General features: G+C 41.7%; 2 protein-coding genes and 1 long non-coding RNA gene across 5 annotated transcripts; 1 reads left to right on the forward strand and 2 right to left on the reverse strand.

Annotated features, from left to right (window-relative positions):
* Positions 1-12286: 12286 nt before the first annotated feature.
* LOC116664820 lies at positions 12287-83027 on the forward strand. Its single transcript, XR_004321285.1, has 3 exons — positions 12287-13142; positions 13493-13571; positions 81809-83027. It is a non-coding gene; the product is annotated as an uncharacterized LOC116664820 (long non-coding RNA).
* DGKI (diacylglycerol kinase iota) lies at positions 34537-432377 on the reverse strand. Of its 3 annotated transcripts, XM_032483433.1 has the most exons (37): positions 432293-432377; positions 432128-432197; positions 429032-429135; positions 427251-428536; positions 289863-289971; positions 278326-278421; positions 258329-258403; positions 256848-256904; positions 249504-249569; positions 232813-232884; positions 229349-229465; positions 218249-218323; positions 217637-217735; positions 207669-207751; positions 205770-205830; positions 196134-196247; positions 194532-194669; positions 191452-191530; positions 183075-183130; positions 182163-182225; positions 177987-178060; positions 176459-176570; positions 166068-166267; positions 160741-160803; positions 142236-142336; positions 117087-117166; positions 114765-114809; positions 104471-104540; positions 102365-102405; positions 101318-101445; positions 99966-100088; positions 81052-81077; positions 55333-55370; positions 51761-51881; positions 41974-42010; positions 40211-40310; positions 34537-36747 (listed from the first exon to the last, which is right to left on the reverse strand). In XM_032483433.1, the coding sequence occupies exons 4-37, from the start codon at positions 427664-427666 to the stop codon at positions 36631-36633; spliced, it is 3252 nt and encodes a 1083-aa protein (XP_032339324.1). In that variant the 5' UTR covers positions 427667-428536; positions 429032-429135; positions 432128-432197; positions 432293-432377; the 3' UTR covers positions 34537-36630. The 3 variants fall into 3 exon arrangements, with proteins under 3 accessions (XP_032339324.1, XP_032339325.1, XP_032339326.1); XM_032483434.1 differs by lacking the exons at positions 160741-160803; positions 429032-429135; positions 432128-432197; positions 432293-432377 and having other exon boundaries at positions 427251-427702; XM_032483435.1 differs by lacking the exons at positions 160741-160803; positions 249504-249569; positions 429032-429135; positions 432128-432197; positions 432293-432377 and having other exon boundaries at positions 217637-217732; positions 427251-427702.
* On the reverse strand, positions 91777-92649 carry LOC102509934 (proteasome activator complex subunit 2-like). The gene is given in 2 exon segments (XM_032483436.1): positions 91777-92265; positions 92268-92649. Coding segments are annotated over 2 exon segments (717 nt in total). The 5' UTR covers positions 92557-92649; the 3' UTR covers positions 91777-91837.
* Positions 432378-450905: the final 18528 nt, after the last annotated feature.

Here is a 450905-nt window from a genome sequence, read left to right on the forward strand (position 1 = left end):
GTGGTTTCCAACCAGGGGAAATTTTGCCATCAAGTGGACATTTGACAATGACTGGAGATATTTTTGGCTGTCACAGCTTGCAGGAGGGGGTTGTGACTGGCATCTAGTGAGTAGAGGTCAGGGATACTGCTAAACATCCTACAATGCACAGGACAGTCCCCCATGACAAAGAATTATTTGGCTTGAAATGTTAATGGAGCCAAGACTAAGAAACCCTGACAAACATGATTAACCATTGTATTTTTTCTTTTTGTATTTTTATTTATTTTTACCTTTTACATTGTGGTAAAATATACAATGACTTTTTTCCAGCTTTATTGAGTTATAATTTATATATAGCATTGTGTAAGTTTAACGTATACAATGTGATGATTTGATATGTGTATATATTTTACCCCTTTTTATTGAAGTATAGTCAGTTTACAATGTTGAGTCAATTTCTAGTGTACAGTATAATGTCTCAGTCATACATATACATACATATATTCCTTTTCATGTTCTTTTTCCTTATAGGTTACTATAAGATATTGAATATAGTTGCCTGTGCTGTACAAAAGAACCTTGTTGTTCATCTATTTTATATACAGTAGTTAGTATCTGCAAATCTCAAACTTCCAATTTATCCCATCCCACCCCTTTTCCCCCTGGTAACCATGAGTTTATTTTCAATGTCTATGTGTCTGTTTCTGTTTTGTAACTAAGTTCATTTGTCTTTTTTTTTTCACACATATGAGTAATATCGTATGGTATTTTTCTTTCTCTTTCTGGCTTACTTCATTTCAAGTGATGATCTCTGGGTCCATCCATGTTGCTGCAAATGACATTATTTTATTCTTTTTTATGGCTGAGTAGTATTCCGTTGTATAAATATACCACAACTTCTTTATCCAATCATCTGTTGATGGACATTTAGGTTGTTTCCATGTTTCAGCTATTGTAAATAGTGCTACTGTGAACATTGGGGTGCATGTACCTCTTTGAATTAGAGTTCCCTCTGGATATGTCAATATTGATTCTTCCAATCCAAGAACATGGGGTATCTTTCTATTTCTTTAAGTCATCTTTAATTTCCTTAATCAATGTTTTGTAGTTCTCCGTGTATGTCTTTCATTTCCTTGGCCAGATTTATTCCTAAGTATTTTATTTTTTTGGATGTTATTTTAAAAGGGATTGTTTCTTTACTTTCCTTTTCTGATATTTCATTGTTAATGTAAAGAAATGCAATTGATCTCTGTATGTTAATCTTGTATACTGCTACCTTGCCAAATTCTTTTATCAGCTCTAGTAGATTTTGTGTGGAGTCTTAAGGGTTTTCCATATATAGTATCCTATCATCTGCATACAGTGGCAATTTTACCTCTTCTCTTCCAATTTGGATTTATTTTATTTATTTTTCTTTTTTGATTGCTATAGCTAAGACTTCTGGTACTATGCTGAATAGAAGTGGTGAGAGTGGGCATCCTTGTCTCATTCCAGATTTTAGCAGGAAGGCTTTCAACTTTTCACTGTTGAGTATTATGTTGGCTGTGGGTTTGTCATAAATAGCTTTTATTATGTTGAAATGTGTTCCCTCTGTAACCACTTTGGTAAGAGTTTTTATGATAAATGGGTGTTGAATTTTATCAAATGCTTTTTCTGCATCTATTGAGATGATCATGGGATCTTTGTCCTTTCTTTTGCTGACGTTGATTGATTTGCATATGTTGAACCGTTCTTGTGACCCTGAGATGAATCCAACTCGATCATAGTGTATGATCTTTTTTATGTGTTGTTGGAATCTGTTTGCTAATATTTTGTTGAGGATTTTTGCATCTATATTCATCAGTGATATTGGCCTATAATTGTCTTTTTTGGTAGTGTCTTTGTCTGGTTTTGGTATCAGGGTGATGGTGGCTTCATAGAATGAGTTTGGGAGTGTCCCTTCCTTTTCAATCTTTTGGAAGAGTTTGAGAAGGATAAGTATGAGTTCTTCTTTATATGTTTGATAGAATTCCCCAGTGAAGCTATCTCTGCTCCTGGGCTTTTGTTTGCAGGGAGGTTTTTTATTGCTGATTCTATTTCACTTCTAGTGATCAGTCTGTTCAAATTATCTGTTTCTTCTTGACTCAGTTTTGGTGGATTGTATGTTTCTCGAAACTTGTCCATTTCTTCTAGGTTGTCCAGTTTTTTGCCATATAGTTGTTCTATAATGACTTTTAAGTGTACAGCTCTGTGGCATTATGTAGACTCACATTGATCTGCAACCATCACCACCATGCTGCCCAGGTTCTTAATGAGAAATTTTAACGGTCAGAAGGGATCATACTAACCAGTTTTAACCATTGTATTTTAAAGATATAAAGGAAACTTAAAGAGGATTTTTTTGAGAAATAAAAATCTGTAAAATTGAGATTAGTCAACCAGCATGCACACTAGAGTTTAAGAAGCTGTTTTCTAAAGCACGCTGAAATGTGCAACTTCATTTTTTTATTGGGGGGAGGTAATTAGGTTTATTTATGCACTTTTAATGGAGGTACTGGGGATTGAACCCAGAACCTTGTCCATGTTATGCATGTGCTCTACTGCTGAGCTATACCCTCTCCCTAAAATGTGCAACTTCAAATTCAGGTTTCTTCCTATGGCACAGTCATGGGTCTGCTGATTTAAGATTTCAAACAATTTCATTTATTTACATAACATTCTTTGAGCACTTAAGGTTTTGAGTGAATAGAGCTGTGAACAGAAAATGAGACAATCCCACTCTCATGTAGCTTACATTTTTAAACAAGCAAATGAAATTAATTAATTCATTAGTTAAATTTTTTTTAAGATTATTGATAAGTGCCATGGGAAAATAAGACAATGAAGGAATATGACAGTGTCAGGTTGGGGGAGGAAAGACTTCCTGGGGGAAATGTGAGTAAAGGCTTAAAAGAGTTGAGGGAGCTGGTTAAGTAAATATCTGGGAGATGGACCTCCAGGCAAAGGGATCAGCAATGCAAAAGCCCTGAGGTCTGACCTTCCCTGATATGATAAAGGACCGGTGGTGCAGAGGTCACTGGGCAGGAACCAGGATCGTGGTGAGCGAAGGTAGACATCGAGGTGAGGAAAGTAACAGGCCAGATCATGCAAGGCCTTTGTCTGTCGTAAGGAATTCCACTTTTATCCTGAACGAGGTAGGAAGCCGTTAAGGGTGGCAGAACCTGACAGTGATTTAACAGGGGCTCTCTGCTGTGTTGGCTGGACCACAGGAGGGCAAGGGTAGAGGCAGAGATCCCAGTTAGGAGGCTGTGGCCCTAATGCACTGTCCAGACTTCTTCTAACAGTCCCTGTTTCTTGTGAAGAATAACTAACTCCAGCCTTGCCTTTTCATTCTCTCTCTGCCCCTAAAAGCTCCTGTCAGCAGTTACTGTGGCTTGTTCATGTTCGCCTTCTCTGCCAGTTCCCAGCCTCTTCAGGGGTAATTAATGAGCCTCCTGCATGGGTGTTACCAGGCAAAAATATAACTAATGCAAGGTGATTTGAAATCACAGAAATTATAACATGTCCTAAGGGTGTTTTGAAAACGAGGCTGCTGATTCTGCAGCGACAAATACAAGGAAAAGTGTGATCAGCGTGAAGCTAAAAAATGTGAAGGGACCTGATGAGAAATTTGCCAGTGTGTCTCCTGACTTGCCTACTTGGCAGGGTGTTTAGATTCCTGATTACCTCCCTGAGTTCTTCAATATCCCTAGAACGCAAAAGGACAATTCATCATGCTCTCACAGATTGACGGAAGTCCCATTAAATACATTTCTCATTCTCTCTCTGGAATATTTCAAAGGTAGTAAAAAAAAAAACTTTTAATTTATTTTTTGATTGTTGTGACTAGATTACAAAACTTACTTCAATTTCAGGTAATTTTTTTTAAATGAGTTTTTTGTTTTTTGATAGGAAAACAGAAAACTCAACTGAGAAGAATTTAAGTAATTCAGGAATTTATCTCACAAACAACACAGGCTGGTAAAGTCAATGTTTCAAAGTCTTCAAGAACCCAGATCTTTCCGTCTTTTGACTCTGCATCTTCCATTTGTGAACCGAGTGTCTTCAATATGGTATCAGGGAGCTTCAGGCATATGTGGCTTAAAGTAAATGAGGCCCCAAGCCCAGTGAAGAATAGGGCAGCTTCCGTAGTCACACAGCCACAGACTCTGCCTGCAAAAGGAAGGAGTGGAAAGGATTTGGGGAGGAACCTACGATGCCTGCTAGTTTCTCCTTGAAATGTTGTAAATTGGCACTCTCTAGGTGTCTTATGAATCTAAGTAGCTTGACACAAGCCCCTCAGTCTTGTCTTTCTTGTCAAGAACTGCTAAAACCGAGGTTCTCCACTGCCATTGCTGAAGAGCAGGCCTTGGGCAATGGCCTCCCCTAGACTCATCCAGAAAACCAAACCTGAAATACCCAAAGGAGCTTGATTACACACTGCAAGAAAACAAATTCTACAGACAATATCCTTCATGAGCATGGATGCAGATGCCTTTAACAGTTATCGCCAAATCAATGCCAGTAATGTAGGAGAAATGATTCCACACATCACACTGGATGACTTTCCCTGGACGGCTAGTTTTGTTTTACACGTGACAAACAACAGAATTCACCATATCAACAGATTGACTAGAAAAACCAAAGGAACACATTAAATATATAGCAAAAGTGTTTGAAAAAAATTCAACACTCATTCATGGTAATAATTCTCAGCAACTTAAGAATATAAATAAATATCCTTGTTCTGGTTAGACACAGCTGCAGAAAGCCTCCAGCTAACGTGATACTTAGTGGAAGTGGGTGCTTTCCGTCTAAGATGAGAAACAAGGCAGTCTTGTTCCACTCTTACCATTTTTATTCAATATTGTACTGGAGACCTTAGCCAGTACAATAAGGCCAAAAAAAAAAAAGAAAGAAAAAGAATGGTGAGGAAGAAGTACAATTGTCTTTATTCTCATATGACATGAGTATGTACATAGAAAATGTCAGGAATACACAGAAAAGCTACTAGAACTAGTAAGTGTCTTTACCTGTATGCAAGTCCAAATTATAAAAATCAGTCTTACGTCTATATTCTAGCAATGAACAAGCGAAAACAAAATATTAAAAATGCACATCAGAAGCATGAAATACTTTGTGAGATAAATTTAACAAAATATGTTAAACGTTTATACACTGCAAAACATCAAACATTTCTGATAAAAGTTACAGAACAACTAAAGAAATGGGAGAGATTCATTATGTTCATTGATTTGAAAGTTTAAGATTGTTAGGATTAAATTCTCTCCATATTTATTTATAGATTAAGTATAATCCAAACCCAATCTCAAGACACTTTTTTATAGAAATTAACAAACTGATACCAAAATTTCTATAGCAGTGCAAAGGATCTTGAAATAGGCAAAACATTTTAAAAACATTAAATTTTTTAATGAAGTATTGTTGACTTACAATATTATATTAATTTCAGTATAGTGATTCAGTATTTTTATAGATTATACTCCGTTTAAAGTTATTATAAAATAATGGCTGTATTTGCCTATGCTGTACAATATATCCTTGTTGCTTATTTATTTTATACACAGTAATTTGTGTTTCTTAATCCCACACCCCTATCTCATCCCTTCCCCCCCTTCCCACTGGTAACCACTAGTTTGTTCTCTGTATCAGTGAGTGTTTCTATTTTGCTATATACATTCTTTTTTATATTTTTTAGATTCCACATTTAAGTGATAACAGAGTATCTTTTTCTGTCTGACTTATTTCACTAAGCATAATACTTTCTAGGTCCAAACAAGTTGTTGCAAATGGCAGAAATCAATTCTTTTTATGGCTGAATAACATTCAGATATATATATATATCTCACGTCTTCTTTACCCATTCATCTGTTGTTGGGAACTTAGGTTGCTACCATATCTTGTAAATAATGCTGCTGCTGTGAACACTGGGGTGCGTGTATCTTTTTGAATTAGTGTTTTCACATTCTTTGGATATATACCCAGCAGTGGAATTGTGGGATCACATGGTGGTTCTATGTTTAGTTTTTGAGGAAACTCCACACTGTTTTCCACAGTGGCTACATCACCTTACAGTCCCACCAACAGTGCACTAGGGATGCCTTTTCTCCATTTCCGTACCAACATTTCTTATTTGTAGACATTTTGATGATAACCTTTTTGATAGATGTGAAGGGATAGCTCATTGTGGTTTTGATTTGCATTTATCTGATAATTAGTGATGTTGAGCATTTTTTCATGTGCCTCTTGGCCATCTGTATATCTTCTTTGGAAATATATCTGTCAAATAGGCAAAACAGTCTTAGAAATAAAGAACAAAGTTGGAAAGACCTACACTGCTTAGTATCAAGTCCCGCTGTAAAGTAAAAATAATCAAAATTATTGCTTAGTACTTGTATGAATATGGACTTATGGGTCAATGGAGAATAAAATAATCAATTCACAAATGGACCCAAACATATTTCAGTAGAGAAAAGATGGTCTTTCCAACAAATGATCCTGAAAGAACTGAATATCCATATGGGAAGGAATAAACTGTGACACCATAGAGAAAAATTAACTCAAAATGGCTCATAGACCTAAATGTAAAAGCAAATTCTATAAAATTTCTAGAAAAATAGTAGGAGAAAAATCTTTGTTACTTGGGAGTAAGCAAAGATTTCTTAGATTGGACACAAATAGCACAAACTATTATTAAAACTATGATTGCTGCATTTCATTAAAAGTAAAATTGTGCTCTTTGAAAGCCATCATAAAAATAATGACTCAATCATGACAATGCAAATAAATCCAGTCATCCATCAGTATCTGTGGGGAGATTTGTTCCAGGACCCCCACAATACAAAAATCTGCCCATGCTCAGGTCTCTTATATAAAATGGTATAAAGCAGTTGGCCTTCTGTATCCATGGGTCGACATCTACAGATACAGGGGGGCGAGCGATATTTTCAGAATATGTGTCTGACAAAGATCATGGTCCAGGATATTAAAGATTCTGTTTAACTCAATAATCAGAAGTTAGTCAACCTAATAAAAAATTGCCAAAAGATTTCAACAGACACATCACAGAAAATATGTAAATACCAATTAAGCATAGAAAAAAATACTTAACATCATTTGCCCTATCAAGGAAATGCAAACTCAAACCCCAGTGAGATACCATTTACATGCCCACTTTTGAGTGGAGCTAAAATTAAGACTGACAATCCTAAGGACTGGTGAAAATATAAAACGGTACAACCACTTTGCAGAACAGTTTGGCAGCTTCTTATAAATTAGACATACATCTACACATGATCTAGGTTTTTCAGTCTTAGGTATTTACTTAAGTTAAATAAAAATATGTATCCCACATAAAAGTTTATATATAAGTGTTCAGAACATCTTTATTCTTAATAGCCCCAATTGGAAATCCATCAATTGTTGAATGTGTTAACGTTTAGTAGATCCATTCAATGAGATATTACTCAGTGATGAAAGAGTTAACTACTGATACATGCAACAACATGGATTAACTTCACACATTACACTGAGCAAAACAAGCCAGACATTATCAGCATGTACCGTACAACTGCATTATACAAAATTCTAGAAAAAGGAAAACTAATCTGCATTGACAAAAAACAGATCAGTGGTTACCTGTGACTGAGAGTTGAGGTTGGAAGAGGTTGACAGAAACACCAAACAACCTATTGATGTGGTGGCTACATGGAAACACATATTTATTAAAAATCTTCAAGCTGCACATTAACATGGGTGCATTTTATTGTATAAAACTAAAATTCTTAAATAGACCTCAATGAAATTTATTTACAAAATCATAATGAGCTAGCTAGGTGAAATGGCTAATAGCATTGACTCTAGTTACACTGCCTGGTTTCAAAGCTTAGGACTTTCACTTATTGGCTGTGGGAACTTTGGTAAGGTACTTAGCTTCTCTGTGCCTTGATTTACTATTTGAAAAGTAAGAACAATAACAGTGCCTGCCTCAGAAGTTTGCAAAGAAAACTAGGATTTTAAATGGTTATAACACTGCTTGGTAATTAATAAATACTTTATTATCATTTGTTAAATTAATAAAGCATCTTAAAATACTATGTTAAAATCTGGGCCAGACTGCATTAAATTGAGACTAGATCCATGTGAAAGGAAATATATGTTATGAAGTAACAAGTCCTTTAAATATATACATTTCCTTCAATAAAAGAACCCTCAGATTCTGCTTCAAGACTAGCTCATCCAGGGCAGCACTTACCTTAGAGATACAGACAAAGCAACATGTGAAGACCTGTGCCTTGTCCTCAAAGACATTACACATATGGCATTACTGACAAAAGCATATGATGTTTTTTTTTTAATTGACATATAGTCAGTTTACAATGCTGTGCCAATTTCTGGTTTACAGCATAATGTTTCTGTCATACATATACATACATGTATTCATTTTCATATGCTTTTTCATTATAGGTTACTACAAGATGCTGAATATAGTTCCCTGTGCTATACAGAAGAAATTTGTTTTTTATCTATTTTATATTTGCAAATCTCGAACCCCCAATTTATCCCTTTCCATCCCCTTTCCCCTCTGGTAATCCTAAATTTATTTTCTATGTCTGTGAGTCTGGTTTTATTTTGTAAATGAGTTCATTTGTGGCTTTTTTTTAAGAATACACATATGTGTGATATCATATGGTATTTTTCTTTCTCTTTCTGGCTTACTTCACTTAGAATGATGATCTCCAGGTCCATCCATATTGCCACAAATGGCATTATTTATTTTTTATGGCTGAGTGGTATTCCATTGTATAAATATACCACATCTTCTTTATCCTGTCATCTGTTGATGGACATTTAGGTTGTTTCCATGTTTTGGCTGTTGTATATAGTGCTGCTATGAACATTGGGGTGCATATATATTTTTGAATTAAGGTTGCCTCTGGATATATGCCCAGGAGTGGGATTACTGGATCATATGGTAAGCCTATTATTAGTTTTTTGAGAAGTCTCCATACTGTTTTCCATAATGGCTGCACCAAACTACATTCCCACCAATAGTGTAGGAGGGTTCCCTTTTCTCCACACCCTCTCCAGGATTTATCATTTCTGGACTTTTTAATGGTGGCCATTCCAACTGGTGTGAGGTGATACCTCATTGTAGTTTTGATTTGCATTTCTCTGGTAATTAGCCATATTGAGCATTCTTTCGTATGCCTATTGGCCATTTGTATGTCTTCACTAGAGAATTGCTTGTTTAGGTCTTCTGCCTATTTTTGGGTTGGGTTGTTTATTTTTTTTATTAAGTTGTATGAGCTGTTTACATATTCTGGAAATTAAGCCCTTGTCAGTCACATCATTGGCAAATTTTTCTCTCATTCTGTATGTTCTTTTTATTTTGCTTATGTTTTCCTTTGCTTTGCAAAAGCTTATCAGTTTAATTAGGTACCATTTATTTATTTTTGCTTTAATTTCTATTGCCTAGGTAGACTGCCCTAAGAGAACATTGTTAAGATTTATGTTAGAAGATGTTTTGCCTATGTTTTCTTCTAGGAGGTTTATAGTGTCTTGTCTTATGTTTAACTATTTAAGCCATTTTGAGTTTATTTTTGTGTATGAAGTGAGGGAGTGTTCTAACTTCACTGATTTATATCTGGCTGTGAGTTTTCCCAAGACCACTTGTTGAAGAGACTATCCATTCTGCATTGTATATTTTTGCTGCCTTTGTCAAAGAGGAATTGACCATATATCTGTGGATTTATTTCTGGGCTCTCTGTTCTGTTCCATTGATCCATATGTCTGGTTTCATGCCAATATCATACTGTTTGAATAGATCTGTAGTATTGTCTGACGTCTGGTAGGGTTATTCCTCCACCTTTGTTCTTTTTCTTCAGTATTGCATTGGCAATTCTGGGTCTTTTGTGATTCCAGATAAATTTTAGGATTATTTGTTCTAGTTCTGTGAAAAAATGTCCTGGGTAATTTGATAAGGATTGCATTAAATCTGTAGATTGCTTTGGATGTATGGCCATTTTAACAATACTGATTCTTCCAATCCAAGAGCATGGGATATCTTTCCATTTCTTTAAGTCATCTTTAATTTCCTTAATCAATGTTTTGTAGTTTACTGTGTGTAAATCTTTTACCTCCTAGGTCAGATTTATTCCTAAGTATTTTATTTTTTTGTATGTGATTTTAAAAGGGATTGTTTCTTTCCTTTCCTTTTCTGATATTTCATTGTTAGGGTAAGAAAATGCAACTGATTTCTGTATGTTAACCTTGTATCCTGCTACTTTGCCAAATTCTTTTATCAGCTCTAGTAGTTTTCGTGTGGTGCCTTTAGGATTTTCTATATATAATATCATGTCATTCACATAATGACAATTTCACCTCTTCTCTTCCAATTTGGATTTATTTATTTTTCTTTTCTGATTGTTCTGGTACTATGTTGAATAGAAGTGATGAGAGTGGGCATCCTTGTCTTGTTCCAGATTTTAGCAGGAAGACTTTCAACTTTTCACTGTTGAGTATTATGTTGGCTGTGGGTTTGTCATAAATAGCTTTTATTATATTGAGATAACTTCCCTCTATATACCCATTTTGGTAAGAGTTTTTTTTTTTCTTTTTTATTCTAAATGGGTGTTGAATTTTATCAAATGCTTTTTCTGCATCTATTGAGATGATCATGGGATTTTTGTCTTTTCTTCTGTTGATGTGGTGTACCACATTGATTGATTTGCGTATGTTGAACCATCCTTGTGTCCCTGGGATGAATCCAACTTGATCATAGTGAATGATCTTTTTTATGTGTTGTTGGAATCTGTTTGCTAATATTTCATTGAGGATTTTTGCATCTATGTTCATCAGTGATATTGGTCTTTTTTGGTAGTGTCTTTGTCTGGTTTTGGTATCAGGGTGATGGTGGCTTCATAGAATGAGTTTGGGAGTGTCCCTTCCTCTTCAATCTTTTGGAAGATTTTAAGGAGGATCAGTATGAGTTCTTCTTTGTATGTTTGGTAGAATTCACCAGTGAAGCCATCTGGTCCTGGACTTTTGTTTGCAGGGAGATTTTTTTTATTGCTGACTCTATTTCACTTCTAGTGATAAGTCTGTTCAAATTATCTATTTCTTCTTGATTCAGTTTTGGTGGATTGTATGTTTCTCGAAACTTGTCCATTTCTTCTAGGTTGTCCAATTTTTTGCCACATAGTTCATAGTATTCTCTCTCTCTCTCTCTCTTTTTCTTTTTTTGTATTTCTGTGGTGTTGGTTGTAATTTCTCCGTTTCCATTTCTTATTTTGTTTATTAGTGTCCTCTCTCTTTTCTTCTTGGTGAGCCTGGCAAGAGGTTTGTCAATTTTGTTTACCCTTTCAAAAAACTAGTTCTTGGTTTTTGTTGGTATAATGAAGGGCTATTTCCTTAGTTCAGAGGAAAAAGCATCTGCAGCAAAAGTCAGGAGAAATTAAAAAACACTTAATAGAAATAGAAACATGAATACTGGGTTTCGAAGAATGGGTTTTTAAAACTATGATGAGTAGAGTCAGAGATGTCAATTATTGCAGTCAAGCAAGCCCACAAAGTCCAGGATGAATGCTGCATATGGTTTGTGGCCAGTTTTGGCTGATGCAGAGGCCAGATCTGGGAGCAAAGCTGAGTTGGAGTGAAGTTCACTTTGTGGCAGATTTTGAGTCTTGTAAACGTCACAAGTCTCATACGGAACAGTTTCACTACCTCCCAGATTTCCTGTGCTTCACCTAGTCAACTTTCCATCCCTCCTCCAAGTGCCTGACAACCACTGACCCAATTATCATCTCTATAGTTTTGCCTTTTCCCGAATGTCATCTACTTGGAATCATACATTATGTAGCTTTTTAAGACTTTTTTTGATATATAACTACAAATTTCCCCTTTTGCTGTATCCTGTAACTTTTGGTATTTTGTATTTTCATTTTTCTCGTGATGTCTTCTTTAACACATTGGTTAATAATGTGTTGTTTAATTTCCACACACTTGTAAATTTTCCAGTTTCTTTCATTTCACTTGAAAAGAATGGTTATCGTACTGTTTTAGATTAGTGTTTTATGTATGTGTGCTAGTTCTAGTTGGTTTATTGTGTTGTCCAACCCTCTATTTCCTTCCTTGCCTTCTGTCTGGTCGTCCTATCCATTATTTAGACTGGGTATTAAGTATCCAAGTATTATTGTAGAACCATCTATTTTTTTTCCTGTCATTTTTGTTACATTCCTCTCAGGAAATGTCTGCTGGTAATGAATTCCTTCAGTGTTTGTAAGGCTGAGAGTCCTCATTTCCCTTTCAGTTTTTGAAGGCTAATTCACTGGATATAGGTCTCTTGGGATGAACCCTGGCCACCTCACAGGTGGTGAAGGAACAACCGGCTCCAAGGAAGTGCTATGGAACCACACTGCATCCTTGGACCCGGGCGGGTTGACCTGGGGCCCTGGGATTTCCCGCCAAAGGCCCATGTGGAAGGCTCCGGATTTGCTGCCTGCGCATATCCAGTTCGCCTCCCCAGCAGATTCCTGGCAGGCCTGCCCGTGCGCAGGTTTTGGACTAGAGGTGTTTCCCTGCACCTGGCCAGTCCCTGAAGGGAGGCGCCGTCGCGAGGGCAAGACAAGGCGCTGGCGAGGGCTGCGGTCTGCTTGATGAGTGGTATGGGCTGCAGTCTTTGCGAAAGAAGCCCGAGACCAGAGACTGCCAGCATCACGAGCACCCAGGTGGCCCTCATCCCGCAAATTCCCCTGCCGGCCTCCGTAGAAGACTGAGATCCCGCGAGATCAGGCTTCCTCCAGGAAGAGTGTTTGCGGCGGCCACACCTCGGGCTGAGCCTGCGGTTCTCTGAGGCCTCCGGTTGTGCTCGGCGAATCCCAGCCTATCCTCTCCCGGCAGCTCCGACAGGACCCGCAGTTACCGCCCGCACACACCTGAGGCCACGGAGCCACCCTTGGCTCCGGCTGTGCAGTTTGCTTTTCTGGGAAAGCCGACACGAGCCCGGACCAAGCCCGGTCCGCGGCCTGCAGGCAGCCCCTCGGTGCAGAAAGAGATGCCTGCTGGTTCCTGAGAGAGGCCCACCGTCGGGTCGGGCAGCTGTTACCGTCGGTCCTCTGCAGGTGAGGTGGCCTCCACCCCGCCTCACCCCGCCTCCTCCCAGGCTCCTTTGAGATTTTCTCGTTGCCTTTGGTTTTCTGCAGTTTGAATATGATATATCAAGGTATAGGCTTTTTGCGTTTTGGTTTTTCGGGTCTGGTTTTGTTTGTTTTGTAATTACGCTGAGTTTTCTGAATCTGTGGTTTAGTGGTTGTCACAAATTTTGAAAAGTTCTTAGTTTTTATTTCTTAAAAATTTTTTTGGCTCTTTTTTTCTCTTTGTTGTTCAGCTGGTATTCCCGTTTTGAATAATTGGTGCCTTTTGTAATTGTCCTGTTCACTGTTATTTATTTTATTTCATTTTTGATTTTCAGTTTGGGAACTACGGACCTGTATTCCAGCCCACTGATTCTTCCCCCAGCTGAGACTAGTTGACGGTTGAGCTCATCCAAGGTAATTTTCATTTCTACTACAGTGCTTTTGGTTCTAGAATTTTCTTTTGATTGTTTCTTAGAGTTTTGAATAAGAAACCTATCTTTTCTTGCATATTATGTGACTTTTTCATTGCAGACCTTAACATGTTGGTCAGGCTTATTTTTAATGACCTGATAATTCTAATATCTGTGTTGCTTGTAAGTTTGGTTCTGATACTTGCTTTGCCTCTTCAAGCTGTTTTTTCTTGCCTTTTGGAGTGGCTTGTAATTTTTTGTTGAACTCTGGATAAAGTGAATTGGGTAATGGAAGCTGAGGTGAATTTGCCCTAAGTTTGTAGCTTTGTGCTAATCTGGCTAGGAGCTGGGCTATGTTTAATGTTTGCTGTAGCTGTAGGTACCAGGTGTTTCAAATTCTTTTAGTGTGCTTGATTCTGTTTCCCTTCTTGACTTTGGGATTCTCTAAATTCCCAGAGAGTGCACGCAGCTCCTTCAGCTGTAACGTGTTCTTATTATACTGGAGCCTTGGTGTGGTTGTCAATTACGTGGGAGAAGGAGCATTCTAGCATCTTCCAATTAAGTCTGTTTCATTGGGCCTGTGTCTGTAGCCTGTGACCACACGTGTTTCTTGTATGGGTTCCCTCCCCATGCTCCTTAGGTAAGACTCTAAGAAGGCTAGATGGGGGCAGAAATCAAAAGGGTGAGCTTCCCCCACAGTGCTGCGACAAGTCTCTGGGGAAGTCTTTCCCCTTGGAGAGAAGACTGTTGTTATAGAAAATGCCTGGGCGTATTTCACAAGTGTGTGGGCATTGCAGAGACATGGAGGTTTCTGAAACAGACTGACAGAGTGCAAGCTGTATTTAGGATGATTAATTTGGCAGATATATAAAGCATGGAAACAGACTAAGAGAAAGAAAATCTTTTAAGAACTTGTCTCGTCATTGTTTCATTCAATAATCCAGACTTTTACAGCACCGGGTAAAATTTACTTGAATGGCGTCATCTAAAATTTGGCCTTAAATAATGCACATAATTTCTTGTAGTCTCCAATATTCATTTTTATTGTAGCCAGTGGCCTCTGTACGTAACCTGCTTCCTTATACCTCATAGGTTCTTGCCGTTTGTATTAATAAGGTTGTCGCTGCCCTACTACATCAACCCGAGCCCTACTCCTCAGTCAGGTTCCTCTAGCACCATGAAGATTTTCCAGGGTTACACAGTGCTACCAGGCTGCTCCATCACCTCCACCACCTCTCTCAGGGCTCACTGTTTATAAAAGAGAAAAAAACCCTGAAAAAGCAGCGAGTTATCATTTGTCAGGAAGTCAGACCCGAGAATACAGAGTTAGAAATGAGCAGAGTCCGATTCCCTTGATCTGCTGCTGGTTAGTTTTCTGACTTTTGGTTAATCACCAGTTGTTCTTGACCTTTATTTTCTTATCTCTAAAACATAGTAGAACAAGCAGTCTGAGATTCCTGCTATTCTGAATATGGGATTTTATTATAAAAGGAATTTTGAAGTCCATAGTTAACGTGTATTTGTATGAACAAAATCCATCTTTCTTTTAATGTCCTCTTAAATATTGCCATCTTCAACTGCTACAGCAACACTACTTTCTTTAAATAATGTGAATTTTACAAAGTCTTTCATACGTATTTTCTCACTTGATACATATCAGGAACCCATACAGATAAATATTATTACTATGCCATAGCTGAGGAAGCAGTTTAATCCTTTAATGAGGATGGTGACTTTTCACATAGGCATTTATATCTTATCTAAGGTTCTCTCCACCACCCCTCTTCTATCTCCTCCTCTTCCTCTCTCCCTGTCTCTCACTGACTCCCTCAGCCACTTAACGGATTCCAGAAGATGTACATGTTTTCTACTGAGATTAACTAATTTCTCACTAATGGCAATTCTGCAACATAATGAAAGGGAGCAAGGTCATGCACGTGTACTCAGTTGAGAGTCTCCTTAAGACATTAATATTTCCTTTCTTGTATCAGGATTATTTTAGGGAAATCGGGCAAAGGAATGTGAGTCTGAGTCATCCTGTTATGATATGTTGGGGCTCTGTGGTTTATTTAAAGATCAGTTGCTATTTAGTAATTCATGGTTCTAGTTTTATTTTGGAAATGACTTACAGTTTCCATTGGGCATGAACATTTAAGACAAGATTATTATTATTTGAGACCAAAGTTTAGCCTATAGAACTCAGCAAAACATTTTCCAAGACTGAAGTAGAATGTGGCTCTAGGACATATTACTACAGATGGTCTGAAAAGCATCTGCCACATACCTGTACACAAATACACAGTCACGCACACACAACGTGAGGAAGGAGTCGAAGGAACCCTGTCAACAAGTGATACAATACATTTGGCAGAGGGTACACACACACACACACAAACACACACACACACACACCCCTACCTAGAAATGAAAGGCAATGTGCCCGCAAATTAATGTTTACCAAAATTGCTGTTTGAGATGAAATTTCAGAACAGTCATTAGTTCGTTAGAGAGGGAGAGAGGAAGGGAGAGAAAGCAAAAGCAGCCTGAAGGTACTGGATACCTTGTTTGTCCAAGGTTAACTTGCAGTATCTTACATCTATAAAGCAATTTTTCTTTCAATGATATACCAAACTATCCATGTTCTGCTAAATGTGCATAACGAAATAGACACAGATGTTGGATAACTGAGTTGAAAATGGAAATGTTCTTCTTACTCCTGGGGTGTAAGAGCTCAGAATTTGCAGCATTTCTGCTTCTGCTTCTTTCTCCCCACCCCCTGCACGGGTTTGGGTTGTGCATGAAAAGGGAGATTCTGTGACTAATATCAATGAGACAAAGAAATGAAAGCTCTCTAATCCCTGGGCCAGGCGCCAGCCGTCCCACTGTACGAGGCCATTGGCCAGAAATCCCACTGTATGCTGGGCCCAAAGCCAACCAGGATTGGATACAATGAGTTTCACAGTCACCTTTTCAGAGCTGACAGCAAATGTCGGGGCACCAACAGCCTTTGATAAGAGCTCCAACTTTCTCTCTTAACATTTCTACCCAATAATAATAAAGCTTTTTTTTTTTTTAATTTATAAAGCGGTACTCTCTTGAAGATTGCTTAGTGCTTTTAGAAACACAAACTCATTCATCTCAGTGCTTATAGTGAGAAGGGGTGGGGCTGGTAGCCAAGACTGGGAAATCAATATTCTCTTCCTGTTGAGAGAGAGGGGGAAAGAAACAGACACATTACTTTATGCAACAGTTCATTCTGTTATTGAAATTTCTAGACAAAAGTCTCATATGAATATTCTTCCTAAAATTAAATGTGTTTGTCGTGAGCTAACTGAAACTTGCTGTGTAATTCTAATGAGTTGTTTACTTAGAATGTCTTCTCTTTTCTTAAGACTGGGGACTTTTGAAAGGCCAAACACATACACAAACCAGTTAATACTGGCACCCCTCCTTGAACTTTCTGGCTGTTTCAGATTTAAATATTGATTTTTCTTTCACTCTCCTTGCCTCTTCACAATGGCAGCAGCTGTCAGGAAGTTGGGAACTTCATGCCAAGAAAGCACCCAAGAGAATATGAACACCATTAAAATATTTTTTACCTTTTTCTTTATTGTTGTTCTCTACAGCTCTTGAGTAGCTGGCTGAATATTGGGTAACCAAGACGGGCTGCTCCTCCACCAGGGGAACATTGGATCTGATTTCCATTAGAGACTCTGAATTATTTAGTGGGAATTGAGTACCCAATCAGCTGCTTTCTGAGTGGTTGCCTCTAGGCATCCACTCAATTCGCTGTGCCTTGAGGTCGTCTTCTCTTGAAACCAGAGCATGCACGATTTGAAACTTGTTCATTTTTATTTAGAATGGTTAGGAAAAACTTACTTTCCAAGAATTAGGTTGAATATAATAACATATCTAGTATGCAAAGTGGGGCCTCTTGTATATTGAAAATTAAAAGAATTGAATCACTGAATCACAACCTGTCATCATTTCCAAATCCTATCATAATGTATTCTGGCATATAGTTTTCAGATTTTGCATTCTTTCAAAGTGTAAATGGATAGTAATTGCTATAAGAAGTTAAATTTCTAGCACTCATACCTTGCTGACTAACTGGTTTATATTTAATGGATTGACATTTTTTATTGACACTAGTAGAAATTTCAGTGCAAATCTAGACAAAAAAGATTGAAGGAAAGGAAGAAGCCAGTATACAGATACATGTATATGTTCCTTTCTCTATGTATGTGTGAAAGAGTAATCAAAACTGAAACAATACAGTTGACCACTTATTACAGATTTGCCATTTTTTCATTATATAGCATGCTTAGAGATTATAGGGGATGAGTTTGAAGAGATGAACGTGGGCCAGATTTATTGATAATCTTGTCAGCATTCTTAAGGAAGTTCGGTTTTATTTTATTGTTACAGGCATTCCTTGATATGTTTTAAGTCATAGAGTACCATATATCAGATTTCTTTTTTAAAGGTCTTACTCTGGCTGCATTGAGTAGGTAGAGTGAAAAGAATAAAGATGAAGCATGGACACCAGGTGAGGTAATCTAGGTGGGAAATCACAGGCTTGAAAAAGCATATGAGTAATGGTGATGGAGGGACAGATTAGAGAGAAAATAACTCAAGAAGCAGTGGATCATTGGCTATGAATGGTGAAAGGAAAAAATGATCAAAAACAACCCCTAGGATTCCACCTTTTTGTGGATGATGATGCCAGCCTTTGAGACAGGGAATAGGATTGGACAACTAGAGATGAGTCCAGGTGTAGAAATGTTGAGTTCTGAGATTAGGCAAGATTCAAGTATGGAGTGTGTTATTTAAGCAAAATTTAGAAGTATGTACCATGACACAAACTGACAATTTTAAATTCACCTTTTATGTGTTTTTAAAGAATGATCCAAAACTGTGGGCCACTTGATTTAATTAATCCATTTATAATACCTCTCTAAATCAATTTGTGCAAGAAGCTCTCAACCCTGTAATAAAAATCTTTCCAAGCTAGAGTTTGCCCTTTTAAAAGTAGTGTTTGATTTATCTTTTTGATGCTTCCGTGTCCAAAGTAAAAAGTAGAAACTAATCTAATGACTGATTCTTTCATTTCTCCCCGACTTGGAGGTATTTTTGTGGTTCTCCGTATCAAAGTGACTAGAGCAAAGGGAAATCGTGCCTTTTGAATAAAACACTGGTTATCTGCTACTTAAGTGACAAAGTTAGTAGCTTAGCTAAGTCTTGTTTCCCACCCCATGCCCCCATGCCCTTCTCTTATCCATTTAAACAATTATTCTAATGAATATTTGGTAAACTTACAAACAGATTTTTGCTATTGCCCAAGACCTACAATTTCAGTGTCTTAAATTCTGCTTGTGTTTTGTTTTGTACATGTTTGGGAGTCTTCTTTCTTGTTTTGCCATTATTTTCTTTTCTTTTGGCTTTCTGTGTGTATGCATGAAAGCATCAGTGCCACCTTAAACTTCTGCTCTATTCCCCTCCCCCAGCTAGGTCAGAGTTCTCTGGCACTGATTTTACATGTCTTGGGCCAGGTACTTCTCGCAGTTAATGTGACATTCCCGTGCTGTTCCCTTCCCCCACCTTCCCTTACAGTACACTGATTGTGGCCTCCCCCTAGTTAGGTGACTGAGGTAGAGGTTGGTGAGAAAAGTACAATGGTTGGTTTGTGTAAAGTATCTAAAGGATTGGAATAACTACTGAGAAGAAACTTTGGCACCAATGGGAATTTTGTTAAAAAGGGAAGATGAGTGTATTTTAGAAGTAAATATGGAATAAAGTTTTCCTGAAAAGCCAGAAAAGTCAAAGTTGATATTAAGAGATGATAAAATTGAACATTTTTTGTAAATTAATTCAGGAGTATATAGTAATAACAGGCTACAATCATCTTCATTTTCCAGGTACTGGGGTAAGCAAATTTACAAATATCACATGTAATTCTCACAACAACTCTATGATGTAAGTAACTCATTATTTTATTTTTTTGAATGAGCTCACACAGCTCGAGGGGGCCAAGTAGAGGTTTGAGCCAGGCCTGACCCAGAATATACTGTTGTGTTTTTTAGTCATCATCTTGCCCACATTGTTCATTACATTTTTTGCTACATCGTATAACATTTTGACCTGTGGGATAAATTAACAATTACTTACCTTTCAAAATTGCAGAGAAGAATCATGATGGAATTCAGATGCATAGATAGATTACTATCCTAAAGTGTGGCCTCCATTTTTAGGGGCAATTAGGAATGCTTTCAGCTTCGAGTAACAGAAACCCAGACATACAGTATCTTGCGTACCAAGACTTCTGGAAATAGGTGGTTGCTGACGTTGATTCCATGTCTCAGAGGTTTCAGTTCAGTTTGGTGTCTCCACCACACTGTTGTCCTGCACTTATGTCTACAAAATGTGTGTGTCTCAAGGGTGGTGCTAGACAGGGAGTTTCTCCTCGACTATCTTTTATGGAAAAAGGATAAATCCTTCCAAAAGTGCCCAGAAGACCCCTTACATGTTATTAGCTGTGACACGGTCATAAGTGATTGACATGGAGGGAAGGGTGAGTAAGGTGAAGATACGATTTTTTTTTTTTTTCAGCCTCTATATGAGAGGCAGGCAGAGGAGATAAATGGAGGCTGCAGAAGGCTATGGGGTAGCCAGCAAACCCATCTGCTACAATTATTACGTGACACACACACAGATTTTCCTCCCTTCAATGTGATGAACAATTTGTGATTACATGATCTCTTGCCAAAAAACCAAACAGTTACTTAGTTACTTATACCCACCTGGATTTGGGTTTTGGTGGTTTTTTTTTTTTTTTTTTTTTTTTTTTTTGCTTTGCTTAATTTCAACTTCTTCATCTATAGTGAGTCCTAGCAATATTTAAAAATTTCCCTTAACTACTTTATGAATAAAGAGCTGTTGCAATGGAAAAATAGGTTTTTTTCCGTTTGTTTCCATCAGATCACTTCTGCCTGTGCCAACATTCTTAAAACAGTTCTATTCTTTTCCTTATAAGTTTCTATTTGAATTTCTTCCTTTAGAGTTTTTGGTTGCTCTCACCTTGTAGACTCAGGATTTCTTAGCAAGATCTATTGATACCTAATTTGTGTTCAGTGAAATTGACTGTATTTTAGATATTAGCATTTTTGTTTCTCTGGCTCAAGGAGAAGTTAAAATTAATAGTTGAGAAATTCACTTTTTCTATCATAATGTTTAGAACAAGAAAATGTGAAAAACATAAGATATATTTTCAATACGTCATACTAATGACTAATTTAGCCAAATATTTATCTCTAACAGTGGCACCTTATTAAAGGGGAGATGCATGCTAACGAAGATTAACTCTTCCCTGTCACTCAATCATGTATCTCTTGGTGATGAATATTCTAAACCTCGGTTGTTCCAATTCATATTCCTTTTCCACTTCAAGGTGAGGGAGATTTGAGGGAACCATGTGTAATGCTACCCTGTGGGCTGTGTCATTCTAAAAGCCAGTAATAGGAAGCCCACTTGTCCATCTGTGTGAACCAAACTTCCAGTATCAGACTTAGCAGTAATAAAGACAATATCAGGGGCTCTCATTTGTTTTGTCATTTTTTATTTTTATTTATTTTTCTCAGTTGGCTTAGAACTTAATCAGTAAGGTGATGTGTCATTTGCTGGGTCCTTTCGAACCCCATCAGTAAACAACTTAATGAGCATAATTCCTTCTCTTTCAATAGCTATTCAACTTTATATAAGCCCTTCACCTCACCCTTTTCTTAAAGACTTGATTATCAGTATATGTTATGCCCTCTGATGTGGTTATGTATGATATGATATATATGATACTATATCAGAAGTCATAGAAAGGATCTGGAGGCTTTTGATTAATTTTGGTAGAAAAACTGCGATAATAAAAACAAGTTAATTCACATTAACATAGCATTTACTATGTTTTGGGTTTAGTTAACAGTGATCCTTTTCCATGAAAGTGTTGAAAGTCACTGGAGTCAGCATGGTACAGATGCTGGAAGAATAACAAGACTTGAATTCTATTCCCAGCTTAGGTTTTCTGGATTCCATTTTTTTTTTTAATTTTCAAAATGGAGAGTTTGAAGATAGAAATAAATGCTTTGTGAGGACTCTCCAACTCCATAATTCTATAGTGTAGTTCTAACATCACAAGTTCAATTATTGACAGGACAAAAAAAAAGTAACATCGCCCCTTCCTGTGCCCATTAACATAAGGGAATGGATAACAAATGGTCAAACCCCAGCAGGTTGTCTCTTTTCAGATAGCTAGGTTCTGGTTTGGTTATCTGTTGCTGTGTTACAAATCCCACAAAGCTCAGTGACACTTACTTGCTCATGATTATGCATTTTGGACAGGGCTAGTCAGGCTAGTTCTACCCTGCATCATGCTGGGACTAGAACATCCGAGATGTCTTCTTCAGTCACATGTCTGATGAAAGACTCGGGGTGGCAGAAACAGATGGGCTGGCTGGACATCTCTCTCTATGTGTGTGCAGTGTGACTAACTTGGGATTTGTCATAATGCTTCTGGGTCTCCAGAAGGAGCATAGCAAAGGGACAAACCCAATATGCTAGTGCCTATCAGACCACAACTTGATTCACATCAGCTAGTGTCCCATTAGCAAAAGAGACACACCCAAAGTTAATGTGGGAGGGGACTCTACAGGATATTAATATAAGGAAGCATGGTTCATTGGGACCATAAAAGAACAATCGAACAGAGACACCAGTATGGCACTTCTGGTTCAAACAGTTTATGCCAGTGAGTGTACTAGGCCACCTTTGACTGAAGCTCCTACAAACTTATGTTTTGTCCTTTGAAAATAAAAATTACAACAGAACTAATCTCTGAGAAATTCATTTTTCTTGAGTGGACCTATTAAATGATTAGTTCATTATTCTGCTACAGACTACATGGATACTATTTAGCATTTGTTGCTCAGCCAACTTTTACTCCCCAGTTCTTTTTAGATAAATAGAATGGAAAATATGAGCTGGTTTGGGTTAAAGCTAGAAAATTCCATTCCTTGAGTGTCACCTTTCTCTAACCTAATAATCTAAATGGCTATTTCACACTTGGTGATTAAGTATGCACTTTTTATCAGAGGCTACTGCTAACGGAGTGAGAATTCCACTCCTGGATTGCCTCTGTCAGAAGAATGACAGACAGATGTCACTGGCAGACAGAGCAGCTGTAACCTCTTCCTGCAATAAGCCAGCAGCTCACCGAGCTCACACTAACTGCTGCCGTTGATTTTTCTATACAGATAATTGAAAACAGCTTATATGCTTATATTTCATACCCATCATTAATGACAATGAGAAGACCTTAATTCCTGTGAATATATTATGGTCTTCATTGCAAACCTTAGGTTTGAGCTGAAGAAGCACTTCCTTTCTCTGGAAGTACCAAATCAAAAAGACCAAAAAAAAAAACCCCCCCCCCCCCAAAAAACAGAAAACCTAAATTCAGAGGAGCCAGACCAAATGCAATTTTAAAACTGAGATGAAAAGTTATGGATAGAGGAAATTTTAAAGAGAGACTTCAAGCAATGGGACTAAACATAGAAACTGAAATTGAGCCCATGGGATATCTGGAGTACAAATAGAATATCACTACAACATAAATATTGTCAGAGGTTTTAACATTATGAAAGAATCTTCAAAAGTTTGGTTCTATAGCATCTGAGTTTGGAAATTTGGTAATTCTCTGGAGAATGAAGATAGTTTTAAAACAGGGAAATTTGACATAAGAAAATGAACTCAGAGACTTTTAAAACTAAATTGTCAATATTTATCGTGTGTGCATGTCTTTCCGAAGGGACAACACAGTGATTTCTTCTTAAATCATCAATCAGTTTCTTCTTAAATCAGCCAGCCAGCTGACCTACCAGGAAATCAGACCTTAGGTCAAGCTGATGGAATTTTTTTCCATTTTCATTTCAAACTTTTGGGTGTATTTATTGCATATTTTCTCTCAGTCTAAGTTTTCAGAATTGTACCTTATTTGTCACTGTCAAAATATGTATATCTAATTTTTTAAGTCATTTTTACAAGCTACAGGGACTAAAAAGAATGGAGGCAAATTTAAGGTTAGGACTTCAGTGTCAGACCAAATGAATATAATGAACTAAGTCATCCAAGGTGAGACCATACAGGCTTCTCTCCCTTTGCTTTTCCCTGTCCCACAGTGCAGAGAACAGTGTTAGAAATATGATAATATGCATTTCATCAATGTATCATCCCCAGCATATTTTCATAGGTATAATTAATTGAGCACTTACTATGTGCTAGGCATTGCTGAATATTTTTCCAACCAATGTCTCACTTAACAGCCACAACTTCATTTGGTTGTTGTTGGTGGTTTCTGTAGTTCTCATGAGGAACAGGTTCAGAAAGAGAAAGAGAGCTACAAGAAAAAGTTTACCCAGTTTGTAATCAGCAACATAGATACCAAACCCAGGGCTGTCCATGCTGATTCAGAAAATGCCAAGCAGAAAAGAAATCCATGACCTAATTAGATTGAGCAGTGAAGGAGAAACATCCTTCCTGATTACATGGCCATACCCTCCATGTAGTTGTGACACATGGTTATTACGCATCTGTGCTCTGTGTAAGTTCTGGTCTTTTCCATCTGTATGAAACTCAGCTAATTATCTCTGCCTTTGAAGTGATAGTATAGAGTCAAGGAATTAGGAACCTGTGGCTCACTGTATCGATCTCTGAAAATAAACACACGCAAAATTTCAAGGGTTGAATCCTGCAGAAGGCGAGGGGTTAAAGCCATAGATGTCTAATTAAAAAGACATTTGGATTTTTTTAAAAAATGCCAATCAGTGTGAATACTATGCTCAAATGGTATACTTTGGGAGTGGCTTTAGTGGTTTCCAAAGTGAAGGCTTTGAATGGAGATCATTTTGAAGCTTTTCCCATCTTTATAATGAGTCTTCTATTTAAAAAATTCTCCTTCAGAGAATTCCACCACTTGAGAGAAGAAAGAGGCCCAGAGACCATCAGTTGTACAATCTTGTTTCACACATGAGGAAACTTGGGCCCAAGGAAAGCGAGAAACATACTCAGCTCCTCTGGAACACAACTGGGGCTGAAATCCAGTGCATTCTCTTCTACCACAAGTATCTCCGTTTCATCCTAATAGTGCCTTCAGCTGGAATCTAAAGCATTTAAACATTGCATTGTAATGAAAGTTACAGATGAGGAGTCCCTGAACTTTGGTGAAATCTCCCCGTCACTAGTTAGCTATGTGACCTTGGGCAGTGTTTTTCTCTCTTTGAACCCCAGTTTTCTCCTCTGCACAATACAGTTGTTCAGCATGATGTCTAGAGTCATTTTACTACCATAGCATGTAACTGTGACTTTAATCTGGGGATGAACTTCTCCTTTTCACAAAGCACACAGCCTTCTTTTTCCTCATTAAGATTCTCTGCGTGTCTAATGAAAAATGACGTTGGAGCCAGAATTCCAAAGACAGACAAACTCTAAGTAAAAGATAAAATAGACATTTTCAGATGTGCAAGAACTCAGAATTTATTTCCCTAGTCCCTAGTTTTAATAAGCAATTTGTGGCTATACTTCAGCAAATCAGGAAACTAAGACATATGTGGGAGTCAGGAGTGAGAAGACAAATGAACAAGTCCAGAAGAGGGTCCTAAGGCAATAATTGGTCAGCATTCTTAGGAAACAGTTCATCAAAATTAGAACTGGAAGCCAGTGGACTCTGAGAAGGATGCCTTCAGGAGGAGGAATGGAATGGACTCCAAGAATGATTAGGGAGCTGGATAATATTAGTGATAGATTTTTTAAAATTATGTGTGTGTATATTTTATCTTCTAGTAGGAACAGAGGGAAAATAACACACACACAAAAGAAATTCATAAAAACTAAGTCCAAATATGAAGCAGAGCAATAAAAGAAAAAGTTAGAAAAGAGAGGTTATTTGATCTAGATGACAGGAACACTGTCTTTCGCTGGCATTAAGTCATGGCCTTGAATGGCTTCAGAAAGCAGTGTGACTGTAGCACACTGTTACCCTCTGCGGTACACACTGACATGTCATGCTAATGAAACTCCACATTCCTGCTTTCAACTCTTAGAATAAAATTTGACAACACACAGAATTTTTAATATTGGTACCAAATAGAATATAAAAGTTTACATCTGTGACAAGGAATACAGTTAACAGAAGCTGAGACGTGGCAGAAGGGAGAAATACGGGAATGTGCTAAGAGTCACACAAAGCCATCACAGTGGTTGCCTCTGGAGAGAGGGAAGGACTGGGACTGAAGTGGGAAAACGTAGGAGACTGTAATGTTTTGTTAAGAAATAAAAGCCGAGTAGACAGTAAGAGTGCAGCATGACTAGTGGCAACAGGTTGTTATTTCCAGCCTCGTGTAGGCTGGTCACTGTTCTTCCTCCTCATTCTTGATGGTCTCTCTCCAGTCTTCAGTGGTTTCCTCACATGCACACACTGCGAAGTATTTTACTGAATACTTAAGTGAGGTGGGGGTCTCTGCAAATATCTGGGTTCTCTGAAGGTCTCTCCTCTCTGATACTCCACCCCGTAAGCTCTCCCAGTCTCTCACCCAACTCCCCAACCTAGGAACTCTGCCAGGCTTTGCCTCAGTTTCCCCTCTCTGAGCTACTGCTGGGAAATTCTGAAGTCTGTAAAATGGAGCAGTCAGTTTACTACATTTAGATTCTCATCTCTCAGGGATTACTATCTTTTTTGCCTGAGGTCTACTGTCTTAACAATTATTCTTTTATATGTAGATTGTTTAAATTCATTTGGGAGAGAAAGTCTGGCCCATGTTAGTCCATCCTGAAACAAATTTGTTTCTGGTAATTTCTGCATCATCAGGGGTCCCTTTCAGTTTCTGCCCTCCCGAGTAGCCTACTCATTGCTTCCTGATTTTGAAAATCTAATTTAACCCCCTTAAGGAAATATTCAGACCAACCTCATGTAGCAGCCAGTAAAAGAAGAAAAGAAAACTAATTCTATTTCTTAATTTTTATTCTGTACATTTCCACACAATTCACAATACAGAAAAAGTGTCCAAAAAGTAACTGTAACTAGTCAATTTCTTTTTCAGAGATTAGTTCAGTCTTCCAAATTAATTCCATTGAAAATCTCTGTAGAGCAACACAGTGATCAAGATATTTTGTATAAATAGGAAATGCAAGAAAATTAGGGAAAAATACTTTATGACTTTGTTACAAAAAACTCTATTCTTCCCTTCCCCATCCCACCCTTCCCACCCACCTCCCTCCCTCCATTTCATGTTATCTGGATCCCACTTTACCTGGAAAGAAAACTTCATCATCCTACTGCCACAGATGCTACTTTTTTTTGGATTCCACCTGCCACTTGGCAGCTTTGCAAAAGCATGGCTCTGGGATGTGATAGGGCAGAAGCAGAAATCATGAAAGAGCCCTTTATGTGACTGCAACTCTTCCTACAGATGTAGCCTTTAAGAGTGGACTACCCACAGCCAAGGGTACTCTGGATGCCCAGAAACTTTTTCCCCACTCAGAAGTCAAATTAAATGAAATATATACATTCTTATGGAACTGAGATTGTCTTCTATTAATTCTTTACAGGAATGGTTTTCCTCACTTTCAGTTAGCTTATGGTCCATATATTATTCAGTATGGACTTCATCATTAGTTATTCAAAAAATGCAGCCTAGCTAACCTTTAAATTAGCCTAATTTAGAACCTAACTTTTCAAAGATATGTTTTGCAAAATATTCCATTGTGCTAGAATATTTTGTCTATAAAATTTCCAAATCTCATCCCCAGGATGGCAAGAACCCCACCCTTCCCAGCTCACGATCAGCATGTTAGCAAGCATCAATCTAGGTTCTAGATGTATTAGAAATTAGACATGGGATTAAAGCCTCAGTTCAACCAATGGGGGAGGGGGACAGTGAATGAAAAATTTTGCTGTTAATAAAACCCAAAATGTCAGGAACCATTTGGATTCATTATATGAGGTGCAGTAAATATCAAAGCTAGAAGCTAACATATCTGAGAGAATTACCCTTAACTTTAAGACAAAATATAGGGTAAACCAGTTTAGGGCTGCCATCTGTTTATTTTTACAAGACAATTTTTGAACATCTATCTCTAATTTTTAAAGGAAAGATTACATGTAGACCCCAAAATAAGAAAGTCATAGTCTCAGAATTTATAAGGATTGTGAAAAACTCCCTAAATTGTCCTTATTTTTCTCAGATTTTATCATAGACCAGCATAAATCTATGGTCTGACTCCCTGTGAGCACCTGGAGAAATCCCTCCAATTAATACCCTGGTCCTTCGGAAAGCCTGTTAGAAAGTTCTGCTGCTGGCAGAGTCCTGTCTCCCCCTGAATTCCATGCATAATCTAACTCTTCTAAACTGCATGAAGTGAAAATTTCACAACTGATACTTCTTGAAGCTACTCTAGACAGGTTGTTTTTTCTGTAGCTTCTGAATTTGCATTATATGAGGACCAGTTTGCTGAGAGTGTATTTTATTTATTTGTGGGTTGCCACGGCTATTTGTTTTAAGACTAGAGCCTTATTATTGTACTATACTTGAGAATCTTTCTTCCCCGTAACTCTGTTCTTACCTTTCCAAGCCAGAAGCAAGGAGTGGGGAGGGGAAGAAAGTGGAGTTGGAGCAGTCTCTGAGCAAGACTTTGGATATGGGCCCTCTTTTGAAGACTATTCAAAAATGAATCCCCACCCCCCCAGCCAGCTTGAAATCTAGGAACTTACGGAAGCAAGGGTGGGTGTGCAGTTAGAACTATTTCACAAACAGCAGCATCACAGGAACACTAAAGACGAGTGATAAGAGGATAAGTCCTATTTCATGACAAATTGTAGAAATTGCCTCCATGCCTCTCTTTCACCAGAAAATACAGAGATCTTCTTCCCCTTCTCTAAGCCCCAGTCCCAACAGCACACCCCAAACAGAAAATGGGTGGAAAGGAGGAAAATAAACACTAGATCCTTTGTTTTCACTTTAATTCCTGAACTTGAAACTGTTCTGCCTTAGTAGAAACATATTATCTTATTCAGGAATTCCAGAATTGGCTAGCATGGTGCAGGGTGGAGGGGTGTGTGTGTGTGTGTGTAAGCAAAGCAAATTTTTTTTAGTCATGAAATACTGGCTTCTAAATGATCTGGGATATATTTGCAATGTCTGGTGTTTTCACAGAAATGCTTTCATTGCATCTGTATGGCAGGAACCTGAAAAAAAAAAAAAGGTTGGGGAGGGGGGGGCGGTCTCTAATTGAGTTCTGCTCCAGTCTGAAACCATATAAATCTAAACCTGGAAAATATCACAGAAGGTATTTGGTCCAAACTCCCTCACAATTAAAGATCTGGTTGTTCAGTTTTCACTTACATACTAGAAAACACTAGCTGTGGTAGGTTCACTGTTTTTTAGGAATTCCAGTCCATTTTTCTGGATGTAATGTTTAGGAAAACATAAATCCTTATGTAAGTGATAAAGCTACCTCCTTTTCACGTCTGTTCCTGATCTCTTCTGTCCTTGTTTTATTCTGCAAACTGTCTGCCCTGCGGAACTTGAATCTCACAGCCCCACTTAAGCTGTCTCCTTCAAACATTCCTTTTCCTAATCCAAGTTTGTCTTCTTTCCAGATCAAACTCCCCTCTTCTACATATTCAGCAAACTGCCCATAGAAATGCCTTGTAAAATACAAGACTCAAAAGGGAAGAATACCTCAGGCCTGTTTGTTCTCCCCACTTTAAGTACAGCCATCATCTCATAGGTGCATTAAACCTCTTTGTATGTGACTGTGTGATGGATTTAGCCTTGCGTACCCACTTACAAACTTCAGGCAGTTAAGTCATGAATGATAAGACCATTTTTAACACTTTTTGGTGCAGTATTCTGAAATAATATTCTAATAGTGATGTCCAAGGAGAGAAAATAGTATTAACATTTTTAAATGCTGAGAGAGACAAAGTAGAGAAGCCAGCAAGTCTCCCTCAGTGTTATTTTCTTCTTATGAAATCCACCCTGGTACCAAAACATTTGACCTTTTTTCCCCTTGAAATGTGTCCAAGCTGATAAGCCTCTGTCTGACAGCAAAAACCATACATTTTTAACTTCATAATCTCCCTCAGTCCAAACCAGCTTGTGGTGTGGAATCTTAGGTAAATATTTTTTCAAGGAGGCACCTTCTAAATGATGGAAATCTGAATGATTGATGTAAAACAGCATATTGAAGGCAATGGTGGAAAAGTATTTACTTAGAAAACATCTATCTTGAAACATTAGTCTGTAATATCTAAAGATCTCAGTCCTGCTGAGTTGTACCATTTACTACATGAATCTGTAAGCTGAATTCATTGCTCTGCAATTCCATTTATTCATTTAAAATGCATCATCCACCTCAGTGATTTGTATTGAAGCTCAAAAGTGTCAAAAATGCATCAGAATGCTAAAGCAGTAACACTATAAAATTACTGAATTTGTTACTAATAAATCGTATAGATCTGAGTTTTTTAAATTATTTTTTGAAAGCTGTATGCACTAAACGATTGATAAACAGGATAGTTTCAGTGGTTCCTACCACTAAAGTCTCCCATGTCAGATGCCATTTAGCTCAAAATACTGAAACGATGGAAACTGGGCAAAAACCAGAGTCATCACTTTCTTATTTCCGTGGGTAAGCCCCTCCTTGTAATTATCATGCTAGTAGCAGAAGCCAAGGCACTTTCCATGATTGCCTTTCATGTACATATACTTGGACCCCAAATATCTTTTAGGCAGAATTTTCTTCTGTGGTTATACCCGGTTACATTTAATTCTGAGAATATCAAATCACAGCACTTTTTTATATTGGAGGGACAAGAAAACATTTCTAATAGAATTTTACTTAAGAATGTCTAAGAATATTCATCAAAATCCTAATGCTTCCAGAAGTATTTTGGAGTAAGTTATACCTCTTGAATGTTTTCTTTTCATTAGCTCTTAAATTCATGCTTAGTTTTAAGCTTTTAAAATGATAACTGAAGGTCATTCGTTCCAAGATTTAAAGACTCTCAGTCACAAAGTGATGTTTTAAAAGATTAAAAGTCAAGATTTTCATAAAATTTTAAAATGAAATCCTGCCATTCAACAAAGTCATTTTAAAAGAACATTTTAAAAACGCATAGAATCTAATTCCTGTCCTCTCAGATACATGCCTCTAATCACAACATCCCTCCAGGTGGTCACATAGCCTCAGCTTAAATATTCCCAGTGGCTAAAAGTTTCTGACTCTGTGCCTACTCTGCTGCAGTTTCACAATATTTATACTTCATCTTTATATTCAGTCAAAAATTCATTGCAAGTTTTGTGTCTTGTTTCTAGTTCTGTCCTTGAGAAATAGGATAAATGTTTTGGCTCTCATGGTAGTGTTTCTGAGTCTCATCTTAAAGTATCGGTTTCAAATCCATTTTTAAGAATGGTCTTTTTTAAGACTCCAAGGAAAAGGAAATGCAAAATGTCACTTCTTATATTTCATAAAACTAAAACATTGCTGGCTAAAGAATGATGGCACAACAAAGGCTGCCTTGAACCCGCAGCGTGTGTGCACCCAGTACCATGGGGTTCTCTTGCACAGGACTTGTCAGATTGCAATCTGTATTTTCTCCCAGACTGCCAGCTCCATGAGGTCTAGAGTTTTGTCTCTTTCATTCATTTTTATATTGATATGGTGCCTGCATCAGAGTAAATGATAAACATATTTTAAAATAAATAATTAAATACAGGACTGTATGATTGATTCGTGAACAGATGATTGCAAGTAGAATGACTGAATACATGTATAGACAGACTCTGGAATCTGTCTACCATGAGAATACCATACAGTGTTCAAATCTCTAAAATGTAATGCTTCAACAGCCTAAAGAATAATTTTTTTTTCAGTTTTTTTTGAGGAGTGGGGTGGGGAAACCACCAGTTTAGTAACTCTTACTGTTCTGGAAGAGCAGGTTGTCATGGGCATTACTCTCCCTTAGTTTCTATTTTTAGGTTTCTCATTAAATTGTGGGGAGACAGCCTAAAGTCCACAGATGGCCAGTAGAGGTTTAACATGCATATAATACAGTCACCCAGGTGACTTCATGGGGGCACACTGTTTACATCATTGGATGTGGAAGAAGCAGCCATGACTAAGTACTCTCATGATGCAACTAGGACAGAAATTTGCTAAACCTGTCTGGGAGATTATTTATCAGAGTTAGGCCTATTGTGATCATACAGGATGATCAAGGTCAATGGAAATGTATTTGTCCTTCAGGCAAAATGGATACTTGTCCCAGAGAGTAGTTTCATTTTTGACCCATTTTGAGCATAATATCTGGGGAAATTTGGGTAGCTGTATGACAAAATCATGGAAAGTAGTGGCAGAAAGTCCAAAAGTGGGACTATTGCCATGGCCAGAAAATTGGAGCGACTAGAGATGAATGATGACTTAGGACACAGAAAAAGGCTAGAGCCAAAGTCAATCTAAGAGGCTTGACAGAGGAAGAAACTGTGGGACTTAAAATAGTCAGTTGAATATGGAATTTAGAGAATAAGAAAGTTGAGATATTCAGAGGTGGTTCTACTAAGACCTGGGCAAGAGCTATTTTATACTAAATAAATCTTAAAGATTAAGTACAAAACTCTTAATTTGATGGATGTTCTACTTTTTTTCCGCTAAAGTGAAAATAATCCATTTAAGTAGAGCAATTAGTAGTTTTATTTGATGGTTATGATGAACCAGTTTAACAATGATTATTTTATTTTTAAAGAGCATAACTGAATAAAATACCATGCTGTGCTCAGTGATTTCATTAGCTACTCCTACTGGAAGGAAGCCAAGCTACTCAGACCCCACCCATATCCAAGTTACTACACCTTTCCCATAGTAGCTTGCCCTAACTAAATATCAGTAGGCAGCCTACTGAGTGTCAGTCCTGTAAACTCAGCCTTGGAAAGCAGTGTAAGCATCACAGAGGAAGGAACTCTCCACTTAAGATCCAGAAATGGCATAAACAAGTGTCTGGGCTCAGAAAGGTTTCATGCTTTGTGGAAGGTAACAAAAACAATTGTAAGACCTCTTGGTCATGGATTTTATGACACAGGCAATAGCAAATGCCATGTGCACTTGAAGTGCTGCAGTAACAGAACTAAGCTTAGTGATACTAAAAGTAACAAAGAATAAATGAAAATTTTGTTACCTTATCTTTGCTTGTTGGTATTAACTACACAGTACAGATGACTAGCATGCTTCTAAAATGTTTTCTTTTTAAAATCTATGCAATATATGTGTGTATAGGATATATACACATATATGTATACTAATAAATACATTTCTATATGTTTGTTGGGGTTTGTATATGCACAGAGTATTTCTGAGATAACATACAAGCAACAATGTTTATCAGTGTTCACGCTGTTTATCTCTGGGAAGCAGAAAGAGGACACTACACAAGCACAGAGGAACACCCTGACTTTTGCATGTGATACTCATATGTGATGGTAGAACTTTTTATAAAAAGCATGTTCCACTTTTATAATTTGAAAAATCTAAACATTTAAAATAAAATTGACATGTAAAAAAATAGAACTGCTGCTCTACATTTTCTAAGACATGGATATTATGAGAAGTCTAGTAAATGAATTCCAGAAATCCTTTAGGCAAAGAAACTCACTAGGTCTGAATTAAAGCTACTTACTTGTTGAGTATCTCAGTGCAAACAGATCTGCCTATGCACTAAGGCCATCTAGTATGAAAGGATGGGCAGCAACTGGGCACGTGAGGCTTTCCATCAGCCGTCACTAATTTCATGGCTGTGAACTTGCCAGCTAAATTCTTCATTTCAGAAATTGCATTAGTTTTAGGTTATAACCTCTACAGAGGTAACCAAAACTCAAAGTGAAATTCCTGGCTTTGGTGTTTATTTCCTTCTTGGCTTCTGTTCTTTATCAAGCCCTTGAATGTGCTATAGCACAGCTTAACTGGGGTCTATTTCATTAAATGTGCAATACTGGAATATAAGGCTTCAAGAATGACTACCGTTAAGGTTATATAATGTTGTCTTTTAAACTCTCGGTTTCTCATCCCTCTATCAGCCTAATCTAAAAATGGAATCCCAGAGCAGACAGTGCCACAACACAAAGGGTTCTCCTGAGCCAGACACAGGGGAATGTCAGCTAAGCCAGCTACTCTTTGTAGTGCCATCTCATTAGGTTTTATAGAAAATTGTGTTTCTATAGGTACATAGTTTTATACCTTTTAAATTAAAGTTACGTGGATTTTCAGACCAGGGCCGTGACTGTTTGCTTATATACTTCCTGATGGCCCATCAGAGGGGATACTACAGTTGGGAACTCCTGGGGCACCTGCCGTTTGCTCTTTCTGAAGCCCAGGACTGTCACATGCAGTGGCCAATTAAAAAAAAAATGCTACAGGAGGTAGATTTAATGTTGAAGTCATTAAATGAGTCACTTTTCTGCTCATTTCTGATATTTTTTTTAGGGGAGGTGCAAAACCCAAGTTCTCAGGGTATTTGTTTTTTCAAAGAGATACTTGCTTTGGTCATATATCATTTCCCATCAATAATGTAGGACTCTAATGCCTTTCTTTTTTTGGTTTGGAACATTTCCAAATGCACCAGGACCACTACAGTAGTCATTACCTCATCTACTTCCATACCGAGGATTTATGTGTGACTTCAGTTAGCGCTATTTGAATTGGCCCATAGCCACCTGTACCCTAAATTTTCTCTGGGCTGCTTCGAAGCATCACAGAGAAATATGAGTTGGTGAAATCTGAGTCCTTCATCCCAGCAATGGCAGCTGGTAACTGGCTGTGTGGCCAAATGTTTGGCTCAGTCTACGGAACGGAAGGCACCATTTGAAGCCAGATTCCAGTCTGTTTTAAGGATTATATTTCTGTCATCAGTATCTCCTTGACAAGTCCCACCAACTGAAAACCCCCCAACAGAAGCCCAGTGATTAAATTCTCCTGGAACTTTTTTTTTCCAGCTTCTTGAAATAATCTACTGCAGTCCCCTTTACCCTCACCAGAAGACCTGAAGGATAGTTCCATTTGTAAGACTGATGTATAGAAATAGATTTCTCACAACCAATCCATTCTCCCATCGCTGGATATAATGCCAACAATATAATTTTGAAACAACTAAGGACAAACTAGTCCCCATCTGCTGAGAGGCTATTCCATCTTAAATTCAGTGTATCATATCTGTACTTTCAAAGTGATATGCGACCAAAAGTGAATCCGATAAGCAAGGCATCACCACTGGACCTTTAAATTAAATGTAGAGAAACAATCACTTATGTCCACATGCAGAAACACTAGGGAAACACTTTGTGTCTAAGAGCAAAATGGAAGAAAGCTCAGAAGACATAGGTTTAGTCTGAAGCAAAAAGGTCACCCACTTTCATTTCTGCCTTATAACCAAGTCAAGTAGGTATTTTCAGTGAAAGAAGACTCTTTCTGCTGGTACTTTAGTTATCACAGAGTCCCTAACAGAGGTACCTATTAGTACCAGCTGGTCTGTGGCAGGATTAGAACCTGTAATTCCACTGCCAGAGAGATGTTTCTGGCTAGACTCCCATAGAAGTTTGCACTAAGAACATTCTGATAGGGGAAATAGAGAAAAGAATGTTACTAGACCACACTGTACATGAATAATGGGGCTATAGTGCTATCAGATACAACCTTGGAACCTGACAAGTAGTAGGTGAGGCATCCATCCCAAAGATGCAGGCATCTCGGGAATCTGGCAGTGGAACTCATGAAACAAGGCTTTGTCCTGGGACAAGGCGTATGTGGGATAATGAAAGCCAAAAACAGAAGGAAAACCTAAAATGGGCCCCCTCTCACCACTGTACCCAAGAGTCTATTAGCCTCTGTGCAACTTTCCAGAGACTGTTTTCTTGCTTAAGTGAGTTATTTTGACATATGTTGCTACTTTTGCTTTTGCTATTTTATTTCAAGTCGATTAGCCTGCTTTCTGTTATCACTCAGAAAAGTCTAAAAGTAAACGCTGTCATAGTGCTCCATTTCCTGTAACCACAGTTCCCACACAGGGTTTTCTGCTCTGCAGTTTCAACAGCACTTAAATTGAGTGGTTCTGCAAACTAGCTATGGGCCTTTGTTTAATCCATTGCTCATCTCTATTGCAGCAAAAGGCAAAGATGGCTACACATAGGCAGTACGGAGCTGGACAAACAGCCCAAGCTGAACCAGTCCTCCGTGGCTATCGGCAGCAGCTCCGAAACCTGGGCTGACCCCTGGGTTATACCTCTCTGAGGTACCTCTGAGCACAGACAACTCCCATGCCACCTCGCCATACCTCAGAGATATAGCACACAAGTTGATAGTATCCATGTGGCACTCCCCAGCTCCTGTATAACGAAAAGGGATTAGGGAGGGAGAGCAGACATGCAGAAAGTCACTAAGTAGTCTTAGTATATTTAGTCTTGGAAATGGAAGTGGTGTTACAGTTCTAGTTCTGCAGGATATCCAGAGGATTTTAAAAGACCTTCAGAGTCTTATGGTCTTCAAAGACTGAATGTAAAGAGAACAGATCATATCATTTTTTAAATTGATGGGTAGTTACAGTAGAATTGTGCAGTACAGGGGAAAGATGAATGCGTAGGGGAGGAGGGAGCAGTGCCATTTATACGAACATCCTTGAATCTTTAAAATAAATTATACAAGTGAACACAGAAATCATGCTACTTGCTGGAAGCAATAAGGATCAAATTTTGTGGAACTCGTAGTCCACAAATCTCCAGGTATCCTGCCTCGTCCTCAGTGGGCTATCATGTTCTGTTGTACATCTTGGTAGCCCTTAAAATCTGGTGGCATGGTCTCAGATTCTTGCAAGACAGAGACAGATTTATGGATTCCATCAGCTTCTTCCAGGGGAGCTGCCCGATCGTCAGGAGGGCACAGGTGATTCGTTCATTGAGGTTCTCTTAGTCTGTCTACCAGGGTCAAACAGCAGTTTCCAGATCCTCATGGCCAATGATCTTATAGTTCTGGCGGCTTTCTAAGTAAGCCGCCAAATCTGGGTCCCCGGCCTGCTGTGCTCTGTCTTGAGGTGTCTTACCCTATAGGTAACAGTGAAAAGGAAAGAGACATAAACACTTGGGATGAGATTAAAAAAAAAAAAAAAAAAGAAACAGAGCTACTCAAAGATTACTCACTAAAAAAGATCCTTCCATGTTTGCTGTTTCAGAGTTCACAAGACACTTTCAAGTCTATTATTTGATGTAAGCATCACATCATGTGAGATACACAAGATCAAGAGGAAGAGATCACTTTTCAGAGGTGGGGCTTCCATTTAAGGAAAGGGAGGTTCATGGAGTAACCACAGATACGTAGCAGGAAATCATGCAGCACATAGAGTTTGGGAACGCACGTCCTTTGTAGAAGGGGGATAGAAATCACTGAATAGAAAAGTGGGGAAGCAAGCATTCCAGTGTCTAGTTTGGAATTCTTTCTGTTTTACTAAACTCTGGGAAGTAACAAGCAGAAACTAAGAGGAAGAAATGGTCAGAAACAATCTAAAGGGGTTTCTTTGTTGGTTTCAAAGTCTTCAGTTAGGTTCTCTCCAATTTAAAACTATCTCATCTCCAAAAAGTGAGTTAATTCTGACTATAAAAGTGATGGATATTGATTAAAAAAAATCATGGGAAAGTAGAAAAGCATAAGGAAGAAAATAAAAATACCAGTAATTCCACTACACTAAGATAACAGCTGTTAACCTTTCATAGAGTAACTATTTAATCTTTTTTCTATAGCTCTATACGTATTTTTATTAAAATAATACCATACTTTGTTTATATCCTGTTATATAATGTGCTTTTCCACTTAATAATATATCAAACTTTGTCATTAAATGTTCTTTATCATTTTAAATGATTGTATAATTTCCTGTAGTCTATTAAAATGCTGTTATGTATGTTTTTACACATACACATGATATATATTTTTTATTTATTTATTTTTAAATTTTTTCTTTTACACATGTTATTTTTGAAATGAGGCCAATGAATAGAAGTCAGCAGCAGGAGGAAGCATCTCCTTTCTTTTGAATGTTTACAGATATTACTTAACACTCCTTGAAGCTTCTGATTTTTGTTCAGTGACACCTATTTTAAAATGATATTAAGTTCCAAGGAAAGGGTAGAGGCATGATCATTGTACCAAAGAAATAGCTCCATGTATAAAAATGCACACAAGTATTACAAAAATTACCTTACACTTCTCAGCCTCTATCTCATCTGTTAGAATGGGTGGTGTCAACCTCAATTAAGTCTGATCCTAGTAGCCTACGAGGGTCTGTGGAGTAGAAGATAAAAGGGAAGTAACGATGGCTCTGGATTCTTTCTTAAATTGTACTTATTTAGTAGGGATATAATATTTAACCACTAGCTTCAAATTCCTATAATAATTTTATTCAACTTTACAGTATTTATTTGTAGGCTATCTTGTCTTTAATGTTAATGAGGTTGTGATTCCCAGTTTTCACATATTCAGAGATGGACTGGGATGGGCCTTTGAGTTGATTTTTAGGGTATCATTCTCTATGGAAAGAAATTCTCAAAGTATTGCTTCTCTCCAAAAAATTCCAGGAGAAGATCCAATCATAATTATCACATTCGGCTCTCACCTAGCCAAAAATTACAGAATGGAAAAATTAAAGGATCCCTGAAAAGGTTGAAGCATAGCTCTAGCACTTCATATGGTAAGATCTCTAAAACAAAATGTTGGGTGAAAAGTTGTACAGTACCATGTACAGTATGACTTTACCTACTTGAAGAAACTGAGAGAGGAAAATAGACATACTCACGTGTGAAGAGAGATCATTAACGTTTTAATGGTATATAAGTCCAGATTGTGGGATTTCTAGCAATTTTTACTTTTTAAATTTTTGCACTGCTAGAGTTTTCTGTGTGAGAATGCACTACATTTATAGTCCTAAAAATAATAAAATTGTTTGATTTTTGGAAAAAGCACACACATACATAACAAAAAATAGAAAGGAATTTCAAGGAACGTTGAGCCCATTTATCTGATTCAGAAACTTAGAAAGATAAAAACAGCCATCTGCTTGGGGGCCGGTCTCCTGCCCAGTCTTTTACTTGTCCCTCTATTTCACATTGCTCCTCCCTTCTCTTTTATCACCTGAGTTGAGACCAGTCTCTTTGTGGCGAACAGGCAGTGGCCCTGCTGTGTTTGACTGGCTTCAGCAAGGAAGGCCAAGTTCACGTGAAATCATGGCCTCAGCTGATCTGCCTCAATGGGTTATGTTTCTTAATCATGTTACACATCAAAGCACTTAAGTACAAATATCATCTAAGAAGAATATCATATTGAACAATTATCTGCCATTTGGAATCCTATACCCAATTAGCTAGCCAGACAGGTAACAGACCAGCTAGAAACCAGGATCCAGCTTAATGTTTTTGGTAGCCTAGAGCTATCAAAGTGAAGGCATCCAGGGACCTCAGAGAGCAAGTATCTGGTGGGTTGAAAGGGAAGTGGAGACTCACTCAATGAAACTGGCTCAGAAAGGAAAGACAGGTCCACACCAGAAGGTTCTGTCACAATGTGCACCGCAGTTGGAGGAAACCTCAGGGTGAAAACCACACATAAGTAGGTGCTCATGCCTTAAACAGGTCTAATGGGGCTTCAGTCATTATTAGGCTTCTAAGTCATTTGTCTGTGTTTCTTGCCTACATTCATTGACCCAAAGCAGGTTACTTAGCACGCACTTAATGAAGTGTTCATCTATATATTAAAATTCTTCGTAACCCTCTAGAGTTAAGTGGTTTGTCCTTTCCTGTCTGAGTCTACTCAAGGTGCTTTAAAATTCTCAGAGCTGATTGTGAACATGAGCATGACCTCAGATCATCAGAGACAACTCCTCCATGGGGTTGATCTTCCGTATTAACTCTTCTCTCTGGCCCTCTGTCTCTCTCACAGGCTATAGTCCCTGGTCAACAGTTCTAAGCTTCAACTCCTCCTTCATTCCAGCTTTCAACACTTTCCATGGGGCCTCTCTGTAAACTGGAACAACTCATGGTTCAGCCTGATCTCCCATCCTGGGAGTGATTGTTAATCACTTAGGCACCCATATATGGAGCCACATAAATCATGGATTTTAAGCTATTCTGGATTAAGTAGCTGAAGGAGAAATCCCAAAGAGGCATCTCGGTAGCCAGGCTGGTGTATTTTGAACATGGTCCTGACCCCTCTCCCAGCACTTTGAACCTCACCTCTCCACAGCATGGCTGCTGGCATTCAGCAGAAGAACCCCAAAGTCTGAAGGTCAGTACATTCAGAAGTTTATTAAGTCCCATAGGCAAGCACACACCCTCCCTTTGTGCTTATACATTTAAACTGCAGTTTCTCTAAATGAAACACTTTATTTTTTCCTCCTTTTTCCAAAGCCCCAGGCACTTCCATAAGTATAGAAAGGATGCCTTTGCTATGGGCACAAGTGAAGGCAGTGGTGCCAGAGATCTTGCTCAGTGGGAGGATGTTTGCACTCACTCATGAAGTTACCTTGGAGTCCGTCTTTCTCAGAGATGCTCCTGCGTCCACCAGAAGCTGGCACACAGCCCGGTTCCGCTGGCAGGCGGCCTTGTGCAGTGCGGTCTCACCCCTAAATCAAAGATGAAATGGGAAACCTCCCATAAAAGGGTTGGAGGCAGGAGTGGGGGTGGGGTAAGGGCAGCAGGGAGGGGAGTGAGGATAACATCCTGCCCCTGCTGCTGGCGTTCTGTGCCCCTTGGCCAGTTTCCCTGTCTTTAGGTGAGACCAGGGCTGCAGGGCACAGCCAGGGGAGGTGTGTGAGGGGGTCCTAAAAGTGCCTTGAGTTAGTCATCAACTAACAATAGTATCTGACTCCAGCCTCTTTTTTAAACAGTGATTTTGTTTTAAACTACTACTGTCTGATTTAAGTGATACTCAATGGCACTGTGAAATAGACTGATGTGTCTGAACACTGTGAAGTCACTCTTTCTGTGTATACATTTGGGCAGAGCACGAGGGACACTAGATAAAGTGCACACAGGAACAGTGATGGAGGACCACATCACAGTGCTTGGTGACAGACCCTCTGGACTGGGAGGATCTCCTGGGAACTCAAGTTCAAAGAACCAGGCAACACCCACCTGACCCTGCCTGCTGATCCCTTGTGAGGGGCAGCCACAGAGGATATCTAGGAGGGACAGTAAGACTTTGGGAGAGTTCAGGAACCAAGGCTGCCCTCAGGTGGCAGCAGGCCTGAGGCCAGCCACTCAGTATGGGAAGTGGCCAAGGGAAAGTGGCTATTCCCCCCTTCCCCCACCATGAGCAGTATAGGGAGGAGGATATTCCCGTTCTGAGTCCAAATTTGAAGAGACATTTAATGCCAAAGTGTTTTATGGAAAATCACACGCTATCCTTAGGCAAACTGGGGTGAGTGATAACCTTGTCAATGGGATGTGGTATGTTGGACAGTTTCTTTTATGTCAGTAACTCATGGCTAAACCTCTCCTACTTGTTCTCCATTCTGTTCATTTCTGCTTTTCCTCCTCCTGATGTACTTAGCCACTCCCTACCCCATCCCACTCCACTCCACTCATTCTTTATCCCTTTTCGAATTTCACTGAAGTTCTCTAGAGGCTGCACATGACATCCAGGGGTAGATGTTTAGCCTTTCTTTGTTCCTGTTTGGGGAATAATAGCTATTTTGTTGTCCTGGGAATGAGAAAGTTGAAAACAAATGTTATCAGTTTGAGGAACATCCACAGAGCTGAAGGCTTTCTCAACCAGGGTTCCTCTTCTGAAGCACAGAACATGGAAATGGTGGAGTTACTATGTTCTTGGGTTCTCCATTGGTTGCAAATAACTTGTCCCATTCTAGATTCAGCAAAGAGAAACTGTTTCACTACACAAAACGGATGCCTTAGGACACTAGGGCTTAACTTTCTTACAAATCTCACTTGAGAAAGAGAAATGTGATGGGTAATTAAGAAGTAAGTGCATTTATTTAGACTTCTCTGTAGTTCAGGATGTATCAGTGCAGCAGTACCTTGCTTGTAGAAGGCTCTGAATGATGACTGGCAATGGCTGTGTGTGCAATCATCATGACATAGGCCATCTATTTTTACTGTGTAATTTTTAACTTAGAAGATTAGCCCTGCACAGTTATAAATACATTTGAAAGTAGGTATTTTTATCACTGACATTAAAATTATCTATTGTATGCCAAAGAGGCTGCATTCTTCTAGATAGGTTCTGAAGGAGATAATCTAGTCCACGTAATGAAAGGCAACACTCACGTTTCACTGTCCGCCATATCCAGTAACTCGGAAGGTCCTAAAGAAGAAGAAAGCAAGATGCCCATCAAAAATAAGTTCAAAAACTAACCATTAACAAAATATTGTAGTGACAAAAGTAAAATGCCTTGGGAAGCTGAGTAAGAAAGAGTATTTGGTGATAGGGATATTAAGACCACCTCCCCTCCAAAAAAGAAAGGATCCGTCTTCCCTCTCCCCGTCAGTCTCCCAGTTACCACCAGCAGAGACGTACGGATTAGGAAATACAAAAGAATGATATGACCTCTGCCATCAAGAAGCTGTCAGACAAGTTGAAGAAATAAAATTAATTGGAACAGAATAAATGACAATTAAGTGGCTACTTAGGGAGGAAAAGGACAATCAGGCTTTAAGGACTGTTTCTCGTTTTCTGGGGACAGGTTGTCTGGATGGAGTCTATGCAGTATAACATTAAACTGCAAGAGACCATATTATTAAGTGTCCTTTCTCTGACATAGCACAGCAGGTTACACTGTCACTATATCATTCGGTCCAATCTCTTTATTTTAACAATAGGGTAAAATTCTATTTTTCATAAAATTTGCCTTCCAAGATCTAGAAGAAATGTTCTGTATAAACATCAAATGATTATAGATGCTTCATTAGGAACTGAAATGTTCTGGGTTTTCACACATTCATAATTTCTCACTTGTTCACTAATTCATTCAACCTGCAGATACTGCTTGGAATGTACACCTTTCCACCTTCTGCACCACTGCTTTCCTACCAGCCCTCCCTGCAGTTCCTTACCTGCGGGTATCAGCTGACACACCTTTTCTCCATGAAGCCCTCTACCACTCCTAATATTGCATTAAATGCCCTGCCTGTTTGTTCCTTCACTTCATGTACAAACTCTGCTTCCTATAATTGGGAGGGCAGTTAATTAATTGCCTAAGTTGAGATTATTCCTGACAAGTAGGGATAGATGATTACCTTACTGCTCATAATACTGGTCTAGCCAAGACTTGCCTCTCTCCACAACTAGACTTTGGAAACCCCTGAAGCTGTGGCCAGTGCCTTGTCCACCACTGTGTCCTTCCTTAGTGCCTGGCATGGAGCCTGGTGCCAGGCAGAGGCTTAAACATTTGGCTGAATTAATGAATAAAGGTGCTCGGAGGTGCCAAACATGGCTGTAGGTACTGAGCACTATAATTTTTTAGAAGTATGGTCCTGGTGATTTGCGCTCCATATTAGTGGATATCATTATCATGGAAAATCTGCTTGTGTAGTTACTTACTATCTAATTAGAAGAACAGGAAGAAGAGGTTAGGACTTTTGAACTACGAAAGTCATTGGTCAAGGAGAAGATGACTGGGATGTTCACAGTCCTCCTGGTCATCTGGGAGCTAAATTGTCAGCTCTGCCTTCTCCTTCCCATCTACTAGCCATCAAGGTTGAGTGAATCTTCTCTTGCAATGTCTGTCCTATTTGTTGCTCCTACTTGTCCTATTTGACAAAGAAGCTTCCTAATAATAGGTCTCTGTCAGGAAAATAATTAGCACAGAAGACTGTTACTAATTAAGAATAGATCTTATAACATTTAGATTTCCAGGTTTCAAGTTCATTGTATGTCCTGTGCCTTCCCAAGTATTTAAATATTGAGGTTCACGGTCTTTCACTTGGAACTATCCTTCCTCAATTTGTTCTCAAGATTCCTTTGTTTGTTTGTTTTTGCATAAGCTAAACTGGTAGCTGCACAATTGCTCACATACTTCTCAGGCTTTCCCAGCTCTGAGAGCTTGCTCTGCTAACTCTCCCTATCCAAAGCAGGATTTTATACCACACACCTCAATCTTATACATTCTTTAAAGCCCAGTGTGTGGCAAGGTCCTCTGAAAAGGCCACCTTTGACAGAAGGAATCATCCTGTCTCTGAACTCCTGTAACATTTACTTGGGTCTACACTTGGACTGTGTATTTGCTTTTCAAGTATATGCCTTGTCCACTTAAATCATTCTAAGTCTTTTGAGTGTAAGAACACTTACTATTTTTGATATCCCTCTAGCACATTCCCTATTTTACAGATTCAAGGAAGATTTAGTTAATTCATTTTTTGTTCCTCAGTCCTGTGATTCCAAGGAAACATGAATGATAATCCCCCTGTACCCCTAAAGAAGGTGCAGAGCATCCAGTGCAGTGATTAAGAGTGGGAGTTCTGGAGCTGAACCTCCTTGGCTCAAAATCCCAGCTCTGTCCGCCGCCTACTGGATCTTGAACAGGTTTTCTTTTTCTCAGTCCCTTGACTGTCACATATATAAATCAGGATTAATAATAATTATCTCACAGGTTTGTTATGAGGTTTCATAAGTTAATACAAATAATGTGCTTAAAACAGTAGGTGGGGCACTATATGCAATGCCTAAAGTTTAGATATTATTATGTGTCCTAAGCTATTGGAGAAGGAGATATAAAAGGGCCCCTTGGCTCCTGCTTAGATTTGAAGTGTCAACTCACAGCCTCTGTCCTAGAACCAAGTGTTCCAGGCCTAGTCAGTTGCTGGTGAGACATCCTCCACAAGGCCTGGAGCAGGAAGGCTCACAGTGCCCAGTGGTCCTCTTAAAGAGTCCCCGCCACCTTCAGCAGACCTTGCAGGCCATTCATTTTGAAAGGAACTCCATGAACATGAGCAGCCCAGCCTCAGCAGTAGGCTCTTCCCAGCATTACTGCTAATTGCACACACATTTAGGCAACAGAAGCCTTGTCTCATTTCCTCCTTTCCTGGCACTGTCATCTGGTGCGCTCAGAGCTGCACCCACGGAGGGTCCACAGACTCCGGGGTCCACGCCCCCACGCAGTGTGAGGACACTGAAGTGGTCTAACCTGTGCTGAAACGGCGGGGGCATGACACTCTGAAAGGGGGACAAGGAAGAGAAGGAGCCTTGTTCCTCAAGTTTCTGACAAGAATCACTACAAGCAGAGTCAACCCTGGATGACTGTAGAGCTGACTAACTTGTAAGTCAGGCAGGCCTGTAGCTGTTTATCATCTCCCCGTTCTCTCTAATCCTCTGCAGTTGACAGAGGTGAGAAAAAAGAGGTGCTGATACTAAAACAAGGTACTTTTGCTCTTAATTAATATCCAAAGAAACTCCAGTTAAAGATTTCAGGAGTGGCTCTGGAATGCTGGGCTTTTTAAGTTGATAGCAAAAGGGGGCTGCAGAAGAGGAAACGAGGAGTGAGTGCCAGGTGCAGCCGAGACACGGCTGTAGCTTCCCCACTTATCGTCAGTGACCTACTGAGAGCTATGTTGAACAGTATATCGTGCTGTTTAATAGTGCCCCGTGTGGGTTAGTAGCATTGGTGTAAGATTTGGGGGCAGGGGGAGGAGGGTGGCCAGAGGAACAAAAACAATCAACAAAGGCCACAAAAGTTTTCTCTTGAAAGGAAAAAAGTATGTTAAAAAAAAAAAAAAAAAAGCAACTGTGATTTTTTGGAAAGTTAATTTGAGTCTTACTCATAAGGTAAAGAACAAGAGAAAGAAAAAGATGATGGAATTCCTTCAATATATATAAATGGGGGAACATTTGGATTTGGGGCCTACTTAGTTTGTATTTCCTGTGTACATATGTCTCTTGTGGATACTATGCATCTCCCCTAAGGAATTTGAAGGAATGCCATGAAATTGTCAGTGGAAAACTCACAATTGTTCCCTGAATATAAAATAAATCTTGGCTCTGTGTCCCTCCCAGGGTTTACTAAAATACCCACACTCCATCCCAGAGCTGACCTATACCAGAAAACAGCTGTTGAATCTTTATTGAGGGGATATGGGTACAAATTTCTCCATGAAATTTTCAGAAGATGATGATCATTGCCCTTCTTCTGCTCTGTACCAGTTGTCACCAGAACCCTGCGTATAATACTCACTTCAAACTACCCTGCATTGTGGTTATTTATCCATGCTTCATTTCCTTTGCTGGGCTTTAGGAATATGGAGGGCAGAGACTGTATCTTACATTACGTATGAGCTTTGGCAAGTCACCTAACTTCATTATGCTTTAGTTCTTGCCACCTGTCAAATAGAGATAAGAGAACTTACCGTGTAGGGCTGCTGTAAGAATGAAATGTTGGAATATCCATAAAGCATTTAGCACCATAAAGATTAGCAGTGATTATTACTATAACTCTTTTCCTTAAAAGTGCATGAGATAATTTTTTAATGAATGAATTAATAACTTTTTAAAAATCAGCATGGATCCTGGCCAATATATTTTTTCTCAGAGAAAGAAACATAAATGGAATATGGATTCAAAAGAGCTATGCTGTATGAGAAATGATCTGAAAAATAAAGGGACGAAAAAATACATTGAGGGGACATATACATCAGTATTTGGGTGAAGGCCAGGGAATTCAAAAACAAAATTCCACAGATCCCCCAACGTGAAAAAGTGAATGTAGTCAGTCCTTCTAAATTTCAAGTTTGCTACTCAGTCCTTGCTCATCCCATAGGCTCTTCCACTGGATACCCCAGTTCTTGCTGATGCAATTGTATCATCAGTATTTCACTAGTATTAGATATGATATGTCTTTTGTCACATGCATCCTTTAATTTGCTTCCCACACAGAGGCATCCAAATCCCCTTTGCTGTTCCTTCCACCTCCCCATGGCCTCTCTCTCTCTCTGGACCTCATTTCCCATTAGTCTCCCTGACGCTGCCAACAGACCATTCCAAATCCTCCTCTGCCCCAGGACAAAAGCTGCACAGATGTGGGGAGAGCTGGCACTGGGAACTCTAACAGCACCGTCATCCTGTCCCAGCGGGATGGTGGTCGTTTCCCTCAGGGACCAGAGGCAGAAAAAGGGGGGTGGAAAAAAAAAAGAAAAGACTGAAGGCAGAAAAAGAGGGAAGACAAAAATAAGCCATTGAAATCAGAAAGGAAATGCATGAGTGAGATTTCTATCAGGAAACTCGGTAGGGGGCGGAGGGGTGGGAGCTGGGAGAATAAAAACAAAAGAGCAAAATGTGCCGGGTGGTGAAAGACTGAAACCCCACAAAAGTCTCTGGAGGGGTAAGATGAGGGAGGAGGGAGTGGGTAAAAATATGGTTGAAAGGAGTTGAAAAGCAGGGACTGCTGAGGGGTGGGGGGAGATCTCAGCTGGAATCTCTCCTCATCCTTCTCTCTCCACCCTGTCCTGTGGAATTCTTAAGCTCTCTCCCTCCTCCGTTCTCTTTTCAACCCTCCCAGTGCCCAAATTCCACTGTTTCATAAAGGAAAGCAGCATGTTGTGTATTTGAGGGAAGACATCTCAAAGAAGATGCAGGGAGAGAAAAATTCAAGCCTCCTGTGGCTTTTCAGAACGTACCAGTACCACATGTCCTGTCCCATGCCCCATGGCCTGGGTTTCAAAGAGCCCTGAGAAGCGAAGTACATTGCTGAATGTGGTGTCTGGGAGAATGACTAATCTCTCACGACTCCTGTTCAGGGGGCAGGCGTCCTCCTGATTGTGGACCCCACTGCTCAGCATCACTAGCCAGTGATGAAGAGGGCAAAGCAGAGAGGGGAGAGGGGCTCCCTGGAGTAAGGATGTAGTAACCAAAGGAGTCTTCTCAGTCTTGTGCCTTAAAAGGGGCCCACTGATTTTTCAGACCCCTTGTCATTAAAGGCATCTGTACAGGTGGGTTTTTGCACAATTTTTTGGACTTACATAGTATGAAGCCACAAGAAAGACTTGAATATAAAAATTTTTTAAATTAGAAAACAAAACTTCAAGTGGTTTGTAGCAATTGAGATTGAGAGAGGTATCTCTTAATCTTTGGCACAGTGAAAAATTTGTATTCATTAATTTTTTTATTTACATGAATTTAAACTGATCAGATCTACCTACTGCAAATCTGATGCTAATTTATAAATACAATGCCATAGTCTGGTATACATCCCTGAATCCCAGTCTCATGGAGGTGTCTGGGAAAAGGCTAGTTTCCTTGTTAGATCAGGGGAATTTCAGAGTCATCATCATTATTATATTAGGAGAGACTATTTTGCTGAGCAGAGATCACATTAAAAGATAATTATAGAGTAGACAAAGGATCATGTTTTCCACGTATGTGTCCCTGACTACAAGAACACTATAATTTAAAGGGGTTTCTATAATTTAAAAGATATGAATGGTTCTGCAAATTCCATGGAATTAGTTTCCAATTCCAAGTGCACAGGTTAATTATATCAGCAACTAAAGATTATTACAACAGATGACGGTAACAGTAGAAATGGATGAGCTAAAGTGCTTAGTTAGCTCTTAAGGAACATGAAGAATTAGGCTGATGATGTCAAGAGATTTTACATCCATGTTCCTGAATAACTAGAAATAATGAGATCAATGTTAAGAATGAAATTGACCATGCCTATCATGTTGATAAATACTAATTTTAATAAAAATCAACTGCCATTTAGTTTCCATTATTTGACTATAGTGTTAAAAGGTTAAAAACTGCCATCCATCAAATATGCAGGGATTCTTGGACTGTAGATAATAGTAGGATTTTATTTTCAAACAGAAGAGATGGATTTTGCTTCAGTCTTTCCCTCATGTATCTACTGACCAAATAAGAGATTCCGGTGAGGCAGACATGCCTCCAGTGATCACAGAAACTGTTTGCCTGTGAGTGAAATTGAGGTGATTACAAGAATCTCAAGTGTTTTCTCATTAGTATAAATACTAAACCAACTAATTTACAAAGCTAACCAAAAAAGTTAGAAAAATAAGCCTCCCCCCTACTCCAAAGTTACTAACAAATTCCTCGTGTCCTTCAGTTTTGACACAGAGAGCTATACTGTACGATTTGCTTTTTTTATTGCAAAAGACACCAGGCCTTGAAGAGAAACTAGTTTAGTATTGGAATGTCAGGCTTTAGTCAAAGCACTAGGAGATTAACGTGCCAGCTGGATTTCATGCCAGGCAGAGTATGTGTGTGTATACTAATCTACGGCTGGGGTTAGAAACTCTAAGCCCTGTGAGCTTGAGTTACTGGGGTTTTTAAAGGCCATCTTATTTAAGGCAGTGGAAAGAGAACTAGAGGAGGGAGTGAAAACCCATGGTGTTAGAGCAGTATATCTCATTCATGCCCCTGGGGAGACCCAGCTGAGAAGAGGGTTTTTGGTTTCGTTTTTAGCTTAAGTATATCCCCTATGTTGCATGGGACATACTTATGTTAAAAAAGAAAAAAAAATTATTGTCCTGTACTTTTATTTGCTAAATCTTGCAACCCTAGGTTAGGACTCAGAACTATAGGAAGATATTAAAGCAGAGCCCTAGGGAATTCCAAGTGAGTCAGTAGAGTAGTTCAGGATATGGAGAAGGAAGGCCATCCTTTTTAGTTGAAAAAGACAGTAAGGGAGTGTGGTAGATTAAATACGGCTGTAACGTATTTGCAAATCCTTCCATGAAGCAGTGGGGTCTGTTTCCCCACCCCTTGAGTTGGGGCCGGCTCTGTGACTCATTTTAGCTGCCAGAATGCCATAGAGATGATACAGACATCTCTAGCCTGGGCTCAGAATGTTTGGAAGCTTCTATTCTCCCCCACCTGAAACCCAGGGACCATCATGTGCTGAAAAAGCCTGAGGTGAAAGACCAGGCGTAGAGAAAGGCTCAGCTGTCCCAGGCCGCCCACCTGAGAGCCCCACCACGTGAGAGTTTGTCTTAAACACAGACTCGGTCAAAACAGCAGCTCCCTGCAGCCTCATGGGTGAGACCAGGTGAGACAGTAGCAGATCACTGAGAGGATCCTAGAACAAGAGGGGAATGCTTATTCTGGAGAGGTAGAGAGGGGAGGAGAGAGAATTCCTACGTTGTCTCACCCAAGTAGACAGCCTGTGTCTCACCTAACTCTGCAGAGGTATGTGGGTGCTGAGCAGCCTAAGGGATGCAAGCAAGCACTCAGTCTCATTGAGCAAAGGGCAAACGAGGAAGGAAGGATTGAGAATGATCAGGGCGACACCAGGAGTACTTTAACCCGAGCTAAAGGCAAATAAAGTGACAGCAAATGTCTAAAGCTCACATGAACTTTGTGCAGTGGAAATCCTGAGATCTTTCCTATTAAGGGAAAAATAACCATGGAAGCTTTGTGACCTTTATGTACTGTCTATGGGGCTGGGTTCTAACACTTGATTCTTCCTCTCAATAGCTTTTGGAAAAGTCCCTATGGGAAAGAAAAACACCTGTGATTCGTATGTGTGTGTGCGCGTGCTGTGCAGGTGTGTGTAGGAGGCAAGCAGAAATTATGCCACCATTACTTTTGAAAGTCTTGCCCAAAGAAGAATGCTTTAATTGCTAGTGGTAAGAAGGGTCAGGGGAATTGGAGATGGAGTATGCACACTCCAGACACAGCACCAAGAATACAGCCTACCTACCTAGGCTTCCCGGGACGGATAGGCTTGGATTATCCAACCCAGCCCACCAAGGGGAAAGAAATCCTCTGATGACTGTCATTCTCTTTTAACACCCTTTCCTTTTCCTAAACCATTCTTTCCACCATAATTTAGGCCAAGGGTTCAAGCAAACTCTTTATAATGAGAAGGTATTAAAGACAAAGCAAGGTGAGTCTAATGTGACTGACAGCCTAACACCTGCCTTACAAGGTCCTTATAAAGATTAATTGATAGGATATATTCAGTAATGTAAGCATCTGGCATATAACCTGTGCTTGAGAAGCAGTAGCTATGTTATCTATTTGTGCTTTACAATAGGACTTAAGACATCTACATACAATTGCTTTAAAATTAATGATGCATAGAATTATGTTTTTTTAGCCTGCAATTGCTTGAAAACAGCCTGTATTTTATTTGTGTGTGCTGATCTGTAACAGGTAGTTCCTGTGAAGCACTCCATAAATATTTGCTGAATGATTGAATGAATGAATGGAGTAAGACATGTTTGTTAAATTGAATAGAAAGAGGAGTAAAAAGGAACATGAATGTATACTGATAAGTTTACTATATACAGTCTAAATTTGCATACAAAGAGGGTAGGCTGCAGGTACAGTGCTAGGGCTCACAGAAAATCTTCCAGGATCTCTAAGTGCCTGTGTCCAGCAGCGCTAGAGACTGTTCCTATCCTTCTTCCTCAAAAACAGCCAAGCCAGGGAGGTTTTTCCCCCCTTTATTCCTGTACATGAGAAGCTGAAAGCATGGTCAAGACTTCATATTCCTCTCCTGTGTTATGCCTCTAAAGGGCTGTGAGAGATAGATGCTAAAGTATATCGTCTAACACCAAATGACAAACCCAGTTAGGAAGCCATATAGGAGGTGAACATGGTCTGCCAAAAAGGACATGAGAGTACCAGGTCTTTTCAAAGAGAATAAAGTGTGACTTGAGTTGGAAAGATGGATGAGATTCAAACAGAAAAGAAAAAAAAAGTGGGAAATTAGAAAGATGGAATAAAACAGGCTTATTTTACTTAGGTACCTGGTCCCAAACAGTTAGCTTCTCAAAACATAAAAGCACTTCCTAGAGCATTAAAGCTCATAATGCCAGGCCACAGTTGGTTTTATTCTTTTAAAATTATTCAGCCCCAGGAAATCCTGCAAAGGCCTTGATATGAAAATTACTTCCATTAATTCCTTGGTTAGGGTGACCCACCTTAACCAAGGTGGTCTTGTCAGGGGTCTGCAATCCTGGCTGCCTCAAATAAGCAAAGAGAGGCAGCTAAAGTTGGAGAGCATTTCTACTCTTCTGAAGACAGCCTTTATGAAAGTCAGCTTAGAAAATTTGGTCTATTTCGTGGGTAAGTGATCCTTGGTTTGTTGTGCCTACTCACCGTGGTCAAGGATATATTTCACAATCTCCCCATTGCCGGTTTTAGCTGCGTAGTGAAGGAGTGAACAGTGGTCTGGTCCCTGAATTAGTAGACTGCCTCCATTTTTATAGCTTTCTATTAGCTGAAAAAGAGACATAGGAAAATAAGCTCAGACAGAGTCCGGAACAAGGAAAACAGCTAACTGGTGATAAAATAAAAGTAATGCAGCAAACCACAAATGACTGCAGCCTCAGAGGACACAAAGTCAGAGAGATGAAGTAACATCCCTGGGTTGTGTTATCACTCAAATAGACGGCCAGTGTCTCAGCTAACTCTGGAGAGGGTATGTGGGTACTCAACAGCCTAAGGAAATGGAAACATGCTAAATTACTTATTTCTTTTCTTTCTTTTTCTTTTTCTTTTTTTTTTTTTTTTTTGTCTTTTCTGGGCACTGGTCTCAGTCCCAAGGGAATAAAAGCTTTCCTATGTTGGCTCAGCATTCTCTGGAGTGAAAGAACAATTAAGCCTGTAGGCAGAAATGGCTTAGGGTCTGGTAGATAAGCTCCTTTCCTGTCCTTTAGTTTTTCTTTCAGTCTGTAATGAATCGAGCTACTAAATATAGAAACTGCTTACCATTTTCCAGCATGAGATCACGGCACACACGCATACGGCAGACACAAGCACACACACGTATACCTCCCTCCTTCATCCAGCTCTGCAGCCCAGCCTTCATGCCTTCTGCTAATTGTCCAACACATACCCAACAAGGCTTGAGGTGATCCATGGGAGGAGAACCAAGAGGGTTCAGAGAATGTATTAGTAGAATCCTAAAATATCTCAAATATGAGAACGGACTGGGAAAAAAAACCCCCAGATTTTGCATCCTGAGATTTGGGTGATTAGAAGAGGACACAGTCTAAGTTTGTGAAATCCTGAACGTGATATAAAGTGTAAACGGATCTCTGTTCTCCAAACTGTAGTATATCGAGAACAGGAGGAATCTGGAGCCTCTAAAAGGTAGTTTTAGGACAAATAAGAATCAAATAACCCAGCAGGTAATAAGCAAAAGGAATGTGACTTCCACCAAGAAGTTAGATGACACAGCACTGTAAAAAATCAAACAACTCATGAGGTCAAAGAGTAAACTCATAGTTCATGCATGTGCTCAAATAAACCATAGAACTGCCACGTGCCAGATGCCAGGGAAACAAAGATGAAGATGCTGGCCTCTGAAAGCTCACTGTTCATAGGGGAGACAGATGTGTAAAGAATTGCACAGAGATGGAGAGGAACATGAGGAGGGAAGCACAGGGCACTAGGAGAGCATAAAGTAGGGGACGGAAAGAAGTCATGGAAGACTTTCCAGGAAATAGATCAAAAAGGAGTAGTTGACTGGAAGTAAGGAATATATGGGGTTTTCATGCTTAAACTGTGAAGCAAAGGAACAGGAAGAAATAGCTGATTGTTTTTCACAAAAACCTAAGAGAATCCTGCTCTGTTTAACTGTACTGTTGTATGATGACACTCCCATTCTTTATGAGCAGATCCACAAAGGATTCAGGCTCAACAAAGTAGCAGAGACCCAGTCCATCAGCTGCCTTGATTCTGCCTTTTTGTCTTATTTATAGACACTGTGAACATTCAGTCCGTGGGCATTTTATGCAGCGCGGTGTACAGCAGGTACATGACAGCCTTCACCCTGGGGTGGCTCCTGTGTCTTCTGTCCTCACTGGCGTGCTCACGTCCTGTCCCCCTCCCACTTCTCTCTCTCTCACACACACACAGTTTAACACTTAATATTTATTATACTTTCTACATGGGATAGAGAAATGAAAGAAGATAAAGAGTAAGAAAGAAAAGGGGAAGGAAAATACTTGGGAAGGATAAGAAACAAAAAAAATTTTACCTCTCTGTAAATAAGGTATGCTAAGTCATTTCTTAGCCATTTAGGAAGTAATTATACCAGATAATGTAATAAGACAGCTAACTGAATATAGCAATTTCCCACCACTCAAATAATTCTCTATTAAGTACAAAAAAAAAAGTATGGCAATATGCTGAGGGAAATCTGTTGCCTAGACTAAATGTATTAACAAAATAAAATGAAAAGGTTTCAAATGTACAATGTTTTGCAAAATTTTCTGGTTTAGAAGCTCTGCAGTGGCAGGGATCAAGCCCTAACTCGTGTCTCTTTCCCAAAGAGTCTAAGGTGAGGCCCTGCAGGGAGTACAGGACAGTATTGATTTAATCCACTGCTGGGAAATAGCATTGAACTTAGAAGCATACTGCTTAGAAAGCACTTTTCTCTTGTGGGTAACAGTGCCTAATACCACCATGGTCTGGGCGGTGGTACAGTCACCATCTCCAAGATTATGTGTCTGAAGATGGCAGTTTATCAAGATGTCGGCAACCTTCTCACCATTTGTTTTCTGCTAGTAACATCTTAAAAATGTAGCAGAGGTCTCTCAGTTCATTCAATAGATGTGCTTCAGAAGAAGTTGTATACAAGGGCAATGCGTCTCAGCTTTCTTTTAAGGCTTTTGGCTTCTCCATGTGCAGTGGTGCCACACTCCATGAGTGAGGCAGGGCCTCTGCCCTTAGGCAGCTGCTGATATTACAGAGCAGGTCAGTGCCAGTGTGGGTTACACAGCGGTATGTGTGCAGTCATAAGTACTGATGCCTGAATAGCATGGGGCCAAATACAGCTTTTAGGGTGCTCATAGACCATATTATACTTATAACAAGTATTTGCATCCCCACTGCATTTAGCTATTAGAGAAACATAGATTAACACTATGTTAATAAAAGCTAACATTTTAGAGTCCCTTCTCTGTAATAGAACAGTCTTAAGAGCTTTTCGTGAATATTACATTCAGTCCTCACAATAAAGCAAACAGAGGCAATACGATTCCATTTTACAGATGAAGAAACTGAGGCACAGAGAGAATTAACTAATTATACAAAGTCACACATACAGTGAATGATGGCAGAGCCAAGATTTGAACCCTGGCAGTCTGCTTCAGAATTTGCATTCACTCTAGAGGCAAAAATGACCACCTCCTTCCCTTTGAACTAAATTCACCATAAAACATAAGCGTAAATTAAAATATTCTAAGTGGATCAGGGTATCTTATTTTGATTAATTGTTATCCCCAAAGTACAAATCTAATAATGTTGGAAGATGTAGGCTCTGGCCTGGACAATGTATTGCTGGGTATTGTCCAGGTCATTCTTACAGATGCATTCATTTCAAGACCTATCTGAAAAGAAATCTTTAAACCTAAAATATCAGCTTCCAGAGAGCAGGAATTCTGGGCACTGAGCATGCTGCCTCCTGGGGACATGCATTCGTGGTAACTAGCCAAGGCCAACAGTGCAGTGCCTTTACACAGACCCTTTGCTGTTAGGAGATGCTGTGAAGACTCCTCTCACCCTCTTTGCTCCCTTCTCAAAAGAACATCCTTTCTCCTCCTCCTCAGCTAGCACAGGCAAGGGGATGAGAAATGATATACAGGATCACAAAAATTTGGTGAGAAATGTTGATTTAAAGTACTTAAAGAATCACCAAAAGTTCTGGTAGGAAGATATCTTACCTTCATAAGATCACCAGCTATTACTGCCTGCAAAATTGCTGTGAAAGACAAAAGAGAGATGTCCCATTAGTAGAAGACCCTCTCATTAATATACTACAAAGGGCTGGATCCATATTTTGGAGACATAGTCTACATTTGGGGAAGCAACCAGGGGAGGAGAAGCATGCCAAAGGTTGAATCTTGGAACAGACTAAGGCCTCCTCTTGAGCCTTTCCCTACCTGGGTACTCTTACATCATTCTAGCGCCTACCTGAGCCCCTCCTAGCCCTGGTACAGTAAGGAGAACATGAAATTTAGAGTCACAGAGATTGGATTCAAATCTTAGCCCTGATCCTTACAGGCTGTGGAACACTGGGCAAGTTATTTAACCCCTCTGAGCCTTAGTTTCCACATCTGTGAAAAACAGCAAGTCTAAATCGTATAGCATTGTTGATTGTTGAAAGGATTAATCAAATCATATAAATGTTTTTAACTCATCTACTGATGCAGAGTAGGTGCCTAATCATGATTGTTTCTGCTCCTTTCTTTCCAGTTCCTTCCACGTTATCCTCTTGGGGTTCAAAAAAATCACTAGTAATTTTGTTTGTGTGTTTTATAATTATAAATACTTACTGCTATGGAAATGAAGAGGACTGTAGATAGCAAGGAAGAAACACATTTTAATTATGTTCTGAAGAAAATAACCATGTATTTATTAGCATATAATTCATTGGTGATTCTTACAGAAGGAACTCTTAATAATTGTAAGAATTTGTACCGTCACTGAACAAAAAGCCCTCAAAGCTTCTGTATTGAGCTCTTCCGAGCCCTGGGTGACCAGATGCAAAGGGCCATAGGCATCTTAAAACTCATTCACTGGCCCTGGGCTATGTGCCTTCCCCCTGACTAAAGCAGAAGCCTTGAAAACCTGTGGAAATGATGAGGGCTGCCTGAGTATGGGAAGAAGGAGAATGCAGGAGGTGTAGAGAAAAGACAGGAAAGAGAGGGAAGAACATTTCTTTTCCATAAGAAGCTGTCAGTGGCACACTCTTTCTGTCTCCCTTTGGCTCCCAGCACAGTGCTCTTTGTACATTGTCAGTGCACAACAATGAGATTTTGAACTGATTGAAAAGAAAACAAAGAGAAAAGGAGAAGGCAATGGAGCTAAAAATAACAGAAAGGGAATTAATAAAACCTTATGTCAGAAGAACCCATGAAATGTGTCTCACTCTTCCTATTATAGACGGGACACTGGGGTTCAGAGGAAAGTGACCGTCTTGGGGCACAGAGCCAACAGTGGCCCAGTCAGCACCATAATGCAGGTCCCGTGGCCAGTCCAAGCCTCTGTCCAGTGCCCTCTGTGAGCTTGCCGTGTAGAGCTATATACGAGGCTCTGTGAGGCCTATAGAAAACGGAATAAAATAGTTTTTCTGAAAAGTTATCAAACTTACAGTGTTGTGAAAAAGGCACTGGAATCTAATTCCTATCTCTAGACACATAAAAAGTCATTCAAACTTTTTGAACAACTTTTCTTATTTGTAGAATAAGATTAACAGCAGCCCTGCTCACTTCTCTGTAGTAAAAATGAACCCCCAAAAGTGCTTTTTTCATAAATAGATATGTTACATTAACAGAAGGGATAGTTTATAGAGTACTTTTGTGACTGCACGTGAGAACATGAAAACAATCAGGGGTGCCCAAGATGGTGGAGAAAGAGCCTGGCAATGAGGGTAAATTGGTGTGTGAAGTCAAGCAGACATCTCTCTGTTCATACAGTACCCATCAGAGGAGAGGCACGGGGGATGGTTGGAGCTTAACCCCGAAGTGACAACTCTACATCAGAGGACAGGGAGGGAGAGGCAGGGTAGAGTATTAGCAATTGCAGATCTGGGAGAACAAATCAGTTTGGGCTTTTATACTACTGGATGTCCTTTTGACTGTGGTAGAACATCCATCTAAGGAAAGAAAGAAGGCAGCTAACCAAGAGCCTTGAAACTCACACACAGAAATTCACAGCAGTGTAGAACCTATGTTTTTAAGATCATATTGAAACATTTCCCAGAAATTCAAAAGAAAAAGAATAGAGAATAAAGGAGCGAGATAAAAAAGAATTCATTAATTTAGAACACCTGTGTGAAAAAATCTGATGCATGTAAGCAATACATCAAGACATTGAAAAAATTCCCCAGGACAAAGGCTATTGAGAAGGTAGTAAAAATGAATGAATGAATGAGAGGCTGGGGTAAACCTTATAGCTGTGGAATTCAAAGAAGGATTGTTGGAGGTGAAGTTTAAGCTAACTCTTCCACAAAAAATGGATTTAATTAGCAAAGAAGATTTGGAAAACCCTTACAGGATGAAGGGAGATGAACAAAGACTTGGAAGTTAAATCATGCTGTCTGAGGAGCCCTGGGAAGAGTTCTTCATGATCACATGTGAGGCTGCATCACCTCAGGCCATTACTGAGGAGTTCCACAGGGATCACGCCAGCGAGCATCTCTATGTCAAGAAAAGGCACTGTTCTTGAGTTTTATCCTGTGGATAATGAGAAGCTATGGGGGAGTTAAAAGTATATCAGCGGGTCGTGTAAATGTCCTTAAGCATGCCAGTTTGATTCTGCCCCTCCCCTCCCACGAACAGAGCGATGGCCTGCTCTCTACTCATTTTCTCCAGATTGCCCACATTATAGCGGCTTCCCATGGCTGCCTCAGGCTCATTCACAACCATTTTTATTTACGTCTTTTGGTTTCCTACAGCCTCCTAATTTAAAGTCCCCATGAACAGGAAGAAGACCATATAAAAGAATCATAACCACAAATAATTTCCAATTGTACTAGAGATGGAAAACATGAATATTTTTAAGTCAAGCAATACACTCAAGGGTAGCTATTATGCAAACATTATTAGGTACAAGGCCTCCTTCTCTCTCCTGATTAATGCCCTTCCCTGTGAGCACTGCTGCTCAAGATTTCCTCTGCGTAAACAGAGCATGAATCCATTAGTATTCACCTTCAGATAGTAGCCTTCTGAAAGAGCAAGCTTAGAAACAACGAGTTGTTACGATTACAGTGTTATTATTTCTTCAGCTCTGAGCTTCCCTTCTTGCCTTTTCCAGAACTCCTTCATACTGAGTAAACAATGCTCCCAAATTCAAAAAAGCAAGGGAAGTCCAGTGGTCACTGGGACACAAGGGTTACTGAGGTGAATCCTAAGTTTCCTGGACAACTAAATCACATACACTTACACAGTCAGACAGGAAAGCAAGGGGGTAGAGAACTGAAAAGTTTGTCATTTTTAGAGTTTAGAATATGAACCATTAGTTCACAAGAAATTGTTTGTTCTTCCTTCAGTGCTATGCCTTCCAGTAAACTGCTGAACAGTAAACATCCTGAGATGGAAAGCTGGGATGGGAGAGTCAGGGCTATGAGGAAGGGATCACTGTCTTCCTTCTCACGGCCTCTCTTCCTTAGGCCTCCACTCCCAAGAGCCCAGACATCCTTGGACATCCACGCACAGAAGGGAAAAATGACGCCTACCACCTGGAATCAGGACTGGGGGAAAGCAGTCTATGAGGCAACCGCTGGCCCACCTGCTGCTGCTGGGCCTGCCCCGTTGGAGGCTGTGGGGCTGCGGCTGCGCAGAGTGCCCCACCCTCTCCGGGAGCTGATGTTTTGGCAAGAAGTCCAGGTCAGGAACAGATATGTTGTAATTGAGCTTAGAGTCGGACTGCCTGGTTTAGCTCTTGTGAGCACCATTATTGGCAGTAACCTTGGGCAAGATAGTTTAACCAAGCTTCAGTTCTCTCGTTTAGGAGAGGCTCTGCCTTACAGGTAAGCTCAAGAGACAGCGAATCTGATCACTGTGGTCTTCTGTGTAGAACACCGTGGAATACTGATGTTGTTAACAATTACACAGAAATGCATCACATTTTCTCTCTGAAATGAGAAGGTTAGACTAAGGCCAATGACAGCCCTAGAATTTGGCATATGACTGCTTCTAAAAGGATAGTTTAAAGTTGTAAAATTTGCTTTGCAGACAAAAATGTTTATGAATAGATTATGAATAGAAAGTATACAGAACTTGGCAAAGCCACATATTTGTTTGTAAATCTCAATAAATCAACTAGTAACTATAGTGTATATAGTCACAACTATGAGCACTGATTCCATTTAAAATTTTTAATATTTCATGTTCAGTTATTTTTCAGTTTTTAAATGAGTATTCTGTTGCTGAACTGTTTGTCACTTGCTAATGATAGCAGTCATCGAAATCTTTTTTTTTCTTAGTTGTGGAAGGGAAAAATTAAAAGTAAATACAAAAACTGGTGGACAAAGAATGCCTTGAGGCCCAGGGGGTGGGGGAATCAGATGATTCACTGAGAATCATAAATACACATCTGGCTTTGCCAAGTTCTGCTTACATTTTATTCCTAAGTATTGACATCTGCAGGCAAGAGTCACAAAATAGAGCTAATGCTTTAAAAGTCATATTCTACATTGCAGAACTCTGTCTGGCCTTAGTCTAACCCTCTCATTTCATAGATGAGGAAAATGGGGCTTGGGAAGTAAACTGACTTTTCCAAGGTCACAGAGATAGTTAGCAGTCCATCTGAGACAGAAGGACTCTTGGCTCTTTTATTTTGATTATTTCTTTTATATTTTCTTTTATTGTTTCTCACCCCTAGGACAGGATTCCTTCCACCATGCTAGTTCTTTTACTTGGAACAAGGTGGGCAAAAATTAAAACAACCCCAAATTAAAGTTTCATAAATGCATCACACTGAAAATGAAGTCAAGTCAATATATGGCTTTTGGCTCCAACTCTCTTTATGCCAAGGAAGACACTCAATAGCAGGCACCTGCATGGCGAATGTTATGTTCACAAGTCCCCTGATCGTGACTGGTGTCTTCATACTTTTTCTTTATTACTTCTTGCTTAGCCACCAGATAGTCTGCACTGTCAGCTGCCTGAGCGTTTACTTCTCTGAGATATGTTTTTCTGCATAGCTTTTACTGTATTTTCCGTATCAGAAACATTCTGTCCAATTTTTCTGCTTTGTGAGCAGTCAGCCATGGCTCATGAGCAACGAACTCTGAAGGCTTAGCTCTCCAAAATGGAATTTAATATAATCGTCAAACATAGCAAAGGTAATCTAACACACATTTAATGTATGGGTAACTGTGACTTATGCTAACTAGGCATAAAGGAGAAAACAGCTCATAAAAATGACTCTAATTAATATTATTTTACATAGTCATCCTGAACAAACTCAAAATGAGGTGAGAGAAAGGAGGAATTAGTTATCTTTAAAGACCTCTGCATTTTAATCTAGGCCTAAAGGAAGTTTTGACAATAATAAGATATGTGCCAAGTTCTTGCTAATAATAGCTAAAAGACAGGATTCTTAATAATATATTAGAACAAATTTTCAAGATTATTCTTATAATGACACACGAATCTGTATCAGTTCCCTATTACTGCACAGCAAACAGTTCTGAAACATAATGGCTTAAAACACATAGTGGCTTGGAGTCAGTGGGTTGGTGCTGACTTTCAGTTGGTGTTGGAAAATGACCATGAACAGCAGCCTCTTGTTACCTGTGTCACCTGTAGGAGTGTATTTTGCATACAGTGTCATCGGCTTTATATCATGAGTCTCAGCAGATAAATAAAAAGGCTGAGAACTGCTTAGCTTGAAGGACCAGCTTTTTGGAACAGGAAGAGGAAAGGCTAGTAGAAGCCTATGCAGACAACAAACAGATGCTCGTTGACTTGAATTAGGAATTCTCTATAAGGTGAGCTCTCTTTAATCATCAGATGTGAGAAGAGACTGTCCCCTCCTCCTTTTCTTTTCCAGTTAGGCAAACACTGAGCTCTAGTCCTGTGTTCCCCACACTCTGCTTCCCAGCACCTCCTGCACTGCTGAAATATGGAGTGGAGGGCACAGAGCACACACCTCACATATCTCATCAGTGGCATCTAAACGCCATTATGAGCTACAGTGGTCTAATACTCAAATACCACCTGTGCCAGATCCCTCCTAGAGCGTGCAGCCAAGGATGGAAGACATAAATAGGTTGTGTTTCTCTCTAATGACAGTTAATCCTCAAATTCAATTAGTCCCTGCTAATTGAATGCGTGAATGTATATGGTTCTTTCCATCTGCTGCAGCAATCTTTTTGAAGCTACTGTTAGCATGGAAGAGGTTTCCTGTTTGGAGAAAAAACAAACAGCCCCCATCCAGTGTTCCCTCCTGGCAGAAAACCTGCACCTTGCTGCCAAAGGACCAGGACGTGCTCCCTTCAAAAGCAGTCGGTTCCATTTCCCTTATACACCACTGGAATTAACTATAAACAGTGCAGGAACCAGATGTCGCTCCCAAACATCCCATTTGTTTATCTCTTGTTGTGAAGTTGATCTCTGGTTGTTTTACATATTTCAGTCCCATCTCTGCAGTTAAGTCACAAGCACAGGGACTTTGTTTTTAGTTTTTTTTCCTCTTTGTTTTATCCATAAGCAGCCTTTTAATGAAAGCTCTATAGTACAGAAAATAAGTGAAATGTTTACTAAATACTTGTTTGATTCTTCTGGTGATTCAGCTGGCTATCCTTTCAGTATTCCTCAAACTCTGGGTCCAGGATGACATTATTTAAGTAATGGAAGCAAGCTCGCTTTACTGGCCGCTGCTACACCTGGCAGTCAGTTTTGGAGTTGAAAATATTTTCATCTCTTTTTTGGGTGTATAATTGATACTTATCAGATGCAGTGAGATACCATTGTAAGTATCTCAGTAAACCAGAAATGTCTATATTATGGGTCAAATCAGAGCCTTATACTAAGGAATAACGCATGTCACCTCCTAGAACATCATTAGTAAGACTTGGATCAGTGCTAAAACAAATTTCCTAGGTTAATTAAGTTGCTTTGGGCATTAGGTTAGAGAAGACAAATTCATAGATTAAGGGGCCAGTTGGGTTCACACTCTTCCACAGTCACAATATGTTACTTTCTGCCAACTGTGAAAATATGTGCTAACTTAAGTCACTGAGGCACCAGAGAGGTTCTTAAAAATATCTTCTTGACAGTCTATACAACTCAAAATTGATGTGTTCTCTAGTGATGACAGATTAATATTACCATTTTTGGATGAAGTGGGTCAACACACTTTTTTATGGAGTACCATCTTCTAAAGTAATATCTAGTTATTCCCATAAAACTAGAAAAAGATAAATTTATTTTTAGCATCAATATTATAGAATCCTATCAATTATTTTTGTTAAATAAAAAGCTTTCATCTACAAGGATTTTTCCTATTTATAAAGGATTTTAATCTGATTACAACTAAATTCATGAACCCCAAAAAATTATACTACACAATAATACTTTCTCCTTCTTAACATCTGAATAAACTCATACATACTAAAATGCTTATTTAGCACATTGTAAACTGCTTTAGCAATGTAAGAGATTTTTAAAAAATTCTAGTATTCTCTAGAAGTCCTTCATCCTTAGAATGTTGAGAGAATTTAATTTAGATTGACAAACTGTTTGTTTTTGCTTTCCTGGCATTTGGATGATAAAGTATAAGCCTGAGAGGGGAAGAACTAGTAAATAAGGTCCTTGTTTGCCTCACAGATGAGAGCAAGGTGCCAAGCAGAAGAGAAGCTGCTGCTGGCTGTAGGTCCTAATGACTTTTACAGAGAATCTCTGAGATAGCATCAGAGATTCAGCTTTATCCCTTCGCTCGATGTCAGGCCAGCATTCCTCCTGTGATGGGTCTCCTTGAATTCATCTGATGTATTTTAGCAGTGTCCTTTAGGACCTCTAAAAGGAACTTAGGTTGGAAAAGCGTGCTCATATTTCATTCAGTGATAGCAGCAAGCAGATCTGACATGGCCTGAAAGTGATGGATGGCTGTTGGTTTTAACCAAACATCAAGACTGCATGGGAAATGGTGTTTAAGGCCAGGATCCAAATACAAAGGAATGTGCTCTAGGGCTCACAAAGACGACAGGTTTATGGGTCATCTGGTCATCAGGATGTCCGTTAAGTACCTTATCACTGCCTAGCAGCACGCTGACCACTCTGTTAGAAGACCTTTGTAACTAAGAAGAATGGGCTTAGCCAAAACACTCCTCACTGGAACAAAATTAAAGCCAAGGACTTAACAGAGCAAAGGTCATTTTCAGGGACACATACCAATAGAATGCACATATAGCAAAAGTGTACCAGTTTTTAAAAAGATTGAATTTCTACAGCCTGTCCTTGTAAGTGTAAAGACAGACAAGATAATTTGTAATTGCAATTAAATTATAATAAAACACTAATTTTGACTCGTCCTCATATCAGCATATGGCAGATATTAATTGGAAGCATAGAAAAATTAAGCATTTTATTTCAGCGAAATGAGAAAATAAGCTTTAACTTTCACTTCAATGCTATGCTAAGTTGACTAAGCAGCAGCATGCCTGAGAAGCAGGAATTGCAAAGTAAGTGAGGTTTGCGCAAAGGGTAAGACAGAGTAGAATAAGCTTCAGTATATGAGTTGAACTTAAAAACATTTATTAGCAGATTTTACTCTCTTGTTGCTGAGAAAAGAAATAAAATGAAAACTAAACCTTCATGCTTAGGGATTCATATACTCTAAAGAAAGGAAAGTACCTCTGAAGTAACACGTGTAACTTAAACATCTCCACGTAGCCCCTGATTGCTAAAGAAATAGAGTGATGTATGGAATGATTTTCTAGGGAATTTGTTAAGAAACTGTTCAAAAAGGGAAGATTTGCATTGGCAAGAAAGATGGGAGGAGAGTTTTCTATGGAGAAGATGGCCGGCACAAGGAAGAAAAAGTGATAAGCAGTTTCACTTGATAAAGAGAGATGGATGAAATGGGGGCAGGGAGAAATGAGTCAGGACGAGTAAAGAGAGGGTGCTTCCAAGACTCAGCAATGTGAGGCCAAAGACTTTTTCTTTAATGTCAATGAAAATCACTCAGCAACTCCATTTTCAGAATGTAACCTTGACAGTGACTATCACCCTCTTCCTCAAAGATAAAAGGAGCTTAAATATAAAGAAAAGAGAAAAAAATGAAAAGATCACTGGGAAATCAGTACCTGAAGAAGAATGTCTTTGGGTGGGCCGTGCTTTCTGAGACTGAGGAGAAGCCCGCAGAGTCATTGGGGAAGATATGAGGACCAGAGAGGCACTTGGTCAGAGAAACAGCACACAGCTGCAGAAACAGTGTGGTTTAAACGACTTTTTGCTATCTTGTTTGTAAAACCTACTCAGTTAATGACTGCCTTTCCTAGAGTGAAAGAGGGGCTGGAAACATCACCAGACTGAGCAAACTTGAGTAGATTTTAGCTGATTACAAATACCTTTTTCAGTAAGCCCTGGGGCTCTGCTTTGTCAGGAGAGAAGTTGGAATCTGCATAATTAAATAGTAATGTATTTTGTTACCTTGATAAAAAGAGCTACTAGTGTGAGAGCTACCAGTCTGAAAGCTGCCTGCAGCATTTATGCACTTGCATAGTTCCTATTCCAGCGTTTCAGAAGGTGGGTACTTGGTGAGGTGTGGGAATAACAGTGCTGTTTGTCCTCACAAGCAGAAGTAGCAGACTGGCACTCAGCTGCAGGGATCCATGCACAAGCGCCATAGAAAGCAGGGCACAGGTGTCTCCAAAACACCTCTCCAAAACGGAAGATGACATTTTTGGTTTTTCCTCATGTGTTTCAGTGTCCAGTATTCTTCCTAGCTCAGAGGACTGAGTCTAGAGAACAGAAGGGGCCTTAGATGTCAGCCAGCTCAGCCTGCGTAGTGAGGAAGCCAAGGCCTTAGGACAGTGCTCTGCCCAGATCACCCAACCTGCAAAGAGCAGAGCCAGGGAGGTACTTGGTCCTTCCCACAGACCAAGGCTCAAGTGACCACTGCCAGAATGACACAAGTCTTTCTCTGCACATTGGGCTAAATTCCCCTTTTGGTTATTTGACCTCGATAATTTCTCTTGCTCTCTGTTACATTTTTACTCTCCTGCTCTGTCCCTTTCTTTTGTAAATATTTGCAAGCAAACAGTGTGCTAGGTATAGAGCTAAATGCTTTCCCTACATTATCTAACTTAATCATCACCATAAATGGACTAGATACATAGTATTTATGTAGTAATATTATCATCCCCATTTGAAGGATGAAGAAACTGAGGCTTACTGAGTTGGTCATCTGGCTCAAGGCTGCATATAGCTAATGTGTAATAAAACCAAGCTGTCAGCCCAGCATGTGAAAGGCTGACCCGAGAGCCTCTTCTCCCTGGCAGGGTACCACACTGCCCCCCTTATTTGGCTGTACAGACTGTCACGTAGTACTGGATGTCATTAGGTGAGAAAATGATGTCTTCTCTCCCCAACATTCCCTTCGACGCAGTTTTTCTTGTCTCCATACCCCATACTTTTCTGGCTCTGTGTAGGGAAGGTGCAGAAGACTGAGCTGCAGTGCTGGGGAGAGGAAATGCAGTAGTAACGAAGGACTCATCGTTACAGGGAGGGGTGTCGGCTGGAAGAAGGGATGTTGCGTGAAGAGAAGAAAGCCATACCCTAAAATTAAGAGTATCCAAAATGGACCCAGAAGAAGAGGAAGGACCTAGAAGGCTGGCAAAATGAGGAAGCATTTACTTGACTTCCTTATTTTAGAAAAGAGGAGCTGGACTGATGACTATTTTCACAGTTATGTCTAGGACAGCACAGGTCCAAGTAGCTATAATAGGCAGCCTGGGCAACCAAGAATACACACAGGAAAAATGCTTCCGAGATACTGGAACATACAGGTTGAAGTAACATCCAGGACTGACTACTAGGAACCAGTTGAGAAAAGTGACAACACATTCTAATCTTTCACAGCTGGTACTCATGATGAGCAAGGCTTAGTCTAAGACCATGATTCAAGGAAACCAGGCACTAGCACCCACTCAGTCCTTTGCAAGAGACAGCCATAAAATGAAAAAATGAGCTGTAGGTGGAGGACACTGGGGGAAAAGTTTTCATCAGATATTAGCGTTTCTATTCAAGTAGAACACAGACAGTTGGAGTCACAATAACAATGATCCTTTGATAAGGACTGTGCTACAGTAATGGTCAGTGTACCTGCCTAGCCCCTTGGTTATATGGGTATCAGTGTAACCCAGATCACATTTCACAGAGTAAAAAACTTAAACTCAGCATAGCTTAAAAAGTAAGCACAATTCAATTCTTCATTTCTGCTCTCATGGATGACTACATGGGAACCAAGTCAAGCACTTCCCACTCCCTTTTTAAACACTTACCTGGAGTATAAGTGATGTAGTTGTAGGAATGAGATCTATGAAAGCTTCACTTGTTGCCAGAAGATCCAAGACACAACCGTATTTGATGACCTCATCCTACTCAGCCACTTAAAAGCAAACCAGGGAGTTAGCCTTCCTCCCTTCCTTTTTCCCTGTTACGTTCTCATTTTGCAATGTTTTTTAAATATGTTAACCTAAATGTTCTTGGAGGCCAAAGGCAATCTAAAGCCAAGTTGTAGGTAAATCTTAGTAAATAGTACTCCCCTCTCAACACACACTGACATCTATAATAAGGCTTCAAAAGATAACTAGATAATTATCATCAACAAAGCATCCCAAAGAAACCAAAAGGATCAAAGGATATTATATAGTTACAGTCAACAGTTGGATTTAATAAAGGGGAATGAGAGAGAATAGTAGGGTCAGGACAAAAATAAAGTAATATAACCTGATTTTGGAAAGCCCAGGGTGGGGGTTTGTTTTGTTTGTTCTGTTTCATTTTGTTTTTAATCCGCAGTGATGGTCTGTTTTCCTAGGAAATGTGAAAGAAGACTAGCCAAGGAAAAGCACGCTGTCCTTTTTGTTCCTTTCCTTTCACACAGCCTTTGGGGAGCACCCAGTGAGACCACCATAAAAGGCCATCTTTGCAGCACATTAGGGACTGAATTTCTTTGGAAAAGGACCAGCACTAACCTATCTTCTACAACAGGGAACAATGTTAATGAGGCCACAATGGAACTCAGATGTGTACTGAAAGTTTCCGTCTGCCAACACCACATACTGCAGCAAATGCAACAGTGAGACTTGTATAGAGAGAATCACTTCTGTGCCAGGGCACGGCACAGAATGGGGCAACGTCTCTATTCACGGAGTGTATAATTAAATCAGAAGGGCAGCACCACCCATAGGGGGTAAAATTTGGAATACACTCAGAAAAACAGTAAGTGAATAGGGGAGGAGAAATCATGGGCATTTAAGTTGTCAGAAAAATTCATCATTGTTTGTCCTTAGACTCTATAGAAGTGGTTCCAAAACATGGGAATTAATGAGCACAGAGGAGGGACTTGAATGAAGGACAGTGAAGGTGGTCTGCCAGAGAGGGGTTGGGGGGATATAAACCGTATGGCTGTGTGACTATAAGGGAATTGGGATCTGGAGAGCGGCCTACAAGCAGGGAGTAGAAATAATTCGCTGAAGCAACACGAGCAAATCCAGGGTGAGGAAGAACCTCAAAAGTGATCACTAAAACGTTTGAATCTAATTAAAAAGCCAGTGGGGGAATTCCATAGTCATAAACTGAACTGGGGGCACACACACACAAAGAACCCCAATCTAGCAACTTTGCTTTAGGTAGCCCAAGGTTATTGCCAAGTGGCATCCCGTGATGGCCAATATTGGAAACTCGTCCTAGCAAGGCAGTGAAAGATCTGCAGATGTCTCCATCTGTATCATCGGCCAAGTTTACTTACCACATTTTGCTATAATAGCTTATAGAAAATAAAAGGGAAAAACATCTTTCTTAATCCACTTGATTATTCTGGGCATGAAATAACTGTCTTCCTGTGTGATGTTTCCTTAAAGAAATAGCTACCTTACAAAAATTCTACCTTTTTAAAGAATGAGGGCTGTTGACAAGAACTGAGACCCCTGTTTCTTTGATGACAGAAGTATGGAGGTAAAAGTGGATTGAGAATATACCTTTAAATGGTACTGCTCAGTGATACGAGAACAAAAATAAAAAACCTTATTTTTTTAGTGATCATTTCCCAACCAATAATTAGGAGGATCAACATTTTCAACAAGAAGGATCAACAATTCCTATTACATTAGCTCAAAACTTAGCAATGCTATTAAGAGCCTGTATAGAGGGGTGGCTAAGAATGGTCTCTGGGTCTAGAGTATCCGAGTTTGAATCCTAGTTCTAACCCTTACTAGCAATACTTGTGACCTTGGACAAGTCATCTAGTAGGTTTGCGCCTTAGTCTCCTCATCTGTAAAATGGGAATAATAGAAGTACTGTGATTGTTGTGAAGATTAAATATATTAAAAACATTTAGAACAGTTGGTTCAGTATATAAGTTTGGTGTACCCTTATAAAAGTTATTTAACCTCTCAGCCTCAACAGAACATAGTGTAAGACCCTGTCTGAAACCTACTAAGTTCTAATAAATACTGACCTTTTTTTGAGTTTTAAGTAAGAGTTTCAAGTAAGAATACACAATGCCAAATAATTTCAAAGAAGTAGCTGAAATTTTGCTGAAACACAAGGACCCAATCCATTAATCCTTCCAACCTTAGTTTCTCAAAAATCAATTATTCTTTAAATTTTTTTCTTAATTTCAGGAGGTATCTTAGAAAATTATAAAAATTTTATATAATCCTCAAAATGTATAAATTTGAATAAAAATGAATATGAAAAGGGAATGAGATACACTGAACTTTCTTAACAATTTAAGCTAAAATGCTGGATTAAAAAAATCAGGAAATGTAGGAAAATGGTGCTAATAGTTGCAACAGACTTTGAATATTCTGAAATCACCACATATAAAGAGACAGAGAAACTAGGTAGAATAAAAAACACATGGTCAACATTGACTCAAAGTAACAAGATATCCTTATAAACCTCAAAATTACGAGTAGCTGGAGAGAAGCTACCAACAGCCAAGTGACCTGTGTTTTATCACTGTCTGTGCAGAAAGCACAGGGGAGCAGTGGGGCCACTGATGGACCTGAGAACACGAAGCCTCAAAACAGCCAGCAGGTGCTCACTGAACAGCCCAGGGCCGATGTGAGAACAGCTACAGAAACTGTCAGAAGCTTTTCCTATTTCCACAGCACACGAATGCAAAGGCCCCCAGTAACGGCAAAAGTATCTGGAGCATTGTAGCCCCTGGGAATACTTAAAACTGACCATCGAGGGCTCGCCTTCAAGGCGAGACCCAAACTAAAGGTAAATGTCTGAATGTAATACACACTGAGAGAACAGGACAATAGGAATAAAGCAAAGAGGTCTGGATAAAGGTGAGGAGAGCGATCAAAGCCAGGAAGTCTGAGAAAGCAAGCCACCACGTTTACTGGGACATTGTGCTGTACACCTGCAACCAACACATTGTAACTGACTGTACCGCAATTAAAAAAATAAATAAACAAACAAGAAAACAGTACACACTACCAACAGAAGAAAGAGCTCTCTGAAATTAGAATAGTTCACAAATGTTTTTCTAAAATTCAGAAAAATTACATATAGAATAGCAAAAAAAAAAAAAAAAAAAAGTAAAATCTCATATGAGGAAAAAAACAGAATAAGGACCAGAAAAGCACTCCTACAATTGAAGTGTCCCACAAAGACTCAAGAAACAAAAAAGTAGTAGTGTACTATTTCTCATGAGCTTAAAGACATAAGTAAAGTGATACACAATATAAAGAAATAGCACATACTAGAGTAACTCAGAACTCAGGTGATATAATTCAACAAAAACTAGAAATAAAAGGAAAAAACATTTTGCAGTTAAGACTAAACTAGAAAGAACACAAGAACAAATAAATTCAACCAATAAAGCCTTACAAAAAGAAGATAAAATAAACTTTTAAAAATCAAAATGGAAAAGGGATAAAAAGAATGTCAGAAAATGGCAGATGTTGACAATAGGTAAAGATAAAACATACAAAATGAGTTCCTGAAGAATAAAACCAAAGCAAAAAAACAAAACAAAACAAAAAAAAAAACCAAACAATTCAGAACACTTCTGAAATTTCAAAAAAATTAAACTCTGTATTTAAATAGTGTAGCTATACCTGAGAACATTATTATTGCAAACTGATCTGTGCCAAGGCATATCTTCATAAAAGTAGTGGACATTGAAGGAAAATAAAATATTCTTTGGGTATTTAGATCAAAAAAGTTGACTTTTATAAGGAGAAAATAGCATCAGACTTCAATAGCAATGCTTTATGCCAAGAGAAGGGAATATTTTTAAAACTGAGTAAAGAACATGTGCCCCAATGAGTCTGTATACAGCACAGTTTTCAAGGATAAAGGGCTCAGATAAACTGCTATTACATGAAAGAACTCAGAAAATACTAGTTTTGTAAGAAATCTAGAGACTGTGGTACAAACAACCAAAATAACTAGAGAGACTTCAGCATAATGACTGATGATGAGCATTATCGACTTTATAATTTGTTAAAAATTAATGTTAAGAGGGAGAAAGCTTAGTATGCAGTGGCTATATCATCTTAACATCAAGATGTCATAAGTCAATAAAAATGCAAGGGAATGTGTTTTAATAGCTTTCAATAATCATAATTGAGTGTGGTAGTATTCTAAGAGTATTGTATGTTTGTTTAAGTGGGATAAAATAAAAGATTAGTTAAGGATGTATCACTCTTAGCTCTGATCACCTGGAAACAATCACCAACATAGTACCTAGTGTGCAGATTCTGGTCTTGAAATACTGTTTCTCATTAAAAGAATCTAAGAGGTTTTAGAGAAATGATGTCTAGGGCAAGAAATACAGAAGATGAGCCTGTAACATCTTGCCACATCAAGAAAGTTATCTAAGAATATCACCCTCCATATGAAGGAAGCTCTCTGAGAGTATTAGGGCAATGTTAGAGGTCTTAGAAGCCAACCTGCAAGTACTCCCTTTAGCCAAAGATAGAACAATTTAAAACATCAATGGGAATAAGAAATGCAATGCACTAAGCCCATAACATATGTTAAAATCATGAATTCATAGTTATTTTTAAAAACTGGTCAATTTTAAGGTGATAGGAACCAATTAATTTTCTTGATAACCAGATAAATAAAAGGACAGACTCAAACATTGATTCTGTTTTCTTGCAGGGAACTGTGTCACTGCTGAGTGATCAAATAGTAGAGGAGATGATAGAATCTTCTCTTCTTAAAAGGACAGAATTCAGAAAATCTCAATGATAGAATCAGAATATCACTGTTTACAACCCCAGTTAATAAATCAAGATATTGGACATCCACAAAACAGTGACATCCAGACATCATTTGCCAACAGACTTGCCAAACAGGTCAGACGTGAGTTTGATCCAGCCTCTGGATCTAGGTGTTAATTTGTGGAAAATACGGAGGACAGAGAAACACATGAACTGTGCCCTTAGTGAACACTCAGCCAAATCCAGTCTATGTGAAATTCTGCAGTTCAAATGGCCTGGGTGTTTGAAAAATAAATTCTTTTTTTTTTTAAATTATATACTACTGTTATTTTTAAAATTATGAAATTTAATTATAGTTGATGTTAACAGAAGGAAAATAACTTGAAGATAAAGTTGTTAAGTTTTATATAACCACAAGGTGATATATTGGAATTTAGGCTTAAGAGATTATAAAAACTTTGAAGGCATCAAAAATAAATTTTAAATAAAAGAAAGGGATAAATGGAGAACTTGTATTTAAAAGAGACTTAAAAAGCATACTATAAAAACTGGGCAATATTAAACTGTAGTATTTAGAGTAGCACACTTGAGTGATAAAATATATGAGATAACCCAAATTACTATAAAAGTCAGGGTGGTGGTTACTTTTAGAGGACCGGAGGGGATGAAATTAGGGTGGAGACACCACGTGGAGGGATTTCTATTTATTGGCCTGGGTGATGGGTATAAGGGTATTAGTATGATAATAGTATACATTGTTATTTTTATCTTACAGCAAAAATGAAATAGTCTTTAAAAACTCATCACACACACACTCGCCACTGTTAAAAAAGTAGATCCATTAAACAAAGTAAATTCAGTGACCCTAGTAGATGACAAGGTGCCAGAAGTACCAGACGCCCTAAAGGTTTGCACCGCACGCTGAGGATCCTGAGCCCCTCTGGTGGCTGTGTGCAGCCCAGGAGACAAGGGAAAGCCTGGAACCTGCCCTCATAAACTCCCACAGAAAACTCTGTCCCCAAAGAGCTAAAGCAGTGCAACAAGGAATAAGAAATAAAGACTACAAAGGTGTGTGAAATTAAAAACAAAAACAAAACTCTTATGGAAGTCTTCTGCCAACAGCTAGATATGATGCACTCTGAGTTACTGTCTCTGTGTTTCCTATGCATTCTAACCAACCAAACAACACCCATCCCCTCAAACCCACAAATGGAGAATTTATGTTACTCAAGTTTGGTAGTTTTCTCTGGTGAAAGAAGAACATCTCTGAAGGAGGGAAAGAATTTTCATGCATAAAAGTCCAAAAAAATGAGCAGCTCACCTAGAGTAATCTTAAATGAACATAAGTAAAAAATCAGTAAAAATGAACAAGTCAACAACTTTGAAGAACTTAGCCAGGATGCATTTCAGAGAAACAAAGAGAGATAAAATAGGGTAGAGAGAGGGGTAAGACAGGTACAGGACAGCATGAAAATGTCTAACCTGCATCTAAATGGAATTCCAGGAGATCTACGGAGAGAAGAGGAAGTCTTCAGGTAATGTTTGTACTTAAATGTCTACGTTAGAAACAGAAGAGAAGAGGGATAAAAATAAGCCAAATGATTAGAAGAAGGAAATTATAAACATAAAACAGAAAAAAAAAAAAAAAAGACCAATAAATTTAGGTAAAAAAACAGTTTCTTGAAAAACCAAGAAGATAAACAGGGCTCCAGGCCTCTGATGAGAGGGTGGAGAGAGACAGAGACACACACACACACACGAAGCAGGCATTAATGGTATTAAAAATGAAAGGTGTATGTAACCTCAGATCACACAGATAATATTCCTTAAAAATTTATGCCAGAAAATGAAAAATAACTAAAAAATGGATGACTTCCTTAAAAATAGTTACCAATACTGATTCAAGAAGACACAGAAAATATGGTCTCCCTAAACATACATAAAAATACAAATCTATGATTGAAATTATTCCTGCAAAGGAGATGCCAGCCCCAGGCAGTTTTATTAATGGGATGTTCCAAGCTATTCAGAAAATAGGTAACTCAAGTGTTATACAAAGTCTTCCAGATCTTAGGAAATGAGGAAACACTTTCCAATTCATTTTATGAAGCTAGAAATACCATATGTGCACTATACAATAAAAAAAAAAGGCCAATCACATGAACATGGATGTAAAAATCCTACACAGAATATTAGTAAGCTGAACCCAGCAATATATAAGGAAGATAAATGTAATAACCAATTTGAATTCATCTTATGCATATAATACTGCTTTCCATTAGAAAATCAATTAATGAAATGCACTACAATAAAAGGCCAAATGAGAAGAAGCATATCATTATCACAAAAGATGAAGAAAAAGGTATTCAATACAAGTCAGTTCTCATTGAAGTCGGCAAATCTGGATGAAGGGGAAGATCCTTTAAAGGTCTGCAAAACCACCACACCACCAGCACCACGACCACGTGTCAGTGACCTTCACGCTGACTGGTGATTTGTGGACGGCATTCACTGGAGAGCAGGACCAAGTCCGTGATGCTGACTATCTTTACATCTACTCGATACTGAACTGAAGGTTCTAATCAGCAGAGACAGAATTGAGAACACATGCAGAGCATGATGGCTGGAAAGGATGGAACAGAATTCTCAGTACTTGTGGATGACACTGCCTGTGTGGAATTCTTTCCTCACAAAAGGATCCTTCAGATAAAAGTTTATGAATGCAAGAGACTAGCAGAATCTTGATTGAAGATTTTGAAATAAGAATCTTTAAACAATATTAAGTCAGCTGCCTCTTAAAATGCCAACAATGACAGCTTGGAAAATACAGTTTTAAAAATACAAAATGTCACTAAAAATGTAAAGTACTTAGGAATATATTTTACAAAAGATGGCCAAAACCTTCATAAAGAAAATTATAAAGCTCTGTTGATAGGCATCTTAAAAGGCCAATTTGTCTTTAAAAAATTAAATGTAAAGAGAGATGATTTGAGACAGAAAGACCCATTATCATTAAAATATCAGTTCTCTTTATACTGATTTATGGATTCATGCAATTTCCATGAAAATTGCAACATAAAACTTTCATAAGCTGATTCTAAAATTATATGGAGAAACAAAAGTCCATGTACAGTCAAGACAAGAAGAACAAATTTTAGGTATCCCCCAGATATCAAGATTTCTACCAAAGTTTAGAGCAATGAAAACAATGTGGTATCATACAATAGACATGTGGATCAATAAAACAGAAAAAGGAATCTGGAAACACATGAATATGGGGGGACCGAACAGGCTCTGCCTGTCAGTGAAGGAAATCAATGATAATGACCGGTTATGTATAAGAAAAAAATCAAAATAAAACTGGATCTTTACCTCACCAAACCACAAAATCTAGTCCAAGATATTAAAGACACAGCTGAAAACTCTACACTATAAAAACTGTAGAGGAGGTAATGGGACCATATGATTATGCTATGAAAGGATTCCTTTAAAGAACATACCAAAGGTATAAACCACAGAGAAAATATTAATAATTTGATTACATTAAATTGAAGATCTATTCCTCAAAAACATTTTAAAAGGTAAACCTCAAACTGGAGAAAATTTGCAACACATATCAACAAATATTTTTTACCTAAGATACATAAAAATGTTTATGAATTATTAAGAAAAAGATAACCCAGTAGGGGGAAATGGGCAAAAGAACTAAAGAGGCATTTCACTGAAGAGTAAACACAAGTGACCTATAAATACATGAAAAATGTTCAGTCTGATATGTAATTATTTAATGCAAATTAAAATCATGACGTACCATTTGACACTCCCACCAAATTGGCAAAAAAAATTTTTAATTAATTAATATCAAGTGTTGGCAAGGATGTGGATTGATGGGAACTCTTACCTACTGCAGTTGAGAGTGTAAATTAGAATTATCACTTCGGAAAACAGTCTGTCATCATGTGGTAAGTTAAATATGTGTATAACCTACTACCTGACTACACCACCGCTAGGTTTAAGCCCTAGAGAAATTCTTGCACATGGACACCAGGAGGAGTTACGAAAAAGAATGTTCTTAATACTGTTTAGGATAGCAAACAAACCAGTATCAAACAAAACCCCTAGCGTCCAGCTAAACATTAACCAGCAGAATTTGGATACATAAATTGCTACATAGTCATACAACAGAATGCTATACGACATGAAAAATTAATGAAATGAGTATGACACATCAACAAGGCTGAATCACAAAAACATTCCAAAACAGAAGAAGGAAATCACAGAAGAGTTTGCAAAATAATTTATAAAAGTTCAAAATAAGCAAAACTAGATACACAGACACACATTTATATTATAGAAATATGTAGTAAAATGATAAAAAAAGAAGGAAATTTTTAACAAAAATGGAATAGTAGTGTTCCCATAAGAGAGGGAGGAGAACATAATCAGAAAGGCAGACATGAAGCCTCCAGAGTACAAGTATTTTCTGGATGAGGGCTGGGGGCACACGGTAGTTCCTCTGGTTATAAATTTAAACTGAGCTGATACGAGTTCATATGTTTTAATGAATATTATCTATTTCACTAAAACTACGTGTATACATATATACTTATACCAGAGAGAAAAATGAATTTATGGCATTTGAGCCAAGAGACAGCCACTGATGTATTAAGGAGCTTTAGGCCGCACCACAACCTACTGCAAAGTAAAAGTGCCTCCGAGTGGTCAGTGGACTCATCCTTGGGCACTTACACTAGTGACGGCGGCTGCTACAGCTTTATCTCCACGTAGCCCGCACTCCCACCCTCGTCCACTGTGTTACTGCGGCAACAGAAACATTACCATACAACATGAGAACCCGTACTGCCCACGTCCAGGGGGTAGGACGGGAGAGGGATGCCTGCTTCCGGCCCGCCAGGGGAAACCAGACTGTCAGCACTTCCTTCCAGGGGAGTCAAGTACTGTCTTCTATTTCATAAGTGAACAGACATCTGTTGGAGGCTGACCCTCTGTCAGTGCACATATGGCACAGACACACACACACACAGTGCACACATGGCAGCAGCAGAGAGGCACTTCGAGAGGCCAGGAAGAGAAGCCGCCTAAGATGACCGACGGGACAGTATCTGAGAGCTCGGAGCAGGCGAAGCAGCCTGGGCACCCGAGGTGGCTCCAGGAGCAATTTAAATGATGAAGTGCTATGCACTAAATGCAGAGGAGACTCACAGGACAAGGCAATCCATCACTGCCAGGCTTATCTTCTGACAAGGAGTAGGACTGCCGCTTCCAGCTGTAACATTAAAATGTAATGTTTCCGCTGGGACTCAGCATGGCAGGCTTCCCCGAAGCTTCAGTTTCACTCAGTTAACTAACTATGAGAGAATGTGACATTGGTATTTACTTTTTCTACAGGGACAAATCATTCCCAGCAGGAGGGAGAAGTTGTTATTTTAGGTCTGTTTTGTTTTGTCATTAAAAAGAAATGACTCACACAGTAGTAAATAAACTCTTGTTACAGGGAAATTTTTTTCCCTCTATAATTCTGTCAATTGACCTTAATGCTGACAATCATTTCTTTTGTTTTCTGGGTACATGATGGGTAAACGAGCAAGAGATAAGTGTTAGAACGAGGTCTGAAAATTAACTCTACCACTTACTAGCTGTGATCTTCAGTAGGCTACATAAGTTCTCTGAGCCTGTTTCCCCCACTAAAAATTGAGAGGAACACATTTACTGTGTAGTGTGATTTGCTAAAGATGAAGTGAAATGCTGTAGTTGAAGCACTTCAGCACAGTGTCTAAGTTTCTGTTTCTCTAAGAAACAATAAATTTTAGCCTTTTTCTTAATGACTCTGATATTCTATGATATAGAGAGAAACAGCTTACCTTTCACTTTGGCCTTACAAAGTCAGTTCTATATGACCGCACATCTAATCATGAACTGTCCCTTAGTCACTGCAGGCTAAAGTGTGTATTAACCATTTTACTCCCCCTTACCCAGACATAAAAAGGTTTCTATTAAAATTTAATATTTAATGATAATGTTGAAGGAAGCATTTTCCACACCTCCTCCCCAGCACATCTTTTACCTTGTCAAAGGCAGTATAAAATGTTGACCAAACGCCAGAGTAAACATACGCTTCCTCATCCACTGCTGATAATTACAGCATTGTGTTTGGGGTGCTTTTAACAAACTGGAAAATGATTTCACAGGTGACTGTGCACTTGAACTCACAACAGTTCCATGAGGTAGGCAGGGAAGATGTGAAGAGCCCTACTTTACAGCTAAGGAACCTGAAACTAAGAGAGAAAATGACAAAGCCACAGTGTTCAAGCACATTTTCTATGAAAGGGTAATTGGAGGCGATTGGGAATGTCAGGGTTATTGGACTTTGGAAAACTCTGTTTTCCCAAGAATGAAGTCAGCGTTGGAGATAGCCAAAGTGGCCAGTTATTAGAGGAAAAGGATCATTAGTGGGAAGCAGACAAAGTCAAGAGGCACAGAGCTTTATCTTCCCATTTCCCAATACACTCACCCATGTGTCTCAACTTTTCCACCCATAACCTTGAGAAAGCAAAAATGCTGCTGCTTACCTCTCTCATGAGTATACCGCAGTGTCATTATTGTGTACAGATACAAGCTTGATGATGTACTAGTCAAGGTTTTATGCTAACCACAGCAATACGAACACTTAAAAATGCATAAACATAAAACATTTTAAGTGCTAGTAGAAAATCTTGGTGATAAAGGAAAGGAAAAGAATATTTTTCTAAGGATACATGGGCTAAAAGATGATAAAAAATCAGATGAGGTTAGATAAATCAGCATTATAACTTTGCCATTACTATCTGAATAGTTTTTGGAAGTTGCAAAATCAAACTACGAGGCATGGACAGGTGATACAGTTTTTGAGGCCACAAAAGTGTAAAAGCCCTCTAATTTGGATCATAATTCTTTAACTAATCACATATACCAGCTCTTAAAATAATCCACTCTGAAGTGCTCTTAGAACAGAGCAAGTTGTCCTGGTAGTCGTCACCTTTCAGGACATTCAAGGACACTGCATATGCTCACTGATAGCCCACAACCCCTTAAGCATTCCTAGCCGAGGACAGAACTGCAGTTCAGAAGCCCCACCCTCCCTTCATTCTGGATAAGCTTGCACAGATTGGAAGGCAAATGCAAACAAAGGTCATTAACAGAAACCCTCGTTTAAATAAAAACCAAGCACAAGTTTCTGGTTTATCATTTGAGACTTCATTTTTTTTTTTTTAATAAGGTACTGGGGACTGAACCCAGGACCTTGTGCATGCTAAGCACACACCCTACTTACTGAGCTATATCCCTCCCCTGGTTTATCATTTGAACCTGGAAGACCAAGGATCTCAATATACAATAAAAAAACCTAGTCCTACCAACACCCATGAGCAAAACAGCACACACTAGTGGGTCATCATTAGGTGGTTGCTGCCTAATTCTGACTTAATAGGCGTGAACATAATTTGCCCTATGATTTTTCACAAAACATGATACAACTTCCTTCCAATACTGGGAGAGATTTTATTATATGGCAGCAGAACAAGCCTGCTTAAAAACTCCCTCTTGCTCTCTTTAACTTATTCAATTAATAAACATCTTTTGAATGTTTGCCATTTGTTGGACGCTGTATCAAAGAACTCACAGTCTTATAGGGGAGACAGGTAAGTCAAGCATCAAATTTTTATGCTAATTCTAGAGTGACGAAAAATACTTGATGCAGTGATAAGCAGGACAGAAAGCTCTCATGGAGGATGAGGTGATTAACAAGGTCTCAAATGGGTATAAACTTTATATGGCAAAAAGGAGGAGCAGCTTCTATCAGAGCCGTCTGGATAAAGGCAGGAAACATGATAAATACAGCGAGTCTCAGAAATCAGATGCAGTGCCACATGGCTGGAGCACAGAGCACAGACAGAAGGGGGACATGTGCCAAAAGAAACACTGAGCCGCAGAGGAAGACAAAGATTCCACTATCTAAGACTTTCTGCTCCATGTTAAAAACCAGTATTGGAGAGCTGAATATAATCAGTCACTGAAAAGATTTCACTCTGTAGGCAGTGGGAGTGGATTTTTACCATAGAACAATCAGCTTGGTGCTATCTGGGTACACAGCGAACTCATAAAGAAGGAATTCTAGAGGTGTGGATACCAGTTACAAGACAATTTTAAAAGTCCAAGTTAAGACGTGGAGAGGCCCTAAACTAAAAGAATGGGGGATGGAAAAGAAAATTGAGACTATATATATATATATATATATATATATATATATATATATATATATATATATATATATATATAAAAAATACAGAGTTGACAGAATTTAGTGACCAGCTAGAAATAAGAGGGTGAAGAGGAAAGCTTAAAACAGCTGTCATGTTTTTTTACTTGGCCAGCTAAATGGATGACGGTGCCTTAGCTCTATTAGAGACGGCATGAAGTGGAATGCCAGGGGTGCTCTTAGAGGCCTGGTTTATCCCTCTTCTGTAAGATTAATCACATTTCGCTTTGTATTGCAGTAGGTTTGGGTCATTTCACCACCCCCTCCCCCAACAGACCCATAAAGCTTCTTGAGGGAGAAAGTTCTGTCACATATCCCATTGTCCCTGCATATATCCTCTCAGAGCATGTTTGTATAACATGATTATGTAACATCACTGACCCACTGTAAACAGTTAAAAGTTCTGACTCACTGAATACACGTACAACTCCAAAGGTTAGATGTGTCAAAACTATGTATTTTCTCCTTTGAGCAAAATAGTTGTCACTTAAAATGCAAATAACTCACCTCAATTGTGTAACAATTTGGACTTCTACTGACTAGCTTCATTTCAGACTCAGAACACCCCCTGCAAATCTCAGTGTCCAATCTGCAAGGGACTTTCTGGACTATCTACTACAAATCCCAGTTTTAAAGGTGAACTCTGTGACTCAGGAAACTTACATGACGAGCCCAAAGTCACAGAAAAAGTACAGCTGACCCTTGAACAACATGAGTGTGAACTGTGCAGGCCCCCTTATTTGAGGATGTCCTCCCAGCAGTAAACGCGGCAGTACTACGCGAGCTGGCTGAATCCACGAACACAGAGAAACTGCAGACAGGAAGGGCCAACTGTAATTATGCACTAATTTTCAACTGCGTGGAGGGTTGGTGCCCCCAGCTCTTGAGTTGTTCAGGAGTCAACTGTATCTGGTGACGGGACAGATATCAAGCAGAACATATTAAGTTTCGAAATATTTGTCAACCAAGATAGTTGTAACAGATTTGAAGATAATACAAGATGTCAAATTTAGCTGGGATGAATTCAGTTTTAAAAGTGCTTGATATTTTGCACGAACAAAACAAAACAAAACAAAACACACACCCTCAAGGCAAACATCTTAGAGACATTTTCTTAAATAATTCTTCCCTCTGACAGTGAAATGTAAGGACCACAGCTCCACTTTGAATCCTGTATTAGTAAGTATAAGTAAGACAGATTCTTACCGTGATCTTCTGAAGAGACTGGTGACCTAAAATGAGATAATAAGCATGGTAAATCTTTTGTAAGTGATACTGATAATTATAAGTACAACAGTGATCAAGGATAATCTCATGGAAATTATACCCCCCAAATTCAGGTAAATACAAATTCAGTATAGTAGATGGTGTAATTCATGTGTTGGTTGAATGGTAACTTCTAATCAACAACTCTGAAGGCTTACCTGGATTCTTGAGTGGTAGATATTACTAAAATGTCAGAATTTAGCATGGTGACATAAGACTGAAAAAAAATGTAGTTAAGTCTGGATTTATCACATACAAAAAAAAAGAACTCACAGAAATGCGGGATTGAATGAAATCCCGTGATGTGACTAACTGCTCAAGGTCAAGTCTCCAGAGAAAATGCCAGGGACGTCAGTAAGCACTAGATTAAGTGATTGTAGGTAAAAAGAATTCCATGTGGACAGTGAAAAAATGAGACAGAGGAAAAGAAATGACATGGACCTTTATCATGACTGTTTGCTTCCACTCCGTGGAATGGATGTTTGAGTGAGCATGGCGGAGCCCCTCTGTTTGCGGGCCTCCCATTGCTCAGCCTGTGAGAATCAGGTTGAGGCAATAGGGCACGGGTCCCCTGGCACTTTTATGAAGCCATGACTTTCACCTGTCACTTCAGACTCAGCAGTAATTATGACATTAAGATACTGATGGATCCTCACACCAGTCCCTTTCACGCTAATAACCGCCTTTTCTTTCTCAGGGGACTACAATTACTCTGAGCAACACAGATGCAACCTTGTGGATGAATCCCCCACCAGCTTGAGAGATCTGACCCGGACTACCAACTCACGCTCCTCTTGGGAGGAGGAGAGACACATCATACTGTCCTCAGAAGTGTCAGAATTTTGAAGGGAAAGGCAAGAAACCAGGAGGGAGGTGCCCTCTCCTCTAAATGATGGGACTGTGGGAGCCCACAGCAGGGAGATGACCAAAGGAAAATGTATTGGTTTGGTAATAAAGCTACCAAACTTTACAGAACTAATATTTATAGATAGTTATAACTAACGTTTATGAGACATGATGACAAATGTTGGGGCAAGGATGCCTCAGTGGATGCATAGCAGTTGAAGGAACTTTTTAGCTACTTTGGGATACTCAATACTGCTTTATCTACTGACGAGAAACATTTTTGTCCGTTATGTGAACAGTAAGTAAAGTATAAAAAAAGACACAGTAGTAACAGTGAGAAAGCCTCAAACTTCCATTTAGGGGCAAAGTGTGAAATCATTTCAACCTCATGGGTCACGTCAAATAAACATTTGCATGTGAAAAGTACGCAGGGGCCCAAGTTCTGGTGGAGAGAAAATGGGTCTCCGGGAGCAGCGGGAGGGAACCTGACATGGAACTAAGTCATGGCTGCAGAATCGGCTGCCTGAGAGGTGCCCTCGGCCTCCCGAGCTGGAGGGGATCCGTCCTCTCCCTGAGAGCCGCTACTTCACACTGGCCACACACCAGTCCTCCCACGAAGCTGGGAGCTCCCTGGGAACTAGGACCGCGTCTCATTCAGAACATAGTGGGCCCCTGACTAAAATGTATTGAAGTGAACTAACTTCAGCTCCACGACACTAGTGTTAAGACTCAGACATACTCTGGAGCTCCTTAAAAAAGTCATCACACCACCTTCAAATGACCTTCACGTTCACCAGCTCCTCAACGAGTTGGGAGGGAGGGGTCCAGGGAGTGAGCCTGAAGCTCCAAACGTGGCCCCGCAACAGAGACGCCCACAATCAAAGGGGCAGAGGGTGCTGGATGGAGCCCAAGAGGGATTGGAAGGGGAGTCTAAAGAGAAACATACACTGCAATTAGATTAATTTCTTCAGCTGCCTAGCGATAAAAGAGAGTCAGCAACAAGGAAGCATCTTTACTCCTGTTTTCTGATGGGACATAAACAAAAGCATGTCTTGGACGGTTTGCAATTACTTTCTCACAGAGCTACAGGAATAAAGGGAAACCCATGACAATGCACGACTCAGCGCCTCAGGTGGAAGGCTTGGGAGAGGTGTTTTTGCTGCCTTTCTGTAAAAGCAAAGCACCAATACTAAGTTTGAAAAATTCCAGATGGCTCCCTAATGGTCCCCAGGGGATGCCTTCTGCAGCATGTCCAGGCAGTGGGGAAGGACTATCGATTTCAGACCGTTTTCTAAGGATTAGTCATGTTGAGTTTCTGTGCCGAATGTCTCCTGCACGCCTGGAATTGTGGAATTTTAAGACATATGGAGTATTTCAATCTCACTCAGTGTTTCACCTTTCACTGTAAACTGTACTAGTGAGACACTGCACATCATCCATTATTGCTGTAAATGGGCATAGAGAGTTTTCAGGAAAGAAGAAATACCACAAAATCAGCAGTCTAAGGAGTTATTTTTAAAACAGAGAGGCTGAATCCCAGGGAGCATCTTCCTTTGCCCGACAACTAAGGAAGGCACAAAAGCTGAAAGCTTGCAGCTTCTCCTCCCGCAGCACCCGAGAGGCGTGGGGTTTTCTCCCAGCCTGTTTATCTCTCCTCCACACACTCCACCTCCGAGGACGCAGCTGCTCTCACGGTGCAAACTCACTTTACTAGCACTCAGATAACTCCGGGATTTAGCGTTCTTCTCCTTTGGTCTTTCCTCATCACAAGTCTTTTATTATGGTCTAGAGGATATCTGTATTTGATTTTGCTCTGTTTTATTTGTTTTCGGTATTATTTTACACTTTTATTTATATTCTATTCAAATTCAGCAAAGGAAGACAATGAAAACAAAACCTCAAGTCCTGCATTTAAAAATCTGTCTCCTGTTTCATTAAACCTGAATAATTATTATTCAGATTTGAATCTTCCCATTTATGTTGATACGAACCTGAATAATAATCATTACTTGAGCCCCTATTAAGTACCAGGCCCTGTGCCAAGTGATAGGTATTAAAAAAGGAACAAGATACCAGTTTCAAGGAACTCAAAATCTAGTGAGGGAGGGAAATATGTAAACAAGTGATTATAATATAGTGAAAAAATGCAATAATCAAAACATGGATGAGTAAAGAGGAGGCACAGAAGAGAAAACCGATTCTCTTCCAAAAAAAGTAAAACAAGGCTTCAGAAAGCAACACCATCTGAGCTGGGCTTTGAATGGTACGTAGAAGCTTATTAGGTAAGTAAGAAAAAAGAATTCTAGGTGGAAGCTACAGGCATATGAAAAGGAGTAAATATGAAATTCGGCAACATCTTATCAGATATACAAGCAACTCGTTGCTCAAATGTAAAGGAGTAGAAAACATCAGATCTAGAGACACAAGAGGGAGAGGCCGCTCCATTCAGGGGCTGAGGGGCCTATTTGAAGTGCTTGTAGTTTACCTTCTAAGCTACATGGAGCCAGGTTTTGAAGCACAGAAGTTACTCACTCACCCGGGCTTTTGGGCAGGCAGCTGTGGAGAGCAGGCAGTGGGAGAGCCAGAAGCAAGATAGAAGACCAGCTACAGGCTACTGTCGCCAAACGTCCACAGCAAGATCTCTGCTCTTCCGTTCTTTTTGAAATTCATGGACAATAACAGGGAAAATGAGAAGCAGAAAAGGAAGCATCATCTTTGGCGAAACTAGCAGATGTCCATAAACCAGACTGTCATATATGAAGAGCAACCAAGTATAGCAAAACTGGACCAAAACTGGACCAAGTTTCAGGGAGACAAGAGTGTTTCCATCTTAGTCAACGGCGGAGACATGACTACATCATGCACCACAGAATCTAGACAGAGCCCTCAGCTCCCAGCTCTTCGCAGCATAATCAAACCCTGGAGGAAAGTGCTGCTAATAAGACGATATACCCAAAGTCAAGGTTCCAGAAACACGCCAACCCAGTGGCCTTCATCATCCATCCCAAACTAGTGGTTCCAAAAAGAACTCACCCAGTGGAAAGATGAGTAATGAACAAAGAGGAACTGGCATGATATCTACACAAAAATACCCCAAGAAGAGAGCAGGTCAAGGGTCTTCTGACAAATGAAACTCAGGCTAGGAACACACTAAATAGATGAAGGCCTGAGACAGGTTAAAAACTGTTAACACATCTCCGTGAAATTGAGAAATGGAGAAAGGGAAGGAAGGGAGGAAGGAGGAAACAGGAGAAGGAAATAGAGCCTCTGTGAACAGAAACTTAAAGAAAAAACAAGATGAGCCAAAAACAGTTACAAGACGACAGCACAGGAAAAGAGCAAGTGAAGGTTCGCCCAGATCTCTGAACCATTAAGTTATAGAAAAAACCCGCGGGTTAGCCCCGCTGTGTCACCACTGCAGTGGAGGAAAAAAGGATTAAGAGGTGGTGAATAACAATTAAAAATATGGTGAATAACAATTAAAAATACATTAAGAAATAATCCATTCATTTATTCCTTTTTTTCAAGTATCTGTGGAAGTGTTTTGCTTTTTATCCACTTTGATTTACTTTTCTATGAATTTTAATTTGAAGATTTGCTAGTGAAAGTCCCTTCCCCAATGTTAACCCTGCTTAATTGAATATTCATACTTTTCTCTCCTCTTAAATGAAGGCCAAGACTTCTCAAGCTAGGGTACATGGGGGCATGAAAATAAGGGAGGCCCTAGGAAAACAGGGCCATTTTTAGATGGGGGATTATATAATTTAACTGGTAAAATATCTTTTAAATATTTTTATACTGAAACTGGCACAGCCATATTATGGGTACAAAAGCAAAAGTCACTTACATGCTTAAAACAAAGCAATAAAGTTAAAAAGAAATATATCTGTGTTTGAGACAGTTAGCTTCAGACAATGTCTCCAAGGTCCCCAAGGGCATGAATCTGTTCTCCTCTGGAATAGGGATGTTTCCGAGGAAAAGACAGAAAATATGAAATTATCCACTTCAATACAGCTATAACATCATGGAATGAATCGTTTTATAAGATTAATGGATGCAGATACCAAGAATCTGAGGGAACGAGACACAAAGTGCCATTGGCTCCTCTGCTGGACAGCACTGCTCCAAGACCTCGTCATCACTGAGACACCCTCAGGACAGTCACGTAGTTTGCCTTCCATCCATCCGCACGTTTCCCTTCGAGGCCTCTCATCTTTCAAGTAGATCAATTACAAGGCTTCAGGACACTGAAAAATGTGCCCAGTCTTCTACCAGCAACATAGCAACACGTAAGAGCAAAGGAGTGTCATCATTATGAAAGCCAAAGTCCTGAGGAAGTATTGCATTCCTGGTGATGTTTTATTGTCTCACTCAGTACATCTCGAACTGAGCTGATGGGCATCACGTCACAGCTAGTTCAGCCTTGACCATGTGATAAGATGCTTTGTGATATGTTTTAGATACAGGCATTTTCTTTTTTTTTTATTGAAGTATAGGTGATTTACAACATTGTGTTGGTTTCTGGTGTACAGCAGTGACTCAGTTATATGTACTCTTTTCCATTATGGTTTATTACAGGATACTGAATATAGTTCTCTGTGCTGCACAGTAGGACCTTGTTGTTTACCCATTTTATACAGAGTAGTGTATTATCTGTTAATCCCAAATTCCTAATTTATCCCTCCCCCAACTCCCTTCCCTTGGGTAACCATAAATTTGTTTTCTGTTTGTGAGTCTGTTTCTGTTTCATAAATAAGTTCCTTTGTGTCATATTTTAGATTCCACATACAAGTGATATTATATGGTATTTATCTTTCTCTGATTTACTTCGCTTAGTAGGATAATCTCTAGGTCCATCCATGTTGCTGCAAATGGCATTATTTCATTCCTTTTTATGGCTGAGTAGTAGTCCGCTGTGTACATATTTATACACACACACATACCACATCTTCTATATCCATTCACATTCATCTGTTGATGGACATTTAGGTTGCCTCCATGTCTTGGCTGTTGTAAACAGTGCTGCCATGATTACCAGGGTGCAGATACATGCATTTTCTTGGCAACTTCCATGAAATGCTCTAAACATACAAACTCATCCTAACACAGGATCTATTTTATTTGAATGATATTGTCCTGACTCTACTTTTCATAAAGCTTCTATAAAATATTTTACTTTTTTTCTCATCTCATGGCTTTAATTCAGTAGCACCCATGCCTTTCCCAGTTGGCAATTCCTTGGGAATATCTCTGTCATTTCCTCCCGTGGAGGCAGACAGGTCAATAGACGACCCATTTTACAGAGCCCTTCCTAACAATAGATTAGATGAATATACTGGTGACCCACCTACAGGGGTCTAATACTTTTTGGAAATAATCATCCACAAGTGAATGTCAATCTCCCTTCCCAGGGTCCCCAACACATAGACCCTCTGCTTAGATTTCTAAACCACCACCTAGTATGGAATGGCCAGCAGATGGGGTCACCACACAGAGGTGAGCTTGGAATACAAACACAGGACAGGTGGAAGAGGCAGCTGAACAGGCACAAAAGCAGAGATTCATATGCTGAAAATCCTTAGCCGTGGATTGTTCCTGTAAGACTGCGAACGGGCGGGGAGCACTGAGATACTCATACTAACTAGCAGGCCTGGCTGGCAGAGCCAAGGCCCCTTTTTACCCTCCTTCCCATCACGGAATCATGACAGAAAACAAAGGAGGAATGGTGGGGAGTGAGAAGCTGTGCTGTGTCTACACTCCACTTGGCACGCTACAGACAGCACGTGCCTTGGCTGTGAAGTCCTCGTGAACGAGGCGGCCGTGACCGCGCGCTGAGAGCAACTCTCTCTGCATCTGTTTCACCAGTTCTCCTCTTCACACCTGACTTCCCTCTTCACCCTCCCACTTCTGGGGTGGAGGCCACGGCAAAAACGCCGTTTTCTGCAAGCAGAGGGTGGGTCACTTACTCTACTCTGGCTTCGTATCAGCTCTGAAGATTCTGTCCCTCTCTTTCGTCATCCTACTTTTATTTCTTTTTCCCTCCCCTGACCACAGCCCCCAGAGTCCCCTGGGCTTATCTCATCCACCTTCCTCACTCTTTGGTGGAATCCCTTATTTCTGTAGAAGAACCTCCCATCCTGTGCGGATACATCTGTTTCTACTGAAAGACACCAGATACATTCTGGTCTGGGCAGCGTTGCCGGGGTGGACTCTGTTTCCCACCTGGACCACCACTGCTGGTTGCCTGTTAACAAACTCTTGAGAAGTGGCCCAAGTGGAAACCGATTTCCTAGTGGGACACCCCTCCCAGGCACATTTCAAGAGTCCACACACCACTGCTGCAGAACCATCATCTTTGTTTCCCTTCTGTTTTACCTTGAAGTGATAAGGCTACAGAAATCCAATGTATTTCCTAAAACTGTTGATGGACAAAGAACTTTCATTTAAATCAAGTAAGCCAAGGGATGATTTCATGTGATTAGAAAGCATGGCTGTAGGTTACCATCTCTGGGCAACAGCTTCCTCCTTTGAGCTTCCCTCAAGGATGGACATTGCCTAAGGATTGCTGTGCCCAGCCTATGACACCCTTTTGAGGGCTTGAGGGAGCAACAGTGAGATCACAGGTCTAGGTGACATCTTGACCATCATTACTCCAGCCCCCAAGCATCTCTATCTAGGTAAACAGAACCAAAATCTCTTAGCACTGAGAATCTCCATCAACTGTACAATCCTCTCTGTTTGCTTTCCCTCCCTCTAATTATGAATATTGCTATTAAGACAACGAACAAAGCACATACAGTAAAAGAGAGAGCAGGCGAGAATGAGAGCGAGAGAGATGAAAGTTACAGCAGCCACACAAAGTGGCATTGAAATGAGAGAAAGACAAACACATTCTCTATTCAAGTGGTCACAGACCCATTCAGGGAATGCCAAACAGCCTCAAAGGTAACATTCACCGCCAACAGAGGGGAGGGGCACAGGAAGAGCAAAATCTTGGAGGAAAGAGAGAGAGATGGGCATTTGTGTGGAGGTAAGGAAATAAGTCTCAGAACTCAAATAATAAAGGCTGTTTGGTGAGTTTTTCGTTTGATGTAAATTTCCTTTAATTCTGCTCATGCTCATAATTTCCTGTTCTTTAAGACTGCTATCCAAATATATACCCAATGATCCCCACATGATCTGCACTTGAAATACCTTGTGTTTTTTAATAAGTTCCTGCGTTTAGTTATATTTGGTGTTTTGAAAACACCACTGTTTTACCACTAGCTTGTATAATTCCATTTCTCCTGCACACCCTCCTTAATCAGTCTGCAGAGTGAGGAGGAAGCCCCTACACGCCCTTTGAGCTTGAAATTTTACTGCCACCTATTGTTCATCCTTAAGAACTGCAACAAAATGAGGGGACGAGCAAGGCGTTTCTTTGAAATCTGTGGGTAGAGATGGGGAGAAATGGGCGAACTTGGTGGTGAACATAGGAAGAGGTTTTCTAAAAAGAGAGATGACTGGGAGAGACTAATACTGACCAAGTTCATTCAACATGAAAACCTGACCATCACACTTTTTTTATTGTGTGAAATATGAACACTTCTGGGAAATATTTTAGCATTTTGAGGATGACGTTAAAAAAATTGTACATCAGACACAGTACAATCATGCAGATAAAGAAGATGTGAGACTTCATATTACAAATCAGTCTTTGCAGTACAGCTGCCTGGCCAATTTCTAAAAAGGGATTAAAGGAATAGAAAAGGCATGTTATTCTAAAATCCAACCAAGGGAAATATACCTGCAGAGAGCCTGTAGGGAGTATCAGCAGGGAACACCTTTTATAAAGAGTTGCTGGCTTTATTCTAATGACTCTGGGAGCTCTGGCCAACAACTCCTGTTGAGACACAATCCATCGGGCGTTTTGTGTGAAATGTGGACTTTTTTAAGCATAAGTTGAAACATGAGCTCTAAATCGTGGAGGCAAATCATGTGAGTGCTACATTCCGTATCAACACAAGAAACTTACACAGAAGGCCACCTCACATGCCACGTGATTCAGGACAGGCAATATCTACCTCGTGGGGCCGAGGTGACTGAGCAAGGGCTTACCCACAGCTAATTATTATGAGATCCAAAAAGGACTTCCGAATCTAGCTTTAGAAAATGGAAGGAAAAAAAGAAAAAAGTAAGTGGAGGTGGGAGTTGCTTTGGCACTTCTCCCAAAGATAATTGTAATATATTCCAGAAATTTTCCTATCAACATCTCTCCTCCGACCTCACCCACTTCTCAGGAGAGGGAAGTCATGTTCGCAACACTGGCATGGGAAGCAAAATCTGTGAAAAGTGTCTTTCTCCCCAGCTCTTCTGTGTCCTAGGGGCTTTTCTAAGTCACGTATTATAAACAAGCCAAGCCAGTAAAGGAGCTCTGTGAGAAAAAGGTAAATTCATACAAGTCAGTCATGGTAATACTGAGGACAGGAAGTGAAGGCGGCTCCCGAGGCTCCCAGAGTCATCCAGTTAACTTGGTGTTTGAATATTAAACACCACTCTGTGCTTAACTCTCACCCAGGAGCTGTGGGAAATACTGAACTTGTGATAAGCCATCCCACTTCAAGGAGGTGCTAAGACTACTGTTAGAGCACTGGAGAAAGTTGTAAAGCAGTGTCAGCTGTGGTGGGGGCCCTTATGCCTGGAGATCAGCACAGGAGCCAGGAAAGTTAGGAAAAGGGGAAATGTGGTCCCCATTCCCCTGAATCCCAAGTAAGTAGCTTCTCAATGTTGTAATGACATATCCGTCCTGGGCTCCTCAGGGTTGTGGGTTCCGGGGTCCCCAGAGGTTCCCGTGAGAAGGTGCACACTCTGTACACCTCCTCCATTTCCAGTGGCAATAAAAACACCCCCTTCACACCCCTGACCCCATGCCTGAGCACACCAAGGGGTTACTGGCCAGTATCCCTACAACCTGAGATTCACAGGCAAACATTTTTGGAAGGATTTCAAAATCATAATTTATCCTTTAAATCAATTTAATCAAATTATTCATCTAAGGCAGATGCACTGAGAAAACGAGAGGTTTGTTGGGAATTTGAGAAGGAAGCAAAGGGGTGGCTGGGTTATTTTGAAGGTGAGTGGTTAGAGAGGAGACGTGGCTGCAGGAGGCAGCTGAAACCTGGAAAGAGACCCTTGGATGTGGAATGCGCCGGGCTCTGAAGAATCGGGGTGAATGGGCCTGAGGAATAGAGTGGCAGGACACAGAAGCTCACTTGCTGTCCCCAGCACTGTCTCACCTGTGTTCCCGAAGGCTCCACCCTCTCTGTGGAGGTGGGGAGTGGGGGAAGAGGCGGGCCAGGAGGGAGTGGATTCCTAAGGGACCATCCAAGGAATGAGAAGGGATGCAGGCAGCCCTTGAAGAGCCAGTGGTCAGGAGAGAGGACTCACATGAAGAAAATATATCATGTCACCGGTAGATGTACCGAAGTCACATTCATGAGGAACTATAGCCTCTTCCTTGATTATTAAAATTAAAAGCAAATATTCAGCTCAGATCCTGACAGGCACCCTCACTTACAGAGTGACATCTGTGGGAAAGAGAAGCTGCCCCACCTCCCCTCCCATTGCCGGAACCTGCCGCGGAAGCCCAGGCACGTGGTGTCTGCCGAGGACCACGGACTCTACAGGGTGGGATCCTCTAAGAGTGACATGATAGGCACTTTGCATATTTGCCCCGCTTTGGAAAGGAAGGAAGGATCACTGGTGGAGCCCTCGGAAACCATGGGCACCTTCCCATGGCAGGGACATCTTCCTGGCATTCCCGGGGGACGGTTCTTAACATTTTTTTTTTTTAAATCCACACAAAGTATATAGGTCATTTATTTCCCTTCTAACCCTGGGCTCAGTGTATAGATGGCTTCTCTTCACCCTTTGGGTTGACAATTTTCTCTAGGTCACTGCTGATAATATGGTACAGCTCAGCATAGAAGGTCCTCAGGTCCAGCACCGTGGCCCTGAGCTCCCCATAGGCTGCCTCATCTCGCTCGCGCACCAGGGCCCGGTAATCCATCACACAGGTCTCCTTAGAAGCCTTGGCTACAGCATCCCCGCGTTCTGAGAAGTACTTGGAAATGGTTGTCTGGAAGGCGTCCACTTTGGTCTTGACTGCATTTACCCTCTCCAGCACCTTTTCCTGGATTGCTACTCCAAAGTCATCTCCATCCTCAATTTTGGGGGTCAGGTGGTGGATCCATGTGATCACCAGAATGCATTTTTCTTTGAGAGTCCAGACTTCTGGCTTAATCAGAGCAAGCAGGGTCAGGACCTTCTAATTCCAGGAAGGAAGCCGCACTTAGGGACTTCTTTCTTCTCCTGCTTATCCATTTCCATCTCATCATCCTTGGGTGGAGGGTCTGGGATGGGGATGCCCAGTGGGGCCCGGAGAGAAGTCAGGTCAGTCACACTGAGGGGATCCTCCTGCAAGAGCTGATTCAGGTATATGATATTCTGAGGCAAGAATCTGCAGAGGAATTCCTCAGCCTCCTGGAAAAGATTTTGCCTGAAGACATCTACCTGTTTGCAGGCTTCCCCGCTCAGGCACACCCCACAAGGTTTGGCCATGCTGCTCCAGTTGCTGCTAGATCGCCGGTCTCCGGTTCTTGTCACTCTTGACTAAACTTTAATCCTGATGCTTAAAAAGCTGGGCCGTCGAGGAGAGCCACGCCCTTATTATGCAGGACTAACACCCGCCACACCTCTGCCAGCATCTTCTAGCTTGACTCCAGTCCGACATGCCCCACGTCCTCGCTCCGTTTACCAAGCTGATGAGATCTCAGCGTCAGGTCCTCCAGGAAGACTCAGGACTGTATCCGGGAAGAGAGGACCAACCGCATGCAAAAGGCCTCCAATGTGACCCTGCACCAGCAGCCACTGCTCCCAGGGGACACAGATGACGAATAAGAGCAGGTCCCCGTGTCACTTCCAGCACAACCACTGAGCACAAAACAAAATTCCCATTCCTATACTGGCATGATAGCACTGACTCTAAGCTCCCGAGTGCAGACGGAGATGGAGTGATTTGCCCAATTTCAGAAGGGCGCTTAAATGATTTTGTCACAAAAGACTCTGTTACCTTCCTACCTGCTTTCCTTAATGCCCTAAGGCAGAGTGTGTTGTTGGAAGGAAAGAGAAGAAATCTCCTTTGTTTTGTTTTTAAAGGAGACTCAGTAATTCCCTGAGAGGCCCTTTCCACTGCTCTCTGCCTATTAGGAAACTCAAGAAAAAGTGCTTTTCTGTACAAATTGCCCCCATACATCCTAATGCTCTGGCTTTAGTTGGAAATCTGAGAATTCTGTTCCATCCATAAAATTTTGATGGTTTATGGTTCCCCAAATGCCAAGTTTCTGCCCCTCCATCCAAAGAACATCCAAAACCTCTTCAAGGACTAAACTTCACTCGTGTAACCAAAATAATCTAGAGACAGGACATGGGAGACATGCTAACATCTCACCGCATCAGCTTCTAGAAACAGTTCTTCCTCCCCACCCCGCCCAAACACTGTGTTCAGCAGCAGTGCCTACAGCTGCCAGCATCCACCGGAGTTCTCTCTGACTTTCTCACCTGTGAAACAGCAACAAGTCTCTGAGTCAGGGATTTGGCGCATCTTTATTATTTTAATATGTTAATTCCCCGGATCAAATTGAGGAGCAGAAAGAACAAAGCAAAATTGCTTCTTCACTATTTTGCATACATAAAGGGACAGAGTATCATTATGTGCTTGGCTGAACAGAGAGGATAACGACTGGAGGTAAGGCAGGGAGAGAAAGGAGAAGAAAGGAAGACACACGTCAGCTAAACTGCAGCTTTTCCAGCTTGAGTGATCAGCCAGAGAGCAAGAGTCAGCCCAAAGGGAAGGAGGGACGGAACCCAACTATCTGAGTGACGCAGATGCCAGGGACCGTCTCTATCCTGACAGCACTGATTTCATCTCTAAGATACAGTCCAGCAAAACCTGGAGCCCACTAAGAAGATTAATTTTCTCCCTCTTATCTGATTGTGATGCTCGAAGGATATTTCCACAACCAAAATCACTGCCCAGGAGTCTGTCTGCCTGTTGCAAACCTAGAGCTTTGACAATAAGCACAATTTTCCTTTTTATTAGAGTCAGACCATCACCTAATGTTCCAGGAAGAAACTGGGTAAGCAAACAGCTGAATACAAGAGAGGCATGAAGCTATTACTCCTATGTTCAGCCCAGAACTTCTGAGTTTTTGGAAGAGGGGAGGTTTCAGGGATATCTTCTTGGTAGGGTGGTTCAGAATTGCAGGCCACACTGAAAAGGTCCACAGTTCAGTTTACAGTATTATGAGGGGTTTGGGATATCCCTAAAGAATCTGCCAGCTGTACCAGCTTCCTTAAGCACACATCGGGTGGAGTGACGTCAGACTGCCACAGAATACACTCAGTTATTTGAGAGGCATTTCTGGTTACATAATGATGAAAAGCAGACACTTATCTGTCCATGGACCAAAGCTGAAGAAAATAAGCACAGAGCCCTTTAAAAGCCCCTTTTTTTTTCCTTTGAGGCTTGCGTTTTCATTAAATTTTTAAATACTCATCATTTTCATGTGAAAACTGGAAGCAGCAAATTCTTTTTCCTCATTTCCAAACCACTTTATGCATATTATCCATTGTCACACTTATCACTGGTTTATGTGATGTTCACCTTTTAAACAGGAGTTCTTCAAAGACAATACTTTCTCATTTAGTTGTATGTCACCAATGCCCAGATATACATATTGCTCCTACCTAGACGATGCGCAATATACATTATCTCAATAAATGAATGACTATCTGAATGGCACAACCCATTTCTTAGAATTCCATTGAAATCATAAATCAGACCAGATACATTACAGTTCAACTTTGGTAACACTTGTCTCTTGTTAGAGGCAGAAATGCTCTACCCATCAGTAAAAGCCATCAGCCCTGCTTTAGCTAAGCAGGTGACAGACCGCAGAGCACAGATGTCTGCACTGAATGTCTGCCTTTGGATGGCTCCCCGCGCTGTCTCCCCAGCGTCTTAGTTCCATGGCAAGAACTTTTATTTTGACCTTTGTGACATTCACCTTCACTCTTCAGGGCTCAGGACTTGGAGATACTAAGAAAAAGTGCATCATCTGCAGTCAATTTTAGGAGTTTTGCATAAACCCCCCAAAATATAAGAACTAGAGAAGATTATTCATATTCAGAGACTAAAGAATCCTTCCCAGTCCGTTTACCCGTTTCCCCTTAACCCACCTGACTCAGCGCTAAGTCTGTCCTTTCCTCAAAGATAACTTGGAAAGAATAAACCAGAGTTTTCACTCAGTGCCTATTTATTTTTATCTTCTAGATCCTTAAGTCAGGAAAAGTTTTCCTCAGGGCTCAGATTCTGTCTGCTAAATTTTTAGTTAATGACTTCCTTATGAATCTTCTGCCAAAATGAAATACAGTCTTGTTATGAATTGTGATGGTACAAGTAGTGATGAGAACAACTTACAACTCCAGAAACATGTTATTTCACTAGTACTTTCTTAGACACTGAACATTTTTTTTCAACTTAAAGACAAATTCATTATAGTCCTAGCAGTAACAATGTGAGTCAGCCACCTCTCACCAATTTATTTCAAAATCAGTTCTTAAAGATTGTTTTCTACTGTGTTCAAATCCTGTGAACAGGATTTGAAAACCCTGTATGTGTTGTATATCCTTCTTTGGAATTGTACTCTCCCCGAGGGGACCGGTGCATAAGTAGACAATACACACACACACACACACACACACACACACACACACACACACACACACACACACACACACGGAACATCTACATGTGTTAGAGTCAGGCTATCACCTTAAGTCCACCCCCCCAAAAGAAAACTGGGTAAAGGAAATAGCTGAAGATAAGAGGGTAATAAAGCTATTACATACATACACACAAACACACTATATATACAGCGTGTTATGTATATACACACAGTTGGCCCTCCATAGCTGTGAGTTCCAAATCTGCAGAGTCCACCAATCGTGGATCGTGTACTACGTTTATGATGCATGGTTGAATCTGTGGATGCACAGCTGCAGATACAGAGGGCTGACTATAGGACTTGAGCATCTACGGATTTCAGTCCTGGAACCAAGTCCCCGTAGATACCAAGGGAAGACTGTATACATCCTTCTCCATAAATTGTAATGTACCTAAATGGAATTTTAATATAAATGTAACCATTTCCAGTAATAATAGAAGTCTAATTCATTCTGTTTGTTCATTCTGTCTGCTCTCGGAGGGAGGTTGGTGGCTCTCAGAAGCTTAAGGTGAAACTAAGAAAACCATGAGGAGCCCCAACCGCCCAGGGCAGGTGGGGGCGGGTGCTGGGTCAGGTGGAGCTCAGAGGGGGACGGGTCTCTTGACAGATGCTGACTGGGTGCCATGGAGGGAGCATGAGCTGGGAAGGCGTTGTAGTTACATTCTTTTCTACCTCCCATATTTTTTTTAATTAATCATCTCAGAATTTTGTCTCTCATTTACCTTTTTAAAGAACCAATTTTCAAAATTTTTATTCTTGGTTAATCATTAATTTTGTCTGTATTATTTCTCTTCCCTCTTTTTTCTTTGTTCTCCACTTTAGGATTCTTTTTCCAGTTTATCAAATGGAATGCTTTATATGTATACAATCATTTCTCTCTTGATAAATATTTAGAGTCATAAATCATTCTGTGAATACCACTTCAGCAGTTTCCTGCAAATTCTGATAAATAGTATTCTCAGTTCTAAGAATTTCAAATCCACCTCCCCCCCTTTTTTAGAATACGTTAATTTAACAGTGTAAACAGGATGTTAAAATTGAACTTTTCCTATCTCCAAGTTGACTGGGTTTTAAAGCTGAAAGCAGCTGATGCCTAGAAATACCTAGAACATGACAGCAATGCTTCAGGCCCTTTCACATACTGATTCTTAAGTGTTCCTAATGGGACAGTACACTGTGCAGCACTGAGCAGAGCTAAAGCTGCATACAGACTCTGCGACACGGATGGAGACGCACAGCAGGATTTTCACTGTGTTTTTAAATAATAAAATATTAGAACTCAGTATCAAAATGGAGGAATAAGTTATGGCATATTTGTAGAATGAAAATATTCTATACCAAACAAAATGACTTAAAATCCATAAATATATCAATATGAATGAACTTTAAAAATATGCTGCATGAAGTGGCAAGTTCTAAAAGTGTATGCATTGTACAGTACAGGTGATAAAAAGTAAAAAGATAATATAAAGCAAAAATCCCATAAAGCAGTAAGTATTGTTGTACTACTGAGTATGCTGGCACGGACAGAAAGACCTAATGCAAACAGCAACATGGTATTTCAGGCTGCTTGGCATCTTAGTGTTTTTCCTATAATGTTTATGCTTATTTAAGTTGGGGCATATTTAACATATATTTAATAATGTTTAAATAAAAGCCTATGTTTATTTTTTGTTTCAATCTTTTTTAAAGAACAAAAACAAATGCTTTAAAATTAATTCTCAACCACATTTCCTTGTGAGTAAATTTTCAGCAGTATATATTTAATATGCATAGTCTCCCTCTAGTGTAGAATTTTTCACTTTATAAATGCTTTAAAAAGTAGATACCAAATTAAATCTTTCTGGGGCCTTTGCACTGGCCCTATGGGAAGACACTGCGGCACCACGGAAAAGCACAGAGTTAGGATTCAAACCACAATCCCCACACTTGTTATCCTGGGTAACCTCAGATGAATACTTTAAACTCTATGAGCTTCAGTTTACTCACCTGTTAAGCAACGGTGAGATTTAAAAGTTGTTGAGAGAATTAAAGATAATTTAACTACAGTATAAAGCATGTAGCAAGTATCAATATGAGCTGTTACCGACCTTATTATACGTTACATATTTATATGAAATATACATTTATTACATCATTGCATTATTTTATAACTGCAGTTATAGCTGTTTGTATCAGAGATGATCTCTGAAGTAAATAAGGAGCTGTTCTTCCTAAGGAATTAATGAACACACACAAAATTTTCAGAATTAACAAGACAAACTGAGTAAGGTAAAGTATTTACTTTTTTAAGTGACTTAAAACCACCATTGTATTTGGCTCACATATTCTGTGAGTCAGGGATTTAAACTGAGCCCAGTGGGGACAGCTTGTCTCTGTTGCACAGTGTCTGGAGATTCAGCTAGAAAGACTCAAAGCTGAATGTTTGAATGTTACTTTATTTTCTAAGTGACTTGGCTGAAAATTTTTTAAAAGGGAGTCAGCTGCTCTGAGACATTTAAGAGCTAAGGTAGTATAAATAACCAGGAAAACTAGTAGCTGCCAATTGAAGATCAAAAAATTAAGACAAATCCTTGAAAGGATAATAAAACCTAAATAAAAAATAAGAGTTGATTTTTGATAAAGCGTTGTAAGAACTTGGCTATTATATAATGCGGTACATTTATTTTTGATCCTTGGAAAGAATATTTACTATCTTAGAAACAATCTCATATATCATGATATATACATTAATATACTATATAGAGAAAAATCAGGGTATAGGAAACCAGATTGAGTTCACACCCCACTTTTTGGAAATAGCCTGGATGTAAGAACACTGAAGCGCTCATCAGGTTTGCCTAGGCTGAATTTCTATTTCTACAGCTAATTAAAACCCTAATTTTCAAATAAACCTACAGAAGCTAGATGACCACTTTTTCAGCCATCAGCAGGTGACTGACTCAGCCTGGTTCACAAGTCTCAATTCCGTATACAAGAGAAATGAAAAAACACCCTGAATTGTAAGCAATCAAAATGCCATCAGAAACTAACAACAAGGTTTAATTAAAAAGGAAAATCCATAGTAATTCACTTTTTCCTTTCCAGTCCTCACACCACAAAGTAAGAGGTAATACAGAGAAGCAATTAAAACGAAGTCACCTTTTGCCCTTGGGGTGTCTTGAGTAGAACTTTTACCAGAGAAATAATTAGCTTCAGATTTCTCATTTTTCTCCCCTTTGTCATACCGAAATTTCTTCTGGTCTTCCTTTAGAAACAATGCATTGTCTTGCCTCTTCAGTTAACCCTGGGCTTCTAAGACTCTTAGTAATTTTGTTATTTAGTAAAAATTGTAAGACCACATAGCTACAAGGCCACCATCCCTATTTGATTAGGACCTTGAATAGGACTGGAAACCAGCCTGATCTCATGAGTTACAGTGAACTTGCACAGCCTCTGAGATAGGGTGACCGGCCTCAAGTCAAACCACGGGTGCAAATGATTGTGTCTGTGACCACAGGGTGCACCTCCTGCTCCCGCAGGGAGGGTAGCAGGACAGAGGATTCGCTGGACACGAGTGTACCAATCCTGCTGCAAAATTCAACATTCATCCTACTTTCCAGCCACGATCAGCCCTCGGAAGAAAGCACACCCGCTCTTCTGACCGATGAACAAATGCAGCATCGTCTACCCAGAGAGACTAAAACCCGGCACCCACGGCTCTGCAGGTTTGCCAGCAAAACCACCTGGCAGTCACACTTATCACATCCAGAGGCTCAGAACTGGAGACGAATGAAACAGACCTATAGCAGCAAGTCCAAATGTTCACACAAATAAAATGCTCAACGTCACTTCCAAACCATTCACAGTCACTCCCACGCATGTCCCCATGACGTGGCAAACACGGGCATCTGGTCAACACTGGATTCCAGTAAAGCAAACACAAGTGAGGTTCAGAGTAATTACATATCCACATCCAAGGACTCGCTGAGGCTCAGGAGCAAGAGAAACGGAAAGTGAGGCTCCGTCAAGAGCTTGGGGGTGGGTTCAGTGAGCAAGGTGGACAAAATGCCAAACCACAGTCAGGAGATGGCTTGAGCATCACTCAACAGAGACGTCTTCCCATTGGTGAACACCCCACAGAACCCTCGCCCAGCGATCACGGTGGCGCCCAGGAGAAGGAGAGAGAGAGAGAACTCTTACTGTAGCCCTCGGGAGTGGCTGAAATCTGTCAGATCCGAGTCTTCATAGTGCGGAGTTATCATTCCCAGCCCGCTGTCACTGAGCATGCGTTTCCGGAGGGCGGGATTCCACCAGTCTGTCATTCTGCGAGGAAGAAGAGCACCTGACAGTCAAGCATCCAAAGTCAGCCCCAGGTTTAGGCTGCTCTTTCTCAGGGTGACTCAGAAGTAGCAGCAACGGTCAAATAAGTGAACGGGGCTGAACAAGGATGAGGGCTACTGCACGTGAACACGTCTGTTAGTGCTGCGTAAGTATGGGTGCAACTTGCAAATGCCACCTAAGTGCACGTGTGTGTGTTTTCCAGGGAAATCCTCGTTTTAACTGTATCACCTCCATCTATGAGGAAACCACTGAAGTTCATTAGACTACACACACACACACACACACACACACACAGCTCTCTAAATAAATCTTTTTGAATTTTTGAAATAATTTAGAAATACTGCTATTTCGATGGTTCAACATGGTGGTTAAAACAGGCATGGACTCTAGCATCAGAAAACCTGGGAATAAATCTCAATTTTTCCCTTTTATTTTCTGTGTAATATTGGCTAAGTTACAAAAACTCAATTTTGTTATCTATGGACAGATAGTAACAGCACCAAATCTGCAGTCACTTTGAAATGATGATGATGATTTCAATAACATAATATGGAATGAGTGTCTACCAAGTGCCACAGACTACCCTAATTTTCCATATATTAATTCATTTAATTTTCAAACAATTCCGAGTAGGTATTATCCCCTCCATTTTTACAGATGAGGAAATAAGGCCAGAGACTTAAGATGATTAAGTCACTATGAAGTAACAGGGATATAAGAAAGGCCTTTAGCACACTATGTGGCTCATAATAATTTTCTGATATTTCATAGTTATTGTTGTATAATCTACTTGTCTCAGGCTGCCTAAATATAGCAAAAAAAAAAAAAAAAAAAGGAGGAGGAAGTGAAGGAGGGAAAGAAAAATAATCGTCAAACCACCAGGGTCAATTTTTACTTTTAATACAGGCATTACAGATGCACATGCACAAACGCAAGTACTAGTGGTTTCTAGTTTGGCAGGAGGTGTGGGTGTGGCAGGTAGAGGAGGCTCACACATGATATGGATCTGGGTGGGAAAGAGTCATTCCAGCCAGCCCTTCCTCAGACAGACTTATAATGAACCAGCTGTACTGTCTTCTAAGGAGACACAGGAAACCCTATTTCAAAATAGTTTGATTGCATTAGAAATGTCAAGTGCAAGGCCAACCCAGACATGGATGACGGCTGCGGCCAGCCCCACCACCACAGTACCAGGGAAGAAGCCCACTCACCCTGAGGCTTGCTCCACCACCAGATCAGGCATTCCTGGAGGCGTCCCCGCCTGCTGGGATAACACCATATCTGGGTCCAGAATAAAAACCTCATCTTGTGAAATCTCCATCACAAAGTGCAAATGTTCCTGAGGAAGAAAAAGAAGTCTGTCAGATGATTAATGGAATGTTCAAATGCATTATCTGAAGAAATAACAAAACAAAGCCTGCTTGGTCTTGAGGAATAATGAAATTTTGTGACACAAAATGACCACAGTATATTTTCAAGAGGCCTGACCAGTGGACATCCCTCCCTGAAGCAACACGCAGCAAGAGGCTGATGAGGCGGAGAGTTGAGTCCCTCTTGGTTTGGGACTCTCTGACCAGGATCCTGATAGGTGTAACCAGAGATGCTCCTGCCTCTTCTTCTGCCCAAAAACTATCAAAGAATGCACCTTGGGCCAGTGTGTGTGTGTGCGATGACCTAGACTTCCACCCCCAGGATCTGGTCAGAGCTGAGTGGCATGACTGACAACTGGTTTTATCCCTGGCTTCCATTCTGTACTTGGTTTTTCAGGAGAACATGGACAGTGGGAGCACTTGTTAGCATTGAGCAGAAGCATCTTTTTTCTCATTCTGGAAGTGGGGAGTTAGTTCTGTCTGTCTGTCTGTCTGTCTGTCTGTCTATCTATCTATCTATCTATACACACACAAACTCAAAGGTGTCAAATTTGCTAACCAGAAATAAACTTTATAATGCATAAAATTTGGCTAAGAAGCACGAAAAGTAGCCATGTGATGAAAATCTGGAGTGCAGGCTGATGACAATATCTACACGCCTACTTATTTTCTGTCTTCATTTTCAAGGTTAAGCCTTATTACCTTGGGTCCACAAATCACAAAACATGTGAAGACAACCAAAAAGTTCCTAGCTGAGACTATGAGTACCATTCCAGAATTTAATGTGTTTTGGTGTTTTAGTTTAAAAAAATGTGTAAGATTAGTTACCAATCAAGTATATTTACTTGGGAATTTTTCACTTTTATAAATAGCCTCAAGAAAACTTACCTGAGATCTGTCTATTCGATAAAAGCGATCAGCAGAAGTTGCTAGGGAAAAAAAAATGCATATGGCATTAAGAGAGTCCTGTGATCTGGCACCCGATTTACAACCTTCTCTTCTACTATGACAGTCAAAAACCTGCTGGACTACTGGCCACTCCTGAAATCTATTTAGAAAAACTCAGGACTTCATGCCTCTGCCCCTGCCATCCCACTGCTAAGAAAGCCCGTCCCCATTACATACGCCTCCCTAACTCACCTCTTCTGTGCGACCCTCCCTCAGCCCCACCTCCCTGCCCCACACAGAAGCTGCTGCTCCCTCCTGTATGCACACTTGCCTTTTGTGTACACTTCTTACGGCAACTACCTTCACGGAAAACTGAGACTAACACGTCTGCCTCTTTAAAGGTCTGTGTTTCATTTATTATTCTAACCTCCAGGTATTAGCATAGAACCTTAAAAAGAGCTGGGACTCAGTAGGTATTTATCAAGTCAATAAAGCTAGAAAAAAACTGGAGGTAGCCTGACTTCCCGAGGAAGTGATGCTCATTTTGGAAAACAGCTTGAAGATGCAGAGCCAGGGACCACACCTGGTATTAAAGGAATCATTTCACTTTAAAATTGAGTCCCTAAAGTCCTGTCTGAAGACAGCTAAAACAGCAACAACAAAATTTATTGAAGCACTCCTATAAGGGATGGGGCTGCATCTGTAGTTTGAGAAAAACAAATCTTAATGACAGACTTTGGGTTTCTGGAAATTAATCTGATTATTCTTAATATTCAAAAGAATTAGGTTCTTCCTCATTTAAATCTAACAGAGTCCAAATATTATAAATTGATTTTCTACAAAGTACATAATACTAGAGGGAAAAACTCAAAACACAAATAATCACTCAAAAATCATAAATATTTAACAAGTAGCTTCTCTCCAAGGGAAATGAGCTAAGAAACAAGACAGTCATGGCTCCTGCCCTCCGAAAGCAACAAGGGAATAAAATCTGCCTGAGAAGGACTTACAGTACTTTGTTCCTTTAACCATGACAGCAATCACCTTTTAAATGTTTTCAATGAAACTATTTCTAGAGTAAAACTAATGTCTAGGTTAAGACCATTAACCATACTTGTAATTTTATTTAAGACTGTATGTAGATAACAATTCATACACATTTTTCCTAATTTTGTTAAATGTAAGTTATTCCTCTGTGGATTCAGAAAAAAAATTGATTATGTTTCTCATCACTAGGGAATAAAGCAACTGGAGGAAAAGCAGTATCAATTATTTTCAGAGGCAGCTGACAAGCCCGTAATGAAAACCTATGTCATGATTTATGTGGGTTAGATTTTATATAGATACGAGTGCTCATCTTCATAAAACGTTCATACCCTCACACATCCTGTCATTCTCTTTTCCACATTTATATCCTTTCAGATGCACACACAGGTAAACAAAAGAAAGGTCTAGAGTGAAAGCCAATTTGTCCACATGGACAAGAGAGATACACTGGGACGACATAAGCAGGAACGTACTGTAAAATGGGTAACTGGAGAAAAAAGTGGGATTAGGCAGCATCTAGGGAGGGAGTGATGGAAACTGGGTCATTAACCAATCAGAAAACAACTGGCCTATTATGCATTCAAAATCTCATGCTCAGCAGAGCAGATTTGAATGCAACTGAAAATGCTGACCCTTTCACAAAAATTTATACCTCATACTGAAATGAGGTTTTACTGAAAATAACGTGAAAGTTCCATAAAATGCAAACATCTAACATGGTACCTACCCCATGTTGATGGAATCCATCTACTGGCCTGAACTGAAGACAGGCACTAGCCATGTTTTAGGAAAAGGGGCACTGTAAGGGGGATGTTATCTTAAGCAACTTGAGGCTGAGAAGTTTGGCCAAAGTTAACCAACTAGCTTTGAGGGAAGTAACTTCAGCAAACTGTGTTGTAACATCAAGTCCACGTCATTTGAGATGCAAATACCAATTACATGGTGCCACAAGGAGAGTTTCTGAATAATCTTGGAAAACTGGAGTCCACTCTATCCATCAGTGCCTTGCCCGGCGGCTTCCCCGACCCTCACCTCTCAAGGAAATACAGAAACACTCACCGTCTAGAAAGCACCACCGTGGGGAGAGTCTCTGGGCTGAGAGTGCCCTGGGGAGGGAGGTTTCATGGTCCTGGAAAGAGATAAACACATCCTCGTGGCTCCATTTGAACGACCTGAGGGGCGTCCCTCACTCCACACTCCACCCTGGCTCTAAAGGTGAGCATCGTTTCCTACACAAAGTGCTGATGAGAGACCAACTCATACTTTTCACTTAAAACACACACATGGGCTCTGCTTTGCAATGAATTATTTCACATAACAACTCTCACATACAATTTCCAGGAGGTTTTCAATTTTCCCGTTAAACATTCATAAATTCTGCAACTTGGGAACACTGACTCCTTTGGGGAAATCTCTTTCCCTTTATGAATCTGGAGAACTGCTGGCAGCTGGCTGTCGTTTACATGTCAGTTCTCTACATAGGTACCAGCATGTCCCCGACTCCAAGTATCTCTGGCAATAATAATTTAAAAAAAAATAAAAAGCACATTCTAGTTTACAACACATGATGTGGTATATTCTAGCCCTGGCTCAGAGTGAAACTGAGATCACTGACAGAAATGGGACAGAAGAAGAGGGAGGCTAGGTCTCTGCGGGGAGGACACGGGGAGTTTAGTTTGACCCTTATTCGAGATTTGAGATGTGCAGATATAAGGAGCATGCCTGGAGTAAGGCTGAGTGTGCAGGGTCTTGTGGGTACAGAGGGAGACAGGAGAAGGAAGTGAGAGTAACACAGAAGAGGTAACAAGAGAGCCAGTCAGAGGTTGCACTGGCTTCTTTAGGGGTTTAATCTGCCCCACGTGATCCTCAGGCAGAGCTTTTGCTTAAATCAGTGGTTCTCAAAGTATGAACCTGGACCAGCAGTATGAGCTGGGAAGTCAGAAACACAAATTTCCAGGTGTCGCCCCAGATCTACAGAAACCCTGGGGGTGACACTCAGCAGTCTTTTAGGTGAGGCTGATATATGCTGAAGTTTTAGACCCATCAGCCTGAAGTTACAGGGACAAAAGGAAAAGGAGGTCCATTATTAGAAATCTTAGGGATATAGATTTTTTTTAATATGAATGGATTCTGCAAATTAAATAACTGATAGAAGAAAAACTGATCTCACTCAGAACTGGTACCACAGTTTATATTTAGAGACACAGACTTGATACAGCTATGGATACAGAGGTAAATGCATATTCCTCTGTTTTGAACTGGCTTTGAGTCAAATGAAATCTTGACATGTACCTATTTTTTGAGAACTATGTTTAACATTTTGAGAATTATATTTGGACACGTGGTATCTTATTTTAAAGGGACTAAAGACTCTTAAGGTAGTTTTATAAAATATGTAAAGCTACCAACATGTCTCAGTTTGGTGAGAACTGTAATTATAAATCAAGAAATTTGAAAGTGATTTGAAACATCTGGTGGCAACTGTGGAAGACAAATAAAGATGTCAAACAGAAATGTGACTGTCTTCTCTAAGACTAAAGGGACTTAAACACCAAGGATACTTTCTTAAGTTTGATGTCAAATGTGCTACAGAGACCACCATGAAAAAATATCAGAATTTCCTCAGGTAAAAAATGACTCTGAAATACAGAAATGCTTGATTTAACACTTGAAAATCCTAAAGATTGATAACGTCATTGCTAGAATATTCAAATTCAAGAATGCTGGGTGTTATTTAGTTTAATAAAATGCAGACTGATACATTATCTCACCCACATAACTAGCTTATGTAATATTGATATAATTGTTTACCTTTTTATATGTGCAAGTGTCTGTGTATCTGGAGAGTTTTATGCAGATGCCTGATTTATTTTGCTTATTTTCTGTTCAGTTATTCACTTTGCACCTTGACCCACAAAGCACTTGATGTAACTCAACTTCCTTACAGGGGTTTTGTTTACGGAGTATGTTACGTTTGCTCTGTGAAAACATAGTTTTTAAAGCCATGGAGCTCTTTAAAATACTTCAAGGTATGTTTAACAATCCTTGAACTCCCTGAAATTTTATGTAAGTTTAGTATGTCGATGTCTATGTGCCTTTCTCACTGCTTTCTGTAGATTATCAAAGCGATCTGAGATCCCACCAAAATTAAACAGCTACTAATTTAAATAATCAAAAGCTTAGGTCAGAGAGGACTCAACAAAATCAGATGATTCTAATCACTAAAATGCCTTGACAATAAAAAACAGGAATTACTATTTCAAAGGTCCTGGCAATTAGAGTATGAAGCACCTGAAGCTCCCTGAGCTGGTGGCTGTTCTCCTGCCACCTACCTCTCTGTTCTTCCTCAACCTTCTTTCCAGCACCTAAAATCAAGCCCCAAATGAAGAACTGCAGCTTTGAGAATTTAAGTAAACTCACAGAAGTATCCAGCTATTCAGTGGTATAATTCAGTTACAGGTCTCTATTACTACAGAACCTTGTATCCCAGGTTTTATGCCTTCTAGAGGAATTAGATAATATTGAAGGTTTTGAAGGATGGATGGGGATTGTATAGGTCAAGTTTGAGAGAAGGTTCCTGCCTCAACTCAAGCAAAAACATGAGGAAAGCAAAATTAAGAATGACCTTACTGGCTATGAAGACCTTCCTTTGACTCTGGTGTTGAAGGATTTTCCCATAGTTTTAGCTTTTGCTAACTGTTAAACTAATCTTCAGTATTTCTTAAGAGGCTGTTCACTGCCTGGTAACTCAGAGTTCTTCCTCTCCCATGTTTCCCAGGCACACTGCTGCCTACTTGCCACTCCCGTGTACCCATCTGCTTAACAATCCCATAGAAATATGTTTGTCAGTGGGAACATCAGAGAACCACAATCCAGAGACAAGGAACGGAGATTCATGTAAAGATCATTCTCATTATAGTTTCCATAACTCTGCTGTATGTGCCATGTGACTGCAGTTCTAAACCGCATACAAGTATGGCCAATATTAATAGGTGGCTTATTTCTGTTACAACTTTATTTCAAATCTGCATGATGGTGCTTATTGTAACATTGTTTCTTTTTTTTAAAGGCAGAAACTGTATATAACCTAAATGTCTATCCACAGAGATAAAGTTAAACCTATAGCATGGAATAGAGCAGCAGTTTTAAAAGACTGAATTAGAGCTTCATTTATTAGCAAGACATAATGGCCATGGTATACTACTGTTAAAAATAAATTGTAGTATAATACGTATAGTGAGTACATAGGAATGTATCCATTTTTATCTTTAAAACCCCACAAAACCCCGTAGGTGTATGCATGTATATCTGTGTGTGTAGCTCTGTTATCAGTGAGGAGAAAGGTACAAAAGGGTACACACCAGAAAGGTATACTTTGGTGGGGAGTTAAGGGCCAAGCAGAAGTCTAGAACTGTGTACAGCTGGAAAACTCAGATAAGCCAGGATTATAAAGCCTGGCCGACTTTAGGACACAAGTAGCTAATGAAAGTCAAGAGAAAGACCTTGAGGACTTAACAGCAAAGACAAATGTACAGTGGGATGGATTAAAAGTGGAGCAGAAATCAAGAGAAGCAGATTGTCAAAAAAAAAAAAAAGGACAGAAACTCAAAGCCAGGGTCTGTAAACTTCTTCACGCTCTGATGGTCTCAGCTTACGGTGACCACAGAGGTGATGAGGCTCTTCCTACTCAGAGCTCGGGGAGCTCCTGCAGCACGCCTGCCTATACCTCTGCTTCTCCTACTCAAAAAAGAATCAGATTACATGTGCGTGGTGATGACGTTAGCATAGAGGTAATACTGTACTGAACTTGCTGTGATTTTTGTCTTAAAACTTTCCATGCTAATACATTGTGGGTGTCACATCAGGTGACTTGTGTCATCACAGAGGGTCTGGCACACAGGTGGCCCTGGCATCAAGGAATCCTGGTCTCAGGGACAGCAGGAGTATGACCAACAATGCAGTGCAGACTGTGAATCAGACTTGAGCAGGAAAAGGGGAAATATGGAAACAAAACAGCCCTTGGCAGGAGATCAAGTATCGGCCCCCAGGATTTCATGGGGCCATGGATCCACAGCTTCCTGGACCCACTATGATGGAGATGCCAACAACCTTGTCACTACACAAATGACAGTCAAACGGTGAGACGTATGTTTATTTTGTGAATGCTGCACATTAAAATCAGTGTACCAAGACAGTTTCTGATGCAGCCGAAAAACAAACTCAAAAATACGCACCTTTCAGTAATCCCTGACTGCAGACACTTAAGAAGTGTGACTGTGCAAAAACATCTACATCCACATAGATGTAGAGACAGCCACATAATTCTCTGAGCTGTGCCTCTAACCATCATGTCAACAGCTTTCAGTTCTAGTTTAGGGCTTCCTGTGTCCTCGGTCCTCTCAAACTGCATAATCAAATCACTGATTCATCAAAGAGATAAGATATTTGACTCGCTCATTTTGTGATGTTTTTTTTCTTCCTGGAAATGCTATGATTTATATGAATGCAACCGTCCCTGCTCTATGGTGTAGGCAGAATCGTATAACCTTGGACATGACCATGTTCCTGTCTATCTTCTAAAACTGCATGCTCTTTAAATGAATAATATTACTAAATACTACTCATTTCAAAAATCCCTGATATGTGAATTTTCTCTTTGGATATATGCTAATGGAAAATCTGTTTCTTATGCTAAAAATAGAGCATGCACAAAAGCAAACCTGGTATTTCTCATGTATATATTTTGAAAGTCAATTTGCATGAATTATATGTAACTGATAAGGAAATTATTTGAACCATTATCTGGCAAACATACGCCAACTTTGCCCTTAATTTACATTCAATTACTTACAGCTAATGCACATAATTTAATGCCTGCATAGCAGCCCTGTTATACATGCCAGTAGGTTATCCAATTAGGCAATATTCACCTAGCGTTTAACTACACCTTCACTGTGAATGAAATTTTTTCTTTCATAAAATTTCAGGAAGATGTAAGCAGAAGCAAAACAGAAGTGCCTATGAATTGGGAATCTCTGCTTCATGTAATAATGTCCAGTCAATAATCACTTTACTTTTAAACTTCTCTCTTAAGTACCAAATTTCCCATCTGCCTTCCCTGATACCTCCTGCACTCAATCCATCTATTCATTCTTTTTTTTTTCCTCTTTCCATCACCAGGTTGTATACCACTATCCTTTCATCTTCAGTGAACAGACCCTCACGGATTAGAAACAGAGTCTATGCGTCTCTGCCCAAGTATAATGCCACATAGTGGCCTTGCTGCTGTGGTTTTTTTTGTTTTTTTTTGTTTTTTTTTTTTTTGTCTTTCAAAACTCTTACCCTTCAGACCCACTACTTTACCACCCAGGACTCCTGCAGCAGAAGAATTTACAGAAATAGGATAGCCATTTCCAAATCCAGCTTTGAAAGATGAAGAATCAGTGATGGTGTGGTAGAAGATGAAATGAGAGATATTCCAATGTTTTCAAGAGCCCTTATCTGGTGCAAAAGTCTTACATTAACAACGTGTGTGTGTGTCTGTCTGTCTGTCTTTCTGTGTGTGTGTGTGTGTGTGTCTGTGTGTCTGTGTGTCTGTGTCTTCTCATGCCTTCACCTGCACCAGCAAACAGACCTGGTCCCAGGCAAGTCTTACTTTAATTCCCCACTTGATCCATTTCTGACAGCTTTGATCTAGCCCCCCAAAAACAACAGTCTCCTGATTTCCTAGCTAACCCCTGTCCTCTGAGACAAGATAAATTAATTCCCAGGAGGACGCCCTTAAACTTGTTTAAATCTGTCCATTCAAAGACTCTTCTAGATCTAGAAAACAAACTGAGGAAGAGATTTCAGAGAAAGGAGAGGTGGATAAGGGCAGCCAGAATGAGGAGCAGGGGACACATCAAACACTCGGGGGCACAGGCTGTTTGCCTAGGACTAGACAGAGCTCTGGTGGAATACAACACGGACCTGCCTGCCAGAAGAAGACCAGGGATGTAGGAAAGGAAAAAAGATCAGAGGATGAATGAATGGATGGAGACTCAGATCTGACCAAGAGTGTTTTCTTACGGAAGTGAAAGACATCTGTAAAGACTCTAAAGGATGAAAGAAATTCCTGAAAATGTTACATCTGTTTTGAAATAGTCTAACCATTCCAGTGTTATTTCTAATTAAATTAATTCTTCAAGAGTAGGAATCACCTGAATAGATCCATTTCTCCCCTATTATTGAGTCCTCCTGTATTTGTTAAAATCTCAAATTATTAGCTCATAATATTCTGAAAACACAGTCCTGTGTGCCAGCTACAATCAGTACCCCATAGAAATGTGGGAAACCCTGAGTGTATGCAAAACCCCTAATTGTTCCTGGTTCCACTGCTCTGGGCTCTCTGTTTATGCTTCTCCACCATATCCACAGATAACCTCTCTCTCTGTTCCCTTACTCCCTTTACTTTTCCTGCTCCTCCTTTCTCCTTCCACATTCTTCATCTAGGACTTCCACCTGCCTGGTCCCCGGCCAGGCCCTGAGAGCCATCAGAATGACTCAGGGTTAACTCTGTTGTAGGGGACTGTCCTGTGCATTATGAGATGTTTCGCAGCATCCCTGACCTCTACTCAATAGATTCCAGCAGCACCACCACCCCTAGTCGTGACACACAAAAATGTCCAAGTTGCCAAATGTCCCCTATAAGGGGCAAAGTCTCCCCCAGCTGAGAACTACTAGCATGGTGGAATCTGCCTCTATTCCTTAGTAATCTTATGACTCAGAGTTAAGAAGGGATATAATGAAGTCCAGGGGGTGAGTAGAGGAATTATTTCGTGCTAGAGGTGGCCGCATGAAGCATCTTTAGTAAACAGTAGGGTCCAGTTTCCCTGTGAATTCTGGTTTATCTGCCAAGCTTAAGAACACCCTGAATCTGCACGCATCTAACCTGTCAGGTGCGGGTGACACGACACACCATGAGGGCGGAGGGGCCTTTGTAATCTGGCCTCAGAGACGGTGCAGGCAGTAACTTTCAGCGGGCCGTAAGGACCCAGCACAGTCTCGTATAACCCACAGTGCCTTGTTGGGTTAATGCAAGGTGTCATTTCTGAGCCTTAATGTTTTGTAGGCAATTCATTATGAATTGGGGGAAAGGAAGAAACCAAGCAACGAAATGCTTAAAAGGCCAGGAACTGCCACATGGCTCACTGATAAGGTGTCCTGGGCACTTGTACAACTTTCCAAACGCTGCTTTTCTCCTGAGTTTTTTCTCGCCTTAGAAAATATTCAACTAAAATCCCCACTGCAAGTGAGTGAGCCCCCAGGAATTTCTCAAGTTTTTAAACTTACTGATGTTTATTCATTCGACCACATTAATTGTCAAGTATATTTAGTTCTATCTCATATACAACAAAGTTCATTAAGAAAGCATCCAAGGCATTTTGGGGTTGTCCGTTTCTATGGGTCTTTCTCCTAATCGCCCCCTAACTCCCACCGAGACAGACTAGAGACCCTGATATAATAGCTGTTTCTGCATCAGGAAACAAGATTTAGTATTAAGTTTCCTGGCAGTTGGTTGTGTCACTTTCTATATAAAACTAATAGCACCTGGATCGCATGTATCTTATACATATCCTTGGAAAAATACAGAAATCAACATATATCATCTCAGCCTCTCAACAGCATTTGACACATTTCATTGCTTTCTTTTGTGAAATATATTTCCATTTTGGCTTTCCTGGTACCACCTTCTCCTTGATTTCCAGCTTTCCAGCTGCTTGTCTGGTTCCATGGCTCTTCCTGACTGATCATTCTCTCCAACTAGAGCTCTTCCTGGCCGCTCAGCAGACACAGATACGACACTGGGCCCTCTTCTTTATGCAGACTCTCCCTAGGCCAACTCTCCCTAGATTACTCTCAAATTTCTATGCTCAGGTCTGAATTTTTTCAATGAACTTTGAAAGTCATATATCCAGCTTTCTACTCACCAAAACCTCTTGGATCTAAGAGGCATATCAAAATTAAGGTAGCTAAAAAAGAACTTTTTATTCACTATCCAACTCATTCCTCCTCCCATCTGCTTGAGATCCCAGCCAGATGGGAATGTTTATACCCCCTCAGTCCTTGCCTTAACGAGCTCCCCATCGCTCTGCTTAGGACAGTTCCTCGCCACCCCTCTCTGCTTTCTGGCCACGTTAGCTCAGACGCAGTCTCCCTCAGGTAAGTTTCCTATTCTGTGAGTAGATCCCGGGCCTCCCTGGATTGCTTTTACTCCAGCCTTCTCTTAATACCCCAAAGGCTCCTGCTTTTTATAACTCTGCAAGGAGGGGTGTGGGGCAAAGTAACACTCCTGACATTCATCTCTGATCGCTGCACTGGTTATCCTGCATGGTCAGTGCACAGAACCTTTTGAAGTGACATTTAAAATGCAGCAGTTTTGACACCAGGGTTTGACCTTACTACAAATAAACAAAAAACACAGAAAGATTTTGAAACAGGTAACTACCATTAATCCTTCTGCATGATTTTATAAACAAATAATAAATAAAATAAATATCCTTATCACATTCTAGAGTCTCAACTGTCCCGATACCTGTGGTATGTACATGGTAAAAAGAAACCATGATGCACAATGCCCATATATCAAAACTCTCATGCCAGAGTGACTACACTGAATAAGCCAGGATAATAAATAGATGTATTAGTCTCATAAAACTAACTAGAATAAATGTCTGAGATGTTTTGATAAAATTGCAAAGGTTCAAAATGTCCATGTGTAAAAATTAACAAACTCTTAAAAAAAAAAGACTCTTAAAATCTCCTACTTACCAGTGCCAATCCTTAAAGGGTAAAAAGCAGCTCTAGTCTTTAAAAGCACTATACTTTTAAAAATAAAATGACACCTAGATAGTGGCTCCAGGTAAATATGCAAATAATGGATGCGAGAAATGCTGTGCCTTATCTCAAAAATAAAGTGGAAATGTGCCTTCTGATGGTTAGTAAAAAGCAGTCCCAGAAGTAGACTTTATTCTCTCATTGTAAACACACCCTAAGTGAATTTTCATCCTTTCTGTTGCAGCCAGACGGAAGACAGGACTCTAGAATATTGGGTTACTCTGTTTGAGAAAGAGACATGCAAACAAATAGGAACAGCAAGGCCATTCCTGTCACTCAGCCTCAAGATGACCGGGCTGCTCTGGCTGAGGGTGCGGGGTATCTGCTGGCAGGGGAAGAAAGCTATCTAGAGGCTACAAGGCATAGGGTTGTTTTTTTTTTTTTTTTTTAATTGCTTTCTTTTGCTGTTTTTGCAAAGAGATGCTAAACTCGGAGTTTGAGGTGTACCAAAACAGACACCAAAACCTAAAGTGAGGTGCTACCAGGATTGACAAATTTAGACAAGTTTAAGTCCTTCCCCGCCGTGGAAGTATAAAAGGATCCAGGAGAGGGTTTACTTGGAGGGCATCTCTGGCATGCTGTGATCCCACACACCCCTCCTAGCTGGCAAGGGGACGAGGTCTCGGAAAGAGAAGGGCTTTCACGGGACATGAATGCTCAGAGAACTTCGCACGTGCCTCTTGCAGGTTGGGGTGATGCTGTGCACTGGTATCTAAATCACCCCTGGGAAATCTAATGGTTAAGAGGGTGGCTGGAGAGACCTGTGCCGGACAGTGCGGGTGGGAAAGTGAGCAAGAAACTGCACTCCCAAGGAGTGCTGGGGCGAAGGGTATGTGAGTATTCTCCTGTGGACTGGATGTGGGTCATTAGAGAGAGGCAGGCTGCGCTACTGGACCCTGTCCAAGAGACAAGGACAGGCCAATTAGGTTGCATTTCAGAATGTTGGCTTGATGGTTGTAGCAGCAGGGAATTCAGGATGTGAAGGAGAAATACAGCCCCAGCTGCGGCTGGCAGCCGCCTTGGGCCAGAGGTGAAACTGACCGAAAGAGGGGAACAGAGCAGAAAGGCCAACAGAAAAATGGAGTATGAACCGTGGCTAGGTGGTACATAAAATCCCCCCTGGATCTGAACCTTTTTTTTTTTTTTTTGCTGAAGTGAACCAACAGACTCCCTGCCAAGCTAGTCTGAGTTGAGTTTTCTAGTATTTGTCACTGAAAGCACTTCATTTTATAATCTTTTCCAAGTGATCTGGGAGAAAAGCCACAGCCCAAATTTCTGCTCTATGAGAATTGTCCATAACCAGGAAAATGCAAAAGAATCAGAATGCCAACTTCACTTCGTTCTTGGAGTGAACGCTACCCCTAGGGGAGATACGGACTCTAATCCATATTAGATTTAATATGGATTTCAATTTAATTGAAAGATGGACCTCTTTTGGCCAGAAGGTAAGAAACAAGGAGAGTCAATTATATGTTACCTGGTAATGAACTCTCTGGGAGCCAGAAGAAACTGACTGCAGGTCCTAATGAGAAAATGGAGGAAAAAAAAATCCATATACCTTAAGATTAGTTTAAGCAAGCTGCCTCCACAATTCCATCAACTAAACTCCCAATTTCATATTATTAAACCCATCTGGAAAGCATTTTACTCTCCCCAATTCTTCAAGGCCAAACAAAGATAATGCCAAAAATAATAAAAGCACACCAAGTTGGACTGAGAGAAGGAAGGCCATTTAGCTATTGAAACGTATAAATCCTAAACAGTGTTTAGAGGTGAGTGATAACAATTTTGAGGACACAGAAGCCCAAAACTGAAAGACAGGCAACTTTGTTGTAATAAATGGGGGTCATATTTAACTTGCACCTGGACTTTTGGCTTGTGAAGTAAACTTCTAAAGTCCCTGTAGGCACGTAGAAATTTATTTATCTTAAACCAAATACATGCCGTCATGGTAATTGTGTTTATACCGATAAGTTGCTTGGCAAACAGGTTTTCACAGACTGAAAAGAGAAAATCACTGGCCACCTCTGCATTATCACGAAGTGCAAATTAACAGGGTTGAAATTAATGAGATTTTACTGGCAGATTCTGAGAGCCAGGCTCCCTTTATAGAGTTTTATAACTAAGTTGTCACCAATGTCATGTCTGCAGGATTCCTTGTTAATGAGCGTAGGGATTCTATTTACAGGTGTCAGCAATCCTGGGTACCTTCATCCCCGATACCTGCTTCCCACAGGCTTTATCAGCTTCCTCTCTGAGCCCAGGTTTAAAACTTTTCCTCTTTATTTGTGCTTGCTCTTTCCTTTCTTTAAAAAAAAGAATCCTACTTTTAGTTGTTGAATACTGGTGTGATAAGCCTAACAGTAAATTAACTTTCAACAAAATCAGTTTATCGGTTGTGTATTTTGCTACTGTGAAATCTTAAGTTATCCAAGTTTTTAAAAAGAAATAGTTTTGTATCAATTATGATTCATTTTTTTATTGCAGGTTTTTTGAAGGCAGTGCCACAATAAAAGACAAACATTATTTTGAAAAATGAGATACTGTATGCTCTAGGATTGATTTGGACCTGAGTCACATGCTAAAAAGTTCACAAATTTTAACATGTTAAAGTTATCTTTGATAAAAATAGCCAAAGGAAGCCGCCTGTATAAACTTTGTTGGCTTTTCTTCTCTCATCCTTATCAGTATTCAAAACCTGGCATCTGTCTCAAAATATTTTGCATTCGAAATTCCATCGATATCCTTAACAATGCTAAAGAGAAAAGTTAGTAATTTTTGCATTATTTTATGTCTCTCACCTGAATTTATTTCCACCAAGAGAAACAGAATCTAGGGTTCAAAACCAAGTACAATTCAGAGAGATTTTAGACACTATATATCTTCTTTATTTGTGACATTTACTTATGTATAGCATGTTGTCTGGAAGAGAGTTGCTCATGTTGGAGTATTTATCAAAATCACCCAACAGCTTTAAAAACATAAATGTCTAGACCACATCCCCCCAAAAGTGATTCTAATGTGCATCTTTTATCGAGAAACAAAGATAAAGAAGTGGTTATCCATGCTTTTTGCTATTTGTAGAACAAGGACACTGAATACTCTCCCTAGAAATTTTGCAAAAACAGCCAATGACCATGGTAGGGATGGGTTTGGGTCTCCTGGCTTTGTTCGTGCCGTTCAAATTCAGAGCAATGTCACATGTGAGACCTCTTCCTTTCACCTTCTCTATGGTAAGATCAGATTGAGGAGAAAAAAAAAGATTATTCCTTTATGTTCTGACACTAATTCTTATGACACAGGTTTTTCTTTCCTATAGAAGGTTTTTCTTTTTTTTTTTTTTTAATATTTTAAACTTTTTTTTTTTTAAAACAAAAATCCAGCTGTCTCTGACAGACGTCTATACTAGATACAAAACATTAAGTAACCCCAAATCTCTGTTTTCCTTCATTATTTATCGGTACCCTTTGAAATTCCATCTAGTTCAAAAAATGCAGGTGAGCTGTCTGGCAAGAAGACAAGGCGTTTAAGCTATGGTCATGGACCACAGCAGAGCAACATCATACTGCAGCTGCCCAGTCAGCCCTCTCCCATCTCCACCATCTAAGGAGGGGAAGCAGCTGTAGGGGGTGGGGGAAGGGGAAATGCCATGTGTGCTTAACTATCAAAAAAGACAAGGCCACCATATTTCCATTTCCTCCCCCAATGCATCGTTGTAGAAGTAAATATATATGGCTGGTCATTGTTAATTAAAAAATGGAACAGTGAGCAGAAGAAATGATTGGCTAAAGAAACTCACCTCCTGTAGGCGATCTATGTACATACGGCAAGTCTCCAAATCACAGTCTCCACGCACAACTAGAATACCCAGAGGAATGGCTGAGGGTGAAGGAAAGAGAAAAGTCTAAAATGACATATTTGATTTTTGTATTTTGGCATAAATGTGTTTCTTATGGTTAAAAAAATTCTCATAATTATTACTGTTTTTTGTTGGATATTTCATTATCTCACACCTCCCTAGGATCGCAGTTTCTTTCTTTATGCAGTTTTCACAGTCTTGCCTTGCGTGATGCCCACTGCCCCGTGCCACCTGGCCAGCCTTCCTTTCATTTTGTCTCAGTGGCCCTCATATGAAGTATAATGTCATGGAAACAGTGGATTGACAGGACTGGAGACTTGTTCACAGCCAGCTGCTAATTTATGCCTGCATCTGCAGTAGCCAGTGTACTAGAGAGGAATGAAAAAAATCATGATTCTGGGCACTTACCCCTTTCCCTCTTAAAGACACAGGGCTCAGTCCTTCTGTCACTTTACCACAGTTCCCTATTTAAGAGACTCAAGCTACTCAAGGCACTGTTGCTACCTGGTGGCCAACACCAGAAACAAATAGGCAAGAAAAAGAAAAGCTTCTAGAAGGTTCACAGCTTAAAAATCCAACTTTTAAAGATGATCAGTGTAAATGTGGTAGCAGCGAAGCTTCGGGAAACAATAAGGAGAAGCCGTTATGTGCCTTAAATACCTTTTTTAGGTGGCAGTAAATATCACACAAAGGCTTTAGTGGATAAACCCCTCCACTTCAGATAGAACCATAAGATTCCTGGAACACAGAAAGTAGTCTCCTTCCCAAAACTTCAAAAAATGTATGTGTGCATTTCTGATTTTAATAGTACAGTTACACTATTAAACCCATGATCTAAAAATATTTCAAAATCTTTTATCAACCAACTGGAGACTAACAAGGAGATGACTGAACAGTGGTGTTCACGAAAAAATTTTTTAAGTCTCTCACTCACTGGATTTTTAAGGCCCATCATCAATAAATAGGTCTGAAAGCACAAAATGCTAGGGCTTTAAAAATCAATAATACAGAGAATAAGATACATTTAAAATGCATGGAAAAATCCTGAGGAACTCACCAAGTAGTAGAGAAGGCCTATGTATAAAAAATAATAACCTAGGCTATCCTAAGTGTATGACCTTAGTCTTTGAAAACTACAGGAGAGAGGGACTAATTCTTGCCTGAGGGGTAGATCTTAGGCTCTCTGAAGGACATGGAGCCCCACTGGTCTTTCAGTTAGAGAAGCAAGAGTTGTCCAGAGAAAAAGATGGAGTTTGTTTCTCAACATCACCTCCTAGGTTGGTTCCACTAGGCAGATCAATACCAGCACCTCATACTTTTCAGGTTCCGAAAGTGCCACACACATAAGCTTGAAGGCATCCATCAATGTATAGAACTATGTTTAAGCCTATGAATCACTATGGTCTCTCCCACCACAGGAATAAGACGTGTTTCCTTTCACAACCCCCAGATCTGGCAGATACTCAATAAAGTTTGTAAAAAAAAAAAAAGGGGGGGGTGTCGGTTGGGGAGCGGAGATAGGCTTAGGGCCCATTCAAAAGTGTGTCTTTAGGGCTAAGTCTACTTTCCAGGGCAGGCAAAGAAGCAAGGGTTTGGAGCAGGAGTAGAGAGTGTGCAATGGGTTGGAGCTTGCCTTTGCCTGTCTTTCCAGACGCTAAGCAAGAGAGTGAGGGGGTGAGGAATCATGCAGTGTCACATGTTCGGGGGAATAATAATCTGGAAAAATACCTTTTCTCTTTTTTTGAATATAAATAGAAATTTCTTTTTTAAAGTCTTCAATATGATAATCACGTGTCTTTGAAAAGAATGTAAGGGAAATTCAATAAAGAGATCCCTAAAAGTAGTGACTAATCACCCTCAGCTGTACTACTCAATAGACCCCCAAATAAGGCGATCTACTTAGGGCAGGGAAGAATAAGAATTTTTTAATACTTGAAGAATAATGAAGAAAAACTAGAATTTTGGCCTAGAAAATCAATCAAAAGTTGTGGAAAGAGAATATGGCTATAATTATCATGGGTGTCCATGTCAGAATCTTGTTTCATGACATTTTCTCTTGATTTCAAATGTGCAAATGTAGGGAAATGAAATTTCATCAATATTTACCTGTTTACTTAAATGAGGAGACACATTATATGGAAATTCAGGAATTTGGTCAACACCTCTGATTTCCTTCTGCGCTCAATGCTTGGCGTTAGTCTGGTTAGTAAATTCAATATACTTGGTAGCAGATATTTTAAACTACAATTAGAGCCAGATATTCCACACCTGAAATCAGTGAGTGTCTAGGGAAAAGTTTTCAAAGATGCATCATTCATTTCTACTATGAGTATAAAATCAGCAAGCTTTGCCTGTTCCTCAAGAAGCTGATCAAGAGGAAGTGCATTTGATTGATACTAGCTATTCAACTGGGCTAAAAACAAAAGAAAGAAAGAAAAAGAAAAAGGCATCCTATGGCACAATTTCATGGCATGATTACTGACAACTGTTGTCAGATTTATCCTATGATGGTACTAGTGTGCAGTAGAAAGAATTTATAGTCATTCTCTCTTGGATTCTAATCCCAGCGCTGCTTTGGTCTTCCAAATTACTCAAGTTAGCTGTTTGGTCCTGCAAGGTACTCAATTCCTTGGACCCTTGGGTGAAGACTAAAGTATTTAGAATAGGCATCTTTTAGGATTTTTGTGATGAGCAAATGCAACATTATATTTAAAAATGAATAACCAAAACATCAATGTTAGTTCTCCTTCACTCCCTTTACTATCTTTTGAGTATCTTGAGCTAGAAAATGGATACATCCAATCATCTATTTTCAATTTATCATACTGTAAGGATCAGCTGGTAGTAGTTCCATAAGTTATATCCTGCTTACTTAAAACTAATTTCTATTCTTTCTTGATGGGAAAGATAACTGTAGTACAGAAATACTGTAATCTGACACTTCCATTAGAGGCTTTACACGGTGAAGAGAAAGCAGAAACTTGTGGAAAATTACCACCTTCCTTTTACACTACTGATAACCAACTGCCAAACCTCGCTGAAGTTTTCTTCCTCTTAATTGGGAGCAGTGAGAGTACTTGTCACCTGAGCATTAGCATCACTGTTCCTGATCGCGATGATTCATCTCATTTTGGCCTTAGAGATTTATTTGACTCCAACAAGCATCAGCCAATACCCACTGTACATAATGGAACTTTTATTGCAGGGTTCAAATGGAATTTACAAGTTCTAACTAGGCAATAAAGAACAAGCTGGTTTCTAGATTAAGAAAGCAGATTTAATGCAGACTTAACTTCGCTCTCACCAGAAATGATACTAAATTACAGTACATTAACTTTAAAAAGACATAAACCAACAAAAAAGAGGAGAAACAGTGAATAGAAAATAGTAACAAATAAGCAGATGGAAAATTGGGAACTGACTCAGAGCCCCTACAGAGTCAAATCCTAAACTGTGGGTGAGGAGGCTAAGAACCAGCACCATCTACACTGCAAAACGGCAGCATCACGTGCAGCTGAAGTAAGGAGCACTGGCTATTACATCACTAAATTCCACCACCCACTCTTCGTAGGTGCAGTTACTTTACAGAAAATGGGCATCAACTGCTCATCTACAGAAAGCAGAGACCCCCAACTTTCTTCCCTCAAGAGACTCTCCAAAAGCTGGCAGCCAGAATTCTCAACCTTCTTGGAAAGAGATCTGAAGACTCTCCTCTTCAAGGGGAATCCTCAGAGAGTTAAGAGAAGATATTCCATCCATGAAATATAAACATGATTCTACTAAAAGAAGATGGAGAATATGAAGAAAAGGAGACGGAGCATCATTCAGAGAACAACAAAAAAGGCCTTCGAATTTGATAGAATAGAGTTTAACAGAAAGGCTGGCAGATCAAGTGGAGGAAATATCCACAAAAGTAGAGCAAAAACAGAGACAAAAAAATAGGAGAGAAAAATCTAAGAAAAATAAAAGACTGGTAGGTGGCCCAACATTCTAATAATAGGATTTCCAAAGACCAGGGGAAAGTAGGAGTAATTACCAGAAACAAACAAAAAATCAGGCTGTTTCTTAGAACTGAAGAACGTTAGTTTCCAAATTGAAATGGCCCAACAAGTGCCCAGCACAGTAACAAAAGAACAATAGGAAGACATTTTATTTTGAAATTTAAGAATATTGGTAACAAAGAGAAGAGCCTAGTTTCCAAAAAGGAAAAACTAGATGGCATCGAAAGGATCAGGGATTAGATGGTTTTAAACTTCTCAGTAGGCAACTGTAGCATCAGGGAAGCAACAAAACAATGCCTTCAGAATTCTGAGACTTTTAGACAGAATCCAAACTATCAAACAAGTCCAAGGACTGAATAAAGGGCATACCCTCTACTAAAAAGCTACTGTGGTACTTGCCCCAACAAAAGCTGAGTTTGCAACAAGAATGAGGAATGCATGGGCTATTATAATACGCAGGGAATCCAACAAAGAAGAGATTAAAAAAAAAAAAAAACCCTCCAAGAGGACGGGGCTAAAAGATTCCAGGATGACAGGCATACTAGGCTATTATATAATACATACTGGGGCACCGTGAGCCAACAGGCAGAAAGCTGTCATTATTAAGAGTCCCATAATCATTGCAGAGTTATTTTGTAGCCCAAGGGTAGAATGCCTAAGTGAGTCTGAACCAGTTTGTTCTATCACCCCTAGATGTCCTCTGCCTTAACCTGTTCTTGAGAGCAAGAGTTGGGTCATGGTGAAGCAGAAAAATCCAGAGAAGTCCATTGCCTGTAACCATATCTCCACTCGATAGCTAGAACCCACCCTAACATCGTGCCAAACACTTCCCAGGACGCAATCGTGACCCTGCCCACTAAACCCTCTAGAATGGGCTCTTGTGCTCACTCGGGGAAGCTGAAGCCAGACACTAACCCAGAGACTCTTTTCAGCTCTTGAGTGCCTTCATCTAAAGCGAAAGAATCCTCTCTTCCCCGCATGGGGAGCTTTAGGATTGCTGCTCAATGTTTCAAAACCCCTCTATCTGAATCAGGGATGCACACATTGGCAGTAAACACATATCTATGAAGAGAATGGCAAATTCAAAACTCAGTATCCTGGTTATCCCAGTAGGAGAGGGGTGAGAGGAGGTCCTTGTTCTGTTTCTTAATATGGGTGGGAAGTACATGAATGCTTATTTTACTATTAATCTTTAAACCTATGCATTTTATATACATACATATATGTGTATACCTGTGTGTGTATATACGCATGAAAAGAATAAGTATGTGTATGTGTTTATGTGTGTGCGTAAGTGTGTATATATATATTATTTCAGAATTGAAAGTAAGAAATGCAAGCCATCTGTGACAACTGAGTTTAATGATAGTGGTGCCAAGTTCACTGCATATTCTCTATGTTCTCTGTGAATGAATTAAAAAAATGTATAAATTAGTATCAAATAGGAAAAATGGGGGGAAAAGTAGAGAAGTAATCGAACCCCCCCTAAATGATATCCATTGCTACAATTCACTTCCAGCAGTGGACAGCAGTCACATCAAGCAGTCATGATCGCCTGGCTCATCGTGGCATGTGTGTGTATGTGTTTGTGTGTGTGTTTGTGTAACAGCAGGGTGATCTGCCTGCCTTATCTGGGCCGCAGAAGCTTCCAGAGCAGCAGCATCCAGCAGAGCTTTCTGCACTTCCCGAGGCAGGAGCCACATACCATAGCACGTGGAAAGTGGCTAGTGTGCCTGAGGAGCTGAGTTTTTACCTTATTTAATTTTAATTAATTTAAAGTTTAAAGAACCACATGTGGCTAGCAAGCATTACAGTTTTGTTCTCTGTGGGAACAAGAAGTTGAATTTCCTTAGTACCAGATTCAATATATGTCAAAACCAGCCATGTTTTAACCTTTCCACGAGTAGTGCACAGACCCAACACACAAAACTGCTTTTCTCTCTGCCCCTCCCCAGCTGGATCCCATGTGCCTCCTAACTTCCAGCAGTAGTGTTCATTGGGTGATTAAGGATAACTTTATTTCCCTTACTCTATATTCTACCTTTCTTATCCCAGCTTTCCTAGTCACTTCTCTGCCCCTCCTTCTATCAAAACATACTCTCAGGTCCTTCTTGGTACTTTGGAATAAATGACTAATAGTTAATTAAAGGGTTAATCATATAAGAAGCACTTGAGTTTTTAATGTTTGAAATTTGGGTTAGCATGACTGTCACAAGCTGAATGTGTGCCCCCAAAATTCGTATGTTGAAGCCCCAAGCCTCAATGTGATGCTATTTGGAGATGGGCCTTCTACAGGAGGTAATTATGCTTAGATGGGGTCAGGAGAGTGGGGCCCTCATGATGGGATGGTAAGAAGACACACCACAGAGCCAGCTCTCTCCCCTCTCTCCTCCTCTGAGGACACAGCATGAAGGCAGCAGCCTGCAGGCCAGGAAGAAAGCTCTCACCAGACACCAGATCAGCCGGCACCTTGATCATGGACGTTCCGGCCTCCAGGACTGAGGGGAAGTAGACGTCTACCATGTAAGCCACCACGCTATGGTATTTTATTACAGCAGCCCCCTAGCCTAAGACAATGAAGAATCTTTGACAAAGTTAGGTACAAAAATAAGAAGGAAATTATGGTGTTAACAGGCGATCCTCAGCCCTGAAAAAATTATACCACTAATTACTTCTTCCCACGAACACAAGCCCTTCCCTGTCTCCCCTTTCAGGCTTCACTCTGGCCTCCATTAACCTCCTTTCCCTATTTCAGTTTGTTTAAATGCCTCAAAATCCAGAAAGGGATTAAATTAATTGGTTGAGAAGTGGAATATATATTTCACATTGCATGCTCTGGATTTTATGTTTGAAATAAAATGCCAACGGGTCATACTAATTAATTTTGTCTTCTCTATTTGAAGTTAGGACTCGTTGAACTCAGTATGCAAATAAATGCCAAATAGTGCATAAATTAACACCATTCATCTTCACATCCAAAATCTTCTAGCACCCAATCCACAAGTGTACTCTTATCTGTAAGAAATTTCTTATATATGCACTAAAAGAAAGTATGTAAAATACGGTTTTTAAAACATACATTTCACCACATGTGATCAGCAAAGTCAGGAAACAGACCAGGCTCAGATACCCTGTATGTGGAACTGAATTGCCCAGAACATTGAAAACCAAAGTTATTAAAGGGTATTAAATAGAAAAATGCCTAGAGTAAGAAAACTTGAAAAATGTTTTTCAGAGTCAGAGATACGATGCAAAGGACAACCAAAGAATTTCCTCAAGATAATCGCTTATCTGATTGAAGAAAGACAAAAGACCCCTATAGGCTGACTCTGAGATGAACGCCCAAGATCCCTGAAGCAGTTTTATCCTGGTACAGCCAGGGGAGTGCGCCTGAATGTGTGGAGGCCAGTGACCCACAATATATGGGGACCTGAGGGCAATGAAAATGCAAATACCCCGAGTTCCCAGATGCAAAACAGTGTCCATGCTGGACTGAGCCAGGAGCGCTCATCCGGGCACCGCCGTCCAGGCCGGAGCCTGGAGGTTCGGAGATGGGACAGTGAGAGGAGACATGGGGCGGCCGAGCTGTTCATTTTCTTCTGTTAGTGAGTCCTTCCTCCACCTCTTCAACAGCAGAACAGGCTGTGTCTACATACACCTGGGAGCGTAACCTAAGTCGTGCTGTGTTTACACACATCTGGTCTCCAGTCCTCTGCTCCACCAGCTGAGCTATCAAAGGGTGCGCTAAGTCACGTTGTATTAAGGATGCACAATCTGGAGTCGTGTTACAAGGGTTTAGGCCTGGGTGGGATAAATCTGGGTGAAGAGGAAAATGATAATAATGATGATGCAAGAGGCAGAAGGGGAAGAGCAGGAGGGGAGGAGGGAGCTGGGGAAGGTAGGGAAGAGGAGCAGAAGGTAACTTACATGAACATAAACAAGGTACCAGTTTTACGGTGTTATTTAATCTTTGCCACAATCCTAAGAGGTGGATATCACTGTTCCTATTTCTAACAGGAAGAAACTGAGTCTCAGAAAGATGAGGTGACATGGCCTGAAATGTCACAGCTACTGAGTGGGGCACTCAGATCTCCTCCTGCACTGTTCCTACTTCTCATCAAACGTGGACCACACAGAGGGCGGAGCCTCCCCTTTCAACCCTGAGCCCAAAGAGGGGAAGCCAGAAGCTGGCATGAGTGAGGGCAGAATTCCAAGTCCTGCATTCAGAGCTACCCAGGAACTGGGGAAAGGCCAATGATCTGCAGGAAGCAAAGCCAAGGAAAGGGAGTCCTCAAGCCTGGACAAAAGAACATGACCATGGGACTCAGAAACTATGTGTCAAGTCAAATATTTTTTCATGAACATACTTGGCAGGGGTGGGGTCACTTTTAAAGACACCCCATTCCCTTCCCTTTCCAACAGACCAGCTTCTGAGAGCCTTACAGACTATGGATCAAGCTATCAAAACTGTTGTCAGGTTTGCTATAACCAAGTCTGCAATTCAGGAGTCGTGGAATTCAACTGACCTATGCTTAGTTTATAAAGACTTATGACTCGAACATTGTGAGCAGGGCTGTCCATTGTTACAGGGCCAGGAGAAAAGGCAAGAATACATCCAATTTTAATCACAACCGTTAGAGGCAATCACATGATTTGTTTTGCTATTAAAGTCATTGCATTAGAGTCTCCCCTACTGAGCTGAAGAGCTGACTGACAGCACAAATTAAACATAAAACCCACATTCTCACTTGAGGTGTAAAAACTTCATTCTGTCAGATGCACAAGATATTCAAAATGTTTCTCTCAGATTTTTGACAAGAGTGTTTACTAATCATTAGTAACGGCTTGTTAACTTTCGGTGTCATTAATCTGTAGTTTTCGCTAGGACAGGTGTTCTCGTATCATTCATGTTAATGTTTAATTATTCTTGGTAAATAACTCTGTGCAGGAAAATCACAATGACAGATATTTTGATCATCTGGATCACTCAATGAGCTTGCCTTGCCCTTGATTCTTGTGCAGTATAGTAAGTGAAGGCTCTATGCAAAGAGGGAGATGATGGCACCTACCTGTCTGGGGTATTGTAAAGATTATTGACGTCAGTGTCTGCAGAACACATAATATCTGCAGGTCCATCCTACATTCACTCCTGTAAGCCTTGATTCATTGATTTTCCCTAATTCTGTATCAACATGTGCTGCCCAATGACAAAGCCTCAAGCCACTTCCAGCAGATAATGTGTTGCACCAAAGCTTCTAAAGGCAAGAGCCTAAACCAAGCATGTAAATAAAAGAATCGACCAAGCCTGCGAGTAGTCACAGCTGGCTGCTCTGTGACACGAGCAAAGACCTTCAGAGCCAAAGCAAGAAAGGAGCCATCTCTGACATGAAATCCACGTGATACCCTTAACGGGATTTATAAAAAAGGAGAAAACTCACAGCGGCTGATTCAGTCCCTACACGATACTGCGCTGTGTTCAACAAGATGTCGCTAGGGAAAGAAAGGGCTGAAAGCTCAGCGTTTAGAAAGAAAGAAAGGATTTAATGATCTGACACGTGAACAATTACAGTGCAACTCCTGTTAAAACAGAGCTGCAGCTAAATGGGGCTATTCACCTATTCAAATCACAAACAAAACTATCTTCAATGGGATCATTAAAAGAAGGTGTGAGACCTTAGAGAAAAGCTCTTCAGAAACGGCAAGGGTTGACAGAGATTGGACTTTAAGCTCTAAATACACACGTAAAAATATTAAAATTGCAAAGGCTCTGTTAAGGCCAAATAAAAAGGTTGTTGCTTTCTGAAAAGAACAATAAATATAACCACACGGTTAAAAATTCATGAAACAGAAATATCTGGACAATATGGTTAACCATCAAAAATACAGGTAATCAGGGGAGGGTACAGCTCAGTGGTAGAGTTTATACTTAGCATTCGTAAGGCCCAGGTTCAATCTCCAGTACCTCCACTAAAAAATAATAATAATTAATTTAAAAATACAGAAATAAACCTAATTACCTCTCCCCTCAAAAAAAAAAAAAAACCCAAAACAAAACAAAATAGGTAATCTTAGAATGAATTTTTTTATGTTAACACTATTCAGAGATACATTTTGAAAAACTTGACATTCCCTTAAGCATTAATTTTAGATTTATTGACCTAATCAATAGTTTGTCAAGTACTCGCTATCTTTCTAGCAACTTAGATGCAGTCACAAGAAACCAGTAGTCTGAAAAAGAAAATAGCCTGGAAGAAGAGCCAGGTGAACTTGGGTTTGGCAGTGACGTGACATTTCAGATACAACAGCAAAAGCATCATCCATGAAAGAAAAAGTTGATAAGCTAGACTCAATTAAAATGAAAGCTTTTGCTCTGTGAAAGACACTGTTAAGATAATTACAAGATAAGACAGACTGGGAAAAATATCTTTGTAAAACATGTATCTGATAAAAGACTGGTATTTAAAATATGCAAAGAACTCTTAAAACTCCACAATAAGAGAGTCAATTAAAAAAGTGGGCAAAAGATCTCAACTGACATCTCACTTAAAAAGAATACAGATGGCAAATAAGCATATGAAAAATGTGCTCATTGTCATACGTCATTAGGGAACTGCAAATTAAAACAACAGTGAGACACTATTACACATCGGCTAGAGTAGCTAAAATTGAAAAAACTGACACCACCAAATGCTGGTGAAAACGTGGAGCAACAGGAACGTTCGTTCATTGCTGGTGGGGATGCAAAATGGTCCAGCCCCTTCGGAAGACAGCTCAGCGGTTTCTTACAAAACTAAACAAGCTCTTACCACATGATCCAGCAATTGCACTACTTGGCGTTTACTGAAATGAGTTGAAAATTATGTATGTTCAAAAATTTGCACATGAATGTTCATAGCATCTTTATTTATAATTGCCAAAACTTCGAAGCAACCAAGATGTCCTTTGATACGTGAAAGGATAAACTGGTTATCGTGCAAAGGAATATTATTCAGCAACAAAAAGAAATGAGTTTGCAAGCCATGAAAGACAATGGAAGAAACTTAAGTGGATACTGTTAAGAAAGAAGACAGTCTGAAAAGGCCACATACTGCATGATTCCAACTATATGGCACTCTGGAAAAGGCAAAACTATGGAGACAGTAAAAAGCTCTGTGGTTGCCAGGGGCCTCGGGGGAGGGACTGGCGAATGGGTGAAGCACAGAGGGCACCTAGGACAGTGAAACTATATCTGTGATGCTGTCATAGTGGATACATGTCATACCTCTATGAAAACCCATAAAACTGTAGGACACAAGAATGAATCCTAATGTAAAGCACAGATTTTAGTTAATAAGAACATATTAATGTTGGCTCATCACTTGTAACAAACGGACCACACTAATGCAAGGTGTCAACAACAGGAGACACTGCGTGTGCTGGAGGCTGGGGAGACATTGAAGGGATATACAGAACTCTCTGTACGCTGACTTAATTTTTCTGTAAACCAAAACTGCTCTAAAAAATAAAGTCTACTAACTAAAAAATAAAAAAGAAAAGCAAGAGAAGAGGGGAAAAAAGGAATTGTTTTGAGTTGCGTTTCGACAGATCCTTGGCTGATATCAGAGAACACTGGCATACAGAAAAATAAATGTTCCTTGCTTTCCTAGACATAATGCTAATAACACTGTTCAGAAAGTCAACAGGAGTGAGGCGCTAGAGGTGAAAATGAAGGAGGGGAGGTAATGGACTAGAGGAAGGAAGGACAGCCCTAAGGGAAGATGGAGGGTGCGGGGTTAGTGGAATCTTTGCATTGTACCTCATTAGTTCTGAATGTGTCAGAGTTTTCAGGACCCTAAAATTCTAACTTGATGGTTGACAATAATTAAAGAGAATGAGTTGGCAACATTTCAATCCAATTCCTCCCTCTGTACCACAGGTCTATCTTTCAACAACCTGGCATCGTTACTGCCCACTGTTCCCCTGGAACCAAGAGGGAAATTAATGGGCATATTTGCATTCAAAAGGAAACACGACACCCTAAGATTTTTGTATCTCACCAAGTCATGCCTTGGTCTGTCAAAGGTTTCCCAACCCCTGGTTCTTATTATTAAAAATGATCCTAGAGTTTGAACTTCATGGTTTGAGCCAAGTCAAGTCCTTTCCATAGTTAATTTAAAATACCACCCATAAGATAAAAGTAACTATGTAGTTTTCACTGCATTCTATGCGAGGATATTTTGGAGTGTGCTTTCCAGAAACTAGCAGCTTCTTTACAAATCCGTGTTTTTCAAACTCCAGATCAAATTCTGCTGTTTATCCTGATGATACACTACCCATGAAGGCAACCCAAGGGACATGCAACTCACTTTTCTTTTTAATCCCCTTAAATGCTTTGGCATTAATAATCTTGAATAACGACTCAAGGTATTCATTTTCATTTAATCTGGCAAAATGTGTATTGTATATACCAGGGATTGCGCCAAAATATTTCTCAGGCCTACAAGTCATTCACTTAATTACTCACATAATTAAGGATTTTCTTGTGCCAGGGACAACTCTAGTGCCAGGAGTCGGGCATACACTACTGAGTAAGACATAGTACCTGCCCAGGTGTCCCAGCCTGGAAAAGGGGAGGGACATGAAAACATCCTGATTATACACATTGTGACAGGAATGCAGACAGGAACCAAGTGTGTTTAGGACTCAGGGGGGCTGCACATTCCTCAGGACAGGATCTTCTTCCATAAGGATTATTTCCCAAGTGAAGAAAATAATGAAATTTGACAAGAAATGCAAGAGTTTTACAGACAAAGGGAATTCTCTAAGTCTTAGAGGTCATCCTTAGATGCTAAGAGACCAAGGCATGAAAAGAAGCGAATGTTCAGGATTGAGGAAGATAGGCAGGTGCAGAGTAACAGGGGGCGAGGCCAAGGCCATGGCTTGGCTTTCTATGCTAAGGAATTGAGGCTTAAGTCTCAAAAGGATGTGTAGATGCTGAAGGGTTTACAGCAGAAAGTGGTTTCACATTTACATTGACCTGGAGGGCCTTCATGTTGCCCTCCGCTTGACTAAACTTTAGACAGATCCGGACTTCAGGCCCCAAACCTCCCTTTCCTTAAAGTATTGACTTTAGAAAACTTTCAGTTATAAAGTCTTTCTCTGCCTCTTTGACACATAAGTCTTCTCTTAGCCTCCTGCCACTTTTACAATCCTGAACTGCCTTTCCTGAAGACCCAGGAGCCGTCCCCTTGAAATGCAGTCATTCACAGAAGGTGCTGCCGGGTCCCTAGTCTCCGTACCTGTAGATGGGCAGTGTGCTAACTGTGCTAATCAGCGACAACCGGCAAACACAGATTGTCTGATCAGACTGGCTGGAGTCCTCGAGCACGTCTCCACCAGCTCACCCTAGTGCTTAACAATTCTCCTGCCCACTTTTGGATTGGGTTGCTTGCTTTTTTGTTATTAAGTTGTATAAGCTGTTCATATATTCTGGAAATTAAGCTCTTGTCAGTCACACCTGCAAATATTTTCTCTCATTCCACAGACTGCCTTTTTGTTTTATGGTTTCCTTTGTCTTGCAAAAATTCATAGGTTTAATTAGGCCCCAATTTGTTTATTTTTGTTTTTATTTTTATTGCCTGGATAGACTGCCCTAGGAGAACATCACTAAGATTTATGTTAGAAAATGTTTTACCTATGTTTTCTTCTAGGAGGCTGATAGTGTCTTGTCTTGTTTAAGTCTTTAAGCCATTTTAGAAAACAATCTTATAGTTATTGGTTGGAAGGGAATGGGGGTAGGAAGGGATACATTGGGAGTTCGAGATTTGTAGATACTACTATATATAAAATAGATAAACCACAAGTTTATACTGTATAGCACAGGGAACTATATTCAGTGGTAACCTATAATGAAAAAGAATATGAAAAGGAATATATGTATGCATATGTATGACTGAAACATTATGTTGTACACCAGAAATTGATACATTGTAAACTCACTATACTTCAATTTAAAAAAAAGGAAAAAAAATTCTTCTGCCTTTTGTCACAGCAGAGTTCACTTTCTCTTCCCTACTGCCACTGTCTTGACCCCTACTGCAATTGTCTTAAATAAAGTCTCCCTTGCCAGTTTAATTTGCCCATGCAATTCTTCTTTGACAACATGTTAGGAAAAGCATTGGCAGAGGTGCAGAAGGCAAATTAATGGAAGACAAGGTGAGTGGCAGGAAGGTGAGTCAGGAAGCTCTAGCAGTGAATGAGATGAAGGATGCTGAGGTCTGGAAGAGAGGAGTGACAGCAAAGATAAGGGAGAGATACTTGAGAGAGACATTAAGAATCAACTCCATAATGAAATGGATGGTGAGAGGGAAAAGGAACCTAGGGCGATTCAGTTGTTCATGGTGGCAGTTAAAACCTTCTCAGACACTTGCCTAACACCACAGTAGATGGTGGCCAGTGAGCCACAGAGTGCTGGCAAAGGAAGAAGGCAGGAGACAGGAAGGAGGGGACGGAGAGAGTGTGGAAATAGTATGAAAGTTAAGTAGCCCTTGGAATGATGGTTGATAAGAATCACTTACAAATGCCTCAAAAGCAACTAATAACACCTAAAATATCCGAAAGGGATTTTGGAGTTGGAATGTTGTTACCAGCAGAACTGGGGAAAGGCTGTTCTCCAGCCTGGAGAATAAAAAGCAGGTGGAGGAAGGGGCAGGGGTGGACACTGTAACTCCCCAGACATCCACCCAAAGCCCAGACCACATCCTCTCAGGAATAAGAGTAATCGATCCTTTTCTTTTTACCTTTCCAGTCATCAGCATACAGCAGCATGTGATGAGTGGAAAAGCATAAGTGAGAAAGAATCCAGGAAAGAAAAGAAAAAAGATGTCCAAGATGAAAGGAATCAGAGGGAGAATGCAACCCAGTCATGGCTAACATGTTCAATGTTGCCTGAATTTTCTTTTTTCCTACATTGGATAAACTTGCTTCATGTATTGCCAGCGATAATCCAAGGATAAGTGTAGACAAAGGCCCACTACTGTCTTTTAACAAGTAAGAGAAACCAGAAGTCCAGGTCAGACAGTTCCAGAAAACAGGATTATATTCCAACTCAATATGAAAGTTTACTGACAAGGACATAAAGTTCTGTTTTTGATAGAAGGAATTCCATTCCAGTGAAGACTGATTGGATGTATGTGAAGAATTAATAACAGATTTCCTAAAATCTGTTCTAAGGGCCCAAGTCCCTTTCTGGAGGCAAAAAGATTACAGACAACTGCTGTGCAGAGATGTGAACTGGGGCAGTCGGAAGCAGACAGATTCCTAGCATCTGACGACCTAGGGAACGCTCTGACCCTGCTTGTCATCAGTGACTCCAAAAGAGGGGCAGTGGACCAGTGATCCCGGAAGCCCAGTAAGAATTAAGAAAGAGTGCTTTCCACCAGCATGAAATATGAAAGGCCTGCAGCTTTTACCCCTGTAAGTAACGAATAAAATTGTGGTTCTGAGTCAATCTGCAGAGAGGTTATTTTTAACTAGCACTTATTTCTGTCCTTGGTTCTGTTCAGGTCAATGTCTTTACCAATAAATTGGATCAATATATAGAAGAAATATCCATCTTGTTGAGGATCAAACTTTGGAGTTATCTCTGACCACGATGTTTGGCTAGAAAGAGCAGCCTGAAATTTATATTGCCTTGAATTTAGGTTTCCAATTTTAATTACTCAAATTCCAAAAGGAGGCTGTTTGGCTTCATAGTAGTTCATGCCAAACAGAACTTTAAGAAAAGGTCAGCATTAACATTTTGGGTTTCCACTTTCCTTAGCTATTTCTGAGGTATCTAATAGTAATTAGCTTGTGTCCCAGTTCCTGAATTCAGACTAGCAGGGAGGTCAGGCCAAAAGATACAATGAGAGGAACGTGGAGGATGGGGATTATATGAAGCTAATCCCTAGTGCCTAGGACGGTGCTTGGTACATAGTCAGTGATCCATAAACGGTCGTTACACCAAGAAGTGCATGAATGGACTCAAGGATTTTGGTATGTGGGTGGTTATATCCTGACCTTGGTTCAAAAATCAGGTGCTGGGTTACGCAGACAGGACGGTGCTTCCAGAACAGACATCTTCCCCGCCCCGCCTCCCTGATGGGGCTGAGGCACTGGCTCCCTCAGCTGCTCCAAGTGCAGGGCTCTGCTGAGAGCTCACAGCCGAGTCCCTCCCCAGCAGGAGGCTACCTCACTCACAGTTTGCTTCCGCCCAGGGAACAGCCTGACCTGTGCCCAATAACCCTGCCTCAACTGGGACAATTCTAAAGGCCATCCCAGATCCAAAAGTCCCCGTGGGAGTCCTCTGTTGCAACGACATCACAGCTCAATTTGTTCCTCTGCCCAGTCCTCGTCTCCTCACTCTCTCTATCTATTGTTCCCTCTTGGAGAATCTCCAGTAAATCTCCTACATGTAAAACTCAAAAGTCTCAGAGTGTGTTTCCCAGGGAACCCAACCAAGAACAAGAATTATGATCCCAAAGTCCTTTTTAAAACACACTTCTATAAGTGCACAGCCATGTCTTTACAAAGAAGTAGGGCTGTGTATTAGAACGCATACTAAAATAGGAGAGAGAAGATGTGAATTCTTATTAAAATCCTGTTGCAGGCTTTGTGACCCTGTGTGAGGCCACTTTTGAAAGCATCCCCATGAAGATGCGTGGGACAGTGTGTGCGAGTGCCCTCTGTAAACGGGGAAGCACTGGGCAGACCCTAAGTGGTATTACTTATTATTAAATATGATGTCGTGACTCTGCAGTGGCTAAGACCAGACCACACACACATTAACAAGATGAATGAAAAACAAACAAATTTCTGCAAAACTCTTAGAAGAAAGGCTTCAGAAAGAAACCTAACCACCATCTGAGTTCATATCCCAGAGTTGGCAGCCCTGGAAGGTGACACACGATGGACCAGGTAGGCACACAGACGGTGAGAATTACTTATTGTGTGTGTATTATACACAGGATAAACCAACGACAAGGAAAAAAATGTTCCTTTGGGCAAAGACTTAAGAATATTCCTGTAAATGATTGTTCTCTTTACCAAAGGCTAAGTTTTAACAATGAGAGAAGGCTGGAACAGCACTGCCAACACGAAGAGGCTGTCTCCCCGCCTGGGCCTGACATCATTACCACCTAACCAAGTACAGCTCTGGAATCGCTTCTTAGTTTCTCATAAACAAAGCATGGCTTTGGGTCACAAACAGAATTCGATAATGAAGGGGATTATATTAAAAATGAGATCATCATCTTTCAGCCTAATAGCCCCTGGCGTGAGTCCTGGAACTTGCAAGACGACAGTGAACTCATGTATAAGCCAAGAAGACCCCCAAGAACTGACAAACTGACAAAGGGTCTCTGTGCTCATGGAAAGCCAAGGAGTTCGAAGTTGCAGATCAAAGGCGCTGCTCAGCATTCTGCCCAAGCCACTCACTGTGTTGCTCTTCTAATGGCTATTTCAAACTGTCTCTTTTTCAGCCCTGAACACGGATTCACTTCCTTACCCTACTGTTAGTTGTACGCTTACTTCTTAGGTCGCTAGGGAAATAAAAGTAATCATAATAGAACTTCTGCTTCTCCCTGGTGCCAAATCCCCCTACCTACCTGCCGCTGGGACCCGCTCCTTCTGCCTTCCCTGCATGTTCTCCGCAGGGCCTGCCCCCACCCTCCACTTGCCCCAGAGCCCATGGCCACCTGCTCAGGGCATGGCCCTCTCTCCTGACTAAGGTTCCCGCTCTCTGGTGGCCAGGCCCATCAGCATACAACACCAGCCTACAGAGCTCTACTGTCTCACAGATCAGACAAGAAAACCCTCCCTCGATTCCACAACCAGCCTCCGTCCCATTTCTCTTCTCTCCTTCCCAGTTAAACACCTGAGAAGAGTGATCTATGTGGAATCACTTCCTTTGCTCCCATTTGCCCATGAACCTACTCTATTTACCTTCGCCTTTTCACTCTACAACCTCCCGCAAAGTTACTGATAACCAGCCTCTGCCCAAATCCAATTTCCAGTTCTTAGCGTGCATGGCTCTCCACCCCCACACAGTATCCGACGGTCGTCACGCTTCTTTTATGAACTATTTTTCTTTTGGCTTTTAACCAGCAAGCTCTCCTGTTTGTTTTTTCTGGTTCACTGTATGCTCCTTGGTGGCCCATGGGTCCTCTACATCTGCCCTCCCTCTGTGCACCAAGTTGCTGAGCCAAAACCTCAAGAGGCATCCCTGAATCACTTTTTCCTCGTACACAGTACAGCTCATCCATCATCTGATGCTGCCAGCATTACCTCCAAAACAGGTCCAAAATCCAGCTGTTTCTCTCCAACTCTGCTACTTGAACTCCTTCAACTTCTACAGGTCTCACTTGGAATATCACGTTAGCCTGGTATCTGGTGCCCCTATTTCTATATTTACAACCCAGCAGTCAGTTCTCCACTCAGCAGCCAGAATTATTCAGAATAAATGCAGACAAGTTGTACTCCTTCTCAGATAATTCCTGTACCTTCTCATTACATTCTGAATAAAACCCAAAGCCCTCTCCCTGGTCCACAAGCCCCTTCCACATGCCAGCCCTGTCCTACAACTTCAGAATCACTTCCTTCCTCTGTCCAACCAACTAACCAGGTTTCAGCCACATAAACTTCCTTGTTGGTCATTAAATACTCCAAGGATGCTTGCACCACAGGGCCTTTGCACTAGCCACTCCCTCTGCCTTGGGATAATCTACCCTCAGAAATCCAGGTGTCTGCTTTATTTTTAGGTCTCTGCTTAAATGTCACCTTTTCAGAAAATCTCTCTCTGATAACCCTATCAAAAATAGGATCCTTTGTCACTCTTTATTTTCTTTACTTCCCCTTACAGCACTTACTGCTATACTGTACTACGGATTCACATGTCTGTCTCTCCGAATGGAATATAAGCTCTATGAGGGCAGGCACTTTTCAGGATCCCTGTCGTCGGAAGTAGAACTAGAAATATGGGAAGCAGTCAATAAATAGGAACTTACAAACAGATGATTTATTTGGGGGTAGAGGAAGATTCAGAAACAGAAACTTGTCCAACAAACCAGAGTCTAGTAAATTAAGGTAAGGGCCATGTAAATATAAAAAAAGTATTTGAAATGGGACTGTGATTTAAAAACAAATGTGCTATTAAAGATATCTTATAGAAGAAAATAAGAGCTACTACTTGGAAGAAATAGGGAGCATAGTGATAAACTATTCAGAATGTCTGGCCCTTAGACACTTTCCTTAAGTTTTTTGTGCCTCAGTTACTCTGTACATAGAATGGGGATAACTGCTACCTATTACAGAGATGTTGGGAGAATTGAGTTACACGATATGTGTAGAAATGTTAAGACATCTGCTAGCTCAGAGTAATAGTGTAATATGTGTTAACTATATTTTTATTTATTATCATTACATTTTTATTAAGGATAAATATAAGATACAGACAAAAGATGGGGAAGAACAGTAAAGGACACTAAGCACAGAACTCTGGGTAGATGTCAAAGCATGAACATAGAAATAAACTCGTACAAAGGAAAGGACAGTGCCCTTCCGAGGGCAGACTGACATCATTTAACTCCTCGGACAGATTTCAAAATTCAACACCACCTCCAACCAAACGGAGGCCTAATCTCTACTGAACAGCCCTGTTGTCAACTTGTTAAATGATGGGGAAAGATTCAATTTTAGATGAAGCAATCGATAGGGGGATAAAAATCAGTGTTTTCAGCAAATTCATGAAGCAAAATGCACTTGACATGATTTTCTGATGCTTACACTCATTATAATGAATGATGTGGGAGCTTTAAAAACTTTCCTAAGGAAACTTGTCAGAAGGAAAAATTTTTAAGTCTTACGTAATTTCTACAGGGCTAAACATTTATTACAACACAGTATGTTCTTAGGAAATACCGAGTTTAACCACTGCATTTAGCAGATAAGGCAGCTGAAGCCTGAAGAGGATAAATGCATTGCCCAAGGTCATTCAGCTAATTAGTGGTTAGACTGGCTTTCCTCATTCTTGTGTATCCCGTCCCTTCCTTTACTTATTTAAATGATGTTTACTAAGAAAATAGATCCATAGTGTTTCCATAGCTCTTTCATAGTCCTCATCAAATGAGAAGGAAACTCTGGCAAATCAAGGATTATTTCTGCTTTTCTTTTTCCACCACTGTGCTCAGAGTAAGCACTCCAGAAATGTGTATGGAATAAATGACACTGGAATGTTAGATGTCCTGGTTTCATCTTCCAGTGCGCAGCATCTAGGGTGGTATCTAGCACATAACAAGTACGAATGTACAGTTTTCGGAAGCATGGATGTGTCAATGAGTGAATGGCTCCACCATTTTGGTAGATTTATCAGATGCAATGGAGTCAAACAGAAAAACTGGGAACAATAAAAAATCCAACGATCCACCTCCCACAATTTGGAAGCTGGGTTAGACACAGTGACTCGCTTACAGTGAATAGCACAGGGAAAGGAAAAAGACAGTCACTGTACAGAGGCAAAAGCTGGCAAATGCAACCTCAACCAAGTGCTCATTTCCCATCACAAGCATGTCCTGTGGCCAGCAGCCAGCCTAGACAGGATGGGATGAGACAGGTACTTCACCGCTGCAGCGTTCTTTCCAAGAACCCACAACTCCAGTCTAATTATGAGTCAAGACAACAGACGAAGCCAGAGTAGGATGTTCACGGGACACTGGCCTGTATTCCTCAAGACCATCAAGGTCACGGGGGGAAAAGAAGGAAGACTGAAAAACTGTCACAGACCAGAGGAGACTGGGGGGACATACAACTCAACGCATGTGGCACCCAGGATTACATCCCAGAACAGAAAGCCCAGAGCTTAGCTAATAGTAATAAATCAATTATCGGTCTCTTTGACAAATGTGTTATGGTGATATGAAATGTTTAACAACGCAAGAAACTGGGTAAGGGGCATATAGGAACTCTCTGTAGTGTCTTTGCAACTTTTCTGTAAATCTAAAATTATTCCAAAATAAAGTTTATTTTAAAAAAATTCAGTGATGGATACCAGATGATACACTTAAGAAAATGTATAAGGACTTAAGAAAGGGAGTTGGCAGGTATCTGACCAAGTCAAGTACAGGCGTCCAGCACTGATACGTTTCACAGGTTAGCTCTCTTGCCATCACGGCATCTCTTACACTAGTTGACACAAGAGAAGTAAATCCAATGATTACTTGAAATATTCTTCCCATAATCTTACTGTAATATTTATTAGTGTTTTCAATTCTGTTTTTGAAAGTGAGTCGGACGGGGACAGTGGTGTGTGAAATGTGAAGCGAGGGGATACGTGAGAGAGGGCAGCTGCTCCGAGTCTGGCTTTTGAACCTGCAAGTTGAAGGGCGATGGAACAGTCGGGTCTTTTGTAACAACCACCACAACAATCGCAGCTGCCACCTGGGGAGAGCTCACTAACGCTGCCAGACTGCGCCACAGGGGTTCCATGTGCAGCATTACATTTCACCCCCAGCAACCTACGAGGCTGCAGTTACATTCTCATTTGGGAGATGAGAGATTCGGTCATCAGAAAAATTACTTCGTCAAGGTTGCAAGTGAGATTCAAACACAAACATTTCTGACTCTTCTAATAAGTCATTAAACAAAAGACAAGGAAATTCCATCAGGACAACTACCCAATCCATCTAAGTAGCCACAATCATTAGTCTTAGCAAGATAATAATACACTGAGGTATTAAACATTATCTAGACATACTAAACTGTGAATGTCCAGACAACATCCAGTGTACTGAGGTACTGCATGTAAAGGGGTTATTGAACACTGTATTTGATACACAACAAATGTTAGCTTCCCTCCCCATCTTTGTAGCCTACATCTGTTTTCAAGTAGCTCCAAACTGGTTTTTACTTTTGTGTCGTAGGCCCTGGACTCACATGAATTATCTCAGCAATTCAAAAGTGCAGAGTAAGCTGATGCCAGAAGTGAAGTTCAGGCAGTTTCCAGGAGACAGAGTCAGATGTTGGCTAGTATCAAGTTATTCTGGATATAAACATACATGTCATGTGTCAGTGAAACTCTTTTGTAGTTAGAAATGCAAGAGATTTAAAAAAACTGATGACCCTTTGCCTAGACTACATGATTACAAGCTTTATTAAGAACTCATTTATATAGTTTATTCAGGTTATGGGAGTGAGTTTCTGCTATAATTATTACAGTTTTACTGTAAGAATTTTTTTTTAATATAGTCACTTTTGCTTCATGTTCTACCTCAAGTTGAATAGACTTTCCTCTTTCGGACATCATAACCATTATCTTGAGGATTAATAATTCAGGAATCCATTAAAAAAAAACAAAAAACCTCAAATTGTTTTAAGCAAGAGCAGAGGGAGGGACTGGCAAAGACTAACCATCTCTGTGTTAATATTTCTGAGGAAATGCCCCCAGGTGAGGTGGGGCTAAATGGAAGGGGGACAGGAATTATTTAAAAGAGCATAATCTCTCTGCCAAAATAGGCATGGCGATTAAAAGGGCTGCCATCCTGAAATGACTGAGGAGTCCTGCCTTAGAGACAGAAGCAGGGCTCTGTAGACAACAAACACTCAGGCGTGTAATCTAATGTGAATAGTGATCCAAACACACGAGCAAGATTCTATTAAAGAGTGAAGGCAAACAGCCACGGCTGCCTGGGTGAATCATGTGGTGTATCACCAAGAAAGGGAACTGATTTTTTAAACCTAGGAACACAGGACTACTCTGGTTTGGACTTTGGACACTGACAAGAAATGAATGACTGAAGATGTACTCTCTTGGTTCTTCCGGGACGCAGGTCAGAGAGCATTCCTAGAGTCCCTTTTATCTAGACGTGTTCTACGCATTTAATTTCATTAATGCTTCTGAAATCACATATTTTGGTATGCACTGCACATATGGATTTGAACTGGCTTTTGCCTTTAAACTCAATTTCAGCTGTTGGCCTTCCCGTCAATCTGTAGTCACTTGAGAGTTGGAGCCAGGAAAAAGGGTGTGAGAAGGAACAAATGCATAAACCCCCAAGGACGAACGTTCCTGAGAAACCGCAGCTCAGCAGCATCGTCACCATACAGTAAACGCAGAAGGACAGAGCTGGCTGCTTTTACTTCTAGCTCACGTGTTGTTTTCTTCAAACCTACATCTTTAGAATGAGATACCGCTTTGATTCCCTCTTTGAGAGCTTCTTTGTTCTTTTGGGTCCCAAGACATGGCTGAATTTACTGGAGTTATATTTATACAAAGTCACCTCCCCCAATCTAATATAAGAAGTTCCCTCACATAAACATTTTATCACCTAAGATATGATGAGTGAAGCCCTTGCCAGGAAATACCATCTTCTTGTAAAAACTCAATCACAATTACCTCTGGCAACAGTGGACCATTAATGCCACAGAAAAGACGGATCATTGGAATCTACAGATAAGCCTCAAATCTCACTTCAGCCAAAAATTTCAAAGGCTCCGCCACTCCCACTGACTCTCTTCATTGTTGATGGTAAGCTGCACAGTATTACTAGCTTGTGATCCAGTCTTTTAATTTTTCAAACCTGTAAGCTATTTGTTTAGAGTTTTGTAAGAGAAAGAACATAAAACACTCTTCTTTATAATCAGTAGCCTCTAAAAGTTGGTTTCATTTACACTGTAACTACACCTCCCACTGCAAATACATACGTCCACCACATTATGGGTTAAATTAGACCGTGTGCTAGTCTGGCACATATGACCTCATTCACATGAAAAAATACAATCCGCAGGGGTTCAGGGAGTTGCTTCTGCTTCACCTAAAACACTCCCACCAAAGGGAAGGAGAGTGAAGGATGGACCGAGAAGGCTGGGGAGAAACTGAAGGGTGCCAGCATTTATGGAAAAGAACGAAGAGGGCTGAGGAAGCTGCGGCAGCGAGGGAAGGCGAGAGCACGCCCACACAGGGCTCCTTGGGCGGTTCAGTGACTGTGCTACCAGGGAAGTGGATCTTCACTCACGCCACCTCCCACCCACCCCAGACGGTCCCTGGATTTCAGGATTTCCACCCACTACACTCCACTCCAGATCACAGGTTCAGGAATCAAAGCTCAGAAGTTGTTATCCCTGGAACTGTGCCCCCTACTCCATTCCTGCCAGTTCTAACCATTTGCATCTTCTGCACCTCGGGGGAGGTCCACACTTGGAGACAGTTTGGGTTTTAGTTCATCAGTCTCCGGTTCTGCTCCTTTCTTTGTGTTGGCATTGCTGACTCTGCTCTTGGACATTGGCCCCCATCTTCCCTGACTTTACTGCACTTGAGTATTGGCCCCCACAGTTAAGAAGGAGCCCAAAACCCTAATGTCCAGCACACCTGCAGTCTTCACTTCTGCTGGCCGACTTTACCCAATTCCCTCATATATCATGATACAGACAAGGGTCTAAAAGAGTGACTGCAACATAAAAATGCCCAATAAATACGGAGTCATGTACAAGGTGAACTAACAGTTATATATTTAAAGAAGCATATGGAAAATATGAACACTGAGAAGACATTTATACGTTGACTCAATTTAAGATTTCAGAAACACTGGCACCTCATCAATGATTCACTTTACCATGGCATTCAGTATTCGGTGGGCCCTTCTCTGACAACACACAACTGAAGGGTGTGTCTTCACAGATAGCTGTCACACCAGCACGAAGAATGAGGACAGTATTTGAATGCAGGTTCCGGGAAGAGAAGTGTGCTGTCTTAAGAGTTTTCTAGATGTTCCGATACCATGTGGTATCATCAACTTTCTGCCTTTCTCATCTTAGGTAAACCTGAGACTTAATGGTTGATAAACCAAGAGATCCTAACATGGCATCAAGACAGAATTATTTTATTCCTAGAATTTCCTTTCCCAGTTCCATGTTCTCCAGCCCATACAGCCATCACCTGGGGTTCACACATTACCATCCTTCCCTTCATTTCTCTAACCTTGACTTTCAGACACAGGATGAATCTATCCATCACACCAAGGAGACCAAGAAGCTGAAAACAGGCTGACCACATGAAATCCATCAGAAACCTCCAACTTACAAGCTTCCCGGAGTTTTTCTTTGTCGTAGTGGAATCCTTCATAGTCTTGTAAACTGATTTTGTTCACCCGGATCCTTAGGCGGTCAGGGACAGACTGGGGACTGAAAAAGAAGAACCGGGTGGTCAGACTTAAGGAGAAAGAGGGACTGAGAGTCATACGCACCTGGACGGACTAAAGGCAATATTGTCTCTTCATGCTAAGAAGGAGGAGCTCACATTCAAACCACGATTGTGGGTTCTTCACCAGAAAACAACAATTATCTAAAGAACATGTCATAAACCTCAAGTTTCTGGAATTTACCTAAGAACATGGAAATAAGCAGAAAAGGCTTCTGGAGGTCATTCATGTTTTTCTACTAACTTATTAAAAACTCCAGTGGTGGGGGAAGGTATAGCTCAGTGGTAGAGAGCGTGCTTAGTATGCACGATGTCCTGGGTTCAATCCCCAGTACCTCCATTAAAAAAAAAACAAAAAAAAACTCCAGTAAGATCATGTGTTTGGTTCCACTGTAAGTCAGATGCAGCTAATCTGAAATGGTGAGAAGTGGTGTGTAGCTGGAGAAAAGTGCTTTAGGAAAATACGTCCCTGTCAGCCAAATAGGATCAATGACAGCTTGGCTCTCAGAAGAGACAAAAAAACCATAAAAAGCAGACCAAGAATTCAGAAAGCACAGGACTGAGAATGAAATGGCTCCACACACCTCGATCTCTCTGAGAGCGCTTCTCGGTCAAAGCAAAGCACAATGAATGCTACCTGTGACGGTGGCGCTGAGCACCCCAAAAGGAAGACCAATTGTTAAATACATACAACGTACATTCTTTAGGTAGAGAATGAAGTATTTAATTCATTTTAGAAGAACTCAATCCAAAGTGGTTCAGGGTAGGCACAACAATTAAAAGGAGTAGAATCCAACTTTCGGAAGCACCCTATTCACCCTCAGAATGTCTTTACTGGATTCCTTGGTGGTTTCTAATGAAAACTTTCAAAACAGTTTAATCATGGGCACTAGTCAAGTGAAATAATTTGATCTCCATCATCACCACTATGGATCAACACATTTAGTCACTATATTAATACAGCATAGTCCCCACCCGTCCATGCTGCTTCTTGTTCCTTGTATTACAGGATAAAAGTCCCCAAAGGCTAAAGCAGAAAGAATGACTCCTCAGTTCACTTCAGGAAGGGAAGGCAAAGAAGGAAAGGAAGGAAGGCAAAGAGAGAGAAAGAGAGAAAGGGGAAAGGAAGGAAAGAAGAGCAAGGAAGAAAGGGAGGGAGAGGGAAGAAAGGAAAAGGATGGAAAGGGTAGAAGGACTCAAAATATTGTCAGGACACCTCTACCCCCATCTCAAACACTCAAACACACACACACGCACACAATTTTACCGCAGCTCCAGGAGAGGGAGAGAAAAAAAATTTAACTACATTCTCCTGTTGAAAAACTCATTTTAGGGCAAAGTATAGCAACTCCCTCCATCCAGACTCCCCCTTACCAGGCACTGATGACTAAAACTGACATAAGTATTTACGTCGGGGCAGGAAATACGGTCTGGAGCACATTTGTAAAGGAGCAGAACAGACCTTACATGGCACGCGTGCCCACACCGCCGTTTACAGAGCGGGAAACTGAGTTTCAGAAAGGCAGAATGCCTTAAGGTCCCAGAGCCACTAAGTGACAGAGCTGGGAGCAGAGTCCCAGACTCTTCACTCATCCCTCTCGTGCTCCTTCTACTCTGCGATGCCAAGAGTCCCACAGATCTGACGGCAAAGCCACAGAGCCTGGATGAGCAGTCAGATGGTCTCCATGTGGTGCACAGACTTGAGTCAACGAACAGTCGACAGAAGGGTGGTTAAGTAAACTGTGATACACTCAAACAGGAGAACACGGGGCACATATTACAAATGAGTGTCTACACGTAGAGGAAAGTCTGACTACAACCTATTGCTAAGTGAAAAAAGTCATGGAAAATTAAATGTGGCAACTGTGGAATTTAGGAATCTGTAGAGAAGCATCCGAAGAAAACGTTCCATCAGCTGTTCTAGGCGGTTGCCTAGACAAGGTGGGATTAGGGGGTTATTTCAGACCAAGTACCATCATTTTTAGAAAAATAATATACTTATTTTTAAAGTATGTCAATACATAAATAAATGGTAACTCAGGGCAGGAGTGAAAATGAGGATTATTAGAGCATTAGGTATTAAACGTAAGTAGACAGCAAGCAGAATTATTAAGAGTGACCACACGATGTTTGTATAAAATGCTTATGCCAAGTTCGAAGAGGGGTATGACCTCTTAAATTTCAAGTTCATGTGAGTGAATGGCAAAGATTACAATCAGCAAATACTCTCCTGCAAGCGTGGCAGACAGAGGGAAGCTGGAGCCGCAGGATGCGCCCTGTCATGAAAAAAGGGGGAGGGCGGCGGTTGAAAGAGCTCCACCAAAACACGTCTTGGTGGCGGCAGATGTCAGGGCAGTGCACCTCAGTCTTCTCCAGGTGGAGGCACGAAGACTGAGGTCAGCAGCTGCTGAGAGGGAAATCAGGTTCAGAGAACCAATGCAGACTGGTCCCCGCAGCCTCCTCCAGGGAGCTCCCCCTGGGCTCACCAGTGTGGACCCCTTTTCTCAAAACCCATCAGTGCCTGCTCCCCGTCCACACACTTCTGCCTCCCGGTTTCTCACCTGCACCCACTGATTCCAGCCACACACCACTGCCTCCTGAACCACAGCCTCCCACCAGTTTCGCTGACCTCCATACAGGTGGCACACCATGGACATACAGCAGGAAACGTTGTTGAATGGAACTTTCCAGATCCGAAATGATTTCACATATGATCTCATTGCATCTCCAGGATGGAAGAGAATGGAGACCCTCATGAACCAGTTGTCACCCTCCACCTTCCACCTTCCTGCACAGTCGCTGTCTTGCTCTCACCCCCTATCTTACCCCAACAACCAACAGCACATCCCACTTTCCCACCAGCAGCAGCTTGGCTGAAACCCAGCCTTCTGCCCAGGGTGCCTGGTGTTTGGCCTGCTACCCACCGGTGACCCAGATCAGGCCCATCAGGAAATTTCAGGGCATTCACCCACAGAGTCCCTGATGGAAAATCCCTCCGAATTTCTCTGGACCCTGGTGTAAACAGCAGGTATGGGAGGCCACTCAGCAAAGTGGTTAAGAGCTCAGACTCCAAGTAAGGTTGCCTGGATTGGAAGAAAAGTTCTTCCAATCACTGGTTAACCCAGAAACTCTGCTTCAGTTTCATAATGGGAAAAGTGGGAATGTAACAATCTTTACCTCACAGGGATATTATGAGAATTAAACGGGTCAAGACAGGTGATGTGCTTAGAATGATGTCTGGCACATTGTAAGTGCTCGATGCTAGCTATTATCAGTATAATTATTACTCTGAAACTTGTTCTTGTAGGTAAGGTTCCACCTAAAACTCAACGGCATCTGCTGCTGCAGGTGCTGGGAGGAGTTTGGGGCACGTGTGGGAACTCCCCGGGCACCCCCAACCAGCTGCGGGGCGTCCTCCGGAGGGAAGCTGTCTAGCCCGGCTGGTGTCTGGATTCTCCCAGACCTTCTGCCACTCGGTATTTTACAGGCCAAACAACAACATGAACACAGACAACTAGAACGTGTGGGAGAAGAGGACACAGAGACAAAATGAAAGCCAAGTAATTCGATTGTGTCCCTTTCTGTCAAAATATATTAGTGCCGTGTCCCACAGACGGCTGGTGGGGGTGGAGGATGACAGCGCTGTTCCTGGAGTCTGGGGAATAGCACTGCCATTAGTTTTCTAAAATTAAATTTTGCCAGGAAAGTTAGTAGCGCAGAGAAGAGACTGACAACCCGGGTAAAAATGAGTCTGCCTCTGTGCCAACATCTACCCCCAGCTACTCTTGTAGCTACTGACTTAACTCTATATCAGGATTTCCAAGCCTGACTTCCATGGAACCTCTCAAGTTTCCTAAGAAGGACTCAGCAATCTCTGAGCAATGGCCTCAATTTGTCGCCTTTTCACGAATTTCCTCTGAAACAGCAAGAACGAACTCCTTGTGCAGAGCAGAAGCTCATGGCTCTGAACCTAACTCCCAGATGTGCCCATTGTGACTTTCTCAAGAACCATAATATGAGCACTTCTAGCTAAAGTCACCAACATGGGCTTCCAGAATCTCAAGACCACACCTTCCCTGTCCACTGTATGCATATCTGTTACCCTGAGATGTTGGGGGGTAAGCGGAGTGCCATCAAGACAGCGCTCTGGACACAACTCACATCTAATTCTCATGACACTGCTCTCCTGCGGTTCCTGCCAATAGATTTTTTAATTGACTCTTCAAAGACTTTCAGTCCAGTAGAGTCAAATTCCTCCCTTACTGCCTTCAAGCTTCTTCATTCTTTCAATCAGTTTCTTTACTACACGTTGTCTCTCTCAGACTGATAACAAGCTCCTCATTCCAATCTCCGACACACCGACACCACTTACGGACGGAGCGGATGAGCTGGGAGCTTCTGTTCCCTCTCCCAGACGACTGACATCACGTAATTCCTTTTCCTCCCTGAAAACATGAACCACCCGGGAGTAACACCACTTTTAAGCCAGTATAGCACACCGCATAAAGCAGGATGCAGAGTCGGAAAAATCTCTGTTCCAATCTGAACTCTTTCAATTAATATACATTTGACATTGAGAGCTCTGAAGTTACCTTTTCTAAACCATTTTCTGATCTGAAAACGGGACTGATAATAGGAATGCAGTGAGCCCTGAATGAGAAGATGCACCTAAGGCAACGAGCACATTCCTGGTATATAGTAGGTGTTCAAGAAAAATGTATTATTGTTGTTTTGTTACTATTATTAGCATCCTGATGTTTTTTCAGTTTCTACGGGACTTTTTAAAATCCAGTCCCGGACAGTAACATCAGGGCAGAAGCCAGAGTCATAACTTTAAACAGCAGTTAGTATATCTCAAACCTCAGCAGGATGCGAGTCTGCTGACATGGGCAGGGAAACAAGATTCCGAGTTACTGTCTACAGTCTGTCGGATGAGAATGCGAGTGGGGACTGTGAATGACTCCAAGATATTCTACTCAAAGATATCAAGAACATAAATCTTAATTCACGTTACAGAGGAGAGCCTTAAAGTCGTATAATTATTCCACATTTTGTATCTAGCAAATGTCCTGTTTTAACATTTCTTAAATGGTTCAGTGTAAGACTCACCCCTAAACCACTATGGGGACTCACTGATTTTGATAAACTATAATTTAACCAGGCCTTTGTTATATATATAACAAACTCATATACATGTAACTCACATATATATATGTATATAACTCATATATAAAGTTTTCCTTTGCGTGGCAAGAAAGCATCACAACTCTGTCTACCTTTCTTTCTTAAGGTGGAGGAGGAAGGAGAAGGAAGAGGAAGAAGTCATAGTAGTAGCTGCTTTATTTTCTTGCAAGAAATGTAGACGTGAGATTCTATTCAGTCATAACCTAAACACAATTATGTTTCTAACTAATCTTTAATAGGAGTCATTTGAATTGGCTCTTGCTTTATGAATGGACTTTGATTAAAATATTAATTTCTAATGTGAATTCCTGGCATGAAAGACTATTTCTTCCTCCTCTTTGCAGCTCCAGCACCTGAAACAGAGCCTGGTCTGTGTTGTTTACAGTAACTGATTTTGGAGCAAATAAATGAATGAAATGCAAGAACGTCTAATCCCTCGGGGGCTCTGCGTGGCCCTGAGGCTTTAGCACAGTTTAGCATCAGACCATCTGAGATGCTCGCCAGAGACTCTTCTCCTGGGGAGCCCCGGGGAAACCCTGGCTCGGCTGCCCTTTTCTGTCCTTTGTCCATCTAGCTCTCTAGATCCGGAGGCAGATCCACGCTGGATTATGCTCTCTTGCTCCCTTGAATCTTAGCTCTAGTGGGATCTGCACAGATAAAGAGGCAAGAACACCCGCATGAACAGCGTGTCCCTGACAGAAAGGCATGTGAACCATTTCAGGACTGCCTGTTCTTTCAGTAAATAATGGTGAGCCAGAAACATTAACCACCACATCCTTTCGTCAACTATCAAGCTGGGGCTCATTTAAATATAATTATACTCAATGACCTCTCCTTTAGCAACTTCCTAGAAACAGCCACAGCTTACCCTGGGACATTTTCAAACGACACCTGGCAATAACCCATCTAAAACCACCCCCGAGTGGGTCTCTTTACAGTGAGCAGTAAAACCGCACTGAGTCAAGGCTTCCGGACAGAGACTTTAAATGGACTTCTGACACCCACCAAGTTCAGACAGAATTCATAACACCATTGTCTCTTGCCTGGAACAATGCAGCAGGAATGTGAAACCAACTGTAAAGGAGTTTTTGACTTTGGAGCCAAGGATGAGCCAAAATCACATTAGCGGCGGTTGGCCATGACTTCCGATTGTCCAGTATGTTTGTCTGGAGAAAGTACCTTGAAAAATTGTTAATTCTTTTTGATAGAAGTTGAATCAATTCTCAGCTCCTTAAGACATCCAAATGGATGTGAGGTGGCTGGTAGGACATGTCACAGCTTACACATTATTTGAGACGGCCATCCCTCCAGATCTCCAACAAGGTAATGAAACTGAAGTGTTACAGGGTCGGGAGAGATCTTAGATGTCGTCTAATTCAGTATTTGCCCTCCATCGGACTCTATATTCCCCGACCGCATCTTCCGGTGGTTGCTCAGCCTCCGCTGGATCCTCGCCCAGGACTGACACACAGGGTGGAAGTGCCCTGTTCTTTGTTCAGACTGCTCTATGCATCTGCACATTCTTCTAAAGAACCTAAATCTCTCTCCACAGTTTCTGTTTATTGACCTTTCTTCTACTATTTGGGTTGGAACTGGGTTTTAAGTCACTGAGGGAACCAGCCACAAGGACCAATGGCAAAAGAATGTAAACTTTAAGCACTGAAGTTCAATGCATATCAAAGAAGTGTTTGCTGACTTCATGGCTAATAAATTAAAAACAGGCTGTAAGGACCAAATAGCCAAGAATGTTCATGCCATTTGTTGAAACTAAACTTCATTTTAAAGTTTTCTTGTGATCTTCCAATACACACTGAAAGGCACATTTTCATGCTTCCATTGAAACTGTAACACAATTCTACACTTGTGTAGTTGTAGTGAGTGAGTTCGCAGTAGAGGGAAGTGAGCATGTGGTTCCTACCGACTGTCTCCCCTGCGGAGCGTCATGACCCTGGCACCTGAAGGAGGAAACACGAGGAAGGAGGAGCTGCGGCGTCACCCAGCAGACCCACACGTTCAGCACCTTCACCGCCTGCCGCAGGGAAGACAGGCAGGCTGACAGCCTTGGCCAGTGTTTCACATTCTCCTCACCACCCGTTTCTGTTTGTGGCAGTGATGCCCTAGCGGCCAGTGCCTCAGTCACCCAGTGCTGAGGCTTTTATGCGGAACCACCCCACAGACACTTCACGTTACAACTTCCGGGCACCAGAGTCACAGATGTATGTTTTAAGTCATAGAAACTCCAACTCTCTTCTCCGTAAGATCACGCCTCTCTTCACTTTCTCCTTTCCCTTTATTTGTGCATTTTAAAGTCACTTCTTAGTCCCCCTGATTCTCCCTTCAGCAGCATTTCATACTGTGGTTCTAACTCCCTGCTCCCTGAAGCCTTCTCCTGGATTTCAGTCCCAAATGCTCTCCTAGTTTCCCAACGAAATTTCTGCCTGCTCCTTCTTTCCCCTCTTCTAAATATCTTCCAACGTGTAGGCTTCTCCACCCTCTCCCGTAAACCCCTCACAGACCAAGACCAAGCCGCCACCACCACCAGCCTGCACGGAGACCATGCTCTGGCCCCCACTCACGGCCTCGTCACACTGCAGACTCAGCGGTCAGCATGAGCGCAAACATGATGGCGACGTGGTGATCTCGGTACCTTCTTTTAGCACTCTGTACAAAACAAGCTAAAAGGATATACCGCATAGCACAGCCAGTATTTTATAACAACTGCAAATGGAGCATAATCTATAAAAAATCTGAATCACTATGTTGTACACCTGAAACTGTAATACTGTAAATCCACTATCTCAATTTTTTAAAAAAGAATGACAAGCTATACGTGTAGCAATGTTTACATCTCCCACAGTGTGTATTAAATATGAGGCTTTCAACATGTGTTAAGTTACTGCTTCCCAAATAGACTTGCTAGTTTTGCAATGAGAAGAATTATTTTTCATGAAAACTGACAACGCTCTTCATTCCACCTAATCATGTGTGACACGCATGGTGCATCACTGGCCAGAATGAGGACCACTCCACAGAACTTGGTTCAAAGGAAAAATCAGTTCCCATTACTAAAGCCAATAAACAAGAAATATTCTCAAAGCTCACACGTCTTAATCACTGCTGTGCTCTCTTTATGAATGGAGCTGATTCTCCGGCTTGCCTCTGGTTAACATGGATGGAGAAGAATTTCTACTTGTGATTAGATCCCATCTACAGATTTAAGTCTTATGAAAATTGAATCTCCTCCCCTAATATTTGCTAAATTGGTAACTAGGGATGACAACCTTTTCAGAGGAAAAAAACGTTTTTAGACTTTCAGTTCCCACTTATATACTTTTAATACTCTTTTATGCTTAAAAAGTATAAAATTTGGAGTATATAAAGCATATAAAGGGGGTGGGTATAGCTCAGTGGGAGAGTGCACGCTCATCAGCATGCAGGAGGTGCTGGGTTCAATCCCCAGTACCTCCATTAAAAAAGTAATAATAAAATTTTAAAAAATCAATTAAAGCATATGAAAATATCATGATGAAAGGCAAAGGAAACAAATACCAGAGGAAATAAAGAAGGATGGAAACCAGAGGTAGAAGGAACATTTCTGTAGTTTGTAGAAGCCTACCAACTCAAATCGCTGAGATGAAGGACAGCTGGAGTGAGGAGAACTCCAGCCCCATCTTGCCTCACACCCGGCCCAAGTCATTTCTACCTTATGAAGTAATTCTGTATAATGAAGGTTTCCTGTATTAAAAGTGACTTAAGAGTCTACCATATCTACCATAAAACACCAATATGAGCTACTCTGAGTACTGCAGCCTGCAGTAGCACAGAGGATTATTTTGCTGTTCTGATAGTAGAGAGGGTCATTAATCACTTTCTCCAATGAAGTGAGGAACCACTGGGCTTGAACCAATGAGACATAATAGGATAATATTACTCGCGAGTCATCTAATTGGCTTCACATCTCAAGTGCTGAGAAAGGAAGACATTTTTTAATTTCAGGTTTCAATCTCTATATATCAAATAAAGGGAAAGCCGTACATTTATTTGCTATTTCAATGGTAAAAATCTTCCCTTGGGTTTGCAATCGCTAACTGTTCTAAGACCCTGCTCTTACTTGCAACTGATAAAGAAACTGACTTTCTTTGCTGGAAAAGAGCTTGGAGCAAGTGGTGGGATTTGCATAATTTAAAAGCATCATTTCTCAGAAGGAAACACTCCCGGCCTTTCACATATATCCTGAAAGACACGAAATTAGGCTACAACCTGACATGTTTCCTCTGGTAACTAAGTGCTTTGCTGAAACACGTGGAGGTATTCCAGTGGGTGTCTGTGTAACATTGAAACATTTTTACAAAAAAAATTGAGTACATATAATGTTCTAATATTTAACATTTATTTCACCTATAAATCTACAAAAAAAAATCAAGATTTTAGAATTGTTTATAAGTAAAAATAACCAAACAATGCAGTGGCCAAAAATGCAAAAAGCAATAATGGAGTGAAAACAAATATAACTTGTCTACTGAGGTGGAGAGATGTTGTAACTCCAATGAGTTTGAGCAAAACTGGAACACAAAATGTGTTCTTATCGAAAAGTCATCGTGCAAATTGTGTGGAAGTAGCTCTGCATCCCCAGGAGACAGGCTCAGTGAGCAGATTCCATGCTTTGTTTCACATCAAGAAAATTAAAAGCAAGCACTGGCCAGACAATAAATGGCATTATCCAGGAAACACTTCCTGAAATGGTTTTAGCCCTCCATAGGAAACGTGTCATAAAAAGACATGTATTTTCCTCAAACCTGGATATCAGGGAAAGAAGTTTTGCACAACTGTTTTTTCTTAAATAGGTGGTATTTTACCGTGCTGCGTTTTGACTCATTTTTCCCCGGGTTGACAGTGGCTTGCCAGGTAAGGTCTGGAATGCTCAGTGGCACTGCATTTGCCACTGAGACGTGGCATCATAACTCTCCTATTCATGAACCTGCAGCTGCTGGAAAGCTGAACGCCCTGCTGGTAACACAGATGTGTTCCCACTACCCCATGTCTCCTTATTAGAAATCCAAGAAGAAAGACTCGCAGAATCCTCTAAACCCCACTCTCCTTTCCAACTCGGCAAGTTCAGCCAATTAGGTGGGAAATTTTCATCACCTTTCTCTAATTCCTAATCCAATGACTAAGGAATTGTTTTTTGGAACGATTCTTCTTGATAGTGTAAGAATAGACAGACTAAAGATGTACGGCTAGAATAGAACTTATGAAGATCATACAACAGTTCTGTCACCAAAAAATAACCTTTCTAAAATTTGACAGTAAATTTGAGGAAAAAAAATTCCTCAACATAAACTTTTTGTGGTAGACAAATTACTTAGGTGATGAAGAAACAAACAGAAAACAGTTGGTTAAAATATTAATTAACTAGTTAATATTTTAGTGCTACCAATACTAAAAATACATATAATAAAAGAGGGGAAAGGTTTCTGTTGAGAATGTCATAATGTGAAAATAGTATGGGGTACTTTTGCTCGTTCTGATACCAAGGAGGGCCCTGTGGGCTCCCCCAATCCCTGCCTCTTGTTTATAGGGAAGCTGAAGTCTCCCAGGCCTCCCTAAGTCAGAGAAGAGCAGATTGATCGGGACAAGCCTGAAAGCACGGGGGGATGGCAATGACTCTGACCACTTATCTCAGTGATTAACTGAGATTACTCCTGCATTTCCCTTTAAAACTCTCATGGCTGAACAGAATCTTTGGAGATGTTTTTTGGGGGGAATGCTGGGTCCACCAGATTGCAAGCATTCTGGTTAAAAGCAACTTTTCTTTTTGTTACCAAGGCTGTTGCCCCCAGGATCATACCCCTGCTGCTCTCTCAAAACCAGTTACTCTCATCTAAGTCTCAGGAGGCAGCTGCAGAGAAGAAACAAAAACTGGTTAGCACCAACTGAGCCCAAGATGGTGAAGGATTTGACTTCCAGTTAGACCTTGAACCTCATTATATGCTCACTGCAATGTATTAGCATGCTCAGTGACACCCACACACCCAGCACCATGACAACAACTGGGAAAGCCCACACAAGGACTGATTGGCTCCATCACACCCAGAAGGAGGACATGAAGGCAGAAGCCTCCCATGAAAGTCCACGTGGGCTGACCCAGGCCAGAGCTGCCCCTCCCGCCCATCTTGCCTGACGCTCCCCACTTGAGTGCTTCCTTTCCATTTCCCCTGCTGAGCAATAAAGCAGCTGCTCACTTCATCCCTTTGCCTCTGCTGCGTGAATCCTTCCACAGCCGGTGGCAAGGACCCACACTTTCCACTAACAGTCAAGTCCTATTTCTTTCTAGCCTCTTACTTTAATTATCACATTAAAGTAGATTGTCTCCACCAAAGGCAGCATCCTAACATACTCATAAACTGAGAACCTGTCTTCAAGGAAACATGTAATTGTTTTACTTCGCCTGGGCAACAAAATACCATCAAACCAAAAGATTTATTTATGTCCCAATTAGAGGACATAAATCACCTCTGGAGAGCAGTAGAGCCTAAATGATCAAGAAAAATAAAATAATTTCTCTCTTCTGTAATATGAGGCTGAAAAGTTTCAGCCTTTTTGTTCCATTTATAATTCTTCCAATGCCACATTCGTTTGAATCAAATCTTAGCTACAATTTTTGGAACTTGATGAATTCTTTTTAGAATTTCATTTTCTGACACAAAATGTGATGATGAGTACTGGGGATTAATTAAATCTAGCATCAACAAGTATTTTCTTTTTATGTCTTTAAAGGCATCTTTTCATTTCATATAAGCACTTCAGGGTGTTATGACAGATGAGGAAAACTCAATTGCACGGGTATAATTCAACTGACATCCTCCTATAAATGAAATGTACATTGCATTTCATTACCACCTCAGCAAAGCAATCCAAAGTACCCTCTTGGAATGTTCAAAACAAATGTCTAGATTTCTGTTAGTGACAGATTCTTCTTACTTTACAGCAGAAATACAGTATCAGTAATCATTGCAGTGCTAGAGTAAAAACTGAAATTTTTTTTCTCCCTGAATGCAGCAAATCCATTAATAACATCACAGTTGTAATGGTTTATCTCAAGGTATAAGTAATGATTTTTCTAAAAGTTTTTTTTTTTCTGGGTGGAGCATCCATTTGTAAATAAATCTTTTATTCACAAAAACTAGCAAAACTTACCCCTCTCATTTGCCATTTATCATCTATATTTCTATAGTTGTTTTTATTATAGTAATGGTCTAGGAATTCGGATCTGAAAAAAATTTAAAGTTCTTACTGTTAACTGCCTTATTTTACAGAAAATGGATTTGGGTTCAGAGAGGTCAACAACCTTATTGCACCCATATAATTCTTAGAATTGGCTATAAATCAAAAAGCAGTGTCCTTCAGCCTCTTAGACCATTTTATAATAAAAAGATTTAAAAGAATTCAACTATCAATACATGTAATATACACAAAGTTCAACCCTGACACAGTTGGTGACAGAGAAAATAAATCCTAAAATTAACTCAAATTTACCTAGTATGATGCTGTTATGGGTTAGGTTGTGTGCCCCCCCAAATTCATATGCAGTCCTAACTCCCAGTACTGCAGAATGTGATTCTATTTGGAGATGAGGTCTTTAAAGACGAAATGAGTGAAAATGAAGTCCTATCAGTGAACTGTAACCCAACCTGACTGGTGTCCTTCTAAGAAGAAATCAGGAGACGGACACAGAGGCAGGACAGTGTGAAGACAGAGGGAGAAGATGGCCTTCTCAAGCCACAGAGAGAGGCCTCAGAAGAAACCAGCCCTGCTGACACCTGATGTCAGACTCCCAGCCTCCAGAGCAGAACTGCACGGAAATAAAGTCCTGCTGTGTAAGCCACTGGGTCCATGGTGCCTGTTATGGCGGCCCTAGCAAACTTACACGGACACCTGCTAAACAGGTGTGCCAAGAGAGCTGACACACTTGGTGTTAATCCTACAATGACTGTTGATAAAAAGATACAGCATAGAAGAATGAGAGAAATCTAATTTTTCACTTTCCAAAGTTCCAACCTGGCTTGGAAATCTCTCCTGGCTTGATCTCACTGTTGGGCTACTCAGCCCCTAATTTCCACTTCTTGTCCTAAAAGTCAAGGTATGTAGAATAATCTGCAGATTATTGTTGTGTTTATTGGACTAACATTACATCTAAGGTGAGATTTTTAAAATATTTTTATTTTCTAAAATTTATTCTGATGAAACAAAATTCATGAATTCTCCTCCCTCCTTTATCCTGCCCAGTGGGCTGCACCAAACCTTCCTGCAGACTCTCCCCTTCACCCTCCCAAGCTCACTGTGCCTCGTGCCCGGCCCATCAAGCCAACACCTGCTGAGTGACCTTTTACCGACCTTTTACCGTATAAGAAGTGCTGACTCGCAACACTGTTTCTACACCTATGCAGACATGAATAATTTATCTCTAAAAATAAATTGTAAAAGGAGCGAGATATAATTTTAAATGTTGAGGGAGTCCTAAATGTGCTCTGCCTTTACATAACTGCACCAGATGCTTGAGCCATGTTCAGCTTCGCCGAGAGAGGAACACAGGCACCTATCCACCCCCTGCGGATGCAAGCAGGACCCTGCCCAACGAGCCTCTTTCACAGACCGAACACCATTACTAACAACCCTAAAAGCCTCTGCAATTCCTTTAGCGGCACGAGAATTTATTTTTAACTGGGTTTTGTCACTCTGACATTTTTTGTACAGTAATACTTAAACTGCAAGCCTGCAATACAGAAGATTCACACATTTGAAACACTCAAAATTGAATTCTCAGTGTTAGTCATCTCCAAGGTTTTCTTTAAAAGGGGAGAAGTTTACATAGCATAATTTGATTAAAATGTATAAGTTACATATATAAAAATAAACATACACACAGAGGAAAATGACCAGAGGTTATACAGACAGCAGAATTCAGTGCCTTAAATGCTACCTCCAAACAGCCCTGGGTGTTAAACTTACCATCATGACTTTATAGCATATGATCTTAGGCAAGTTTCTGAATATTTCTTATCAATTCAGTCTTTCTCATCTATGGGATGGGAATGACAGCAACTGTTGCCTCACACAGTTATCAGGATGCTAATTAAATTCAATCACAACTCAATATCAGGCCCGTAGTACCTCCCTGACTCAGTGAAAAATTCAGCCTGGGTTCTCACTGGGAGCAAGGTGAGAGTGTACTAAGGCAGTGCAGGGCCTCCCTCCCTGATCAGTACTAAGGATACAGAATGACCCTGTCACATCCCATGGCAAGTCTCGCCTACTTCATGTCTTAGATCCCTCTGGGGCAGATCATAGAGTCTAGGGTCATGCCCTGATTTTTAGCACAACAGAACTTCATTGCTGATAGAAATCCCAGGGACCAACTATGTTTCTTTTTAATATCTGAGAAACTGAAATGCAAAATGTTTACTATATGGTCAATGTCATATGGAAAAAAATCAAGGCTCCTCTAGATGCTCAAAGAAGGATGTTTTCTTGGGGCCTGGGGACTACAGGATAAGAAGGAAGACAGTGCAGTTAGAGACTCATGTCTGTTCCTGCTGCCCCCTGGTCTTTAAGTCACCAGACCCACATCTCCCCTGGCTACCTGAGTGGGAACAGAAGCACAGGCGGAGTGAGAGCACAGGCAGAAAAAAAATTATCTGAGTTGCAACCTGGGCTCAAGTCCAGAAATTGGTATGATCTCAATCCCAAGTAGCTGCTTCTTAACTTTTCTTTAGAATTTTCCATTTTTCTGGAAGCAGCACAGAGGAGTGGCTTAAGAAGAAAGGACAGCACAGTATTTTGACATGATTAAAGATCAAGAAACTGCACAGTGGGAAGTGAAATCACTGGGAAGGAAATTCGGAAAGTGTGCGGTGGGAGTGAGAGAAAAGGAGGAAGGAGAGAGGATGAGTGAAGCTTAGCAGTTTCCTCTGCTCGGAGGATCAGAGAGCAAGCAGATTCGTTTCCCAGAAAGCCTGAAGCTAACTCATGCTTCGCCATCTGACTCTGAGAGGGAACTGAAAGAAATGCCATTTGCTCAAACAATGGATTTAGCAATTCTCTCCTATTCTCTTAAAAATATACACTTTAATTTTTTGCTTTTTCCCCCTTTAGAGAAGTAGTGCGTGTTCACTGAAATCAATCAGAAAATAAAGAAGTCCAATAAAAAAATAATCTGGAATCCTACTGCTCAGAGATAATCACTCAGGGAAACAATAGTAACAACAGAAACATTAACAACAAATATATTCACAATTTTTTTTAACACTTAGGCCCTTCTGGTACTCTCGCCATTGGTTTTGGGGTCCAGTGATTATGACCCAGAAGTTATAATCCACGAATCAGAATCTGGACAGGTGCCTGCCCTAGACATGAAGCGCCCTTCGAAGGCTCACCTGGCCCCGAAGCTCTGTTCATCCTGAGGTTCTCGGGAAGGTGGTGTGTTAGCCACCAACAACAGCTTAATTCATTCTGAGGCAAACCCATCTGGTGGATCTTCTTGGCTACTTTAGAGGTAAACCTCACAGTTTACAAAAGAATGCATGTCAATTTCTACTTTGGCAATGGTTTTGCCACCCGCTGAGAGTCCAGAGTGTGGTTAAGTGAAGTTTATTGAAAGAAGAAAGGAAAAGGGAAAGCGTTCTGAAAAAAGAAGACCAAGTCTTAATTTTTCTAATTAAAGGGCCAGTGCTGAATAAACAAAATAAACAGACCTTTTAAAGCAGAGTACACAAATTCAGGGAAATGTTAAAACAAAAGCTTTGATGTGACTAGTTGGAGAATAGAATTACAGAATTTTGAGAAAACACTTCAAAGGATTTTCCAGTTTACTTCCCTGGCCAGAGGCATGCAACTATTAAACCACCTATGACCAGTGTATGTTTTCTTCAATCATGAAGATTAAAGATTCTTGGTTCTGTCTTGGTAGTTTCTCAGTAACAAACTTCTTAAATTCAACACAAAAGAAAACCATAAAAAAACAGACCTACTCAAAATATTCCTCTTTCTCTTGATAAAACTCCCTTTCTTTATAGGACAAATATCAATTTGCTTTCATCCTGTACCAAGAAGTCTTCACTTATCAAAGCAGTTTTAGAATGCTGAATCATACTCAGCTTGTGGTCAAATATGACCATTCATACTCTTTTCACAGATCCATGTCTAACTCTGCCTTCCCCAAGGGAACAAACAAATCCACACAATTTAGCATTGGGAAACATCCTGTTTATGTGTAAATCATAACTGCTGTGCAAAATGACATTACATTCAACACTTGTTGGTTATAATTCAAAATACACTGGTTTCTCTGCAGAGTAGTTTTGCTGAGTTTAGTTGTGGCATTCAGAGTAATTGCAGTCGGGGAAGAAAGGAGACAGTATGAACATTCTCTGCTCTAAAAGGCAGTAGAGACGTTTTGGTTCTAGGTAAAGTGGGTCAGCACACATCATTCTTTCTCCTGCAGTGAATGTAGCTATAAAACCTGGACAGACTTCATAAAGCAGGTATTTGAGAACTCTGAAAAAATAAGTGATAGCAGATTGGGGAAGGAGAACATGACCCCCTCCCTAATTAAAAAAATAAGAAGTCATTAGAAAGCTAGAGAGAAAGGATAATTCAAGTTGCTCTAGGAAAGTAACATGAACTTTAGGAACAGCAGAAAGAGAGGGATGCATCCCATCGTTGTATACCTTTTAGTCTCCATAAAGGTATAGGTCTGTTGTGCTCACCACTAGATACCAGGCAGAAAAGAGAATCTGACACCCAGCAAGTACAAAATAATTAGTTTTGGAAAAATACTTTGTACTAAACAAACAAATAAATGAGTATCTACAAGATTAGGGCTGAAAGTAAAATTATATATAGCTGAACTTGAGGAGTCACTTTGGCATATCCCTAGGCATTAGATACTGCACAGTTCTATTTAGACATGCATTCTTTCATTCATTCATTCATTCTACCAACCAAACAACAATTCTGGTTTCAGAATACTCTGTGTAAAGATGTGTGACTGGGGCTGGGAACACAAAGATTTATAACAAGATACTGTAAATGATTTCAAGTGGCCTAAGTCTAGTGCAGTGTGGGAAACACAGAATATACTGCTAATGTAATTAGTACCAATCAATTATACTTTGAGAACTGTAATAAGTACATCAACAGTGAACTCCAGTGAGGGGGTAATTAGTTCTGCCAGCAAGAATCAAGGTACAATTCTCTGAAAAGACAGTTATTCAACGGGACCTTAAGAAATACATAGGTTACTGACAGATGAAAAGTGGTGGATTATAAATTGTTAAGTGCATGAATTTTGAAACCAGACTGCAAGAGTATGAGCCCAAGTCTACCACTTATTAGCTGTGTGACCTTTCTCAAGTTACTTAACTTCTCTGTGCATCAGATTCCTCATGTATAATATGGAGATAATTATATCACACAAGGCATAGAGTTGTTGGGGGAGTCAGTTAGTTAACATAAGTAAAGCACCTGTAACAGTACTTGAAAAACCATAAAAGTATATGTAAGATGGAGAAAAGAAAAGGCAAGACACAGGCACCAGCATAAAAAAATGTCCTGAAGTGAAGTGCTTAAAAACATTTTCCTTCTGTTCAGAAAAAAATTGAAGCACAGAGCATGTTAAGTACAAATTACTATGTATAAAATGTGTTTTGCTAACTCAGTAACAACTTTCGGTCATTGATCTTTTATTACAACTGTGGATCCTCAACCCAGAGACATGCACAGATGCACGTGCATCCACTCAAAGCTCCACACGTAATTTCAGGGATGGGTCCACAGAATCAAGGGCAGCAGACGCCTCTTCAAGGTCATCCCTGAGCCACGGTTAGTGGAATGGTCTGATGGGTTTACACACTTCCCATAAACCAATGCTTAGTATGGAACTTTATACAACCCCATGTAACTCTGGACCCTAAAGTATCTAGTCAAAAAATTAAACTGTGAACTCACAGAAGACTGAGACAAATAGAACACACATGACTTCACAGCTGCATCTCAAATCAAAGAAGGGCTGAAGAAGGCATATGAGGGTGCGGTGGTTCTTTGTCTGAGAGGCAGACCTGTGAAGGATGGGATGCAGGTAGTCTGACCCTGAGGAGGAGATGAGGGTGAGAGACACAGTGTAAAAACTGAACGGCTTTGTACTCACATGGTGAAGGAGCCAGGGGGGGCAGACACTCTCCGCAGGTCCGCAGCTTGCACCTGATGGATACTAGAGGCAGCAGGGAATGAGCAGCGAAGACAGTCAGCAAAACAGCGTGGACAGACAGGCAACAAGCCAGGAGAGAGAAAGAGAGACACACAAAGTTTAAACAGAAATTAAATGAGCGCATCACCAAACAGTGAACGAAAAGAAAAGGAAAATCGAGCCAGCCACGGAAATAATCCAAAAAGCCAGTGACAGCGACGAAGCCAACAGGACACACGGCAGGGCCGGCTCTCAGGCAAGCCACAGACTGGAGCACGGGCGGGGCGCCTGCGGAGGCCGGAGGAGCGCTGATGCTGCGCAGGCGGCGCGGGCGGAGGGCTACCACGGTCCTCTCTGGATCTAGGTCGTGGGCATCCATCCGGCGTGCGCGCACGCGCAAACGCACACACGCACGCACGTGCACACACACTCTCACGGTGGGCTGGCACAGCCAACTCATCTTTGAGGAGAATCAAGGTAAACTGAATGCTTTAACACTGTCCTCAGGATTCCAGGGCTTTGTTAGAATATTCGTGTCAAAAGGCAACCAGCTTAAAAAGAGCGACTAGATAAACACTTCACCTACCTTCAGTTAAACCACAGAGGCTTTTTAAAGAAATCCAAAAGTGATACCAAGAAAGCCTAGATTCATCACAGTAATGCCATAATTCCACTCATATTCTTGGTGGAGGAGTGGAACAGGCTTCTCGCTGTTCTCCCGTCTTTTATAAGGAGGGGGTCTTCAGTGGTTACCAGGAAAGACAAAAGGCAGAACTGAGGAAACTACATCCCCGGTTTCCTGTCACTTTTCCATAACCATTCTCTCCACTCTCAGACCATCTGAACAGTTTCACTCTGACTGCAGTAGACATACCCCCCCCCCAATCTCTCTTCTCTGCTAGGTATGCCAATTCTCATTTGAAGCCACTTATGAGTTAACTCCTCGTTATCCTCAACTGGCCATCAGTTATAACAAGTAATACTTCTCAGCAGCTCAGGATGATGGAACCCAGTCGCCAGATTCCAATTTTGCCAACTAAGACATTTTGCCCTTGGATAATACAATCACCCTTAACCATGTTGTCTTAATTGCTAGTGAACTCAGGCTAAGAATCCTCCTAAGCACCTGAGTAATGTAAAATTTCTGATCTTTTTCAAAAGCGCCTTCCAAATAGTGTGATCAACTTATCTGGCTATCATGTGACTAGTATATGAATGTGAACTCAGATGAATCTGCTCTATTACTATTGGGAAGAAGATGTTTCCTGGAGTCGTATTTTGAGTAGACCCATAGGCCATGATACATGAGACATGCTCCTGTACCGGTCGGGGGGTTGGGCAGGGGAGGGGGTACTTAACATACAGGCCTGGCCTTTTAGCTTGTGCACAGTCACAGCAAATAGGAGAATAACCCAATAAATATTTGTTTAGGAAATTCTTTCCTTTTTTGCATAAATGAAGATCTAGCGTCATCACAAAAGCCTATTTAGCTGTTTCTCATGGGAAATCCTCCAGCCATCCATGCACACCAGATCTTGACATTCTTAAGTATACATCTTCCACTTACTGTCCTAAAATGTGACCAAGACATTGTCTATATTATTTTTATACTCAAGAGGTCTTAGATTTGTATTGTTTTAGAATCAACTTCTGAGGCATGTAACAGATAGAACATTATAGATCTTATTCAACACTAAGTCTCAGACACACTGGCAGGCACTGGGGACCTTAAGAGGAAAATCCCAGGGTCTCTCCACAGAGCAGGGAAGACAAGTAAACCAAGAATGACACTATTTTGGATAAATGGTGTGAGAGCACTACAGGAGTGCGGAGTGGCGTATTTAATGGCTAGAAGTTGACAGAAAAGGATTTGTAGGGAAAGGGGTACTTCAATGGAGTTTTAAACTTGAGCTAGAGCTAGCAGATGAAAAGGATGTGAGGAGGGCAAAAATATGATGATACACGAGACAGGAGGTACTGCTCCAGGAATAGCAATAATCTCTGGAGCACAGGAAGATGGGGATGAAGGCAATGATCAAACAGTCTGTAAAGCAGAGGAATATAGGTTTCACGTTTTCAGAAAGATCATTCTAACTAGTCTGTTGGAAAAGCTATCGTGTGAAGGGCAGCAAGGCTGGAAGCAAGGAAATGAACTGAGCATATTTTTAGCGATGCTGCTGAGAGGTAACTGATACGGCTGTATTACTAACAGAGGGAACAGACGCTGTGAGAGTTCAAGATGTGGGAAGTAAACAGGAGGGAGAGTTCAGAGAATGCATGGGATGTGTAACAGTGGGGGTGACCGGGAGGACTCCAGGGCCAGGGACATGCTGAATAAGCGGATGGTGGTTCCATTAGTACAGATGTGAATGGAAAGGGCTCACCGGGGGACGAGGAGGGAAAGCAAAGGAACAGCGTTAAGGAGTCCCTTTTTAGCAGATCGTTTCAGGTTGCCATGAAGTATGCAGGTAAAGATGTCAACTATGACACTTGGGTCTGAGTCTTCAGTTTTTAGAAGAAAGCCTGGGCTGAAGACACAGCTTTGAGACTCATCAGCTCATCAGTCCTAGAGGACACCTGGGGGGCGGGTGTGCTCTCCTAGGGGCAAACCCATGAGGAACACCTGCATTCCAGCAGAAGAGGGGGCCTCAGCACTCAAATCTCAAATATTCATGTTAACATGCGATGTGAGAGGAGCATTAAGTCCTTAAGACGAGTTTAAAAGCTACCCTCTTCTGACAGAGAAACTACACCCTGCCCCGCCAACAGGGTTTTAAACTCAAATTCTAAAACCTGTTTAAACAGTCCTCTTTCTTCTGAAAGAAGGCAGGCAAATGACACAGAAGAAACAGTTAAAAATAAGAAAGAGAGCAAGGAAAAAAGGGAAAGAAGGACGGAAAAAATAAAGGAAATAAAGAATTATCTTTCAAAGATCTCTTTCTGCCTTGGCTCCAACAGTGAAATTCGCACAACTGCAGCCCAAATAAGGAAAAGCTTGGAGGACTCAGAAGATGGAAGGAAACTGTTAAGGAGGTATTAACGGCCAGGCTGCCTTTGAACTGGAAGCTCCACTTGGAAATCCAGTGGAAGAAGTTAAATTTCCAAGCAAGGATTTCTAGTGAAACAGAAAGAAGCAATCTAATCACAGAGGGTAAGAGTAGTGGGTGAGATTTTCTAAAAATGGAGTGTTGAATGATCATTTTAATAATAAGACAATAAAGATCTTGGCTAACCTTGAAGATTTACATATGTTCTTTTAAGAAATGAACAGAACCACTATTAACTGCCCTTTCCCACAAGTCTTTCCTATGGCCTGAGGCTGCTTCGTTGGAGGCGCCACTGCCCCCTGGTGGGAAGTAACAGTATTTTTGAGTTGAGGCTGCTGCTTGACCTATGACCCAAGCAGCTAAACCTAAGAAGTCACATCAACTGTCGTGTGTGCTATGTGTACAAAAAGAAAATAACTCTTCACATTTGTTTCTATGTGTGGAAAAAAGCCCAGATGAATTCCTAACAGTACCCTTACTGAGCAAATAAAAATTATTTCTCAAGGACAAAAACTGAAACTAAACATCTGAAAATAACTTCATGTCTAATAAGGTTATTAAATGTAGAAGCACCAGGCATGAAAATGGGAGCTGTCTGCCTGTACATAAAAGCATTTTCAGCTCTTGAGGGGAAGGTTTAGCTCAGTGGTAGGGTGCATGCTTAGCATGCATGAGGTCCTGGCTTTGTGAAAATTTTCAACTCTATTAACAAACTGTCTACAAATGATCCAAAACAACCTGGACTATCTCAGAGAGGGCTTTCCGCTTAGTAGTTCAGAGCTTTCTCTCACAGCAAGAGTTCGCAGCTTAACTCAATTATTTCTAGAGAGAAAACAGTCAACCACATATGATTGCTTATTGCTGACATCCTGCCTGAAACTCACTAAATTGCATATTCAACCTAGTAGAAGGTAAAGGCAGAGAAAAAAGACAGCCACAGAAGTGAACTAAGTTTCATGAGCGGCCAGAGGAAAACAAAATGAAAAAGACAACCAAAAAATCCCCCTGTATAACGATCTAAGGCACGTGCTGGGAAGTCCTGAGTGACTGGAAAAGGAGGATGCAGAAGAGAGGGGCTCCTTCACCCCAGCTTCAGACTTACGGGCAAACATTAAAAACTAAAAGCCCTGCCGAATGCCGTTCTTCAACATATGCCATCTCAGAAAGAGAGGTGAGGTTTTGGCAAGGAGCAATGACACCCGTGTCACTGGCTTGTTCCAGGCACTTCTTTAGATGGCCGTATTTTCTCCATAAGTATGTGGCAAAGCATGCCTTTGCTTCACAGGCACTACAGGAAGCCAGCCATTCAGTACAAATAGGTAACCATGCAGCACAGGCCACAGACAGGGGGAGCACCTTGGGGGGCCCCTCACTGTGAAGAAGGATGGCCCAAGGCTGAACCCTGACACGGCCTTTCCTGGGGTCAGATCAGATCAGGCATGGGGCATGATATATAGAAGATACTCAGAAAGATGCTCCAAATCCGCCTCTATCTCCATTCCTTTCTCCAACCCCAAATAGACATTTCAACCAAAAATTAGATTCAGGGGCTCTGTAAAATGAATGTATACTCTTAGCAGCTGGTCATTATCACCTCTCAATTCAGTCTGTCAGAACACCCAGGAAAGGAAAGGGGCCCCAAGGGATACACTTCGCTTAAGCACTGGGCAGTGGGTCAGGTTTAATCTAGGCAGGAGAATGCCAGACGGAATGGCAAAGCTGAGCTGAAACATCAGAGGACACAGGACCCCCACATGGGAGCATCAGGAAAAGGACAACCCACTAACGGGCAGAAGGGGACGCAGTGTGGAGGGAGGTGAGCCCAAATCCCGCTCTGCCGACCTCCGGCACCTGGGGAAACTGGCACTCTCCAAGTGACCAGGGTAAAGAGGAGGCTGAAGGCATGCCTTCTTAAAATGAAAAAGAACACACTGAACTAGACAGGCTTTCTGACCCTGAGTCACTCTATGGTTTTCTGCTGGTCCCAGTAAATATAAACTCAAACAGTCGGTGAAGAAGTGTCATCAATCTAACGTACCATACAGCAGTAATTTCTGAAAGAAGGGTGTGGTCACCGAATAGTAAACATCAAGAAGAAATATGTGCGACAGACCAAGGATCTGCTGAGTTTCCTGGACTCTTCTCCTTTCTCAGCATAGGGAGGCCCCCGACCATGCACATGCGCTGTGCCCTCCTCTCCACGGTCTCCATGTTCACAAAGGCGGGCAAGGGCCAACTCACTCATTGAGTAAAGGCATGGACGTTCTCCTCTTGCTCTTCTGAACCATGTTGGCCTGATTCCTCAGTGAGATCCGGATCATAGCTGGGGCCAGCCTACAGGGCTCCCCATCCACTTGCATGGGGATGGATTTGTAAGTTAGCAGCATGACCTCCCGACACTGGTGCAGCCTTTCTCCGTGGCCCCCAACTTGCAGGGCAGCCTGTAAAAACAAGAGGCAAAAGGAAGCAAGAGGTTAGTTCTTAAGAGCTATTCAGGGAGCCTAGAAACCCCAAATCCACTGTACATGATTATCAAAAAGCCTTTGATAAACTTATTGAAAGCTGTTATCCAGGAGTAAAATGGGAAATTTTAAATCATTAATACAAATAATTTAAAATATCTAAACTTTTGATGGCTTGATCACATATCCTCATTGATAGCTACTTTTTGCTTTTATGTATTTTCAGCCTTAAGTTAATCATGTTAGTTTACTATAAAAGTTCTTTGTGTTATTTACTCCCATTAAATAATCAATGTACTTAGGAAAAGAAGAGTATAAAAGAGATAAAGTACATAGTTTAAGGCAGCTTCTATATTATATTCAATATATAAATGCATTTATATCTTTTAATCATGCATAATTATATAGTTATATATTATATATTAAATATATGTTATATTTAAATATGCAGCCAATCCTTAGAAAAATTTTCAAACTTCAGGCAAGCTTTTCCCTTTTACTTAAAAGCTCCTCAAACTACTTCTAATCTGTGTAAGATCAATGAAATGCAAAAATAATAATCCTCAATTGAAAACATTCTGAAGAGTAAAGCAGCTTTGAGGATCCAAATCAAACACAGTAAGAGCTCAGTTCACTACAGTGGCCACAAAATGAAAAGTCAATCCAACATTAAAATCCTGCAACAAGTAACCATAACTTCCTTGCTTTCTTTTTTTTTAAAAAATTATATATATATAATAATAAGGGGTGAACTAAAATCAAATATTTGGTTATAGCACACGGAGTACACAGATTATCTTATACAGCTTGATGAACATTGTTATACACAAATGTAACTCTCCATCCAGCTCAAGCTTTAGACAGTTTATAGCAATTAGAAGGTTTCCATGTGCCCCGGCCCAATCTATTTAAACTCCTCCCACCAACCAGTTGGTAACCACTATCCTGACTTCTAGTACCGTAGATTCAACTTGGTTGAGCTTGAATTTCTTATAAAATTAATCATATAATATGTCCTCTTCTGTGTCTGACATCTTTTGCTCATCATTATTTTTGAGTAATAGATAGAAGAGTGTATTTACCTACTCTTCTGCTGGTAAACATTTGATTTTTTCCAGTTTGGGGCTGTTACTGATATAAACTTCTTGTGTTTATCTCGGGGTGGATACATACTCTCTTGGGCACATACAGTGAGCAGAACTGCTGTGCCCTAAGTTCAGATGTATACTCAACTTTAGTGGATACTGCTAAACAGTTTTTCTGGAGGGTTATATTACAATGCATTTTGAGTATCAATCTATAATGAAGTGAACAAACTTTTTTTTTTTTAACATTTTTATTGATTTATAATCATTTTACAATGTGTCAAATTCCAGTGTAGAGCAATTTTTCAGTTATACATGAGTGAACAAACTTTTAAAAGGAGTTAATACTAACTCTTGCTCAAAATCTAAAAGATTTACTTGAGAAAAAAAAAAAAAAGAAAAACCTACCTATTATCAGGTTGTTTCCATATGTCTCATCTCTATCTTACAAATGGGAAAGAAAAAAAAACCCTGAGATTTGTGATGTCAGCTTCCACTAATTTGGTTCCCAGATATTTGCATTTATCTGATGTTTTGAACTATTTTTTGCACTTGCATTATTTGAACAATAGAAACCTGACTGTCTATAGATGCAAAGAGAAAAAGAACACAAAAGGATAGAAAGGAGGGAAAGAAAACAGAATAAAAACAGAAAAATGAAGAACTTATCATTCTTGAACACCTTCGATGTGAAAAGCATTCAGTTGTGAGCTTTACATACAATTTTATTCAATTACTGGGAGAACAAGGAAGCAGAGGAGAATGAAGTGAGAATTTACTAAAATTCTTTCTGGCCTGTTACCCAATCCTCTATTACTCGGCTGAAAGTTTTTCTGGCTGTACTTCAATGACCCTAAATGGTAAATTAAATGTTAATCTATTGATTTGAGCCACCATCTCATATCCAGAATTTTCCCAATATATTTCCCTTGCCTTCAAGTACTCCTCAGCACCATATTTACCTGACAACACTGTATCCCTTCACCCACTGGAGGAAACACCAGTTTCTTCTTTTTCCCCCAGTCTTGACTGGGCCTAATGACAAATAAAAATGCAGAACTTGCCAAGTGAGAACTTCTTCCTCTGAGTTTGACAAGACTGAAAATTGCTTAAATACTTTCCAACCCCTTGGTATCAGAAGGCTCACGCAGTACCATAGGGCACATTTAAGCCATATTTTCAGCCTCAGTGATGTATCAATAGCAAATACCACAAACAGATAGAGGTAAAGAGCTGTCAGCGGCAGTTCCACTGGTATTTCAGCATCAGCCCAAGATCACTGCGCAGGCACAGGGGGGATTACAGTAATTAGCTCTTCAGAATAAAGACAGTTCTACTATTGTCAGCACAGCCATATTAACTTATTTTTGGAACAAGCTAGAGTGAAGGTAATATTTAAAGTAAAGACTTCGTTTCTGCAGTGGCTAATCCATGGATTGCTATCTACGGGGTCTCTCTTTTCAGTTCTTCTCTCCACATCCTGTAACTAGTCTCCTGTATTAAATTCCCTCAACTGAACTGTCTCACAGGGGGTTCTTCTCCCTCTCTCGTCACCAAATGAGAAATTTGCAGTGGCAGCATTATCATCCAATCCATATTTTTCTATACAAGTTTTTACAAGCTGTTTTACTGCCATGAAGCAATGCCATTACGTTTTATTGCTTTTTTTCCATTTTATCAAACATTAAGACTTCTGGACATGGGTGTGTTTAATATCCTACTGCAAGACATGCTGTAAGCAGTCTAAATACGATCAGCGATAGCATTATTATTTACTTGATCACTGTCCATGTGAGTAGCTATTTATAGCAAAAATCATTCCATCAATTCAGTTTCTTTACATGTTAAGTGATGAGATTTTAGTGGGCTGCTATGGTCTGTTTCAGCACTAGCATTTTATGATTTTAGGTTGCACCTATAATTTCATGTTCTCAAATTCTACCACATGCCACCTAGAGCTGTCTTCCTTACTTTGGCAACATTAACATATGATTAATGGACAGCCAGTAGCTTATAATGAAACAGAAGAAATAAAAAGGGAAGGGCTTTATCTGAAAAATCTTCCTTCTGCTCATTCAAATAAATCCAGAAATTACTGAACACTTACTATGGGTCAAGAACCTTTTCTATGAAAAAGTAAAGATTCTAAAATCTATAAACAAACACAAGAGATGTAGAATAACCAAAATGCTCTTAGGAAAAGAGTGAAATGACTCATATTACCAGGTTGAAGGCTCACTATAAAGCTACAGTAATCAAAACAGTGTGGTAGTGGCATAAGGATTAAAAAAAAAAAAAACAATGGAACAGAATAGAGTTCAGAAAAAGACCCACATGCAATCAAGAGGCAAAGGCACCAAGGCACCTCCATAGGAAAGGAAAGGCTATTTAACAAACAGTGCTGGGGAAAAGCAGATAAATGTCTTCTTAAAAATGAATCTTGAAGTTACTTCACACAGTACACAAGAATTTGAGCTGAATCACACACTTGTATACATAAAAGCTAAAACTATAAATCTTCAACAAGAAAACAAAGGAGAGTATCTTCCCCTCCTTTCCTGTAGTAACAAAGATTTCTTAAGAAGGACACAAGCAGCTCCAATATGAAATAAGCCTACCTCATAAAACTGGAATTCATAAGAATGTTTAAACTTCTGTTCATCAAAAGAAACATTAAAGAAATAAAAAGATAAACTGAGAACATATTTGCACTAAATATATGTGCCAGAAGACTTGTCTGCAGAATATATAAACAGTGCTTGCAATTCAACAATAAAAGATGAACAGCCCATCAAAATATGTAAAAAACAGACACTTCAAAAAAACCAAAAGACATAAAAGGTAACAATAAAGATAAACAACGTGTCTTACTCCCATTTTTTGTTGGCCGTAACAAAACATATATAATTTCTTTCTTTCTAGGGATGGAATTCTATTCTCTCTTCTCATTCTGTTTCATCAAGTGTAATATTATAATAGCTTTTTGTCTCTATCCGCTAACACATTTTCAGCACCTGTGGAATATTCAATTTCCATCACTTCTCATCAGGTACTCTTGTACGTTGCTGTTGGGCAAGTAAACAGTACACATTTCCAGAAAGCACTTTTCTAATTTTTACTAAGAGGCTTTAAAATGTTTATGCCATTGAATCAATCATTTCTTTCCCAGGGATTTGTCATAAAAAAATAATTTGAAATGATAACTGAGGTTTATGAATATTATGTTAATCACAGGAGTTTTTAATACCACCAAACATCCAGAAACCTAAGTTTCACGAAGGAATAATTATTATATAAATTGAAACATATTTGTATAATGAAAGAGGAGGGTTTAATAATATGATTCCCTATATATCTAGAAACATGGAAATAAAGCAACTGAAAGGAAACGTATCAAAATATATAGTTAGTTATGGATCAGGTGATTATGACATATTTTTATTTTCAGTTCTTTTATTTACATGTATTACCAAAATAAACAAACATTTGATATTACTTTTTTCATTAAAAAAAAAAAAAGATCACCTGGTATGTGTACAACTTCAACCCTAGGAGTTTCTCCCTGTGGTAACTTTTCTCACTGAATAACCTTTTTGCTTTTCTAATTCATAAATTTAAAAGAACCTACATGTTTTAATTTCAATTAACAGAAAGAAAGCTGGCTATGCTTTCTTTAAAGTTCGGGAGACTGAAATCTCTGGATTTCATACTGCATAGCAAATCAGGCTTCCAGTTCCTCAATCTGAATAATGCTTTGAACTGTCTTGAGAAGTTTTAGATTACTGAGAAACAGACTTGACATGAAAGGACCTTCACAACTGTAATGGATGAAAATTGTGGCAGAAATAAATGCAAATTACAATATCTGATTATGGTCTGTGTAGACTCCAAAAAGGTAATCAGGTTACCAAGCACCAATGAAGAAATCATCTTAATTAGCAGGAATGCATTTCAACCAGTAAAATGAACGGACGACGTCTGCTTTGAAATGTGCAATCACAGGAGTCTAAGGGAAACAATCTTTTCTTCCATTCAGTAATCCTATTTCAAATATCTCTTAAAGTACCACTCTGAATATTTTAAGTACACAAAAATACACACTTTTACCATATAGTCTTGTTTGTATAATCATCTTACACAGATGTGTGAGTTTTTAAATAATTTACCTTCTTAGGAACATAAATAATCAATATTATAGTTTCAAGATGTGTGAAATTGAAGGACTGAAAATAAAGCTCTTTCCCTTTTGAGTGAAAAAAAATACAACAGTGTAGTGCTGCGTGAGTGGTAAGGTAGGATAGGCGTGAAAAGCAAGTAACGTATGCCAGTACCACTTACAGAACAGCGTGAACTATGTTGAATAATCTTAGTACTCCGTTTTCTCTACACCAACTCCCATCCATTTCTCCTTTTCCTACCAAGGACAGGATGGGAGAGAGAAGGATCTCACAGACCCTCTAGACACTCTGTCCCAACCTAGAGGGATCTCCTGAGCTCTAAACGTTTCAAATTGCCCAGTTCTGTATCTTCTTAGACGTCTCACAGGGGTTTGAATTTTAACTTATATAAAACAGAGTCCTTTGGGGGCAATATTATCCCCTTTTTATATTTTCTGTCTCATATAATATATTCACCCTTTACCTTACTGGCTTATGCTCGACCCCCAGGATTCATTCACACTCCTTTCTCACCCTTCACAATAAGTCACTATCAATAACTCTTGAATTCACCAACCCCTTCTATCTTCATCACCACTTCTTTCTTCAGGCTTTCCAATCTCCTCACTTCTTCCTTCACCTGGACTTTGGGACCAATGTCGTGATTTGTCCATCTGTCTCCAGAAGCTAAGATTCTGGTCACCTTTCACAGGAACATCCAGGTAATCTTTCTGAACAACAAATCTGATCCTGTCTCGTGCCATCTGCCTTGACCTCTCCATTGACAGGTAAAATAGAACAATGAATTTTTAAAAGCCCAACTCTTTCTGCCCTTTCTCCGTAGCCATGTCTTTAGTCACCTTATCATCGCTCTGAACCACTGCTAGTCCATGCCCTCCTGGGCGACCCCGTCTGAGGGAATGGCCAGTTGGAGATCTCACTCACAAAGACTCCAGCCTCCTCTGTGACATTTTTGCTGATCTCCCCCATTTGTAAACACTGTTCTCCTTTCAGTCCTCACACGTGTCTTTCTCCTGGAATTTATTACGTCAGACTGATTGCCTGTTTACTCCCCACAACACTGAACTGTGGGCGCCCTGAAGACGTGGCTTTTCTACTGGTTCATTTTGTAACTGTTTAACTCAGCAGAGTGTCACTTATGGATTCAATAAGTATTTGTGCATTCAACAAATACTCAATAAATCTTCACAACTGACATTAAATGAGTGAGAGTAATGAGATGTTTTAAATCAGTATTACCTTGAATTTACATAATTCCTATTAATGAGAGACCATCAATATTCTCTGTATTTCCCATACGCAGCATGGCCTTTAATGGCCCTGCCTCTGAAGTTACACAGCGACAATTCCACTGTGCTCTATTCACCAAGTGTTTGTAAGCCCACCTGGATTCAAGGGGAGGGTACATAGACCCAAACTTTTGATGGGAGAAGTTCCAAAATTTTGATGCCATTTGAAAACCACAGCTGCCATCAGAGGATGCTGGTGAACAAACTTAATGTTTTGAAAATGCATAAGGAAAAGAATCACTTATCCTGAGTCTCTGAAACAAACTGTGTAAGTGACCAAATCGTAAGTATAGAAAAATGTCTCTTCATATATATATTCCAGTTAATAAATGAAGGATAGAATTAGAATATTTTTGCAACCCCTCCTACTTTGCAACCCCTGAAAATTCCTGGATAATCAAAGACTATTAACCAGAGAGAGAGAGAACCAGACATTATATACCCTCTTTTGGAAGAATACAGCACTACTTACAGAACAGATTTGGGGGAAAGTGTGTCTGATGAGTCTGGAACCATCAACTTGGGGGAAACAGGGAAGAGAGAAGAACACGTTACTGAGACCTGGGGAACGTTATCAGCACAGTTCAGACTCAGGGAAACTACAGGACAAATAGCCTGGTTTCTTCCATAAATAAATGAAGGAAAAAACAGAGAGACAGATGGGTGAGAACCTACAGAGACTTGAGTCATATCAACCAATCACCGTGATTTTTTTTTTGAATCCTGATTAAAACAAATAGAGCATTAAAAAAGTGGTATCTGCAAGACAATTAGAAATTTGGGCACTGAGTAGGTATTTAGTGATATTCAGATGCTATTTTTAGGTAAGATGATGTAATTGTATTCATAAAGAAAGTCTTATCTTTTAATAACACATTCAGAAATACTTATGGGTAAAATTGGGGGAGGGTATAGGTCAAGTGATAGAGCACATGCTTAGCATGCCTGAGGTCCTGGGTTCAATCCCCAGCACCTCCATTAAAAAAAAAATTAAATAAATAAACCTAATTACCTCCCCCTGCTAAAAACAAAACAAATAAAACAAAACAAAAACAACTAAACTGAAAAAGAAACCCTTAGAAATATTTGTGGGTAAAATGATCTAATGTCTGGGATTTACTTCAAAATAATATGAGAGGAGATCATAGGTGGGGACCGAAATAAGACTGCCCATGACTTGATATTACAGAAGCCAAGTGATGGTACATGAGGGTTCAATATACCTCTTCCATATTGAACTTTTCCTATAACAAATATTTATTTTAAGAACTCAAATTTACTAATTCTCCAAAGTCAAAACTCCAAAGTGGAAATGTTATGCTGCACTTTGTGACCTCACCCGTCTGCCTCTCCAGCATCACCTACACCACCCCCGCTTTCCATCTACGTTTCAGCTACATAAAACTAATCCTAGTTTCCACAGAGGACTGTGAGCTCTCAATCTTCCAAGTGTATGAATTCTCCTTTTTCCAGAAGGCCAAGTCCCATTGTCCTCCTGGCAAAATCCACTCATTCTGTCACATCTCCTCATTGCCAATTCCAGGTCCCAGGCTCTCTGCCGTGTACCAGAGATACAGTGGAGGGATGGACACGGACCATTTGCCACTCCCACCTGGCACCCCACCCCTTCCCTGCCCTCCTTTTTGCCCTGTGAGGCTGGCCCATTTAGACTGTATTAAAGGCTCCCTTGTCCTCTGGCTCCTGTTAGAATTCACCAGAGGGAAGCAACAGCAGAAGATCTGGGGGGCAAGAACTGTAATTATGTCCCCGGCTCTCTCTCTGCCAGGCTGGCATGGGCTGGTGGCTTTCACTTAGCAAACACTACTCCTATCGGGTGGTTGTTCCCAAATAGTTCTCTTTCGGGTACAGCTGACTGCTCCCTTGCCTTTGCACCTTTAGCTCAGGAATACACCATCATCCATTGTTGCCTCTCACAAAACCTAGTCTCTCAATTAAATTCACTTCTAACTACCCAGTTTCAGTCTGCCACCTCCCTCTTGTTCAGACTTTATATAATTGTAAGCAAAAACAACCCAAATCAAAAAAGACTGTAGAAAGAACCTGACATGGATACAGACTGAAAAGTTACTGAAGATGAAGAGTTCAAGAACATTTTAGATTGAGACAGCATATGCAATGGCCCCGTGGTACAAAGGAAGCAAGGGATGCTCAGTTATACTTGACTTGAGAGGCAATGAGCTAGAAAGTGAGGTGGGCAGTGGGAAAGGATAGAGAATCAGAGAGAAACTCAATTTTTCAGTGAAGATTTAGATTTCGATCCTGAGAGCAATAGGGAAGTGTCTAATATTCTCCCTGGCCTCCCAAACCTAGGCAAGGAATCATCTTAGACATTCCCTGACAGCCTTCTACAACACAGTCAGCACCAGGAAGCTCTGACACATGGCAAACATTCAACACGTCTTCACTGGCTTAGAGAATAAATCAATGAGTAAAACACACATGACTAGGTTTGGGGCTTTCCTGGTCACCTCCAGGAACTCTCCCTTGCACATATCCTACTTGAACTTAGCCCTACTTGCTCCTGGCTGAATCTTCACCCATAACTAGCATAAAGACTTCTCGAGAGAAAGAGCTCTACATGAGTGACATCCCTGAAAATGAGATCTTTCCTAGAACAATCTTTTACACTTAACAACCATTTCATTCTAGAGCTGGCAGATATGGCAAGCAACATCGCCATGTCAGGTGATGGACAGTCTCGCCATCATAACAGTTGGTTATGCTGTTAAATCTCACTAACTCGAGGTGATTGAGGAAGTCATTATGAATACACGAGATGAGTGAGAGAGATGTTTTCAGTCATTTCAAACAAGAAATACAACTTTATTGCCTTGAGGCAAAAGGGGAAGCACAAACCAAGTGCTAATCAAGTCCAAGGAGAAGATTTATTTTAATTTGCTTTACAAACTGACAGTGTGGCCTGATTCACACCAGATGAAATGATAAGCAAAAATTTTAGTTGGTTTCCTCCTCATTCAATAGTAAGTTGGAACACACAGCTAAAACCTGCCTGAAATTGACCTTATGCTATAAATGTACCTTTTTAATGCCAGCAACAAAATTAAAACAAGGTGGTCTCAATACTGTGCACCTAAATATTCATGAACGTCACAACAACGATGTCTTTCAATATTCAGGTATTTTGTGATAATGAAGATGCCCACCTTATGCTTAAGCAGACAAGATGGAAGATGAATCAAACGACCACTTTCCTTTTTCCCTAAACACTCGAGTCCTCAGTGAACCATAAATATCAAATGGCAAGGTTTCTGCATCAATGCTGGGAAAAGACTGTGGCATAATGCTTTTTAATTAGCATGAATACTCTGCATTACATTCTGGTAGACAATTAATCAGGAAAATGAGCAAATAATATTCATTTATCTTTGAAGTTCAAACAAATATGTAACCAATTTTTTTTTTAATGACGTGAAGAATTACTTTTTGTTTTTGTCTTCTCCTAGCAACTCTATATTGCATAAAGTTTGTAAGTTGATAAGCCAGGAGAGAACATTATACCAAAGTCTTGGAAAATGAATAAACTCTAACCATGACTAAAATATATTTCACTTCAGTAAAACAGAACGTATTGCTCACCAAAGAGGCCATGGTGAATCCAATGACTTCAATATAACCATCATCATGACGCTGAGGTTCAAAATCATGGTGATCTCCCGGGTTCCCCCAGGGCATTGTGCCAGCACAATATCTGCAAGGGAAGAGTAAAAACAATTAAATTTGCTCCAGTCCTCTCATGATTACCATTAAGGATTAACTGATAGTTAGATCCAATGTTTATTTCACACAAAAACAGCTTTCTACTCTTGGTTCACACCTTTCAATAGAAAAGAAAATGGATTTATCATCTCCAAATACCAATTTATGAAAATGGGTCAAAACTTTACAACGAAAGCATGCCATGGTGCCCAGCTTTCCCCTAATTCATTATTTATCAGTATTTCTCACCCTATAATTCATACATGCCTGCTTTCTATGATATACCATGAGTTGTCAATAGGTGGTTTCAGAATTTGGTCTTGGAGGAAGACATACATGCCAATAGGAAAGGGAGTGGGAAGTGAGCTGGGGAAGCATTCAACAGCACATACAGAGTCAAGGTAAGAAGTATCCAGGACGAGCGAAGGTAATTGAACAAGACAGAGTGAAAAAGGGATGAGACAAAGGAATGATATTAGAAAGGAAGGGAAAATAAAATTGAAAAGTAGAGGAAACAGAATCCAAGGGAAGGATGGAGTAGCAGCAAGAAGAAAAAGAGCAAGGAGAAGAGGAAAAAAATGAAAGCAAGCTAATAAAAAACCTTTCCTGAGAATCTAGGCCTTCAACTTAAACAACTAAGATGAAAATACTTGCAAGGGACCATACTGAGCATAGCCCAAAGTAATCAGGAGACTGTAACATGTTTTCTTAGCCATAGATTTACATACAATTCTCATTTAAACTAAATTCAGTCTAAATAGAACGTATTTGCGGATTTTGTGTCTGATTGTCTGGTTTGCAAATAAAGGGTCATAGATCCATCCCTTCCAAAATCTTGGCTTGGGAGCCTAGAGTCTAATTTTATGCCACTGAGATAATATGCTTATTTTGAGAGTAGTTAATCTTAAATACCCCTTTCTCCTGAGGTATGTAATAGTACCAAAGAGAGTTGAGATCCTGGCTAGAAAATGTGACTCTAATTGACCCTATTTTTTCAAAGCCATCATCTGGCAATGATTTTGAGTGAATTCCATGCTGAAATCAGGCTGGATGGTTTCCTAACAGCTTTTGGGAAACTGAGAACAGGGATTTATTCAAGTCTATCATTGTTGGGGGGTGATGGGGTAGGACGGGTCAGTAATTGAGAACTAAGATGTCCAAGAGGGCTACCTGGTTTCTTAAGGATGGGTAAGTATAGACCATGCCTGTCAAACACACACAAAAACACCACAGAGAACACTAAAACCAAGTAGGAGGACAAAATGATCCAATCCGGAGATCCTTAATAAGCCACTAAGGTAGCTGTTTCTCATTGTTTGTACCTGGAAATTTTCTATAATGAAAGCAGATAACCTTAGGTCAAACAGAGGTTACATCATGCCAAGGAAACAACATGAACAGAGCTTACCTGGGTATATTTAAAAATACTATACACTGGAACTTCAGTTCCTGAATCTTTGGGGTGAGATCTGTTCCATCACACTGAAACAATCAAAGCACAGAAAGCCAGGGTTTTGAAGTAGTCACAAGACTCAACAACAACCAGGTTGACAGCTGCACATACCATGGTCTTCCCCCTTGTCCCTGTCTCTGATGAAGGAGACGCTCGCTACTATGATTGAAAATTCATTCTGATTATAACTGTCCCAGACCCTGGGCTCAGGTCTTGGTTTTATTTTGATTTAACATAAAAACAAAGCTGCTGTCTGACCAACATGTTTTTCTCTGGCCTCACAATCAAAGGATCCATCATCATTCTCAACCTTGGATTATTATTAGACATTGAGGTTTGTAGGACTGAAATTAGGATTTATGAATGCTTAGAAGAATAAAGAGGATAAAGGCACATGTCAAGGCTGCAGCAATCTCTACCACAGTCATCTGATTGAAACAACAGTCATGCTTATAACCATTTATTTTACCTGTTTTTTTTTTTGAGATAATTTGTATTTTGAAAATGTTGAACATAATATTTTGAAAACTGTTTAAAAGAAATATACATTGCATATTTTTTAAAGAAAGTATCTATTATAAATTAGTATTATCTCCATTAGTGGTTTGCTCTTATAAATTTAATCTCTTACAGACTTTTGACTGATCTTCTGAGATAAACTGCCCTGCTGGAGCTGGGCATGACCCTGGGTTCCGAGGGCCTTAGGCTGGCTTGGCCTCAATACCTCTGTGTGTGGCCCCCCTCACGGGTCAGTGCTTTCCTCAGGAGTGCCCTCTGACTAACCAAAGACAAGTCTTTCATTTCCCTTTCTCACTTTCCACTGGCAAAAGCCAAAAGAGAAACACTCTAGTTGTGACTCCAGGCATCTCAATGTCGAAGGTATAAAGCCTGCTTTTCTGTTTGCTCTCTTCACACCCTCATCCCCCGTCATCTTCTCCTCTGGAGAGAGGGTGGGGCATCCCCAGGCGCCCTGCCAATTCCTAAAGATTTCTTCAGGGGGCGTTTCAGCCCAGGTTCTGTGACTCCACTAGCGGTCAAGGAGGACTCATCCTTCTCCCAGCTGCCCTGAACGCAGCCTCATTTTCACGAGCCCTCTCATAAACTGTTTCCAGGAAATCTTACAATCCTCGACAAACAAAGTATTTCCAGATGTTATTTACACAGGAATCAAATTCTAGACATTAATTGAAGGTGTTTTTACAACACTCTCAGATACTTAAGCAAACATGAAGTCTCCCAACTGAAGGGCTTGAAATGAGTTGATAAATGGCTCTACCAGCAAGAAAAGAAAAATCAACATCTTAAATTATCAAACTTCAGTGTTGTAAGCAACTAAAACTTAAAAATAGCATGTGATACGTTAATAGCATGCAAAGCAGTACTGTTGAATTACAGGAAAAAAAACTACAGCTCATACTACTGTATTTAGAAGAGAATTCATTTTTTAAAACGTGTCTACTTTTTCCTCCTTAAAAAACACATCCGATTCTGGAAACTCATCGAATTACCTGAGGATGGGCACCCTACAGTGTACTGAGCTTTTACAGTTTTCTTACATATTATTGCATTTAAACTTTACAACTCTTTAGAACAGAAATTTTTAACTTTTTCCCTACTTAAAACACACGCAGAGGAAAATATTCACATGCAGATACCTTCCTGTGTACAAGCTCACGTACTGATGAATCAAAACAACAAGAATACATGGGAATTAGGGCAAGATATGCTGTGTGTAGGCTTTCATTATTGTCCTTCTTTTTTTTTTTTGACACAGTATTCTTCCACACATTTTACATTTATGTGAGAGATGATTAACTATTACCCTAGAAACACTGGCTCCACCCTGGGGCAAAGATAAGACGGTTTGCTGTTCAACATACATCGAATTGCTCTAGCCAAGCCCCCATCCTTTTCATCTCATACTCAGGAAAAGATACAGTGATGTCAATGTAGAAATATCCTTGTGTCCCTCTGTGTCACAGCACAATGGTCAATAATTGTGGCTTCAAATATATGTGTTGTTACACCAGAAACTAACAAAACATTGCAAATCAACTCTACTTCAATTAAAAAAAATTTTGGTTGGACATAATATAGGAAATGAATAAAGGTGAATTAAATAATGATCCTAATTTTATTTTAGGTTTAAGCTTTAGAGTTCTGGTTTATGAACATGACTTTAGAGGATATAGAGCATCTTAATTGCAAAAACAAAAAACAAAAAACAAAAACAAGCAAAAAACCAAACCTGAAAGCTTAAATGATTTCCCCCAAAGCCACATACCTTAAAGATAAACGTAGGACTGAATCCCAAATATTTAGACTTAGTTTTTTTCCTCCTCATTGAAAAAAAAAAATTACATAGACCAGTCCACCTGGGATATTACATGTACTGGCTGATCTCACATCTTTCCTAGTTTTTTGGCTCCATTGTGGCCTCTCTGCAAGCTTCTTTTAATCCCTGCTCTACAGCCATCCATGTATGAGACATTTATCATCAGAAGACGACCAGATGTGGGGGGGAAAAGTCTCCAGTGGCTAGGAGACATATAGAGTTTAATTTTTCTTTCTTTTCTAAAGGGAGGCCCTGGAGACTGAACCTAGGACCTAGTGCGTCGTACTATGCATGTGCTCTACCACTGAGCTACATATACTCTGCCCCCAAAGTTTAGTTTTAATCCAGCTGACTTAAACAGTAAACACCATTCAGTATGGCCTCTGCCCCCCACTTACTGCCTCTCTGGGAAGGTACTGAAATGTTCCTAGTAATGTGAGAAACACTGGAAGAAGAGGGAAAGTTTACTTTTGGCTAGGTTGCAGGGAGCTGAAGAAACAGGGGAAGTTTGATACAAGATTGCTGCGATTTAAATAACCATCATTTTATCAAAATAAAGATCTTCATAGTTCAAGGGACCATGTGCCTTTCTAGCTTTAAAAACACAGTATTTCAGTTTTCAAGAGTCGCTATAACACAGGACACTTGCTTTTCGTTGGTATTGCATGAAAATGAAAACATCTGAAACTGATGCCAAGGTTTGTTGGTGGTCAAGTCTTTGTTTCACCTGATTTAGGAGATTTGTGTCTCAAATGTGCTTCATTGGTGATTACAAATTTTATCTGTATCCTCTCAGGCTCCTCCATATTCCTCTGTAAGCCCATTAGTTTAAGGTCATATATTTTCCTCTATTTTTCATGTGTATCTTTTGTCCTATCCCCTCTTGTCGCAAATGCTATTCTTTATTCCATGATAAACTCAAGCATTTGGTATATTCCCCTCCTTTCTTCCCCATCTATATATTTTTCTCTGTCTTCCATTTTTCTCTTTACTTACACAAGTATGCAACAAAGTCACATTTATTCCTTCTTTTAACTTGCTTACTGCAAGGAAACATTTTGTCTTTCTTAATAATTAATTATATGCTATTGTAAAATATATCTCCTAGGGAAAAGATGACTTCCCATCTCCCATGCCTCCAAGAAGCATGTTCCCAAAATCTGGGATAGAGACCCAGGAAGAAATATAGCACGCGCACGCGCACACGCACACGCACACGCACACGCACACACACACACACACACACACACACACACATCCCCCTTAAGAACTGGGACTAGGCTGGAGAGTGAGTAACCACAAAATAATGAAATCAAAGCATTTTTCTAAAATTGGAGACCCCTCAGACATCCTGGAAATAGACACTTTTTTTGGTGAGCATCTCTTTCTACTTCAAGACCCAGTTCAACATCATTCTTTTGATGACTTCCCTGACTGCACCACGGGTACTTTTCATTTCTCCCTGTGTGCCACCAGTGTGTTACGTAAGTAGCTGAATAACAACATTTATCACATTGTTCTGCAATGAGCTCTGCGCCCTTCCCCAAAGCTGAACTCTGAGTTTCTCCAAGAGTGAAGGCAGTCATCTTAATTAACGTCATCCCAAGCAACTAAGACAGTGACCAATACACAACTAGATGCTCATAAATGTTGGCTGAACAAACTAAACTTAATTCCCTTAAAGTTCTACGCAGCCAACTGATTAATCCAAGTATATAAACTGGTATTTGGGGTTCATGTTGTGGGGGCATCATATCTCCATTCGAATGAGATGAGTCAACACTTTCAATACTTACGACAACTTTAACATGTTTGGATAGATCTCTAGAGCTTCTCTGTAGGAAATCAGAAAAGGCTGCCTGTACCACAAGGAAAGAAAGAAGAAAATTCATTACATGGTCATGCCAAGTCCTTGTTTCTACATTATAGTTAGGCCCAGGGATTCTAAATTATGCAAAAATATAAAACACGTTTTCCTTTTGCTAAATCCAAAGTAAAGTTACTTGACAGCAGAGGCTGTCAAGTTGAAATCTTTCTCTGTTTTCAAAATGTAACCTGTAATAAAATTTAAGCTCGCAGTAGGAGTGAAAAAGTAGATAATTCTAAGGGTCAGTTTAAAGATTTGTCTCCCTTTCCTGACCCCCTTCTTTGTCCATCAGGTGATCTTCAACTTGCCACTGAGAGTGTCTTGTTTCACCCCCTTTAATTTTGATGCCCTCTATCCAATGTTTAAGCCATACTTTTTAAAGTCAATATTTTGGAAGCCCTGTTTTTTTTCCCTTTCTGGCCATTCACATCCCAGGATGTCCCTGAGTAGGAGGAAAAGGAAAAAGAAGGGAGCCCTTAATCTCATGTACACTTCCATGGAAAACTTCCCATGTTTTGTCAATTTCTTATCCAAATGTCAGTGCATACTGTGAAAACTACATTCTCACCAAGACTTGCCATGCATCTTTCAGTCTACCCAATTTCCCTATTCTCTAGATTGGCTATGATGTTTGTTTTTCACAAACTTAAACAAACTTAAGAAATAGATACTTACTTTTATTCTTAAACCAAGACATTAAACAGTAACCATATATAGACCCACAGGTAAACATCTGAGATGTGAGAGTAATTACTAGCATAGTATAGTCAGCATCTTTATTACCATCAGTGAACTAGTATCAAATGATATGTAATACTTAAAAAATGAAATATATACTTACCCCTGCATAGAACATTTTATTTCGAAAACGACTGTTGAATTTTTCTGGATTTGCTTCTGTGAAAGGGAAAAAAGTAATAGTATAGTTACAGAGACCTCATTAAAGGTGGTGAGTTAGATTAGCACCTCTGCTTCCTTTTCCTCCCTCCCCATCCCACAGACCCACCAGCTTCATTATCACTGTCCCCTCAGTTACAGGCAGTTGGCATAGTTGTCCAGTGCTACGAATGTGTAGCCCCAAACTGGCAGCACCAGCATGAAATGAGAGCTTGCTACAATGCAGATTATTAGGCTCTACCTCAAACCTACTGAATTAGAATTTCTGGAGGCTTGGGTCTAGGAATCTGTTTAACAAGCTCTCCAGGTAATTCACATTCACATTAAAAGTTGAGACACTCAGGACCCTATTCAAAATAGACAGCTGGCAGGCATACAAGGCAGGGGTGAGAGAGGGGAAGGGGTAATTATTTCCTTTGTCCTCCACAGGACGTGGCTTCCATGAACTATGAACGCAGCTTCCAAATGTAATTAAATAAGGGGAATTTGGATAAAAATGAATGAGGAATTTGCTTTCACATTTTTGCAAAAACTCCTAACTGCCATCTGTACTCTTGTTTATGACAGGTCTGGAAAAATCATTTGACTTAGTGAAGGTATGTAAGATACGTAAAATATCTATCTTTATAGATACACAGAGAAGACCTGCAGAACGGACTCAGGGCATATGACAGCAAAGACTCGGACAAACGGTTTAATTTTGAGTTTGCTCCTGGGTGTTATACAAGTTGAGGACCAGAAAAAGATTAAACAAGAATATGCATCAGAGAAAGTTCACATGGATTCAAGGGATTATAAAATCCCCAAACGAAGTATTATTTCCTTACATTCTTTCTAATAAAATTCCAAGACATTCCAAAGGGACACACGGTAAACGTTCGCCTTCTGCTATTTTTGTCCCATATGTTCACTAATCCCATCTCAGGACTAGGTCTTTTCTCACTAGACAGCTGACTGGCTGGCTGAAAGTCTCCAAATCCCCACCCTGCTTTTAAATGGGAGTCCTAACAATTGTTGTCTAGATGAAGGAAAGTAGCAAGAGTTCACACAGACTGGACAGATTTAACGCTACAAAATCTCAGGAAACAATCCTGGACAAATGATTATTAGATTATCCTCATGATTATTAGAACATGCTAGCATATGACATGGAAACTAACTACAGGTTTTAAAAAAGGTAGTATTTTTGTAAATTGACTCTTGAGAACTTTTATTCATTATGGTTTCTGTATTGCAGACCTCTCCTTAGAGATGCACTCTGTCCTACCAGCTAAGTATTCTAACCCTAGAAACAAAATAAAAGGTAAAAGGTTATTTTCATAGAATATAGTAAACAAAAAGAAGATAAAAATGGTCCTAAATGCTCTGCCTCCCTGATTCTCACTATCTATTGGCCCCAGAGTTGACCATTTTTACACTCCAGGCTTTCTTCAGGATAAATTTAGCAGCTGAATGACAATGTTGTTTTGGTCTTTTTGGACCCAGATCTGGGTAGATACTATTTCCAGGTACATTAACTCTTTCTTGCTTTATTGGAGGCAGAGGCAAAATGAGAATAACTGTTACTATAAAATTTATTGTATGAACATAGTCCCTAATTTAAAACAAACAAAATCAGATCTAGCTATTGAGCAATTTATAAGGAGAAGTGGAAAATGGGACCTACAGTTCTGGCACAGAACTTTTTCAGAGCATCAATGTTCACAGCTCTTAAGTGAATCACATACCAACTATTAATATTTACTTTTTTAAAAAAATAATATATGGTTTGGAGAATATTCACATCTCTATGGAGTTTTCCTATAAGCCTTGAAGAACTGAAAAAGCTTTTCTTCCTTTAAAGAAATACATTTTTTTCTCAAAAGATAAAAATTATTCTGTAAGACCAAAGAAGGACAAATAAAATTAAGAAATAAACTGCGTTTCTGGTGTTTTCATTCACACACTTGAAAACAGATGTAATTTAACTAGGTAAAATTCAATGAAATAAGTAAACCTAAAACTAGAGCTCTAACAAGACGTCTGAGAGGGGTCAAAAAGATAGAAAATAAAGAGGTAGGGGAGTCATACACCTGCTTTGGCTTCGAGGGTAGAAAAGATGTGATGTAAATTGTTACCTCTCTGCTACTCTAATAACATAATAGTATATTATACTATTGACTCCCAGATTGAGCCTGCCTTGGCAATTGGACCCTTTTTCCATTTTTATAGCCACCCTATCCCAAGCACAAATCAGGTTCAGAAACAAAGGTTGGCTGTAGCTAAAAGAGATGTCTGCTAGTGTGTTGGAGCTTTGCCACTCTCTGCAGAAGCCAGGCCATAAGCAACCAAGGGATAGCCTTCAAAAACAGTACTCAGTCGTTCCTCACTGGCCATTCAAAGGATGGGGTCAAATGACAGAATATATCTATGTGTCTGTATAAGACTTAACATGACTCTGAGAAAGACCAAGGAATTTAGACCCCAATTATATCAAGAAAATGGGCATAAAGAACTGGGAAAGGTCCAGTAAAAAAGCTGAAGGGCTCTTGTTCCTTAAGGAAGTTGTGTTCGTTCATTGGTATGAGATAAATCCTGAAGACCATCCTCAAGAAATGCCAATAATACTTAAAGTATCCCAAGACCCCAGGAGTGGAGTACGCATGGCTTCTTGCTGCAGTTCCTAGACGGCCCGTCCTCCTCTTTCACAGGAACAGGGTGTGAGATAGTGAGACCCAAACACTCACTGCCCGTGGCTATGCCATTAACCTATTTACAATCTGATTGGACACCACCGTTAACTGTATTAGTTTTCTATTCCTGCAAACTTGGGCAGCTTAAAACATCCATTGATTGCTTTATAGTTCTCTAGGCCAAGTGTGGACTGGGCTCTCCTAAGTCATCTGCTTTGGGCCTGAAGAGGCCAACATCAAGGGGTCAGGAAAGGATTCACTTCCAAGCTCATTCAGGTTGTTGGCAAAACCTTTTTCCTTGCAGTCACAGGAATGAAGTTCTTTCTTCTTGCTGGCTGTTGGCTAGGGTTCATTCTCAACTTCCAGAGGTTGCATTCCTCGGCTTGTGGTCCCCTCCAATGTCCAAGTCAGATAATGGTGCATCAAGTCCTTCTCACACTTTGCCTGACTTCTGCCAGAGCTCTCTGTTCAACCTTCTACTTTTGCTTTTAAGGGCTCATGTTACTACATTAGGCCCACTCAGATAATCCAGAATTATCTTCCTATCATAAGGTCGGCTACTTACTAACATCAGCAAAGTCATTTTGCTATGTAAAATGACATAACCAACAACTATGACACCAAATGGCAAAGTTCATGGAGACCAAAATCCTACCTACTATCGTCTACCTTCTGGCCCCCAGGATTCACGTCTTTCACATACGAAAAACACATTCCTTCCTTCCCCTTCCCAGGTCCCCAAAGGTCTTTTCCCCATTATAGTACTAACTCAAAAGCCAAAAATCTCTTCTAAATCTCATTAGCTCAGACTTCCCAGACCTCATCATCTAAATCATCCAAATGATTTGGCTCTGGATGTAATCCTTTTATAACGGTGATGAGGCTCTGGGTATAATCCATTCCATTATTTTAATATGTTCATCCCATCCTTATAGGCAACACAGTAACATATGTGCCATTAGAATGGGATCCTAAATCCTTCTTTTGTCTATAATTGGTCTTGCCTGTTAGGGAGATATTAGTAAATATAAGCTCAACACTATGTTTATAAAAACCAATAAGCAATTTGGACCCCATATAACTCACACATCTTCCATATTCTCTGCTTTGGATACTTAGACAATCTTAAGACTTCAGTTATGTATACATAAATGACTCCAAAATCTATGCCTACAGTAACATTGCCAGCTTCAGTTCAAATGGTTTCCATTATAAACATCTTTTCTTCCAACATCATCGCCCATTAAGGACAAGCATTTTTACCAACATTATCTTCATTTTTCTAACACCATTGCAAAAATCTTTCATTATGTATTAATGGGTCATCTAACCCATCTTTATCACAAATTCATTTGTCCCTCTGTACTTTTCTTTCCTGTCTGAAATGCCCTCACCCACTTTACTTTGTTTATATCATACTCCTTCTTTATCTCCCAGCCATGTTACCTACTACCCTTTCTGGAAATCTTCCCCTGATACCTTCCTCCCACCAAGAGTCCCCACCAAACTCCTGTATAATTCACTGCCTATACAACCAATCTTACCCTTACTGTATAGTCCCTCCTACTTTTATTCACCTCTTTATAGATGGAGTCTATCCTCCAATTAAACATTCCATTCCTGTAACAAATATTTATTGAGACACCATTGGACTTGGCGCAAGGACGATAAAAATAAATAGGATGTAGTCTTTTGCCCTCATGGAGTTTAAAGTGGGGGAGACAGTTCTGATAATGAAAAATAAAATGTCATTTTGTATCTGCCATACAAAGATGTCTATATAATATGAAATGGGGGTCCCACATAAAGGGAATGATCAGAAAAGTTCCAGAGGCAAGTACACTTGAGTCTTAAATGATGAGTAGATGCCACGCTGAGGTTCAAGACAGAAACAAAGGTTACAGACAGACAACCTTGGACGGTGAGAGTTTCTCAAGGTAAACTGTACTTGAGTCTTACTACCTGGACAACAGCCGCACAATGGGTCCTTTACAGTAAAGGGGATGATAAAATTCAGCAATCCATTGAAAATAACACCTTTTTAAAGAAATCTGTCAGTTCTCCGTATCAATCATGAAACATTCATAATCCTTGGAAACATGCTGATCTGCACTGTCTCCGTATATTCAGTGAAAACAGTAAATCTTACATCAAATTTAAATGCTGACTCCTCTAGAGTTATAATTGTATTTCCTTGACCTTGTAGCATAAGGTTCAAATCCTCTGAATAATAAGTAATTTCAATGAAGCAGTAAAACTTAAGCATCCAATCTCAGACTAAGAAGTTTCGATGTGTTTAATATCCTTCATGGCCGAAAAAAAAAAGGCAATCTAATTCACATAGCTGGCAGAGTGAGACCTAGCTTTGCTACCTGATAACCATAATCATTGTTAACATGGCTATATATTAATAGATTGGAATATTTTCAATGTACTTCCTCAAGCACTGTCATAATGCAATAATGATTAAAGTACTGGGCAAGACTCCAACTGACAATTAAATGACCAGTCCTATTAAATCTCTAAATTCTGTTCCAAACGATTGCATGTTCCGATATGAAAGCAGCGACAGTTCAGCCATGCGTGGCTCAGCCACTTTGAGAAAAATTTTAAAAGCATCTGTTTTCCAATCAAATGAAGTATACCTTCTTTCTATTCAAATTATTCAAATGCTTGCATTCTTTATATTCAGAATCAAATTGTTAAGACTATCTTCACTCCTTACTTGATTTTCTGATAATTCTAAAAGTATTTACACAGTAAAGCCACTAATATACTGTCTCAAAATAAATGTCATTTTCATTGTCCCCTCTAAAAGAAATAAAATATCACTAGTAATGCAAAAGTCTGCATTTGTTCCATGTCAATTTGATGGGTTATTTCACAGCTGCCAAATTTCGCCAAAAAGTATTTCTGCAATTAATTTTTTCAAGATTCTGCCTTAGTGAGATTTATTACCCATTCCATGTAAATGGATTAGCATAATTCTCAATTTAAAGTACTGTATCTTTTTCAATAATACCTAATAGGTTATTCTATGCAAGCTCATTTTTTTATAATGGCTCTCATGATGAGGCTTTGAGTCACTCTCCAAGTATGTAATGGCAACTGATACAAGTTTTGTCATGAAGTTTCAATCCCTGAGTGGCTGTATTTGAGAACAGGTTGAAGTCTCCACTATGGTACGTGTCGCTTGAGAAAAGTCACTCACTGTCTACTGACAAGAATAAATAAGTCCACCTCTTGCTATCTTTCTTTTCTTTCTGCAGATGAACCTGAGCGCTTGACTATCCAGGTAAAAATATGAGAAAAATCCAAATAAACGGAAAATAGTTTTTTTTTTTTTTAAATAGCTTGAATAATTATACCTTTCATCATAAATAATAATTTTTTTTCACTTAATGCAAAAAGAACAGACTAACAGATACTGAGAAATTCACAACTCTAGTCCAGGCATATCAACCAAATCTGGTCCCAATATTTTGTGGATATTCATTGTGTACCATCTCTATACCCTCTCCATGAACATGGTACTCATTACTCTCCATCCACATCAATCCTCCCTTGTCAGCTCTTCAGTGGCTGTTTTTCCTCAAGGGTCCCAGGCTTACCTGCAGGGGAAATGTTTGCAATTCCTTCTCCCATTGCAGGAAAGCCCTTACACTAAGTCTCAGCAATAAAGTATTCAAAGATGAATGCCTGGCATCTTTTCACTAATTATTTTACAGTCACACAGATGCAAAACTATGGATACAGAGATATACCACAATAATATGCATATTCCTCTCTAAAATGAAATCGTCTCATAGTTTGAAAGGAAAGGAAAAAGCTCTTTCCCACCAGAATTCTCTTCTAAACCTGGTCTTTTCACCTGGATGTCCCTCTCTGCTGCCCTCTCACTGTGAGGCATGGAAGTTTAACCACAGTACAAGGAAATGCATCCTTAGGACAAATTTCAGATGAATTAAATGAAACACTGGGCTCCCATGAATGAGCTCATTGTTGGCCCCTTACTCATGCAGGCCTCCTTTCAGGCCAAGATGTCTAATTTTGGAGATTCATGCATTAGTGATAATTGTACTACTTTACAAATATTGTTAAGTAACCCAAAGATTTTTTATTAGGAAGCCAGATCCAAAGTCTTCTAGAGAATATGAAGGGAAAATTGGGGTAAGAAATGAAGAAAAAAATACCCATTTACTTCCTCAAATTAACTCTCCTTAAACACAGGAAGGACAACAGATTTTAAGTATAGGACCCTCTGAATATCACACCTCCAAGAACTGTCCAGGGCGGGGGTGGTGGTGGTGGGGAACGTGGTGGTGCTTCTGATTTGGGTATTTGATATTTATGGTTCTGCTATCAACCAACCTTTCTACGTGATTTTCTGGCTAATCAGGGAAAACCATGACTCTCTCTTCAATCAGTATTGCTTTTATTTGGCACAGCATTTGACCCTCAAATCCTCATAAAGCCAAGAATGCCAAGTCTACCAAAACTGCTGAATTCCGTAAGAGAATTACAGTTTTACACTTCACTTTCATTTTGTCTTGTAACATCCTTCATCTTATGGCTCCACTCTTAACTCTTAAAATCATAGTTTTCTCTTGCATTATTACTGGAGTCTGAACAGTTGGTTGTACTCCGTATTTCAAATTCTGTGAGTTAAAACCACATAGGCTCCTGCAGAATCTGGGGCAGGGGGAACTGTAAAACAGTCACTGCTTTATGACTTTTATCTCACAAATTACTTGCTAACCTATAGCCAAGCATTCTTTTGGTTACATATTATCATATCCACAAGGGTCAAGTTACAGGCATAGACACAGATGTCTAGTACAGTTATATTAATAAGAGAGTTGAGAGAGAGAGATGAGGAGAGACCAAGAGAGCAGGGGGCCGAGGCTTCAAAGCATAAGCCAAAACCCTACACTTTCTCAGCTCTGAATGGCATAAGAAAATTTTGATGAAATATTTAACCCACATGTCATTATTTCATCTTATTTCTCTTTCAAAAATTGTTTTGCTCCCCCAATCTTGACTCCATCTCTTCTAGGACTTGGAATGACCACCAGGCTCATTCATACCGTCTTGTGCAGTGGAGAGTCCCAGCACCTTCAAGCCTAGTCCAGTCACACCATGCATGCCCTTTTCTTCCCACCTAAACCACCCACAGTCCCTCCATTGTTCTAAGGTGCCTGTTGTCTCTCTCACGCACATACGGAAGACTTTTATGTTTTGCTACCAGATTTCAATGGCTCTGGTTATAAAGTTATGAACTTTAAAAATTGGTGGTTTGAGAAGCTGTGAGTATCCTACTGCCTTAAACGAAAGACTCTCTCTTTATCACTTCTTAGGAGTTCACTGGCCTCCAAGTTTCTAGTCAGATCTAAAGATTAGCAGTCCCAACATCTGGCACAACATCTGGTCCTGTCCTCAATCATCTTTGAGACCCTAAACAGCTAGGTCTCAGGGTACTGCCTGTAATAAGTTCCCATCTTGGCCAGCTCCCAGTGTCACCATGAAGGTTAAAATAAAACAACACTGAAGCACACTGTCAACACGTGAGTGATGTGCAAACAAAGGGAACATGCAAACACCTGCTGGAAACTTCCTCCCTGGGAGATGGAAATGGGACGTTGTCCTCACCTCTGGATTCATGGAACTCCAATGTGACGTGGGCATCAAATCCAAGGCTGAAGTAATTATTGAAAACATTCAGAGGAAGCTGCAATGATGAAGAAAGGTAGAGCTAAAGTTGTGCATAACCAGGCAAGAAGAGAACAATAAAACTTAAAGCCAGACACCTGTCTCAGGGGCAAGTCCTGGGAGAAAGATCAGACATGACTCAAGGTAGGGCTGTCTATGTAGAAGGAACAAGGGATTTTTGAATTAATTTTTCAGTGAAAGCTCAACTCAAATGATACTCCCAAGAATTTTAAATAGTTTAGGAAACAAAGGATAGAAAAACAAATACAAATTATTAAATGAGAGCCATTCTTGCAGATGCTGTAATAAGAGAACTGACTTAAGCTGAGGGATGCACTTTTGTAACAGTTACACAGAGTGATTCACTAAGCGAAACGAGAAAGTAAATTCAATTCGAAGCATCGTGTCTAAACTTCTTAATCAGTGGATGCACTTTTCCTCAAGAATTTACGTTCAGTATATTAATACTACAACTTAAAATGAATAAGTTAACTTGTTTACCCTTCACTTATTTTCAAAAACTATAAATCTTTACCAAAGTCACATAAGCAATAAGTCAGTTATTCTCAACCCAGAAGAAAAAGAAAAATAAACATATGTGTGTCTGTGTATTTTTCAGTATGAAGATTCCTATTTAGTCTATCAAATCTTATGTCTTTAATATGACTGTGAAATTCGCAGACACAGACACACGCAAACTTAAGCTTTCCTCCCCAGGGTCCTCTAGGTCTTGGGCTGTTGCTGCTACAAGCTGAGCAAAGGAAAGAATAGAGTTTGTAGCCTAAAGTCCTGCATTAAAACCACAAAATTAACAGGATTTTCAGGCTTGGGTGCAACGTTAGAACAATTAGAAAAACACATGGAAAATGCTAGAAGGCAAATGGCAGTTCTTTCACTTTTCCTTCTGCAACTCAGAATGGAAGATAAACACTCAAGTAAATAGAGAGGTAAACTGATCTCAGCCTGGATAATGTTTCCAGATAATTATCAGGTTTTCCCTCCAGACAGAAATGCACCTCTCTTCTATCAGAAATAAGTGTTTAGCCTCCAGGTTTCAAAAGTAAGTTCACTGAGGGCTTCACATGCACCTTAATCAGTAAGATTTTTCTGCTGGACTAGAGTGAGGCTCTTGCCCCGTTGAGAGAAAAATGAAATGAGAGGATGAGTTGGAGGGAGAGCGGGAGAGATATTAACACAGAGAGCAAGAAATCGGATTGCCTGGGTGTCTAGTGGGAATAAAGGATGAACCCTTCCGTGGAAGGCTGAGTCAGAGCATGTAATGATTCAGAGGCCACATCTGCCCTTAGAAGTGGTGACAACCAACCGGAGAACAGGCAGCTAGGCGCATAGAGCGATGCCAAAACCACGTCTCACTCTCCTGGCTGCAAATCTGAGAATGTCCAGTTCCCGCACTTAAACAAAACACCAGCCCTTAGTAATGACAGCAAGGGCAGGGTGATCCTGCCAAAAGCACAGATACGTTCATTTCTACCATTTATGTTCTTTTGGCTGCAGTCCTAACCCATGTCCCAGCAGCCACTGAGAGCTGAGGGGAACATCTGGTCACCATCCTCTAAATAACGTCACAATCTAGTCTGTTATTAAGTTCTTATTCACATTTTCCAGGAAAAATTGCCCCTATTTCCTACATGTCTCTTCAAAAACCCATTTTCAAAGCCCTTTAATTATCTGGATTAATGTTCCCTGGCTCCACCAAGAAGTCTTTTCCATTCCTTAAGCTGTTGGGAAGAGAATTAAACATAGATTTCTGTCGGGGGCCTAAGCATTCCAAGTTTCGTGGGGACGGGACCTTAAAATTTCCATATGGTACAGTTCTTTGTACGGTTAGTTATTTTCTATTCCATTTCTGTCAGTCAAAAACATCAGAAAGACATCTTATATCCCAAGATGATGCCTGTTTGAACAACATTGTGATGTTATGAACTCAAGATCAATTGAGCAATCATGGTATCTACTAGAAAACTTACAATTTCTCGATTAAAGTTTAGGTTAAAAAAAAAAAACCTGGTGATAAGACAAAACATGTCTGAACCAATTTTAGCCAAATAAGAAACTTGAACATTTTTCAGAATTGGTCAGGATCATGGTGCTAATAAATTAATGCGCATTCATTTGATATAAAATGATACTGGGTTTTAAAGCTGAAACAACTAGGAAATCTTGGCCTCCATCAACGGCATAATCCAACGTAGCAGGGATGCTGTTTAAAGCACAGATGGTTGGACCTTGACCCTGCATCTACTTAATCAGAATCCCTGGGGATGGAGCCTTGTGATCTGTGTTTTCGGAAGGCACCCCCGGAGATTCTTATGCAACGTAAGTTTGAAAACACTGCCATAGAAGTGGAACGCAATATGAAGCAAGCAGCTGCTCAGCAACCTATCACAGTTATCTGAAACTGAGGCCAGAACTTAAAGCCAAATGCTCCTAGGAAGCTCCACATGAGCATCAGTACAACTCTGTCCCTTGGTCTGTCTAGGTTTAAATAAAAGTTTAATCACTAGAGGGAAAACACGAAGTCACATAATTATTCAGGCATTTTCACATCCCAGCCGAGGGATGAAACTGGCTTAGTTCATGCTTCTTAAACATCAGAGATATTTGATATCAGACCATTAATCTCAGGAGGTTATCTTTCTATTGAAAGACCACATGCCTGATTCTTCAGACCATAGGGTTTTTTTTAATCTTACCGTAGGGTAAGAGTTTGCAATGAATTTGAAAGATTAGAATATCGATATATATCTTTCTGGTGTGGAAGCTGAGGACCCAGAACAGCTCTCTGGGCTGTGGAAGCAGATAGGAAATTTTAGTCTTTAGAAGTCTAAGGGCAGGATCTTTGGGTCGTGTCATTCTCATAGTCCTAATAGCCATAAACTCAAACACGACCCTGTTACCTCACAGGAAGGAATCAGCATGTGACCCTCCAGCCAGGAATGTACTTCCTGCTCAGGCAGATACCCCAGGGTTCCTTTCTGCTGAAGAAAGAGCTCTCTAACCTTACATACGCCATCTTCAAGTTCTTCTGGGGGTAAGTCTGGGTTTCTTTCCACGTGGAGGTTCCAGCGATCTAGCTGTACAATTGTCCCGTCTTCTACTTGGCAAAGGATCTTAGAAACAGGTTCATCAGTGTAGCCCTAAGGGATCAAAGAAAAAACACACATTGCCGTCGGGAGTAGCAAACAGTATGGCCAAGGGGACTTCATGCAAGGCAGAGCCCTTCTGCTACGGCTCTCTGTTTATTTTGCAATTAGCAAGGCTGGGAGAGTAACCTGTCTTCCTCTAGGTACTTAGATTTTTAAGACAAGAGTCACAGGTAATGTGCACAGAAATACTAACCCTAGCTGGTCTGAGCTGAAGAATTACTTTTGCCAGGACCGAGAACTAGTTGTCACCAGTAGGCATTTGAGAGCCACGCTGGATGGCTATTTTTATCAGAGTAAAAACAGGTCTCCCCAGGCTCCCCCACTAGAGAAATTTGAGGGATACAAAGAACAAGTGTGGGTGGAAAAGGGGGAAAAGAATCAAGGTGGCATCTGATAGACAATTTCTTCCTTTGACATTCCATTTCACTCACCTCTCCCTAACTTTATAGTGAAACACCATTCCTTCTGTGACCTCAGGCAAGTCTGACTGAGGAACAGCCCTGGTAGGGAGCTACTTATTCCTTGAGCACACGTTACAGACAGTGTGATTACTAAGGATAAGCAAGTCGCTGATGTGGATAAGAGGAATTCATACGACAATACATTAGCTGCTTTATATAAACATATTTATTATTTACGCAACATACACTTTACAAAAAAAAAAGACCTGTGGGAGGCTAATTCACCCAAAATAAACAACTGCTAATATCTGACCATAAGTGTCACCTATGGGAGGTTAATTCATCCAAAAGCCAAGTTAATATCTGCTAATATCTGAAGATAATTTTCATGGAGCCCAGCCCAGGTAATGGCCTCTTATGAGCAGATAAAAAGCTGGCATGACAGCAAATGTTAGCATATTGTGTCTTCTTACTTTGTTAGTACTGTAAAAATAGCAGTAATAATACTGTAGAAATAATGATGGTGATGATGAAACAGCTGGCAGTGCAGGTAAACTCCCTTCAGTACGTTTGCCTGAAGTTGGCTCCATGGTGAAAAGGACAGTTGGCTACCTGCACGGCCACAACCATGACAACACTGTCCAGGAAAACCAAATGCTCAAACAAAGCCATAACTCTTCCGAAGTAAGGACTCTAAGTCTGCACCAGCTTCGAGAGTCTGGCCAGGGCTGAGGCTCAGGAGCAATTCAAGTCTCTGTGACTGTTTAACATGAGGACTTGAGGCCAACCCACCCTCTGAGTTTTAGTGGATACCTCAAAAAGCCCCAGGCCTGTGTACTAACCCCCATTTCCTCCCCTAAATCTTTCCCTTTTCTCTAGCTGACTATAAGTTCAAACTGAAGAAGTTACCAGATCAAACCATGGTTCACAGGGACCTTGACTCTCAACTTTAACTTATTCCTTGGACAACAGTGGCATATTCCTCTTCCATTAAATCACCTGAGGATTTGGGGACCCTGTTTCTTGATGACATGCCCCTGAGAGCAGCTCTTACCCCTCCCCAGTTGAGAGTTCGAGCCAGGTCGTTGCCAGTCCCCAGAGGAAGGACCCCGACGGGAGGCTGAGGGCTCAGCTGCAGCTCGTCCAGAATGGAAAGGATCCAGCCCACCTACAGGCATTGTGGGGGCCAGAAGAGATATAAGAAAGACAGATAAGTTACAAAGAAGACAACCTGAGAAGAGGAGGCTTTAAAGGGAGCAAAGTAGAATAGTTTTAGTTTTCTTTAAAACATGCATGTTTTAATCCAGTGACCAGGGAACACAAAGGCCCCCTTAACTCAAGCAGTTTCAAAATGGCAGCTCTCTTCTAGGGAAAAGAACCATTTTGCACATGCTCTATCATATAAGCAAAACCAGACCCATTCAGCTGTTATGTCTAACCAGAGAGCTGCTTTGAAAGTCAGGAGGGTTTAAAATTTAGGGAAGTACATACAAAGGTTACAGCAGAAAACATAAGATTCAAGCTTAGCCTGCATTTCAATTCTGGCTCATATTGGCTTTGTGACCTTGGTTAAATTATTTAACCTCACTGAGACTCATTTATCTGATTTTCAAAATGGAGATAATAATACCTAGCTCACAAGATTGTTTATAGATTAAACAAAAATGTGTATAAAGCCCTCAGTGTGGTGCGTGGCCCATGTAAGTACTCATTACATGGTTACTCGCCCCGGTATCATCTTAGAAATTAGTAGTGTTTTCCTAAATAGCCCGATATTCCCCTTAATGAAACATTATGAAAACATAATTATGGATAGATCTAGTACTTATTATAAGTTCAGGCAGAAAATAGATACTTATATCCTAGAATCATATTCCTGTTTAATCTTTTTTTTTTTAAGATAAATAATAGTTTGGGTTTCGTCTTATAACTATTTAGAAAAATTACCCCAAACTTGGAAATAGCAAAAAGAAAGCTTGCATATATCCCCACAATATCATTGTAGAGCAGTGTCACAGGCCTATCTAAGAACTTTATAAATGTAGGTTAACTGGAGGATTTCTGTCCTGTAGAGGCAGAAATACCGAGAAAACCGCATTACTTTAAAGGTTATGGTTCTATTCACCCTTAAAGGCAAAAACCAATTTTATTTCAAATTTAGAAAAGTTATTATAAACTACATAATCGTCTTCCTCTTTTTCTCCAGTAAATAAGCTGTATTATCTTGCTGGTTCCTTTATTAAAAAGCTAAATAATTTTTGGACATGTACGCATTCTAAATTTGTATGAGAATTTTTAATTAAAAAAAATTGTACTTTAATAGTACATTCATTAAACACTACTATAGATAAAACACAGAACTAAGCAATTGAAATAAAAAGAGAAGTGAGCTAGACTAAGATTGGTAAGGCAGAAGGCCTGCTCTCCAGGAATTTACCGTTAACAATCAGAGCAGCATACTGGTTACTTTCTATGTGCTAGTCCCTGAGCAAAGTCTTCTAATGAATTATCTTATTAAACTTCAAAACAACTCCACGACAGACACGATTTTCATCTCCATTTTGTGGATAAGGAAACCAAGACTTGAAAGGTTCGGGAACCTCCTTAATGTCACATCATTGGTTTCGTGGAGCTGGCATTCAATTCAAAGTTAGGTTTGTCACACACCAAAGGCCACTCTCAGCCGCTCTGGCGGAGGGAGCCTTTCAATAAAGAACTAAACCCAGTTCCAGACGTGGCCTCGTTAGAGCAGGCAGATAGCTAGATATGAGCAGAGAAAGGGGGACACAGGCCAAATGGCAGGAATTGGGCAGAAAGGAGAGGCACAAGCCAAATGCAGGAAAACGTACGTCCTGTTAGCACCAGGGGTCCCTGGGCAAAGAAAGAAAAGCAGGAATCTTTGGGCTGATAAGGGGCCACACCTTTTGGCCTGGAGACCAACAAAGAAAGGTCAGAAAAGACAGGAATTTCCAGTGTCCGAATGTAACCTTTTGCTCATTATGCCCTCATTTCAATAAAATTAGCCTTGCAGGTCAGAAGTACCCATCATGCACCGACACCAGGACACTTCTGATCCAGACTAAATAAGGACAAAAATCCCTCCTCCTTTGGGAAGATGGAGTTGGGATGATAGTCAGGAAATATGACCCCAAGCCCTTCCCTTCTCAATGAATATTCCGCCCATTCATTTTTACACCGTATGTAACTAACCTGCCAAAGAAACTCAGGGCAGCCGCTCACCTGAGCCTGCCCGCTCTCCCCTCGAGAGTGTACTATCCATCCTTTAATAAATCCTCACTTTACTTTTTTTAACCTCTACGTCTTGTCTCTGAATTCTTTCTGGGACGGGACAAGAACCTGGAACACCGGTTGGATCCACCGGCAACAGCCTGACCATCCCGGAGACAATGGCATGTACCTTTGGAAGCTTTGGGGTGCTGGAGAAACCCTGGAAACTGCTTAATCAAATCCAGTTGACTTGCAGATTTATTAACCGTGGGGCAGAGAGGTCATGTTATGTGCTCAAGACTAAACCATCAGCAGTGGTAGCAGTGAGGTCACGCTGGATGTCTTGACTCCCATCTAAAACCCTTTCCCCTCCACGAAGACTGCTTCCCAGGATGTAAAACTTGCCCATTCATCAAGAAATCTCAAATTGTGTTTACTTTCTAGAAAGGGATGCCACCATGTTCACTCAATATGGTCAACTAAGATTCCCGACCTATACAAGTGTCCGGAAGTCCCTCCATCCCCCAGCCTGGGCGATTCACTTCACACGAGTCCTTAGATTCCGACCCAGCACCATTAGTGCTTCTCTTATTCACAATCCCCCCTAACCCTGCTATTGAAGTAAAAGAAAAAAGAGCTGTTCAGATGACTAGACTACTGTTCCTGTGCTGCTAGAAGCATAGACCAAACACAGTAAAAGATGACACCCCTAATTAAACTGCAAGAAAGGGGTTTACAGAGCATTAAGAAGGACGTGAAGACTCAGAAATCCCAACAATCTGGGCTCACTGACTGCACATGTAAACAGCCCTGAGCAGAACCAGGGACTCTCAGAAATGCAGTGAAACTTACTGGAAATCTAACTCAACATCCCATACAGAGCAGGGGAAAGAAGGCAGTTTCTTTAACAAACTTATCTGAGAGTCAAACATGCAGCCTCCCCTTTAGGATTTGTACTCACAAGTCAGCCCATTTTCTTTTAGGTAGATTTAAATTGGAATTATTTTCCTTATGTTTATTTGAAATAGGTCTATCTTTTCTTGGTAAAGGTAATACTATGAGTTCACAGTTTCAACATCCCATTTCACTCTAGACACAACAATAGGGTAAAAAGAAATCTTCATGGGCCAGAAACAAACCAAGCACAAAACAGCAGAGAAGGCAAGGAGTTTGGCTTCTATCTGATGATGGGGAATAAAAGTTCACCCCCTGCTGGCAGGAGGCTGTGTATGAACAGGGCGGGGCTCCCTCCGGGCCAGCAGGAAAGAGGCCAGGAGGAGAGGGTGGAGAACCACTGCCTGAAGCCACAACCCGTAGAAAGCTGAGATGCCTCAGGGCTGTAGGGACAAAGCCCCTCTCTAGCAGCGGGGCCAGATTTCGAGCACTCCACACACCTGAAACACCCCGACCCTGTGGCCTCAGGATGGGAGGCCTTGGCCACCTACAGAGAACCTGACTCTGGTTTCAGGATCCTGGGAACCACTCAACTACTAGAAAGGGATAGTGAAAGGATGCAGAGGAAGAGGAGGGAAAAATCACACACAGCCAAACCACCTCCTCTGATGCTGAGCTTAAAGAGAGTTCTAAATCCCAGGAATAACGCTCTTATGAAGGTCAGAGATTAACTCATAGCCCATGAAACACAAATAGTGCTCAAATGACTTTGCAATAAATGTTCCATAACTTCCACGAATTGATAAGGTGTCCTCTAATCGTCCTTTGATCAGTATAACTGTCCTCATTCAAACCTTAAGTTCTGTTCCTATTCTTTTTCTTCTTGTTTCCTGCCAAGGCAGGCTGCCAAGAATCCACCTGAAACTGGGCTGCGTTTCCCCATAATGGCAGGAGCCCTCAAGACCCTTTGATTCCTCACCATCTTCTTCCCCTCTTGCACTCGGCCTTAAGCATAAAAGGAAAACATACAGCTGATATGAATGTAAAGGAACTTCCTCTTTCTTGTCAAATGATTTGCTCTAAAAACATGCATAGAGATTCTAGCTCCTTTTTCCAACAGCCAATTAATCAACTATTTAATTTTCCCCTTGAATATAAGCAGATTATCTCAGTATGTCATTACAGTGTAACACCTGTAGTCATCAAAAGCCTCCTGCCTTTCACAGCACAGATTTTTGTGTGTGTCTTAAAATTCCCTCACGAACAATCACAATGTTAGTAGGCTCACAGTACTTTGACTGAAGTGGGTCTGCGTCTTTGCACAACTCCTGAATAGTTTTTCTCATCCGAGAGCTACGTGATCACTACCCAACCACCAGCTTCTTGGGGAGGCAACACAGCACAGGGGTGCAGGGAAGACACACAGCCAGAGGGAGCCCAGCTGGGTCTGAAGCTCTGCTCCATCACATACTGGCCAGGTGAGTTGAGGCAAGTCACTTAACCTAAGTTCCCCATTATGTGAAAAAGGATAACTCTTAGGAGTATTTTATCCATTAAATAACATGTAGAAACTGTTTAGCATGTGCCTGACAATGAGGAAACACTGGATTAACAGTAACTGCTATGATGGAGCTGTATTTTCCTTCTTTCTTTACTTCACCCATAAAGGTCCAATTCCCTAGAAGCAAAATGCCTTCCTTCTTCCTGTCTCTCCACTTAAAGTTGAGCCTCAAGTTCACAAATCGATCCCACCTTTGATTGCCCTCGAGACATGAAGTCTTTCTTTCATTGACGATCAAAAACAGTAATAGCCAAGCGGCACCGCAGCAGGAAAGTGCCAGGGGGAGAGAGAGAGAGAAACTAATAGCAGGAGATATAAAAGACCGTGAGCAATAATCCGTGTTTCTGCCCCTAGGAGAGCGAAGCTTTGTAAAAGCCCTTACGGCCCAAAGCTGTTACTGGGGGCTCTCCCTTCCTGGGAACCAGAACCTGCCCCTGCTGAAGTCCAGACTGCAGGTTCGCTGGCAGAGGCTGTGTTTGCTGGGGCTTTCGCATTACCCCAAGCCATCTCCCCCAGCTCATCCAGCACCCCTTCAGTTAAAATTAATTAAATGCAACACACAGCACTTGGCATATTTTCCACCACAACGGAGGAAAATGATCTGGATTGGGCAAGGTCACTTTCCTATCTTTGTGTTAGGAAAAGCAGGGCTGCCCGTCTAGAACACCAGGGTCCCGGGCTTTGACCCTGGGCAAAGCCGCCCAGCTGAGCGGCTGCAGCCGTTGGCCAATGCTGCCACCACCTGGCCGCGTTCAGCTGTCACCACCACCCAGTGTTCCCCAAGTGCACGTGGGGCAATGTTTGCATTCAGCAGTCTGCAAAGATTAGAGCTGGCTGAGAGGCGGAGAGGACCCTGCGCTGACATTTTCTTTGAACACAGCCGATGCACGTCGCATCTTCTCACATTATCTGCAGGCAGAAAAGGGACGGGTACTCATGTGGAGAAATCAAAGGAAAACGAGGGCACCGTTTCTGAATTCGCAAAGATAACTGATACGCAGCATTTGACAACTGGCTGTCCCTTCCTAACATGTCCACTACGACTCTTCCTTTGGATATTTTTATATTTGCATTTAGTAGTTTACGAAGTCACTTTGTGTTAAAAGAAATGTTGAAAATCAGCCCTAAAGAAATGGAGATAAAAGTCAAGGTCTGAGCTTTTTGGAAACAATGTAGATCTATCTAGACTGCCTGTCCCCTCATTCGCAGGGAGGGCTGCTGAGGGTGCACGGGGCTTCTTGAGAGGGGCTGCGACATGGAGACCTGAGGGAGAAGGGGTGTGCAGAACTACCTGCTTGTCTCTGTCAGTTAAAGGGAAATAGTTCTTTCTTCCCTGCTATGGCTGTGCTAAGGCAGGGCACAGGGTGCTTAGTTTTCTCAGCCTAGAGATCGAAGATGGGGCCAGCCCTTAGGGTACCTGCAACGATGTGACAACCTTGGAACCATGCAAACCAGTTACGAAGAGACTACACCTGGACGGTCCCCTGTAGTCACCACTGGCACCACATGGTGACGGAGTGATCAAAGGTGGCTGATCCAAATCTGAGTGGGGTACGTTTAAAATACATGCTGGATTCTGAAGACAGTACAAATTAAGTATAAAATATCCCCTTAATGACTTATATATTGATTGCATGTTGAAATAATAGCTTGGATATACAGGTTAAATAAAATATATTATAAAATTAATTTCACCTGCTTCTTACTTTTTTAAAGTATCTTTTAGAAATTTAAAAAACATGGCAAGTTCCCTTGAACAGCAATGGTCTACACTAATATAATGCCACAGCTGCGAAGACCCTTAGGGATCCAAATGTACCCCCTTTCAGATTTAGAACATCTCAAAAGATGTTAAGGAACTTGCCAAAAGCCACAGCAATAATGGCAGAACCACCTCTTCCACCTCCAAGCGCATATTGGGAGATGGACCACTCTGCCCCCTTGCATTTTTTCTTTTAATGGAGGTACTGAGGATTGAACCCAGGACCCCATGCACGCTAAGCACGCGCTCTACCCCTGAGCTGTACCTCCCCACCCTCTTTGCACATTTAATAGCATAAAAATAAAGAAAGTAATATTGAAGCCTAAGAATGTTTTTCCAAATTACTGCAAGATGTCTCTATATTAAATAATACTTTGTACACAAACTAATGTGATTAAGGGTTAAAACATCCTCATCCTAACCAGTCAAGAAGATTCCATTTCTGATTCCTCCTGGAATCCTGTCACCGTACCGCCAGAATTCTGACAGCCTCTGCAGTGATGGGTGCCCTCACTAAATAAAGGCTGAACATCTTAAGTCAAATATATACCCGGCACTCAGAAATTATCCTTCACCTGCCTAGAGACAACAGTTTTTCTTCATGAATCCCACCAGAGTGCCACCTCTTTATACAAACTCTGCCCCCACTCAAAATGAAAAGTTTCATATGTTAAACTGATAAAAATATCAATCACATATCTCGATACATATTTCATAAATCCCATATAGCTTTCAAAAAACACCTTATTTTAATAAGGTAAAAGAAAATAAAGCCTGCTTTTACATAGGGTATAAGACATACCAATTTTTGATTCTGGGCAATTGGACTATAGAGGTTACCACTGACAAAAATAATTAGTTCAAAAATATGCACCAACTCTAGGGGAAATGGACTACTTTTCATGGCTGTTGTAAGGGACCCAAGCATTAACGTCTAGTGCAGTTTTGAGTTACGTAGAAGAATGTGAAACCCAAAGTCAGGAACATAGATACTGTACCAATGAGGAAAAAATACCTAGAACATAAATGAAAAGTTATATTTAGCCTTGTGGAATACCCACTAATTACGGTACATTTAAAGAAGAGATGCTGGAAAAGATGGGGTAAGGGAAGTAGGAGAACCAGGCAGTCTACCTGTCAAGAAGGTGACATTAAAGGCATCAGAGAGTATTTACAGAGATTCAATGCTGTAATTTGATCTGGTCATTAGAACTCATTAGAGTGGTACCAAGTCCCGCCCACTCTGGGTTTCGTCCCTGATGCTCTATTGAAACTGTTTTCTTGAAAACCACCAGTTACTTCCTAGTCTCCAAATCAGTAGTCCTTCAGTCTCTTCTTAAGGATATAATCACTACCCCTGTCTTGAAACTCCTTTTTGTTTTTTTCTTGATATAATAGTCTACCGGTGGTCCTTCTGCTTTTATCTTTTCATTTTCCTTTTGAGAACTCTTGGCTCTGACTCCATAATGATAGACACTTCACACGTGTCTGGTCTCGGCTCTCTTCTCTCTTTGTCCTTCATGCTTTGAATCCCATGTTTCCAAACACTTTTCCTAATTGCAGAGAATGCCTCAGTACCACGTAACCCAGAACACTGCTTCCTACATGTACCTGCTGAGTGGAGGAAAGGAAGACAGCAGTGGGGGCAGAGAGAGGTGAGGGGAGGTGCATGGGTAACGGGGAAGTCTGGAAGGTGGACACCTAATCCACGGTGAAGCCCAAGGTATGGAGATAGAACAGGCCACCAGTGTGGATCTGAGGTAACGGTGACTTAAGAGGAAGAACTATGATTTCAGGACCCCAGCCACATCCCCATGGTCAAACATTTTTAGAAAAGATTGGGTTAAACCAAGTCAAATAGGTTTGGCTTCTCTGCTGTAAGACTTTACACGAATCTTAAAAGCTAATAACGTATACTAGAATCTCGAAGAATAGTCAACACTGTTTTCCCAACTGAAAAATGTTTTCATCTCCACAGAAAATCTTAATGGACCAGTGGAATCATTGTTTTTTGTTTTTTCCTGGTTGTGTTTATTACTATATAATGTGTATCCAGTGCTACATAAGGGCTCGTGTGGTATGAAGGATAAAATTAGAAGATTTCATTGCTACCTTTGAGAATAAAACATCCTAATTAGGAAGATTAGAGAAAAGACAAAGATAGCTCATAATAAAATCCTAAGAGATCATACTCCAAATACAGAAGTAAAAAGATACTGGACAGCAAAATCTAAATGTCACGATTCTCAATGATTTGTGTTTGCTAACTGTATCAGCCAAGTAGAGGGTAAACTGAGAAACAGATGAGACAAACGGGGGGAAATACACCTGTGATAGTCAACTTCAGGCTAGTTCTATCTTTTCTTCAAAAATGACTATAAAGGGAAGCAATCAGCGATCTTTAAGGCAAACCAATGCTGGTCAGGATTCCAAGGTCTATTTCCACTATTAAAAAAGCAAAAAGCAGTGATTCAATTGTGTACACACACTTCTCCTCCATAGCTGGGACCAATTATTAAGAACAAACGGACAGAGGAGGGTATAGCTCAAATGGTAGAGCGCATGCTTAGCATGCATGAAGTCCTGGGTTCAATCTCCAGTACCTCCTCTAAGAATGAATAAATAAGTAAACCTAATTACATGCCCACCCAAAAAATAAACAAAGAACCAAACCCCTCCCCCAAAACAAACAAACAAAATAGAACAAATGGATAATTTGTAACAAAATCATGCAAATATTATGCTATAAAATCTAGTGGACAGGCTTCTGGGCTGAAATTTATATATAAATCATGGTGTATTCATATAATATATAAAGTGTTATATTACAGTTATAATAAATGAACTTGAAGTACATGTACCAACATAGATAAACATCAAAAATATGATCAGGTGATTAAAAAGCAAGTTGCAAAATGAAGAAAAAAAGGAAATAGGTCAGTTTCTATTTTTAAAAGAATTTAGTCATCTGTAGTCTTCATTCTAATGATCTGACCGCATCCTACTTTGTGGAACAGGAAAGGTTACAGCATAGTGGAGGGAGTGAAACAATTTAGAAAGATGAAGTATGAATCCCTAAGGGCAGTAACAAAGCCCCTCCTAACCCTAGGGGCTTTGATTCACGTAAGAGACATATGTCGTAGGGGAAAGACTATGAGGTGGGAATGAAGAAAGAACTGTCATGAAGAAAACAAAAGAGATGGAAGAAGCAAGGGCAAGAACTGGATTCTATTTCAAGGACCTACCGTTCCATCCCCACCACAGGCCAGAATTCGCAGGTTTGGTACTTTCCTATACAACTCAAGCCTGTAGAGGAAACAGAAGAAAAAGTAAACAAAAGAGCGTGTCCCTGGCCATAGCGGAGAGCCTTATTCCAGCACACAGCGAAAAAGGAGCGGGGGGTGGAGGGTGTCCACTGGAGAAAATGGATAATCACAAGGATGATTATACCATCGAAACTAGTTAGCAAGTAATCACAAGAGGACTGACTCCAACAACTGGATTAGAGGTTGGCAGCAAACATCATTTTTAAATGGGCAACACTGGAATGGGATTTTAGGATGTCCTAGCGTTTTATTTCCTGTAATTCCTATTAATGTGTCAACTCACATCATCTTCCTCATTAGTGTTGACTTCCTTCCTTCCTTTTCTTTCCAATCATTCTCCTCCTTCTTTTCTCAGAGAAAACCATCATTAATCAAAGGTCCTTATATTTAATTAACTTTTCCTGGACCTATTTATTTTTCAAACCTATGCTTCCCACTCTTAATCCTAGAAAACCTTTTTCAGAGAGATGGGGAAGGACACCCCACTAGCATAATTACTACAGCACCCACAGTTTCATCTCCCTCTCTGCTCACTCACTAACGCTCGACCCCCAACTGATGGTCCTCAGCCCGAAGAGGGATTTACTGGCTTTTCTTTATATTTAATTTGCCTGCTTCAAATTAGATCTTCCGTGTTGTCTCTTAAGAAAATGCAGTGATACTGCTCCTGCCAAAATGTTTGCTTAAGCAAACCCTAATGGCTCCATTCCAGAAAACATCTATTTAAATCAAGTTATACTTTTTTCCAAAAATAGTTCCTGTCCTGTCATTTTCTTTATGGTGATCTATGAAGTATCTACCTAAAGCCTAACTAAAATGATAAAGTCTTAAAAGTAAACATTTAAAGGGCAAAAGCCAGGGTAGCAGATTTGCCTTAATACATCCAAACACAAAAAATACATAGAAGTCTTACAGCAAACTCTAGGGGCAAAGTAGTTCATAGAGTAAGAGAATGACAACAGAAGTTAATTTTCACATTTAATGTTCTCTTGCATGCTTAAAATATATAATTTATCCACTTCATACAGGAAGATAATTTTTCTAGAAATCATCTGAACTGGTGTTTCCTTGCCTCTGATATTGTTTCGTATTTAAAAACAATATCCCTGAGGTTCTAAAATTTACCAGATGATATCTGAACTATTTTACTAGACGGGTTTTAAAAGGGGAGCCAGACAACAGCAAAAATATGCCTGCTCTTTCACGCCCCCTCCACCATAGCGGACACAGGACACACGTCACCTACGTCTAGACTGCATTTTCATCCCTTCCAACAAAACCAGAATGAAATTTCTGAGAGGCTCCGACGAGGGATTGAACAGGAATTTAAATGCCTCTCCCACTCTGGCGTGGAATCCATAGGTACCATCAATCAATTAGTCACTCAATGGACACACATATAACCTCTAATTTAAATACATGAACATATGCATAAACAGATATGGCCATTCTCCACAAAGATACACTCACCTTCCCCTTCATGTACATCTCCAAAGTTGTACATACATAAGTAGAAAAAGGATGGATCCTTTCCCAGTTCAGACTCACGCATAATCTACGAGTGCTGAAGTGGCAAACACACTAGGGGTCTTTGCTGAGTTAATCACTGAGCAGGTATGTGATGAAGGAAACCAACCCAATGAACAGGGAAACATCAGATGACGTTTTAAAGGGAGGATAGAAGAGGTGAGACAGTAGATGAGAGATGGTCAGAAATATTTCACGAGGTAATCCAATAATAAAGCTCAACTCCAAAGCAGAACGTCCTTCTCACCTGCCTCAAACAGTACAGACCATGGAGGGTACCTCTTGACTTACGCGTCTTTTGGTCCTTCCTGAGAAAGATCGAACACTTGCCGTGGATTCAGGTACCACATGAACATCTGCAAGACTTTGGTTCCCTGTAAGGGAAAAAAAAAAATGACAATAGTAGAAAGAAATTTCCAAATATTAGCTGCTCATTTAAAGAGCAAAAATAAATCCTGTTTTAAAAAATAATATCTTAACAGTGCAGAGTAGGAGTTTAAATCATGGGCTTCGGCCATTGAGATACATGGGTCGAATGCCTAGAGTAGGCTTGTCTAACCTGTGCAGCTGTTGGGAAAGTTCTTTGATTCCATCAAGTTCAGCTCTCTTCTCTAATGCAGAGATAAGGATGCCTAGTTCACAGACTTGTTGCAAGGATTAAATGCGATGATGTTTGAGGAGCACAGGACAGTGGCTGGCATGCCTAAGTGCTTACTGGTCAGTACCTATTAGCTTTCACCATCATTATTTAATGCATGAAAATTCACATAGGGAAGTTATTAACCAACCTCTGTAATTTAACATTAATTTTTATTTTATTGTGCAGATTACTATTGTCTTTGCATAGTATGAAATACGGAGTGTTAGCTAAGTGTGGTTTTACTGAAATGTGGTTTTTAACCACGGCAGAAATAACCACACAGAGGCTCCCCATTACTTTTCATATATAATTTCTCTAGTTAGTGCTGTCAAATCTTACTGTGTCGTTTTTCTCAATTTCCACGTCTATGTCTGTTTGTGTTGTTCTCTCTCCCATAACCACTTTTGGAGTGTTTTAAGTAATTGTGACATTTATGGAGATATCATCATGGCAAATACAAGGCAGTTCATAAAATGAACTAAGCGAAAAAGAAATGAAGGAAGAATTTTTTAGTAGTATTAAAAAAGAGCTTTAAAATCAAGTAGGGTCCCTCATTTTAGAGCATTATCAACCACAGTAAATAGTATTTGATCAGTTGGGCAGCATCTGTCACTTACAATCATACTCTCTTTATTAGATACCATGATTGCCCTTTCTTAAAAATACTCCTAAGTTTGTACACCTGTGGGCTGTGTTGGAGAGGCATCCTAGTATGGGAGAAATAGCACAATATTTGAGCCAGAGCTAACTTGGGTGTTCTAACTGGGTGACTGTGAGCACTTACCATCCTCCAGAAATTCAGCACGTAAAACAGGGCAACGTCTACTTTCCAGGGTGATTATGAGAATTAAGTGAATCAGTAAGTTACGTATCCAGCACAGTACGTGGCACAAAATAGTCCTTTGTAAATGTTAGTCCCTTTCTTTTTTTTTTGCTGCTTTGATAATCTATTCATTAAATTACACTTGAGGGTATGAGGGCTAAAGCATAGTTTATAATTATCACATTGTTATGCCAGTTGTTACAGGGGCCAGTGTAGGTCTTTTGTTCTGCATTTCATCCAAACCTATACTTTAAAAGTTCTGCTTTATCATGTGCTTGTTGTAAATTTAGGAATAACATTCTATCCTTAATTATTATAACGAATCCTTCAGTTCCACCAAATGATATATTTTGCTTCCTATAAAATTCAGACATAGATTTAGACACATAATAATAATTAAATACTGGATCATTCTCTTCTTCCCACACCAGGCTTTGGTATCAAGTCAGTTGGGGATTACTTCAAGCCATCTTTTATGTTTAACAAGTAACCCCAGAATCATTTTAATGACCAATCAATTTACAAAAAATTTCCAACTGCCTTGCCAGAAAATTAATTTTTCATTTTTTAGATTCCTAGGGCAATATGACTCATTGATGTTAATTACTCCTTCCTTGTTGTAACCTTTGGCTGTGGTAGAGTGCACACCTCAGTTTCAGCTTTTTCCCTTACCCATACAATACTAGGTAATTAACACCTTTCAAAAATAAAAATAAAAAGCATTGAGAGGGTTTTTTTAAACTTCAAATTTCTTTAAAGGTTTGAGTGTCCACACCATTTTAGTTTTTGCTCATTTTCAATTTGTGTTAGTTGGAACACCTAATTATCTACATTTATCCTTTTGAGGAAGGGGTATTTTTTAAGGCTGGCAAGTTTTGCACCTCCCGCCTCTAGGAGGCACCACTTAACATTGCCGCCTATTGGAATGGTGCTCTCTGGAGTCGTGCAGGGGCGACGTGCATCACCACACACAGCTGCCCTATCAGAGTTTACGTCCAGGCGTGATGTAGTTTCTTCTTTTGTAAGTAATCTTTCTAAAATACATTCATTAGCAAAAAAATGATGTGTCTGAATGAAAAATATTGCAATGCTTTAAATCAATCTTGGTGGGTAGAGAAAAGAGGACTAAATTTAGGTCAGTTCTACAAAACTCTGCTGTTATTCCAGGGTAAGCCATGTTAGGGCTTTGACGGGGATAATTTACTCAATAGAATTGAATGGTTTGACAAAAAAGAGTAATGTCTTTCTTTCTCACTGGCAAGATTAAATCTACTCCATCATTACACAACTGTCATTCAGTAACAAGTTCCAGACACTCCCATAGTCATCACGTGCTATATGCCATGCACAAGCTGAACTTCTGTGCAAGACTTCTGTTAGTTTTCTCTAAAGGAAGAAACAGTTTAACACATGAATTCTAATATACTCTGGGGAGGGTTCTCATACATACGGCTGGAGAAGTAATACCTCATTGACCATAGAAGTTTTTAAGATATTGTGAGATTGGGTTTTCCTAAGGAAGGATAAAACACTGTTCTTTCCAGCTCTAGGTGTTGGGGAACAGGGTGGGGCAGGATAAAACAGCTTCCAAGAAAATAGGGAGACAGTTCTAGAGGGAAATGAACAAGATCCATCCATTTTCCTACTATGTGCGTAGCCACAGTTTCAGGTGAGGGAATAAGAGACAGACAAGACAGAGAAGATCTTGTCCCTAAGAGGAAGCCCTCTGCATTATTCATAAAGGAAAATATAATGATTTGAGGGTATGGAGAATCAGTTAAGAATGGGTCAGCTCAAAAAGCAGCACATCGATCGTCATTAAAGCAAGGTGCCTCTCGTGATGGGCGCGGGACTCTGTTACTAAGCCAGCCGGTTTATATCCTGGGGGTACCATCTAGATCATGAAGAGAACTGTCCAGGCAGTAAGAAAGACTTGAGGAAAAAACAGTGGAAGGAAGAGGTTAAGAAATCTCTTAACCCAAACAATCCCAAAGGAACACCTGATTTACTCAATAAACCTGTATTAAACCTCAAACTCTGTGCCTGGGTGCACACTCAGGAGCTCAGAAGGAGACCCACACAAAGTAAATTCGTTCACTAAGCATGGTAAATGCTCTGATGGAGATGCCTGCTAAGAAGTATGACAGGCTGGAGGAGATACTGTAAGCCCAGCTCTGGGGATAAGGCAAAGGCTTCCTTTGTATAGATTGGGAACTTTGTCTTGAAAGATGAGTAGAGTTAACCATTTCTTTTTATACGGGGTAGAGGAAGAAGTTTCAGCGTAAAGGCACAAGGTGTGTGAAACAGCAAGACATGCTATGGGAAGCCTATATTCCTTTCAGTCTTTGACCCGTGAGGCAGGGGCCGTGGGAGAGGAACCTGCCCGAGTGAGCTGCAGATGAAGGCGTGCAGGCTAAGGAGCGCAGGCTCTGTTCTGCAGGAACTGAGAGTCACTGAAGCATGTTACTCAGGGAACCTGGACTACACGTGGATACATCAGCCTGACCACAGACCAAGGAGCTAGACATCCAGGCCCCAGACCTATCAAAGGTTCTAGGTGGCTTGGTTTAGTCAGTGCTAATCACTGATGTCTGTTCCTCCAAAATTCGCCCTCAATACGATGGTGCTAAGAGGTGGGGCCTCTGGGAGGTGGTTGGGTCATGAGGGTGCAGCCCTCATGAATGGCATCTGTGCCCTCACAAAAGAGACCCCAGAGAGCTCCCGTGCCCCTTGCACCAGGTGAGGACACAGTGAGAACATGGCTGTCTGTGAACCAGGAAGCAAGTTCTTACCAGACACCAAAGCTGCTGGTGCCCTGACCTTGGACATTCAGCCTCCAGACCATGAGAAATCGAGTTCTGTTGTTTATCTGCCACCAGTCTGTGGTATATTGTTATAGGAGCCTGAACAGACTAGGATAGCTGCCCCTACACTCTCACACTCTCTCAATATTGTGACTTGGAAAAGGGGACTGTCCACATATTCACTGTTTAGTTGTTTTAATTCCACATGTTGAGGCTGGCTTGACATGAAGGTCTTGAGATTGGACTGTGACATGTGCTGATACTGACTGACGGCCCCTCACCCTCTTTCCAGCCTTCTAAGCTTTATGAGTCTAAAATTTTATCTAAAGACAATGATTCTTGATTTATCCTCACGTTGAGCATCACAGAAAATAACTTCTTCACTGAGGCAGAAATAGTCCGGGGACTCGGACTCGCAGTTACTTAGTGTCCCCTCCTCTGCCCCCACCTGGCTGACTTTCCCTGGCCCGACTTCGGAGGGGTGACAGTGGTGTGAATTCAGTCAGTATGAGCCTGTCCACGGATAAAATATCCCTTCCCCCTAGAGCCCCCTGATGAGCTCCTGGGGAACTCCAATCTAGGGTCCAACTCAGGCCACCCCTGGACCCTGGGATTTCACACTGAACAGTGCGAGCTCCCAAGGTCTGGACCGCTTGGCTCTCAGGACTGGCTGGCCGGACTGACTCCAGTGGTCAGAACACCTGCGTGCAGGGAACACAGCCAATATTTTATAAAAACTTTAAATGGAGCATAATCTATAAAAATACTGAGTCACTATGCTGTACACCTGAAACTAATATAATATCATAAATCTGCTATAGCCCAATAAAAAAAGAAGGCCTGCCTAACTGTGAATTTATAACCTATATCACTGGAAGAAATTCATGAGAGCGCACGGAGGAGACGCAGTGTGGAAGCAGAAAACACTGAGAGACATCAGAAGGGCCCATAAGACTCAGGTACGAACATGTTAATGAGTCAGGGGCATCCAAGAACAATAATACGTTTTTTGGTTAAAGCGGAGATAAACGTAAGAGATGGGGCCTATTTCTCAAGCCCTCGGGTTTCCATGCTGAGAAGAGGATCGTGCGGGAGTAAAGCTTATCTTTCCTGTCCTATCTTTTCCACAAGAGGAGACACTCAAAGTTGGTCCTGTGGTCAGTGCCTGTTCCCTCAAATAATTCAGGTCCCAACAACAGCAGCGCTGACCCCCTCTAAAGCTTTGCACCACACCCAGGAACATCTCTGCCTGAAGAATGCTAGAGCAACAGAGACCATTATTGTGAAGCAACTGTTTACGAGAAGGGATTGTTTTAAAAGAGGACATAAAGCAGTCTCTGTATGAGTTCAGCTCAACATATTCCCGCCAAGTGTGGGGAAATTTCCAGACACATAAAATACTGCAGAAAGGAAAAATCAAAAATCCAAAAAACAAACTATAGATATTTTACTTGCCAGCAGATGGCAGTAGAGTCTAGTAATTTAAAGAACAGAAGCTTCAGCAAGTCACCTATTTTTTTTTTCCTTTAAGTTTGAAAACTGACCCTCAAGAACCTTCTTTATATCCAGACACAGATGAGCAGAATAAGTCAATTACTAAAAGGCAAAAATCAAGATTTAACAACAACGACAACAAAGTCTTTCTCTATTGGCTGCAGTAAACTCTTGCTCATCAGAGTGTGGTCTCTGGGCAGCAGCACCGGCGCCGCCAGGGAGCTTGTTAGAAAAGCAGGACCTCAGGGCCACCCCCGACTCCCTGAATCAGAATCTGCATTTTAACATGATCCCCAAGGGATTCTTACACACATTAAAGTTTAAGAACGAAAGTCCATGATTCTCAACACGGGCTACACAAGAAAATCACCAAGGAGCTTAGACCAGTTAAGGGGGCCTATCCTCACGGGCTCTCGGTGCGGGTGGGGCAGACATCGCTGTACAAGCTGCCAGGATCATCCTGATACGCAGCGAGGGTTAGGAACCACTTCTAACCTAAGAGATGAGGCTCCTTAAAGATAGTAAGGACGAGCTAAGATGCTATTTTTCAAACAGGAAGATAAACTTCCATCTCAAATAAATTCTCACCCACTGTGCTCCTCACACAAGAGCCAGGTCAGCTCAGGGACCCTGAAATGGCTCCGATGACACTTCCCTCAATGTTACTGGAATCATCCGAGATGCCAGCTAACCGCTGGTGTTCCTGGGCCGCCCCCCAGACCTGCTGCCATCAGATTTTACGGGGTAGAGCATTTCTAACAAGTGTCTCCCGTGGGTTTTCTTTACACAAAAATTTGGAAGTCACTGGACTAGAAGAAGGGAGTAAGAGTCACATACTCAAATAGAATTTAACCGAGTGAACACTAATGTTGGGCTGATATTTCCTGAATGTTCCTGAAACTGCAAATTTCCAGATAAGAATTCTGATGAGCAGGATTTCAAAGGTTCTCATGACTGAGAACATCAAGTAAATACAGAGGTCATGTTACTCGTCTCAGCTTGTCTGTAAGGTAAATAAAAGTGAATGGGCTCCCTTCCCAAAAAAGAACATCACACCATCTAAGGTTTGAGCACAGAATGCTCCAGAAGGAGGAACTCCAGGTGAGAAGGGGTATGTCTCCTCTGCAGTCTCCCCATCCTGGGGGTCACCTGTCTTGTTTCCACTGCCACCCTCTGTTCTGCTCTGCCTCTTTGTCTCAACTATGGCTTATCTGGGTCAGAGAGAAAAAAGAAGAGGGGCAACAGATGGAACAAATGAGACTCGGGAGCGGAGGAATGAGAAATTCCCTTCCTCCAATTCCGTTCTGCCAAATGGGATGGGTGGCTCCCTCCTTTGACCCTGCATTGTCCCGCTGCAGGTACCTCATCACCTGCCACGTTAAGGGCAGGTTACAGCCACACTCAGGAAAGGCTAGCCCTGACACAGGAGTCAGGTCATCCCTGACAGTGACTCTGCCCTGCTCGCCACCATCGGGCACTCAAAGCTGTCCCATCCTAAGACTGAAGAAGGAACTGTAAATACATTAAACAGCTGGAGGTCCATTTGAATGATTCTAATTGGACGTAGTTGTTTGGATTCCTTTGTACCTTTTCCAACATTTCACATCGTGTTTAGACACAATGTTCTTTATATTTATTAGGCTTAGGAAAGAATTGTACGATATAGAGGAGATATATAGAAATTTAAAGCTACATAATACTCATTTTGATTTGGTTAGTCATACTTCGAGAATCCTAGATATTCTGGAGGTAACATCATTAGGGCGATGTGTTCACAAGCCAAAGTGCATAAAGTGACAGCAAACTCACTAAGCCTTCTGTTTCTAATCACTGGCTATTTTAAAACTCTGAACCCTCACTGTGACCTCAAATTCCTCAAACACACTTCAACCTCTTTCCCAAAATAATTCTTCCCTTTCCCAAAAACCTACCAATAACAAGGCCACTTTCCAGATAATCTGTTGGAAGATCTTGATGCTTTACTGGCCCTCTGCATATCCCATTCATCCACCTGCCCATCTATCCATCCATCCATGCATCCAGCCATCAGTCCACATGTCCAGCCATCAGTCCATCTGTCCACCCACCCATTCCATCGGTCTATCCCTCTACCTGATTTATGTCTAAGTAAATAGCCTCCTGACTTACACATGTTCTCCATGTTTCTAATCTTCCATCATGTTACTCCTTTGGTTAAAATATATTTTTCAAAACTAAAATATTTTAAATGGCAAAAAATCTCGAATTTTCATTGTATAAATCCAAATCCTCAGCTAAGTTTTAAGACACTGCTCCATAAATTCATTCTAATCTTTATTCACATTTCTAATCATTTAATCTCCAAGCCCGACTCACCATATTGTGCTCAAAATGAATCCTTTTCATCACAACAGCCCTTCTTCTACACATACTGCTTATTAAACAATCATGTGCCCACCACTCTAAGCTGTGAACTAGAACTCACAGGCTCAGAGGTGCAGTCCCTGGAATTACGGAGCCTGTATCTTCGCAATACAGACGCATATAAAGCATGTATGTCATAAATCACACAATACGGGTGTGTGCTAAAGACTATGGGAGCATAGTGGACAGGGCAATTAATTTTGAGCAATAGCTCAGAAAAGTGCTACTAAGCATTAAAGGATGGACAGGAATTTGACACAATAGAGAGAAGAAAGAGGGCATGACTCCAGCTTTCTCTCCTCCACATAACTGAGTGATGTCCATCTCCAGTTTCAGCCACTTCCATGACACCATTTCCTTATCACTCCCAAGTCACCTCTGAAACGCCACTGCACTTGCGGTCTGATCCACTCAATTTAAAACTCACATAAAGTTGTTGCTTGAATTCTTTTTCCCATTTGCCCCTTTTGTATCATTAACTAACAAGACATCCTTAGGAAATTCACTTAAGCTTCCTTGAGCTGTTCTGTAGTTAGTGAAATAAAAACATTAGACCATCTCTGAAGTCCCTGTCTTTAATAATTTATACAGAGATTGGAACAGGAACAGGCTGTATCTTAACTGAACCAGCCCCTCCTCAAAGGCAGAGATCACCTGCAATTTTCTAAATGCCCTAGTAGAAAAGCTTATAATGATTTAAGAAATGCGTTTTATATAGACTGTCATGATAAAACATATCTGACATCAATTAGCATGTGGTGCTCAGGTGGCCAAAATCATGGAGTCAAACTACATTAGCTGTGCTCTGTTCCATGGTCTCCAATCCTAGTTAGGCTAACGTGAGACCAGACCTAGAGGGTGGGTAAGATTCAGGGCAAACTGAACCTCACTCCTAAGAACCGCCTCTGCAGCTCCTCCTGCAGGGCCAGTCTCAGGACCACCATGATTACAACATGAAGGTCACCATTCAGCAACTCACAAGAGCAGGATGCTGAAGTAGGTTATTTTTCTGCTTACGACACATTTCTTTTCCCTGTTCTCTACAATGTTAATAGAGACTTTTAACACAAATTATGAAGAATTTTGAAGGAAGGAAGGAAAGGAGGGATAATATTTTCTTTAAATTACAAGCTCTCATAAGAGAAGCTTTACTATAATTAATATGTTCTGGAAAATGCCCATTATCTTTATAATAAGAACATTGTCTTGGACTATTGGGCCAACCCGAATTATATGACTCCCCTGCTCACATGGGGTGACTAAAGAGTTTTAAAGTTGTTTAGCATGACACTTCAGGAAATCTTGCCTCAAAATGTAAAATGGGCACTTAACTTAATGGACACAGGAAATATTTTATCATCTAATCTCACATGAAAGTTACAGAAGATCAAAGCTCAAAGAAGAGAACTGATAAAAGTCTCAGAGAGTGAGAAGAGAATTAGATGAGGAGACAAAGACCTGGATTCTAGAGTAATTTTTTTTTTTTTTTTGGTGAGGGGAGGTAATTATGTTTTTTTATTGTATAACTTTAGATATGTTATTACATTTAACTTCTCTAAGTCCATTTCCTTATCTTCAAATGGGGTTGATACTAATCATGCTATCAGATTTGGGCAAAGACCAAACGAAATCTGTGGAAGGTGATACAGTTTTGACAGCCCTGGTGGTGTCTGTGGTTCACGATTATCATGGATAATAAATCACTGTTCTCGCTTTCCTCTCAAGATGCAGAAAAAGTAGTTGAGTCCAAATTACAATAGAAAGAAATAAAGATAAGTTCATTAAAGGCTTCCTGACTCTAGTTGAGTAACCTCAAATATATTCACTAAGAGAGATTGTAGAATGACTTTTCTTGAAACTCTGTCAGGAAAATGTTAGCAGTTAGGTTTCTGAGCACCTCTGGTATAGCCTGGCGTGGACGGGGTGGGACAAATCATGGAACCTCTGGGTTTCGCACTGCCTGCCATGGGTAAGGCTGTCTCCCACTGGACAAACTGGTGGTCTTCCAGTGATTGGGGCCCTAGTGGTGCTGTTTCAACTGGTGCTGGGAATTGTGCTTTCAAGAAAGTGTTGAAGCTCGAGAGGAATGACTCACCTGGTTGCCTCCACTCTTGGGATTCACAAACACAAGCAAGGGCTTCATGAGCGGAGAAGAGATGGGTTTTATCACAAAAGGACGACCTTTGTTTTCCTGCTGAAGCAAGAAAGCAACAATATTGAGATATACACCTGTGACCCGAAAGGCAGGCCCAAAGCAATGAAAGTGAGAAGTTACCAGCAGCCCCCACCCCCTTCCAAAAAAAAAAAAATCAAAAACACCTGCATCTGGTTTCAAAGGACTTACTCTCAATAGCACATCCTACATGGAGCTTAGAGAAAAGTATCTCCAGCTATAATTTGCCCCCAAGAATTAAGCCATGCTTTTGATTTTCTTCTTCATACTCTAAGTGTTCTAGAAACATTCACTTTTATCTTCATCATCTTTGGGATGATACTTCCAGACAAGTGCCAATGCTCTGACTCTGAAGTGGCAAGAGGTTATATGTATACATGACACAGGCAGAATTCCAGTGTGGCTAGAGTGTGGTGAAGGAAGGAGTGGTAGGAGATATGAATCAGAAAAAGAACCTTGGCCAGACCGTGTCAGACGGAGGAAGCTACAGAAAGAGGGATGCACTGTGTTGGACCATAATCCTCAAACACTTACTTCGGCTCCTCTTTTGCTGGCTTTTCTTTTAAAGCTTGTTCTCTTTTTCTTGCGGTTTGAAGCCTTCAGAGAGTTCTGTAGGGAAGGAAGGAAACACCTGAGTTCGGGGGCAGACAGGCCCGCGCGCTCTCCCATGCAGAACCATGTAGAGGTGGACGGCGGCACATGCTGGCGACGGCATGCTCTCATGCTTTGACACTTCCAAGCCACTGTTCATGGGTAAGCCACAGACAGAGATCCGTCGCGTGCGTCAGAGGAGCGACCGACTCCCCACCACATGGAGAGGCAGGGAGTGAGAACCCTGGAGGCTCTCATGGACTCACATAACAACACATGTTATACCTGCCAACCCTCCCAGTAAAAATGGAAGAATCCCAAATTCTCTGAGGGGCTCCAGTCTCCCGCCCAACCAGGTCCGTCTCCCGCCCAACCAAGTTCAAGTTCATCTCCTGGTATGGAGATCACCTATGTGGAAATGTAAAAAAGGAGGCCATTTTTCATGTTTTGCTTTTTGTTTTGTTTTGTTTTCTGTTTACTTGGGGGGGGGGTGACCTGTTCATAAAATGACTCAACCCCACTGGAGCTTTATGATCCAACTCTCCTGTCAGCATTCATGGCTCAGTTTTAAAGTGCAAAGACTCACCTTAAGTTACTTATAACAGTAGAAAGGCAGTCACTCACTGCTCCTCCTTTCTCTGGCTAAAGACCCCTTAGTTTAAAAAGTCTTCCCTCGCCTGGTAACTTTGATTTTTTCTTCTCAGAGAAGTGTGTCCAACTTGTTGAAACAAAGTGACCAAATTTACCTTCCCTGTCTTGATCTTTCTAGGGATTTTATGGACCACACCTTTGTGACTACTTCAGCTAACAATTTACTCTTAATATTTGATACAAATGCTTTGAGAAGAACCTCTCTCAGGGGACAGCCCCAACTCACTGGTTGAAGGCAAGGCAGAACCAGATTTAATTAGTGCAGAACCAATAACTAATCAGATTGCCATCATCACAAAGGTAAATGTTTTACATCATAGATGTTTTACAAAATGTTGAAATTCTGAAATACAAAATTCTTAACTTAAAAATTGATAGAAGTATATACACATGCACTGCTTGAGCAATTAAATGTTTCCAAACAGCTTAAATATCTATTCTTCTACATTTTAGAGTATATTTCCTTAGAGCATTGAAAATAAACCTTAGTCTAGAGTCAGATATTAACACATCCAGATTAGGAAGACTGAAACTACTTAGCTTTTATTTCACTTTCATCTGGACCACGGGAAAGAAAAAATAAAAGAAATTTGTGGCCTGTGCTCACCAAGGATGAAGGAAACTTTCTTGCACCGCCATCTGCCTCAAGGTTTTCTTCCCCCATCAGATTAAAAGTCTCCAGGTTCTCTGAGTCTCACCAGAAAAGGGATCCAGAAGCTCAGGGTGTTCTGGATTCCAGGTTATTTCTCATCGCTCATTCTAGACTATGCTCCTCCAGCAAACAGATCTCCAAGTTTCTGAATTCTTCTTTCAATGAATGTACTATCATGTCCCTCTTTGGGAAACTTCTGCATTCTTCAATTATTTGCTATATTTTGACTGCTTTCTGTTTTATTAAAAGGGGAGAAAAATTACTTGGAACTGTTAAGTGTTTAACTGGCCAAATGATCCAAGAAGAATGCTGTGAACGATGAGACTGGCAGAAGCAGTATCTACCTGATGGCTGTTAATGATGCTCTGAGTGCTGATACCTGGGCCCCAACAAATATTCTTATTTGTTTGGGGGTGAAGCCCAGGCAAAGATACTTTTTAAAAATAAAATTAAATTTTAAAAAATACAAATAAAATAAAATAAAATAACAAAGCTCCCAAGGCAAATTCTAATGTGTAGCCAGGGCTGAGAACATCTATTAGAAGCACAGAGGGCAGAGAGAGGAGACATACATGGTGTGGTAAAGCAGAACATCCAGCTGAGGAATGTGAGCTGTGGAATCAGACAGACCAAGGGTACCTTCTGACTCTCCCTGTTACTAGATCTGTGACCTTGGCCAAGTCAGTTGAACTTTCGAAATAACAGTTTCTTAATTTTAAAATGAAGGTGTTAATACCTACCTCACAGGACAGTTGTGAAGTTTAAACGAGAAAAGGTGTGTGAAGCAGTTAGCTTGGTATCCATCCCATGATAAGCACTTCCATAAATGTTAGTTGCCTCGTCCACAGCTGTGCATCCCCAGCACCTAGCACGAAGGCCTGGCACACAGTATGCACTCAAATTGTTGTTGAAAAAGATAAATCAATATTTTTATAGTTCACAACATTGCCTGAGCCTTTCCTGATTCTGAAAATGACCTTGAGGGAGTGAGTCCTTGTTTCCTCACTTCTTTGTTGTTTTTGTTCCTTTACTGCCTGGAGCAATGCAGGACATTGAGGGCTTGCAGGAACACCCTACAGGCCTTGGTTCTTGACAGGACTCAATAATTAAACCCCAAGAGATAGTCTAATGGATCAAGCTAAGGCTGTTTCCTAAACTTGCCTGATCACAGAAATCACAGCTCTTGAGGTGATTCGATGATCAAATACGTTTGGGAAACAGGTTAGAAAACCACATCAGAATAAGGCTGGGTGTTTGAAAACAGAGCAGGCGAGGAACTCAACTCTAATAGGGAACTGACACACAAAATGGCTTTTTTTTTTTTTTTTTCCAAACACAGATACAAGTGCTTCTGAGCCTCACCAAGCCAAGTGCATCTGAAGCCTTCTTCATCTCACAAAACAGGAGGGGCAAAGATCAAGCACAGTGGTTGACTTACAGAACGTGGACGCTTCTATGTGAGCTCTGAGTGAGTTATGGCCCTACGGATGGTCCAATGGCAAGAGATAAGCAGTGTGGAATTTCACCGCACACCTCCAAATTCCCGACGCTTCCTTCTCTTCCTGTGTAAACATGTATCTCTGTCTCAATATAGAACTTCTTTTAGAAGGCAGCATCATTCAAGGAAGAAAAGAGGGATGTGAAGGCAGATCTGGGTTTTGGCCATGACAAATCACCTAGGCCCATGAATCTACAATATCGCTCACCCCGCCTGGTCGGTATTGTAAGAGTTAAACAAAACCACATGCTTTTCAAGAATGTAAACATTGTACCAAGTCATTATTGTCTAGAATTGTTGGTGATACAGTCAAGAAACCTTTAATACTTGCCCTGTGTCCTAAAACAAAGCACCCCTGTTATCAGGGGCAGCGAACTCAGTGAGACAAAGGGTTCACTTTGCAAGTTCAACACTGTTCAAACAGCGAAATGTTGTGTTCTCCTTTGGATTTTTACATTCTCCTGATTCCAACAGCATTCACCCCTGCACGTTCTGTGCCCGCTCTTTCGTTAAAAATCCCAAGAAAAGAGAAAGGCTTTTTGTTTCCTTGTACCAGGTATTGGAGCAGCTTTACCTTGCCACAAAAATAATCCTATCACCAATCTTTATCATAGTTATGGCTCCTTCCTGGGATGTTAAGAAATCCTGTGGGTGAATTACTCAACTGTGAGTGAAACCTAACTACCTCTTACTACTCTTCAGGGATTTCCTTGGGCGATGGGCTCACAAAGGACCAGTCACAATAACAGATCTAAAGAGAAGATCTCTCACTTCATCATCCCAAATGAAGTCTTCCCCCATCATACACTGGTCAAAACTCTGATGATAGTAAGTGGGAGAGTCATGGACTCTGTCTATTAAAGAGCGTTCTCCCTCTGCCCTGCCCCAGCTGGACCACTGCAGCAAAGGTGGCAGAGAGGACAGCCAAGCAGAAGAAGAAAGAAAACTCATTCAAATATTAAGGACAGGGTCTCAGCTACTCCTCAGGCATATTTGGCCAAATCACAGCAATTATTACTTAACCTCTAGACTTGATCAAAGGAAGTCGCTTGGGCAATTTTGAGAGAGACTGTTGGTCATTGCTATTACATGTCTTTGGGTCCCCAGCATTTTAAGATTATCCAATCTTAAGAAATAAGGGCTGGCATGAAGAAAGCCCACATGAGGCTAGGCAGGAGTTGGCTGTGGCATTTTCATAAGTAGACCATTAGAAAGAATATAAATATCTATCAGTAGGGAGTTGGCTTAAATAAATTGTAAAATATCCATAGTATGGAATATATACAGCAGTTTAAAAGGGAGTCAAATCTATATGTATTAATATAGACTTTTCCCTTAAGATTTTTTTTTAAATTGGGAAAGCCAATATTAAAGCTGTTAAGTGTAGAATGATGTTATTTATTAAAAAACACACACCTCTAGTCTCCCCCTTACAAATCGAACCCCACAGAAACTTCATGTCACCCAGGTCTTGCTCCATCAGCTCCAAGTACTTGCACTAGTATTTAAGTATCTTTTGGGAAACCAGAAATAAAACAAGAAGAAAACCTACGGAATGGGAGAAAATTTTTGCAAGTGAAACCGACAAAGGCTTGATCTCCAGAATATAAAAGCAGCTCATACGACTCAATAAGAAAAAAATAAACAACCCAATCCAAAAATGGGCAGAAGACCTAAACAAGCAATTCTCCAAGGAAGACATACAAATGATCAAAAAGCACATGAAAAAATGCTCAGTATCACTAATTATCAGAGAAATGCAAATCAAAACTACAATGAGGTATCACCTCACACCAGTCAGAATGGCCGTCATTCAAAAATCCACAAATGACAAATGCTGGAGAGGCTGTGGAGAAAGGGGAACCCTCCTACACTGCTGGTGGGAATGCAGTTTGGTGCAGCCACTATGGAAAACAGTGTGGAGATTCCTCAAAAGACTAGGAATAGACTTACCATATGACCCAGGAATCCCACTCCTGGGCTTGTATCCAGAAGGAAATCTACTTCAGGATGACACCTGCACCCCAATGTTCATAGCAGCACTATTTACAATAGCCAAAACATGGAAACAGCCTAAATGTCCATCAACAGGTGACTGGATAAAGAAGATGTGGTATATTTATGCAATGGAATACTACTCAGCCATAAAAACCGACAACATAGTGCCATTTGCAGCAACATGGATGCTCCTGGAGAATGTCATTCTAAGTGAAGTAAGCCAGAAAGAGAAAGAAAAATACCATATGAGATCGCTCGTATGTGGAATCTAAAAAACAAAAACAAAAACAAACAAACAAACAAAAACAAAGCGTAAATAAAGGACAGAAATAGACTCAGACAGAATACAGACTTGTGGTTACCAGGGGGGTGGAGGGTGGGAAGGGATAGACTGGGATTTCAAAATTGTAGAACAGACTACACTGTATAGCACAGGGAAATATACACAAAATGTTATATAACTCACAGAGAAAAAAATGTGACAATGAGTGTGTATATGTCCATGAATAACTGAAAAATTGTGCTGAACACTGGAATTTGACACAACATTGTAAAATGATTATAAATCAATAAAAATGTTAAAAAAAAAAACTTTTGTTTTTTGAGGGGGAGGAGGGCGGTAATTAGGTTTGTTTATTTAATTATTTTCTTAATGGACGTACCAGGGACGTACCTTGTGCATGCTAAGCACACACTCCACCACTTGAGCTATACCCTCCCCATTAAACATCTTTAACTTGTTTATCTGGTCAAAACATTATCCTCTAACATTTTCAGTTCAGAGAAGAAACACAGACTTTAAATCTGTAACTTTAAATATAACTTTGACTTTATATCAACAGAGTCAAGCTTGGTTCCTGAAATTTGGTTTTCTTTTCCTTTTAATTCCTTTCAGTCCTCTACCTTCCATTATTTCTTAACCTCTAGGTCTCTCCAAATAACCTGGTGATGAAATCCAGCAAATCATCCAGGCAGCCCTCATTTCCCCTACCATCACAGTTTCACCCAGCTCTGTTCCCTGCTGGTCCTGAAGTAATCATCCACTCAGAACCAGCCACCTTTTAACAGAGAAGGAAAACGCACAGTTTAATTCCACCTCTGTACAACCCACTTCTCCTGACCATTATACACTCAGCAGATTTCCGTTCCTCTTCTTCTCTGGAGTCATTTGTTTAGACACAAGCATCACAAATAAAGCCAACTTTATTTGATGATCCCTCTTAACTGTTGCTCTCGGTTTGTCCTATCAACGTGCACTGTCCTTCCTCATCCCTCTGCCTAGTGCTCCCCTCCATCGTTCAAGACCAAGCACAAATGACATACTTCCCATTTAGCCTAGGATGCTCTCCAGGACTGAAGCTGTCCAATCCTGCTCCATGTTTCCGTATCTTAGGTGGCTTCCCATTCTCCATCTTAGACATGTAGGCGTCTCACTGACCAGGGCTGATTCAACCACTCTGTCTGGCCCCTTCCTCTCACCACCCTATGTCTATCTCTTCTACAAGACGCACACTGATCAAAAAGGCAAACCTTCCTAGACATCTGAAAGCTACTGCTTTACTAAAGATTTACACATGGCTGAAATCCTCCCCAGAATCCACACTCTGACCAATGGTTTAGATGGTTGTGTCTACCTTCCCCACTGGGGAGTATACCCTTTGTAGACATCAAATGAATATCTGATTCATCTTTGGACCTCTCATGGCATATAATAGCATCTCTAATGTGGTTAATTAAATGTTTCCTTGATTCAATTCAGACTATCTTATCATTTTTAAGCAGTGTCATAGAATACAAAAATACATAGACAATGGGGAATAGATAGATAGATAGATAGATAAAAATTCTAGAAGTTGGAAAAACATTTTATCTGTTGTTCTCCATCTACTTTCCAAACTGTTTTTTTTTTTTTAACCACTTCTCAATGTCCAACAAATTCTGTAATCTTACTGCATCCATACCATCACTAACAGGTTGCCACCCATGCTCCACACTCTACAAACTATAGTTTTTATGGTCATCAATGATCTCGTCCCAAACAAAGACTTTTCTCAATCCTTGTTATTTTTTAATGCCTACAGAATTCAACATTGACAACTGTCCTATTTCTTTCCACTTTTAACAATGAAACTTTATGCCATCATAGTTCACTGTCTTACAGGATTCTCTTCCTCCTTCCTCTTTCTGGGTGTGGATGTTCATCCAGTCTTCATCCATCCTTTTATTAAGTAAATGTATAGGTCCTGACTGTCTCCCATGGGACAGGCACTGTGCTTGTAAACACACAATCCCACTGCAGTGTAAAATGTGACAGCTATAGAGTATTTCAAGGTGCACTTGGAAACAAGAGTAGATGCCAGGCATGGTCCCTACTCTTGTCTCTTTCTACCCTCTCCATTGGAAATCTCATCCTCTTTCACTGTAATACAGATGGTTCAGGGATCAGTAATTTCTGTCCTGACCCCTGGAGGACTGTCCACTGTTTTCAGTCTGTTGTTGGACAGCGTCACCTGATATCCTGTACTCCTACAAGAAGGAAAACAACAGCTGCTAACACCTGAGTGGTTGCAATGAGCCTGGTGCTGTTCTATGTGTTTTATTTGTTTTTTCGCTTAGTCCTCACGAAAACTCCATGAATTAGGTACTAGTATTATTCACCCTTTGCAGATGAGAAACTGAAGAGTTTAAGTTGTTTGAGATTATACAAGTTACTAAATGGCAGATCAAGGTTATAGACCCCAGACTGACTCGCAAGCTAGAGCTCTTAATCACATCTATGTTGCCCCCTAAGCTCATCAGACACCAGCTTTTACATAGAACTTAGTCGACTGACTAAATTACTTGATGGCTTTGGAGCCCAGAGGAGGAGGAGCCACCAAAACTGTTAGACATGTGATTCAGCAAGGCTTGCTGTAGTAAGACAGTCAGGGAGCACAGCATATCATTAAGAGCTTGGTCTCCAGAATCAGAATTCCTGGGTTCAACGCCACCTCAAACTTTAAAACTATATAGCCCTGGGTTATTTATTTGACTTCTCTAGTCCTCACCTTCCTCAGCTTCCTCACAAAGTGGGACGAATAAAATATCTACCTCATAGGGTACAGTGATAATAAAATGAGATACTGAATGTAAAACACTTGAAATATTTCCTAGCCCATATGAAGCATTCAATAAATTTGAGCTCTCTTTCTTTTTATTACAATATCCTGAATCATAGAAGATAATAGAAGTGTGTGATGAAAAAAAATTTGGACTTTAGCATCCAGACTGTGAAGACTCTCCAAAAATCACCACCACCACCCACCCTGCCACCTAACAAAAGCTGCTGAAGTACCAACTCATCATTCTGAAAATTTACAAAGGCAAGCACGCAAACATTTGTTATGTTACTTGCTGGTTATAAGGGAAAAGTCTCTTTACAGAAAAACTGTAGCTAAAAAGGGGAGTAAAAATTGGAAAACCACCCTTTAGCAACCCCTAGTGAAAAAACAGATTTAGGTAACAATCTTTAATGGATAAAAAACACTAGGTGAAAGGCTAATGAACAAGTTTATAACAATGGATTAGGATGATAGCTCCTGAATGCGCTGACTGATCTTAACATCACGAGAGTGAACCACCTGGTATCATGTTCCTTTAAAAGCAACATTATGGAAATATGCACCAGCATCCATGGAGTCCTTCTGCCAGGAAACTAAACCTGAATCTAAATGAGTCTATGTATCTAAATATCTGATTATTATTTTTACAGGAAATATGGGCAATAAGGGAAATAATTCTAAAATACAAAAAGGATGCAATCAGCCATAATAAAAATATGGGAAATTCTACAGGCAAAGTGACTCAATTTATCCTATAAATGGCACAAAAGATAGATTATTATGAATTAAGAGATTTAAGAGAGAAGTCAACAAAAAAGGCAGTTGTAGACTTTAGATCCTAATTTGAAAAAAAAAAAACTTTAAAAAGATATATTTGAAACAATCAAAATATTTTAAAAACGCCGTCTCGAATTATCTAATGTTGATGAGTGAGGTAATAGTTATCTTTCCAAGAAGCAAAATGAAGCATTTACAGATTTCCACTTTCAGGAAGACAGAGTAAATGGGGTGAGACCACGAGAAAATGGCTGTGGCCATGAAAAGGCAACATGAGGGATGCTTGCGGTGATGGAGCTGGTCTATGTCTTGAGTAACCAGTGTCAATGTCCCGGTTGTGATGTTAGACTGTAACACTGCAAGAAGTTACCAGGAGGGGAAAGGGTGTAAGGGTACGTGGGACCCTTCTGTGTTATTTCTTACAAAGGCATGTGAATCTCAAAACCAAATTTAGTTAAGCAGAAGGAAAATATGGTGTGGCAGGGGACAGATGAAACAATCACAGAGAAGAGTTCACAGTTATAGAAGAATTCATTATTCTCTTTTTCTTCACTTCCTTGAAAATGTCAACAACAAAGTTTTTTTTTTTTAGTTTAGAAAAGTCAAACTTAGAATTTTCCTGAAAAGTGGTATTGCCTTCTTATTTTCCTGTTCTATCTCCAGTCCTCCAAAGCCCCCAAACCACCAGGTCATTCTACACTCTCCTGAGAGTTGTTTCCTTCTAAAGTACAGTTTTACTCCATCACTCCTTTGCTTAAAAGGACAAAGTTCACATGGATCAATAATAACCCCCAGTCAGGGCCTGAGCAACTTTGTGCTCATTCCTACACCCCCTACATACACCTTCCTCGGCAGTCACACTAGTCTCCAGTCCCATGACTATCATTTGGGACACAGTTTCCTCGCCTGTGCCCGCTTCCTGCATGCTTTTTCCTTCTCCACTGATCTAAATCCCACCCACCTTTAAAGATGGGAAAAAACCCCACCTCCTTCATGAAACTCTCCCTGATCTTTCCTTAAAATAACTACATGATTCTCCAGAGCCAGGATCATGTATTACATCACAATGCCTAGGAGCCTTCCTGGTACCATCCAGGCTTTTGATGAAAACCTACTGATTTAACTGAACGTTCACCATAAAGCACGTGGAGCGATCACTGAATTTTAGGGGGGAAAACACACACAAAGAAGTAAAACTATTGAAGAGATTTTAAAATATAGCACTAAATTGGAAACCAGTGCACTCGAATCTCTGATGCAGCACTGTAACTGATCACCTTGGACAACTCACTAAGCATCTGTTGGCATTTGGCTCTAAGATGTAAAGTGAAATTACTACATGCTCCATTTTCTAACGTATAGATACTGTACTTGCCTCTGAAAAACATTTCCTAAGGGCTTCTATGGATTGTAACTTGCAAAGATTACTAGTAAATGTTACTCAACAACTGAAGCAAAACTACATAAAACACATGAAAGAAAAAAGTGTCCCTGATCCACCAGTTTTTACGTAAAACTGAGCTAATGAGAATACACTGCATGATGACTTTGGAGATCATATGAAGTCGGACTGCCAGATCTTTTAAAGCTACTGCATTCAAGAAAACTCCTCAAGGTCCCTGCACCCTAGGGGAGGTGTAATCTCCCCATAGCATTAAAAGTCTGCTATCCCCTAACCCGGAGATAACTGTCTAAGATGTATAGTACAAAGGTAGAAAGGGTTCTATCGAAAATGAGGACCTTGTGGAAAACCACCAAGGTTTCCCAGAATATTACAGCAGACGCTCTCCAGGACAGAAAGTACAACGAGGCTCGAATACAGAATGAGATTAGGTATTGAAGAGGATAAATTTCTACTTTGCCTTAAGAAAAGAGTGTTGCTCTCTAAGCAGGCCTTGTGTATTTGGGAAGGTCATGACCCACAGTCTGCCGTTCAGGTTGGAAGTGGTGGTAATCTCAACCAAACACTGAAGCCTGCACAGTGTGCCCTCACCGCCACTCCCTGGGGGTGCCCAGGCTGGAAGAGAAGAGAGTAGTGTAAGAATCAGCTGAACCCACCACGGGTCCTCAACTTACTCAGGAGAGCGCCCATCAAAGAGAAGAGCATGGGCACACGAATTCAGGGGAGGAAGCATGCCTGCGGTGGGACTCGGATTTCTTTAGGAAGAGGAGGCTGGTTCCCTGAGAGCCCCCCACGCAGTATAGTGATGGGCTAATAGGATGAACTGGGAAGCTAAGCTTGGGACTGTGGGGTGGAGTGAGCAGAGATTGGAGGAACCCAGAGACTCGTCAGGGGGAGAAAAGCAAGAAGCAACGGTTACTTTTTCTCTGCACTGGCCCAGCAGCACCGGGGTCCCGGCAGTTACCTGAGGTTTCTTCACCTTAATGATCCAGGTGGGTGGGACAATGACAGCCGCGTGAGCCCCCAGGGAGCACGGTTCCTCAATGTGATGCAGCATGAAGCAGGTCACCTTATTGTGAAACTGAAGGGAAAAACAGGCCAATAAACAATTCTGTGCAAAGGGCAAGGCTGCCTCAAGAAGGAATGAGTGCAGGTACACACGCACGTGTACACCCACACACACACACGCGTGCACACTGAGGTCCCACACTCCTCATCACTGCCCAACCAGCGCCAGGAGCTTAAAGACAAGGTTTCAAATTCATTCCGCTTTACAAACAAATACCAACTGATAAAAAGAACTCAAACTGGGACCAATTGATAAAAAGAACTCAATCTTACAGGATAAGGCCAGCTAAAACTTTATAACCTTTTAATAGGATATTTACATAAACAGTGAGAGACTTGGAGAGTTCTGTGAATGCTAACTTCACACTGTAATTTTGTTTCACTTGGCTTGTGCTGGTTGCAGACCTGGTTGGTCTGGGATAATGCTGAGAAGGAAATGAAGACAAGCAGGAAGGCAGTGCCACCTGTCGGCCTCTCCTTTTTCCATCCATAGGCGTTTAAGTCCTTCCCAGGTAGCCCTTCCAGGTTAGGGGACCCAGGAAAGAAGATGTCTCTTCTAGAGAGTTGTTGATCCCGGAGGGAACAAAGCAATTGCTCCTGCTGGGTTTGGCTAGGGCTACTTAAAAAATAATGGTCTTATCACACTTGGCAAATCTAAAGTGCTTTTTGTTTTTGAAAGGAAGGAAGTGTAGACTAATGACCATAACAGTACTTGAGTTCCAGGGGCTTAAGGCTTGTACCAATGGACTGAGTAACCTAAGGCCAGTCACATTTTCAGTCGTCTTGTTTGTGGCTATAAAGTGATAATGATGTGTGGTAACATTTGTTTTCTGAAAACATAAAATCTCCATTACACAATTATGGGCTTTAAAATTTTAATCGCAGTGATTGTTTTAAAAAAATTAACATTAGCTTCTACTTGGATTATACTAACTGTGACCACAGAATTTATCATCTTAACTGAAACAATTTTAAGAATGAAAGGGAGCATTGATAATAATTATGTTGGAACAGCAGACATAAATTATGACTGTCTCAGGAAAATTGGCAAATATAGTCACCCGAATTGTATCAGGGCGATTTTATCTTTAAATATCTTCAAGATCTGACATGATTCAGAGGCAAATTACTAAATCAATTAATTAAGCATGAAATACAAATTAATAAGATAATAAATAATTCCCCTACCACCAGTTACTTGCACTCTGCAAACAATTTGATATACCATAGAAATGTTATTTGAATTCTTTCTTTAAAAGGTGATTTTTCTTTTGAATAATTAAATAAACCCCCAAATCAAGGGCCACTGCATTTCTAAAATGGCAGAGCTCTCCAAGACCAGCTATCCCAGCTCTCTCAATTTATAGCTGAGTGACGCGTAATCTGGAGACTACGTGCAAAACTGCATTGGCTTTTTAAGTGGCAAAGTCAGCAATGAATCCATGAAGCCCAGTTCCCAAACCCAGTTTTATTTTCTGCTGCAGAAAGTGCCCCTAGAAGGCATTTGATTGTTTGACATCAAGTATCCTAGAAGGAATGCTCTTTAGTATTAAAATATACCACCACTGTAATCTGTCTTGAAATGTTTTATATTTTCAGCCCTTGAAATATCAACTTCTACAGTGTGGGACACCGGGGAACACAAAGATAGGTGGAATTGACCAAAGCTCAGTCAGGCAGAAGTCGTTTTTGTAGTGATTCAATTGGACTACAGATTAACAAAAATAGAGCACAGGTGTCCACTGTAGAGTGGGGCTGAGCTCCCAAATTAAATGACCCTGGGGCAACCACCTAACCACCACCGCATACCTGCAGGGGCGGGAGCGGATGCAGGCTATCTGAGGCCAGGTTGATGCTATCTTGCAAGTGGCATCTCACCAGATCAGGGAAACAGCAATGTAGACAGTGTTGGGGACCCCTGAACCCTAGAGCTGCTTTTTTCTCTCCAGGTGGATATACTGCCTTGTCGGCATAATTTCATTCAAGGACTAGGACAGCCTTGTATTTGTGAACATGTTCTTGAACAGAAGCACAAAGATGATTTGTGTAACAATTAGCTGAAAAGAGATGGAAATGCCAAGAATAAAAAATGTGCCAGGAGGGTGACGCAGTAAGCACTGAGCTTTCCAGACCAAGGCACCCCTACCTAGTGACAGCAGATCTTCCTGACACGTGGGGACCTAGGGAACTTACGCTAGAGAGGTTATTAGGGTTGAATCTGATGGACCTGCCAAAAATTCAGAAGTTTTTGACCCACAAAAAGGTGAATTCCATGTGCTTCAACTAAATGCGTCTGCTGCTCCTGCCCCACGATCTTGCTTGGCTAGATACAACTGATGGGGGCAGAGGCCTGATGTTTCCCTGTGAACCGTCAACCTAGCTGGAACGCCACAGCCCTTTCTTGTCAGGCTGGCTGTTCAGTTATACAGTGGTTCAAAAGAACAGGGGAACTGAGAGATTAGAGCAGAGGTCCATAGACATTTTCTATAAAAAGACAGGTAGTAAATATTTCAGTCTTATGGGGCCATGCTGTTTCTGTTTCAACTGCTCAGCTCTGCTGTTGTAGCATGAAAAGTAGCCAGGGCCAATACAGCAATGGATGGGCATGGCTGTGCTCCAATAAAAGTTTATTTATAAAAACAGGCAGCAGTCAGATTTGGTCTACAGACCATAGTTTGCCAACTGTGAGCTGGAGTACACATTGTCTGGTTAAAGAAAAAAACAGGTCTGTAGGCAAACAGTAACAAAAATGAGCCACCTGGTTGGGACAGAGGTGTTAAAAAATGATACAAGGACAGATAAGATAGGAAAAGTTAATAGGGAAATTACCATTGGATCCTAATGAGTATATATTCAAATGTAAGGAAGAGGGACACTTTAGCGAGCATACAGACAACTCTAATAACACCCAAACCTAAAGGATACAAGACGACTCCTATCCTGACACAGCCCCATTAGGAAAAAAAAGTCACCCACATCAAAAACAGAAGAACCAAGACCTGAATTTCTGTGTTAGAGGGATTATCTGTAGTTGCAACTTCCTACCACAGGAGGAGCTGCCATCAATCAAGTGTAGCTTCAATGTACATAAATGAAGGGGTTAATTTATCTCTACAGTTTCTCCCAGCTCAGTTACGCTTTGGTTCTATAGTTTTACGAGACTGACGCACTGCCTGCTGCACCAAGAGGGCAGATCGATTCTATAGTTTTAATCTGTCTTTCTTCCTTCAAGGATCCTATGAGAGAAACGATACATAAATTAGGATAACATTCCCTGTACAGACAGGAACTCCGGCAAAACCTAAATCTATTTTTGATAAAATGTGCGCCCACTTTGTTTCATTTCATCCCCAGACTTACCGCCTGCTTGCACCAGGAGCAGCTGATGGCCACAATCTCTTTACTGTGGAAGGAGAATTTCTGCTGGAAGCCCTGGGATATTAGAACAAGAGACAGAAAATTAAAACCACTTCCATCACAGCATGCATCTGCCCTTCTGAAGTCCAAAGAGTGAGTAAGGCCAGGTTTAAGGTAACTGGGATGGCGAATGCTACAGTCGGCACTTAGATTCTCCACCTCTACCACGCAAGTTTCCTATCCCCGAATCCTCTGGAGTGTGAAACAGGAGGCACCAGTACCTGCTGTACCACTGACCCCTCTATTGGAGCATCAGCCAGCCACAAAAAGGGTTGCTCTTTTTTCCCCAAATAAATGTGGTTCTGACATGTTTCTACTGTAAGCAAAAGAAAAGCCACTGTTGGTTCTCATGGTTCTTTCCAACAGTGGTCATCCGTCTCAGAGGTCCTATACAACCTTAACATCCGAGAACCTGCAAAGACAGAAACTAAGTATGAGAGAGGCAGGGGACCTAGAAGTGAGCGTCTGGGAGGAGTCCGAGGGTGTAGGAGGAAATTCAGACACTTTCACCATCCCCTTGGGATGTCGGGACTCAAAACAAGCAGCCTTCAATTTCCATTCTTCGCCAGCAAACAGCAATGAGATTAATGGAATGGCAAACACAATCCTCTTAATGAGCAAACAGAATTACTTTTCCATCAAGAAAAGAAGAGGTTCTTTTTGGCTGCTGTGGCCCCTAAATAATTACCAGAGAGAAGGATACAGTAACACTCAGGGAGTGTTTTTAAACTTCCCAAAGCTCCTCCGTGAAATGCCTGTGAAATCTAAGTCCAAACAAACTAATGCAGAGCAATGACCCCAAAAAAACAAAAACAAAAACAAAAAAACCTTCAGACAAGGCTTTTGTAAAGTGATTCAAAGAAAACAGAAAGACAAGATGGGCAGGAAAGCTTTTAAAGCACTGGCTGAATAGGTCTTGCTAATGTGTATAGAGAATTTTAACTTAAAAAAACTGCATGCACACATTATTAAAAGAAGTCTCAATGGCATTTTTGCAGTCCCCGTAACTCCCACCTATCTGCAGCATTTTATACACTATTGAGCATCTTCTCTTCTGGATTCTCTCGCCTCTCTTGGTCTCCTAAAACACATCCCAGCTCTGCTCTTACTCTCCCATCTCCTGCACCTGCACACGAGACCAGGACCAGTTTCGGTCCTCTGTGCTGAGACTGCTCCTCGGACCTTTCTCTTTTTCTCCCAACCTCAAATTGCACTTCAAGAAACATGACCTCTTCTTAACATCAGACTCTCCTAGATTTTGAAAAGTTTCTCCATCAATATCCCTTTCTCAGCAACTTAAGTATGAGTCTCGGCTATCCTTACAAAGGCCTGCCTCCAAGGCTGGCCCTCAGCCGGCATCTGGGAACTTGAATTTCAGGCAGGGTTCCCCAATTCTCAGGACAGTTGAGAGTGGCTCACTGTGCCTGAATTGCTTGTACAAACAAACCCAGTGTACGTTGAACACCTGCTTTCCTTCTGCGAGTCTGGAAGTTGGGTACGTGCTATGCGGAGGGTGCCTGTATAACCAACCCCCAATAAAAATCCCAGGCACTGAGTCTATGATGAGACTGGCAGAGAGTATTTCATATGTTATCACAACTCGTGCTGGAAAAATTAAGCACATCGTCTGCAACTGTGAGGTTACAACTGGTTTCCTCCAGATTTTGCCCCGTGTGCCTTTCCTTTGTTGATTTTGCTTTGTAGCCTTTTACTGTAATAAATCACAACTGTGAGTAACATCTACTGTGTTCTATGAGTCTTCCTAATGAATCACTGAAACTGGGGTGGTCTTAAGGACCCGAAACACACTCATCTCCCCACAAACAATGAGGCTTGCAATGCCTCCCCGGTCAACGAGAATATCACTTCCCCAGGAAAGGAGGCACTGCCTGTAAAACACACATGGACTGAATTATTAGGACAGGTGGGTGTCCAGGGGTTCACTGCTGTGTCGACCGGCCTCCACCCACCCAGCCCCCAGCCCCCGAGTTACAGCTGCCTGCCAGAAACCGCTCAGCGACAGGAAGCAAAGTCCAGAGGGCCGAAGGGTTGGGTCAGCAGGTCCCTTCAGAGATGAAACAAACTATTCAACATGAAATAAAATGACACAAATAAGCAGGAATGACTTCACTCCGGAGTCACTCGAAAAGTTCCTCCTCACTGCTCAAGCCTCCTGATGGACTGAGCCAAAAGAGAAAAGATTAGAACTTCTCTTCAGAGTTACAGCAACAGTTTGTGACAGCTGTGGGAGGGAGGGGGCCGGCCTCCCAGAGCAAGCGCCTGGAAGCCGGTGCAGCACCTGCGCAGGGACTCCTGAGGTCAGCCCAGGCTGCCTGGCGGGGCTCTCCCACCCTGGACCCCATGTCTAGCAGGTGCCCAGCGCTGGTGACTGGTCACATCACGTCTGGATGTCTGCTCCACTGCTATCTTGTCTCTCCACTCCACCCGGGGCCATGCCACCAGGGAAAACGCTGCTTTGTAAATATCAGCCTCAATCTCAAACATTCGAATGACTATCTCTTCCCTCAAGATTACAGAAGAAACTATTCATGCTGGCTTCAGTGCCATCCATAAACTTTCCAGCCAGTTTTTCTACATCAATCTCCCACTCCTCGCCATTATAAATTCCTGTCTATAGTGAGATGGATTTCATTATATTCTACAACATGCCTTTTTCTATTTCCTTTTTTTTTTCTGGCCATTTTATCTTTTTCCTTTTTTTTTTTTTCTGTTTTAAACTTCCAACCCACCATCTAGAATACCTACCACTATTTCATATACAGCACCTGAGTTTTATTTCCACTGCAAAAGCTAACAACAACAAAATCTTCAAAGCTTACCTCATTCACTGTGATCTGTCCTAACCCGCAGGCCTTATCTGCTGTACCCCCCTTGGCATTAATGAACAGGTGCCCTAAGTTGCTGGTGATGTTATGTGCACGTGTATGCTCACCAATGGAACTATAAGCTGTTTGAGAGAAGTCTTCGTAATATTTCTTAATAGATCTCTATAACTCAGCATACCACTTTGAATGTCATAGGCATGGCATGAATGCTTTCTGATTAACTGAACGAGAAAGTCACTGCTACCACATTGTGACCCAATTACAAACCTCATGCCATCCAGACTATAAAAACTTAACCCAAACCACCTAAATATACGCCCCCTCACTACACCCTCCTCCAGCCGCTGCAGACACGGCCAACGTGCCAGGCGGATCACTGAACCGTCCCACTTTCTCCCTCCCCCCGAAAGTGGTGATAAAAATATAAACTTCTCCAACACCCCTGAATGGTTACAAGCACCGAACGAGACCATGCATTTGAAAAGTTCTTTGTAACACAGTATACATGAGGGAGTGCACTTACTGCTGGACCCTCTTCCAACCCCTTGCTGACAAAGTCGTCCAGTGTGTCATGTGCAATGTTCTGTTCCATGGTACAGAGTGAATGGATTTGCCCACCCCTTTCTCTACTGAATATTGGCCTTCTGACCTCAGGGAGGAACATATAGCCCAGTGTGGCCCTGACAGCCAGGCCGATATACTGGAAACAGACGAGGCCAGCCATGACCGGGGCACTAGGCACTGAGCTTATGCAAAATTGTGGTGGGTCCCTTCAAAACGAGCCTGATGGTAACCAGCTCTACGCTTTGTTTAGGATTCTAGCCTGGTAGAGTCACAGCAGCCATGGCTTCAGGGTTACTGTCACATAAAAACATAAATAGAACCACATTGGAGCCTTCACAGACAAAGCTCCCACGGACCACCTGCAGTGGGGAGGCTCTGGCTGGGATCTCAGCACAGCCAGAGTCAGATTCCTAGTTACCCACTTTTAAATACTGGCCCAAACCTGCTATGATGGTACTGACAGATGCCCTGACTGAATTTCAACAGACTTTGAATTTAAAGGGCGATTTTGCTCATCACTGTTAAAGAGGAAAATAGGCAGTTGAGGTCAGATGCTTTAGATCTCACTGACCTCAGAATTACAAATACCAAGAACTTTGGGAGGTAAACTTCTTGGAGTTTTTCGGAATAAAGTTTAAACAACATTTATTCTGAGCAGCTAGAGCTCTGTTGCCTCTGTTTCTTATGTAATCCACGGCACGTAACAAACAGCACTCAGTTTTACAGCCTTGGCTGAAACCAGGAAAAAGGGCTTTACTTAAAACAAACGATTTTATTGTTTACGTATTGAACTGAGGTTTGGAAGAGGGAATTTCCTGACCGTAGCCTGATTCCCTGTTTAATTTGATTTGATTTAACACAAGAGTTGATACTGCTCTTGCCTCCAAAACTCTAACCACCAACAGCAAAATAAACCGTTCCATACCTACTGGCATAATACAAAAGGCAAACCCAAGGGAATTATAAACTAAGACCAAATAAATATTTATCTTAAAACAGAGAACTTCAAAGACTTTGCTCAAATACTCCCTATCATTTTTGAAAAATGCACTCTTTTATATATTTCACATTTAATAGCTAAAATGTTCATCAGCATTAGATGCAAAGCTCACTATATCTAGCAAAATAAAACTGAAATCTTAAAATAAAACTATCACAGTGCTCTTGTAAACTTACCCAGTGGGATAAAAATACCATAGCAATTTGATACTTACTAAAGTAAAAGAAAACTTTTCCAGTCAGAGCAGATCTCAGACTGGTTGTGCTGTTCCAAAGCAACTGCTTTTAACCAGCGGAAGCTGACGAACACCCGTGACGTTTAAGCGTTTCACCAGCTGAAGCTGATGAGTAACTAAGACCTTTGAGTGACCCAGGTGCGGACCCACACCAACCTCATTGAAACGTTCTTCTAACCAATAAAAAATGACATTTGTTTGACCTTTGAGTGAACCACCTGCAAACTCACTCCAATCTAATTGAAACCTTTTTTCTAATAAAAAGGGACATTTTTATTATTGTTTTAACCAATGATCCATAGACTTATGGGCTAATTCTGTCCTATCCAGAGCTCAGCCTTCAGTCTTTAATTAGCAAAGCCTCCACAAACTGATCTCCTTCCCTATACAAGCAAATTGTTGACTTTTCCTATTTAACAAACTATTCAGCCCAGTTTTCCACAAGTATGTGTACCCTTGGCTGGCAATGAGAATCACTGAACATTAGGCTAGTTTTGTAACACATCTTTTCTTTGGCTCTCATGAGTGAAAATGGTACTATTATCCTAATGTATGCAAGATTAGGGTTTATTTATTCATAGAAAATCTTATTTACCTGAACTTCCTAAAGCTTCCTATACTAATTGTACTGGTGTTAAGCTAAAATTTTGATAAGTATTCATGATTTTCAAAATACAAACCTATGCAGTCATCTAAATTAAATTAAAATAAACAATGCCTTTATAAATGGAATTGTAAGGGGCAGTGTCTGTAACTTCTGACAGTGCTGCCAATTAGGTGACTCCACCATTGCTTTATCAGAATTATCTTTGAAAAATCTAAATTCTGGTCCATTGGGTTTAACATACATTATGGCATTAATTATAGCCTCTGAAAATTTATCAGCGCCCTTATTGTTCATAATACACCCTCGTTCAAGGGTAATCACCAACTCACACACACAGATTGACATTTTATTATTCCTCAGTAGAGCCTTCTGCGTCTCTCCATTCTTCTGTTGGTAACTACAATATATTAATCACAAGCAGTCAGTCTTAGTATTTTCAGTTTCTGATTTTTCCATAATTTATCCAAAGGCCCCTGCTACAAGATACGGGTCATAAATTGAGTCTCTCTTGTGGGAGTTGGGAAAAGCAGAATTTGCGGTACAGGATTCTCAATACAAAATAGCACTGTAAACACAAATTGGTCAGACTGTAATGAAGAGGCTAAGAGGTGACGTCCTGAACATTTTTATCACAGGCAGATGACTTCATGGAAGGATAGCCTAACCTTGTAATTAAGGTATAATTGAAATTAAACCTATTACAATGGTCACCGATTTACATTTCAATTTACATGTTAACTATTTTAACTGTGATGTTTATATTTCCTATTTTTTATGACCATTCTGATTCTAGGATAAAAATGCTTTATACAGATACTTAGTGTTAATATTCAATATCGCCAAAACTGCATACAAGACTTTTAGTGTTGGGTTTATATCTTTGTCCTAGAAGAGCAGGGAAGTTCCTTATATGAAAGTATTTACCTAATGATGCAACCAGCTAAAATTATAATAATGGTCGTCCATGAAAATTAATTTCCATGTTCAGCTCTGATCGACCCATAACTGGTGACCTTACCAATAAAAGTTATAATTTTAATGCTGATAGTATTCACCAAGCAAGCTGTTTTCATGAAATTTTCTGTGTAACAAAAACTGTATTTTTAAAAGACAGGACTGACATTACCACAGTTACCAACTACAAATCATGACAGATATTTAGAGAAGCTATATAATCTATCACCTGGCTAACAATATGACATTCCAGGAAATAACTGGCTGTGCTCTTCACCCTTAACTGAGGAAAATGCTCTTCTGCTGGTGAAACTAACACCACTTTCTTTTGTGCAGACTATGCTGCTACAGCAGCCTGCAGTTGAGAAAAAAACCTACAAAATTTACCGAAATTACTCAGATTGTGCCCCTCCTGGCTTCATGAATTTATGTCAAAGAATATCACTGTACAATGTATGCCTTAGAAAGGATTCTGCTATCTAGAAATAGTTTTGACTTCGCTTTGGGGTTTTATAGTCAAGTGATGGGTATTCCAGCTGTCCCAAATATAGCAACTCCAGTTTGCCTGTTTCTGTGAGGTTTTGATTGCTGGCTCCTCTGTCACAGCAATTCTGGCGTTGCTCCCCCACTTAATAGGGACTGTTTTTTTGCTGAAGTTTCAAATGCCAGCCTAGTGTTAGATCTATTCTTCCTAGTGGTGTCTCAGATGACTTAATAATCTTTTCACACCCATGTACCCAGCCAGGAAAGTGCAGAGACTGCTGAGAGAGAGAAAAGATGACATCTCAAAAGATCTAGCTGCAGGACCCAACCAATAGGTCGAGCGGGAACGCGAAGGTGTTTATGGGACTGGGTCCTGAGGGAACAGGACAAATAGGGGCAGAACTTAAAGCTGGATATAGGAGAGTCTCTCAGTGTGGGAGCCCTCGTCTGCGATAGAGAATTTAACACATTATCAGGAACCCCAGAAGACGATGCTAAAACTAAGTTGCCAACACTAATACTAGGATAGCATTTGAAGACTTGAGCCAAAAAAACAGTGCATGTTAATTTTAAGTGAAGTAGCAAAGCCAGAATTGCTGTGATAGAGGAAGAAGCAATCAAAGTCTCACAGAAAACAGGCAAGCTGGAGTTGCAGTGGCATGCCAGATACAGCTGGGAAGCCCATTGGTTGACTGTGGCCCAAAGGACACTCCACTTACTAAAGCAATAAGAAATGTGTTGGTGAGAAGGGTGTCATCTCCTCTGTAGGTGAGGCCCGAGGGTAAGGAATCCTTACAGAGTGAGCGTGCTGATAGCAACTGGGGTTATAAAATTCCCAAATAATGTGGAACATGTGGCAGCACTTAACCACTGAAGCAAGGTGGGTGCAATTACTGCAAGACTGAAGTTGTAGCCATGGGGGCTTGACCTACAGAGAGCTACCAAGTGTTCAGTACAGCACGACCTCCCTAGAGGCAAGATGCATCATCACATAAAAGAGGTATTACTCAATCAACGCGGTCAAACGCAATCTAGAATGGAGGATCAAGAGCCATAAGGGCAAATGCTCCAAGAAGGAGGCATACATTTTGTCCCCTTTCTGGACAAAAGCCAGTTTTCAAAGCTAGAATCCATTGATTGAAGGAGAGAGCAAGTCCCCAGGAGAAGAATCTTGCAACATCACAGCAAGGGTGCATGGCAACACTTCCCCAGACTCTACATAAAAGGAACTACTTGGTCCATTTACTCGGGTAGTTGTACACGGGGAAGGAAGACATGTCCTAATAGTTTAAACACTGATGGACGAGAGTCCAAGTTGACATGTACACCCAAGCACCGGGTATGAAGCAGCATCATGATTCCTTATTAGAGTAGGGATGTATGAAGTCCAGTCAAAAAAAAAAAAAAAAAAAAAAGGAATCCTGGATGAGGAATGGCTTAGAGAGTCTACTGTGTTCACAAACCCTCCAGGGTTATTTCCCCTGGTCTCTACCTGTGTAATAGTGGTGAGCGTACTGGGCTTTGGGCAGAACTCTCATTTCGGTTTCTTGGCCTGTTGTTTAAGTGCTAGCACAGCAGGAAAGGCCAGGTGAAACTCTCCAGCTGCCCTCTCAGTAGTAGCAAAACGAATGTCACACTCTCAGAAGTAACAGGTGTTAGATGACATAAATGATGAATTCTGAAAGTTGATAATGCTGCTGTGTATATTTTTTAAAACTACCTCTTGACATGCCACCCTTACAGACTAAAGGAGGCAGTGGTGGCATTCCCCAAAATATCCCCCATTTAATTCACCTGTTGGGCTCCTACAAAATCAGACACACTAAAAAATGAGGCTGGACTACCTCAAATTCAACCTAGTACACTCTAACTGCAACTACTGTGCCAAATTTGGGATCTCTTGGCCTTGGCTATATGACCTATGGTCATTGACTTAGCAAATGAATTATTTTCCATCCCTCTCTGAAAGCAGAGTCAAAAATTGTTTTCATTTACATGGTACTGTTAACAGTAGACTTTCACAGCCTTGTGACAGAGCATTTAATTTTTCTGAATCTTATCTAAATATAGTGCAAAGGAGCCTGAACCATGTGAACATTCTGCAGAATACCATTTGGTCCACCTTATTAGAGGCATCATGTTAAGGTGGATGAGAAAGTGGCAAGTATATTGGAGGTTTTGGTGAGACAAAGGGTGAGGAAATAAGCCCTATGAAGAATCGGAGGTCCGATTCACACATCAGTGAATCTTCAGTGGGCCAGGGCATGCACGCTAGGATATTCTGTCCAATCTAAAGGACAAATGATTGCATTTCACAATTCTGACCACAAAGAACGAAGCACAGCACTCTGCAGGCCTCTCTGGGTTCCAGGGGCAGCATATTCCACATAGGAACACTGCCCCAGTTGATTTACTGGATGATATTTAATGCCGCCAGCTTAGAGTGGAGCACAGAACATGGAACAGCTCTGCAGCAGGTCCTGTCACTCACAGCAGGCGCCATGGCACTGGGCGGGAGGAAAGATGCCCTGCGGAGTTCACGACAAGCACCGCCAGGAGAATCACAGTGCAAACTCTAGGATTCTGAAACGAGCTTGTGCCATCCGCGGGAGAGAGATCTGTGTATCTTTCAGAAAAACAGCTCCTGGCATGTTACTATGTTCTGGTGGAGGAATACCTGCTCACAAGTAACCAGAGTCATGAACTGGGTTCTGTCAGACCACTAAATCACACGGCTGGGTGGGCCCAGCTGCAATCCATCGTTACATCTAAATGGGAACATCTTGGATCTGGCATGAGCAGTACCAAAGAGCACAAGTAAGACACATGCGTAGGTAGCTCAGACCCCCCAGATCATCCCCGTCTATAATACTAGGCCTCTCATTCAACTCACACCTATGGAAATCTGGGGATCCCTAATAGCCATCGGAAAGAGAAGGAAAAGGCTGTGATTGGTTCATGGATGGGTCAACTTGGCCTATGAGTGCAGGCCCAAAGTGGACGACTGCTTCACTGAAACCTACTCAGGAGTGGCCCCGAGAGGTGTGAGAAGTCCTCCCAATGGACATGACTTCAGGGGGAGTAGCTGGTCCCCATCCTTGTAGGAAAAGATAAGTAGCCTGATAAAAGAATACCTAATGACCTACAGGCAGTGGTGAATGACATGGCTGGTTGGTCAGGGGCCTGAAAGGAAATAGGAGGTCAGGGGAAGAGGCATGTGGATGAACATAAGGTACAAAGTGAAGATCACTGTATGCACGTTAATGCCCACCAGAGAGCAGTCGCCGTGTGAGAACTAAACCCTTAGACATAACAACTCAGACACCACGCTCGGTCATGAGCCATCCATAGCACAATGGGCTCAGAAGTGGAGGAGCCTTGATGGCAGTGGTGAACGCTATGCTGGGGTCCAACAGCATGGGCCTCCGCCACCACCACTGCTGACTGTCTAACCCACTAGCAAAAGATACCAAAGCTGAGCATCCCATATGGCACCAGCCCTCAAAGGAAAGCAACAGCTGCTTGGTGGCAAATTGATTACACTAAACTCCTTCCACTCTGGAAGGGGCAGCAAGCCACCTTGACTGGAATCAGCATATATTCCAGGTACAGGTTTCCCTTTCTCTTCCGCAGGGCCTCAGTCAGTGCTACTATGCACGGACTTATAGAGTGTTTGACTTACCAACACAGGATCTTGTACAATGTTTAATCAGACTAGAGAATCCAGTGTGCAGGGGTGGGCGTTTGGCCATGGGATACACATAGGTCCTATCACATCCCACACCACCCAGAAAGTGTGGGCCTGACAGACACGAAATGGTCTTTTGAAGATGTAACATAGGCTTCAACTTTGACAGGGTACCCTATGAGCACCATCCTCTGATCTCAGGATGCTTACCAAATCCATGATCATTTAATGGTGCTATGTTTCCACGGTAAAACACATGGATGCAGAGACCAAGAAGTGACAGTAGGATGAGCCTTGCCTGCTATCATTCCCATCGGCCCACTTGGGGAATTTGTGTAGGAAACAAGTCAACTCCGGGCTCTGAGAGTCTGAATACCAGATGGGAAATATCTCCACCATGGGACATAACAGGAGGCCCTCAAACCTTCAACTACCACTGCACCCAGCTCCTTCGGCATCTTTGTGTCAAAACACTAGCAGGCACAGGAAGGGGTCACCATCTTGGCGAGTCACCATCTTGACCCTGATCATTTGGTGGAGGCAGAGTTGTTACTTGGCAAAGGAGGCAGGAAGAAAAGATCTGGCACCCAGACTGTCGACTGGGGCATCCTTTCTAATGCTTTGGAAACTTCTGGTGATTGACAAGGGCAGCTGCCAAGACCATGGGATCAGACTGCTTAGGGTAAAGGTCTTCATGACTCCACCAAGTAGGTCACTGCTAGAGACTAAATGCGTGTGCCCCTCAAAATGTGTATGTTGAAACCTAACTGGTACTTGGAGGTAGGGTCTTTGGAGGGTGATTAGATCGTGTGAGTGGAGCCCTCACCGTGGGATTACTGTCCTCATAGAAGAGACCTTTAGAGCTCCCTTGTTCCTCCTACCATGTGAGGACATGGAAAGAAGATGGTCGTCAATGAATAAGAAGTAGGCTCTCCCCAGAAACTGAATCTGCCAAAATCTCGACCTTGGACTCCAGCCTCTAGACTGAGAAATAAATTTCCGTTGTTTTTAAGCTATCCAATCTACAGTATTCTGTTACAGTCGCCCAAAGAGACTGTTACCTGGCCCAGAAGTGTTAGTTGAGAGTGAGGTGACGACAGAAAGGGGGGTCGAGGGAGATGAGGAACATTAGTTGCAGGTGTCAGACCAGCCGCCACAGAGAGGGCTGTAGTGTCTCCCACCAGCCTTCCTCTTACGTGTTTCCCCAGGAAATAAGACCAACCAGAATCCTGAAGGAGCTTTCCTGAAGATGTATTTTATGAAGCAAGTGATTCTGAGAAGCACAAGGGTTGGACTGTAGTGGATGCTGGGATGTTCCACCCAGGTGGCTGTGCTGCAGCCCCGAGGCACTCATCTCATTCTCGCAGGTGACAGAAGTGTTGGAGGCTGATGACTTTCAAAGAAGTCACCTTTCCATACACTGCCCTAAGCCTAAAAGAGTCACCCCGGCCAAGGACAGCTCACATCCAGTAAGTGGTCAAGGCAGGGCAACTCTGAGGGGTTATTCCAGCTCCTTATGGGACAGGCTGAGGCCTCTGTTGTGCAGGGCAGTTCAACTCCTCCCTCTGCACAGTCCCAGTGCCTTCACTAGCAAAGGCATTTCTGAAGAAAGAGCGGTAAGAACCTGAGTGACCAGAGCATCACATTGGCTCTAACTACTAGAACACTGGCCATCAAAGCCCAGGGCAGCAGTGCCAGTAGCAGGCGAGAACTGAGTGACTTAACCACCTGGGCACTGCAGCAAAGAGCACAGCTTCTGAGCTCTCCGCCGCTGTACCCGCTTTTTAAAATCACTTTGAAGCATGAATGGCATACAAAAAAGCTGTACATGGTTAATATGTACAACTTGATGAGCTTGGAGACAAGTGTCCACCTGTGAAACCATCACCACAATCTATGCTATAAACATATCCATGACCTCCAAAAGCTTCCTCCTGCCTTCCTTGGCTATTATCTTCTGTGATAAGAACACTTAACACCCACCCTCTCAGCAAACTTTCAAGCATACAACACAGCACTGTTAACTACAGCCACTATGCTGTCCAGCAGATCTCAAGGACTCATTCACGTTGCATCACTGAAACTTTGTACACGCTGACTACCCTCCGTTACCCCTTCCCCCAATGAATCTGGAGGACATTACACTCGGCGAAATAAACCAGACACAGAAGGACAAATACTACATCCTGGATGATACCACTTGTATGAAGAATCTAAAACAGTCAAATGCATGGAAGCAGGGAATAGGATGGTGGTTGCCTTCATTTCCTTTCTTGACACTCAGCCAAGGGCAGAAAGAAAAGTCAGGCTTCCCAGCGCTATGTTGGCGCAGGCTCCAAGGACAGGCTTGATTTCTTCGGCCTTAATGTATTACCCACTTTACATCCTCAACAATCCTCCCAAAGCTAATGGCAGACAATTCCTCTGTTTAGCTGGACAAACAGACAGGTAGGCAAATAGCCAGACCCACCGCACTAGTGCATGGTCTTGAACTTCAACTCCCTTTCTCGTCCCTAACTTTGCAGGGTCTCTTGAAAGCTGACCTCCAGGGCCCACACATTTCTAGATTATTTAAGGATGGTGCTTCAAGTTGATAACAGAACATCCCCAAAAGCTCCAGGTCACTTCCTATTATTTTTGGACTTTCTAATCTCTCTCACTAGTCATCCATATCTCAATCACACCCCTATGGAATGCCTCAAATCATTTTGTCATGTTTATAATACAGAAATGCTGTGAAGGATACTTGCCTTAGATGGGTGTATTTTAGTTACTGCACAAGTTCATTTTAAATTAATTTTAATAATATTCATTGCAATACAGAGTCGTTTTGACATTTTCCCATTTAATTAATGCTACATGCTGTTCAAGTTACTTAATCTAACTATATACAAAAGTACATTTACTTTATGGCCAAATAAATCATAATGCTGCATGTTTGGTGAGGAAACTGGAAGGTATCAAAAATGTAACCAAAAGCTAGACTATGTGTTCCTGTATTAAAAACTGCTTTCAAGATTTGATGTTTGAAATGTAAAATTTTAAGTTTTAAAAAATTAGCTTGTTTACTTTTATAACCTTTATATATGTTTCTAAATGAAGCAATTAAAGATAAGAATTTCAAATTGTGATTGACAAGCAAATTTCCACAATTACCATAATGCTGGGTTTGGATGGTTCCTTTAAAAATGAAAGGTAAAATTAGTGATAATCATGACTATATTTTTTCTTTGCATATTGAATTTTTAAGGTGCTGTTGATTGAATGAATGTAATGTGCAGACCCGCTGAAGATCAGGAAAGAGGTATGTTTGCAGAGTAAGTGTGCAGCTTCTTTTAACCACTGACTGAATATGGATGCCAGATCAACCCCACTGCCCCTGCAGATCCATTCTCTATCCTTCTCCACCCCTTGTCCTGTCGTCAAAAGTGAACTTTTACAGATTGCCTCAACAATGCCCTTGTGCTCTGGTTTCTATTGGGCTTGGCCACTTGGGGTTGAAGGTGAGTAAAGATGGGATATTCATTCCCCTAGTGGTAGACCATATTGGGCTGGCTAAGTCTCATGACTAAAGCTCACAGCTCCTGTGAAGGGGTCCTCTCCAGGACATCCTTTACAATTGGCTTGACCACGGCTCCCAGCTGTTACAAGCCTCTGAGGTTTTCACTATCTCTTATAGTTTCTTTTCTGCTCACAAATTTTAAATACTCTTTATTAAATGCTCATCAAATTACATAATTTCAGTGTGAGACTTCTTTCCTGCCTGGACCCTAACTCAGACATAAGACAGGACTATGAATGAAAACAATGTTGAACTACGTGACGGTGATAAGCATGGCTGCCTGTAGTCAGAGAATGTCAAAGCAACTGAACAAATGAATCATGAGATGTCTCATCTGATAGTCATTAAATGCCACACACTCAGCCAGACACATACTCAAGGCTTGAGAGAAAATCAGTCCAAATATTTACATAATTATAGATTTTAAAAGTAGAAAGTGAAACCACAAACACTCTTAACCATAAACACTCCCTAACAACCCCCAAGTTTTTCAAACCACTCTTTTTTTAAAAAGAAGTTTTTCTAAGTGAAGTATTTCTTACCCCATCCCAATGGATAGATTATGGCACAATGTGTATAGAAGTGTGTATGTGCATATGGGGGATGGTTTAGGAACCTCTGGATATGTAAGAATGTACAGCTCTACTGATGAAAACAATGCACAACACCAACGCTGGAAATGAATCTTCCATCACTTGATCTGCAGGTGGAAAGAGAGCCACTAGCTTTCCTCTAATCCAGGGTAGAAGCCAAGATCCAAAGAAAGGTTATTTATTATCCAGCAAAAAGACACAGGTTTAAGAGCATCCCATGCCACTATTGCTTAAGTCTCTCTTCATAAACAGCTAGATAAAAAACACAGGAGATGAATCTAACAGTACAATAGTATGGGAACCCTCGGTGGAGAGTTGGGATCACAGACTTCCCCACCATCACTATGATGGGCAGAGAGCTGTGAGTGCTGCAAGATGGTGCCCTAGGGACACTGGGCAGGAAGAGAGACACGGTCACAGCAGCTCAGAGTGCAGGGTGTCCAGCTCTTCCCCTTCAGGGTGACCATGCCAACAGAAGACATGGCCAGAAGAGGCAGTTGTAATATGACCCTAGGGAATACTTGTCACAAGATATAAAACAGGTTATCGATTTTCTTTTAATAAAATCCCTCGACATCTATTATGGCTTGAAAGCTGCTGAGGTGGGGCCAGCTACTAGGCTGTCCAGGGAAGGCATTTTTTCCAAAGTGAAGAAGCTGCTTAACCGGATCCTCCCTACTGTCCACCTGACCTCAGCACCAGCCGTGCCTGCCTACCCGTTTCTTCCCTCTTACGCCCACACATGCACACATTCTTATGGGAAAGTTGTAGAGTCTACAATCCACCCACTAGAGAAAATCCATCAGCCCCTGGGCAACACCAGAAAGGGAAGGAACAGACGGACCCAATGAAGGAAGGTCACGTGAGAGCAGAGGGCTGACCTCCCAGCCATGTTACAAGGCCGGGAAGACTCTTTCAACTGCCCCTCCCTCCTCCTCCTCCTCCTCTTTTTGCCTACTCCCTCTTTTAACCTACTTCGTCTGTCTTCTTTACAAGCTAGAAAGGAACCAGCAGAGTCACTGTGTTGAACCGGAGGAGATAATACCAGTTATAATGGAGGGCCATACACTTGAGGCCAAAGTGTGTAGCCTTCCAAAGAAGAGCCTGGTAACCAATGGCTACAGCATTACTTTCTTTCCAGCACTGGGCAAACAGCAAAGTTAATCAAACTTTTTCCAAGTCTCTCACTCACCCTCAACACTACTCAGGGGGCCAAAACTTCCTGGCACCCCTCTGCGGTCAAACGAGTCATACTGGTCAGCTCACGCCAGTGTTGGACCCAGAGGAGTCACACGAACAAATAAGCAAATTAGAAATTAATTGATGAGGAATGCATTCTCCCAAACTATCTTGCTCGCTACCAAATCAAAACTTTCCCTTTATTGAGATCAGTTTATGTCGATGTCATTTAAAAAAAAATCTTTGTAGTATGATTCACCATCCAGTTCACTTCCCCAAAGGATCCTTTCATTCCTAAAGTAGATCTTTGTACATTGAAAAAAAGCCATAACACAAACCTGTTAGGGTCACTAACGTGGAATCTGCAGAGCTAGCAGCTCTCAGACCCTCACTTCACTCTTTTCAGCAGCCCTGCACCCCGAGGGGCCTGTAGCCAGTCATACTAAGAGAGACAGTAGGCATAAACGACCAGATGAGAAGGGCATCTCTTTCCAGGAAGTGGATAGTCTCCTAAGAGAGCAACACACTTCTTGCTTCCAAGCTGTCGTTCTACACAGTTCTGCTCAGACACAACATATCAACCCAAGAAGTGCTACTTGACAACCTACTGACTTTCTGTCGATGCTCAAAGAAGGAAGGTGGGCCATCAGACCTCAGGAGGGGCTTTTAACAGAGTAGGAAGTATCCCTCTTTAACTATCCACAATGAAATTCACCGTAGAAGCCCATCCATCTCTCTTACAACGTGCTAATTCTTTGTATGAAGACCACTGCCCCTTGTAGTGAGTTCTAGAACAAACAAAATACCTCTAAAGGAAAGGAGGCCTGGAGAAATAAGGATTCAGGGGACAGAAACCGTCTACCTCACGAGCTGGCAAGGGCCAGAGGAGCTCCTGCATGGGCCGTGGGGTGCGGGCCCCTTACCTTACCACACTGCTTACACTTTCCCTCCTGCCGGCGCCTGTGCACCCAGTGATGACGCACAAAATTCTGTGGGAAAACAAAATGAAATGAATAGGTTTCAATTTGCAAACCCCAATATTAGTTTTTTTTTTTTAATGTTTTAAGAATAGAGATTTCTGTAAATCATCGTCTAAGCCCATCTTAGCACAAAAACAAATATGTATGTGTGTGTGATTTGTTTTACAATAAACACGAATCTACTCAGAAAAAAAAGAAAAAGAAGCTAAGTCTCCATCCTCAGTGACCTTTTGTATTTGTAGAAACCATTAATCATGGCCTCCTTCCGCGGCTTCCTCGTGGCAAATGGCCACACTCTACTGTCGTTCTAGTAAGCCGCTGTGCAGACTTGTGACCTTGGGCTGGGAGGTAACTGAGGCAGGTAAAAGAAATGTCCTTGAAAGAGTGAAAAAGTGAAGGAGAGGAGGACAAAGATGCCCATCTTTTAAAACAAATATGTATTTAATGTTTTTTAAATGCCAGGCAGGCACTGTGCTAAAAACATCTGAGCTAGAAAGAACTCAAAAGAAATTAAATCCTCAGAAAGACATAGATCTCCTAAGTCAGGACTTAGATGGTGAGAATTTTTCGCTAAAGAGAAGGAAGAGAAAAACTGAAGGACAGTGATGACAAAGATGAGACGTGGGCATATCGCGAAGTCTTGCGCTGATGCATTTCAACGGCCCTCGGGTACCCTCGACGAGATCAGCTCCCAAGGTCTGTCCCTGACTTAAGCTGTAGCAGACATGGAAAGTACTTTTCCTCCCAAACAGACAAATCGCTCCTGGGGCAGAGGGTCAAGGAGCACCCACCACCACTGCTGCTGGGGTACTTTATAAGAGAGAAAGCTGTCTTCGGGACTGATGGCGCAGGTAAACCCTAGTGACTCACACACCTCATTCCTCTCAGGCCAATAATCTAAAATACTTGCTAATGTTTTTCTCCTGCCCTTTTCTGAGAACATAGACTTTACCTGAAATTAACATGTCTATTGTCAGGTCACAACCCACACTTTCCCTTTAAAGGACCCTTTAATATATATTCAGTCTTCCAACAAACACTTATCGAATGCCTACTGCCCAGGCATTGTTCTAAGTACAGGGTGGCGGGGTGGGGGGGGGACACAGAAAGCAGATCAGTGTCGAGGGGGAAAAAAATGTTCTATCAAGGCATGAAATTCAGAGTGACAAAGATACCTTTAATGAGCCTTAGCGTTATCAATTCCAAAATGCCACCTCTATTTCTATTCATAATGTCAAACCAATTTAAATTAAAACTAAACAAAGATCCTGAAGGAATAATGGTCTTTTAACTATAATAAGATATAAAGACATGTAATGGTCCTGCTAATTAGTCTACTTTTGTCTTGCTTTTCCCACGGTGGCAGTTTAATAAAACAAGGACACAATTCTTGTATTGTTCTCAGAAAGAAGCTAATAATAATAGTTAATGTTTCCTGACTACCAACTCTGTGTCAGGCACTTTTAAAAATGCTTTATATGTAATGATTTGAATTTTCATGAGAATTTTCAAGAGTATAGGTGCTGTTTAGCTGGTGTATACCAGTAAAATCCTAAGTTGTTAAAATACTGAAATATTTCTATATTGGTTGATAAATTGCAGTTTAGTGTCCCATCATCTTCCCAGCTCCTCCCTGCTGCCAGAGCACCCCTCACTCCCCTCAACATTGGAGATCATTTCTACCTCCTCGTTATTAAGCAACTAGAATGTTAATTTTTGGTAGAACAGGTCTCCAAGATTCTGGAGCTCTCTTCTGAAAATCAATCATACTGGCCCAGGCAACGCCACTGGGTTCCCCCCACAAACTCAGAGGCCTGGGCCACGTCCATTGATGGTTCTGGCCAAGCTTAAATATCAATATAAACAATTTCGGGTCCTATGGCTGGCTGTGGCTTTTGGGACAATGACAGCAAGTCCAGGGACCTGCTTAGTTATGTCTATACCATCAGGTCCATGCAAAAACTCTACTGGGGATGAAGGTACTGGACCCCTCACCTCTCTGCTTCTGAGGTAGACCTCTCCAGCTTTCCACTTACTCAGGTAAGAAGCCCACTGTCTGTTTCAGAATAAGGGCTGGGGAGGACTGGGGCCAACTGCCAACTGTACTGTACGCCGATTCACATCATCACAGGGCAACGATATCAGAGGGTTTGACTTGAATTATCATTATTGTCCTCACTGTACAGAGGACAAACTAAGGTACAGAGCAGTCACTTCAAATGTAAGGGGCTGCAAACCCAGGCAAGGATTCAAACCCAGGCAGGCTGGCAGCAAAGCCTGCCTCTTAACCACGGTGTTGCCACAGTGCCTTTCCTCCGCCCTGAAAGGTCAGGTTCAAGCTCCTTCAATAAATGCTTTCAGTGACAGTCAGTACTGGAAATACTGAACATATAAAAATGTCAGGCAGTATTAGAAGAGATAGGAAAATTTACTGTAATTGCTGTTACTTTAGCAGAAGCAGAGAATGAACAATATCACTGATGCCAAGAGAAATTCTCTCCTTATTGAGATTATAAATCACCTAATGACTATCAGTTTAAGAATTTGAGGAGGGAAATGGAAGAATTTGATGCAATTACCTATGAGAAATCATGGCTGACTCATGGGATTATTTAGCTAGTGACAGCTCTAATCAAAAGATTAAACCAACAATTTCTACAAATCAACAATTATCCTGAATTAGAAGACTGACTTAATGAATCATTTGCACTGCAACATATTTTGTCTGATAAGCAGATTTATAATACCATGCAGTTTAGTTTATTTAGGGAATACAAGAGAACATTTTAAAACTGTTTAAGTATTTATGACTCTGCAAGTTGCTAAATACTTTTAATATCATCCTTTCTCAAAAATAGGTAGGAAATTAAGGCATAGACAAATAAAGTAACTTAAACAAAAGCTCTACTACAGAAACTGAGTAACTGTCTCCAGTCTACAGCTCTGTGATTTGACATGTCACGCATGCATCTATGCAGAGGGCTGCTTAAGCCTGATATAAATTACTGCTGCTTAAACATAGTTGGAACAAAGTAAAATCAAATAAATGTGTATTGAATTGAATGAGATTCTAAACCTAGTTTCTTTGACAATTAAATCACGTAGTTACCATTTTGAAGGATCGTCAACTGTCTTTATCAGTTAGAAAAAAAATTTCTATAGAATCACTGCTGTTTCATAATCCTTATTTCCCAAGCACTTTAATTTTTCACACTATTTCCTTTTGACTATTATTCATATCTTCGAAATTACTGAACTTAGACTCAGGATCCTTACAATGTGAATATGAGTGTTGATATATTGCTGTTAAGATAGCAAAGTAAGCCTTCTAAAACCATAGCATCTTTTTTTGTTCATCAATAATCTGAATTATTCATATACCATCTTCAAATACTGGGTAAGGAAAGGGCTATTACTTATGGTTGTTAAAATCTCGGTGATCCATTATTTCAGGGTTTATATTCAGTACTGTTAGCAGAAATGCATACACAATGGCTCAATTTTCAAAGCAGTCAGTTCAATTCATAATATTATTCGTAAAGCTTTTGAATGGATCTTAGAAATTATAGACCAATCCATGCATCTTATGGCTAAGAAAATAGAGGTCCACCCAGAAAGTTTCAGCTTAGAGGAGCCCACCCAATATTCATTAAAAACCTCCATGTATCGGACACCCCTCAAAGCCTATGGGGCAGTAATGAACCGCCCTGCTCCAGATCCCAGCCCTGGAGGCATCACTGAGGGGAAGAGAGGCAGGGGGGTCATCTGAACCCAGGTCAAACTAATTCTAAAGTGATTGTTTCTTTCATTTACATTAAACTGCCTAAAGTCTCTTCATTAAGAATCTCTCAGTGGGTCACACTCTGTCATAATTGTCATCTTCAAACTGTCCTTTTAGACCAGGAGTTCTTAGATGTTTGGGGAGAAATTAACCCCTTTATAAATTCATTCAGTCAAAAGATATTCATTGATCACATCCTCCCTCTGTGTCCTGCCTGGAACAATGAGTTGGGAAAAACCCATGCGTGACCTTCCCAAAGCTTACGGTATAGGAGGACAGCATTAAGCAAGTGAGTAACACACAATACAACACACAAGATGCTTTGATAAAGAACAAGGTGCAACCTATTTAGAGGTGGTCATCAAGAAAGACCTCTGAGGGGTAATATTTGAGCTGAGGTCTCACTGTAAGAAACTACTAGCCATGCAAAGAGATCTCCAGCATAGCAATGAAATACACAAAGACCTGAAGGTGAGGAATGTGGACACAGACCTCAGGAACTGAGAGAAGATCCGTGTGGCAGCTGGATGGGTTGGGAGAAGTAGGCTGGGGCCAGCCTCTGCAGAACCTTGGCCTTTTTGTGCCAAGAGAAGGGGTTTGGTTCCCCCTAAATGACTTGGAAACCACTGAAAAGTTCTAAGCTGGAAAATGATCTAATTCCATTTTCATTTAAAAAAAAAATCACTCTCTTAAATCATGGTGGACTGAAGGGGAAAATTAAACAATCTTAGAGAAGATATTGCAGTGGTCAAAAGTGAGATAGATCATGGGTCCTTAGTCTAAGGTATTGACAAAAGAAATGGAGATAAATGAATGGTGTGAAACATATTTTATAAATAAAATTGATAGGGCTGGCAAATGAATTCAACGTGGTGAGGACCTTGGAGAAGTAATCACTATGATCCCCCAGTTTCTCAACTGGTCCAATAGCCCTCTCCTTTTCTGAGGTACAAAAGAATTGAAAAATACAGTTTCATGGTGATGGAAACAGTTTCTAGAGTATTACATTTGAGATGACTGTGATACAGTCACTGGGCATATCAACTCCAGGAAGTGTAGGCTGGAAACGTGAAGTTAGGTGTTACCAGCCCAGATACGTGACTAAAAGCCAACAGTCGTGGCATAATACTGAAAGCTCTCCCAACAACAGTGGACAGAACGTGGCCAAGTACCATGCCCAGTGAACACGCAGAAATCAGGGAGTGAGAATGAAAGGACCGTCCAGTGAAATCAGAGGAACATTAGGAAAGATGTCCAGACAGGTGAGCACTTCAAGACAGATGAAGTACTGAATATTTTGAGTACATGTGAAAGATTGGATAAGAGAACAGAAAAATATCTAACAGATTTGGCATCAGGGAGATTTTGGCAACATAAAAAAAGCAATTTCAGTGAATGGATACAGTAAAACCCAGATCAGAACAGGTTAAAATGCCTAGGAGGGGACACACTGAAAACAAATTTATATAGTTAACAGTTTCTGGAAGTTTAGCACTGAACACGAAGCCAAGAATTAGAGCTGCAGTTAGGACAGTTGGTGGTTAAGGAATAATTTTGTTTGTTTGTTTTTTTGAGATGGGAGCTATTAGAGGATGTTTATGCTGATGGACATACTCTAGAGGGAGGGTGGGGAGTTGAAAATGTAGGAATGGAAGAAATATCAAGTCCCTGCTATGAAGACAAGGGAAGGCATTGAAAACACTTATGGAAGGTCTGGCTTCCTAGAAGAGAAATAACACCAATTACTGAAAACAAATGAACAAAAAATCCTTGCATTAGAAAATTGCACATACTATTACAACGATCTATCCAGAGAGAAGAGAAATTACAGGACAGGAAGCCAAAGGCAGACATATGGATCCTCTGGTAAGAAATTCATAAAATCCATCTTAAAAACACAAAACGATTTCTTCTATTGTCCTAAATAACATTTCTCCTCCATCTGAGCTATCACTGAGTTATCCCCTAGCACTGCTACGGTGCACGCGGGTGGCATCGAGGGTAACCACAACCCTGTCATTTTTCTTAGACTTCCCCCACCCTGCGTAGGACCCATAACCTTCCTCTTGCTGACATAACAGACAAGCACAGTGGGAGAGGACAACTGACAGGGACAACTGTTTTTCTCTCTTTCACAACCTTCCCTCTCAACCTATTCTCACTCCATGTTTCCTCCCAGTCTCCTTGTATCCATCAGTAACAATGAAATCATTCTTCCTCGGTGTCTTTTTCATTAACTGCCATTAACATCTCTCTGTACTCAGACATGTCCTATGCCTACTCTACCCAGTCGTCTACTCTCATAGCTTTATTTACTATCTCGACATGCTGACAAGTCATCAAGGTCTAACCTCCAGCCCAATCTTCTCCTATGCTCTGTACTCACACACTTAGTCCGCTTTCTTTTGGGCATCTCAACTGCGGGCCTCAAGGATATCTCGAACTTGAGAGCGTTACAGCTGAACTCATTACATCCCTACCCCATCCTCCAAGCAACTCATTTGCCAACATCTAACTGGTTTTTCAGAGCAGAACCCTGGTTTATTCTGAGCTTCCCTGTCTTTGTGTTCAAAATCCAGTCAATTATTACATCCTGTCTATCTTGTTTCCTTCAAATTCACATTTACCAATTTTCTCCACCCCAATACTGTTCTTAGTTCAGGTCACCATTATCTCTTGCCTCAATTATGAGAATAGCTCCCTCAGTTTTCTCCATGCCTCCAATATTGCTACTCTTGTACTACGTGGTACTCCTGCCACACTGAGACCAGAATAATATTTTCTGCTTAAAATAGTTTAATGCCCCCTCTAAGTACTAGGATGACGAGACTCAACTTGCAACCTTGCTTACAAGGCCCTTCAAGGTCCAGCCCGTTTACCTCTTGGATCTGAGGTCTTACTCGCATGTCCTTTCTCCCTGCTGCACTTGTGAGCATGTGTTCCTGCTGCCCAGAGGCTCTCACTCACCTCCAGACCTCCCTCTTCCCGCACCTTCGCTTAGATCATTCCCTTGGGTCTCAGTTTAGCTGCTACTTCTTCAAGGCGGAATTAAAATGGGCCAAAAGCCAAAAAATGCTATTTCTTTCTTACCTCTTCAATTCTACCACCGCCTGCTCCCTGGTTCATTCAATAAGACCTTAGGTCTTAAATATATTCCATGAGAAGAATAAAGGGCAGTACTCACATATGGAAGACACTTGGGGATTTTATTGATTGTATCAGATGATGTATTGATAAAAAGCTAGGGGGGGAGGGTGTAGCTCAAGCAGTAGAGCGCATGCTTAGCATGCATGAGGTCCTGGGTTCAATCCCCAGTACCTCCTCTAAAAATAAAAAAACAAGTAAACCTAATTACTTCCCCCAACCAAAAAAATTTAAAAAGATAAACTGATGTAGGATGGAGGAAGACAGACTTTACTTTTTTAATCCCTGGTGAATATCTATGAATCCAATGAATCAATGGGAAATAAAAGACAGTGTTTGAAACAGAACTCTAAAATACTTACTTCTCTTGGCGATCTTGAGCCCCCTTCTCGAAATGTTGGTTTACATCTGAAATTAATCTGTCATTTAAAAAGAAAAGTATATTATATTAGGGATAAGCACCTGACCAGAGTGAGTTATCTACTGAAAACAATCAACAGTGACAGATATTGAACTCCAGGAAAAAACCAAAAAAACCCAAAAACAACCCAAAGAATGAGGAACAAAGTTTAACACTATTCTTAGTGTTTTGAAATCATCATCTTAGATAATCTACAGAGATCCCAAGTGATCTTGGAATCTCCAATCTGTGTCTCTTCACTCTCATTGATGAAATCAAAGTATCTTCAGACAGTAACGCTCTGACATCATAAATTTAAGAAACTGAGATAATAAAGAGGCAGAGGAAAAATATATGGCAGCTGAAATCATACAGCTGTGTTTTAGATTTTAAAACCAAGAAAATATAAACGTAAGAAATTTTAATATGATAAAGATGATTCACCAACACACAAACAACTATTCTTAAGTATCAGCACTCCATTTCTTTTAGATGGGGAGGTCTCCCAGCACATTCACATCTTCTTTAGGTACTTGATAAGGTGAGAGAAGTGTAGGAATAAAGTAGGAAATGAGTAAATGGGGTCAGGACAGCAAAATAAATACATATACACATACACACACACACACACACACACACACACACACACACACATATACACACACATATATATATAATATTACTAGTCATTCCCACAAAATATGAGTTGGCAATAATTGATGATTCACTAAAACTAAATGACTATCACAGGGGACTGAAATATTTAATACATTTACACATGGCAGCTCAAGATCACAGATAATGCTCAGAAGAATCCCACGTGGAAATGATGGCAGAGGACTCACTACTGGAGCCTTTCCCTCGGCTGATGACAGATAAATGGACCAAGCAGAATCCACTTCTTCTGGAGGAAAGACACCCCCAGGATGCCACTCCAGCCCCACCCACACATTAACACTGTGCCAGCAGGAACTCTGTTCACAGCAGGAAATGAGCCCTGGCTCCTGGCCTGCCTCTCTCTCCCTTGCAGCCACTTTAGGAAGAAGTAAACTCACAAAGGTCAGACATATCTAAACAATGATTTTAAAGAGCTTAAGGAATTTTTTTTCTTTAAGACAAAACATCTTGTGGAAAATCCCCTGGGTGAATAACAACACTTGTCATTGTGAAGAAAATCAGCACATACCAGGCTTTATTCCCAACCTTCCTATTCCTTTTCCCAAGGGTCAACATAAAATGCTATCAAATTATGTACTTCAGCAAACAATAGAGTGAATGAGCCTTAAGCATTATCCTTCCATCATTCATCTGGTGATAACACTGGACTTCCAGGCTTTGAAAAGGGCATTGTTTTCAAAAAGTTGTAAATGGAGAATGACACCTGGTCTTGAAGTCCAAACACTTGCAGGGTAGCACAAGTTGCAGCAGGTGGCGCTGTCTCACCTTTTCTAGCTGTTCGATGCATGCAGTGTGGACCACGATCTTACACACGGCACACTTCCTCCGGAGAGCTGATTTCTGTAACAGTCAACCCAAAACAGAAGAAGAAATGTTAACGATCTGTTCTGTCAAGTTCCCTGGTAGTAAAGAGAGTATCCAGTATATTAAGTGAAGCAAATATAAACGAATTTAAAACTTCATCTTAAGCATTCATTAATATGACAAACTTCATCAATAGTCCTTTGACCTACCTAGGAGAGGAGCCCACATCCCCACGACTGAGGGTGGCCTAGATTTCCTCTTTAAAATATAACTATACTATCTACTGTATGTCGAGCAGATAATATGAACCAAGCTCTTCATTCTGTTTTTCCTAAGTTTCATAACCTAACATTGTAGACATTAACCTCCTTTTTTTCATTTTTTTTCATTTTTTTTCATTTTCACTCAAATAGTTAAGGGGCAAGGCCAACATCCCAACACAGGTCTAGGTTTAAAACAAGCATTCTTTCCCGACAGCCAGACTCTACATCTCAAGGGACCACCATCTTAGGCTTTTATTCCAAGGTAATTGGGGTTTTGCCCAAATCTTCCAAAAAGCAAAAAGACCAGTCTAGCTTTTACAAATAATAATAATAACAACAACAACAATAAAAACAGCAGCAGCTAAGATGAATTTACTAATTGCTACGTGCCAGGATTTCCTGTAAGCACTTCACAAACTTCACTTCACTCATTTAATCCTCACCATGGTAAGAAATAGGTACTAGTCTTACCACCATTTTTTCAGATGAGAAAACTGAGGCACAGTAGAGGATATGCCTGAGGTCAGATATTTAGAGCACAGGCCAATTAGTCCGATACCAGGTCATGCTTGGAAGCATTACACAGTTTGGCCTCTCTGACAGTCAGTACCAGCTCAAACCCACAGTAAAAACACTTTCTGAGGTCTACCTTTTCCCCCACGATAAAAAAACAAGCAGCAGAGAAAGAAAGGAATGGGTGGAAATTTCCTGATCCAGCGTTCCCAGTGCCATGTAAAATGTGAACCAGAACTGCTCAGGTCTTTCTGTGGAGGACAGGCTAAAAGGTGGGTCTGCATGAATAATCTGAGGTTTGAGCACTGAAAGAAACTTATTACAACAGAGCCAGTCTGTGAAACAGGCTATCAAAGCATCCAAGTGTGAAAGGTCCCCGAGTCCCTGTCCTTAACAAAGGCGCTCATATAGAGTATCTTCTGGGGACTGGCTTCCCTCACCGAGATAGAGATTTTGAGCTAAAAATTGATGTGTTGCTGTTACCAAAGGAGCCGCGAAGGACTGCCAACAAGCACTTTGAAAGGAGCAGAATCGGGAAAGAAACCATAGCCTCCTGCCTCCCTAATGTCTCTGCCCATTTAATATGGGGTCTCCCCCGTGTCATCAGCCACCAGCCAAGCACCCAGGACACCTCAGTACTGCGGCAACGAAACCCGTCTTGATACCTGCCAGCTAAGGTTTAGGTACCCTGCTTGCGAATGCTTTAATTACTCTGGGCTTCCCTCTGCCTGAGGAAAGAACATGGTTTGGAACCTTAAGGAATTTTGGCAAATGAATGATTTTGCAAAAAAACAAATAAGGGAAACCCAAGCATCTAGCTACACTACTGAAAAATGTCTTGGCTTCATGAAAAAGGAAGAAGCAGGGTGGATGGGGAAGGAGGGGAAGGGGTTGGAGAAGGGGAGGGAGAAGGGGAGGGAGAAGGGGAGGGAGAACACGAACACCTGGCAGCAGGAGCAGCAGTGGCAGCATCACTCAAGGCAACAATAATAAAATTCTCATTTGCAAATTTTCATGGGTTGAGTATCCATAAGCAAACTACTGTTGCTCTCTTACTTGTTCTGGAACGCCTAGAGGGGATCACTGCTTTAGCACCACCTGCAGAAAACTCACGGGGTCCCAAGAGTTATAGTGATGTAGGGAGCTGATTTCATTCTGCTTGGCATCCACAAAACCCCTAGTAGATTACACTGCTGACAAGCAAAACGACACTTTCCCGGTAGCAACCGCTGATGGGCTAGAGAAACCTCCTTCCTTACCAGTAACTCCTGCCCTGGGCTAGCTCTGTGCCTGGCCTTGTGCTCTGCCCTGATTCTGCAGAATTCCAAGGGCTCCACGTGGGGTCCTACGAAGTCACTGGCGTGGTGGGAAGGGACAAACGTGCACTCACTGAAGCCAGGAGCCCTGATTTCCTTGCCTTGTTTTCCATCTAGATTCCAAGTCAGAGTCTCTTTTGAATAAGGGATCTTGCCTGGAAGTGTTTGGGACCCAGTAGGTTAAGACACATTCTCTCTCCGCTTCCTGGGACGACATGTAAGTACACTGATACCATTCACATGGCATAATTCAAGTGCAATATTCTCGATGATAATATGTGAAGAAAACGGCTTTATGTTATGAAACTGATTCTATCTAAACAATACTGAATTCTAAAAAGACCCCCATAAAATAGAATACATACTTCTGTGCCTTCTGAGGCAGAATATATAAAGTATAATCTGAATTTTTCTTCATAAACACTACAATATGATGAATTTTACTACAAAGAACAGGCGTTTTTCTTTCTATCGGGCTAGCTGTTCTTTCAATGTCACTGTGCCTGACTTTCATTGCCCTCAATTTCCTAAATGACAGCTTCTAAACAGCTTATAATCTGATAAATCATCTAATTAAGGTTTATAATCATATGCAAAATTAAGTGAACAAATTCTGAATGAAGGCCTCAGGTCCTTTTCTGTAACACATGGATTTTAGTTTCTCAATTTATGAAAACTGTTCTAGGGAGTCAGAAATCTTAACATCTGACTTCTTAATTTATGACTATATTTCAACTCATTAAAGTTATTTGAAGTAGCTGGATAATAAGCTTCTGGGTAGAAGTTGCTCAATTCATGCTTGGTTATGGTCCAATTTTTATTTGCAAGATTTAAACTAAATACAAAGATAAAATGCAGGAGTGTGGACAGTCTAAATACTGTAAATGTTTGCTTTTTATTTAAAATCTCTTAAGTCAATGCTTCCTTCACTATGAAAAATGATAAATCAAGAAAGGTCATTAAAATTGAGTCAGCAGGCTTTTTATTCTTCATACTGGGAAAGAGTTGTCACAGAACTTTGCACAAAAAATATAATTTAAAAAATAAATATGGCCTGGGACCCAACCATGCCTTTAAATTAGTTACAAAATTTAATAATTCACTCTCATCAGTGAATTTAAAGGCCAATTAGGCTTATTGTTTCAAAGATCAGGTAACCTCAGGGCCCTTACTTCTACTAAGGGTTCCCTGATTTTGTCAAAGGAAATCCATTAATTTGTAATTGTGTGTGTGTGTGTGTGTGTGTGACATCTGTGAAAACTAGTGGTGTGGGGAGCACATCAGTGAAAACTAAGACAACTTAGGCTATAATAGAGCTTACATCCCATTATATTATGATCATAATCTACCTGTGTGATGATGACAGAATGATATGTGATGCTTTAGGATGGTGGACGTAATCTAAGTAGCGGTCCCAACACTGACTGGTGGAAAACACATTCAAAGTTCTGACTTGGCCCCACACGCTTCCTATGCTGCAGGCGCTGCTGGCATTCCAAGCAGGGACAGTCCCTCAGCCAACCTCAGCCCACATCAATCATGGAAGTAAAACAGTCAGAGCCTTAGACCCCTGGCTCTGGGGTGGAAGCTGGAGTGGGGACAAAAGGACCGGAGGCAAGCAGTGGTAGAAGCATATAACTGTCCCTGCAAAAGCGTTTACTAGCTAATCCTATCCCCACTACTCACTTCCTTAGCACGTAAGTCCCTGATCCATCTGTATCATCAAGAAAACTGTTTTCTTCCTTTGAGGAAGGAGTGTGATTTCTGCTAAGTAGCACTGAATATCTGATGGTAGTTAACAGCACTTGATAGAAAGACAGAGAAGGGAGGGGGGGAGGGAAGGAAAAAGGAGGAATTAAGGGAAACCTAGTTTCACAGGCTTATGATTTGTGAAAGGTTGGGGCCTCCTTATGGCCCAAGGTAACAGAAGTCAAATATCACCCCAGTAGTCTGAAGTCTGACCCCAAGAAGCGTGTACAACAAGGCTGGCCACGCCCCTTCCCAATAAGCAGGCACCAAACCTCATTTCTCCCTGGAGACTGGGCTGGTTACCCTGGCTGCTGACCACATGTCTCCCACTGTAGTCTTAAGGACAACCTCCCCGCCTCTGCCCACACACACACATACCAGTTTAATCACCAGGGACCAGAAGCGGAGGAGGAGGGGGAAACACTTCGTCTCCAGAGCCCACATGGCAACCCTTTCTTGGCAGAGACCAGTGCCTCCTGCTGGCCAAACCAAAGTCTGAGCCTGGCAGCATCTCACCCAAGACAGAGTTCCCCGGCTGCAGGCTCACAGATCTAGTGCAAGGAGTCACCTCTTCCATTAGCTGCACCCTTATCATAAGGCCACAGTGATAAAAGGATGAGTGGCTAGGGAAGGGGCTCCAGGCAGGAGTCCAGCCACACTGGGAGTGGGGAAGGGGGTCGAGGAGGCACTTGGGGAAGGACGGATGGGGTACTGAGCGGACAAAACCCAGGAAAAGAGGGGTGGATGAGGCTGATGGGGTGGGTTTACTATTGCAACCTCCACCCCAGCTGCCATCTCCCCAGTGGTTTCTCAGCCTCTTTGCATTTCCCAGATCAGAAGAATCATGCCAAGAAACAAAGGGTTGGGAGTCAGGCAAAGTAGAAACAGCAGAAGAATTCCATCCTCCCTTCTGGACACAAAGCTCAGTCTACAGGAGCACTTTGACTGGGGAGGAGTCGGGGCCATCCTTTTCCTCTCCAAATGGGGACTGGACTACTCAGTAAAATGGATGTAAGGAAACTTCCCAAGCCTTTCAAGTGTCAGGAGTTCAGTGTCCTTTCAGGGGGGACTGCCTCTCTGGGCAACACAAACAAGAACATTGCTGCTCCATAATCCTAGGTAAATGAAAACAGGAGTTCTTTGATTTATTTAAAAACCTAATTAGAAGAAATGACAAGCATACTTGGCAAGTTCTGCTCCTCTGGGGAGCCTGGGATTCAGTCCGTAAAGTGGTGTTAGGAAAAATGAAGAATGACATTATCTGGAAGTTCCATTAACAGGATTTCAGGGCCAACACACAGACTCCACAGCCACACATGTCAGCACCTCTTTTCCTCAAAAAGAATACAGGACATTTTGGACAAACCAAGAGGGTGGCTAGCTGAAGGTCCAGCACACCACTCTGATGGCTCTTCATTACATAAGTGAGTCTCTCTGTGGTGTCTGGATTTCATGAGCCCAGACCAGGAAGCAAAGATGTCACACGTCCAGAGGAGTCTGTGGCCCTCGGGGGAGGTGTCTTGGAGCTCTTCCCAGGGGGTCTCCTGCAGGGAGCCCTTGCTCTGGGTTAAAGGGTGCCAGCCCTCAGCCGTAGTACCGCTGTCCATAGTGGAGACGCAAAGCCTTCATCTGTTAGGGCCCCACGTGTTTGTGCCACGGGTCCTCTGGACAGGAGTCAGTAAGGGTGAATCCCTCTGAGGTATGCCCTCACCCTAGACACTTAATGATGCCAAAAGCACCACAGAAAATATGGGGGGAAAAGGAGCAGGAGCAACAGGAGGTCGGGAAGCACTCATGCAATGCTCATGTACCAGTCCACCTAAACCTGCACACGCCAGTTCTCTGGGTTCAGGATGGTTGAGGGGTCCTACAGAAGTGAATTTTCCACGTAGCTGAAACAATCTTGGCATTCTGAGTGCAGTGAAGGAAATAAAGAGAAAGATGCTTCTGTCCATCCTGGGAGAAGCTGACGAGCCACTTGAGGGGACAAGGAGGACTGGAAAGGAAAGGTCATCAACAGGAGAAGGCCATGAGTGCTAAATGCTAAATGAACAGCTCAGACAATAAAAGCTGTAATTTAGAGGAGGGTAAAACCTCAGGGGCTGAGTCAGTAAAAAAGGACCTAACAGAAAAAAGCAAATGCTTGAACTGGGCCTTAAGCGATGGATACATCTGAAACACCAAGGGCATTCCAACAGGGAGAGAGACGTTCCATCTCTCCACGTAGCAGGCACTGACGCCTCCTGAAAGGCACTGAGCTGGCTTGCGCTTGCGTGCCCGATGGGGCGCCGAGCCAGTCGCTCACAGGCGCCCATTTGCAGGAGCTGCTGGGCACCAGGCTGGACGGTGGGATGCGGTGGCTTCTGTGTGTGCCTGGGTGAGGGGTCAGGTGGAGTGGGGTGTCCACAGAGGTGGTGGGGGGGGGGGCACAGGCTGTGTGTCGCAAGGGTCTGAAAGGTCTAGGGTTCCAAGAAGAGGGAGGTTCCTCTGTGTTTCCATACTGCTCAAATCCAACACCAGGTCTACCGCCTGACACATAATAGGGTTCGACAGATATTCTGGAAGGGAGGAGGGAGGGAAGAAAGGGGAAAGGGTTTGCAGAGTCAGGCTTTCTCCTCAATAAGCCCCCAGCCCAACCCCAGTCTGGAGAACTGGTGGCTTTGGAATTATGAGACAAAATGCCCACTAGGACACAGGCAGTCTCATGATAGGCAGTCCCAAAAGAAGAGAGAACAAGGCACCCTAAAGATGCTTGAGGGACACAAGACCTTCATAAACATCAAAGGGAAAATGGGGTAGAGGCTCCGCGGTGAGCACAGAGGTGACATCTTCGGAGGCATCGCAGAGACACCTGGTGGGAAGGTGAGTTTGCAGGAGGCTGAGGTCCGAGGTAAATGGGTAGCGCTAAGAGCAGGAAGTCTGCATTACGGCCGCTCCTGTGATCTCACCTGTATCTACAGGCCAGTGAGACTTTGGAATATTTACTTGGGTGGCAAGCTGTGGGGGTGGGGAAGAAACATGCTACCTGGAACTGGGGCCAGCACGTAGGCTGGCCTTCCCAAACAGAAGTCCCAGCTGGGTGATGCAGATTAGGCTAAAAGGTGAATTGAGAAAAGTTTGATGAAGTCTACATTTCCTTAAATGTAGACTGAGAAACACAAACTGGAACCTAAAAGGCAAAGGGGCACTGATAGTTTCTGGCACACATGTGGCCAAAAATCATCACTAAATCTGGTGGCAGGATACAGCACTATCTGAAAGCAGAAGGAAGAAGACAAAAGGAACTGAGACGAGTAATACATTAATTCAGTCAACGAATAAATACTGAGCACCTACTCCCAGGCACTGGGGATTCAGCAGTAAATAAAACATTTAAAACAATTTTTTTTTAAATCTCATGGAGCTTACATTCTCCTGGAAGAGACAGACAATCAACATATCATGCAAGATATGCTGATAGAAGTCAGTGCTGAAGACAACAATTAAAGAGAAAACAGTGGGTAGGGAGTGTCAGGAATAGGGGAAAGTTGAAGTTGTAGACAGGTTGGCCAGGAAAGGGCTCACTGAGAAGATACATTTTAAGAAACATCAGAAGGAGAGAGACTCACAGCCATAGAAAATAAACTTATGGTTACCCAAGGGGAGAGGGTTGAGGGGCTGGAGAGGGATAAATTAGGAGTTTGGGATTAACAGATATGCACTACTATACATAAAATAGATAGACAACAAGGTCCTACTGTATATAGCTCAGGGAACTACATTCAGTATCTTGTAACAACCTCTATTGAAAAGGAATACATACATGTGTATATGTAAAACTGAATCACTCAGCTGTACACCAAAAACTAACACAATATTGTAAATCAACTATATTTCCAATAAAAATTTAAAAAGAAAACAAAAAGAAAAAGGAAAAGAAACAAAACACCAGAAGGAAGTGTGGGAGTTTGCCAGGTAGTTAAGTTATCTGGGGAGAAAGTGTTCCAGGCAAAGGGAACAGCAAGTGCAAAGCCCAGAGGAACGGGGCCCTGAGGAGCAGGTGGTGCCAGAGGGGAGGAAACTCAGTGAAGATGAGGCCAGATCCCACAAGGTCTTGCTGGTCATAGTGAAGACAATGAAGACATTAATTTTTTTTTTACACACGCACGTCTCCCGTAAAGGAAAGGGAGATTTCTCACATCTGAGCCTCAAATCTTTCAGGAGAATAACTGACAGCCAAGGAAGGCTCCATGCCTCCTTGGTCAGTGTGCTGCCGGCGTGTGCACCAGCTAACCACGCACACCACACTCCCGGGCTGTGTTATGGTTGGGACTGCCTCTGTAAGTACTGCAGGAAAACTCACTTAACATGCTCATCAAACAGTGCATTTTGTCTGTTCTGAGGAACACGTGGTCTGAAGCACTTTGCATGTGAAGTGTTGATGTTTCCAGAGCCGCCTCCCCTGAGGAGCCTCAGAGGCACACGTAAATCTAGGGTAGGCAGGACCCACCTGAGCTAAGGCACATAGGGGTCTATACCCGGCTTCCCTAGAGCCACAGAGAAGCAGAAAAGCGCCCCACTGTTCATCCTTGTTTGCACATGAATCAAAGTTTTCTATTTCCCCAACAGCCAGTTCATTTCAGAGTTTTCATCTGAAGAGAAAGAAAACCAAACTCTTGGAGCAGAAAGCCAAGGGAAGGGAAAGGATTTTGTGAGCTGCACTTGAGAACCAGAACAACGCATGAAAACCTTTCCTCCTGAAAAGCAGTCAGCCAGGGCTTACAGGGGAAACGATTTGGTAAGAACCAAATCACTAGATAGCGTATTACTAGATAGCTAAAACTGAGGGCTGGGCATAAAGAATGACACCTCACTTTGTTTTGACCATTTGATTAGGACTGGAAAAAGTGGTGGTCAGAATGGCACAGGGTTCATTTTAGGAGGGAAAAAAGGTTCATGTCTGTACCTCAATAGTTTACCCTTATATTGAAATTCATATTGAATCATTCTCTTTGAGTGATTTAAAAGTGGCTTGTGTTAGTGGATTTAGCACATCTTTTTTGAATGAGAGATAGTGATAGGTACAAAGCTTCTCAGATGGGCTTTAATGGAAAACTACCCCGTGAATCTTAGCAGATGTCTACCTCTTGGAACTTGATTGGGTAACTAGTCTACGATCTTCCGTAAACCTACATAAAATTCAGGTACAGTTATTGAGATATAAACCAAATACAGATCACAGCTATTACTTATGAAAAGGATGATGAATGGCCTGCTAAATCTGTATTGGCCGGTGCAAATTTAATGCAAAGAGATCAACACACAGCTGCACTCAGAGCCAGGCTGTGGGATGCTCCGTGTGCCCCTCACTGACTGCTCCCAGACTGCCGCCCCACTGAGGCATTCCTTCTGCCTCTCTGCACGGTCACGATGCATGAGAAAGGGACTTCAGCCTAGGAACCCCAAGAAATCTTCAAAAATCCATAATTCGATCTCCCACTCCTGATTCTCCTTTTACCCAAGGCCACTCCGTATTTCCATAACTATCATTATCGACTGTGTCCACTTCGTCGCTCTCCTCTCTCGTTTCCCCTGTGGATTTTCTTCTGCCTGCTTGCCTTTTTCTCATTTCTTTCTTCCCCATTTGTTTCCTCCGGGCGTTTCAGCTTTGGCACCAGCAGGTTCTAGCTTCTATGAGAAGCCAGTTGGTGGCCAGTCAATAGCTTTAACTTTATCATGTGCCAGATTCCTGCTTTGGTTCTTTTCAGCTGCTTTTATGGCTGCTCTCTGTTCAATTTTTATACTCTCTTCAAAGTTGTCTCAGATCAAAGCTGCCATGTATCTTACTGTAGACTAACTGAAGTGTTTCTAGATGTACAAAAAATGTGTATAAAGATGACTCCAAGTATACAGGCACTAATAAGTAGATGTGGACACAATTACGGCCTCACACACACAAACACATGTGTACTTACAATCTTCCAGGAAATACAGGTTGAGGATGCACGTACTACAGGAGTCGTAACAGAGACAACAGGAAATGGTGCTGCAGTGTTGCTTACCTGTCTGGTTCTGAGGTAGAATATCAAGGGCAGAGCAGAACTCTGTCGCTTAACACGAACTAGAAAACACCAACCAAAGCTTGCCTTTTAACCCTTTCTAGTGTGAAAACACCATATAGGTCATCTTACAGCAGGAATCCTAACACCTTCTCATTATCACTTTACTTTGCAGAAAGAGATGGAACTGTTTTGTCTTGTTTTTCTTTAAGCTGACAGTTCAAGATTTCTAAACAATGATGTAGAGACATTTCCTTTAATCTGGAAGACTGTATCTCCTTAAGAAGCCATACCAAGTCGTGGCAAATTATCTGTCATGCCATTGCCATTTCCAACATCCCAAGCTGTTGAGGACACAGTTAAGACAAAGGCTTTCAGGCAGTCTGGCCCAGGAGGATCACCATTTCAGTCACAGTTCACCCAACACTGTATCTCCAATTGGTCACGTGGTTTCTCATTCACATACACCAACCTACTGGTACCATTTTTCAGCAAGGACATCATGACCACAGAGTATTTACCGGGAGGCTGGCAGGATGATATGCATGTTATGTGCACCACAGACACAACTCACTTCAGCCACACAAGGTGGGTACCAGTCACCCGCTTTACCACTGAAAAGCTGAGACTCCCTGAGACTGAACAACTTGCCCAGGACAGATTAGCTAGGAGTGGGATGAAGTTCTCCTGACCCAGAGCCATCTCTTTCCATTACGTCTTACTACTTCCCTCTCATTTTACCAGTGGTATACTGGAGGCATAAGACTGACGGAGATAGGTAACCATGATATTTGACATGACTGCTTTAGATTTGTTCTCCTGAGAGCCCCGTGACCACAACACCATGCCTGCGCCAAGAACGGTAAACAGCAGGCTCTACCCTCCAGGAGAATCAAATAACAAGGGCTGCAGTCGACATGACACAGGCTAAACAGGACTCAAAACCCCGCAAGAGCCTGCTAGCGGTGAGCCTGGACTCTCCCTGCGAAGAGCCTTAAAAATAAGGCAGAAATTCAAACATGCTGGATGCTAAGTATAATGATACTTAAATGGCAGGGTTGATCTGGTGACAGGTGTCTATATGTGCCTCTCTCAACAATCACATCACTGAATTCATTCCGTGAAAAGGGCAGGGTGACCCTCGGTGCAGGCCCTGTTCTCGTGCTCAGATCCAGGAGACAAGACAGGCAACGTCCCCGAGCTCAGTGGAGCTTATGGTGGAGACAGACAGACAAGGAAGGAAGTGATTTTGTTAAAGGCTTGAAAGTGATGGGTGCTGTAAGTGACCAAGAGAACGGAGACAGGGTTCAGAGCAAGGCCAGCCTGTCAGCTGGGCTGGTGGCTTCACCCTCTATTTTATTCAGTGCGAGAGAGGGGATGACTCCAAGGCGCTCCAAAGTTAGCGCCCTGGCCTTGCCTGTTGGGTGTCAGTTTCCGACAACCCACTGGAACCACCTTCACTCCAGGAGGAACGCCAGAGTAACTGATTCTTACGGAGCGCCTGTGACCAGCCACGCTGTCAGTTACTACACAAGCTCTTACCTTCCGCAACAACCATTAGAAGCAGGAATGACCCACGTTTTACAGATGTGAACCGGGGCTTAAAGAGGTTAAAACAACAACCAGTGTCACACAACTAGAAAATCCCAGAGCCTGGATTCAAAGCCAGGTCACTTGATTTCAAAGCCCAAAGACCTCCTCATCACAGCAGGCTTTTCCATTTCTTTGTGTCTTTAAGGCACTGCCTTCTGAAATCTGTATTTCCCTGACATACGAGATAAGTACAACAACAAAAACTCCTAAAAAACAGAGACAATGTCAGCTGGGGGCCAGTGGTAGTTCTGGGCAAGCACTAATGTGAATAATGTTTCAGCCGAGAGGAGGGCCTCTCAGCAGCAAGAATATTGGTCAGAATCTGTTGTTCTGGGTCTCTGGCATGGAGGACCACTGGGAGAAAAGAAAGCACTTCTGTACACCTGGGCATTGCCTAGGTGATATGTAAACCCTATTCTGAATCAGATGCAAATTATTTTTATTAAGCAACAGAACTGTACCAATATTAAATAAGATGAGAACGGCACCACAAGCACGTACCGACATACAAACACACAAATGCAGCCTCGATCTAAAAGTATCATTTCAGAAGAGATGACAACTATTCTCAGAGGCTCAAACTCTAAAAATGAAATAGGACAGACACACCCATGGCTTAATGAAAGTTTAGAACAAAGGCAAAAGAACTGCATAAAGATACAGTAAAGTTATAAAGCGCCGGCAGAGTGATGAAGTCTGACTTTCCTTTCCTTTAAGTGGGAGTAAACTGCCCTCTGTGACCACCCCAAAAGGTTGCTGTAACTCGCCAACGTCAACAAGTCCTGGGAAAACTGCACTGTGCAGACATTTCTCAAATAGTTTTCCACTGAACACTGAGATCCCCTAAGATGACAACAGGTGTTCTGTGCGGAAACTAATGGGTTTTGCTTCCCCTGAGCAAACACATAGGGAATCCTGCATCCCTGCGCCCTCCTTAAAGCTTCATAACACATGTGTGATTATTAAGGTGTTCTCTGAGCTTATTTGATCACAAGACTCCTTTAAGGAACAAATACCCCATATTGCTTTTATAGGAAGAAGTTCAGTGCTCTCCAGAATGCAATTTTAAAAAAAACAACAACAGTAGACTGTGAGAATAGACAATAGTACTGCTGATGCACGGTCACCTAGGAGAGTGACTGTATCCTCCAGCCCCCCTGGGCTCCACGTCCTCTCACCGTCTCCACTGCGTGAGGTGGGCAGGACCGGCATTATATGCCCCTCAAGTACAGCAATGACACTCTGTGCCAAGTCATTACAGTTATAACGACAGTTGTCACAGTAATAAAGGCTCACTTTTACTGAGGGCCTGCCACAGGCGAGACCCAGTTCTATGGTGCACTTGGATGACCTCATGGAAATTCCCGACCATCTGGCCAGGCACATATGGGCAACACCACTAGCACCCATGGGAGCACCCCTCTCTCTCCCTCCACTCACATCCACCAACCAGGGGGTTAGGAGCAGAGAGTCTGTCCGAGCAAATGCTTTTTCCAAACTAGTTGATGGCTAGGCTCTCCCTGAGCCATCCGGACTCATCAGCTCCTCGATATCCTAATGCAGAGAAGTTCGGCCCGAGAAGTTCCAGGGGGGTGGCATCTTCCTGGCTGGCACCCAAACAGCTCAGAAAGCTGGCCAGGGCTCCTGGGCTCTGCTGCCACCCCCACAGTTCCCTCCAAGAGCCCGCGCTCCACAGCCCGGCCGCCATTTGGAGGTGCGGGGCGTCAATTGCCGGGCTGGACCAGGGGCAGCAGGCGGGAGGTCCCAGTGCAGTCTGAGGCTCGAGTCCACTGTTGCTGCCGTGCAGTGTCTACCCGCCAGACCCGAATGCACAGACGCTCAGAGGTCCCCGGCCATCTGTGCTGGACACTGAGTCTCTCACCTGCTCACGGCACACGACGCACACGAACCCGCTGCTCCGCTGCTCCCGTCTTCCAGAGAGATAGAACAGACAGGGTGTCACCAGGGTTTTTTCTTTTTAAAAACAAAACACTGAAAGTTTCCTTCAAATGGAGCAGAAAGCTACTTGTCCCTGTATTCTTCCAGGTTTCTTCCAAAAACCCAGGGATGTAGTCAGCCAGCATCCTTGTGAGCAGATGCTGCGACACCCGATTACAACAATGAGGATTCTGACCCGCCAACAAGAAGAAACATCTGTGAGATGTTTTCCAGAGTGAGTTACTTTATTTGTCTCACTTAGCTGGTCCCACCTGTGACCTAGGGAGACCACGTGTATTTCACACAGCAGCACAGTGGTAGGGAAAGTGAGGGTCTCAGTGCTGGTGTTAGACAGAATAATCCCAAACACAAGGCCTTCTTGAAACCAAGTCCAACCAAATTACTGATTAGCTCATTCAACTCAATGATGTTAAAATACGAGCAGGGAGAGGAGAGAAGTAGGCAAGATATTAACTTTTGTCAACCATAGTTTTAACCCGCCCCTCAATTCTGAGAAGCAGATACGATCCTCACCACTTCACAGAGCAGCCTGGGACTCAGAGCAGCAGGGCGGAGCTAGGGTTTTTACCCAGATCTGTTTGTCTCTAAATCCGAGTGGCTCCTCACTCTCCACTACCCCTCACCCCCTCCCACCTGGCTCCCCAATGCAATTCATGCATTGACTCAATAAAACTGTATTTGTTAAGCCATCAGCAGCACTGGAAGACCCCTTGGAACGAAGGTCAGGTGTTACAGGTGGGGTTGGCTGTTTTGGCCAACACAAACACAACCCACAAGAATAAGATTAAAGCAAAACACACAAACAAAACAACAACGAAAGCAAAGCAGTACCATGAGCCTACCCACAAAAAGGTGACACAAGCGCATTTAAAAATAGAGAAGGGATGTCTGGTAGCAGCCTTCTGAAGCCTGACAGCTCCTTCTTTCTCCTACCCCACGCATGCAGTCTCACTCACCTACCTACCGACTCTCTTCCCGCAGTTCTCAGCTCCTGGCGCCTGTCTATCTGCTCACTTACCCAGGAAGCCACATACCTCTCGGCTGAAACCTCCGATCCAGCCTCACCAAAATGTGGCTGTGCGTGTGCCTCTGTGAGCTGCGGGCAGGCCTCTGTGTGGCCAGGAAAGGTAAGCCACCTGAACAGAGCGGCTGCTGTCATGCTTTCCCAGGCTGCTCCAGCCAAGTACCGCAGCCCTGGGTAGCTTAAAACAACAGAAGTGTGAATTCCCTCGCAGCCCTGGAGGCGAGAAGTCTGACATCACGGTGTCAACAGGGGTCCCTTCTGAAGGCGAATCCGCCCCATGCCTGTCTCCTGGACTCTGGTACCAGCCTGCAGTCCTTCATGCTCCTGGCTTGTAGCCGAATGACTCCCATCCCTGCCTCCATCATTACATGGACTTCTCCCCATTGCGTGTCCTCTCCTCTTCTTAGAAAGACACTTGTCAGGTTGGATTAACCCACCCTACTTCAGTATGACTGTATCCTAACTAAGTACACCTACAACCACCCTCTTTCCAAGGTCACATCCTGGAGTCACGGGGGTTAGGGCCTCCGTACATTTGGGAGGTACACAGTTTGCCCCACAGCAGCCACTACATGCCAGATGTGGGGACCAGGCCACTTCCTTTGGTTCCGACACTCTCTCCATGAAGCAGATCAGTGGCTCTTGGCTCACTATCTGTGACAGCACATAGTATCACCTGTAGAGTTTGCTTGTTCATTTTCAACAAATTCCTGCCTGGTCCCGCTTCCCAGAGATTCCAATGGGGTGGATTCAGGCTGGGAACCATTTAAAAAATAAAAGCAAGAAGTAAAGCTTCATAAGAAACTATAAAACTCATCCAGGAATAAGAATCAATGAGATCAATCTTAATAACAATACTGTAAATTAAGACATGAGGGCAAAATGAGGTGAAATGTGACGTCCACAATTTGCTCAAGACATAGATGGAAGAACAGGTTTTTAAACCCAGGTCGGTCTCACTCAAAGTCCACCTCCTTCCCACCCCCCCATGCTGCCTATCTGTGTCTACCCGTCTCCAGGCAAGTGCGTGGCTCTCAATCGAGTACCTCTCCACAGTGATGTAGGCAAGTGTCTTTTACGTGTGAAAACAGGTGTGTGCTGGTACGCGTTCTATGGATGATTAGTGAAGGTGGGCATTTCTTCAGGAACTAATATGTATTTGGCTGAACATCCTATAGAGTGTACCCACTAAACTGTGAGGCTGTCACTTATAACTGTCACCTGTCACTCTCAACTTGGTCTGAAGTTTCTGGTACTGGGTACTCAGCCATAAACACTTGTACAATGAATGAATGAAGAAATTTCCATCTAAATAAATATCATGAAACAAGAGCAATCCTAGCTGGGAATTTTATTTCAGTCGTGTCCGTCCCCCCCACCCCCCGCCCCGTAATCATGATGGGAAACAGCAATCCTTCTGCTCCAGTTTCATTACTTTCAAATCCCTGTCTCCTCTTCAGACCAGAAAAAGAAACAGTTACTAATTCGGGGACTGTCACTGATTGGGGAACAACTTTAATCCCATTACATATCTACTCACAGACACTCTACAGTATTAAATGTTGTCACTGGAGAAGATAAAAGAGGAAGAATTTTAAAGGTTGTCTGGTCCAGCCCTGAAGCTCCAGGGCACATTCTCCAATAACAGTCTTCGTGTTCTCTGTCATCACTGTCTTGCTTGCAATGCCCTCCAATGTCAGCCCCCAAATATCCACCCATGTATGGCAGCAGGAGGTCCTGAATTTGCAGGATGGCTTTGCTTTTCAGTAGACCCTGTAAGCTGGGGTGACGGTTTCCCATTAATGTGCCAGCACCATTAACAGCAGCCATCTTCACCCTCAGATCTGTCTTGGCTTAGACAATATGGTCACCTTGATAAGTACACAGACATTTTAACATGGGATCCAAGTTTCAGCTCAGAAAGCATGGAGACAAGACACACAACCCCCCTCCACTCCATCCTTATCTCCAGTCTTACCTAACGCATGCCCTTGGGTGCACTCACGCGTGTCTCGAGATCGCCTCCTCCCTGCACAAAACTTGTTCCTGCCCCTGAATTTGTTCGTCTTCCTTTTCCTGCCTGAAATGTTCTCCTTCCCCCCCCACTTATGTAAATCTTACCCATCTTTCAATACTGCATTCAAGCCCCGCTGCCATGAAGCTACCTCTGTCTCAACCCACGCTGATTTCTCCCTTCTCTCAACTTCTCCCCATGACATTTGCTTTACTAAAATAGGATAAGGAGTGAATGGCACCTCTTCCGTGATGGATTCTGCCTGCACTTTGTTTAGAAGCCTGCAGGTAGCACCTGGTTATGGTAATTTGGTCTCAAACCCAACAGGTTGGCTTTCTTCAAAGACAGTTCATTAAAAGAAATGAGAATACATAATCTATTTACACATGCTTTTTCCCCCCCTTACAAAACTGTGGTTCAATTCTAAGAAAGCTGCAAACAGAACATTTAAACTGGAGGCTGTCCTGGAGATCTCCTTGCCTAACCTCTCACCCAAAGCAGAGGCACACCCCACTGCAGCCTGAAACATGGCCGTCCAATTTATTCGTAAACACCTCCTTCAAGCCCGCCTCCCCAGGCACCTCGTTCCCGTGCTGACCGTCCAAGCTCTGACTGTTAAGCTTCTTCCTTATAATATGGTATTTCTCAAAGTTAAGTTTGTGGACCATCTGTACCATAATTATTTGAGGTGCTTGTTAAAAAATTACAGGTTCCCAAGTCCAACTCCAGGCATACTGAATCCGCATCTGGAGCAAGGATAAAAAGAGTCATCTACGTTGTTAACAGGTTTTCCAGGTGATGCTTATTATACCAGAGTGTAGGACCCACTGGTAGAGTCGGTGGATTCTATATTTAGAACTTGGTTCGACCTTCCTAACAGTGGAGAGCAAGACACTCCCCATTTCTTCATAGAAGCTCTTCTAATGCTGCAAGATGTCCATTCTCTCTCCTTTCCCTCAGTAACACTCTTGCAACCTAAGTTATTTCACTCTTCCTTCTACCACAAAGTACCCTGAACCAACCTCGGCACACTCCCCTGGGCCCTCTCTTTGCTAATGTCCATCTCAAAATGTGATGCCAAAATGAGGAAGAGAGAGTGAGCTAGATTTCTAATGCTTTTACTACATATGGACAATTTTGTGAAGCATTATCAACTTACACTCCGACCAGCTGACCACAGGGATGCCAATTTTGGTCAAAACTATTTGACAGCAAGTGTTATCAATGTGTAAGTCTTTGTTAACAGGCACATGACGCTGACGCCTCTTAGTTATTTTAATTTGGGCCTTTGTATTTTTCACGTATATATTGGCCAGTGGTAGTTCTTTGATGAACTGTCTGCTCTTGTCCTCTCTTGGGTTTTTTTTTCCCCCTTGTAAATTCATAATGTCCCTGGCTGTGGCAAGTAAGTCCTTTCAATGCAATATCTTATCTAATCTTCAAACAACATTTCTACCACTTTACAAGTATAGAAACAGCCTTCAGGAACTTATAACAAGGAAACAGGTCTTCAGCTTCCTCACTGATTTATTCCTTCCTTTAATCAATGTGGTTTTTTTTTTTTTTTGGAATAGACATCTTCATCTTCAAGACACTTTGTACACTGAATTAATAGAGTCAAGAATTTGGAATGAAATTATGAGGAAGGTTCAAAAGAACATTAGAAATTTTCATAGCTCTATTACCTCCTTTCATTTCCCTCAGATTTCTTTTTTTCTGGTTACTTTTCCTGGCCTAAAGGTAATAGTGACCAAGTTATAATCAGTTAGTGGATAGCAATGCTATTTACTGATACAAGGTTTAAGGAGGATATATGTATCTGTTCGCATTTTTGGCAAGAGAGTTAACGTGTGGCTGACCCTAAAAGAGCACCAGAAAAGGATCAAAGGGAGTAATTTGGAAATAAGGCAGAACTCCAAAACAAATTACAGTCCATCAGCTGGCAGTAGCATCGGTAGATAATAGTTCAAAAGTACATGCAAGAAGGACTGGCTTTCATTTTTTTCCATTTTATATTACCAAGACCAGTGTTTACACAATTAACTAAGATCCTAATGTTAATTCATCATTTATAGCCTGTTAGTCCAAACAGCTGAGCTTCTCTTGGTTTTGGTTAACTTAATCAAATTTCATGCAATTATACTTTAATTGAAAATACATATGCATAAAGTTGAAATGATATTTAAATCAACTGAATTTACAACCAGATTCAAAGAAATGCAAACAATGAAGATCTGAGTTGGAAGCAAAATTAACTTAATCCTACCCCATTTTTCTACCTTGAAGGGAGCCAACACCCAAAGGTCAGGAGTTCTCAATGTTACGCACCTAGTGGTAACACTGAGATTCAGATCCAGGTATCCTGATTTTAATTGAAAGTCTATACAGCTGGGCCTTTAACAGACAATTATTCTCAACCTCAAACAGAAATTGGTCTTCCAAAACTCCCATAAAGTTTTCCAAACAAAACCTCTAAACTAGGCGTCAAACAGCTAGCGGGATTTTTAAAGATCTTCGTTCCCCAGCTTTGTGATTTCAGGCAGCTTGATAAAAGTCCCGGGGGCTATATTCTTCTATAAACTTTAGCAGAAACTTAATTTCTTCCTTACTTGTTATTAATAGAAATATATTCATTTGCAACTCCTAGGTTCTACATTTTGCCCCAAATCTTTCTTTCACATAATAAACACAACCAAAAGAAACAAATATTATGTCAATTATGATGCCCATTTCCTCCCCCTCTCCCCAAATACATCTTTTCTTTCTTCTTTACTATTTTAAGTTTCCCATGACTCTCTTTTCGGACCCATACTTTTAAACTACACAAAAATTTTCAGTTCACTTTCTCAACACTAAAATTTTAGTTCCTCCCAACTTACTGCCTGGCAACCATGCTCTTTTCACAGAACATAAAGAGGATTTAACATTTAAACAGACTGTTCCAAACAGGGACAAAGCAAATTTTAAAAAGCAAAAAGATACTCTTAACATAGTTGACTGCTGATCATTTATACAGTTTCTAGAATTTTATCATCTGGAGCTTAGTCTGAATTACTTGTGAGCCTACACCCCCCACCAGACAGGTGTTCGTACCCATCCGCAACTTCACCCTCCACCCTGCACACTCCCTTACGAAGAAAGCCCCCTCCCACAGAGACACAGACACCCCTTTCTGAGAGACATCCCCTCAGGCACACTCACCCCCCCTGCACCCGCAACACACAAACAGAAAGACACCCTGGGTATCATCGGAATGGAGCACATTATCCCAAGTTTCAGCCTGCACAGCCAAGAAAAAAACCCGAAACCATTCGAACTGACCCCCTGAAAACCATGCTAACTTGATAAACTCTGTCAACTCTCACAAGGGACAGGCTCTTTCAAACCTCCTTGGAAATCCAGCCGTAGGGACCCCCACTGCCCTCAGACTCCACCGGGAAGGCTCCCCCCAGCAAGGTCCGCACACAGAGGTCGGAGGCGCACACTCACCGCGAACCGGACCTGGCAGTTCTCCTCGCCCAGGTAGCACAGGTCTCCCGAGACGTTGGTCTCCAGCCACAGGTGCTCCCCGTTCACGGCATTCTCCTGGAAGGACAAGACCCACCTGACTTCAATTTTCTTTTCAGGCATAAAAGGAGCTAGAGGGGGGCGGGGGCGGGGGAGATCTCAAATTTAAATTCTGGATGCAAGAAAGTTCGGGAACACAAGGGGTCTAAACGCCTCTCATTTTACCTCTGGAAATTCTGCTGATGTTGGCCCTAGCAAAATTCTAGAAATGGAAAAAGGTGTTTGGAAAAACTGAGCAATAACTAAGACGTTAGGTCTCTAGATGCATTATCCATGGATGTGGTCACCTTTGAAACAGATATTAAACAAATGAGGAAAAATCCCTCGGGTTGTTCAACGTAGGGCCTTAGTTATCCAGGCCCACTGCAGATTCCATGACAATTGAGACCAAAATTCTACTAGAAGTTGCCTTTCCTTAGCAAATTAGCTAAGAAGGATAGTAATAGTAAAGTATTTTAAAGACTGAAAATCTATATCAGTAATGAGTAAATCGTATTTCTAAACAAGGGGCTTCTTAAAACTCAGTTTTCAGTCACTGTGTAGTCAAAGCATAGTAAGTTTCTACTAATTCAAACATTTTTTTTAACCAGTTCAATAGGGCCTTTGCCGAATTCTAAATTTTTCAAATTGAATGATTTCCCTGCTTCTAAAAATATTCACATACTTGTGGTGGCAAACAGAACAGCTGTAGGTTTGGAACCCTACAAGTTTCAGATATTGATGGATGAGAACAATATACAAATAATTATTTAATTAAAAGCCATTTCTTTGCTAAGGTATCCTAAAAAAGTCACTCCCCACAAACTGAAATATTCTACTGCTGGGAACTTATCCAACTTTAACTTATAGCCATTTATAGAATAAAATCCCTTTTCATTCTTTTATTCTTTAATTAACTCAGTAAACATTTATTCCACACCACTGGTGCCAGGCACTGGGTAAGTGTGATAAATCCATGAAGTAAAATCTACCAGAGAACATGGAAACTAGATAATTCAAGCAGCAAATACTAGGGAAACTTAACAGCAAAAATCCTGTCAACTCTTTCAAAAAGCAAAGATAAAATGTTACAGTGGGAAAAAGGTAAAAAAAAAATCCTTCGTAACACCAGTCTAAGCAGTCCAGAAATTAAGCCTTGATAGGTCAGGTAAGGTAGGCAGAAGCAGGCAAGCCCCGGGAGTCAGGGACTTGCAAGCACATTCGTAAGTCCCTGGGCTGGACGGCTTCAGCCTCGCTAGGACCTGTTTGCCCCCTGCACCTGCATAGCCCCTGCAATCACTCAGAGGCTTGCTGATACACCTTGCCTCCGATCCAGGCACTAGGACGGCTAAATTAACCACCTCGCTCATCAGTGGGATCTGATTAGAAAGACCAGCCTTTGTAAGGGAAGAGGGTGGAAAAAGATGGAAGCTTCCTGCCACTGTGGATTGAACATACGGTTCTAAAATCTGACTCCTCACGAAATGACCTGGTGAGTTTTGAAGAATACCTAGGTTCCATCCCACCCCGAGAGAGTCTGCTTTAACTAATCTGAAGCTTTTAGCAAATATTTGCAACTGTAAGAATGGAAATAGCAGTTACTAAAAAGTCAGGGAGAAGGTTAGTTGCACAGATTTAGGGAGTAAGTCAAGAATTCACTTTCTTATTATTTTATTTTTAATTCTGTTATAGTTAACATACAATATATTAGTTTCAGGTGTACAACATAGTTATCTGATATTTGTATACATTATGAAATGATCACTGCAATGAGAGTTCAGTTTTGAAAATGCAAAAGTCTGAGATGCTTATTAGATCTTCAAGTGGAGATGTTCAGTCTACTGAAGTTGAAAGAAGAGGTTGGTACTATATGAATAATTTGGGAAGCAACCGTTAATTGATGGGATCTAAAGCCATGAGAACTGAATGTGGATGTAAAACTCTTGAGTACTGAGCTGTGGGACACCTCAATACTTAAGAGTTTGGAAATGTGGGAAAGATCCAGCAAAGGAGACTGGGACGGAGTGGCCATTGAGGTACAAGGAAAACCAAAGAGTATAGCATTTCCAGGAAGAAAGTCCCTAGAAGAAGGTCTGTGTCAAAAGCTGAAGACTGAGAATTGACCATTGGATTTAGCCACGGGAACATGTGAAGTTACTGATACTCTTGACAAAAGTAGTAACAGTAGAATGAGAAGGAAGAAGTCTGATGGGATTGGGCTCAAGAAATAATATTACTGACTTTAGTTTCAAAATGTATATGAAACCCAATTAATACTCATCACTTCTGCTGTTAACACCTGGTCCTCCATCATCTCTGGCTTGGAACATCCCAAAAGCCCCCTCGCTGGTGTCCCAGCTCCACTTTTGCCTTCCCAAGGTCTGTTCTCCACAGAGAAACCAAAATAATTGCTTTAAAATGTAAATCTAATCAAATCACTAATCTGCTCCAAACTCTTCAATGGCTATCTCTGTACTTGGAAAAGTGCAAAGTTCACACTTACCTAGTCCGTGACAGCCTCTCTGACTTCTTTTCCCGTCTCTCTGCAATCTCATTTCCTGTCCAGTTACCTCGTCTTCTGTCTCTGTCTCAGTCACCAACTTGTAATCACACTGGTCTCCTTGTATTTCTCAAGCACACTAAGCCCTCACCTCAGGTGCATTGAATTTGCTGCTCTCCTGACTAAAAATTGCTTGCACTGCAAATTCCTCATTTCATCTAGGCTTCTGTTCAAATGTCCCCACATCAAAGACCGTTCCCTGCATATTCTGTTTACCCTGTCCAAATTGCTTATTCCTCTCCATTCTGACTTAATGTGGCTCATTTCTATTTACCTTTTGGTCACCAGATCAAGTGTTACTTCCTCAAAGAAGCCATCACTGACCCCTAAATTGAAGTCAAGTTACTTTGTTAGTTTCTCTTTTAAAATCATGTTTCCTTCCCATTGTTTATCCCGGCTGGCAATTACTCACTCACTGGCATGATTATTTGATTCATGTTTCCCCCTTATGCTAGATTCTAAGCTTCCTGCAAACATTAAGGGTCCAGCACTTAACTTAGTACCTGGCAAACAGCAGATGATAAACTTGGGGAACTGAAAAGGTGAAAGACTAAGAATCAAGGAATGAACCACATTTCTGTTAAACACAATTCCAAGGAGTAGAAAGGATAATTATTTTTTATCTGTCCATTAGTTTGGAGTCATAAACTATAAAAAGTAAACATGGATGCCTAAGAGACATGACAGTTTTTTTAAATCACAAAAGCAGCAGAATCTTTAAAAAGAGGCATGCAAGAAAAAAAAATCATGCAAGAAAAACACGAAGCACACCTTTTGCTAGACTACATTTTCCCCACGTCTCGTCCTTTCCTTGTACATCTGTGCAAGCAAAGATGTAACTTTACCCAGAGAGAGTTCTGGCCTTTGCTCTCAACTTCCTATAGAAGGTAATCTGTCTAAGTGCTTGGACTGTCTTACCTGATAACCTGGTGACCTTGGGCCATGCCAGATATTCTAAAAGAGCAACAACTTAAGGTGGGGCATATATCAGCTCAACCTCCAGAGGGGCAAGGGACTAAGGTCAACCATGCAGGTAATCAAACATATCTACATGACCAAGCCCTAATTAAAACTCTGGACACCAAGGTTCAGATGGCCTCCTTGGTTGGCAATATGCTATATGTAGAGTCACACCATGACTGCTGGGAGAAGTTAGCACTGACCCATCCACTGGGAGAAGACAAATGGAAGCTCCTTGTGTAGAACTGTCCTGGGCTCTACACCATGCACCTCTCCCCTTGGCTGATTTTAATCTGTATCCTTTCACCGTAAATGGCTGTAAATGTGAGTACAACAGCTTTCAGTAAATTCTATGAGTCCGTCTAATGAATTATTGAATATGGGTGTGGTCTTGGGGATTCCAGAACCCGCACATGAGGGTGGACTTGGGAACTCCTGAATTCTGCATAAAGGTATCCAGCTGGGTGGCCTCGCACATGAACAGACAAACTATTGTGGTTTTCTTCTTACATTCCTGATGAATCCTTCTCTAGTTCAATATTAACAAACATGAGCTTTGGAGTCAGACAGACTTGCTACCTACCAGCTCTATGATCTAGCATCTCTCTAACTCCCTAGATTTCAATTTACTCACCATTAAAATTGTAATAATCATCACATTTCCCTCACAAGAACACAGTGATGTTTAAATGTGAAAATTCATAAAATTCAATGCCTTGCCCCCAATGAGAAATTAATTGGTGTTCCATATAGTTATTATTATTATTGGTGTGGTTACTCTCCAGTTTCCTTTCTTCCCTCATAATCCATGGATGTTGAAATTATCCAAGTTTCTCTCCTGGGTCTTTGTAGCCAAGACTGCTAGTCATTCACCAAAATCATTTTTCAGTTCTTCCTGAACACACAACTAGATCCTATTACCCAGTCTCATTTGCAGTTAGGTGTGGCCACGTGACCAAGTTCTAACTGATGGGACATGAGCAGGAGTGGGGTGTACTGTTTTTAGACTTGGCCCATTAAAACCTCCCACATGCCTTCCTCAGTACTCTTTTCCCATACTGGTTACCTGGGAAGTTGGCCTTTGGGATGATTTTAGGAGCATTCTGATGAAGATGTAAGAGCAACTGTGGGTCTAGGTTGCTGAATGACTGTGTGGGACAGGGCCTACACCTGACCCAAACTGGAACAGTCCTGGTCTGTTACACAAGTGAGAAATAAACTTCTCCTGTATTGAGGCTTTATATGTTTGAGTATATTATTTATTGCAGCCTAGTTTACACCAACTAATATGGGCCTCTTCTCTTTGCTCACAGTTTTGTCTGGATTTCCTTTCATTGTCTACGTCTACCCCCAAGTTATTTCCCATACACTGAACAGCATGTCTAATCTCCAAGCCATGGTTTCTTCTGCTCCGACGTCTACTTCTGGCATTCTCTCTGATATTTTACACTGCTTTAAAATTAACTCCCTTAAAACATAGCTGTGATTATGCCTCTCTTACTCAGGACGCTAAAAAAAAATCTCTATTGTTTATAAAACAAAATCCAAACTTAATCCCACATACTAGACCTTTCATTAATGGTACCAAGCTGTCTGCATTATTCACCTTCCTACAGCCTACTCTTTTGTCACTCTTCCCTAAATATAGTCATATTTTCCTTTTCTGTGCCATGCTTTTATTTATTCCATTCTTCCCACTGAGCTACCTCTTTCTCTCTTCTCTACACATATCTTGAAACACCATCTCAAACAGTACACAACTCCATCTGGGCCAGACAGAAAAAACAGCTCTCATACTTCTAAATAAAGAGGACATTTCTTCTGTATTAGTGAGTGCGGAAACAAGTCTCTATGGACAGCTGTAGATGTATGTGGATAGATCTAGCCCCTAAGAGTAGAGATCCACCTGTGTAGATAGAGACGTAGATGATTCCTTGCTCTCAAGTTCTCCTTGAAGTCTTAGTAATAGTAACAGGTAAAAAGATGAACGTTGTAGAAGGAGAGTGTCGTAGACTGAATGACGCAAACAGACTACACTGATGCCCGAAGCAAATAATCTGCACAAAATGAAGACATCTGCTGGTAAAAATGTTTTGAAAGAATAAGAAAATTATAAATACGTATCGTATGTAAATATCCTGACAAAATCAGAAAGAGAAAAAAAATCTGGACTGTCTCCACCCGAAAAGCTTCAAGATAATAATAGGTAAAATCTGTCTTGCATGGTTTAGATCTGTGCTGGCCAATAAGCATATGGCTATTAAGCACCTGAAATGTGATTAGCCTCAATTGAGATGTACCCTTAGTGTGAAATTCACAGCAGATTCTGAAGAATTATTTAGTGTACAAAAAAGAATGTGAACCCTCTCACTGATCACTTTTATATTGATTACATGTTGAAACAGTAACACTTGATATATCTGGTTAAACAAAATATGATGCTAAAATTAATTTTACTTAGTTCTTTTCACTTTTTTATAATGTGATTACTAAAAATTAGACTGTTTATGGCTTATCTACATTTCTGTTCCACAAGATTAGTGTAGATAATCCCTTGCCAAGAGGCAAAAGGTTAAACCTAGATGCTTCTCACTGACCTGTGAGGTTGTAGGAGTCTATGATTCCCACCTCCACAGCCAGTGCGATTTAATTTAAAGTTCTCACAAGTTTAGAAAATAAATGACTAATGAGGGTGCATGAAGTCATGCTAGTTCTGTCCCACTATTAACATGGCTGACCAGGGCCAGGACCTTCACTAATGTATAGTCAGTTCCTCCAGCCATCTGATAATTTTATTAATCTGACTTAACGCTTTCTGAAGAGGGGAAAGATACTAGATAGGAGTCACTGCTGGTGATGACATCCAAACCGGAAGGTAAAAGAGCGGAGGCCTGGAGCTTGTAAGGAAGGCACAGGTCTGCTGGGACCTGCCATCTGAAACAAGACTAAAATGAGAACATGCACACGTGCATACGGGTACACACACACACACATACATATACATACATACACACACACACACACACACACACCTGCCTCTTCCTTCAAGGTCTCCAAAGATAAGATGACCTAGTTTCATGCCCCAGTTTAAACCAATCCCGCATGAAGACTCTGTTACCCTAATCTTGTCCCTGAACCAAACAGTGAGGCCGTGCACTAACTGTGCTATGCTGGACCTGCCTAGGAGAAAGCACTTCTTTTCTCTGCATTATCAGTTACAGGAAAGGAAAGGTGGTCTGATTTAGGATCTGGCTCTGTTTGTGCCAACGCTCTGCTTTCTACAGACTTCAGGATTGGAGGAAATTTTCCAAGGAGGAAGGAGAAAGTGCATTGAAATCAAGGATGCTAGGTTTAAAACCAATACGCTTTTTAAGAAAGATCTTGGTGGCTTTTCCACTACTGCTTTGGAGTTGTTTAGGCTGTGTAATGGGCACAAGCAAATTACAGAACAGTGGGCACAGTGAAGACCCACCTCCTATGTCCTCTGCTATAACATTAAAAACAAGGAAGAAGTCTCTAAGCCCAAATTAAGTCTCCGTTGCAGGACATCTCTTAAATGCACGTGACATTTAAGAGAAGACACGCATTATTTGTGCAACAGACTCACTTCGAAGCGGGCTAATTCACTCTAAGTTGGAAGCTTGGATTCCAGCCCAGGAGATGAGACTGTTTTTCCTTTTTGAGCCTTACTCCCTTCCTTTCTAGCAATTGAGCTTGTTTTCCCCAAAACTGGCTTGGCTGACGTTCATGGCATGGAGTCAAAGGGAGCAGCCCCCGTAGGTTGTCACCATGAAAGGGAAGAGAGGATGCCAACAGGAAGAACGAGAAGATGGAAAGCTGTGTCTGCTTTAAGATTTAACACAGTGCACTGGATTAGGAACGACGTTTAAGAAGCGTTACTTGGGACTCAGTAGCATAAATCCATTTATTCCTCAAACAGGCTTTTGACTTGTGTCTACCAAAGCCTTTCGGGAACTAGAGATTATCTGAGTGCCCATCAACTCTCAGTGCAATGTCCCCTTCTTGCTGATGGAGCAAAAAAGCTGTAATCAACTAGTCCCTGACCTCTGTTAAGACAGCTGCTGGGTCCACGAGGCTCTGTTGTCCACTATGCAGACCAAAACAACAAGCAGAAGACATCGATCCTCTCTTCAAAGTGCCTGAAATCTAACTAGGACCTCGAGTAAGAAAGTCAACCAAAAACCATGAATTTGGCTCTATGACAATGCTCGATGGGGAGAGGTGTTATGAGGGATCGAAACAAGCAAACAAAATAAACAGAACTAGTTCAATTAAAAAGATGAGCATAGCCTGACAGAGAAGAGCAGACATCTCTGTAGGAAACAGCAGTGTTCATGCTGGGTGGAGCTGACTGTCCACTGTGGTCAGCAGGAGACCCTGATCTGACTGCCCCCCACCAGTAAGGGTTCTAGCCCTGACATGCACTGGGGGAAAGGCCTGTGCACGGCAGCAGGAGTAAAGGTTGGCCAAGGGTCCTCAAGGAAACGAGTGCGCGGGGCAGAGACTCCTAGAAGTCATAACAAACTATTTGAGCAAAAGAGAAGTTTCTGGACTTCGAGGAACAGGCAAAAAATAAGAGAGAGAGACTGTGTATCACTGAGTAGGGAAATGAGAATATAACGATGGAACACTTAAAGGAAATTATTCAGTTTATGTACCCAAAGCATAAAAACCGATTCCCGCAATAGTCTTCTCCCGGCCAAAACACACAGGTGCCTACAACCTAGGTGCCTACAACCTGGGCTCCCCAGGGTCTCAGCACCGTACAAGCCAGCCACTCCTCAAAGCCCTTAGCAACAGGATGTTTAGGAAGCAACTGTGCGCCTTCTGAAGACTCTGGCACATGCTGGAGTCAGGACAGGGTCCTTTGGGGATGCTACGATAAATAGAAACCTGAGGACAAAGATCCAAATTCCAGGTCCACCCTGATTTGTCTTGCAACTGCAGACGCACCATGAACAGCTCTTGCATCTGTTTTCTCACTGGTGAAACGAGGAGAGAGGAGGTGACACAAGTCAGGGGATCAGAACACTGTAGGCCTTTGAGACAACCCCTCATCCCCTGGGCCAAGCGGTAAGGGAGTGAAGAGAATGTCAACCCGAGAGTCAAGGGGGTGCAATGCAAAACAAGGCAATCTCAGTAGCCCTTCTCCACCCCAGTTATGCCAGAAGCATCCTTTAGCTCTCCTGGGGCCCCTACCTCACCAAAGGCAAGACATTGAAGCTCCTCCTTTTTTAATGTTATTTTAAAAAATTGTTGCCACTCTCCTCATTTGGGAGACTCTTGAGAGGCTCCAAGCCAAATCAGTGCTCAATAAATAGTAACAGTGAATAGGTAAAGATTGATCATTTTAATATGTTTAGTCCAGAAGAGTGGGCCAATGGAAGATATGTGGTCGGGCAGCTTTTCTGTAAGGAAGCAGACAAGGAGGTGGAATAAAAGAAATGGCAGCAGGTCAAGCCCAAGGATTAGTCTTACACTTTAAATCCTGGTTAGTTTCTTAAACAAGTGGGCCAGCGAAAGTAACATAAGTAAAGTTGGTGTAAAGCCAAAAACTTGGAAGAATGGGCAAGTCACAGCTTTAAAAAAAAAAAAAAAAAAGGCCTTGAAATGTTTTTAACAATTTGCTTCTTCCTCTCTTCTGAGAAAAATCTTTTACATGATCACAAAGAAGTGTAGGGCTGGTCACTCTTTGGCTTCTGTTTGCTAACAGCAATGATGGTTTTTTTTCAGAGTCACATCTTCTAACTTCTACCACATCAGACCTCTAAATTAGCCCTCAGTTTTCCCTCCACTGGTGAAGTGTTTCCTGTCACCATGATAATTCATCAGGCCACTAAGACAGGGTGGTCACAACCAAAGGGGAGGGGAGCTTGAAGATCAGCTATGCACAGACCCAGCCTTCCTTCCTGTCCGCTATTCCCCCACCATGCACTGCACCTCCCACCACCAGCCCAAAATACCATTCTGATGAAACATTAGAGTGCACACCTCTTTACAGGAATCAGAAAAATAACGCCTTCTAGTCCAGCTTCAGCTCAGGAAGGGAATTTCTTTCTAAAAGCATTTTCCAGTAACTATCTCCAACATCCAACGGGATGGAGCGCCCCTCCTCACACTCCATGCTGTTCTCTGTCTCCTCTATTCTAGGCATCCCCACTCTGCATTTTAAGCTGTCCATGTCTTTTCTGCCCACTGCACTTGAAGCTTCTTCAAGGCAGAAACCGTATCTTCCTCACCTCAGAATCCCAAGATTCTAGAACAAAGCAGGTACTTGACAAACATCGATGAATTAATGAATTCATAATTACTTTACTTCTGAATAAATAAACCTGCAGGTTGCACAGTTTATAGAGAACTTCTACACTCGCTGTCACCTTTGATCCTAGCAACAGTCATGAAGTCCCCCTTAGGGAGGGGTCACAGTTGTCCCCATCTACAGGTGAGGATGTTGAGGTTGAAAGAAGTCAAGAGGCTTGACTGATGCCACACAAGGGGCAGAGAAATGATTTAATGAGCCTTTCTATCTAAATGATCTGAACTCTCTTGCATCTCAAATAGAATCTTGCCTCTCAAATAGGGTCCTGCTACTTTAGATCAGAGGATTTGGAACATCACGAATATTAAACTAACTTTCTTTTTACACACTCTCATCACTGGTCCATGCATATCCCTCTTTCATTTTATTTATCTGTTTGTTTATACATTTAATTCTTTTTAATTATGTAAACACTGGTGTAAATATATTCTACACTCTCTTGCAATTTAAGAGTTTATTAAATAACTGTCCTGGAACAAAGGGAAACTCCAAGAAAGGAACATTCTTCCTGAACACCAGCCCAACGTGCACAGACACTAGCTGAGTCTCGGCACTCCATCAAGGAAGAAGTTGCACTTCAGTTAAACCCAGTCTTTGCCAGATGCTTCACACACTGCGTACATTGCTATGTGTCCAGAATATAAAATAAGGATATTAATAAGTGTGTTCTTGGGAAAGAGGGAGAGATATGATAGTATAAAAGGACATTAAATCATGACATCGGTGCTAAAAATATATTAAATGGAGTTTAAAAACACCTCTTCTTTCCCCAGCCCTGCATGGTCTTTCTCATGGAAGGAAAAGAACATGGATTACTCCCTCTGTTCAACTCAAGCGGGAATGCAAAGCAAAATTCATCATCAAGGCCAGACCGTCAGAATCTCAGAGCAGCCCTCCCTCTGTCTTCATACTGTGTCTTACATGCCATCAAAAAGGGACAACACCTTTCAGTTAGAGGTGTCTTCAACCAAGAACTTGACTCACCAAAGACCTCAATAAATGTATCCTAACTGACTTAAGAATTTCAGGCTGCAATCCGCAACTCAAGCGAATCGCTTTTGTAGAGGTCTTTTGGTTAAACATTAAAATCAGGTAGTATCACCACCCCACTGATACTAGACCCATCTCCCTTTGGGTCAGGGGAGGAAGTTTAGCAAACAGGAGGACATGGAGTGCCTGCAATGTAAAGTGAGGTCATCCTCTCTCGGGGAAAAAGGAAAAGAAAAAACACCAAAAAAGACAAGGGCATCTTGAGCTAAGGAAATCAAGCTTAGACTTTGTGACGTTGCTAAGAGTAAACTCTATTCATCGCCAGCTTGGCAGGAACCATAAAGCATGTGCACAGAGGTGCTTTTTGTCTCACAGCTGCAAACCCAGGCAAGAAGGCTTCAAATGATTCAGGAAGTTTTTATTTTAGTATTCAATATGTCTGACTTCAGATAAAGGAGCTATGTTCCTAGGAATCTGGAAGTGGAGCTACGGTTTAGATACCTAAAGATGGGGCAAGCAAACAGTATTGAAAATTATTAAGGAAGTCTTGCTGGTGGCTCTAGAAATCCTGAGAATGAGAGAGACACACATGCAACTGAATGATGTTTAAATGACACAGCCGACACCTACACTCCAGTCCAGAGTCGCTCTGGGCTCCTTCGCTGGACCGTTTGCCACAGGAAGGCTGAGGGGATGTGCAGGAGTCAGGTGCTGCAGGCCTGCCCGGGAGATTGCTTTCCTGCAGCAAGAAGAAAAAACACAAAGAAAAACCAACATCAGAAGGTAATCCAGAGCTAAAAACTTCCCGTGGGGTAGAAACGATTCCTGAGTTGGTCTTCCACATGTGAAAACCTTTGCAAGGGTCCTGGAATCTATCTTTAAAGTGCTTGGTGAAGACAGAGGGTGGCAGGTCTCAAAGGGCAGGGAGACTGAGAGGGCCACCTTGGGGCAGTATCGCTTCAGGACTAGAAACTAAAATGCCAGCCCCTATTCAGGGTAGAGGGCAGAATGCAGGTCTCTGTGTTTACACAAACAGACCCAACACTGGGCTGATAACAATTCTTGGACAATTTTAAAGCTGCCAGAAATTAAAAGCAAAAAAAGTAGGCTCATGAGATCTTCCACTGAATTCTTCCTTTTCCCAACAAAGAGCTTGCCAAGCTGGTTACTGCCCCGAGTTCACTCTTGCGTCCCTCAAGAACATCCTCCCTGACCCTTGCAGAGAACTTCTACAGATGGCTTGAGATTCTAAGTGAGAAAAAAATGATTTGTATCTGCCAAGAAATTGCACATACTGAAAGATCAACACCTTACCAAGGTTCATGGTAAGAAAAATCCCAAACACGTTAGTTGGATTTTAGGTTTGTTGAGTGGAACATAATAGAATTCAGGTCAGAAAGGAGGGAATGAATCAGGAGAGGTGGAGAAAGTCATGCCTGATCTTGGTCTGCAAAGATAAGGAGTTGCTTCAGCAAGCAAAAGTGACCACTGCTGAGCAAAGGGAAAGGAGGAGAGGTAAGAGTGGAGTGGAGAGAATAAGGACAGCAAGATAAAGGAAGAAAGCTGGGATCGCCCACGGAGAGCTTGTGGTATCATCATGAATAATAGAAGGTCAATTTCTGAACAGCTCCATCAGAAATGTCAGACGACGGTCTCGAGTTTAAACATGACTGCTGACTTGTGGATTAACGAAGTGGCTCCCTGGAAGGGAGAGAAGCTCTCCTCCCAAAGGTGTCCACATGTGCTCTGGGAATCACCTGAGCTAGAATCGGGGCTGGGGTGGGGGTGGTCTTGTGATGCTGCAGCTCTGAGTCCTGAGTGGGTCTGAGGGTGAGGTCCAGGAATCTGCGCTTACCCACGGTCCCCGGGTGCTTCCTTCTGTCACTAGAGTTTGCACACTGCTCTGTGAGCAGGTAAGAGGGTTTTAATCTTAAATGGAACCAGAGAATATGAAATGGGGAATCTCATGCATGTGCCCTTCAGAAAACAAAACTTAAGAACTAAAAGACTAATTTCCAGTAAATGATTGATTTACAGGAGACGGAAATGTATCACTTAGCCAATGAACATCCACCAAGAATCTCTGTCCATCCTCAAGCCAGTGAACTTGCGGCTTGGGTTCTGGCTGGACTCTCCCCTCTTTGCTCCCCTTGCCCATAAGAACAGCATGCTCCAAGCCAGCAACAGACTCGCCCTGTAGCTTCCAACGTTTGTGCATCCCACATTGCAATTCCTCTGCCATTCCCAAACAAACTCAATTTCTAATCATTTAAGCTTGCCTCTGTTTACCTCTTTATTGAGGCTGACACAGCAAGTATGTTCGGGCAGGTCGGGGGGCACTAACTCCACCAGGCCCATCACAGGGGAGCCCGAGCGGAAGCATCAGCCACTTCGGTGACGCACTTTACCCCCATTAGCTCTCTGCAGCCTGTCTCACAGGATGTGACATTGCAGTAAGAATCTGCCATCTCTGGCTCTGGACCGGCAGACGCACCCAGTCCACAGGAGAGGCCCAGATCCTCATATGGAGGAACAAGGCTACATACAGACAATAAGACGGGAAGAGGAAGACAGTGATGGTCAAATATATGATGAATCCCCTCATAACCAAGCAGAATCCAAAAGCTTTGTTGGATTTTAGAAGGCAGATGATCTCCTTGTACTGTTCACTGATCTCTGCAACAGACATGGAATTTGTGAAGTGGAGTACGATGAACAGCAGTCCCAAAACCCAAGAAAAGACTGGGTAGAATCCAGAAAGAATCTAGGATTGTGCAGCCAATAATCAAGGACCAAATATGTCTGAGAGCTCAGCAAGCGGCCAGCCCTGTTCTTAATCTTCTTCTTTTTTGCCTTTCTCTCTCTCTGTCTCTCTCTGTCTCTCTCTGTCTCTGTCTCTCTCTCTCTCTCTCTCTCTCTCTCTGTCTCTCTCTCTCTCTCATATTCCTACACAGGAAGTCCCAGACACAGTGGACAGATCTTTGGTAGTTGGACGTGATCATATCAAGCTTGCTGGCAGCCTACTTTCAGGAGTTCCTACTGGGCAGCAGGCAATGTACTTGCTTTATAAAACCCCCCAAAGAGTCATTACAAGTATGCAGGCCTTTAATGATGACAGTCTGATGACACAGTATTCTTTTCTTCCTCACTGTCATCACTGCAAACAATGAAAACATCAATTTTGGCCCCTTCCTCCAAAGTATATTCCATTTCGTTGAGCCACAAGAAAAGAATCCTGGAAGATTCTTATATGGTGAGCCTTCACCCCCCCAGGCATTTTTCTTCCACCTGAATTCAAAGAACTTCTTTAGTGTTTTGCATTAGGACTTTTCTCTGGCTTTGAAGGACCCTGAAATGGTGATTCTGAGTCATAGTTTTTACCACAAGGAAGTCAGATCTCTGTAGGGCCAGAATCTACAGGTTCCACCTTTGATTCCTTAGCAGTCCCACAACCTAAATTTAAGTGTTCCAGCAAAAAACCCCACTAAATGGTACCTACGCACAAAGCCTTAGAACACCTGAAGAATTCCTAAATCTTAGGTAAATGAGAAAAATATAAATCCTTCATTTTTTTTTCATGAACAGCCACAGAGAGTTGTGATCAGAAAAAAAAAGAAAGCAGAAGATAGGAAATAAAATTCTATTTTCAACAGTAGAAACCACAGGACAAATGCATTTAACTCATCAGAAGTTGGAGACTGACCACCAAAACCCAATTACTCTTCCTAAAGAGGACTGCCAGGAGAGGGGGGAAAATTGCTCAAATAATCAACTTAGGCCTCAAGGGATGTCTGTCTCTGGAAGTGCACTGTGGCTGTAAAACAGGAGACATACAAACATTTAATCCCAGCTTAGCCCTGCAATGAAACTACAGTCAAATCACACTCCTTCCCAGCCTGTGAATAAAAAAGGATTAAGTAAGGGCTTTCGTTGATTATTTATTCCTCATTGGGGATGCAAATTTAGGCTGGTTTTCTGTAACATTAATAGAAGAAAATTGCATATCTACTACACAAACAAACATTAATTTGGGGGAAAATAAGTAAGAAACATCAAAGTGGCTGCCAGTGTATGACTGTGAAAGGGCCTCACAAAAGGACATTAGATAAGGAAGAGAATAGGAAAAATGTATAGAGGTACTACGGGGGGTGGTGGGGTGGTGGGAGGTAACTTCTGATTATAGCTCTCCATTCTTCTAAATAACCATGGGAGAAAACTCTCTTTCCCAACAGTTCATATATGTATCCACATTTTGTTCCAAAATAAGAATGCAATTTCACTATTTCTCAGACCTCAAATAAAATCAGTGTAAGTTATTTTTCTATTTGGAGTCATCCTGGTTGTAAAAGATGACATTTGAGAGTCTGGTAGAATCTGATGTGTGTTGGGGGGCTTTATGTTGCAATTTGCTCCAATCAAAAATCAATGGGGTTTCCATTTCTCATTCTTTCCTCCTGCTCAGGATCCTCCTGAGCCCACAGTCAGTAAAGCTGTGAAATGCCAATGATTCTATTAATTTTACAACAACATTTTGTCAGGGATGACTATAATGGCAAAAAAAAAAAAAGCATTGAAAAAGAGAAGTGTAATATTAACTGTGAAATAGATATGAAAAGAAAGCGTTTCATAATGCAGTTTCAGGCACATAAAGTCACAATTAATGTTAATTACCTGCCATGAAAGACCTTTAACATATTTAAAGTACACAAGCCATCATATATTTCAAATAGCCTTCTATTATTTGCTTCACTTCATTCAATAAGACTATAAACTCCTAAAGGACAGGGCTCAATTCATCTACTAATCTTATTACATTCTAGCCCAGGGCTGGACACAAGCACATACTCAGTAAATGCTTTCTGAATTAATGAATGAACTGGACCAAGAAGCTAAGCAAAGCAGCTTGCTGATTAGATCAAGGGTTGAGAAATCTGATTAGGATGATTTGAATTATACCCCAGGCCTTGCATTTCAGTGATATTCTTTCCTGAGAGGGCCAGAAATCCCTCAAAGCAGCTCTTTAACAGATAAAGGCAAACAGAGGCAGAATCCAGCGTTAAGAAGCCTAAAAGACATCAAAACAGCTTTGTGACCAACATGAAAATGGAATCCCATTGCTACAACATTTGTAAAGGGCATATGATAGTGTTAATATCTTTGTAATGTATTTATTGAAAGAAACGTGCAGTACGTATTCTTCATAAAGAGAATTTTTTTTTAATTTATGCAAAGACATAAAAGTAAGTGGTTATTTAGCCAGGATACTCTCATCATCCGTCTTGCAAATTTCTCTCAATTCAGTCTGGCTCTACTCTTACTCCAGGTTTGTGTGGCTCCTGGAATCAACCCATCCCCATCTTGCCAACTCCCTGTCCGAATGATGCTACCTACCTGTGAGAATAGAACAAGGCGTCTACCTGCTGGGAAGGGACACTCCAGAGATTCAGGAGGTCCCCTTAGCCAGGAGGTCTCCTATGACCGGCAACATATGAGAGACTGCTGGACTCATCTTGTTCTGGAAAACAGAATCAGCTGCCTAAAAGGTGACTCTGTACCTTGGCTGAACTCCCCAAGTGCCGCCAGCAAGACCTTAATTACGGTGCACCTTGGTGTTTTTCTCCCTGATAAATGGACACTAACTCTGCCTATATTCAAAGCAGCCTTTAGTGCTTCTTGGCTGATCCAGACAAGCTGCCTGCAAAGGGTAGTACACCCAGTAAAAACTTGTCTCAAGCCCTGCACGAATTCCAAACATCTCACCAGATTTATGTAGGCAAATAAACCTTGTGTAATTATTTGAGCCTAAATCTTAATTCATTTTACACATGACCATCTTAATGTATACTGAAATTTTCAAGAATGTAATTATTATTGAAACAAAGGTTGTGTTTATTTTCCTAAGGGTTATAAGTCATTCAGAAAATCACTGTTGGCTTTAATTCTTCAACATATTGCACCTGCACTACTGTACATTTGTAGCCATTACTTTGGTTCTACAACAGTGGTGCCCAATCTTTGCCTGTGGTGGGGCTTGAAAATCAGTGTATTTAAAGGCCTTCCAGGTATTTCGAACGTGACTCGTGGGCTGAGAATCACTGTTCTACATAGAAGTGCAGCCATGTGACGACTTCACTGCGTCTGCTAATGTGACTAAGGCCTGGCATTTACATATTGAAACATATTTATTCATTCAACAATGTATTTACTGAATGTCTATTTCATATCAAGCATGGTTCCAGATGTATGGGATACAAGAATGAGTAAAACCGCCATCAGTTGTGGCTTTTGTGAAGCATCTGGCAGGAAGTACATTTCACCAGGCACTGTTTCATTTTACGTATGTTATGTACCCCTCACAACGAGGTAGGTACTTTTGTTATCCCCTCATTTATAATTTAAAAAAAGTAGAGCACAGAACAGTTAAGCTACATGTCCAAGATCACACAGATGGGAAAAGTCCAAGTGAGGTTTGAATCCAGGCACCTAACTCCAGACTGTTCATACTTAACCGTAACACAACCCCGCACCTGTATGAAGTGGTGACAGATACACTTAATAGCAACAGAGACATACAGTACCATACTACCATGCTAATTTTGTCATTGCTTTCATTATAAATGTCTGATCTCTACAAGAACATAAGCTTCTAGAAAGAGGCCAATTTGGGAGGCATTCACTCACACAGGTTAAGAACACACCTTACCTTACCCATCACTAGCTATGCAGTCAAGTTGCTTGGCCTCTCCTAGCTTCAGTTTCCTTATATTTAAAATAAGAACAACACTATCCAACTCAGAGTAGCTATGATAATTTTTTTAACGTGTGCAGGATGCTTGGCACACGACCAGCACAATGAACAGTCACTACTATAATTACTCTTGTATACACATACTGGCCACCCCCACAGCATCCAGCCAAAGTGAGGTATATGGTAAATCTCTGAATAAACACGTGCTTCTCATTCGATTGCGCTCACATTTTCTAAGTTCCCCGGACACTTCTGTTCATTCAGTAAACATTTAACAAGCTTCCACTATACGATGGGCAGTTCAAAGGGGTTATTCAAACAGAAGACCCTTCTTCTAGTCATGGTAAATAATTCTGTGGTTGCCAAAGAAATCATTCTTTTTCCGCAACTTCCCTAACCGCCTAATGCAAAATTAAAAAGCACCACACTGTCCCCTCAGACAAGTTTACGAAGATATTTTTTTAAAAATGCAATCCAAATGACATTGGAATTATTTAACGATATTCATGTAAATGAACTCAATACCAAAAAGGTATTTTGTTTGCTTGTTTAATCTGCAAAGCAGACGGGCTGCTGAACGAACTGCCCCTGAGAACTTGTGAACTCATCTGTTAGACGGGATGTGTTTCCCAAGCCTAATTTATCATCAGCACATTCCTAAAGCAATGCTGGCATAGGGTTGATGTGGCGTGTGGCAATAAACCTCATTTTGAAATTAAGTGAGATTTCTTAGCTGGGATTCTCTCAAGAGTTAATGACATTCTTCTCCTTAAGGTATCCGTTGAGGGAAAAAGTAATCCTGAGGAATGGAGAAAAAGTAATCATACTGTTTGGGGTTGAATTAAGCTCCCCCCACCAAAACTCATCTGCTGAAGCCCTAATCCCCAGTACGTCAGAATGTGACTTTATTTGGAGATAAGGTCTTTACAGAGATAATCAAGTTAAAATGAGGTCATTAGGGTGGACCCCTAATTCAATATGGCTGATGTCCTTATGAAAAGGGAAGATATGGACAGACACACACAGAGGAGAATGCCATGTGAAAATAAAGGCAGAGATCAGGGTGATGTGTCTACAAGCCAGGAAAAGCCAAGGACTGCCAGCAAACCACAGCAGCCAGAGGCGGGGCCTGGAGCAGATTCTCCCTACAGCCCTCAACAGCAACCAACCGGCAGGCACCTCATCTCAAACTTTCAGCATCCAGAACCATGAGATAATGAATTTCTACTGCTTAAGACACTCAGCGCGGGGTACTCTGTGATGGCTAACCCGGCAAATACACATACTTCAATACTAAATATACACACTTCAAAGTTAGACCCCAAATCAGGATGTAGTATGACAGGGTTTGGCTGACTTCAGAATGTCGACTTCACTTTTCCAACTGCCCCCATGAAACTTTGGGTACCTTCCTATCATAATTCTACCCTTCAGAAGCTGGGGATACTAAAACAGAAACACAGCCCTATGAAAGACCACTGTTAAAAACAACATTCTCACACAAGTAGATAGTGAGCATCTGACAACGGTTTTTTGTTTTTTTAACTCATTAATGAGGTATCAAACAGGGGAGACAAATGCAAAATCAAGATATTGTGCAGGGGAGGGTAATAGCTCAGTGGCAGAGCACATGATTAGCATGCACGAGGCCATGGGTTCAATCCCCAGTAACTCCATTTAAAAAAAAGAAGAAATTGTGTATTACAGATTGATTATTTATAATACTCAGGAAGGAAATGCCTAAAAAGACTGCTAAATGTGATGTAAGAGTAGTTAACTTTCCACAGGTTAATAAGACCTCAGCCTCTGTGGCATTAACTCTTCTTTTGGTCTATAAAATCACGACACATAGATTTTCACAGGTTAACCTCTAACTTTACGGGATATAAATTGTCAGCACCTCTATCAATTGTGGATAATTAATCAAATATACAGAGACAACAAAATTACAGTACCCAGGAGCATCAGGCAAGAGTCAATTACTAAGAAACAAGGTTCTGCCTCAATTGGAGCAGGCTAGTAAGAATATGCTCTTGTAAAATAACGTTTAAAAAAATCAAACAATAATCCCCTTGCCACTGCTGAACATTGGGATAGTTTTCTTCTCACTACTCGTGGTTCAAACTGTTAATTAGAATCTGTTGCGAAGCTTTATGTGTGTCTGGAACATTCTGGAGAACTTCACAAAATACACAATCTTCCTCTCCTAACAACTATAATAACATAACCTATCGGACACCTAGAGTGCATCCAACATTTTTTGACCACTTTGTCTTCGGCTGGAAACAGATGTTTTCACGTTTCCTGGAGACCATGTGGGGGAGCGCCAGAAGAAGGATGGGCAAAGTAAGAAGCAGACCTGTGATGCGGCTGTAACAGAAGCCTCCGGTGATCTTACGTGAGGTCCTGCGGAGGGAAGGGCCCTCAGAGCTGTCCCAGCCAGGGGGAGACAAGGCTTGGAACCTCTCCATCAACCAGTTGCTGGGCACGGCACCCCCTGAGAGAGCACAGCATGGCAAGAGATTCCCTTAAGCCAGAGGCAGTGCCTGGGAGGGCTCAGCTGTGGACCATCAGCCGCCAATAATCCTCGAAGATGGAAAAATAAGCACTGTGGTCCTGAGAAGGCACATGGGCAGCAACCCATGGCATCCACTATACACCTGTCGGCCGAGGGGGGCTTAAGAGTATTTGAGGAGATGCGCTGCCCAACCAGAAAAATGTGTGAGGAGCTGCCATACCTCAAAACAGACTGCGCGAGGAGCGGACAAGGAGCGAAACAGCACTTTACTACAATACAAGCGGGTGGCGCGCGTGGCGGGCGGTGGCGGCGGCGCTCAGCACTTTCTTAGTTCAACAAGATGGCGCGCCCCCGCGTGGCGCACTTACTTTTAGCTATTCTGCCCGCACATGCGCATCGTTCATTTCTTTGTCCATACTACTTACAGAATGCTGCCAGCGCATGCGTACCTTTACTTCCTTTGTTCATAAGGCTTACATAACTGGTGCATGCGTAGTGTTTACGCTACTGGCGCATGCTTACATTTACCTCTTACCAGGTGTAAGGTATTGTGAAATTTGGCCTGGGCCCTGGGGCCTACTCACTTAAGGCTGCCCACACTCCACCCCCTAGGTCGTGGGGACCCTGGCCCATAAAGCAGAACACTGTGTGAAGCAGATCCCAGTTTGAGGAGTGCTCCGTTAAGCTTTACCCCAAGTACAGTGCCCTGTCCATTTAGCCAGGAGATATGAGCATCCGTAGGTGCCACATACCCACAGGTATCCTGGCAGCAGGAAGTTGGTGGGTTTTGTGCCAATCAAATGCCATCTATTTCACCAAGTAGAGGCATTTACATTGCAAGTGATGTGGGCACATAGCCCTTTGGGGAGCCACCCCACTGGGCGTTTTGGGGCCTCACATTCAAACTGCTGGTCAATACAAAAGGGACTTAGACTTGTCAATTTTATATGAACAAGTATTACCATAGAGTAGGTTCCCCTGACTTCCAAGTACTGATGTGGGGCAGGTTCCCCCGACTTCCAAGTACTGCTGTGGGGCAGGTTCCCCCTCAATAACTTCTCTAGTGGGCTCATACCAGAAGGCTTCAGTGGCAGGGTGCAGTGCTACTGCAACCCGAGTGGGCGGACTTGCAAGAATCATCTGTATACTAAGCAGTTCTCCCCAGGAGGTGGCCCTTTCCCTTCACGATGGGGACTAGGCTTGAAGTCCACCCCCTGATGTGGGAGCATCTGTATGGCAGACGCAACAATATCAAGCCGTTCCCCAGGGGGACTAGGCGCGGAGTCCACCCCCTGATGTGGGAGTGTCTGTATGGCAGATACAACAAACTCCATAGGCCCTAACACCTGCTGCAACTCTGCAGCCAAGGGGCTAGCGGTGTATTGGGCTCTGTTTCAGATAAGCACCCCACTTCGTCAGAGTTGGGGGTCTGTGCAGTCCCCAATTGGGGTTGCTTTGCCCATGTATGTATTTATCCTGCAATGGGGTATGTGGTCTGTACCTGGACCGCTTGCGTCCCCATCAGGTGTTCAGTGGCTATCAAGGATGCATCAGTTGCTAACAATTATGTCTCAATAATATTCATCCCCTTTTTACCGCTGAGACCAAAACCCTATGGGCACCTTCCGTTGCCCATGTTTTTTTGCCAGAAGCCCCAATCATATCCATCTTGTCCACACGGACTGTTAACGAGAAAGGGAGGTCTGGATCTATAGTGCACAGCACTTGTGCTTGGGCCACTGCCCTCTTAGTTTCTACAAATGCACGTTCGGCCTCATCTGTCCAATCCCGGACATCTCTCTTTTTAATCAATTTATAAAGGGGTTTAGCTATTTGGGCCAAATGAGGGATAAACACCCACCAGTATCCCGGAAGACCCAAGTAAGTCTGTAACTGTTTTAACCGTTTCAGGGCGGGAACATGCCTGGATCTTGTCTATCACTGTCTCAGGCAGCACTTTTGTCTTACGCAACCAGACAACACTCAAGAATCTGACAGAATATCCAGGTGCTTGCACTTTGTCCTCGTTCATGGCCCACCCCCAGCCCGCCAGGGCTTCTCGCAGAGCTGTGGCACTGGTTTCCAAATCTGAAAGAGAATCAGATGTTAGCACTGCCATTTATATAATGGAACAAACGAACGTTATCCGGTTTGCTCCATGTGGCCAGGTCCTGGGCCACCAGGCCTTGGCACAGAGTGGGGCTGTGCAGTTATCTCTGCAGTAACACAACAAATATTCTCAACCACAGTGACAAGTACCCGGTTCATGGGACAGCCGGTCCATCAAGTCTGTTATATTTGGCACAGCTGCGTGCACGGGTTGCGGGGCAGTGACTTTGTTCAGTTCTCCATAGTGCACTGTTATCCTCTAGGAGCCATCTGGCTTCCACATTGGCCACACTGGAAAGTTATATGGGCTATGCGTAGCCCGAATTATACTGGCTTCTTTAAGCTTCATAATAGTCTGTCCTATTTCCTTGTGGCCCCTGGGCAACTGATATTGCCTGACATTCACCATTCATGTGGCCTGTGGCAGAATCAAATTGCATCATGAGGGTGTCCCTGTACAACTGTTTTCACCATGCAAACTCTCAGGCAAAATTTCCCTTGAGTAGTTTGTATTTGCAATCCATGCAAAATGTCTTTTCCCAGGGTATACTCAGCTACTGGGGATATATGCACTTTATATGTAGCAGGGGGCAAACGGCCAATACCCAAAGTCAGAGTCATTCATTTAACTCACATTTACATGCTTCCATACACTTCTGTATCAACCCACAGTCCCCAAAAGCGATCTGGATTTCCACACAATAATTTAATTTCGGCTCCTGTATCTACTAGTGCCAGTACCCGCTGTTTATTTGTAGAGGACCAGTGGCTATCAGTCCAACATGCAGCATCCAGTCGTCAGGGTTCCCCACGTCCCGGACGCCTTGGCCTTCCTCCTAGTTCGGGAGGAAATCAGCAAGGGCCATGAGTTCCACCAGATCCACCCGCTGCCGCTGCAGGACTGGTCTTAGATGCAGTGCAACGGGAGGGGCCGGGTTTACCGCTCACGAAGAAGCGGTGGAACTGGAGGTTCCACTGGAGGCAGGTGTCTTTCTGCTGCCCCAAGTCTCTGCTTGAGTTCCTCTTCCTTGCGCTGTAACCGCTCCATTTGCATCTGTATTTTACCTGAGCTTCCCCGTCAGAGGAAGGGGGAGCAGAAGGGGCACTCACTTCATCTTGCCGACTACGCCAAATGTCAGCCGAGGGGGGCTGAAGAGGGATTCAGGAGGTGCGCTGCCCAACCGGAAAAATGTGCAAGGAGTTGCCATACCGCAAAACAGACTGCGCGAGGAGCCGACATGGAGCGGAACAGCACTTTACTGCAATACACGCGGGTGGCGCGGGTGGCGCGCGTGGCGGGCTGTGGCGGCAGCGCTCGGTACTTTCCTTTATTTCAACAAGATGGCGCGCCCCTGCGTGGCGCACTTGTCTTGCTTTTATCTATTCTGCCCGCACATGTGCATTGTTCATTTCTTTGTCCATACTACCTACATAATGCTGCTAGCACATGCGGTACCTTTACTTTCTTTGTCCATAAGGCTCATAACTGGCGCATGCGTAGTGTTTACGCTACTGGTGCTTGCGTACATTTACCTCTTAGCAGGTGTAAGGTATTGTGAAATTGGGCCTGGGCCCCACGGCCTATTCACTTAAGGCTGGACCCCATAGCCTACTCACTTAAGGCTGCCGACAACACCCCTGATACTCATAACAAACTTATGAAATGGATAATTTTATTATGCCCATTTTCCTGATGGACCAACTGACATTAGAAAGTTTAAGTAACTTATATAAGCTAATTAGTAATAATGCCGAGACTGGAGCCAGATGTCTGGTTCCGAAGGCCCCATCACTTTGCATTTCCTCTGAAGGGGTGGGGGAGGGAAGAGAAGAAGGGGCATCAAAGGAGACAGAGAGAAGGATGGAGCGGATGGAACAAGGCCTGGGCCTGCAGGGCTGGAAGTGATCTGTGAAATGCTCTGGTGGGGGGGTGGGGGGTGGGGGGTGGAAGGACACTGTAGGAACACAGTCTAATTTCCACTGGAAGTTGTTGCATTGCTGCCATAGGAACGCCTCCTTTGCTGCCCCCTCTGTATTTCCCACCTGCACTTACATCTTCAGGGAAGCCTGCTCCTGCCCTAAAGGCAGTGGGGCTTTATGAATGTGGAAACTGAAGAAGGGGCTGAAGTTTACATCTAGGTCAATGAATACAGAATAGACTGCCTACTGGGATAGAAAGATAATCCGAAATTGAACAAATTTAGAAAAAGCATGAGCCTGGGAACAGAAATAACCTTAAGAACATAAGCCCTCTGGGAATCCACAGAATTTAGGAGAAAGAATTTAGATTTCCACAGGGTTCTCCTAGTAAAACTAGCAACAGGAAACATTTCTCTTTAGAGCCTCCCTCCCCATTTCCATGCTAGAACACAGTTCCCAACCTCCTTCCATTTCCCATCACCCTGGCACCTTTGCCACCCCCACCACAATTTTGTTCAACAGATAATATCACTGAATAGATAACCCAACACAGTTTTGTCAACTGAAAACAGTTTAGGATATGTCTTTCATAAGGACAGTCTCAAAGGCGACTCAGGAAATGCAAAAACCTGCCTGACCCAAAGGAATAGAGTCAAATGATATTCAAAGTGGTTAAAATAATGTTCCTAAGCTACAATGCAGAATATTGTAAATGTAGATGCGGTGGGGGTGGGTTAGAGGCAAAAACTTACAGCCTACTTCGAGGTCAGCCCCGGTCATAATGGCTAGGTTTACAGAGAGGCTCAAGGGTGCATAGCTGTGTCTTCTCAACTTGCATCAGTGAGAGAAGGGTCCTGGCAAAAAAGAGAATTCGCCTCAGATGGTTCTGATGAAGAGACTTCAGTAAAGGAATTACTTAAAAGCAAGGTTAGAGAATAAACCACTACCTGATTGCAAGACTTACAATAAAGATAAAGAAGCCAGGAGCATGTGGTATTGGAGAAAAGAGATGTCAAGGCACCTGGAGACTAGAGAGCAGGTGACTGGTTGTCTTAGTGCAATAAACCAGAATCAGTAACAAACCAACCTACATCTCAGCCTTCTCTTTAGCAGAGAAAGGAAGTCCAGGCTCATCAATCTCTTCTCACATTTCTTATTTTTCAAATCTTTGAGTTGCATTTGCAACTCTACCAAATTCTCTCTGAGATCAACTTGGCTCTCAGCTGCATCTCCAAGTTCTAGGTAGAGAACAAATTACCTTACTTAAGGTCAAATAGCTAGTTGGTGGTAGATCCAGGAAGAGAAATCAGGTCTCTTCACTGCAGCCCAGTTTATTTATATTAGCCCTTTTGGGTTTGTGCCCATCCCATCCAATCTGGACAGGTGTACATGTCCCTTCCATCTTCCTACCTCCCTAGCGACTAACTCTTCACCATCCAGATCCTCATGCTCTATATGTGTCCTGCAGGCCCACCTGCAAAAAAAGATATTAGGATAAAAACTTTCAAGCAGCTAGAAAGAGAAAAAAAAGTCCCCAATCAAAAAATCAACCTTTTATCAAAAAGGTATGTCTTAAAAATCTACAGGTAACATAGATAACATTTTTCCCCTAAGATTGAAACAAAATATATCTACTCTCATCACGTCTATTCATCATTTTACTAGAAAGTCCTAGCCAGTGTAGTAAAGGAGAAAAATAAGTAAAGAAAAGAAAAAGGCTTACAGATTGGGAAGGAAAAAGGAAAACTATTATTACTTGCAGATGGCATGACTGTGTAAAATCTCACATAAACTACAAAACTCTACCAGAATTAATATGTGAGCCTGCAGTCATAGTGTACAGAAGCCATATACAAAAATCAACTTATTTCTATATATAAGCAACTACAAATTGAAAAATAAAACTTTTAAAATACCACAAAAAATGACATTCAAAAACATGAACTATTAAGGTATAAATCTAATAAAATATGTATAAGATCTTACACTGAAAACTATAAAACTTTACTGAGAGAAATTAAAGAAGCTGTAAATAAGAAAAGATATATTTATTTAGACTCAATACTGGTGAGATGTCAAATCTTCCCAAAATGATGCATAGATTCAACAAAATCCCTATCAAAACCCAGCTGACTTTAAAATGTACACAGAAATGAAAAAAAATAGTCAAAAAATCTTGAAAAACAAGAAAAAGTTGAAGGATTTTCACTTCCCAATTTAAGACTTACTATAAGGACAAATCAAGAGTATGTGATATCAAAGAAAGAATTGACAATTAGATCAATGGAAAAGAACAGAGGTTCCAGGAATAGGCTCACGCATGTACGACTTTAAAAGCAGCACTGAAACAAGTCAATGGGGAAAAGAAAATCCTTTTAACAAATGATGCTGAAAAAAATGGTTATTTGTACTGGAAAAGAAATGTAATCTTGACCTAACAGGGGCTGGAATGTCTGTCAAGCCCCCGTGCAGACACCATAACTTGTATGATTCTTCTCTCTGAGCCCCTCCCCCTCCCTCTCCCTCGTGGCAGCCAGAGAGTGAGAGAAGCAAATCAGCTTCACTAACACTGTGCTCCAAGCACGGCAGCACGTTCTCCTCCGTCCTCCCTTTACTTTATATTGATTTACAGGACTGGAGAGGAGAAGGCTTGGGTGGAGTAATTTCCTGATCCTGACCCCCCCCCCAACAGGTGTCTGACCTTAACCACTGGCAGCTCTCTAAACTCAGAATGCACAATACTTAGTGTGTTTATGGTCTTCAGCCTTGAGACTTGGCCATAATTCTAAGATAACAGGAAAAAACCCGATCAGTAAGGGCTTTTTAAAAAGGGGGAGGCGATATCTTTAGGAAAAATAAAATGAGTTTCAGAATTAGACTTTCAGGCATTCACTATTTACATTCGGTGCCTACTATGACTACACTGCAGTACAACACACTGCCGGTTGTGCAGAGGTAAACAGAACACTCATGGTCCCTCCTCGTGTTGAGCTTATGACCCTGGTAAAGAAAACAGTTAATAAATGAGTAAATAAACACAGGAGCTATTGCTGAGAGAAACAGCTGTCCTGAAGGGAACAGGAGTAATGGTACAGAATGGGAATGATGGTGATTTGGGACGCTACCATGAGGAGGTGAAGGATTCAAAGCAAACTGGAGTCCAAGTCCAGCTCTCTTACTTGCTAAGTACATCACCTACCTATGACCTAACATCTCTTTGACTCAGTTTCTTCATCTGTAAAATAGGAAGAACAATTTATACCACATGGGCTTGTGAAGATTTAAAGTAAGAATATTAAAGGCACCTTTTCCTATTATTTTCCTAGAATGCAGTAAAGGTTTTTTAAAGACATCTAGGGCATCTATTCTCATTAAACAGAGGGTTTGCACCGTAAAGTGGAAAGTGAACTGGACCAAAGAAAACAAACAAACAAGATAGATTCAACACTTATTAACATTATAACTTTGGGCAAGCCATGTAACAGCTCCAATTTCTCCTCCTCAATTGTTCAAGAGCGAAGACAATATCTTACAGAGTATATGAGACTATCAACTATGTTAAAAAATAAAGATATTTATTTGTAAAGCCCCGGTATACTTGATATGATAAAATAACAAACATACACACTGTTAAGCAGGGGTGGATTTATCATGAAACTATTGAAGCTTGAACTTTAGAGCCTCTCACCTGAATAGGCCACTACGATTACTGGGAGTCCCAGAATTTTGCCTGTGGGAGAGTGAGACAGGTCGCAAGGAGGAAGTATTTATGTGTAAGCATTTCTGGTGTATTGTCTAAACAGATCTCAGGAAAAAGAGGGACTAAATCTCAACTCCATTCACAGATCTACAAGAAAAATATGTCTTGGATACTGGCACCAAGTGATAAAAGGAAAAAAAAGTCTTCCCTGATTCTTGATTACAAGCTAGATTTACACAGGTTTGTTCGCTGGGTTGTCCCAAAGACCTCAACCCAAATATATATTATGAAGTAGCTGTGGATTAATAAATTTCCCTGAGTGCCTAAGAAACAAATACAAGTCCTTTAAAATTGGAGAAACCAGTTTTAAACCTAGGTCTCAAAGAATTCCAAAGAAGCACAAAGACACATGAAATCTCTATCAAAGATCACAAATCCGAGAGTAAAAAGGACTCCATGAGAATAAGCAAGCAAAAACAACAGACTCTAGAATACAAAAATCGTCATAACTAGAATATAAAATCACTGTTTGATGTTTTAAAGAAATTAAAAATGGGATTAAAATTAAGATTAAAAACAAGAGACTATAAACAACTATTTTAAATGAATTAAAAATAATAAGGAAAGCTAATTAAAAGCAAATAATAAATGGGTACAAGTATATAGAAGCAAGAGAAAAGAAAAATTGGCAAACTATAATGAAGATCTAAAGAAATTATTTAGAATACATAATAGAGATAGAAAAGATGAAAGGAAAGTTAAGAAATGTAGAGAACAGTGAGAAAATATATCTAATATATTACTAGAAATCTACTGGATTTCAGAAAGAGGAGAGAGAGAACTGGGCCAAGGCAATATTTAAAGACGTATTAGAAAGTCACTAAAACACTCAGACAGAAGGAGAGCTTTGTTCACGTGGTGAAAGACTCCATATTTTAAAGATGTCAGTTCTCCCCTGAATAGATCACGGATTCATAAACTTCCAATCAAAATTCCCATAGGCTTTTGACAAGGTAATTCTAAAATTTATACATAAGAGCAAGGAACCAGAGTAGCCCAGACTCCTGAAGAAAAAAGCTGGAAATGGGATTAGCATTAACAGATATCAAGACTTGTTACAAAGTGTTAACAATCAATACAGTGTGCTACTGAGAAAAGTTGAACAATGAAACAAAAAAAAAAAAGAGAGAGAGAGAGAAATTCAGTAACAAACCAAAAAAAAATATATGAAAACCTGATTAATGACAGAACTGGCACTGTAGGATGGTGAGGAATTTTCAATAAATGGTCTCAAAAAAATTGATGATCCTTGTAGAAAAAAATGAAATTGGACTCTACCTCAAAGGATACATAAAAATTGATCTCAGGTAGATTAAATATGAAAATGTGATATAAAAAACTGGGTTAACTTTTAGAAAATAATATAAGAAAGTATCTTTTTTATCAAGGTGGAGGGAAGCATTTAATAAATAGACATAAAAATTGATAAATCCAATTAAGTACTTCTACTTATCAAACACACTATGAAGAGAGTTAAGCCACCAAATAAAGATATTCTCCACAAATTTAATTGATAAAGCATTAGTAGAAATCAATAACAAAAAGAAAAGACACTTCCAACAACAAAAAAAGGGAAGTGAACAGATCTGAACTGGTACTTTACAGAAGGAGAAACCCAAATGGAAGGAAGGAAGGAAGGGAAAAAGAAGAAAACACGCTCAAATTTCAAAGTTTAATTTTCAATATTAACTCTTGGAAACATTAACCATTGGAAAGATATAGAACTTACATGCTGCTAGACTTTGGGAAACACCTGGTGTTATCTATGAACACTGAAGATGGACATCCACAATATACCAATTACGCTCCAAGGTATAGACCCTAGATATCTCTGGCACATACACACAAGATGGTATCAAAAACATCATAGCAGCACGGCTTATTATAGAAAAAATATGGAAACAGCCCAAGTGTCCAAAGTAGCAGAATGGTAAAGACATCACAATACCTTCATAACGTGAAATAATACTCCATAGCAATGAAAATGGGCGAGCTACAGCTCTGCAGATTGAAGAAACAGAAGGAACATGGGAACCCAATCATGATGGAAAAACACCAATTCCAGAATACTTACAGTTGTATCTTATCTAACACTTAAAAAACACAAATAGAACTATGCTGTGTATTCTTGAGGGCATGGAGGTTAAGAGCACACAAGGTGACCAGACTGCCCGAGTGGGGATTCTGGTTACTACACTAACTGTGAGATCAGACAGTTCTTTAACCTCTGTATACCTCAATTCCTCATCTGTAAAATGGGTCTGCCTACTTCTGAGGATTGTTTTCGGGTTAAATGAGTATAAGGCACCTGTAAGTGTCTGGCACATGGAATCACTATATGAAAGTTTTATGCTGCCATCATTAAAGATATCAGTATTTGGTAAAATAAATAAATAAAAAGCAAGGAATAATAAGTAAAAAATATTCAGCCCAATTAGAGGAGGTTCGAGGATGGATTAAGGAAAATACCTAGGTGGACATAGAGGTAATGGTAGTACCTTTGTTATTAAAATGGGTAGTGAATTCTCAGTTATTTGTTGTGTTATTATTCTTTAAAATTTACAATCATTTTATACACATTCTGTTGTATTCTATGTTTTCTCCTTTCAATGTAAAATACTTTTAATCTTTGTAAAGTTAGAAACAGAAAAGGCAGAGGTGCGTTTACACAGTCAAGTTACTACTGTCCACTCAGAGTTGCCACCCTAGGAAATACTACACACACTCTCTCTCAAAAACAGATGGCGTTTTACTGAGACTCCAGTATCTTGTTCAAAATAGTAGCAATTTCTCTTCTGGGGGAAACGCCTTCTGAGCCTGCAGCCCTTCTTTTGAACATTCTGAATGTGGACAGCTCTCATCCTTTGAGATTTTATTTTTATCCAAACAGCAACAAGCTATTTGAAACCCAGCTTGGTAGGTGAGATGAGTGATTTTGCCCTATGAGAGATAAGTGAGATAATACTGTGTTTCATAAAACAGTTTGTCGAAGTAATTCCAAAAATTAATGGACTTCCAGGTTTAGGAAAGTAATCAAATCCAGGCTCCCTCACAACTCAGGAACTGGTTCTGCCAGAACCCTGACAAATGGCCAGTCAGTGTCAGATTGGAATTTACAAATAACACCGTAGAGCAGAGGTGGTGATAAGCATTGAGAGTGATGCATTAATCTAATTGCCACATTTTCTAAATTTATAATCTTGTTATATTTTATTGGTTAATATTGGACCATTGTTTCCATGTACAGATATCAAAATCCAATACGTATTCTCAGGCGCATTAGCTCTCTTTCCCAGAGGAAAATAAGTGCAGAAGCATTCGTGTATGATTCACCTAAGTCACCGATGAAAGCAGCAACCAGCACATGACCAAGTGCAGAATTCTGGCTCAAACAGAAACCTGCCTCTAGTTTGGAATTAATCAGTAATATCTGTGGGCGTGGTTTCCGTCCTGACAGAGGGAAATCATGAAAACCAACCAGATGCATTGCTGAAATTTAGACACGAATCGTCTACGGAATTTCCCAAATCTATTAATATAATAATCCTACCCAATAAATGAAATGAAGCTAATGACATATATTTATTTTATTTACATATATGTATATAATGTACATTTTATTTATGTAATATATATATTATATTTATGTATATTTTATTTATTTCATGCTAGCTCATTGTAATTTTTCCTTTCTAAGTCTACATAAAACATCTGTTTCAGGACTCTGGAGAATTTTATAGAGGTTGTCATTAAACTTATTAAGCTACAATTTCACCTGCACAATTTTGACAACAGAATATTCTCCTATCACCAACCTTCCAGAAACTCTACCATTTGCAATTTTTCTCAGACATTATTGGTCCATGGTCCTCTGATCAAATTTGCAAGCTCTCTCACTATTTGTAATTTAGTTGAATGTGAAAACCTTCATTTTTCAAGGAAGCTAGGTTGTTTTAAAATATGTTCTTTCTGATCTTACATTCTTTCTTATTATCAATATTTATTCATTTCTTCCAGTTTTAAGATAATTCTTCTTCGTAGTGTTACCTGAAGAAGTATTAGGCAAAAAATCCAATTTTAGATTTTTAAAGACCTAATATCGTAACATTATTTTCCTTTAGGGTTCTTCAAAAGATACACAAAAGAGTTAAAGACATCCAACACAAACCTTTTTCAAATACATATTTTAAACAATGCAGACTATTCTAAGGCAAATTTCATCTTTAAAAATGTGTGTTAATAACTGTTACTTTTTAATTTTTCTTCTATTCTTTTGCACCAACATTTAGACACTTATCCTACATAAAGGACAACGATATATTCAGCACAGAATTGGAGACAGGGAAGTGGAAAGGGAGAGAGAAGCAGAGGAGGGGAGGTGGGGAGACTGCATGGATTGCCCAAATTCCATGTTAGATCCTGGTTCATCAAATTGGACATGCAAATTATAAGAGGCAGCCAGCATTCCACAACTACCACATTCCTGGGTAAAATCCATCCACATTACTACTTATTTCAATCCACCTTCTTATAAACTGAATGTCTGTGTTCCCCCCCCCAAATTCAAGTGTTGAAGCTCTAACTCCCCATGGGATGGTGTTTGGAGTGGGGCCTGTGGGAGACAATCAGGTTTAAGCGAGATCATGAGAGTGGGGCTCCCATAATGGGATTCGTGTCCTTACAGGAAGAGGAAGAGATCAGATGTCTCTCCCCCCACCTCCCAAGTAAGGACACAGTGACGTGGTGCAAAGACTATTTGCCGGCCTGGAAGGGAACTCCTACCAAGAACAAAATCCACGAGCACCTTGGCCTTGGATTTCTCTAGAACTGTAAGAAACAGAGTCCAGCTGTTTAAGCTGCCCGGTCTATGATATTTTTTTTCCTGCAGCCCAAGGTGAGTAAGACATGCCATAACATGTTAAAAAGACATCTTATTGAAATTAAACGTTATCTATAAAATTATTCCCCTGCTTAGAAACAAAGTAACTCCCTGTGCTTGCCAACATTAAATCCATATCCTCAGGCAAACTTTGAGTGGCGGCCCCCTGCATCCCTGTGCCCCATCGTGCCGGAGTCCACCTCATTAACCCTCATCTGTAGCTTTTTCCATCAGCCAAAGTCAACTGCTCATTTCCGCACCTTCACGAATATTAATTTTTTCACCTGAAATGTCCTTACTTCTTAGCTGTTCATATTGTTAGCCTCCATTCCTCCCTCCTTATCAGAAAACAAAAATAAAAATAACCACCATAAAGACTAGTAAATGTGAGGCCTTCTGTGACTTCCCACAACAGAATCGCCTGTCTCTGCCCGGCTCCCTTCCACATCTCGCTCCTCGGTGGAAAGCAGGAGGAGGATGAAAGCTTAGATCAGCAGTTTGGTGTGAAAGATTCTGTTTTAAACAGTGTGGGTAGGACCCGGGACTGGATATATGGAAAACCTCCCTGGGGGACTGAATGTGCATCCAGGAATGAAAGCCACTGTGGGACCAGTGCCTCTCGGTCCAGCTGTGCACAGTCACTGGCCAAGCTCTGGAAACATCCTCTTAATTAGGAGCCATCCACAGATCTACCAAATTAGAAGCTCTGAGGCTGAGGCATTTGTATTATTAAACAGTTCTTGCCAAACCTAGATGGAGAAACTCAGGCCAAAATAGTGCATTGGCCTGACGGTGGAGCAGAGGAAGGTTCAAGGCCCACTGCCTTCTTGCCCTCCCATTTTGAAAGTCCATTAAAGTCCAAGAACAACGCCCCTTTGAGCATCCTCCAAAACATCATTTGGACATTCAGTGACGCCCTAGAGGGGCCATTATTAAAGCCCCAGCTTCACTTAGGGTGGTGCTCATGTATGTGCCTAACAGAACAAACAAGTGTGGGCACACGCCACAGTGCCCCATTTCGTGCAAAACAAGAAGAGGACTGTGCAAAGCAACAATGGAAAAAAACGTGTTACTTAGAAGAACTCTGTGCTCCCTGAAGACTGACCAAACAACCACAACACAGCGCCCCACTTATTCCATCAGGGGTACAGCTGGTCTTCAGGGAGCACAGAAAAGGGAGCGAGTTCTGCCTAGAAGAGGATGCAGGGAAGGCTTCACGGAGGAGGTGGCACTTGAGCTCGGTCTGAGAAGAGTTTAACCAGAGAAGAACTAGGTTCCAAGCTTGCTGGGAAGAGGGGCAAAAAGCACAGCAAAGGCCCCGAGCTGTGACAGGGAGGGTGGTGTGCTGGTCCCGAGACTCACCACCGTGCTCATGTGCGAGGAGTATGAGGGAAAGAAGCAGCAGGAAGTGGATGATGGAGGGCAAGAGAATGAAGCCTTGAGGAGCCTCCTAAGAAGGTCACCGACGAGGGGAATCACCAAAGCTTTTACATAAGAGAATCCATTACCATCCTGGTCTCTGCCAAACCCTTCTTATTCACAACTTTAATAGAACCACGATCGAATGTTCAATGTTACAGCTCTCTGGGAAAGGTGGGACGTTCCTACAACTGCCTTATTATAATTTTGTCACATCTTCAGACAATCTGAACATTCATGAGAAGGTTCACTGTCAGAATGAAAACTGCAAGAAAGGCCTTTAAATGACTGTAAAATTTCCTCAGAAAAGCTTGCAGCCGATTCGGGCTCATGATCAATCCCCACAGGTATCCCCACCTGCTATCACATTCAGTTGCTATAACAACCTGCCACTCACTTCTCCTTCACGCCAGGAACCCAGAGACAGCTGGATCCGGAACAGGTTAACTCAAACACAAAGCAAAAGATGCCAGTGGAGGAAAACTCAGCAGGGAGGTAATTAAAAACAAAATCACTATTCTTCTAATGATCTTTAAAAGCCAATGATAGCGTACACATCAAATGTACACTATTATCGCAGGCAGCACGTATTGAGAGGCTGAAAGGTACACCCAGAGTGAATGTTTTATCACCGACCAGGAGAGGTTCTCTTTTCAAGTTCCAACTTCATCTCCATCGCCTCCCTTTCTGCAAAAGACTCTCTGTGCAAATTCCCAAATGTCACAGTGGGTACTCCCTTAACCTTTCACTCCTCAAATTTAAACATGTCTCATTACCGTTACTGACCTATTCCTCTGCCTCTCTCTCTGAAGAAAAAAAATCCACCAGCTCTGTCTCCTGACCTAGGCAAATGTTTCCACCAACGTTGATTTTACTCCATTTCTGTCGGCCTCTCGCACAATGTTGTATCAACACCCTCTTGCTCACTGCTAACTGTACTCTCATCTTCCAGACTGGCTCTTATCTTTTCTTATGAAATTTGTCCTCTTCCATTTGTACCATAAGGTCGGTTCACTTTTTTAACCTTTCTTATTAGATTATAGGACACTTGGGGACAGGGACTGTGTCTCACTTTGGGCCATTTAAAGAGACCAGCAAATAGGAGGTGGTCAGTATTTATTAATGAGATTGGAACGGCATGAAGAAATTTTGGCCCATACACAGAAAAACTACAAAAAGGTTGCTTTCTTCAATTGGTTGGTTTAGAGCCTGTGGGATCTGGGAGGCCCTATTATTTAATTGTGGTCATAAATGGTTTTGAGGTGCTTTTCTTGGCTCTCAAGAAGGAAACAGAAGAGAAAGACTGTGAGTTTTTTTTTTTTTAATATTTCTGTAAGTTAGAAGAAACTAGAATTCTACCCTAGAATGAGGAGCTGGCATTTTGGCTGCAGGGAACACTTCTCAGAAAAATGAAAAATAAAATAAAATCAAAGAGTAGGCAAGCGCATTTTAAGTGACATCAGCATTTTCTGAGACGCTGTGGAACCTCTGTGAGGCTTAGAGACGCGTCTTTGCTCGTTTACTACTGAGGGAGGGTGCGGCTGGGTAACAGCGACATTATATGGGGGGGGGTGCACATATTTACATAGAAATATTTTTACTTTGATTTTGACATTTTAGATATTTGGAAGTGTTAAGTTAAATTTCCACGAAAATTAGTGAAAAGAGGAATGTTCTATGGGTGGGGATGAGGCACAAAGAAGGAAGAGATGAAATTCTAACAAGGGAATATGATAAACAAGGGGTTTGCACTTGATCTTCTCCTGAAGCTTTCCCATAGAAAGCCCGCTGCCTAGTGGCCATTCTGGACTGATAAACACCTCAGCACGGACTTATCAAACCATGTCCATATCACTGCCCCTGACGGCGTTAAACGTCCCCTTAGCATCCTTGTTGCAAATTATCCATCCACCTTGTTGCTGTGGCCGTCTACCAGGGAAGGAGAACGTATGAGCCCCGTTCTCTTCCACCAGAAGAGGGGCGCTCCTGCAAGACAGCCTTCCCAGGATGTGCTCGGGGCGCAGGCCCCCCAAGAGTGGGGACTGATGCCTCACCAAAAGGCCCTGCCCGCTCACAGCACCTCAAGCGAGTGAAATGGGAACCCACTGGACCGGCCTGGATGGCTCGCAGCCTCGGGGGGATAACAGTAAAAAGCAATCGAGATCTACTTTCTATCAGACAACATAAGAGGGTTTTTTTAAAAAAGCCAACACGAGGCAGTATTATTGGTATTGTTAGAGCAGCTCCATAGATGAGCACGATGAGGCCCAGAGAGTTTATGAAACTTGCCTCAAATCGCAAGTCAATAAAGGATAAGTTGGGATTTGAACCCAAAGGGTGGCCCCATGGAGAGGAGATGCTCACCCTGCCAGGAGGGGTGGTGTGAGTGCCGGCGGGGCAGGCTGCGAGAGGAACCGAGGCCAGGGGGACGAGGCAAGGTGACTAAAATTGGAGGCCAGAATCAAAAACTCTCTCTGACTCCAGACCAGTCTGTGGGACTGAGAGCTCTCTCTGTAGGACACACAAGGTTCCAGCCAACAGCACTCCAGTCACAATGTCACTGCCTCAGAAGAACTTGAGACTTGCTCAGGGCGGCTGCGCCCTGGCAAACATGGAGGGGAAGCCCTCTGAAAACCCAGAACGTCCAAGGAGGTCTGAGGAAAGCGTGGGAAGTCACAGTCCCAGGTGGCTCCTGATCCATCCAAGGGAGAGCAGCGGTCTTCAGGGAGAGCTCCTGATCCGCCAGCCGGCCTCTCAGCCCCGAGCGAGGAAGGAGGAAAGCAGCTCCCGCTGGAGGCACGAGCGACTCCGAGACAGCACAGAACCGGGCTGTGCCAGGGCAGGTTACAGCCATCTGATGGCCACAAAGACTTTCCATTTGGAGGGACTCGTGGCCAATGGGACCACAATGAAAAACGATCACTTTTAAAATGGGGTAGACATCCGTTTAAAATACACAAGGGACACGGTCTTTTGCTTTGTAGGTATTTTGGTCAGCAGAAGGTTCTCGGTTTGGGCATACAGTATTTTAAAGTCTTGGACATGAGATTTTCTGCATCCATTTGCTATCCTACGCCCACCTTTAAAAGATGCCATTGAAACTTAAACAGGACTTAAAACCTGAATCCACATGAAGTGTGCCCTAAAGGGCACCTCACTATCGTCTGCAGCCCAGTGAAGATTCTTGGCGGTCAAACTCCGTGTCGAAGGGTGTGTACTGTCAGGGCCCCTGAGGGACTTGGGGCCTTTAGGGGTAAAGTGGGGACACAGCCACTCCTCCCAACAGAAACCCCCTCCACAGCAGGGGCCCCCAGCAGCCCCCTCAGCCAAGAATTAGTTACAACTGTCTCAACTCTTCCAGGAACGTCTTAAAACCAGACCAGTTTCCTGATGAGCCCTGCCTGCTGCATCTGATCAGCAGGTCACAGCGGCTGTTAGATGTCTCCATTTTCCCCTTGAACACGAGTCCATCATTTTCTAAGCTGAATTCACCAGGGTGTTCCCATGGAGTCACACTCCCCCAGAGGCCCCCAAGCTGTGCGGTCCTGTAGAAAGAGTGCTATTTGTCTACAGCTGGCTGGGAAGGCATCACCCCTCAGCACCAAGGTCCCCAAACTATTTCCATCAGAATCACCTGGGAAGCTTGTTCATCAAAAATCCCCAGCTCCTTGGGGGGATTTCTGGCCCAGTGCTTTTGAGGGGGGGTGGCCGTAAATATATCTTTCCCATAAACTCCTCTGGAAGTTCTGATGCAAGCCGTCCACAAACCACATCTAAAAATCACGCTCACTTGTGGCGGAAAGGGTTGGCCCAAGGAAAGAATGAGCACCTACTGAATGCCTACTGCAGGAGCACTTCCTACCGACAGTCGGCGCACATGACCCTCGCACCTGCTCACCAGGTGGGCAGTGCCATCACCCCCTCACACTCACACAGAAACTGTGGCTCACAAAAGTCGTGTCACCCGTCCCCATTCCCACATCCAGTAAGACACAAGCAGAATCTGAAGCATGTTTGTCTATGGACTCCCCAGTCAGGTACTGCCCCCTACCACCCCCAAAGCACCGGTTTCTAGGAGGAGCAAGCTCTGCAGACAGGCTGAAGAACCGTGACATAAACGAGGATGCGGGGCTTCAAATTCGGGGATAACGTAGACATCCTAAACCCTTGGAGACTGTTGGGTTTCCCATCCTGGGGTCACCCCAGCGTCCAAGTGTCGACTTGTTTGGCCTTCCCAGGAAGCAGGCAGACTCTGGCCCACAGTTCCCTCCCCTGGGACGCACCAAGTACCCCACTACTTTGTGCCTCAGGCTCCCCTGACATCACTGATAATGGCAACAGGCAGCGAGAGAACCAACCAAGAGAGAGCTCGAGAGAGAAGAACCTCAGGGCAAGAATCTGAAAAGAGGCACTTAGAAGTTGATGCATTCTGTTTGGACCCACTGTCAGGACAAGAGGAAGGGCCCCAAGCTTTGTTACTGCTTCTCTCTGCAGTTACAGTGGCGTAAATCAACATCCTCTCCAGAGACAATTATGCTGATCATTCTGATGACGCCATCAGAGAGGATGATTAGAGAGGACTGATAATCAGACTGTACAATTAACTTGTCTTTATTTTATATTTACGTATGTATTATACTTTCAATTGTGTGAGTTACTGGTTTACTATAGATAGGGGAGGAATGAGGAGAAAAGGTATTCTCTGCCTGGGATTTGCTTTAAATGTGTCGTTCCTTTTACTTAAGACTTATTTTTAGGATTTCTCTGGCATCCACATGATGCCAACAGTGAATTTTAATACTGTAACCAGAAAATTTTTCAATACCAACCTTACCTAGAACCCAGGCAAATGCTTCAAAAAGTTACCATCCTGGCCCTGAAGCATTTCTGTGGATGCCTTGATAAATGAAGGCTGGCAAAGTTGGCCCCTTCTCAAAAGATGCCAATTACTCACAGACTAAGAATACAGAGAACCCAGAACGGCAAACCTGATCTAATATTCTGGTCCTGCTCCTGCCACTCTTCCTGTTTAAAACTGTGCATTCATTTTGCAAAGTGATCTCATGTTCTCCGGCGAACAGAGCAAATCCTCAAAGCTACACTAGCAGCTGTGCACCTGCCAAGGGACACAGAGCTCCTCACGCTTTTTAAGGAATATTCTCTTAGAACTGGGAGTGTAATCTAAAATTCATCAATCTGAAGAATTTTCACACGTAAAAGAAGCTTGAGTCCTTAGAGTAATTTGCAAAGTGGAATTTTGGGTAAAATTATTAGATACTTAAGGTTTCTATCATGGCATTTCTAACCCAAGCTCTTCTCTTTCAAATCTTAATCCTATCTGTGTGCATTGATCCCTAAGGTCAGTTAATTACATTCAGATGTTACTACAAACATTTTATGTTTAAAATTTTTGTTATCCTTTGTTTGTCAAATACTTAATAAGAACTTCATATGCCGTCCCTTCCCCACATACTGTTTCAAACCCCACATTTATTACATTCATATTTAATTTTGCCTTCGAATTTATCATTATGGTTTAAATATTGTCTCAGAAGTTTTTAAATGGCTATAAACTAGTATCTGGCTTGTTTTATCCCTATTTGCTTAATCAATTTAACTGTCACTGTATTATCAAGTCTCCATGATTTTTTATTTTTAATAGTTTTTTTAATAGTTAATACATAAAGATAAAAAAATTTATACAGTAAAAAAAGGTAAGTTTCCTTACCACTATTAGCCTCCAGTCTTTGAATCCTTTTACAATTTTATGTGAAATATTTACATAATATTTTATGTATCTTTCTAGAACCAAGTTATACATTTGTAAGTGTTTATGTGTACAAGTAGATTTTTAAAACATAAGTCACAACAGTGGTGACTCACTGTTCTGAACCTTCTTTTTACTTCACAATATATCTTGGTAATCATTATCAATACATAGACTTGCATCCTGCTTTATTGTTTGAATATACTGCAATTCAGTAATTAATGTCTCAGTTGTGCAAATTCAGGGACCCCCCCCCCCCATGTCTTCTCTGTGAGTGGCTGTCCCTGGGGTTGTGCGAGGCCCGGCACTGTACTGTTTCTAATCCTACTACAAACAGCTGTGCGGTGAATGAGCAAGGTCTGTGTGTATGTGCCAGTAACCAGTCCCTCTGTAGAATGGAAGCTAAGGGACTGATTGATCAGTCCCTCTATAAATGACACCATCTACACATCCCTCCTCCTCGCCCCGGTCACGAAGTCCCACTGTTTCTATCTCAAATCTATATTACCTGCCTACCACCTCTACCACCACCCTGGATCAGGTCACCATCAACCCTTCCTCGGACTATTGCAAGGCCTTCCAAGTGGCCTCCCTGCCATCCACCTGTCTGCCTCCCAGCGCATCCCCTAAGGGGCCACCAGTATGACTACTGAAAAATGTAAATTTGTGCACCCAATATTCCTGCTTAAAGCCACTGAATGTTTCCCTTTTCCCAGGGTAAGCCCAAATCCCTTCCACAGACTCCCAGGCCTCCACAGTCTGCTCCTGGCTTAATAACCAGGCTCATCTCTTACCCTCTCACACACTCACTCTCCGCCCCAGCCGTACTGGACCTCTGTTGTGCCCTTGATGGAACTGGTCATATCTGACCCGTGGCACCTGTGACTCCACTGCCCAGGACACTCCCTCCTGTCTAATTCCAACCCTCCCTGAGGCCAACCACTCCTCCACTCTCAGGACACAGTTTAGACACACAGCACAGTGTTCAAGAGCACAGGCGGCCTGGGTCCGCCCCACCGCGCACCAGCTGTGCACTCTACAATAAGCCCGCCTGCTTCTCACTTACCCCGCCTGTAAAATGGTACCACTAACAGTGCCGATCTCACAGCTTCATCGTGAGGATTGAATTGGTCAGTGCACATGAGGCGCTAAGCACAGCGGATGGCTCCCAGCAAGTGCTCAGTACCTGACAGGTATGATTGCTGCGAGGCAACAACCTTAGGGAGTCTGCATGGACCCCTGGGACAAAGCTAGGTCGTCTGCCAGGGTAACCCTGCCATATGAATGGGTCTAAAGAGCAGATGAAGGTGTACGAGTGACTCACTTACTCGTGTGACTTTAACCGTTTATTCTCCGAACACATTTATGCGTGCAAACTCTGCTCCAGGCACCATGCTGGACACCCACAAGCACTGGCCAGACTCGCCACCTTTGCCAGTGCTGCCAAAATAAGAAACTAACCTCTCTGATTACTGATTTTGCTATTCAGTCCATTAATATTTATGGCACCCATAGGTATGCCTCATGGTCAGACAATCTTCTGGATGCAAGACATAAAACAGGAAAGCCTGACCAAGTCCCTCACTGAGGGAGCTCACCGTGGGGTGAAGAGTCAGTCAACAAGCACACTTTTCATGGAGAGTTAAACTGTGATGGCAACAGTGGTGAACAAGAGAGCAGAGTAAGGGATGATGTTCTAGATAATGTGTTGTCAGCAAAGTCCCCTCGGAGGAAGTGACACTTGAGTAGGCACTTACATGAAGTGAGAGAGAGACAAATTCTGTTTGCTGGAAGGGAGCTCCGGACAGAGGTAACTCCGAGTGCAGAGCCCCTCAGATTTTTGTCTTGTTCAGGGAAGAGCAAGGATGTCAGTAAGGCTGGACCTCAATGAGTCAGGGCAAGAGTGACAGGAGATGAGACTGGAGTGGCATCTGGGGCGAGAACATGCGGGGCTTTCTCAGCCATGATGAGGACCATGGATTTTCTAGTGTGAAAGGAAACCATTAGAGGTTTTTGAGCCAGGAAGCAATGCGAACAGAACTATGCCGTAAAGGATCCCATTAGCTGCTGTGTGTGGAGAACAGATCTGAATGAGTGTGGAAGGGGACAGGTATGATTAGAGAACCGTTTAAGGGGCTCCTGCAATAGTCCAGAAAGTGGTGGCTTGTATTAGAATGGGAACAGTGCTGGCGGTCAGCACTGGCAAGATTCTAGATATATCCTGAAAACAGAGCCATCTGCTAATGGACTGAGGAGGATTACGAGTAAAACAAGAGAAGCCAAGGATGACTGACTCAAGGTTTCAGGACAAATGGTGGCACATTTACTGAGATGGGGACCAAGGGTTGGAGATGTGGACACCGCGCAACTAAACAAAGATGTCACGTAGGCAGTCTGGAGTTCAGAAGAGAGGTAAGGACCGGAGATAACATTTGAAGTCCTCAGCATATAAATGGGACTTAAAGCCACGGGACCAGATGAGGTCCCAGTGGGGAGCAGCGGGGAACAGAGAAGAAAAGAAATGCCAGGACTGCACCCTGGGGCTCTCCAACAATTACCAGTTGTGAAGACAAGATTGTTCAAGCAAAAGATGGTAAAAAGGAGCAGCCAGTGATGGAGACAGGAAGGTCAGAGTAGACAAGGGAATAATTATAGAGATAAGAAAGGGGTGGGAGGTATAAAGGTACAAAAAATTCCTGAAGAACTCATCGCAGGTGTTCTGCTGGCATCTTCCCTCACCCACCCTTTAATGCCACGTCCGCCCAGAGCCAGTGGTTTCTCTTCCATGCCTCCTCCCTACGCTTCTTTCCTCTCTCCATTTCTGCTCTATCAAGTGTGGGGAGAGCTGTGTGTGTACATACGCGCGTGTGCACACACTTGCATTAGGCAGCCAAGAAAAGAACTGGTCAAAAGACATTCAACCAAAAGGAGAAATGATAAATCAGTGAATAAATCAGTGGAACTGTTGGTCTTCCTGGTTTTGCTGCTTAAGAAGGCTAGAGCGAAGATATTTGAAACACATCTTTCTGGGCAGAGATACAAGTTGGACCACCTTGACAAACGGTCAAAATAACCAAATTTCAGTTTGATACTCCAATCAATCTTCCCTCAGTTATTTAAAATCTCAGGCCTGTAACATCCTCCCTTTGGTTTTTCTTATTATGTCACTATGTCCCTGAGGTGACCTGGAGCCATCACAAGACATTACATCCTTGGAGCTTGCTGGAACGCTTCCCTCAGCTGGGAAAAAAAGAGACTCTAACAGAGGCATTTCTATTTTAAATAGCTTTTTCAAATGTTCTGTAATTTTTTTGAAATAACTTTTGTAATAGTTCTCTCATTATAAAACATAAATAGATTTAATTAGTCTTAGCAAATTAAAAGTGGTGGTAAACTAATCTGTGTACTTTCTTCCTACACTTCTGTTTCCTGACTTCTGATAACATCCTCTATTTCCCTTTCAAGCATACATTTCCATGTAAATTAAACCCAAAGAGAATGAAATGGAAAATTTTACTTTTCTCTATGCGCCTAACTCTCTTTTTGAATTCTTCAAGTCTGCTGACCGATTTTTATTGGACACAACCTGATGTCTTTGTTTTGGTGGGGAGGGTATTATCAAGTATATCATCCCTTTTTTAAATGTCTGTCCTATGGCACCTAAAGTTAGTTATTAGTTACATCAGCTGTTGTAAAATGTCGTCTCTGTGGTCCAAAAGAGTCTTTCAAGCCCCAACTCATGTTTCCCACCACCCTCACACCCACCGTAACTGAATGTTTGGTTCTTCCTCCATCTCAATGGCCCTTTCATCCCCTCAGTCGCTGCGAGTCCTCCCTGAGAACTCCATAACCCTCAGCCTTCGCAACCATCACTAAATCCAGTCAGCTCCACCTCTGCAACATGTCAGGTGCTCCACTCCCTGCATCTCCTCTGCCCTCACACCAGCCCAAGGCATCCTCACCTACATCATATTCCTACAAAAGCCTCCTTAACGGGTCTCTATCTTCTTCTATCCCCTTCTATCCTTTCCCCTTCCAGTCCAAACTCGGAATAAGGATTTTTCTCCTAGACACCACTCTGAGAAATAAAATCAGGTAAGATAATTCCCCTGGTCACCAAAACAATCCTGTTAGACCAAAATCATTCACCAAAACATGACGATCCTCAACTATGATGTCAGTGGCTAAAAAGAGCTGAAAGTTCCAAAAGTCTAAGAAAAAGGCATATTCTAATTTAATAATTCCCACCTGATATGTGCATGAGCTTTCCTTTTCTCACCATGAATTCTTCGGTGGAGAGATTCACAAAGGAGGCAAAATCACCAACAACCCTTTCTTCATGGAGCAGTCAGGTAAGGATGAGGAAAGAATTTCTAAAACTTCGTCCCTTTTAAAAATAGCTTTTAGGGTTCAAGAATTCTTGGTACATCACCATTGACCTCTGCTCTTGACCATACAGATTTATGAAAGATGTTGATGGTATATCATTTCCGCAAAAAGTCTTACGTCATGCATACTAGGAAAGCTTTCATGACTTCCCCTGGGAGTCTGTTCCTCATTCCTAAGTGACCTTGCTACTTTATTACAGGTCTGATATAACTTCTGATGAAACTTTTCTTATATGTTTCTATTTTATTTACCGAAGTGTCTATTTATGCATGTTGTTAGTTAAGGGTGCTGTTGTTTTCAGGATGTGCGAAAGAAAATAAAACGTTATCTTGTGAAGAGGAGATGTTTAGCTCCCAAAGCTACTTCCTAATGCCATTTCCATGGAAACAAGACTTTTTTTCGTTAACTGCAATGACATTAATAATCAGGTGTCTAAAGTCATACAAAAGAGAAAAAAGGGGACAGAAATTACCAGCCCATCTTTCCCATGTCAGTGGGGAACACAAAGCTCGTGACCCTCATCTAGGACAGGAGGAGACACTCAACAAGTTAATGTTTCATCTTATTTTCATTTCTAAATACATCATATGACAGCAATAACAAAAGTTGTCATCAAAATAAGAAGATTCTGAGCAAAGCGACTCAAGCAATAACCAAAGAGCCCCAGCCGAATCCCACTGCTGCTCTACAGAGCCTCTCCACACCCATCACATACCACCCAGAGCCAAGCACAGAGGGCATTCTGGTCAAATGCACAAGAAAGGGATATCCGGGGCAAAGAAGTTTTCTTTGTAGTTTCTTTGCACAGACCTCTGTGGGGCTCTATTTACATAATGACAAAAGAGCAGATGAAAGAAGGAGAGGAAAAACTCAAATGACTCAAATCAGAATGTTTACAAATTTTTGAATTTCTCCAACCATATATCCAACACTCAAATGACCACACGTTTTCTTTGACTTTTCCCCCAGATGCTCACGGTCATGTTGAAAGCCTTGAGCCTGAGGGGTGAAATAATTTTCAAACCACGAGGAGAACTCCATACATGAAATTTTTTATAGCAAAAGCTTAAAACAGAACATTTTGTTTGTGGTCAGAAGTGGAAATCTAGGAAACTGTCTTGTGATTAAACCCTTCTCTACTCACCTCTTCCAAGATCTGCAGGACTAATAAGACATCAGAGCAGAATTAAGGACAAAGAAGGGGGACCTGGCTTGGGGTCCATCATCACAGGAGGATCCTAAATCATGTGAATACAATTACGTGAATAAAAAATTTACAAAAGTTTGGAGCTACTCCTGGTAAGACACAAACAAAAAGAAAATGTTGAACTGACAAAAATTGCCTGGTGAAAATAGTAAATGTTATTCTCTAATATAGTTTTTTTTGCAGCATGGTCAATAAACATGCTATTAATTTGGTGTTTTTTTCAAAATGGTGATTTGGACGGAAAGTTTAAAGGAAAAATTATGGTATGTCACAACGTGGTCCAAAAACAGTGGCAATGTTTCCTTCAGCTGTACACCCAGGAGTGGGATCGCTGGATCACACAGTAGTTCTATTTTTAATTTTTTTGAGGCATCACCATACTGTTTAGTGGCTGCACCAATTTATATTCCCACCAATGGAGTGTGAGTGTTCTCTTAACCAGTATCTCAAAGAGATACCTGCACCCCCATGTTCTTTGCAGCATTATTTTCAATAGCCAAGATATGGAAACAACCTAAGTGTTCTTTGATGGATGAACCAATAAATAAGATGTGATAGGTAGGTAGGTAGGTAGGTAGGTAGGTAGCTAGGTAGCTAGGTAGGCAGGTAGGTAGGTAGGTAGATAGATATAGTGGAATATTATTCAGCCGTGAAAAAGAGACCTGCCATTTGTGGCGATATGGATGAACTTGAAGGGCATTATGCAAATAAAATAAGTCAGACAGAGAAAGACAATCACCATATGGCATCACTTATATGTGGAATCTTTAAAAAAAAAGCCAATTTCATAGAAACAGAGGATAGAATGGTGGTTGGTTGCCAGGGCCTAGGGGAGAGGAAAATGAAAATGAGGGGTTGTAGATCAAAGGGCACAAACTTTCAGCTATAAGAAGAAGAAGTTTTGAGGATTGAATATACAGCACGGTCACTCTAGCTAATAATATAGTATTGTATACTTTAAAGTTGCCGAGAATAGATTTTAAGCATTCTCACCATTAAAAAAAAGTGTTAACTATGTGAGGTGATGAATGTGTTAATTATCTTGATCTCTGTAATCATTCTACAATGTATATTATAGCATATCATCACACAGTACACTTTAAATGTGTACTATTATATTTGTCAATTTTTCCTCAATAAAGCTGGGGGAAGGGGAAGACAAAAAAAAAAAACAACAAAATAGTGGCAACATCAAAGTTTGTTCCCACTTGGGGAAAGTCATGGCTCAGAGTCCTGCTGGATAATATCACAGGGTCTCAAGCAGCCCTCAACCCCACAGGCTCAGAAACCAGACTTTGTCAGTACATTAAAGAATCCTTCCACAGCTGAGACTGGGGGATAAATCCAGAATGCCAGTTTATGAATTTCTATCGAGAAAGGATCTGCACAGGGATTTGAATTTTCAGTCTGAGTGAAAAACATTTTACCTCCAGCATGATAGTATTCTCTTCCTTCTTGGGAAGCCAAAAACAAACAAACAAAAAAACCCAAAAAGAATGAAGATGGATAGAGATGAAGATGAGTTGGATGCAGTAAATGTAAGGACTGGCATCCAGCTCTCACACAGCCCAGCCTCTCTGACCCAAGGCCCCCATCTGGTCTCTGTCAGTGCAACCCGAGTACCCAAAGGCATCCTTTTGCCAAGGTTTTTACTCATCAAATCAGTGCTCAGAGAGGCACCACCAGCTTTGCCCCAGTGGCTTCTCCTCCCATAGCTAAATCAACCTCATCGCTTAGCAACACAGTCTTCCATTAGACATATTAATACTTTCAATCACATTCAAGTCAAGTCTGGCTGGCAGGGGAGCCATCCTGTATCTTTCCGGTGACTTTGTACATTTCTCTATTACAACTGATTCTGAAGTCTAATTTCAGCAGATAATCTCATGTCCTTTATTTTGAAGTTCTAGGGGATTAGACCAACAGCTCTGAGCTCCCAAGGACTAATAACAACAATCTCATTATCCCAGTGAGTTCACTTTGTTCAAATTAAGTCTGGTCCAGAAAAGGTAAAAAGTTTTTTAAGAGATGGCTGTTTATAAGAAATTAAAATCATTGAGAAAAAAATGGGGTAACTGATAGAGAGTTGCCACCCTGTTTATTTTGCTAAGAGCATTTAAAGGGAAAAAAAATACCATCTACTAAGTAAAGAAATTTCAACCCAAATATAGGAGAAAAGACAATTTCAGGAGAAAGTAGTGTCCTTTACAGTGGTACCCTTAGTTTTCCCATTTTTTTCTTCCCACCACGAGCACCTCTTTTTATTCCAGGATGGTCTGGGGCGGGCGTAGGCTAGTTCTAACACTCAGTCTCCTCCCAGACCTCAGGGCAGGATGTGGCCCAGAAATAAGGGCGTCTGTCCTGTGCTCGGAAGTCTCCTAACAAAGAGATTCCAAAGATCTTCCCGTATTTAAGAAACAAATGTGACAACCTACAAAAACGAATACAACTCTGATTTGGGAAGAAATTTACAAAAGTAGTAGAGGCCATTTCAATAAAACGTCTGCTTCTTTCCTTCAGAGCTGAGCTTCTGGGAAGAACAGCCCTGACTTTCATGCCTCCATCCCCTCTAACCTAGCCCCTGCCCTCTTAGGCCCCCGAAACAACCCTCAGCAAGGTCATTATAAACCTTCTCACAGCTAAATCCATGAATATGTTTCAGTTCTTATAGGATTAAGTTCTGTGCTGACTACTTCCTTTTTCTTGAAATTTTCTTGGCTTCTAAGACACACACCTTCATCTCCTCAACGGTTTCCCATTCACTGCTTAACTCAGGGGTGGAAGAGAGGCTACATCTTCCTTCTCGACACTGATCAACCGCAGTGGGTTCTAAGAACCCTGTGCAGAGAGATTTCCAGAGAAGTGTTGTGGCTGATGAGCAGTGTTTCCCATGAGCACAAAAGGAGGCACAGGACAAAATGCATGCCAAATATTTTTAACCTCATTTTAAATACTGGTATTCCCCAGTTTTATCTTTCACTCCGTTCTCATCCCTGGATCATTTCATCTGTGCCTATGGCTTCAGTGACCTCTCACACCCTGACTCCCACAACCCAATTTCTAAACCAGAGGTCTCCCTAAGTTTAGAACAATCTATTAACTTGCATATCCCACAGGCACCCCAATCTCAGCATGTCTACAACTACACCATCTTTCCCCAGAATCTGTTGCTCCTCCGGAAATTTACACTTTCGGTTAATGGCACCACAGTTCATGTCCAACCAAGCCCTCAAATTGGCAGTCATCCTGTAACGGATCAGGACACTATGGGGCTTCCCAGGACAGACCGCCCCCTTATGTCCTCCACCTGCCTCTTGTCTGTGGAAAAACTTTAGTCTCCTAGGCTTCCCCGAGTTCCAAGGAGTACGTTTAATCAGAGAAGTGAGTCAAGCAAAACAAAATAATAATAGTTTAGCCATCAAACAAAGTCAAGGACCTCTAGTTCCTCCCCAAGGGCTACAGATGATATTCTGAGCCATATCCTTTGAGCTGTTTTGCAGAGACTGAAACCCTCACCCGGTGAAAGAAGTTAACTGAACGCTGCCCACAAGCAGGGAGACCCCAGACGGGCTGGAACCAGAAGGTGGATGATGTTGACTCCTGATGACCTCACCACTAACCAATCGGAAGAATGTCCACAAGCTGATCATGCACCCCACAGCCCTCTCCCTCACCCTGTCTTTAAAAACCTTTCCCTGAAAGCCCCTGGGGAGTTCGGGCCTTTTAAGCACTAGCTCTCCTAGACTGCTTGCTTGGTGCCCCGTGGTACGCGCTGCACTTTCCTTCACCACAACCCGGTGTCAGCAGACTGGCTTTGCTGCGCAGGGGCAAGCAGACCCAAGTTTGGTTCAATAACAATCCCAGGCCCCTTCTTTCTCTCACCTCTTATTCTACATAGTCCCTGGGTCTTGTTACCTTTAGAGTCGAGTTCCTCTCCTCCTTGCCCTCTGCATCACCTTCGTTCAGTCCCTGACTAGCTTTTTCCTGGATTTTTGTGATGACTCTCTACTGATCTCCAATCCACCCTTCACAAAATAGGAATGTCACTTCTTTGCTTTCAAATTCTTCAAGGCCTCTCCCACATTTTGAAAACATTTTTCTTTATATAACTTTCCTGATACACAATACACGGCACATACTGAAAATGTACAATTTGAAGAGTTTTACCATACACATGCCCTCCTGAAACCATCACCATAATCGAGATAATGAACACATCTGTCAACCTCCAAATTGTTCCCACATCCCTCTGTAATCCCTCGTAGGCAACCTGTGTGTGCTCTAAAATCAGACCACCTGGGTCAAATCCTCATACCGAAATGTCAAAGCTGATTCTGGGCAGGTCACTTAAGCTCTCTCTGCCTCGGCTTCCTCATTATAGTGAAAAGGGGATAATAATACTACCAATCTCATGCCTGTGTGGTAAGGATAATATAGCTAAAACTTCAGAGTGCTTAGACAGGCATCCAATGGCTCCCATTTCACCAGATTAAAAAGCAAATCCTTTAAAATAACCGTAAGCGAGGCTCTGTAAGATCTAGCCCTCAGCTCCCACTGCTCTGCCCCGTCACTGTTCCTTGTTCTTGCTGAACATTTTCTTACCGTAGGGACTTGTCCCTCTGTCCAAAACATTCTTCCCCAAACCTGCTTGGCTGTTCTCATACTAAAATATCTCTGTGCAGAATGCCACGCCTTTCCTGAGCAAATTTCTACCTTCTTTCCAGCCCTCTTCTCTTCACTCTGCTTCTCCCGTTTTCCAAAGTGCTTATCACCCTCCAACTTCCTGTAGATTTGCTTATGTATTTATTATTTGTCTCTCTCCACTTAAACATAAGCTTCATGAGAACAAGGACTTTGCCTGTGCTGTCTATTGTTTCTCCAGCACGAAGCTCATAAAAACATTTGTTGGATTAACAGTGCTTCTGGCACATACTACAGACCCAACAAATGGCAGCTACTATCAGTAGTGTGACTGTCATCACTGTCATCATGACATGTGCCCCAGCACCATCGTACCTAGGGAACAACCTTGAACTCTAAAAGAAACTGTAGACCAAACCCTTTCCTTTCCAAATCAGGCTCGTCTGTATTCTGATGGCAACGCCCCTGTGTCAACTTATGTTTCTCCAAAATCCTCGACCTTGCCTAACCTTGATCTGAAACTAGTAGCTTCCCAAAACATTTGCTTTCTCAGCTTCCCAAATTTGGCCTCACCACTGAATAAACCACAGACCTTCTGCTTAGAGCTTGGCCCATCTGACCCTTAAGAATCTGCCAAAATTTACCCCAGAGTTTCTGATTCCCAAAATAAAAATCCACACCGTATGTTTATTCTAAGCTCTCCCTACTCAGGCCTTCTCTACAACTAACTGTTCATGCCCTAGCTGGACCCTGTAACTTTTTATGAAACAATCTTCAATTCATATAAACACTTTTGTGTCTTAGTAAGTTTCCATCCTCCAACAAAACTTTAAAACCCACTCACAGTTCTTGAGAAAACCTGCAAGTCTATCATGTGTAGTATTGACTTATTCGCCTAAATCACAATTGCTATGCTGACGCTAGCTGTGCAAACACTGGCCAGTGGAGTAAACTCCGCCCCTCAGCAGTTACCATCACTGCTCAAAAGATATTTGTGAATATTCATTTTGTGTGCCTTTCATACCAGGGAGCTTTATAGGTATTCAATGAAGATGCATTAAACTGAGTTTGTTCATGTTGCAGAAGCTGTGTACATAATCCCGGGTCATTTTAAACCCTGCCTGATTTGCAATGCCTGAGTACTTTGCCTACGACGTATTTGTTAACGTCAAATATTCTAGTTTCGAGGCTCTCACAAACAGACCATGCTGAAAGAATGTTCAACAGTTTATGTCCTTCTGTGAGTGACTTTCACTGTAACTGCCCTAGAGCTGGTGATCCTAACTGCCCTAAAGCACTGACCTCTCTCCAAGTTCAGTAGAACTTAGTCTTAAAAGAGGTTTCTGGGATCTGCCAGACACCACTCTGAATGATGCAGACGGTGTGAGTCATCCAAAGCCGCTACAAAATTTGCTCCAAACCTCCCCACGTACCACATCTTCATCTGTTTGGAAAGTTTCAGGCATTGTTCAGACGTATCATCTACCCTTCACTGCCTCACACTTTGTGCTTTAGTGATTTTAATCAATTTTAATTTTTCTTTACAAACCATCAGTTTGTTCCTCCTTTTATTGATGCATACTGTGCTTCTCACCTAAAAACTCTTTCCACTTTTACCTACCTGGTTAAATTTTATTCATTCTTCGAGACCCCAGATCAGTAATCATCCTTCCAGAAAACCTTCCCTGAACCCTCTGGATTTGGCCAAGTAGCCCTTTCCTGTGCTCCCTGGGGACCCTGAATATATCTGTGTTTCAGAATTTACCACTATATTGTTGTAGGATCTCTGAGGCAAATGGTAAGGTGGTGGAGTTTTTAACTTTTTATTTAAAATAAATTAATTTTTCTTGGTGGTGCAAAGGCATCTCTTAGATGCTTAAATGCCAATTGAGTAGTAAGTCATTTTCCTGGGATTGGAAAGTGTTGGTATAAGAAATCAGTCACTATGAAGAAAGTGGACCAAACTGCATACGGAGCCCAAAGGAATTTTGGGAAGGAAGGAAGCAAAATCCCAACTCTTGGTCCCCCGAATTTAAAGTTAAGGACACTAGTTGGGGCAGACCGAGTGGCCGCTGCCATGGCCCGGCACCAGGGAAAGGAGACGATTCCTGAGAAACTCAGTGACCTGGAGCAGCTGCCCCCGTGCTGGTTGCGATACACGCGTCAGTGAGGCAGGATGCTCCCCTAGACCCTACGTGCTGGCACACGATCATACACTGGGAACGACGGCTGGAAGTGAGAGAATGACGAGGGCCTGAGCCCTCGGCACAAGGCCCCACACGCATCACACGTGTTATACACAGAGCCGCTCGACCTCAGTGCACACGGCATCTGTTTAATTTCCCCCCCAGCTCTCTCCTCTCCATCCCCACCTCAGCTCATTCTAACTTCTCCGAAGATAAGCCAAAGGAAATTTCAGAGAAAACAGCATTAGTTTGACCTCAAATTATCGCTTAATATATGTCCAAACAGATTTTGCAGCCTGAGCAATATGGATACTGGGAACACGAAAAAACCATTTCCAATATCAACACAGAATATAGTCAGCAGGTCATCTCTGTCCAGCTAGGTTTCGGAAAGAGGCAGCCTAACTTAAGGTTTAAGCAAGGATTTTGGAGACAAATAAACCTGAATTTCAGAGCTGCTCAACCTCTTACTAGCTGTGTGTCAGTGAAAGTTATTTAGTCCCCCTGTGGCTTATATTTGAGTGGGATGAACAGTAGTCCTCACCTCGGCAGGTTGCTACGAAGGATAAACAAGAGAATGCACTGACGTGCTTAGCGATCAGTAAATAACGTTAAAAATGGTCAGCTGAAAGGGGAAACACGCGAAATTTTTCTACATGAGAAGGTCAAACAAACCCACAAACGGCATCCTGTCTGTCCCAAGCAGAAGAATCAACTAGGAGAAACACTGGAAGCAGCGGGAACTTGAGATTGACCACATGGGATCTCCTGTAGCTCATAAAATAGCTTAATTTAATCGGAAACCCCTAGCTTCCAAGAGGCTTGAGTAAGTATGAGGAGGAAATAGATTTTGTCAATCAAGACCTTGTGTCAGGCTCTCCACGTTAGATACAGAATTACGATTAACTTAATCAGAGGTCATATGGACCACAGGATGAGAGAAGCACCCTATTCAGTTTTTTCTAGCATCTGCCCTGACATCATTAATAGTGGCTTTAGATAATGATCTTTGTTATCTCTTATAAGTCAGGATGAATCAGAAGTTTGAACAATCTGTGGAACAATTCCTAAAAATTAAGGTTAATTAATTGGTTTCAAAAATTGAACTGGAAACTAATGAATGAACACAATTGGATGACAGGAAACATGACCTGTTTTTAAAATGTGGAACCCAAAATACTCAGTGTGTACACCTACCCAATGGTGTTAGCTCGAACTTAAAAACATTTAGATGTGCCTTATTTTAAGAAAAGACAATACATGCAAATTTTCAAAGCAGAGGCGTTAGAAGATAACTATTGGCATTAGAAAAGATTCTTGATTTACAGGAAATATTCATGGATGGATTTCTTTGAATAGTAAGATTCCTTGGAATATAAAGAGACACTAAATGCATTTGCCACAATGTGAAGGGCTAGTTGTGTTTATAAGCTTTAAGCATTAATCAGTGACACAAACATGACCTTATCCATTCAAATTCGAGCTCCTGGAGAAAATGTCCTCTTGTAGTGAAGTGAGCTTGAAAATGGTTTTTCAAGCCACCAAAGCCCTCTCTTACTTGAACAGGTTTTTTTTTTTTTAATACCAGAGAAGGTGGGATTTTCTATTTTCTTTTCACATCCAATTCACAAGCTACTCATGGTGAAGCTGGCCAGACTTTCATTAAGTCTCTTTTCTTGGCTACAATTCTGAAAAATGCTCATCATTAGTCAAACCAGCCCGTGCAGATCTGGTTACATCCTAGTTATTTATGCCCATAACCGCAAGAAAGAAAAGAAAGATTCGCCCCTCGTCCCCCAGGTCTGGTTGATTTCTGCCAAATGAGGGCAATTAGTAGGCATATGGACAAATTTATCTACCTAACGGAAAGCTTACTCCCTCACTCAGTAATGTTTTCCATCCAAATCTGTTTTAAATGAACTGGGAAAACCATGCAGTGCCACCTCATACAGGGCACAGTCAGTGTATCACAAATCGAGGGTCGGGAGCTGACATCCAGCCGGGGCTCAGCCCTCTATGCCGCGTGTGAACCCGGCTCTGTGTCCACCTGGAAGAAGGGCGTCTCCTCCTCCGCACAGACACCTTGGCTTGCCGAGCCAGGTGCCTGAGGGCTGCAGTTCTTCCACGGTGCATTTGTATAAATTCACACCAGGTATCTTTTTTTTTTGGTTTTCAAAAATTGTATTCAAATGTAACACCAGGTATCTTATAGTCTAGCCGAGGCCACAGAATCACTCAACCCCGTGGAGGTCACGTGTCTCTGGGTCTCACTGTCATTTAGAGATAAATCCAGAATGAAAAGATGGACAAAATAAATTCCAAGCCTCCTCCCATATTTAAAACTCTAAACAAAGAAAAGTTTAGGCCTCTCTGGATTTTTCAGAGGTGCAGAGTGATCTGTCTAAGAGGAAAAAATTTTTTTAAGGTAGGAACGATATCCTAGGGGCTTCCTATGGGACCTCGGGCAGGACCTCTCCGTGGACTCTAGCTCCGGCTCTCCTGCTAATTTCCCAAAGGGCTGCCTTAGACATCTCACCCCTCTCCTCAATGGGGAGCACAGAACCACTTTCCCAGCAGCAGCATCGTCAGAACAGCCAAGGAGAGGGTGGCTACGAAAGGGTTTGGCAAATGTAACAAGTGCTCCATAAATGCGTCTGCTAGGTCCTCTCAGAGACATTTATGCTCCAGATTGCCCAGGCGAGGTTCTTTTTGGTCATATGCCTCCCGATTCCCTTCTTCCCTATTTGTCCTATTTGTCAACAGAGCATATGAGAGTGAATATCTGCTTTCCAGTCTATTTTTGCCATTTGCAGAATCAAATTGGCAGTACAAAGAGGGTCGACACTGAGGTCTTAATTATTCCTCCTGGTCTTGCCCAGTGATTCTGCTCCATCATGACTTTCAAGGCTGGAGCAGGAGAGAAGCATCTCATTGCAACAGAGAACATCAGTCGATCACTTGCCTTGGAAACAAGTTGAAGAGCAAGCCCAGCATGTTAAACCTGGGTATCTCCTCTACGTAAAGCCCTACAGCAGGATCTGGAAACCGGGGGCTCCAACAAATACAAGCACAAGTTCTGTCTAAGCAGTCTGAGACACGCACTGCAGAAATGCACATTCTTGGGAAATTAGTCTAAAATATCGGGGTTTATTAATTCTGGATGAAAGACCAGCATCCTCTATCTCCTACTTCTAATTTTATTCACATCCCGCGGAAAAAATGAGACTGAATCAGTACTGTCTGGCATGAATGCAAGATGTGTGATGTGAAGAATTTCCACAGGGAGGATGCCTGAGGTCAGGCTGCATAAGAAATTTCCCTGGGGCATCCGTCTGGCTGCCCTGCGTCTCCACTGCAGCCCCGACCAAAGCATTTTGGCAGCGGCAGGTGTAGAGGGAATAGCCATCAAGCGGTCTCCAGGGATTTGCCATCACTCCTCCCTGCCTGAAAACTGGAGACTCAGAGACTGTTTCACTGTAATAAATGAAGAAATTACCTGGACCAGCCCAACACTTCTCTCCCTCCAAAACAATCAGCCCAAAGCCTGGCTGCTCAGTGTGTTCCAAACTGGTGCAAATATTTAATCAAGGAAACATCTCTGGGATGCTTCTATGACTTGTCGTAATGCTCAACCTATGACTGTAATTTTAAATAAACTTCCAACATACTAAATCCACGCAGAATGAGGGTGCTCTCATGCAGAAGCTCCTGGACTATGCAGCCACACCCGGCTTGTAAGGCAGCTGTCTGGGTCCAAATCCTGGTCTGAGTCATTGGGAAAATTAGTTTACCTCTCTGAGCCTCAGTTTCTCCATCTATAAAAAGGGCTAATAAAGCTCCATTGGAAGGGTTATTTTGAGAATTAGAGAAATACACTCAAACAGGCCAATGAAGGGTCAGTCCCGGAGTGGTGGGACATCACCCTCGCAGCCTGCTGCAGCTCATTCAGCTCTCCTTTCTTGCCTTCCACCAGGTCAGGAAACCCAAAAGGGAGAAAAGTCAATCTGGAAGGCGCCGTGGACGTGGAAGGTTATAGTTAACGATCTTCTTAATTTTGATTAGTAAAAGATAGCAAGTGTCCAAAAGTCAGCTTGCCACAGGCGCGCTGTTCCGTGCATAAACATCAGAGGTATTACTCATGCCAGCACGGTTTACAGGGGCCTCTTCACACCAACTGGATATTTGCAACGCTTAGAGGAAATGCAAATGGACAAGTGAAACACTCAGGCTTGAAAAGAGGGTGTATAAAACATATTATCCAACTGGAAGAAGAAAGCTAATCCCACAGCGTCCCTTCTGGCTTATCCCAGCTTCTGATTCTTATTATGTCACGTCCCTCTGTATACTGATACCCTCTTGTTCGGATCGTGGAGAGGTTGTGGTTTCTGCAGAAAGATTTCATCGGAAAGAATGACGTGGTGTTCCAAGAGGCATCTGTGTCTGAATGATAAAACCGAACAAACACAGGTGCAGAGAACCTGCTGGTCAAACATGACCACCTGTGCCCGAGTAGCTATTTGAATTCCTAAGAATGACAGTCCCTCATGGGCTCAGGGCTGAATCTAGTTCTGATAACTATCTCGACAAATTTGGACGCCTGCTCCAATTTCATGAATTTGCAACGTTGGGCGATTTGGGAAACAGTCAATAGTTACCACAGACAAAGCCTCTTGATTGGAGCAATGTTGAAAACCATAGGATCTGCTATCTAATAACAAGTCTCTAGGTTTTGTTAGTGTTTTTACACCTACCAGTACAATACATTATCATACTCTTGATTCTCTTGAAAAGATTCCTGTCGAGAATTTGTATTTGCCTTATGGAGTGCTGGAGAAAAATTATTCGTGCACAACAAGCTTTTGGTGGCCCAACTCACAATCTCACCAAGCCCATACTAATTGGAAAATCAATTATCTGTCCTTTAATAACGATCTCCCATAAATAGCTCCTGCTTGAGTCAGATTTACAGAGTACCTCCTTCCAAGGAGGCAAAAGACAAACTCTCGCATACGCTTTCACGTGCCAAAGGCAGTTCTTTGGCTCAGAGACTGTTCCCAAACCTGATGATTGCCATGCCTCTTGCCACCCCCACCCCCCTCACCCACCTACTGCCATTCCAATTCTGTCAGCTGTTACCTCCAAAAGGAAAAACCTGAAGAAAGAAATAGAACTTTAAAATCCTTCCTAGTTAGGGCCCCCTTCCATTTGGAGCAGCAGCAGAGAACCTCAGAGATGCTCTGGGCAGAAACAGAGCTTCAATTTAAAAAGTGCCAGCGGGCCAGCTTGGGACTCACTGCCAAGGTCAGGTGCACACGAGGATGCCCACGGGCACTCCGCATCACCTCCCCTCTGCTCCACAGACATGCAGGGCCTGAACACGTGGGCCCCCATGCACACAAGAGCCATTTCCAAGGCAGAGACAGGCTCAGACCTACAAGACGAGATTTAATATGCAAACCACAAACACATGTTCACAGGACGAAAGCCCAGATATATAAACAGCCTATGTTTTATTCAATAAATAGAACTGCAAGAAACAGTAAGTTACCAAGAAAAAACTGACGTTGGGAAGGAAAAATTCAGTGTGTGAACAAGTAAAAAGGGCTTGATCCCAGAAGTCACCAGTTGCAGGACTAAAATTTTATATATAATGGAGTTTATTACATAAAATAATGCATGGAAAGATAGAGAATGGAAAATGTAACGCTGCTTCATTGTAATCAGAATATCTAATGTAAGGGAGTTCTGGTGGGGATGGGGCTTTAAAATCATTGTGAAGTTGGAAAAAACATCCACTTGTGGGCTTCTGCCTTATAAAGTGAAGAAGGCATTGGGGTGAAGCAGGGGGCAGAATTATTTTGTTACAGAAAGGATTGCTTTAGTAAATAAGACTTTTATTCAGGTAGATGGAAGGCAACAAGTGCTTTCCCATTTTTCTCTGGAAAGCCTGAATCCAAAGAAGAAACACATTGTAAAAACTTCAGACCAACATATTAAGTATCTATTTAATAATGGAAATTGGCTACACTAAGAGAACTAGGTCTGCAGAGGTAAAACTCTCGTGTGTGTGTGTGTGTGTGTGTGTGTGTGTGTGTTTAATTGAAGTATAGTTGATTTACAATGTTGTGTTAGTTTCTGGTGTGCAGCATAGTGATTCAGTTATACATATACAGCTTCTTTTTCAGCATAGGTTATTACAAGTTATGAATTGTGTTTTTGTTCTTGTTTTTCCAAAGTTTGACTGAGGATGGATCAAGCCTTGAAATTCTGTTTTGTTCTTGAGATGCTGTGCTTGTCGCCTGGGCTTCTGCTCCCAGAAGATGGAGCTGGCGCTAGACTATCGAGACCAGGGTAACCTTCATCTTCCTTTGCCCAGCCCTGGAAGAAAGGCCACAGGAAGGCAAAGCAGACTTGGCAAAGCACAACCTGAATGGGCTGTTTGGTCCCTGCAGGGGTACGATCTGAGCCCAAATAATCCAGATTTAGATTAAAGCACTCTCAGTTCTATTTTCAGGGACACGGGGGCCAAGCCCCACTGTGAAATCTCCCTTGGAAGGAAATGAGTTTCTCACTGGCAGCCATCCTGCGAAGGAGTAATCCAGAGTTTTCACAAATAAATGCCTTGAAATAGGTCAGGGAAGTCATCCTCGCTCTCCCCGCAGGCGGGTCGGGTCTGGAGAGTCTCAGCATGTAGAGGCTTGAGCGAGCCCCTGCCGTGGGGGTGAGAGGGAGAGCAGGAGACTCTCACGTTAGGTTCAGGTCTGAGACTCCACGATTCCCAACACATCTGGTAGCAGCTGTAAGCTGTTCTCTGGGTCTTGCTTGCTTTAGCTTCAAGGCTTCAGTATGTTCTTATGAACCAAGGGAGGACCGACAGGCACAGCAAGTCCTCTCAGTGGCACAGAGTCAGCCAGAGGACGAGATGTGGGGACAGAAGGCAGAAATCTGAAAGCCGTCTTAAAGAACACCCCAGAGGCAGGACCCAGCAAATTCCTCAAAATCACTGAAAGATATTTTGAGGGAGATTTATTTCTAATAATTTGGCTAGTGAGGTTCCTTGCCATATAATTTAAGATTAAAAACTAAAGGTAATCTTTTTTTTCTTTTAATCATGGGCTAGTGAAGGTTTGGATTACGCCAACATTTGCTGGAGTTACTATTATTAGCTCTGTCACAGAAACTACCAGCGCTCACCCATTCCCAGGTCTCCTTTCCATCCTACGTATCCAAAACCTTTACTTCCAGCCCCTGTATATGAGCGCGGCTGTACATCCAGAGCTGCACAGTGGCACGTGATGTGATAGCTAACGTGTGACTTCGATGTCAAGGCTGTTAAGAGCTGGGTGCCAGCACCTGGCTTTTTCTCCTTCGCTGTGCAGTTATCAAAGATCCCTCGCTGAGATGGGATGGCAGCATCACAGGAGGAAGGTAACCTGGATCCTGAGCCTTTAGAGAGAGGAGGGCATTCCATCCCAGCCTCCCTCCCCGCACAGCTGGTCCAGACCTGACTCAGACTTTGTGTGAGGAAAAAAGTACTCTTTTGTTGGGCTGAATTAGATTCCAAGGTTTACTTTTTATGGCAATAATCTCTATGGAGCCCATCCTAACAAATGCAAACCCATTTTACAGACAAATAAATAAGGTTTATAAAGTGTAAGACACTTGCCCAAGGTCACATAACCTGGTACTGTGGGGACGGGGATGGAGGGGGGAGGAACAGATTCAGATTCAGACTCTTCTGATTCCAGAATGTGAACTCAACTTTGTCAGTATGTCAGCATCTCATCCTCATGGTCACTCACCATCACTCAAATTCATCATCAAACACTGACTATGTAAGTGCTGATTCTACATATACAGGTCTGTAGATGATGAATTAAGGCCCAGAAGGAAAAGACCAATTTTAGATTTCTTAATCACTGAGAGTTGAAATACAAACAAAACATTCCTAAATCATTCCATATATAATGCTATTTTCATCTGATCCCTCTAAGAACTTCCAAATATAAATGCATCCGTGGTTGGAATCAACACAGGGAGTCACAAAACTGAAATACAGAATATGACTCAATGACATCAATGTAATCATTGTTACATACGTTTTATACACATGTATATAGGAAAAAAGACTTAAAGGAAGTACAAAAAATAGTCATTTATTCATCCCACAAATATTTACTGAGTTTCTACTTTGTACCAAGTATTTCTGGGCACAGAAACACCGTAAAACAACTGTTCTGTGTCATAGACTTCTTACATTCGAGAATTATTTCTTGGGAAAGAGGAAGCCGTGAGGAATTTTAAAAAATGCATTTTTCTGTTTCTTCAATTTTTTTAAAGACCTTATTTCCTTGTCCATAAAATGGGTTTGCATGTGTTTGGATGGACTCGTTACAGTCTGTTGCTGTAACAAAGAAACCCTGGAATCTAATTGGTTTAGCACAACAAAAGAGTATTTTTTGCTCCCACAAAGTCTTACCGTATGTAAACTCTTTAAACGTTATTAGAAATTCATTTCAAACCCAGTGTTCCCAACCTAATCCCATTAGACAAATCATGATTCAGTTCTTTAAAAACCTTTAGAAAAATATTAGTAAAAATCGAGAGAGGGTGTCTTAAAGACACCTGGTAATGAAAGGAAATTATGACTAGGTTTATTAACCTTTTATGATTCACAAGTTACTGGTTTCTTCCAATAAAACTGGCAAAGAGATAATGATAAAAACTCAGTTGGATGACAAGATAATTTAGTGTTGTGCCTTGCAGACAGTAACAGCAACCCATGATTATATTTTCGGAACCAAATATTGACATGCAGGTTATGACTACAGGAGTATTTATGGAGACAACGGAATACACTATTTGAAATTGGGATGTGTGGCTAAATGATCATCGAATATTTATGAATTTAATCACTTTTTCCAGCTCTAGAGTTCTATTATCAATAAACTAGTAAAATAAGATGCTTAACTCCATGTAAGAAAAACTCAAACAGCTCCTCTGTCTTCTGTCTCTCCATGCTCAAATCATAAAATCCCTACTGTTTGTGTGTCTTCAGCTTACAAAATGCACAAGGGCAGAGCACTAAAATACGGGCAGGACTGTGGAGTCCCCACCCCGCCTCCCTTTCCCTTAGCTGTTATACCGTGATCATTTCTATAGAAGCTGGTAACTTTCCCCAAGCAGAGTCCCCCTGAAACCGCTGCTGAATTCCCGCTCCTAGACAGTCAGAGGCATAAAACTACCCATGAGGCCCACCTTATCCAGGATCTAAAGAATTGCCTCTCTCTCTCTCACTTCTTTTTGGAAGCAAAAAAAAAAAAAAAAAAATCCTGGTTGTTTTTATAACTTTAGCTGAAATAATAACCAGTTGTAGGCAGAAGCAGCAAGAGGGAAGGGGGAAAAGGCACTGTAAAGGAGAAATTTTCTAGACTGGATGTTTGAGCGAAAAGGGATGTTAACATTTGTCAGTTGCAAGCTCATCATTTTGCACATGAAGAATCACTGGTCTCTGAGGCTAGTCAAAACCCACCCCGAGTCCACCTCTGCAGGTGTAAAAGCTACGAGAAGAGGGACTTGACCTTCTTCATCCTGATGTCCCTGCCTAGACTGGTGCCCTTTAAACATGGTTAAAGGAGGGGTTAATATTCAGTGAATAAACAGCATCACAGAAATGGAAATGATGTGTGGACAGTCCTGACTCCAGACATAGCTGGGGTGGAGCTGGTCCCTGCAGTGAGTGGGCCCTAGAGTGGGACCCACAACCTGGAGTTGCTATGCTCAGTGGGGTCAAGTGGGAGCTGGAAGACTGTGGGGCAGAGCACAGCGTCACGAGAGAACAGAGCTCGGCACCAGGACACGACACTGGCATCAGGGAGCAAGAGGTAACAGGACAGGAGATCATGTCAACAGGACCGATGGTCAAACAGAATCAGGAGAACCAGGAAGAACGGCACGCTTCGGCAAGGGTAAGAGAAGGGAACCCCATCCTAGAGGAACCAGGGTGAAGGTTTACCAAGACAGGGCTTTGGCTACAAGGAGAGGAGAGGAAAGAAAGAGGGACACAGAGGCGTGGAGCTGGTGAAGAGGCGGTGCTGGAGCTCAGACCTAGGACTTCCCACTCCAGGACCAGCCCCTCAACCCGTCCACAGTCCAAGTTGCTCCCCTACAAAACAAACACCTCTCCCTGGTGAAGCGCACTGACATGTGAGACCCACGAGGAGGGTCCTTGTTGTTTAAATCTCTGTTGCAGCCCACACGCCTGGAACAAAGCCTGGAACACAGTAGGCGCCTAATAAATACTGCTGAATGGATGAACAAATGACTACAGATTGGCAGTTCAACCTCCCCATTACCCGTGGGTCATTTTCTCTTCTACCCACCCCTCTCCCCCGCCCCCAAAACCCCAAATGTCGGTGTTCCAGGCAGCAATCAGCAGAGCAGCATGTCCAGGCCAGCCCAGGAAGGTCCACCTCATGAGCAGACCCACAGGGCAACCGGGGGAAGGTAAGTCCTAAGGGGGTTGTTAGTACTTCATCTGTGACCTTGGGGATTCTGGAGGACCAAGGAAAGGTCCTTTAAGGCAATGAAAGACTTTACGCTGATAACTTTGACATGTTCTCCACATCCATGGAGAATCTGGCTTAAAACCTCAGGGGGAAAAATTGTATTAAAATTTAGTACAGACCAGAAGTCAGAAGTCCTCATTTCCAGAGACAACTTTATACAATGAACTAGACCTCTTGGCCCCAGTTTCTTCAGCTGCAAAATGAGTGGATATTAGTAGGTGATCTCTAAAAGGTCCTTTCTAGTTCCAGACTCACTCTGGTTTTAATTCATATTTCTGTCCCTATCAAAGGCCTAAAATGGGGCATCTCTGGGTCTGTTATAACTGTGAGTCTCCTGCCAAATAACTGGCCAAGCGTCCTCCTACCTTTCCTTTGGGAAAGACAGGCCTCCCTCTACAAGAGAAGCAAAGGTCTGCTTTGGTGAAGAGTTAGAGGCTACAGAGAAAGGTCCCCTTTACCATTCCAGGAAGCGGTCGTCACTGTCATCTCTTAATTTCCATTCCAAAGTTTCGACCTACTGGACTGGACTAGAAAAGTCATTTTAGTTTCCTTTAAATACCAAAACAGTATGAATTTTTCTGCAGCCACTATGAGAACCTGTCAGATAGCCTAGTTATTTTAGCAGATTTTTCCTACTGCACAGTCCACGCTCGGAGACCAGGACCATATTCCTTTCTCCTGAGTGTCTCTCCCAGCACCTGACAGCCTGCCTGGCGCTTGGTGGGGCCTGTAAGTATTTGCTGGGTACCTTTTCATGCATTTTTATCCGTGTTCCTATCCGTGTTGCAGGTGTCTCCCTCCTCCTTGTCTGGGTAGTTTAGAATCTCCTTGAGTGCTGGTGATATTCACGCTTCCATGAAAGAGCCCCTAAGGATTTAGAATCACTGTAGACCTTTTGAAAGTATGTAAAGGAAAAAAAAGAAGTCAAGCCAGAGCAAGGCAGCCTATGTCTGTTGAGGGCCAAATACTAAATATTTTTGACGTTGTGGACCTTCGGGTCTCCATCACAGCCACTGAACTCTGCAGCTGTCACACAGAAACAACCACAGACAATGTATCTTTATGTGCATCTGATCCTACGCGGACTCTCAAGGAGCAAGTTACGGACGCAGACAGTAATAACATGATAATAGCGACAGGAAAAATAAAGCCACCTCTCTCTGTTCGTTGACTATGTCTGGGCACTAGCCAGTCACTTGACTGTCCTTAACATTATGTACAGATGGCATATGGATTTAAATACATAAATACATACAATCTATTAATATGCTTCAAAATCATAAGTCTTGCCACAATAACCTTCAGACTAACAATCTGGCTATGTCCAAACCCAGTCCCCATAAGAAACCTCCTCTAGCCTGCTCCAAAGAGACTTCTCTGTAAATAATAGAAGCTGGAGGAAAGCAAAGATGAAGAGATGGGCAAATTATAAAAAACTGTGACTGGTGAACTCCCATTGCTCAAGAATAATATGAACTATACAAAAATAAAACAAAAACCAGATCTCACAATCCCCACGGTGGTGTAAACAGGGGGGTCCTCATTCACAACCTTCAGTCTATGAAGAGGAAATAGGAAGGTCTGATATTTACCAACCACATTTTTCTGCTCCGAAAAGTGGGAAGTTCCTCTTTACTCACCAGCCGTCTGAGGACTCTGCCCCTGTCCCTGTGCACCTGTTTTGGTTCCTGCAGCTTCTGCAAAAGAGATCCATCCACCGTGGACTCATCCTTCCAAGACAGCCAGGAGCACTCCTGAACTCACACGTGTGTGCTCAGACATGCACACGCCCCCCCTCCACACAGACACGCGCACACTATCCTGGAAGCTTGGTGCTCTGTCTCAGAGTAATCATCTTAACCCCTCCCCACAAGGTCCCTAAATAATAAACCAAGTTAAATTTGAGTGGTCTGACTCCTGAGAAGAGGAGAAAGGAAAAGACAGGGTGGCTCTGCCAAGAGATAACAAAGGCTGCAAGCTGAGCCCCAGGAAGCTGGAGTCGGTGTAAATGGCACCAGGACACTCACAGACCCAGACGCTCTCTGGCACTAGACACCAGCCCAGAAAGTGGATTAGCCGGGCAGATGGCATTAGACTTGGAGCCGGGATCCCTGGGAGAGTCTGCCAGCGACTGTTGGAGCGCCCACCACATATATTTAGGAAGAATTCCAAGGCCGTTCAGGACCCAGCCACTCTGGCCCCAAGGAGTCTGCATGCACACACATCAAGGGGAGAAGCCAGCCTCTCGTTGCCAAAAGGAATGGAGGAGAAGCAGCAGGAAGAGAGCGGAGAAAACCTAGAGAGGAACGGGGTGTGAGGTCCTGAGTCGGGTCCCGCCCGAGGGCAAGGCTGACAGAAGGTTTACTGGGTTCACCTTCCACTCCCTCTGACTCAAGCTCAGTCTTTTTCTCCTTCAGATTCAAAGTCTGAGGTGGACAGAGGCGGTGGGGACTAGAAGATGGTACCAAGAGGCTACAGAAAAGGCAGGAGTCCCTCTCCCACCACCTTCATGAGCGACTCAGTTTCTGGATCTAAAACCACAATGACATCAGCATCGTTACAGCAGCCCTGGTAGCAAATCCCAACAGTTGGCACAGAGCAACCCCAAGTGGGTGGCAGGTAAACAAGAAAATGGTACCAGGGTGGCCAGTTGCAGTGAAATGGAACAATCAATGTTTCTGTTAGTGTATTTTTTGAAAAGGAGGAGGAGAGAGGGACAGCCTCTTGCTGGTTCAGAGAGAACACACAGGTCACCGGGGCACTGCTGTTACTGTCCTCCTGCTGAGGCTTTAGGTGGAGGAGGGGGTCCGGCCCTGCCTCCTTCACTCACTCCCTCTCCCCGGGGGCCCCCTCCGGCCCCACCTTCCCCTTCCTGTGGCTCTGACAGTATAAAGGAAATGACCTCCTCTGCAAGGACATCACCATCTCCAATCCTACAACTTGCATTTTTCAAATAGGCTTTTCATACGTCAGCAGACACAGGTGAAAAGGGCACAAGTCGGAGTCTGCTGGCCAACCAGCTCAGGACCCGCCCCTCCAGCCGTCTGGAATCATTCACGGGCTTAGATGCAGCCAGGAAGGTCTATTTTACCCTTTTCATCTGGAGCTGTCCCCATGTGACCTCCGCCCCCTCTCTCTCTCACCTCAGGGCACCTGCCTCAAATAACTTCCCCAGTGTTGTCATTCGCCTCATGGATAATTGATAGCATGTCAAGCCGATGCTAAGAAAAGAACAAGGTGGTTAGACGTGTGCCTACTATAAATAGACCCCACGACATGACCAGCATTTGCCAACTTTTGCACGAAGAAGGCAGAGGTAGAAACAGCAGAGGGAGGCGGCAGCTTCCCCCGGGTCCTCGGGAGAGCTGGCTTCACACCCACACCGGCAGCCACAGCCCTGCCAAGCAGCTTCAACAAACAGCAGAGGGTCTCCCCACTAGGGAGCAAGATTAAAAATATCACGGGGCACTTTGAGGCTTGTTTGACAGGAGCAGCAGAAACGCTCAAACAACACATCCTTCACAACGTTTGCCTTCTTCCTCCCATATTATCTCTTCCTCTTTATGTTTCAGGCATTTCATTTCTGTCTTTTGCTCTGGAGGGCATTTCTGGTTTCAAGCTTTTACATACGTATGCTCACACATGGAAACGAATGTGTAATCGGCACCTGGGTGAACTATAAAGAGGGGCAGGTCAGACGCTGCGGAGAGAGGAAGGATGAAATAAAATCTCCAGGCTCAGGAGGCATTAATCAAGAATCCTTTTGTCTCAAGTAGCAAAAACCAATTCAAAATGGAAATATAAATGGAAAAATGATAAGGATGCAGGGCTTTTCACAACACTTCCTACTAAGAGTTCACCACCAAACAAAGGAGCCAGTCCCGGGCACAAACTCAGTTAAGGGTGCTGCTTTCCTATCTTTTTTTTTTTTTTTTTTAAATTTGACTTCATGATTGTTGCCTTTGAGAGAGGCGGGGAGAGGGAGAGACAGAACAGAAGCAAGTGAACAAAGCCTTTCAGGCTTAAATCTTACTATGTCTAGATTGAGAACTTTGTCTTGGTTACTCACATATGGAACAAAGTGGAAACAAATCAATCTGAATGCTCTTAACTCTCTGAGGGCACTGAATTCCCAAACAATCTAGTCCGAAAAATCCTATAACTGCCCATCCTCCGGAGAAATCCCAGCTTCTCCTTCCAAAGCACCAACAAGAAGGAGACTGTCAAGTTGTCAGGCCCTGGGGAAGGCCCCCACCGTGCCCCTGCACCTATGTCCTTGGAGAATAGAAGACAAAAATGAGAGCAGACAGAAACTAGACAGAGACACAACCAAGCGCAATCACTGTAAGAAATCATCACATGTCAGGATCACAGAAGTTGACTGTACAAACCCCAAGTGTTGAGGTCTATGAACAAAGCAGCAAACTGGAAAACACTGGAAATTTGAAGGACAAAGCTTGGATCCATGGTCCAATTCCTGAATGGGTAACCGAGAAAGTCCCTCGACCTTGCAATAGGATCATGGAAGGTTCTTAGGAGAGGTATGTTTTGAGCCAGACGTGCACCAAGCATGTCTGTCAAACAAAATAAGTTCTTCCTTGACCCAGCCACCACCAAGTGACAGAGAAGAATCAGAGCTGAGAAAGCAGGAGAGCCACCAGTGTATACCTCTCACCAATAAACCTGTTTCCTGCAGAGGCCTCAATAACCAAGCAGATAGAGGAGTTCTCTCCCCTGTTTCCAAGCAAAGCATCTCATCAATAATCCAGGCAGGAGATAATGCGCTGCGCCCTCCCCGTCAAGCAGGACCTCAGGGCTCCTGGTTATCACGCCCCGAGCTCCTGCCTGGGAAACGGTAGAAAACACACCCTTGGCTGCACAGCCCTTGCCTGATTCATTTGTAAACTACACTAATAATCCCATGATGCAAACACAGGGGGAAAAAAATCATTCGGGAACTGTCAGAAAGGTTATTTTTGCAAGACATAAGGGAATGATTATAATGATTTATTAAAATTGTACAATGTGAGAAAGTAAGATCGGCAAACAAAATCCAATTAAGGAATTCACCAAATAAAAAGGAATTGAACTCCTCCAGCCTGAGGTTGACAAAGAAGCCATTCAGTAGAGAGCTTTATATGCTAAACTTAGCTGGGTAAACCTAGTTATTTTCCATGCCGTGCTGTTCTTAAAAGAGCTATTTAACTCCATCCATCTCTAGGATCTGAAAGGCTAAGTATTTAGACTTGTGGAGTTTTTTGTAATTTAAATTCCAATTCTAAAATGAACTTCCCTCAGAAACTACAATGAGTTGATTTAAGAGTTGATTAATGCAATGTTCATAAGGCTAACTTTTCCCTCCCCTTCCCCTTTCCCCCTCCTCTCTTTTCCTTTTGCCAATACTCACCCCCCTTCAGTTTTCCCCTCCTCTCACTCAGATACATCTACCCACCTTCCTTCTCTCTTAATCATGTGGGCTCCATATATTCAGGATGTGTTTCTACATATATAACCTGTTTAATTCTTTGTTTTATTTCTGTTTTGTCTTGGTTTCTTCTCTGGAGTTTATCAATACACATTCTCCAGGATTTCAAAAACATCTCAAAAACAAAGGAAGGAGAGCTGTCCTTTGACTCTTCCGACCTCCCTTTCCTGGGTACCCACACTCTCTCCTGCTCCATTTAATGCTGCGTTCACTCCTTCATCAGAGGTCTGCAGGCTTCCCCCACCCCCTCCAGGGGACATGTCTTACCAAAGCCACCAGTTCCATCCCAAGGGCCAGATTCTATTGATGTTCTGTTCCGTCTGCAGCTACCAATGCCTGGAACCACGTCCTCCTCTTTACCACAATTTCCTCCTTTGACTTCCCTACATGATTCACTCCTGATTTTTAGATCCCCTCTCCTTTCCAGATGTCTCTTCCTCCTTCCCTAGCTTGAGATTCTGTGCTCAGCCCTCGTCTCTTCCCCACAAGATCTCCCTGGAAGTCACCCACCATCATGCCCTCGCTCCCCTCTACAATGAGGAGACTCAACATCTCCTCTCGGTCTGAGACCTCTCTCCTTGACCCGCTAGAAGTGAGCAGCTTGCTTTCCAAATGTCTAAACCTGTACCCACTGTCTGTCCCTTCACAAGGGACCCCCCACCTGTACTTCCCAAGAGAGCAAACCCTTCAAACCAGGACCCAGGAGTCCTTACTCCTCCCCGCTTTCCCTTTCCTTACATCCAGCCACTACCCCCAGCCGCCCTCCCTCCCTGTCTGCTGCAACCAGGCTGGTTTAGGGTGTCGTCGCCCCACTGGGGTCTTCCTGCTGCCAGTGAGACTAGACCCATTGCTCCTGCCTGAAGATTAACCAGTGAACTCCGTATCGACTCCACAGTGAATCCAAGGCCTCTGATAAGTTCCTTCTCCCATTTCCCTCCCACCTTCTAGCCACCCTAAACTATCCGCAGTCTCAAAAAGGCATAAAGCTCCTTCCTCGCTTCCTGTCTCTTCTACACTGTCCCCTTCTCCTTTGACTGGGTAATTCTTTAAGATATATTTCAATTGCCATCTGCTCCTCAAAGCCTTCTCCTATGGACTGAATGTCGGTGTCCTCCCCACCCCAGATTTATATGTTGAAGCCCTAACTCCTAGTGTGCACATATTTGGAGATTAGGCCTTTAAGAAAGTAATTAAAGTTAGATGAGATCATAAGAGTGGGGCCATGATCCCATAAAATTAGTGTCCTTATAAGAAGAAGAGACACAAAGGGCTCCTCTCTCTGTCCCTCCTCCCCTCCCTCCACACTGAGCAAAGGCCATGTGAGGACACTGCAGGGAGGTGGTGTCTGCAAGCCAGGAAGAGAACGCTTATCAGAAACCCAACCCCACTGGGACCTAGGGTTTAGTCTTGGGCTTTCCAACCCCCACAACTGTAGGAAGAGCCATCCAGTCTGTGGTAATTCATTATGGCGGCCCGAGCATCTTCCTCAACGCTGCCTCCTCTCCCCGTAGCGGGCTGACCACCCGTGCCTAGAGCCGCACAACTGCCCATCTACCACAGCAGCCACCAGTCTGTGATGCAGCTACGGGTTCACAAGTCTTCCCTGCCTGCTAACTGGACACCCCGTGAGGGCGGAAGCAACGTCTTCCCCATTTCCACGCTCTTTCTCTCGGTCTAGCACAGCGCCCAGCCATAAGTAAATATTCAATAAATGCTTGTGAGGTGAATTAATGCACTGGGGAAAAAATGAGTAAAACTGAATTTCCTGTTTGCAAGTGAGTTCGTGTGTGGGAGTTCGTGTGTGGGAGTCTGTGTGTGCAGATGTGTGTGGGGGTTTGCATGTGCATGTAGCCTATACAATGAGCTGGTTTATTTGGAAGGGGTGACCTCGGGAGTAAATCAGTGTGTTTCACATTCGACTGTAGAACCATTTCTCCATTCCCTGCTAGAATCCTCCTGGATCTTCCTAATGCAGTTCCCACACAGAGGAGGTTGCTTTACCTCATTTTATATCTGTGTCTTCCTTGTATTCCCTCTGTGGTGGGGAGGGGTACTTAGCCAGTTACCTCCCACTGCATGTGGTTTTTATTTCCCTTGGCTGGTACTGCCAACATGAAGCCAGGCTGAGATCGCTGGTTTGGGAAATCTCTCCAACCCAATGAAATCTCAGTGTAGAGCCTGTGTGTTTATAAGTTATAACGTAGCTAAGAAGAACAAGATGACCATATCCACCTGGCAGAAGTTAGTTTTTCCAAAAAGGGGGGGGGGGGCGGTGAGTTTTAGGCTTATAGCAAAGCTGGAGATCTGTGCATATGCCTTCCAGGTTTGAGACAGATCTCTTCTGCACCCTGGGGAAATCAGTCTTCACTATGTTTTCTCTTTTCACAGCTATTCATGAGAGCTTGCAACAAAGAGCTCAAGTCCTGTATGTCTTGTTTCAACTCTCCTTTGTGCAAAAGAACTTCCCTTTCCCAACAGCTTGAACTCTACAGTGCTTATCTGGAGAGAAAGAAATTTGGAAACGGATACGCATCTGCTTTATCACCACCTCCCCAGTCAAAATTGCGAAGAAATGACATCTGCGACACTCAATCTATGGCACCAACGTGATTCTAAGAGCCCCAGGGCGAGGCACGGGGCTCAGATCTCCTTGAGGTTTGCTATGCACCGCAGGCCACGGCCCAGCCCAGTAGTGGGTCCGGCATTTGTCTGTAGGGAGAAGCCTGAAGGGGGCAGGTGGTCGGTTAGGAAGAAAGGGAATGGACTCTCAAAGCCGTATTTGTGAAACACTTTGCTCAACTGAGAGGTCTGAGAGGTCCCTCCCCAGCAGAGCTGCCGGTGCGTGTGGTGTGAGATCACACTGAGTGTGAGGAGGAGATAGGTAAGCCAAAAGCATCATTCGTAATCGTGGCAATTTCTTACCTTTCCCATTCAGGTGCCTTGACCTTACTCAGAAAGGAACAGTTATAGTCACACATTTTTTAAAAAATATCTACATTTTACTTGACAGAGATTCTCAAGCAGCTATAGAAGTCACTGGCAACGTAGCAAGGACAAAAGACTTTCCAGAAATTCTTTGGTAAGTACAAGCCTGGGCTGGTGGAAGAGGCTGCATTCACGTGATCTCACAAACATGCACACACACACACATACAGACTCTGAGCATCCTCAGAAGAAAGTCTTGCCTGGCTCATGCCTCACTGTTTGTAAGTTTAAAATGTGACATCCTGAGAAACTAAAAACAGAAAAGCATGTTAGTTGTGCGACCCCTGCTACTCCAGTGGACGTGAAGAAGCGGGACTCAGCAGAGGAAGATGTGTTCCTGGAAGGCACAGGGCAGACTGGGGCGATGAACACCGACAGTGCCCAGCCCGCTCTGTACCTGTGGTCAGGAGCCCTGCTGGTCCTCGGGGCTAGCTCCCTCTCTCTGAACCAGTGGGGCCACCTCACCTGCCAGTGCCCTGCTCTCCCCTTCTCCTCTCCCTTCCAGTCTCTGCTGGTGACAGTGGTGATTTCTCTAACAGCCAAGAGCCCTGAAGGGAGACATGGCATTTTCCAAAACTCTGGGCTTCCACCCAGCCAACTCCTTCCACCTCCCTGCCTCCTCCCCAAATCCTGAGTGCCTCAGCCAGGAGCCTGTTGTCATGGTTACTCTCCTCTTTGTCTGCTTTGCTTGTTAAACAAGCTGACTTCGCTCCAGCCCACCCCCCGGTGGCCCCACCTCCATTTCCTTCGGTGCTTCCCGCCCCGTCTCCCCTCCATCGATGCATCCTCGTGTCCTTCCTTTCCGGAGGGAGAGAGGGAATGGTCAGTGGGGACCCCTGTTCCCTCCCAGCCCTCAGTTCACCAGATTTTACCAGGAGGGCTTTCTTTCATGCTCCTAAATGGAAAAGCACCACTCATGGCAGAAACAACCAGTGCTTGAAAATGAAGGTTCTACACAAATTCTAGAAGTGGGAGGCGAGAAGGAGAAAATGGAGATGGAAGGGGCTGGTCCAGTGAGAACTGCTTTGGCTGTAAAAAGAGGTCGATGTCTAGAAGAGTTATTTGACAGGCCTGCTGAGGTTGGCTGTTGCCACTCTACCCAGCGAGGTACCCTCCGAACAAGACCGTGTGTCCTGTCCTAGTGAGATCGTCCCTCACCTCCTTTCACATCCGCGCATCACATCCCTCATCCCTCCAGGTGAGAGGGGAGACAGTCCCTCCTCTGGTCCAGGCAATGCCCCCCGGGCTGCCCTGGATTCTACAACCCCCTGCCTCCTCGGGGATCTTTCCCCCCAGCTTTACTGAGGTAAAATTGACAAACAAAAATGGTATATATTTAAGGTGTACGACTTGACGTTTTGATATATGTACACACTGGGAAATGATCACCACAATCAAGCTAATAATATATCCATCAGCCCACATACTTCCATTTTTCTTTCCTTTCTTTTATTCTTTCTTTCCCTTTCCTTCCTCCCACCCTCCCTCCCTTCTTTCCTTCCTTCCTTCTTCTGTCTTGCAGTGAGAACACTTAGGGATCTTAATTCAACCAAAATGTCCTCAAACCCCTGAATCTCACACCAATTTCTTTCTACTTACTCCTTCCCCGCAACATGTAAACATAATTTCCTATCTTAAAAAAAAAGTTCACTTTTGACCCCATATCACTCTAGTTAGTGCCCACCCATCTTCCTTTTTGGAAGCAATCTCCCCTTTCTGTCTCTGTTTCCTTGCTTTGCATTCAACCTGCTGACAGCGGTTTCCGCCCGCACCGTGGCCAAGCCTGGTTATGGAAAACTGCCCTGTGGTTAAATTCAGTGACACTCTTGGGCCTCGTAGCCACTGTCCTCCCTGACAAGGGGTTGTGGTGGTTAACAAACAGGACTCTGGAGTCCTTCTACTTATGTGCAAATCTGGCCCTAGTGTTTCTCCGCTGTGTGGCTTTAACCAAGTTATTTCACTGCTCTGTTGCCTCAGTTTCCTCCCATTTCACTTAAGTAATAACAGTGCCCACCTCAACAAGTTATTACGATGATTAAATGAGGCAACACCTGGAAAACAACCAAAGCAGTGCCCATTCCTAGAAAGCACTCAAAAAATCACCGTTGACTGTTACTGTCATCTGAACCCCTCAGCAGCGCAGTCTTCCTGAAACCCTCGGCCCCTTTTCTCCTCCTTCCCCGTGTGTTCCCCGCTTCCGGTTCCCTTGTGAATAGCTCACCAGCTTTCTGTGATACAGTGTCTCACAGAGTTCTGCTCTGGGCCTTCTGCCCTTCTGACTTGAAACATGCTCCCTGTGCAACCGCAGTTACAGCCAAGACTCTAACGGCCGTGGTGTACGGGAGACCATCCAGTCGCTACGCTCAGCCAAACTTCTCGGCTAGACTCCAGCCCCACACATCTACCTGCTGGATTATCTCCACCTGGATATCTCACAGGCAGCTCGCACGCAATCTAACCAAAGCAGGACTCTCCATCTGTCTGTTTGTCCCAAGAATGACAGCCCCCAGCTTGGCTTCCAGCACGAGCCAGGAAAGTGATTCTCCCTCACCCCTTCCATCCAGGCAATAACCAAATCCAATCAGCTTTACTTCAGTTCACATCCAGTCTAAGCTGTCTGCTGTTACTGAATTTTTCTAGGCACCCATTATTTCAGGTCTGGATTATCAAAAGTACTTACTCCTCTCCGAGCATTCCTACCGCTGCCAGAACTGGCCATTTGAATGTTTCTTCCGTATTAAATCTTCACCAGCTCATCATGGTCTACAACAGCATTTCCCAAACTTAACTGGGGTTTTCTTAAAAATGCCGATTCCTGGGTTCCACCCTGAGCTAACTGATTCCCCAAGAGAGTGGCTGGAGAGAGCATTTTTAGCAAGTTCCCGGTGACTCATGACCAGTAAGTTTGGAAAGGGCTGGCACCCAGGATCAGAGAACCTGTTGGAAAGGGCTGGCCCCCAGGATCAGAGAACCTGGCCTTTGTGTTACAGCTGCTCCTCGTTAGAGAATTCCTAAGGTCTCGCTCACATTTTATAACCCAGCAGCAGGTAACCAAAAAATGAAGAAAATGTGTAACACGTGTCTCTGTTCCAGTCCTCTGCCATCGATGGCCACCGTAAACTGGCTTTCCATGTTGTCACACCCAGTCCCTGCCGCTCCTGGTCACCACACCTTTATAAATGCTGCTCCCTCAATGTGGAACACGCTCACCCCAACACTGATCACACAAGCGAGGAGCCAACTCTTCCTCATTCTTCAAATCTGGCCAAACGTCGTCTTCTCCAGGAGGCCGTGCTTGGTTCAGTAGTTCCTCCCAGCCCCCTGCCCACCCACCCTTCATGAGTTTCCTGTCACCTGCACCCCCCCACATCCTGCCTTACCTCCATCAGAGCACCATGATAGGATGCCCTCTGCTTTTACAGACTGTGTATTTCCTAATCCCAGCACTTACTCCAATTCCTGGCAACCAGGAAACTTAAATATCATTAAGGGAGTCACAAAGAAGGATCTCAGTAGGATTTAGCTCCATTGTCTCAACCATTCAATTTCTTTGAAACCTTATCATCTCAACCAAAATGCTCATTATCCAGCCCAACTTCAGATCACTTAAAATTTTGTTTGCCATGTTCCCTTTATCCTCATCTAAGTTATGATAAATGCTCAATGCAGAGTCCAAGGAGAAATCTCTCTGCATGCCTGTGAGGTACTGGTTGTCAGGACTCTGGAGAAGTCATTCAAACGGGGGTGATGCTCTCCGATGGTCCTTTTACACAGCTCATATTTATCGCTCTTGTCCTGGAAGCTTTGGGTGTGAAGTGACCTGACTCAGACACTGTCAAACGTCCTGCTAAAGCCCAGACACGCCGTATCTGCTGTGTTTACTCTATTTCAGGCTTCACAGATTTACATTTCCTGAAAAGAAATCATGCTGCTTGGGCAGGACAGTCTGAGCCGGTGCTGGCGTTTAGGGGAACCGCTCCTTCCCTACCCCAGCACTCACAAAGTGTCCGTTTCATAACCTGTTCAAGAATGCTTTATGGAAATGATCTCAGGCCCCATCACCTATAGTCCTTTCATTTTTTAAAACCTAAAAAATGTTGGCCTATCTCCGCTTCCCAACTCCTGCCCCATTTATTATCCATGATTCTCCAAAGATTCTAAATAGTAATTCAATAGCTTCTCTCTGTTACTTGAGTGTAGTTCATCCAGGTCAAAACACTTGGATCATGTAGCCCAGGCCGGGGTTTGCTTACACCTTCCTCACCCGGAGAGAATTTGATGAGAAGAACTAGGACTAGCTTCCTTCTCTGGTTATCGGGGGTCTATCCTAAAGTGATGAGTATATGCCTTTAAAGACTTAGACAAATCAGTCACCCGTTGACTTTTTTTTTTTAAGCAAAGAGGTATACACACACACACATACACACACACATACAAACACATACACACACATGTACACACACACGTACACACACACACACGTACACACACACACACACACACACACACACACACACACACACACACATATACACACACATATACACAAAGGTTCTGGAGTCAGAAAGACCAAAAGTAAGGACCCAAGCTTCATCGCCTAGTGGCTTGGCACTCTTGGGCAAGACTATTAACCTCTATGACCCTCAGGTTCTTCAACTTCAATATAAGTCTGCGAGTCTGAAAAAAAAATTAAAAAAAAAAATAAGTACAACAATAATGCTATCTTCCGGGAGAGCTTTAAGATGTCAGTGGATTAATACAAAGGTGCCTGTAAACGATGCCTGCTACTGCAACTGCCACCAGGCTTTTTTTCAAGCTGTATGAGTAATTTTTAGCATGTGATTCTCAATGAGAAGGGGTCCAGGATAATATCAGGAATCAAATGGCAGGAAAAATTAAAGCAAGCAAGCACAGCGAAGTAGGACCTCTCTGTAAGAACTGCTGAAAACTATCCACCAACCTCCCTCTCCTTAGACACCTGGTGTGAGTGTCACATGGTATGACTAAAAGAGTGAAGGAAGCCCCCCTGCAGAACAGGAAAGCAAGTCTGCTCCTTAGAAAAGAGAGGGGAAAAAAATAAAGGCCAACATAGTCAACCTAGAACAGAGTTGAGCATTGTCAGAAGCAGACCTGTCAGGTCAGACCTCACCGAGAGCCCTCACTTACAGCCCAGAAGCTGAGAGTTTAAGGAGCAGGTGAACTGTGCAGTTTCCAGGTCCGCAGGCACATCCCGCTGCGCCCAGTTCTCACCTCACCAGCTCTCAATCCCCAGCTGTGTGCGCCCACAACACTGGTCCACCCCATCTGAAGGCATTCCAAGGAACATGTGTGATGGAAACACTCAAATCTTTCTTGGCTTTCAATTCCTCTTCTGCTCCCTGTTTCAGTTTTTAGACACAGAAGCAACTGAAATGAATATTATCTCTTATTCAGGTGCCCAGGGCTTCAACGACCTCTCTTCTTAACAGGCTCAGGTCAGGCTGGGAGGGTTAAATCGTGACATACAGGAAGGAACGTGAGTCCTCATAGAAGTCAACTGCTCTTCCCATGATTCTGAAACCTTTCTACACGTCTGTGGTTACTGAGGTACATTCAAGCTTCAAGGAAAAATACCACCTTTTTTTAGCCTTCTAAAATAGGAACCTAATTACCATTAGTCTAGGAATTCTGATCTGCCTGTCGTGGGGAGTTGTTTTCTCTTCAGTAAATTTAACCTTTTTCTCTAATCTCCTTTCACATTTCTGTTTTGCTTCCAAGATAAAACCTTCTATTTGAAAAACAAGGAAACACAGAATTTAGGTCCAGGGTCACCCATTCTCACAGCGCAGACTTCTTCCTTCCTAAGAAGAGTCACTTCCACACGTGAGAATGAAAACCAAGAGAGGATCACTTAGCATCTCTCTAACGTGAGCCCCTGGACCAGGGGAACACCCCACCTGTCACAGAGTTCATTGTCCGGTTCTCGGGCACAGTAGTGACTGAACGGTCAGTGGGAGAAATTGGAAGGGGGAGTGTTCCCCACTCAGCTCCCTGAGTGTTTACTTCCCTCTTAAGGCAAGAACAGAGATAGCTACCCATCAAAGAAGAGCCCCTCTTCCATCTGCCCCTGGTTCCAATAAGACCTCCATCCATCACAGAGCAATTTTCAGTCTCTTGTACAAAGATAAAAGTGCGCTGTGACACCTCTAACAGTAAGGACAGAGCAATGTGGGCCTGAGAACCAGCGCCCTAGAGAAGTCACAGGTTATCTAACTGGTTTGGCATTTGCTCCACATCTGTGTTTCATCATAACATTTATTTCAAGTCTCCAAAGGTGCCAAGGTTGACCTTGACGGGATCCTACCACCGACCCAGCAAATAGTTAATAAATGGGTTCTGCTGCTCATCCCAGAGGCGAACACCAGAACAGAGCCTGTTTCCTAATGTCCCCCAACCCTGTTCTGACTCCGTAAGTCAGGGTGACACCCTGGGAATCAGTATTTTTAAGAAGCTCCCTGAAGCATGCTAGAAATACTGTTCCAGGTGAACAGACTAGCATTTTAAACGAGATTCCTAATTCAGAAAGAGCTTTCTGCCTTCTTTTTTGCCAAATCTGCGCATCTAAAAAACATCTGGGGAAGGCCAGGATGGTTTCTGTTCAACTCGTTTCATATGGCCTCCACAGAGCACCTCCTGTGGCAGTAGTTACTGAGTTCTCAGAGTTCATTTAGTTCATTTCCACCCAAAGCAGAAGTGCTGGCCCCAAACAGACGCCCTTCTGAGTGCTGTTCACCTGCCTCCAAAGGCAGGTCACTTACCGCCCAGAAGGCAGCTTTCCTCTCCAGCAGCGCCCATGATCAGGACGACCTGTCCTCCTGGTTTGCCTGGGGTGCCCGAGACTGTCCCATTCTACACTTGTTGTCCTGATGTATTCAGTAAGCCCCCTTTTGCTCTCAATGTCCTTGTTTGGAGAATAAGAGCGTGACCACATAATTTGCCTACAGATTCTTTATCCTGAGTACAAGATGGTCACAATTTCCCCCCTCCCACCTCCGACCTCTCCAGTCTCATCGTCCAGCGCCTCCTGCCCCGCCCGCCCAGCTCCCATCGCACACAGATGCGCTTCCCTCTCCGTTTCACACACACTCGGTGACGGGGGCCGGGCAGTAACTCGCCTGAAGTTTTGCCACTAATAAGTAGAAGACAGTTTTCTTTTCCCTCTAAATATAACATTCCATCCACAGTTTCTCCTGAGACGCCGTTTCCAGACCCTCAGGCTCTTTGCTAATTGCCCTTCTCTCGCAAACTCTTTTTTCGCTCTATCTAATAAAAGATAAACCAGCAAACACAGGGCTTCCGGTGAGCCTCACCACGCAAGAGGGTGTTACTTCCCGGGATCAATACATTACGGTTCCATTAATGCAGCTTTTGAGTTGCCTCTTCGGATTTAGCAGCTTATATTGAGCTTTTAGTCAAATAAAACCTAAATGTCTTTTCTCTACCAGAACTACTGCCAGGAGATTTTTTTTTTCCCCTCCCATCATTACCATTGATTTTTTTTTTAACTCCCAAGTAAGATTTTACATTTATCCCTTTGAAATGTCATCTGGTTATTTTAAACCCAGCATTCCAGCATATCCAGATCATTCTGAGACATTCTGTCATTGATTACATTGGCCATTCTTTCCAGCTTTGTGTCCATTACAAGTTTGATAAGCACGCCTCTGGTGTCTTCTTCCGACCTGCTGGCAAAGATACTGCCCCAGGGCGAGTCCGAGAACTGGGAAATCTCAAAATGATGTCACTGGTGACAACCTTGTCTTGTCTTTGTCATCAGTCTCCCAGTGGGCATTCCTGCAGAAAGCACTCCCTTCCCAAAGTTTAAAGCCATCCCACCCCAGCCCTCCGCAACAAGATGTGAACACGGGAACCTTCCTAGAAAAGATGGCGCAAAATCACCCCACAACCAAATGATTCTACCAAATAGTCCTCAAGCCTGGACTGACTCTAAGGACAGGCAGAGTGGGGCGCTGAGGTTTCCAGAAAGGCCCACGAGCCCCGATACAGTCTAGCCTTCCAACTGGCTAAGGATAGGAAATTCATTATTAGAATTCCATCCCCAAAACCTCATCCTTGTTCCTAGAGAAGTTACACTTACACCTTCAGCTGATGTCAGACATCGGTACCTCAGTGTAATACAGAAAGGTTTTCAGAGACTCTCCCTGTAAAGGCCAAAAGAAGCCTGGTTGAACACAGGTTTCTCTGAATGTCCGATCTAGTTCCCACATCCTGACCACCAGTCCTTTTCGTTTACAGATGGAGACAGGAAGCAGAGAGACTAAGAGATCACTCGGGACTTATCATCCTAAGAAGAAAGGAAGAAAGGTACTCACTAGGAAGGCGCGAGGAGGAAGAACAACGAAACATCCTGTTGTTCTGAAACAACCACTGCGGGGTTCGCCAGTCTAACAGGAAAACGAAGCAAACTCCAGAAAACGAATTTTTCAACAGTGATGTAATCAGGCTTCCATGAACTGCGCCATCTTACCTCTGCTCCTTCCCAAACTGTACCACGAAGGGAGTGACTGAACTAAACAAAGTAAAACTCCACAAGGACAAAGTGAGAAGCAGAAGTGACAACAGTAAGAAAGAAATGTCAACAGTCTTCCAGAAGAGGGAAACTGAATAAACAAGTCATTACTGACCCATTAGAACAAAGAAAGCTAAAGCCCTCAAAGGGCAAAGCCAATGAAGGAAGCCAGTCCGCACTGCAGGCCCTCAGGAAGGCAGGGGGATTGGAGGCAGCTCCCTGGACGTCCTGCCAGGTGCAGAGAACCCTCCTGATCCCCACTCAGCATGAGACCATGCCTCCCCCACCAGGGCAGGAGAGGAGAGATTTTCTTTCTAGAGAAATTGAAAGAGAGGTCCTCAGGGGCGAGGGGCCCAAGTGGGGAGGGTCTGTGTGGATGCTGAGGGTGGTGCGGAGGTGCATGTGAGCCTGAAATGGGAGAATCAAGTCTACACCCATGATGAGAGCTTTCTGTCCCTGCCCCAAGCTTGGATCTCACAACACCTGCCATAAGCACGTGCCCCCAGGAACAAGTCTGGAAGATTCTATTCTGGATAATGTGACTTGCCCAAGGGAAAAGCTTCCAGATGATGGTAACTGCGGATCCTTCATCTGAACAGATCTGCAGGTCCCAGATCACTTGGCAGTGGGACCTGTGAACTGAAGTGCTGGGTCCCTCATGGAGTGTGTCCCATCACCTCTTAAGAGTGTATGTGAACTGACAGCCACAGATCCCCTGACCAAGCCACTACTACGAACGACAGGACCAAAATGCACAACACAAGTAAACAACGGAACACGCCAAAAGTAAGGAACAGCTCTGGCGATTTAAAAACATCACAGCATAAAAAGTTAACAAAAGAGTTAAAAGATAAAGTTCAGGGCAGCTCCCAGAATGTGGCCAAAAGATAATGAAGATGTAAAGGTAAGAAAGTGGGAGAATTAGTTTAAGGCATACAACTTCCCGACAGCAGGAGCTCCAAAAGGAAAAAAAAAAAAAGTGACAGCGAAAAGGATGAAATGACAGTGAATGAAATGAAAGAAATAACAAAACAAGTAACAGTAGATATAGGGCTCCTCTATGAATTGTATTTAGGAAGCGCAGCAATTTAAAGAGTTTAGCAGTTAAAAGTAGATTCTAGAGCCAGATTTCCTTTGCTTTGAAATCAGGCTCCCCCAACTACTACCTGTATAACTTTGAAAAAGCTACTTAACCCATGTCTCAATGTCCACATCTGCATCGTGAAAAAAATAATGGTACCTATTTGATATTGTTGCTATGAAGATAAGCTAATATGTGTCTAAAGCTCTTAAACAGTGTCTCACCCCTAGAAAGCACCCAATAAATGTTAGCCGTTATTTAAAATGGTATATAATATTACAGTACAAATAACAGAATCACTAAATTTAACCCAAAACTCTGATGTAAATAGATGAGGAAGAGAGAGGAAGAGGGAGCATGTTGAATGGGACTCAGGGATGTTAGTCTAAAACCTTATCCCTCATAGAAAGAAGACAGTATTATAACGTCCCCAAAGGGCAAGTCAAGTAATAGCAGCATAAACATGCTATTTGGAAATAAGGTGGTAAATAAATACCAGGAGGGACAGCTAGGAGAAATCACAGGTGCTGTCAGGGAGAGCAGGACTCAACAGCGGGAGGAGGCGAGTCACATGAACAGGAGTAGTTTATTTTCATAACCATTTAAAACACACACATATTTAAGTAACCTTATCAGACACTGAAACCAGAGAAGTTGACAACAGATGACTCTCCCCAAGCCACTTCTTCAAAAGCCGAGCGCTGACTCAGAGCAAAAAAAAATATCCTTCCAGCTGCTTCAACAAACAGTAAGCAAAGCGCACGTTCCAGGGGAAAAGGGGGCGAACCAGACTTGCACGACGAGCATCCCCCACCCCCTGCCACAGATAAAATCCTGCTGTGCTTCAATGCACAAGGTGCCCTGAAATTTTTTCCCCCTCTTCCTGAGGCCCGGCCCCTCTATTCCTGCCTCCTGTCTCCCCCTGCATCTCCTTCACATGAAGGGACAAAAGAAATTGCAGCAGCTTGATTGAATGGCAGTTAAACTGGGCTCTCAAATCTTCTGAGTTTTCTATTAAATGGTCCATACAGAAGTTTCATCAGAGAAATGAACTGTTGCAGAAAAGTACATCTTTCATAAGATGAAATGTGGGCATTCTCTGGATTCTATCTGGGAGGCACGTTGTAATAGTCAGAGGTGCCGGCAGATGAAAATACCAGTGACTGTCAAAGGTTTCTGAGGAAGTCAGGAGGGAAAGAAAGGCAATTTCCTCTTCTCCAAAAAACGAAAAGTGGGTCAGGAAATTCTGAGAAAAGGCAGCATTTATGCATAGGGACTCACCGTTCTGATTAGGGGGCCCTGCTCTGTGATCATAATCACGCTTTCTGCTTCTGCCACTTTCAAGGGAGAAATCATGAAACCGATGCAGGAAAAGCCAGAGCACATTGAACACAATAAATCACCTCTCACTCAGGTAGAATCCAGCCATGGCAGCTGAGTGCGAAGTTCTGTAAAAGATTTTGACCCTAAATGTGCCTGTAAATTTGAAGCTAAAGTAAAAGTGATCTCAACCAAAGAAATGGGTTGAAAGTGAGCTGTAAAGCATTGTTCTAATCAGTCAGTGAAGATAAAGCCAGTATCATTCACTGGTTGACAACAATTAAATACTAGTTTAATTAATTATTATAAAAATTGTAAAATTTCTATAATAGATAATATGAAAATATTATTTAAAATGATAAAAAACTAAATATTTAAAAAGTAATTAATTACACCCAGGTGGATTTTAATAACATATTTTAGGAGTTTTAAAGGTTTGTTTATATATTTTAAAATTTGATCATCATATAGTTTTGGAGGGAACTGATAAAACATAGACAGTTACCTACTTCATTTATGATGTTAAGGCAATCTTTGAATGAAATAAGTAGAGGCTGAATCTGTAAGATTGTTAACTTCCATTTTGGTATAACTCTGCTTTTTACTCCCAATCTGAGTTTATGGTTTGTTTTTGAAATCATGTTCATTCATTTTTGCACAAATCAAATGCTGTCTTAAATCCCTAATAAAGTATTTACCTACCAGTTTGTGAAAAAAGATTCAGATCAATATGATACGCACCATACATACTGCAGATATTTTTAATGTTGTGGAAATCACCAACAGCTAAAATTAAGTAAGCCAAGAGGATACGTTGTATAAATTTAAGAAAATTTTCTCTTGAACAAGACAGACATTAAAAAACATGAATCTTCATTCTGATGGTATTTCAATGATATTTTAAAAATCAAAATGACTTGGTCTGCTCTGACAATATGCAGAATGATGCTGCTTTGCTCTGTGAGGAGGCTGGGCTTCATTAACTACTGAGCAATCTGACAGATCTACTCAAAGATGTCTGCCAGACCTTGGATGAGTCTGGAAGCTTTGTCAGTAAAACCAGAAGGACTTAGGGCCAGAGACAGATGCTCAGCTTGCTTTCAACTCAAGTTGGGAAACACCTTCTAATAAGAAGACGGTACTGTTCTTGGGTGCACCCGAGTCATCAGAAGTCAGCGGAAATCTCTGGGTGTGCACATAGCAATTGGCAGCTGTGGGCTTGAGGCAATAAAGAATGTCCTAGTACGTATACAGCCTCATTCCAATTTATGAGTTAGGTCCACTCTACACTGTTGTGCACTCTTGCCCAGACAGAAAGCAGCAAAATAAAACTCGTGACTGGCTTTATGCATCACTTTGCTGCCTCATTCCGGAACCTTCCATGTTGGGGAAATTAAGAGAAAATTTTATCTATCCTTTTTCCACTAAGACCAAAATTGTGAGCATTAGACCGCTGTTGAGATACACTCATCATAAAGATAGAAATTAAAAATTAAAGTATGAATAAAACATCTGGGGAGGAAGGCGCTTAACTCCATGGCTACCTCTCTCTAAGCCAGCATCGTATTATTTAAATATGCCTTGGGGCTGTTCTGTCTCTCCAACTAGACCAGGAACTCACAAACAAGAGCTGGTCCTCTTGCTATTCATCCCTGAGCCAAGATGACAAGCACTGTGTCAGGCACAGGTACTCAACAGATTTAAACTGAAGCCTGAAGCCTACTTAAGGGAGGTATCAAAAAAAAATCTCAAAGTCATATATACATCTGATTAGAAAAAAAGAGAGCATGTAGAATGGTTTATAAGGAATAGCCTAGGTCCCCAGATCCACTCCTGGTCCTACTCCCCAGAAGCAACCACTCCCAGTAACTGAGAATTTGTTTTTAATGTTTCATCACATTTATTGCTAATGCAAAGAAAGAAGAAGAAAAAAAGGATGCCAGTTTCAAATTATTCATGTCTCTTTACTTAAACAGGCCCCCAATATTTGGAAACACAGCTAGCAGTCATTCCAAGTTGTTGGATTCATACATTCAACAAACATATACTGTTTGCACTGGAGGTGGTGGCATTTTTGTTTTCATACTTCTATTGGTAAAGATCAGCTTCCTTCCCTCTTCTGATGAAGAAGGCATAAGTCAGTGCAGCCCTGGAGTTAGCAGGGCCTGAGCACATCAGAACCAGACAGCGCGGGTGGAGGGAGGAGGGGTGAGTCAGTGTCACAGTAGAATAAAATGCTCTGAGTGAACGCTGCAGGATCCGATCAGGGAGAATCTCCAGATGCAGAGCTCTGCTCCCCTGTTTGCTTTCTCTCAGCACCATTCTGGACAAGATGGGCCCACAGGGCAATCGCATTATACCCTGCTTTACATCTACAAACCCAGCCCATGACAGCAGCTCCACGTCCGAGGGAACGGTCCTCTTACTTTGAACCAGTGAAATAATCTGTAAAATCCCTTGGAATTATTTATAATGAGATTTCTCTTATATTAGCAAAAACAAGTAGGGGCATAAAACGATGCTACATTTATAGCACATAATGGTAGGAAACACTCTGCAAAGACATGACAATTTGGGGAAAATCCTCACTCTGATCAGAGAGAATAAATATGATTAACTTGCACAGAAGATGCTATTAGGCTCCTTGCCAAAGAAACAGATTACTGCTTTAGAGAGTCAGCCTGAAAAGGTGACCTGACCCCCAGGAAATGCTGGAGCCCGGAAACAGTCACTCAGAGGGACGCCCGCTTGAGGGGGCCTCCAGAGACCCCAGGGAGCACACAGGGACAGAGAAACAAGATACTGATCCGGAAGCTGGGCTGAATGGGCAGGCTGTTAGTCAAGACAAGAGACCAATTCAGAAAAATTCTTTTGGCAGAGTCCAGACTTAGATACTTCAAGATCACCTTCTACCTAACCTGGGAGAAATCTGAGGCTCAGCAAGAAAAATAAACAAATAACAATCGAAGAACAAAAAAAAAAAAATTGATGTTTTCCAAATGCTTAATGTGGCCTGAGGTTTTACAAAGTTAATCTGAGTTAATCCTCATTCCCCTACTAACCAGCAGGCATTATCTTCATTTTCTAGAGGAGGAAACTGAGGCTTACAGAGGCTCTATAATCTGCTGAAGGCCACAGAGATAATAAAGTGACCAGATCCAAGACTGACTCTAAACCCGTGTTCCTTCCATCACAACAGGGTAAGCATCAAGAAAATGAGAAAAATCATTTTATGTCTAAATGCATAGACATTACATAAGGTAATACCTCTGAGGGTTAGAAACGGGTAAGCAAGTTTGCCTCTGCGAGACTTGACCAAACTTTTTTCAGTCACTTAATCTTAGCTGGATACTTTAAAATATTTCCTGGGTGACTAATTTGGACCAACGTTTTAAAATGCTACTAGGTTCTGATGAAGGGATCCTTGACATCTGACTGGAATTTTTGTTCTAGAAAATGAACTTTGCTTTACAGAGAGATTTAGTAACAAGAACACGTCTGTGGCTAAGTTGCCTGGTGGGCTGGTGCCCTGGACTGGTGTCTCCAGCTGCCGTCAGATCAGGGCAGTTATAACCCAGGCTCACCTACTCGTTAGAGACACTCAGATGCATTTCCTAACAACAGAGGGGAAAGTCATTACTATTTTAAAAGAAATAAATTCCATTTTTTATGAAAACAAAACAGTGAAGTACACACAGCATGTGCTAGAGGCCTGTATGTGGACTGTATTTAAACTCTCCAACAGATCCAGTAAGGAATCAAAAAGAATTTATGGTCATAGTCTGAGCAACACGAAAAGCACATTAAAAACATGTTCACTGTTTAAAATGGAGAAATAATTTTAACTTCAATTTTCCAGACTGCTTTTGTAAAAATCAAACTTTGAAATAGGTCAGACAAATGGAGATTTTTCTTAGCAAGTTACATGTTGGTGAAAATGGAGTGACACGAGCTGCTTTGATGCAATTTCCACTCCATCAAATCTTCAACTCTAGGTTTTTTCCCTCTACTGTAAATAAAATTTAAATGTTCACCTTTCTATGCATAAATATAATATAATTGCATTTGCTCTCCTTCTGCATGTTCATGTGCCCACCACACTCACAGTCACCACCCCCTCCGCACCCCCAACACACAATAAAAAATAAAATTGAACTCAACCTTCCCCCCATCCAGGGGTGTTTTTCTTTCCAGCGGTCCCACATGTCTGACTTGCTGGTAGAAGCCGAGTGCTCACAGGTCACCTTTACCAAATGGCATCTCCTCCGAAACACCACCTCATTTGTGGGGGAACGTGGCTGTTGGGTCCACGCGCTGCTCCACCTGCCTCATTCCGTCCTCTCCTCTTCCTAACCCCTCGTACTAAAGTCCTCTGTGAAAAGGAGGTGGGATGGGCTTCATAAGAGAATGAGAAGGACAAGCAGGCGTCAAGATTTCTGTGATGTCACGGGAGCCTTCTTAGCGGCTGCTCACCATTTCCGAAAAGACATGAAAATTCTTCATCTGCCATCAAGGTCTATAAGCTATTCTCAAGTCTTTCCATTCAGCAGTTTTTCCAGGCAGGTCTCTGCACACAGCTTTTTTTTTTTTTTTTTCAACACTCTAAGCTGACTCAGACACATAGGCAGAAGTCCTCTGACTCACTTCTCTCTTCCTTCTTTCTTTTCTTTCTTTCTTTCTTTTTTCTTTCTTTCTCTCTCTCTCTCTCTTTCTCTTTTTCTTTCTTTCTTTCCTCTTTGGCTCCTAGAAATGTGTGCTCCACTAAGGATTAGTTCTTTTCACCTCCAGGAGGAAAACGGGCAGAGAAGGTTTGTGGTCTTCAATGTTCAGAAAAACGCAAATGCCAAGTACCCTTGGTAGGACAATGAGGAAACTATAACTAACACTCAAGGAATTTTCTTAAAGTTTGACAGACACTCCTTCCAGGCAGGTAACTGCTGACACTTCTCTGGACCTGCAGTCTGTCCTCTGCTCCCTCACTTTCTACCCAGGTACCTCTGCCATTCCTATTTTTTGCCTACCTAAGTGTGCCTTTGACTTGAGGTCCGTGGATGCATTAATGTTTGTGTACACACACTCACACACATACGCACATATACACACATAATGAACTTAGTCTGTGTGGAATATATACAGGGTTGATATAAATATTTTATACACTGGTACAACCATACCTTTTATTAAACTATTTAAAGACTTCCACATCGATGGGGAAAGAGAAATCTTCTGCTTATTAAGTCTACAAGTCACTCAGTGACACTGTCCAGTGGTGACGGGGCCAAGAAGGAGAGCTAGTGCACACGTACCTGGAGCCCAGCAGTGCTGGGACAGTGCAGCAGGTGGCTTCCAGGGGACACGTCACTGGGGACCAAAGTACCAGCTCCCCATGTCCATGCATTCAGCTGTGTGTCCAGCCACCTTTTGGCTGTAACAAAACCCTGGGCTTCAATGACCTAATACTTACCAATGCAGTAAGTGAATTGTGAAATAGATTAATGTGCTTCCTATTTCAAATCATGGTTCATATGGGACTATCACTTAGCTAGTGACAGCTGCACCATACCAACTAGAAATCAATAAATGCTTTGAAGGTTATCAGGACAATCTGATGAATGATTTGCCCTCTAACTTATGTCACCTGGTAGGCATCTACATGTAGTTTAGTTTAGAGAATAGAAGACAACCTATTTTTAAGTGACAAATTACATATTTATTTGTATTACCATACCAATGGGCAAATATGTTCATCATCTTGCTATATGTAAGCATGTGTATGCATTCATAGATGCTTAGGACACGATATGGAAGGACATGCAACACAGTAAATGGTTATTTAAGTGTAGGTTACCTCTAGGGTGGGGAAAGAGGTGTTTTGGGAGCCAGTGTATTTAAAGGAGAAACTTTCAATTTTTACACTGTATTATCCATTCTATATGAATAATACATTTATTATTTTTATAATTAAAGTTTTTCAAAAGTGCACACCCACATCCACACTTGCAAACATGCAATCAACTAGTCAAGGGGAACTTAACAGAGGAAGTGGATTATCAGTGTCTTAAAAAATGATAAAAGGCGAGAACCCTGTGAGAAAGGAGAGGCATTTGAGGGGCCAGGTGTAGTGCAGGGAGGCTTGAAGCAAAACTACCATGAACATAGGAAGGTAATGTTTCATAGATTAATCTAAGGGCAAAATAGAAGAGAAAAGGGAGGAATAATGAAATAATCAATTGCAAGTAAAAGCCTTTAAAAAACTGGCAGAACTTTTCAATTTAGCTGATATGCAAAGTGGTGATACAGAAGATTGTGGCATCATAATTTTTTTTTAAGTGGGGAGGCATTATTGCTCACCAACAATGACTTACAGGGAAACAGCATTTTAAATTGGGATTCCACCAAGAAAGAACCCATGTGAAAGGTAAGTAACCCCTATGTGATTGTGGAGCTGAAAGAAAGAGAAAAAGTTGGCTGACAGGCCCAAGTAAATGTGCAGGGATTTTGGCTCCCTGTGTCCGGCAGCAGCAGCAGCAGTAGCTACAGTCAAGCTTCCACCAGGGCCCCCTGTGCCATATCACTGGCCACGCAGATTAAAGCTTCAAGACATGACTAATTTTTAAAATCATAATCAGCCTTTCTCTTTGTGTCCACAAAACTCTAAATCACATTTCAATAAGTGAAATATCTGCATCATTTTGAAGCTTCTGGCTCTTTATTTTGTCACTGCTTTTTCACTCACAGATGTCTTTCATTCTCTTTAAAGGATTATATACATATATTCCTTTAAAGGAATCTGTCTGTCTATCTATCTTGATATCGTGATATCGTGATATATTGACCTGGTACATTTTCTAAGGACCCTGGAAGGCTTTGCTCTGGATTCTATTCATTTCTATAATTATACCTTTATCTTGTTGATTTCATACTGGCAGTAAAATACCTAGGGCCATGAATAAGACGACTGAAGGAAAATATTTTAGGGTGTTCAGATAACTGCAGTTTACAATGCAACCATAATTTGTCTGTAACGTCCATCCATCCTCTTTTCTTTTCTTTGACAACAATATTAGGTGATGAACAATCAGAGGTAAGTAAGACATGGACCCTTCTCTCAAGGAGCTCACAGCCTCAATACTTGAGGTAACAAATAAGTGAATAAATAATTATACATAAGTTGATAACCTCTATGATACTAAAATGTAACAAAACAATGGGAAAACACAATTTGGGGAATTTTCTTCTATGTGTCGAAGCTTTGAGCTGATTTCTGAAGAACCTTAGGAGTTAGCCAGGCTATAAAGAAGGTAGAGGCATTTCATAAAGAGACCATAATATGTGCAAAGAAAGAGAGACTCTGCAGGGAAGGATGTGTATAGGGAATGCCAAATGGTTCAATAAAGCCAAAGAGCACATGGGATAAGTATGGAAAGTCTAGAAAAAAGAAGATGGGAAAACCACAAAGAACACTGAAAGCAATGAGGAGCCACTGATGGGCTTTAAATCCCAGGAAATGTTTTGCCCACGTTTGCATTTTTGAAAGATCCTTCTGGGGACCATGAAGAGATGGATTAGTGGAGGTGAAAGAGGAGGCAAGGAATCCACCGCATGGTAGCTGAAGGAGATGTTCTGCCTTTTACTGACAGCAGAGTATCCTGGTCATAACGACTATTCCACAGATAACAATGATAAAATCTGGACGGGTTTTTTTCTTTTAGCTACTAAAGAACACTGGAAAGTGACCAAGGTGAGGCAAAAACTGGAGCAGAGACTATCATTAAAAGGCAAACTGCAATGGATGTAATTTGCAAGTTTTCAAATTTTTGCCTGAGAGCACTCCCAATCCATCCATAGCTGCGACTGCAGAGGGCCTAGACTGGGTTGTCAGATGATTTCAGAGAAGGCAGAACTGCCAGAAAGTCACAAGGAAATGTTGGAAGGGAGGAAGTCACAAAGGGAGTGCGCAGTAAAATCTGCAAGTAAAATCCCCAGCTAATCAATAAACTATGCATGCAAATTAGCCTGCTGAGTCAATTCAACCCAATCGCAATCCCAGCAGGGCTTTATAAATAAAAATCGATGTGTGAATTCTAAAATTCTATTGGAAATGTAAAGGATCTAGAACAGGAAACAATCGTAAGACAAGAATAAAGATGGAAAACTTATACTACGTGACTTCAAGACTTATCTTTAATCTAACATGTGAAAGTGACATAAAGATAGACAAATAGATCAACAGGACAGAACAGAGTCCAGAAATAGACCCACAATTATGTAGTCAATTGATTTCTGACACAGTCACCAAAGAGACACCAATAAACTAAGGAGAGTCTTTTCAACAAATTTTGCTGGAACAACTAGATATCCATATGGAAAAAAGAATGAACCTCAACCCCTATCTCATACTGTCTACAAAAATTAATTCAGATGGCTTATAGACATAAATGTGAAAGCTAAGATATAAAACTTTTAGAAGAAAACATACAAGAATATCGTCATGACCTGGAAATAGGGTAAAGATTTCTCAGGTGGGCTACAGAAAGCAATACCATAAAAGAAAAAGAAAAATTTTCTCCTTAAGAAAAATAATACTTGGAAAATTAATAGGTATGTATCAGATTAGGAGAAAATATTCACCAAACATACATCTGATAAAAGATTTATAGCCAGAATTTTTCTAACCTAATAACTCACTAATAAAAAAATTTTAACTAAATAGGCAAAAAAGAAAGTGTGGACAGACATCTCACAAAATAAAACACGTGAATGGCAAATGAGAACTAATGCTTGACATCATTAGTCACCAGGGAAATGCAAAACAAAACCACACTAAGATATCATTATGCATCCACCATAACGGCCAGATTTAAAGACTCATAACACAAATGCCAGTGAGGATGTAGAACAATAGAAGTCGCATGCCTCGCTAGTGGGAAGGGAAACAGTACTTCTGAAAAGGATCTAGCAGTTTTTTTTTAATAAAAATCAACATATGCCTACCCTTCGACCCCATTGCTAGGTATTTATCCAAGAAAAATGAAAACATACACCCACAAAAAGACTTCAAGTATGTTCAGAGCAGCTTTATTCACAATAGACCAAAATCAAAACAACCAAAATGTCCATCAGCAGGAGCAAATTGTGGTTTATTCATATAATGGACTGATATTCAGGAATAAGAAGGAATGAACTACTAACATAGGCAACCTCATGGATGACTCTCACACACACTGTGTTTAGTGAAAGATGTCGGGCACAAAAGCATATATATATACTGTATGATCCCATTTATATGAAATTCTAGAGCAGGCAAAACTAAACTAAGATTTAAAAAAATCTCTGGTTGCCTCGGAGGAGCAGAGAGCTGGACTGGAAAGGAAATGGGAAGGGACGAGGGAACGTCTGGGAGGATGGAGATGCTCTGTGTCCTCATACAGGTGTGAGTTTTATACCATGAAGACTGGGCTGTGGATTCATGTACCCAAATTGTTTACCGAAGATTTACGCATTTCAATGTTTATAAATTTTACTTAAAAAAAAAACCCTATAAAATCATCATCAAGCAGGAACTGGGAAGTTGGTTGAAGTACTACGTTGATAACTCTCAAATCTAGGCATTAGTTAAATGATTATTTTATTTTTGTTTACTTAAATTATTGCAGTAATCCAAGTAGAGACGATGAAGGCCTGAATTAAGAAAGCAGCAGTGAAGCTGGACAGGATGAAATGAATCTGTGTACTCTCCAGGAGGTGACTGGTGACTGATACTGAACAAAAGTGAGAGGTAAGGGGGGGGGAGGTTTCAGATTTCTAATTATCCACATAGAACTGTATTTCCATATTATTGGTTCCCATAATGGTCCTCTATACTTAAAAACATTATTTTGAAAGGTGTCCACAGATGTCACTAGATTGCTAAAGGGGCATCAATGGCACAAACGAGCTTAAGAACCTAGATGACGATTTGGGCAGTTAGGTGGGTTTTCTAGGTGCCATTTATTAAGACTAAATTACATGAAGATGCATGGGCATTCAGGATGGAGAGTGGGGTTCAGAGTAATGATGTGAGTTAAGTCTGTAATATACTGATCACATAAGCCCAGTAAGCTGTTGAATATGAGTCTGCGTCTCAGAAACAGGTCTGGGCTATAAAGAGAAATCTGGGAGTAGCTAAGCATGGAGGAGGTCAGTCATTGTAAGCTGTGTTCCTCTTAGACACACAGTTTCTCATCTAGGGATGCCCTGTCTCCGGGGGAGGTATGCACACACTCCCCACAAACACTGCTTGGTTCCACCCACGTCATCCACTCAATCCACCCTGGAAGCAGCCAATCCTGCCTCCTTGTAGCAAAATTCTCTCCACAAGAAAATGGGAACATTTAAAAGAAATGCGAGGAGAGAAATTATACATATGTAATAAGATGTTCCAATGAATATTCTTTCTGAGCATCAAGAAACAACTGATGAATTTTAAAAGAAGAACAAGACCACTTGCAAAATTTACCAGAGAAGGTAGCTATAAACAGTTTACAAAACTCATCCCCTTCCCTTACCACATTAGAGGCATAAAGCGGTCAAGAAGTGGACATTTCTGGAGAGATTTTTCAGCGGGGCTGTTGATGGGGTGGGAGTGCACATCCCTTCAACGAAGAAGGGCGGTGGTGGCTTGCTTGCCTCTTCATCTCACATCAAGAGAGAGGGGCTTTCAGAGGCAGCAGTTCACACAGTTTGGGAGACACGAAGATTTGTGTATGATTCACACCTAAAATCTAGAAGCAGAGATGGGCTTGCTGGCTGCTTTGACGGTAGATCTAGGAAAAGTGGCTGCACTCCCAGAGTCTGCAGAAGCAAAGGATGCTTGAGTGTCTCCCCTGGAGCAAGGTGTGGACCGCATGCTAGAGACAGCCATGTCTGGGCTGGCTCAGATACTACCCCAGAGCCCAGAGCCAACATTAGCTGGAGGTGTTACCAGGAGCCTAAGGGTTGAGAAAACTGTAGCCAAGAAAGCAACACATGGCTTGTCTCCATGTCGCAAATAGGAGAAGCTCAGCAATGAGGGAGGGAAGACTGCAGCGTCCAGAGAAGAACTCCAGAAAGAAGAGGTCACCTTAAGCATCCGCTAGATCCAGAGAGCACTGACACTAGAAAAAGAATTCCTTACAAGTCACATAGGAATGTAACTGTTTCCTCCCTCCCCCCTCCCCCAGCCCAACTTTAATTTTATGGGGGTCTGCAACCCGTGGGCAACTGAGGCCAGCAAATAGGATGAAGAGGTGACAGAGCAGCGTGGAGGCGGAGGGAAGCGCCGCCGACCACTCGTCTGCTCCCTGACTGCACGCGGCTGGCCGGCCAGGGGCCAGGACAGAGGACGCCTCCATTCTAAATGACGGCTGCAGTCTTCATTATCCCTACCTCTGCAAGTTTAGTTACCGAGTGAGTATGGTATTTTGTCCCTGAAAGATTTTTTCTGATTACCTAAGAGTGACCAACAGAGCCAGGGAAGGACACGCCCCACCAGGCAGGTTTAAAAAAAAAGAATGGAGAGGGGAGGGTATAGGTCAGCGGCAGAGCACATGCTTAGCATGGATTTGATTCCCCAGTACCTCTGTTAAATTTGTTTTTTAATAATAAATAAATAAATAAACCTAATTACTCCCCACCTCCAAAAAAAAAAAAAAACACACACAAATTTTTTTTAATGAATGGAAGGTGAAAGCAAGGCTGTTTCATGATTCTATCCATGAAGCTACTTCCTGTCCTCACAAGCCTTCTCTGATGGTGCCCGGATTTCCGGCTGTCATCCACATGTGCTTCACTCCTGGGCCCACATTTCCAACTGCCTGCCAGAGAGAGTCCAATATGGTGGGGCTCATCCTAAACTCACTGTGCCCAGGAATGAACCTGTCATCTTTTGTAAATGTCCATATCCTCCCAACCCAATCTGTTCCTTTCCCTTCATTATCTACCCATCCCACACATCGCCAACAGAAAGATCTTAAACCAGAGCACTCAAGTCACTCCCCTGTCTGAATTTTTCAATGGCTCCCGGTATCCAAAATCCAACCTTCCAGACATAACTTCTCTTGGTAGGTCTTGCCTATACCTTTGGACTATTGACCACTACTCATCTGCATGATTTTAAAACATAGCCAAGGGCTCCCTCACTGCTATACCTCTATTCTTGCTGGTCCACGGTTGCTTGGAATGCCCTCCCCATTCCTGGGGCCTTAACTGGAAAATGATTGTCCTCAAATCAGCCCAAACGTCACCTCCCTTGCAAAACCCTTCCTATGCTCTCCAGGCTGAGAGTTAAGTGGGTTACGTATCTCTGTGTTAGCATGTATGGAAGTTTACTTTCATCATCTCAGTGCTTAACTGTTTGCCCTTCCCTGTGCCATCCAACCAAGCAAAACAACGTTCCCCGACAAAAGCCTCCTTTTTGTTTGCCAGCATAATGCTTGGAACAGAGCAGGTGCTCACAAATATTTGTTTAACTGAATTAAAGTCAAGGAATTTGTAATTTGAAAGAAGAAATGAGAACGGGGATGCTATCTTATTCACCTCTAACACAGAGTAGGCCTCTATATAAGTTTGGTGAATAATGAACATATAAATGAATAAAAGATCAGATAGAAATCACAGGATCCCTAAAATGGAGCAGATAAAGATGACAGAAATTTAATAGAGAGAGAGGAGCCCTTTTTCCTTTTAGTTTCTCATTCCAGTACTTTACACTGCAAAGCTTAAAATAAATGAATGCAAAAGGGTTGGAAGTGGGGGAGGTTTTTCTTTTAAAAAAATAAAATAAAAATAAAAAGACTACCACCCACTACCCATGCTGCCCTCCCACCAGAATGACTATAGTTTTTGCATCCATAATAGGATTGTTGCAGTTTTGAGCATGTTGCCATAGCAACCAACCTCAGCCCTTCCCCTAATATAAGATAAAATTTAGCAAAAGAAATAAATAACAGACTCCCATAGAAGCATTATCAGACCTTTCCATATAAATAACCTGGGTAATTAAATGTTTCAAAACAATATTTAGAGAGCTGTGAAAAAAAAATTCTACAAAATTTATTTTTAAACAAAGGAAAAAAAAAATCACAAAACATCAGCTGGAATACTTGGCTGCCGGTGTGGTTTCAAGGAGTCACAATTTCCAGACTTGCCTGGACAAGAACTGGTCAGAACAGAGAAGCGCAACTTTATATTTTGATGCACAAGCAACCTTCCTACCAGGAACTCCAATTTCTATTCTAAGGAGTCCTTGCAACACGTAACCGAGAGACCTCTCCCTTTCAGATCCCCCCAGACACAACGGGCGGCAGATGGAAAACAAACCTCAGAGCACTGTTACCTAAGGAACACCACAGGTCTGCCACATCCAGGCTCCTTTTTCCCTTCAAGCATTCTCTAGGTGACTGGCCGTCTACAGCGGGGGTCACATATTTGTTCTGCAGAGGGCGAGGAATAATCATTTTAGGCTTTGCAGGTCATACAGTCTTTGTCACTCCTAAACGTGGCCATCAAAGCACAAAAGCAGCTGTTGACAATACACAAATGAGTAAGCACAGCTGTGTTCCAATAAAACTTTACTCACAAAAACAGCCAGCCAGATCTGGCCCACGGGCAGCGGTCTGCTGACTCCTGACGCATAGTGTTCCTTATAAACCCACAGTCTCAATGTATCACGGGCAACACTGCACTGTACCACCATCCTCAGCCCAGCAGGAAAGCCAGGCCTGCAAGAGCTTGTGGCACTCAAAGGGAGGCCAAAGTGACTGTCGTAACGATGATCCTAAGACTGACTCTGGAAATGACCGCAATAAGCTACTAGGAGAAACTGTGAACTTCCCTCCTGTAGGAATTTCAAAAGCCAAACAGAAACCCATCTGTCAGGGAAGGGTAGACACGATGCTCCCTGTACCCAACCAGATGCTGTTCTACTTTAAATGGGTAAGAAGCCTGCCTGGCATGGGGCCCAGTGACGCATCTCTATTCAATAAAGCAAATTATTATCAGTCTGAAGCCTGGAGCAATTTCAGCCAATTTGCAAACTTGGGTGATTTTTCTGAAGTTCCTTTAAGTTCTAGAAAGAGACCTGGATGCAGCTGGTGAAACAGAAAGGGCAGGACTCAGGAGATGTATGGTGCCTGCTTCTCCACTACCTAGATATGTAACCTGGCAAATCACTGAGTGACTGTTTTACCATCTGTAGAATGGGCATAACAGGGCCTAGTGCTGGATTTGTTAAGGATTAAACTAGATAACCTATAAAGGACACGTGCTACAGAGGAAGGATCAATGAATGTCAGTTGCATTCTCTTCAAGGGAGCAGACAAACCTCCAGCCCGTGGCTTAACTGTATTTGTTCTCTCACAAAGACATCACTTGGGTTAATGTTGCCACAGTCCAAAGAATAATTTTTTTTCTCCTGCCAAAATGCTGTAGAAGGAACTATGAGCAATGCTTAAACAACCCATCAGCACAGAAGCAGTGTAAGTGAGCGACACATGCGACAGCACCTCACCTCGGGAACGCCCAGCTCCAAAGTCACAAACCTCCCTCTCTGTGTCCTTCCCTATTTTCACATGCATCCGCCTGCCTCAGACTGCATGTTTCTCTCTTTCTTTCCTTCTTCTAACCCATCCTATTTCTTCCCATATGTCCCCTCCCTCATCTTCATCAACTGGCCATAATAGGAGCCAGAAGTCTATTTATCTAATGGATTCACATTCCCTCTCAAATTACCTAAATTAGATTGCTCTTTCTTAAGTATGCCTGATTAATCTTTGTAGTGAGTCAGTGGCCTTGATGTAGAAAGATTCTCCACCCTGTTCAAAAATCTGTACAGCAAATTTCTTCCAAAAGACTCATCATTATTAAGCGCTAAAGAAAAGGCTTGCATTTCATAAACAAAGAATGTTGTGGCCATCAAGTCATCAGCCAACTCAGGATGCAGACAATCAGGCAGCCCAGCCTCTCTGCAGCCACCCTGAGGGGACTCAGAATAAGAAAGGACAGGATACTGGCCCAAGATAGCTAGGTGCTTGTCAAAGGAATGATTTCAATGAGCCCAGACATTTGCTCCCTCCCATACATAGAAAAGCACTAAATTCTTTAACTTCAGATGTCTTGTTTTCTTTAGTTAACAGTAATCTTTTAATGTTCTGACAACCTGGTCTTTGTTGTAAAACTCCTATATATCCTGGCTACCTGCCTACCTCTCGGGAGCAGTCCCTCAGAGTGATCTGAGAGGCTGTTAACCCGGGCTCGAAGAAGTCCTCAAAAATGAGTGTTGAATAAAACATAACTTGAAAAGAAAAGAAAAAAGAAAAGAATAGGAAAGGAAAGGAAAGGAAGGAAGGAAGGAAGGAGGGGAAGGAAGGAAAGAAGGAAGGAAGGAAGAGAAAAAAGAAAAGAAAGAAAAGAAAAGAAAAGGCAAGGCTTGATTCATGGCAAAAGGCATGCCAACTGTAAATACAAGGACCCAAAGAAATCAGAACTGGACTTCACATTTCTACAGACTTTTCCAAGTGAAGTGAAGCCCTTTCACCTTTATAAGACCCTATGAGATTCCTTAAGTATGAAAATCCACCACCACATGTGGAAGCTTCTCTATCACAGAGATGCTCTGGTGATGAGTGAAAAGAACTTTTGGATTCTTGAAAAGAGATGCTAGATGACTCTATTTTAATGCCACTCTCCAATTTGCTGTCACATGGTGATGGGGTGGTAAAGTTCCTGACTTTTGCTCTCTGGAGCAAAATGTTCCCTGGAATACTTTATTTAGTGGTGGGTGAAAAAATATAAGTGAAAAATGAACCACCCAATCCTTTCCCCCTCGCTTCAATTACTCAGTCAAATAATGATGAAACTCTGAGAGCTTCAGGCTCATGCGCAAACATTCCATGTACTTCAGCATGAAACAAAGTGGTTTAGCCACAATTAAACTGGTTGTACCAAACAGCTCAGTGATCACGCAGAGAGGACAAGCTATATAAAAGGGCTGAATTAAATATGGCAAAGAAAAGAGGTTAACTTTCTCACTGAAAGCACTGCTTTGAAGTGTAAACCGTAGGCCTAGAACACACTGGTTTCCCAATTAAGACAAACATTTACTGAGCATCTGCTGTAAAACACAGACAGGGAGAGGTGGTTTCCAGGAATCATGAATATACAGATAGGAATCCATCAGAGTGGGAGTGGACGCAAGAGATAAAGAAAGAGAAAGAGAGAGAAAGCTAATTTGGACAGCAGAAGATGAGAGATCAATAACCACTTTCCCCCCGTCCTCCACGGGGATTATATTTAGACTAGAAATCCACAGTAAAATGTGATTTTATTTAGAATCAATACATTTCATTCCCACATTGAGAGATATTTTATTTGCCATTTATCCAGTCATCAAGCATTTATTAAGCATCTGTTTTCAAATAAGCACTGAGCTGGGCGCTGATTTTGAGGAAAAGAAGTGCCACTTGACAGCACCAGGAGGCCTTTCTTCCAGGAAATAATAATCGCTAATCGCTAACAGGTATTGAGTGCTTACCACGTGCCAGGCCTTTTCGTAGGCACTTTGTAAGAATTAGCTCATTTAATTCTCACCATTGTTTTATGAGAGGGATAAAGAATGTTTCTTGTTATTACTACTATTGCCTCAGGTGGTTTCTCTTTTTTGTCCTTTGCTCTGTCTCTTCTATGTAAGACCCAAACTGCTTGGTAAGATTTCTCTCCTTTATAATACCAGGAACTTTCAGTAGCAGCTACCCTCTGTCCTGCCGTTGTCTTGGCCCAGGTCCCTGTGCCTGCATGCCCAGATTATGCAAACAACCCCCTCCCTGGTCCACCTGACTCCATTCTCTTTCCCTTCCAATCCACCCAGCATTTTGCTGCAATATAATCACTTCTGAACATCAACTGTTTTACATGGTTCTCCTGCTTAAGGACCTACAACATGTGAAAAATGGAGATGTGCTACTAACGTCTATCGTATTTCTCCAACTTTCTTTCTCCTTAATGTGTGATCGCTACAGCATATTCTCAAACATCTGCATATCTGGAACAGCCAAGAAGATTTTGGAGGGCCTTATTTTCTAGAGTTTGAACATGGTTATTTAATTTGTTAATCATTTTCCTAATAACAACCCCAAATAAGCCTCTCTTCATCCCCTCAGGCCTCACTGAAAATTATCCAACAAGTCTAAATACAAACTCCTACCAAGTTTTCCAGGTATCCATTGTCTAGTTTTATCCCAAGAAATTTGTATCAATTCCCATAATTTCTATATAAACCCTCACCTCCAGTTTAAGCTAATCTTCCCACTGTTCAGTTCACAGAGAATTTATAGTGCGCCTACTCTATGCCAGTCACTGAGGATATATATATATGAGCAAGACATAATTTATGCCCTCAAGAGGCTACAGTTTGGTAATGTGCCACACATAACAAATAACTGCCGTCTCTGTAGGTTGGCCCCGATTCTTTCATCCACATAAGATGCACTCACCTTCTCCCCTTATTTCCCTTAAAGCCTAACTCAAATAATGCCTTCCTGGACCACGCCAGCTCACATGGACTTTCTCCTTCTCTGATATTCTTCAAGAATCTCTTTGTCTTCACTATAAAGACACCAAAGAAGGCCAAACTGTACAAAGAATGGTATTCTCCAAAATTTTAGGGAAGCAGATAATATACTTCTGAGATTTAAGTTGGTAAGTATCAACATGAAGTAGATGAGGCTAGCCAACTGCTGGAATCTTTCCAGGGCAACCTCATAAAGATGTAAACATTCTATAGACAGGTACTTCTCAAACTTTAATGTACATATATGTCACCTCGTTAAAATGCAGGTTTTGATTCAGTAAGTCTGGAGTGGGATCTGAGAGTCCATATTTCTCACAAGCTCTTGGGGATTGCTGATGCTGTGGTTCCTGAGCCACACTTCAAGTAGCAAGTTGAGAGCAAGCATATCTCAAGGGTCCCCAGCCAACATCTCACTTTCGACCAGTCAATCCCAAAGCCCCACTGCCACAATTATGCTCTGCTGGCTTTATTAGTGTTCCAAGCTGAGACTTCAACTCTTACTTTATTATCAGCAGCAAAGAGCCCTCCCTACACCTCCTCATGTGCGGTGGGTCTTGTACACAGAAAGATGCAGTGCAACATTCCCCTGGAGACATAAATACCAATCTCTCCAGAGTGGAAACAAGCACCAGACTTAATCACTTTGTGTCCTTGTAGCACACACATTTCCATTTTTCTGATTCTGTACTCACCAAACAACTTTCTGGTCTGACATCTGTGTCTCAAAAGCAGTTCTAACATTAAAATCACCTAGGAAGAATAAACACTTCCAGAATGGCGCTCCATAAAAGCGGTAAGAGCGGTGGCAAATATGGTCAAAGTCAACATTTTCAAAACATTGGAAATTAACCAAGGGGTTGCAAGGAAAATGGCTGATTCTCTAGGAGAGTAAGCTCTCTGGCATTTAAACTTTCCCTATCCCCAGCTCCCTCTTCCTAGCCCTTCAGGAGCCTTAAAAACAAGCAGCTTTAGAGACATGATAGCTGTGAAATCCAATGGCCTAGCAGTTCTTGGAAAGAGCAGAATGGGTCTGGAGCTTCCCAAAAGCCCCATCTTCAGAGAATAATCACTATTGTCTGGCAGCTCCCTAGGAAAGACCCATTCGAAGAAATTATCTTCATTCAACTTAACTCAGATATTAGTAAGTGAGGAAATCCCTGTCCCTGGGGTGTTTTTCCAAAAGAATCAGGAACTGTTTAATATCACAGCTACCCAAAGTGGTGATTCCAGTTAGAGAAAACAAAAAGCTGACCAAGAGAAACTTAAAGCATAAATCTGGGGAATGAGATATCCACAGAGGGCTTTAGAGAGCTCTGACATATTCCTGGGAATCAAGGGAGCCATGTGTATCTGCTGGGCTATGAGTATTCTCAGGAAAGACTTGAGCGGGCCTTAATCTCCCACCTACGGCTGACCAAGTAGGAGGTGAAGGCTAAAGCAGGGCTGTAAACTGCCAGAGCATAGAAGGCACACCTCAATTCACAGACATATATCTGCAGCAAAAGTGTAGGAGACTTATGAGATGAAGGAATCTAAGGAAGTATCTGTCCAATCATTAGCTGACCACTAAGTTAACCAAGCAGAGACTTCAGAAGTTGCATTCATAGAGAATATAGACCTTACAGAGTTAATAAAGTCACTAAGCATTGACAACAATAACTACTACAAGCAGCAACGAAACAAACTGGGAAGGGGCGTGAATCAGCTAATCTGATTTCCAGAGATGCCTCATTAGATTATTTTAAATCCAGCTTTTTGAAATTAAAAAAAAAAAGGAGACAAAATGAAATAGGAAAGAATGGCCCATCAATAAAAACTCTCCCTGAAAAAGCCCAGATAACGAACTTGCTACACAAAGTTATAAATGAGCTGTTAAAAGTATGTTCAAAGAACTAAGGGAAATCTTGCCTAAAGAATTAAAGGAAAAGAATGATGTCTCACCAAATAGACAATATCAACAAGGAGAGAGAAAGTATGAAAAAGAGTAAAGCAGAAATTCTAGAGTTCAAAAATACAATAATATAAATTTCAAATTCACTGGAAGGGATCAACAGCACAACTGAACAGGCAGAAGAAAAGAATTAACAAACTTGAAAATATGTCAACTGAGATTATCTGATTTGAGGAACAGAAAGAGAAAAAACTGAAAAATAAACAAAGCCCAGAAACCTGTGGGAACTGACAGCAACCCAAACATATAAAATGGGAGTCTCAGGAGAGGAGAGAGAAGGGTAGAAAGAATAGTTCCCAAATGATGGAAAATATTAATCTACAAATTCGAGAAGCTCAATGAACTCCAAGTTGGATAAATTCAGAGATCCACATAGATACTCAATAGTTAAAACTATCGAAAGCTAAAACAAAAACAAAAACAAAAACAAAAACAAAAACAAAAACAAACAAAAAACCCAAAAAAAACAAAAAAACAAAACTAAACAAAAAAAACAACCAACCAAAGAAACATAATGTCGAGAGTGGCAAGAGAAGAATGACTCATCAAATACAAGCACTCTTCATTAACATTAACAGCTGACTCTTCATCAGAAAATATGGAGGTGAGAAGCCAATAGGAATGACATATTCTTAAAAGAGCCGGGAAAAAAAATTGTCAACAATATATTTCAAATTGAAGGAGAAATTAAGACATTCCCAGATAACTGAATCCATTACAAGCAGACTTGCCCTATAACAAATACAAAAGGGAGTCCTTCTGGCTGAAATGGAAGGATGCTATACAGTAACCTGAACACCTGAAGAAATAAAGACCACCAGTAAAAGTGGTCCACATAGGTAAATGTAAAAGACAGTATTAATGTATTTTTGTTTGTAACTCTTTTTTTAAAATCAGATTTACATGGCAACTGCATAAACTAATCATTATAAGATGGTGTTGGTATGGTTATAATGTATAATGATTTGGTGACAATATAGCCAAAGGAGGAAGGAGGGACAGAGTTACATACGAGCAAAGGTTTTACATTGTACTGCAATTGAGTTAGTATGAATCAGAACTATATTTTTTCAAAGACAGTCTGTCATATGTAATCCCCAGAGCAACCATTAAGAAAATAACTCAAAAATGTATAACTAAAACGGGAGGTAATTAAGATGGTATGCTAAGAAATGTATATTCAACACAAAAGAAGGCAATAATGAAGGAATATAAGAACAAAAAGTATATGAAGATAGGTCTCAAATCAATAACCTTTTCTCCCACCTTAAGTAACTAAAAAATGGGGGGAAAAAAACCTAAACCCAAACCCAAAGCAAGCAGAAGGAAAGAAATAATAAAGTTTAGAGCAGAAATAAATGAAACAGTGACTAGTCAAACTATGTATAATGGAGAAAATCTGCAAATTCAAAAGTTGGGTTTTTTTGAAAAGATTAATAAAATTGAATATCCCCCAGCTAGGCTGATCAAGAAAAAAAAAGGAAACTGTTAAAAGCAGGAATAAAAGGACATCACTACTAACCTTACAGAAAAGTAAAGAATACTATAAACAACTCTATGCCAACTATTTAGATAATCTAGATGAAATAGAAAAATTCCTAGAAAGAAACTAATGAAACTGACTCAAGAAAAAAATGAAAAAACCTAAATAGACTTACAACAAGTAAAGAGATTGAATTAGTTATTTAAAACCTTTTCACAAAGAAAAGCCCCAGGCCCAAATGGATTCATTGGTGAAATCTACCAGACATTTAAAAAAAAGAATAAATATCAATCTTTCAAAAACTCTTGCAAAATCTAAAAGAGTAAGAACTACTTTCCAACTTACTCTTTGCGGCCAGTATTACTCTGTGATTAGTCAGTGTGCTGTAGAGAAACAACCAGTAAGAGATATAGCAATAGACAGATATAGATAACTATAGATAACAATAAATAACTATAGATAGATATAGATAACAATTTTTCAAGGATTGTTAGTGGGATTAAAAAGTGGTGCAGCATTTTAGACAACAGTTTGGCAGTCCTTCATACTATTAAGCATAGAGATCCAGCAATTTCACTCCTAGGATTAAACCCAAGAGGAATGAAAAGTCCAGACAAAAACTTTTATACACTGATTAATGTTCACAACAGCATTATTTATTATAGCCAAACAAAATTAGTATACCCATTCAGTGGACTATTATCTGACAGTTAAAAGAAAGGAAGGTCTGATACATGCTGCCACATGGGTGAATCCTGGAATCATGACACTAAGTGAAAGAAAGCAAGCTGCAAAAGATCACATATGGTATGATTCCATTTATTCAAAATGGCCAGAATAGGCAAATACGCAGACAGAAAGTAGACCAGTGGTGCCAAGGGCTACAGGGAACAGAGAAATGGGGAGTGGCTGCTAATGGGTACAGGGTTTCTTTGGGGTATGATTAAAATGTTCCGTAAATAGACAGTGTGGATGATTGCCCAACTCTGTGAATATTCTAAAATGCATGCTTTCAAAAGGTGAATTTTATGGTATGTAAACTATATTTCAATAAAGCTGTTACAAAAATAAAAGCAATCCAACTCCTCATAAGAACATATTGAGCTCAGTTATTCTGCCTAGAATTTATTCCTTTACAAGTAATCATTTTGACATTATAGTTCACCAGTTTTTGGCTAGACTGTTAAGAAATCAATAGCCTACTTTCCTAAGGAAAAAAGATAAAAATACATTTCTGAACCTCCAAGAATTAAAGCCAGAACATTCAGGATCCCAATCTAAAATAGAAAGGCAATCGGCCTTATCCATCTCAGTCAAAGGAACACTCAAATAAAAGAACTATCAAATAAGAGATTAGTTACAGTACCTCCCATTAGCATTGTCTGCTATTCCATCAGATGCATCCATTTTGTTTCATTTTGTTTTTATTTTTAATTTTTTATTGAAGTTTAGTTGATTTATAATGTTGTGTTAGTTTCTGGTGTATAGCAAAGTAATTCAGTAATATATATTATTTTTCATATTTTTTTCCATTATGGCTTATTACAGGATATTGAATATAGTTCCCTAAGCTATATAGTAGGACCTTGTTGTTTATCTACTTTATTATAGTAATTTGTATCTGCTAATCCCAAACTCATAATTTATCTGCCCCATCCCCAACACCCTTTTGCCCTTTGGTAACCGTAAGTTTGTTTTCTACGTCTGTGAGTCTGTTTCTGTTTTGAAATAAGTTTATTTGTATCATATTTTAGATTCTACATATAAGTAATATCGTATGGTATTTTGTTTTTCTCTTTCTGGCTTACTTCAATTAGTATGATAATCTCTAGGTCCATCCATGTTGCTGCAAGTGGCATTATTTCATTCTTTTTATGGCTGAGTAGCATTCCGTTGTATAAATAAACCACATCTTGTTTATCCTGTCTTCTGTCAATGGACATTTAGGTTGCTTCCACATCTTGGCTATTGTAAATAGTGCTGCTATGAATTGGGGTATCTTTTTCAATGAGAGTTTTCTCTGGATATACACCCAGAAGTGAGATTGCTGCGTAATATGGTATCTTTATTTTTAGTTTTTTAAGAAACCTCCATATTGTTTTCCATAGTGGCTGCACCAACGTACATTTCCACCAACAGTGTAGGAGGTCTCCCTTTTCTCCACATCCTCTCCAGCATTTATTATTTGTAGACTTTTTGATGATGGCCATTCTGACCAGTATGAGGTGATACCTCATTACAGTCATGACTGACATTTCTCTAATAATTAGTGATGCTGGGCATCTTTTCATGTGTCTATTGGCCATCTGTATGTCTTCTTTGGAGAATGTCTATTTAGGTCTTATGCCCATTTTTGGATTGGGTTGTTTGCTTTTTTGATAGTGAGTTGTATGAGCTGCTTGTATATTTTGGAAATTAAGCCCTTGTCGGATGCATCATTTACAAATATCTTCTCCCATTCTGTAAGTTGTCTTTTCATTTTGTTTGTGGTTTCTTTTTCTGTGCAAAAGCTTGTTAAGTTTGACCAGATCCCATTTATTTATTTTTGCTTTTATTTCTATTGCCTTGGGAGACTGCCCTAAGAAAACACTGCTGTGATTTATGTCAGAGAATATTTTGCCTATATTCTCTTCTAGGAGTTTTACAGTACTATAGTATTAAGTATATATTTAAGCCTTTAAGCCATTCTGAGTTTATTTGTGTGTATGGTGTGAGGGAGTGTTCTAACTTCCTTGATTTACATGCTGCTGTCGAGTTTTCCCAGCACAATTGCTGAAGAGACTGTCTTTTCTCCACTGTATATTCTTGCAGATGCATCTATTTTGAATCTCTAACTACCTTTTAAACTCATTTTGATTATAAACCATGTATTTTAAATTTTTTGAAATTTCCCTCTGTACTGACTCGTTCATTACTAGTTTTAAGTGTTCAACGACATTAAAATCACCTGGTTCAATTCTTCAGTGTGTTTATCTCCAGATGACTACTGGGAATAAAACAGGCAGAAAATACCAAACGCAGCAGGGGTAAAGGATATGGTTGTCTTAGTTAAATAGTTTCAGAACCTTCATAACGGTGATAAGAAATCTCAAGTGCCCAAAAGATGTTAGGGTCCCAGTTCCCCCACTGTAGAAAGTGGCAGGGCTGGGTATGAGCTTGTCTCTGCAGAGAACTGGCAGACGTCTACAACACCCTTAGAACAAGCTGGAGCGATGCACTACCCAGGGCACTTCCCACTGGTTCCAGAAAAGGGGTAAAACGGCCTGATGTGCATTTTTAATAGGTATAAAACTAGACCCAGTCAAGGCTGGTAGAGCAGACAGCTCAGGCTTTCCGGCTTCAAAGCTTATTGGCATTTCAGTCTTATTTCTGGACTCTACACTCTCTGATATAGCTCGTTTCATTTTTCAAATTTCTGCCCCCGTCCAGTGCTCACGATGCCCAATCTAGCTGATACCCATTCTGAAGTACAAGCATCAGGACGCTGCAGTTTTTTCATTTGGCAAAGTGTTTCATTCTACTCTGTCTAATGAAGTCTTCTTCTATCACTCTTACCCATGGTTTGTCATTTTTACTTCTGGGGCCTGAGAAACTTTTGATGGGACATGACTCATGGGTCGGGAAGAGACAAGAAGGAAGTACCAGCAGTGCTTAAAAAGCTAGAAGGTCAAATGCTCCCCAACTTTCAAGTCAACATCTGACCTCTTTCCCTACCTGCTGTACGTTCATACTCTGCCACTCAGGTGGAGACTTCTTCATAATTTTCTTAACCTTCAAAGATATGCTTGATGTTGTTTTGAACATACAAGAGAGAAGGCAAAAATATGAAAAAAGGAAAGCAAGAAAGATGGTAGATGGATGGATGAATCACAAGGGAATGAAGGAAACCACCGCCTCTCCCCAAGCCCACCTGGCCTTGCCTATGCTGTTCCCCAGAGTTGGAAATGCAGTCAGTATTCCTGAATGCCCTGAGCTGCTAGGGAAAAAAAAAAAAAATCAAGCTTGGAATGAGCAAGGAGGACTGGACAGCAGGAAAGTAAACAATGACATCCTTTACATCATTACAACTCTAAATATAGCGCATAAACAAACAACAAAAGCATTTGCCCATTAGACCCAGAGCCAGAGAGCTTGGGACCCTCCAGTTCCCCCAACCATACAATTTGGAAAACGTCAGACTGTAGGCTTCAGCTCTCAGTGTCCACAAACCACAAAATGGGTAACAGTTCTGACTGCCTGACCTCCCTCCCCGGCCCCACTGCACGCCGGGATGCGGGTCCTCGCAGTGAGCCCTGTCAATCGGGACGGAGCTCCTTCTCTCTGACGATGGCTCTTCATCCTAATCCTGAATGGGAAAGAAAGGGGGTGTGTTTACACGCCCAGGCGTGCACCACCGGGGGTGAGGGCAGGAGGAAGGGGATTAGTAACTGTCCTGGAAGAAATAACTATGGTTTTGCGGCTGGGAAAATGCTGTCCGGAAGAACTGAGCCTCAGTTCCATCTCCGTGGGAAAAGCTTTACTTTAGGATGTGCCCCCTGTCACTTCCTGGGAAACTTTACACAAAAATGTCTTTTTGAGAGAGTTCTATTCCAGCTGTAAATTTACTGCATCTCTCCCTTCTGCGGTTGACTTCAGTCCTTTGTGCCATTTGTTCTCACACCTGAAATCATAATTCTTAATCTGTGATACCACTGTTGTTGCTAAGTAACGCAGGGGCTGGTATCAGTAGGTTCTAGCTTGGAGCGGAGGGGAGGGTGAGATTTGCCCCTTGTAAGCTTCCTCCTCGTGAAGGGTGGAGGTGGTTTGTGGAGACACGCCAGTCTTCCAGAGAAAATTCCATATTCAGTGCCACGTTACAGAGGTGCCTTCCTCTCTCCTCCAACTCCCTCCTTTGCTGGGAAGCAGTTTCTCCCCAAGACAGAGAACAGCCAGAATGCCTGGCTGCTCTGACTACTCATTTCACTCTGGCCTTTATTTAGTAGGATTTCATTTAACTGGTATCTATTCATTAATACAACTTGTGAAGCACTGTGCCAGGTGCTACAAAGAATAAAAAGAGATCAGAAAAACCCTCAAGAAACTTATAGTTTAGTAGGAAAAACAGGACACATACTAAAAGTAACTAATATAAGACAAAGCAAAATAAGGATCACAAGATAAACACCAACAATACAAACAAGAAAGTCCAGGGGAACAATATTCAATATCTTGTAGTAACCTATAATGAAAAAAATATAAAAATGAATATATGTATGTATATCTGTGACTGAAACATTATGTTGTACATCAGAAATTGACACATTGTAAACTGACAATACTTCAATAAAAAAAGAAAGGAAGGAAGGAAGGGAGGAAGGAAAGAAAGAAAGAAAGAGAGGAAGAAAGAAGGAAGGAAGTCCAAATGCAGATCAGGTCATTTGCATTAAGGAAATTTCAGCTAAGACATCCTGGAGAAATAAGTGGGCATTTAAAATATTTCCTCACTTGGAGAGAAGGGATGGAGGGATCCTAGCTGAGAAAGAAACATAAATGAGACACAGAAAAATTCAGGTCATTGTGAGGAAACTAGAGTTTTGTATCAGAGAGTTAGATGAAGTTTTTTCCTCGAGGAAGTAACAAGACTGGAGCTCCGTTTTATGACTCTGATATCAACAAGTGTATTAAACAGATCCTCCAAGGAGTTTTCATCACTGATTCCAAATGTTTTTTAGAGTTAAATACACTATTTATACCACCAGAAGTTTATTGGCACAATATTTTATTTCTTGTTGATGTTATTTTTCTCTCTGTGGTCTACCAACTAAGATAACCCACCTCTCACATTTATAGAAAGAGATTTAACACAGTGTGACATGTTGAGGGCTCTGGAAATTCTTCCCTGAGCAAAGTTATTTCCCCCATTTATCTATGAATTTCTTATACAAATGCAGTTTCACCTGCAGGACCTTCTATTAAAATACAAATACTTCTGCAGATGCAACATGCTAAGTCCACATCAGATATTTTGGAGAACTTAATAAGCAGGGGGTTGAGGGCTAGACACACCTGGGTCCAGACCCCAGATCAGACATTCACTGATCATACGATCTTAGCCGAGTGAGGTACACAGTCTGAGCATGTACTTTTCACTATCCAAAAAAATAAGCACAAAAGCAAATCCACTTTGCACGGTTATCTCCTCTGAGGCTTGACTGCCACATCTCCTTTGTGCAATACCTGACAAACAGTGAGCACTCAATAAATGCTTTGTGAAGCACTCAACAGCCAGTACTTGGTTCATTTTCTCTCACATCTCCAGCACCCAGCAAAATGCCTGGCCTACACTGGGTGCTTAATGCCTGCTTCTGATACTGTTGTCAAAAAAGGAAGCAATGGGGCATTGACTTTGAACTTCCCCTCTACCCCTCCCCACTGGCTATGTGAGCTTGAGCAGTTTCTTAGCCTCTCTGAGCATCAGTCTCCTCTTCACAAATGAAGAAAATCACCACTTTACAGTTATTGTAAAGAGATCCTTTAAGAAAAGTGTCTGGAATATTCTAGGAGTATAAATAAAGGCAAGCTTTCTCTGCTTTAATGGGATCTAATTATTGGCTCTCTGCCCTGTTCCCTCTCCGGAAGAGAAGTCCTTCACTCATGCTGTCCTTTTAAAGAGTCTCATTGGCCCCCGGCTCACCCATTTAACATAAATAAAACTATATCTGCTATGATCAGTTATCTGCAGGAACAGAGGCAGGGTAGTTTTGAATCCTTAAAGAAAAAGTTAAAAGATTTAAACACTCATACTGGCTGGGGGAGGCTATGAAGAAACTCTTGAACTACAAGCTTGGGTGGACACAAGAAAGGAGAGGAAAGGGGATTATTTTTGCTTTCCATGAAGAGTCATGCATTAAAAAAATTATTCACAGCATAGCTTTGCCTATCAACCAAAAGAAATGGAAAATGATGTTTATCCCTCGAGGGTAGAACAAAATCTCTGTCTGTCTGTTTAGCCTAATCTTACTCTGCAGGCTTACGGAGTTGAACAGACATCCTTTCTAAATCCTCATCCACATCTCCTTCTCTATGTTCAACTTAAATTACTCGTTTTCTTAAGTCGGCGTTTTCAGCTGTGTTTCCACCGACTCATTCTCTAAGAGAGTAAGGAAAGTACCAGGAGCAGCTGGGCTGTATATTACCTATTTGTTTACACATTCCTGTCATTAAAAACTACAGGTTGGCACACACGGATGACTCCACTGTTGTGCTGATGTGTAATGAGTGCTATTTTGCCAAGATGCTTTAAAAAGATAATTTCACTCTGTATGCCTTTTCCCTCACTTTATTTATGTTTTTTAGCATAATAGGCTCAGGCTTGTGTGCATCTCCAGTAAATCCATTTCTTTGTCTTTCAGCTGTGCTTGGGGGAAGCGAACACTGACTCATGCTGGGTCTGACATCTCTGTTGAGCGTGACAGCATTCTCCTTACCTGCCTGACGATCACTGGTGCTGTTTCTGGTGAGGGAGTGAACGGAGGGGAAATGCCTGTTATCCCCTGACGCCTGGGGAGTGGGGGTTGGGGGGAAGAACAGGCTCCTGGCCAAAAAGGAGCCACCCCGAGTCCCCATGAATTGTTGAGGCAACCTGCTGGCATGAGAGCTTCCTGGACAAGGTTCCAAAGAGAAGCAGCAGTGGGTGGTTTCCCAAGCACATGCGAGACAATGATTTGTGGCAATACAGGATTGTCCCCACTAGAAACAATGCGAAAAACCACACTCTTCAAGGCCAAACAAGGGCAGTGCAGTGCGTAAGCACACAACCCAGCAGATGGATCCGAAAACTCTGCCCTAAGTTTTCTGAGCTCAAACACGGAAATGACTCACATCTATTCTTGCTCCCATCTCCAGCCTTTCTCCTTTGAGTGCGCCCTGCATAATTAATTCCACTTGCTCTCAGTTGGACAGAATCGCTTTGAACTTTATCATTGGAAACACCTTCCAGATCACAAAGGTTCATGCTCTCATTTTAGAGTGAAGAAAACTGAGGCTAGGAGAGGCAAAGGGACTTACCTGAGTTCACACAGGTCAGCCGAGGCTGAGCCAACCTCAGAAGTGTGGCCCCAAGTGGCAGTGAGCTACACAAAGCTGGAGAGGATCCCCTCTGTGATGCTCAGTGATGACACAGGCAGCTCTCGAGTCGAGGGAGAGCAAGGAGACGGGGTATTTTGTTTCCTCCCCCACCTAATCTATTACGAAGCACTCGTGAACAAGAACAAGTGTGCAGCTTCCTTTGGCCACCTGCCCTTCCCCTACCCTTAGCATTCTGATTTACCAGATGAAGGTCCCCACCTGGAAGACAGGTGACAGGGATGCCTTTTGAAGACGGGGGAGTGCTAACAGCGGGGACGGCAGCCATGGGGGCTCTCACGTATTATGAGTGCAGGTGAATGACTTGCACTTGGATCTTGTTCTTAGAATTGCTGAGTCAGGTGTTATCCCTCAGTTTGCAAATGAAGAAATTGAATCCAAGAGACGTTTAGGTGACCAGCCCAAAGTGATGGAGACAGGATTTGAATCCAGGCCTAGCTGATTCCCAAGTCAATGCTACCCTAGACTGGGAAGAACCAGGCACTGGACCTTTCCTTCTGTGCTTAGGACTGAGATTAGTAGCAGAGCCAGGCTTCTCAACTGCAGTCCTCCTCACCAAGCATGACTTCATCCAAGTCAGTAGCCCAGCGGGGGCCAAGAAGTGGAATAAGAACTGTGTAAAATCCCTTCAGGGCTCCATTTCCACCCCCAACACCAGTTATCACCACCAGCATATTTGGCAGAGGGCACGGGGAAAGGAGAAGGAACAGGACCACGCGGGTACTTGCCTCCCCTGCCCGGTGAGCCCTCGGAAGCAGCTCATACAGTACACACACAAATGTAAGAACTTTACCAAATCCCTAAACCGTGGGTCACTGGGCTAGCTTGCTAAGTGCCAGATGATTTGCTCTGTCTGAAGAAGAGATGTGTTTCACTCTTTTCATTCTATCTGTGAAGGCCCCAAATACTGTGCATCATGCAGTACTGAAAGTAGAGCGGTTTCCAAATGCTGGTTTGCAATTACTAGGACTTCTTTTTAATATAAAATGTTTCAAAGTCTTCACCCAAGAGCTGTTTTCCTTTAGGTTTAGAGGCCTGAAAAAATACATAATGTTGAAAAGCTACTAGGAACCGGCAAACCTTCCAAACGAATTTGGTATTTTGTCATAACAGCATCTAGGTACATTTGGAGCAAAGAAATATTACATTTATGCATGAGCTACATAGTTTATGCAGTTTTCAGACTGTACTGGGAGTGTGGATGGATTCATGGGCCCCTGTAATAACCCAGCAGCTCACAGGAGAGGCCTAAGTGAGCCACCACTGAAGTCAAGGCCCCCAGCATCCTCCAGGCCTGTGCTTCTCAAACTTCCATGCATCCGTGAATCACACAGAGACCCTTTTAAGATGCCAGATGCTAACTCGGCAGGCCAGGGCCAGGCCTGAGACTCTGCATTTCTAGCAGGTGTGCTGCTGCTGCGTGTGGTCACACTGAGGAGCACGGCCCCGTCACTCATACCAACCCCAACTCTCACTCACCTACTAGTCCACTCAACAGCGTTTCCCCAACCCGTCCAGTCATACACCCTCTTCCCACCATTTCTCTGAAGAGGTGACTATGGCGAGGAGGGGTGTGTGAATGTAGCCCCCCAAAAAGTGATTCTCTTCTCCTGGGTCTGGCTACATCCCCTTGACTCCCGTTGCACTTGGAGGGCAGGCTGGTAACACACAGCCGTTAAGCTCTCTGCCTGTGACGGCCTCACTGCAGTTCCACGTGCCCTTGTGCTGCTGTTGGTGGTGTTCAGTTGTCATCTCCTTGAGAGCAAGGATGATGTTTCAGCATATATTGTCCACAGCCACTACTGTCTGCCAATAAATGCTTGACGGTTAATAAAGTATCCGGATGAGAAACAGATGCACCCTGGTAAGAACATGCATGGGAAACAATTCAGCATATGAATGAAAGAAATAAATATATATACTAATTAATCACTAAATATTTATTTCACAAAAATGATAAGTGCCGTTTATTGAGCGCTAAGAGTCAGGCACCAGGCTAAGTGCCTTTTACATTATCTTATTTAATGTCACAAAGACCCTATGAGGGAGATTCCAAAGTCCATACTTCGAGTGCCTCCTGTGTACCAACTCAGTTACAACCTGGCGGAAGGTCATAGAACAAGGCACTCCCCTGCTGCCCGGGCAGTCGCAGGCATAAGTCATGAGGCTGCAATATGATGAGTATAAGAATCCAGGTCCGTGCAAAGTGCACGGGAGGAGAGAGCGAACCGACTGGGAATGCTGGGAAAGGCCTAAGAACTGACTTTTACACTAATTCTTCAAAAAAAAAAAACACAGACTCAAGCAGAGAGAGAACGAAGGGCATAAAAGGGGACAAGACTGCACATGCAAAGCAAGGGTGTAACAGAGCATGGTAAGGGGGCCACGGCTGGAACCCACGTTGCACATGGCGCCATGGAGGGGAGCGCGGAGCGTAGGAAGGTGGTTCTTTCTCTGGGGAGGTGGGGGCAAGTAGGGTGGAAGATCACCTGGGGACCTTTGGCAAACTGTACATCCCCACCCCAGGAATGTGTTGCCCCTCTTCCCTATCACTCGTCAGCTGATGAGAACCTCCTGGGGAAGAGAGTTTGGGAATGGAGAGCATGACAGGCTCCCACAGTGGCCGGGATACGGCTAATGTTAGGGGAACACCACTGCAGACGGGGGACGATGAGCGCCGGGTCGGGGGCTTTATCCCCCAGGCAGTGGAGGAAGAGGGCTTTAGAAACAGGGAAATGACAGCATCGAATCTATTTTTAGAAGATGCAGAGTATGGATCGGAGTGGAGAAAACGTGGAGACAGGGAGAACATGAGGCTGCCAAAATAGCAATAATAAAGATAATAATAGAATATACTTACCGATGTCCCAGGCACTGTTCTAATTTAATGGTGTAATCAACAGACTTGAGAGTCTGAGCTGAGGCAACGTCTGGAGGAATTAAGGGGAGGAATTACTTCAGGAGAACTCTCTAATCGGACTTAGTGTTATAAAGATGGTACCAGGTACCAGACTGAAGTCTCAGGCTGTCCTAACCCCTGCCCCTTTCCCTCTCAGCACTGAATAACGGGATAGATAACTTAGGTGTGTGTGTCCTGATGGGCAGAGGTTTAGAGACTAGGAGAGTCTCCAAGATCAGAAAAATTATAGTTTAGTTGAAACCACATAGTTTGGGGTGGGGGGGGAAGAGGTAAAACAATTTTCCAGAGCTAGCAGTGGTTTGGATGCAACGGCCCTGGCCAGAAATGATGCAGGAGTAAGGAGTTATCCTGCTTTCATGAGCAAGAGTCCCATGAACTTCCTGGGTTTGCTGATCTCAGAAAATGGGGAGCTGGGATGCTTAGTGCTGCTCTCCAAGAGAGCCACTGCAGCTACTGTCCTAGGGGGAGCCTGATGACGCGAAATAGTATGACATAGTGTTGAAATAATAAAAGAATAGTTGGCAATAGTAAGTTTAGAGAGAGTCAAAATACTTCTATAATGCTAATGGCATATTCCCTTTAAATTAACAGATTTACGTACAAATTCATTCATCACTCATTTTTTTGAGTGGTTGCTATGTGCCAGGCAAAACGCTTAGGGCTGGGTCAAGGAAATGCAAGGAAAACAGTTTTTTATAAGAAAAAAACTAGACTATGAAACTACTAATCAAGTTTTATTGCTCCCCCAAAACACTTATTATTAAAGTCTTACATTTTCTCAGACTGCTAGACAGGCTTTACAGTAAAGGTAAAACAGAGAACACGTGCCGTGAAGGTTACACCTTGACTGGTCACCAAAGTGTAAGCCCGGGGGTGGGTGTAGCTCAGTGGTAGAGCACATGCTTAGCATGCAGGAAGTCCTGGGTTCAATCCCCAGTACCTCCACTAAAAAAAAAAAATCAAGGACCCTACCCAAAAAACAAATAAACAAAATAAAAGCTTAAAAAATGTAAAAAAAAAAAAGTGCAAACCCGTGACCTGGGCCACTGGATGGAGTAGGATACACTGCAGACACATAAGAAATGTCTCATTTGCTAAGAGAGTTTATTCCTAGCCCACACTGCCTGTCTATACAGGATTGGCTGGGGGTCTCCAGGACCCAAGCTGACGATGGAGAATGTTGCCAGTAACTGTGGCAGAAGGCAAAGACGTCCCTTGAGGGGCCTGCATTGGTAAATAAACATTCCTGCCCAGAAGTTGCATGCATCACTTTCAACCACCACATATTGTCCAGAACTAGTCACCTAAACATAAGGGAGCCAGGAAGCACAACCTACCACGTTCCCAGAGTTGGGAGGGCCGGAATATCGGGTGAACAGCACCAATGCCCACCACGGACACGTGGCAGAGTAGCCCTGTTTCAGCTGACTGTAATCCCAAAGATTGAGCTCATGCATCAGCCTTGATCTGACAGTCTAACGTGATTACTGTCAACAGACAAACTAAAATCGTGGCTGAATTCTGCTCCTGAAGCAATGGTGTGCTACCCAAAGATGAAGTGATAAAGAAGGGGGATGGACCTTATAACACATGAAATTGAGCTTAAAGTCATTAAACAGTAACACCCCTGAGCTACTCCTTACCTACTGCTGTCAGGAGGCTCTTTAATGGCATTACACTGGAAGAGTTATGGGGTTTTGCAAATGGCAAGATCCATCCTAGGCTCCACTGTGACCAAGAGCTGACAAAAAGGATTTAATACACCTCCTTCCATCACTCCCACCCATAATCACAGCCTGCAGAAGCCAGCTTCCCTCCCAAAATTATTTCCTGATCAACCTCGGGAGAAAACAAACACAAAATACTCCCTTAGAAAGACCAAGAAGTACTAGTGTTTTGCAAAGCTTATCAGGGAGAACTGAAATCTACCATGTAAATTCCTTTGATGTGGGGGAAAACTGACACATAGTATAAAGGCTGTGACCCAGCCTTCCAGATCAGTCACACTGTGCAGGACAAGAATGACATGTACACCAGTTTGGATCAAGTCATACTGGTTAAAGGTGACTGAGCTCTGGTTCCATCCATAGTGAGGAGAAATGCAGCCTGATCTCAGAATGAATTGTCCCTTCTTCATTATCAGCGTTAAATTTTATATAAACGAGAGTCTTCATAATTTCTGATTATTCTGGCAAAGCCAGGTAGGGAGTAACTCTCGAAGCATCTATCAGCACTTGCTTCATTATATATTTTACTTTGTTTTGTATCTCTCACAACAATCTGTGCAGTAATTGTCATCTTTAGTTTACAGATGAAAACTCTGAACTTCAAGGAAGTTGAGTGACTTGTTCAAGGTCCAGCATCTCTTAAGTGGTAGATCCCAGGAAGATCCCCTTCACTTCCCGTTCCCCCAGGCTTCTTCTTTGGAGGAGAACCAGTCTCCTGTTGTAAAAGAAGTGTTTATAATAATAATTAATAGTGCAGGCTCTGGGCAGATAGACCTGGATACGAACCCAGCTCCAAGTTTTTGAGCAGCCATTTAAGTTGCAGTTTCAAGCATAATTGTAAAATGGAGATAAGCGTCCCATCATATGGTTTTTATAAAGAATAAATAAAATATATATATAATGCTTAGGTGCATCAAAAGCACTCAATAAACGTTGGCTGTCATCATCACCATCCAGGTTCTACGTCCCATAAAGGTGACAGGCATTTAACTGTCAATGGTTAATGCCTGTCAATGGTTACACACAACCTCTTAAGCAATTTCACGTATATTTCCCTGGAGGCTTAATGGTAGTAAAGTGCCAAAGCGAAATGACTGACGACCTGCTCTTTCAACTTCAAGGTCATGATACTGAGCCCCTAGCATGACCATCATAACTAAAATTTGGTATCTTAATGTGTCATAGAGACACCACTCCATCCACACCCTTTGTGTTTATTAATTCATTTAATCCTCACTCACAGTAACACTATTGTGGCAATAGAATTGGCAAATTCTATTAATATAACCATTTCACAGATAAGGAGATCGAGGCCAAGAGAGCTTAAGTAACTTGCCTAACTCCATACACCTAGGGAGGGGCAGAGTCAAGATTTAAACCCAAGAAGACTGACCTTAAAGCCTGTGCTCTACCCACTAAGCTATGCTGCCTCTGTGCGGTATTAATTAGGCGCAGTCATATCCGAGGCAGTAACACTACAGGACGTGTTGCATGTGTAACATGAAAGCCACAGCCTGCCAAGTGATTGCTGCATGATGAACCGAAGCATAAGTTTTAAGAACAGTCAGTAATGTGAGTTGTGAGAAATGTAAAGAATTCAAGGTGGCAACGCCTCAATGACCCTGCGAAAACATTCGAAGGACACAATTTGACAAGCAATCAGAAGAGAGGGAGACCCTCCATTTCAGCAAAGTAAACAGGCCGATGATGACGCGGACAGGCAGCGTCTATCCACATGAGAGCAGAGACTAGGGGGAGCCAGCTACAGCGCTCATGAGCGATTGCGCTAGTTCACGGGTCTCCTCAGCATTGCTAAGACAAAGAGAAGAGCCCTCTCAGGAGCACCGAGACGAGAAAGAACAACTGCGTATCGACCCACATCAGAGAAGAGGCTGACAACCAACTCGTGACTTGGCCTTTGATTTCTTATTTGGGTTTGGCAATCTTAGAGTCTTCTTTGTATGCATTAGAGTAAGTGAGTAAAGATGAATCCAAAGCTCATAGTCCCAGGGCAGATTCAGGTCAGGGGGAAGGGATGAAAAGTGACCATGATCATCACTCTGGGTCATGTCAGGTGGGGGTTGAAGGGCTGTGGATGCCAGCACTTTGGGAACCATCCCGTTGGGTGTTGAGTGCACTGATGCTGACTTTACAGCATTAGACAAGGAGGATGTCTACCACGCAAGGAACTGAAATAGAAAGAAACCGACCTCCACTTAACTTCACCCTCCATGTGGGGGAAGGCTCCGAGGGACCTGCCATCTTCATCACACTCTCCAGTTGCAGACCGCTCTGCAAAGATGGCGGAAAGTCCTTAGCTATAAATTTCAAATCCTAAAACAGCTCCTACCATGAGACAGATGGAAAAATGTGTTTTTGGCAAAATTCTAACCCACTCGAATGCAGTGATTTTTCTCCAAATTGAATCTTAGCATTTCAAGCTGTGCATTTAATGCTGGCAAAACGCAACTTCCTGGCTCAAGATATTTAATAACTAATAGTTATTGAGTGAGGTATGGGCAAGTGAGACTAATACCTGGATATAAATTTTCTAGAAATAATCTAAGAAGTGCAAGCCCAAGGGAAAACAAGTTCGTAATGAGGCAAAACGGATTTTTGCTAGATGTAAAAATAGCGCAGGACACGTTATTAAAGCCAAAGGGCAGCTCTGCTACTTCTATTGATCAATGGTTTGTACTTTCAATTCTCCTTTTTCGAAAGGTCTTGCAGGGGGATGTAGGGGTGGGTGTGAAGGTACAATGAAGAACGGAGGGAAGAATGAGAAGGAATCACCAGCGGAGCGGGATGACCCCCCACACACACACTCACAAAAGCCTTTGGGAGGCCTTTTCTAATAGGTCTCTCAGTTCAAGAGTTAAGAAAAACTCTCAGCGCTGGAATGGAACACTGTCGAGTGTCTTACCAAGTAGGGAAAAGTGCACAGGAGTTCAAATTCCATCATCAACTTCATCCCTCTTAGAAGGGGTGAGTCTCTCACTCTCTTGAGCATTTGACTACTTCTAGCTTCTCTGACTACATGGACTTGAGCTGCTCCAAGCAACGTGGCACACAAATCGAGGCTCGGAACTAGATGAGAAATGCCTCAAAGTCTCTAAGTGTTATTAAACTACAGAACAAGTATGGAGCGAAGTCTGAGCCTACAAACAGTTCAGAGGCAGAACGAACTACATGGGGTTGTTGTTTGTTTAAAAACAAATGGCACACCGGTTTTAGGTCAAATAGATACATAAACTGAAAGAAAATACATTCCTTGGACAGCAATTTCCTGTCCTGGATTACTCAAGACATCTCCAAGTTTGGACAATGGAAGATTAAGCTTCTCCTGAGCTACCTTAAATCCTACTGCAAACATATAAATATCAATAATTACCCAAAAGATTTGCTCTCTTTTTGCTTCCCAGTAAAAAACAGTACTAAATAACATTGGCTTTCAGTTCATAAAGGTAGAATTATTTGTTTTATTACTTTTCTTGGGTATTTATAGAGTCTGCATTTCTTCCCCTGAATCTTTCAAAAAGCTATCGTTCACTTTCTCCCTGGAGCAGCACAGGGAAGAGCACACACTGCGCGTGCCGAGAGCAAGGGGAATGGGACAGCCCTCCCTCACATACCCCCATGTGAAGGCAGGACATCTGATCCCTCTTAGGAAACCATGTTATTTGAGTTACTGGTCCAGCTTCTGCAAGTGGCTAGGGTACTCATCTAACTGCTCCCTTTTCAGAAATGAGCTAACTGGTTTGCCTAAGAAGTTGGGGTAGGGGGGTGAGTCTACCGTGAAATAGAGGGGGAAAAAAAACCTAACTGGTCTACAAATGTCTTCGTTCTCTGATGTGGATTAAGAAGAAATCCCCTAATGAAATGGTACATTCCTTCTCTCAACAACCATTTCCGAATTCATGTATTCAGCATCACCTATTTCCTGAAATCCTACTACACGTCAGCCTTATCAAACTAAGGGACATGGATGTGCAGAAAGATGAGGACCTAGGCTCAAAGAAGCATGCAGCTCACCTGACAGTCACAGCACGAGCTATTGCCTCATGCCTCTGTAACGTCATTTAGCACACTGAAAATTAAAAACGTGATGACAGAACAGCAAGAAAGAACTAATTCTACAACAGAGAGACTTCAGGCAGAAGCTCGCATCTAACACAGACCTTGAAAGGGGACCCTACTGCTCTTTCTGCTTCCTCTTGGGCTCCTTCTTCTGGGCCCTGATATGCTGACATGCCTTCACAGTGTCCCCTGGGTCCTCGTTTCTTCTCACCCTGCAGACTATCCCGATAATCACATTTGCTCTCGTGATTTCCGTTCCCACTGCAAAATCTCCACATCCAGCTTAGACCCAATCCCTGGACTATCGGAGTCCCTCTCACACCAGTCTTTTTCGCCCTGCTGGCTCACAGGTACCTCACATGCACTATGGCTGAAAATTCACTGTCTTCCCCATCCAGGGGATCCCATCTTCCTTTACTCTTTATCTGAGGTGTTAGCACCACTAACCAACTAAATTTGAAACCCAGAAGTCATCCTTGATCCCTTTCTTCATTCCCAATAAATCACACTCAATCATTAAGTCATCTTAATTTTAAATTCTAATGATTTCCTTCATCTTTCCATCTCCTGGCTCTGCCCTTGCCCATCTTCTTTCACCTAAACTAGAAAACTAGAGACACAAGAGTTTACATTGACCCATGCTCCGTGTAGCCATTCGAACAGTCTAGTTGGAAGTCAAGTCTGAAAAATTCACTCCCTTCTCTAAAGCTACCCACACGAGTCATAAAATGGCAACAAGTCCTCATGTTCAGAACTGGCTCTCCACCCTTGGCGTCAGCCTCCACAGGAGGATCTCCCGTGAAGGTCCTCCCTCTCTCTCTTTGCATAATTTTCTCACAAGAACTTTCCATTCTTCCCCACCCAACTCTACTCTTCCAACCTCTCTGTTTTACAAACTCAGTTTGCCTCGAGTCTTAACTTCCAGACACATCTGCACCTGCCACTCAGACTGGAAGCCTCTCTTGATGCATCCTCCACTGCTAGACATCAGTTCCAGCCAGTCTCATGCCAGTTCCAGCTTCTAGAAACCCAGCTTAGACAAGAGTGCCAAGTCTCTATTATGGGGGAAAAAAAAAACACAAGATAACTTCCAGGTCCAGGCCTAACACAGTGGCCCTAGCTCTTTGCTATTATCCATGTCTACCTATTGCCCCAGGTGGAACCATTCTTGGCTGGATGTAGAGGAGACAGAAGCCTTCAACAGAAGCCTTCAGCAAGAGGTGCCCAATATTCCAATACCACCAGCCCCCACTGATACAAGCGCAGCAACCTTCCTCTCTACCCCACTCCCCACAACCTAGTAGAGCCCTCCGGGGTCAGGCATCCCAGCTGTGTGGGAAGAAGCTATAAGCTCAGAACCCAATGTGCTCTGTCCCATTAACCCCAAGTGGTAAAATGTACCCAAGACCCAGAGATCCTCCCCACTTTTGTCCATAGAGTGTGCTTGCATCAAGACTCAACTTGTCTTTCACCACTGGGAAAAAGAAAGAAGAGGCAGAAGGAAATAGGGCAGTCATCGTCCTCTCTGGTCCCCAGGTAGTTGGCAGCAGGAACCACCTGGCATGCCAGCAGTGCCACACTAGGCCAGCCATGCTAGCTGTGGGGGTCAAGTCACGGCCCCCACAAGGCACAGGTTGGGTAGCCTGGACAGGAACTAGAATGAAATGACCCATCTTTGTGGTCTTAGTTCTGAGAACTCCAGAGTCACCAGGACAGGAACCTTGGAGGGTCAGCAGTGAGCAGTCCTATAGTCATGAGGAAGCCACCGGCCACAGAGACTCTGCCCGAAGGTTGCCTCTGAACCAATTTGTCATCTGGTTATCTCTGTGGCTCATGCCTGACGCTGGAAAATGGCCTGTAGAGACTTCTGATGGGCCTAGCTTGGGAGTCGTGCTCAGCATTACGCCACCACTGAAGACAATTTCCCAAGCCCAGGACTGGCGTGGAGGCCCTCCCAACCAAAGTGCTCCCTTAAGAGCACGTTGGTCATCAGCTTTGGCCTCTCTGGGTCATCAGACACCCTCACTATGGCAGCACACTGCATCCCTGGTGAGACACCAATCGTTTCATCATTAAATCTTCTACGTCCACCAGCTACCACTCCCTGATTTCTACCTAACCTGGCATCTCTGATTTGGGGCACCTTGTTGGAAACTCCTCAAACCCAATTCACAAGTCCGCTACCCACCCCCCAGAGTGCACACTCAGACTAATAGCTGTAATTAGCACGTGTGTACAAAGATCACATGTGGTATCACACCTCCCTAGTGCTGCCACTTGCTAGACACATGATCTTAGGAAACTGCTTAACCTCTCTTTCTGTTTCCTCACATGCAGAATAGGAATAATCATAATGCCTATTCCCTGAGGTTGGTGGGGGATTAAATGAGTTAATACATATAAATTACTTAGAACAGTGCCTGGTGCACACAATAAAAATAAATCTTAACTAGTGTCATCACTCCAGCACCACAGAATCTGCGTCCAACATGCTGCCTTCCTGCACCCAGAACCCCCAGATGTCACATTTTCCCAAGCATTTGCCTGTGTGCCCCACACTACGTGAGGTTTCAGCGAAATAGCAGCAAACAACTCAAAGACCTCATGGTGTTTATATTTTAGGGAGGGGAGAGACAGACAATGAAAAAAACCAAACACATAATATAATATCAGATGGTATCAAAAGGCACTAGGGTTATGTAATGGAGAGTGACAGAGAACAAGAGGCAAGTATTTCTATGACAGATGGGGTGGGCAGCGCAACCACCGAAAAAATAACTTATTTTTAAATTGAAGTATAGTTAATTTACAACTTTGTGTTAGTTTCTGGTATACAGCACAGTGATTCAGTTATACATATATATATATATATTCTTTTTCACATTCTTTTTCATTAAAGGTTACTACAAGCCATTGAAGATAGTTCCCTGTGCTGGACAGTAGGGCCTTGTTGTTTATCTGTTTTATATAGTAGTTTGTATCTGCAAACCCCAAGCTCCCCATTTATCCCTCCCCTCCTTCCATTCGATAACCACAGGTTCACAGATGAACTTATTTACAAAACAGACCCACAGAGGAAGAAGTAACTTTCGAGGTAAGACCTGATCACAAGCAGGGTTTCTCACCCTTGGCACTACTGACATTGCGGACCACGTAATTCTTTGCTGTGAGGGGCTGTCCTGTGCACTGTGGGATGTTTCCCAGCATCCCTGACATCTAACCTCTAGATGCCAGCAGCATCTCCACAGTCATGACAAAAATCACCCCCACTGAACAGCACTGAAATAAAATGTAACATTGTTACCATCCTGGTCTCATTTCTTGACCCAACCCATCATTGTATATTCCTGGATTATCAACTCCCTTTTAATTTTCTACATAATCAAGTCGTTTTCCACAGCCACGTCTTTGCTTGTGTTGACCTCTTGACTTTTGTCGAAGATCCTTCCCACCCTTCTTGAATTGAATAATTCCTCCTCATCTTTTAATACTCTCTCTCTAATTGTTTATCCATCTCCCCCTGCTAATACGTGAAATTCTCGTGGTAAGGGAATGGATCTCACCTGCTTGTGTACGGTACATAAAGCATATTCTAGATGCTTAATGAATCTTTGTTGAATGAATTCATTGCTATGCCCTCAAGGATGTTATGATCATTTACAGGCCAACAAGTGAAATACAGCCATAACTCCCAAGTAACACTAAAAGTGATATGTGGCATAAGAGAAGTGACAACAGTGTTATCAGAGTTCAGATTCAAGAAAAATTCCTTTCCACTTAGTAGTTAACTCACTTGCACAGAACAAAGCAAATGCTGTACGTTGTTAAATCGTGACTCCCCTCTCCGCCCCCAACACAGTCCTATAGTCACAGATCAATAAAGGCCTCACAGACCAGATGCGAGGATGTTGGGGGTTCAAACTGACCCTCACTCCTACCGGAAAGCCAGCCTACAGGTATCAGCAGATTATTTCGATGCTAAGAGCTCAAAGAATATAGAGGCCCAAGTTGTGTGTCTGAGCGAGGCCAGTGCTAAAAGGTACTTTCTGATCTCTTTCTTGCCCAGTCTCTTTAAGATATCGCACCTACTAAGTTTTATTCCTGCTTCTCTGTGTGTCAGGCCTCTCCACCCACAGCAGAGCCAACATCACACGTGTGCACTGACTCGTCCGCAGTATCCCACCCACTGCACCAATTGTTCCCTGTTTCGAACATCTTCTCTGTCTTCTCCTGGATTTGGCTGTCAGACCCTCACTGACATTGTCCTAGAGCATAACACATAGAAGTCGTTTATCCCTTTCATTACAAAGATGAACTATCTGGGAAGTATTCTGAGAAGACAGGCTGCCTAGTGAGCTAAAGACTCTCAAGACAAAATTGAAGAAAACACACCCATCTCAAATGCAAACAGGCAACCGGGAGATTGGAAGCTGCCGTGGAGTTGGGCCAAGGTGTTCGGCATGTGGTTCCAGAAAACAATCATCTCCTGGGGTTCAAAGTTCAACAAGCATAAGCTAACACTTAGAAGTCCAGGAACGTGTCATCAGCCACACAAGTGCATTCCTAAAAGGGTCCAGCTGGAACATTCTGCTAGAGCTCTGCGTGTCTGGGTGGTTTACTAAGTTAGTTCCTGCGACACTGTTGTTTGTGTATGTTCCCATTTCCTGACCCCAACTCCCACCAGATTCCTACTCCAAATGTGAATCAAAACTCAGGAGAAACTCAACACAAGTGTATCACACAAAATTCACGCACAGGTAACTTTTATCTCTATGCTTGCTGGTAGCTAATAACACAATAAGAAAAAAATGATACACTTTAAAATAACATTTTTCCCTTCAAATGCCCTAAACCACAGCAAACTCATTATCAAATAAAACTATTCCCAAAAAAGCCAAACAAAACAAAACAAAACAAAACTCTCCCAGCTGCACAGAAGTGAAAATTTCCATTGTACATGGAAACAGACAGGTCAAGTTGCTTTAGCTGGGGTCAAAATCGTGATCAAAGACTGAAACAAGACTTGGATATTTAAACTCCTAGCTTCACTTAGAACCTGGTGCTCCATGCCCTGCTGGATTTTACCTTAATATAGCTATTGAGTCCAGCCCACATTTAACACCCACTCACAGACGTTACACTAGATAACACTCCTCAACGAAGCTGTGTTCCCAGACCCACATCTTCATACCCACACAGAGACTCCAAGAATCTCAGGCTACAAGGGATCCGAAAAAATCATCCAGCCCAGCCTCTTCATTTAGTAAATTATCACAGTTGTCCAAGCTCACCATCACTCCCCACCAAGGGGAGGTCCAAGCTCACCTCACGATGGAGGGAGCAGCCCCCTCCACCATCCGACTCCGTCCATTCCAGATACACAACCTGCTGGTCCACTCTGCCCCTGCTCCCTAGGACCAACGCACAACTTGCCTTTTCTAGAACACACCATACTTCTTCAAACCTCCATAACCATGCAGTCACCTCTCTAGAGCCCACTTCCATTCCTCGTCTGTCTCCCGAATCCAGCTTCAGCAACCGGCTCAAACATCACCACCCCTAGAAGCATTCTCTGACCCTTTCAGAGAGTCTGACCGCCCCTTCCTCCATCATCCCATAACCCTTTTCACACAGTTCATTTCTCATCATGTAAATCTGTGTTGTCTGCACATCTGTTTTCTTTCACTGGAAGGTGAGTTCCTTGAAGACAGGGGCCCTATTTCATTCATTTTTGTCATCTTTGCATGTAGGCTGGCACTCAGGGACCTCTTTACAAAACCAGAGAAATGAAATAAAGAGAAATAGGAAAAAAAAAAAGGAGACGGGGCCTAAAGTCAGAAAATTTAAGACATTCGCTCAAGATCACCCAAATGACATGTGGATTCCACATCAGGGGGCACCACTCACACATCGTCACACAGACCAGGAGGCAAGAAGTCACCTCACCATCTATACAACATCCCACAGCCATCAGTACATCGTTTCTGGTTCTGAGCATAGTTTCCCACCCACGGTTCTGACTCACTCTGGTGGGGACACTTGCAAATGAAAACAGGCGCACAAGGAGCAGCTGATGAGGGCACTCAGGTGAGCAGTTTAGACAGGAGTCTTCCATGCGAGACGGGTGGGCAGACCTCAGGAGGAAGACAGGCTCCCTTCCCCCAACAGACGCTTCTGGAACCGCATTTCCACCACCAAGCCCCCACCTCTTCACCGTCTAGCACACCAATCCCAAGGACAGTGTCTCTGGGGCCCGTGGGTCTCTCTGCGCCCTCTCCCAGGTTCGGGAAAGCCTCATGACTGGTCACGGCCTCTCCTTGCAAAGAGAGTCAGCCAGGAAACCCAGCCAAGAGATTAGCCAGCTGGCAGCAGCGCCGGGGATGGGCCTGTGTGAGCCCCAAGACCGGCCTCCCTGCATTGGGCAAGGGCCTCCCTGGCCGGCAAGCAGGCTTCCCAGCGACAGCCAGCCTCCTGTGCAAGTGTCAGAGCATTCCCCATCCCCCGGGGCCCAGCCCGGAGGGAGCCGCCCCTCCCCAGCCGCTGCCAATTCGCACCTCATTAGCAACAGCCTCTCCCCAGCGAAGGACCTTCAGAAGTCCCAGACGGAGCACCTCCTTGGTGCTAAATGAACTCTGGGTGTTTGGGGAGAATGGCATCTGAGCTGTCAGGAGAATGAAGTGTCTGAGGGCTGCCCAGAAAACCAGGAGAGCACAGACTCCAGAGAGAAGACCGAGAGAACCACTGTGTCCGGCAGAAACCAGTGGTTCAAGGTTAGGAGGTGCCGGCAATCAAAGGGATATTTGGAAACTTTACTTGTTGGCTGCAAGGCTAATGAGCTGCATGAAGGCAACAAGGCTGAGGCACAATGCCAGGGAAGTACCAGAGGCACCTCCTCTACTTGGATGCTTTAAAAAAAAAGGAGGTAAAATGACCTATGCTTCCTTTGGCACAGAGAAAGCTAAGAGAAATGAAACACTTAGGGAACTGATAGAAGCCTTTCAGGAGGAAGATGCACTGAGAACATCAGTGTGTGCTCAAAAACTCTAAAGAAATACCCTCATCTGTCAAGTTTCCTATTGTTCCTCCCGAGGAAAAATAAAGCGAGCACTTCCGACCCCCATGAGGACACCGACACACACCTTTATCCCAGCTCCCTCCGGAAACAAAAGGAAAGGAAATAAAAGACATAATTTCATAAGAAGAAGAAATAGGCACGATGACAGCAAAAGGGATGACGACAAGATTTGGGGGGGCTGGAGAATGAACTGAGCAGAAGTAACCACATGTAGGCAGGGCAGAGAAACCAGGAAATTAAGTTTATTAAGAAGGGAGATGCAGTCAGGAGGTGGAGTCACCCCCAGAGCTCCAGAAAAGGTCAGAAATTTGAGGCACCAAGTACCACTGAAGGGGAGGATGGGAGCGGGGCCCAAAGCCTTTAGGAGGCTGGTTGGAGTCCCAGCCCCGGCCGCCTGGTGGCCACTCCTGCCACGCACAGGCAGGAGACTGGAGATGTAGTTTCTAGAGAAAACCAAACCACAGAGGGACTAGAAACCCCAACCTCAATCGGGTTTGGGTACCAGACCCTCCACTGAAAGCAGACAGAGCAACTGAAAATCTGTACATCGAATAATAAAAATTCCAGCCAGAGAAATAAGAGGAAAGTGGAGCACTCTGCTCTGAGGAAACCGAACAGGAAATATTAATGTTTAGTGTTTCCCCGATAGAACGAACCAGGTCCCCAACCAATCACTCCTTAGTGGAGCTTAATGGTCTAAGAAGTTACATACATAAACACAGGGAGCTTCCTTTCAGCCTTTGGGGGCTGCTCTTTTAATATGACTGGATCATCAGACCTTTGAATAGAGTCTCCAACATGAAAAGAAGATACCAAAAAGAAAAAAAAATTTTTTGAAGAAAACAGAATTAATATGGGGTTAATAAAGCATCCCAAAAATGTCACTAATATCCTCAGAGACAGAAGAAATTTAAGCCATGAAACAAGAATGGAGTGTTCTAAAAACGAGCACTAGGAAACAAAAAACAGCTCTTAGAAATGGAAAGTAGGATTGCAAAAAAACCCCTGAAAATCCAACAAAAGAATAGAAAATAAACAAGGAAATGCCCCCAGAGAGCAGATAAAAAGAAAGAACTTTAATATAAAAGAAAATTAGAGGAATAGTCCAGTAGATACAATAGTTTTATGATATAAATTCCAGGAAAAAAGCAGCAGGCAACATGGAGAGAAGATAGTCTCCCTTCACCCTCAAAACTAACAGCAGAAAATGTCTTAGAATTCAAAGTTTCCAGACTGAGGAGATCCAAAAAGCCCCCAACACCGTAAATATATGCGCCTTGCTAAGGTCGGCCAGTTCTGAAATTTCTGAACAGTGGATATAGAGAGGAAAACAGAGAGAAAGAAGAGCCCAAAATGGCTGAGCCTCAGAATGGACCTGGCCTTCCCCACTGCAGCGCGGGACGCAGAGCAGCCACAGGGAAACGCCTTCACTCTGGTGAGGTAGAATTATGTCCAGCCTAGACCTCCAGACCCTGGAAATCTCTCAACCATGTGTGAAGGTAGAAAAAAGCTATTCTCAGACATGACAGGGCTCCAAATATCTACCTCCTGGGCACCCTTTCCCAGGATGTGGCCCACTTCCTGGGAAACTTTTTCAACTCAGTCATCTAAAAACACGATGAAGTTTCCTGGGAAAAAAAGACCCATCCAAGAATGTGGTATTGTTGTTTGTGAAACTGTTGTGCGTTTCACCAAAAAAGGTATAAACCAAAGAGGAAGGAGATGTGAAATCTAGGGACTCTAGCCAATGGGGATTCAGCTGTGGGAAACAGCAACGAGAAATCAAGAAAAGGGTAGAGAACAGTCCCAGAGGGGTGAGCTGGCGGAGGGAACCGGGAGGTCTGCCTACGGGAAAAATAATGAAATTGATACATTCCTTGACACATTCAAATGTAATAGAAAATGTATGGTTCTGTTAAGAAGTGTGTGGAAGAATGAGAAATAAGCCCATGCAAAAACAATTTTTAAAATGAGAACAATAACCCGAGAAAGGAAATGTCTTCAATAGCACACCGGGTGGCTCAGCTGTGCCTAAGATTTACAACGCCAATAATATAAGCATTTATGAACAATTTAAACACAATTGTGATCTGAGTCTATTAGAAGGATTAGAGAAGGTATACGGGCAAGTGGGAAAAAAGAGAACTAAATCCTCACCTTCACAAAGGAAACAGTCGAGAAAAGTTATAAAACAGCACTCACGGGCACATTATTTATAAACATAAATGCAGCATTCAGAAGAAACAGCTAACACATCAGAGCGGCTTTGGGGAAATGGGAGTATGGGGGAGAAGCAGAGAAGGGAACTGCTGGGCTGTGTTATAACCCCGGGGTTCTAGTGAACTATGAACCGTGTGCTCAACTATGCTCACGGATCACCTTGATTAAACGTGTATTATATTTAAAACTAAGCCAAAAGTTGCCTAATCCTCACAGACCCACATTTGCACATCTCCAGAATGGTGTGCACCCTTAGCAGACAGGAGCTCTGAGCCGTCACGAAGAAGGTGAGTTACCCGAGACATTCACAAGGTCTTCACGCCCCTCCACTGGCAGACAGGAGCATGCACGACTCACCGCAGTGGCGGGGCAGCGATATTCTGCATTTATAGAGGACTTTACAGTTTATAGACCGTATACATCACTCCTTTCAGTCTCAACAAACATGCTGTGCAGGAGGAATCACTGGCCTCGCTTTTCAGATGAGAGCCCTGGGCATCAGAGGGAGCGAGGCCTGTCTGAGGGTTGTTAGCAAGTGACAGGTAAACAAGCAAACCCCATTTACACTCACGCACGCACCGCCCCCCACCACATACACACACTGGGGAGCTGGTAGTAGTATTCTCTAATACGATGGACAGGGACACGTGCACAGATTGGGTTTTTAATTTTCCTATACCTTTGTCAATCTAGGGCAGTGGGGAGTAAACATTTGTGAATGAAGGCTACCAGGGAAAACAAAACTGCATCACATTTTTTTCATTGAAAACAAAACTGGCTTCATCGAGTAACACAAAGAGGAACAGGAAGTTCTGCATCTTAAGATGCAGAATCGAACGGAATTAGAACATTGCATGGTAGTCACTACGTTATTAAGAACTATATTTAGTTGAAAAGTAAAGACAGTGTCCTAATCTTAATCCTGAAATTAGTCTGCAGACTGTCCCCACATCAGACAGTTCACATGCGTCTGTGGGCCCAAGGCTGCTCATCACCCCGGGTGGCCGGCAGCCAGGACCCTCCTCCCTCCTGCACGCTAATATTACTCTGATCTCAAAGTTGCTCCCTCTTCCACCCTGTTTTCCATTCATACGAGAAAAATGATGACTTTTCCAAAATGCAGGGCAGCAGCCAGCTCTCAGGCATCGCGATGCGTCGTACATAATGCAGAGTATAAGCTGGACGCTGTCCTAGGCCTTCGGAGCAGGCATGAAGGCCCGGGGACAGAACTGGTCACACGGACTTCCCACCACAGTGCCGCAATCCACTTACTGAAGATTAGGTCTGAAAAGAGTGTGCAGCTTGCAGCTGAGAGCAAATCTCTCCTCGCTGCAAAATTATCTGTGTTTCTATTAACTGGTCCAGCCAATCTCTGTTCATGTAATAGTGTTAAGACAGCAACACAGCCCTGTGACAGGGAACAACATTTAAGCTGCTTGACTACTATTTTCTAATAAATTCAGAACACGTATTTCTCCATTAATTTGTTCAGTGATTTCTAGGTATTAGGATCTGGGGGGAAAAAACCCAAACAACTCGCCACTTCATTCCAGAAATGCCAGTGATGTGATTGGGGGGGGGGGGGTTCTCCAAACAGAGAGAAAGAGCCCGGATCAGAGACAAGCCAAATTCCCAAATGTTCTGTGTCTCTACCTGTTTTGAACTTAGGACAACGTTGTTTAGCTAAGATGTTAATTAATGACGTCAAATCTAACCACTTATTACACTACTTTATGCAAAAAGGAGTTTTGTGTTCAGACTCTGAGGACATCTCACATTCTCCTTCTTCAGTCTGCCCTGAACTTTCATGAGTTTGAGATTTCACCCTCCATCCTCTCTCCTCCTTCCTCCTTCCTACTGTCCCAGAGGCAGGAGAGGAGCACGGCTCTGGCCATCATGTCCACTGTCCACTGTCCACTGTCCACTGTCCACTGAAGAGAGAACTGGGTCTCCCTTCTCTCTTCATGCCCTGGGGGAGAGAGGCAAGTTCCCGGCCACTCTGGATGTGGAGTGGCAGGGCCCGGGGGTGGGGGTGGGGTGCCAACGTCTGCAGTAAGGACAGCGGCTCCAGAAGGGGTCCTGGCAATGGATCCACTGAGAACAAGGGCCTCCCCACTTTTGGTACAGAGCATCACCTCTCTGCTCCCAAACTTCTGATAGCTCTCTCTCAGCTACAAAATCCAAGTCTTCTGACGGTACTCAAGGCCTTCTGTAAAGAACGTGTAACTTACCTTCCTCGCCTGATCTTCCACTGCATATCTCCACGCGCAAAGCAAAATTATTCCACGATCTGCACTGCTGCCCACGTACATCATGTATTTCCACCCACTGAATCCTTTCTCATTCAACTCCCGCTGCCTGGCCTGTTTTCCATACTTGCCCTTCTGTGCCCCATCTCCTCCTTCAAAGTCAATGCTCCAAGAAAACTTCTCCCAATCGGAACTAACCACTCTCCCCTCTTCTGTGTTCCTACAACCCAGACAGGGTCATGTGGTCACTTTAAGTCTGCTCTTTACCTTTGTTTAAGCTGCTGACTAACAAGTAGAGAGTAGACAGAACTCCTAGTAAAGGTCCTTTATGCATGGGTTTCCAGGTGGTGTTTAAAGCTTCCCCTCCTTCAGGAAATTCAAATGATCGATTTCCAGGGCTCTTAAAAAGAGATCAGAAGCCAATGGACTTTGTTTTGAAATTCTGTTTCCAGTGTGCCATTTAGAATTTAGGGTCTGTTTTCTGCATTGAATCAGTGGTATGAACGAAGGCACTCAGCTCTCTACCTAGCTACCTCCTCTTCTTTCTTCAGGGCACATTTAACCATCTCCTGCTCCAGACGATCCTTTTCCATGCCCTTCCTCTGGCCTCCCACACCCTGTCCCCGAACAGCCTTCCATCTTTGTATTTATCTTTCGGTATTGTTACAGGACAATTCATTGCCTCTCTCCCTCACTAGACCATACATTCTTGATAACAGAGATTCTTACTTTTTTATTTCTAGCACTTAGCACAGTATTAGCACCCAGTAGGCCCTCAATACATTTTTTGTTTCCCCAATAAGTTTATAAGCAACTTGAATCAACTTTAAGATAGAAATCAGGTATTACTCAACTTTGGATTCCTCACTGAGAGCTTGAAACAGCGCTTTGCACAGACAGCGACTATTCCATAACTATTCTTATAAAACAGGTAAGCTTTTTATCCAGGGAACTGCTTGTGTTATAAAACATAAGTTAAAAAAAAAAAAACAATGTTTCTCCCAGTGCCACTTTTTTCAGTACTTTTTCCTGATTTTCAGTATCAAGACTTCAAAGAAAGCACTCAGTGCGTGGGAGAGCCTCAGAGACCATGAGATTCATGTATTTCATTTCTCATCTTCTAAAGCTTCTCTCCCTTTCCATTTCTCATCATCCTCACAAATTATCTCACTCCCTTTCAGCAGAGGATGCACATTTCTCGGGTTATTTTTAGAACACCCTTGTGTGCAATATTGGCAGTCCAAAGCACCAGAGAGAATTCACACAAACACACAAGGAGTCTCCTGGGGTTTTTGCTTTGTCCTTGAAGCTCTTTTCATCACTTCCTAAGGTCTTTCCTCTAGGACCCAGGTGAGCCACATTAAAGCTTTAAGTCCATGCTTTGACTTCCATGCCTCCCTGGTGAATTTACAATAAATATTTATTGAACATGATGGGAACTAATGTTGAGAATAAAACAGGACATAAGAAGCAATTTCTGTGACATGGGCCGCACCTGAAGCTACATGTCCATACTCCAAGTATCTTCCCTGCGTCCTGGGCCATGCCCTCACCCCCATTTCAGAAATCTACTCAGAGAGAAGCAGTCCAGCTCTTCCCCCACCCTGCTCTCAACCCCCAAACGCAACTAGTACGAGGTGAGCTAAGTATGTTCAGTGACAAAACAGCCATCCCACCCAAAAGTCACAGAACGTGTTCCCTCCTTCACACAGCTGGGTAAGTCTGGCAATGCAGGGGAAGATTCAGTTTACAAAGAAAAGAGGAGACAAAGTCCCCATCTCGACACTTACGGAAATCAGTCACCACTGCAGTGTGGAGGGGAGGAGCAACGACAAGCAGGATGATGGGGGCCCCCAAGCATGACTTTCCCCTTTTCCCTGTCTGCCATGCTCTCCCCTTCCCAGTCACACCTCTAAAGTATAACCTCTTACTTACGGAACTAGACTTCTTAATTCAAGAACTATGTCATTCAAGGTTGTCCTTTAAGGGTGACTGGCTGGAGGTTTCTGTAGGTTTGATAAATCAGTCCCTTGACACTGATCCCTCAAAGCAGCACAATTCAATAGGACTTTCTGCAGTGATGAAAATGGTCTATACCTGCACTGTCTAATAGGGTGACTACTAGCCCCCGATGGCGACAAAGCATCTTAATGTGTAGCTAGCATGACTGAGGAACTGGATTTCGAATATAGTTTACTTGACTGCTCTTGACTGGCATGTGTTCCTCACGTCCACCATGCAGGAGAGCCCTCCCCGAAACAGCAAAATGCTTTCCTCTGGACAAAAGGCGTGATCTTGTTGACCATCAAATACAGGTTTAGCCAAAGCACAGATGGATTTCTTTATCAGCTCCATGTTGACTCACTAAGAGAAAGTTCACCCAAACCTCTCAGACAAATAGCTTCAGCCGCTTTTAGAAGAGCTGACCACAGGCATTTCTCCATCAGCAGTAGGGTCAAGGGGAGGATGGTGCAGGCATGAGTCTGAAAAACGGAGATAGTAGTAAATAATACTGAAGAGGGAATCTTCCCTTTCTTATTTAGGAAAGAAGAGAAAAATAAAGGTAGGGAGGAAGGAGGAATCCTGAACATTCTAGAGGTGTTTGGTGTCTGAAATAAATATGAAACATGCCAAATAAACATTTAGCCAAGCTGAAATGACAAATCTTAAGTGAAATGTCTGCAACCTAAGCAAAACTCTGGAAATGTCATCAGTAATTTGTTGAATTGGCAGCCTGGAGACCTGGCTTTTGGAATGAGTTTTACAGCAATTGGCCTGCACCCATGCTCATCCATATACTCGTGGCAACCAGTGGCCACAGCAAAGGAACTAAGGCCCCCAGAGCCGTACCTACACTTGTGCAGGCTGTGTCCTGCACTGGGGCATCCAGACAAGGGCCAGGTGGAGACTGAAATCCTGCCTCAGTGCCACCCACTATCGTGTGCTAAATCCTAGCTCTTGGCTGACAGAGCTTGGAGGAAGGGAGGATTTTTGTGAATTTGTCCACCCAGACTTGAGACCTGTTTCTAATTCTAACAAAGACACCGTATGTGCCAGTGGTAGCCCTCATTAGACCACATTTTTGGTTTGCTGCTCAATTCTTATAATGAAGGCCATGGCTAAACCAGTACGCTATCAATTTGGGAATAGCCCGAAAAGTGAAGGTGATTGAAAATCACCTTTAGATAAGAAATAAGGGAAGAATAAAAGTGGAGATGGTTTAGTCTAAAGATGAGGGATAAAGAAAAATGTGATATCCAACTTCAAATATCTGAAGACCTATCATACAGAAAAAGGCAGAGGGCTATCCTGAACATCCCCCAGAAGTGAAACTAATGCCAGCAGGTAAAAAGTAAGAATCTACACAGACAAAGAGAACAAAATTATGGTTCCCAGGGCATAAAGGGGGTGGGAAGGGATAAGTTGGGAGTTTGAAAATTTGCACCTCTGGAGAAGCAAGATATTAGCTATCTAGATTGTGGTAGTGGTTTCATTGCTGTACACATCTATCAAAATTCATCAAATTGTACATTTGAAATATGTGTGGTTTACTGTATAGGAACCATACCACAATAAAGGTGTTAAAAAATAAAATAAAAATTTTTTAAAAAGTAAAGGAGTCTGTTTTGGACACAACATGAAGGCAGCATGGTATAAGAGGAAAAAATGTGAGCTTTGGGTGACATAGAACTGAGTCTGAATCCTGACTCCATCAATTACTACCTCTTTGACTTGAAGCAAACTGTTTCCCCGCTGTAAGATTCAATGTCCTCATCTGAATATACAAAATAGAAATAACTCAGAGAGTTGGGACAATTAAACAAGAGAACAAAAAAGAGATGCAAAGTACTTAATTCATGCTACATATGCATTAAATGATAATACTTTAATTTTTTTCTGTAACAATTAGAACTCATCAGTGGTAACTCCCTAATGTAGTTAAGAACTCCTGACATAGAAGACATTCACCAGTAGAGGCTGGTGGACCATTTGCAAGGATATTTCATCAGTTAGGTTTTTCTGTTTTGGGGGTTTTCTTAGTTGCAAACAATAAAAACCGACCCTGGTTTAACTTAAACAAAAAGGAATTTCACTGGGAAGATGCTGGATTGTCTACAGTTCAATAAAAAGGCTGGAGATCTGCTCTTGGCATGGACCAGAACCAGGAAGCGCCTTCCCAGGGCACTGCTAATGGAAACGAACAAACTGGCACTTCCTTTGACAGTCCCCTAAGAGGCCAAGCCCAAAGGAGTCCGGTGTCCAAGCTCATGTCACATGCCCTAAGGTGGAGTCAAGGTGGTGAGAGGAAGCCGCCTGCAACAGCTTCCAAAGACCTCACTGGCTTCCCTGGTACAGTGCCGGCACCGTGATGTATGATCCCGCAAGACTGCACACAACAGGGGAAACACAAAGGGAAAACAGGGCACATTTATACATTTACCCTGGGATACGGCGCAGAGAAATGCGGGCGTGCACTAGCCAGGGAGTTCTTCTGGTATTCAAATCACGGCTCCACCGACTGCTGGCTGTGAGGCCCTGAGACATGACTCTGTGCCTCAGTTTCCTCCTCTGTGAAACTAGATTGTAATAACACCTACTTCATAAAGCTGTTGTGAGAATTAACTGAAATAATATATGCAAAGCACTCAGCACAGTTCCTGGCACATACAGTAAGGCCTCAATAAACGTTATTGTTATTATTATTGACACTAGTATTAAAAATGCTGAGCGTACACTACTGAGGACGTCCCAGAGACACTTTTTCTTTTTTTTTAAGGTACATTCCTTTTTATTAAAAAAAAATATATTACTATTTTAAGTGTGAGGGCAAATGTTTACTCCTTTGAGATGAACTTAAGGTTTTCACAAAGCCTATTACCATGTCATAGAATTAAATGGCAGGAAATACTCCAAAATGTAAAGAAAGGTTATCTCTGAATGATGACTTTTTTTTTTTCTATTTTATGCTTTTCTGAGTTTTCTAAATTGCTTTATTTTCAACTTATTTTGAAAAATGTCAAACTCATAGAAAGGTTTAACAATAGTAGAGCAAATGTTTATACACTTACACCCTCACCTAGATTAATCAATTGTTAATATTTTGCCACGTATATTCTCATTCTCTCTTGCTCCCTATGTGTGTACATGTACCCCACTCATACTTTTTTTGGTGGAACTATCTGGGAGTAAATTGTGCACATCTTCACTAAGAGCTCTAAGAATTCACTAAGAACAAGGACGTTCACTTAAATAACCACTGTATATTAAATTTAAGAAATTTATGTCCTGATCTTTTTTATAGTCATTTTCCCTACTAACCTGAAATTCGATCCAAGCCAGATATGCTTTTTCTGAGAGACACTTAGGATCTTGTTCGTCTGTGGTTTCAGGCCGGGACAGAAAGTCAATGACTTTAGTCCTCTTCTCCCTGGTCCTTCTTGACTCAATTTTCCCATGTGGATAATGGGTTCCTAGAACGTCAGAGCTGCTTCACCAAAGCTGTTTCGCGTAATTGTAAAAAGCACACAATGAAATATATGCGAAGCACTAATTGCTGGAGAGATGCTGAAAACAACCACGTTAACGAACCCAGCACCACAGTGGGAATAGCCGTTCACCATTTGTGGGTTCATCCATGTGTTATTTCTTCCGAACATTACTTTTAATTCCTGGAAGAGGCACTTTGCCATAAATGGGAGGGCAATTTACTGGAAGTTAAAGACCAGCTTCCAAGCATCCCATCCACTCCCAGGAAGAGGTATCTTCCCTCCCAGGGCTTGGCAAAAGGGATGAAGGGAATGGTGGTGTGCAGCACACTCTTAGAAGACAACAAAGTCAACTCCCGGGAAGTAGCTCTTTGGAGACAAGACATTTGTCTAGATACATACAAGTAAGCTGGAACTGAGACGGCAGAGATGCCTGAAAAGGTGGGACCACAGGCTTCCACTCATAGCCTTAAAGATACTGCAACCGGAAAAAAATAAATCACAGACACCTTTGTACTTTGACATCTCCCCTTTACACACATACCTATAAGGACATTCAATGCATATCTTACTCTATATCCATACCTTCTTCCTGTTAAACTCCATGACTTATATTAAACTTGTACAGTAATTTCTTTCGTCTTCTATTTTAATGTTTTTATTAAAAACATTTATTCTTACTACCAATGGGATACATGGCAATTGTGGAAAATTTAGAAAATACTAAAAAGTTTAAAGCAATGAAACACTACCCATCATTTGCCTTTTGTGTTCATTTTTAAAAGCCTTGAGTTGCCAACAAAATCTCAATACAATGAAATCTTGGCCACAGTCCAACTCCTTAGCTACAACCAAATTTTGCTCTATGCCATATTACTTCAAAAAACAGAATTCCCAACTCGCCAGAGTATTCCATTAAGATGTTACCACTTCATGTCAAATATGGCCTCAAAAAACATACCTGTTCAGCAGTCGTGTTTTCTGGAGATACTTCCCAATCCTTAAAACTGCTGCTCACTCTTAGTCCCAGGACATGGGATTTTGGCTATCAGGTGATCAGCTCTACTGAATTTTCTCCATATATTCAACAAATGCGTTAAGGTGCCCCTATTCCTTCCAAAATCACTGAGCCACAGGAACATATGCTATATGGAGACGTGAAATGCAGTTGCTGTAAAAATGAAATGCTATTCTTGGAATACCTATGTCATTACTTGAGCCGAATCTCCCTTACAATGAAATGGCTGCTGCTTAGCAACTAATGCAAAGGAAGCACCTGAACCGTTCTCTAGCTTTTTTCCCCGGTAGGAGGGGTATTAAACATACACCACCACTGCTGGTGGCTTCACTGTGTGACCCTCCTGGTCAATGCAGCATGGATGTGGTATGCCAACCAGTGATGGAATCCAACTTTGTTCATTGTGATTAACAACTGAGATAAATTCAAGTAAATAAAATTAATGAACAGGAAATGCTGAGAACTATCTTTCCAAAGAGCGGGCCAATGAGGCAGTGCCCTGAAGTGAAGGGAACATGGGACTTCAGACCCAAAAACTAGACTAAGCCTGGGGGTGCCCCTCACTGGCATGTGGCTTTGGGGCAGGCACTCAGCAGCCATGCCTATTCCCTGAACTGTACACAGGCTCTGAAAACAAGACCTGCTCTAGTTGTTGCCTAAGACTGTTTCAAGGGTAAAATTAGATTAATTATGTGAAAGTAGGTTTCTAAAAGCGACACATACATTTTTATTATGACTACCTAAATTTAGTCAGTATTAACAATTTAAGAAATCTCCAGAAATTTGTCCTTTGTGAAAAAAAAATTCCTTAGATTTTGTTACAATTCTGCACTGGCTCATAGAAAGCTTCTGTTTTAATCTTTAAATAGCTTTGACGTTTATTTTTGAACTAGAGATTTATTTTGCTAAGAAATTCTGCAGGTTTTCTTCAAATGTGAAAGAATGACTCAGGTTTTTTAAATGATGCTTTGGAACTTTCTAGGTGTCTATACCTACACACATGAACATATACTTACGAATTCTGAAAAATGCTGTTATGGAGAAACGTAGATTACAAGTACTTGCAGCCTGAATATGCCCTTCAGTCAAAAGTGAAAGATTCAACTCTTCTTAGACTATTTAAAAAAGAAAATCAAATGGTACCTACTATGCCATTTCAGCCACACAAAGTGCACATAAATTGGTCCTACCTACTTCACTGGACCCCAAGCCGTCATACTATTACCCACCTCCCTTCAAGTTCACTCTGATTACAGCAAGTCACAAGGTCTTGTACTAGAGGCAGAATTGGAAGCAAGGAGAACCGGGCTATTATCCTTGCAAATCATTTCCTGACCCCAGGAAACTGGACTTATGCCCCCATTCGTGCAATGGAAAATTCATATAGCTTTAAAAAGAACCTCCGAGGAGAGCTCAATCTTGGCCTTCTAACAGTGGCCAGTAGCAGGGAGCTATTCACAGAGCTGAGTCTATGCTTGAACAGGAAAGGAATTCTTGTTCTCAGCCAGTCACCCTTGATTAAGACCTTTCTTCCTTGTCCTGTGTTAGGACTGGCCGGGCCCACTAAGATGCACCCAGCTCTCTCCTCTATTTAGGTCTAAGAAACTACCAGACGGTGGAAACAGGGCTATCTGCACACAGAAAACGGGAAAGGGTAAAGAAGAACCAAGGGGAAAACTGCGTTAGGGAAGCAATAAACAAAACGGACACAGATCTGAACTCTGCCATTCACCCGGTTTTGTGACCTCAGGCAAGTTGCTTGAACTCTAAGTCCCAGTGTCCTTATTTATAAAATGGAAATAACAATAGTCCCACTTAACTGAGGGTTAAATGAAATACTAGGTATAAAATGTTTAGCAGCTCTTGACACAGATTAAGCATTTAATAATCAGTAACTTACAATGATTAATATTCACAAATAGGTAGATAAGCAAATTTACACTTGCAGTGCAAATCTGAGCCAAGAAAAAGCCTTTCCTTCCCTTAGAACTTTGGAAGTACCCAGGCTGCCTTTGTGGCTTCAGGGAACAGTCCATCAGAGACCACTGGGCAGGCCAAGAACAGTGATGCCTGTTGCCTTCTGGTCCTTGGGAGAAAAGGCAGGGTGGGCCAGAGAGGTAGGTGGCCCCATGGGCGTTCACTTTGCCAGGGAATTCTGTGCTCTGCTGCTTCTGGGGTTCAAGGTTCTTCTGCTTCCTGTCTGACTTCAGATGCTGAGAACAGTGCTTCCACTGGAGAGAGACACAAATATGCCCCAGCTTCTTGACTGAGAGGGGGCCAATTTAAAAGGAAGAAAATGTTTTAAATCAGGCTCTCTTCTCAAAAACCTCTCCAGGGTGTGGCCTCTGTCAGAGATTGCCTCAAACCCTGTCACATACATTAGAACAGCGATGAGAATACACTCCTTTCTGTTTGAAGAATGTTCCAGAAGTTTGTCTGGAAGTGAAACATGGAACCCTTTCCAATTGCTCCACTTAAGCTTAAGAAAGGTCCTTTTTTTTTTTAAATCTTTAAACAAATTGCTTTGAAAGTATTTTTAAAACAAAAATTTACTTTCCCAAAGAATGTTGACAGCTTATATACAAAGGAATGACACATTTAAAAATGTTCTGGGGCCCTTGCAAGAAGTCTATTTTCTGGCTATTTCCTGAAGAGCTACATGATACACAAAAGCAACCAAACTGCCTTTTCTTTGGGTTTTGAAAAAAAAAAAAAAAAAAAAAGGATTTACTCCCTCGATACTTACCTCACAATCCTGAGCCAGTTCTATTTGTTCAACAAATTTCTAATAATCTTCTAAAATTTAAAAAAAGATAAATTCTGTTGTTTGGTCTGGCTGACATAATGGACGGAACATCCCAGAAGGCCGAGCCTTCCGTCTCTGAAATAATCAGGACAGGTAGCACCTAGGAAGCTTTTTCCTCTGATTGCCAGGACGCGGCAGCCAGCCACTGTCCGCACACACAAAGAAGACATCACCGAGTCAGGCCAGAAGAGAAACAGCCTCTGTCCTGGGGTCCCTGGTGACAACTCTGGTTCTAGAAGCCCTGTCTTTATCTACTTATCTATTCCTGACACTGGGAAGCTCCGAGACGCCAGTTACCGTGTGGACGGCCAGGGGCCGTGGGGGCCCCTGCTCCCCGATTGTGCTGCACGCTGTGCCTATCTTCTCCGACTTTGGCCTTCTGCCTGAGCCGATTTCCAGAGCACCCAGAAGCAGCTTTCTCCTCTTCATATCCTCTAGTAAAAGTGAACTATTCTTTAAGAAGTTGTGAAAGGAAAAGTACCTATTCTGTACCTTCATGAGAGCCAAAACCTGTAAGTTGTGTTTCCAAAGCTTATATCTACCTCATTTTCATATTATTGGAATAATTTTATCACTAGCTGCCAACATTTGATGACTGTTTAATGATTTGAAGAATAATAAATGAAATCAGCTCTTTAACAGGACTTAAGCATGGATGGCACCACCCTAACACACACATGCATAGCGCTTCCTTTGTGATGGGGGCATTATCGGTATCAACCTTCCAGCCATCGTACAAGGTAGGTGCTAGTGTCATTATCATTGGACAGGGACACTACAGCACTGAGGGGTTAAGAAACCTGCCCATGACCCCACAGCAGGCAGAGGTAGAGGACTGAACCCAGGAGGCAGGGCTTCAGAGCGAGGGCTCTTAACCACTACTCTACTCTGTCTCTCATATAATTGAAGAGTAAGAATAATGAGATTTGACTGCAGTTTCCATTACTACCGTTTTAAGCTTTGAATGTTTCCCACCTCCCTCCGCTTAACTTGGGACTGGTTCCTTATCAGAGTATTATATATGAGTCTCAAAATCGAAGGGCGGTTCTCCACTTGAGCACAACCCGTGGAGATTAGGCACAAGAACTACAGAAGTCCACATCTAAAAGCTGTTGCCTCTAAAAAAAACAGGATTTGCTCCATTTCAAAGGCACACAAAGTCTCAGGGCTGGAAGGAAAGAACATTAAAAGTAACCTGCAAAGACCCTTCTTCCCACCTCTACCCAACCACAGCCCCCTCCCTCAGCCAACACACACCCACCTGACCGTTTGATGTTTTCCTAAAATTACCCAAACAGTGCCGATGCTACCTTGTCTCAAACACTGGATGTCAGGGAGCTCACCAGCCATTCTTCAAGAGCTTGATGTGGCATGTGAATAAAAAGTAACCAGTACTTTTTCAAAGACTTTGTTATTAAACAAGATAAAAACAAAATAAAGGTTTCAAGTCATGAAACTGACTGAGGAATTCTTCCTAAAATAACTTTTGCACCAAAGTCAATCAGATGAGTTGCAAGGAGAGACTGAGTGAGGTAATAGAGATCACAGGCCAGAGGTGTAACCCCGGGCTGGCAGGGTGCCAGGCCGGGGTGCTGGGTGGGGCAGACTCCAGGAACAGAGGGAGCCACCTTTCTGCACTTCCAAGTTCTACTCACAGAAGGAAATGTCAACAGAAAGTTCCCTGAGGAGAAAATCAATGATGCCCCTTGGAAAGGGATGAGACAGACAGAGCTGGAGAGCTAATTAGTGCCACTCGGAAGGCAAATTAAGGCCTTTTCTCTGACAAGCTGCAAATAGCTGGTTAAGTAAGAGACTCTGCCACCCTGCTCCAGCGGCCAACAGCTGGCTGAATGGCTGATGCAGGTAGTCACAAAGGAAGCTGTAAACAGAAACAGTCCTGGGCTGCTGGACAAGGTGTAAATGAGAAAAAGGCAGACCTTTCTCCGAGTAGAAAGGAAAAATCCCAGTTGCGATGGACAGGGAATGAAGAACACAGTAGTTTATTTAAAGAAGGCAATTAAATGCATTCATTCAATAAATATTTATCCAACACCTACTGAGCAATAAGAACAAGATTCAGAGATTCGAATGATAAGGTGCAATTTCTGTCCTCAAAGGAGCTAACAACTTAGCGGGGGATAATAAGTCATTTAAAGTCAACTCTGTGCAAGGCACTGTGCTGAGCCCTCGACTTAAAGTAACTCATTCAATTCCCATAACAAGCCTCGGAGAGTGATTGGTATCACTATGACCCCATTCTAGAGATGAATATGATGAGCCTCAGAGGAGCGACATAACACGCCCAAGACCAGCTGGAATGCGCCAGGCTCAGATCCTAGTCTAATTCCCAGAACAGAAAATTACAATTCAGTCTTAGCACAGATGTTTGACAGCACCACGTAAGGACAGGCCGTTCACCTACCACAGTTAAGTGGACCCTTTCGAGTTCCAGCCTAAGGACAAGTTTGTCTGAAGAACAAGCCAGAATGAATTATGGGAGCGTTATGTGCAAACAGACATAGCTTGGCGTTTTTATTTCTTTAATCTTCTACACTGCATTGGTTTGCTATGCCTTGCAATACGCAGAACATTCCAACCAGTTCAAACGATTCCAATAGTTCAAACAGTTCCAACCAGTTTAAACAATTTCAAATTAGTCCATTTTTATAGTTCTTCTGAGCAACTTCAATTTCAAGGGAGCATAATTGACCTAACAGTGTAGATTTTGCTTTGCTCCTTACCTCCTCCCTCAGTCATCCATTCACATACCAGCTTTAATGCAGTGACCACTATCCTCACTGCAACCACAGGGTCTCAGAAAAAAAACCAATTAGGATCAGCGTTTCCAATGCAAACTCGTGTGAGAAAGCAAATGTCACAGCCCAACATGTAGACAAGGGTCCTTCCAGATGCTTCTGGTCTCAGAGTGAGTGCCTCTGAACCCACTTCAAGGACACCTCAAGGTTGGGGAAGGAATGGGTATCCCAGATCCCAGCCCAGAAAAGCATGGAAGGTGCAGCTTACCTGGGCCCTCATTCAGAGTCCTCATCTTCTCAGATTAGAGAGTAAAGAGTTCCAAACTGCCAGCTCTAGTCCAGCTCAATCTGACGCTACAAGCAATGCCGCTGCTGCCACAGCAGAAACGAGTATCAGCAAAGCCCCCGTCAGCGTCCTCATCCCCTGGTGCCACAGGACCCAGAGCTGTCACCCTCCCATGTAAACACCAAGCTGACAAAAGATGAATTAGAGTAGATTAGGTACTCTGGACAGTGGTTCAAGCACAGTCTTGCCTAGTGTGTGTCCCGATTGAGAAAGTCTACACTTAGCCAAGTCCTCAGTAATTACTGTGGAAAGAAATATCAAATTAGAACCAAGGTTTTTATCTGATCCTAAAATCTCTAAATACCAAGCAAAGGCATAAAACAGACTAAAACATAAAATAAATAAAACTGATTTACCAAGGAGGATGATGCACACTGACATTCAGCAAAAGAAAACTTCCCCCCATACACTACTGATTCCCATGCAAGGAAGGACAATGTCCGTTCTCTCCCACTTGGCTTTCAACACCCCAACAGTCTTTCCCATAATCACAGTCTTGCGTTGCAGGACAATACACAAAACGGAAATGCCATGTGCTTCTCCACCTGTAAAGAATAACAGTCCCTTCTTACCTCGTAGCATAAACTAAGGAGTTCAATGCTCTTTGCTGCTATTTTTATCTCATACCAAAAACTCTCTTTAAGGAGGCTCTGGTCCTACCATCATGGTTTATAAGGAGAGAAACTGAAGCACAGGCATCAACACCTCATAGGTAATGGTAACTGTCCAGTCCTCCTTACAAGCAAAATCACACTCCATCATGTATTCTGTGCGGCTCAAAGAGGCACAGACAGGCCAGCTCTCCACTGGATCTAGGTTCACCTACACAACACCTGCATAGTTTTTATTAAAAGGCGTATAAAACTCAAACATGGGTATGTTCGTAGAGATGGCAGGTGTCATGTAGGTGGTTTTGCTCTCAGAAGCAAAACCAATACATTTCCTGGTGATCATGAATTTATATTCATTTCTGTTTCTGAAAGAGTAGAGGAGCTCCTTAAAATTACACAGCCAAAGGAACACAGTCCGAAGAGTAACGTATACAAGAGGTAACAAATAATGACCTGTGGTACATACGGAAGAGGTGAAAGGACTGCTCACAGTGCACACAAACATGTGAACACAGACACACAAGGAAAGAGCTCAAACCAGAAGTGAGGGTTTAGGGAAGCATGATGTGGTCTAAAGAGAATGTCATTTAGAATCAGATCTGGGCTTAAATGCTGCCTCCTGTCCAAGCTCCAGCCTCAGGTTCATTTCCTATAAAATCGTAATAACCATAATCACATCATAAGACTGTCATGATGAGTAAATAAGACATAGCATACAGTAATACTCAGCACAGTGCCCTGGACACAGAAAACAACGAACATCAGCTGCCTTCTCCTTCCTCTCCCCTGTGTGTTTCTAAAAGATTTTTTTTTTAATTTTTACTGACTTAAATGGGAATTCTTACAGTGGTTAAAAAAAACCAGTTCCTACACATTATACAGTCATTGGCACATATGTATCTGTTGCAGTGCCATAATTTGCAAAGAAAAAGGAAGTAGTAATTTCAAGAGAAAAGTACCAGCTCACTTGCACTGCCTTCTGAAACCTTCAGCTTCACGGTCTACAGAGACTCTCTGCTCTAGGGGAGCAGAATCCGAAATAAAGGAAAAATTCTCATGGGAGAAATGGCTCCCAAAAAAGGAATGAGAAGATAATGAGGGGAAATCGAGGGGTATATAAAGGAGTTTATTTTACTTAACAAAGTAAAAGTCAAGCAAAATGAATAATCTGCCTCCAGAAACGGTTATTTAAAGGTTTTTTTGTAAAGGGCTCTGGTTCCTAAAAAGACAGGAGTCATTGCATATGCCCACCCACTCCTCATTTATTTTTAAACCCCAGCTTATATGTTCCTTAGCAACAGAAGGAGCAGATGAGACCCCCCTACACAGACGCACGCGCACACCCTCTCCCCAAGCCCCCTTCTTCTTTCCTGTCAAGTGTCACTCTGCAAATATCCATGTTCTTCAAAAGACATTCTTGACCACTTGCAAATCTCTTCTTCTCCACCTCAAATGGTCCTCCCTCCACAGCAGCCATTCTTCACACCCTACCTGAACCCTGATTCCATTCTGTGAAGTCCTTCTGACCCCTCTCCATTAACTTGCACCAGTCACCATCCTGGGTGCCCCCCAGAAGTGAGGTGGTGAGTTCCTCACTGAGGAGCCAAAGCCAAACTCCAAGTCAAAGCTGCTATTTCCTTACAGATCATTCATTAACCCACCAGGGAAATGGCCAGGCCCAGCCACATCTGAGTCCAGCATGAATGGCTGCCATGGTGACGGGGTGGACTCTAAAAAAAACCATCATCATCATCATCATCCACCGGAGGCACTCTCCAGGTTGCCCAGGACAAACACTTGCCAGATGAAATCCCTACCTTTTCTGTCTTTCCTCTGACTTTGGGACTGCCTGGCCTTGTTTGGCTGGGCATGGCTTATGAGTTCAAAGATCAATTTTTTAGCCTTTGGGAGAAAAAACTAAGCAGCAATCCTTAGCTGTTAGTGTGTTTGTGCATTGCCTGAGGAGCCTGTTACAAACTCCCACCCACAGAGACTTTGATTTTGTGAGCCTGGGGTGGTGGGCATTTTTAACCAGCCACCTGAGGTGATGCTGAAGCAGGAAGTTTCTTGATTTGGAGACTGTTAAGGCTTTTTTTAAAAGGAAATGATGTTCACAAAGTAGGATCCCCCTCTATGGATTGTAAGGCAGATGCAACGTTATTATTTCTCTAGAGAAAAACACTGTGTCTGGGTCCACATCCACATTTGTATGTGTACACCCTTACACACGCACGTGTAAGTGTGCAATCCAGAAAGCCACAGCCCCACCAGTACCCATGTCCGACACAGAGGCTCTGGGAATGACCCCTGCAAGAGGAGAGCTGAAATGATTTCCCTTGCAAACCCTGGCTCTGTAGCCCTAGCCAGTGAGGAGTCTGATGAATACCAATGACACAGGAACGTTTGTTTGCCGGGCCCAGGAGCCCAGACCCACAATGCGATTCACGTAACCAGCCACCCCCACCCCTGTCCAACTTGCAGCTCCTAAATTAGGCTGAATATGGTCCCTGGTCCCCGAAGGGCCAGACAGGCCATCATAACTAGGAAGTAGAGCTGCCTGTGTCCTAGCATGCCTCCCTAGAGTTACCTTACTCTCCACTGCCTGTCTATTTTTAGAAACCAAAAATATAAAGAGAAAGGTCCACTTTGTCCTGATCTACACGAGTAACTTAAAAGAGCAAGTCAGGTGGGAAACTCCCTCAACGCACAGTGAACAAAATGCACACCGCGGACGAAGCAGCAACACCCTCCCCGGGAAGACCATTTCGGAGTCGTCAGAAGCCACCCCTTAGACACAGAACACATGCCCTAGTGACCGGGGCCTCCAGTCCAGGCCATGCCTACGGGGATCCCAGTGACTCACACACACGCCCCCAGAAATACAACACACACCCTCACAAACCCACACACCTCTGTCATCTGCTTTTGCTTACATAACAGCACATGGTGTGACAGGCTTAATACTTTATATGGGTTTGGCCAACTCAAAAGGAGGAGGGTCACAGGAATGCTTTTACTGACCCCTTTTCAAGAAATACTCTGAGCCTGAGCAAGTGCAAATCTTTGCACTTTTTATCACCTCAACTTTTAAAATGAACAAGCAATAAGGGTAGTCTCCAAAACTCTTCAAACCTGTCAGTATCTTTATTCTTGCCTGAGGATGAGGGGTAGGGGGGAGCAGAGAACCCACTGAATCCTCATTTCTCATTTTTGAATCCTGACACAATTCGGGGTAGTCCTTTATCGTCATTTGGTGGTCATTCATCCCACACTGTCCTTGTCTTGCAACTATGTCCATCCCAGGGGCAAGCATGGCCCCATTCTCACCCTCACTCCTTGCTTGCCAGCAGGCTCCCCAAGAAATCTTTCTGGGCACACCCGGGAGAGAGGGAGAGGGCACGTGTACGTGTGACCCGATCCCCCTGCACCTCAGCCTGCTGCGTATCTACAGACACGGATTCACAACGACTCTTCCCTAATGGGGGATTTCGATGCAGGTCTAACTTCCGTAAGGATTTCTCTTCAGGATATAGCGCTGTTCTTCCTGCCTGCCTTTGCTCTGAAGCACTCAAGTTAGTACCAAAGGTTCATCCAGTGAAATCTGGAAGGCAGGGGGAGTGATCGAGGGTGACACCGACTTAGGGACAACTTTGAGGACTTCTCTCAAGAAAACCTGGCGTCTCTGTATGTGCCCTCCCTTTTCCCCCGACCCCGCACGCATTTTTATTGTTGTTCTGACCTCAGGGACCCAGGCTTGTCTCCTGCTGGGGCGGGGGGAGGGGGAACACCAGGCGCACGTAGCTTCCCTTCAGCCCAGAATGAAGGGATAAGAAGTGAATATACATCCCCACAAAGGGGGATGGGGGAGAAGCAGAGAGAGGGGGAGGGAGGGAAAGAGGAAGAGAGTGAAAGAGAGAGTCTCAGAGCCAGCCAGGTGCCCCCGAGTCTGTGGAAGCGCCTCTCCGACGGCGCGGAGCGGCTCTCGCGCCCCGCGGCGGCACCTGTCTCCGGGCTGCCTGGGCTCGCGCGCCTACCTGTACGAGACCTGCTTCCGGAAAGTTAAGTTCCTCAGCTTCTCCTCCAGCGCCTCGTCCTTCTCCTTCGGGCCCGCGGTCGCAGGCTCGTCCAGGGCAGCAGCCCCCGCCGCCGCCGCTGCCGCCGCCGCTGCTCCAGCGCCCCTCGGGTCCGCGCCGCCCTCGGCGCCCAGGCAGCAGCTCCCGGCGCCGCTTCCGCTGCCGCTGCTGCCGCCCGTCGCCCCCTTCTCCTCTCCCGCCGAGGAGCTGGGGTTCATGGCGACCGCTCCGGCGGCCGCGGAGGGAGCCGAGGCGGCGCCGCTGCAGAGGCCGAGCCGGCGGACGGCGCTGACGGCGGCCGGGACCACAGGAGGGCGAGCAGGTCCGCGCGCGGCTGGCAGGGGCGACAAATGGCAGCCCCTTCCCGCAGCATCCATCCGCGGCGTCCCCGCACCGGGGCATTGTGGGAAACTCCGTGCCTCCACTCCCCCTCCCTGACCAATCAGAGGCCACCTCCCTCCGTCTCCCCTCTCCCTCCCGCCTGCAAACCCGCGCCCTCCCGCCCCCCTGGCCTTTTCCTAAATCGAGAGCACGAGCCAGGGACAAACCTGAACTCTGCCTTGAGGCGCCAGGTCGCCAGAGAGGTGGACAGAAGGGAAGGGATGTGGAGCCGCCGGGCTGGGGGCGCTGGGCGCGGACACAGGCAGCAGGAGAGGAGAGCGCCAGAGGGAAACTCAGAGGAAAGCGTGCCGCGCCCCGATTAATACACGAGGAAGTCGAGACCAGGAAGGAAGAGGTGCACTGCCCAGGCGACCCGCCCGGGAGCCATACCGCCCACCTTGGTCCCTGTACCCTGATGCCGGATGCCCGGGGCAGCGTTTTCCCCACCACAGCTCCCCGGCCATGCAGAGCTGGAGCCTGGCAAAATCCGCCCTACGCGGGAAAGGAGGGGAATGCAGCGGGAGCGTGGTCGGAGCGAACCTGGGAGACAGTTCGTGCGCAGGGTATATTAAGGGGTGAGGAGGAGGTCAAGTTTAGGATGCGGGAGAAGCGCCTTCCTCCTCTCTCAGGGGCCTCTGTATCCCTGAATCCTCCAGCCCAGCGCCTTCCTTACACATAAAAGGCGCTTTCTAAACAGCTTATAATAGATTGAACCGGATCACAAGGCCCCTCAGTGAAGTAGAAAGACTGGAGAATCCAGGAGGCAGAGTGAGGACGCGATTGCTGGGTGCTGCTGCCGCGTCACAGCAGGGAGGAGAGGACGAGCTCGCCCGAGGAGGGGCTTCCAACCTCTCCGGACCCCACTGCTGAAACACAAATAAACTTGCAGTCAGTATCTGCAGATTTAATTGTCCACCGGACTTCTGGTTTTGTTTCTCAGATTATAAAAAACTCTGTGAGGTTTGAATGATGTGCTACAAAGTGTGAGACAGTTTTCCAAATTAGGAATTTCCACTCAAGAATTACTGCTGTCAACCAACACGATTAAGATTCATACTTAAGGCTAAGTGTAGTAACCAAGATAGATGCGTCCAAAGACGTGCCAGGAGAGAACCAGACCAGTGAAGAATTTCAGGTCGGTGTTGCACGACCCCAAACTAGTTGCTTTGGTTTTTTTTTTTTTTACCCCCTTTATTTTCTCATGACTAGAATTAGGAGATTGAACAAAATACCTCAGATCTCTCCCAACTCACATTCTGTAACTCTCTTCATATGTACCTTATAATAAGCCAATGGTCAGGGCTTATTACAGATACAAGAATATCTAGTGTGTGGCTAATACCAAGGAAATGTTATCTTACCTGAATTACCAGACAGCTTCCTAACTGCTCCTCGTACCTCTTCCAGTCAATTCTCTAGCTCGACCTCCAAGATATTTCTGGTAAGTTATCCTCTACCTGAAAGTCTTCCAATTACATCATATTGTCATTAGGGCAAAGTTCAAACAACCTCTTAATTGATTTTCAAGGCCACGTTAGTGGGTGGTGTACCAGCCTTGCCACTTCCCCTCCATACCATCCTGAGAGTGCTGCTCTGAACTGGACTATGTACAAGTCCCAGATGCTCTCTCCCCTCTCTGCTCCCATCTTTGCATGCATGGGTCCACTACCTCCTTTTCCTTGCTCCTCTCATCCCTAATACTAGCCTGACTACTACACCACCATCGGATTACAATTTCCATGTCTCCCCTCTCCCCCCACAAGCTTCCATTGATATCCTTCTGGACTTGATGGGTATACTTGCAGCAGGTATCTGTTCAGCACATTATACTAAACTGACCATTGTAACTGTTGGTCACTTGTCTGTTTCTCCCACATGTATGTGGAGGCTATATGTTCTTTACCACCATATCTCCAGTATAACAATTGTGCATATAGTAGGCGATCATTAAGTATTCATTGACTTAGAAAGGAAATACAAATTTTGAACATATAAACATATGCTCAAATTCACTTGTTTCTAAACAAAATCGATTTTAAACTATAAGATGCCATTTTTAAGAATAAATAATTTGAAAACAGTGGTATTCGTGAGGGGTTAGGAAAACCAACATTTTTCTCAAATTGTTGGTGTAGTTTGGTATAGTCTCTCTGATTCAGAAATTTGGAAATCTCGACCAATATTTGAAATGCCAATCTAATTAACCTAGCAGTTACGCTTCTAGGAATTTATCTGATATACTTGTGGTTGTATCAAAAATTTAAGGCTGAAAATAATCTAAATGTTTGTTAATATAGGACTAATTACCTGATGTGTTATTTACCCAAATAATGGAATTATCTGTAGCCACTACGAGGAAGAAGGCAAACAGATACATATTAATATAAAACTATTTCAAAAATACAACTTATAAAACCCCAGGGCTCAGAGTACTTTGTATGTTACCATTTACACACACACACACAAGAGGATAGCTACAGATACAGTATCTCAGAAAAAATACATAAGGAAACAGTGACACTCGGTCAGAGTTGAATGGCCTTAGCTAGAATCTTGAGTTTTGCCTGATTAAATCAATACATACCGCCAGGAGACAGTCTGCCTCCCAGGCTAACAGGAAAGCCAACTGGAACAATCAGGTGTGTATTTGTTTGTTTAAAGAGTGTATCAAGAAAGATGGACTGCTAAACAAAGGAAAATAGGGTTAAAAAAATGATCTGAGCATGCACTCGAATTTAAGACAGAGAGAATGAGAGAAACCTACACCTAAGAAACACAAATAATTCCAGCATGAGACAGATGAATTCTTGTTGTGGGATGGCCTTCTGAGAAGTTACTTAAAATATCAGTTATCCTTTAAAACAATTTATTTTCCTTCTTATTTTCCAGTGGTCACTAAGCAACCTTCATTCACCTTCTTAGTCACCTTGCATCTAAAAAGTGGAATCCTTGAGCATGGGTCAAAATCACTCCAATCACATGAAAGGAAATTGAAGTTCAGGTTTTAAAACGCCTCTTGTATGATTCTGAATAACGTTAAATACATAAACAAGAAAATGAGCTTCTCTCAGTTTATTGAAACACGCTGCTTCTGCTCCCAGCCTTTCCCTGGAAAATCTCTCCATCACTGGACCCAAAGCCATGCCCCACTAGGTGGGCTCCTTATGTCATCTTTCTATTATTAATTACTATTCAGTCTAAAACAGGTATCAGCCCAGTCTTAAACACCAAACTTGAATCTCCTGAATTCTAAGCCTGATCAAAAAAGGCTTCAAGCATGAAACTTTAAAGAAAGAAGAAAAAATATTTTAGAATTAAGATTGAACTGTAAGACCAGTAATAAAGAGGACTTTATACCTCACTTTTTTTTTAAATGTATGTAGTGATCAGGAATTCTCAGGGACTAACACAGAATCCTGTTTTTGTTTTGTTTTGTTTTGTTTTGTTTTGTTTTGTTTTGTTTTAGAAAGCAAGTAATACATATAAACCACAATCACACACACCATTTAGGATCTAGGTTATTTATAGACCAACCTAAGGTTAATAGAGCTTTGGAAAATACTGTCACTAAAGGAAAAAAGAAAGGGAAATTTTCAGAGTTGAGCTGCTGTGTGTAAGCTTATTCCTGCCTCTACAAGCTTTACACTTGCTTCTTTTAATGCCTGGAATGCTTGACCTCCAAAACTCCCAAACCTTCTCAGTTCACAGAATCCTCATCATCTTAGTAACTATTTTTCCTGGCACCTCTAGACCAAAAGAAAAACCTAGCATTTAGGTTTATTAGATAATCAAGTGCTAACAATTTAATAAGCATGTGTGTCTTAACAACTTCAGTTGCTGTTTAAGAAAGATACACATAAATTGAAAAGAAAAAATAATGTTTGTATTTCACTCTTAAATAGCCCCAGTTACTTACTCACGGGCTAGTAATGGGCACAGCATAACTTCTCAAACCTTGGAATCATATTCTACCCCACCACTCCCGTTTCCTGTTCCACACTGATTTTCACGTGGCACTGCTTTTTATCAGAGCAAGCACTGAAAACCCCGCTCTGCCAAGATAATAATGTCACTGAAAAAATGTAGCAAGATCCAGCGTTGAAACTGTCAACTACCTTGAGCTAGTAATTTGCATGGTGTCTAAGAGATTGAATATCACTGTTTCCCCTGACATTTTAAAATATCTTGCAATACCCTTGTGAATTCATAGCACAGACCTGAGCACCTCCATGCACAGTTCAGAAACTGTGGCTCTACCCTAAAGTTTTTGCATGGTGTTATTTTTGCGTGGATTCCCTAAAAAACAGATTTTCAGGCAAAGCTTATAAGCCAAGGCTTTATGGAGAATTGTAGTACCAGGACTTTATGAAAGGAAAAGAGAAGTAAGGTAGAAAAAGAGGGAAAATAAATTCGAAGTGGTGAGTATGAGATGGCTGCATCCTCACAGATAAACATACCTGGTTGCCTGGTCACCAGAACTTCGTCCAGACAGAACTTACATCATCACTGTATCTGGGAACATTCTGTCTGCAGGAGGAAGGGGAATTTCTCTGCCAGTTTCTTCCTGTCTCCTGACTTCTGTCTCTCAGGGTTTAAGTCTGTCTCTCAGGGAATTGACTCACCCTTACTTCCAGGTTGTATCACTGGCTCCTTAGGTCAGCTGCTAGGGAACCCAGCATCCTGCGGCACAGCAGGACTCCTCAGCCCTTCCTGGAAGTGAGGGGAGGAAACTCTAAAAATAGAGACTAGTTGGGCCTGAGCACCAAGCTGTTGAGTCTCCTGCCAATACCATCTCGATGGAGGCGGTGCTGGAGTCCAGCCCTCTGGGGGAGGCTGAGAGAGCTGGCGGAGGTAGGATATGAGGCAATGCCGGTGTCAATGGTGGGGGCTCTCCATTAAGCAACAAAGAAACAAGGGGGGTGGGGGTGGGAGGGGCCAAGCCATTCTGGCCCCTAAACTGGGCACATAAACTGGCTCCTACGCCCTCTGCTTCTTCTCCTCATTCAGGTCTTACTACTTCACATGTCACCTTTTCAGAGAAGCCTCCCTGACACTCCCTAAAATGCCCTTCTCAGCCACAGCTGACACAAAACTGTGTGTTTTATTTTTTTCATAGCACTTCCCACTGTCTAAATTGTGTTGTCTATTTACTTCTTTATCTTTCTTCTCTTATTAGAACTTAAGCTCTTAGTTAATGTGTTTAACAGAACGGTACTAGGCATATGGTAGGTATACAAAAAAAATGTTTGTTGAATGTATGAAAAAACTGCTATCTAACACTCATTTGCCTACAAGGAAAACCAGAGGGCCAGTCAGGAAGGTGCTGGGTTTGTAAATTTACTGGCCAATAAGGGAAGGAGAGGACTGTATGTTAAACCCAAGATTCCCAGGCTTTTTGCCATACAAAATATAAAGTTGCAGTGGGAGCCTGTTAAATTAAGATGGAGAAAAATCTTTTAGGTTCTAATGATAGGAATTGATAGAAATTTATTAGCACGGGCAGTCTCTAAGCTAGATTTAAATTAAAACAGAGCTATTCTTATTTCTCCAGGATGGAACGGGTCTTAAAACCATCCAGTCCACCCTTTCATCCATGCACAGCACTGCCACAGGATCACTTCACAGGATCCTTGTCAGCACTGAACAACTGAAATTATGGGGAGTCATTACTTTCTAAGACAACCAAGTCATTTTCAACAGGCTATGTCAAAAAGTTCTCCTCATTTTTTATTTATATTTCTTAATCTGTTGGCACACCCCAAAGAAATCACATAACTTGCAATGTTCCCTGTACTTGAGCAGCAGGTTTGCGGGCCCACCAATTCGAAGGAATTAACATTTATTTTCATTAAATTTCCTAATGCTGTGTTCTGACCGTCAATTCCCCATCCAAGAGTCTCAGCGATCTGGAGTCTGTCATTCATTGCATTCACAAGCCCTCTTGCTTCCCTATCAAGAGCAGATCTGATCTGCAAGTACACTGCGAAGTTGCCGATAAACTTCCTGAAAAAGATAAGGTCAGGATCAGAATGCACTGAAACCTCAGTCCTAGAAACCTCAATCCCGGCTGGCAACTGTTTGTTTCACAGGCTGTTACTGAACGTCTACATGTGGTATCCACTGTTCTAGGCACTAGCGACTCATCAGAGAAGAACTAGAACCTCACTCTGTCTCTCTGCTGTCTTGGTACTAAACATATGGTTATTAAAATCCAAATGAAAGCACTGAGTTGAACTTTTACTGAATGCACATTTCTCCATTTGTGTACAAATTTCAGTTGAGGGGCTATGTCTGCTACTATATTTCTATTGCATTTCCCCAAAGTATTAGACCAGAAACCCTCTCAAAAAAATGAGGCTAATGTAATGTGACTTTTTCATTAACCCATCCTGATTTCCAGAGATCATATCTTTCCTTTTTCAACATATTACTAACATTTATTGAGCCACTCCTATATAAGCACTATGCTGATGCTGCAGATTCAAAGATGGATACAATTCAGTAAATTCCCTGACAGATTTTACTGTTTAATTATAATAAATGAAAACCATTTCCTTTCTCTTTTTTTACTGAAAGGAATGAAAGTCATGTGGCAGATCTCATAGCATTTTTACTCAAAAGTCATTCATGTCCCCTTTCTCCCTCATCTTCCTAGATTACAGAGATATAAAAGATAAAATACTCTCTTTCCCAAACTGCTCTGCAGTGAAGTGTGGCTATGTGACCTGGTTCTGGACAATGATATTTAAGCCAAAATAACCAGATGGGGCTTCTGGGAGAGTGTTTTATTAGTACAGTAAGATAATATGCCCCTTCAGTCCTTTGCCCTTCCTTCCTCAATTCACCACCTCCACGTGTAATAGCCATTTTGCAACCATGAGGACAAAAATCATTTACTAAGAATGGAAAAGCCAGGTGTAACGGGCCTTGGTCCTTGATGACTTCCTTGAGTAGTTGCTGGTCAAGAACAGCTCATCTACCACTAGACTTTTTATCACAAGAGAACACTAAACTCCAATCTGTTTAAGCCACTGTTGACTGGATTTTTTTATTTGCTTGCAGCTAAGTGCATTCCTAACTTTTAGTTGGCAAAAGTGAATTTAGAAAAAGTTAATATATTGATTGAAATATTCATAATAACCTAAAATGAATGGGCTGTAGCCCCCCAGAATTGTATTTTGTGAATAATTTCCAAAATTAACTAGGAAATTCACAAAGTTACTATTTAATCAAATCATCCCACTTCAGAAAATATATATTAAGTAAAAATCCCAGGTAAGAAGTAAAGGAAAATATTTGTTGTAGAATTGTTTATAATAATGAGGAAGTGATCTAACAGATCAATAATAGGAATATAAGTAAGTAAATTTTTCAATGTCCATTGAAGGAATATTATGCAGACCCCCAAAATAATAGTTAAGGGTCCTACAAATTATCATACAAATTGCTGATAATGTGCTAAATGAAAACACTAGGATATAAAGCTGAATAACATAATCATTGAAACTACATAAAATTTGGGTATATAAGACAGAAAAGGAGTGTACAAGTAGAAAAATAATTGATTTGAAATGACTTAATTTTTTCAAAATTATTTATACTGTTATAATAATTTTAAGATATTTTAGATGATAAATATTATTTTATTAAATACTATGTTCTTTCAAAAATATCTTTCCATACCTCTACCAGAAACAGAAGTATCATAAACTTTTGATTTAGAATCACTGGGAATATAAACAGAGATATTTAATTTAAATAAATGGTATAAAACATTTTAATTCAGCAAAGAGGTGAATTTTTATACTATTGGGAAAGATCATTAAGACTAGGATGGTTGTTCCTAAGAATGAACATGAAACGTGGAGTCAAAAGAAATTTGATTTTGTTTTCATTTTCCTTGCGTGTCATGAGCAATGAAGTTATCTGAATTATTAGAATTATATTTTTCACAAATAAAAACAGCAATAATAAGATATCAGAGCTGGGAGGAATTTGGGAGATTATCTTTCCCCAACTTTCGTATCATAAATGAAGAAACTGAGAGCTAGAGAAGTTAAGTGACTCACCAACGGTCACATAGGTAGTTAATGGAGAGCAATGAGTGGTGTCCAGGTCTTCTTTAATGTTATTCATTCCTCAGAATAAATATTATTCATTAAATAAGCATTTATTAGGTAGCTACTCTGTTGGACTATACTGTTAGGCATTGTATTCAAAGACAAGTTGGGGAGTACACTACAGTCAAGGATCAGAGTCTTGGGGGGTGAACAACAGGATAATAATTATAAGATATATTGACGTAAGTGCTTATGTCCTACTAGATTCTAAATGCTTTGGAGTATAATCTTGGAGGACATAACATTTGATGTCTGAGGAACACAGTGAAGAAGTGGCTTTTGCCTTACTTCTGAAGATTTGAGTGGAATTTCACCATCCAGAAATAGCACACTGCAAAAGCACAGAAAAATAAAAAGAACCAGATGTGCTGAAAAATGACAAATACTTTGATATAACATGGACTTAGAATGGAGGGGCAAGGGAGAAGTGGGAGGTAGATGAGGCTAGGAGGGTAAGTTATACTTTGAGAAATCCTATTCTAGTCTGAGGATTTTGAACTTCGTGGAATAGGCAAATAAAAAGCACAGATTGTTCCTAGGTAGGAAAATGGTATAATTAAATACAAATTTTAGAATTCTATCAAGGTGTGAAGGACAAATCTAGACAGGGAGAGGCAGAAAGGCAAGTTATGAGGTTATTGGAATACTTTGTGCAAGAAATAGCAAGGGCTTAAACTAAGGCAGTGGCAGTGGGCTGGGAAGAGGAATAAATATCTGGGAGATATTACTGAGATAGAGCCAGAAGTATTGAACAAATGAATTATGGATGTTGAGGGAAGTGGTCGAATCAAAATTGAAACCAACAAGTAATTCTAGAAATTTTAAGCAATTTCTAATAAAACAAAGAACCCAATGAAATTTAACATGGTCTTATCTATATGCCATAAATTGTTGCTTAAAATTTCCATATCTAGTATATCAGATTCCTGTTAATTAAACACAAATTATGCAAGAGAGAGGTCAAATCAAGAATACTTGTTTTATTTGCCAAGACTGAATCACGAAGAAATAGAAAATCTGATCAGATCTATAACTAGTAATGAGATGCACTGATAATCAAAATATTCTCAACAAAGAAAAGCCCAGGACCAGATGGCTTCACTGGTGAATTCTATCAAACATTTAAAGAATAGTCAAAACAATTTTGAAGAAGAAAAACAAAGTTGGAGATCTCACACTTTCTAATTCCAAAGCTCATTACAAAGCCTATGGTAACCAAAAGAGTGTAGGACTGGCATAAAGGCAGACATTTAAACCAATGGAATAGAAAAAAGGCTCAGAAGTAGACCTTCACATACATGATCAAGTGATTTTCAACAAGGGTGCTGTGTTATATATGTATATGTATATATATATATATATTTTACCACAATAACATTTTTAAAAATACTTATGAAAGTCCTCTGAAACAAGGGGTTAAAAAATATGTTTGGGGGAAAAATTAAAATAAATTTATGCTGAGACCACAAATTATTGAATCTGACTTGACTTTAAGTCTCAGACCATGAGCAAGGAAAATAAATTCTCCTAAGAAGATGAATCCAAGTGAGTAGGTGCCAGGTAGGGGCACTTGCAAGGCAAAGGAAGAAATAATTTCTTTATGGAGCATCTAAGGTAAGATGCCAATCCCTGCACCAGAGTTTGGGACGTTGGAGCTTTGCTTTGCTCTTTGCTCTTTATTAATCAAAGATAATGCAGAATTTCAGAGTGGAATTTCTTGCCAAAGAGTTTTCCATTTTCTGCCTCCCTGAGATGATGCTGATTGGAATGAGAAAAGTTCCCTGAGGACAAATGCTTATGCTCTTAGGACCAGACTTTGCTTGCAGCAAAACAGAGTGCTCAGGGGTCTGATTTTGTTATAACTCACAGTCCCTCTTGAGAGCCCAGTACAGTCTGCAAGTCATCCAGGCCAGACCACCATTATGGAGCTGCACATGAGAACATGGGCATTTCCCCTTTTGCTCCAAGTAAATCGCGTCTTTAATTGGAGTGTGTGATTTAACCTTCCTTGCCCAAAATTGCTTCTGCTGTCCAAGGGGTGTGAAAGCAGCTTCTGTTACCTTTCTTTGAACTCCTATTCAACTCATAGTTTATACTACTGTTTCTTAATCTCACTCATATACTGAACTCTCTTAAAGGGAAAAAAGAATCTTATAGACTCCCACAGATTTATTTAAGTCCTTTCAATGATAATTTTAATGTTTTGCAAAACAAGACAGAAATCTTTATATTAGTTACACAACAAAAAAAACCCAAATGATTTTCAAATATTCTAAATCACAGTATTTATGTATGATAGATAACATTGTTTGCCTCAGATTGAATCATCACCCTCAACAGTAATATGGTCTTGTTTGCGCCAGAGCAGGCTCTTGAGATGGGTGTTGGAAACTATTCAGCTCTCTGATCATATTTCTGTGCTGCAGTTACTGTAGCCCTTGCTCACATAGCCTGTCCTAATGGCACTCGGCCTTTCTTAGCACAAAGGCATCATATACATAATAATTTCATCTCTATCCTTTACTCATTAGCCCACAGTCACAAAGCAGTGCTACTTGGTGATCAGTGTAAATTCCAGGTCATTTAGTAATGAGAGATAATCCAGGCCATGCAGAACTGACATGTGTGAATTTTTAGACAACCATATAAATGAAAACAAATCAAAAAAATTAACTTTGAAGATAAATGACAGAAGACCTAGGTTCTTGGGATCAGTTGAGAAACATTACTCTGCAGCACACTTCCCTTAGTATCTGCTTAATGTTAAATAAAGTATTTCATTGTTTCCTATATATCTCTGATCAGTGTCAGCAACTTAAACACAGTAAGTTCTATGGTTGTATGTCTTCTCCTATAGAACCCAATAAAACTATGCCCAAATTATAATTGACCAGTTGTTTGCTTGCTTTAGAGGTTGCTGAACTAATTGATTAAGGTTCCCTGAATATTTACTCCTTTGTAGTCTGTACCAGTCAATTAATTTTTTCCGAGTTATTGAGATATAATTGACCTATAATATTGTGTAAGTTTAAGGTTTATAATAGGTACCAATCAATGTATTGAGTTAAAGAAAGTATTATATTACACAGCAAAGGAAACCATAAACAAAACAAAAAGAGAACCTACAGACTGGGAGAAAATATTTGCAAAAGATGTGACTGACAAGTTTATAAACAAAGCAACTTCCAGAATACACAAACAGCTCATACTACTCAATAACAACAAAACAAACAACTCAATCAAAAAATGGACAGAAGACCTAAACAGACATTTCTCCAATGAAGACATACAGATGGCCAACTGGCACATGAAAAGATACTCAATATTGCTAATTATCAGAGAATTGAAAATCCAAACTACAATGAGGTTATTACCTCACACCAGTCAGAATGGCCATCATTAAAAAGTCCACAGACAATAAATACTGGAGAGGATGTGGAGAAGAGGGAACCCTCCTACACTGTTTGGTGGGAATGTAGTTTGGTGTAACCACTATGGAAAACAGTACAGATATTCCTTTAAAAACTAAACATAAACTTACCATGTGATCCAGCAATCCCACTCCTGGGCATAAATCTGGAGAAAACTCTAATTTGGAAAGATACATGCACCCCAATGTTCACAGCAGCACAATTTACAATAACCAAGACAAGGAAGCAACCTAAATGTCCATCAATAGATGATTGGTTGAAGAAGTTGTGATATATCTATACAATGCGATACTACTCAGCCATAAAAATTATGAAATAATGCTATTTGCAGCAACATAGATGGACCTAGAGATTATCATACTAAATGAAGTAAGTCAGACATAGACAATACCATATATCAATTTTATGTGGAATTGAAAAAAATGATACAAGTGAACCTATTTACAAAACAGAGACTCACAGACATAGGAAACAAACTTATGGTTACCAGGGGGAGAAAGAGGAGGGAGGGATAAATTGGGAGTTTGGATTCGCAGATATAAGCTACTATGTACAGAATAGATAAACAACAATGTCTTACTGTATAGCACAGGGAACTATACTCAATGGCTTGTAGCAACATGTAATAAAAAAGAATATGAAAAAGAATATATATATATATATATATGGATGACTGAATCACTATGCTGTACACCAGAAGCTAACACAACACTGTAACACAACTATACCAAAAAAAAAAAAAAAAGATATTATTATTCAGCCCAGGAAATGGGTTCAGTCCATGTGTAGGCCATGAAGAGATGTTCTGTTGGCTCACCATGGGTAGTGTTCCATCTACAACCTGCATTCAGACCATACCATCTGAGCACTCAAACTTATTGATTTCCATTCAGTTAGAACTCTAAGCTAGAAAATGGGAACTGGACAAGAATGACAAGTATGGAAAAATCCACACCAAACCTTCCATCACCAGAGCCTTTTGCGGAAGGAGTCTGCAGTGGAAAGATGCTGGATGAGAAAGAGCCCTGTTTGCTCCCTCTTTATCTCAAGTAGATGTGTGACCTTAGGGGAGTCACCTAACTTCCCTAATATTTAGTCACCTTATTTACAAAATAAAAGAGTTGAAATAGAAATCACCTAAGATTCTTTCTCACCCCAAGAATCTAATAACCATGAATGAGGGGAAGACAAGAGGGTTGAGGTACCTGCCACCTTACCATATATTTTGCTGTCCTGAAGCAACCTGAATAATGCCCTTACTATTCAATTGTTTTTTTCTCTCCCATCTCTCTCTTTATCTTCTCCTTCCTTCTCCTCTTCTTCCCTACCCCTCTAGATGGTGATCAGCATCAGAGAAGAAAGAGGGATGGCATCAAGAATGCTTTCAAAGGGTAGAACCGCAGAACTTCTTAAAGATACCAACGTATTCTCTTTCCCTCAGGAATAGATATGGATTCTTCTGATGTTTTTCTGTCTCAGAAAGTAATTTCATGAGCATGTTTGCCAATCTGAATGTTGAACTATTTCCAAAAGATCACTTCATCAAAGCTAATGGGTAACTGCTCTCTGGTAGTCAGGAGTTCACTGATGTGTTTCCTGCTCCATCACTCAATAAACATTAAATAACAATAACAGAAACACTACTATTAAAACCACTCTGGAAGAATGCTTTGAGATGGGAGGAAGTAGGAAGGAGGAAGAGAGAACACATTATGCAGAAAGTTGTAACTCATACAAAAAGAGATGTGTTTGTTCCCCACAGCCCTGCAGTTGCCAAAAGGACTTTGCAATTTGCTTTGAGTATTATTCTGGCAGGTGATGAGGTGGGAGCTTCTGCCCTCCTGTAGGGATCTGTAATCACACTGAACACATTAGCTCCACTGTGCTGTTTAAATTGTCATTACTCTTTAAAAGAAGATATGGACAGACTTAAGAGCAGTTCAGAGGCAAGTAATGAAGACTACTTAAAAAAAATGGGGAAAATGATATTAATTGGAAATGTTCTTTGAGTCTGAAAAGGATAAAGCTAATGGCTAATGACCAACTCAGTTACTATCTTGTGGGAATGTCAGTAGATTTGTCAAGGGACAAAGGGAAAGAAAACAAACTTTCTGTATTCCTCTAATAAATTTTTAAATTCAGAATTTCTTTTGATTCCAGAAACTCTAATTTGTTCTTTAAGCAAATAACCTTAATTGTTCTCATTATATTTGTATTAACGTTGTCTTCAGTTCTTCCATATTATTCAGCCTGAAGTTCCTTTTTCTTTTTTTTTTTTTAATTGAAGTATAGTTGATTTACAATGTTGTCTTAGTTTCTGGAGTACAGCATAGTGATTCAGCTATACATATATATATATATACATATATATATATTCTTTTTCTTTACAGGTTCTTACAAGATACTGAATATAGCTCCCCGTGCTAAACAGTAGGACCTTGTTATTTATTCTTTATGTATAGCAGTTTTTATCTGCAAATTCCAAACTCCTAAGTTATCCCTCTTCACCCTTTTCCCTTTGGTAACCATAAAGCCATTGTTTTCTATGTCTGTAAGTCTCTTTCTGTTTTGTAAATAAATTTATTTGTGTCATTTTTTTAGATTCCATATATAAGTGATACGGTATTTGCCTTTCTCTGACTGACATACTTCACCTAGTATGATAATCTCTAGATCCATCCATGTTGTGGCAAATTGTATTATTTCATTCTTTTTATGGCTGAGTAGTATTCCATTGCATAAATGCACCACAATTCCTTTATCCAGTCATCTGTTGGTGGACATTTAGGTTGCTTCCGTGTCTTGGCTATTGCAAATAGTTGCTGCTATGAACACTGAGGTGCATGTGTCTTTTCAAATTAGAGTTTTCTCTGGATATATGCACAGGAGTGGAATTGCTGGATCATATGGTAAGTCTATTTTTAGTTTTTTAAGGAATCATCATACTGTTTTCCATAGTGGTTGCACCAAATTACATTCCCACCAACAGTGTAGGAGGGTTTCCTTTTCTCCATAGTTTCTCCAGCATTTATCATTTGTGGACTTTTAAATGATGGCCATTCTGACCTGTATGAGGTGATACCTGATTGTAGTTTTGATTTTCATTTCTCTAATAATCAGCAATATTAAGCATCTTCTCATGTGCTTATTGGGCGTCTGTATGTCTTCATTGGAGAAATGTCTGCTTAGGTCTTCTGCCCATGGAGCCCCTTTTTCAAACATCTCTGTCTCCTTGAATGGCTAGTGATAAATTGATCGAGCAGCCTCTCTCCCAGCCAGAAAAAATCCTCTGCTCCTGAAAAGGTCCATTGGCTCAGCCAGCTGGTTGCTCAAAGCAGCTACGCAGATGGCGGGCCTCTTTTGCAGCTTTCTGGTTTGGAGACCATCGTTTCTGTTATAGCTCTCTGGGCTGTCCACCAGCTTCCTAATTTGGGGGGTGGTCCCATATGGACTGTCCAATTTTCAACGTTTGGCCACAGTTACTTTAGTGGTTGAGTTGCCCATGCAAAAAGCAGAAAGACTGGGGAGTCTGAAATCTGCATTCAAGTCACCATAGCCCTCAAATCCCCTAGGGCATTCATCTAACCTGAAGTTTGAGAAAATGCCGGGGAAATGTTACATTAGTTTTGAAGAATTCTTGGTACCTCTAGGTAATTTATTGGTTTCTCTCTCGTTTTCTCTTCCACCCACAATTTCACATACCTATTTTCATTTCCTGGTGCTTGTCTTATGCCACCCACCTATCTATTCAGCTAATCATTTTTCCTTGCAAAAAACAAAACAAAACAAGAAAATCCCACGAATACTTTCCACCTCCCTACCTGTCTATTCTGTTGCACATATACAGCCATGAAGCTGGATAGGAATGTTTGCAAGTTTCAAAATGTGAATGTCTCAGTGGCAGTATGTAATAAATACTGATGGCTGAACTTTATCCCAGACCAAATTACTCAGACTCTCTTGGAATGAAGCCCAGGCATCAATATTTCAAGAAAAACTTCCTAGGCAGATCTAACATACAACCGGGTTTGAGAACCAGCGATCTGGAAGCTTGTTGGTTCCTCCTGGGCACAAGAATCTGGGCAGTGGCCATGAAGTGATTGTTGGTACCTGATGAAGTGGCATGGTTCCCCAAGGCCCTTGCAGCATAAACAAAGGGTGTTATAGTAGTTTCCAGAGGGGAGAGGTTGCTGTGGGGTGGGCAGGGTCATTATGGAAAGTTTTGTTGCAACAGTGGAAATTCATAGAAAGTTTAAAATTATGGTTACGGTTCCACTTCTACACTGTGAGGAATCTCTAAAAACTTTATATACACAGCAATAATAACTAACACTTAAGTCGTGAACATTGTGTGACAATTATTAACATGTTACTTCTCTTAACTCACTCTATATCCATAGTAATCTGTTAGGTAGGTAGTATTTTTGTCCCCATATTGCAGAGGGAGGAGCTGAAGCAGAGAGGTTAAGAGACTTGCCTGGGACAACAAAGGTAGTGCATTGCAGGGTCAGGAGTTTGAACCCTGACTGTCTGGCTCCAGGATCTCTGCCCTAAATAACTCTCAGATGTAGTATATCTCTGGGCAGAACCCATTATAGAACCACTTGCTTCATCTATGATTCCTTAAGCTGAGCTACACATTTCCTCTTTTCCAATTCTGTACGTGGGTTCTAATATTGCCTTTTGAAGACAAATCTGTTCCACACACAGGCAGACCTCATTTTACTGTGCTTCACAGATACTGCGTTTTTCACAAATTGAAGGCTTGTGGTAACCCTGTGTGGACCAAGTCTCCTGGCACTATTTTTCCAACAGCACTTGCTCACTTAGTGTCTCTGGGTCACATTTTGGTGATTCTCATAAAATTTCAAACTTTTTCAGTATCATTGTCTTTGTTATGATCATCTGTCATCAGTGATCTTTCTTTGATTTTATATTACTAGCTATGACTCACTGAAGGCATTTTTTAGCAGTAAAGTATTTTTTAACTAAGGCATGTACATTTTTTAGACAATGCTATTGTATACTTAACAGATTACAGTATAGTGTGAACATAACTTTTATATGCATTGGGAAACTCAAACATTCATGTGACTCCCTTTATTGTAATATTCGCTTTATTGCTGTGGTCTGGAACAGAACCTACAATATCTCCAAGGTCTGCCTGAAATAAAGGACTTATATATCTAGGATTACAGGATATTAGGGTTGGAAAGGCCCCACAAATCAACCAGTGTTGACCCTGCATTCTATAGATGGCAAAACTGAGGGCTAGAATGTTTGAGAGATTTGCAAGGCTACACAGCTAATCAACTTAACTCCTGGCAATATGGTGGACTAGCTGTCCAAAGACATCTCCCTGGGTATAGATCTCCTACAGTTCTAGATAAAATATAAATAACATTTTTAATGAATATCTGATTATCCATTAAAATCATTCATTAAGCTGATCCCTTGTTAACTAGAATGGATGTTGAAAGGGCTGTGGAGTTGGGGAATAGGAGGTTAAGCTTAAGTAGGGTGATAAGTTGGATCGAAGACCCATGAACAGTCAAAATCCCTGAAGTATTGCATCTACAGTGGGAGATCTAGAAAAAATCCACACCACAGAGGAAGTTGGATGCTCAGTGAGCAGTTAAACAGTAAAGAAGAAGGAAGAGGGTGGGGCAGGAAGAGGAGGAGGTGATAGAAGAGGAAGATAAGGAAGAAGAAAAAGAAAATCTTTCAGGAAGTTTCTCACCACATTTGTGTAGGTTTGGGGTCAGAATTCATACTAATTAAATGAACATAGTTAATAATCTGAACCCTAACTGAAAAGGTAGTTCAAAGTAGTGCTAGGTAGGTAAAGTCTTGGCACCTGGTGAAATAAAAGCAGGTTTTCTTTGGAGGAACACAGTGTAAATCAAGGCCTCACTGAATAAAGTTGCAAAGAAGATGAGTTCACAATCAAATATCACAAAACCCATAAAGAGGTACGGCACCATAAGTGAGAGTCCACAGAAGAACAAACTGCAGAACCATCCTGCAAACAATTCAGATTGGGGAAATATTAGTACAGAATATAAAATAATTATGTTTAATATGTTCAAAAAATCAAAGAAGATATTGAAAGTTTGATGTAATGACAAGTGACAAAACAACTAGGCATTTTCTTAAAAACCAAGAGCTTCAGGAAAATATAATAATTGAAATTAGAAATGTTGTAGGCAGATTAAACAACCACGATAGACTCAAAGATGTGCCATTAAGATTCCCCTTCAAGGAAGGGCTTATACAACTGCAAGGAGTTTGGTCATCAGACAGCCTCCAGCTGTCACCTCTTTCAGAGTTTGTCTCAGATGCTGAAAGCTGCCTTTCCCAAGGTCCCTGGAGCAGTCTGCATGGATTAACCAAGGATTTTTCTGGACTCCATTCTCATTTTCTCTTTTTCTCCACCTAGTCCTGCTTCTTTCATTTTCCTTTCACAGGTTTTGATCCCTAATAACAGTTCATACCCCAAATTCAATTCTAGTATCTGCTTCCAGAGAACACAATCTGTAGCACAGTGGATTAGACAGAACTGCAAGGAGATCTATTAACTTGGAAAATAAATATAAAGTGATACCCAAAAGAAGACAAATATGAGTTAAGTATTGCAGATAAAATAAGGTCTGGAATAAGAGTAGTCAGAATTCCATATGGAGTTAATAGAGGGAAAAGAAGACGCAATATTTGAAAAGACAATGGCAGAGAATTTCCAAAAGAGGTGAAACATACCAGTCCTCAGTTTAAGGAAACACAATGAATCTGAAGCAAGATCAATAAATACAGCATTGAGTTTATTATTAGACAAAGAAGATCATAAAGTAACCAGAAGAAAAGGCCAGATTACCTTCAGATAATTAAGAACTAGAAAAACTGCTTTTCTCAACAGCAAAATCAGAACCCCAAAGACGTGGAATCTAAAATCTAAAATCTAAAATTGTCATAGAAAATGAAGCTGTATCCTTACCTCGTCTCTCCCCCCTCCAAAAAAATAAATAAAATAAAATATAATTTTCAGAGAAATGGTAATTATGTGACATGATGAAGGAGTTAGCTAAAATGATAATCACATTGCAGTATATAAATGTATCAAAACAAGACATTGTGTACTGCAAATTTACATAATGTCACATGACAATTATATCTCAATTAAAGTAAAACAAAATAAAATTGTACATCCAGCAAAACTGTCTTTTAAGACTTAAGAAAAATAAAATGCAATTACAGACAAATTAAATCTTAGAACAAGACCCTCACCTAACTCTTTTCCTGTATAACACTTAGCAGGTATTTAAAAAATTCTTTCATAGCCACCTGATCTGCAGTACCTGCCTCTCCTACATTTTTAACATTTTTCACATCTTACAGCTCTTTGAAATCTGTAAGCCAGCCAGTGCTAGCAAGAGGAATTTAAGATCATCCTAACCCTGGGTAATGTCACTATAAATATTTTTGGCTTTCAGCTTCGTAAACAACGCTGTCCAGTATGCTTTTTTATCAATCCTCATCTCATGACTCCAGAAACTTAGCTGCTCTTCCACCTTTTCCACAGCTTCATCACTCATACAGATGTTTCTTTAGCACTTTTCAGAGTAGACTCATGTACAGATCAGGATTTCCTCTTCCTTTTTCTGAACGTACTGTACTGTTGATTTATTAGCATTGAACTTACAGCCAACACCACTGTAACTCACGCCTGAATGAAGCTTCTCTAACACATACTTTCTCCGTAAGGCACATCACAGATTTTTTTGCACTTAGGAACAGTAGACAGAACTTCAGCACTATGCTTGAGGGCCATTTTAAACAGCAAAATCACCCCAAAAAGCACAAAAATGGGGAAAACATGGCACTACATAGATCACAGAAAGGATACTTGTTTATAGGATGGGAGCCGAAACAAGAAGGCAGAGTGTCACCTTGTTCAACCTTAGCTGAGAACACGTGCCTTAGGCAGCTCAGATTTTTTGCTGTTCTTTACGAGTTCATGAACTACCATCAAAGTGCTGTGAGTACTGATTTTGAGGTTACAGAAAATTTTAATGAGTAGACAAATTCACAAATAAGCTATCTGCAAATAATGAGGGCGGACTGCACAACTGAAATATTGCACAAAAATTTCATGAAAATTGGAGAGCTGCTCAGAATTGAGGCAGGTTAAGGTTCTTAGGTTACTCAGGAGGAGAGTGAAAATATTGATTAATTTTAAATGTTTAAGTTAAATGTTCATGAAAAGAATAAAAATTGTATATTCCAAAAGAATAAAAAGTGTGTGTTTTACTTCAAACAATAACAACCACAAGATGTCATCGTATACCCATCAGAGTAGCAAAAATTAAAATCAGATAACGTCAAGCATTACTGAGAGTCTTGGGAAACAGGAGCACATATATTGTTGGTGGAAGTGTAAATTGATACAACCATTCTGATAAAAGTTTGTCAATACCTAAGAAGGTTTATGGTATGTATTTTAAAATATGGTACCCAGAACTGAACGGACTGCTATGCATGTGAATCAATTAACTCAGGGCAGAGTTAACTCCTGCTTCCTATGACTTGAGGTAGGTTCTAACTTTGCACTCACTTCACGACAGTCACATTCCAAAGTGTCAACAGAAACTTTGAGATATATTGCCAAGACAGAGCTTCCTCAATCTATTATTGGAAAGGCAAGATTTTAGACCTAAAAATAGGCATTCACACGCCAAGTGCTCTGCCTCTATCTGCTACCACCTACTTCATCCTCTTAATTCTGCCTCCCGCTGCTGCAATCAGGTATCCAGGAAAGGCAAAGGGAGCCAGCCTTACAAGGGCTGTGTGAAATGCCTTGTGTTCCTGATGGGAAGTCTCCTCTTTGCCATGTTACCCTCTTCACCATATTATCCTCTCACACTTTTCACCCAGGACCTGTTTGGCTTCTAACACAATTTAATCCAAGCTTGATTAAAATTTGCGCCCAAAGCTCTGGCTCTTAATTGTTAACATCTACCCTTCAGACACGCAGAGCTACTTTACCTTGTTTGTGAAAAAACTCGGGCACCTCTAGAGCAAGGAAAACAGCATCAGAGACCACAGTGGGCTTGGCAATGTCAGAGGTGGGGCGGAGTTTGGGTAGGGCAGAGGAAGACTTACTGCCAGTCCTTGGCGCCAGCCTCCTACATCAGTTAGGCAATGGTGGGTGACAGCAAGTGCTGAATCGTCCAGAAGATTCTTGGAGGTTCTTTGATGGAGAAAATTCAAATAGGACACAGTTTAAGCCACCAGAGACAGAATAAAGCAGAAGTGAGACAGAAAATAAAAACAGGAGGATTAAGTAAACTACATACTGACTAAAGGATTAGACTCTCCACCATGATCCCAGAACACCTGCACAGTCACATTCCCCAGTCACGACACAAGCACATTCTCCTCCTCAGAAACTTGAATGGGCCTGGATATTCATATAACATCCTTTGGGAAAAAATGGCTCACTTTTCCTCTTATCTCCTTACAGAGAGAGAATTCAATCAGTTTTTTTTTTTAGTTGAAGCATAGTTGACTTACTATATTGTATTGTTTCAGGTGTACAACAGTGATTTGATATTTTTATAGAGTATGTATATTCCATATAAAGTTATTATAAAATATGTTATATTCCTTGTGCTGTACTTAATTTTTGTTTGAGAATTCAAAACATTTTTATTGTGACCCCTTGAAAGGTAACTTTTAAGTCGTGGCCCAGGACAGTGCTTACATACACACAAACAGAACTGATATTAAAGTTACATGAAGCAGTGTTAAAGTCTGCCAAATGCATTCTGATATTTTCTGCTTTATTCTGTGCAATCTCATTTCATCCCATTCCCATCCCATCCCCATTCTATTTCATTCCATTATTTCTTTTTTATAAATTGTTGGTTGAAACACATGAAATTGATTCTTTAGCCCTTTGACCCTCAGTTTGAAGAACACCAGGCTAAAGGAAAATGAACATCCACTTTCCCTGACTCTCAGATTGATAACTAATCAGTGCACACCATTGATGTTCTCTTATGCGTGTGAAGGGGCAACAATAGCAATTCGAGTCTTTGAGGAAGGCTGATAACATGAAAGAGAGAACAAGTGGGAAGAGAATGTGTGTGTGATGGTGGTGGTGGTGGTATACTCTCCCACACCGTGAAAAGAACAAATAGTCAATGTCTAAAATTGGGATATAAAGTATTAAAGCATAAGTACATTATTTAGAAATACATAGATAAATGCGAGAAGAAATTTAATTTGGTAATTTCCAAGAAATAGGGCTGGTGGATGGAAAAGATATAGAAAAGTGGGTTGCTATTTTTCAATAAAAGCTTTTTAGTACTCTAATTATTTTAGCTATGTACAATATCACTGCAATAATATTTTAAAATTTAATTGTGTTGCAGGAAAATTTTGTCATTGGTTTCAACAGCACTCTTTCCGCTTCTCTCTTTCCCCTTATGCCGTACATGCAGTTCCTATTTCTAACTGACTTCCTAAAGCACCCCTCCTAGTTCAAACTATATTCCCTGTCAAGTACTGCCCCCGGGGTAGGATTGCATGGAATTAGGTATGCAATACTGCAAATACCGTTTCAACTGTGTTTTCTTTTCTGCATTCATTTACAATTTAAACTATGTCAAACCGTGATTAAAAAGCTGTTATCAACCATTGAAAGCATTTAAATGATAATGAAGCCAAGAAAGGAAATATTGGTGGTGGGGGGGGGGTGTTAAAGACACCTTTTCTGTACTGGTGATCTCTAAATATGTAGATGTAGTGTATTTACATTTCTTCTTTGGGAGGGCAGTTTTTTTTCCTTTGAATCAGCCCAAGCACAGGGAATTTCTCATGCACCCATCAGGAAACTCGACTTGCCATCTGTTTTGCAGTAATATTGGGGAGGACATTAGTTATGAACACGCTGGCAGCCCCGATACCCAAATACTTTTCACTTAAGAAACATTAAACATTTTGCAACAGACTTCTTGGAGAATAGCACAACAGCCGCTCTGGCAGCTTTCATGGTATTCCTCAATGGTTATTTTTGCTCCTCCATCTAAAAACAACAGCATAGAGGGAGGAGGAGAACACATGGGCTCCTCATGGGGCCAGAACTCCTCTTTAAAAATTGCCAAAAGATCTAGCAACAGCTGCTCCCATTGGAAGACAACAGCAACTTGTGCAGCCTGCCCAGGCTCATCAAACGATGAGGGTTCAGGCTGTAACCTGTCTCCTGAACAGCGGCTTGGATTGTTTTGCAGGAAATGACTGAGATGAGGCATCTTCCTTCTTTTCCCCTCCCTGTAGAGACAGGAGCCTTTGGGAGTGTCCCACATCTGAAGTTAAAACTCAATCCTGAGAATTCTAGGAAAAAGAGTATGGCAGCGCCACCTTGCAAAATGGCCCCATTGAGGGGGGGTCGTGGATGACAGTGAGGGTGTCACCTGCCCCAGATGAGGCACAACTAATGGAACCTGTACTAGGCTGGAAATCAGGACAGCTGGTTTGTAATTCTGCTCTGCGCTCATTCAGCGTGCAACCCAGTGTGGGGCCACTGCCGTCTCTGCAGCCCCCACTTCCTCAGCTGAGCAACAGGGACAGTGACGGCTGCTCCGCCCTCCTCACAGGTGACCAGCAAGTTACACTAGATGACCTGT

The sequence above is a fragment of the Camelus ferus genome, chromosome 7, assembly GCF_009834535.1.
Source record: "Camelus ferus isolate YT-003-E chromosome 7, BCGSAC_Cfer_1.0, whole genome shotgun sequence".
NCBI lineage: Eukaryota > Metazoa > Chordata > Mammalia > Artiodactyla > Camelidae > Camelus > Camelus ferus.

Bases quoted from the DNA above. Each gene is read 5' to 3' on its own strand.
- DGKI (XM_032483433.1), bottom strand. From the start codon at position 427,666: ATGGATGCTGCGGGAAGGGGCTGCCATTTGTCGCCCCTGCCAGCCGCG. The intron at 176,571-177,986 runs GTAAGCTCTGTT...CTTCCCTTGCAG, and splicing joins GTATTTTTAAATATACCCAG to ATATTGTGCTGGCACAATGC. The intron at 160,804-166,067 runs GTGAGTTGGCCC...TGCTGCCTCTAG, and splicing joins TCCATGCCTTTACTCAATGA to TATCCATCAGGTGCAAGCTG.